General features: G+C 44.1%; 1 protein-coding gene across 1 annotated transcript; it reads left to right on the forward strand.

Annotated features, from left to right (window-relative positions):
- Window positions 1–93,195: 93,195 nt before the first annotated feature.
- Window positions 93,196–377,207, forward strand: PREX2 (phosphatidylinositol-3,4,5-trisphosphate dependent Rac exchange factor 2). Its single transcript, XM_083187220.1, has 40 exons — window positions 93,196–93,707; window positions 159,630–159,701; window positions 165,795–165,917; window positions 166,621–166,725; window positions 170,813–170,914; window positions 174,037–174,198; window positions 178,442–178,575; window positions 182,113–182,216; window positions 189,346–189,495; window positions 192,148–192,292; window positions 196,368–196,468; window positions 205,150–205,253; window positions 206,318–206,367; window positions 209,858–209,933; window positions 212,626–212,698; window positions 213,416–213,558; window positions 214,902–214,994; window positions 216,271–216,419; window positions 229,623–229,708; window positions 233,253–233,389; window positions 234,058–234,178; window positions 234,292–234,476; window positions 244,033–244,194; window positions 251,281–251,503; window positions 252,806–253,013; window positions 262,161–262,334; window positions 265,236–265,330; window positions 268,442–268,524; window positions 270,212–270,302; window positions 272,963–273,091; window positions 280,969–281,010; window positions 282,162–282,379; window positions 284,699–284,801; window positions 286,689–286,832; window positions 305,838–305,952; window positions 316,844–316,910; window positions 318,889–319,079; window positions 361,953–362,055; window positions 372,426–372,493; window positions 376,802–377,207. The coding sequence occupies exons 1-40, from the start codon at window positions 93,582–93,584 to the stop codon at window positions 376,845–376,847; spliced, it is 4,803 nt and encodes a 1,600-aa protein (XP_083043346.1). The 5' UTR covers window positions 93,196–93,581; the 3' UTR covers window positions 376,848–377,207.
- The last annotated feature ends 44,384 nt before the right edge of the window (window positions 377,208–421,591 follow it).

The raw sequence follows: 421,591 nt of genomic DNA on the forward strand, positions 1-421,591 counted from the left end.
TGTTGGGAGCCAATTAACCTACCAGTATATTTTTGGATTGTGGGAAGAAACCGGAGTACCCGGAGGAAACCCACGCAAGTACTGGGAGAATATACACCATCCATTACACCATCCGTACTGTTGTAGAAGATAATAGTATCTGATTGGTTGCCCATAGCAACATCCCATGGGAAAATGAACTCCCATCTAAAGGCCCCTATCCACTAGTGCGACATGGACACTTTTAAGCGATTCCGACGCATTGTTGCAACGGATCGCATAAAAAGTGACACCTGTCCTTTTCATGCAATTGCGATGTGAGGGACGTTCCGTGCACATCGCCAGGGCCGGTTTCTACCCACTTTGCAGAGCCTGCAAAGCAGGGAGGTGCTGGGCTGTTTAGGCGCTCTCCCTGCTCTGGGGCTCTGCCACTATGCAGTGATGTAAGCTGCTGCTGCGCCTGTCAGTGATAGTGTATAGCAAGCAGCAGCACTGGCAACAGAGGGGAGAGAGAGCTTACGTCGGGATGCAGCAGCAGGGGATGTCCCTGCATCTTCCTCACTGGTGACTGCGGGGTAGAGACTACTCTAGATCCCCTTCAGTTTTGATTACAGAATGTGATGGTCAGTGAGGGCAGAAGTTGTTAGAAGCCCTCACATCGTTTTTTATTTTATCTGTAATTCACGTAGGTGTAGGTTATTTTGTTTTATTTTAGCTGCATTGTACCCTCGCGGGCTCACTACGCTCGCATGCTTCAGGCACGGTGGCTTGCTTCGCTCGCCACAGATTTATATTCCCCCTCCAGGTATACGCGGACCCAGGGCATGATGGGAAAATTGTCAAAAGGGAAGGGGATCTAGACACTACCGTGACCTGCTGTGCCGAGCCCCTACCCCCTCATGTCATCATCAGGGCCAGGACAGCATGTGCCAAACTGTGATTGGAGGAACTCGGCAACTGCTGAATAGAAGAGAACCCGATTGGAGGAGCTCCTCTGATCCATGAAACATGGAGGATCTCACAGCATGGACCTGTCTGTGAGTGAGTCCCCTGCTTCCACTGTCTGTGCAGCTTTTTTCTCTATTTCTACTTATACCAACCCTGCCTGTCCATCATCTCTCACACTCTCTCTGCCTCCCACTCTCTCCCCATAATCTGTCCCCCCACTCCCTGCCCAGCATTTGCCCCCCTTTCTCTGCCCACCATCTGTCCCCTCTCTCTCCTTGCCCAGCATCTGCCTTCTCTCCCTGCCCAGCATCTGTCTCCCCTCTCACTGCCCACCATCTGTTCCCCCTCTACCTGCCCAGCATCTGCCCCCTTCTCCCTGCCCAGTATCTGCCCCCTTCTCTCTGATCAGGATCTGTCCCTCCTTTCTCTGACCACCATCTGTCCCCTCTCCTTGCCCACCATCTGTCCCCCCCTCTCCTTGCCTACCATCTGTCCTCCCTCTCCCTGCCCACCATCTTTCCCCCTCTCGCTGCTCAGTATCTGCTCCTCCTTTCCCCGCCCAGCATATCCCCCCTCTCTCTCTCTGCCCAGCATATCTCCCCCTCTCTCTATTCCCAGCATATCCCCCCTCTCTGCCCAGCATATCTTCCCCTCTCTATCTGCCCAGCATATCTCCCCCTCTCTGCTTGGCATTTGTACCCCCTTTCCCTGTCCATCATCTGGTCCCCCTCTCCCTGTCCATCATCTGACCCCAATCCCTCTCTGCCCAGCATTTGCCTCCTCTCCCCACATCTGCACCCCTCCAATCTCTCCCCAGCATCTTCCCCTTTCTGGCATCCACCCCCCTCTCCCCAGCATCTGCCCCCTTCTCCCTTCCCAGTATCTGCCCCCCTCGCTCTGCCCATCACATTTCTCTCCATCCCTCTCTGCCCATCATCTGTACCCCATCTTCCTGCCCATAATCTTCCCCCCTATCAGTATCTCCCCAGCATCTGTCCCCATCTCCCCAACATCTGCCCCCTCTGCCCAGTATCTGCCCCTCTGCCTGCACATCATCTCTTCCCCTCTCACTGCCCATCACATTTCCCCCTATCCCTCTCTGCCCAGCAAATGCCCCCATCTACCCAACATCTGTCCCCCCACTTTCTCCCCAGCATCTCTCCCCACATCTGTCCCACATCTCTGCCCAGTATATGGCTGCCCCTCCCCCTCTCTCTGCCCAGTATCTGGTTTTCTTCCTTCTATCTTTTTTCCTTGTACCCCATCTATCATTTGTATTCTTTATCCATTTTCCAACAGCACCCACTTTTCCCTTGTTCCCCTCACAACTCACTGTTTCTCTCACATTTCCCATTCTCATGGATCCCCTTTCTTATTCCTCTTCTGCTCTCTTCACACCTTACGTCACTACTATTGTGGGCATTATGTGTACAAGGTTCATTACCACTGTGGATTTTATGTGAAATGGGCACTACTGTGGGCGTTATGTATAAGGGGCACTATTGTAGGTGTTTTTAGTGGCACCACTGTGGGCAGTGTGTTTAAGGGGCACTACGTCTATGGGCTTTGTGTACAAGAGACGCTACTATGTGGTGTATTATAAACAAGAAAAGGTTGGTTGGCGCTAACCCGATAGGGGGAGTGAAAACTTACAAGCTGCAGGTCCTCAAAGAGGGGGGGCTGCCCTCTGATAGATAATATGAACAAATGGTTTTTATGAGGTCTTGCGCTCAGTAAGTTTAAATATAACAATATGCAAATGAAGCTGGACGTGATTGCAGGTGAAAATAAGCACACTTTTATTGCTGCAGTGGGGAACAGAGTAAATCATGTGCCTCTATAACGCATGTATTTAAACAATGTCCAGTGTTTTGCAGATCAACAAGCAAGTGCTGCGGTGCAAAAATGATGAGCCTGTGGCTCAAGTCTCTGGTGGGTGGGTAGCGGGATAAGTAGCACAAGTGGTGAGGAAAAGCAGTCTGGAATGGGGGGGGGGGGGAAAGTCTGAGTGGCACAGGACTGGTGGTGCGGGGGGCTGGCGTCCCGTCCCGACCGCAGTACACCTCTGACCTGTGTTTGCCGGACTGTGTCCTCCTCTGGTCCCACGCCGCGATCGCCTCTCGAAACGCTCAGTCGTGCAGCCCGCCGGGCTCCACAGATTGTGTATGGGGTGAGACTTCCGGGTACCGTTATCGCGAGATCCCGGCACCGGCGTCTCAGTCCCTACACGCTCCGTGCGCTCTACTCCCAGCCGGGAGGAGACTTGGACTGGGTAAAGGTGTGGTGTATTATGAATCATGGGCACCATCTGCAGTGTAATGTAAATACGATTGTGCTACTGTAAGGTGTAATTAAACTGGGCTTATGATACCATACCCTTTATTTGTGTGCGCTGTCCCTTTAGGAGAGGGAGGGCGCAATTATAGATTTTGCAGGTGGGCGCCAGACACCCTATCACTGGCCCTGCACATCGCAATCGTGGATCCTATAGACTGCCCTGAATATTTGTCTCAGCCCATAGCCCTTGCTGGGATTGCATAGGATACATTGTATGCGAAAGGACTGCATACAATGTATCATTTGTGATCCTGCCACCCAGCAGCTGCCGGGTGAGTTGGCGGGGCATCGCATGTGATACCTCGCTCTAGTGGATGGGGGCCTTTAGTAAATGTCTGCCTGCATCTGCATTCTTACTAGTGTGTGGCACTAAAAGTCTCAGCACAGTAGCACCTCTCATTACAGGTGTGCAGCCTAGAACCCTCTTCTCTGTGCTTATATACCATCATCTATCAATTGCAGGGTACTTTTATTAAGTATTTATTAAGTCGGCAGTCATTAGGTTGGTCACTATTGGACATACAAAATGTCGACATGATCAAAAGTTCGACACAAGCAAAAGGCCAACATGTAAAGGACAACGTGAGTTTTTCATGAATTTAGATTTTTAAAACTGACTTTAAATAGCTTCATACTTTACCATCCCAGTTGGTGGGTGTGCCCGAAGCATGGCAAGCGGACCCGGACACTTATACAGTGTCCATGTTGACCTATGTTGACATGCACTCAAAAAACATGGAAAAACTCATGATGACTTTTCAAGTGTCGACCTAATTACCCATACCTCTTTAATTGGGAAGTCCATGGCTAGCTTGTGAAATGACCCTGGCACCCCAGTAATGTCACTGTTATATTAGCCAGGAACCCAGTGTTTGCAGTGTGTCCTGTGCCAGGCTGCCGGGAGAGATAAGTCACATAATGGCGATACCTTGTCACCATTGTTACATGTCATGTGTCACTAAGTTGTGTACAGTGCTGTCCTAACCCACTACACCAAAAATATATAGAGCCGATGATTCAAGGGGTTATTTTGCTGTTCTCCTAGATAATTTACTGTACGTGCCTCACCTAGATACAGTGAGACACAATACATCTGGCAAACATTCCAATAAATTGTCAAATCGCTGAAAACAGCACCATACACACTGTGCAATCAAAGTAAAGTGCCTCCAGCAGATATCAGCATAACAGGCATTAACTATAAATACCCCCGGCAAAAATATACATATAGCCGATGACTCAAGGGGTACACATTGTGTTCCTGTAAACAATTTTTTGTATGTGAAATCAGAGTACTAGGCATAAACAGCAATACCCCCGGCAAAAATATATATAGCCGATGACTCAAGGGGTTATTTTGCTGTTCTCCTAGATAATTTACTGTACGTGCCTCACCTAGACACAGTGAGACACAATACATACATCTGGCATACATTCCAATAAATTGTCCAATCGCTGGAAACAGCACCATACACACTGTGCAATCAAAGTAAAGTACTTCCAGCACACATTGTGTTCTTGTAAACAATTTTTTGTATGTGCCCTATCGAGAAACAGCGAGATACAATATATCTGGCTATATCGCAGTAAAGTGTCAATAACGCTGGAAATAGCACTATACATATATGATTTACTCGCCCTGTAACCAATCAGAAGGTATTTTAGGAATACCCGATAATTAAAAGCGCTGCTCCAATCTTACAGTATCTTACACCAAGAATCACTACAGACCTATTGGGGATAGAGGGGACACACTACGCGGGGTTAATACCCTTTTATACTTACCCTGTCTTACCTTTATTTGTGTTTTTATATGTCACAGTTTTTAAGAAATAAACCAATAAAAGCTAAATTTTAGAATAATTTTCTTCTCCCAGGTGCGCTGAATTAGTGAAATCTTTCCTTTCCTTCCTATTGTGTGTACAGTGCTGTCCTAACCCACTACACCACCAGCTCTTTGTGTCCACACCACAGCCCCCACTGCAGATACAGATATAGCCACGCTCATCGTTGCCATGCAAAACGACAAAGTTGTCACAAGGGTTGGCCATCTGGCAACAATGAGCGCAGCTACATGCGTTCCACCTCGCAGTAATGGGGAGAGGGCCCATGCTTTTATAGTGCTGAGGGGAAAAAAAGGGGTTTGTTTTGGGGTTTGGGTTAGAGCAGTGATTTACCAAACTGTGCGCCCAGGGGCACCTTGGGAACATTGCAAAGGTGCCTTGAGTTGGAAACTTTTGGCATAGGGGTGCCGTGGATAAAATTCAGGATACTATAGGGTGCCATGATTTTAAAAGTTTGGGAACCACTTGGATAGGGTATTAGGGTTGGTGTCGCAGGTTGGGTTAGGGTATTAGGGTTGGTGTTGGGGCTAGTGGTTTGGTTTAGGGGTTATGGTTAGGGTGGTGTTTGAGGTTATGGTTTAGTTATGGTCAATATAAGGGTAGGGTCGCTATGCGTTCTTGATTTATGTATCTAAATATCTTTTATCTTTGTATAGAGTAGGTAGGTGATAACTGTGCTAAAAATCAGGTAGTGCAACAATTGGTTCCATTTTGGACGATAATTTAATAATGAATAAATTATTTTTGTCATGTGATTAAAATTAATCGTAAAGGTCATGTAATAGTCCTTCATAGCAAGTTATATTCTTGCTTTAAAATGAAGCATTTGGAAACCCCCCTCTAGAATTCCTGGTTTGCCTCTGAATGCCTTGTTTACAGAATTAAGCCCCCCAAAGGCCCTTGACCTAAAGAGTACTACATATTTCCAGATTCCAGTGACCTTCGGGGTGAAGGGTCAGAAGTCAAGCATCCAGTGTTCAGGTAATTGACACTAGTCACTGGCAAGTTACAACAGTGAACAATGTTAATCTGCATTATCCTAATGAAGCGTGAAACGATCTCTGCACTGGATATGCAAATACTGTATGGGAACAATTAAAAAAGCCAGGGGCTAATATACAGTAGAAATTAAGGTCTATTCTTGACTAGATAATTATATGTCTTTACATAGGTTAGATTTTTCCTGATATCAAGATGAGGGTGTTCGTCCTTTGCTAGTTAGTGTCTCCTTATTCTGGCTACTGCATTCCCTTGACACATGCATTAGGTCTACATTGGGAAGGTCGACAGCAGGGCTTAAAGTGGTCATGCAGAGGTGGGTTAACTCATTTCTCTATGCCACCTAATTACCCCCTCTCCCCTTCCCCCATTAGGCAGAGACGGGGCAAGTGGTATGGTTCTTGGGATCCCCCTGCAAACTACAATGCTTTTCTATGAGAACTACAGTGCAGGGCCAATGTGGAGGTTCATATGTTCCACCTCACCATTAGAGGTGGTGGAACTCAGTTCCACCCTGTTCCCCCTCACTTTAACCCCTGGTCGACAGTCAAAAGGTCGACATGGGATTTTCTCTTCTTTTCTGAGCCGACATGTTCTGACGGGTGGTATTTCATGCCCTACCATCACTTAGTAGTTGAGGAAGAATATAATAGCATAGCGAGGCACCATGCCCAAAGCATGGTGAGCGGACGCGGTGCACCAATACAAAACTGTGTCGACACTTAACTTGTCTATCTTAGTAAATTTCCCCCTTAGGGCCTAATCCATGTTTGCAAGGAATTGAACAGCTGCAGGAAAGCAGCTTTGCAATTCTGTGTAATTAAAATGCAGCATAAGCCTTTTGCATGAATTTGTGAGATCCAATCCTGCATATGAGGATGCAGCCTCCAATCCGATCTTAGCGACCATCGGTCATGATTTGCAATGGTTTTAGGTACTGGACAGTGTGTGTTTCAGCTGAAGCTGATGTAGGCTGGCCATCAGATCCGGACACCTGGTTTTAGTTCAGGGAGTCTGCTTCCTACAATGCAGACCCATCACTTTTACAAAACAACCCTTCTTACAAAAGTTCCATTTTGGAGAACTACTGCTACACGCTGCCATAGAGTAACACAAAGATTTATTAAGCTTAGTAAATTGATAAAGTGGAAGGTGATAATGCACCAGCCTATCAGCTCCTATCTGTCATTTTTCAAACTCAGCCTCTAACTTGACATCTAGGAGCTGATTGGCTTGTGTGTTATTAACGACCACTTTTTAACTCACTTTGGTCCTTATTTACATCTAATCGCAGTACAAATGTGTTCTCAAAATTGACAAAACCATGTGCACTGCAGGTGGGGCAATATATAGAGAGAGTTAGATTTGAATAAGTTATTTTGTTTCTGTGCAGGGTGAATACTGGCTTCCTTATTTTTACACTGCAATTTACATTTCAGTTTCAACACATCCCACCCAAATCTAACTCTCTCTGCACATGTTACATCTGCCCCACCTGCAGTGCACATGGTTTTGCCCATAAAAGACCTTTATCAGGCTTAACAAATCTGCCCTCAGTTTCTACTTTACAAATCAGCTGTATCAATATCTAACTAAACACAACTGTGGTAAGCAGGAATGTAAATGTATCCCAAATCTATAAACAAAGTTCCTCTATATCCTACACTAAGGGGATTATTCTGGTTGATTCGCAAGGCTGCAAGTCCACCTAACCCTGCCTTGCGATTGGTGGTACGCCGGCCCACCATTCGCAAGGCGCGTTATTTTGCACTGCATGCGTACGGATGTTTCGCATAAACATCCATTCGCATGTCAGTGGGAACCTCCAACATCTTTCGATGGTCACTCTGAGCAACCTTACATGTACGCTCGGGGGGAAGTGGGCAGGCAGCTTACATCCGGAAATGTCAACTGCCCACCCCCCGCGCCCATGTAATCGGCCCATTAGCATGAGAACACCCATGAAACGCTTGGTGTTACCATATGCTAATGAGCCCCCCCACCCAGCGGCCACAAGTGAACAGTTTGTTTGCCATGGGTGCACACATCCAGCACATCCAAATGCACAGAAATGCACATAGCATGCTTTTTTATAGCTAAAAAAACTTTATTTAATTTAAAAAAAACAATGTTAAGACAGGAAGTGGTCACCACTTTCTCTTCTCCTTAGGAGTTTGGCATTTAATTAAGTTTGGCTTAAGGGAATTAGTTTCCAAATTATCTCAAGAGAAAAATTATTTTACCATGTGGTTCCCTACAGAAAGTGGTGACCACTTCCTGTCTTAACATTGTTTTTTTTTTTCAAAATTAAATAAAGTTTTTTAGCTATAAAAAAGCAACTCAGGAAATGCCCAGTTATCCTTGACAAAGTGTATTGGATACATGAAATGCATTGGTGGCTGGCGAGCGTGGATCCAACACAGAAGCACTACAGCGGCAGCTTTGTCAAAGCTGTACCTGGTTACAGCGAAACGCATCAGCGCTAAGCACCTTGGCTACCTTCCTGCTACCTACCTTGCTACTCGGTTCCAGACCAGCCGCCACCAGAGTCTGCCATCAAAATCTGCTACTATATGGAACTTTGCAAAATATACCCAATCTTTATTTCCACTTGAAGGACTCTGCTGCTATGCTTTCCTATAAGGATTAAACTCTTTTTTTTTTTAAATTGCGTTTTTATTTAGTTTTCAGACAGACCAAAAAAGAAAAGTACAAAACAATCATGACAAAACATCACAGCAATACATTGATATCAAGAGTCGTTGTTACACATTCCTCTCTATTCAAATTAGCTCCCCCATCCCGGCCAGCTCACCCTGTACATACCCGAACTGTTGCTTCCATCCCCATTCCCTCTCCCTCGTCCTTTCCCAGACGGAATCACATCCCCTTCTCACCGCCCCCTTTCCTCTTATATCACCCGGCCCATACCTCCCTCCATTTCCCTTTCTCGACTTACGGCCACCTAGTCCCGACCATCACCATTCTCGTCGCCCCACACTTTCCCCCGATCTCCTAGTTCCCCAGGCCATTCCAACCGACAGATCCATACTTTATACCCTATGGTCAACCATCGTCAAATTTCCCCGCATATAGGCGGCCATATTTCGAAACCTCCATAGTCAAGTCTTACGCAAGGGGTAATAGAGGAGGAAAAAAAAAAAAAAAAAAAAATTAAAAAAAAAAAAAAAAAAACAAGCCCATCAATTATAGTGTTAACCATCCAATGTGTCCTTGTGTACTATATGAAAAGTGACTCATATTCGACCATACTGATTTCCACTCTCTCTGGTATGGACTAATGTGCTTCTCTTAACTCGTGCCCACCTCCCCCCCCCCCCCCATCTGTAAGGCTCCAAAATAGGAGCACCCCAACCCAAACTATCATACTAATCAACCTTAGTTCCTCTTATACCCCTACATATACCCCTGCCATCTTATCAATGGCACTACACCGTGTCAACGTAAGTGTCCTCAGCCCTAATTGACCCCCTCCCTACAGACTAACTTTCCCTAAATTGACCATTCTTCTATCTAACGTGTCACTTGTGGTCCCATATAAAATAAAAAAAAAATAAAACAAACAAAAAAAAAAAAAACTATATCCCCTCCCTACTTGTCCCCATGCTTATCAATTTGCCCCCTCGGAATTAGAAACCTTAAAATAGCCTGAGTTATTCCAGGGGCCCCATATTCTCTGATACTTGGAATAGGATCCTCTAGAAGCGAATACATATTTTTCATGTTCACTGGTCTGGTTAACCACGTTGACCCATTCTTCAAAATTCGGAGCCAAAGGGGACATCCACCTACGGGCTATTAGTACCTTGGCAATGGCCGCGATGCAACTTGCCAACTGCCGCGACTCCCCATTTAATACGGCTTCCTTCCAAATTCCTAACAACAAGTTCATTTTAGTTAAAGCTGCTCTCGGGACCCCTATCTGGGCTAGTGTTTACCTTACCTCCCCCCAGAATCTACTAATCTCCCTACAACTCCAGAGTAAATGATCAAATGTAGCCGGCCCTTCTCCACATCTAGGGCATCCATCGGATGCTGACCCTGAAAATTTTTTCAGTTTGACCGGGGTGATATATATCCTATGGAGGATATTGAATTGGACCTGTTGTGCGCGCATTAAATTAGTCGATTGACGAGGACCTGCCAAAGCCGATCTCCACCCATTCTCATCCAACTGTGGGATATCCTTGTGCCATTTGGCCCTCAAGGCCCCCAACTCCTCAGTTTGAGAAAAAGAATGAAGATATTGATACATTTTAGACATACGCTTCCTTTTTTCAAGTTGTTTTATAAAAATTTTACATGGGGCCTCCACCACCTTCCACATTTCTGCCCTGTCCCCTAGGGTCAAGGCGCTTCTCACTTGGAGATATCTAAAAAATACTTCTTTGGGCAAACTAAATTCTATTTGCAACTGAGAGAAGGATTTCACCCTCCCATCTTGGCACCATTGACCGAGATTCGTAATGCCATACCCCTGCCATACTTTCCCAGCCTGAAGGATTAAACTCTTCACTTGGACATCCATTGCAGTAACTATACAACATTTCTCCAGATCAAAAAGACATTGTTATCGTATCCGGAATACCTATAAGGAGTATTGGCGGTGTAATAGGAATGGATCCTCTTATTAGGTAGCTAAGAAATAGAGGTGCCTGTGCTATCTATATGTTAATTGGTTGTGCATTTTTTATGTCATTATTAAATTTGTATTTTTAAACTTATATTGTCTAGCGCAGCGGTTCTCAAACTGTGGGTCCTGACCCCAAAGTGGGTCCCGACCACCTCAGCATGGGGTCACGACTCCCTGTTGCTGGCCATCAGACTAATGTGTTTGTTGAGGGGGGACAGGGGATAGCTTATTAAATAAACACCCTCTGCTTCCCTCTTCTATCCCCCTACCGCCTTTTCCATCCCCTTATTACCCACTGCCTCCCTGTCACAATAGCGGTCACTTTATTTCACCGACCACACATTTGTGGCGGCCATTCTGTGGCAACTTGCTGGGGTCCTGTAATAATATTTATTGTCTAATGGGGTCCCAGAGCAAATAGTTTTAGAACCCCTGGTCTAGCGCTACTATCTTGTGTATTTTTTTAAGTGAAACATCCGGCTACCTGAACAAGATCCACAATACAACCAAAATAATCACTCAAAAGAGTGTAAACATTTTAAAAATAACCCCCTTTTTTCTGTTTGGCAGGAAATAAAGTTTGGCACATTTTATTTACACATGTTCTTATTATTTATTAGTTTTTATTTTTATGTTTTCACCATTTCTATTACAAAAGAGCGCTCCTAAATGACATTTTAATTACCATTAATTACCAATTAATATAGGAAGCTGCCGATTACATTACAGCGCGGTTATAAACACAATATAGAATAGTCTCTTAGGGCTGTAGCAATGAGTAGACAACTCTGCAGATGACACTGTCGACGGTCAGGACTTGAGATGGTTATAGTCTCTGAGGTAAAGTAACAGGTTGCCCTGCGAGACAATATATAGTTCTAGCTTGGGAACTAGCAAGGGACAGCTAGCCAGGGCCAGCGGTGACCTCTGCTGGGGATAGCTGGGCACTCTCAACCGCAGGGATGTAATAAGCAGGATAACTGCTAGATGGTAGAGGAACCAGATAACAGCAGCAGCAGGACACTGAAGGTGGAATCGCTGGGAGCACTGGCTAGCCTGGAGCCTGGGAACTCTCTGTCTCTGGGGCAAACACAGAGGAGGTAGAATGAACATTTGTTCAAGGCAGGGAGGCAGGGCTAGAACCTTGGCTTATATCCCCCTTGCCCACTGTATCTCTGATTGGCTGCAAGCCACAGCAGAAATCAGAACCAGCAAGTAGCTGGAATTACCTGGATTCTGAATCAGGTAATCAGGTCAAGGTTCAGGCTAGCAGACAGCGCAATTGACCCATACTGTCAACTAATCACAGGTGTCATGGCGGCGCCCCGTGTCATGGCAGCGTCCTATTCAGCAGCATGGGACGGCTGCAGCAGGACAATTTGTAAGAGAAATTTTTTACATATGGCCCCCAAAGGATCTTTTCCCCCATACAAACGGCCCTTGGCACAAAAAAGGTTCCCCTGCTGTAATGGTACTTGCCTGGAACCCCCCTCCAGTATTAGTGAATATTAATTATGTTTCTTTATTAACAATAAAAATAAACAATAAAAGGGACGGGGTATTGGGCCACTCATATATATCAGTGTACCGGGCCCCAAGATTTCTGTTGCCAGCCCTGGCAGGGCAGGCGACAGGGGGGGTCAAAGGGGACAAGTGTGACGGGCCCCAGCAATCTCAAGGGCCCCAGAGCTTCCATGCCCCATCATGGCCGCTGGCCTGTCAGTGACCCTCGCGGCCAGGCCGTCTACTGTGCACCATCTGTGTGTGGCTGAGTCTGACTGACACTGTGTTCCACTGCTGTCTACTGTGTGTGCACCCTTCCGTTCGGTGCTCAGAGCCATCTACTCTGTGTGTGCACATGGCCTGTGGCCGCAGGTGTACAGCCATAACCACAGCTGGCACTGTAGCCTCAGTCTCTGGCTTCTGCACTTTATAGCACATGTGCGGGTCATCTGTTCCGTGCCTGCTTGTAGTGCTCTGCGTTCTTTTGTGAAAGTGACAGGCCAGCAGAAGGCAGCAGCCAGGAGCCAGGCCAACAGGACTGAGAACGAGAGAAGTCTGCACCTGAAAGCAGGATCAGGAACAGCGAAAGGTTAAATCAGGCTCGTACAGAAGAGGGTTGTGTGGATTTGGGATTAGGTGGGGGCCCCAGAAATATAATTGTACAGGGCCCCAAGATTTCTGTTGCCAGCCCTGTCCCTGCACCTTACTCTCTGTGGTGCCCAGCCCTTTCCCCCCTCATCAACTCAGCACAGGGCCAGGAGGACAGCAAGTGCCTAGCTGTGATTGGAGGTGCTCGGCAGGCACATACTGAATAGAATTGCACCTGATTGGAGGAGCTCAGCTCATCTGAGCCCTGAAACACGGAGGATCTCACAGCATGGACCTGCTTGGGAGTATGGGGGTTATTCTAGTCCATTCTTTCTGACAAAATCCTTCTTAGATGGACAAAACCATGTGCACTGCGGGTGGGGCAGATGTAACTTGTGCAGAGAGAATTAGATTTGGGTGGGGTTTTTCTTCAAAGTGAGAACTATATTGAAGTGTAAAATCATGCAGTCAGTATTTTCCCTGCACAGAAACAAAATAACTCACCCAAATCTAATTCTCTCTGCACATGTTACATCTGCCCCCCTGCAGTGCACATGGTTTTGTCCATCTAAGAAGGAATTTTTCAGAAAGAATGAACTAGAATAAACCCCTATGTCCCCTGCCCTCCACTCCATCGCCTCACTCTCTCTGCAGCTTCTCTCTCTCTTTTTGTACCAAACCCTCCCTGCCAAGCATCTGCCCCCCTCTCCCTGCCCAGTATCTACCCCCCCTCTACCTGCCCAGTATCTGTTCCCCATCTCCCTGCCCAGTATCTGTCCCCCCTCTCCAGTGGCGTAACTATGAAATAGCCTCCCCCCTGCCACAAATCTTGGCAGCGCCCCCCCCCCCCCCCCTCTACCTCCGACCCCCATACAACTCCCCAAGGTGTCGCTGCCATCTGCCCCAGGACCTGCCACTGGTGAATCAGTCTGCGGTCCAGCTCTCGACGAGTCTTACTTTTTTGTTCCTAAAACTGCACAGATACTGCAGTGACGAAAGTGTTCAGCTATTTGTTCAGTGTAAAATCTAAAGACATTGCTCAATGCTAATCTTCATGAATGTCTCTAGAGCACATGTGATTTATGCTGAGTACCCAGGGCAGCCGGGAGGGGGTGGGGGGGCCGGTACTAAATACCTGGGCCCAGGCTTGCTGGAGAGGCCCCGCAGGGGCCCTTGTCTGACCCCTCCCTTCCCCCTCCGTCCCTCCCGGGTAGCAACAGCAGCACACACTTCTACAGCATGTGCTGTGCTTACAGCAGGCTCGGCATGAGCGTCTCCCTAACATGCTGAGCCTGCTGTCAGCACAGCACATGCTGAAGGTGTGTGCTGCTGCTGAGATTACAGTTTTTAGAGTTTTCTTCCACCCTCCTCTAAACACTTTAGGGGCGTGGCCTAAGTGCGGGAGGTGCCCACACCTCCCACACTTAGGCCACACCTCCAAAATTTTACCCCGGCCCGGCATTCCTCTCGGCTGCCCTGTGAGTACCATTTCTATCAATTGCCCCTATTTATCATATATTGGGCCAGATGTTCTATGCCTCGATAAGTGATAAAATGGAGTGTGTAAAGTACCAGCCAATCAGCCCCTAACTGTCATATGAATGACTGAGTTTGAGAAATGACATTTAGGGGCCAATTGGCTGGTACTTTCTCCCTCTCCACCTTATCACTTTTTGAAGCTTAGTACATTTGACCCATGTCTGTAGTGGTGTGGTACAATGTTGGGTCATTTAAAGTGTTGTAGCATTTTGCACTCATGCCCAGAAATCTTCCAAACTGTCCCAATTTTTATGGGACAGTCACTTTATTTAGGGACTGTCCTGCTGTCCCACCCCGGTGCAGCAGTTTCCCGCAGTGTGTGTGCGGCAAGGGGAGGAGGGGGGCAGTTGTACCTCCTTGTCTATCGCTGCTTTGCTTAGCGCATGGGCACAGCATCTATTAACGGCTGCTCTGCTAAGCAAAGCAGCGATGTACAGGGAGGGACAACTGCCCCTCGCCCCGCACACATACTGGGAGTCACTGTTGCCCCCATGTAGGGCAGCAGGACATAGGTGTTGGGGCCATGCCAGAAACTCACAGAGTACTGTATATGCCTCCATAGTGACAAAAACAGAAGATATGGGTCGAGGGAGCGGCATTTCTATGAGCCCAGCCCATTTTGGGGGGCGCCAGCACACCTTTGTCATGCAAGTGTCCCAGCCTACCTGCCAGCGATGTTGGGAGGTATGGTTACATCAGCTAAGTAAGTCATTATATTTGCCATTTTAGTTATTATGCATAAAGTTCTTCAGGATATAAAGAACTGATAAAGTTATTTTTGTTATAGTTTATTGGGAACTGAAGTGTGCAAATCATAAACATGGTAATCTGCTGTTCTGCCAGCTGAGTGGAGGGTGGTGATGGTGGTGGGGACGTATTTCTGAAAAATAATCATCTAGATTTCGTCTTCCATTAAAACCACAACAGATATTTTGCTGGGTTTAGATATGACATACAAATGTACATTTATGGATAAAGTAATTACACCGGGAATAACATTAGCAGCTTGTACAATAAATGTCACACCGCCACACCTTGCATACTGGCTGTAGCAGGGATCAGGCTTCTCTGGTTTTTGCTACGGTCTTTTCTCTTCGTGCAGTATGTACTATGGAACAAATGACTGTAATAAAAACATGTTGTAAAATAATCAGCCTGTCACCAAGCAGAGTTAATGGCCATCCATGCCATGGTCCATAGAGCGGGATGCTGTGGAAAGTACATCCCTGCCTGGCTATGATACAAATGTCTTATTAGCTGCTAGCTAGGAAATATGCACTGGTCACTAACTCCTACATGGGTTTGCAGGTTTGCACAGTTCACAGAGATCTATTTGGAGGGATTGTACGGCTAGCTAAGGGGGTGATACTTGTTGTAAGACTTATGAAGTTGATTTGCTACCAGTATTACGGGGGGGGGGGGGGGAATGTATTGGGTCAGGACCAGAGGTGGAGGCAGGTGCATCTGCTCCATTTGGCAGTTGCCAGTCTATGACTTTAAGCAAAGTCTTTTGGATGAACATCATCTCTGTACATCCAAACACATGACACTGCAAGGACTGAGATGCCCACTGAGATGCCCATCACACACAGAATATAGACATGCCCAATATCATTCTTATCATCAGAAGCTGCTTGTGCGCTATGTTACAACAGTTTAATGGAGAAAGTCACTAGAAAGAAGACGCATGACTGACACAACCAGGTATGCCGACAGTATTGCAGGACCCCGGTAAAATGAAGGGGTGAGACCAACGGGAGGGTTGTGGCCACGTCCCTTTAAAAATAAAAAATGATCCCACCAGGGTGTGGGTGGGATCCAAAACCCACTCAGGGAGAGAGAGAGGACAGGCTGCAGCTGCCTCTCCCCCCCCCCGAGCTCAGCACACAGCACTGAGTAGGGTGTGCTGGGCAGCGGCATACTGTCCCTCTCTCCAACATGGGAAGGGGGTAGCGAGCCAGAGGGCCACTCCATCAGACCCGGGCCTGGGTAAAGAGTACCCTTAGACACCACTGGGCACGACTAGATGGGCTGTTTAATGTGAAAGGAGGCTAGATGTATGTGAGCACATCTGTACATAAAAGAATGCAAATTTGTCACTGTATCTGTCTGTTCGCTTAAATAAAGTAGATTTCCAGAAGGCCACTAAGTAATTTTTTTTTTCTGAAAAGGGGAAGGTAGGCCAAATATGTTTTGGAACCTCTGCTATAGATCAAATGTTGAACTGGTATACCAAATAGGTGCTGGTTCCTGTGGGTGGGGTGATGGGTGATACTAAGTGTACTCAATATAAGGATGCTCGGCTTACTACTACAGCCTTTGTCTATTCTGAAGAAACCGTGGACACTATCACAGATTTACCCGAATCCTGGAATTTTATCACTATTTGGGTGATAGTGGACATGTTTACTAAAATAGCCCATTTTGCACCACTGCCTAGTCATCCATCTGCCACTAAATTAGCACAGTTTTTCTGTGTACGATTTTTATTTACATGATCTTCCTACTGACATTGTTTCTAATTGTGGACCTCAGTTCATGGCCTTATTTTGGAGAGTTATATGTACTGCTATGCAGGTAAAATTATGATTGTCATCAGACTACCATCCGCAGTGCAACGGTTAAACTGAAAGGGTGAACCAAGATCTAATACATATCCTCATCCTAGGATAATTGGTCTGACAACATCCACACAACCCTAAATTTCAATCTCTTTTTGCTACTGAAGTCCCAGCTGATAATTATGTCCTTATCACTTTCTCCCAAATATGATATAGGATCCACTGCTCTTTCAAAAAGGCTTCCCTAAATGATTTATTTATTTACAATTTCTTATGTAGAGCAGCAAATTCTGCTGCACTTCACAATTGTAGACAGTGATAGAACATACAGTACTGGGTAAAAACAGACAGACTTGGAAGTAGGAGGACCCTGCTTCAAGCTTACAATCTATATTTATTTATTAACAGTTTCTTATATAGCGTGCACACATATTCCGCAGAGCTTTACAGAGTTTATTTGAACATTCACATCAGTCCCTGCCCCAGTGGAGCTTACAATCTATATTCCCTACCACATGTACACGCACACATTCTAGGGTTAATTTCTTGTTGGAAGCCAATTAACCTACCTGTATATTTTTGGATTGTGGGAGTAAACCCACGCAAGCACGGGGAGAATATACAAACTCCGCACAGTAGGGCCATGGTGGGAATCGAACCCATGACCTCAGCGCTGTGAGGCAGTAATGCTAACCACTACACCGCACGTGGTGCCCCATAGGGACATAGGAGGGAAACACAAGGACAGGCACCAGTAATAGCATAGCAGTCCCACCGAGTTACAAGTCCAGAAGGCAATCTATATAATACATAAGTGCCTCTGAGGGTTATGTTAGGCACTTAAATATGATAGGCTTGCAGGCTTGGAGGCTAGTGGAGAGTCTTATTGTGTGTGGAAGGGCATTCCATAGGGTGGGAACAGCCTGATGAAAGTCCTGTAATAGTGAATGGGAGCTAGTAATCCATGCAGAAGAGAGAAGCAGATCTTGTGCAGAGCGAAGAGGTCTCGTGGGGATATATTTTGAGATAAGCGAAGAGACATGTTGATGTAGTCAGCATAGGTTAATGGCCTTGAATGTGAGTAGAAGTATTTTATATTGAATGCGGTAAAATACAGGTACCCAATGGAAGGACAGACAGAGTGGTTCAGCAGACATTGAATGTCTAGCCAGGAACATCAGCCTCGCAGCTGCATTCAAAATGGATTGCAGTGACGAGAGTCTTTTCTTAGGAAAAATGGATAAAGAGGTTATTGCAATAATCAATGCGTAAACGAATGATTGCATTGATTAGAGTTTTGTCTTGTGTAAGATATGGATGAATTTTGAATATGTTTTTTAGATGACCCCTAGGCAGCAGGCTTGTGGGGTAGGGTAGATTGTCGAGTTGTTAACAGTTATGGAGATATCAAGATTGTAACTGCTCTTGGCTGGTGGGAATATAATTAATTCAGTTTTGGAAATGTTCAGTTTGAGGTGGCGTAACATCCTAGATGAAATGGCAGAGAGGCATACAGAAACTTGGCTCAAAACCACTGGTGACAACTCTCGGTGAAATCCAAAAATAGCTGATTAGTTTGTCAAGAGATATGGTATAGATTGAGAAAAGCAGAGGGCTTAAAACTGAGCCTAGCGGAACCCTGACTGACATAGGTAGTGAGGAGGAGGTAGAATCAGAGAAGCAAATGCTGAAAGAGAAATCAGATAGGAAAGATGAGAACCAGGAAAGAGCTGTATTATTAAGACCTAGGGAGTGTAGTGTTTGTATGAGAACAGTGTGATCAACGGTGTCAAAAGCAGCAGAAAGATCTAGAAGAATAAGTAGTCAGTAGTGGCCTTTAGACTTTGCAGTTACCAGATCATTCACCACTTTAGTCAGTGCTGTCTCAGTGGAGTGTTGGGAATGAAAGATTGACTTACAGATGGAGCCAGCCTCCCTCTTGCTGGTGAATCACCAGATTGTCTCCGCTGGCGATACGCCAGCGGTGGGGCGCTCCATCTTACTGAGACGCGCGTGCGTCTCACATGCACGAGCGTCTCAGTTTCCGGGCGGCGGGGCAATGGGAACCCTTTCCGTCTCCGCTTCAGGGAGATGGACAGGGTTAGGTGGGAGAGCGTGGAGGTGGTGGGGACCCCGGGTGACCGCCGGCAAGCCGGCGGGGACCCGGGGGAAGCGCCGTCGGAAGGGGACGCGCGCGCATCTCGTGCGTGCACGTCCCCTTTCGCAGATCAGATGGCGGCTGGCAGGGGATGTCGGCTGGGGATGCCAGCGGGGGATGCGGGGAATCGCCATCCCTGCAAGAGCGAGGCCCGCTCCATCTGTAAGTGGGTCAAATAGGGTGTGAGAGTTAAGAAAGTGTGTGAGGTGAGAATAGACAAATCTCTTGAGTAGCTTAGAGAGGCATGGAAGTAAAGAGTTGCGATGGTAGTTGGGGAGAAAGCGATAGTGTCAGAATTGTGTATTTGAGAAGGGGAATAATCACTGCATGTTTGAACAAAGAAGGAAAAGTACCAGTAGCAAGAGAGATATTGCAGATTTTAGTTAAGATTGGGATAAGCACAAGCGATAGAGTTTTATTGACTTGTCCATGTATAGGATCAAGAGGAGAGGTAGTGGAGTAGGAGGAGGAGAAGAGTGTGGCCTGCCCACTAGCCATTCCCCCAATCATGATTTGCTGTTGTGCGGGTGGAGTTTGCCAAAAATGCCCATAAACTACTCTCAGACCATGAGTAACAAAATTCTCTGGTCTGATGAGACAAAGTTTGATCTCTTTGGCTTGAATTGTAGGCATCATGTTTGGAGGAAACCAGGCACAGCTCATCACCAAGCCAATAGCATCTCTGCAATGAAGCATGGTGGTGGCAGCATCATGCTGTGGGGATGTTTTTTCAGTGGCAGGAACTGGAAGACTAGTCGGGATAAAGGGAAAAATTAATGCAGCAATGTATGCAAACATCCTTGATGAAACCTGCTTCAAAGCATTCTTGACTAAGACGGGGGGGGGGGGGGGGGGGGGTTTCATCATTCAGCAGGGCAATGATAAGCACACAGCCAAGATATCAAAGGAGTAACTTTAAGATAACTTTGTGAATGTCCTTGAGTGGCCCAGCCGAGCCCAGACTTGAATCCGAATGAACATCTCTGGAGAGATCTGAAAATGGCTGTACACCGACACTTCCTATCCAATCTGATGAATTTGGAAAGGTGTTGCAAAGAGGAATGAGGAAAACTGCCCAAAGATAGGTGTGCTAAGCTTGTGACATCAAATTCAAAAGACTTGAGGCTCATGTTGCTACCAAAGGTGCAACAACAAAGTATTGAACAAAGGCTGAGAATACTTATTTCAAAATATACCATTGAACATACCATTGAACAATTTGAACAATCGCGGTGCATGTACCTCCAAATTGCTCTTATATAATTCAATGGGGATGCCATCTGATCCAGGAGCCTTAAAAGATCCATAGGCCACCTCAACCTTATCAACAGTGAATACAGCATCCAAACTATCTCTAGCCTCAGCTGATAGGACAGCAACGTTTATCCCATTTAAGTATGACTTCAGTTCCTCCTTCGTATAGTTGATATGTGACATATAAATATTTTTATAGAAAGATAAAAAGATATTCACTATATCTGGTGTATTAGTGGCCAACCTGATTTGTCAACCAAGTGAATTGTTTCTTTTTTTCAAACCATTTTTCCTGCCTCAATGTCAGAGGCAATCATTATTGTAATACCTAAACCAGGAAAGGATCCTGTCCTCCCAGATTCTTACAGCCCAATATCCCTTATTCCAACTGATGCAAAAATTCTGGCCAAGGTGCTGGCTATACGATTGAACGCAGTAATTTCCTCTATTGTGCATTCAGATCAATCTGGCTTTATGCCAGGCAGATCGACTAGTATTAATCTAAGGAAACTATATATGCACCTTCAGGCTTTGCATGAAAGTGAAACTTATTCAGTTATTGTTTCGCTTGATTCTAGGAAGGCATTCGATTCTGTTGAGTGGATGTATCTGTGGGAGGTCATGAGATCTATGGGTTTTGGACCAAAATATGTAAGATGGGTTGTCAGTTAACAGCTTTGTATCTTCATCATTTCCTCTCTCAAGAGGAACTAGACAGGGGTGTCCACTTTCCCCAGCCCTTTTTGCATTGGCAATAGAGCCCCTAGCTTGTATCCTTAGAGCCCACCCAGATATTGTGGGTTTGCAGATTGGTAAAAGGATGGACACAATTGCATTATATGCAGATGATCTCCTACTCTTTCTACAGGATTATAAATCCGCTATGCCAATGGTTTTACGGGTTATGGAAACTTTTGGTAGATTTTCAGGGCTAAAAAATTAATTGGAATAAATCCTTCATTATGCCATTGAGAGGTAGTCCTCCAGTTAATCCCGAAATCTCATTACCTTTATGCTGGACTGATCGGTTTAAATATTTAGGGATTATTATAACTAATATTTATACAGATTATCTTTCAATGAATCTTCTACCAATTCTTTCGTATCTTCAAGATAAAACAAAAACCTTGTGTAAACTTCCACTAACAGTAACTGGTAGAGTGATTCTAATTAAAATGGTTGTACAACCAAACATTTTATATGTGGTCCAGCATTCTCCTGTGTATATTCCTACTAGTTTTTTTCCGTGAACTGAATAATTTGATTTCCTCTTTAATTTGGGCAAACGTCCAAGAATTAGGCTTGATAATCTTACTAGAACAAAAGTAGAGGAGGGGCTAGCTTTACCACATTTTACATTTTATTACTTCGCTTCGCAATTGACACATATTCGACAATGGTTACAGGTTGAGTCTCCTGATACTTTATCTTTGGCTTTTATACAGAATACTGCATCTGGGAGAACCCCGCTTCATTTACTCTTGAGTAGTGAAACCACTATTCGAGGATCCCCTATTCTCACACAGGCTCTTAAAATCTGGAGAGACATCCAAGTCTTGTTTATATATTGTGATTATGACCCTGACACTCCTCTCTGGCACTCCCGTCGGCTACCGAGATGAAAGAAAATTTCTGGTGTTCAAGTATGGACTTGGGGAATTGAGACATTGGGTCAATTATATAATTCTGGTATTTTGAAAACATTCCAACAACTACAGGTGGAATTTAATTGATCAAATACTCTTTTCTGTCACTATCTACAACTGAGAAATGCCCTACAAGCCCAATTTAAAGATACTCCCCCTAATATTGTTTCTTCCCCTTTAAAAAGGTTTATTTTAAATTTGGGAGAGAAAAAGAGTATTTTTATGGATTACTCCTTTCTAATATCGGAACATCATACTGATTCTATGCTGGTTCAACGTCAGAGTTGGGAGGCAGATTTGGGTACCCTTAATAATATGGAATGGGATGCTGCTAGGGAATTTCCATCCCTTGCCACAACTTCAATTAGGACTCATCAGGTTCAATTATTTATATTATATAAAACCTATTTGACTCCAATGCGACTGGTCAAGTTTGGTGGTAGAGATTCAGCTAAATGTCCTAAATGTAATGGGGCGGATTGCAGCTTTTGGCACCTTATATGGCTATGCTCTGTAGTTCAGAAATTTTGGAATCAAATTAAGACTGCCTTGATAGTCACAGGTATCCCATGGGACTATCTTACCCCCAGGGTGTGTTTATTGGGTGCAGGGGATGCTGAATTACTTTATAGGGATGATACTCAGTATGTTATTAATTTGATTGCTTTAGCAAAGTTATGTATAGCACGCGCTTGGATGGCACAGTCTGGACCATTTTTTAAAGACTGGAAGGTGTTGGTCAATTCCACTTTACAGCATGGAAAAAAATATATATATATATATATGTTAAGGGAAAAAATGTCTAAATATGAGAAGTTATGGCATAGATGGATCAACTCAGTATATGCCGATCCTATCTGAGAGACTATAAGTTAATGCTTAAAATGTTCTATTATAATTTTTAGCCACTGATGAGAATTAGTCGTTCATAAATATTCTATGACTTTTCTACGATTTTCCTAAAAATGGGAAAGTACCCATAAGATTGCTAATTACAAATTTTTATTGAATTGGTAATTTTTAACAGTAATATTGTTCATTGTTATTATTACATTGATTTTTGTATGTGATAATTAATTTATGAAACAACAATAAAATTACTCTATTGAAAAAAACAAAACAAAAAAAAACCTTTTTTCACATTGTCATTATGGGGTATTGCGTTGTGTAGAATTTTTTGGGAAAAAATTTATTTATTCTATTTTTAAATAAAGCTGTGACATAACACAATTTGGAAAAGTAGTATATTTAACATCTGTACATACATTATATATTCATACAAACACATACCTCCCAACTGTCCCGATTATTGCAGGAACATTCCCGTTTTTAGGGACGTTCCTGCATCCCTCCTGGGGCCGGCAGAGTCCCGCGGTGGGGGGGACCAGTTGGCATTTCCCTCCACTTGTTATCCATGAATAGAGCATTTATTCCTGCAGCCGGAGGGGCTGGGGTCATAGCCAGCAGCTGAAGGAGCTGCTGGGCATGCCCCAACAGCGGCGATAATGGGGCGTGGCCTTGCAGAAGTATCGAGAGTACAGGCCATGCCCCTTTCCAGCTAGGCCACACCCCCAAATTTTCAAAACGCTCACACTCCCTCTGTGGGAGAATCAAAAGTTGGGAGACATGTACACAAAAACACACAGACACACACACACACTATACATAAAATGCACACAGTCTACATACAACTTCGGGAGACTTGCCAACCATTTTGGGGGCCAGGAGTGCATTTTTTTTGAACCATCTGTCCTTTCCAGGAATGTAGGCAAGTACGACAACTAATGTACAGAGACACATAAACATAGTATACATACACATACATAGCACACACACACACACACACACACACACACACACACACACAGTATACATTTATAGAAGACACATACAAACACATAGTATATATACACATACATAGTACACACACACAAACACATGGAACCCCCCCCCCCCTCCTATCTGAGCTCAAGCGGCCCACCAGAGTCTACAGCGCATATGCCATTTTCCTGGTAATTTCTGCAGTGCTGCTGCTGGTGCTTTGGGACTTCCAAGAGTAGGTGTTAAAAATGGGTGCAGGGTGTGTGATGTGGGCCCCTCTGGTACCCAGGTGCCTGTGTGCACCACACACACTGCATCCATTATAAATACGCCAGTGGTACTATACTTATGTTAGCTAGGTTGTTCCCCATAACACTGCAGCCAGCACTTTTGTGCTCATAAATTGTGTTAGTAATTGCTATAGAAATCACAGCAACTAGGGACTAATTTAGCAGTTGTAAGTTTCCAATTAGCTTAATTAGTCCATAATTACTCACGTTCTGAAGTGATGTCTTCTGCATCCAACATCAGGAGTCGTTCCTCTTCAAGCAGCGGTGAGTATAGTAATGTGGGTCAATGTTTGCAAGTGTGTATCTATAAGTGTTTGTGCGTATGAGTGTGGTGTATTCCACCCCAGAGGCATCGACAGGGAGAACTACATCTCCCAGGAGCCCTTGCACCCTCCTAGCACCCCTTCCAGGCAGACCCCTACCAAATAAAAATATGGAGCGAGTACTGCAAGTATCGGGAGCATGCGTACCCGCAGTAATCCAAAATTGCAAGATTTTTTTTTATCTTGCTAAACCTCAATTGTTTTCCCCCCAAGTGGCATTTTTTTGTTTCATTTTTGCTAATGATCCACCACCACAGAAAACTAGCTGCTACATTATGACAAAGTTTTCTTAGTTGCAGAGGAACGAACATAGTAGAAGCTCACATTTAAATGTTTACATTTGAAGTACTGAAAACTGATGAATAATGTTCTCAAAGCAAATAAATTGAGTTGTGCTCCGTACACGGGATGACCCATCCTCCATGCTGTGCGATGGGCTTAAGCAGGATCCCTCAGCACACATCACAGTAAGCCCGCGATGCACCCAGCGATGCTGAGTGCTGAGCGATCATGCTGAGTGGGGTTTTACCTATTGTTTATAGGCAAGAGCTGGAGGGTGGTATCGAGGTGCAGGCAGGAGAGATGGAGGTTGGGAGTGATGTTTGGGCATGAGAGCTAGTAGGAGGGAGTTAGGTGGAGGGTGGGAGTAACTTAAGGGTTAGAGTTGGAGTGTAGGAGTGTGGTGCTGGATAGACTTTATTCCAATGGTTTTGGGATTCCCCTCGTTGTCAGGGACAACAGTATACAACTGAATAATAAAAGATTGGTCATAAATATGATACATAATAATTATACAAAACAATTGGGTACAATGGAACTCACCTGCGGGGTGCCCAAGTCCCTGCTGGGTGGAACTCTCCTGCTGGGGTCAGTCCCAGGCTGACTTCCAACAACTACACTACCGCCTTGTCAACCAGACATGACAGATTGTGGGCGTCATCCTCTGATGCACGATTGAAGTCCTAAACTCCTTGCTAGGCTACCTTATCTGCCTCAACCAATGCTGTACTGTTAAATAACAATGGCTGAACGGGCAAGTCAGAAAACCGGTTTCACCCATTTACGCCATTGTTTATATATATTTATTATAATTTATTCATAAACCATATACTTTTTTTTAAATATCTTGACAAACAAAATATTCTTTGGAGATACATACAATAGCATTAATATGGTTTGTCATTTTGTGGCCAATGTTCCCCATATAACAGTTGCCTAAACAGTGTCAGATTCAGCTGAGTAAACCAAGAAATAAAAAAAGATGAATCGCAATATAACTTGGCTTGTCATGAAATGCGTACAGTTTGCCAGATCACAAAGCAGTTAAATAGCATAAATGCTAAATAAATAGAAACAGTGGAAACTAAAGGAGAAAATAAAACACTTTGCATTAGAATTTCCTGGATTCCCCGTACACAAACTGTCCAGGAACAAAATATCTTGAAAGTGGAAACAATTATTGTAGCGTTATAGATTAGGTTTATGCTGAAAGATCTGAGGCTTTAAGACAAACAACTAGGTCAGACATTTTTCCTACCATACTTTTATGCAACTATCACGGCCGTTATGTAGCTTCCATGACCCCAAGTCAGGTATTTTGTATTTTTTCATACATTCCACCCACAAAAAAAAGAAAATAATATAATCAACCTAAATGTTAATTATTGGTTTCAGCTAAAAAGATTGAATCATTCACAGTCAAACTTAAGAAGTTTGAATTTGGGAAGGAATGGAATGATAAACACAGGGCCACTTTATGGATGGGGGGGTGGGCTACACATTTCTGCATGAGTCTTCAAAGGCTCGCTAACCTCAGATACAGACAGATACAACCTGGAAAAAATCTTGTAACATTCTCAGACATTTCACACTGTATAGTTTAAAGTCTTCTTATCCATCTTGGTGTTAATATGCTGCCAGCCATATAAGATTGTCTTGAATGCCTTCAATAAATTGTGTTGTGTCTGTTGTTTGTTGCTGTGAGTTAGTATATGTCCATGCCTTACTTTAAATAGAATCTACCATTAAGATATACAGTATATTGAAGTTCAAACCATTGAGATATAAAGTATATTGAAGTTCAAAATCTCATTAAATGTTTCCCCCACATGGCAGCAGCAATGGCAGCTTGAGAAGCGTGGCTCTTCCGGCATCAGATCCTTAGGGTTCATTCCTCTTCTCCCTCTTCTCCTCGCTGCCTACCTCTCTATAGGTAGAGGGTAAAAGCCGGAAACATAGTAAATGCATTGAAAAAGCCAGAAATCATAGTAAATGTATTGAAAAGCCAGAAACCATGTAAAGTGTATTAGAAAAGCCGGAAATCATAATAAATGCATTGAAAAATCCAGAAATCCTAGTAAATGCTTTGAAAAATATGGAAATCACAGTTAATGCATTGAAAAAGCCAGAAACTATGTAAAGTATATTAGAAATGCCATAAATGATAGTAAATGCATTGAAAAAAGATGGAAATCATAATACAGGTTGAGTATCCCTTATCCGAAATGCTCGGGACCACGATCATTTTGGATAAGGGATTTTTGTGGATTTCATAATATTTTTTTTTTAATACTTACATGTTCCCCTGGCCAAGCCCCAATGGTTCCGCGAGTCCACGACGGCCATCGGAATCCTCTTCAGCAGCATCCCTGGTCCCAAGGATGCGTTGCGCGCGTGTGCCAGTGACGTCACCGGCACACCTGGTGCACCGGGGGACGAGGCAAGTATGAATTAAGGTGTGTGTGTGTGTGGGGGGGGGGGGGGGGGGGCTTCCTACAGTTTTCGGAAAATATTTCAGATATGGGATATCCAGGTAAGGGATACTCAAACTGTAAATGTATTGAAAAAGTTTGAAATCATAGTAAATTCAAAGAAAAAGCCGAAAACGATATAAATTGTATTGGAAAAGCTGGAAATCATAGTAAATGCAACCGTGTAAAGTATATTAGAAAGGCCGTAAATAATAGTAAATGCATTGAAAAAAGATGGAAATCGTAATAAATGTATTGTAAAAGACTGAAATCATAGTAAATGCATTGAAAATGCTGAAAACCATATCAAGTGTATTAAAAAATCCGGAAATCAATGTAAATGCATTTAAAAAAGCCAGAAACCATGTAAATTATACTAGAAAAGCCATACATGTTAGTAAAATGGAACAGCAGGAATTTATAATACATGTATTGAAAAATTTGCCATAAACAACATGAATATGTCATATGAGAAAGGATTAGGATACAGTAAACTTTACTCTATTTAGCTCTACCTGCAGAGTGGTGCAAAATCTATTGTGACACTAGTGATGGCCCTCATGCTATTGTGAAACTACACATCCCAGCATGCCTTGCCATAAATATACACTACCTAATAGAAAATCTGTTACATGGCATGCTGAGATGTGTAGTTCCACAGAGGGCCATAAGTCTGAAGTCTGACAAGCTTTTGTGCCACCCCGCAGGTAGAGCTAAATATAGTAGTTTACTGTATCCTAAACCTCCTTCATAGATTGTGACAATTAATTAAATATTCTTTTTGGCATATCCTTACCCAACTATCTGTGTATCTGTCTAAACTTACATCTCCCCCCCCCCCCCCCCCCCCCAAGATACAAGCACATCCCACTATACTTACTTTAATCGGGATGCCAGCATCTGTATCCTGTCACCAACTGCCATCGGCAAGTCATCAATGGCATTAATCCAGGCCTTTAGACGGTAGACGGTATTTTGATCAACGGCATACTGTATCAACTATTTTTGCAATGCATTTACTATGATTTATGGCTTTTTAAATAAATGTACTATGATTTCCAGCTTTCCTACTACACTTTACTATGATCTACAGCTTTTTTAATGCACTTTACATGGTTTACGGCTTCTCCAATGCATTTACTATAATTTCCGTTTTTTTTTCCAAAGCATTAACTATCATTTATGGCTTTTCTGATACACTGATTTATTTATTACCAGTTATTTATATAGCACACTCATATTCAGCCGCGCTTTACAGAGAATTTTCAGAGAACATCAGTCCCTGTCCCAGTGGAGCTTACAATTTATTTTCTTACTTACCACATGTACACACACACACATTCATTCTAGGGTTAATGTTGTTGGAAGCCAATTAACCTACCAGTACATTTTTGCATTGGGAGAGGAAACCGGAGTGCCCAGAGGAAACCCACACAAGCACGGGGAGAATATACAAACTCCACACAGTAAGGGCCATGGTGGCAATCATACTCATGACCTCAGTGCTGTGAGGCAGTAATGCTAATCATTATACTGTCCGTACTGCCCCACTTTACATGATTTCCAACTTTTTTTTTTTAATGCTTTATTATGATTTATGGCTCTTTCAATACATTTTACATGGGGGGTGATTGTGGTTGACACACAAAGCTGCAAAATTCGCAGCTCTGCATCTCATCTATGCGCCGCCGCACAGATGCCCCCGCTCACACGCCGAATATCCCCGCACGCATGCAAATGGATGTTTAGAATCCATTGACGACCATTGAATGATTTTGCAAGCGCTTGCAGATCTAAGACACCTCTCTGGTGTCTTAGATCTGTACGGGGAGAGGGCGGGTGGGTGACATCCGCTGACGTCAGCTGCTCGCCACCCACACCACCGGCCAATTTACATGGAAACACCCAGTGTTTTCAAGGGGACAGCCTCATGCCGCCACCCTACGCCTGCACTGCTAGGTGCGAGTGGGTCAGCGACTAAGAAATTGGCCGTGCCCGCTCACACCAAGTGGCTGCACATGTGCATAAATGTTTATGCACACGCAGGGGAACGTGTCAACGAGAATCAGCTCCATGGTTTCCATCTTTTTCAATGCATTTACTTGAATTTCCAGTGTTTCTAATACACTTTACATGGTTTCCGGCTTTTTCAATGCATTTACTATGTATCTGGCTTTTACCCACACTCCTCTATGGTAGTGGCATGGTAGTGGCACCGGCAGTGCTGCGTGAATGCAGCGTTAGGCTCTTCAGTCACCAGTCACCCCGGCACTGATCTTCCGTGTAGGTATTGCACTCCTCCCTCTCTCCTCAGCTCCGGTGGACATATATTATAGGTGCACTACTACTGTGGACATTGTTTTTGGTACAACTACTACAACTACTGTGGGCATTATGTATAATGGGTACTACTACTGTCATGAAAGTATTAGGGGCACTACTAGTTTGCTAGCGTGTGTGTTATGTGTAAGGGGCATTATGTTCAGCACTGCTACTGTGGGAATTATATGTAATGGGCACAATATAATGGTAACTAGTACTATGGGCATTATGTGTGGCATTATTACTGTGGGCATTATACATAGTGTCTACTATTACTGTGAGCTTTATGTCTGGCACTACTTCTGTGGCCATTATGTGTAATGAACACTACTACTGCGGGCATTATGCGTAACACTACTACTTTGGGAATTATGTGTAATGGGCACTACTACTATTATGTGTAAAACTGACTCCCCTCCATATATCACACCCTCTCTTCCCCCATCTCCCGCTTTGTCTCTCACTCCCCTCACTTTCTCCTCCCTCTGTACAGGGAACATGCAGCCCCCCAATACACTGCACCTCTATACACCTCATTGTAAAGGGAACACAGCCTAAGCCAAAGCCCTGGGTATTCTCATATATGTTCCAAGGGGACAGGAACACAGTGCTTCCCCCCAGACCCTCCAATACACCTCACCCCTATACACCTGGCTATACAGGGAAAACTGCCTGACCCAAACCCCCGAAACTCACCTATATGTCCTGCTGTTAAGGGACAGGAAGCACCCAGCCCTCCTCCAGACCCCACAAATACTCAGCACTGCACCTCTTTACTTCCCCCTGTATAGGGAACACACAGCCACCTCCCAGACACCCCAATACACCACCTTGCACCCCTATACCTCCCAATGTATACAGTGGCATAAGTTTGTCCCAGCTGCCAGGAGGCAAGATATATATTGCTGCCCCCCCCCCCCACACACACACACACAACATTATATATATATATATATATATATATATATATATATATATATATATATATATATATTAGTATAGTATTTTAAACTCACAGGGGCGGAGATGTGCCTCCTTAGGAGCAGGAGCCCGGAGGCAGATGACTCCATTGCCTCCCAGAGTTCTGCCTCTGAATGTATAGAAAGCATACAGCCCCGCAATACACTGCACCTGTATACTGTATATCATGCTGTAAAGGGACAGGTAACACACAGTCCCCCTTTACACTGCACCCATATACACCCATATACACCCAGCTGTACAGGGAATACAGCCTGACCCAAATCCCCAACACCCCCCTGTATGTCCCACTGGAATACACAGGCGCTAATACTCCACACTGCACTCCTATACATCCTCCTGTACAGGGAACACACAGCCTCCCACCTAACCCTAATACACCTCACTGCACCCCTATACATTCATCTGTATAGGGAGCATACAGACAGGGCTGCCGAGAGGTATGCTGAGCCCGGTTAATTTGGGGGCATGGCCTCATCCCGGGAGGTGACCACCCCTCCTGCAATTAGTCAATACCCCCAAAATTATTACAGGGAGAGTGAAAAAACCCTCTAAAGTCGAGGGGGGAGTGCTATTATCTCCCCACCTAGCAGCATAAACATACAGCATGTTCTGTGCTGACAGCAGGCTCAGCATGAGCTCTCATGCTTTCAGTGAGACGCTCATGCTGAGCCTGATGTCAACGCAGCAGTGTGAACGTGTGTGCTGTTGCTTCCGCCCAGGAGGGACGGTTGAGGGAGGGGGTCGGATCAGGGCCCCCGCCGGGCTCCTCCAGCAAGCCCGGGTCCGGGTAATTAGTACAACCCTCTTCTTCTTTAATGCCCCCACACAAACTTACACCCAACCATCTTCTTCTTTGACACCCCAAAAAAACTTACTCTCCACGCTCTTTTTCTTTGACCCCCCTCATGAACTTACACCCCACCTCCCATGAGCTTATACCCTAACCTCTTCTTCTTCTTTGAAGCCCCCCACAAACTAACATCCCACCCTCTTCTTCTTTGACACCCCCATGAACTTACACCGCACCCTCTTCTTCTTTGATGCCCCCACAAACTTACACTCCATCCTCTTCTTCTTTGACCCCCCATGAACTTACACCCGACCTTCTTCTTCTTTGACACCCCCCACAAATTTATACCCCACCCCCACAAACTTACACACCCACCCTCTTCATCTTTGACACACCCTCATGAACTTACACTTATCCTCTTCTTCATTGATGCCTCCCATGAACTTACACCCCACCCTCTTCTCTTTGACACCCCCCACAAATTTATACCCCACGAACTTACACGCCACCCTCTTCTTCTTTGACACACCCTCACAAACTTACACCCCTTATTCTTCTTCTTTGATCCCCCTCACAAACTTACACCCCACCCTCTTCTTTGACCCCCCTATGAACTTACACCCCACCCTCTTTTTCTGTGTCATCCCCACACAAACTTACACCACACCCTCATGAACTTACACACCACCCTCTTCTTCTTTGTTGCACCCCCACGAACTTACACCCCACCCTCTGCTTCTTTGTTGCACCCCCACGAACTTACACCCCACCACCTTCTTCTTTGATCCCCATGAACTTACACCCCACCCTCTTCTTCTTTGATCCCCCCATGAACTTAAATCCAACCCTCTTCTTTTTTGACCCCCCCATGAACTTACACCCCACTCTCTTGTTCTTTGTTGCACCCCCACAAACTTACACCCCACCCTCTGATTCTTTGACACCCCCCTCAAACTTACACCCAACCCTCTCCTTCTTTGATGCCCCCCCAAGCACGTACACCCCACTCTCTTCTTCTTTAACCCCCCCGATGCAGTGAGAGGGAAGCCCTGGTGCGGTTACAGGGAGTCAGGCAGAGCGATGAACAACCTCCCTGTATGTAGCACTGCGGCCCTGCAACAGGGAACTCACCGGCGTGATTGTAACCACCCTCCGGGGGTAATAGCTGCCGGGAGCCAGTGACAGACTGCACACAGCACCATCCCCTCTCACTGCCACAGCAGGAGATCACCACCTCACAGGGTGCGCTGACTGCTACTCTCAGGAGGCCTTCTGGTTACAACTGACACAGGGGGGGGGGGGCAGGGGAACAACCACTGCTAGGGATGGGGAGCACAGAGGGACACAGCCTATAGGGCTGATGCTGCAACATGGAGACCGGTGCAGAGCGCACCACGCCACCAAAGCACACCACTCTGCCCGGCCAGGGCAATGCTGGGTGGCAGGGTGCGCCTTGCCTGGCGGAGCGCCTGAAAAAACATTGCTTGGGAGAACACCGAAGGTGCTAATAATATAAGAAGTAGAATCTGATTGATTAGTATGGGCAGTATCACATCTTCCAAAGAACTCCCATCTTATTAAATTGACCCCAGAACTTTAAGGCTTTGACCACATTAGTACAAAGGGATACAATAAAATATTGTATACAATTTCCCTTGCTCTCCCAGACATATTACGATCTTATGTGCACACTATATGATGTAACATAATATGTGCAGATCATCACCCAATATCTTACCATCAAGCCTGCATGCAGGACTATCATCCAATAGATGAATGCGCATCTTACGATGCATCGTGTGTACACATTATACAATAGTGTACGGAACTAAATCGTAACAAGAGTGTACAGTGTTGCATAATGTGTATGGGCTGACACACCAGAGCACAGAAATGATGTTCAGACATTGTTGCACACCTTGCAGCCCCAGTAGGTGGCGCTATTGTATCACAGTCTTTTTTCTGCATCGTCTAACGTTTTGTTTCCCAGCAGAAATTTTCACTGTAATATGTGATCGTTCTTACACCTGCTCTGCAGAAACGGCAGCTATCAGGAAAATAGAAAATAGCGTAAAAAAAATCAGTCTAATAACCCCTGAAGTTTCCATGTGCAGAGTACATGTCCTATAGCAGCATTACAGTGGTGGCATGGGAGTGCCAGTGGCTAGGAAGTTATGTGACATCCACCAGTGCTGGCAGTGCCAGCTCACTCCTTTTCTATATTTATAGTATACTGTCTTATATTTATTTCCTTTCCTTAGAGGGAGTGCCTAAGCCTGTGATGACAATGCCCCCCAGCAGGTGCATACACTTCTGTGCCAGCCCAGCACCCAGATCTGAAAAATGCCAGCCATGTACACCTCTACCAGTATTCTGTACCATCTGTGGGGTGGTGGCGGTGATCTGTCATTACATGCACTGAAACGGCTTATAGATACATATGAACAAAGCACAGTAGTACAAAGAACACCAAACACTGCAAACATAAGAACCTAACTATATATTTTTTATTTATTTTTCTGTTTTTGAACTTGCAGCTTGGTCTAAACTGCATGGAACCACAGGGATTATAGATGCTTGTAAACAGAGTGCATTAAGATAAAGTGCAACCAAGCGGTACAATTTACAGCAGAGTATCGCATAGCAGACAGAAACGTGCCCCTATACACAATGACTATACATAGCAAAGTAATTTGTGAGTCTGGAGTCTCTGGACACAGCCAGCCAATAGAGCAGAGGACAGCGCAGCACACAGCACTATTGAGCGCGCCCCCATACACAGGGGGAGATTCTCTTAGCTAAAAATGCGGTAAAAACCCCGTTACTGGGTTTTTACCGCATTTTGGGATGCTCTAAGCATCCCCCGCCGGGTTACCGCGGTGGGGGGCATCGCCAGAAAAATCTTGGGTACTTGTGTATTTGTGCTTTTAAGCACCCAAATGGGTGCTTACAATGTTAAATGCACCCCAAGCCACCCCCCCCACTATAAACGTGAACCCGAAGTGTGGCGAGCGCAGCGAGCCCGCGAGGGGCGGCGGTACGACCTTCGCAGGTATCCACGTCCCCTCGCGGGCTTCACAGCTATCCGCTGCGCTCGCCACGCTTCGGGCTCGGTGGCAAGCTGCGCTCGCCACACTTTATATTCTCAACTCCACGCCGACGTGGATAGTGGGGGTATGAAAAGTTCGTAGGACGCGTACCGCCGCCCCTCGCGGCCTCGCTGCGCTCGCCACGCTTCGGGTTCACGTTTATAGTGGGGCAGTGCCAGATTAAGCCTTCGGGGGGCCCGGGGCACTTTAGACAGGGGGGCCCCCTTGCACTTGTCATTACTGGCCGCAAACTGCATGGGGGAATATTACACTGTCAAAACTCAGAGTAATGGCAGTATAAACTTGGTCAATGGGTAACTTCAGGGGATATATATATATATATATATATATATATACGATTGATGGTGGAACTAGCGCTGTCAAAACCTCCTAATATTCCCCTATTGGTTTGTATATACTTTAAAAATGATAGTCTTTATAGAGTTCTTTCTATAATATTCCAGGGCAGCTGCTCCTTCTCCAAATGGTTCTAGTTCCAATTCAACCCTTGAAATTTATCTGAAAAAGAGAGTGAGAAGGGCGCCTCCTAGTGCAGTATATAGATATATTTCTGTGAAGTAACCCTCCACCTGAGAGATAAATAGCACCCCCAAAATTTAAGGAGTACCGTCAGGCTAAAAATACAGTGGTTGGATACCACTGCCCACGGTACTCCTTAAATTTTGGGGGTGCTATTTATCTCTCAGGTGGAGGGTTACTTCACAGAAATATATCTATACACTGCACTAGGAGGCACCCTTCTCACTCTCTTTTTCATATATATATATATATATATATATATATATATATACATACACACACACACACACACACACACACACACACATACATACATACATACATACATACATACCACATGAAAAGCCTGTGTTTGTCCCTCTGCACCTTACTCTGTAGGATACTGTACCTCACAGTCCCAGTGCTGCCTCTGATTAAAAACCCTCCCATGATAGGCTGCTGCTGCTGTTATCCATGGGCCTGAGAAGCATGTAATGAGCTCCACCAATCAGATCTTAGCACAAACGTCTCAGGCTCTGCTCTCTGGTGCAAAGTGTCACGGGACTTACTCAACTCCCAGTAATGCATTTCACACTTGGCTCCCAATGCTCAGCACCATTAATCATTGTCACATTGGCAGATAGGTGAAGCTGCAGCACTACCCCACTCCCATGCACAAAACCTTTAGCTAAAAAAAAGGGGGCCCCTAGCTCGAGGGGGGCCCAGGGGCACTGACCCCTTGTGCCCCCATTATAATCGGGCCCTGTAGTGGGGGGGGGGGGGCGGCGTGGGGGTGCATTTAACATTGTAAGCACCCATTAAGGTGCTTATACAATTTTTAATCGAATCGCATCGCATTGTATGGCATTGTATGCCATATACAATGTCATACAATTTTAAAATTGTAGGACATTGTACAACATTGCGCGATAATGCATCGCATACCGTCGTATGCCTTTTGGTATGCGTTGCGCGCCGCTATAATACATAAGTACCGCATCTGGCGATGCCCCATAGAAGCCTATGGGCTTCTAATGCAAACCCACCGCCGCCCCGCACGACCTACCGCCGCCCTGCACGGAGCCCCGCCACCCCGCATCGACCCCCCCTTACCTGTGTCCGGGCAGCACAGAGTTGTGCTGCCCGGACCTGTGACCTCCTCCTCCCTGCACTAAAATCCTCTTCCGGGTGCAGGGAGGAGGAGAGCCCAATGCAGCAGCAGCGCCGGGTAAGGGAGGGAGGGGGGAGCCGCTGGGACCCGATGGGACCCGGCGACTCTCACCGCAAAGGACAGCTCTTAACGAAAGAGCTGTCCTTTGCCATAATTATCGCATATGTTAGACCATATACGATAATAACGTATGCAATGGGCAGCGGAGGGGGGCGGAGCTGAGTCGTGATTTTTAGAGAAACTCCTCCCAGTCATTATAGAGAGCAAAGTCACTTGTGAATGTGAAGTCTTAGCACAGCCATTATGGTAGAGTACAGCACAGCATTCAGCAACAGGCAAGAGCAGTGGCGAATCCAGAGGTGCGGCTGCAGCACAGTCCAAAATTCAAATAGGGGATCTTTACCAACTGCCAGTGAATCAGTTTGGAGTGGCAGTTGCTGTGCCTCCCCTAGGTGAGATGTACTAAGCCTTGAAAAGTGATAAAATGGAGAGTGATAAACCTCTAACCAAACAGCTCCTATCTGTCATTTTTCAAACACAGCCTGTGACATGACAGTTAGGAGCTGATTGGCTGGTGGTTTATCACTCTCCATTGTATCACTTTTCTGGACCTCTATTTGAATTTTAAACTGTGCTGCAGTCCACACTTCCCCCTCCCACCTTGTGACTCCGCTGCCATTCCGAAACTTGGTACATATGGAAATATGGCCAAACCTCCAAAAATGTCATTAGTAGTTTTGGCCAAGCTTTCAGGTTGAGAACATCCTGCCCATAACCATTACCCCACATTATTATTATTATTATTATTATTATTATTATTATTATTATTATTATTATTATTATTATTATTATTACTATGATCACTTCTAGGTGAAATGAACACAGGAGTGCAGATCATTCTAAGGGGCTTAAAATCGTCATTTAGCCAATTTAGTAACACTGGTTTGGAACACTGATTGTCTCTGTGAATGTAATATAATACATAGTAATGTGTCTCTGCTGCAATGATGAAAATAGACCAACTCATCCTTCTGTTCATAAAAAAGATTTGTGATTTTAAATATAAAATGATAAATGCATTTCATTAACTTGGGAGACAAAGCCATTATCTAGTGACCTAACTCTTTAATTAAATGTGATATTAAATGCTAGAGATATTAGTTTGATGAGAATTCTGAGTAATAAAAATGGGATTTTTTTTAATAATATTTAAAATTGTAATGTATGTAACCTCTATTGACTAAGAATGCCAATCCTGGGGCATTTTTTTCAATCCCGGGAATTGGGATTCAAAAAGGCTACATTCCCTGGATTCTCATGATCTCGGGATTGGCATCCCTAAAAGAAAAACGCCCCCATCCCCCACATCAATTTACTTGGGGGAGCAGAGCAGGCGGCAGCCCTGCGGCGGAGCCACCAGGTGGAGGCAGATGTGACTCCGGGAGCTAATGATTGTGCAGCAGCGCTGTGTTGGTGCAGGCAGGCGACTGAAGTGCAGGTGTGCTGTCCGGAGCTGTCGGTCTGGCACACCTGCACCTCAGCCGCCGAGCCGAGGTCGCTGTGCAGAGCCGCACCCCGGGGTCGGGAACAGCCAGTCAGATGCTGCCAGGCATTAGACTGCGCATGCGCAGTCTAATCCCTGGATTGAAATCCTGGGAATTTTAAGGCCAAATCCCAGGATCTCGCCAATCCTGATCCCGGGATTGGCCATCCTACTATTGACCTACAAAAATATAAGGAAAGTCACTTGTCTGCATTATGGTTGTTACAGAGATAGATTTCAGTTGTTGACCATTTCATTTTTTTTTTTTTATTGGGCATCATGAAAAATTTAGATATAAAAAGAGTTGTAGAACTGAAGTTTTTAGTTTTCCTGCTGTCTGTAAAAAGCGGAAGTAGCCATTTTGTGGGAGGCTTAACCAACATGCACAGAGCATTCTTAGCATTATTGATTTAGTCAATAAAATGACTGGAATAGGTTATATAGAATAGGAATCGATTCTGGGAACATGACCTTTAGCGTTGCGTGACACATTGTTTACACTTTTTTGGGTGGGGCATGGCCATAAATCCCTAATTTGGTGACACACCCATTACATGGGCCTGTTTTTATCTTCCTGCCTATGTGGCTCAATGCACATGGGTGGCCTAAATTCACACATGCACAGAATTGCAGGGCTTGAAGTGTGGAGGTGGCAGAGGGATCTGATCAGATCTCTTGGCCACCTTAGATATACAGGTCGAGTATGCCGTAAGCGAATATTCGTTATCCAAATTATTCCGAAATACGGACTTTCCAGAAAGTGAAATTTTTTTTTTTTTTGCTAAAAACTCACTGGGGACATTTGTAACAGCATCACTGGGGACATGATATGTAACTGGTACTATATATGTGCAAGACAATGATTGCTTGGCATTCAAATTCAGTGCTGAGATAGTACACAAATTTTGTTTCACGTTTTGAAACCTTGTTTTTTGAACAATTAAAATATATTTGTGTGTATTTTATGTGGTAATAAAATATATTTGTGTATATATTATGTGTTTATACAGCATAAATGCAAGATACTTCAAAATACATCATTGAAATATTAAAATATTCCGAAATACGGAATAATCCGTTATCCAAAATTCTCCTGGTCCCGAGCATTTTGGATACGGGATACTCAACCTGTATATACTTATAGGGACTCTGTCAGAGGCGGATTGGCCATAGAACTTACAAAGATTGCCTATTGCAGCCCTGCCCAGAATTGTGGCCCCGTCCCCCTACTGTCTCCTACACAAATAACCTTTACCGTTTCACAGAGCAGAGTACCCTATGCTGTAAATACTCATCTAAGGCAGGTGCCCATCTATATCCATTGTGACATCTGTTACAGGAGTGGGGGCTATCTGGGGGTATAACAATTTCTGCTGTGTTTATGGGCTTCATTGGGGGTAGGGGTGGGGATATTTGTGATATTCAGAGGATTATGTTTATGAGTTGTTTAATGGAGGTTTTGGAGGTCTGTCCCCCAGTCTCAGTGGACAGAGGTGGGTTTTATGTGACATGTGAAGGTTTGTGGTTTGTCACAGCAGCTTAAAGGTCTGGGGGGTCGCCAGATAGCCAAGCATATTGAAACCAACAGCTTCCACAAGGGTGCAGTGATGTATTAATCCATTACATTTTGATTCTGTCTACTGTACGGTTGATGTGGTACCGCATATGTGATGCCACTTCTAGAAATTTTCCAGGGCTACTTTTAGTTCCCAATCCACCCCTGGACTCTGGGATGGTGTTGGTTCTTGCAGGAAACTTTATATACTAAAAGTTTTCAGAGTTTGCCTAATAATGAATGGGCTAATTACTAAAGCATGTGAAAATTCGTATTTCATCATGTGTAAAAGGCCCATATTTGACGATGCATAGGTCTCCGAGTGTTAATAATCTCCAAATAGGGAGGAGAACCCAACTCGTGCTAGGTGAATTGGGAAGAACAAGGAGGAAAGAGAAGGAATGAGAACCAAGATGCTGTTTTGAGGAACATGTGCATTCTAAGGGTCCCCTAGAACCTTCTAGTAGGGGAGAATTTGAAGAAGTGTAGACTGATAGGGTGGAGGTGTAAGGAGGGGAAGCCAGCGGCAGTCTTGGGAGGACTTACACTCAAATTAATGTAAACTTGATAACTATTATGTGCTTCCATATATCACAAATACAAATTGGTGCTGGTAAAAACTCAAACACTGTCTCACATGCGTTCCTGAGAAATAATCTCACATTACAACAGATCTGCTATAGTTATTTCTACAGAGAAAGCCGGCACACACGGCAATATTCATGCTCCTGAGAGACGATAACCAAAACAAATCTAAACATTACTCCTACCATGTCTTCGGGAATCAATACATTGCTTTGTCTCAGCTATGCTGCCTCTGATAGCTTTTGCTCAAGCTACTGTTACAGACAGAAATAATACATGAGGCAAATGAATTGTTAAGCCATGTAAGACTAAGGAGGCTTTGTAAAAATAATATAAACTATCTATGTGTTCCATCACGGGTATGGATTATTAAACAGACAGTCAATAGGTCTACCCCAAAAAGGTCAATATCCAATAGGGTCAAAAGGTCGACATGGGATAGATCGGCAGGGTCAAAATGTCAACGTGAAAAAGGTAGACACATGAAAAGGTAGAAAAACCTCCAAACCACCAGTGCAGAGAGTGCATTTGACACAGGGATACACTGTATTTAAAATTGAAACCACTTATTTAATAAGCATTTTAGCAACAATATAATCAGAATCACACTCAGCAAATCTCCCCGTGTGTTGGCCCCTTAAGTACACAGCAGCCGGCATCGGTGTCTGCAGTGCCCCTAGAAGCAGTTACATCTCCGTCTCACTTCTGCATGTGGGGGAGAGCCGGGATTTGAACTTATTACAGTCTTTGAAGTGGACACATTTGTATTCAACGCCTTCCTCATGTTTGTCTCTACTAACCCCACAGATTGTTATTGTCAGCAGAGGGACAGCTGTGGCCCCACATTTATATAGAACATGTGAGGCACCATACAGGCATTCCTTCAGAGACAGCCAGAACAACGGGCTAGGAAGATAAATGGTGATGGGGATGTAGAAATCACTGAAGGATCTCTGTGTATGGTATGTGCAAGACAGCACCAAAATAATATACAAGCATATTTCCTACAGCTGCACTCTGATTATATATATATATATATATATATATATATATAAATATAACTTTCCTTAATTTAGATATGAGCCTTTATTAATTTATATATACACTAGCTGGGGTACCCAGTGTTGCTCAGGTTCTGAAAACGCTCCTGGGGTCAAAGGTCTGTCTGATGTACATCAATTTGACATTGGATCAGACAGGTGTCATGGCCACTCCAAAAAGCATCCCAGACCATTTGCCATCCCTACCTGAAGTTCTCTTCCAAATCAGTCCAGCGTAAGTCCCTGAACATGCTCCCCATGCCTGTAGTGTACTCGGTATATACCTCTCTGTGGTGTTCTTTTTCTTAAACCCCATGTCCCTACTAGGTCGGAATTGGTGGTCTTAGGTGGCCATGAACCTAATCTGAACCCAATCAAGCCACCTAGCATTGGTTTCATCCAAATAAATGCAAATTCATACCGGACAAAGAAACAGACAAATAACAGATGACAAATCTGTAAGATCATGGCTCTGGGGACCCTCCTCCTCCAACGCTCAGTCTGTAGCTTCCTGCTACCTCCATTCACATCATGTCGCTGCCCCTATCACATTATTTATTTACAGTTTCTTATATAGCACGGCATATTCCGTTGGGCTTTACAATGATGCAGGCCTGTCCTCGCTGACACATCTCATATATATATATATATATATATGTAACACTTTGTTGTGTTTTGGTCCTGACGAAGGGCGTAGGCCCGAAACGGCGTAGACCATGGGACACCATTAAACTTCACCTTTGATTCACAAGTCCTGGAGTGACGCCCATCATTTACTGGTATACATACCTCCCAACTTTTAGCTTCCCCAAGGAGGGACACTTGCACGCGCCCGAAATTAGGGAGCGTGGCTTGCCGCGGGAGCGGGCGTGGCCTATATTCTGTGAGCCTCTAGCCAAGCCCCCAGCCCCTCTGGATGTGGGGGATAGATGTTGTGCGCATGCGCACAGCGTCTATTGTCCGCTCGCCAGCAACTAATGGGGGACTCCCAACTGTCCCCCCCACCGCGGGACACTGCCGGTGGCGGGAGGGACGCGAGTACGTCCCCGAAAACAGGGACGTTCCCGCGATTATCGGGCGGTTGGGAGGTATGGGTATATATATATAAAAAATAGGTACTTATGTAGTAACTGGGCTGCCGATTTTGAAATCGGGTCCATCGCATCGCATCGCACCCGACCATATCGCATGCGATGCGATGCGATGCGATGCGATGGACCCGATTTTTCCATAGGATTCAATGTTAAAATGGACTGAGTCCATTTTAACATAGAATTCAATGGGAAAAGGGGTCCTTTTCATACCCCTACTATCCAAGTGGGCATGGAGTTGGATATAAACCTGTGGCGAGCGTAGCGAGCCACCGAGCCCGAAGCGTGGCGAGCGTAGCGAGCCCCGCGTGGGGACACAGAATACCGTCCCCTCGCGGGGCTCGCTTCGCTCGCCACGCTTCGGGCTCGGTGGCTCGCTACGCTCGCCACAGGTTTATATCCAACTCCATGCCCACTTGGATAGTAGGGGTATGAAAAGGACCCTTTTTTCCCATTGAATTCCATGTTAAAATGGACTCAGTCCATTTTAACATTGAATCCTATGGAAAAATCGGGTCATCGCATCGCATCGCATGGTCGTATGCGATGCGATGCGATATCGCATCGCATCGCATCTGATTGTATGCCTTAACTTAAGGCATACAATCAAAAAATCGGCAGCCCAGATACTACATAAGTACCAAAATATATATATATATATATATATATATATATATATATATATATATATAAACTGCATCCGAACCAAAACAGTAATTTTACCGAAACATGGTGATGAATTAGAACCAAAACACAGGGGTCTGCGCCCATCTATCATTTGTTTGGTCTGCCTTTGGACACCGCTGGACCGATTTTGACTGATCTAACGTGAGGTGGCTTAATAGTGGCTGTGAGCCTAATCTGGACACAAAGATCCTCGAAAAGGGGTCTGGCCAATACACTATCGGAGGGGAATGGAGGCAGCAGGAAGCAACAGACTGAGAGTTATATAGTGGGAGGAACAGGGTCCCCCAGTAGCACAGAGTATATCCACACACAGTTGTGCTCATAAGTTTACATACCCTAGCAGAATTTGTGATTTTCTGGCCATTTGTCAGAGAATATGAATGATAACTCACTAACTTTGCTTTCACTAATGGATAGTGGTTGGGTGAAGCCATTTATTGGCAAACAACTGTGTTTACTCTTTTTAAATCATCATGACAACAGAAACTACCCAAATGACCCTGATCAAAAGTTTACATACCCTGGAGATTTTGGCCTGATAACTTTCACACAAGTTGGCACAAACGGGTTTGAATGGCTACTAAAGGTAACCATCCTCGCCTGTGATTTTTTGCTTGTAATCAGTGTGTGTGTGTATAAAAGGTCAGTACGTTTCTGGTCTCCTGAAAGACCCTGTGCACTGCAGGTGGGGCAGATGTAACATGGGCAGAGAAAGTTACATTTGGGTGGGGTGTGTTCAAACTGATATCTAAATTGCAGTGTAAGAATAAAGCAGTCAGTATTTACCTCGCACAGAAACAAAATAACTCCCCCAAATGTAACTCTCTCTGCACATGTTACATCTGACCCACCTGCAGTGCACATGGTTTTGTCCATTAAAGAAGGCGTTTGCTTTTTCAAATCAACCAGAATATGGCCCACAGTCTATGACATGGCAGTTAGGAGCTGATTAGTTTTCTGTTTGTCTCTCTCCATTTTATCACGCTTTAGTGCAACTGGCCCAATATTTACATTATTTCTTAGCTGTGGTACCGGGTGTTAGGACTAGAGATGAGAGGGTTTTGTTTCCTAGAAACCAAAGCTAGCCGAACTAGCAGATTTAGGTGCTATTCCGCACTGGCTGGAAATCTGAGCATTCTGCCATTCCACTGTGATCCTGTTTCCATGGCTGCACCAGTAAAAAAGGACAGTAACTGGTTGAGCAGGATGTAAGTAATGCAGGGAGGTGGAAGGGGGACATGAGCATACCCTCCAACATGACCCATTCCATTAGGTACAAAATGCTCTGTTCCTGGACTTCCCTGCCAGTGGCATTTACAGAGGTTGGACTCCAGCACAGTCCAAAATTCAAAGAGGGGAGCCACATCAACTGTCAGTGAGTCCAGGACAGTGATGTTTGGAGTGGCATTAGGTGTGGCTCCCCTTTTTGAATATTGGACTGTGCTGAAGCCCCAACTCTGCAACTGCCACTGGCAGGGAAGTCAAGGAACAGAGCATTTTGTACCTAATGGAATGGGTCATGTTGGAGGGTATGCATGAGCTGGAGGGTAGACTAAAGGAGGATGGGGCACAGGCTGACTAGGTGCCTGGGGCTGATGATGAGGCACAGGCTGACTATGTGCCTGGGGCTGATGATTGGGCACAGGCTGAATGGGTGCCAGGGAGCGAGGAAGGGGCACTAACTGACTGGGTTCCTGGGAGGGAGGATGCGGCACAGGCTGACTGGGTGCTTGGGAGTGAGGAAGAGGGCAAAGGTTGACTGGGTGTCAAGGAGTGTAGGCACAGGCTGACTGTGTGCTGGCAGGGGGAGGATGGGGGCACAGAGCGATTGGTGCATGAGAGTGAGGATGGTAGCACAGACAGAGTACAGAAGGTGAATAGTAGGGAGGATGGCGGCATATGCTGAGTGTGTGAATGGGAAGGAAGATGGGGCACAAGCAGAGTTTATGAATTGATGGCAGTATGGGGGGCACAGGCTGACTGGGTGCCTGAGAGTGAGGGGGGCACATGTTGTGTGAGTGAATGGTAGATAGGATGGGGCAATGGCTGAGTGTGTGAATGGGATGGAGGAGTTGCTGAATTGGAGAGAATGGGGGCAAAGGTTGAGTAGTGCATGGGAAGGAGAATGGGGCACAGGCAAAGGGTGCCATGTATACTTATTGAGCTACCTTTCAGCTCTTAGAATGGCATTGTGGCTCATGCTCCTTCAATATGGCATTCATGTAAAAACTGGTAGACAGTGGTGTCTGCACACAAGTCGAGGGCTTCAATTTAAAAACAGAATTACAAACTCAATGGCAGTGAGTTTATCTTCATCCTGTACATTCCAATTTTTTCTTATATTTACCTCGACTGAAGGAGAAACACGATGGTCTCCTGTCTCACAGATCTTAGATGCCATTGCTAAAAGCCACGAACAGTTTGTGCGACACTGCAGCCACCTGCATTCCTTACATGAAATCATTCCACCGGCGTTCCACCCTTTGCTGCTGAAAGGAACAGACCTTAGTAGAATAATCTTTCCATGGTTTCTTATTGCATGAAAAGCACATTTATAATAAGACAAATAAGAAATAATAGTTTATTTGTGATGTGATTTTTTCCACCAGTGTTTAGGATAATGGGCCAGATTCTCTAAGCTTCAAAAGTGATGAAATGGAGAGTGATTAACAGCTAGCCAATCAGCTCCTACCTGCCATGCCACAGACTGTGTTTGAAAAATGTCAGACAGGAGCTGATTGGCTAGCTGTTTATCACTCTCAATTTTATCACTTTTGAAGCTTAGAGAATCTGGCCCGATGTTACTTAACATCCCCTATGGTCCACTGCTAATGTTACCATTGTCATAGAGGTATTGGCAAAATGTAGGGCATGAAAAGCGCAAAAAAGAATTTTGATTCATTTATCCATTGCTTGTTATACCACCATATTAAACACAGTTACAAGGAGAAGATAGTTAGTGATTCATATCAGTTCCTGCCCCAGTCGAGCCTACAAGTCATTATTTCTTACCACATCATTATACATACACAGCAGGGTTCATGTAGTTATTTATTTACGTCAGAAGCCAATTAACCTACCAGTATGTTTTGGGATTCTTAGAGGGAGACTGATTTCTTGTAAGAAACCCACACAAATATGGGCACAAAACACAAACTCCGCATTGCATATTTTATTAATCACGTGCATATAATTAGGTAATGTGTGTGGATGAGAGACATAGATCTTGTGAAGAATGAACAGGACTAGTTGGGAGATAATTTGACATAATAGAAGATAAATACATTGGTGTAAATTGGTTTATGACCTTGTGTGTAAGTAAAAGTATTTTATATTGAACATGGTAGAATACAGGTAACCAATGAAGTGACTGACAGAGTAGCTTTGCAGACGATGAACGTCTGGTTAGGAAGATTAGCCTCGCAGCTGCATTCGTGATGGACTGTAGTGGTGAGAGTCTGTAGTGGGGAAGGCCAATAAGGAGACTATTGCAATAATCAATGCGTGAGATGATGAGAGCATGGATTAGAGTTTTATCAGTGTCTGGGGTAAGATAAGGGCGTATTTTGAATATGTTTTTTAGATGTATGTAACATGATTTTGAGACATATTGAATGTTGGGTACAGAGGACAGTTCAGAGTCAAGGATGACCCATAGGCAGCAAGCTTCAGTGGTAGGAGTGATTGTCATAGTCTCAACAGTGATCGAGATATCTGATTGGTAACTGCTATACAGTGTTGTTGTACATAACCTTCAAGTGGTTAATTCTGTTCATACCATTACAGACAATAAAGAGGATTAATCACTTAAAGATTATGTACAACAAAACTGTGGCACTGTGTTATCAAAGGCAATAATTGCACTACACAGCAATAAGACATCACCTGTGCAGTTTTCCCTATAGGAAGTAAGCTGAGGATGCAGTAATAGATATATGTATATGAGAGCAATGAAGTCACTTGTGGGTGTTACTCACAAGTTACATACAAGAGGGCGTGGTATCATGACCATAAGCCACACCTCTGTCATGTAATTTTGGGAGGAGTGATTACATGTCATGCCCCTGTTTTCATCACACTGGTGGCTTCCCATTACTACTATCACTATCTGCCAAATGGCACCATCAGAAGATTTATGACTTCCAGCCCCTCAAAGCTTTCAGGCAGTTTCCCAACATTTTTCCCAATGAAGTTTCCAGGGCCAAACCTCTGCTGCCCATGTCCTGACAGATAGCTTTTACCCCTTTTACACCAAAGCAATAACCCAGGTTGTTGCCGAGTCCACCCAGGTCATTGGTGTAAATGGGGTAAAAGAAAAAGGTGTGTGTGGCATCCATTCACCTCACGGATGAAGGTTTGGGGCAGCCTGGCAGCTTTTCCGGGTGTTGGGCTTGCCCCCAGCATGTTGGTTGGCGTCACGGGGGTCGCGACTGGCAGATTCCGTTTCTTGGAGATGATATCATTGGCTCAGGACCCACCTCCGCTGGCGTCACCCACCCTGTATTATGTCAAGTGAGGGCCTGGTGTAAAAGGGGTCAACCGCCAGGTCGCACACGGCTTGGAGCTGGATCCAAAAACCCGGGTGCGACCCGGCATCTTGGTGCAAAAGGGGCATAAGTCGGTGCCTCTTCTGCTCAATGCTGCACTGTGGGTCTGGGATAGGAGAGATGTCATGATGTCTATCGCATTACCCGAAGACACTGCAGGAGACAGGGGAGGGGTATGCCAAAAGGGGCAGGCAGTTGCAGTGAAGCCCTCTATAATGTGTATTGGCAGAGAAGGAGCGGGGTGCACCACTACTATTATACATTGCAGTGAGCTGTACACAGCAGATGGCGGTGGAGCATAGAGACAGCCACAAAGGCAATCGGGGTGGATGCCACTGGTTGTACCCACAGAGCATGTGCTTTATGTGCCGCACCACCCCAGTTATGGCCCTAGCAGCTCGGATGGTGTCACCAAGTATGGCCTGTACGCCCATTGTGTTGTCAAGAATTGTAGAACTGTTTAGATAAATATTTAACGATATAAAATAGTCTCACTTGTTCTCTAGGCGTTAAGTGATTATTTATTCATATTATCCTTTGTTTATAAAGTGCCCCAAGGGTTCTGTAGGACCATAAAGGGGAATAAAACCGACAATAAATTACAGAAGTATAGATTTATAGACACAAGTTAGGAGTTTCACATGAATACATAATTACACTGTGTAATTGACTTCATTATGTAGAGAAGACATAGGGGATGGCACGAAGTATAAAGACAAGTATATTTACATTCCAAGTGTTTAACAACACTGTCGCTGCATTCTAGAATATGCTTCCATCAGCGCTGTGTGCACTCTGCACGCAGGGCATGGATCCAGCACTCAAAGGGTGCATCTGTATCAACGATCCAGTAGTCTCCCAGCACGGCAACTGCAGCAGATAAACACCAATCCATGCCAGTCTGACAGCCTCCATCTCCTGCACCTTCCACCCCGCCGCCATTACCATAGCCATGCTCCATGTGCTGTACAAACAGCTTTACCCGCCTTTCCTGAACATGGGAGCAGCCATGTTCTTCCTGGTCACATGATATTTCTCAGCCTATCCTGTGAGGCTCTCAGCAGTGTTAATTGCCCAGCCAATCACCACTCTCCTGCTGCTATATAGGTGCTGGGTAATTAAAGCCAGTTGCCAGTGCTACTGATCAGATTGTGCTACCTGTATGGTGCTCTCTCTCTCTGTTTCCTTAGCTGCTTCGAGGTGCCGTTCTCCAGAGCATTCCATCCAGGTCCAGAACATGAGTACTCCAAGTGTTCCGCTCGCCTGGCTCCGTCGATGTTTCACCATCAGTGACTTCCAAGCACAATTGGTAATTCCTCAACTCCGTCGATGTTCCACCATCAGTGACTGCCAAGCACCATCAGTGATTCTGCAGCTCCTTCATTATTCTTCATTGATATCTACCATCTGTGATTCTCCTGCAACATTGGTGAACCTCCACTTTCATCAGTGATCATCAACGCTATTGATGTTCCACCAGGGTAGGGTTATTCAGTTATGTCCTGTATTATCATCTGGACCCAATTTCCATGGCAATTCACCACTCTGCTGTTTCTTCTTATTGCATTTCCTCAGACTGGACTTCATCAGTGTTCCTAAACTGCACCATACCCCAATATCTTTACAGTTGTTGTCATTATTGTTACCCGGACTCCATCAGTGTTCTTTCACTGCACCATGCCCCACTATTGTTACAGTTATTATTGTGCCTGGACTCCATCAGTGTTCTTACACTGCACCGATACTATCACTACTATTATTATTGTCTAGACTCCCTCAGTGTTCTCACACTGCACCAATTGCCAGTCCTTCATCTGTGTTATATCCTATAAGGACCCCATCAGTGTGCTACACTGCTGCATTTGCTACCAAGCACGCTGTGCTTTCATAGACTGCATCAACGCTGCACCTCTTACTGTTATTCATGATCATCTTATGGTACTGAATCCTGTTGTATTTATTGCCGTTCATATTCACGTCAAGTCTCACCAGTTACCATCTGTACCATCTGTGGTATTAATAAAGACGTGTGCTTTTTACCTCGTGGTCCTTTCTCTATCTGTCCTGGGTGCCTCCTGCTGATGCACAGTAGCCTTATCAAGGCACCCCAATTCGTATAGCTGGCAGTCCCTATGCCTGTGGTCATTTCTAGCTCTGATCTGACCACAGTTGTGACAGTGGAGAAGGAACTTTCACACAGCCTAATGGGGTTTATCCTGGCAGACACAATGGGATCCAGGGCTGCCACCAGGAATTTTGGAGCCCGGGACTGATTTCTAGTCTGCCCCCTCCCCCCCACCGGGCACCAGAGATGAGCTGACAGTGCGCGGACCCCCACACCCCCCCTCCCTTCACTTAACGCCCGACTCAGTAGGTCCTGAAGCACAGCCTGACTTCTTCAATGCAGGACGCCGGTGGCCAATTAAAATACTGCACAGGCCAGTGAGCCAATCAGAGCTTCTGTACCACAACCGCTCTGATTGGCTAACAGTACACGAGCTCTGATTGGCTCAAAAGCCGGGACAGCATTTTAATTGGTTGTCTGTGTCCTGCATTGAAGAAGCTAGGCTGTGCGTCGGGACCTGCTGAGGACCAAGCGCAGCGCAGGCAGCACACAGCAGAGGGTTGCTGTGGGCAAAATTCTTCCAGAGGCCAAGGCCCAGGACAGCTGTACCCACAGCACCCCCCTGTCGGCGGCCCTGCGGGGATTGGCTGCAGTGTCAGCAGGATGGGTGGCAATACACTGTACAATGAAAATCATAGGGGTAGATTTATTATAGCGGCGCCTATCGTGCCGCTATAACAGTTCCTGCTTCGCCTCATTAGCGAGGCGAAGCAGGAGGGGACACCGACAAGATCTATTAAGATCTTGCCGCCGGAGTGGGGGAGCGCTAACTCCCCCCTCCGGCGATGTCCCTCCTGGAGACAGCGCATCAGTTAATACTGATGCGCCGTCTCCTTTCCCCCTGGCCAGCTCACTGCGCATGCGCGGGATCCCAGCGCAGCTCAGCGCCAGCAGCAGGGACAGAGCTGATGTTAGGTATAGGGCATCGCCGCCTGCAGCTGGCGAAGTCGTCAGCTGCAGGCGGCGGAACGGTCAGCGATGCTGACCGTTCATAAATCTGGCAGGAGGCAGGGGCGCAGTGCAAAATATCTCCCCTGCTCTATGCCTCCTGCCCCACACCGCCGGCGTTAGAGTAAACGCTCGGCGGGTGTGATAGATCAGGGGAAGCGCTATCCCCTGCTATAACGCACGGGGATATCGCAGATTCCCCTGATCGCCATATAATAAATCTACCCCATAGTTTCAAGGGCACACAGAAAACAGGATGGAACCAACACCCTGGAGAATTCTCTGGCCAAATTAAGGTAATATAATTATAATTTTAGGTATATAAAATTCATAGATGCAAACTTTCTTATAGTGCAACTCTTACCTGTTAGTAAAAAATGGCCAATCCTTCAAATTACCAAGATCTTAAGTAAGGACATTGTGATGCAGATGCCTTTGAAAGTCTACTCTGACTCTACTTTTAGATTGCTTGGCGTAGCTAGCATTAGCCAGGCATACTTAGAATGTATTCCGCACCATAACCTAATTTGCATTTTGAATGAAAGATATTGTTGTTTGTGTATCTAAAAGAATTCTTCTCTGCATGATTATCGCAGTCTATTTCAGCAGCAGAGATAACTGGAAGTGAAATGTTGCAATGTTTAACTTTTCAATCAAATGCTTTTCTGCCAAATGTAACAACCTAATTGGAATATTTTTTAGATGGCTTTACAAGTTCCATTGCCCATATCTATCATATGTACATAGAAAGAAGATTAGTGTAAGAAAGCAAAGCATATTTGTTAACAGTTGAAGTTAAATCATTGGCAGAGATTCACTGATTAAGCTGCAAATACAAATGACCTACAGTGTGTAGTGAAGACAATCCGATTAGGCTTGCACATATTTGTGATAAAACATGAAAGTAATGTGGTTATATATCAAAATGGCTCAGCCACTACCAAAACTGCCGTACTGATGTACATGACTCCAATCCGGTGAGGTCTAATTATTTGAGTCCAACAAATTACAAATGGACATAAAACTCTGATGGAGTTGGCTTGGTTTATGACATACTGTATTTACTGAATGCCATTCAGTCATTGATCCTGTGATTGTAATGGGGAATAGACAGCACCGCAACTATCTTCTTGTCAATTACATGTTAAGGGCGGAGGGTGGCCATGTACAGTGTCCATTTGGGCACCCTAGACAGCAGCACATAAGTCTCTGCGGTGACCCTAATGGTTTGCCAGAATCGTGTGTGTGTGTGTGTACGCATATCTCCAGAAAAATGGTGTGGTGCAGAGGCAGAACTACCATTGGTGCAGCAGGTGTCATGCACTGGGGCCTCCTGAGGACTAATGGTCCCACTGCTGCCCATGTCACCCACTGTTTTTCTCTGTCACCCTCTGCCTGTCCCTACCACCCACTGCCGTGTTACATATGGTGAACTTTGGTTGTGGTGGAGTAAGAGTGCCCTAATTATATTTTTGCATCTGGCCCACAACCGTCAAGTTCCGCCACTGGTGTGGTGGCCACTTTCCCAGTGACTAAAACACACACACACAAAAATTTGGTTTATTTACAATAAATACATTTGAATCAGAAAATTGTGTGGTTCTTCCCTGAGCCACAGAAGGTTAAACCTTTCCCCAAAATGTGGGAGAGATCCACCATGCCATGAGTTTTTTTTTTCTTTATTTTTTTAACTTGACTGGGAACGGTAAAGTGTGCCAAGCACAGCGGTGGAGGAGTAAGACACTCGAAGCATGGCGAACCATACAGAGGTACATGGTACACTGATGGCTAATATTATTTAGAAAGTGAAACCTCATGTTCACCTGAAGGGCAATCTGAAGACATACTGGGTGAGATTTAATAGGATGAGATATTCAGAAAGAGAGAGATTTTGGAAGAAATCTCCAGTTTTTTTAAAGCGGCAATCATTTACACTGCAAATCCAGTTTGATTTTGAAGTGTAAATGATTGCCGCTTTAAAAAAACTGGAGATTTCTTCCCAAATCTCTCACTTTCTGAATATCTCATCCTATTAAATCTCACCCTAAATGTTGACATATATCATTGACCATCTTTCCTAGTTCATTAAAAAGAAAAAATGCTTTTCTGCTACCTCTAAACATGCTCATAATTAGTTTTTTTTTTATTTCAATGCAATTATCTCTTATATAATGTATTTTTATGTTTCTATGTAAATTGTCTTTTTAATTTAGAAATATAATTATTGTAACAACTGCTGCCAATCTTGACCTTAGCTTACTGTACATGCCTTTTTTCTTCATTTGCCCAATAAAGAGGTTATACACAGAAATATAATGAGGTGGGACAACAGAACAAAACACTACATATCAGAACATATAGCTGAATATTGGAACACAATGTAATATAAAACAACATATTAATGAAAAAACAATTTACAGAATTCAAACAAGAAATGTCTACAGAAGGGCATTGCTTTTGGCCCATGTATTTAGGAAGTTATAAAGTGGAGAGTGGTAATGTACCTACCAGTTGGCCCCTAACTGACAATTTTCAAACACAGTCTGTACATGACAGTTAAGGGCTGATGGACAGACCAAGGTGTGACAGAAAATTGGGGTTTTGTAAATGCCAGTCTGAGATGGGTGTGACGTAATTATTTAATTGTTGACAGGTATTTATTAATTTTACTTTGACACATGAACCTAGTATGGGATGCTTCCGGGAACAAGTATCTATTTGGAATATGAAGGAATTAATAAATGGCTGGAGGATATGATGTTTGTCTGTTATAATGCTGATTTTGGAAACGATCCAATAATTGGGGACGGAAACAGCTCTAAATAACGTTGTTTATGGATTTGTTTTTCCTAAACGCTTAGAAAATTATTTAAACAATGTTCACTATGCAGACCTCAATTCACTTAAGGAAGATGTCACGGACAATGATCGCTTGCATTTCCTTTACAGTGTACTTAGGTTGTCCTTGGATTTACTTTTATGTGGATTCCTATTCGTAAAACTTCTCCCACCATGCGGATCTCTTTTTTTGCTGTCAGTGTAATCTCATTACTATGCACTCTCTTGCAAAGGGAGAAGACAAATACGATTGTTTCTTCAGAATAATGCATTAAAATGTCAATAAACATTGGCATAATTACTGGCAAACAAAGATGTCACTGATGATTAATTCACATTTTTTTTTTTTTAAAGAGAGCAGCATTTACCAGAATTCTGCTGTGTGACGAAAACCGCAGAACAGCTAATAAGATCGCCCCTTTTGTGGAGCGTTTTCCTAAAAGTTATTACAATGTATGTCACCAAAATCTAAATCCATTGTGGCTACGTTATGTGATCCTTAAGTTGACAGTGTCTAGGTCTACATTCAAAAGGTCGACCACTATTGGCCGTCAGGTAGAAGATCGACACATTGACATGCATCGACATGGGATAGAAAAACACCAACTGACTTGTTCATACTTTACCAACCTACATACAGGTAGAATGTAATATTGTGGCGAGCGCAGTGAGGAACCGTGGCTGAAGCATGGCGAGTGCAGTGAGTGATGGCCAAAGCATGGTGATGGGACGCGGTAGACTAATATGGTGGTTATGTCAACCTATGTCAACAGACAACAAAAAGCATTATAACATAAAGAAGTGAAATAGTAACATGTGACCAATTATTTCACAATTACTCGGCAAAGAACCCTTACCTAATTTCAGGGAATGTAGTTAATATGCCAACAGTCGGGATCCCGGCAGTCAGGATTCCGACTCCAAGATCCTGACTGCCATCTATACTCCAATTCAGAATCCTGATGCACAAGGTCTAGTCTCCCTTGTGGGGGTCCATGACCCCGATAGAGGGGGAAAAGAATCCTGATGCACAAGGTCTTGTCTCCCTTGTGGGGGTCCATGACCCCCATAGAGGAGGAAAAGAATCCTGGTGCACAGGGTTTAGTCTCCCTCGTCGGGGTACATGACTCCCGTTGCTTTCCCCTGTTGCTGTCAATCTGTCAGGAAATCATACTGAAGCCATTGCAGAGAGGATAACTGGGTGAAAATAAAAAAAGCAGCATTTCATACAAAATTGTTTTCTTATACAGCACTCAAAGAAAAAGGCTTCTTATAAATTTCTCATCCACCACTTGAATCTGCCTCATTGAATACATATTGATGTTTCTACTTCTGCTTCTAGGCGGTCAAAATCTCGGGGCCACTTTCTAAATGATCTCGTAATAAGTTTTTCATTTTACTAACAGCCTACTATTTGGAAACTGTAATGTGCATGTAATGTCAATGGTTTATGTACTTTAAGTTGTTAATGGGTACAAATACATACTGTATTATCTCTAATGTAAAGTTTTCATTTCTTTGAGTTGATTTTTTTGGGGGGAAACAATAAAAAAAAAAAAAGCCTGATAGTAATATTCTCTTAAGATCAAATTAATATTATTTTTATTGGTTGACACGGGGCCTCTAAAAAATGTGATGCCTATGGGCTGATGGCCACTTTGTCTATTTGTTAATCCGGCAAAGTACAGAACTGTTTAAGGTAAAACCTTATTCAAATTATCTGGATCAGTCAGTTCAGGAGGTTTATATAAATGGGGCATCAGCAAGGTAATGTCCACCATGCTAGGGTTGGGTTTGACTCAATGATCTAATAGAGATAAGATGACCACAGTGTTCCTCTCACCTGAACGTCATACATGAAGTTTTGAGTTGTAAAGATTTCCTTGCCTTCTTACCATGTGTCTGCTATGAAATCAGGAACAAGCACACTGTGGGCAAGAGCAAAACTGTGTGTGAGTCACAGATAGACCTGTCAAATCCGATCATCCTCTACCCCTTTCCTCACATCTGGCTTTACTAATACCGTTTGTTGTTTGGCCAGTAATGGACCATACAGTGTTGCGGTAGAATAACCCATTAGGACAATGGTTCCCAAACTGTAGGTGCCGCGTATCACTTGCAGGGGTGCCCTGGGTTGGTGGTTCAGGACCAATTCAAATTATTTATGGTCAATGTAACAGGCAAAACCAGTGCTGGTGGCTGCCAATCATAAAATATGTGGACAAACAGGAGGTAATATTGTCCCCCGCCACATAACTAAACCTAAGGATGACATATAAATACAATTTATTTAATTTGATGTAAAGTACTCAATTTACTTATTTAATTTTTTGTAAAGTACTCAATAATAAAATTTTGGCCTAGGGGTGTCACAAAATTGTTATGGTACTTTAGGGTGCCGTGTTTCGAAACCGCTTGGAAACCATTGCATTCGAAAAAAACCCTGAATTGGGATCTGTAAAGGAGGTTGTACTGCTAGTAGGGAAGATAAAGGGGAATGTTAAGTACAAATACCAAATTCACAGGTGCTAATTTATGCGCCCAAGCTTCCCAGCCATGCATGAGCACTGCTACAAAAGGTTAAAGCATGTGCTAGAGAGAGTCTAACCTGTCTTAAGTAATATACAAGCAGGGCCAGTGCATGTTTTGTTTGCCATCCTAGGCAATACCTCAGCTGCCTGCTACCACCACCACCACCACCACCCACTTTCCAGTGCCACAGGTGAATGTGTTGGTGGCGTCTTAGAAGTTCAACACCTGCCATTTGCATTAATTCAACAAGGATGCCTCACCTTCATTTTGTGATAGTAAGACTAAGTGGGAAATTTACTAAGATCAAATGGATACAAATGCACCCATACCCATTCGATCTCAAATATGGCTGAATTCAGCTGATTTGCTATATTTATGTACGTCAAGCTTAGCCAAATTCAGGTGTATGAATGAGAACACCATCGATAGAACTTAGCAGTATATGGCCATTAATTCTATGGTGGTCAGATCATTTACTAACATACATACCGCAGAATTTGGCCAGGAATTCAGCTCAAAATACAAATCCAAAATACATCCTTATTTTGATGAAGATCCGTGCAATGTTTCTCTGTGTAAAACTAGGTTGACCCCAATTGACTTTGTGGTCTGTCTGAATTGATAGTTCCCACCATAGACGCCTATGTTAAGACATTCACTTGGTGGGAATTAAATTTATAACATGCATGTCTATGGAGTCGCGCAAAGCCTATCAAGAGTGGTACTCCCCTGGAGCTCACTCCTGATAGGCTGAGGGAAGTCCCAATGACTCCTCTCATTCTGGGGAAGGAGCCACAAGTGTAAACACAATGTCAATATGGTATGGTCGGTCATGATGAATGTCAACAAAATGAGTGTCAAAAAACCACTCTTGGCCACCATGTCACTCAATGTGCAGTCACCGGCAGTCAGATACCGGTCTCTCCCTGTCCTCTGCTATTGGTAGTAAAAGAGGTAAAGATTTATGGTTTAGGCCAGAAATGGTTTTGCCAATGCATTTTACTGTGAACCATGTTTTTTCACACAGACGTTTAGATTACCAACTAAACAATGTTAAGAATTGTTGGTTTAGAGAATATGTTGTAAATTATAAAGGACCTACTATAATAGCCCTAAAATGTACACAACTAAATGTCAGATGAAAGTAAAACAAACTAAAATAAACATCAATTTGATTACAACATGTTTACTAGTTGACTGAAGATTTATAAGAATACCTCAAAATCTCTTTCACAATCCTTATTATTCTGTTTTCAGATAAGATAATTGTACATATAAAAAGATGTTCTTCTATTTATTAACTGATTGAAACATTGAAACATAAATTTTCACGATAAAGTAAAAGTAAAGTAAATCCATGACCAGGCCAGGATGAGAGAGAGATGTAGGGTGAGAGAGAGATGTAGTTTCAGTCGCTGCCAACAGATGGCATTGTTTCTAAGACATACAATCAGGGCTGCCGCCAGAAACTGTGGGGAAATTCCCAGGCCCCTCCCCTCCCTTCCCCTACCAGCCCCTGCCCTGTCCGCACCCCCCCCCCCCCCGTGTATTGAAAGCATACCTGTGACCTCCCGGCTCGTCCTCCCTGGCATGCTGGGCGCCCGCACTGTGAGCCGCGCGATGATGTCACACCACGCACGGCTTACAGCCCGCTGCACTGCCTTGCTGTGTATGTTCCCAGCAGAAGCAGGAGGATCGGGCCGGGCAGGGCCTGGGGGACGTCTGTGTATGTGCAGCGGGCTGCAAAGGACCCGCGGCCCACTGCTGTTAAGTAGGGGATGATGACCAATGGACGAGGGGCAGGTGAATGGGTGTGCTGGCAGGCTGCTACCCGGGCCCTACCCTCTGTCAGAGTGGTGGGGCCCGGGACAGTTGTGCCCATAGCACCCCCCTTTCGGCGGCCCTGCATACAATCAGCGGTTCCCAAACTGTGTGCCTAGGCACCCTGGGGTGCCATGAGACTCTTCCAGGGACGCATCGGGTTGGTGGTCCACGACCATTATAAATTATTTAGGGTTAAATTGATGGGCAAAACAAGTGCTAATAGCTGCCAATCATAAAACATGTGGACAATTAGAAGCATAAATGTGCACCAGCACATAACTAAACCTAAAAATTACAGTTAAGGCACCATTTACTTAATTTAATATTGTATTCCAAATTGAACAATAAATTATTTGGTACTTGTGTATTATCACGGCGCCCACTAAGCTATTTGCTTAGTGGGCTATTCTGAGTAGGGATATCGCATCGCATCGCATGGGCCATTGTAAGTGCCGTGCGATGCGATTTTCCTATGTAATGTATTCAGTGCTCTTTTATTTATATTGTATAGGGTGTACAATGCCATTAGGTATACAATAATGACATACAATGAGGCTTTAGGCACCCTGAAGCGTGTCGAGTGGCTGCGGAACGCGTCCTATGACCTTTTCATACCCCTACTATCCACGTCGGTGCGGAGTTGATTTTATATAGTGTGGCGAGCGCAGCGAGCCACCGAGCCCGAAGCGTGGCGAGGGGACGCGGAATACATGTAAAGTAATCCGCGTCCCCTCGCGGGGCACGCTGCGCTCGCTACGCTTCAGGCTCGGTGGCTCGCTGCGCTCGCCACAATATATAAAATCAACTCCACGCCGACGTGGATAGTGGGGGTATGAAAAGGTCGGGAGGACGCGTTCTATGGTTTATATGTTTATTAAATATTACAAAATACAACCGGTTGCTCTATACATTTATATATTTTTTTATTTGCTTTTTTATTGTTAGAATTAGTAAAATAAATCCATATATTGTATTAATTAAATATTATTCTAAGTGTCAATCCTTCCAGTCAGGCGCGCCTGTTTTCTTCAATCAGCGCAGTGTTTAACAGTTATTTTCCAATACTAACGCTAATTACATCTGAATTCAAAATGTGATCACGTAATAGAAATGTGATGCGAATGCATCTCTAAGGTATCCCCCTGCCTGCACAGCCTGGCTGCGAAGGCAGATGCAGGACAGACATTTGCCTCGCATGGCTCACTTTGCTTGTCATGCTTCGGGCTCGCTGCTTCGCCACGCGTGGCACACTATTATGTTCATTGTATCATCATATTCATGTCGACCTATTGCATTTTGACCTTTTGACCCTGTCGACCTAGTGCGTGCTGTGTGTATATTGTTATGGAAATGGGTGGGCAGTTGAAATCCGGTGACCGGGCGATTATCATTAACGAGTTCCCCTGCCTGCCACCCCACACCCCCCTCCCCCTTCGCCCACCAGCCACAAGGTTGGGTGCGCGTCCCAAGCGAACAGTTTGCACATGCACAGAAATGTGTCTGCGCAAACATCGCCTTTGTGCGAACGCATATGGACTACCGAACGGACCTGAATAAAGTCCTAGGTGGGCAGCAGTAAAATATGCAGAGAGATTAAGGGGGGTATTCAATCTGAGGGTCACGGCAGTCGAACTTGCTCGACCGCCGTGACCCAGCCCCGTTCTCGTTCAGCTTGCCCCCTTCTCTGCTGGGGAGCGAGAAGGGGACGTGGCCGTGAGTTGCGGCCGGGAAGAGGCGAGCTGCAGCCGGCAGCTCGTCACTTCCCGGCCGTTCTCGGCAGAACGAGCCCGACAGCTAGTGATTTCGGGCTCATTCTGCCGAGAAACTCTGCTCAATGCTGTCGGGAAAGACAGCATTGAATAGGGCCCGGCGAGCATCTCCCCGACGGGAGATGCTTGCCGGGGATTGAATATCCCCCTAACATTTAGGTGAGGATTGTCCAAACTGACTTATAAATTGCAGTGTAAAAATAGAGATGTCCAGGTTTTACATACAGCAGTTTGTTTCCCTTGCATGGTAACATGATTTGTTCAAGATACAAAGATAATTGCTTTTTTTTGCAATGATTCCAAATCAGAAATAGGTCCAATGTGCCACATGCACCACATATGCAGCACACACACATTCACATGCAGGACATACAGTTTATTTAGCCAGAATAAAAGTTATTTCAGCACAACATGGAATGATATCATAGTTGCTCAATTCAAATACATTTCTGTCACATTTTGGGCCAGATGCACTAAGCTTCAAAAAGTGATAAAATGGAGAGCGATAAACAACCAACCAATTTGCTTCTAACTGTCATGCTACAGGCCCTGCTTTAAAAATGATAGGAGACGATTGGCTGGTAGGTTATCAATCTCCTCTTTATCACTTTTTGTAGCTTACATCTGGCCCAAAGTGATTGTAATAGAATTAAAATGATTAAATAAATCTCCTACATTGCTATTATTACTATTATTATTATCCTTTATCTACTGTATATGATGGCACCACAAGTAATCTGTAGCACTTAACAAAGTACATATACAAATAAGCAATACAAGAAAACAGCAACTTTTATAACAAAACAATATAGGACAAATACATTTTATATAAACATTAATGCATTGTCGAATATGACACTGAAATAAGTATCAGGGAGACAGAAACCTACATTTATGTGCAGGGAGTAGAAGATAGTCTGAGGGGGTATACAATTCAGTCGGAAGAACAGACTTTCCTTTATCATTTCGGCCATTTTCGGATGTTTTTTTAGTAATGGTTTGACCATGCAGTTTTGCATTTTCGAAACATGACTTAATTTTTTTTTTTAAACTGTTGCAGTTTTCACAAAAGCAACAAAAATGGACAAAAATATTTCTTGACTATGCTGGATTTTTCAAAAATTGTGACTTTAAATTATTAGGTCAAATGTAGATTCAACCTTAAAATGGCAAAATGAGGATTTTTGGACTATCTAAAAATGTTGCACTTAATTGAATACCCCCCTAAGTGGAGAAAGGGCCCTGCTTATGAGAGCTTACATGGATTGTATGTTTATTTTTATAACTTTTAAATGTTGCACTCTCTCAGAATGCCAATGGCAGATAATCTAAGGCAATCCACATGTTAAAGCATCACTAGTCCTGGGAACCATTATTAAATAACAAAGCATTAACTGGTAGTCGATCTTATTGACGCTGTGACAAATCCGCAGTCTCAAGTCTATAATATTTATGACACACTATGTTGATGAAACAACGTGAGTAGTCTAATTATCTTATTATTTTCATGTCATGACATCTTTATCAGTTGTAACGTATTTATTCACATCAAAGATAATTGTTTTAAACATAAAAAGACATAACATAAATCCCTAATCACTTTTAAAGATGACTAAAATATGTGGGGGGGGAAAATGATACATGTGTGATTTTTCACTCTAAAACACAGGCTCTCAAAGTCGGTCCACAGGACCCCACACAGCGCACGTTTTGCAGGTCTCCTCACAGAATCAAGTGAAATAATTAGCTCCACCTGTGGGTCTTTTAATATGTGTCAGTCAGTAATAAGTGCACCTGTCGGGTGACCTGGAAAACGTGAACTGTGTGGGGTCTTGTGGATCGAGTTTGAAAACCACTGCTCTGGAATATTGCCGCCACTTTATTACTACTGCAAATGTTGTCATATGCTCCCCGTACTGTACTGTACAAGTACTGCATGTATTGTGTTGAGGTATTAAGCTGATAGAAAAAGGAAAGATTAAGGGCCAGATGTATCAGGCTTCAAAAAGTGATACATGGAGAGTGGTAAACAACCAATCAGCTCCTTTCTGCCATGTTACAGGCTGTGTTTAAAAAATGACAGGTAGGTGCTGATTGGCTGCTTGTTTATCACTCTCCATTTTATCACTTTTTGAAGCTTGATACATCTGGCTCTAAGGGCCAAATGTAATAGGGGGCAAGAATCAGAAAGTGAGATGATTTTTGGGAGAGGGTTAGTGTTCCCTCTAAGCTGTGCGCGTGTGCGCGCGCACACAACTCGACGAGCGTGCGCACAGACATCACAACAGAGCGCACAAAGCAGCAGTGGTCCCTTTTTGCAGTTGTGGACTCAATTAATGTGTTTCACCCAATAACTACATTGTGTGCTGTATTTTGAATGTTTAAATGTTTAATATAATTTTGAAGTAAAGTTAACAGAAATGCTGAAGGTCATTTTCCAGTGACGCCAAAATCTTTTGCCGCACACAGCCTTCGTAAAATTAGAGGGAACACTGGAGAGGGTTTCAATTTTTTTGAAGCGGCAATCAATTACATGGCAATTCTGTTGCGCTTTACATGTGGAAACAACAGTGATAAAAACAACGGATCGATACGGAGGTACAGTAGGAGGGCCCTGCGCGCAAGCTTACAATCTATAGGGGCGTGGAATGGTTAACTTTATCAGCCGCGGTCCCTATCTCCTAGCTTGTATGGGGATTTAAACTCACTAGCCAATTTGTAGAAATAGTGTCAGTCTACAGATTCAGGTCACTATACATCTGTGATCAGTCTCTGCAAAAACTGTATGCTACAGAGAGTCTGACTCAGTTGTGCAGTTTATTAGCAGGGCCACTGGAGAGCGGCAGTTTGGAGCTTTCCCCCCCCCTGGATGAAGGTGAGCGGCGCTGGTTGCAGCCACAACTCTCCCCCACCCCCTGGAGCAACTCGGGGGCCGCTGCATCACCCACCCACCCCCCTGTGGAGCGACGGCAAGCCATCCCCCCTGGAACTTCACAGCGACCCACGCCGCATCTCATCACCCGGCAAGTACCCCCCTGGAATGTCACGGTGACCTGCGCCGCCTCGCAATATTATTATTATTATAATTTTATTTATAAGGCGCCACAAGTGTTTCGCAGCGCCAAACAAAGGAACAGTACAGAGAGACAAAGCTTGGCATAACATTGAATAAATAACAAAAATAGAGTACAAATAAAGAGTACCACAGTTCAATACACATTACAGCTTAAATGTAAGTAGTGAGGACTCAATCAACATACAACTAGAGGCTTGAGGCCAATGATGGAGATGAGTATACAGACGAAGATGGTCACTGAGTGTTGGAGTATAGGAGAGCTGTGAGTGAAATGTGAAGAGAAGTGGGCTTAGACGACAAGAGGGCCCTGCTCGGAGGAGCTTACAATCTAGTAGGAAGGGGAGACAGACAGATTACAAGAGGTGCAAGCAAGTGGGTGGTGGTTAGATAGCAGGATATAAACAGGCAAGGGGTCGGAGAACCAGCTGGTTTATGCAGTGGAAGGGTATGCTTTGATGAATAGGTGAGTTTTCAGTGCCCGTTTGAAGCTTTGCAAGGTCGGGGAGAGTCTAATGGAGCGAGGGAGTGCGTTCCACTGAAGGGGTGCAGCACGGGCAAAGTCCTATACTCTAGCATGGGAAGCAGTGATCAGGGTGGAGGAGAGACGACAGTCGTCAGCCGACCGTAGAGGGCGGGAGGGTGTATGAATGGAGATGAGGTTAGAGATATATGGAGCAATGGAATTAGAGATGGCCCTGTATGTGAGTGTGAGGTGTTTGAAGAGGATTCTGTAGGGGAATGGGAGACAGTGCAGATTTTGTTGAAGGGGAGTGGCAGAATTAAAGCGGCGGGAGAGGAAGATAAGCCTGGCTGCAGCATTGAGGACAGATTGGAGAGGAGCCAGTTGGGATTGAGTGAGGCCGGTGATGAGAGCATTACAGTAGTCAAGCCGTGAGATGACCAATGAGTGGATGATCAGCTAAGTTGCACTCTGTGAGAGAAAGGGCCTAATGCGAGCAATGCTGCGTAACTGGAACCGGCAAGAATGGGCCAGGGCTTGGATGTGGGGTGCAAAGGAGAGGGAGGAGTCAAGAGTGACACCCAGGCAGCGGAGTTGGAGAACAGGGGAGATGATGGTGTTGTTAACAGCGATAGAGATATTAGTAGGAGGCATAGCTCTGGGTGGGGGAAAGATAATAAGTTCAGTTTTGTCCATAATCAGCTTCAGAAATCGCTCAGACATCCAGGTGGAGATGGCAGAGAGGCAGTTGGAAATTTGAGAGAAATCAGTGGGGGACAGATCAAGAGAGGAGAGGTAGATTTGGGTGTCATCCGCATCACCCGGCAAGCCCCCTCCCTGGGGAGCGTCGCACCGGCCCTGTTTATTAGTCTACCCATTTTATCAGTTTCCACGGTAAAGGTCCATACACACTGGGTGATTATGCCCAGTGCGTATGGTGCACGATGATGAGGAAAATAGCTGTGCTGCAAAAACACTCAGTACATACACACTGAGCATTATATATATATATATATATATATATATATATATATATATATACACTACATATACAGTGTACATTTCAGTCAACTTTAATTCCTTCCTGTTTTATTCTACTTCTAATAACCTGCTAAATAAGATTACCTATTTTCTCCATGATGAATAAGGATTTAACAGATCATTTGAGATCATCAAACCATGTATGCTTTTTGAATGATAAAATAAAAAATAAAATAATAAGATACAGCTGCTGTTGAGTCTGTACTGGAACAATGAGCAAATATAGTTAGACAAGGGTGAAACGTCTGTAACTGGATATTTGATTGTGTTAGCCCAGGCCTGTAACTTGTTCTAAATTAGGGGAGATGTACCAAATTTCTAAAGAGGGCAAGTACATTCCATGAAATAATAGAAGCTAATTGGTTTCTATATTCAAACTCCTCTTAAGACAATTTGATACATCACCACCACAGTGACTAAAACGTTGATTCAAATGACCCTTTCAAGACCCCCATTCTTCTTTCAGTGACTTGTGTGTTGCTAGTTAAGCCATATTTATTTTATGTTTTTGTATTTTCTTCTCTGTCACAATATTTTTAGATATCAACATTTTTGTGGCATGATCATAAGTTCGGACAAGCACAAATCTATGGGAACGTATACAAAACTGATAAAACTAGTTAACTAACAATATGAGTAGCAATAAAAAGTCAATGTTCCATGAATGTAAAAGAAGGAAAATGCATCTAAAGGGAAGTCGTTTATGTCCATTGCAGAAATAAGAAACCGTTTATCTGAGCTTTAAACAAAAGTACTGTAAATCAAGAATTTCTGAGTTCTAAAAAGATAATCGTATTCCTAAGTATGTGTCTGTGTATGCAATTCCCTCTGCTCATTTCTCGCTAAAAGACTATCTGATCTATTTAGATAGTGGTTCTCAGATCTGTAATTTGTTCTAGTGACAACTTAGAAAACTGGATAAGAAGATTGAGCTTCTTCTCCAAACAAATTTAAAGCAATAAACATTTGGATGAATTCGTAAAGTGGCAATGAATAAAACACTTTGTTACTTGGGGGTCTACGTACTATGACTTGGAGAGAGATAAAGTGACTGGTTATAGTCTAAATGAAAGACTATATCTTGCCTCCTACACCGATTAGATCCCCGGCTGTGCTGAAAACTTTTTCCGAACACACACTGATGGGTGGGCAGCTTAAGTTATGCAAAGCCAGTTTCTTTAATTGGTTCTTTACTTCCTGTAGCAAAGGGGACTCTGTGACATGTCTATTTGTACATATCATGAAAATAATCCTCCACCATTCTATGGCTGGTAACCATATCATGGATTTATGGTAGAGGTGTCACTAATTTTTAGACCATTCTTTTAGATCCGACCAAAATTATACAATGATACAGTATATATCTGTCAGCTTGGTCGGCACTCGCTCCTTGGACTTGTAGTACCCTGGTGCCCTCCCAGGCAAACTAAAAACTCCATCAATTACATCCATGTATCCGAGCGGCACTCAAAAGGATTTGGCTATAGGCAATGATTAAAACACCCACACACAGGTAAGGTCCAACATTTTGATCCTTCACGTTTTTTTACCAAGAACACCCTAGGGCAGGGGTTCCCAATCTTTTTTATGATCACGGCACCCTAGAATATCAGAATTTTTCCACGGCACCCCTAGGCCCCCCCAAAAATATATAAAATTAAGTAGATTGTGTTTATATGTGCTTCTTAGGTTCAGTTATGTGGTAAAGGACAGGATTTGGTTCTGATTGTACACATTTTATGATTGGCAGCCGCCAGCACTGGTTTTGTCCAGAAATAATTGATCATAAATAATTTGAATTGGTCCTGGGCGACCAACCTGAGGCACCCCTGCAAGTGTCCCAAGTTACCCCAAGGAGCCTAGGCGTACGGTTTGGGAACCACTGCCCTAGAGTGTTTTTTTAAAGCGTATTATTTATTAAAAGGTATGTGTTTAAATACCAATTACATCAAATTACTTTTCACTTGTTTCTCTATTTTTTTTTATCAAGTTAAACATTACAATCCATAGGCAACACTTTAGTTTTAGTTTTGAATGTAAATAAAATCCCAGCACTAGGATATTTTTAATTACTGTATCCATCTGTTGACTTACTACCTGTATGGTGTCATTAATTCTCATGATTCTAATATCTGCGAATATCGGAGACCGAGCTTCAAGTTTTTCAGATGACAGCTGCTCATATGGTGCAAAGTGCAGTATTACGATCCATGTCTTTTGAAAATACAGCTGTTTACCTCCATTGCATGATATCTGGACATCTAGAAAACGAATAGTGTCCTGACTCATATTGAACATCATTTTAATTAGACAATTGGAGAATTATGTACTTCCATCACTGACAAATTCCTCCTTAGGACCATTCCAATTAGGAATATGTCATCTATAAACCTGCTAAAGAATATAACTTTGGAATACACCTATGTGTTATTAAAGAACAACTCCTGTTAATGCTAAATATATAGGAATTTGCATATGCCATGGCAACTGAGGACCCCAGGGCACTTCTGGATTTTGGCAGGTAATAAACCCCATCAAATAATAAAAAAAATGTATGTAAAAATGAATTCTAGCAATTGCAGTAAGAATTCTATGAATGGCCCTTGAAACAATCTATCATATTCCGATACTGTCCTAACTACCATTATACCTTCACAATGGACAATATAGGGTACTTATGTAGTATCTGGACGCCCGATTTTTTGATTGTATGCCTTAACTTAAGGCATACAATCAGATGCGATGCGATCGACCTGATTTTCCATAGGATTCATTGTAAAAATGGTCTTGTTCATTTCCCTACTATCCAAGTGGGCATGGAGTTGGCCTGTGGCCAGCCCAAAGCGTGGCGAGCGCACGCAGATTATTTAAAATGTATTCCATGTCACCAAAATAATCTGCGTCCGCTCGCCGCGCTTCGGGCTCGGTGGCTCGCTTCGCTCGCCACAGGTTTATATCCAACTCCATGCCCACTTGGATAGTAGGGAAATGAACAAGACCATTTTTATAATGAATCCTATGGAAAATCGGGTCGATCGCATCGCATCGCATCACATCTGATTATATGCCTTAAGTTAAGGCATACAATCAAAAAATCGGGCGTCCAGATACTACATAAGTACCCAATATAGTATATAGGCTAGTTATATAAGCCCACACTAGCCAAGCCTCAGATGGTAATATATAAAAATTTACAATTTTATTTTTAAACATTGTTGTGTCAAGCAAAACATTTAAATGAAGCTGTACTAAAGGCTACAAAAAAATAGCTGTAGTAGGCTTGGTGTGTCAGCGCTTGAGATAACAAATGATCAAAGGGGCTGCTGAGTTTGGAGTGGTCCAATCTCCTAGAGAAGCAAGTTAACCTGTGTGATAACTCTGCGCTCACCCTCTAGTATGTGAGGCTAATAAGATGTGTGCCCAAATGTATTAAAGAAAATGGGTAGTATTGCTGCTCCGGGTACACGCCCACAAGCCGAACCCGGAAGCAGCGTTCATAGCCGTAGAAGCTGTGTGGATCTACACAGTTTACCTCCACAGCGAACATCCTTCTCTTTCGGGAGAGAGACGCGGCGAGGGACTCCTTGGAAAAGAGATTCATGCAGGTATCGGGTAAGTGGTAGATGCACCACCGGTGGTTAGGGACGCCAGCCTCCAGTGCCATTTAACACACTTGCCTTGACCCATCTGACTTTATTCCAGCAACCAGCCACTGACTCCTTGTTCAGCCGGGTGACTCTGTGCATTGTCAAAACACAGAATCCACCCACCCCCACATCCCCCCATCAATTGCTCCCCCAGGTGCGCAATTGGGTGTCATCACCAGCAGCATATAGACTTTAGAGACACATCTAGGTTTAATCACACCCTTCTGGCACAGGGGATTAACCCTCCCCCCCCCACCCCCTTTACCAGCACCACTAAATACCCACGGGAATTTTTTCCACATGAACCTTTTTGTGTTAAATAAACATACGTTTTAGTACCTACTGCATATGTCTACCCATTTTCTTTAATATATTTGGGCACACATCTTATTAGCCTCACATACTAGAGGGTGAGCGCAGAGTTATCACACAGGTTAACAAAAAATTGCTGATGGTTGAAAAAGTGAATCACATGGCAAAATAATAGTTTGGCCGAGTGGGGATTTACCCCTTTATGAATCTTTGGAAGAGTGTAAAGTAAAGTTGTAATTGGATACTCTGGAAATAAAAATGAAAATGTGATTTACCCTATTCAATGTTCAATGTTCGCCGAAAGCGAACAATGAATGCTGGCCAGTTCTCCGTTTCATGCACCCTGCAATTCGCTGTTGTTTTTTTAATGGGATTTTCACTTACATTCGCCGTGAGTGTATTCAATGCTTGGATGGCGAATTTTCACCGTGTGTCACCGTTTAGCAATCGCCATCCTTTTAAGGTGTACTGGAATGTGTTCTTTTAAAATAAAATGTTTTATTTTATTTGGTGTAAAAAAAATCAGTAATTTTATTCTGTGAAGGGGCATGATATTTTTATTCATGTGCTTGCTGCACATGAATATATATTTAATAAAAAATTCTACACATATGCCAGCAGGGGGCGGAGAGCCACTCATTAATATTCACTGTACACTGGTCCCACTCATTACATATGCATGAGCGGGGCCAGCGCTGTGGCTCCCTCCACCGCATCCCCTGCCAGCTCTCCCGAAAGCCCTCTTTCTCCCACAGAAGTGTCAGGCGCAGGCAGGGAGACCTCCATCTCTATGCCTGCCGCCGTTCCCCTGCTCCCTGCTGCGAAATCGCTGTCAGGGGTAGCGAGCCCCTGCGGCATTGAATAGGGTGAGAGGGAGGGCTGGCAGCGAATGCTTCAGCCCTCCGGAACACGGCGAATGTGCAGCGAATCCTAAACAGGATTCACTGCACATGTCGAAAAAAGTCATTGAATACTGCCCTAATCTGTATTTTCTTTTCACTATGTTCTTCATTGTCATTTATTTGTCTTCATTCCTCTGTATCATTAAAATACAAATATATCTTTTATAAAAGAAACTCTTTTTTAAGTAATACATATTGATTCTTTCCCTATTCACTGTTTTGTGTGTAATTCATTCATGAAACATTGGCTATAAGTAGAAAGGGTACTTATGTATTATCTGGGCTCCCATGTTAAATGCACCCCATTTTTTCATACCCCTACTATCCAACTACGCATGGAGTTGATTTTATATAGTGTGGCGAGCGCAGCGAGCCACCGTGCCCAAAGCGTGGCGAGCGCAGCGAGCCCCGCGAGGGGACACGGTCTCATAAGAAAAACGGGAGCCCAGATATTACATAAGTACCGTAGAAAGAAATTGAACAAGAACAAGGCTTAAGATATTTATATAGGTATACTCATTTATGGGAACTTAGATTTGGTTCAAAGCAAATACTGTATAATGTATAATCCATAGACTTCAATGGCCAATGTTACTTCAATTACTTTTAAAAAAATGTATATTACTATAAACATTTTTTAATCTTAGATAAATCTTGCTCAATTCATCATAAATATACAAAAAAAGATCTATTTTAATTAAAGTTATATCTCTCTAATCACCACTTATATTGTTATATACAGAAAAAGAAAATATTTGCCACAGGGTTCCTGCCATGTTCCAGTACATGTGGTGGAGATGCATTTACTGTATTTTTCACTTTTTACATGTTGTCAATTTAGACTTGAACTAGCACATGCCCCCCCCCCCCAACTTCTGCTAATTTGCTAATTTTACATTTGCCCCCATGAAGTGTAACTTGGTTTTACCCAAGTTTTCTCAGAAATTTAATGACATATTTTTTATTTTTTCAAAATTCTTATTTTTTTCTTTTTTTGGAGCAAGAATATAGCATATAATAATAGAAAACCCTACACAAAATATATAAACAAACAATTGGGACAATATGGAAACCAAAGTTAACTAATTGCATAGAAAAAGTGGCAGAATACAAAATCAAAGGGAGCCGCATCTTTAAACATTCATTATATAAACAAATCTGAAGACAGACGTCTGACACCACTCAGCATCATTTAGGAAAAAGACCATAAACATTTGTATGCAATTTGTTGGCAGTTTAAAAAAATATTATTGTGGAATCAAAAATACATTTGAATTCCAACTATTTGGCCTTACTTCCATCTCTGTTTCTAACTAATTTGCTTCCCCCTAAAATGTTGTGCTTGAGACAACTGACTCATGTTCACTTATTATAATCACACATATTATTTTTATCATGTTGGATTACCTATAGGCCAATGGTCCCATAACTCTCACTATGCAGAGTGCCATTTGGCACTATGGAAGTGTTCACAGTACCCCTAGTTCAAGAAGGAAATTCAATTAATTAATGATGAGAGTCTGTCCCAACATTGCACACTAATGCAATGCAGTTTATTATATCCAATAGAGGTACAAGGACAGTTTAGGAAGGTCTTCCTGCAGTGTAGATGAACCTTGTGCTTGATAGAGGCCACCCTCCCTAAAAAAAAGGATATATTTATGAAACTCAGCACAACAATACTAAAATCCTCAAATTATACTCACATGCAATGTGTTGTCTCACTCACTAGGCGATCGACACAATCACGCTTTTCTTTGTCCACTTCGCTTATGATCGGCAGCATCCATCATTGGTTCTGCATATTTATTTATTATTTATTTATTTACAATTTCTTATATAGCGCAGAAGATTCTGTTGCGCTTTACAATTGAAGACAGTGATAAAAAAACTGGGTAACAACAGACAGACTTGGAGGTAGGAGGGCCCTGCTGCAAGCTTACAATCTATAGGGACATAGGAGGGAAACACAAGGATAGGTACCAGTAATAGCATAGCAGTCCCACCAAGTTACAGGTCCAGAAGGGAAGCTATATAATACATAAGTGCCTCAGAAGGTTATGTGTGTGGTACTTAAATATGATAGGCTTGCCTGAAGAGGTGAGTTTTCAGGGAACGCTTGAAAGTTTGGAGGCTAGTCGAGAGTCTTATTGTGCGTGGAAGGGCATTCCATAGGGTGGGAGCAGCCAGATGAAAGTCCTTTAACCCCTTCCCGACATTTGACGTACATTTACGTCATGGCCGGGATGTACTTCCCGACACATGGCGTAAATGTACGTCATGGCTTTAAACTGTCACCGCGTCTATAGACGCGGTGACAGTTTAAACATGTCTGCTGTCCCTGACAGCAGACATGTCCCTGCATGCCCAGGGGGGCTGCGATGCCGCCCCCCCCGTCGGCGATCGCTGTGATTGGCTGTTCAGTGTGAACAGCCAATTACAGCGTTTTCTGTGTCACCGGCGAATAACGTTCGCCGGTGACACAGGGATCGGTGGTGATTGGTGCTGTAAAGTACAGCACCAATCACCACGGGGTGTAAGGGTGACACTGGTGTCACCCCACCTCACCCCACCCGCCCCCAAAGGCCGTGATTGGTTCGTCGGACCGACGAACCAATCACAGCCATGGAGGGTGATTTAAACTAACGGTGACTGCACTGCAGACGCCATTCCGGTCTGGAATTGCGTGCAGTGCGGTCACCGTGCCTATCTGCCGCGATATACTGACCTGATCCTTGCAAACACTTACCTGATCACTGCTTGTAGCGTTCCTGGATCTTGTTACTTCTTGTGACTTCCTGTGTTGTGCTGTGCTGTGTTGTGCTGCTGCAGTGTGTTCGAGGTTATAGATAGAGAGATAGAGAGAGAGAGATAGAGAGAGATAGAGAGGGCTAGTGACAGAGAGTGCTATATTTTGTGCTGCTGCAGTGTGATAGAGTTATAGATAGAGAGAGAGATAGAGAGAGATAGAGAGAGATAGAGAGATAGTGACAGATTGTGCTATATATTTTTTATATATATACAGCTGTACTGCGTGTGCAACTGACTGCTGCCCCCCCTTTTGTGCTGATCAGTATAAATTAACTGATCAGCAACTTTTTGGGGGCGCAGGTTTTTTTTTTTATATATATACCTGTCAGTGCTGCTGCTGCAGTGTCATAGAGTGATAGATAGTGAGAGATAGAGAGATAGAGAGAGATAATGATAGAAAGTGCTATATTTTCTGTCTGCTGCCCCCCTTTTGTGCACCCCCAGCAACTTTTTGGGGGTGCAGGGGTTATTTTTTATATATATAACTGTCAGTGCTGCTGCTGCAGTGTCATAGAGTGATAGATAGAGAGAGATAGAGAGAGATAGAGAGAGATAGTGACAGAGAGTGATAGAGAGTGCTATATTTTGTGTCTGCTGCCCCCCTTTTGTGCACCCCCAGCAACTTTTTGGGGGTGCAGGGGTTATTTTTTATATATATAACTGTCAGTGCTGCTGCTGCAGTGTCATAGAGTGATAGATAGTGAGAGATAGAGAGAGATAGAGAGAGATAGAGAGAGATAGTGACAGAGAGTGATAGAGAGTGCTATATTTTGTGTCTGTTGCCCCCCCCCCTTTTGTGCTGATCACTATATCTGAGGTGATCAGCAACTTTTTGGGGGTGCAGAGTTTTTTTTTTATATATACCTGCCAGTTGCACTGTCAGTTGCACCAAAGGTTGTGCACCTGCTGCCCCTCACTGGTAATCAGTGTCGCATCACTGATCACCTTTTTTTTTTTTTTTTTGAGGGTGCTGTGGGGTCTTTTTTTAAATTTTTTTTGATCAAATTTTTTTGTTCAAATTCCTGTTGCCTTTGAGCGCTGTTCAGTGACGGACGTTACTGACCAACATCAGTGCTCAATTTTTGGCGCAGGACCATTTTTTTTTTTCTGCACTACATACACACTACACACTACATACTACATTGAAATAAAGTTTGTACCCCCCCTACACTATACACGTGTTGAAACATTTCACTACCAGAAACACAAAAATAAAAATGGCATCCCAAATGTCATCCCAAATGTCATCCCAGTCATCCAGAAGAATGTATTCAGCGGAGGAGGCATATGCCATGCTTGCCTCTGACTCTGACACAGCCAGTGAGGCAAGCGGGGAATTTGAAGGATCCATCTTAAGCTCCTCTTCCTCCTCTAGTGATGAGGGACCCCCTCAAAGACGCCCCTGTAGAGCAGCTGAGACCCCCCCCCAATAATTGATCTCGTATGGACCCCACCACCAGACAATTTTGAGCCCCAGGTTCCTGAGTTTTTGGCCATCCCAGGAATCCAATTTGATTCCACAGGTCTCAGAGAAATTGACTTTTTCAAATTATTTTTCTCTGATGATTTTATAAATTTAATGGTGGACCAAACTAATTTATATGCCCAGCAGTTTATTGCTCAAAACCCCACGTCATCATTTGCTAGGTGGACCCCTGTAGATGCAGTAGAGATGATGACGTTTTGGGGTATGGTGTTTCATATGGGCATAGTAAAAAAGCCAGAAATTAGGCAATATTGGAGTACAGATGTTCTGTACAGCACCCCACTTTACCGTATGGCCATGACCCGGACTCGTTTTGAGTTAATCCTTAAATTTTTGCATTACAACGATAATGCACAGTGCCCACCGAGAGATGATCCCACCTTTGACCGGCTATTCAAAGTCAGGCCGGTCATTGATCATTTCAGTGCCAAATTTGAAGAGATGTACATCCCAGATAAATTCATTTGCATAGACGAGTCCCTTATACATTTTAAAGGAAGGGTTAAATTCCGCCAGTACCTTCCCAATAAGAGGGTACTGAAGCCGTACAGTGCCCTGCGGAAAACAAAAATCTGGTACAAGAAGCTGGCCGTGTATATCATCCAGATGGCACTGTATAACGCTTACGTGCTATTCCGTTCTACCAGCCAGAGGGGGACATTTATGCACTTTCAAGAGGAAGTCATAAAGGGCCTAATATTTGGGAACCAGCAGGCAGAGGGCCCCAGTACTTCTAGTACTGGCCCCCGTATTGTACCAGGGCAGCATTTTCCTGATGAAATCCCCTCCACTGGAAAAAAGGGCAGGACACAAAAAAGGTGCAAAGTTTGCTATAAAAAGGGAATAAGAAAGCAAACTATTTTCCAGTGTGACACTTGCCCCGACAAACCCGGCCTATGTATAAAGGAGTGTTTTAAAATATACCACACATCTATGGATTATTAGGTTCATAATTTCACCGTGCTTCGGGGGTCTTGCTAATGCCACATAGCACCCACCATTCATTCCACCAGAATCTGAGCCGCAAAATCCAAAAATCACTCCTTCCCTTCTGAGTCCTGCCATGCACCCAACTGGTATTTTTTGGTCACATGTGAGGCATTGCCATACTCGGGAGAAATTGGGGCACAGATTTTGGGGTGCTTTTTCTCCTTCATACCTTCTGAAAATGAAAAATTTTGAGCCAGAACTGCATTTTTGTGTAAAAAAATGTAATTTTTCATTTTCACTGCCCAGTTGTATCAAAATTGGTGAAACCCCTGGGGGTTTGAAATGTACACTATACCCCTAGATGAATTCCCTGAGGGGTGTAGTTTGCAAAATGGGGTCACTTGTGGGGGGGTTCCACTGTATTGGTGCTTGGGGGGGTCTTGCTAATGCGACATAGTACCCACCAACATTCCACCAGAATCTGAGCTGCAAAATCCAAAAATCACTCCTTCCCTTCTGAGTCCTGCCATGCACCCAAATGGTATTTTTTGGTCACATGTGAGGCATTGCCGTACTCGGGAGAAATTGGGGCACAGATTTTGGGGTGCTTTGTCTCCTTCATTCCTTGTGAAAATGAAAAATTTTGAGCCAGAACTGCATTTTTGTGTAAAAAAATGTAATTTTTCATTTGCACAGCCCAGTTGTATCAAAATTGGTGAAACCCCTGGGGGTTTGAAATGTACACTATACCCCTAGATGAATTCCCTGAGGGGTGTAGTTTGCAAAATGGGGTCACTTGTGGGGGGGTTCCACTGTATTGGTGCTTGGGGGGTCTTGCTAATGCGACATAGCACCCACCATTCATTCCACCTGAATGTGTGCTGCAAAATCCAAAAATCACTCCTTCCCTTCTGAGTCCTGCCATGCACCCAAATGGTATTTTTTGGTCACATGTGAGGCATTGCCGTACTCGGGAGAAATTGGGGCACAGATTTTGAGGTGCTTTGTCTCCTTCATTCCTTGTGAAAATGAAAAATTTTGAGCCAGAACTGCATTTTTGTGTAAAAAATGTAATTTTTCATTTGCACAGCCCAGTTGTATCAAAATTGGTGAAACCCCTGGGGGTATGAAATATACACTATACCCCTAGATGAATTCCCTGAGGGGTGTAGTTTGCAAAATGGGGTCACTTGTGGGGGGGTTCCACTGTATTGGTGCTTGGGGGGTCTTGCTAATGCGACATAGCACCCACCAACATTCCACCAGAATCTAAGCTGCAAAATCCAAAAATCACTCCTTCCCTTCTGAGTCCTGCCATGCACCCAAATGGTATTTTTTGGTCACATGTGAGGCATTGCCGTACTCGGGAGAAATTGGGGCACAGATTTTGGGGTGCTTTGTCTCCTTCATTCCTTGTGAAAATGAAAAATTTTGAGCCAGAACTGCATTTTTGTGTAAAAAATTTAATTTTTCATTTTCACTGCCCAGTTGTACCACAATTGGTGAAACCCCTGGGGGTTTGAAATGTACACTATACCCCTAGATGAATTCCCTGAGGGGTGTAGTTTGCAAAATGGGGTCACTTGTGGGGGGGTTCCTAAATTTTAGCATCTTATGGTGCCTAGAAACCTACATGGTGCCTACAAAATAATCTCATAAAAAGGAGGCTCCAAAATCAAGTAGGTGCTCCTTCTATTATGAAGCCTGTGGTTTGGTCAACGTGCACACTAGGGCCACATATAGGATATTTATGAAAACAAAAGAATTGGGGGAATCAATTTTTAGTCACATTTCTCTAGTAAAATCTACTGTGTTCCTTAGAAAAATGTATTAAAATTGCAAATCTGCAAAAAAAATGAAATTTTGAAATTTCACCTACACTTTGTTTTAATTCCTGTGAAACACCTAAAGGGTTAACAAACTTCCAAAATGCTGTTTTGACGACTGTGAGGGGTGCAGTTTTTGAAATGGCATCATTTATGGGGGTGTCTCACATACAAGTCCCTCAAAGTCACATCAGAACTGAACTGGTCCCTAAAAAAATCAGTGTTTGAAATTTTCTTGAAAATTTGAGAATTTGCTATTCATATTGTAAGCCTCCTAGTGTCCAAAAAAATTAAAAGGAAGTTGAAATAATGATGGAAACATAAAGTAGACATATGGTCTATGTTAGTTATTAACTATTTTGAGTGGTATGATTATTTGTCTCACAAGCAGAAAATTTAACATTTTGCAAATTGCTAAATTTTCCATTTTTTTACGACATTTTGGTATTTTTTCACAAAAAAACACAGACTGTATCGACCCAAATTTACCACTAATTTGAAGTACAATGTGTCACGAGAAAACAATCTCAAAATCACTGGGATAAGTAAAAGCAAAAAAAAGTTATCCCCACTTAAGTGATACATGTCAGATTTGAAAAAAAGGGCTCTGTCAGGAAGGCAAAAACATGCTGTGTCAGGAAGGGGTTAATAGTGAATGGGAGCTGGTGATCTGTGCAGAAGAGAGACGCAGATATTGCACAAGATGGGAGATATTTTGTGATAAGTAAAGAGATATATGCTTTTGCAGTATGGTTTAGTTGTGTATGCGAGTAAAAGTACTTTATATTGAATATGGTATAATACAGGCAACCAATGGATGGACTGGTAGAGTGGATCAGCAGGCAATGAGCGTCTTGCTAGGAAGATCTAGCAACAGCATTTAAAATAGATTGCAGTGGCGAGAGTCTGTTCTTCCAGTTAGGAGACTATTGCAATAATCAATGCAGCATATAAGTGTGTGCATGGATAAGAGATTTAGTAGTGTCTTGTGTGAGATAGGGTCATATGAGGCTGTCCACGGTCCCAGGCCTGCCTTCTCTTTCTTGGAGCTAACCTGTCGCCATCTTCTCTCAATCAGAGTCTTGTGAACAGAACAGAAGATGAGGAAAGAAATACATAAAGAGAAGAGAGTGTGATGCAAATGATCTGTGGGTTTTATGAGCACACAAGCATAGGCGAATCTAGGGGGTGGTCCGGGGGTGCACAGCCCCGTGTCTCTAGCCCCCTGGGAACCAGAGATACTGCCAGGCAAAGCTGTAAAGTTTTCCCTATAGGATAAAATGTAACCCGCTAATTCCGACCCCCACCCAGTTCAATAAGGGGAGGGGTGGGTTATGCAGGTAGGTGCGAGCACCGTACTGCACAATTATCTGGCGCTGTTGAAAACAATGCGTATAGAGTATATATATAGTATAATAAATCCACTGCTGCTTGCAGATGGTTTATATGAGTTGGCTAGAACTCATAGAGTACAAAGGAGTGTATGTTCTTAAACCACTTTGCGCTGCTAGATGGATTATAACGATTAAGTATACCACTGGACAGATGGACACTGGACACACTGTTGTGTAATTTAGGAAAATATTTTATACATAAGAAATAAAAATAATATACACAAGCATATAAAAATGACAATATTAAAACAGGCAACAAGTAATCATATAGCTTAAATGGCCATCAAGAGAAATAAGAGGGTCACGTTTGCAAACTTTTAGTAGGAGCTCCTGGGAATGGTTAATGGTTAGTAACAGTCATGTGATTGGTGATGATGAAGTTTATGGAATGAAATGGAGTATGGAATGGATGGGAGTAAACAGCCAATAGCACTGTCAGTTAGCTGGTTAGTATGGCAGTCACTTGCCGTGGATAAACGCTGGGTATAAGAAATAAGTTGAAATACTTCACCCTCCGTTGATGATAGGATAGGGGAGCTTCTGATGGGATGCAGGCTCACCCAGTTATAGATTGATGCTGGGACGGGGAGCGGGTGGCAAGCTCAACCCGATTGCAGGGTCCTGGTGACGCGGGGAGCAACGCTCTACCCGTGATGTTGTAGATGAAAGTGGGAAATGTGACATCCACTTAATAGTCGGCTTGTAGTAACACCGCACAGCGGGAGTGGGATCTCGACCGCTGACTTGAACTCAGTGGCTGCTGCCAGATGACGGTGGATCAGCGTGTTGTAGACCGCGGCAGACCAGCCCAGGTGGGAGTCAGTTGGAGGAGGAGGACCACGTGGGTTTGCAGACGTGACGTAACCTGTGACGTCGACGCGTTTCGTCTCGGAGGCGGAGACTTTTTCAAGACGGATCATCACCAATCACATGACTGTTACTAACCATTAACCATTCCCAGGAGCTCCTACTAAAAGTTTGCAAACGTGACCCTCTTATTTCTCTTGATGGCCATTTAAGCTATATGATTACTTGTTGCCTGTTTTAATATTGTCATTTTTATATGCTTGTGTATATTATTTTTATTTCTTATGTATAAAATATTTTCCTAAATTACACAACAGTGTGTCCAGTGTCCATCTGTCCAGTGGTATACTTAATCGTTATAATCCATCTAGCAGCGCAAAGTGGTTTAAGAACATACCCACCCAGTTCAATGGCTGCCATTTCCTCCTTCAGCATCACTGAAGCTCGAGGTTGATCTCAGTCGAACCCAAATTGCTGGGCCTTCAATCTGATACCAGGCTGGATCCATATGGGTTAATTGGTTCCAGGGATATTGAGGTTAAACCGTTTTTTTTTTTTTTCATTTCATAAATGTAATTTCATGACTGTTTATGTTTTTTGAGGGCAGATTTCTCTGGAACCAAACAGCCCAGTTTCACGGAACTAAAATCATTCGAAGCCAATTCAAAAGTTCTTCAATATGATACTGGTCTCATGTAAATTGGTCAGTTAGTTCCGAAGATATAGCTGGTTGGTTAAAGGGAGGTAGGGAGAGGGGAGTGGTTGTCTCTCCCCCTCACACCAGAAAATGCAGGGACTAGGCTGGTGTATAAGGGGTCAACCTGGGAATGTCCCTGCATGATCCTGGGACCATATTCCCGGGTAAATCCCTGCATTTTCTGTTGTGAAAGGGGTATTATTTCAAACAGCCGTGACCTGCAGTGCTCTGAATACAGACGGGCAGCCCCCTGCTCTCTGCCCAGCTGTCAATGATTGTCACCCCTGCAGCTGCCGCTCCAATTCTTCTCCCCGCTTTCACCTCAGCCCACCCCCCCCCCTTTAATCATGTGGTGCCGGCGCCTGGCGTGCTCCCCCGACGTCACGCACAACAACAGCGCACACAATATATCAAATGTCCACTCAGCTAGAGGGGACACCAGGAGGGGAGTGGGAGCATGCTCTGCGCTGCGCTCTGCTCCTCTCCCCATAGAAGCAGCTGCACCACTCTCCATCTCTCCCTGCAGCAGCAGCGAAGGCTCATATAAAAATTTACAGTAAGTGGCACTTTTGGGGGCATTGCTTAAGGGATGCTACAAGTGGCGGTATGTGGGGGCATTACGCATAATGTGTGGCTTAATGTGTAAGGGGCATTACGGTGTGCAGCATCATGTGTAAGCGGCATTATGTGTGCAGCATCATGTGTAAGGGACATTATGTGTGCAGCATCATGTGGAATGGGTACTATGGTGCGCAGCATCATGTGTAATGGGTACTATGGTGTGCGGCATCATGTGTAATGGGTACTATGGTGTGCGACATCATGTGTAATGGGTACTATGGTGTGCGGTATCATGTGTAATGGGTACTATGGTGCCATCAAGCAAGAACCCGCTAGCAATGAGCACGTAGGTAAGCAGCACTTATGTGGCACAATGTGTAATGGGCATTATGGTGTATGGCCTTATGTGTAATTGGCATTACGGCGTGTGGCTTTATGTGTAATGGGTAATACAGAGTTTGCTAAAATGTGTAATGGGCATTACTGTGTATGATCTAAATTGTAATACCACACCCCTTTTTGTGATGCCACACCTCCTTCCCATGAGGCCATACCCCCTTTTGCCGCATGGCTATGCCACGCAAAGGTCCCCCTGCTATTGTGTCTAGATCTGGGACCACCCATTACCATAATTCTAGATTCGCCTATGCACACAAGGCCATAAACCAAACTACACCAACATACATCTCTTCTCTTATCTCAAAATATCTCCCTACTCGACCTCTTTGCTCCTCATGAGATCTACGTCTCTCTTCCACACACATTATTTGCTCCCATTCACGATTGCAGGACTTTCTATAGGCTGCACCCACTTTGTACAAGGCCCTCCAACGCTCAATAAGACTTTCCTCCAGTCTCCAATCCTTTAAGCATTCCCTGAAGACTTTAAATCAAATTCCAGAACCAGCCACACAACCTTCATAAACCTCTCCTATCCAATCACATCCTTACTGTACAGGCCACACATATCCTCTTTCTTTCTTTTTCACATTTTTTATCCTCCTGACCACTGGTCAAACTGCTGGGTTACCGAGCATATCATACAGTCCACCATGAAAATAAGCATTCCGGCGGCCATTATGCATTAAAGAGCACCTATCCTTGTGTATCAATGCCTATTTCCCTAAGAATTGTAATCTTAAGAGCAGGGCCGTCCTACCTTTTTGACCATCTGTAAATACCCAGTTTGTTGTATCAATGTTTCATAAATATAACAATTTGAGGACAGTATAATGTGGCATAATATGAACTGGTAAACCTGTATGTCAATGTGGATTAGGGTTATTGTGTGGCACAATATGCACTGGCAGCCTTACAATGTGACATCATATAAACTAGGGAACTACAGTATGATGGTCCATAAAATAAACTAGCGCATTACTATGGGGCATAATATTAACTAGAAGACTACTGTGGTTCATAACATGAACTAGGGCACAATTACAGTATATGGCATTTATGCTGCTATAGAGGTGTCTCTCAAGAAGCATTGGGACTGGGACCCCTTCAAAATGTTACTACAGGGCTCCCAAAATTCGATTTTGCCCCTGTCACCACATGCTTCAAAACTCTTGATAATTAAAAGTACAGCATTACATACATGCAGTGGCGGCACTTACCCTTGCAGAGGAGGGGGGCTGCCGTGATGCGCTGGCCCAAGCCTCCGTGTGCTGTCTTTGCAGCAACTCCCGGAGACTTAATTAGGTTCCACAGTCAGGTGCATGTGCAGTATCGTCCACGGTACTGTGCATGTGCAGAACCCGTTTTGGGGGCTGCCCCGCATTTGCGCACAGAGAGGCATCCCGGAGGGAGGGAACACCTCCCAATGGGACTGCATTGAGTGACTGGCAGGTCGGACTTCCAATAGGAAGTCACTGCCAGTCACATTGAAGCCAGAGCAGTCTCACAGACTGTATCTGACTTCATAGGCAGAGAACAGTGGTGGATTTTACCTGAGGGGACTGCAGCCCTGCAGCCCATAGCTAAAAACCGCCACTGCATACATGCACACTTGGGGCTGGATGTATGGAAGGCCAGTGGCTGGAACTGCCTTGTAAATGATTGCCCCTTAAAGTCAGTTTGGCGGTATCCCACATGGACTTTTGTACATCCAGCCCTTAACATTAACACAAGTGGTTTTACCAGCATTGTGCTGTAATCTCACATTGGCTTCTGTTACGTTAAGGCTCACTTAAATTTAATACAGTAGTGCATTACATAGAGATGAATGGACCGTAGACACTTGCAATTATTTTTTTTTCTACCTGACATCAATAAAGATTCAATAATTGACAGATTGTTAATAGAAATAAAAAATTGATACTTCAAAGGATGAACAACCAATGATGACAACCCATTTACCTGTCCTTGGAGTTTACTATTAAAATATTGGTCATGTTCTGAAATGATTGTAATGTCACCATGTACATACTGTACTGTACACTGTTAAATAGAACAGTAAGCTGCATTCCTTCATAAATGACATTACAATAAATGACATTACATTACACTATTCTGTTGTTAAGTAAGCTACACTTAACCCTGTGCGATTTTCATAAAATGTGCGACTTCGGCCATTTTTTGCTGAAAATCAAAAATCGCACCCTGTTACATCTCGTCCCATACTGAATTAGGCCCAATATACTTTATTGTTTTTTTGCTAGTGTCTTCTAGGTGATGTTTTGTATCAGTTTAACAAAATGAAAACAATAGATTCAATAATCCTGTATCTGCTGAAAAGGTATTTCTTTTGCTCGATACAAAGACTCAGCATCAGTATCTTTTCTACATAGGCTACATTGTATGCTAGAGCATAGACCTATCACCCAGATGCAGGGACCTGGTCTGTGTTTCATGCTATACGGCATCTGTTTTTTTGTTTATCCTGCAAGATATCTTCAAAGGGAGCCATACGACCTGGCTTGAAAGGACAGAAATATTTAGAGCAACCATGAAAAAAACAAAAACCTCCACTGTCTAACAAGAGACAAACTCAGATCTTCAACAATGGGCACAAACTGTATGAGGGGATCAATAGAAAAAAACAATGTCCCTCACTGTGATCAGACTAATATGTTATCTCTGTGTAACCTTTGTAGTGCTGATAAATGAACAAGAATTTTACAGATGTCAGTTACCTAGAAGGGTGGTTTAGAGAGGAGAGGGCCGGTGTGCAGTCTACATGCATCCCCCCTTCCCCCTCTCGCTGATCTATTAGCAGCCTTTACACGGAGTGTACTGGGCATGGGCAAATCTCTGTAAAAATATTGCCTCTTCCATTTTTTCCGATGATTTGATATCTCTAAAGGTGCCAATAAATGAGTGCGATTTTTTGACACTATCTCCACGCATCGGCCCGATAAATTTCATGAAAAGATTGACATCCTATGCAGGGCCGGATTAGAGGGGGGGCACAGGGGGTCAGCATGTATTTTTAAAAACTGCGGTTACAAATTGACCAAGTTTATACCGCCTTTACTCTGTGTTTTGACAGTGTAATATTCTCCTGTGCAGTTTGCTGGAGGGGGTCCACCTGAAGCACCCCGAAGGCTTTATCCGGCCCTGATCTTATGTCATTTACTTTTATTTATCTTAAACTCGGTCAAAATGGTGACTTGACTGTCCAGTCCATTATTTAAGTTTAGAAGGAACCTTAAGTTAAATCGTGAGTACAATGTGTATGCTGTAGACCAGTGGTTCCCAAACTGTGTGCCTAGGCTCCCTGGGGTGCCTCGGGACACTTGCAGGGGTGCCTTGGATTAGTTGTCTAGAGGCAATCTCACACGCAGGTGCTTGCCAGTTTCCAGACGGCGCCGCGGCGGCGGCATCCTGCCCGTCTCCTCTTCAGGGAGACAAGCAGGGATACGGGGGACAGCGGGGCGGCGAGGGGCACCGGGGGAGGCGGCGGTGAAATCACCGTAGCCACGGGGTGCACGCGAGGTTCTCATACCTGCGCACGCCCCTGGTGAGAGCTGGCCGCTGGCGGGGGCTGGCGATTCTGTCGCCAGCCCATGCCAGCAAGAACTAGGCCGGCTCCATTTAGTTCTGAAAGTTCTGTATGACGTACAAATCAATTTACAGAATAAGAAACTTTTGGACTAAAAAATTCTGATGCTCTAGGGTGCCGTGATTTTAAAAAGTTTGGGAACCACTGCTATAGATACATCTTAGGCGATCTGTTGCCTTAAGATACATACTGGGCGATTTTGTCCAGCGTGTATTGATAAAGATGATGGGGAAAATCACTGGGGGAAGTGGGAGGGGCTTGCTCAGTGCATGCACACATTATGGAAAGCGATCCATTCCGTTGCTCACCTGCTGGTAATACAGCGATGATGTGGGAGCTTGCATCAGCACTCATCGCTGGCCCAAACACACTGGATGGCTTGGAATCTGAAAGCAGCTCAAACAAGTAAACTGAGCTGCATTTGCCCAGTGTGTAGTATGGGCCTTAAGATATATCTTAACATATATTGTATGTGACAATAAGCAATCATGTACAAAATCCTAAGTACAAGACTCCCAGGAAGCTACTAAGGCTTTCAAGAGAAATCAAATGCAACATCAACAATAGATACGTCACGTTAGTGTATAGCCACCTAAGTAATGCCACTGTTTCTATTTTCCAGGGGTTTTCATTGCTCAAACAGTTCTTTTGGTCCTATTTGAAGTGATCTTTGTGAGTACTGACAGTGTGGAGATGTACTGATCGCTTCCTCAGTGGTTTAGGGCGGCGTGGTGGCACCACAACTGCTGAACAGAATCAGGCCCATAGATTGTAAGCTCCACTGGGGCAGGGTTTGATGTGAGTGTTCAAACATTCTCTGTAAAGCGCTGCAGATTATGTGTGCGCATACCTCCCAACTTTGATGGAGCCGGACGCGGGACGCAATTGATTCGGCGCGCCAAAATTTTCTGGGGACAAGGCTTAATTTTGGGGGCGTGGCCTATACTCGCAGCTCTCCCGCGAGGCCACGCCCCCATTCTGACACTATGGGGGCATTACCCAGAGGCTCTGTGAGCCTCTAGCCATGCCCCCAGCCCCCTGGCTGCGGGAATAGACGCACAGCGTTTATTCCCCGCTGCTTAGCAGCCGACAGGGGGGACTCCCAACAGCCCCCCCTCACCGCGGGACACTGCCGCCCGCGGGTGGGACAGCGGGACAGGCCCTGATAATCGGGACTGTCCCGCTAAAATCGGGACTGTTGGGAGGTATGTGTGCACCCCTTGAATAACAACATGGTTTGTTCCAGACACCAAATTGTCTGGACCTATATTCTTATGCACCCTGTTTTTTGTTGTAAGATGCAGAAAAATGGCAGCCGCACACTCCTGAGTGCAGCTACACCCATGGAACAGGTTGTACTTGGCAGTCTAGGGACCTTATTCTGGTTGACATGCAGCGCTGCGAAGTTTGCAGTGCTGCATGTCTTTTTAGCCCGCCCACCACTTGCATTTTGCATAAACATCCATTCGCAGCCTATGGGGTGACACCCACATCATTTGATAGTCACCGACCATCGAATGATTTGGTGCGTACACGCAAAACTAAGACAGGTATCTTCATTTTGCGTGTGACCTGTGGGAGGACAGGACAGGCAGCTGACATCCGTTGATGTCAGCTGCCCATCCACAGCACCCACGTCATAGGAGCATTATCATGGGAACGCCCATGAAATGCTGGGCATTCCCATGGGCTCATCCCCCGGCTCGCTGCCCCACGTCCCCGTCAGCACTGTTGTGTGCGAGTGCCCGGCAAACAATCTGTTTACTGTGGCCGCTCGCACTCAGCACATGCGCAGACAAAAACACTGCGCTCCCGTGCGAATTGGCATGAGAGCACACCAACCAGAATAACCTCCTAGGACTCCAGAGAGACAGCCAGGAGCCATTATTAATGTCTCTGTCGGCATGATCACAGCTGCACAGCATTAAATAAATGCAGTATAGCACATACAGGATGTGGTGTAACACGGCCCAAAATAGCTCTAGACATAAAACAATTACCTGTCGGACAGAGGGAATAATGCACTATTACATACACAACATCAGTAAACAAAAACGTTAAACATTGTCAGCATTCCAGTGTCACTAGAGAAAGCTAAACAGACCAGGCATCAGTATAAACGGAAGAAATTATAAAGTATATATTTACTATTTTCTTTTAGTTTAATCAAAAAAATCCTTAAAAAAACTACTTAACAATTCTACAAAAAAATTCTATTTGTCAGGATATTTAAACAAATACTGTAAATGTTTTTCTTGTCTGATCAGCACATAGCAAAGATACTAATTACCTGCATCCCACTTGATCACTCTTCTGTAAATGTGCTAATGACTGCGAGTGTTCAGCCGCCCTGTGCAAACCTGTCGCATGTCCATATTTTCCCCAGGGCAGGCGACAGGGGGGGTCAAAGGGGACAAGTGTGACGGGCCCCAGCAATCTCAAGGGCCCCAGAGCTTCCATACCCCATCATGGACACTGGCCTGTCAGTGACCCTCGGGGCCAGGCCGTCTACTGTGCACCTTCTGTGTGTGGCTGAGTTTGACTGACACTGTGTGCCACTGCTGTCTGCTGTGTGTGTGCCCTGCCGTTTGGTGCTCAGAGCCATCTACTCTGTGTGCGCACATAGCCTGTGGCCGCAGGTGCACAGCCATAACCACCGCTGGCACTGTAGCCTCAGTCTCTGGCTCCTGTACTTTATAGCACATGCGTGGATCGTCTGTTCCGTGCCTGCTCATAGTGCTCGGCGTTCTTTTGTGAAAGTGACAGGCCAGCAGAAGGCAGCAGCCAGGAGCCAGGCCAGCAGGACTGAAAACGAGATGAAGTCTGCACCTGAAAGCAGGATCTGGAGCAGCGAAAGGTTAAATGAGGCTCGTACAGAAGAGGGTTGTTTGGATTTGGGATTAGGTGGGGGCCCCAGAAATATAATTGTACAGGGCCCCAAGATTTCTGTTGCCAGCCCTGATTTTCCCAGTCTGTGTTTCCCAGCAGTGTTCCGGTCCGGCGGCGGCGGTGATTGGCGCTTGGAGATTACATAATCCTGTCATCTCCAAGCACTGGGAGGGGAGGGGGGGGGGTGCGGGCCGGGCTGTCCACCCGGTGTAAATTGCACTAAACGCCGGGTCGCACCCGGCTTGAACCTGGGTCTAAAAAAGCCGGGTGCGACCCGGCGTTTTGGTGTAAAAGGGGTATAAGTCTGACCCTTTCCTAACTACAACAGAGACAGGCTGTTTGGGGGTCAGCACTGATATCACAGACCCTCCCATAAAATGTTTGGGCAAGGCTACGTTTTTTCCTGACACTCCCAGAAAAAGTCAGACGTCCACTCGCAAATGGCGACATCCTCTCCGTCAAATTGAGATGACATATTTTCACTAAGAGTGAACCAGAATAAGGCTCATTATGAGGGTGAAAAATCTGCCCTTTTTTCCATTTTAAAGGCGAATGGGGACTCCCCCAATTCAATTGTACAGACAACTTTTCATCTAGGCGAAAACTTTTAAAATGGTGAAGAACACCTGAATCGGCAAATTAGCCGTCAATCCACGTGTTTTTGTCTTTACCAGCAAAATTGTGTTAATTTTCGATGCTTTTTGAGGCATTTTTTCACCAATGCTTTTTTCACTGGAAAAAAAAGTGAAAAAACATTGGCAAAACATGCCTTAAATAGCGGTAAAAAAAAGTCTGCAACTGAATAGTTGAGGATTAAATTAATTAAAATTTTGTGCCTAAAAGGGAAATATATATATGTATTTTTTCTTTTTAATGATTTCTTACGGGATACTGTCATTAGGTCTACACTAACTAGGTCAACAAGCATGAAAGCAACCTAGTGACACCACTAGGTTGACAGGCAGGAAGGTCGACATGGGTCTAGATCAGGGGCTGGCTTGCAACTTTTAGCCTAGGGGCAACACAAGCAAGTGGCCCATCACCATCGCCATCATTTCTCCACCCTACCCTCTCCCCTCTAGTGTGCAGCAAGGATTAAACAATCCTTTCCCCCACACACACCAGAAATGGGGACAGTGTGCGCCGAAGGCGCGTTGCAAAAATTTACACTGTAATGCCCATTACACATAAAGTAATCACTGTAATGCCAATTAAACATAATGCCACACACATAATGCCCATTACACATAAAGCCATCACTGTAATGCCAATTAAACATAATGCCACACACCGTAATGCTCATTACACATGCCAACACTGTAATGCCCATTACACATAATGCCACACACCGTAATGCCAATTAAACATAATGCCACACACTGTTATGCCCATCAAACATAATGCCACACCGTAATGCCCATTACACATAATGCCAATACCGTAATGCCCATTAAACATAATGCCACACACCGTAATGTCAATTAAATATAATGCCACACACCGTAATGCCAATTAAATATGCCACACACTGTAATGCCCATTACACATAATGCCATCACCATAATGCCCATTACTCATAATACCAACAATGTAATGCCCATAAAACACATTTCCACACGTCGTAATGTCCATTACACATAATGCCAATACCGTAATGCCCATTAAACATAATAATGCCTATTACATATTATACCATATAACTGCTGCTTACCTACATGCTCATTGTCAGAGAAATATTGCTTGTTGCCAGGGATTACATGCTTCTTGCCAGCGGTTTCATTCTTGTTGCCATGGGGAGTGATATATTTTTTGCCAGGGGGGAGCCAGGGTGCATGCTCGTCGCCAAGGGGTTCCATTTAAATAGTGCGCCAGTGATTCCCGAATCTTCTGGCTGCGCTGTTCTCTTCTGACAGACACTAAAGGTATGGCAGTACCTCTAGTGTCTGTCTCCTCTAAGGCGGCAGCCATTTTTCGAGAGGCCGTTGCCTTACATTTGTGCGGCCAGGAAGCTGTTGAACAAGGAGGTGGCCGGCGGCTGCGGTGGTGATGGCTGCGGCAGTGTGTGCAAGATGCACTCAGCCGGCCCAGCCAGAACATAGTCATACCGGCCTGGGGGGCATGTGGCACCCTGCCCCTCCGACCCAGCCCGCCCCTGGTCTAGGTCGACATGGGTCAAGGTCGACATGTGTCTAGGTCGACATGGGTCTAGGTCATTAGGTCGAGACAAGCATTCGATCGACATACACTAGGTCAACATTCAAAAGGTCAACATGGGGTTTTTCACAGTTTTTTTGAGCCGACATGTGCTGACAGGCGGTATTTCATGCCCTACCATCCACTAGGGCAGTGGTAGCCAACCCGAGCCCTCGAGAGCTACCAACAGTTCACATTTTCCAGACAACCTAGCTGCTGCACATCTGCACTCATTAATCACTGACACATTTTAAAAGATACACAGATGGAGCTAATTAGCTCACTTGTGATTCTGTGAGGAGACCTGCAAAACATGCACTGTTGGTAGCTCTCGAGGACTAGGGTTGGCTACCCCTGCACTAGGGCATAGAGCGTAGTGAGGCACTGTGCCCGAAGCATATAGAGCGAAGCGAGCCATGTGAGTGGATGCGGTGTACTTCAAACTGTGCCCATGTCGACTGTGTCGACATTTGGGTAAAAACTGTGGAAAAACCCCATGTCGACATTTGACCTTGCCCATGTCGACCTAATGCGTGTGTCGACCTAACAACCCACACCCTTTCTTACTTGGTCTTTCATTGCTCTCTACAATTATTTACATTCTCCTAGTGCCTGGAAAATAAAAATATTATTTCACTCCCACCCAATGCTGGGTTGGGAGTGGGGATTGCTCTTACACCTATGCGCCCCAGAAACATTCCACAAAGAAAGTGTCAGAATGCCATTGGCAGCATGCGAATGGTCAAAATTCTGACCAATCCTGTTAAGAATCTTATCCCTAACCCAAACCTCCCACAGCCTGACCCTGATGTCCCCTCCAGCTTCCTAACCCTAACTGCATTGTAACCCTACTACCCCTCCTCCCGTATCATTACACCAACCCTCTTCCTTGTGCCGGGTATGGGTCATAGGATCGACAAACTTATGGTTGACAGTCAGACACAACAAAAAGTTCACGTGAAAAAAGTAGGCATGAATTTTTTATGTTTTTGTGTCTATGTCGACATAGGTCGACATGGACACCGTATAAGTGTACTGCTTTCCATCGCATGGCTTACTGTGCTCACCATGCTTTGGAAATTCCCCACTATGTCTACTTGGATGGTAAAGTATGATCAAGTCATTTAAAACAAATCGTGAAAAACTCATGTTGGCCTTTTCATTTTGACTTTTTTCCATGTCGACCTTTGCTTGTGTCAACAGTATGACTAGGCCAACCTAATTCATGTCGACCTATTCATGTGTCGACCTTTTGACTGTCGACCAATAGTAATCAACCTTTTGACTGTCAGCCTAGACACTACCTAATGACCCCACCGCCCCCCTGTGCCTAACATTAACGGTGTCGGTATTCTGACTGTCCAGGTCCTGACCGCATCCCCTGTGTGGTCAGTCACATTTGACAAGCTGACAATGAGAGCTTGTGGTGCTGTAGAAACAGTCATTTACCATCGGAACTGCTCTATCTAACCAAAGTAATAGTAAAATTACATAGAAACATAGAATTAGATGGCAGATAAGAACCACTTGGCCCATCTAGTCTGCCCCTTTTTTAAACATGTTACCTCAAACCATATTTGGTCCTTATTTATTTGTAAGGATATCAATATGCCTATGCCAAGCATGTTTAAATTACTCTACTACTGTATTTGCCTCTACCCCCTCTAATGGGAGGGTATTCCACTTATCTATAACCCTTTCTGTGAAGTAATTAGGTACTTGTTTCCTAGCACGGCGCCCATCGCAACGTATACCATAAGCCTTACAATGGTATGTGATGCGATGTTGCGCGATTGCACCCGATGTTATACAATTTAAAATCGTATATACCATCGCATTGTATGCCATTGTATGCCATATACAATGGTATACGATTTTAAATAAGCAGCCTAATGGGTGTTTTTAATGTTAAATGGCACCCCTATAAGATTATTAATTGTATAAGCCCTGTAATGGGTGCTTACAATGTTAAAATGCACCCCCCACACCACCCCCAGTATCAACGCCAACCCGAAGCATGGCGAGCGCAGCGAGCCCGCGAGGGGCGGCGGTACGCGTCCTCCGACCTTTTCATTCCCCCACTATCCACGTCGGCGTGGAGTTGATTTTAGATAGTGGGGGTATGAATACATGTAAAGTAATACGCGTCTCCTCGCGGGGCACGCTGCGCTCACCACGCTTCGGGCTCGATGGCTCGCTGTGCTCGCCACACTATCTAAAATCAACTCCATGCCGACGTGGATAGTAGGGGTATGAAAAGGTCGGAGGACGCGTACCGCCGCCCCTCGCGGGCTCGCTGTGCTCGCCACGCTTCGGGTTGGCATTCATAGTGGGGGTGTTGTGGGGGTGCGTTTAACATTGTAAGCACCGATTAGGGTGCATATACAATTAAAAATCGTATAGGGGGGCCAAAATCGCATCGCATGCGGCTATATGGCATGCAATGTGATACAATTCATAAGATGCCATACGATTGAAAATCGTGGGCGCCGTGCTAGGAAACAAGTACCGGTAATTCTTCCTCATATTTCCCCGGAATTTCCCTCCCTCTAGTTTCCATACATTCAATGCTCTAGTATGTATGTTCTGTTCTGGAGGACCCGCTTCCCTGCTGTTGTACCCCTAGCACTATTCGAGCAATCATGCCACGACAGCACTATTCACATTATTTAAGTACTGTATTAGGGTAGCAGGGTCTATGCATGTGAAATACAGGAAATATTTCAGATATCTCCCGCATTTGACAACAAAATGACAGCATATACACCGTATTCCCCATAAAATGTGCAGGTAAGTTGTAGAACTGTCTGGGGGGGGGGGGGGGTGTCAGGTTCGGGGAGTGCCTATGACAGCTGTCACCTGTGAGATGTGGAGGGATAAAATACAGTATGGTCCATACTGTTAACCTCTCCCTCCCTGTTTCTCTGTGTCACAGGCACCACCACCGGACAGGCACCCCAAGGACCGGAGAAAACAAGCTCAGGAATGACACCGTTTGATGACTGGAGATTGTCTGGTCTGGCATTTGGGCAGACCACCCTGGTTCAGGTTTTTACCCATGCAGCTTGGCAGTGCACACGTGCAGCAGGATGGCTGAATATGCACAGTACTGCGGATGGGTCATAATCTCCCCTATTTATTTATTTATTAACAGTTTCTTATATAGCGCAGCATATTCCGTTGCGCTTTACTATGCTATGCTATCAATTCCTTCTTTAGCATTCACCAGCACTGGCTCTGATTCTTGATAGATTTATCCTGATAGAGCATTCCAATTCACCACATGTGGCCATGAGGGATGAGTGTTCTTCTGTTTGTTACATTTACCCCTAAGGACCATATTGCACTAACAGTACTCACCCCTAGGTAAACATGATTACTGCTGGGGGGATGAACCATCATTCTAGGGGGGTAATTCTGGTCTATTAATTCTCTGTTCGCATGGGGACCAATGTTTTGCATATCTGCAGCCACATTTCTGTGCACGTGCATACGCCAGGTGCGCACGGCCACGGAGAACACACTGTTCGCTGCGTGCACGCACCTAAGGTTCCCATGAATACGCTGTGCGTTCCCATGGAAGTCGCCTGGTGACAAGGGTGGGCGGCTGACATCACCGCATGTCAGCTGCCCACCCACTTCCTTCTGAATGCCCACACACATCTACGTTGCCTCAGAGCAACCTTAGATATGCGTGTGCCTTCCACATCACTCAATGGTCAGGGACCATTGAATGATGTGGGTGTTCCCCCACAGCCTGCAAATGGATGTTTATGTTAAACATCCATTCGCAGCCTGCGTGTGCGAACGCCACGTGCGAGGGGCGGCGTCTGGTGGACTTGCCAGCAGGGCCGGTGCAAGGCACCGGAGCGCCCCAGGCGAGTCGGGGTGGGGGCGCCCCGGTGCCGGGGGAGGGAGGGGGGGGGGGTGGTACCTGTGTAAAAAAATTGCTGCCCCGGCGTCCCTGCAGTGCTGGGGCGGTCAGGGGTGTCTGTGCCGTAGGGGTACCTGCAGCGCCGTCATGTGTATAAAGCTGGCTGCGGCCGGCGGGGTCCCTGTAGTGAATAGCAAATAACTAGTGCTTCCCGCGCCGCCGCGCGCATAGCGCTAGTTATTTGCTATTCACTACAGGGACCCCGCCGGCCGCAGCCAGCTTTATACACATGACGGCGCCGCAGGTACCCCTACGGCACGGACACCCCTGACCGCCCCAGCACTGCAGGGACGCCGGGGCAGCAATTTTTTTACACAGTTCGCTGGGGGTGAGGTGCGAAATGCCGCCCTCCAGGTGCCAGCACCCTAGGCAAATGCCTAGAGCTGCCTAGTGGTGCCAGGCTGCAAATTCGCAGCCTTGTGAATCAACCAGAATAAGGTCCTAGGTGCACTAATGAACACAATTGCTTTTGCCCCAATGGACATCCTTCTATTAAACAGCCTGGCTGCTAATCTTTCTGTTACTAAAGTGGCTACAAAGTGTTCCCATAACTCTGTGACACAGCTGGTACTCAGTTACATTGTGCTCACTGCTTTCTGTACTAATAGGAAAACTTTGAGCTTGTCGTAAAACTGTCCTGGTCCTGCTTGCTGCTGAGTGCAGGCACATCTGCTAACATTTTCCTTGTCCCGTCATTACAGCTAATGTTGCAGTGCTGAGAATGACTTCTCTTTCCTGGGTTGTGTTACATTACATTTGCAGGAGCGCTGATTAATTTGGGGAATGTAAACCTTGGGGCTCATGCACAGTTTGGGGAGTAGCTTGCAGTTTCTCCCTGCTTGGGAGAAGGCAGAGCCCAGGCAGGAGTGCAGGAAGAAGTTTGGTGAGTGCCCTACACTTGAACCAGTGTTTATGGCTTGGACTGGATGCTGACATCCTTTTAACATCCATCTCCCCTGGTCACAGCTCCTGCCCTGTGATTGAGCTGGGCATTGTTGGCAGGCTATACTTCCCAAGGTTTCTGCTTTCTTTCCTGCCATTCATTGGAGGATGAAGGAGGGGACATCTCCTTAGGGGGTGGGTGATGGGGAAAGAGGCTGGATCCAGGATGAAGGGCTGGTGGAATCACATGGATACAATCTTTTGATTAATGTCCAAATTTCTTCCTCAGCTCTCAACAACCCCACTGGCTGGATATCTGCAGGCACCAGGAAACTTTTCTATAGTGTTGCTTTCATTTTTATTTTTTTAAAGGGATTTATTTGATCTTGTCTCACATCACTACAGGGAACTGGAGGGATTTGGGAACAGGGACCATGCCTGTGAAGAAGAGAAAACTGTAATATAAGAGGATCTACAGTACCTACCACTGGGCTAAACTTTGGATAACTTTCCTGCACTGTGCAGACGACCTGGGGGGCACTCAGCAATATACTGCAGCAGCAGCAGCAGCAACATGGCTGAGGAACACAGGACTGATGGCAGGGACCTGGACAGGCAGCTGCGGCTCAGGGTCTGCGTCCTCAGTGAGCTATGGAAGACTGAGAGGGACTATGTGGGGACTCTGGAGTTCCTTGTCTCGGTGAGTTGTGTGATGATGGGGGGATGGGGATGTCTTGTATCGCTGCTCAGCCAGCCAAAGTAATGGGATTATTGGCAGGCACCAAAACAAAAGGTGACACAAAGAAATAGACTGCTGAGAATAATTATCTCCATAAGCAGAGGTCAGACATGAATACTTCCCTGAAAAAGTTGGTGAAGTTTGTATAAGCCAATATAAACTATTTCAAACTTATAAACATCAAATACTATAATAAATATATAAATAAATACAACTATAGATAGATAGATAGATAGATAGATAGACAGACAGACAGATATTGCAAATCATTTTGCATTGTGCAAATATTTTAATAATACATTGCTAATGCTATACTATTACATGGTGAGTTATTTTACAGGACATGTTGGTTATTTTGCAGCATCCTATGCTATTGCTGGTTGTGATGGGATGTGCACCAGGCACCACCTCTAGCAAAGATTTACATGTGGATTTGGGAATATTGCTGTTGGCAGATCACAGGGGATGTGGGATAATGTTACAGAGAAGTAGCTCTCACCTCCCAGTGATTTATGTCACTCTGATTGTGTTTTGGTCTGTGAGAATGTGCTGCATTGCCATGTCCCTGTGCAGCACAAAGCACACACTGCCCAATTGTGCTGCGGGGAATAAAGAGACAGTGATTGCTGTGGTACATGCATGCATGGGCAGAGAGGCTCATCCTGGGCACTGCTGTAAGGAGCTGGCAGTTAGGGGGATGTATAGATACAGTACATCTGAGGTCTGTCTCCTCCACAGTGATGGATTATAGAAATCTATAGATTTGATTCTGTTTAGTAAATGGGTCATTGTTACTTGGAAGTATTGTGTTTTTGTATATAAATTGTGTGGCTGGAGACTACAGGATATGTCGCGGTTTGCTTGCACTGTACATAGGCTGTAGGTTCCTAATTACTGTGAAAGTTGTAGTCTGATGATGGCCAGGCAGGATAGGACGTTTGTGTAACTGTCAATGGTGAACAGTGGTTATGAAAGAGAGATGGGTGGGGGGGAGGGGTGTACTAATTACCCGGGCCCTGGTTTAATGGAGGGACCCAGCAGTCTTTTCAACCCACCACATGCTACAGAGTACTGGACTACAGTGTGCCATGTTTATGTTGACATAGACAGCATATAGATGTACTGCGTGGCTTGTCATGTTTCGGGCATTGTGCCTCTCTGCACTCGCCACACTATTATATTACCCCCGTCTATGCCCACTTGTATACAGTAAGAATGAAAAAGTTATGTCTACTTCTGTGTACCCTGTACTGTTCTAATGTGTTCTATAAGTACAGCGCTGCGTACCACTTGTGGCACCTTATAAATAAAAATATAATAATAATAATGAAAAACCACCTTTTTTTTAAAATAATCATGAAAAACTCTTATTGACCTTTTGACAACAACCATAAGCTTGTTTTTCACCTTTTGGCAGTGCCGACCTAAGGTATGTCCATCCTTTTTAGGTGTTGTCCTAGTCACTGTAGACCAGGCTTCCCCAACCACGGTCCTCAAGGCACACCAACAGTGCAGGTTTTGTAGATATCAGGCTTGAGCACAGGTGACTTAATTAGTATCTGAGGGATTCTGATTAATCCATCTGTGCTGAAGCCTGGATATCACTAAAACCTGGACTGTTGATGTGCCTTGAGGACCGTGGTTGGGAATGCCTGCTGTAGACCATTAGTGGTCGACCTAGTGACTGGCGACCTAGACATTGTCTACCCACTGACTGCATACCAGTGGCCAGAGAGGTGCCTATAAGGCTATGTTTTCTGTATTCTGTAACTGGACACACACTATAAGATTTTTTTCTCAATCTGGCAGGTTGGCATGAAAATCTGGTAATGTCTTGGGACAAATTACAATTAACCATTTGCTTCAAAGGCTGGGAAATGGACAAAAACAGTAATTTGCATAAATTGAATTACCAATTTGTCTGAATACCTATTTTTGTCTGTTTTCCCTGTTAGGGCGCAAATGGTCAATTGTCATTTTCTCCCAGAAATTACCAGATTTTCATTCCAACCAGTCGGATTGCAAACATGATCTTATAGTGTGCCCATACACTACTGCGATGTATCCCAGCAGTGTATAGGCCATCCGATCCCCCCCTGAGCTGCTCGGAACCTTCACTGGAGGCAGGATCGCATGCAATGTATCACCTGCAACCCCGCTCCCCGCCACCGGGAGAGGGGCCTAGTCGGGTGTCGGACCTCCGGCTCAGGTCCGATGCCCGCTGGACTGCACACTGGACACGAGGGGGACATCAAACACACATGATTTCGGCTGATTTATTGTCCCAATCTGTCGGTATCAGGTGAAAATGGCCCAAATCGTACTAGTGTATGGGCACCTTAAGAGTGCATGGCCATGCCTCTCATGATTAGGACACCCCCTGAAAAGTACATGGGCCCAACCAGGCTCTCTATTGCCCTGATGGTAAAGCACAGGTTGCCTACTATATCTATACAAAGTATATCACTATGATTTACAAGGGATGAGTGATAGTAATACCTGAAAAAAGTATTACATTGTTGCATAAAATGTAGAATACCTCCAGTAAAGCATTTGTGTATGTTGTGCAAAGAAGATTAATAAGATTCTTTACTTACAGCAGTTAGAGAATCTTCACTCATTTTACAGTTAATGCCGCTATTCAGAACATTCAGAACGAGCTGCTGGGCATGCCCCTACAGTGGCAAAAATGGGTGTGGCCTCAGAGTGAGTGCAGACCACACCACTTCCCGGTGTCACTGAGAAGTTGGGAGGTATGCACTTCAACACCTCACAGTCACTAGGAATTCAACTGGGCCTCTAACTATCCTATTTAACAGGGATGGGGAACCTTTGGCCCTCCAGCTGTTGTTAAACTAAATATCCCAGCATGCTCTACTGCAGTTTTACTATTTAGCCATGCTATAACTGTTGAAGGGAATGCTGGGATGTGTAGTTCAACACCAGCTGGAGTGCCAAAGGTTTCCTATCCCTGCTATATAATTAAAGGCTAACACTGCTCCTTGCCTTTATTTCCTGCGCCAGCAACCACTGCATGGTTCCCGAAGGAGCAATTCAAGTGTTGTTCTGTTCTACAGTGAACAACCGCCGGGATTGACATTACTGTTATGTTGTTCCAGCATTTTGACAGGCTGGTAACTAGTAATAAATAATTCACTGGTCATCTTTAGGTTACAAACAGACAGAAACTGCAAAAAGATATTGTCCAGCAGAGGTACACAGAACACAGGAACAACAATTTTTACCTATAGTATTGGTGTCTTGCTCATTTTTTTTGCCTTAAATTTATAATTTCCTTTCAAGGATCTATAAATTCCCCAGTGGTATCACTGTGCGAGTGTACAACGGATCTTAGCTATTATGTATCATGCTATTGATAGTCTTGTTCTATTGAAGGTTAGCTGATTACTGCGTCTTTTCTCAAGTCATCCAAATAACAGAAAACCGTTTGACCTTTTCATGCCTCAGCAGTTTTTATTTGACATGTAGCTAAGTGTGTTGTAGTTAAGTTGAACTTCGTAAGTGACCCCCACAGTCTACAATAAATTGGAGTTACTAACTAACAAAGTACAAAGGTGTAAGTGTGCCCTAACCCCTAGCAACCAATTTAACAATCACTTTTATTGTCTGACCTCCCAACCAGAACTTGTTACTACAGGTGATAGCTGACACTGATAGCAGGCATATCTGCTGAGCTGAGGCCTCTGAGTACATAGTCTTGTTGCACTACATTGCTCATCATATCTAAATATCGTATTTAGACATTCACTAGCTTGTCTACTTTTTCGATAGGCATCAACTTACAAATTCTTGAAAATAAGAATAGGTATTGTGGAAAGAATCGCAATTAAGAAAGAAAGACAATATTACTGGGTCACACGTACATAAAAAAACCCACATCTGCTGTTACCATCCTCAGCATAGGAGGACGTTGGGCACTGTTACCATCCTCAGCATAGGAGGACATTGGGTAATGTTACCATCCTCAGTATAGGATGGCATTGGGCACTGTTACCATCCTCAGCATAGGAGGACATTGGGCACTGTTACCATCCTCAGCATAGGAGGACATTGGGCACTGTTACCATCCATAGCATAGGAGAACATTGGGCACTGTTACCATCCTCAGCATAGTAGGACGTTGGGCACTGTTACCATCCTCAGCATAGGAGGACATTGGGCACTGTTACCATCCTCAGTATAGGAGGACATTAGGCACTGTTACCATCCTTAGCATAATAGGACATTGGGCACTGTTACCATCCTCAGCATAGTAGGACGTTGGGCACTGTTACAATCCTCAGCATAAGAGGACATTGGGCACTGTTACCATCCTCAGCATAGGAGGACATTGGGCACTGTTACCATCCTCAGCATAGGGGGACATTGGGTAATGTTACCATCCTCAGCATAGGATGACATTGGGCACTATTACATCCTCAGCATAGGAGGACATTGGGCACTGTTACCATCCTCAGCATAGGAGGACATTGGGCACTGTTACCATCCTCAGCATAGTAGGACGTTGGGCACTGTTACCATCCTCAGCATAGGAGGACATTGGGCACTGTTACCATCCTCAGCATAGGAGGACATTGGGCACTGTTACCATCCATAGCATAGGAGGACATTGGGCACTGTTACCATCCTCAGCATAGTAGGACGTTGGGCACTGTTACCATCCTCAGCATAGGAGGACATTGGGCACTGTTACCATCCTCAGCATAGGAGGACATTAGGCACTGTTACCATCCTTAGCATAATAGGACATTGGGCACTGTTACCATCCTCAGCATAGTAGGACGTTGGGCACTGTTACAATCCTCAGCATAAGAGGACATTGGGCACTGTTACCATCCTCAGCGTAGGAGGACATTGGGCACTGTTACCATCCTCAGCATAGGGGGACATTGGGTAATGTTACCATCCTCAGCATAGGATGACATTGGGCACTATTACATCCTCAGCATAGGAGGACATTGGGCACTGTTACCATCCTCAGCATAGGAGGACATTGGGCACTGTTACCATCCTCAGCATAGTAGGACGTTGGGCACTGTTACCATCCTCAGCATAGGAGGACATTGGGCACTGTTACCATCCTTAGCATAGGAGGACATTGGGCACTGTTACCATCCTCAGCATAGTAGGACCTTGGGCACTGTTACCATCCTCAGCATAAGAGGACATTGGGCACTGTTACCATCCTCAGCATAGGAAGACATTGGGCACTGTTACCATCCTCAGCATAGGGGGACATTGGGTAATGTTACCATCCTCAGCATAGGATGACATTGGGCACTATTACATCCTCAGCATAGGAGGACATTTGGCACTGTTACCATCCTCAGCATAGGAGGACATTGGGCACTGTTACCATCCTTAGCATAGGAGGACATTGGGCACTGTTACCATCCTCAGCATAGTAGGACGTTGGGCACTGTTACCATCCTCAGCATAATAGGACGTTGGGCACTGTTACCATCCTCAGCATAGGAGGACATTGGGCACTGTTACCATCCTCAGCATAGGGGGACATTGGGCACTGTTACCATCCTCAGCATAGGATGACATTGGGCACTGTTACCATCCTCAGCATAGGAGGACATTGGGCACTGTTACTATCCTCAGCATAGGAGGACATTGGGCACTGTTACCATCCTCAGCATAGGAGGACATTGGGCACTGTTACTATCCTCAGCATAGGAGGACATTGGACACTATTACATCCTCAGCATAGGAGGACATTGGGCACTGTTACCATCCTTAGCAGAGGAGGACATTGGGCACTGTTACCATCCTTAGCAGAGGAGGACATTGGGCACTGTTACCATCCACAGCATAGGAGGACATTGGGCACTGTTACCATCCTTAGCAGAGGAGGACATTGGGCATTGGATTTAAGGAACTTTTATAAATACACCCCTATTGATAAGGGCTATTTATCAAGGTACTCCTCAAGTGAACCATATGCACTGCTCTTTATCCTAGATAGTTGTAAAAATAGCTATTAACAGGGTCATGGAAAGCATATCAAGATAAGAGAGCACAACAGAGGATTTAGGAAATAAGGGAAAGCCAAAGGAACCACGCATGGATGGTTATTATATAATCAGTTAGAAACCAGAGTTGCAGATGTCGGAGCCTGGGCTCCATGTACTTGCTCATTTCCTATGTTTAGTTTCTGGAACTTTTCCCATTGAAAAAATCTGCTCACCAGCCCCCTGCAGAACACTTAGGGGAACCATCCCCTGTGGCTGACTTCCTGCCTAGGATGCTGCCTTCTATAAACTTGCACTCAGATACAATGTTTTGCCTCTAATTAGCACATGCTCACTTAAATTGGCCATTTAGATTACTGTAATTATATGTGCTCTTTACATTGCAGCTAATTTCCTTAGCGAGATGAATAAGCAAAATTTTTATGTGCTTGATTTTCTTAGGAAATATAAAGCCTAACGCAGGAATTACCGCTCTCTTTGGTGTTGAATACCCTTTGAAAATGTGTAAAGAATTTAACCTTTGTTTTCTCGCTCATCTGTATGCAAGCACAGTGCCCGCTTCTCTTAGAATGTGTTTGACCAGTGCATGTAGAACTCATAACACCGGATGAAAAAGATACTGCTCCATTACTGTGAGTGAGAGAATTATCATTCAGAACAGCACTGCGGAGAAATATGCAATAGAGAGAAACACAATTAGAGGCTCATCCTGACTTACTCGTTACAGGGCTGACAAACGTAAGCAACACACAAATACACAACATATAAAGTATTTAAACGTCCACTTCCAACACATTAAAATATAAAAAATGAAAAATGATGTTTAGTTTGAAAGTGACGCCATCTTGCGAGAAGACAGGTTCCGATGAGTCCATCCTGGTGAAGAGCTGGGAGGGATGTCATAGTGCATCGCAAATCGCCGTGCAACATAGAAGAGTACTTGAGCAAATGTGAGTAAGGCAGGTATTAAATGTGGCCGGCGAGGGGGTTAAACAGCGATGATTGCAGAAAACCAGCGATCCTCGCTGTTTAACCCCCTCACCAGCCGCTCGCCCTTTTCAACGTTCTGGGGAAATCCTCGCCGTCACAGGACGGGAAGGATTCCCCCAAACAGCAAGACCCGCGGCTAATGCAGCGAACCCGCTGTATTTAGCCGCGAGTCTCGCTGCTTCTGGAGCCGCATACGCCAATTCCCCCTCGCTCAACAAAAACGGAGCGAGGGGGAATTGGCTATGAGGGGGGTGCGTTGAATACTGACAGGGTGAGTGGTGACAGCGAGCAGGAAGCCCTGCTCGCTGTCGCCGCTCGCCCACGGCATTAAATACCCCCCTAAGTGTGAGGCTTACACTAATCTGCGACTGAGATAGACTGGAAGTGGTCAGCTCTGACATCAGAGATCGACCCCAAAAATGCCTTGGCACACCTGGAAAACGCCATGCTCCTGCCCTGTTTCTGACAGTCAATTTGTGACTGTTATGTGATTGCTAAGCGTTTGCATTTTCATTCGCAATATACGCTCAGTTTTCTCTAAGTAGCGATTCATGCCGAATTAGGCCCATAAAGCGGTGTGAGTCTGGCGGCCGTGTGGTATATTAGATGAGCAGAGAGGTTATTTAAAGAAGCATTCTTTTAAAAAGCAAAACCATGCCTTGTAAATCTCCCCTCTCACCCAGACATACCTTGTAAATGACTTCCCCTTTTTAAAAACCTCCGAGTTCATGCTGCACGTCTGCTGGACTTGCACCGCATTACATCCCGCCCTCTGTGTTGGCTGTAGCAACCAATAAGATTCTAGCTATCATTTTACAGATAGAATATATTAAATAAACGGCAGAAATCTGATTGGTAACTATGAGCAGTACCTTCACTTGTACTTCTTTGAAGGCTTGATAATAAGGTTTGATTTTTAAAATGTTGCATCTGTCTTATTTATTTATAGCTGGAGTACAGGGGCTTTGTCCGGGATTTTAATAGCTCGTACACACGGTGAGATATGCACTATGTTTGTACCACTCAGCCTGCACTGCAGCAAGTGATGGTGCTGGATTCTGAGATGATACACACAGGTAAATGTTAATATATAACATATTTGGGGTGGGGGGCACCAAACTCCAATTTGCCTCCGGGCGACTGAGATGAACTTATGCCTCTGCTCTGAGTGACCTGTCAGTCGAGCCTCAGCCGGTCCTAGTGCCAGCTGGTTCTGTACTATGTTTAACCCCTTCCCGACCGGGCCTTTTTTGTTAACTTTTTTATTTTTTTTCCTCCTCGCGTTCAAATAAGCGTAACTTTTTTAATTTTCCGGCTATATAGACACATAAGGGGCTTTTTTTTTGCAGGACAAGTTGTACTTTTTAATGGTACCATTTACTATACCATATAATATTCTGGGGAATCAGGAAATAATTCAATGTGGGGTAAAAAGAAAAAAAAACGCAATTCCACAATTTTGCGCTGGTTACGGTTTTTTTGGAGTTCATAGTTCGTTTAAAATGATGGGTTATCTTTATTCTATGGGTCATTACGATTCCGGTGATACCAAACTTAAATAGTTTTCGATACGTTTTACCACTAAAAAAAAAAAAGAAAATTTTACGGTTTTTCTAATTTGCGTCGCGTCGCCATGTTCTGCGGCTTATAACTTTTTTATTTTTCCACCTACGGACCTGGGTGAGGGCTCATTTTTTGCGGGCTGAAGTGTACTTTTTAATTAATACCATTATGGGATATGGGCGACTTTCTGATCTCTTTTAGTTATTTTTTTTTGGGTAGGCGATGCGACCAAAAAACGTAGTTTTGGCGTTGGGAACTTTTTTCCGTTTACGCCTTTAACCGTGCGGGATAACTAATGTTATATTTTAATAGATCAGACTTTTAGGAACGCGGCGATACCAAATATGTTTATTTTTTTTATTTTTTATTTATTTTTATTTGTGAAATGGGGAAAGGGGGGTGATTTGAACTTAAAGGGTTAAACGGCCACGATCGGCGAACTCGCCGCTCGTGGCCGTGAGAGCAGGTGCCTGGCTGTAATATACAGCCATTACCTGCTCTCTTTCAAGCCAGCTCACTCCGTGAGCTGGCTTGATTCCCCCGCAACCGACACATGACGTATATATACGTCATGTGTCGGGAAGGGGTTAAGCAGAGCAGGAAATGGCGAGAGGCCACATCCCTACTTGTGAGGCCCTGCCCCCTTCATTATAAGAAACCACACGGGTGTCACAGAAGTAGGGACGCCACTGACATAGAGTATAAATGCTTTAGAATAAAGGAATTCAATTTGGGAAGAATAATGAGAAAATATTATTCCCACCTGGAAAATAAAAATGATATCTACCAGAATTAATATAATACTAAATGGTAGTCCTATCAGCATGGACAAATCATAGCTTGATGGAATAAAAAAATGAAATTTGCCATTGAAACTGATGAATCTCCAGTTTGGTCATGAAGAGGAAAAAAAAACCCTCTAGTTAGTAAGTAGTTAATTTTTTGGATGAATAAGAACACAGTAGTTAAGGAGTTAACACATACGTATTCTTTGAATACATTGTGGTACTTTGGTTGGTTCGGTTCTCACACTAATTGCGCTTCCATTGTTCATATGAAATTAGCTCTCTGCCAATACTGGGCTCCGGTAACCTTGTTCCTACTGCTCCATTCACTATGAAGTACATTCATTAATACAGTGAATGTAAATGGTCCTGTTCTATTCTCTCTTCACATCTCTCCACGTTTTCCCCTGACTTGTTTGTCTGTTCTGGACACAAGATGAAACCTTGTGAACATCTGGGTTTTTACATTTTTAAATGATCTGTAAAGCAGATTTGGTGAAATTGCTGACTGATCTGGTTAGCGGACGGTCATGGCAGAAAGCCATGTGTGGGCAGCGTTTCATCAGTGAATCATTAGTAAATGCTGTTCTCAGGTCTGTCATTACAGTATATAACAGTAGTTGCCAGTATCACAGAACCCTTCTGTTTGTGAAACATTATGATTCCCTTATGATGACAGGGCGGTCCGTCCAGAGGTAAATCTTCCATAATAGTCGGTTCACTTCTTAATCAGTTGTGGAATCCTTGAAAACTTGTATTCTCCAGAGGACTGTTGCAGTCAATGTTGCTGACGGCTAGCACTTTTATTGGTTCATTTATTTATTTATTATGCGCAGAGCTGATAAAGGATCACTGGAGCTTTCAGCTGCACACTTTTAATGATTTTTTATTGATTAAAGTATCAAAAAAAAGACTTATTTTTAAAGCAAAATATATATTTTGGTTTAATCGTTATGAGCTGTAAATAAGGGTTCTGTCCAGCATGAGGCCTCTTAAATAAATATACCACTAGTCAATATATTATATACTGTTTCTTCTTTACAGATTTACGCATATTACCAAGACTTTTTAGTAAATTCTAATACAGCGTATTTAACTTTGGGGCAGATGTATTATGCATGGTGAAGAGATAAAGTGGAGATAACATGGAGATAAAGTAGAAGGTGAGACCGCACCAGCCAATCAACTCCTAACTGTAATTTTTCTAACATAGCTGATTGGCTGGTATGTTATAACCTTCCATTTTGTCTCCACTTTATCACTTCACCAGGCTTTTGAAGCTTAGTGCATCTGGCCCTATGTGTGTAATTCAATTCAATGGGAAGTGCCACCAGCACACATATGGGCCCTTATTCTGATTGAGTCGGATGGCTCCGTGTGCGGTCGGACGGCCGATGTTTGGTATTTGCGCATGTGCAAAGGCGTATCTGCGCATGTGCGAACGCGTCACACGTCCGAACACGGAGTGAGTTCCATGCAGAAAATTATCGGTCAGAACCATCCGAGCAGGGAGTGGAGAAGGGGGCGTGAAGGGCTGTTTGGGCTCATTACCATATGCGTACGCCCCACGTTTCATGGGCGTTCCCATGAAAACGCTGGGTGTACGTATGGTAAAGCAGCCGTGGCGCACGTGTGGGGGGCGGACAGCTGACATAGCCGGATGTCAGCTGCCGGCCCATATCCCTGCTTTCATACAGAAACATGTCCGAGTGGTCTGGAGCACTCGGTGCTGCCTGACTGCTCGGTCCATCATTCGATGGTCAGCGACCATCGGAGGATGGGGGAGGTTCCCACAGATGGAGGAGGTGTTCATACGAAACATCCACTCGCGGTCCATTCGCTCGGCGCCTTACCGCATTCGGATGGTGTGAGCGATCCATACAGTAGGCGGGGCTAAGAACACTCGGATCCTGTCCGAAAATACGCATCCGTCAACTAGAATAAGGGCCATGGAACCACTTACCTTAGTACTGATATAGTACGTGTTACCTTACATCTGTATGCGTTCAAGAATAAACTTGTGATGCCAGCAGGCAAGACATGCCTTTCTGGGATTGCACATTGCACCAGTGTCTGGGAATCCTCCCCTATTGTCACAATCAATTAACCAAAACCAGTGCGATAAAAAGTCAATAATGATCAATAATTGACTTTTTAAATCTGTGCTTGATGGTCAATCACTCCACAACTATACCTGATATTGAAGTACTGTAAACCTGTACCTGGTTGGTAATCACTCCATATACCTACTTTCACTGTCTCTGCGGGAGTCCCACTTTTCACCTTTCCCTACACTTACACTGTACCATTATCTGCCTGGAAAGACTTGCGGCATTCTGTAGTGGAGGGGGCTTTGTTCATGCAGGACCACGTGGAATTCAGAAGCTCACTGGGTACTGGGTACTACCATCTTGGACTCAGTCACATGATTTCCTCCCAGCCAATCCTGAGAGACAACAGACAAGTAGGCTCAATTGACAAGACAAGCCAATCCCTGTTTACGGGCTGTATGTGGCCCGCCTACCTGCCCGGTGACTTTGCCGCGAGTCAAGTACAGGGGAATTCTCGCGAGAGGTCGGTATTTCTCGTGAGATTCCTCTTAATCAACAGCAGCCAGAGACTGTCAGTCCTATACAGCGGCAGCCGCGGGAGCATGGGATGGCTGCAGCAGGACAATTTGTAAGAGAAATTTTTACATATGGCCCCGGAACGATTTTTTCCCCATACAAACGGCCCTTGGCACAAAAAAGGTTCCCCACCCCTGGAGTAAAGGGTCTGACCAAGAAGTCTTAAGCTGTCCGGCCACAACCATGTGCTGGGTGTTCCAGCGGGAGCTTCTGCTTCTGGTCAGAATTTCCATTGCAGAAATCTACCTGATTGTGCTGCCTGTCTCCTTAGTTGGTTCCAGTCCGGACCCTGTTTGCTCAGTTTCCAACCAATATAGTTTACCATCAATACCAGGTCAATACTGATACCTTTGGTTCTGTCATGATCCATATAATTAAACAGACATTCTTACCATCCAATTGCCTGTCCAGACTGTCCCTGCTTCTCAAGCCAGGGTGCTGTCAGCGTCCTGTGTGCAGTACGGCTGTCCTGCGATTTTTACACTGCAATATAGGTATCAGTTTGAACACACCCCACCCAAATCTAACTCTCAGTGCAACATGGTTAGGTCCATTTGAGAATTTTTTGCAATAAGGTCTGAATAACCCCCAATGCTACCTAAGACATTTAAAACTGTGCAGGCAGCATAACTTGCTGGCAAAGTAGCATGCTACATAATAATGCTCACATGGATAAAATATTAGCACTGGATTTTCCATAGTTACTGATGATGTAGATCAAGCACTGTAAAGCTGGGTACATATATCAGATATATGTGTACACACTGCCGTTTTGATTGACATCGAAACTGGGTGGAGCTGTCAATCACCGGTGGCTCCTGCAGTGTCTGTATGAGCGGTTAGCGGATCACACGTATACACAGGGCATTGGCTGTGTTGCATAGCCGACACAGTGGGCGGTATTCAATGTGAATACCCTGCGAGGTGCAGCGAATCCTTTTTAGGATTCGCTGCACATTCGCCACGTTCCGGAGCCAGCGGGCTCCGGTATTCAACGTGTCAGGGGCTCGCTGCCCCTGACAGGCGAATATGAGCTCCTGCGGCGATTGCCGCAGGGAGCCTCAGGACGGTGCCAGGCAGAGAGATGGTAGTCTCTCTGCCTAGCCCAGACCTTTGTGGGGGGTTAGGTGTGCTCCCCGGGTGCCAGGCAGCACAGGCTGCCCCCCGGGGGTCCCAGCAGGCAAGCGTATATTCACTACACAGGATCGTAATGATCGTGCAGTGAATATATGAATATGTAATGAGCGGCTCCGCTCTGGCGCCACCTGCTGGCTGCTGTGTAAAAAAAAAAAAAAAAAAAAAATATTATTTTTAAAATTAAATATATATTCATGTGCTTACAGCACATGAATAAAAATAGCATGCCCCTCCTCAGAAGAAAATTCCTGATTTTTTGACACCAAATGTAAAAAACAGAACACTTTATTTTAAAAGTTCACATTCCACTTCACCATAAAAAGATAGCGATTGCTGCTCGGTGAATCATGGTGACCAAAACCTTCAAATGTATTCGCCAACTGGTCATTGAATAGGGTGATTCACCGTTTTAGTCAGAAATTCGCCAAACAGCACAAATTCACCATAAAAACCTGGCGAATCAGGCTCATTGAATACCGCCCAGTATATCCGTGAATGGCGCCGTTCACAGATATATCGATGGTATACACTGGCTGATGGTCCATCAATATATCGGCCACTAACCCCTTGAGTGGTGGGTTTTGCTGGGGCAGGACAAACCTGGTAGGTTTGTCCTGCCCCAGCAAAACCCACCACAGAGCTGTGGGCCAAACCCCCCGTCTCTCCCCCCTCCTGTCACTCCCCCTCCTCCTCATCTCTGCTCCGGCGATTGTATGCCGGCGCTCCTGGGCCCTGCCGCTGCCCCAGCCACCGATCATAACAGGTGGCAAGCTCAGGGATGTTCGGGGTGGCTCGGGAGGTCTCAGGCGCACAAAATTCTCAGAGCCCCCCCCCAAGCCTGCCGCCTGCTTACTAGAACTAATGATGGCAGGGGAGCACCAGCGGCCACTAGGGGGGGGGGGAAGAGCCCGGACAGGTGATGCGCCAGTGGTGCACAGCTTCAGGCACCACTGGCACACACCTTCATCTTAGTGGTATGGCCGGAAATTTTGTGGGACAGCCAGCTGCGGCAGAGCAGATGAGCCTGGAAAATATCCGGGCATACCACTCAAGTGGTTAAATGGAAAGCCCGATATATTAGCCAGTGTGTACGCACCATAAGTCACTAACCAATGATCGAACACCTGAAACAGACACCTGCTAATCAAACATGGTATATTAGTACACAACAATGAAGCACCTTTTGATTATGATTGATTGATTGAAGTATTTTAAATATTTCATAATTTTCATTATCAGGCGCTCAAGCTGCAACACTCGATAATTAATGTGCCCATATATTCCGAACTGGTACCTAATGACTTTATATTTTATATAATAATTTAGTATTCACTAGGAAAACTTTTATTATGGTCCTGTTTTAAATTATTATGTATATTAGCCATCAAATAGGATTTCTGAGACCATGTTTCCCATACATGCCTTTCCTTTCATATGATCTCGGAACTCCTCAGTGACTTCTAATATCCTACATGTAACAATAATCATAGCCCTGTCATTTCTATTTCATCTCATTTGTTCTCTAAAAAATGAATGCACTGAATGTACCTCTGCTATTGGAGAATGTGGCTACATAACACAAATTTATAACAAACGCCAAAGCCAAAAAAATGATGTTTGTTTATAATGATAGAAATGTAAAATATAGCATATCTTACTAATTGTCTTTTGATCTGGAACATAATGAGCAAGAATAATACAGATTTTATTACATTTACAGAAATGCATTGTTTTTGCAGATAAAAAGTAGGTCCATCTGTTTGTTTCATAGAGGAATTGGAGGATATATTGTTTATTAGACCCAAATTCTCAATGTTTGGTCTGGTATATTTGAATGGAAACACTATTTCTCCACTGCACATACTATATGCTGGGCACCAGGGAACTTATTCTGGTCCACACGCAACACTGCATTGCGTGTGGATGTTACGCCGCCCACAGGACTGCCCCTCCCCCCCCCATCGCACGCCGTGATCCCCCGCACGACTGTGAATGGATGTTGTTGAGTGGACCCTGCCGCTGACTGTCCGCCCCTAGCCGCCCCTTGGTGGATCCACCACTGGGTGCAGGGACAAAATCATTCATGTTTCTGCAAGGGCTCGAAGATCTGAGACACCTCTCTGCGGGCACCCTGTGCGGGAAGTGGGCAGTTTTCCATGCCCGCTTGCACCAAGCTGACATCCTCTGATGTTAGCTGCCCCCCCCCCCCGCCGCACCCGTGTCTCTGGGCCATTTTCATGGGCGGGGGGCAGAGCCCATGGAACGCCGAGCGTTTCATGGGCTCTGCCCCCTGCCACCGCCCGCACTGCTAGGTGTGAGTGGGAACGGCGAACATGCAGTTTTCCATGCCCGCTTGCACCAAGCGTCTGTACATGCACATAAATGCGCATGCACAGATGCTGAAAAAACTGTCCCCTATGCGAACGTGTGGGGGACTGATTAAACTAGAATAACCTCCTCGGATCCAGGTAGGATGGCTGTTACTGCCGCCATCCTCAGTACAGTGAGACTGTGGGCCAGATATAGCACGCTTGAAAAGTGATCAAATGGAGAGTGATAAACCACCAGACAATCAGCTCCTACCTCTCATTTTACAAACACAGCCTGTGACATGGCAGTTAGGAGCTGATTGGCTGGTGGCTTAGCACTCTCCGTTTTATTACTTTTTAAGCTTAGTACATCTGGACCTGTGTGAGAAGAGACATTATGGAGACCAAAATCTTCCACTTCGATCCGGAGAGACCTGCAAAATAAAGCTGTTCCCCAAAAACACTGCACCACTACCTGCAAACAGCATACACTCACCTGTCCACTCTCCTATCCTTGGTGAAGGTGCGTATGCATGGTGCAGAACATGCACAGTCTGCGACTGCTTCTTCTTGATACACATGTGCAGTCTTCTGATAATCACCAGAAGCGTCTGACTTTAGAATCAATCCCCATATTGGTAAAATGATCCGTTTGTTTCACGGATCGTGTCAGATTAAAATGAAAATAACTTTACACCTCTGGACATTTTCTGCAAAAGAACAAAACGTACACATCCTACCTGGAACATACTGTATGATTGATTTCGCAAAACCACATGAAAATCTTATTAGTACTACTGTGATGATATGCATTATGTGTGACGTGTATGCACTAGACTCTGACCTGTTACTAAGCATGTTTAAGTCAAATATTATGCTGTGCTACATTCATTATTATACGTGTCATCTGGAAAACATATGGGAGCGCATCAGAAGTTTTTATTTTTACTTGACCCAGGATATAGCGGTTTTCCTGGACAGAGATTCTGCCAAAGCAAATAGAAGAGGCCTGCAAATGTAGTTTTGTTTGTATTGTAATAAAGATGCTTCACTGAAATGATGCAGATGTCAATATGCTGAATACGGTGCATGTCCGTGCATGTGGTCAATGGATACCAAGAGTGCCCCGTCATCGAAAGCTGATATCTAACTGCTCCATTCTCCGGGTGTAAAAAAAGTACCTGAGGTCTGCGTTATAGGGAGAATATGTTACTATGGGGCACATGTATTAAGCTTTAACAAGAGATAAATGCAAGGGTGATAAGGAGAGATAAACGTCCAGCCAATCACCTGCTAACTGCCATGTCACAGGCTGTGTTTGAAAAAAGTCAGTTAGCAGCTGATTGGCTGGACGTTTATCTCTCTTTATCACCCTTGCATTTATCTCTTGTTAAGGCTTAATACATCTGCCCTTATGTTCTCAGACAACTGTCGGAGTATCGGAGACAAACTTTTGGGTATCCGGCTGATAGCTCTACAGTTTTTAGGCAATCAATAGTTCAACACCAAAAGGCCGACATACAAGAGGTGAACAGGGTCAAAAGGTCAACATTATTTTTTTCACATTTTTTATTAATTTCTTATATATGTTCTTGCTTCACCATCCGTGTCGGCATAGAGGGCCAGATGTACTATGCTCCATTTTATCCGTCTTTAGGCTTGGTACATCTCCCCCCACCACAACCAATATATTTGCTTATATAATGTTTCCTATTTTATAATAGACCGTAAAGATGAAAAATAAGTTATGAGCTTAGAAAGTTTTACTGCTATACAATGGTATTTATCAGTTTGTTTATAAATGAATAATTGATTCATTCCAACCATTTATATATATATATATATATATATATATATATATATATATATATATATATGTAGTGCAAAATCATTTACCAATTGTCAAAGTTATTTTCTCTAATTCTGCCTTAGTTTACACTGGCTGCACCCATTACATATTGTTCTCTTTAATTCCAATCTATACCTTTCCAAAAGATCTTGCAGCGTGTGTTCTTGTGGACTTGTTATACTGCTGGGACATTTCTCTAATCTCTCTGTGGGCCAGATTCTCTAAGCTTCAAAAGTGATAAAATGTGATAAAATGGAGAGCCAATCAGCTCCTGCCTGACATTTTTCAAACCCAGCATGTGACATGACAGGTAGGAGCTGATTGGCTGGCTGTTTATCACTCTCCATTTTATCACTTTTGAAGCTTAGAGAATCTGGCCCTTTCTTTGCCTATTATTGTCCATGCGGGTATGGTATGGGGTTCTGGGGATCCCGACTGCCCGGACTCAGATAGCATGGCGAGCGCAAAAAAGCCCCTTGCGGACACAGAGGCTACGCGAGCCACCGATTCTATTCTCCCTCTAGGGGTCGTGGACCCCCACGAGGGAAAATAGCGGGTGGCCATCGGGCACCCAGCTGTCTGCGTTTTGACAGTCGAGATCCCGACGTCGGGTAAATGACTGTCGGGATCCCGACTGTCGGGAACGTGTCCGGCACCCGTCCATGCAGCGCTGGCTAATGCTCATGGGACAGGAACTCAGAATCTACATAGCTTAAATTTGAAAGGAAAAGCACAGATTAAAACTCCAAATTTGTTTCGCTTCTGCTGCAGACATATTGTAGCTCTATGTGACATCAACCTAAGGGATTTATCAAGACATCCTGCAATTTGAAGGGGGATGACAGCATGACTATAGAGATGACAGGAGATACAGTTGCCGTGAAGACAGTCCTTACATGGGGCCCTATCACAGTTTGCTAACCCCATCGCAGATGGCCTGTATTAGCATACAGAGAGAGATTTTCCCTTCAGCAGTCTATTCAGTCATTATTTAGATTATTGCTCCAGTTCCACACTACATACAATTAGTCAGTAGTGAGAAAAGGATTTATTTACTGAGATGAGAGTTCTATTGAAAATGGGATGTTGCTTTGGCCAGCCTATCAGATTGTATCATCTTCTAGAAGGTGCTAAATAAATAAGAAATAGACTCTGATTGGTTGCCCATAGCAACATCCCATCAGGGCTGCCATCAGAAATTGTCGGGCCTAGGACTGACCAAATAGGAAGCCCCCCACCTCCAGCCCCCTCCTCTCCACCCCCTCCTCTCTATGTATAGTAATGATTGCTATTACCTTCTTAATTACCACACCAGTCCATGGGGCAGTGCAAGGATGGGCCGGGGTGGCTGGGCTGCACGTGTGCTGCCTGAGCCTGTCACTGGGCAGCTCCTCTCTCCAATGGCTCTATCTGTATGGTCAGCAGGTGCTGGCTGTCCTCCCCAAATTAGGCCAATGGCTATACAGAATTATCATAGAATTTCTCATTATCATAGAATTATCTCAATTTAGCATCTGATTGATCATTATTGAGAAACAGGCCCTGTTAATTCCCATTCCTTATCACTACATATCACAGCAAAAGGGAGTTCAATTTCAAATGGGATGCTGCTACGGGCAACCAATCAGATTCTATCTATTAACTTCTAGAAGCATAGGCGAAACTGTGTTGTGGTCCGGAGGCGCACTGGACTATTGTTGTGAGCCAGGAGTAGGCAGCTTCTGGCAAGGGGGGAGGGGTAGAGCGGTGCCTTAGGGGTGCACAGTGTCTGTCAGCATACAGAGACTCTGTGCCCCTCCAAAGATGGCCGCCGCCTGTTTGGAGACAGATGCTAGAGGCAGGGGCGGATTGACCCGCCGGGAAACCAGGTCATTTCCCGGTTGGCCGGTACTAATTAGGTCGCTTTTTCCCTGTCTGGGCTGCCGCTTTTTCCCTGGCTGGGCCGCGGGCCTCGGACCGCTACCACAGCGCTTAGGCCGCAGCCACCAACTACTGGCTGCCCACAGTCAATATGGCCCCCGGTCGCTTTCGGGTGACGTCACCCGGTATTACAGTGTTACTATGGCCGCTTTTGGGTGACGTCATCCGGGACTGAGAGGCCTCAAGCGTGTGCGGCCGCAAGCAGCGTGGCACCGTGTCAGCTTGGTAAGTGGCGGCCCCCCCAAGGCCAGGAGCTGGATCCCCTGTCATTAGTGTTAGCACCCTCCCCCCCAAGCCGGTCATTAGCATAAGCACCCCCCCAGGCCAGTCATTAGCGTTCCCCCCCCCCGGGCTGCTTGGGGATTTTTCCGGTACTTGTTTCCTAGAATGGCCACCATCGGGGGTAATCAAGTACCTTAACTTAAGGTACACCATTACCCCCGATGGACCCGATTTCCTATGAAATCAGGTCCATTTTGGCGGCAAAGGCAAAATCGGGTCCATCGCGTCGGTCGGGTGCATTAACATGGCACGCGACGCGACCGACGCGATGCACCCGATTTTGCCATAGGGTTCAATGTTAAAACATTGTAATCGGGAAAAAAATGGGAAATGGGCCAAATATTCTCATTGTATATGCCCCCCCCCCCATTGTAAACGTCACCCCACGATTGACACCAACCCGAAGCGTGGCGAGCGTACCTGTGAAGTTATACGCGTCCCCGCACGGGGCTCGCTGCGCTCGCCACGCTTCGGGCGCGGTGGCTCGCTGTGCTCGCCACACTTTATATTCTCGACTCCACGCCGACGTGGATAGTAGGGGTATGAAAAGGTCGGAGGACGCGTACCGCCGCCCCTCGCGGGCTCACTACGCTCGCCACGCTTCGGGTTGGCGACAATCGTGGGGTGCCGTTGAGGGGGTTAATATTGGGGTCTGGGGAGACTTTTACATTGAATCCAATGTAAAATCGGGTCCCAGGGACCTTATTCACATTTCAATCAATGTAAAAATCGGGACCATCGCGCCGGTCGCATCGCATGCGATTTGGTCGCATGCGATCGATGCGATGCGACCGACCCGATCAACATCGGTGTGGCCGTTTTAGGAAACAAGTACCATTTTTCCCGTGCCTGGCTAGAGGTGCTTCTTTACCTTTTGTCTGACAGGGCAGAGCAGGATGCTCAGCATTATTGTCGAAGTGTGGATTCTGGGAGTGCTGGCCACGCTGTTGTAACATGTAACGCCCCCCTCCCCCCATGTGTTAACAAGCATGTAACCCCACTGGAAACGAGCGTGTAACTCCCCTGGTCAACAAGCATGTAATTCCCTATGGCAATGAGCATGTAATCCCCCTGGGCAACAAGCATGTAACCCCGGGCAGCGAGCATGTAATCCCTGTGACAATGATCATGTTATCCCCCATGACAATGAACATGTAATTCCCCGTGATGACCATGTAATTTCCCTTGGGCAATGATCATTTAACTCCCCCTGGACAGCAAACATGTAACCCCCCATAGCAATAAGCATGTAACCACTGGCACGGAGCGTGAAACCCCCTGGCAATGAGTGTGAAACCCCCTGGCAACAAGCATGTAACTCCCTGGCAACAAGCATGTAATTTGCAATGAGCATGTAACTTCAGGCAACAAGCATGTAGGTAAGCAGCACTTATGTGGCATAATATGTAATAGGCATTACAGTGTGTGGCATAATATATAATAGGCATTACAGTGTGTGTTATAATAATTAATAGGCATTATGGTGTGTGTTAAAATATTTAATAGGCATTACGGTGTGTGGCATAATATGTAATATGCATTACAGTGTATTGCATAATATGTAATGGTCATTATGGTGTATGGCTTATTATGTTGGGCCTTACTGTGTCTTATATTTAATAGGCATTAGGGTGTGGGGCATAATATGTTATAGGCATTACAATGTATTGCATAATATGCTATGGGCATTTTGGTGTGTGGCATAATGTGTAATGGGCATTATAGTGTGTGGTATAATGTTTAATAGGCATTACAGTGTGCATAATCCCGGTGCAGTGTGCCGAATGGGGCTCTACCTGGAGCAGTGTGCCTAAGAGGCTCTTCCTTGCACAATGTGTATAAGTGGCACCACTCTGTGGGGTTTCGTGAATATAGGACACTACTGTGGTACTATTATGCAGCCCTTCACGCACTGTCCCTATACTTGCTCTGTGTGTGTGTGTGGGTTAGGGGTGGGATACACACCAAAATGTCTGGTTACAGCACTGCTGCTACTGGACACATTATGTGTGCAAGAGGCACTACTACTACTACGGGCATTATACACCCTTCTTTTTCAGTGTGCACCTAATGTCATCCATCAAAGCCCACCTTCCCAGCCACCCGCCATTGCTGGACACTGCACAGCCCACCATTCCCGGCCGTCGCTTGCCACTTCAGCTTGCGGCCACCATTTTTGCCCCTTGCAGTGAGGATATGCCCTTTTTTTTTTTTTTTTTTTTTTACAAATTATGACATTTTTAACTGGGACACCCATTACCAACTTTCTAGTTTCACCTATGTCTAGAAGGTGCTAAACAAATAAGTATTTTCTGATTGCTGTGGGCAACCAACATCCTATCTGAAATAGAACTTCTATCTTAGTAAATTTACCCCTAAGCTTTCCAGAACTTTATAAATAGAATGCAGGGCCCATTGGCATTAATGAATACTGCCATCTGCAGTGTTTTCTAGCCTAATATTAAATTCATGTGGAAATGGGCTAATATGTCCCTCAGTGCTGTTCTCCAGTCTTACAAATGCTATAGAGAGCATCCCGGTGATCTTCATTTAATCCTACCAAGGAGGTGCCCATAACTTGATAGACAATGCAATGACACTCAAACCAAAATAGGATGTGTTCTAATGACCCGGTATCAATGGCAAAGCTCTCCCAACTCAGCTTAAATAAACTTTGCATGAGCTCTCCAACACATAGAACTCTGCGAGAGGAATGGGGGAATAATTGCATTTTTTTTTCAAATCCCAATGAATAGAAGGGAAGGGTTTTGGCTTGCTGTAATCAACGATAAGGCACTGTGATTTCCTCTTCCTTTCCTATGTGCTGTAAAGAGGCCAGTGAACGTCAGGAGAAGTCAAAAGGAAGTGCAAACACAATTACTATACAAAGCTAGCATGGGATCCATTCAGCTCACAAGTGTTACAAGTGACAACGTCAGGACTGTCTTCTTTATTCCGAGTTACTGACAAGCTTACACCATTATAGTATGGAAATGTTTTGTATATCACGTCTCTGTCTACTTATAGTTGTCTTGAACATATCCGCTTTACAATGTATTCCAAAAGGGGGAAGATCTAGAAATCACCACATGTAGTGTGCTTACATGTCCGGGTGCCAAAAGGATCCCTGGAAACCATTTAAAATATTGGCAACTATGTAATACCCCTTTTACACCAAAATCCCTGGTCGGACCCTGGTCTTTGAACACGGAAGTTTCCAGGGTCGGACCCTGCTTCATACCCCATTTACACAGCACTTCAACCTGGGTCGGACCTGGGTCTGCACCATTTACACTGAACCTGGGTCAGCCCTGCTTTTCCCTATGGATGACATTAAAAATGTCAATTTTAGGACTGATAAACTGCCAGGCAATCTTCCCTCAATGATTTAAATAAAAATGAAAAGACATGAAAAGTTAGCATTGAAAAATGTTGGTTGGTTTATTTAGCAAAATATTTTGTCAAAAAGTTATATTCAGTGATGAAGCGCACATACTGTAGCGGTATAAAAGTGCAGCATCACCCATGTGCTCCCCCCAGTCCTCTGCCCCTGCAGCAGCATTTAGTTGGTCGACCTAAAGATGGTCGACAGTCATTAGAGCCTCACCACTAGGTCGACATACTGTACTGCAAGGTCCACATGGGACAAGATCAACAAGTCATTAGGTCGACACAAGCATTAGGTCGGCATAGGATTTTTCACTGTTTAATGAGCCGACAGGCGGTATTTCATGCCCTTATATCCACTAGGGCAGTGATGGCTAACCTTGACACTCCAGCTGTTATTGAACTACACATCCCAGCATGCCCTGCTACAGTTTTACTATTTGGCCATGCTAAAACTGATGCAGGGCATACTGGAATGTGTAGTTCAACAACAGCTGGAGTGTCAAGGTTAGCCATCACTGCACTGGGGCATTGTGGGAGAATAAAATAGTGTGTCGAGTGCATGGACACTTAAAACTGTGTCCATGTCGACTATGTCGACATTCGGGAAAAAAAAAAACCAGTGAAAAACCCCATGTTGACCTTTTGACTGTCGACCTAGACCATGTCGACCTTGCAGTATGTCGACCTTATGACTGTCGACAATCTTTAGGTCGATCATACAATCCATACCCCTCCCCCCAGCCCCCCCAAAACAAACATAAATGATTTCTGTAGGTAGAGTATATATCCCTTAACAAATGGAGTCACTGGAGTGGGAGGCACATCACGCACCCTCCTCCTTTAAGCTCTTGGTCCCACTACTGCCTGACAGCGCTGCATCCTAGTGCCAGATAGGGTTGTGGCAGGTCCAACTGTGGAGTGCCAGGTAGCAGCCTGTGTGCACTGTCCGCACGGGTTGCTGTCTTCTGCTGCTGCAATGCACTGTGGAATGCATGGTACTGACTTACGGAAAGGCGTCCCATGCTTCTGGTATCCTTTTAGCACTACCCAGATGTCCCGACCTGGGTTGGGACCATTTACACCGCTCACGACCCAGGTCCGACCAGTGTTCAACCCTGGTCAGGACCTGGGTAGGAGACCAGTGTCAATGGACCTGGGTTGGTCCCATTTACACCAACACTGACCTGGGTCCGACCTGGGTCTGACCTGGGTTTTTCGTTGGTGTAAAAGGGGTATAACATTTATGAACCAGCTATACAGATTAACTGAAATAGACGGTTTGCCTGTAATCAAGGCCAGATTAATAATGGGGCGAATTGAGCTGCAGCTCCAGGCCTCCACATAAAAATAGGCCCATCATCATGACACCATGGGGATCACCAGACAGGCACCAGCTGACCACATGGTTGGCCATTAACCATATGGCAAACCATGACATATGGCCAACCATGCATGGTGATTGATGTGTCCTCAATGATAACAAATAACAATGATGTTATTTTTTTATTCTTTGATAAAAAAAAATTAAAATAACACTTTTCTATTCTGCCAAAATGACCAGGAGACTTGTGAATCTTGGGTGTCTCTCGCAGACACCCAGAAGATTAGACAAGTCTTCCATAGGTTGCCCATTGCCTACCTATTTCCCTTATGAATGGGCAATAGATAGATCACCAGGGCATCCGATAGGGGGGTGCTGTGGGTACAGCAGCTCATTTTGCCCACCGCAACCTCTACCTTGACTTTCTCCGCTGTGCTGCCTGCACTGCGCTCGGTGCACTGAACGAAGCAGTCTTCTTCAATGCAGGACGCTGGCAGCCAATTAAAATGGTGCACCAGCTTTTGAGCCAATCAGAGCTCATGTACCGTTAGCCAGAGTGGCTGCTGGTACATGAGCTCTGATTGGCTCACCAGCCGGTGCTGCATTTTAATTGGCACTAACACTAACCTTGCATCGTCTTCAGATTCAGGTTTTGCTTATTTAGACTTTTATCCAAGAACAGGAAAATAAAATCATTCAATAGTGATTGACCATCAAATTAATTCTCCTCCGTGCGGCCATTCAGCGGGGCAGCGTTTAATGTTTGCTAGGCTGCGAAAATATACGCAGCGAACAGGTCTGAATAACCCCCATTGTGTAATCTGCAGTTGTTTTCCCCAACTACTAAATTAATTTCCAAATACAGTAACCCCAGCTGCCCCCAACCTTACATTTCCAAATTAAATTTAGTCCATGCTTTTATGGAGCATTTCAATACAGGACTTCACATGGCAGTTATCATTCTCTCTTTTGTAGTACTGCCATAATCAGGTTTGCTGGGTTCCAACAGAGCTGTTCTCAGGTTCTGTTCCTAGTTCTCTTGTTTCAGGTGCCGAGATCTAGTAGGAAAATCACATTTTCTGCTGGAGGTTTTTGTGTTGTTATAAATAATGAAGAATGGACGGCCCACTGCGCGGTACACAAAGGAATTCTGTAGCTTTCTGAGAGAACCACTGTCATTTATGGAGCTGTCATTTATGGTGCTGTCATTTGTAAGGGCTGACTTCCCCAGTGTATTGTTGGTGCAGTTCTATAAGCAATCGGATATTTAACACTTTCTGTACCAGACCCTAAACGACACTTGAGTAAAAAATGTGTTCCCTTTATTTGTCATTTGAGTTCCTAAACTTTTTTTATTATTTTATCTAAATTTGTGTTAAAGTTTACCGGTTATTTACACGCAGTGACATAGCTGCCTACCCTCCTGCATTCTGCAGGAGACTCCCTGAAATAGCAGCAATCTCCCTCTCTCCCTCATTAGTCTAGCAATCTCCCTCATTTCACCTAGCCCACATTACACTGTTACATTTTTGGGGCAAAAAGGAATGAAAAAGAGATACAGTTACATTGAATCATCAGCACCATTTCCCAGCACTTTAGAAATTATAGTAGCTATTACGAACTGCTTTAGGGTTCGTCTACATTTGGATATAAGTAATTTTAAATTACACAACCACGCTTCTAGGTGCCATGTTCACAATCTCTTTTCACAATCTCTCCATATATGGAACTAGACACTCCCTTTGGGTGGAGCATGACACGCCCCCCCAATGGTACGTAACTATAATCTCCCTGAAACTAGTTTTAAAAAGTAGGTAAGTATGCGCAGTGATGATGTTATGAAGCGCACCTTGTGCACATCTAAGTCTACCGTTTTTTTGTATAGGAAAACAGGAAAGGTCAGCTGTGGGATGGGCGTTTTTTGGGGGTGGGGGGGGGGGGGGCAGCAGCCAGCAGAAGCAGCAACTTGTTAGTGCAAAGTACTTTCCCTTTCCCCATTACCATTCTGATATTCGCTCTCAGGAAACATTTCTCTGCACAGAATAGAGGTGTTGGTGTGATAATGGAGTCAGGCGCCAGGAGTTAAACTCAAAAAAATGTATTATACATAAACAACAAGAATGATATAAAACATGTCAACTTCTTACCCCTAATCATATTTGGAGCCAGCAGGGAAGGTAAAGGCAGGGATGCAGTCTGGAAGTGTACCCTGCTTTGGCTCCAAATACTTTAGCACTGGGCAGGTCCAATCTATGGAAGGGAATACCAGTCATTGCTGATGCGTTTCGAGCATCTAGTGCTCTTCTTCCTGGGCGCAGTGACTGGTATCTGAAATGGCCGGTATTTATGGAGGTAATGGCGCTCAAACATCCGTGACGGGAAGTGCGTCGCCGTCACTTCTGGTCTCGCGGTGCATAGTTAAAATGTGTGTTAAAAAAATCTATATTAAAATATTAAGCCACAATAATGATGGGGGAGAGGGGCAGGGTGCGGATGTCTTTGTAGGATTAGCGCAATCTTGAGTGCAATTGATAGCGGTACTGGCTTGTGATGACGACTTCCGGTTTCCGCTGGTGGATGGCCAACGGGATTCCCGGTTGGTGGCAGTTCACTCTATATTTGGTGCTGAATAATCTTCATGCTGTCTTCTTATGTTTAAGTAGCCGAAGACCAAGAGAGATATGTTGGTATATTATCAGGGGACTCCACATTTGATATAAAAAGAAAAAGAGAAAAAGGAACGTATAGTAATAGTGCATGGTATATTGTGATAAATTAAAATAAGCGGTCAAATATATATATATATATATATATATATACACACATATATATATATATATATATATATATATGTCCATGAATACGGATTAAGTTCCGAAACGCCGTCGGATAATAAAGGCTTTTTTACTACCTTGAAAGAAGACTGACGAGTGCCGCCTCCTTCACACATCTATATTGGAGCAAGCCCTTCCTTGTTTCCCAGGAAGGCACCGCAGCATTTCTCTTGCAAAGCGTGAAATGCTGTATATATATATATATATATATATATATATATATATATATATATATATATATATATATATATATATATACAAGTGCATATATACAAGTGCATATCTAAAAATCTAAATATAAAATTATTGATAAAAACATCAATTTAAATCTACATGAACCATTTAAGTTCGAAGTCTTTGTTTAGTCCAGTTGGTATTAATGTTTTTAATTAAAAGATCCAGTGCATTTCCTTCTTAGCCAATCTTTGATCAATATCACGGTATCGCCAGATATGTTTTAACAGCTTCTATTCCCAAAAAGTTTTTTTATTAGGTTTGGGTTGCAGGCATGGTTCTTTTTAAAATGGTCAGACAGTGGACAGAAAACTCTGAAAAGATCTAATTTCTTTGCACAGCTTTGCATGTATTAGATATTGCCATTCAATTTGCATCTTGTGTTTATCCACATGCAATCATTGTGCATTCCGTGAGTCTTAAGGGGGTTACATACACAGCGACAATGCTGAGTGTTCTGACTGATGCTACAGTAGTTCGCTCAGAATGCTCAGCAAGATTGCTCAGCAGACACGCTGCACAGCAATCTGTCTGGGGCAGTGTTGTTCTCCGGTGAGAACACTGGTCCTGAACGGCAATGAACTAGATTTATATTAATCACTGCCGGACCGTGCATCCCTGTTGCTATGGCCCCTATACACAAAGCGATATAGGGGCATTTTCTAAGCCATGTAGTGAGAGTCCCGTTTGTAGACCAGGAATTTATTATTTGCATAGAGATTGCATATTCACATGTGGCAACATACTGCATCATTGAATCACACTTGTTATTTACCCATGAAACAGAATTATATTGTTTGTAGCCAGGGCCGCCGAGAGGTATGCTGGGCCCTGGTAAATGTTGGGGGTGTGGCCTAATCACAGTAGACGTGGCCACCTGCGATTAGGCCCTCGTCCCCAAAATGTTTAAGGTGGGTGAAAAACACTCTAAAGTTAAGGGGGGAGTGTTATTGCCCACCCACCCCCCCCCCCCCACCTCAGCAACAACACACACCTACTGTACAGCATGTGCTGAGCTGACAGCAGGCTCAGTATGAGCTCTCACGATGTCAGTGAGCCTCCAGCAAGGCCGGGTAATTAGTACCCCCCCCCCCCCCCCCCCCGCTGCCCTATTTGTAGCAATTACCACAATTATTACAAAGGTGAATTGTGTGGCTTTGGCACACCTCTAATCTGTATATCTATTTTTTTTACCTACTTTATGTTCTGACATATACTGTATTTTGTCTTGATTTATTATTATTTTTATTTTTTGTTGTCAGTACTCAACATTTTATTTTAACCGGGGCATATATAGAGGTACTCCTTAAGTAGATGAAGGGTTACTTCTTGTTGTCCATTGGATTCAATGCAATAGGAGACGCTTAGTATATTCTAGGTGTTCCTGCTGGGGTTTTTTTTTTTTGGGGGGGGGGGGTGTTTGTGTTTTGTACTGTAATTCTATTCTGTTTAATAAAAAAATTCATTTTTGACTACAAATGCAGACCACATAGATAAGCATTCCAGTGCTTAACCCAGTGGTTCCCAAACTGTGTGCCTAGGCACCCTGGGGTGCCTCAGGACACTTACAGGGGTGCCTTGGGTTGGTGGACCAGGATCAATTCATGTTAGTTATGTGCAATGTAACAGGCAAAAGCAGTGCTGGTGGCTGCCAATCATAATATATGTGGACAAACAGAAGCAAATCCTGTCCCTCACCAGATAACTGTGACATATAAACACAATGCACTTACTTTTATATTTTTTCCTGAATTAGTCAATAAGAAACATTTGACCTAGGGGTGCCTTGAAAACATTTTGATGCTCTAGGGTGCTGTGATTCAAAAAAGTTTGGGAACCACTGGCTTAACCCCAATAACTAACACCATTTCCTATGTTAGCCTGTGGTCTACTGTTTCCTGCATATCCCCCTAGATCAGCACCAGTAATGCATTTGCCAGTGCTGGCTGGGCATGCGCATTGGCTAGGAGAGAGACCGGAAACACACACACACACACACACACACACACACACACACACACACACTGGAAAGTATTGCAAGCTGTCACACTTCTTCCATCTCATCACAAAAGAAAAATGTGAGTGAAAATATAAATTTCTTCATTGTGAATTTGTATCACATTCACACTAAATGAAAAGTCTCTAAATATAGTCATACTTCTGGGAGCATCCCACTATTTTTGGACTGTGTAGTGGAAAGGTACACTCTAGCTGTGTACACACTATACAAAATGCAAACTATATGATTTTATACTTGATTTCCCTTGAATTCCCGGTCAAACGATATATATAAATTACACTCTGTGCAATCTTCCAGGTGGTCAACGTTATATCTTCTGTGGCTACGTTCCCGAGCATGCAGTCATTAATAATGTCCTTGATTGAGATTAATACAGATTGAGCTGTATGTAGAGACAACAGAGGAAGTCCTTACCGACCCGTAGGAGCGCACATAAAGTGCATATATACTATACAATGTCAACAATTTATTTTTACGAAATGACTAAAAAATGACAAACTGTCCATAATATTATATAGTGTGTACCCAGCTATACACACACCACCAGTGGGGTATGGGTAATAACCGGACCAAGACAAGATCCAAGACCGCTGGACCGGACATCAAAATCTGCAATCCGGAGCTTGTAGTGTCCGGTCAGGGGGGTGTCCCGTCCTGGGGGTGTCCTGTCCGGGGGGCTTCACTTGACAGCTGTCACCAAGGAGAGTAGGAGGGGGAAAATAAAGCCTCCCTGTATGGTCCGGGCATATAGCAAAAACCTGAACGGACCACACAGGGAGGCTGTAATCTCCCTTCCTCCTATCCCTGGTGAAAGCTGTCACAGGCATCCCCCCCGGACAAGACACCCTCAGGATGGGACACCCCCTGGACCGGACACTACAAGATCCGGACTGCAGATTTTGATGTCTGGTCCGGTGGTCCGGGGTCTTGTCCGGGTCTGGTTTTTACATAGTCCCCACGCTCTAGCGATTTTCCCGGTGTCTGCATAACCCAGGGCTTCCTCTGCCAGTTCGATGGAAACAAGCCAATCGGGGATGGAGCTGACGTCACACGCCCTCCCAGAAAACACCTGGGTACACCTGCATTTTTCCTGATACTCCCAGAAAATGTCCGGTTACCACCCTCTGACCCCGACTTCCTATCAATCAACTTGCAAACCATTTGCGATCAGAAAAAAACTCTGGATTTTTTCGCAGGTTGCCCTCGCTCATACACGCTACAATAAGAACGCCTGCGCAGTCAATCGATCATCGGCCAGGCTGCTATTCAAAGCCCAGCAATCAGGTTTAACTAACCCCCAAAAGCCGCACATTTGTAATCCCATAAATAAAAAGAAACAGGCTCTTTATTATTAGCAGCCAGCAAAGGCACTGTGGGAAGGAAGGGGGACATGAGAATTTGGGTTAAAAGCGGGACTATTCCTCCAGAAGAGGAATTGCTGATAGCGCTGTTGAAATGTTATATTTCATATGTATATTTATAGAAGATAATCGCCTCCGTATTCCTCCCTGCAGAATACTCACGCTAGTTGCATCTTTAAAGAGCTCGTTCTCCAAGGAATTGCGCATTTTCAAATGTTTAGAACAGAACAAATACTTTCATTTTTTTCACAGCACATTTGCTTTGCTGGCTTCGCCACATGGGAAAGTTTTATCTGTGCTCAACAGTTTTTTTTTAAGTGTCTTTAAGTGTTTGAAATAATAAACAACAAACATATGTGCATGCTGAAATGTTGGTCTGCACTTCCGTTTATAAGTTACCGTATATACTCGAGTATAAGTCGAGTTTTTCAGCACATTTTTTGTGCTGAAAAATCCCACCTCGGCTTATACTCGAGTGAGGGTTACCTTGCAGGGACACAGGGAGAAGGGAGGACGCAGCTGCCACTGCCGGAAGTGCCGGGCCGGGATGTGCGACAGCCGGGACGCGTAAAACAGCACGCCCACTATTAAGAACAGGCCGCACACAGCCCAGACCAGCAGCAACCTCCGTGGGAGCCCGCCTCCCTTCCGCCCACCTCCCGCAGCACGTCGGTCGGGGTGACAAAGATGCTGGAGCATCTTCTCACTGGCCTGCTCTTCCTGGGGCTCAGACTGCCTGCGCTTCACACCGTCCTGACATGGACGTCGGCGGTTGTCTCCTGTGCCAGGTGGGTGCTGCCGGAATCTGTTCTCTTAGTGCTGCTGATCCCTATGTCAGGGAGATGGAGGGGACTGACCCACCTACTGTCCCCAGCTGGGCTCTGCTCCCTGCCCTGTGCCCCAGGGGTCTACTGTGGTGCTGCTCCCTCACTGTCTGCCCTCAAGGTGTAAGGTACCCTCTCCTCTGTCCCTGATACTGGACCCTCAGTGGGTACTGGTCCTCTGTCCCTAGTGCTGGACGTGCTATCACACCTGCCTGGATGCTTTCTTCCTCCATGTGGTCCCTCACTGTGCAGTTACTGGGTACTGTGGCCCCTTGGGTCCCCCTCACACAGCTGCAGCCTGAGCTTCCCACCCTTCCAGGGGTCACCAGAGCCTCCCCTAGGCTTATACTCGGGTCAATGATTTTCCCCAGGTTTTTGGGGTAAAATTAGGGGCCTCGGCTTATATTCGGGTCGGCTTATACTCGAGTATATACGGTACATTTAATTTGGAGAGATAAAATAATCTACTTTTAGTTCATTTAATTAAATGACATTTATTTTGGAAGAGTCATTTTAAATTCAGTTTCCTGTGTACATTGTTTTTGTTTTTTTTGTTTGTTTAATTATGCGGTTGTTTCTGTGTTTATTTGACCAGATCTCTACAGACTATAGATGTGCCTAGCAGAGCACATCCTAAATGCTGCAACCAAATACAGATGTAGCCGCCCTCAACCTTGTTGAGTGCTCGCCAGATCCCCCTAGCTGACGAGCGCTGGCGGGGGGGGCAGATCACATGCTCGTGTGTCCCTGTCGGTAAGGCGGCGGGGAGCGGGGACCGAAGGCTTTCCTGCCGTCTCTGCTTCAGGGACATGGGCAGGGAGTGGGTGCAGGCAGGGGCAGAGAGGGCCGGAGCGGGGAGACAGATGGAGGGCTGCTGCATCTTCCGGGAGAATGGGGTGCGCCATCATCGCGTGCACGCACGCCCCATTCTGTCGGAAAGATGGCGGCTGGCTGTGGACGGCAGATGCTGCCGCATCATGTTCCAGTGTAATGCCTAGAATCAACATATGATTATGTTAATTATCTGTAATATCTGTATTTCTGTGTGAACCTCAGTGTGATACGGTGTCAGTACATCTTCAATATAATAAGTTGGAGTGTGTGTGCGTGTGTGCGTGCGTGTCCGTTGCATTGCAGGCACACCGTGGCACTCAGAGCTGCCAAATTTGGCAAAAAGGTACCTCTGGACCCGGTGGTGTGCACCTCGAAGCCGTTTTTGGGAAATTTCACTTAGAATTTTAAAAAACACCAACTTTTAATTTGCCTTCATTGATGATCTGGGGAAAAGATTGACGATCGCGGAAACCGTTGTCGAAGGAACAACTCCACACCTGATTTCATTGCTGTCATTGAGTATGACAGACACATTCTAACATTATGGTGAAGGCTTTAAACAATTAGGAAATAATTGAGGATATACATAGACCACACATCACACACACACACACACACACACACACGTACATACACATTGTACACGCACACACACACACAGTACACCACATATGCACACATAGCACACAACACACACATATATACGTAGTGCACCTCACACACTTACACATTGAACAGATACACACAACAAAACACACACATAACACACCACATGCAGTACAACACAAACCAAATACACTACAACACACACCCAAAAACAGTACAACAAATACACAGAACACACACACTTTAACATTGTGCAGATACAGAAACACACAGAACACACACTTAAGCATTGCCAGGATACGCACAGCACACTACACGCACATATATATGTAGCGCACCTCACACTCGGCAGATACACATAACACAACACACACACACATAACACACCACTCACGGTACAACACACACCCACATTCACTACAACACGCACCCAAAAACAGTATAATACACAGAACACACACATTGCACAGATACACACAGCACACTACACACACACATTTATACGTAGCACAACTTACGCACTTCACATTGGGCAGATACACACAACACACACATAACATACCTCTAACAGCTCAACACACACCCACATTCACCACACACACACCCAAAAAAAACAGTACAACACACAAAACACACACTTAAACACTGCACAGATACACAAAGGCACAACACACACATACACATACTGTATATACATCGCACACCTCACACACTTATGCATTGGACAGATACATACAACACAACCACATACACTACAACACACACACAAAAACAGTACAACACACACAAACACATAAAAAAGAATTTGCCATTTATTTAACAGTCTGGACCGGCAAATAAAAACTGTACCTAATTTTACCGTTTGTTTTTTTTCCCCCCCATATCCGTCTCTGCGCTCCCCGGCCAGTTGCACTGAGAAATCTTTGTCCTGGCCAATGCACCCGTTGATTAATACAAAGTGGGTACACTGCACTCACCCTGTTAGTCAGTTGGATGTTAGGCACTGCACTGACTTAAGGGTTTCCCAAACTCTTTTGGTTCATAGATAATGTTTGGTCGATTTGTTTGAATTTAAGTGTAAGAAGTTAAAGAATAAGACCGAGATGAAGATTTGTCACATTATAGTGTACAATTTACTCAATTAATCGTGAAATAAATATGTGTAATTAGAAGTACAATCAAGAAATGAAAGTAGGATTAAAAAATAAATTCTGATTCAAACTGATAATTGTTTGGATGGGGGTGGGTTGCGAAACAAATCTTCAGGTGGAGGGGGTATGGATATTGTGGGCATAATTGGTGTTTGGTACACCTACCCTAGAAATTGTAACATTGAAAGTATACAAATGGAGGTGTGGCCACATCCCTTTCTGATTTTGTACCAATTTCTGACCCTCAGATGTTGGAGGGTATGCCATAGGTGCTAAATCTCAGGAGTGGATGTGGAATTCATCAACACATACAAGTTATCAACTCAGGAGAGTTGTGTTTCAAACAACAACAACACCACACCTGATTTCATTGCCATCATTGAGTATCAATGCAAACACATTCTAACATTATGGTGGAATCTTTAACAAATTACAATCTTAGGTCTTTCGCACAGCATACTGTAAAATGACATTTTTCAGAAATTTTGGAAATAAAAACCCCCCAAGGTTTTCCCGGGCAACGCCGGGCGGGTCAGCTAGTAATATAATACTTATCTTGCCTCCAGGCAACTGGGATGATATTTCTCCACTGGTGGTACAGGAAGGTTCTGTGTGGTTCTGGTTTTTAAAAGGGCCATGAGCCTAGTAGATTCACAGGCTACAAATAATGAAGCTAGTGAAAAAAAAGCTGACAGCCAGGGAGCACTATTTGGTATATTGCCTTGTGTAAATGTTCCCCATCAATTGAAGCAACCGTCTATGTGTGCTTGAGACATTCTTGTGTAATTACCCCGTTATTACTGCAGCGCTTTCACACAGTTTTAAATCCCCAGGATTTCACTGACTGTCTAAAGGGAATAATTTAATTTAATTTACTATTAGTTGTTTAGATTGTAATGCGACGCTAGTATCTTGAAGAGTAATACAGTGATTTCTTTTTTTTTTACAATGTAGTTTTTATTGAGAAATTTTCTGATTGCAAAACATACAGACAGTACTGGTTAAATGTATAAATATCAATACAGGGATTGTATATGTCTGTTTTCACAACATAAAATACGAACTTGAATAATAGCAACCATTTGAGTAACATAAAAACGGATAAAAGGGAGGGGGAGAAGAGGAGAAAAAATAGAGAAGAGGGGGGGGGGGGGGGGGGAAGCATGATACCATCATAGAAGGATAGTCATTCCAGTTACCGGTTCTAATTGTGGAATAAGAAACAGGGTTACTTGTAATAATCTACTCCAGTTAAGGTGGTTGTAGTCTCGTCAGGGAGTCGTAGTGGTCAGACCATGGGAGCCAGTTCGTCAAGGGTGAATTTGGAGACATGGAGTATTTAAAACCTACGGTTTCCATTTCATAGCTATGTTGTATGGTTGTTATGATCTTAGATAATCTGGGAGGGTCTGGTCTCTTCCAATATTGTGCAATAGCCGCCCGGGCGGCTATGAGAATATGTCTCACTACATAGGTGAGATGTCTCGGGAGCTCCAGGGGGAATCTGTGCAGAAATACAATTTCTGGGGATCTTGGTAAGGGGATTTTAGTGACGTGTTTGATTAAGTCAAAGATCTCCGTCCACAATTGTTGGAGGACAGGGCAGGACCAGAAAATGTGTATCAGTGTACCCACCGATCCACATTGTCTCCAGCAGAATTTAGAGGATTCGGGCCAAATCTTGTGGACTCTCTCAGGGGTGAGATAGAGGCCGTGTATCAGTTTAAACATCATTTCAGAGTGATTTATACATTTAGACATTTTGAATATGTTGAGGAAGGTGTTGTTCCACTCCTCATCTGACATAGAGATGTTTAAATCAGTTTCCCATCTGGTTTGGATTAGGAGTTTAGTGTCTTCTTGAGGGGAGAGGAGAGTAGAGTACCAATCGGTTATGCCATGCTTGTGGTCTTTGGTATTTAATTTAGAGAGGATATATGAGGGAGGGGGCGGGGGTATAGATTGTGGGGTATGAGACTGCGCCTGTATCCAGTGTCTAATACGCAAATATTTGTAGAAATCTTTTGTGGGGATATTATACTTGGACTGTAACTGTTGGAAGGAGAGAAAGCCTGAGGAGTCGAATAGTTCACCAATGTGTAAAATTTCTGATTCTATCCAGTTATGTATGGGCAGATCCGGAATTATCTTCGAGACCGCCAAAAGGGACAGTTTAGAGGAGGGAAGGGAGAAATCGCCCAGTGTGTTAATCAGTTTATCCCAGACGCGAAGGGTATGAGCTATAGTGTTTGTAGATCTAGCTGAGTGGGGTCTGTTAGAGGGGTTAGTCCACATGAGATCCGCTAGGGGAAAGGCTGAGCATAATGATTGTTCTATGTCTACCCACGGTTTAATGGGTGCTGGCGACAGCCAATCCCTCAATTGATCCAGCAAGGAAGCGAACTGATATAGTTCAAGGCAGGGGAAGGCGAGCCCCCCTTTAGTTTTGGATCTATAAAGTCTGGCTCTGGCTATTCGTGGTTTTTTTCCTTTCCAGATGAAGCGGGATATAACAGAGTAGAACTTGTTCAGTATATTAAGGGGGACTAGGAGAGGGATTGCTCGGAATAGGTATAGAATTTTGGGAAGGAGCATCATTTTGGTTGAAGCTAAGCGGCCCATCCAGGATATAGTATATGTCATCCATTGCTTAGTTAGGGTATGAAATTGGGCTAGTAGGGGGAGGTAATTGAGTGTGATCGCGTCTGAGAGGTTTAATGGGATTTTAACTCCTAAGTATTGGAGAGATGAGGTTTGCCAGGCATATTTGTATTTTAACTTTAAGGACAGGAGGAGGGAGTCTTCTATGTCGAAAGGGAGTGCCTCTGTTTTTGTGGTGTTCAATTTGTAAAATGAGACATTGGAGTATTCTTGGAGAATAGAGTGGACAGCTGGGAGAGAGGAGTTAGGGTTTGTTACAAATAGGAGAACGTCATCAGCAAAGAGGCAGATTTTATGCTGTAGGGCGCCGATATGGATGCCCTCAATGGTGGGGGATAGTCTAATTTTCTCTGCTAGCGGTTCTATTGCTAACGCGAAAATAAGGGGAGATAATGGGCATCCCTGGCGGGTACCATTAGTTATAGGAAAGGGTTTGGACAAAAATCCATTGCTAAAGACCCGGGCTGTGGGATTGGAGTATAGTCGAAGGATGTTTTGTAAGAAGATGCCTGAGAGTCCGAACTTTACCAGGACCTCATGCATATATTGCCAGTGAATCCTGTCGAAGGCCTTTTCTGCGTCTAAAGATAACATCAGCAAAGGCCTTCGAGTTCTAGAGCGAGCCTCTAACAGGGAGAACACTCTTCTTGTGTTGTCTGGAGCTTGCCGGCCTAGTGTGAAGCCCACTTGGTCTTGGTCGACTAAGTTAGGTAGGAGGGGGTTCAATCTGGTTGCTATGAGTTTAGCGTATAGCTTTAGGTCGGTGTTCAGGAGTGCTATAGGCCTATAGTTTTGGGGAAGAAATGGGTCCTTGCCTGGCTTCTGTATTGTTACTATTTGTGCCTCCAGCATTTCTGCAGGGAAGGGATTTTCAGAGATAGCGTTATAGAGGTTAAGGAGTGTGGGAGAGAGAATCTCCCGGAAGACCACGTAGAACAGGTTTATAAACCCATCGGGACCTGGGGCTTTATCTTTCTTTAGCGATGACAGGGCATTGTGGATTTCTTCAGTTGTCCATGGGGAGCAGAGGGTGGCAGAGTCAGTTGGGGTTATCGAGGGTAGTGTTATGGAGTCTAGAAAGGCTCGTATTAAAGGGGCGGAGGGTTGGGGTGTGGATGGGTCTTTTTTCAGGTTGTAGAGATTTTCATAGTAGGAGGCAAATAAGTTAGCAATGTCTTTAGGGTTAGTGGCCGCAGTGCCATCTGGGTTCGAGAGTTTTTTAATTCTGTTTATTACATTTTTGCCTCTCAGTTTCCTTGCTAGTAGTTTACTGGCTCTATTTCCCAAAGTATAGAATTTCTGATGTAGCTTTGAGAGTGCTCTCTGGGTTTTGGTAAGATATAAGTTGTTAAGTTTCTGTTTGGCTGCGTTTAGGGCGGCAGATATTACTGGGTTTTTAGGGGCCTGTTTATGTTGAGAGTCAAGTTTTGAGAGTTCTAGTTCATAGGCTAATTGAACCTCTCGATTCCTGCGTGAGATTCGAGCTGCAGCTTGGATGGCGGCACCTCTCATGACCGCCTTAAGAGCGCACCAGTGATTGGTGATAGATGTGTCAGCTGGGTCATTAATTTCCAAATAAGCAGATAGAGCCTCTCGCAGAATAGAGACCCCCTCTTCATCCTTCAAGATATAATCTTGCAATCTCCAGGGTCTAAGGGGGGAATTACTGGGGGTGTGCTGCCAAGACCATATAAGGGGGGCATGATCTGACCAGGTTATGGGCAATATTTGGGCCATGGGGATTGATTGTAAGGACCATTTATCAGTGAGTAGCAGGTCAATTCTCGAGTAGGATTTATGTACTGCCGAGAAATAGGTGTAGTCTCTGGAGCCAGGGTTTCTAACTCTCCAGGCATCGTATAGGTCGAACTCAGCGAGCAGTTGTGCGAACGAAGAGGCCAAAGAGCGGTAGAGGCTATTAGTGGATTTATCAGGTTTGGAGGATTTATCCATAGAGGGGTCAGGAGCGATGTTAAAGTCCCCCATGACGAAAACTGCACCTCTTTTCACCTCATGTAGTTTCTAAAAAGAAAGTTTTAAGAAAACGGGGTTGTCTGGAGTTTGGGGCATAGAGTGACACTAAGGTGATTGTGCGGGAACCTATTTTACCAACTAATATTAGGTATCTGCCATTATTATCTACCCATTTCCCTTCTAGTTTAAAAGGGCAGGATTTATGAAACAGTATAGCCACTCCGTTTTTTTTAAAAGGGCCGGAGGAGATATAGGACACAGGGTAATTCCGATCATGAAATTGTGGGGGAGAGTGTAAGGGGAAGTGGGTTTCCTGGACAGCAATTATTTCTGCTTTCTGATCTGCAAAGTATTTTAGAGCTACACGTCTTTTCTGAGGTGAGTTCAGGCCTTTCACATTAAGACTCAAAAATTTAACCATGGAGAGAGGGGTTATAGTGGTTATTGAACAACTTAATCAGACAGTACATACAGTGTGACTTGTGACGCCAGCTGTAGACGTAACTCTGTTGTGATCGATATTTGTAGCTTAGTGCTGTAGAAGGTATCAGCAAACATGGGAAACAGGGGGAAAATAATAATGTGTACAAGGTTGAAACAAAAGTAGACTCCATATAGGAGCTAGAAATGCCGTCACTGCAGGGTTCGTGACGGAAGGGTACTTACAGTAGGAGGGCGGGCTAAACTATGTGCCCACCGCCACCTCCAGACCATCAGTTAAAGACCAGAGAAGGGAAAACACAACTGCCGCCATAGGCAGTAAGAAGTATAACTGTGATTTAACATATTCAACTGTGTACCTAATGTTAACTCTAAACATTCCCATAATTGGGGCCTTAATAGCGTAAAATCTTTAAGGTTATTCTAACGCAGTTTTCTGGAATTAGAAACAAGTAGTGAAGATATTTGACGGTCTTCATGTCGGTGCCAATGCCCATTCCCGGGGGATTCGCTTAGGTGGAGCCGCCGCGGATGAGGAAGTGTTGGTAAACGCAATCGACCATTTTTCCAGGAGGTCAGGGCCTTCTTCGGGAGAGTTAGTCGTGGTGGTTCCGTTTCGGAGGACTATTAACTTAGTGGGGAAGCCCCATTTGTACTGGACGTTGGCTTTCCTCAAAGCTGAGGTGATATCGTGGAAGGATCTTCGTTTGGCAAGTGTTGTTGGAGATAGGTCTGCGAAGAGCTGGAGGTTATCCAGGGAGTCCGCTGTGGCAGAGGATGGTAGTGTGGCTCGCAGAATTTTCTCCTTAATGTGGAAGAAATGGACCCTGAGGAGTGTGTCTCGGGGGGCCTGAGAAGGGGCTTGTTTTGATTTTGGGAGTCTGTGGATTCTGTCTATTAATAGGTCTGTCGGGGAAACATTCGGCAGAAGTTTCTGGAAGATTTCTGTGGCGTATTGGTATAATTCGGCATTTGTGACAGAATCAGGGATGCCTCTGATCTTTATGTTGTTTCTTCTGGAGCGATCCTCCAGATCTGTGAGTTTATCGCGGATAGATACTAATTCTTCCTGTAGGGAATCGTGGGTAGTTATCAAGTTGTTATGAGAAGTGACCAGCTCTTCCATTTTGCTTTCGAGATGATCGGTTCTGTCTCCGATCTCCGAGATGTCAGTTCTGAGAGCTTGGATATTGGATTTAAGGTCAGCTGATATATCAGATTTGAAAGCGGTTAGCATGGAATGGATGGAGCGGAGGGTAACTGGTCCATCTAGAGAGTCCATTTGTTCTTGAGAGTTAGATTCAGTGGAGTGATGAAACGGTGAGGCTGGAGGGGGTGTTGAGGTCGGATCAGTCCCTGAGGGGGAAGGTCGGGGTTTTTACCCAGCCGAGGAGGACCCAAAGAAATGTACTTGTGAGGCGGGCTTAGGGTCTTTGGTCTTTTTCCCAGGCGCCATTATGGTGGGCACAGCGCGTGTAGATTAAGGTTAAGCAGGGCGGCAGTATTCAGCTGAGTATTATGGTGGAGGTGGCGGTCTTGGTAGGCTAGTCATAGTAGGTCATATTGGAGAACATATCGGTCTCTTTGGGGGGAGAGAATATATGTAGCAGTTCAATGTAGGGATATCCCAATCAGTTGTTGATCGTAGTATATCGAGAGCTTGCAGGGGTCAGGTTTGGACACTAGATGGCAGATGAGCGCTGGGGATAGAGTTGCTCTAGAATAGATGCCTTAGGATGGCTTGAGTGGAGGTACAGTAAGCCTTCACAGGGTGACTGGTGAGCGGCACCCCACAATGGTGTCCAGGTTAAGTCTGTGAGGGGGGTTGAAGCTCTGTGTCCCCGGTCCAGCCGACAGGACACAGTGGGTGGCCCAGGGGCGAGACACCCGTTCAGGGCTCTGGTTATGAGGTCCAAGTGGTGGATATCGGCTTGGGTTAGACAGGGCAGTGTACTGAGGTACTGGTGGTATATTTAGATATGGGTGTCAGGGCAGCCCACCTGTAGTGGTTGCACTCCAGTCCCTGTCACTCCCTGCCCAGTCAGGCTTTTAGAGACAGATCTTGCCTGTCACAGACAGGACAGCAGGCACCTGGTGGTGTAGTGGCTGCAATTTGGGCTCCGGGGTCTCAGGCAGTAGGGGCCGCCGGTTCTACTCCCTCACAGCCCCCACCCGATGTCTCTGGGGCTTGGGGGAGGCGAGCAGAGCCAGTTGTGTTCCCCGCAGGGATTGTGAGCCGCCGGCCGTATCTAAGATGGCCGCCGCGGCTAGGGGAAGGAGGGAGCTCTCGCAGCTTCGTGCCTCCCACCGGCTGCCGGGCGCACTCAGACAGGGGGGGATCGTCCACTCGGGCAGGGGAGTGCTCCGCTTACCTCCCTAGGTCCGGTGGCGTCCTCCTGCAGCTTCGGCTTCGTCACGAGCGGGCCCCGGAGCTCATTCGTCGGGCAAGTGCTGGAGTGGAGTCCGCGGCTTCGTGCAGGGAACCAGGCCGCAACCTGCAGGGTAGGATGTCTCCCACCCCCGGCTCCGCAGCGCTGGTAATCCCGGTTCGGGGGGGTCCCCACCTCTCAGGCAGGTATGCCAGGGGGTCCAAGGGGGTCAGGGATGTATGCAGGCTGTCGTTGAAGCAGTTAGCCTGAGGGAGCTCTGCTTGATGGCGTCCGTTCTCCTCGGCGTTAGGCCACACCAATACAGTGATTTCTAAGCAAGAACACAATTAAAACTCTTGGTAAGTATAATATAATCTGCTTTAACTAGCTCTGGGCAGAAAGCAATGGCTATAGCAGCTTGCTAACTATTATGGCACACAGGGACTTTAGAAGCCTCTGAGTAATACGAAAAACAAAAACAAACATGCCAGTGGGCTCTGCTAGTTTTCAACTAATTCAAAAATATTTGATCATATTAAAACACAATAATTGTGCATTCACTTCAAAGAGCATTATGTCTTCAACTCTTATTTTTTATTTGTATACTTTATTTATAGGGCTTGCATAGACTACACAGGGCCGGTGTAATGCTTCTCAGCGCCCTAGGCAAAACTTCAAACCCCCCCCCCCCAAAAAAAATCATATGGCCCTCCCAGCCCCCATACGGGAGGGTGGGCAGGTCATCTGCTTTCCCTGGAGGCCCTCTGCACCCTCCCCTTTGACACCCGCAACACAGTACAAGGAGGAGGGGACAGCAATCTAGGGAAGTATGTCTCAAAGGAAAGTATGGAGGTGAGGTCTTAGAAGTTCCACAGCCGCCACCTGCATTGTCAAGTACAACAAGGATCCTCATAGACATCCTTGATTTGCAGACTTGGTGTCTCCCCCCCCCCTTCAGATCCCAGCGCCCTAGGCAGTTGCCTAAAGCTGCCTAATGGTAGAGCCGGCCCTGAGTCTACATCATAGCTACCTACCCTCCTGCATTCTGCAGGAGACTCCCTGAAATAACAGCAATCTCACACTCTCCCTCATTAGTCTAGCAATCTCCCTCATTTCACCTAGCCCACATTACACTGTTACATTTTTTGGGGGAAAAAAGGAATGAGAGATAGATAAATTAACATTGAATCACCAGCACTTTAGCAAGTATAGTAGCTCTTACTAACTGCTTTAGGGCTCAACTACATTTGGATATAAGTAATTTTACAAGATTCCTCTCAGATGTGGCAGTACACCCCCACGCTTCTAGGTGCCACGTTCACAATCTCTTTTCACAATCTCTCCATATATGGAACTAGACACGCCCTTTGGGTGAGTCATGACACGCCCCCTCAATGAGGCGCAGTGCAAAACTATACTACCAACTATAATCTCCCTAAAACTAGTTTTCAAAAGTAGGCATGTATGGTCTACATACATGAATATGAAAGATATCACCTAATTATACTGCTAGAGGGGAATTCAATTGCTTGCAAGTTTTAACAAAGTAAAAAACCTTGTGTACCTTGGCCCAATTTTAGATTACCGCAGGTGTGTTCATGTACGGTGCATATACCGGGGCTATAATTTATCTCAAACTGCGTCTTTCTCCGAGTAGACCATCCAGTTCATTCTGGAAGGGGGCGGTGTCGGACGGATGTTGGCAGCTTTAGGAGATTTGAATACTTTACCAGGTGACCGGTATCACCACAGGAGATTCGGAAGCCTTGCAGATGTTCCTGGAGAGTAGGCAAGCCTGTGTTCATTGTTTCTGAAGCATTGATATACAGTAGTCACCAGGACTATGATGCCCCTTTCAGACCGCACTTTTAAAACGGTAAATTGCCGTTTTTTTACCGTTTTAAAACGGTAATGTGTGCGGTCTGAAAGGTCCAGTCCCACTTAACCGGTTAGAAAATGCCGTTTTTTCTAACCGGTTAAAATGCAGGGTCCTACCCGTTTCTGAACCGGTATTTTAGTGCAAAAATCGGCTCAGAAACGGTATTTAGGACCCAGCCAATGAGCTGGGTCCTAAATTCAGCACAGTGAATACTTAATGAGCGCTCATTAAGTATTCACAGCACTGGAGCCCCCCCGCGCGTGTCGACACCCCCCGCGCGCGTGTCGACGCCCCCCCGCGCGTGTCGACGCCCCCCCGCGTGTCGACCCCCCGCGCGTGTCGGCGCCCCCCCGTGTCGACTTACCCCGTGCCGGTATCTCCGTTGTGGTTCCCGGCACTGCAGCTCAGTATGCTCGGAAAGCACTTATGAAAAAAGTGTCTTTCAGAAAATGTCTGCCCCCCATACGGAAGACAGTTTTTTTAAACAGGGTTTCCTATGGGGCAGCCATTTTCTGGAAGACACTTTTTTCATAAGTGCTTTCCGAGCATACTGAGCTGCAGTCCACAACGGAGGTACCGGCACGGGGTAAGTCGACACGGGGGGGGCGCCGACACGCAAGGTTGGGTGGGGGTGGGGGGGGGCGTCGACACGCGCGGGGGGCGTCGACATGCGCGGGGGGCGTCGACATGCGCGGGGGGCGTCGACATGCTCTCGGTCGACACGCGAGGGGGGGGGGAGCTGCACGGAGGGGAGGGCTGAAGGCTGCACTGGCTTTGACCCTGTATTTGGAAAGTTTCCAAAAACGGGTCTGCCAGTGTCAAAAAATCGGCACTTAAACGGTAATATACCGTTTAAGTGCTGCGGTGTGAAAGGGGTTTTATCTGGCAGACCCGTTTTTGGAAACGTTTCCAAATACAGGGTCAAAGCCAGTTATGCGGTCTGAAAGCAGCATGAGTGTGTCTTAGGGACTGCGGCTGGAGAAACACTGTTCTTAGATGTGTCTTTTTCATTAGTTAAATGCCTACGTTTAACTTGCTTCTGAGACAAAGAGTAATGTGAGGACCTTATAAAGGTTAGTGGTCACCTAGGTTGCCTGTCACTGGGCTAATTACATCCTGTTGGTGAGTAGCTGTAGGGAGTGGAGATTTCCTCTCCGACTGTTCCCTATCACAAGTCATTGAAAAGATTAGACCTGAGCAGTATCCTGAACTTAGAGGATGATTTTCAGTCTCCAGTGTAACATTTGAGGATGAAGGAGCTTGGTTTCAGCACTGAGCAGGGAATGCTGTATTCTGCAGGAGACTCCCTGAAATTGCAGCAATCTCCCTCTCTACCTCATTAGTCTAGCAATCTCCCTCATTTCACCTAGCCCACATCACACTGCTACATTTTTTGGGGAAAAAGGAATGAAAGATAGATACATTTACATTGAATAATCAGCACCATTTCCCAGCACAAGTATAGTTGCCCTTACTAACTGCTCTGGGGCTCATCTACATTTGTATATAAGTCATTTTAAAAGATTCCTCTCAGATGTAGCGTTACACACCCACGCTTCTAGGTGCCAGGTCAAGAATCTCTTTCACAATCTCTCCATATATGGAACTAGACACGCACTTTGGGTGGAGCATGACACGCCTCCTCAATGAAGCACTGGGCAAAATTCTACTACCAACTATAATCTCCCTGAAACTAGTTTTCAAAAGTAGGCAAGTATGCATAGAAGGTAACATAAAGTAATACTAAAGTAAAATAAAAATAAAACTGTTTCTTGTTTCTGAAATAAAACATTTGTGTCTATGACCTTAAATATATAAATGAGGGACAACCCATCAGGTAGCCATAAAAGGCTGAGGCATTTTCAGGTTTGCCCCAAACTCAGTTGTTTGACTTTCTGATCTAGAGAGGCAACAAAGGAAATACTGTCTCTCTCTGCCTCTCTCATAAGTCAGTTGTATTGGTAAATAAAAATCGGTACTTCCTAGCACGGCGCCTGATTTTACTACGTACGCAAACGTAGTGAAATCGCATCGCGAGGGGCGGCGGAACGCATCCGCCCGACCTTTTCATACCCCCACTATCCACGACGAGCGTAGCGAGCCACTGAGCCCTCACCACAGTCTGCCTCACTGTCCATCTCCTCTTAATGACACTCATACCCCCACTTTGAAATTCCTACTTTGACCACTGTACATAGATAGATACATACATACATATCCTGACAAAAGTGGTGTGGTATAGTACACCGACAGTCGGGATCCCAACAGTCATTAGCCTGACGTCGGGACCCCAACTGCCCAGACTAAGACAGCGGGGGAGCACAACAAAAGCCTATTCTATTCTCCCTCTATGGGGGTTGAGGACCCCCTGCAGGGGGGGAAAAGCTGGTGGCCGTCAGGACCCCGAGTGTCAGGGTTTTAACAGTCGGGATTCTGAAATCGGTGTAATGACTGTCGGAATCCCGACTGTCTGTCATCCGGCACCTGACAAAAGTGCCATAAATAAAAACAGGCACTGAATCATTGCTATATATGCCAGAGTGACCAGTAAAAGGAGCGCATTGAAGCAGATTGGATATTCCCAATCTAAATATAACTAAATATTAGTGGGCAGTCTTCTATGACCAAAAGGTTTTATCATGAGAACCCAAAATAACACTAATCCAGTAGTATATTAAAAATGATGTACTTCATATTAAATTTAAAATATCAACTAATACATCAGAATGATAACTTATATTTAAGCACTTTTCCCCCTTAGGGTGTGAACCTTGTCGTTGTCGTTGTCACCCAACCCAGGACTTCCGAAGGGGTTTTCAAATGTTTGTGGTGATTTCTTTTAACAATTACATATTGCCAAATGATTGGAAATGGATCATAGAGAAAGGTACAAAATTGGCCCTTTTTATAAACTTAATGGTCTCCAATTGAATGGATACCTAATGGATCTCCTAGTATCCCTCCTCTCTGCATTGTCACCTTGTCCACTCTCTAAGGGCGAGATGTACTAAAGGGAAAATGCGGTAAAACCCCCGTTTTACCGCATTTTCCTATGTACTAAAACCCGTTCGCAGCGGTTTCGCAGGGCAGGGTATCGCCACCTTTGGGTGGCGATACCCTATAGAAGCCTATGGGCTTCTTTTCGCCGCCCGCCGCGTCGCCGCAACCCGCCGCCTCGCCGACCCCCCCTTTCCCCCCTCCCTTGGGCTTACCTTCTTGCAGGTCCTCCTGGACCCCGGAAGGTAAGCCCTTCCTCCCCCTAGCAACGCAGCCGGACGTCCTTCCGGCTGCAGGGGGAGGAGTAAGCGCCGGGGACAGCTTGCTTAGCTGTCCCCGGCGTGAAAGCTGCAGAAGCCGGCTGGGAGGTGACGGAGACCCCCTGCAGACCACAGTACAGGTATCGCGGGGGGCCTCCGTCACCGCATCGCGATGCCAGCCGCATATGTTAGTACATATGCGGCGGCATCGCGGCGGGGGGGGCGCGAAGGGCGGCGATGTATTTTAATACATCCCGCCCTAACTCTCTGTTGGGATCTCTCCAATATTTACTGGTAGCTTTCATCTCTCTCTCTCTCTCTCGTCCCCCTCCTCTGCACTGGCACCTTGTTCTCTCACTCTCTCTCTCTCTGTGTCTCCCTCTCATGAAACCTATACCTCTCTGCACTTTGCTTGTCACAATTTGCTGACAGGCCAATTCTAGCTAGCTTGATATTTTCCTAATTTCTGTAATTGGTTTGGTTTGTTCCTTATCTGTAGTTGTCCTTTGGATATGCTGTGTGTGTAATTGCTTGCAGTTCCCCAGTGTCACTGGCAGCTGAATGTAAAATAGCTCCCTTGCAAACTGAGTAGGCGCAACAGTGCTGAAAGTGACCCACTCATTTGAGACATATATTGATTTCCTACTTTTGCTTGACAGTTATTGGCTCAATCTCAGCATGATACTCTGTGGGAACGCTCCTGACTTTGTGCTGTGAGGAAGGGATCTGCAGAAATCACTAACCTGTACAGATCAGGGGCTGGTGTTTGTGTTGCTGTTAAAGGAAAGCGTAAGGTTACAAATCACGCTGTATAAAGAACTAGGCAATTTTCTTCTTGTATGATTTCAGAAAGGACTGAAATCGATTTTCTGGGTGTTATAATATGTTGTTGTTTCTGGTTATTTCCTTTAGTTACTGAGTACGGATTGACTTTCATGTACATTATATTGTGCTATAAAAGACAAAATCCATCTTATTTAGGCAAACATTATTTTTGCCTTGTTTTAACAGTCAAACCATTTAAAGAAGCCTATTTCTCTGTATGCTTGTGGGTAACTTTAGAAATTATGGTACTTGTGTATTTTGGCGGCGCCCATCGCATCGTATACCATAACGCATGCAATGGTATGCGATGCGACGCAATTTCGTGCCATAGTGTATGATGGCATACAATTTTCAAATTGTATGCCATTGTACATGGCATACAATGCCATACGATGCGATGCGATTAAAAATTGTATAAGCACCCTAATGGGTGCTTATACAATGTTAAGCACCCTAATGGGTGCTTACAATGTTAAATGCACCCCCACGCAACCCCCCACTATAAACGTGAACCCGAAGCGTGGCGAGCGCAGCGAGCCCGCGAGGGGCGGCGGTACGCGTCCTACGACCTTTTCATACCCCTACTATCCACGTCAGCGTGGAGTTGAGAATAGAAAGTGTGGCGAGCGCAGCGAGCCACCGAGCCCGAAGTGTGGCGAGCGCACGCGGATACCTTCACAGGTATCCGCATCCCCTGGCGGGCTTCACAGGTGTCCGCGTGGCACCGCGTCTGCGCTCGCCACGCTTCGGGTTCACGTTTATAGTGGGGGGGGGGTGGCGTGGGGGTGCATTTAACATTGTAAGCACCCATTAGGGTGCTCAAAAGCACCCTTTAGGGTGCTTATACGATTTTTCATCGCATAGGGGGTCAAAATCGCATCGCATCGCATGCCATCGGGTACATGGCATGCGATGCGATACGTTCATCGCACGATGCTGAAATCGGGCGCCGCCAAAATACACAAGTACCGAAATGATTTATTTTATGTATTTATTTACAGTTTCTTATATAGCGCAGCATATTCCTTTACGCTTTACAACTGGAAACAACAGTGATAAAACAAACTGGGTAGTAACAAAGCGACACAGAGGTAGGAGGGCCCTGCTCACAAGCTTGCAATCTGTAGGGATAATAGGAGGGATACGTAAGGATAGAATTCCATAGTATTGCAGTCCCACCAGATTACAAGGCAGTCTAGATGGGATGAAATTAGATATGAATTCTACTGGAGGTTGTGTGAGGTTCCGGAATATTGCCTGAAAAGGTGAGTTTTCGGGGAACACATGAAAGTTTGGAGGCTAGAGGAGAGTCTGAATGTGCGTGGAAGGGCATTCCATATGGTGGGTGCTGCCCGACAAAAATCCTGCAAGTGTAAGTGGGAGTGAGTAATGAATGTGGATGAGAGACGCAGATCTTGTACGTCTCGGTAACCACGGAAGCCCAGGGCCTCTGTGATGTGTGACAGAGGCGCTAGGTTTCCCTGGTTACCTAGATGCGCTGGTTTACTGGGATGGGCTACACTAGTCACGTGTAAATGAACTTGATTGACAGACTCCTTAGAAGGAGTTTTGGTGGGGGAGTGTCTGCACCAGGGGCCTTTGCTGGTTGGTTCAAGAGTTAATATTCACAGGTGTTGGTGTTGTGATCATTTTAATGATTGCTATATATTAGGCTGGCTTGTTTACTTGTGTGGGTCAGTCCAGGATGAAGGCTGTATAGGACGAAACAGAATTGTTGACTGCTATCTTGTTATGAATGGGTGATTATATGTGTGCCCTATAATCCTGAATATGCTAAGCTAAGTCTTAAGTCTTTTTGCAAACCATTCCATATATATATATATATATATATATATATATATATATATATATATACAGTACATGTATGTATGTATGTATGTATATATATATATATATATAAAACCCCGGGTCATCAGCGTGTCAGGCCTGGGTCAGCGGCGGTGTAAATGGGTCACGCCGTGTCCCTTTACACGGGACTTCTACCCAGGTGCTGACCTGGGTAGAACATGGCTAGGACCTGGGTAGAGGGCGATGTAAATGGGTATGCCAGGTAATCTGACCCGGATCCCGTTTACATGAATGGGGGACGTCCAACCTGCGGACCGCGGTCCCGGTGCTTGGAGATGATGTCATCTCCAAGCGCCGCCTCCGTCTACACTGCGGGTAGGCATTGCAGTGTAAATGGGGTAAATCCCGGAACCGACCCGGCTTGGATCCTTATTCCAAATGCCGGGTCGGATCTGGGATTTTTGGTGTAAAAGGGGTATTTTTCTCATTGCAGCTATAACTAAAGGTGCCCATACACGGTACAATTATTGTATACAATATTGTATACAATATCGCATCTTATCGCATTGCATAGGTGTTGCAATACAATGAGATGATCTGAGATCTAGTACAGTATGTGCAGCACATACTTTTTGAGCTGTGCGATGAGATGTGTGACGGGAGCGCGCATCTCATCGCACCCAAAAATTGTACCGTGTATGGGCACCTTAAGAATAAGTATAGGATCTAGAACACAATACTTGATAACTATGTCCCTGTCCCTCTTCCTCTAACCCCCAAAGCATTATGGCCTTGATATAATGGGAGATGGTTTTCCTCTGATTTTATGGAGTGTCCAACTTTATTCCACAAAAGTCAGATATTTTAATGTCGTCTGATATAATATATCCAGGTTCATTCTAAATGTTTATATTTTTATGTGCTGCACATACTTTTTGTACTAGCTTTACATCGTATTGCATCGCATTGCATGCACAATGCATGCACAAGGCATGCGATGCGATACGATGTGTACTTTAAAAGTACAAATCGGACACCCAGAACGGAGCGTGTATGGGCTTCTATACAACTTAGCCGATGTAATGGGAACTGAGTTAGAAATTTGGACACACCTGTCGGGCATAATTAGAGTTTTTTTGGGGTGAGTTGTATTCAGCAATGTTGAAACACACAATTACAGCAACTGTGCAAAAAGTATTTAATTGTCAAATTATTTTCAAACTTAAAAATATACTTTGATCTATCGAAATAGGTCATGTACTGTGCATGCACTTTTTCCCTGTATCATTATTCACAACTGAATGTGAATAGTAGGTCTATATGTCATTGCAACTGTATCAAACACTGCAGCATGCCAATAATACTGTGGCTGACAGGGGGGTTCTGAGCAATATCTTTTATGCAGACCCACAAACATCGTATTTGTATGTAACAATCGGGTGTACACAGTGCCTGATTAACCCATAGGCTGAGTAGGCTGCAGCCTAGGGCGCCAGGACCGGGAGGGGCTCCTGGCAGGTGACAGCCGAGGAATAAAATGAAGGCCTCATTTATTCTGTGCTTATTAGCTTTTACAGCAGCATTACAAGGGGAGCTACATGTGTATTAGCCTAGGGCACCTGGAAATGTAATCCGCCCTGGATTTGCATACAACTATAACTTAAGCTCTATTTCACTAATTAATACCCGTCTTCTAATACTGACCCATAATAATGATATTGTCTCTTTCTCAGCCTCCACCTCTAAACCACTATATGCCTCCTCCTCCTCCAAGACACTATTTGCCACCCACCGCCATTGTCATGGTCTGTGTACCATCCCTGAACCCCAAACCATTATCACCTTTCTAACACTAACCTGAAATGACATCTAATTGCCTCTCTTCCTCCAGATCATAATAAGCCTCTTAATACTAACTCACCTGTACTTTGTCATTGGTTTTCTTCCAGCCTACAACTTTAAACTGTTAACCACTTGAGTGGTATGGCCGGAAATTTTCTGGGCTCAGCTGCGCTGCCGCAGCGGGTTGTCCCGGAGAATTTCTGGGCATACCACTAAAATGAAGGAGTGTGCCAGTGGTGTCCAGATGTGCACCACTGGCAAATCACCTTTCCGGGCACCCCCCTCCCCCAGTGGCCGCTCTGCCCTCCCCTCCCATCAATCCCCCTCATCTCTCAGCTCAGGCGATTGTACGCCGGAGCTCCCCTGCCGCCATTAGTTTTAGTAATAAGCAGGCAGCAGGCTCAGGGATGTTCAGCGCGGCTCAGGGGGACTCAGGATTTCGGGTGCCTGAGTCCTCCCGAGCCACCCCGAGCCTGCCACCTATTATGATCGGTGGCTGGGGCAGCAGCAGGGCACAGGAGCTCCTGCATACGGTGCCGAAGCAGAGATGAGGGGGAGAGTTCGCAACTGGAGGGGGGGAGACAGTCGCACGTGTGTGGGGGGGGGGGGGGGGGGTTTGATGGCCCACAACTCTGTGGTGGGTTTTGCTGGGGGCAGGACAAACCTGTAATGCAAATGCAAATGATTTATTCCACCACCTGTGGAAAAGAAGCAAGGATCATGTAAAAAAAAAAAAAAACACCACCTACTAGAAGAGAGCAGGTTGAATAGAACCTGGCCACGTGGTGTGTATTGCAGCTTCTAATGAAGAATTGCCGTTAATACAAGATAAATAGTCTAATAAACTGTTAGGAAGCCCGGTGGGTATGCACTGCCAAGTCAATTATTGCCATTCTGTTTTATGCCATTTGTCAGTGCTTAAGTAGAAAGACACATCTGACATTCAGGAGAGTCCTTGGATTGACTTCTATCGTTCTCTGCTTCATTGCCAGCAAATGCAGTTCAAAGTCAGGGATCAAACCCAATTTAAAAACACCTGGTACAATGCTAGTTCATTATGGAAATTTACACCGTGCAGCATTTACATGAAACTGCTTTAAAAAAAAAAATCCTTTTAATCTCTAAATTTGAGATTGTACAAATATTCGATCTGTATTTGAAGTATATCCCAGCATTACTGTAATTTGGGGGTCATTCTGAATAAATTACCCCCCCCCCCCCCGTGGGAATGTCCTGTGTTTCATGGGAGTCCCCATGAAAACATTGGGTGTTCCCATGTGATAGCGGGCAGAAGGAGATGGGCCGGGGGCGGGCGGGCGGCTGACGTTGCATGTCTTCGGGCAGGCCCATGTAAATACAAGTCAGACTAAACTGATTTGTAGTTGAGTGGCTGAAGAAATCATTCTCCGGCAGCGGGACATGCAAGGGGACACATCCCTACCATTGTTTGTGGGGGGGGGGGCTATTCGGCAGGGAGTGCCCTCTGGGACTCAGTAAGCTGTGAGTTTCACAGCTTACTGAGTCAAACAGAATAAGAGCCTTTGTGTCACGGCCTGGACTGTCTGTGTTCCCGGCACTGACCTGGGTGCGCCAGTGGAGGGCGCAGGGAACTGGAAGCGAGGAGGCTTGAGGTAGCTGGAGCTCATGCACGGAGGCTGGAAGGAGATGACCTGCCGGGGACACAGAGGATTGGCTGAGACCTAAAGCAGAGGCGCGGGGTCTAAGCCGACAGTGGTATTCACCAGGGACCCCCGCAAGGGGATATGGACTTCGCTGCAACTGCCGACCAGGTCGCGGCCCTCTGCCCAGGTTCCCCTGTGGCTTTGGCAGGGTTTAAATAACAAGAGTCTTTAGCGGGGTACTAAAACCATCGATGGTGATCGATGGCACTGAATGCTATACAGCAACACGGAGGGTACTTGAGGAATGTGAGATGCGGCCTGGAAGCCGGGGATGACACGAGGGTAGCACAGGGAGACGCAGGAGACACTGAGGATCATTGGAGCGGCTAGGGAGCCGATACTGGAGATCACTGGGGATCGCTGGAGCGGCTAGGGAGCCGATACTGGAGATCACTGGGGATCGCTGGAGCGGCCTGGGAGCCGAGGGGAGAGGGGCACGGAACCCACTGCTAACCGGACACTGAGTAAATAACCTGGGCTGCACAAGAAGACAGGATCACACGGCAGATGGAAACACGTGGAGACTTCTGGCAGGAGTGGAATGACCAGGACGCTGAGAGTAACACAGGTGACAGCGGACTCAGGAAACCGGACCTCTGGAGCACGTGGGGAGTCTTGACAGGAGCTTAACGCTGGAGAACTCACAGGTAAACTGACGAGTTGTTCAAGACAAGGAGGAGACTGTGAGCTAGGCTTTTATCCCTCCAGGTGATTAGGGAATCAGACGCAGGTGATGGGATTAGCCGCAGCAGCAGCACACAGACCAGGAAGTAAGTTGGAGCTTACCTGGATCATGTGACCCGCAGTTTGATTAGGGAATACACCTGGAGGTCACAGTGACGCAGGGGCAACTTGGAAGCAAAAGACATCACGCCAGGGATTGCCGACTGTGCCGGCAGCTGATCTACGGAGGACACTACCCCAGCGTGCCGGTAAGGGGCGCATGCGAGCGGTGCAAGAACCGGGGTTCATGACAGTACCCCCCCCTTTTAGGGTGGGCACCGAACACCCTTTGGGCTTACTCGGATTGTCTTTATGAAAGGCTGCAATCAAACGGGGAGCATGCACATCTGCAGCATTGATCCAGCTTCTTTCTTCCGGGCCATAGCCCTTCCAATCGATGAGATATTGGATGCTTCCATATCTTCTGCGAGAATCCACCACCTTATCGACTTCGAATTCAACCCCTCGATGGGTATAAACTCTGGGGAGCTCAGGAGTAGCACTTTGGAAACGGTTGAGAACAAGAGGTCGCAATAAGGATATTTGGAAGGAATTTGGGATTTTCAGGTATGGTGGTAGCTTCAGCTTATACGCTACAGGATTGATCCTTTGGATCACAGGGAATGGCCCGATGAATCGTGGGGCGAACTTCATGGACAGGACTCGTAAGCGAAGATTTCGGGTAGAGAGCCATACCTTGTCACCAAGTTTTAACTGAGGAACTGCCCTCCTTTTACGGTCAGCAAAGAATTTATATCTTTTTGAGGCTTTCTTGAGAGAAACATGTACATTTTTCCAAACTTGTGAGAAATGCTTGAGTATGGAAGATGCGGCAGGCACTTCCAAGGCTGGTAAAGGCTCAAAGACGAGGGTGTTGACCGTACACTACGTAGAAAGGAGAGTAGCCAGTAGCTGTGTGGTATCTGAAATTGTGGGCAAATTCTGCCCAAGGCAGCAGACTGACCCAGTTATCTTCTGACGAGGAGACATACAGGCGGAGGAATGCTTCCAGATCTTGGTTAACCCTCTCTGTTTGCCCATTAGACTGCGGGTGGTACGCTGTGAAAAAGTTCAATTTTACCTTCAGGGCAGAACAGAGAGCTCTCCAAAAGCGGGCTATAAATAAGCACTCCACGATCGGAGACAATATCTGCAGGGAGTCCATGAATCCGAAAGATATGTTGGATGAAGATCTGAGCGAGCTTGGGAGCAGAGGGCAGACCAGTCAACGGAATGAGATTTTTACAAAAGAGAGAATGGATTGTCATATGGCGGTGCACCATTTATAGAAAAGAGTCATAAAATTTACCTTTTATTATTTATATTTTAAAAGTGAAGAACACGAAATATGACAAACAACAAATAACATTAACACAAGTGAAAACAGTGTGCTATTAAAAGGGGGCTGTAGCAGGGGCGGGGCCTCTGTGACCAAGAACCTGATTATTGGACCATTCAAATCAGAACAAGCCTTATAAGCCTACCCTGGGCACCTATACTGGTTGCCCTGAGGAAGACCTACGAAGCGTACGCCGGCCGACCCAGCCGTGCGCACGTTCCTCCAGCAATTCCCTACCCCCCTTTTTTTGTGTTCTATGAAATGTATTTATTAGTCCTTTTCAGGACTCTAATGTATTAGCAGCCTCTTGTCACTAGTCACCCTAAGACCACGCCAGCAGCAGTACGAGCTGACAGTGGCACAGGGTTGGACTCAAAGACATACGGCAACTGAAATCCTGTTTGCGGCACTTGTCCCTAGGACAGGGAGTGCGCGCCGATAGCTACCTGTTATACGGAGAACGGACGGCTCCCCGCTAGCTGTACGCGACCATAGTATCAGGTCGACAGCACGGGGTTCTACCTAGTACCTGTGATACTATTGTTACCGTTACCACCAGCCTCTCCTTTTGGGGGAATCATTGCTTACCGTCCATATAGGGCAGGTTTAAGCTGTACTGGTTAAAGAGTCTCCCTGCGACCGTAACTATAAGCTATATTCTCAATAAACGGCGTAAGGAAATAACTCCACACCATCAGCTTAATTAATAACCCTAGCCCAGGTAGCAAAGTTTATCCGGGCATTGAATTGATTCACTAGCAGTAACCCATATATATAATAGAGGTGCTGCATCACCCTAAAAACCCGCTCTGTAAGCACTGATTTAATAGTGACCTCAGACGGAAAGGGGTAACCGATTAGTGATATTACTGCATTTCTGTGATAACACACAGCTCAATTGTATTATCAATATACAAATAATACAAACAGCACCACGCCAGATAAACTGGTAATTAATTGAGCTAATTAATTCAATCTCAATCAACTTAAGTACCAAACACCACATCCAAGTAGCTAACAGACAGGCTGTTACATTTGTATATAGAACACAAACCTATTTAAGATTGACACACTTCTCTCCTCAAACAATTGTTTAAAAGGTCAAGAAGGAGAAAGCTAGTAGTGTAATTGATAATATAGAATAGAGGGAATTTGCTCCGGGAACTCGCACGTGCCTTTTAATAGCACACTGTTTTCACTTGTGTTAATGTTATTTGTTGTTTGTCATATTTCGTGTTCTTCACTTTTAAAATATAAATAATAAAAGGTAAATTTTATGACTCTTTTCTATAAATGGTGCACCGCCATATGACAATCCATTCTCTCTTTTGTAAAAATCTCATTAAATAAATTGTCGGTGGGAGCACACCCCTGGATCTAATAGAAACTGAATAAACTTGACCAGAGGGGGCCAATTAAATAAATTAAAAAACTATTCTGATATCTATCTCCCTTCCTGTGCAATTGATCACCAAAAGCTCCTACATACCAGTCAACGGAATGAAATGTGCCATTTTGGAGAACCGGTCTACCACCACCCAGATGGTATTACATTCTTGGGACTTTGGGAGCTCGGAAATAAAGTCCATGGAAATGTGCGTCCAGGGACGCATGGGAGTGGGCAACGGAAGGAGAGCACCGGCAGGGGATTGACGATGGACTTTATGCTGGGCACAAGTAGGACATGAGGCCACGAAATCCTGGACATCCTTTTTCATGTGAGGCCACCAATATGACCGGCGAAGAATCTCCAGGGTTTTGTGAACGCCTGGGTGACCGGAGAAGGGCGAGGCATGAGCCCAGGATAAGATTTTGGGCTGGAGCTCTGGTAGAACCAGTGTCTTTCCTCGAGGTGGCACAGGCGACACATGGGTGGCGGCAAAAGCCGTAGGACTGATGATGGGACGCTGTTCTTGCAGCACTGTGTCATCTTCCATAGAACGGGATAGTGCATCGGCTTTTGCATTCTGGGACCCAGGACGGTAGAAAATTTTAAAGCTGAATCGTGAAAAGAATAAGGACCAACGAGCTTGACGGGAATTTAGGCACTGGGCTGTCTGGACGTACAGTAAGTTCTTGTGATCTGTGAAGATGGACACGGGAAACTTGGCCCCTTCTAACAGATATCGCCATTCTTCCAGTGCAAGTTTTATCGCCAACAACTCTTGATCGCCAATGGAGTAGTTTTTCTCGGCAGGGAGGAATTTCCGAGAGAAAAACCCACAGGGATGCTGTTTGCCATCGTCTGTAACTTGAGAGAGCACAGCTCCAACACCCACATTCGAGGCATCGACTTCCAAGAGGAAGGGTTTGTCTGTATCTGGCTGCCGGAGGATGGGGGCAGATATGAAGGCTTGCTTTAGCAGGTGGAATGCGGACAAGGCTTCTTCGGACCAGGCAGCTGGGTTGGCACCTTTTTGGGTGAGAGCTGTGATGGGAGAAATGAGGGTAGAGAATCCTTTGACAAATTTTCTGTAATAGTTGGCAAAGCCAATAAAACGTTGGACTGCTTTGAGAGTGGTTGGTTGGGACCAACTATTGATGGCTTCAAGTTTTGCGGGATCCATTCGCAACTCTGAGCCAGACACAATATACCCTAGGAAGGGTATCTGGGGAACTTCGAACGTGCACTTAGAGAGTTTACCGTACAATTTATTAGCACGTAAACGGGATAGCACTTCTTTGACTTGAGAACGATGAGACTGGAGATCTGAAGAAAAAATCAAAATATCGTCGAGGTACACAACAAGATATTTATATAAGACATCTCTGAAAATTTCATTGACGAATTCTTGAAAGACGGCAGGTGCATTACTGAGACCGAAGGGCATCACTAGATACTCGTAATGCCCATCTCTAGTGTTGAAGGCTGTCTTCCATTCGTCGCCTTTGCGAATTCTGATTAGGTTGTACGCCCCTCTGAGGTCAAGCTTGGTAAAAAATTTTGCACCTTTGATACGATCAAATAACTCAGTGATCAAGGGAAGAGGATAACTGTTCTTGATGGTTATCTCATTGAGACCTCTATAATCTATGCATGGGCGTAACCCTCCATCTTTTTTTTTCACAAAAAAGAATCCTGCACCAGCAGGGGAGGTAGAGGGCCGGATAAAACCTTTCTGGAGATTTTCTTGAATATACTCAGACATCGCTTCCATAGAACGGGATAGTGCATCGGCTTTTGCATTCTGGGACCCAGGACGGTAGAAAATTTTAAAGCTGAATCGTGAAAAGAATAAGGACCAACGAGCTTGACGGGAATTTAGGCACTGGGCTGTCTGGACGTACAGTAAGTTCTTGTGATCTGTGAAGATGGACACGGGAAACTTGGCCCCTTCTAACAGATATCGCCATTCTTCCAGTGCAAGTTTTATCGCCAACAACTCTTGATCGCCAATGGAGTAGTTTTTCTCGGCAGGGAGGAATTTCCGAGAGAAAAACCCACAGGGATGCTGTTTGCCATCGTCTGTAACTTGAGAGAGCACAGCTCCAACACCCACATTCGAGGCATCGACTTCCAAGAGGAAGGGTTTGTCTGTATCTGGCTGCCGGAGGATGGGGGCAGATATGAAGGCTTGCTTTAGCAGGTGGAATGCGGACAAGGCTTCTTCGGACCAGGCAGCTGGGTTGGCACCTTTTTGGGTGAGAGCTGTGATGGGAGAAATGAGGGTAGAGAATCCTTTGACAAAGCCAATAAAACGTTGGACTGCTTTGAGAGTGGTTGGTTGGGACCAACTATTGATGGCTTCAAGTTTTGCGGGATCCATTCGCAACTCTGAGCCAGACACAATATACCCTAGGAAGGGTATCTGGGGAACTTCGAACGTGCACTTAGAGAGTTTACCGTACAATTTATTAGCACGTAAACGGGATAGCACTTCTTTGACTTGAGAACGATGAGACTGGAGATCTGAAGAAAAAATCAAAATATCGTCGAGGTACACAACAAGATATTTATATAAGACATCTCTAAAAATTTCATTGACGAATTCTTGAAAGACGGCAGGTGCATTACTGAGACCGAAGGGCATCACAAGATACTCGTAATGCCCATCTCTAGTGTTGAAGGCTGTCTTCCATTCGTCGCCTTTGCGAATTCTGATTAGGTTGTACGCCCCTCTGAGGTCAAGCTTGGTAAAAAATTTTGCACCTTTGATACGATCAAATAACTCAGTGATCAAGGGAAGAGGATAACTGTTCTTGATGGTTATCTCATTGAGACCTCTATAATCTATGCATGGGCGTAACCCTCCATCTTTTTTTTTCACAAAAAAGAATCCTGCACCAGCAGGGGAGGTAGAGGGCCGGATAAAACCTTTCTGGAGATTTTCTTGAATATACTCAGACATCGCTTTGGTCTCAGGGATTGACAGAGGATAAGTACGCCCCTTAGGAGGGGACTTCCCAGGGAGGAGATCGATGGGACAATCCCATCGGCGGTGTGGAGGCAGCACATCAGCGGCTTGTTCACTGAAAACATCGCTGAATTCATGATACACTGAGGGAAGACCCGGAAGGCTTTTAATTGCAGAAGATCGAACCGGAGTTACTTCAGTCAAGCAATGTTTCTGGCAATATTCACTCCATTCCACAATTTGGAGAGATCTCCAATCGATACGGGGGTTGTGGAATTGTAGCCACGGCAACCCTAACACAAGGTCATAAGAGGATTTAGGAATGACCAGGAAATCCATACATTCTTGATGAAGTACCCCTACGTGGAATGAGACAGGAACTGTCCGATGCACAATATCACTTCCGGGAATCCTACTTCCATCCACCGCTGTCAAGTAGTGAGGTTGGGAAAGAGGCAGAATCGGAATTTTGCACTTTTTTACCAGCTCGGCTGAGATAAAGTTCCCTGCAGCCCCGGAGTCTGCCAAGGCTGAGACTTGCAGGGTACCCACAGGGGACACAAGGGCAACAAGTAGAATCAAGTCAGTGGTGGGAGGAGTTTTACTGAAACAACCTAACCTGACTCCCCCACTGCAGGTTAGGGCTTGGCGTTTCCCGGACGCTTGGGACAGGACCCAATGAAGTGGCCGGGGGCGGCACAGTAAATACATAATTTTTCTTTTTGCCTCCTGGACCGTTCCTCTGTAGATAACCTGGATCTACCTATTTGCATAGGTTCTTCTGTAGCGGTTGTCGCAGGACGGTGCTGAGGCGGAGGCGGAACTCGGGGAACTACTTTCTTTAATCTTTCTAAACCTCGCTCTCTTAGGCGCAGGTCTATTTTGACACACAAGGAAATTAATTCTTCAAGCTGCTCAGGGAGATCTCGGGTGGCTAGTTTATCTTTGATGCGTTCTGAGACGCCCAACTAGAAGGCGGCTGTTAACGCCTCATTGTTCCATTTGAGCTCGGAGGCAAGAGTCTGAAATTGAACCACGAATTGGCCCATGGAATGAGAGCCCTGTTTAAGGCGGAGAATTTCTGTAGAGGCTGATGCAGGCCTTCCTGGCTCATCGAATATCCGTCGGAAGGTAGAGACGAATCTGTCATAATCGGTGAGAATTGGATCAGATCTTTCCCAGGGGGGTGATATCCAATCTAGGGCAGAACCAGTCAGCAAGGAGACAATATATGCTATCTTGGTCCTGGCAGTCGGAAAGTTCTGCGGCAGAAGTTCAAATTGGATGTCACATTGGTTTAGAAAGCCTCTACAACCTTTGGGATTGCCATCATATTTATTAGGAGTAGGCAGCTGAAGACGAGGAATATATGCTGGGGCATGAGTGGCAGGCTGATTAGATACCGGTGGCGGAGGAGGCCGGAGAGACTGCTGGAGGGAATCCAGACGAGTGGACACATCCTGGAGGTATGTAATCACCTGCTGCTGCGTCGCTTCTTGTGTTTCCATACGCGAGGTGACATCTTGGAGAGCCGCTGGCCCCACACTATGGTCACGTGCCGAGTCCATCGGTCTTGAACAATCTGTCACGGCCTGGACTGTCTGTGTTCCCGGCACTGACCTGGGTGCGCCAGTGGAGGGCGCAGGGAACTGGAAGCGAGGAGGCTTGAGGTAGCTGGAGCTCATGCACGGAGGCTGGAAGGAGATGACCTGCCGGGGACACAGAGGATTGGCTGAGACCTAAAGCAGAGGCGCGGGGTCTAAGCTGACAGTGGTATTCACCAGGGACCCCCGCAAGGGGATATGGACTTCGCTGCAACTGCCGACCAGGTCGCGGCCCTCTGCCCAGGTTCCCCTGTGGCTTTGGCAGGGTTTAAATAACAAGAGTCTTTAGCGGGGTACTAAAACCATCGATGGTGATCGATGGCACTGAATGCTATACAGCAACACGGAGGGTACTTGAGGAATGTGAGATGCGGCCTGGAAGCCGGGGATGACACGAGGGTAGCACAGGGAGACGCAGGAGACACTGAGGATCACTGGAGCGGCTAGGGAGCCGATACTTGAGATCACTGGGGATCACTGGAGCGGCTAGGGAGCCGATACTGGAGATCACTGGGGATCGCTGGAGCGGCCTGGGAGCCGAGGGGAGACGGGCACGGAACCCACTGCTAACCGGACACTGAGTAAATAACCTGGGCTGCACAAGAAGACAGGATCACACGGCAGATGGAAACACGTGGAGACTTCTGGCAGGAGTGGAATGACCAGGACGCTGAGAGTAACACAGGTGACAGCGGACTCAGGAAACCGGACCTCTGGAGCACGTGGGGAGTCTTGACAGGAGCTTAACGCTGGAGAACTCACAGGTAAACTGACAAGTTGTTCAAGACAAGGAGGAGACTGTGAGCTAGGCTTTTATCCCTCCAGGTGATTAGGGAATCAGACGCAGGTGATGGGATTAGCCGCAGCAGCAGCACACAGACCAGGAAGTAAGTTGGAGCTTACCTGGATCATGTGACCCGCAGTTTGATTAGGGAATACACCTGGAGTTCACAGTGACGCAGGGGCGACTTGGAAGCAAAAGACATCACGCCAGGGATTGCCGACTGTGCCGGCAGCTGATCTACGGAGGACACTACCCCAGCGTGCCGGTAAGGGGCACATGCGAGCGGTGCGAGAACCGGGGTTCATGACACTTTGTATAGTAGAAAAACTGGTAGGGGGCATAAAGTACACATGGAGCAATTTAAGCCCCATTTCTAAGCGATCTCACTAGATTGCATGCACTGTCTACCCCTCTAAGATCGCCTATAAGCAGCGATGTGTGCTGAGCGATTTGTGCTTAGGCAGCTCGCTCAGCATGGGGTACCTGTTGCCCTGTATGTACAGATACAGGGACAGCACACCTTCCAATGTCCTAAAATGTGTTTAAATTTCCCAGATAGCTTATCTACCTTTTACCACCCTCTCTTGTACACCTTGCAGGAGACAGACAAGGACAGGTGTGGGGGGTGGTGAAGCAGTTTGCATGGACATGGCCGCTCCCCCGCTGTATAATGCTGCAATTCATCAGGGAAGTGGCTGGGCTGTAGCAGGGTGATAGTAGGAAAGAGCTTGGTAATTGGCAAAAAATGATAGTGTTAAAGCCATCTTAGATAGATTTCCATGTGTGGCAGATGCTATGAGCTGAGAAACTCTCCAACCTTAAAATGTTTTAAGGGTTCTATTTATCATACAGAGAAAAGTCCTGAACCTAGAAAACTGGTGCTTTTTTTTTAAGTGATGGGAATCACTTAAAAAAGAAGCACCATGGCCAGTGATAGTCATTACTGATTACCTCCAGCGTGTGTGTGGCTGATCAGTATTGAAATACATGGCCATTTTCCAGTGCTGAATTGGCACATTCTAGACAACAGCGCTGCTGCATTGCTATCCAAAGTGCTCAAAGGATGCCCAGGGCATGCCTCCTGCAGTTTTTGGATGTGTCACATTGTCCAGACCAGTGGTTCTCAAACTCAGTACTCAGGACCCCATGCAGTTCATGTTTTCCAGGTTACCCGACAGGTGCACTCATAACTGACTGATACATTTTAAAAGATCCACAGGTGGAGCTAATTATTTTACTTGATTCTGTGAGGAGACCTGGAAAACATGCACTGTGTGGGGGTCCTGAGGTCCGACTTTGAGAACCTGTGGTCCAGACCAATCTCCGCTATTACTGCCATCAATACCGCCACTCAGCTATATAATTTGACATTATATATTTTTCAAATATTGATTTGTAGATTTGCCACTTTTTTGTAACCTGTGCACCAACCTACCCCAATTCCTATGTACCCTCTCAACTGGGCATGGGAAATAAGACTAGGCTTCTGACTTGTAACTTTTCCAGTCTTTGTAGACATGCATTTATCTTGAATCGCTAAAGGAAACATTTGTATCCCAAATGGAAACCCATCTGTCAACAGAATAGATATTTTCTATACTGAAGTCAGGATTCCGGGGATAACAGAGCACTAAAGCAGTCCTAGTGTATGTGTTTGAGGATCTTCTGATAGCAGGAGACAGTGGTGGCTGTTTCATCCTAATGGAGCTTCCTGACAATTGCTAAGAAGAAGTGATAACTGGCTGCAACTGAATCCTGGTAAATCAGTTTCTTATGAAAGGCATAGTCAAATAACAAGGCTGCTTCTGGGGCAGCCAACTGGATAAAGCTTGGGGATTCTAAATGACAAAGCTGTAATAATGTGCAGAATCTTAGTGGTATCCTGGATAGTGGCAGACCCGTAAAATGCAGGATTTTGCAGAATGTGGGGGTGGGGCTTGATGATGTCAGAGCCAGGCCCGCAAATTTCCCAGTCATCTCTTCTCTGGGTTTCTCCAGAAGAGGAGCAAAAAAACGTAGTCAGGAATTACAAAAACACCCATGTTTCCTTTACTCTCTGTCTGTAGAATTTCATACCTGTTGCCTGATTGGTTTTTTGAGATTTAAACCCCTAAATTACCAAGCACTTCTGATTCCTTATACTCTGGGGCAAACACAGATTTTCTGGAGGTGGTCCAAATCTTTGATTTTAGAGAGATTGTCACCAGCCCATGAAGGATTTAATTAGCATGTAAGAAACTATAGTCTCCCCCAAGAAAGTGCAGGTCATGCAAAACAGTACTGTACTTCAGGCCTAATGATCAAGGTAAGCCACTTACTTATGCTCTCTCTGGTGCTCAGATACACAGACACACACACACACACAGCAAACTTGGGGCGGGATGTACTAAGCATTGCATCTGTGATGCTGTGTAGCCCACCACTTACCACATAGATAGTAATCGCATATGTACTTACATATTTGTTTACTGCTGCAAATGATATATCTCCTGAGAAGAGCTGACCTTCACGAATACAGGACTTCTGGATTTGGGCTCCAATAGTCTGTCCGTACATGTGCAGAGTGACTCAGCAGCTGCAGGGGGTGCCGGGAGGGGTACAATTAGAGTTTCCCCAAAGTGAATTGTGGGGGGAGCCCATAGGCTTCTATAGGGTAACATCAGAAAACACTGGTGTTGCTCACCACATCCAATTTTCGGAATGCATCGCATGCCTGAGCTTGGTACACATGGAAAATGCGACCAAAGTCCAAAACTGGCCATTTTCAGGTTTTTGGCTGCATTTTCCTTTTAGCACTTCCCATCTTTGGTAGAAAAATCGGTACTTGTGTATTATCTGGGTGCCCAATTTTTTCATTGCATGCCACTACAATGCGATGCGATGCGATTTTTTATTGTAAAGACCCGATTTTTAATTGTATAGTCACCCATGGGTGATTTCATACCCCCACTATCCAACTACGCATTGAGTTGATTTTATATAGTGTGGCGCGCCCAGCGAGCCACCGAGCCCGAAGCGTGACGAGTGTAGCGAGCCCTGCGAGGGGACGTGGAGTACTTTACAGGTATTCTGCGTCCCCTTGCGGGGCTCGCTGCGCTCGCGTGATTGGCAAAATGGGAATGAAGTGGCTTGCTATAACAATTTACATATGCACACACACATTCATATATTGTTATATATATATTATACACACATATACATATATGTTTGCACCTCTCAATCCCTCCTTCCCTGCACCTCTTCATCCCCATCACCCATGTACCTCTCACTTCCTCCTTCCCTGCATCTCTCCATCCCAGTCACCTCTCATTCACTCCTTCCCTGCATCTCTCCATCCCAGTCACCTCTCATTCACTCCTTCCCTGCATCTCTGCATCCCAGTCACCTCTCATTCCCTCCTCCCCTGCACCTCTCAATCCCCCTTCCACTCCTACACCTCCCTTTCCCCATCTCCACTGCACTTCTCCATCATGTAACCTGTCACTCCCTCCTTATATCCACCTCTCTGTCCCCCTGTCAACCCTGCACCTTTCCATCCCCCTGAACCTCTCGGGCCCTCTGTCCTATCCTGTACCTTTCCATTCCCCTTGAAACTCTCCAGAACACTGGCCCTGCCCGGTGCTATTACAAGATTTATTCAGCATGCAGGATATTTATCACCAGGCAATAGCAGCACGTGCTGCGCATCACCATCGCTATGGTCCCTACACATGGAGCAATGTAATGGCATCTTCTAAGCCATCTACTTTGATCCCATAGAAAATGCCCCGTGTAGGCTCCATTAGGAACATGCTTTAATATTTGCTGCTTTCCCAATCAAATGTGAGTTGGTCCATACCAGGCAGTTTTGTAATGTTTGTGCTGGATGATCCCCCCGGGATTCAACACCCGGGAACCAGCGTGCTACACATACTCCTAAGCATGCTCCGAACATGGCTCGCAGACTGAGCAGTGCACAGGTGTTGCTTCTATAATCTATCGCTTTTAAGAAATAAGGTAAGTATAAGGTATAACAAACCTATGAATCTATTATTTATATATATCACTCCTACTGCTAGAAGATGGTGTTTTGGGTTACATATAACATCCATTATATAATGGCAATGGCCTAGTGGATGAACATAATATTACAGGAGAGGGTGGGAGGGAATCTGGTCTTGCTTAGGATGTTTTGAAAGTTTTAGCATTTTTTTGCAACAAAAATATATTTGGTAAATGCTATTGGATGATGCTTGTTTATTTCCTTTTGGTGTGACAGTGTCAGAAATGTATACTGACATGGATTTTATTTTTTTCCTAGGCATTTTTACATCGAATGATGCAATACGCAGCTTCAAAATCTGAGAAAAATGTCACAGAGGAAACCGTAAAGGTTAGTTTCGAGATTGCTGATGGTTGCGTTCGATATTCAGCTTGTGTGACCGTAGTCTGACTTCCACCGATAATGTCATCTGGATGAAAAAAAGTTACAGGGATTATGACATAGTTTAAAGACCTCAGTATAAAACAGGTGACCTCTCATAACCCTGTTATAAAATATGAAGGACGTGTGGGTGCTAAGGTGCTAGAGCAGTTAATATGATAGATGTAGGAAGATTAGCTGCTCCCTAACAGTTCTTCTATGATGACAAAAATACAGAAGTAAAGCAATGTAAGAAGAGCGCTATATCCTTCTCAGCCGCCTCTAAAAATAATTAAAAAATTTAGAAAAAGCATTACCACAGTGACCCGAGTTTTAATTTTTTTTTTTAGATACATTTTATTTTTGTAATCATTTATAGATGAGAAACATATAGCGTGCTTGTTAAATTGCTTTGTTAGTTGCTGTAATGACAGCAGAAGGAGAAAGTTTGGTTTTACATAATTATGTTTTCATTTTCTCTGGCAGGGGGCCAATAGGCAAACATCTAAAACCACACTTCTTGCTTCTGTCTGAGCAACCTCATCCACATTTATATGCCAGAGAAGAACCCTCTCAAACCCCTTTATATGCCTCAGAGCCCCATCATGCCCCTTTATATGCCTCAGAACCCCTTTATGTCCCTTTTTTTTTTTTTACCTCAGAGACCCTTAATGCTCCTTCATATTAGAGATGTGTGGATCCGTTCTATGGAGATCTGAGCCCACACAAATTTTGTTAATCCAAATTAAAACATGGTCCAGATCTTCCTGCACATCTCTACTTTATTAAACCTCCTCAGTCATGTTCATCAGCGATGACCCCTCAGTCATGTTTCTCAGCGATGACCACTCAGTCATGTTCCTCAGTGATGACCCCTCAGTCATGTTCCTCAGTGATGACCCCTCAGTCATGTTCCTCAGTGATGACCACTCAGTCATGTTCCTCAGCGATGACCACTTAGTCATGTTCCTCAGCGATGACCACTCAGTCATGTTCCTCAGCGATGACCCCTCAGTCATATTCCTCAGCGATGACCCCTCAGTCATGTTTCTTTATATACATCAGCCTCAGAGCTACCTCAGTCATTACACTTAGTATGACATAGCCACCTCCATTTTGTCTTCCTCTATATTATATATATATAAAGACATCTATGGTGTACATGTGCTTCCACATGCTCCAGGACACCCAGTGAAATACTGCTTGGTTGGTCAGTAAATGCACCATTGTTTCTCCATAAGAGAATGGTCTCCTATGTGAGCGGTTCCGCAAATTTGCATCCAACCGCTTTTAGCGACACATCTGCACCTCTCCCATAAGGCATGACATCTCCGTGTGTCTTTTTTGGCCACCCCTTTGCTATCTCCAAATCACGATTCATGATTGCCCCTTACATTCTGCTACTGAGCATCTATCAACTCTGCTCGGACTAAGGGCCTAATTCAAACCTGATTGCAGGGCAAGTTTGTTCTCAAAATGGGCAAAACCATGCTGCACTGCAGGTGGGGCAGATGTAACTTGTGCAGAGTGTTAGATTTGGGTGGGTTTTTTTCAAACTGAAATCTACATTGCAGTGTTAAAAATAAAGCAGCCAGTATATACCCTGCACAGATACAAAATAGCTCACTCAGTGCACTGCAGGTAGGGCAATTACATTTGCCCTACCTGCAGTGCACATGGTTTTACCCATTTTGAGAACAATTTTGTCCTGCAATCGGGTCTGAATTTGGCCTCAAATCAGGATGCATTGTGATGCATGCACAGAAGAAATAACATTGGCCACTTGCTTGCCTAGCAAGTGTCACTGAATCAGGTCCAATGAGTGGCACTTGGGAATGTCCCACCTATTGACATCTCCATAATCCCAGATGGTCCTAATATATGCACTCCTACTACGTTTTAGAGAAGCTGGATTTTTATACAGCTATTATTTATTTATTAACGGTTTATTACAAAGTGCAGAAAGTTCCATTGTGCTTTACAGTTGGAAACAACAGTGATAAAACAAAACCGTTTAATGACAGACAATTATCATACCTCAGTGGCCTAATGCAGGATTGTACAAATGGGCCCTTATTCTGGTTCACTCGCAAAGGCAAATTCCTTCTCAAATGGACAAAACCATGCCCACTACAGGTTAGCATATGTAACATGTGCAGAGAGAGTTAGATTTGGGTGAGTTATTTTGTTTCTGTGCAGGGAAAATACTGACTGCTTTATTTTTACACTGCAATATAGATCTCACTTTGAAGTAAAGCCATCACCCAAATCTAATTCTCTCTGCAGAAGTTACATCTGTTCCACCTGCAGTGCACATAGTTTTGCCGATTGAGAAGGAATTTGCTTTTGCGAGTGAACCAGAATAATGGCCATGGTTTATCTTCTGCTAATGCACAGCTACTCTAGTATTCCCAGCATTCCCTGCTGCCAGCCTTTGCTTACCCATGATTTAAAGAAATAAGAGTTTACGGTACTTATGTATTATCTGGGCTGCCGATTTTTTTATTGTATGCCTTAACTTAAGCCATACAATCAGATGCGATGCGATATCGCATCGCATCGCATACGACCATATCTCATGCGATGCGATGCGATGACCCGATTTTTCCATAGGATTCAATGTTAAAATGGACTGAGTCCATTTTAACATGGAATTCAATGGGAAAAAGGGGTCCTTTTCATACCCCTACTATCCAAGTGGGCATGGAGTTGGATATAAACCTGTGGCGAGCGCAGCGAGCCACCGAGCCCGAAGCGTGGCGAGCGAAGCGAGCCCCGCGAGGGGACGGTATTCTGTGTCCCCTCGCGGGGCTCGCTACGCTCGCCACGCTTCGGACTCGGTGGCTCGCTACACTCGCCACAGGTTTATATCCAACTCCATGCCCACTTGGATAGTAGGGGTATGAAAAGGACCCCTTTTTCCCATTGAATTCCATGTTAAAATGGACTCAGTCCATTTTAACATTGAATCCTATGGAAAAATCGGGTCCATCGCATCGCCTCGCATGCGATATGGTCGGATGCGATGCGATGGACCCGGTTTTAAAATCGGCAGCCCAGTTAGTACATAAGTACCGAGTTTACTGTTTGCAGTACTGACTGCACGTGAACTTGAATATTTGTCAGGAACACAGCTATTGCAGTCTCTCAGCCAAACAGAAGTAGATGTTTGTTTCTAAGGAATCGTTTTATCGCTCGGTATTCATCGCGGCGCCTCCTCCCTCCGCACGTAATGTATTGTGCAAACATTTTTCAACTTAGTACAGAATAAATTTGTGCTCCACATGCATTAATCTTTTTATCTGATTGTGATGCTGCCTCTACATTGCTATACATCCGGCACAGACATATTACAGTTTCATGCCGTATTCTGTGCTCTGGGCAGAGAAATGAGGATACTGAGGTAATTTCTCTCAGGCGCATTCTCATACAAAGAATGCAAATGTACAAAAGAGTATGCTGCCCTGTGTGTGTCCGCAGATCACTGGCAAATAGCCGCAGGGGATTTAACTGACTGCAGTTCATTGGGAAAAACAAATGCGTGGAAAATTAATACAGTATTTTGAACAGAAGAGTGATCTTAGTTTGCCATAATATCACACCAGCTATGGATAAACAGAAACCGCGCTCGCTGTCATCTTTATCTCTTCAACAGAGGCGAGTGGGAAATCCACAAAAGGACCAACTGGCTTTATACTAGTAAAGCCCAAGCACTAAGAAACATAACATCATGTGACCTGTACATCTTGGGTGAAATGTAATAGGGTGAGAGAATCACAAAGTGAGAGATTTGGTAAGAAATCTCCAGTTTGTTTTTTAAAGCGGCAATCATTTACACTGCAAAATCAAACTGGTTACATAGAAACATAGAATTTGACGGCAGATAAGAACCATTTGGCCCATCTAGTCTGCCCCTTTTTTTACCCTTCAGGTAATCTCAGCCCTTTTTAATCCTTATTTCTTTGTAAGGATATTCATATGCCTATCCCAAGCATGTTTAAATTGTTCTACTGTCTTAGCCTCTACCACCTCTGATGGGAGGCTATTCCACTTATCCACTACCCTTTCTGTGAAGTAATTCTTTCTAACATTTCCCCTGAACCTACCTCCCTCCAGTGTCAGTGCATGTCCTCGTGTTCTATTACTTCTTTTTCTTTGAAGAAAATGTCCCTCCTGTACTATGTTAAAACCCTTGATATTGGTTTTAACGTAGTTTAGTTAACCCTTGGTTTGAAAAAAACTGGAGATTTCTTACCAAATCTCTCACTGTCTGATTTTCTCCCCCTATTACAGTTCACCCTTTATGTCTTTTGGTTCCATTATGAAAGTTGTCTTTATTGAATCTGTTTTCCCAAACTAAAGTTTTTAAACCACTAGGTGAGATATATTATATCATATCATGTTTACATGGCAGAATGTGTGCCATAAGTAAGAGGCTACGAGATAGAGGTTTAAGTGGTAATCAACCACCAAAGCCAACCTGGTTTTTCCTTTTAAATTGCTGCTTTAAAAGTAAGGGTAAACTCTACAATAAGCCCTTGTATATAAACTACCTGGCAGAGCGGCAGTTTTACAGCACATGTACGCTGATAGCGCTACTAAGTGTTCTCAATCTGAAATGCGTATCATTATCCAGTTGATTCTAATTGTACCAATATGTAGAGTGGCGGATTGGGATGGAGAACCAGCCTGGAAAATTTCTGGAAGCGGCTCTCATGGAGGTAGGGCCTGTTGGGGGGGGGGGGGGGCGTTGCGGGGGCAGGATTCCTAGCCATAGGGCCTAATTCTTCATAGGACACATTTGCAACCAGGAGCAGATTGGGATAGTTGCAGCAGCCCTCATGGAGATGGGATCTGTTAGAGGGGAGGGGTCTGTTGTAGAGATGGAATTCCTCCTCATAGGGCCTGATTCTGAGTTTGGCCCTTTCCTGCAGTTGTGCCTGGTTCTTTTATGTTAATTTCCTAGTATCATGGGCAGATTGGTCATTTAAAGTTGCCCTGGATACATTTCCAAAATGTACATGCCCACATTGCCAACCTGACACCTTCTACCCCATAGCACACCCACACCAGCATGCCACCCTCTACCAGCTAACACACTCAGCCTATCTGTCTGTTCTACCCCATTCCAGCCACAGGGGTTTTGGCCCACTGGCAATCTTCCTTATACCTTCTACAGGTTGAGTATCCCGTATCCGGATATCCGTTATCCGAATTATTCCAAAAAACTTTTTTCTTTTGGAATAGTTTGAATTCCCCCCCCCCCCCCCCCCCCATCCATGGGGTCCCCCGGCGTCCACGGCAGGCCTTCAGCTTCATCTCTGGCATCTCCAGCGGTCCCAGGAGTGCACTGTGCGAGTTCCCAGGCATGCCGGTGACGTCACCGGCACGCATGAGAACTCGCGCAATGCACTCCTGGGACCGCTGGAGACGCCGGAGATGAAGCTGAAGGCCTGCCATGGACACCGGAGGACTCCATGGATGCCGAGGGACCATCGGAGACCCCCCAGGGGACAGGTAAAAGTATGTAAAAAAAAAATATTCCAAAAACCGTAAAAATCCCTTATCCTGAATGCTCGTGGTCCCAAGCATTTCGGATAAGGGATACTCAACCTGTACTACCAATCCTCCGCTGGCTGCAGCCACCCTTGTGTCTTTTCCTGCAGTTGTGTCTGCTACTTTATGCTAATCAAACTACAATGCCCTTCCTTGGTGACTGAAGTCTGCACCACACTTTTAGGTTGCCAAACTAGCATATGGCTGTATCATTTGTGGTATTGCTGAGTCATATTACTATGGTCAGACTATTACCACAATTACTACAATGGGATTCATGTGTGGCTATGGTCTGAAGTCAATTACTAACCTACCAGATAACGATTTTCAGGCCTAACACATTTCAGTATTTTCCAATTGGTCTATTCAGGTATCTTCTGCAATGTTACAGAGTGTGCGTATGAATAGAATTCCATTTTCTTTACATAAATGTGATGTACTTAGTTCTCCAGCGACTGTCTGAACAGTGCTTAATTTACAGAGTGTATAACAATGTGATCTGTCTAGATGCTATTCTCCAACATTGAGGACATTCTCGTGGTACACAGAGACTTTCTAGCCCTGATTGAGCAGTCTCTTCATCCAGAACCTAATGCGTATCAAGAAGTGGGAATCTGCTTTCTTCAATTCGTAAGTTCCAGCTTTTGTTTCATATCCTGGTTATTGTAACAATGGACCTTATTCTAGGTCCGTTCGCAGAAGGCGTTCATTCTCATGGGGACCGATGTTTGGTGTATGCTCAGCCGTGTTCATGCAGCCACGGCGAACAGGCTGTTCGAGGGTGCACCCACCCAAGGCTGTGGCCGGGGGGCGTGGGGCGGCGGCGGATAGTCTCGCCCAAGGGAATGTCCAGCCTTCAATGAGCATTCAATAACCTTTGTAATTCATATGTGGGTTTAGTAAAGGGATGATCCGGCAACCCTAGCTGCAACAGACGCAGGACACTAGAAGACCTTTGTTAATAAAAAGCGAAGGAGAATCTGTTTTGAAAATCTTTAGCCCCACCCTCTCCCCTGATTGGTTTGCTGCCTGACCTGTCAAAAAGCAGTGGTGTAAATCGATGGATAAAAACATATCAGTTTCCTATTGATGCTGACCAATTAATGATAAACCACTATTGATGTTCATCCCTACATCCACCTCCATTGGCGCACTCAGTGAGTGATTATTTTTCCTAGAGGGCATGTACACGCTCGTGCTTGTGCATACCCCCTTTATGTCACGGGGCTGTGGTGGCGAATGCTAATTATGAATGGAACATTGTGTCTTCCTCCAGCATTGTTGTTCTATCGCTACTATTATTTAATCCATCATTTTGTCTTTTCAATTGTAGAAAGAGCGCTTTGCCATATATGATGAGTACTGCAGTAACCATGAAAAGGCTCAAAAACTTTTGCTTGAACTGAACAAGATTAGAACAGTGAGAACATTTCTGCTGGTAAGAATTTTTTATCCCTGAATATGGTTTCTTGATTTATGGAGGCCTCCTATGTCTAGGTGAATATATTTTGCACTTAAAGCGCTCATAGGGCACGGTCGGCAGCATTGTTGCTTCAGAGGTCCGTTGCAACTTATGTTTCCGTAATTGGCGGAGGTGAGTCACCGGCAGCGGGCATCTTTACACAAGACAGTGTCTGGGTCATTAGCCTATTTTTGCAAGTCCTCTGCATAGGGAACTGCACATGTAAATGAGTCAGGCACCACAGGTGCCAATTTATGTTTTTGCTGGTGGGTGCTCAAGCCAAAAATATAGAGGAGTGGCTTCATGGGGAAGGGGTGTGGCCACAAAATAATACCAATTTATATTATGGAGCACAGTTGTCTCCAATATTCGAATTACGGCAACAGTGTTCCACATACATAAATGCCCCCACAGTGCAGGTACATAAATGCCCCCACAGTGCAGGTACTCCGCAGACAGAATACACTCTTCCTGGCATACTGTTTCCCAAGTGGCGGGTCCGGCAATGTGGGTGCTGCAGCCGCAAATTAGCAAGTTAATATGGCAGCCCAGCAGCGGGACCCGGGCCCGTGGGTGCTCATCAATTTCCGTGGGTGCTCGGGCCCTTGAGTACCCACAGAATCGGCACCTATGTCAAGCACTATAGCATATATTTATTTATTGCTATTTGTTTGTTTCTAGAAAATATTTTCCAATCCTTTGTTTTACCAAATTAACTAAAGAAGCAAATATGACTTTTATACCCAAACATACTCTGTAATATTTGCTTTTCTATTTTTTTTTACACAGTACTCAACCTCTACATTGCTCCAAGGGAAATGTGAACTTTGTTTATGATACATTATACTTTATAAACTCCGGTCCTTTCTGTCTGAGCCTAGGACTGGATTCCCTGCAGCCCCCCTGAGGTTGTGTGCCACCTTGAGCCTATATGACTTAGTTGTGGGGTATAGTGATCAAACACAGATACAGGGGAATTAAATATCTCAGCACTCAGCTATTGAGGCGTGTGACACTACCCAGGGCACCTGATCTGAGCAGAGGCGTACAGTACATTTAAGGGGAACAGAACATTTTTTGATGGCCTTCTCTCTTATTTGCCCAAACAATCATTCCACATATCTGACATTATATGCATTTATATTTACTGCACCTTATATATATAATGTCAGGTGGGTAACAATGCGACCGTGTGTGCAGAGTTAAATATTGGATTTTTCATATTCTTTTGCCTTCCCATTAAACCGAATAATCAAATGTTGGACTTTCGTACCAGAAATCCCCAACTGTGCCATTTCCTTTCCCATGCTTTACATAGGTCTATGAGAAAGCGACCCAAGCACTTATAGACGAGACACAGCAGACACACAATTAATAGGGTAAATATCCGTTTATGATCCCAGGGGCTCGGTAGACAATTAGGGCGTGGGGCTAACATGCTTGTGAAGGAGACACATTGAAGAAGACACATTTGGAGACACATTCCTGAAGAACATATAGTGGATTTTACCTAAGCGTCTCCCCCTTCTACCCAGTAAAATCCACCCCCTTCCCCACTTGGCCCACAGTCCATGAGGAGCATGTAGATTTGAGACTTCACATTGAAGTGTTCTTTGCTAATCACAATTCTGACAGACCAATACCAGAAGGAAATGTTTCCTCCTCCTGGGTCTGCCAGTCCAGATTGTAAAAAGTGCTTCCAATGGGAAGCCACTCCCTTGCCTCTCTGTCAGTCTTATCTGGCTTCTAGGGGCTGCAGCCTATGCAGTCCCTAAAAGCCGGGCTTTGTGCATGGGCATTTTTCCAGCTTCCTGTTAGATTATGAATGCATGCTAGGTCCAGGACTGTCAATTTGAATTGCCACCCACTCAGCCCACTTCCTTCATAACTGTAGGAGCTTCCACTATGACTCTTCATCCCCACAAAAACAATAAAATGGCGGTCATTATACCAACGTAAAAATCCCGAATGTTCGATGGTTGGGATCCCAAGCAAAAGGGCAATTCTCCCTTAATCTCCCCATAGAGGGAGAAAAGAACCTGTAGTTAACCACCGAGCCCACAAGGGACTTTTTTGTGCTTTACCCCATTTCGGAGTACTGGCGACCGAACTTCCTATGTCAGTACACTGACCGTCGGGATCCCAACCGTCGCCCAGTTATACCACACCCAAGCCAGCTTTTTTTTTTTTTGCATTTGTGTGGAAAATGTGACATTCAACTGACTTTTGGGCTTTTTGTAGCGATGTGGTTCAATGCAAGACAAATGGTCATTGCTTAAAATAATAATGGTGACACATGCAGCATAATTCTGTAAGGATCTCAAAAGCAAACTTTTTCTCTAATGCGCAAATCCATGCTGCAATGCAGGTTGGGCAAATGTAATCTGTGAAGAGAGAGTTAGATTTGGAATCTGCAGTGCAAAAATAAAGCAACCAGTATTTACCCTGCACATAAACAAAATAACTCACCTAAATCTAAAGGTGCCCATACACGGTACAATTGCTGGGTGAGATGAGATCTGCGCTTTGTCACACATCTCATCGCACAGCTCCAAAAGTATGTGCTGCACATATGATGCCCGCCCCCGCCAATGTCCGAACATCCCCACCACTTTGCAAATGGATGTTTTGCATAAACGTCCATTCACAAGGGTGCGTACGGGCTGAAATTATTTAATCGTCGCCGACCATCTAATGATTTTTCCCCTGTTCACAAATATAAGTCAGTCTTGACTATATATATGTGCCAAAAAAAGGGATGTGAGTGTTCCTTCCGATGGTGCCTAAAAACAAGTGGGAGAAGGAATACAACCCTAGTGCATTTCAGATGGGACGTTTGGTGGATCTTGGAACAGTTGCCCTGCCTGACTTTGGAGGTTTATCCCGGGTATCACCTCCTCATTTAGCGCATAAGAGAGCTGCTCACCCCAGTTCTCCACCATCTGGGTAATTGGCCATTGTTTTATCATATGTCCCATGTTTGTATATGTGTGTGTTTTAAATAAAGTGGTATTGCACCATATACCTGTACTTTGCTTTTTGGGTACCCACCGGAGATAACATTCTGGAATTCCCATTGGAATCATCATTGGGGAGTAAGAATATTACATTGTGTGACCGTTTGGAGAAGAGGAGACGCCACTTCATCAGGAGGAACGTGCGGTATTTGTTTGGCATTGTATATTCAGTTTACTGAACACGGAGAAGAGGATCGCTCCCCTATTTACAGGGTTGTATTCCTTCTCCCACTTGTTTTTAGGCGTCATCGGAGGGAACACTCACATCCCTTTTTTTGCTCTAGTATCTTTGTGGTGTTGGGACACCACGGTTGGGTGCACCCACCGTAGGCTGCCTGGCGCTTCTATCAGCCAATCCACTCTCTTTGTTGTGCATTCTATATATGCACCGTTCGGTCTGAGAATGAAGGGAGAGACTGACGTCCTGTGACGTCAGTCTCCTGCTTGCTTCCGCTTGCCCGCTTGCTTGCGCATGGGGACGCCCAGAATTTTTTTTTGCCTATAGACGCTGGGCGTCTCTAGGAAAAGGCCCCATGCCCGCTTCGATCCCCCCCCCTTGCCCATTTCAACTCCTTGGTGACTGTGCAAGTCACCAAAGGTGTCCGCTCAGCAGCCCTGCACATGCGCATATGTGAAAATACGCATACGCAAAGTGCAAAGATCGGTCCCTGGTGCAAATACGCCGGGGACCAAACAGACTAGAATCAGGCCCATGGTTTTACTCATGATTAGAGAAAAATTTTGCTTTTGAGATCCTCGTTGAATTAGGCCCTTGAGGTTGTGATGATAACCTGAATTATCCATTTTAAATGAATCGCGATTTATCTTGAATATCAGGCAAATAAGGCCATGTTCTGTACGTTTAGATAGTAGATTAATTCCTGTTAAAGTTTGTAAGCAAATTGTTGCAGTCTTACTGGCAAACCCTGTATAAAAATGTAATTATCCTGCTAGCACACATTGCCCACTTAATAATATCACTGTGCGGAAAAAGAGAATAACACGGCCAAGATTTGCCTGAAAACCAATTTTGTTTGTGCTCTCAGAACTGCATGCTGCTCGGTGGACGGAAGAACACAGATGTTCCGCTGGAAGGATATCTAGTTGCACCAATACAGAGAATATGCAAGTACCCACTTCTTTTGAGAGTAAGTATGCTTTGGTTGCTAGGGGATGTTATTGGAGGCTTGAAGCATGTTCCTCAGTGTATTTAAATCTCTTTCATGCAATCATTTCCTTTCCTTTAACAGGACTGTTATTATGCAGAGCATAACTTGGTACAAAAGCAGAGCATGAGCATCCAACAATGACCAGTAAGAGACCTTATATTTGGTCTCTTTCTATGTATACTTGAAGCACATATTATTGGTGCGCAGTTATTTGTTGTTGTTGTTGTTTGTGTTCTCAGAGTTTTATCAACGTTTGCCAATTTTTGGGATACTTTTAGCAATTCGTATCTCTGCAATGAAAAAACGAATCACCACTTACAATAAAATATTGCTGGTGCAGCTGCTGTACGACCCAAACATATACGTATGACCTTAACATATGACTTTGCTGGGCCAGTCTTATATATATGTATATATAGAGGGTATTCAATCCCAGGTCCCGACATTCATGACCCTGGCCCGTTCTCAGCCCGCTCAATGAATATTTTGCAAGCAAGATTCAATGTCCCGCCTGCCGAGCACCGAAAAGGGGGCGTGTCCGCAAGAAACGGCCGGAGATCGTCGAGATACAGCCATGAGCTCAACATTCCATGGCTGTTCTCGGCAAAACGGGCCCGACTGCTTTTAAAGTCGGGTCCGTTCTGCCAAGATGCCTCTTCAATGCTGTTGGGAAAGACAGCATTGAATAGGCACCCGCCACTATTTCCCCCAGTGGGGGATTGAATACCCCCATAATATAAATAGGAAGAAGACAGAAAAAAGAGTATCACTGTGTGGTGCACTAGAGGAGACTTTTAATAAAATTTTAGTCAAAGATGCTTAATAAAATGTTGCAAAATATTGACATATATAAAAAGGATGCTAGATCCTTAAGTACACAGTGGGGCCCCACTGTATTGCCTTCCCCAATATTCTTAGTAAGTCTTTCGTTGAGGCGTTACCATAAATTCACAATACAATTTCACTGTAATATTTCCCTATAGGTTCTTATTACTGGACTCCTAGTATATAGCCCGTATTGTGTGGGGGTACTGATCCCCTTAGAAACTGGGCTTTTATCGGGCCCAAGGAACAGGGAAGGAATGCCGTAAATTCTTGATAGGGATACAATATAAGAAAGGCAGACATTTTAAATGATAAGCGTGTTAAGGGCTACTCCCGTGACCCGGTGTTGGCCGATGGGTGTGCTGCCGGTGGATCCCACTGTGCCTGTGACAGCACCCGGTGCCAATAGCGTTCTGACACCTGATGATTCACTGCTTGGGAGGCAGCTGAAGCTACACTAGCCACTGGTGAAGGGGGAGAGGATCTGCGTGTTCCAGTTACCACCGCTGATCTCCCGTCCGCCTCATACACCGCTTTTCTGGCTCAACGGACCCATTGGCGACTGGCGCCCGTAGGTAATGCTACAATCTAAGTACAGGTTAAAATACATTCATTGAGGGGAAGGGAAACGGGGGTGCGCACAATATTTCCTATTCCTCTGTGAAACTTGCATTTTTCTGCTCTTGTTTTCTTTACCCCCATAATATCCAAACCTCATAGTCCCTCCATCGGATAAAGTAAAAGCAGGGGTAGCCAGCACACCATAAGTTTAATGTACTGTACAAAAGTGATTTAAAAAAAAAAAGAACTTAGCATTGGCATATTAGAAATTCTTAAACACAGTAATTTAACAGCGGCTCAATGAAATCACCCATCCTGGATGGATCATGCAACCGCTTTGTTCTTAATTACCTTCCGCATAGCCTGCTATATTAAAAACTTAAAACTAATTTAAACCGGGGAAATGTTTGCTACAGTAGGTGGAACATTTTAATAAAAAAATCCCTGCTTAGTGGGTAGCTGCAAATAAGTGTCACAGTTCCCAGACCACCCATCAGGTTACAGGTTTCAGGTTACCCAGCAGGTGCATGTGACAGTTCACCAAGGTGATGCATTATAATTGCCAGACGGACGTTTTAACACATCACTCCGAAAAGAAGCTACCAATTACAATGCCAATATAATTCTGCAAATCAATGGAACAAGTGCTTCAATTTGCTCAGTCAACGCCATCATAGAAGTAACTCACAAAAGTCATCCATCCACTATAATATATATATATATATATATATATATATATATATATATCAATATCATTTTTGTAAAAATATTCAAAAACGTCAAAAAAAGTTTATCAGAAAACATCAGCCATTTTTTTTTCACATATCCTGACGCTACTTATTAGATAGGCAATAATGGTTACTGTAGACATCGCTTGCGATAATCTCTTTAATGTATAGTTTGGGGCTTTTCCCTCTTTGATAAATAGATCCCATTATTGCTTTACTTTCTTTTGTCCAATAGAAACATAAAAACAAATGTGATATTGATGAATATTTACATAACTAATATATTACATCAAAATATGGTTTAGGGGGAGATTCTCTAAGAATCTCCGCCCCCCATCGCCGCCCATCGCATATTTAATTATCGCATATGTTCTAACATATGCGATAATTAAGGCAAAGGACAGCTCTTGCGTTAAGAGCTGTCCTTTGCGGTGAGAGTCGCCGGGTCCCAGCAGGTCCCTGCGACTCCCCCCTCCCTCACACACCCGGCGCTGCTGCTGCTGCGCCGGGCTCTCCTCCTCCCTGCACCCGGAAGAGGATCAGTGCAGGGAGGAGGTCACAGGTCCGGGCAGCACAGCGCTGTGCTGCCCGGACACAGGTGAGGGGGGAGGGGGCGGCGGAGGGTTGCGATAGAAGCCCATTGGCTTCCATGGGGCAACGCCAGATTTTTCTGGCGATGCCCCCGCCGCGGTAACCCGGCGGGGGATGCTTACAGCATCCCAAAATGCGGTAAAAACCCTGATAAAGGGGTTTTTACCGCATTTTTTGCTTAGAGAATCTCCCCCTTAATCACATAAACTAAATAAAGTTGATTACAACATAATAAATATATATAGGATAGTCCCCGCAGTTCACACCAGAGAACCTTCTTATTTTGCAGCATTCAATAAAAGATCACACATTCATATTGTTCCGCAGAAAGAGTCAATGCAGTCGCACCTACTGCTGAAATCTTCTTTTAATGTATCTCATTATATCTCCCTACAGGAGTTACTGAAAAGAACACCAAAGAGACACAGTGATTATGCCTCAGTGGCGGAGGCTTTGCAAGCAATGAAGGCCGTGTGCTCTAACATTAATGAGGCTAAGAGGCAGATGGAGAAATTAGAAGTGTTGGAAGAATGGCAGAGCCACATAGAGGGCTGGGAGGTAAGAGCCAATCACTGATTCAGCTGTCACCTTTACAATGTTCTTCTATTCTGAAGGGGTTTTTACAGTAAATTGGTTATTTCTCTAATGAAGACTGTGGAGGGGTGTATTTGTTTTCTTCCAATAGACTTTTCCAAGAGAGCAAAAAACTAATATTTACAGTAATCATATTTGCAGTACTGCTGCTTCTTTCCATGCCCGGTTCTCCAGTTTAGATAACTGTCATGGTATATGTTTGACACACTAAAGGTCGACATGCATTTGATTGACCACTCAAGGTTGACATGGCCTAGATCGGCACCTGAAACAGGTCCATATGACTAAGGTTGACATGGATGGTCAACACTAGCATTAGTTCAACAATGACTAGGTGGACATTCAAAAGGTTGACACGTCTTTCACCTTTTTTGGGGCCAACATGTGCCGTCCATCCACTAGGGCATGGTGGGAGAATATAATTGTGTGCAGAACATAACAAAGGTGCCATGGCCGAAGCATTGCGAGGGCAGCAAGCCATGCGAGGGGATGTGGTACACTTTTAGGGACAAAAAGGGGAAAAATCAACGTTGAGCTAACCTTTATTGGTCAACCCAATGCATGATCGTCCCAGTGACCCTCTGTCATACCATAGTGCGCTATTAGTGCTGTCATACATTAATGAAATGATATAGAAAACTGATTGGTGGATAGGAAACATCCATATACTGTACTAGTTATGATAGGTGTACTGTACCAGGAGAGGAAGGGAGGCAAATGTATAGGGTAGTAGTCAATGCGGCCGGCGAGAGGGTTAATCGGCGAGGATTGCAGAAAAACAGCGATCCTCGCTGTTTAACCCCCTCGCCAGCCGCTCGCCTTATTCAACGTTCTGAGAATTCCCAAAAATAGCGAGACCCGCGGCTAATGCAGAAAACCCGCTGTATTTAGCCGTGAGTCTTGCTGCTTCTGGAGTCGCATACGCCAATTCCCCCTCGCTCAAAAAACAGAGCGAGGGGAATTGGCGTATGAGGGGGGTGAGTTGAATACTGACAGGGTGAGTGGTGACAGCGAGCAGGAAGCCCTGCTCGATGTCACCGCTCGCCCACGGCATTGAAAACCCCCTGTAATAGAGTCCCTCCGTATAAGTGGAATTCTCTTTCAATACATGAATAAAACAAGAGCGAAACGTCCATCAGATTGATAGGATACAAAATATCTCACAGCAGATAAAGTCCTCAGATGTGTCTGATCTTGGTCATCAAAGGCTGATGTATTGGCCCAATAACTAGAGAAAGTGTTTTAGAGTGTACATTTTATTTTGAACATGTCGTATATTAATGAAAAGCAGCATTACAGAGCTACAAATAACGCCATCAAGCTGACACTCATATGCAAGTAATGTATGGGCTAATGGTTGCATTAACACAGTTCACAAACATTTATAAGATCAAAAAATATAGATTTCATAAATGGATTCATCGGAACCCGTATTTTACTAACAGAACGTGATAGAGATGAATAAAACACAAATATATGTCTACGGTTTGGGTTTCCCAATAAACATGTTTGGCTTCAGTAAATAAACATCTGGTTTTCGGCAGCAGTGCCCCAAGAATAGGAATGTGGAAACAAAGTGATTTCCTACCAGAAGGAAGCATTTAACAGGAGGGCTGGGCTTAGTGAGGAATAAAATAGAAAAAAAGATATATTTAGAATCAGTAAGGATCAAAGCATGGCTTACATTCCTATACATGACTATATGCCGATACTGTGTATTAGCATGGACATCACAGCATTCAGTTACCATCTGCACCCCCTATACAGTCTGCTCTTTGTCTTCTTACACGGTTTTTGTTTATTGTGAGTTTGTTATTGTTTGGGAGCTCATTTTGTATTTAGCTGAGACCATTTTGTTATACTTGTTTAGATGGTATTTTGTGCATTGCTCATTTTATGTTTGTCTTCAAAAACTCAATAAACACACACACACACACACACACACACACACACACACACACACACACACGTGTATATATGTATTTACTGTTGCCATCTGTTGAAATTCAACCCTCTCCATGCTGACTACGTCCCATCATTAATGTTCTTACATTCTTTGTACAGTACATGCCTAAACCTACCAGTATTATAGTAAACATATAACTTCCGTTACTGCGAGTATAAGGAGTGCAGATAATAATAATATTAGTAGTAGTAGTATGTTATTTATATGGCACCTTTCTCCTAATTGTGCTCAAAGTGTTTTATATTTGTATTAAAAAACACAAGGTACAAAATATGCTTAACAGAAAATACAACTAAAATCTGGCTTGTATGTTTTGGGGGAATTAAAAATACATGAATGAATGAAATGTGTGATAAACAGGAAAGACTTGAAGACTTCAGAAGAATCTTGAAGGATGCTACAGTGGATTCCATTCTGTGTATAGAGCTTTAAAAACCAGTAATGTAAAAATAGATTTGCCATCCTACAGGTAGCCAGAGGCGGGAGTCAAGAATGGGTGCTATGTGGCTGGAACATGGCTGGCTAGTTAACAGCCTGGCAGCTGTACTTTGAACCAGCTGCAAGCAATGCAATTATTTTGCTGAAATACCCATTGCAGTAGACAAAGGGGGAATCCAATTGTGGATGAAGGGTGCGAGTTGCCATTGCAGCGGCAATGAAACACACCCCTCTCCCCCTCAATTTGCTCAATTTAGTATGCAGCCCTACAGGGCTAAGAACCAAACTGTGCGAGTTCAAGCTGCCGTAAATGCTAACTCGCGGACATAAGAACTGTGCTTACAATTGGATTCCACCAAAGTGTGATCATACATTTGCATGTATGACTTTCAGCAGATCTTCTGAGCTGGTAGGATCTGCAAAATGACCAAACGACCAGGGGGGATGCTCATTGGATCGGATCCAAAACATAGACAATTTACATACAATCGGTCAAGATTGTATCAAAATTGGGGGAATTGAGGCCAAATTGTTCTGGTGTGTACCCAGCATACATTTCTGACCCAGTAAATGTTCTAAAAGGCCTGATGGCTCTAATCCAGAAATATGACAAAGGAGTTTCGTAGCTCAGCTGGTATGTGGATACATTATAGGAAATCTCCCATCACTTCATTCGTAGTTTCTGCTTTCACTTTCTGTAAATAGTAGGATTTAATAATCCTATTAGAACTAATGTCATGTCTAGGTTAACAGTTCTAATAGTGATTTCTGAAATAACTTTGCAAATGTTGGTTTAATATTGTAGCATATGTTCTACACTGGCAAAAAAAAAATCTCGGTACTTGTGGATTATCACGGCTCCCATCGCATGCCATCGCATGCCATATATAGTGGCATGCGATGGGATGCGATTTTTGCCGTATTTTAAAGTTTTTTGACAAAATCGCATGCAATCGCATCGCATGCGATTTTTAACAGAAAAGCATCCAAATGCATTGAAATTATTATGAAACATGTTCAATGGCCCCCAAATGGCATTTTTGAGGCTGTACCACCCCCACTATCAACGGGAACCCGAAGCGTGGCGAGCGCAGCGAGCCCGCGAGGCGTGGCGGGGAGTTGAGAATAGAAAGTTTGGCGAGCGCAGCGAGACACCGAGCCTGAAGCGTGGCAAGCGCAGCAAGCCCCGCGAGGGGACGCGGACACCTGTGAAGCCCGCGAGGGGACGCAGATACCTGTGAAGGTATCCTCGTCCCCTCGCTGGGCTCGCTGCGCTCGCCACACTTCGGGCTCGGTGGCTCGCTGCGCTCGCCACACTTTCGATTCTCAACTCCACACCGACGTGGATAGTGGGGGTATGAAAAGGTCGTAGGACGCGTACCGCCGCCGCTCGCCACGCTTCGGGTTCGCGTTGATAGTGGGGGTGGTACAGCCTCAGAAATGCCATTTGGGGGCCATTGAACATGTTTCATACTAATTTCAATGCATTTGGATGCTTTTCTGTTAAAAATCGCATGCAATGCGATGCGATTTTTTCATGTGCGATGCCCATCCTGGGAGCCGTGATACTCCACAAGTACCAAAATCTCAATTTTTATAATGTATAGTTGTGCTTTATTATCTGATTGGAGTATTGCTATTATTTTGTTTTCTTTTGTCCCTATTCATTGGCAACTTGTGCTTTTGAGTACATCATTCTGTATTATTTTTTCTGCATTGCTAATTGTTTTGATGTTTTGTTTTATTACGATCTAAAAACAAATGATTTATACTTGAGGATTTTTTAATATTTACGTTTATTAGGGATCCAGCATAACGGATACTTGCACTGAAATGCTGATGCACGGAGGCCTATTAAAAATCTCCTCTGGGAACGTTCAGGAGAGGATTTTCTTTCTATTTGATAATCTTATAGTCTACTGCAAAAGAAAACATCGGTAAGTGGCAGCAAATCAACTTCTCAAGTTATGCGGGATGGATGGTTATGCATACAGAAACAGAACAGAGCAACACATGGATTTCTGTTGTGCAGAGCATCAAGTGTCTGCCCCCGTCTTTAATATGTTTATATAAAACATTACTTAAGCTTTATATCATACAGCATACACCAGCACATCCAATTATGTGCTCCCCCCCCCCCCCCCCAGTGGAGGCGCTTCCTGAGCCGGCTCTTGGAGATGACATCATCTCCAAGTGCCAGGACCGCCAATCGCCACGCCGGGCCCCGACCGCTGCTCCAGGGGCAAGCCCTGCACCAAGGTAAGCAGCTCGGCAGGTTAGATAACCCGGCATACTTTTTTACACTGCCCTCTACCCGTGTTCAACCCAGGTCAGGACCTGGGTAGAAGTCCCGTGTAAATGGACACGGGTTGACCCATTTACACCGCCGCTGACCCGGGTCTGGCCGGCCGCTGACCCGTTTTTTTGCGGCGGTGTAAAAGGGGTATTATAGTGGTGCTTAATGTGAGTGCCTGTGAGAAATTTGGGTTTGGGAGAATTTCGAAGGTGGCAGCACCCTCTGCTCCTTTCGAACTGAGGGACAGATGTATCAAGCTTCGAAAAGTGATAAATTGGAGCGTGATAAACAGCCAGCCAATCAGCTCCCACCGGTAATTTTTCAAACCCAGCCTGTAACATGGCCAGGTAGGAGCTGATTGGCTGGCTGTTTATCACTCTCCATTTTATTACTTTTTGAAGCTTGATACATTGGGCTCTCAGAGTGCTGTACCCAGACTCTCAGCACATCACACAGGTAAGAAGCTGCAGACTGCTGCGTATTCGGGTCAGTGACTGGCACATCTATTAAGTTGGGATGTTGCCCATAGCAACCAATCAAATTCTATCTATTATCTTGTACAAGGTGCTATATAAAGTAGACTCTGATTGGTTGCTAGGGGCAACATCTCATCTTCCATAGAAGTAGGAAAATTGCCCCATGATATGCTCTATACTGTATATACAGTATGTGTTTTTGCTCATTAATAGCTGCTTCGGTTCCACATGTAGTGTCTTGGAAGCTGCGGCTTTGCGGAAGTCTTGTGGAAGTCGTAGAGTTATGTAAATTGTTTGCATTTGTGTATTTTTCCCTCTACTCCTCTTTAGATAAATAATCTACATTCCTGTATTTCCTTAGGGAAACAAGGGATATGATATGAAGGGAACTTGCTGACAGCAGTGTTCATGCAATCTCACACATCATGTCCTCTTTCTGGCTGTATATACATTAACACTGACAATTTGCTACACTGTGTGTTAGCCAGTCACAGTGACTGATAATGTAGACATGTACAGTAGCTACAGTACAGGGACTTGGACAGCATTTGGACCTGGGCCCATCGGTCTCCACATCTCTTTGTTGTTGTTTTGTCTCGTCCGTTCCAAAGAGTCAATGTACTTAAAGGTTCAGCAAGTTTGTTGCTTCAGTTCAATTTAGGGGTTATTCTGATTCACTTGGAAAGGTACAATCACTCTCTAATGGACAAAACCATATGCACTGCAGGTGGGGCTGATGTAACATGTGCAGAGAGAGAGAGAGTTAGATTTGGGTGGGGTGTACTTCAAACTGATATCTATATTGCAGTGTAAAAATAAAGCAGCCAGTATTTACCCTGCATAGAAACAATAAAACACCCAACTTGTCATCAAGTGTCCCCACAATGCCCACTTCTCTAGGGGGGGGGGGGGGATGCTGTTCCCTGCTTTCCTAGAAGGGTCAATTCACTTATATTTAGAAGTCTCCCAGACATTATTGAAAAGTAAAGGCCTGGGACTTTTGTAGCTGAAGGCATCCAGCCTTCCACATGATGGTATAAATATCCTGCTATGGTGCCACTGGAGGGCCCTTGACAGAGCTCTTTTTGGGACGGACACATAAACACACACACAAACAAACACATGGACACACACTCATGCACTCACCCTATGTACACTGCATCCCCCACCATATATTGCCCCTATATACATTGCACCCACCTTCTCTTCCATATTACACATCCCCCCTGGTGGAGGGGTGGAGTCCTGTAATCTCCCCTCCCAGACCAGCTGCTGGTGGCTAATGGTCTCTACCCCTAGACTGGCCAGGAGTTGTGCGGGAATTGGTGAGTTTACACATGCCAGACTGTCAGCAACTGTGTAAGAAGCGACCCTTCCCCCTCTATAATCCGGTGCTGGGGTCTGACATTTGACTGTTTTTTTTACTAGTATCTATATATTCTTGGAGAGGGGTTGGGATCATTTGGTATACAGCATGTCGGTCGACAAGCATTAGGTTGACACCTTTTGGTCGACATGGGTAGAGGTCAACATGGTTCTAGGTCGACATGGGATAATATCAACATGGGTCTAGGTCGACATGGGTCTAGGTCGACAGGTCAATAGGTCAACACAAGTATTATGTCGACAGTGTCTAGGTCGACAGTCAAAAGGTCGACATGGGGTTTTTCACTGTTTTTTTTTACCTGAATGTTGACACCATCGGCATGGACACAGTTTCCAGTGCACCGCATCCCCTCGCTTCCCCCGCCATGCTTCGGGAATGGTGACTCGCTGTGCTTGGCACACTATTTTATTCTCCCACCACACCCTAGTGGATGGTAAGGCATGAAATACTGCCTGTCGGCACATGTCGGCTCACAAAACAGTGAAAAACCCCATGTCGATCTCTTGACTGTCACTGTCGACCTAATGCATGTGTCAACTTAATGACCTGTCGATCTAAACCCATTTCAACCTTGACCCATGTCGACCTAGAACCATGTCGACTTAACGGTGCCGACCCAATGCTTGTCGACCGACCTGCTGTAGACCAAATGACCGTATCCCCTTGGGGAGTAGCCAATGGTTTAGTTACTAGTTGTTTCCCTGCTAAGGATTATGCCTCCTTCCTACTAATTCTCTGTACATTTGTGATAACAAACTGTAATTAAACACCACCGAGTATATAAACCATGGAATATGTCAGGGTTACAATCTAAAACAACACTTATATACAGCATGTATACCTATGGAACAGCAATGATACAAGGCATAGCATTTCCAGTATTGCTAAAGATGGTCGACAGTCATCAGGTTGACACCACTAGGTCGACATACTGCAAGGTCAACATGGGACACGGTCGACATGGGACAATGTCGACAGGTCATTAGGTCGACATAAGCATTAGGTTGGCATGGTCTAGGTTTTTCCCCCCGAATGTCGACACAGTCGACATTGACACAGGATTAAGTGCACCGCATCCCCTCGCACACACTTATGCAGTATATAGCTTATGAATCGTCATGTCTTACCAATGTATGACATGTTACAGGGCGCATGTCCATAACAGTATAATTACAAGCTCAATGATTGGTTTGCCTGTATTTAGCATGTACAGTAGTGCGACCTCTTTACCAAAGTGGCTAACATTCCTGATGTTACATAAGGATGCTTCTTTTCACTACAGTAATTATATTAAATTCATTTCATTTTATTGAAGGCGTTTGAAGAATAGCAAAGCATCCACAGACGGGCAGCGTTATCTCTTCCGAGGACGCATTAACACAGAAGTGATGGAGGTAGAAAATGTTGATGATGGAACAGGTGTGTATGCAAATAATCCCAGCAATGCACACAAAGCTGTTGTCATTTTTGCTGACAATGCAACTATTTCCTGCTGTGCAAATGTCTGCTGTTACCTCATGCAGTCATACAATGTTCATGTACAAGGGGCTGTCAGGGGCAGATGTAGGAAGCAGTGACAAGGGAGGAGAAGTGAGCCAGAGAAAGTGTGGCCCATGGCAACCAATCAGCACTGAAGTACCATCTATGATTTGCATAATATAAAAGAATACAGAGCAGCTGATTGGTTGCCATGAGCCACTTCTCTTCTGATTGACTTCTCTTCCCTTATCACTGCTTCATACCAGAGATGGCCAAAACGGATCATTAAGCTGAGCCGGGATCCGACGGATCTCTCGGTGGACCGCTACGGATCTTTTAGACGACTCCTCGGTTCACTTTTACAGAAAAAAGGGGAATATACATGACCGAGTAAAAACACTGATCGATGGCTGGGTGCAGAATCGCCATCGATGGCAACCATCGATGGCGTCTGCACCGATGTCCATCCCTGGCAGCAGCAGCTAATCTTTCTATCACTTGTAGTCACAGCACTGTACTCTTTCAACAGAGGTAGTACATCTCAGCTGCCACAGGTGGCAGCACTGAGATTAGGAAAATGCATTGTAAACTGAAACGGATCACCTTTTTGGAATCGGCGGCTCATTCGTTCTTGAATGGGATCCGTTCAAAAGATCCGGTTCGTTCGCGGACGACCCATCTCTACTTCATACATAGACACGGAATGAAGATGATGGTCTTAAACCAAATATATACAGTAGATGTGTATTTTTGCATGTCAATCCTTTGCAGAACACATCATATAAACAATTCATGTTTAGTTTGATATGCTAAATAATTTGTCTTCTCTGTATTCTTGTTTTGTTTTTGTTGTTTGTTCATTTCAATTCTTAAGGGGTTTTCAGACAGTGCCATTTTGTTTGCGATTTTATACCGATTCAATTGGGATCAAACCGGGATTGAATCGAATGGCAGGCAAAACGCATTTGATTGGGACTATATAGTCTATCTGTACTATATATAGTCTAGCCTGCACAGTCTATTTTTCTCTTTTATTTCCATACCGTGGGATTGCGGATTGGGATCAAATTGGCATAGAATGTGGCTGAAAACTGTTCCATGTCCATTTACTGTAAGCAAAATCGAAGTGTCCCAAGAAAATATACAGTATATAAAAGTATTATTTCATATTGTTAACTAAAATCAGTAAAATACTAAAATAGGTGCTGGGGATGTGTGTAATAAAGTTATAAGTTACAATTATACACATATCACTTTGCACTTATTTTAATATTTGGCTGATTTTAGTTAACAATATGAAATAATAGTTTTATGTTGGGTCACTTCGTATAGGTTATGTGATTGATACAATTACAAATACAATGAAATAGTTGATCTTGAGTGCCACTTGTAAAAATACATTTTTTTTCTTATTTCTGTTTCTAGAATTCTTATTTCTTTTTTGTTTTATTATTGAGAAACTAACCCTATAATAACCTTATAATGATACAGTTCCATCTACAGCGGGGTCATCCTTCTTCAACCATCTGATATTGAGAGAGCTGGTTGGGGTTGTGAGCCTGACTCGCCCCTCTCAGACATGCGTTGCTCACCTCCTAGCTCTCAGTTGGTTATATCCAACTCCTGGTTTAGCCCTTAAGAGGTGTTCACCGGTGCGATTTTGCTTGTGATTCGACTCCAATTCGATTGGGATCGTATCGGGATCAAATCAAACAGCAAGCAAAATGCATTAGATTTGGACTACATAGTACAGATCTGTACTATATAGGGGTGTATTTAATGCTTTCTGAGAGCTGTGACAGCGAGCAATGCTGCCTGCTCGCTGTCACAGCTCGCAGGGTCAGTATTCAACTGACCCCCCTGTACACGCCGTTTCAACCTCACTAGGTTTTTGTAGCAAGGAGGAACCGGCGTATGCGGCCGCTAAAACAGGCTCACGGATAAATGCAGTGGGTTCCCTGCATTAGCCGCTGCCTAGCTGTTTGGGGGAATCATCGCCGTCCTCTGACAGCGGGGATTTTCCTGGCGCGTTGAATACGGTGAGCGGCTGGCGCGGGGGTGTTAAACAGCGAGGATTGCTTGTTTTCGGCGATCCCCACCATTTAACCCCCCTTGCCGGCCTCATTGACCCCAAAGTCTTGCCTGCACATTCTAATTTTTGATTAGATTCTGATGCCGCTGGCCCGCGCATCGGGATCGAATCAGCATCGAATGCAGCTGAAAACCATTCGATGTCCATTCAATTTCTGTTCGATTTTGCTTATATAAGCAAAATTGAATAGAAAAATAGACCAAACCGAAGTGTGTGTACAGGGCATTACAGTACCTGACCGGTGGGTAACCACACTAAAGACCATGGGAGCACTGTTTTATTTTAAACACATATTGTTTTTTTAATTCTTAAAAAAAATTTAACAATATAAACCCCTGGTCCTACAGAACACCGTAAATTACAAGCAGTCATTTAGTAATTTTTTGCAGATTATGCTAAAACAGAATGGAACATATTGTTTTATAAACAAGACTTAATTGCTTTACAATTTTGCACTCACACAAATGCTAGCAGAATAATAAGTGTACTAGTTTGTTATTTTGATGATTAGTATTCAGTATCATTTTATTCTTTGTCTTGCTCTGACAATTAAATCTGCAATACAAACTACAGGTAGATGCTTTTCAATGAGCAAGTACAATGTATTACTAAACAGACTTAGGGGGTAGCCAATCCCCGCTGCTATTTCCAACGTGGGGAAATAATGACGGGTGCCTATTCAATGCTGTCTTGTCTGACAGTATTGAAGAGGCAGATCGACAGAACGGGCCCGACTTTAAAAGCTGACGGGCCCGTTTTGTCGTCAATGGCTGTGAATTGTCGCGATCAAGGGCGAATTTCGACGATCCATGGCCGTTTACGGGGACACGCCCCCTTTTTCGGTGATCATCGGGCAGGACATTGAATCGTGCCTGGCGATATGCTGTTGAGCAAACTGGGCCAGGGTCACGACTGCCGGGACAGATCGACAGTCGTGACCCCGGATTGAATACCCCCCATTATTTTCATAACTTAATTTCCCATTGTAAAATCATGAGCACAAATGGTGTTATAGGACAGTATTCTTTATACAATATTGAATAGGGAATACAAGTAACAAAATACCACTAGTATACTGCAGAAACACAATACGAGTAATTCATTTTTTTTTTTTTATTCTTAAATGGAGAAATTCCCAATAAGGAAATTTTTAAAGGGATATAAAAAGGTCAATGGGCAGTTCTCATAAAATATTGGTCAATAGGTAACACTAATGGCTTGGTTATCAACCATTTAGCCTTAATGAATTGCATATTGTGTATGTACCATGACCATACATACCATAGTATACGGTATATAGATCTTATTTAAGATCAACATACCGTATACTCTGGTACGTATGGTCATTAATTCAGATTTTTTATTATTTTTATTTTACTGTGTGATTCCACAACATGGCATTCTTTACCACCCACAGTTTACCCCTAATGAAGTCTTTCGAGACAAATCGCGTAGGGTTGGACGTTAATCTATGCTGTTAAACCATCAAGTGAACTGCAAATAAAACGGATGTCATATTTTATGCATTTTTTATAAAAACAATTGAACTTGCATTTGATTGAGAAATATTTTGATCTAATGTTGATCTAATCTCTTGAAGGTGGTGGTATTTGTTAGCGCTCTCTATTCACCATTGATATATATATATATATACTTTTTATGGTACTCTTTACCTAGCACGGCGCCCATCGCGGTCATCGCGGGCATTGAATGCACTAAAAAATCGGGTGCGACGCGACCGATGCGATGCCCGCCATTTCCCATAGGGAACAATGTTAAATTTCTCAATTGACCCGATTATACTGTTCAATGCCTCAATTGACACGATTTTTCCATAGGAAACAATGTTAAATGGCCCACAGAGGCCAAATAGCCACCCTGAAGTGTGAAATGGCCCCCAAAATTGTTAACGCCACCCCACGATCAACGTGAACCCGAAGCGTGGCGAGGGTAGCGAGGCCGCGAGGGGCGGCGGTACGCGTCCTACGACCTTTTCATACCCCCACTATCCACGTCGGCGTGGAGTTGAGAATAGAATAGTGTGGCGAGCGCAGCGAGCCACCGAGCCCGAAGCGTGGCGAGCGCAGCGAGCCCCGCGAGGGGACGCGGATACCTGTGAAGCCCGCGAAGGGACGCGTTTACCTGTGAAGGTATCCGCGGCCCCTCGCGGGGCTCGCTGCGCTCGCCACGCTTCGGGCTCGGTGGCTCGCCACACTATTCTATTCTCAACTCCACGCCGACGTGGATAATGGGGGTATGAAAAGGTCGTAGGACGCGTACCGCCGGCGCTCGCCACGCTTCGGGTTCACGTTGATCGTGGGGTGGCGTTAACAATTGTGGGGGCCATTTCACACTTCAGGGTGGCTATTTGGCCTCTGTGGGCCATTTAACATTGTTTCCTATGGAAAAATCGTGTCAATTGAGGCATTGAACAGTAAAATCGGGTCAATTGAGAAATTTAACATTGTTCCCTATGGGAAATAGCGGGCATCGCGTCGGTCGCGTCGCACCCGATTTTTAGTGCATTCAATGGCCGCGATGCCCGCAATTTTTTTACCTGCGATGCCCACGATCAAAATCGTGGGCGCCTTGCTAGGTGAAGAGTACCCTTTTTATTGTAGTAGGATGAAATATGAAATGTTAAATGGCAGAAGTCTAAATTGGAATTTGTGTAGATCAGTAGAGTAGAGTAGTAATGTCTCCCAGATAAAGTGACACCCCCCCCCCCCCCCCCCGAACAACTTAAGAACAATTTAATTACTATTAGAGTGATTTTAGCTTTGATACGAGGGATTTTTCCCTTTAGTCGTGGAATGTGATTGCACAATAGAGGAGACGACTGCATTTCTGCCTGGGAAAAGGCTCTGACATACAGACACAGACTAAAATAGTCTTCTGCTTCCTGATGGACCGGCTAATACGTTCTAGGAGGCCCTGACATTTCCAAGCTTGTGTATATGATACTTGCCTACATCCTGGCATCTTTATTTGAACAAGATTCTGAGTTTAATTTTGATTTCTATCTTTCAGTTAAAAGTAACCAAGTAGGTCATAATAGATCATATTGGTTCTGATCATGCGTACATTGTACAGGATAATGGATTAAAAAGCCTGGATGGAAATGTTTGGAAAAATGATAGATAGACAGGCAATGCAGCTGGGCTTTGGTGCTGGCTCTCTGACATTGTACTGACTATCTTACCATCCCTAAGGTACGGAGAAGTAGGGAAATTCCCATAGCGACCAAACCGTTTCTAGCTAGCATTTATCAAGTACGTTTTTGTAAAATGATAGGTAGAAGCTGATTTATATACTTAGACATGAGTCTGCTAATATTCCGGCAATTACATATTATAGCACAGTCCAATGTCTGTGTCTTATAACAGGGACATTAAGCACATTGGGGCAGATGTAATGGGTACTTGTGGGCAAGAGATAAATGGGTACTTGTGTATTATCACGGCGCCCCCGATATTAAGTTGCATGATTTTTCATCGCATCGCATGCCATACACCCGATGCACATCGATGCGATTTAAGCCCCCTATACGATTTTAAATTGTATAAGCACCCTAATGGGTGGTTACAATGTTAAATGGACCCCCACGCCACCCCCAGTATGAACGTGAACCCGAAGCGTTGCGAGCGCAGCGAGCCCGCGAGGGGCGGCGGTACGCGTCCTCCGACCTTTTCATACCTCCACTATCCACGTCGGCGTGGAGCTGATTTTATATAGATTTACAGTATATAGATTTATAATCGCATCGCATTGTATGGCATTGTATGCCATATACAATGCCATACAATTTTAACATTGTATGACATCGGGGGACATTGCGGAACATCGCATACCATCGCATGCCTTATGGTCTGTGATGCGATGGGCGCCGTGATAATACACAAGTACCGATAAATGCAAGGGTGATAAAGAGAGATAAACATCCAGCCAATCAGCTCCTTACTGACTTTTTTCAAACTGAGAGCCAGATTCTCTAAGCTTCAAAAGTGATAAAATGGAGAGTGATAAACAGCCAGCCAATCAGCTCCTGTCTGACATTTTTCAAACACAGTCTGTGAACTGGCAGGTAGGAGCTGATTGGCTGGCTGTTTATCACTCTCCATTTTATCACTTTTTAAGCTTAGAGAATCTGGCCCACAGCCTGTAACATGGCAGTTAGCAGGTGATTGGCTGGACGTTTATCTCTCTTTATCACCCTTGCATTCATCTCTTGTTAAGGCTTAATACATCTGCCCCATTAGGAGATATTTGTTAAAATTTTATAAGGGTATCTGTGAAGTTGGTGCAGCATATAGCAACCAATTACGTTCTGGCATATTTCTAGTACATTTTAAGCCCAAAAAGCTTTCATACTATTGGTTGCTAAAGGCAACACAATCATTCTTCCACATTTACCTGTAGACCACTTTTCACAAATGTTCCTGCGTGATTTCTTTAAACCAATTAGAGCTATCTACACACCAGAAAAACGTAAAAGTGTAATTGTTCTTTTGTGACATTAAGCAGCCACTTTTGTGCAACAGTGAATGTCTTTTCTTCTGCGAAGATCATATCATTGTGATCCAAGATGGCAGCATCTGCATCAGCCAATGGGAGGGGTGTAGCAGATTAAGGGGTCTATGTGCTAAGCCTTGAAGAGAGGTAAAACGGACAGTCCAACCAACCAATTGGCTCCTTTCATTTTTTGAACACAACCTGTAGCATGGTATTTAGGTGCTGATTGGCTTGATCTTTACTTCCATCAACTTTGTCTCTGTCCAAGGCTTAGTACATAGACCTCTATACTGTATGTGCTCTTTGCATGCTGCAGATTAGAAGCATAATCTTTAGGTGTGCAACCTGCTTATGGGCTATTTCTGTCCCAACTTTATCGTATACACTTGGTAATTTAATAATTGTGCTGGTTATTTTTCAATTTAGAATAATGTGTGTTTTTTTGTTGTTGTTGTTTTTTTGTAGCCGATTTCCACAGCAGCGGTAACCCTGTAGTAAATGGTTGGAAGATACATAACACAGCCAAGAACAAGTGGTTTGTGTGTATGGCAAAAACAGCTGAAGAGAAACAGGAGTGGCTGGAAGCCATTTTGAAAGAGAGAGAAAAAAGGAAAAGTAAGTAGGTGTGGCTTTGGGGGCATTGCTGTGGGAGTGTGGCTGTGGGGGCATGGCTAAGGGGGCGTGGCTGGGCCCATGCAATAACATGTGAATAAATTGAACCCATTGCAGTGTAAGCTTAAAACTTATTATTGCATCTGTAATACATAACATTTTATTGTCCTATAAGTATTAACTTATTATTTCTCCCACATTTAATAATTGATTATCGATCCAATAACTATGAATTATAGTGTGCCACCATAAAATATACTTACCTAAAATCCTAATCTCCGGGGAGCCCAGCTAGTGATTATTGACACATGCAAACCATCACTTGATCATTTGGACTCTTGTATCCCAGCAAGGTTTCCCGACTGCAAATGTGTTTTTTTTTTCCTTCGATCTGATGAGCGGTTTTGCCTTTAGTAAATCTCACAGTTTACAGTCTGTATAAGAAATAATATAAACATATGTGGTTCGCACAAATCACTCTATGGTAAATCAGTGTGAACTTCGTTTAGAAAGAATTATTGGTTAAAATTAGAGGTGAGCAAAATTTTCTAAACTGTTCTACAAAATCTGGATTCAAATGTTCATACGTTTCACCAGCGTGATTTGGCCGTCGGTGGAAGATTTCGTCTGTGTTCCTGTAGTCTCTATTTTTAAGAATGTGTTTCATTCAGCACAGGATGCAAGATGATTCATTGCTGAAAAAGCCACTTGTAAATGGCATAACAGCTGTAAACAGTCTCCCCAAATTAGGTATGTTTTATGCAGAGTACATTATTCCACCTAGTACATTCTATGTACAGTAGCCAATAAACAGTGTCCATAACAACCTCAATTACGGAACAATTGATGCAATATTCTGTAAAATTCCAAACAGAACAGGACACATCCTTTAAGCCGTAGACCTTTGAAATCTTACTACTGGTGCCCAACTGTCTATATAGTTTCATAGATGTTGTTGTAGTTATTATTATTTTTATTATTAACTTTTATATCGGAGGTTCTGCCACGGGGTTGATATACAGATATATACCACAGTAATTATCAAACAAACAAACAAACTGATAATTAATGGCTTTTTATTGATGGTAACAAATAAATGCTAAATAAGCTTGGTTTACTATTTAGTTCTGTTGTCATTTAAAAAATGAATTGGTTAAGGTTGCCCCCATGGGTGGGATGTACACTATTAAAGTATGAGTTGCATAGACATGCAGAATGCTGGCCAGAAATCAGATTTTTTTTTTTAACAGGGTTTTTACCGCATTTCTGGTTTAGAGCACCCCGCCCTCAAAATTTCCACCAGTGCATATAAACCACCCTGCTCAACCACACGGTTACTGTGCGACTCAGGCTACCACCCTACGGGTTGGAAATTAGCCTACCACCACAGCGATACTCGGGTTCCTCTGCAGCTGCACATTTGTTGGCTGGTCCTCACTGCGCGGGATGATTCCGGTAAATTGTCTCCCCAGGCCACCGAAAATCTGACAATTTGTAAGAACCACGCCCAGCAGATACGGTTAAAGTTTTATTTACAACAGATTTAATACCCACTTCACTAAAAAAGTATCAGCAAACAGAGCAGTATGTTACTCTCTTTAGTTACAGCAAAATGCATCAAGTTTAGAGCTATTTGCAGTTGTCAAAGATAAAAATACCTCTCCATATGGACGCAAACAATTTGCTTATTTAAAGTAACATATACAATTATAAATAAATAAATTGTGCAATAACTGGGTCGGCCTCCTGGGTGGAGATTTTGGCAAAGAATTTATGATAGCAAAAGGGTGAACCGAGCAACTTAGCTTCATGCACATCCTCTGATGTCACTTCCTGTTCTAACTTTTCCTCAACTATTTAGGGCCCAAATCTCACTCTCTCTGCACATATTACATCTGCCCTACCTGCAGTGCACTTTTTTTTTGCCTATTTTGAGAACAAATTTGTCCTGAGATCAGGTCTGAATTAGGCCCTAAAGGGGTGTAACACACGGGGCGATTCTTCTAATCGATTTGACTACATCATCAAAATCGCATATAGGGTTTTCCCTGCATTGCCCCGTTTGTGCTCACACGGCCAAATAGAGTGCACAGGCAAGAATATTCCTGCTACATTGTGTATTTGGCCGCGGCTCCCGGGGCTGGCAGGATGTAGTCAGCCGTCTCACTGACCGCTTAACTACATCTTGATACACACGGAGCTCAGCGGAAATCACCAGGGCTGAGTCTTGTGTGTACATGGCGTTAGTCCCTGATAATCTATGCATAAATCAATTCACTCTTCTTTCATAGGAACAACAGGCTGCACTGTTCAGATGATAACGGAGAACTAGACAATTACAAATAATTATACTTTATCTTCAATATTTCCCTCCCTGAGTTCTCATTGTTATCTACTTACCCACTATCCATTTTCCTTAGTTTTAAGGCTTCATCCTTATTTGGAGGCTTGGGTTCTCTATTTGGTAATTGTTGTACATCGTCACCATTCAGTCATCGTTCAATACAAATTTAATGGCGTTATGCACAAATAAGTTGCCTTATTTTGTTTTCAGCGTCCAGTGTCACCATGTAATATATATAATATTAATAGTGTTTCTGGGAGGTTTTGCATTTGCTTCAGGGCTGAATAACTAATATATGATGGCACCTGCAGGTCTGACGTTGGGGATGGAGCAGGACACCTGGATGATGATATCAGAACAAGGAGAAAAACTCTACAAAATGATGTCTGAACACAGAAACCTAATCAAAGACAGGAAAAAGAAACTTACTACAATCCCCAAATGTTTTATTGGAAGGTATATATATATTTATATGATTATACTACAGATGTGTAATCGTTTTACCAATGACAATGCATTGCTAGGGCTTATGATTCAGGAGAACAATTCGCACCATTACATAAACATATATTTAGCCAGTCATAAAACTGAATGATAAAATCTACATTTATGACTATTATATTACTAGTTCTGTTCGCATTCACTTTGATTTGTTGCTTTCTCGGTTATGTAAACTGTAACAACTTCACTAACACTAATTATAACCAATAGATGGCAACATTTAATATCTTAACTTAGCACAACATAGTAAACTTATACCACAATACTGTACATACCCTTTTTTTGTGCACACGTGTTGGATACGGACATTGGCACTTATTCAGATCTGATCGCAGTACAAATTTTTTCTTAAAAAGGGCAAAACCGTGTGCACTGCAGGTGGGGCAGATGTAACATGTGAAGAGAGAGTTAGATTTGTGTGAGTTATTTTGTTTCTGTGCCGGGTCATTACTGGCTGCATTATTTTTACACTGCAATTTAGATTTTAGTTTCAACACACCCCACCCAAATCTAACTCTCTCTGCACATGTTACATCTGCCTCACCTGCAGTGCACATGGTTTTTGCCCATTTTGAGAATACATTTTTACTGCGATCAGATCTGAATCAGGGCCATTATTATTATATATGTTTCTTTTATAACAGAAATCTAATTTCCCAATAGATCAGCTTTCATCTTATGCTGCTTTCCCACTGCAGACCAGTTTAAAGTACTGGTTATCTTAAATGGTATTTAAAACGGTATAAGCATTCCCACTGCAGCAGATTACCGTTTTAAATACCATTTAAGTACCATTCCCATTGCAGTGAACCGTGTAAAATGTAGAGTGCCTAACCCCCCCCCCCCGTGTTAAGTGTAAAGAGTGCCTAATCCCTCCCCCCCCAAGTGTAAACCCCCCCGTACCTGCCCTGTGCCCCCACCTCCCCTCCCCTTGTACTTACCTGCACGGGGATGCAGGGCAGTGGGGAGGCAGCGGGGGTCCATGCAGGGTACAGGCAGTCCCAGTGCCTGATGAGAGCTAGTAGTTCTCACTTTGCGCATATGTAATGAGTGCACATGCATACTAATGATCCGCTCATTACATATGCGCATATGTAATGAGCGGCTCTTTATTATGCACGTGCACTCATTACACATGCACAAAGTGAGAACTACTAGGTCTCATCAGGCACTGGGACTGCCTGGAGGTTAAATAACGTTTAAGAGGCATTCCCACTGCCTCTTAAACGTTATTTTAACGTGTAGGACTCTGCTTTAAAAAACGGGTTGAAATATCATTTAGCTTTAAACGGTATTTCAACTCTGGCACTTTCCCACTGCAGCCTTAAAACGGTAAATTGCACTGAAAATCGGTAATTTACCGTTTTTTAGCTGCAGTGGGAAAGGGGCAATAGACTCTTATCCTTTTAAATTTAATAAAAAAAAAAAAAAAAAAAAAAATGTTTGTTCCCCACAATTTATATTCGGGTAGTTTGGAGCCCTTACTAGGAATTCAGATGAGTTTAGTTTATTTACATGGCTAAACCCATTGTATTTGGGTGTGACATGTGCGATAATGAATGGACACCCTATTAGTTAGTGTGGAGCTCAGAACAGTTGAGTTTCCCCTATAGATTCTGCTCAGAAGTCATTTGGCATTACCTTTGGAAATATGGCAGCTGCACCAAGGGTGTAATTCAGGTGTGGTTGGATTGAACATTGCTGATGGCTTCTTGGAATCAGCAGCTGTTAATGCGGCAGGAGGTGCTTAGCGTCAGCTGGCCGGGACCCTTAAGGTCAGGAAATCTCTGTTGAAAGATGGCTACAAAATGGAGGCTACAGGCCGTGGTTTTGTGAAATGGCGACTATCACAGCCCACTCGCTGATATAGCTGCAGACCGTCTCTCACTTGTTGCCAGCAGCCGTTCTGAATCTGACAGCACAGGATCTGTACTGCAAATGCAGGTGCAAAGTACCAAACATTGGTATTATGCACTTTTGGTATTTCTTTGGGCCTCATTTGTGGTGATTACTTCAGAAATGTAGTCCTAAAGCTGTATTTCAAGGTACTAACAGCACAAGCTGCGGGATAGGCAGGAGGTAAGTAATGCCCTACACCCATTATAGATAGTTCACGGTTTACAGAGGTATCCATGCTCAGCTTTGCCATGATGTGTCCTATTCGCAAAAAAAAACAACTGGCACTACTAGTGGGCACTTTACTATGGCACTCACATATGCTCGCCGATAGAATTTCATAGAGGCTACACCCGTGGCACAGAGTAGCACATGTGCTCGTGTCTGTTTCTGTATATTCCTGGAACAGCTAGGGTTTATTTTCTAAGCCCACCATTCTTTACACTGTCTGTTAGGACCGTTCCACATCCACTGAGGTAACTGGGCATGATTTGAATTTTGTTAGCACTTACAGCATACTGCAGCATCCTATGCTCTTCTGGCATCAACTACACTTACCCTCATCTCCAGCGCCGATGGATCAAATGTCAGCATAGCATGTGAGGGTGGCGCAGTGGAAGGCTTCCTCCCTGTGCCGCATACTCACTGTGACCTGGCGTTTCCTCCGCCCCACGTGATGTCACAACCCTTCCGCCCGCCTCCTCTGCTGCAGAAGTCTATCTCTTGCTGCAAAGTCACAGGCCAGGAGCTTTGTGACGGCATCCGCCCCAACTGACTTTTATTAAAATGGATTGGCAGCCTAGAGCAGTGTCAGACGTAGCGTACATCCAAGGTTCCCCACACTGCGCACCTATTGTCGGGTGGATTTGCGAGTGGAAATGGGGCGGGGCTTAATACGTGAAGTACCCCCCTTTGGAAAAATATTCACCATCACTAGATTTTAGGTAAAATATGCAATAACCAGTGTGAATGGGCAAAATATGCAAATACATATGGAAATGTGCAAATGCATATAATCCTGTCTCTAAGTATAAGGTTAAGGGTAGCCTTTTATTGTGCAGCAGCGGTAAATTATGCTTCCTTGTTCCCTGGTGGCCGTGAGCTTGTGGCGCTCAGACGGAGGTTAACACAACAGTAAGCGTCAGCCGCTGAGGCTTGCCTGCTAGGAGTGACAGCGGTGAAGGTACACCACTTAACTCTCAAAACCCTGTCTGCCTGATAATGCGCAGTGTTCAGTGTTAAACACTGCGTCTCAGGCTGAGACGGATTAGGTAGCTGGGACTGGGACTACGAGGGGTCCACCCAATATAAACCCCAGATATTTTCTGTGCGACTAGTCACCCCCAGAAAATCTCTTACTCCATACTCCCTACAACAGCTCTTAACCCTTGTTTTCTGCCACATTGACGCTTATTTGAGTGACGGGGAAATAGCAGCTACCGCCTATTTAATGCTGCTGTTCTGACAGCATTGAATGCGAATTTCAACAAAACAGATCCGACTTTAAAACAAGTTGGATCTGTTTTGTTGGAAACGGCCATGTATTGTCAAATGTAATTTGCGCTTACACGCCCACTTTCTGCCTCATGACAGGCAGAACATTGAATTCCGCCTGTCGAGTATCTGTCAAGCTGGGCAAAAACGGGCCAGGATTCCGACTGTCGGGACGTTCCCACAGTCGGAATGTCAGATTGAATACCGGCCATTGTCTTGTACTGTAAGTCAGTGTTTTCATGTTTTGCCTATTTGTTTATGTACTTTGTTAGGCCAAACAAACCCTTGTAGCGCCATATAAATAAAGGATAAAAATAATTAGATTTTTATTATATATATATATATATATATATATATATATATATTATATATTTTTTATATTTCTCATAAATGATCAGTAAAAATGGTTAATTTAGATTATACACCAAGTTGATATTTCAGCTTCTAGGAATAAGCAACCAATGCAGAAAGGCAGAAATGGATGTTTATACATTAGCCTAGACTGACGTGGCCATACCGTAACTGCAGCTCCACAATGGTACCACTTATCCCCTCCGAGTTGGGCACAGCTGAGTAGAGGTGATGAGAAAAGTGAGCAGTTCCTATAATTATTTCTTCATTTATTTCTGGTACTTTGCAGTGAATTTGTGGAGTGGTTACTGGAAATCGGAGAAATTCATAAGCCAGAGGAAGGTGTTAATCTTGGCCAAGCTTTACTGGAGAATGGAATAATTCATCATGGTAAATATTGCGGCACTAACATTGAGCTGTCCTGTTTAACGACTTACATATCGAGCCTGGCCCAAATTTGTACAACTCCTTGTATTTAATACAATTCAATATTAATAAAATCAGTAACTGTAGTAAAAGCAGGTCTTTCGAACAGTGACTTTCTTTTGAATCTCATTTTCCAATTTGTTTGGAAAAAATATAACTTGGTTAAGTGCGTAGAATATATATCTCCATTTTATAGACAATGTTATGGATTTAAAAGATAATTTTTAGCAAACAAACCTAAATAAATATGTACATTTCTAAAAAAACAATAAAATATCATTAAGTTCTACTGAAAGCTACTGTCAACTATAATACATATGTTAAGAATATATAACATAACACGTACAGATGACACAAGCCAGCCACAAAATACCCCCTCCACCTACAAACACATTTTTTAATGTTTTGCAGCAAACCAGAGATAATTATGTAATTGCTCGCAGACAGTTATGGTTTTTGTACTGTCTGAATAGTAGTGTTGATACTTAATGTGTAATATATTCACTTGTTTAGAATACATTTTCTTTGTACTTGGGTGATGTCTTAATGAACAGTGTGCACAGACATACTGTAACGTAATTGCTTGTCTAGCACTTGATGTACTCTACTGAAGTGAGGCTAATAGCTATTTTGTTTCATGCCAGAAATGATCATTAATACTGTTTTTATTACATGTGGTGATTTCCTGTCTATTTCTGCTGCCCGATACATGACAATCACACAACAATCACACATGACAGAATCTAAACTAAGCTATTATCACTATACCCGCAAACACAGATATTTTGTTTTGTAAAGAATAATGAATCTTTAAACAAAAAAAAGGTACTTGTGTATTATCATGGCGCCCGGCTTTTCATCGTAGGCTAAGCTACGTTGTCAGCGTAGCCCGACGGCTGCCTAGCGCAGTCAGCGTAGTGACTCCGCGGCAGCCCTGTGTAGTCAACGTAGTGTTCCCCTCAGACAGCTAGTCACTGTACTGTCCCCGGGAGCTGCAGCTCTGTCCCCGGCATCCCTGGCAAGCCTATTGACCGCCTCTCACACAGCGCCGGCACCCGCATGATCCCCTCTCAGAGTAGGCTAAGAGGGCATAATGCGGGCGCCGGCGGAGAGGCGCTCCGTCTGTCTGAGACACAGGAGCGTCTTAGATGCTCCTGCGTCTCAGTAAGTATTGTGGCAGGGTACAGCAACCTTGTCGACAGGGTTAGGGGTTTGGTAGTGCATGCATCTCCTGCACAAAGTTGGGGTGTTGCCGCAAGTGCAGCACAATAAAGGAGGCATTTGCCAGTGCTCCATGTTACATACTAGCAAATGCCTCCATTTTTTTTTTTTTTTTTAATTCGGTAATTTTTATTGAAGGTTTTGACAATAAGGAAGAAAAATAGAAACCAGACGTGGTATACATGGCATTGCATACATATGGGTTAGAGTTACGCTGTTGTTAGATAATTTCGTACAAAGGAGCAAATATATACCAACCGTGTACAATGCAGCATGGGTAGCATTATGGCCCTTATTCTGATTGATGCGGATATTCCCGAATTCTTACGGTGCGGTCCGCACGCCACGCTGTGCTGCCGCGTGCGGCCATCGTCCGTAGAAACGCCCACGTGTCCTCCGCATTCGGACGGGCTCACTCTTTAAGAACAGGGCGTGTTTACGGACGACATACAAACCATGCGTGTGCGGGGGAAACACTCAGATTCTGCACGGTATTACAGAGTATGCACGGGAATACCGCATCCGAACGGATGGCAAGCGGTCCGTCCGCACGGAAGCGGTGTATTACGCAAAACTACCCACTATTATGTCTATTCTGCAATACATCACATGACCCACTTATTCAATTACCTATCCTCATAAAAAAATGTTTATTTGGAATTGGAATCAATTATATGCCAATATATCCTTACAACCATGCCTAACACATGCATTGCACACATTAACCCTTACAGCAATTGAAGCAGCAATGGTTTCAATTAAAGCACTGACAAGCGTCCTATTAGTGAGTAATGAGTAAAGGAGTCGATTGTATTGGGTTCAGGTGTTAATGCTTGTAGTCATTAGACGTTCCGTTCGCCTACCGCAAGACCGAGTGGTTTCCGCAAAGCAATACTTGACTTATGGACACCGCACATTTCTATCGGTTTTGTTCGCGTGCATTCGGAGTGCTATCCGAATGCACGCCCCCCAACATAAGTGTACTCCCCCGTGTCCGCCCATGTTTCCTCCCAGTTTTGCCCACTTTGAAACTACGCCCATGTGTCATTCCGCATGACGCCCATAATACGCCCATATTTCCAGACTGATTGCGGTGCACAGTTTTGTACGGGATTTGGCCGAACAGGTACGGAGTCAATGCATGGCACATGCGCGTTGCGTTCTCCACGCATGCGCATAAAGACGCTATCCGAAAGTATGCGGAAAAGTACGCATCAATCAGAATAAGGGCCCAAGTCACAATGTATTACATTCAGGTTGAAGATAAAGCCAATACCCGAAGGCGCCATTCGGTCAGACAGTCTCAAAAAGGATGCAGCATAGTGAGAGAGTACCATGTAGCATAGTTGGCGTATAACGACCGTTCCGTGACCAGTTGTAGTTAGAAGGAGATTGAAACTTGCAAGCCGCAACATATAGAAAAAGAGGATTTTGAGCGTCTGGTTACTAACGTCCTATATCACTAACCTACCCTACCCTCTATTTATCTAAATCTACCCAAAACAACCCATCCCTTTACCCCAAAATAAACCTTCCCTTTAACCCCCCATCCTGTACTGCCCACCCCCAACTAAGGTGTACTTGGATCCCTTAACAGTTCCCAAACTATCTAGCACTAACAGGGGCAGTGGCACAGCACATACAATATAGTAGAGTGTCCAGTTACATCCATTACTGGGTAGTATAGCAGAGTAAATGACAATCATATGGTAAGATACATATGTCTGGTAATCTAGTATAACGAAGAACATTTGAGCATCGGGTGAGCAAAACAACAGCCGTGATAGACCCAACTCCCCCATCACTGAAAAAATGCGAGGATAATGGAGTACCACAACTAAAGTATGGCAGAGTTCACTTAGGATAAGACAAAAGGAGATGTACTTCAAGCGGAAATCGTCAAAAGGCATAAAGTAGGACATATTCCAAAATAGAGCAAGTTAAAGAGTTAGTCTGGGCAAACGTAAGAAAAATCACACATAAAAAAACAAAAAACAATATCAGGATATAAACTTGTACATCAGCACGGAAAATATTAAAGAGTAGAGAAGGAAAAATGTATAGGTATACATAATAAATGTGGGCATATGAGCTTAGAATATTAATCTGCCCAATCTTTTAGCCCTTGCATAAGCAGAAGAATAACAAATCTGTCCCCGCATACCCAAAAATGCATAAAAGAATAAAAATACAGAAAGGATAGTCCCAAAATTGCACCTCCAAGCCAGGGACAGACACACAAGGAACACTTAGATAGAAAGGTGCATAGCTTAAACTTCAATGTTGTAGCTGCAAACCGGGTTTTAAAATAGACTTCAATCACAGGAGTTAGGATGGTATTAGGGAACGTTGAAAGCACAGTTTCTTTGACAGGAGGCTCTTGACACAGAGCCGGTGCAGGCGACACGGAGGCCCCATTATCAGGATCCATAGGCACAGCCGCCGTAGCTTCAAATTTGGCAAGTAGCCTCTGAGTGGAGGCATTGATGGCCTGAAGGAGTTGCAGTACGAAACCTGACATCATTAGTGGTTGAGTGGAAAGTAACGGTAATGGTAAAATGGTGGTGGCTAGCACACCACCAGTAACCACCAAGTGTCTGGGCAGGATAGCGTTCAAATACCTTGTGTCACAGAAGAACCAGTCGGAAAGCAGATCTTTATATAAAAAGGGGGTCTGGATACAAAGAGCAATGGAGCTATAGATGTACTGGCCAGGCAGCTTTTCGCACTTTGCAGGGTCCCAAAGTGATGACAGATGTGGCCTGTTCAAGCTCGGCAGACAGTTCGGCTGTAGAGAGTTGCCTTACAGGAGGAGAGGCTGGCAGGCGCAGAGTAATACAGGCAGACCACCATCAGCAGGATGTAGCCATCTATGTGTTTGGGCTATGGAGCTGCGTGGACGTATGAGGTCTAAAATGGCCGCCGGGGACTCGAAGCACAACCGTCCCAGGTGCCAAACTACAGGCAGCCTCCCAGAGGGGGACCGCCAGGAGATCACCAGGCAGTGTGGTCCAGTCCTCTCACCGGGTCTCCGTCACTCACCCAACACCACTGCACTGGAATCGGGTGGTGCGCCGGACCGGATGTTCGGCGGGTGCGGCAGTAAGGGATGTTAGGCCGCAGTCTTCCACCGGGTCCCGCCGGCTCCGGAATCAGCAGACCGTATGTATAGAGAGCTCACCGGGTGCAGCACCAGTTATAGTAGCTATACGGGGCAGTATTTAGTGTTGCCCAGGCGCAGGATGGGGTTTTCAGGATATATAGCCGGGGAGCTCAAACACCTCACGTCCTACGCCCCCCCAGCAAATGCCTCCATTTGAAACCCCCAGTATCCATGCCAGCCGGAAGCATGGCGAGCGCAGCGATCCCTGCGAGGGGGACGCATTACGCGTCCTCCCGACCTTTTCATACCCCCACTATCCACGTCGGCATGGAGTAGATTTTATAAAGTGTGGCGAGCTAAATAACGTCGATTGTAAAAGTGGGTCTCCGCTTTCCCTGAGAGTTCTCATTCTACTCTATCTTTACTTCTGGGAACACCCCCCAGCATTTGTCACTATAATATAAACTTCCCCAAAACCCCACTTCGATGAATGCTAGGGAATTATACCGGCTTTGGGGATATATTACTAAGCTTATATTTCTACAAAATAAAATGAGAACTATTCCGAAAATCTACGTTGTCACTCGCTATCCATCACAGGCTGCCAAACTGTAAAATGCTGATATGTAATTGTTTTAGAGATTTATTACTATGGGTTTTCAGAAACAAAATGATTAACTGAACTCATAAAGAGACAGTCATTTCACAAGAGCGAGTGAGTGTGTAGGCAAAACAGACCAGTTTCATTAACAAGTGTCTGCAGCTGTTTTGTTCTGAAAATAGAATTCTTGAAACAAATCAAAATGAACCATCTGTTTCTCTCACAATATATTTTGGTACTGTGATACACAATGGTAATATTATTCTGAATTCCCTTAGAGTGAAAAGGGTTATTCAGTTCACTTGTTAAACAGTCCCGCATTCCGGAAGTTGTCCATTTCAATGGAGGAATATCTGGCATTGGTGTGTGCACTGCAGGGCCCGCTCAAGGCCTACTAGCACCCTGAGCGAGATTTTTTTGAAGTGCCCCCCCCCCCCCGACTGTGCTTCATTATACATATGCCACACACAGTGATGCCCATTATACATATGCCACACACCGTGATGCCCTTTATGCCAATGCCACACACCGTTATGATCATTGTAAACATGCCACACACCGTGATGCTCATTATACATATGCCACACACTGTGATGCTCATTAAACATATGCCACACACCATGATGCTTATTATACATATGCCACACACAGTGGTGCCCATTATACATATGCCACACACGGTGATGCCCATTACAGATATGCCACACACTGAGATGCCCATTACATATTATGGCACATAAGTGTCACAAACCTACATGCTCATTGCTAAGGGGTTCTTTGTCAATGCCAGGAGTTACATGCTTGATTTCAGGGGTTATGCACTCAATGACAGAGGCTTCCTGCTTGAGGCCAAGGAGGTTTTATGCTCGTTGCCAAGGGGGTTTGTGCCAAGCAACCAAGATGTCCGATGGACCCCCTGCTGTTGCTCAGCTCCGTCGTCCTGCCCCAGCACACTGCACAATATGCATGATGTAATGAGCACAGTGGCGCCACATCTTGACGTCCCGGTGGCCAGGCGCTCATTACACATGCAAATAGGAGGAGCTGCCCCGCCCGCATCCATATCACCGTTGAACGTGGAACAGGCAAGGAGGCAGCGCAGGTGCAGCACTGCTGCTGTGTGCTGTTTGCTGTCGGGTGGGTGGGTCGGGCGGCACTGTGCGATGTTCACTTGTGGTTGGACAGGACACTGAAGGGGGGGGCAGGGTGCTGTTCGCTGGCGGGTAGGGATGCCCATCGTTGCCTTTGCCATCGATGGCAAAAGGGCCATCGATGGTTCATAACTATGCAATGGATGACCATCAATGTTTTTACACATTGATTGTCATCCATTGTCTTTGACTGATTGGCCTGTGGACTAAACAGAATACAGAGGCGGGGCTTCACAGGTGCCGAGGGCGGAGCTATGCTCCGTGTCCCGGCACTTTGTGGAAAAATCAAAAATGAAACTATTCATTTAAGCTTGACATGGCTCTCCCCCATCGATGTCTAAACTATTCGACATCGGCCATAAACCATCGATGTTTTCTAATCATCAATGTTTTCGATGGCCATCCCTAGTGGCAGGTGGGCGAGCTGGGTAGCACTAGTTAGGTCTCGATGGGAGCTTTATGTGCTCTTTAGGCCTGGCGCCCGGCCGCTCCTATCGAGCGTGCCTGGAGCCGGCCCTGGTGCACTGCTACCAGACATGCTATTAACACTTAACAGCTGAAAAAAAGTAATACCCCTTTTACACCGAACATGAAATTACCGGGTGAAGCCGTTCTACCCAGTAATTTGTTCATTGTCATACTGGGTGTTAAATCCCAAGTTGCCGACCCTGGCTGGATTTGCGACCCGAGTTGACCCTTTTACAGTGAAGAAATACCTGTGTAATTCAGCAAATTACCAACCAGGTTGAAATTTTTAACCTGGTAATTTGCTGCTCAGTGTAAACGGGGGCAAGACTGCATACCAGGCACTCAAAATGCCTGGTAATTGCCAGGTCGCCGGTCTAAAAAGGGCTCAACTCTTCTAATTGGCTAAATATTTCCTTGCATAACTAGGTTCATTGCTTTATCACTGTTCTAAGGTCTAAGGTCAGCATTCTCGCACAGATTGTATGTGTAAAGTCAACAGAGCATAATTCTGTTCTGTACTAAACAGATTTGTCAGTTTAATTGATTTATTGTTCCAGATTTATTTTGTGTTTTCATATATAAACAAACTTTCACATTGAGTCCTTTTTTTTTTTACATTCCTGAGGTTTTCAGAAATCTTCCTTGTGAAAATGACTCTTCATGGAAACCTAGTTATCTGTTTTTTTTTCTGTAATCCTGTATTGAAAATCAGAATTTCATTTCATAAGGCTCTTGCATTACCAAATAGCGATTTTAATATTTGGGCATATTCAGAAACTATAGCAAAGCACTAAATCGCAGAATAAACTAAAATACAATATGTGAAAGGTTAAGGCAGGCAGAAGCAAAGCAACATCAGGAATAGGTGTGGGTCAGGGCAGGCAAATTTCCAGCCAAGTCAGAAACAGCAAGGAAACTATTCTAATGGTAGCATAGCAAGGTAACCTAGGGCACGGGGTAGTGTGTGACAGCTGTTAAATAGCAGGAAAATTCTAGTCACTTCCTTGATTGGCCAAGTGGGAAGCCCAGGTGTAAACACTGAGTAATTAGGTTTTGAAAAAGAAATCAGAGCAAGTACACAGCAGAGAGTTGGCGAAACAGAGCGTGATCTGCAAGATCATTGCCTATGGTAGAAAGGCCACAGTTCAAACCAAGGAGAGTGAAATAACAGTAATATGGAGAAACTGTGTATGCATGTATATAACAGAAAGTATAGTGATAGTGTGTGATAGTGTGCACCTGATCTCGCACCATTTCCAGTTTCAGCCCGAATTTGGCTGAAATTGCTCACTGCCCACTTTAGGGATGTGGCCAGTCTCCAGAAGGGGTGTGGCCAGCTGCGACAGAAGTTTGGCTATCCATTAGACTGAGTATAGCTTAGTAAAATATACGCTAGTGAATGCATGATAATGTACTAGATTAACAACAGCAATACACTAAGGGCCGGCTCTACCTTTAGGCAGCTGCCTAGGGCGCCGGTATCTGGGGGGGGGGACTACCAAGTCTGCCTCTCAAAATATCAAGGATATATGGATCAAAATATCAAGGATGTATATGAAGATCCTTGTTATACTTAATGCGGGTGGCTGCTGTGGAACTTCTTAGACCTCATCTCCATACTTACCCTTGACGCATACTTCCCTATTTTGCTGCCCCCTGTACTCTGTTGTGGGAGGCAAAGGGAGGCCTCCAGGGAAAGGAGGGGACTCGCCCACCTTCCCAGGGGGCTGGGAGGACCACACAATTTGTCATTCAGCCATTCCGGAATGTTAGACAAGTAGGCCTTAGTGGTTATTGGCGGCAGTATGGGGGGGAATGGGGGGTCAGTAGGTTGATCTTTCGCCTAGGGTGCTGAGAAGCTTTATACCGGCCCTGAATGCACTGTGGAACACCATAGTCCTATACAGTATAATGTAACATATGTATAATGAATAATTCATGTGTAAAGTCTGGAACCTGATCCCTAGAATTATAGGTGGGCCCCCAGGCGGCGGGGACCACTGGGTGTTTTCCCTATGCCCCAGTAGGCCAGTCCACCACTGTACCTAGAGGGGGTAAGAGTACATTTTGTTTATACTGAGCTTTCTTCTTGTTCCCTTAGTTTCAGATAAGCACCAGTTTAAATCTGAGCAGATGCTGTATAGGTTTCGTTATGATGATGGCACCTACTACCCAAGAAATGAAATGCAGGATGTGATATCGAAGGTAATTACCGTAAAATATTATCATGATAGGAAATGCTCACATTGAGGACCTTATTCTGGTTGACTGGCAAGGCTACGAATTTTGAGTCCTGAGTTTTGCAAGTCCCCCATATACCGGCTGCATGCGCAAACACTAAAAAATCGCTCCCCCGTGGGAAAGCCCGGCGGACCGCTTAAATCAGAATAACCCCCTTAATTGCAGCATTTTCAGTCAGACTACGATAGAGGGTATTTCCAATATTGTTTTCCAGGGTTACCCCCCCCCCCCCACCACCTCAACAATAAAAAAAAATTATCATCCTGAAAACACACTGATTCTGGAAAGTGGGGCTGTTTTCTGGGATTTGGTTTCACCTCCTAACGCAGGTGAACATATACTATATAGACATAAGGGGGCTGAACAAGAAAGGCAGAGGACATATCATTACTCGATATGTACTATTCTCCATTTTGCAGGAGACTCCCTGAAATAACAGCATCTCCCTCTCTCCCTGATAAGTCTAGCAATCTCCCTCATTTCACCCAGCCCGCATTGTGAAGCTGTTACATTTTTGTGAAAAAAGGAATGAGAAATAGATACAGTTACACTGAATCATCAGCGCCATTTCCCAGCATTGGTGATAAAACACAATGATCCCTATGGCTATGTGGCCATTTATACGAAACCACAAGTAAAACACAATAGATGAACAATCCCTGCTTTGGGGCTCATCTACAATTGGATATAAGTCATTTTAAGATTCCTCTCAGATGTAGCAGTGCACATCCACGCTTCTAGGTGCCACGTTCACAATCTCTTTTTACAATCTCTTCATATATGGAGCTAGGCACCCCCTTTGAGGCACTGTGCAAAATTATAATACCAACTATAATCTCCCTGAAACTAGTTTCAAAAGTAGGCAAGTATGGCTCATGGTAAGAGCAGGCTTGGATATCAGTGCTGCATCTGGACTGCTGAACTGGTTATTTGGTCAGAATTCTTTATAAACTGACAAAACAACAAAAACTGCATTCAATTATGTAATACAGTCATTTGTATTAATTAACAGTATCTGTCCATTACAGGGTGTTAGACTATACTGCCGCCTGCACAGCCTGTTTACACCAGTAATAAGGTAGGTATGTTACTAAAACGTGTCTAATGCTACTGTAGTACTATAGGTATCATGTGTTGTACAGCACAGCGGTGCCTTCCATCTGCTTTCATACTGTGTAACTACTTTTACAGTACTTCATGTGCAATTAATCTTACATACTGTATAATGCCCAGCAATATGGTATGATATGTAAAGGGGAAATAGGTTTCAATGGATATTCTATGTATCGGTATTCCATATTAATAAGGTGACCACTTTTTAACAATGAAAAGGAGGACACAAATAAATTGAAGAAAATTAATAAAATAAACAAGCAAGGAGCAAACCTAAATAGACTAGCATGGTGGGCAGTGGCGGAACTAGCGATGAGTAGGTCCAGGTGCAAGTATATGCTTTGGGCCCCTAGCAACCCATACCTCCCAACTTCTAATCCACGGCAGGAGGGACATCAACATGTGCCTGAAATTAGGGGGCTTGGCCTGGCGGCAAGGGGGCGTGGCCTACAAAGTCAGTGAAAGATAAAAGCCAATCCCATTTAAATCATATTTACACATATCAGCACTGAGACCTCACTTAAGTATTTGGAGAGAATGTCTTAGCAGTATATCATCGGGGCTATAAAATCTTGTCACTTGGAGTGGAAATTTGAATGGTTCTAGACCCCGTGTAGTTCTAGACCCCGTGATGTTCTAGACCCCGTGAAGCTTAGGGCGAAAGTTTCCTTTGTGCTCCTTCCACCCAAAAAGGAGAATATACCTCACTTTAAGCATAACTATGGGGTTTATTCTAGTTCATTCTTTCTGACAAAATCCTTCTTAGATGGACAAAACCATGTGCACTGCAGGGGGGCAGATGTAACATGTGCAGAGAGAATTAGATTTGGGTGAGTTATTTTGTTTCTGTGCAGGGAAAATACTGACTGCATGATTTTACACTTCAATATAGATCTCACTTTGAAGAAAAACCCCACCAAAATCTAATTCTCTCTGCACAAGTTACATCTGCCCCACCCGCAGTGCACATAGTTTTGTCCATCTAAGAAGGATTTTGTCAGAAAGAATGGACTAGAATAACCCCCTATATATGGTACTAGGCATTTCACGGTTCTCAAGTTACTGTTCACTGTAGGGAGAACACAGGGCAGGGCATCAATGTAGCAGTACACACCCACGCTTCTAGGTGCCACATTCACAATCTCTCATCACAATTTTTCTATATATGGAACTAGACACGCCCTTTGGGTGGAGCATGACGCGCCCCCTCAATGGGGCGCTGTGCACAATTCTATTACAAACTATAATCTCCCTGAAACTAGTTTTCAAAAGTAGGCAAGTATGCGTAATATTAAGAATATAATGAATGTGACAGCAATGTGCTATTAGGGGAATAAAAATGCCTACACCTACCGAGAAAGACAGCATTGTGTTTTACACACAGGCAATATGGTTCTAGCTGAATATAATGTTGCAAACTTATGTGAAGTAAGTATTATGTCTCCCCAGTTAGTGAACCTGCTGGTAAATGCATATAATTGTTCTGTAATCTGTGACCCAACATTTCCCTGAGCGAACATGTAAATGAAACAATTTGCTTATTTCAGCAGTTCTTTCCATTCCTGATTAGCTAAACGTCTTTCAGGCAATGTGTGAATTCTTGTAGCTGACACAGCTAACTAACCTTGGCCACTGTTTTTCTTATTATAAATCATACTTTGTAATACTGTTAATTTTAATTTTTGGATATTTAGAATTTCCACAAATTGTTCATAAAGGCAGACTAATTCTGTTCATGCTGTGATATTTTTTGATATATGGCAGAGCAGAAGTCACAGTGTGTAGGTTGCACACATGCGCACATTACCAATACAATTATAATTTTATAAAAATATGTATGAGAACAGTGTTTTTGTCACCATATTTCACTAAAGGTGATTTATCGTTAATCAGTTACCTGCTTTCAAAAAGTTGCCACCGAGACAGAAAGACAAAATGCCTATTGCGAATGCTTAGCCAAGAGTGATGTTGGGGGGGAAATATAATAAGACGGCCAATTCCGGCCGATCCCATGTACTTAAGGGTGCGACCAGGATTGGCTTTAATCAGCCCAAAATACGAACGGAGAATACAACGAATTTACAAAGCTGCCATATTCTCCGGATTCATATTTTCCGATGGTGAATTGATTCGTATTTGGTTGCCGGCAGCCAATTACAGATGAGGTTGAAGCATCACACAGATCAGACAGATCTGTGCAATGTTTCTCTGTATAAAAAATAGAAAAATAATGAAAAAAAAAAAAAAGGGGGGGAATTCAGTCGGTTCTGGTTGCAGAAATACAGGGGGAACATGAAATGGGTTCCCCTTGTATTTCTATAACCAGCGTGATGCTCGTGCTGTGATCCTAGTTCCTAAAATATGTGGGACAAAATGAGTATTTCAGAAACCAGCACCAAACAGCCAGCGGGTATACTAGTAGTAGTAGTACGTTTATTTATAAGGCACCGCAAAGTGTCCGCAGCGCCGTACATAGCAAACAAAAAACAAATTACAAGGTAACGTACAGGGTGTGTTAAAAAATAAAGTATAAATAGGGGTATAGCTGGTAGAACTAAAATCAGCATCAGTTCTGAAGTAGGTGTCAAAATTGTCGAGGAGACTGAAGATGAAGTAGAGGAAGGGAAGAACAGGGCAGGAGCGCTGGTGAGGTAAAGAGGTAGGGTGAGTACGTGAGGAAGGAGGACCCTACTCATAAGAGTTAACATACTAAAAATAGGTGGGTGGACGAACGAAAAACAATAGGATAAGTAGGAACGGAGGGGAACGGAGGCAGGATAGGAGGATCAAAAGAGGTTAGGAGGAGGGATAGGCTAGTCGAAAAAAGTGGGTTTTGAGGGAGCGCTTGAAGGAGGTAAGGGAATCAGAAAGCCTGATGGGTGGTGGGAGGTTGTTCCAGTGCAGGGGGGCAGCGCGAGAGAAGTCTTGGACACGGGAGTGGGAGGAGGTGATTAGGTGAGAGGTCAGTCGGCGGTCAGCGATGGAGCGGACGGGAGGGAGTGTGGATAGAGATCAGTGAAGATACTACAGTATGTATATACAGTATATAAATGTGTTTTTATATATATATATATATATATATATATATATATATATATATGATATTACTTGAAAAAGTGTATCTGAGACATTGCATTTTTTTATATGCATCAATTTGGATTGGAGTGCCATTTATTGCGCCTTTAATATTGACTTGAATTTCTGGCACTCAACACGGTATGGGAATTCCACAGATCCCAATGCTATCAAATGCAAATGTGCTTAATTTCTTAATTTTAAGATTAGCTGTGCAGATTTATGTTGACAATTAATTTAAAAGTACCAGTAAATGATGAATAATAAAATATGGTATTATTATGTCAGCAATTCTATTATTAGGAAGGGGAGTTGTGTATTTCCATATTGTTTTATACAGTCCAGTACCGTAATTAGCTTTTTTTTTTTTTCCTTTTCAGAGATAAAGACTACCACCTTAGGACATATAAATCAGTGGTCATGGCCAACAAGTTGATTGACTGGCTTATAGCTCAGGTGAGAACAATCGATGTCATACTAATTGGAATCAGATTTGTTATAAAATTGGCAGAATCTACATTTTTTCTGTCAAATTGGCTTTTGAAGAAGGAATACTGAATTCTACACCATAGTCTAAGTCATGGGTCCTCAAACTGCGGCCCTCCAGATGTTGTGAAACTACAAATCCCAGCATGCCTTGCCACAGCTTTAACACTCCCTTATAGCAAAACTGTGGCAAGGCATGCTGGGATTTGTAGTTTCACAACATCTGGAGGGCCGCAGTTTGAGGACCCCATGGTCTAAGTTCATAGAATAAAAAAACAATGCAAAGTGTGGAGCACAAATAAGGATATTACTGAGATAAAGTTGAGACAAACTTTTCATCTGGTGTCTAGATCAGGCATGTCCAAACTGCGGCCCTCCAGCTGTTGTGAAACTACACATCCCAGCATGCCGTAGTTTTAGCATTCCCTACTAGCATAACTGTGGCAAGGCATGATGGGAAGTGTAGTTTTACAACAGCTGGAGGGCCATAGTTTGGTCTAGATATACAGATGGAGCCACGATCATTGTTGGCACCGGCACGGCAAGATGACCTGTCTCAGCGTGCCGATCGCTGGGGCAGGGACACGTGAGCATCTCACACGCATGCATGCCTCATTCGTGCTGTGGCGCCCGAGCCATTCCACAAGAGCCACAAAGATGGCCGCGGCTCCATCTGTGCAGTCAAAAGGTCTACCCCGAAAGGTCGACATGCAATAAGTTGACAGGGTTAAAAGGTTGTATCAAAAGGGCAACATGTAAAAGATTGACGAGATCCAAATCTTGACATGAAAATGGTAGGCATCTGACATGAGTTTTTCATGTTTTTTTTTAACCGGCTTGTTCTTACTTCAACATCTATGTCGGCAGTGAGGCACGGAGCCCAAAGCATGGCACTAATTGGGGGCCTAGTTGTCAACATTGACACCAAGAAAAATGGGGGGAAAAAATGGGAAAAACCCATGTCGAACTTTTCATGTGGCTACCTTTTTCCTGTTGACATTTTGACCCAGGGTTGACCATTTGACCCTGTGGATGTCGACCTTTAGGAGTAGACCTATTGATTGTCTAATAATCCACACCCATTTTCACCCACTCTCTAGTTACCAAAAATGGTTTTTCGATGTAAACCCAGTAATTGATAGTGAATGCTGTCCACTGGCCAAGGTGCAGTTATAGATATATAGATGTATCCTTTCCTGCAAAAATACGGAAGTGCAAAATACATATAAGCTCGTAAAGATTTTGGAAAATATATATATTTTTTTCAATAATAACATTGCCAGGACAGCTAAACAATGCTGATTTGCAAATAATACCACCTGTCAGTGGAGGGCAGCAGGGACGGTGTAATGGTTAGCATCACAGCGCTGAGGTCATGGGTTCGATTCCCACCATGGCCCTAACCACGTAGAGTTTGTATATTCTCCCCGTACTTGCGTTGGTTTCCTCCGGGTACTCCAGTTACCTCCCACATTCCAACAATATACTGCTAGGTTAATTGGCCCGCAACAAAATGAACCCTATAATATATGTATGTGGTAGCGAATATAGATTGTAAGCTCCACTGGGGCAGGAACTGATGTGATTGTTCAAATATTCTATGTACAGCGCTGCGGAATATGTGTGCGATATATAAATAACTGGTAACAAATAAATAATACTTTCAGTGCTCTGTAAGTCAGTACCAGAAGGAATGAAAAAACCTAAATATAAATACAAATTAGTTAAAATTTACATTATTTTAATATACATTTTAAACAAAGTATTGCTTTCCTTGATTTTCCTGGATACTAATAGCCGTCAGAGGACACTAGCCGTATTTGTAACACCATGCATATTTGTGGTATTATAGACATAAACGTTTGCTCGCAGTGCATGCTGGTACTTGTAGTGCCAGACAAGTGAATGCTACAGTAGTTCATAACTAGACTAAGGGCCTTATTCAGATTGCTTCGCTCGGGCATGTGCACGGGCCGAAGCAATTGTACCAAACTCCACCTAGCGAATGGATTGTCTGCGCCACCCATTCGCATGCTGAATTCAGACGCTGGACAAGTGATGTTTTCTGTGGAAAAGTGGAAAGCGCTCGCCCATGCACGAGTGGTATTGACCACTCGTACATTTGAACGAAGAAAAGCAGGGATATGGGCGGGCAGCTGACATCCGGTTAAGTCAGCTGTCTGCCCCCGCACGCACGTCACGACTGCATTTCCATACACACGCCCTGCATTTTCATGGGAACATACGGTAATGACCCTGATTGGGGCGCAACGCCCCTCTCCACCCCCTTCTCAGAAGGCCAGGAGTGAGCACTCAGTGACTGGACTTCTCGCACGCTCTCTGCGTACATACATGCGCAGAAATGGTTCTGTGCATATGTATACGCACAACATCGGTACACTGCCCGAATTCGCGTCCGAGCAAAGCGATCTGAATAAGGCCCTAAATACAGTCATCCGTACACTGCAATTCCAATCACGTGTCATATAATTAGTTTTCATAGTAAAACAGCTAATAGTGCTTCAGTTGAACAAATCAATGTCATTGGTGTTTTAAACAAATATACAATTAGCAAATCAAAATCCTTTTTTGGAACAGCTGTTGTGTGTTTGCTACTTAGTACATACTATAATATATTTTTGTTGAATGTATGAAATTACAGGGTGACTGCCGGACAAGAGAGGAAGCCATTATTCTGGGTGTAGCACTTTGTGACAATGGATTCATGCACCATGGTATGAAGTGGGATTTATTTTTATCATCATCATCATAATTAGTAGTATTACTGCATGCACTTATAAGATATATTATTTGGATTTTACATGGAGTTTTGGATTAAAACATTTCTAATAGGAGTACAGTATAACCGCCTTTATTTTATGGACATTAATGGCCCCATCATGCTTTGGGTGTAATATCTGTTACACGGTCCCAGTTTTCTGTTTGGAGTTTAGACTAGCATTACTAAATAAGTCAATATTCATACAGTATCTTAGCATGTACTGTAGTCGTTTCCTAATCAGTGGCAGGTATTCAATGCCGGTGCGAGCGGCCGGTGAGGGGGTTAAACTGCGAGGATCACAGAAAACCAGTGATCCTCGCAGTTTAACCCCCGTGCCGGTCGCTCGCACTATGCAACGTTCCAGGGGAATCCTCGCAGTCGCAGAACGGCGAGGATTCCCCTAAACTGCGAGAGCCGAGGCTAGTGCCGCAAACTCGCTGTAATTAGCCTAGATTCTTGCAGTTTTTGGAGGCACATTCGCAAATTCCCCCTCGCTCAAAAAACGGAGCGAGGGGGAATTTGCGTATGAGGGGGGTCAGTTGAATACTGACAGGGTGAGCGGTGACTGCGAGCAAAAAGTCCTGCTCGCAGTCACCGCTCGCCCACGGCATTGAATATATGCCATTGTATCAGATTGTTACCTGAGTTTACTTTTGGTCTATATTTGCAGTGTTGGAGAAGAGCGAGTTCAAGGATGAACCTCTGCTGTTTCGATTCTTCTCTGATGAAGAGATGGAAGGCTCCAATATGAAACACAGACTCATGAGACACGATCTAAAGATTGTAGAGAATGTAATTGCTAAATCTCTGCTGGTATGTAATGTTAAAGAATATGGTTAAATTACACCACGCTCTCCTCCACCAGCACAATCTTAAAGCACACACAGGTCCACCTGGCCCTACGCTGACTGGTGCCTGTGGTTCTACAGCAGTGGTAGCCAACTCCAGTCCTCGAGAGCTACCAACAATTCACATTTTCCAGACAACCTAGCTGCTGCACAGGTGCACTCATTACTCACTAACACATTTTAGAAGATCCACAGGTGGAGCTAATTACTTCACTTGTGATTCTGTGAGGAGATCTGGAAAACATTAACTGTTAGTAGCTCTCGAGGACTGGAGTTGGCTACCCCAGTTCTACAGTTGCACACTCATCTTCTTTGGCCCTTTGCTAATTCTATCCTACCATACAGGGTGCATTTTGCGGGAGCGATACGATGCGTGCTCCCGTGAAGATCCCATCCCACAGTTCAAATAGTACTTGCGTCACATTGCACACAAATGCGATTTGCATGCAATGCAATCTAGACGAAAACACATGCAATGATTGTACCGTGTATGGGCACCTTAAGACAATCTACACACACACGCGTGCTTCCAACAGTAGGTGTCCTCCAAGGTTCCGTTCTGGAACCTCTCCTATTCTCTCTCTATACCACTTCTATCCTCAGACACTCAGACTTACCTTTCCTCCCCTGACCTCTTCCCCTCTCTCAGCGTCTGCTGGAAGGTTTCTGAACTGATACATTGTTTCAGGTTCTGACATCCTTGAGGTGCTGTATCACTTACTATTGGAAAAGTTTATCCCAACTCCCATACATACTTGACAGGTCACTAAAACGTCTGGGCTCTTTTCAATTTAAATCATTTGCTGTTGGACCACAGAAGGATACTCTCTCCATAAGACAGTGGTCATACGTTGTATCCAATATAATATTTTAACCCATTACTGTGAAACCTCTGAAAAGAGTGGTATTAACCACATTGTTCAGATCATTTCTCTGTTATTGTGTAATAAAAATCCCTGATGAAGTATTTTTAAAGACGAAACGCGTTGGGTTGTTGCATCATCTTGAAAGAAATTAATAAAGACAATCATGGAATTTTAAGTGAAGATTTTTAATTAAATATTAGTTTTCAAATTTGTATACATTTTGTCATACTTGAAAAACTGGTTAAAAAACCTATAAGGTGGTGGATCACTTTAGCACTCTCTATAAACTCTTCTTATCCATACCTCTCCTTGTCTCCCGCTAACAGGGGTGACCTATAGAGTAGCTGCTTATCTGTGGCGCTTGGGATCACTGTCTGTATAAACAAACATGTTTTGGGGATTTCTTGTTAAAATATTATTTACCAAAAATGTGTTTTTGCAGATAAAGCCCAGTGATGGGAGCTACGGTTTGGGCTTGGAAGATAGGAATAAAGTGCCAATTGTTAAATACCTTGAACGAGGTTCTAATGCGGAGGTAAGACAGCTCCAAAATTGATGATGTTGTTAAATGCTGCATAACAGATTCAATATACTGTAATTGTGGAACAATTGCTTCAGAACAGTAACATTCCTCCAACAAACCCAGTCAATTAATGTATGAAACATACATTTTTATTAACTAAACTGTGCAAATATTATTTACAATATGAGTGGCTGCTATAGGTTGCTGGGGCACTGAGAAGGGCGTTTGGGGGTGGACCTGTCTGAGGATTTTTGGGGGCCTGGACCTGTCAAGGAGGCATAATCACAGCCCCTCGAGATGAAAATGGGAATAGTCACACCCCCTTTTAGTGGCAGTGTCCAGCCTGTGTAGGTTGCAATAATTGTGCATGCAAAAATATATGTACAGATAACAGATTGCTCCCCGGCTGACAATGCTGTGATACTATTTGGAGGCCACTTAAAAAGTGCAAAATAGCATATCCGCATCTCAAATACAGCCTTGTATTCGCTGGGCGCCCCTGTATGTTTAAATAGTGCTTAGGTTGTCCCCAGGAACCACAGGACTAAAAAATAAAATATCCACATTTGGGTAAGAGTATGCAGAAGTAAAAAAAAAAAGATTTAATGTTGCAGAGGAAGTTCCTTACAATAAGACAGAGGGATGAGACACACGCATGTAGAACTACAGGCTTACCTCCCAACATGACCCTCTACAGGAGGGACACATCACTCTGCTCCTGGACTTAATTTTGGTTGACTGCGGAGAAACCCCAATACATGACCTATCTCTCAAAATAGGTCATGTACTGTACATGTCATTGTTGAACATTTGTACCCATGAAATGCATCTTATTCGCATTGTTATGCAAATAAGACACACAAGCAGCTTCTGGTGCTTAAAATGATATGCAGCATGCCTATAAGGGTGGCCAATCCCGGGATCGGCGGGATTAATGTGAAAGCACCGGTCTGGGGTTGGACCTGGCCTAGCGATGTGAAAGGTTATTATACTGATCGTATGAAGATAAATTTACAAGAATTGAATTTTACATATGCTGTTTAGAATGTAATTTCCCATTGAAACCAAACCAGTTATAATTAATCTTCACCAGCCTATCACAACGTATTATTCCTTTTAATAAAAAAAAAAGGTTGTGGTCTGTGACAGTAATTACCTTGTTTAATGTAGCGGGGAACGCGCCAGCTGGGTTGTTGCTGTGACACACTGTGCTCTATCTGTGTATTGCGTTGTGTGAGGGAAAGCATTGCTTTAATAAAGGAACTATTTCTGTCTTATTTGCTAACAGTTGTCAGGAATAGCGGTTGGGAAGAAAATCTATGCTGTAAATGGTGACCTTGTTTTCCTGCGGCCCTTTCATGAAGTGGATTGTTTCCTAAGGACTTGCTTGAACAGCAGAAAACCTCTGAGGATTCTCATGAGCACGAAACCAAGAGAGTAAGTCACCTCTCGTCCTTTCTATTTAAAGCTCCCATCTAGATACACCTTTCACTTGCTGTAGTTTTTTTTTTTAACTATGGGCAATCTTTAGTTAACCCCTTAACTGCAATAATCATCAACGGTAGTGCTAGGCTTGTAGCCTGCTATGAAACATCACATCTCAGCATACTCTTCCAGCAAGTGCGGTGCAACCAGGCCCTTGAGAACTAAGGAGCCCACTGCTGTCCCTGTCACCCTCTTCCTGTCACCCGTGTTTCCCTGTCACACTCTTCGTCTACCTGCCTCTTAGTGTCACCCTGTGCCTCTCCCTGTCACCCACTGCCATATTCATACTTCCCAACATTTGTCCTCCCCCGAAAAAGGGGCATGACCTACGGAAAAGGGGGCATGGCCTCGCGGGGATGCCGCGTCAGCAGGCCACACCCCCATTTCCCCATCACTATGGAGGCATGGCCAGCACTGTGAAAGCTGCTGGCCATACTCCCAGCCCATCTGCATCTCTGAATAGACACCGTGGGTATGCGCAGGCAAGGGGGACTCCCAACTGCCCCCCCCCCCCTCACCATGCGACACTGCTGGCCCCTGGTAGGACATCCCAAACACAGGGACTGTCCCGTGAAAAGCGGGACAGTTGGGAGGTATGCCGTATTGCATATTGTGAACTTGGGTTGGGGTGAAGGAATTATATTTTTGCACCTGGGCTCACCCCTCTACAAGTTCCACCATTCCTTCCAGGCTTATGCAGACCATAGTCTGTGAAATACAACACACCCTCAAGCAGACCAATTACAGTATGTGACATTATTGTACATTGGGTCTGATTCATACCTGATCTGCTGCTGTTTGAATTTGCACAGCGGACGATTAACGATAGACTGCGTATGCATACAGCCTGCAGCCTGCAGTATTCATGCGCAATGCCCGCTAGCAAAGAAATCCTGCTCCTTTTTTCCTTCGCTAACCATTCCCAAGGTGATTTACAGGAAGTAGGCATCAGGGGTGGTAACCAACCATCTAATGGGAGTGCTAAGAAAAATGTAATGGTTTATGTAATGGGCATTACGGTGTGTTCCATAATGTGTAATGCCTTCTTTTTGTGATGTCACGCCTCCTTTCCATGAGGGCATGCCCCCTTTTCGCTGCACAGCTTCGACTGTGTGCTCGAATGCCGCGGCCGATTTCTGATCCCATTCCGGCCCTGACCAAGCCTGTTGCGGTGGTGCCGAGCTGTCCAGCCCGGGACCTCCACATGTTTTACTAAAAACGCCCACAGTCAGAACCACAACTGTACACCACTACATAGCTGACTAAGGATGACAGGTAGGCACAATTTACAAATGTATCAATTAAAAATTATTTATCGTAATGGTGCAAAGAAAAAAATTGCACAACTCAGACCCAGTGCACTTGCCACCAAATAAAAAAAAACTGTGTCCAGACCGGGGCCCCCCTGACAGGCCAGGGCCTGGGTAAATTGTACCTGCTCCCCCCCCCTCTCGCCACCCCTGGCTGTGAGAGATCCTCAAATATCTGCGAAAAATGCCAGCGTCGCTCACAGCAGCTCTTCTCTTAGTATAAATGAATACACATACAGCCAAGTCAGTTAATTGAAGTTAAGTTAAATATTGCACCCAAACCCAGAAGAGTTCCTATGAGCGACGCTGGCATTTTTAGCGGATATTTTAAGGATCTCTCACGCAACGTTGGCACTGAAAGGGTTAACTTGCGGTTTGTTAAATGCATTGACTGGAGCAAGCAGCATTAGGAAAGCTGCAGCACAATGCATGGGTCATCTAATACACTTAAAAGCAAGCAAAAAGGTGAGTGGGTTTGCTGAAATCCTAAGTAATGGCTGCCAGCGTCAGACCCATCGCACGCATTATTTTTAACGCAATTGAGTTTTAGAGAAGATTTGGCTTAGAAAGAATGTTACACTCTGGAAAACACCTAAATATCGTGTTTTCTTTGTTTTAACTAATAATAGAAATTCTGGTATATGGAAGGTGAATCATAATCAAATGCAGTGTTTCCATGCTTCAGGGACTAGTGCTTGGCAGTACAATGCTTGATGCTGGGAACTGCTACATAATCAGTATAGAGAAGACAGCAGAGTGGTGGAGCCTAGTTTTTTTTTTTTTGTATTTAAATTAATTATTGTATTTAATTCATACATTTATCTGTTATTAGCAAATTTGGATTGTATGTCTATAGCATGGCTTAAGGTGCACATACACTTAAACGATTTGGGCTCTTTTCACCCAATGACAGATTGGGATGGGAAATCTGGGGAAAAACTGTCCAAATCGTATGCGTCTAATCTCCAGTTTCAATCTGGTCCCAATTAGATTAGATCCGCTGATTGCAAGTTCTGCACAGAAGATTAATAGGATCCAGCAGGATCTGGCACCACTTGCTGGGGGTTGCATGCCTGATGTTGTATGCTAAAGGACCACAGTTGCCAAGGTATCATATGCTCGGCTGCATGCGATACCTCAGATAAGTGTACGGGGGGCCTTAAGTGTTAAGATGATTACACACGGGCCTATGTGCAGGGGGGGAGGGATGGGTCACGGCAATCATTTAGAGATAGTAAAAATAGACTGTGCTGCACCGCGGGGCTGGCATCAGGATTGAATCGGGATCGGGTGCAGGAAAACACAGTGCGAATTGCACTAACTTGCTGGCGATTTTGACTATTGTATATAGTCGATAGCCCAAAACCCACTGTGTGGATAGCTTTATTGCATATGTCAGAGATTTTACAGCTGCAACATCCCATCATAGTAAATAAACCCCAAAGGGGTCAATTTACTAAAGCTGCGAAAGATGAAAAGAGGTGATGTTGCCGATAGCAACCAATGAGATTTTGTCTATCATTTTGTACAGCCTTTGTACAAATTATGGTTCATACACACTTGCCGATATTGGCGGCCGTGGGGACCCGGTGGGGCGCCAGCATGGGAAAGTGCACACAAACTTGCTAATGACCCACAGGAGCGTGCACCAGGCGTCAGGCAGAGCATACACAGAGCATACAAGTGTGTACTGGGATTAAGGGGGAAATTTACTAAAGGAAATTTGTAAAAAAAAATAGGTGTATTTGTATCCAGAAATACACTTATTTTTGACATTTACTATCCCGAAAATACGGCAATTCGTATTCGTATTGATGCGCTATCAATACGAATACGAATTGCCGTATTTTCGGGATAGTAAATGTCAAAAATAAGTGTATTTCTGGATACAAATACACCTATTTTTTACAAATTTCCTTTAGTAAATTTCCCGCTAAGTGTCAGGATATACTGCATGTACTGTGTAACTGATATCTCCTGGTCACAATTCTCCCCCTATAATTCCCACAGCTCCCATATACTGTATACATAATTCATCAAGTCCCAAAAATGCTTTATTTGGGGATTTTAACTGTGAATGTACGCCACCCTGAAATGGTGCACGGCACCTGAATCTCTTCACCTGCTGCCAGGTATCGCGTATAGCAGCAGGATTTATTCAGACCCTTTACCGCTTTGTCTTGTAGTTCTACCGCTAGAGCTCCACCTCCCTTCCACTCCCCTGCTGCGCTCAGCTTTCCTCCCGCTGTGCCTGGAAACCCCTGTGTAGGGCCAGGGGCTAATAAAGTGTTTCCTATAGGCATCCCCAAATCAGCCAGTTAAACAAAATGATTTGTAGTTTATCCAGCTCCCAGTTATTTGACCTACACCACCTCCAAACAGGCACAAACTGCATGGTTCTCACCTATATGCATACAGTACTTAACAAGAATGATCAACGGACAAGGGATGCAAGCACGAACAACATGAATGGTAGAAACTGTTCTATCTAGTCCAGCATCTATCTTCCAGACCTTAAAATCATTACTACAGTATATGTTCCAACCAAGGCCATGTTGTTCCTTTATATCCTGCCGTTCCTGAATCAGACTTGTACTTTCCATTGGCGACTGACTTTGTTGGACCTTGTACATAATTGTTTTTGCAGCAGCTTTGTCTAATTCTATTCCCACCTGTAATGTCATTTCCTTTGGAGAATTACTTAGAGCTTAGTCCAAGGACTGTAATGACTGACTGGGCTTTGAGGTGTAGCGGTATCCTTACTTGTGATGAAGTGGGACATTTTTACAGGAACCACAGACTCCTATGTACACCAACAAGAGTTTCTAGTAAGCCACACCCAACATATTCATGTGTATAGAGTGAAATGCTGGGGCTTACATTGCTGGGGCTTGTGGGGTAAATTTAATTTGATGGGAATTCTATTGAAGATGGGATGTTGCTATGGGCAACCAATCAGATTCTATCTAAATAAATAAGAAGTAGGACCTGATTTGTTGCTATGGGCAACATCCCATCATTAGTAAATTAATTAACCCCAGTGTCTCATTTAGGTGATGATGCTAAAAAAAATGGTTTTGAATGAATTCCAACCATTGAGATTTTTTTTAAAATTTTTGTTTTATTCTCTCATATACTAACTGCAAATATATAGTAATCAATAACAGCAAATCGGCAATTAACTTTGATCATTCTAGTGCATTTTAGACTTTGTACCTAATTACTGAAGCACAATGGGCCTGCACCACCAACTGGATCGGTTATTCACCATTGTATAGGATCAGTGGTTCCTAAAGTGGGTGCCTCTGGACCCACGGCATTGTGTGTGATGGCCTGGAATATTGCTGATTGCATTCTTGCTTTATTTACCTATTATGCAATCCAGATGTTATTAGTACTTGTCCGCATGTTGTATGTAATTCTGGTTGTTTTGTAGTCTTTATTTTTATTTGATTGATTACAAAAAAGTTTAAAAAAATAAATTCTCCATGAAGAATATCAATATATTAAATACAGAGCTGGCTATAGATAGCAAGCTTGCGGGCAGGGCCCTCCTACCATTTTGGGTGTCTGTAACTACCCAGTTTGTTTTATCACTGTTTCCAATTGTAAAATACATGAGAATTTGCTGCACTATATAAAAAACTGTTCATAAATAAGTGTCATTTATCAGGGTTACCGACTTTCTGGCAGCCAGCTCCATGAGGCAGGGGGCGGGGCCGCCAGCGTGATAAAAAAGGGGCAGGATTGGGGTGGAGATATGAGGTGAAACGTGTGGTTTGGGGGCGTGGTCAGCACGATCGTGGCATCATGTCCACATCCCAAGCATGCAATATTACAGGCATTGCACAGCGGGGCTACAATGGCGCTATTTACGTCATTTGATACTATGGACCCACCGCCGAGCGAGGATCATGGGAGACTGGCAGCAATTTGAAGGATCTTGTTCGAATTTCAGCAACCCTTATCTATCTATCTATCTATCTATCTATCTATATATATATATATATATATATATATATATATATATATAGAAGACATGTTCTTCTTTTTATATATATATATATATATATATATATATATATATATATATATATATATATATATATATAATGTCCAAATTTCCTGGGTAGGGAATAAAGGAACAATCACCAAAAACTGTAAAAATCAATTTAGTGATTTATTTACAAGCGATAAACAAAAATAGAAAAAACATACCAAGTGTTTGCTTTGTGGGACAAAAAAAACCTCCAACGTTTCGGTCCAGCTCCGTGGACCTTTGTCAAGGAGGAAGACAGCAAAGTTAATGGTCATCCAGAAGAACAAGGGAGCAGTCGGTGCAGAGGTCTAGCTGCTGAAGACTTGCTTGTAGGACTCTGATGTGAACACATGCACCTATACCACAGGAGTCTTTTAAAATATTTTTTTCTGGAAAAATATCCAGGGAAAAATACCTGTTAGGAGACAAGTTCCCTACTACGATTGAGAGGATATACAGAGGCCATTACCTGATTCAACCAGAATTTGGATTTCTCTTTAACCCTTGTATGGGGGAATAACCCAGTCAAACAGGGGAACACCTCATCCCCCATTTAAAAGGGTTCTCCACATCCATTGCTAAAAAGGTCCTACCAAGGCAAACATTATCGTGACCTTAAATCTATCACAGGAAATTGACCCAGTACAGAAGGGTTCATTCACTTTGCCAGATGGTCAGCCAAAAATTCGTCTTATACCATTAGATGTACCCTCACCGAATATATAAAAGATTTGTTTAAACACTAATACCCCTGATGAAGTCTCACAAACGAGACGAAATGCGTTGGGTTTACGTTTCATCCACAATCTTGTGAAAAATACCTCTGTGAAAAGAACTTTACTTGAAAAAGTGTTTTAAAAGCTTTTTAATAAATGCTTTATGTTTTAAAAACTGTTATTTGTGTGTATATTACAAAGTGAACGAGAGACAGGAATTACCATTTTTTGTAAGGGCGCCAAGTAACACTATTGTGGGTATATATGTGTGTGTGTTGTGTGTGGGGAATAGGGGTTCTTTTTTTTTTTTTAAATTCAGTCTTTATTTTAGGTTTATACACAAAACACAGACAAACATATACACTACAATACGTAACATTGCAAAATTCATTACACTGCGTCAAATCTTGGTACATTGCTTAATTGATTAATTAATGTTCAACACAATCATCTTGTAATACAGAGGAAAACTGTCAAGATGTGATTTCCTGTTTCTAAATCATTTCAAATGCTGACTTACTAACCAAATCCGGTGAGTCCAGATTACAGCTAGCGCACTTTGCTATACATGCACCATAGATAAGAATTCCCTCTTGCTAGTGCCCATTTCTTTAAAGTGCTAAGTGCAATTTGTACATAATATTCTAAATAACAATATATCGTGAACACCCTATATAATATACACAATTTAATTGATAAAACATATTATCCATACTAATGTGAGAGAATCAGTGGATCCTGAGGGGTATGTGTTAAATTAGAATTATTGATCGGTTAAAGTGCATGGTGCAAGATATTAAAAAGAAGAAAAAAGAAAAGAAAAGAGAAAAAAAAAACCGAAAATACCCAGATAGTATCATACTTATTTCTCTTATTAGTTTTGTGTTTCAATAATCCAATTTATAAAATTTCGAGTTGCGCCATAATCCCCAGATCTTATAATACTTGGAGTGGGCCCCCCTACTTGCATAATTAAATCTTTCATGTGAACAAATAATATTAACCAAGTGCATCCACTCCTCTCTAGAGGGAGTTACCTTATCCATCCAATGTCTAGCAATTATAACCTTAGCAATAGCTGAAACATTCCTAACCAATTGTACCCCAGTCTCACTCTGTATACCGTGTTCCCATACCCCCAATATCATACCGGAGGAAGACAAAAGGTGTTGTGGGATCCCAACCGACACCAGAGTATTGATAATATTACCCCAAAATTTTTTTAATTCACTACACTCCCACAGTAAATGCCAGAGGGTACCCTGCTCTTGCAGGCATTTTGGACAGAGGTCATTATCGGATAGACCCATTCTTTTCCTGCTCACCGGCGTTATATATATGCGGTGCAATATATTAAACTGCACCTGCTGGATACGGATTGAGATGGTCGCTCTACTAGGAGCCGCCAATATCTCGCTCCAAGAAAGAGAATCCATCCGAGAAATGTCCTCTGCCCAACGTGCCCTCAGTCGTTCTAACTCCTCCCCTTGTACACCAGATTGTAAAAACTTATATATTTTAGACAGACGATGGCGGGGACCCAGACCTGTCATAAAGTTTTTCCCCGGGGATGACCTAATAATACCCCCTCTTCTTAGCAGCTGAGTTAGGGCACTACTTAACTGGATATGTCTAAAGGCCATCTGATCGGGAAGGTCGTACGTACTTTGTAAGTCTCCAAAGGGACGGATTCTTCCGTCCTGTATGAACTGGCCTACTGTCTGTAGTCCATACCTTCCCCAAGCCCTACCCAGTTGGAGTGTAGTATTATTTAGTGCTGGAATCGCAAGGATAGATGTATCCGGATCAGTGTCCCCAAAGTGGGTGAATCTCTGTACTTGATCCCAGATTGTCAATGCCTGGGTAATGATTGGGGGAAAATCTCGGCGCCTACATCTAGATAAGAGAAGCTGAAGGGGTGAAAGGCCCAACTCTAGATCTCCCACGAGAAATTGTGTCTCCAGAAAATCTGCTTTCCCTTGAAACCAAGAACATATATGAGTAAGTTGTGCTGCCCAATAATACAACCTAAAGTTCGGCAACGCTAACCCCCCCTCACTTCTTGCTCTATACAAGGTTTTTAATCTGACTCTAGGCCGCTTATTTCTCCATAGGAAAGAAGAAAGAGTGCCTTCCAAATCCTGAAAAAATTCCAACTTGATATAAACAGGGGATTGAAGAATAATATATAGTAGCTTCGGGAGAATGGACATTTTAATTAAATTGACCCTGCCAATTTGAGATAGAGGTAACCCGGTCCATCTACGACATTTGTCCCGAATATCTTTCAAGACGGGTCGTACATTATTCCCCAAAAAATCTTGCGGGGATTTAGAGACCGTTATGCCCAAATAACGAAATTTATCAGTAGTTCTCAGCATTGAATCATGCGGACTGATAGCTGGAGAATCCCCCAAGTACATCAAATTAGATTTTTCCCAGTTCATTTTTATCCCGGAAAACTCCCCGAATTTACTAATCACCCCCATTATCGCTGGCAAATTGATTTCAGGGTCATCCAACCCAACCAGTAGGTCATCCGCGTAAAGGGAGACCATGCTCCGACCACTAGATATTGTAGGGCCTAGTTGAGATCTCAGAGCACAAGCCAGGGGTTCCACCGCCACTGCAAATAGCAGTGGAGAAAGAGGACACCCCTGTCTTGTGCCCCTTGATAAAGGGAAGGAGGGGGAGGTATATCCATTTATTGTTATCCTTGCCACAGGGTGCTGATACAACAATTTGATCCAATTGATAAAACCATCTCCGAAGCCAAAGACCTTGAGGGCCTTCCAGAGATAGTCCCATTCAATCACATCAAATGCTTTGCTAGCATCGAATGATGCCAGCGCCGCAGAGCCTCCCCTATAGTTATTTAGCTGGATATATGAATGGACTCTTCTCAAATTAATCGCTGTAGATTTTCCCAGACGAAACCCAGTCTGATCTGGGTGAATAATATAATCTAACACCTTCCCTAACCTATTAGCTATGATCTTGGCATAGATTTTTGCATCGGCGGTAATAATTGAGATGGGTCGGTATGATTCAACCCTGAGGGGGTCTTTACCCCCCTTAGGGATCATCACAATAGAGGCCGCTGCCATTGATTGGGGAAAATTCCATTCCTTGACCATGTCCCCGAACAGGGTCCAAAGGGCAGGGGCTACAAATCCCTTATATTTACGATAGAATTCTCCTGGCAGGCCATCAAGCCCTGGCGCCTTATTGTTTGGGAGAGATTCAATGGCTACCACCACCTCCTCTAGTCCTATAGGGGACTCCAGCTCCTCTCTAACCTCGTCTGACAACTGAGGAAGATTTAGAGACACAAGATAGTCGACTAAAGCTGTTCCGCCCTGAGAGGACTGAGATTTATATAAGTTCTCAAAATATGACAGAAAAATATTAACAATATTCGGAGTGTCTGTAACATTCTCCCCAGTATCAGATCTAATGGCTGAGATAAAGCTGGTAGGTTGTTCTTGCTTGGATAATAGCGCCAACCATTTTCCCGCTCGATCTAAATGGCCATACCTTCTATGGTCTCCCATAGCTAATCTACGGCTAGCCGCCTCTTCAAGATGTTCTCTCAAGTTGCTTTGGGCTTGGCCCCACGCTTCTTTATCCAACTCCAACCCCGTACTACAATATTTATCTTCCAGACTGGTAGCACTATTCTCCAATGCGAGTAATCTGGCCCTGTATTCTCGCTTCATAGATGCAATATGTTTAATTAGAATCCCTCTAGAGAAGGCTTTGAACGCCTCCCACACCGTTGTCCCACTAGCTGAGCCCCGATTTTGGGTCATAAATTCCTCAAATACCCCCCCACCCCCTCCTGATCTCCTATTTGTTTTAACCAAAAGGGCTGCAATTTCCAAAACCTATAACCCTCAGTAGTGTTAAAATCTAGCTGCAGAAGGACAGGTGAGTGGTCCGAGATTCCCCTAGCTTTATATTCCACTATTTGAACCCTGTTGAGGAGACCTTGCGAGACCAGCACCAAATCTATTCTAGCAAAAACCCTGTGGGTCACCGAGAAGCAGGAGTATTGTCTACGACTGGGATATTTAACCCGCCAGGGGTCCCACCAACCAATGTCGTTGATGAAGTCCCTGAATTTACTCCCTTCATTAACACATACAGCATTAGGCTTAAATCTATCAACCCGGGAGTCCAAGACTTTATTAAAGTCCCCCATACACACTACATGAGAGTCAGGAAAGTTAGCTGAGAAATCCACGGCTTCCTTAAGAATATTATATGAGAAGGGAGGGGGAATGTAAATTGCCAGGATACATATCCTATATCGCTCATACTGCCCTTCTAAAAAGACATAGCGGCCGCCCGGATCAATTTTACATACGTCCGGAATGAAGGCCACCGATTTCTTTATTAGTATAGAAACCCCACGGGACATATTGGAGTAAGGGGCATGATAGAGAGTACCAACCCATGGGCGCTTAAGTGAGGAATGTTTCTCACTAACTAAATGAGTTTCCTGTAAACAAATTATGTCGGCTTGGTGATCTTTACAATATTTTAGGACGGCGGCCCGTTTGATTCTGTCATTCAAGCCCCTCACGTTCCAACTCAAAAACCGTAAAACCATTAGAGAGATAGTCTCCTGTGGCACCCAGCAATATTGAGCTCCAGCCTACACCAAACCAGCAGATGACCGGTATACTCTCTCAAGCGATATACGAGAAGAGATTGTTGAAACATAGATAAGCACAATACACCAAACATTACATCCCCCATGACATACTGCAAAGGTAAGCGCTAGCCTACACCGCAATGGTATTTCAACAAATGACCCGTGTACTCCGTCTAGCAATGTACCAAAAAAAATTATCAGAACATAAATACACATAACACACCAAACATTACATAGAAAAACGAACATCAACCCCCCCCCCCCTCCCCCCACCCTGTACGCCTACCCCCAGGCCTACCTTACCCCCCCATCCCTGGACCCCTACCCCTTCTTTTGGGGCTATTTTAAAAAAGGTCACTTTGTAGGATCCCCCCTCCCCCCCTTCGCAACCGCTAAGGCAATTTTAATCTTCCAATGAAATTTCAGCAGGTAAACCCCCACCACTGAAGGACAACATATAAAAAACAATGTGCCGCCAGCTGCGTCAGCCTGTTAAGCTTGTTTTTTCCCAGGAGCGAGAAAATTAAGCCAATTGGCCGCCTCAGCTGGAGTGGCGAAGAAGTTAGTAACCCCTTCAGACACGACCCGGAGTCTGCTGGGATATAACATAGAGTATTGTAGACCCGAGTCCCGGAGTCTGGACTTGATGTCTTTAAATTTCATCCTGTCCCGCTGGACTTCAATCGGGAAATCTGGAAAGGTAACAATTTTACCCCCGTTATGACTTAGCTCGGGTTTCCCCCTTGCCAAACGAATAGTAATGTCTCTGTCCCTGAAATGAAGAAATTTAGCAATCAGCATTCGAGGGGGTGCACCGGGGGCTGGGGGGCGTCCAGGGATCCGATGGGCCCGCTCTATGGCGAACTGGGCGGTGAAAGCTTCTCTTCCAAATGTGCTAACGAGCCACTGCTCCAGAAACTTCTCCGGTTCGTTGCCCTCAACTCGCTCAGCGAGCCCAGAAAACGGACGTTACTACGTCTCAATCTCCCCTCCAAGTCGGTAAGCTTATATCTCATCTCCCCCACCTGGGAGGAGAGGTTTTTAATCTGATTATTGAGGGGTGAAAACTGGTCTTCAATTTGGGATATATGTGTCTCAACCTCTGTGACTCGCTCCCTAATTTTCTCTGCGTCTTGTCTAAGAAGGGAGATATCCGATTGAACTTTTCCCAATTGGACAGACAGGCGGGACTCACAGTTGTTAATAGCGTCCAACACTTGCTGCAGGGTTATTTCAGTAGCTGGGGGGGTATTATCCTCTTTAACTGGAGAGGATGCTGGAGTAGAGGTCTGAGAGGAGGTGTTTTAAAAGCTTTTTAATAAATGCTTTATGTTTTAAAAACTGTTATTTGTGTGTATATTACAAAGTGAACGAGAGACAGGAATTACCATTTTTTGTAAGGGCGCCAAGTAACACTATTGTGGGTATATATGTGTGTGTGTGTTGTGTGTGGGGAATAGGGGTTCAGTGACTTAGTATATCCTACACAAAAGATTATGTTAAATATAGAAAACAAAGTATTTATTTGACATAATAAAAATAGGTAAAAAGCAGTTGCAAAAACAGGGGAAGTACAGATAAAATGACAAAAAAAAATATGACGTAATAAAAATGTTAAAAAATAACAGACATAACAGAGGATAAAAGATTTTACATAACTCTTTTAGAGGCAGTACTCAACGCGTTTCATCAGTTAAAACTTTTACACAAAGTATTAACCATTATGGCCTTTGAGGAATTTCATATGACAAGAAGTTATAAGATCATATTTGAAGCTGAATTCCTATTTTAGATCTATAGTTCTCCTTCACAGCCGCTTGAGACTATTTCTCCTGTTGTCACCTTGGCGAACGAGCCTTTCGTTTAACAATTCCCAAAGAATTATACACTCAGCCCTGTGTAATTATTTGAACAGATGGAATTTATAGTCTGACTATAAAATGTAAATTTACTTGTCAGTTTATTAGAACTTGGAGTGCAAAATGGAAGTGCAGTCAGCAATATTACAATACAATATAATAAGGAATCAAATGAACTCTTCTCAGCAAATGTACAATATTGGCAACCAAATTATATTATATACTTGAAAGCTTTTTGATCAGTCTTGAAGCATCTGTGCATTTCTTCTTTGTTCTCTTAATCACACGTATGTTCCCGATCCTGGCTTATATATTTAGTAAATAATTAATTTTCATTGTAAAGTAATGCATAATGGAGTTTTACATTCCAGATGGTATTTTACTGCCTTTACTTTGCAAATAAACAAAATGACAATTTTGTCTGGCTTTACACTTTTACTTGTCTCATAAACCTTGTCATAGCTGCTGGCCTCAGTTAAAAAACCTCCATGACCCGCTAACATTGGTGCTTTTTGGATTGGTTCATACGGCACAAGATAATATGTACATTGTCGCTTTATATCTTTGCTAGGACTGTAAAAATTCCAGATTCTCCAGAGGGACTCGGCTTCCAGATAAGGGGTTTTGGTCCGTCTGTTGTACATGCTGTGGGCAGAGGTACAGTAGCCTTTTATTGCACTCTCTAATCCTTAAACGGTAAGAAAACGTTGGCAGACAATGAAACTATGAAATAAAGTCAAGCTATATTACAATATATTACAATCTATAAAATAAGCTGTGATGATTGAAACCAGCCTCATCCAGACGTGATAAAAAGAAAGAATAGGGAGTCTAAAAGTGAAAAAACAAAACGGAAAAAAAAAGATACCTGTAAACAAATCCTTCAATCTCTCTCTTTACATTTATCTATTTTTAATGTTTACTTTAACACAGTGGTTCCCAAACTGTGCGCCTAGGCTCCCTGGGGTGCCTTGGAGCACTTGCGGGGGTGCCTCAGGTTGGTGGTCCAGAATCAATTCAAGTTATTTATGGCCAATGAAATAGGCAAAATCAGTGCTTGTGGCTTCCAATTAAGAATATGTGGGTAAACAGAAGTGAATCATATTTCTCACCACATAAGTGGACCTAAGGAAAACATTTAAATCACAACTTTTTTATATTTTTCCTGAAATTAGTAACCAACTTTTGGCCTAGGGGCTTCGTGATAAATATTCTAAAACTTTAGGGTGCCGTGATTCAAAAAGTTTGGGAACCACTGCTTTAACATAATTATTATCTTGAAGTAATAACATTTTATGTGCTGTACCAGAAATTCAATTGTCTCAGCATTTCATACACTCGCCCCCTCTCTTCCCTCTCTTTCCTCTCTGCAGGGCCATCTTAATGCACGGGCTCAATGGACAGCTGCCCGAGGGCCCCCAATTCTAGGGGCCTTGAAGCTGGGGCAGATTTGGTTGTGGGCATCTGCCTCCTGAGTTTCTCGGGAGGCAGTAGAGAATGTTGCCTGGTCGCTGTGATTGTGAATCACACACAATCAGAGTGACCAGTTAGCATTCACTTCCTGCCTCCCAACTGCAGCCAAACAGTGACTGCAGCTGTCAGTAAGCCGATTGGTGGATGGTTGGAGTATCCACCAATAAGAGTGCTGACAACCGTTTACTGTATGGTAGCAAGTGGAGAGATGGCATGGGACCACAGGAGGTGTGTGTTATGACTTTTTTTTATTGTTTACATTTTTTCACGTGAGTGGGTGCTTTGCCTGGGGCTTGCAATACTGTTAAGACGGCCCTGCATTTCTGGGTGTTTCTCTCTTCTCCCTCTATCCCTCCCCCTCTCTATGTTTCTCTGTTTCTCTTTCCTCCCTATGTTTCTCTTCCCCTCTCTGTTTCTCTCTCTCTCCTCCCACTATGGAACTTTGCAGCCTTGCGAGTCCTCCAGACGCCGCCCGCACAGCCAACACCCCCCCACCCCCCTCGGATGCAGCGATGGATTATTTGCACCGGGCCAGTTTTTTCATGGGAACGCCATGCTGTGCCCACCTGCTGCCCCACGCCCCCTGCCCTCACTGCTAGATGCAAGCGAGATGGCGAACAGGCGCCTACACATGCGCATAACTGCGCATGCAGTAAAAATCGGTCCCCCGTGCGAATGACAGATTATATCAGAAATGCCCGCTATATCTCCTCCCCCTTTCTCACAGTTTTTTCTTCTTCTGTCTCTATCCTTCTCTTTCTCACTCCTCCTTCTATCTCTCCCCTCTCTCTGTTTCTCTATCTCCTATACCATATTTCTCTTCCACCTCTCTTCTCCCCTCTAGCCCTCTGTTTTTCCCTCTTTTTCTCTCTTCTTATCTCTTCACTCTTCCTTCTATATGTGTGTGTGTGTGTGTATTTATATGCTATATGTTTTTATGTATATCTAACTGTACTAATAAAACTTAGGGCCTTATTCTGGTCGATGCATACTTTCCCAAACTCTTTCGGATGGCGTTTTTTAGCCGTCTGCGCATGCGTAGGCAACGCTATGAGCATGTGCCACGCAAGGTCTCCGTACTTGTTCTCACTAATACCGTTCAGAAATGTGCACCGCATTCACTCTGGAGATATGGGCGTATTATGGGCGTCATTCGGAAGTACACAGGGGCGTAGTTTCAAAGTGGGTAAACTGGGCGTAAACATGGGCATACATGAGGGAGTGCACTAATTCTGGTACGCGTACATTCGGACAGCACACCGACTGCACACGAACAAAAAGGCAGGAAATATGCGGTCTTCATAAGCAAGTATTGCTTTGCGGACACCACTCGGTCATGCGCTAGGCATTCGGAACGCCCAATCAGTACGGCCGCACCTCAACCAATGTCAGCTAAACACAATACAATCCACTCCTTCACTCATTACTCATTAATTACACTCTTAAAGTGTTTAATTATCAATTTGAGAAATAATAGATGACCATTAAAAACAATCACTTTTTAATGAGGTTGCCTAATTGCATAAGTGGGTCATGAAACAGATTTCGGTGTTCAGATAATAGTGGTGAGTTTTGCGGAAATACACTGCATCGGTGCGTACGGGCAGGTTCCCGTCCGTTCTGACGTGGTAAGACCGTGCAGACGCTGTAAGACCGTGCAGAATATGTGTGTGTCCACCGCACACGCAAAGGTTTGGATGTCGTCCGTAAACACGCCCTCTTCTTGAAGAGTGAGTCCGTCCGAATGCGGAGGACCGGTGGGCGTTTCTTCGTACAATGTCCGCACAGTGTGGCGTGCGGACCGCTCCGAAATAATTCAGAAATATACGCACCAACCAGAATAACCTCCTTAGTGTAGATAGTCAATGTAACATTATCTGTACTGCAAGAAAACACTTACAGCTTAATTCCTTAGATTTGATGAAATAATCCATTTACTAAGTGTTATTGAGGTTGCAGAACAGTCATATCAGCGGATCTGTCCACACTACACTGGTTTAGAAGATTTTTGTTTAAGTGCCTTAATTGATATATCTGCGCAGTGCATCATTTCATCATGGTAAATAAACTGCTTGATTGTCATTTTAGTTGAAATGTATTTATTTATTAAGTTTCTTATATAGCGCAGCATATTCCATTGCGCTTTACAATAGGAGGCAGTGATACAACAATCTGGGTATTTACAGACAGTCAAAGGTATGAGGGCCCTGCTCGCAAGCTTGCAATGTATGGCCCTTATTCAGATCTGATCGCAGTATAAATTTGTTCTCAAAATGGACAAAACCATGTGCACTGCAGGTGGGGCTGATGTAACATGTGAATAGAGAGTTAGATTTGGGTTGGGTGTGTTGAGACTCAAATCTAAATTGCAGTGTAAAAATAATGCAGCCAGTATTTACCCTGCACAGAAACAAAATAACTCAAACAAATCTAACTCTCTCTGCACATGTTACATCTGCCCCTCCTACAGTGCACATGGTTTTGCCCATTTTGAGAACAAATTTGCACTGCAATCAGATCTGAATAAGGGCCTATAGCCTTGATGGCTAACCTTGACACTCAGCTGTTGTTGAACTACACATCCCAGCATGCCCTACATCAGTTTTAGCATGGCCAAATAGCAAAACTGAAGTAGAGCATGCTGGGATGTGTAGTTCAACAACATCTGGAGTGTCAAGGTTTGCCAATAAGGATCTATGGAGTAATCTCTCATACTTTGGGCCTGCAGGGACAGTAGCAGCCGCTGCTGGTCTTCACCCAGGACAGTGTATCATCAAAGTGAATGGAATAAACGTCAGCAAGGAGAGCCACGCCAGCGTAATTGCCCATGTGACTGCCTGCAGGAAGTACCGCCGCCTAATGCAGGTACTATGTATGTGCATGCTTTATTATACAAAGTGTATAACATTATGGTAGAAATACATAATAGTCTATAAACATACATAATAACATGTAATGTTGGCCTAGAAAAGACAAAATCAGACTTGAATATATGCAAATACATTAGGCGTACAATCAACTTTTCCCCTTTACAATATGTATTGCCTTCTGTATTGTAAACAGGAGTAGATCTATAGCTATCAGAATAATATGCTTAAATGTTGTCTAATACCGCTTTCAGATCGCAAATGCAGGGTCGCACCGGGACTTTAAAACTGTTCAGTCCCGGTGCGACCCTGCGTGTGCGATCTGTTCAGATCGCCTCTGCGAACGCGGCAAAGCTTCAGCACGTCATTGGGGGTGGAGCCAGTGCTTAGAGATGGTGCGGCTCCAAGCGCTGCCTAAACCATAGTGTGAACGGGAAACCCGTTTAACCCGTTCACACTGCACAGCAACACGGCAACAAACCGGTAGAACTCTGCTTTTTACCCGGTTCAGATTGCCGTGTTGCTACCGGTTAGCTGCATCCTGTAACTCCTTTCCCATCGCACTAATTACTGGGTCGAGTAGGCAAGAACCCGGCTTGTAACCGGTAATTAGCTGCGATGTGAAAGGGGTGTCATTTATTTGTATGTGTTTGTGTTTGTTTTTAGCAAGACTCCATCCAGTGGATATATGACAGTATTGAGAGCGCCAAGGAAGATATTGTAAAACCTCCCAACCCCAGACCTTTAGGAGACAATGACGGGGATGGATTTGATTGTAAAGTAGAAGGTACAGTTTAGTTATTCTTATTATTGACGCACAACCTGTTATTTGTCACCATGTGTCACATCTGTAATGTCACTGAGAGTCCAACACTCATTCATTTCTGCTTTTCATTTAAGAGGTTATTGACAAGTTTAGCACCATGGCCATAATAGATGGGAAGAAGGATCACGTGAGTCTCACCGTAGATAACGTTCACTTGGAGTACGGAGTTATTTATGAATACGACAGCACCGCAGGAATCAAGTGTCATGTGGTGGAGAAGATGGTCGAACCCAAGAGCTTCTTTAGCTTAAGTGCCAAGGTGAGACGTGCGGAAAGTAGAATTTATACAACAGGATACACCCATGTTCAATGGTAGGAAGGAACAAACACCAGAGAGCCTTCTTTTTTTATTATAGAATACATTTTCAACACTGGGCAAGATTACATTATTTTTTTCTCTTCCAAGTTACAGATGTCACAGTATAAACAATACCTCTCTAATTCTATACTTTCATAATGCTTATAATAATATAATAATATAATGGCCTGATTATTGGATACAGGCTCCGCAGACTAATACCTTCATTGTGCCCCCTGAAATGCAGAGAATAGTGTGTAATATGCTCAGGAAAGGGATGCAGTTACAATCCCGGTGGTCGGAATCCCGACCGCCGATCCCGTCACTTTCTCCCTCTATGGGTGTCCAGCATTAGACTGCGCATGCGCAGTCCAATCCCGAAATCCCAGTGTTTTCCCGGCATTTTTTGTGGCCAAATCCCGGGATCCTGCCACTCCCAATCCCGGGAGTGGCCACCCTACTTCTGATACTTGTTGAGTGTAAAGGAGTCTTATGGGTCTATTTATTAACCCCTTCCTGACAGAGCTAGTTTTTGCGTTCCTGACAGAGCCATTTTTTTCAAATCTGACATGTCTCACTTAAGTGGGGATAACTTTTTTTTGCTTTTACTTATCCCAGTGATTTTGAGATTGTTTTTTCGTGACACATTGTACTTCAAATTAGTGGTAAATTTGGGTCGATACAGTCTGTGTTTTTTTGTGAAAAATACCAAAATGTCGTGAAAAAATGGAAAATTTAGCGATTTGCAAAATGTTAAATTTTCTGCTTGTGAGACAAATAATCATACCACTCAAAATAGTTAATAACTAACATAGACCATATGTCTACTTTATGTTGCCATCATTATTTCAACTTTCTTTTAATTTTTTTGGACACTAGGAGGCTTACAATATGAATAGCAAATTCTCAAATTTTCAAGAAAATTTCAAACACTGATTTTTTTAGGGACCAGTTCAGTTCTGATATGACTTTGAGGGACTTGTATGTGAGACACCCCCATAAATGATGCCATTTCAAAAACTGCACCCCTCACAGTATTCAAAACAGCATTTTGGAAGTTTGTTAACCCTTTAGGTGTTTCACAGGAATTAAAACAAAGTGTAGGTGAAATTTCAAAATTTCATTTTTTTTGCAGATTTGCAATTTTAATACATTTTTCTAAGGAACACAGTACATTTTACTAGAGAAATGTGACTAAAAATTGATTCCCCCAATTCTTTTGTTTTCAAAAATATCCTATATGTGGCCCTAGTGTGCACGTTGACCAAACCACAGGCTTCATAATAGAAGGAGCACCTACTTGATTTTGGAGCCTCCTTTTTATGAGATTATTTTTTAGGCACCATGTAGGTTTCTAGGCACCATAAGATGCTAAAATTTAGGAACCCCCCCACAAGTTACCCCATTTTGCAAACTACACCCCTCAGGGAATTCATCTAGGGGTATAGTGTACATTTCAAACCCCCAGGGGTTTCACCAATTGTGGTACAACTGGGCAGTGAAAATGAAAAATTACATTTTTTACACAAAAATGCAGTTCTGGCTCAAAATTTTTCATTTTCACAAGGAATGAAGGAGACAAAGCACCCCAAAATCTGTGCCCCAATTTCTCCCGAGTACCGCAATGCCTCACATGTGACCAAAAAATACCAGTTGGGTGCATGGCAGGACTCAGAAGGGAAGGAGTGATTTTTGGATTTTGCAGCTCAGATTCTGGTGGAATTTTGGTGGGTGCTATGTCGCATTAGCAAGACCCCCCAAGCACCAATACAGTGGAACCCCCCCACAAGTGACCCCATTTTGCAAACTACACCCCTCAGGGAATTCATCTAGGGGTATAGTGTACATTTCAAACCCCCAGGGGTTTCACCAATTTTGATACAAGTGGGCAGTGAAAATGAAAAATTACATTTTTTTACACAAAAATACAGTTCTGGCTCAAAATTTTTCATTTTCAGAAGGTATGAAGGAGAAAAAGCACCCCAAAATCTGTGCCCCAATTTCTCCCGAGTACGGCAATGCCTCACATGTGAACAAAAAATACCAGTTGGGTGCATGGCAGGACTCAGAAGGGAAGGAGTGATTTTTGGATTTTGCAGCACAGATTTTGGTGGAATGAATGGTGGGTGCTATGTTGCACCAATACAGTGGAACCCCCCCACAAGTCACCCCATTTTGCAAAGTACACCCCTCAGGGAATTCATCTAGGGGTATAGTGTACATTTCAAACCCCCAGGGGTTTCACCAATTTTGATACAAGTGGGCAGTTAAAATGAAAAATTACATTTTTTTTACACAAAAATGCAGTTCTGGCTCAAAATTTTTCATTTTCAGAAGGTATGAAGGAGAAAAAGCACCCCAAAATCTGTGCCCCAATTTCTCCCGAGTACGGCAATGCCTCACATGTGACCAAAAAATACCAGTTGGGTGCATGGCAGGACTCAGAAGGGAAGGAGTGATTTTTGGATTTTGCAGCTCAGATTCTGGTGGAATTTTGGTGGGTGCTATGTCGCATTAGCAAGACCCCCAAAGCACCAATACAGTGGAACCCCCCCACAAGTGACCCCATTTTGCAAACTACACCCCTCAGGGAATTCATCTAGGGGTATAGTGTACATTTCAAACCCCCAGGGGTTTCACCAATTTTGATACAAGTGGGCAGTGAACATGAAAAATTAAAATTTTTTACACAAAAATGCAGTTCTGGCTCAAAATTTTTCATTTTCAGAAGGTATGAAGGAGAAAAAGCACCCCAAAATCTGTGCCCCAATTTCTCCTGAGTACGGCAATGCCTCACATGTGACCAAAAAATACCAGTTGGGTGCATGGCAGGACTCAGAAGGGAAGGAGTGATTTTTGGATTTTGCAGCTCAGATTCTGGTGGAATTTTGGTGGGTGCTATGTCGCATTAGCAAGACCCCCCAAGCACCAAGACAGTGGAACCCCCCCACAAGTGACCCCATTTTGCAAACTACACCCCTCAGGGAATTCATCTAGGGGTATAGTGTACATTTCAAACCCCCAGGGGTTTCACCAATTTTGATACAAGTGGGCAGTGAACATGAAAAATTACATTTTTTTACAAAAAAATGCAGTTCTGGCTCAAAATTTTTCATTTTCAGAAGGTATGAAGGAGAAAAAGCACCCCAAAATCTGTGCCCCAATTTCTCCCGAGTACGGCAATGCCTCACATGTGACCAAAAAATACCAGTTGGGTGCATGGCAGGACTCAGAAGGGAAGGAGTGATTTTTGGATTTTGCAGCTCAGATTCTGGTGGAATTTTGGTGGGTGCTATGTCGCATTAGCAAGACCCCCCAAGCACCAAGACAGTGGAACCCCCCCACAAGTGACCCCATTTTGCAAACTACACCCCTCAGGGAATTCATCTAGGGGTATAGTGTACATTTCAAACCCCCAGGGGTTTCACCAATTTTGATACAAGTGGGCAGTGAACATGAAAAATTACATTTTTTTACAAAAAAATGCAGTTCTGGCTCAAAATTTTTCATTTTCAGAAGGTATGAAGGAGAAAAAGCACCCCAAAATCTGTGCCCCAATTTCTCCCGAGTACGGCAATGCCTCACATGTGACCAAAAAATACCAGTTGGGTGCATGGCAGGACTCAGAAGGGAAGGAGTGATTTTTGGATTTTGCAGCTCAGATTCTGGTGGAATTTTGGTGGGTGCTATGTCGCATTAGCAAGACCCCCCAAGCACCAAGACAGTGGAACCCCCCCACAAGTGACCCCATTTTGCAAACTACACCCCTCAGGGAATTCATCTAGGGGTATAGTGTACATTTCAAACCCCCAGGGGTTTCACCAATTTTGATACAAGTGGGCAGTGAACATGAAAAATTACATTTTTTTACAAAAAAATGCAGTTCTGGCTCAAAATGTTTCATTTTCAGAAGGTATGAAGGAGAAAAAGCACCCCAAAATCTGTGCCCCAATTTCTCCAGAGTACGGCAATGCCTCACATGTGAACAAAAAATACCAGTTGGGTGCATGGCAGGACTCAGAAGGGAAGGAGTGATTTTTGGATTTTGCAGCACAGATTTTGGTGGAATGAATGGTGGGTGCTATGTTGCACCAATACAGTGGAACCCCCCCACAAGTCACCCCATTTTGCGAAGTACACCCCTCAGGGAATTCATCTAGGGGTATAGTGTACATTTCAAACCCCCAGGGGTTTCACCAATTTTGATACAAGTGGGCAGTGAAAATGAAAAATTACATTTTTTTACACAAAAATGCAGTTCTGGCTCAAAATTTTTCATTTTCAGAAGGAATGAAGGAGACAAAGCACCCCAAAATCTGTGCCCCAATTTCTCCCGAGTACGGCAATGCCTCATGTGTGACCAAAAAGTGGCAGGACTCAGAAGGGAAGGAGTGATATTTGGAGTTTGCAGCACAAATTCTGGTGGAATGATGGTGGGTGCTATGTCGCATTAGCAAGACCCCCAAAGCACCAATACAGTGGAACCCCCCCACAAGTGACCCCATTTTGCAAACTACACCCCTCAGGGAATTCATCTAGGGGTATAGTGTACATTTCAAACCCCCAGGGGTTTCACCAATTTTGATAAAACTGGGCAGTGAACATGAAAAATTACATTTTTTTACACAAAAATGCAGTTCTGGCTCAAAATTTTTCATTTTTACAAGGAATGAAGGAGAAAAAGCACCCCAAAATCTGTGCCCCAATTTCTCCCGAGTACGGCAATGCCTCACATGTGACCAAAAAATACCAGTTGGGTGCATGGCAGGACTCAGAAGGGAAGGAGTGATTTTTGGATTTTGCGGCTCAGATTCTGGTGGAATGAATGGTGGGTGCTATGTGGCATTAGCAAGACCCCCGAAGCACGGTGAATTTATGAACCTAATATTCCATAGATGTGTGGTATATTTTAAAACACTCCTTTATACATAGGCCGGGTTTGTCGGGGCAAGTGTCACACTGGAAAATAGTTTGCTTTCTTATTCCCTTTTTATAGCAAACTTTGCACCTTTTTTGTGTCCTGCCCTTTTTTCCAGTGGAGGGGATTTCATCAGGAAAATGCTGCCCTGGTACAATACGGGGGCCAGTACTAGAAGTACTGGGGCCCTCTGCCTGCTGGTTCCCAAATATTAGGCCCTTTATGACTTCCTCTTGAAAGTGCATAAATGTCCCCCTCTGGCCGGTAGAACGGAATAGCACGTAAGCGTTATACAGTGCCATCTGGATGATATACACGGCCACCTTCTTGTACCAGATTTTTGTTTTCCGCAGGGCACTGTACGGCTTCAGTACCTGATCTGAAAGATCCACTCCGCCCATGTACCTATTGTAATCCAGGATACAATTAGGTTTTGAGGTGTGGGTACTGGTACCTCGTACAGGGACGGAGGTGGTACTGTCTCCGTGAATTGTTGTCAGTATAAGGACATCCCTCTTGTCCTTATATTTGACCAACAACATATTTTCGTTGCATATTCCCCTGCTTTCACCCCTTCTCATTACTTGGGCAATGTGCGTTTTTGGGAGGCCTCTTTGGTTCTTGCGCACAGTACCGCAAGCTGCTGTACCTCTTGAACCAAGGGCCTTAAACAGGGGGATGCTAGTGTAAAAGTTATCCACATAGAGGTGATAACCTTTATCCAGGAAGGGGTGCACTAAATCCCAGACAATTTTCCCACTAACACCTACGAGGGAGGGGGGGCATTCTGGCGGTTCAATTCTTGAATCCTTCCCTTCATAAACCCTAAACCTGTGGGTGTACCCTGAGGTGCTTTTACACAGTTTATACATTTTTATGCCATACCTTGCCCTCTTACTGGGAAGGTACTGGCGGAATTTAACCCTTCCTTTAAAATGTATAAGGGACTCGTCGATACAAATAAATTTTTCAGGGATGTACACCTCTTCAAATTTGGCACTGAAATGATCAATGACCGGCCTGACTTTGAATAGCCGGTCAAAGGTGGGATCATCTCTGGGTGGGCACTGTGCATTATCGGTGTAATGTATAAATTTAAGAATTGTCTCAAATCGAGTCCGGGTCATGGCCATACGGTAAAATGGAGTACTGTACAGAACATCTGTACTCCAATATTGCCTAATTTCTGGCTTTTTTACTATGCCCATATGAAACACCAGACCCCAAAACGTCATCATCTCTACTGCATCTACAGGGGTCCACCTAGCAAATGATGACGTGGGGTTTTGAGCAATAAACTGCTGGGCATATAAATTAGTTTGGTCCACCATTAAATTTATAAAATCATCAGAGAAAAATAATTTGAAAAAGTCAATTTCTCTGAGACCTGTGGAATCAAATTGGATTCCTGGCATGGCCAAAAACTCAGGAACCTGGGGCTCAAAATTGTCTGGTGGTGGGGTCCATACGAGATCAATTGTTGGGGGGGGGGGTCTCAGCTGCTCTACGGGGGCGTCTTTGAGGGGGTCCCTCATCACCAGAGGAGGAAGAGGAGCTTAAGACGAATCCTTCAAATTCCCCGCTTGCATCACTGGCTGTGTCAGAGTCAGAAGCAAGCATGGCATATGCCTCCTCCACTGAATACATTCTCCTGGATGACTGGGAGGACATTTGGGAGGACATTTGGGAGGACATTTGGGATGCCATTTTTATTTTTGTGTTACTGGTAGTGAAATGTTTCAACACGTGTATAGTGTAGGGGGGGGTACAAACTTTATTTCAACCTGGGGGGAATGTAGTGTGTAATGTGTATGTAGTGCAGAAAAAAAAAATACTTTATACCAAAAAAGAAAATTGAAGGGGTTAAAAAAAAAAAAAAAAATTGAAGGGGTTAAAAAAAAAAAATTGAAGGGGTTAAAAAAAAAAAAGGTCCTGCGCCAAAAATTGAGCACAGATGTTGGTCAGTAACGTCTGTCACTGAACAGCGCTCAAAGGCAACAGGAATTTGATCAAAAAAAAAAAAATAGATCAACCCTGTGCCGAAAAAGCTGATCAGTGATGTACGTCACTGATCAGCGCACAGTGGCCACAGGACACCCACAAAATCACAGTGTGTGTAAAAAAAAAATTAAAAAAGACCACACAGCACCCACAAAAAAAAAAAAAGGTGATCAGTGATGCGACACTGATTACCAGTGAGGGGCAGCAGGTGCACAACCTTTGGTGCAACTGACAGGTATATATAAAAAAAAAAAAAACTCTGTACCCCCAAAAAAGTTGCTGATCACCTCAGATATAGTGATCAGCACAAAAGGCGGGGGCAGCAGACACAAAATTTAGCACTCTCTATCACTCTCTGTCACTATCTCTCTCTATCTCTCTATCTCTCACTATCTATCACTCTATGACACTGCAGCAGCAGCACTGACAGGTATATCTATATATAAAAAAAAACCTGCGCCCCCAAAAAGTTGCTGATCAGTTAATTTATACTGATCAGCACAAAAGGAGGGGGCAGCAGTCAGTTATATAAAAAATATATAGCACAATCTGTCACTATCTCTCTCTATCTCTCTCTCTCTATCTCTCTCTATCTCTCTATAACTATCACACTGCAGCAGCACAAAATATAGCACTCTGTCACTAGGCCTCTCTATCTATCTCTCTCTCTCTATCTCTCTCTATCTCTCTCTCTCTATCTATAACTATATCACACTGCAGCAGCACAAAATATAGCACTCTCTGACACTATCTCTCTCTCTATCTCTCTCTATCTATCTCTATCTATCTCTCTATCTAATTATTACACTGCAGCAGCACAATTTCACAGCACAGTATCTCTCTCTATCTCTCTCTATCTCTATCTCTCTCTATCTATCTCTCTATCTAGCTATTACACTGCAGCAGCACAATTTCACAGCACAGTATCTCTCTCTATCTCTCTCTATCTCTATCTCTCTCTATCTCTCTCTATCTATCTCTCTATCTAGCTATTACACTGCAGCAGCACAATTTCACAGCACAGGAAGGCACAAGTAGCAACAGGATCCAGGAAGCATCCAGCACACTACAAGCACAGATCAAGCAGTGATCAAGCAGTGATGAAGCAGTGATCAGGTAAGTATGGAGCAAGGTTCTGGTCAGTATATCGCGGCAGCTAGGCACGGTGACCGCACTGCACGCAATTCCAGACCGGAATGGCGTCTGCAGTGCAGTCACCGTTAGTTTAAACCCCCCTCCATGGCTGTGATTGGTCCGTCGGTCCGACGGACCAATCACGGCCTTTGGGGGCGGGCGGGGTGAGGTGGGGTGACACCAGTGTCACCCTTACACCCCGCGGTGATTGGTGCTGTACTTTACAGCACCAATCACCTCCGATCCCGTGTCACCGGCGAACGTTATTCGCCGGTGACACAGGAAAACGCTGTGAATGGCTGTTCACACTGAACAGCCAATCACAGCGATCGCCGACGAGGGGGCGGCATCGCAGCCCCCCCTGGGCATGCACGGACATGTCTGCTGTCAGGGACAGCAGACATGTTGAAACTGTCACCGCGTCTATAGACGCGGTGACAGTTTAAATCCATGACGTACATTTACGCCATGTGTCGGGAAGTGCTTCCCGACCATGACGTAAATGTACGTCAAATGTCGGGAAGGGGTTAAAGCTGGGTATGCATTAGATCATGTGTTCCCAGTGCGATATCTGGAGCGACAGGCCCCAGGGGGGCGGTTGCTGGCATTGTCAAGTGCATACACAATTTCCGATGATGGACACAATGAGCAAAGTTCGGGAGGAGCAGTGGTACATTCCGCAGTGTGGCTATATTAGATATATATTATGATTTGGCGGTCATAGAATATAGCATGTGAACCACATACATAACTTAAAAACAAAAGTTGAGAATACGGATTTTGCTATAAATCAAATGTTTAAAATATTTGGGGGTATTTGTGTCTGATTTTTGCAATTTTGCTATGCTTGCATGAACACTTTTTTATGTGTGCAGATTTGGATGCAAATATTGTCAAACACTATCAGACACTTTAGGGGAAATGGAACAGTGTCCTTGTAAATGCCTTGTAAATGACTGGCGCTTTAAACAACATTCGGTTTCCGCACCTCCGCCGATCTTAGACACTGTTACATTTCCCAGTATATGGACACACAAAGAGAAAAATTCCCGCACCAGTATTCTTTTTATAAGTGGTCCTCTTCCCCCAGTATATGTCTACTTTCATTATTTAACCAACTACAGAATATTACCCTGAGTTTTGTGGCTTGTAAATAATACCCTTGCTGTATGGAGAAACCACGTAAGTCAGTAAACTCCAGTCTACTTCCTACATAGCAGCGTATCAGGACACTGCAAGGTATTTTACACTACACAGTACAAGGGTGATAGACAATGTTTAAAAATATACAATATGTTTACATTTAGTTTATAGCAACTTGAGAATTTCTATACAAATTAATACTTTTTGCATTTGTTACAATTACATAGTTACATAGTAGATAAGGCTGAATAAAGACTTGCGTCCATCTAGTTCATCCTAGGTTTTAATAACTTATCCTCCCGATGGTCTCCTATCTCACAGATCTTAGATGCCATAGCTAAAAGCGATGAACAGTTTGTGCAACACTGCAGCCACCTGCATTCCTTACATGAAATCATTCCACCGGAGCTTCAGAATAAATTCACCATCATTTGCCGAGAGAAAATTGAGCACATCTACCGGCGGATCACCAGTTACAGAAAGGTACATGCGATGGCGGTCAGCTCAGAACCTTTTCTTTGTATTCTAGTAAGCATGTTACAAAAGCTGTTCACCTATACAGGTTAAGGCTGTTTCCATTAATGCAAAACGTTCTGCAGTGGTGCAATATCTACATTTAGGTTCTCTACACAGGCCAAAATTGTCAGAAAAAAGACATTACTTTTTTTTAAATGTAGTTGGCTGTCATCCTTAGGTTCAGTTATGTGGTGGTGTACAGGTTTCCATTATTTCTGTCCAGTTACAGATGTGTCCCTGCTCATCAATACACCCTTGTGCGAATACTTTGTGGGTGGAATTTTTCCTGCCCATGTGTGACACAGCCACACGAGCAAGCGCACCAATGCTATCCTATGGCACACTAATCGTGGCAAGTGAGCTGCAAATAGCCACTGATAAATTGAAAGTGGACTCTATAACATTGAATTGAGTTTGAGTTGGTCCTGAACCACCAATGTCTGTCAACAGGTCTAGGAACCACTGCACTAAGGGGGTTATTCTGGTTCACGCGGAAAAGGCACAATCATTGTCTAATGGACAAAAACATGTGCACTACTGGTGGGGCTGATGTAACATGTGCAGAGAGAGTGAGGTTTGGGTGTTTTATTGTTTCTGTGCAGGGTAAATACTGGCTGCTTTATTTTTACACAGCAATTTAGATATCAGTTTGAAATACAAACCCCACCCAACTCTACCTCTCTGTGCACATGTTACATCAGCCCCACCTGCAGTGCACATGGTTTTGTCCATTAGAGAGTGATTGTGCCTTTGCGAGTGAACCAGAATAACACACTAAGAGAACAGTACTTCTCTATAGAATTGGAAGCTTGTGATAAGGGCTTTTGGTGCCCACAGACGTGCAATTATCGCATGTGATTTGATCTTCTTTTTAGTTCAAACTGCATCGCGTCTAGTTCATATCGCACCTTTTTTATTTTCTCTTGCGTTGAGTAGTCAGTAGAGCAAGGCAAAATAGTATGTGGATGCAGGAGGTATTGTACTATATCTTATGCTATTGTACTTACTGTTGGAGTGTAGTCAAAATCTGGTGTAGTTCAAATTGCACAGTGTACAGTCCAAATAGCATAGCACATATTGCATAGGCTCAAATCGCACCTAGCACACTTCTCACCTTGTGTGGGCACCATTTGTCATTTCTTTTATTTGTTTTATTTATTTTTAACAACTGAGCGCAATCGTAAAACTCAATGGAATATGTTGGAACTAAATAAGTACATTTGAATACATAAAAAAAATAGACAAATATAGGAGTAAGTTGGCACATTTAAGCCAGAGGGGTGAGCACATGCCACTCACCCATGAGCGGTGCCTGATCTTTAAACTATGGTTGTACTGTAGGTGTGAAACACAAGCTGATATAAATTTCTAACTTTTTTTGTATACCCAGTGTATACGATAGAGCCAGTTCTTGGGCAGTGTAACATGATAGCATCTAGTGTAGGTGCATTTATTGAAAATAATCTTAGGCAATAAACTCTAAATACAACACAATGGGTTGAGGGTTCTTAATTTTGGTTACCAAGAAAAGCTACTTTTTGTTAAATGGAGATTTCATATACTTATTTCTAATTTATTTTCTGACTATTTTTGAATAATACATTACGTAATTTACTCGGACGGTGAAGGTAATTTGCACGTTTCGTTTTTCCACAAAGCTCAAAGTTACTATCTGCCTATAGTACATAGGTAAGATAAAACTACTTAACAATTTCCAGAGATACTGTACTTTGCTGCTTTACATCTGGGAGGATATGCAGGGCTGCCATCACAATTTGTTGGGCCCGGGACTGACAAAATAGGCAGGGTCCCCCTTCCCTTTCTTGAACACCTAGAATGCCTGTTGAGACCTTTGGTGTCTTCAGCACTGGCAGCACTACTCAGCACTACATTGCTCCAAGCAGCGCCGGACTGACCATCTGGCACTTCTGGCAAATGCCAGAAGGGCCGATGGCCTTGTGGGACGGTTTTGTGAAGAAAGTTCTCAGTTCTGAGAACTTTCTGCAGTATCGCTGTGCCGCTGCCACACCCCCCCCCCCCCACACATGTAATTTGCATATTGACGCGATGACGCTGCAGCGTCATGACTCTGCTATTCTGGAGCCCGTCGCAGTGCACCGCATCCCCTGGCGTAGCCGGCGCAGGGGATGTGTAGCCAGGGCAGATATGGGACGTCCCAGCTGCAGACCCACGGAACATCCCAGGCTGTTTGTCATAATTAAAGATGGTGAAGTGGAAGGTGTGGACCTCGGGCGGCGGGCAGATGGGAGGGAACGTGAGGGAACGCAGTCATGTCGTGGTCATTGCCCCCAAGTACTTGCAGGAAGAGCCCCATGTTTGTAGTATTTTCTTAGTACTGTGCTTATGTTATGTACTGAGTATTTCTCCTGGCTGACCTGGAGGTTTCCTGTTGCCAATACAGCACCTATGTAGCTTTCCTATATCTGCCAGTATATCCCAAAAACTAATGCCCACATGGAATGTGAAATGGGCATAATGGTGTGTTCCATAATGTGTAATGGGCATAATGGTGTGTTCCATATTGTGTAATGAGCATCAGGTTGTGTTCCTTAATGTGGTAATGGGCATTATGGTGTGTTCCATATTGTGTAATGCCTCCTTATAGTGATGCCACGCCACGTGATCTTTGTTTATGACAAATTATACTTTCTAAACTCTAGTCCTGGGCTCTTTCTGTCTGCGCCCGGGACTGGAGTCCCTGAAGTCCCCCTGATGGCTGCCCTGAGGACATGTACACCTCATCCCCTCCTCTCATCCATATTACCATCGGCATTACCATGTACATTAGAGTAGGTTAGTAGTTCTGTGATTTTGGGCACAGTCTGGCATAAAAGCCAGACTCTACAGTGCTGCCATCACAGCATGAGTGGAGGAGGCAGCATGGACTGTACACACTGGGCCACATTGAGTGTTAGGGGTGCACAGGCACCCCCTAATGCTGTGCCCACCCGTATGAAATCCTCCCTGCCATTAGCAATACTAGCAATATGTTTTACCAAAGACTTTTACTTTTTAGAACTGTATTCCATTAAAAGAAGCGCTCCATAAATCAATTATGTGTGTTTTGCATTATTTATTAGGTACTTGTGTATTTGCAGGGCGCCCAATTTACATATGTACGGCACCGTAGGAAAATCGCATTGCATGCAATTTTGCTGGGCGATGCAATGCGATTTTTAGTGCACCCTTTTTAGTGCACCCTTTTTAGTGCACCCTTGCCCGCGGATCACATCGCGCTCTCCACGCTTCGGGCTCGGTGGCTCGCTGCGCTCGTCACACTTTATAAAATCAACTCCACGCCGACGTGGATAGTGGGGGTATGAAAAAGGTCGGGAGGATGCGTAACCACATCCCCTCGCGGGGCTCGCTGTGCTCGCCATGCTTCAGGGTGACGTGGATAGTGGGGGTGTGCTAAATCCCATTGCATCACATAGACATGTACACTGGGGGTGTTTTGCTAAATCGCATCGCACGCAAAATCACATGCGATCGCATGCGATTTTGCGTGTGATGCGATGCGATCGGCGGTCAGGGTGCAGTGAATAAATTAACTAGTGAGATCGCATTGCATCAAATCACACGGCACGAAAACGTGCCATGCGATGCGATTTCACTACGCAGAATAGCCCACTAAGCAAATAGCTTAGTGGGCGCCCTGCAAATACACAAGTACCATGAATTATACTAGACCATTGTCATATCACTACATATCTGCGTCATCCATGTATGTTTTTAGAGTTATTTGCATGTAGTTGCATATAATAATTAGAAGGTTAAAAATTAAATAGGCAGGAGATTATGGTGTGGCTGAGAGACGTTTTATATTGTAGTGAGTGCCAATAGATAATGGTAGACATGCCTGATTGGCGGTGTAAGACACGCCCAATAGGTGGTGCTAGGCACACCCCTTTTGACGGTGCACCACGTAATAAAATGTGCTGCGTATGCCTATGTGGGCCAAATAAAAGCAAATGCCGAGTGACACAGATGGATAGAAGCATGCAGCATACAGGACACACTGAGAATTGTATATAACAAGAGAAGCGGTACTGTGCTGGGAACAGCTTTTAAAAATCAGGAATATTGTGAGGGTCAAAAGCTTCCTTAGCAATCTATATACATAAAAGGCTAACTACTCCTCACTTTTTTGTGGAAAAGTTTTGCCAGTGACCAATGGAGGCCACTTGTAAGACCATATTACTCCTTTGTGCTAAAAGATGCCATAAAAGAAAGTGAAACCATTTTTTGCAGGGACACTGATCAGTTTCAAACTTGCTGGATATGTCGAGAGGGAGCTGTAACGACAGATTGGAGGTAGGAGCAGATAGGGACTTGGGGCAAGGTGGAGAGTGTGTGGGATAAAAACTGTCACAGCTCAAAGAAAGTGAAAGTACATTGCAGCGTCTTTTTGATGGGATTTTACCTAGTAGTTTTATAAAGTGAAATTAGCATAAGTAAGCACATACCATATATATTACAGTAATTACAAATCAGGTTCTGCCACTTCTGAAGATTTACAGATAATATTGGTTTAGATGATTCCCTTTCATCGTAGTGTGTCGTGCCTCCTTTAAACCAGTTTTCTCTCTTTCATTTTCAAATAGCATACTTTATGCAACAGAATTTGTCTCTTTCATCCACAGATCTAAAAGCATTGATTTTTGAGTAATTAAGAATATGAAAATACTGTAAATCAAGATTCATTACATAATGACAGCATCTTTTAAATGATCATTTTGCCTTAATGGACAGCGCTACACAACTGTCATGCACGTATTACCAGTGACATGGCTGTACCATCTGTGATAAGGCTGATCTCATTTCATTCTTTGTTCCTTATACAGACAGTATTGTCAGCAACATAGGTATTCTGAGGTTGTTGGTGTTGGATAAGGACTCTGTCCTTTGTTCTCAGAGGTAGTGTGTATCCATAGTAACCAAAACTGCATTGAATGCTTGAACATTTTGTGTGAGAAAGTTAAATTCTAAAAATAGGCTGTTTGTGGTACATTTTATCCGTACATTGTGCTCTTACTAGAGGTTTGGTGTCACTTGAAATGTCCCAGATGTTTGCAGAGTCAAGATTGAAAAACCCTAAATTGTAAAATGTGATCTGATTAAATGACATTGCGGAATGCGGTCTCTTTATAGTGCGGCATGTGGGAGATTTGAATAACAAGATCCTTTTGTAGAAAACATTTCAGGAAATGTCCTTTGTGCTCAGAGCAAACCCATTTATATAAAGTATGGGGTCTTTATGCAGTTACAGGCAAAATCATACAGAACACTAGTTTATGTGGACTGCGGTGAGATAAATGGAGTGTGTGCTGTACTGAGCCAGCTGTCTGTTGTCTGTACTTTAGGGATGCTTGCATGAGTTGGGACCACATGGAGGAAGTAGTGAGAACTAGGTTCAGCAAAGAGACATCCATATTTAATACACTTGTATCCCAGTTACATCTATGCTAAGTAGATTTTGGTCACTCCAAAAAAAATGTCACTTTAAACCACAAGATGACAATTTAACAATAGGGAAGCACAATGTAAACACAAAATATAACAAAATGGAGAAAAAAGACAGTGTAATTAATTGCACTTGTATTATTTACTAGTCTAAAACAAAACTTGTCTTATAATGCACATATTATTTGGCTTCACTAAAATCTTCATTATTTTTTCATTATTTTATCCTCTATAATAAAAGGCTACTCCTCACCTCTGTGGGGGAATCCAAGTGTTGTGCCAGCTGGAAAGCCATGTGATAGCTCTTAATTGGGTACAAGGGTTAATGTGGGGGGTGGGATGGAACTGAGTTCCACCTGTATTGGTTTCGCCTTGCAGAGAATTGTGTATAAGGTAGACTACTGGTTGGCATAACAAATATAAGAGGTGTTATTGCATAGTGTAATATGAATAAGGGCCACTACTGTGTGTCATAATGTGAATAAGAGGCAATTCTATGCAGTGTAATAGGAATAAGGGACACTAAATGCAGCGTAATGTGAATGATACTGTGCAATTGTGTGTTATCATTTGAATGGAGGTTCTATTGTGTGACCACGCCCCCTACCTTATGTTGTTCCATCATTTTGACGAGATGGTAACTAGTATGTTCTAAAAATCCTTGACATTTTTGGTGAACCATGTAGATTGGTGGCTATGACTATTTTGATGCAGACTAGGTGAGGGAAGTGATATACAAATGTATAGAAAGGGCATGTTAATTACGATTACAACGACGTTAATTATGATTAAGTGGTGGGTTTAAAATTCAGGTATGATCGCAGCAATTTTCCAGTGGTTTGCATCCCTACCTAAGCTCAAAATCACACTTTACATTCAAAAACACCATTCTGTTTCTTCCGGATTAGAAGTATAGAAATGTACTAAGTGGTGAAAGTGGTTTAAAATCCAATAAAATAAATAGCTTAAAATAAATAAGAATAATGAATTGCTTCTGAGAGGCATGAATGGATCTGTGTGCATATCACACTTATTATAACCATCACAAGTCTGGTATGTCCGAGTCCGGCTGCCGGATGACTGACTGGCAGTCGGGATTCCGTCATTTATTACACCGATGTCGGAATCCTGACTGCTAAAAGCCTGACAGACGGGCACCGGCTATTCTCCCTTGTGGGGGGTCCACCACCCCCATAGAGGGAGAATAAAATAGGTGGCGAGCGCAGTGAGCCTTCAAGTGGCTTTGTTGTGCTCCCCCGTTGAGTCCCCACAGTCGGGATTACTACGCCGGGCTAATGACTGTCGGAATCCCGACTGTCGGGGGTTTATACCACTCCCCCAAGTCCTTCCCTAGTGGAGTTTACAAGCTATGTTGTTTATTAAAATTATGATTTGTATAAAGATCATTCTAGTGGCGACATTTTTGTGCAAGTGGTGCTACAACTACACATCAGTGCAATGAGTCACATAAGATAGACACCGCAGATAAGGGACAGTTCTGTATAAACAAGAGCGGCTAATAATCTTTGTAGATATATAATTGTATTAATTTATTTAATTTGCATTTAGTTTTCAAGGGTCTTGAAAAACCGAGCCTGGCCTACATTCAAACAAGCAAAATCAAAGGTCTCCCCTCTACATAGCAGCGATTTCTGTCCAACAAACTGCCATTTCAATGTGATGGAGGTCTCCTACCCCAAAACGCTCACATCCTTGGGCAGTGCTTTTGGAGTTCAGCTGGATAGCAGGAAGCAAGCATCCCCGGACAAGGAAAATAAAAGTACAGAGCAAGGTGACAGTTCTGTAATACATTCATAAAATGTAATTATGTAGTAAAAAGGAGTATTTATTTCATGCAGCACTTGATGTAAATAAAACATTAATTCACAGTATTTATTCTTAGACATCATTTGTTAGGACGAAAGGATCTTAGAATCCTCAGCATGTATAGTGTACTCTAGAACATAAACTCTCATCTTCAATTGTCTTGAGGATTGCTATCTGCGGAAGCAGGTGGGGTAATTACTGACCCAACAAAATAGATGAACTTACCTGGGCATGATTTTTTAAAATCCACAAAATATGATTTGTTTTGTGATCCTTGCCAAGGACTTTGGGGACTTGAGTCGAGAACTACTGTACTATTGACTGATACCTGCAGTTTTTGTGTTGAAAACCCCCCTTTCCTAGCAGATTACAGGCAATGAAACTGGCCATACACTACTAACGTTTTTAGCAGATCAAAAATGAAGCGATTTTCTGGCCAATTTAACAATCGAGATTTTTCAAGTATTCTGTAAACCTGGGAACCAAGAAAAGCAACAAAAGAAAAATGCATGGGGTGCTCCAGTGCTTTTAAGGGGCGTACACATGCAGGGATTTGCTGAGCGTTCTAAACGATGCTAGATCGCTAAAATCAGCAAGATCGATCAGCACACAGCGATGTGTACTGACCATGCTGGATATTAATCAGTCAGGGCCAGTGTTCTCACAGGAGAACACTGGCCCTGACTGATTAATATCCAGCAAGCAAGCTGGATATTAATTGCCGGGCTATCGCTATGGCCCCTACACACGGAGCGATGTAGGGATAAATGCCCACAAAATCGCTACGTGTGTAGGCCCCATTAGTCAAGTGCTATTTACCCAAAATACAGTGGAAAGACTGATATGGGGTGCACCCTGAGTGTATGGTAACTAGCACTAGGCTTTGCAATATTAGGTTGATGGCACCATAGAGAACCAACTGCTGTGGGTGTATATCAATATGATTCCAGCAAGTTCCAGGCCAGGGTGCATCAGGGCTGTCTTCCTATCCTTGGAACAATCAGCCATTGATAGTATGAATGAACACATTAAGGCCGAAACTAAGTCCTTATGGTTAATATGGTGCATTCCCATTCTCACGTCCATGTTAATGCGCCGTTTCAATGAAAAGCAGTAGTAGTATTGGCTGGACTATCTTCATTATTTTAGGGCAGTCCTGGGAATCCAGTCTCAGTTTAAGGGAAGGGGGGAGGGGTGTTCTATGTACCACAAATTGTTTGATTTTTCAGCTGCTGTCTTACATTGGTGTTTTGTACATATTGCTTAGGTAAACTTAATCCTATGGTGTATATACAACATACCATAACCACAATGGCTGCACCATCAGGACATTCACTGGGTCAGCGAGATGGCCATGGGCTGCGGTACCTGCTCCGAGCTGAAGATTTGGAAACACAAGACATACACCATAAGCTGCGGTGCAAACTGCAGTCCGCACTGGCAGAGATAGAGACCTGTGTGTCCCAGATTGATGAGTAAGTATTCAGTATTTATCACTATTGCTTTGGAGATAAATAAGTAAACCCAGGTATCAGTTATCAGTGTATTCAAAGATTTATTTATATATGTTTTTCCTGTTATAAGGTCATGGTAATTACATAATATTTACTGGAACCAGAGCAAAGGTCCTAATATAGTAAAACTCTGCTTGTAAATTGCAATCCAGGTTGCCATCAGGGGGGAACTTCCAGGACTCCAATTCGGGGCCCAGACAGAAAGGGGGCCCAGTATTGGAGTCTATTGGGGAATTAGTCATAAACAAAGTTCACATTTCCCATGGCATTGTAGAGGTGGAGTAGTGCTTCGGACATCGAGGTCTCACCATGCACCTTGGGCAGTGGCAACCGCAGGATTTTTAGAGGGGGGGGGGTTCCAAATGTAATCCAAAATCTCCCACTCTGCAGCATACTGGAATAAGAACGGGAGTCTCCTGGAAAGGTAACAAGCCTGAAAATTTGTCTTTTTATACACTGGATACTGTATGGAATACAGTATTAATATGTAACAGTACAGATGGTATATAGTATATAGGCTGTATCAAATATATTTAAATAAGTGGTCAGGAAAAGGTTAAACATGTCATAATAAATACATACACAAACAAAATAGAACCAGTACTGCACTTTCTAAACTCTCAATCTCCCACTTCATAGGAAGACTCCTGTCTCTTCCTCCTGGCAGCTACTCTCTGGTCCATTGTGATGTTTGAGGGCTCAGATCCACACATACAGTAAATGTGGTAGAAGAAGCTGGTACACTGGGCATGTGCAGCAGCTCTGCTCTGTCCCTTACACTGCATCATGTGGTGGCAGCTCTATTTATCATATTATATTATATACCAGTGCTATTGTTGTAGTAATTTAAGAAATTTGCCTAGAGGAGGGGGTTTCCGGGCAACCAGATCCCCCCCCCCCTCCCCACGCGTTTGCCTATGACCTTGGGTCTCAAGAAAGGGAAGGTGGGCCCTGCCTATTTTTTTCAGTCCCGGGCCCCACAACTTCTGATGGCAGCTCTGGTTGCAACTCCAGAAAAAAGTAAAAGTGTTTCAAAATCAAAGGCTATTTATATTCTACTACTAGAATTGCATCCGAAAGGTTATTGTGCATTATATTTAAAGTAGACAGGATCAGAGCACTGCTCCAATGTACTAGTACAGAATACAGTACTTGAAAAGAGCTACAGTATGTGGTTTATAGCAATCATTTCTGAGGTTCCGAGTTAGGATTATCCACTTAATTCTGTAGAAAAAAAAACTTGGTCCGTATTATTTCACATCAGCAGACATGTAATTGTCCCCATTTACGCTAGGAACTGCAGGTAGATATATCACGCTTCATCGGTTTTGGTTAAGCTAATACAGTAATATCCTAGACCTGCATTATAAATAGCTTTTATGATGTTATTTAGCTTGGATATAATTATGGCTTTTAATGAAATTGTCGGTTGTCAGCTGCCAGCCAGTAATTCGCTGTTTGTACTGTATCTGTAACTTGGGGGGAAATGTGTTAAGAAGTTGATATACTGTATAAAGCAGTGAAAAGAGTGGAGAAGACGACCAGTGGGGAAATCGTCCATGGCAACCAGTCAGCTCCCACCTAGAAGTGTACTGTATATACTGGGTGGAATCACTGGCTTACATGGTTCTTGTTAAATTTGAATGTGTCAATAGTAATAACTGATTTTTACCTAAAACTGACACATTTAGGGGTTGAAATGAGATGATAGGGGTGACAGTTAGCCACTTATATTTTTTTTGCATGACAGTTTTCACTCTGCCTTAATTACATTGTTCATTGCACATATTCAAAGGTGATAGTCAACGTCATTGTCATTTAGGAGTATTGGCTGATGTTACCTGACTTTTCTAACCATCCTTGTCACTTGTCAGAGTCAACACAATTTCTCCGTTCACTGATGCCTCAGACTGACATTATTATGCACTTGTTAGTGTCAGCCAAATTTTTCAATGAAACCTGACAACTGTCAGCATCAGTCATAAAATGATGCGATTCTTATGACTTACAATGACAATTGAAGATGTTTTTAAAGTAGACAGTATACTTATAGATAGCTTTACAGATACATTAACCATATTGCACCTTTGAGCGCCCCACTTTTTTTTATTTTCTTGTGCTTTCTGTGGAGGCTAGCAATCCTCCAACGTGGTGGCTGCAGGGTGACAAGCTACACCACCATAGCCTATAGCGCCAAAGACATATCTTTGCTTATATACATTAACCATATTGTTACATTTACAGACCTTTGCCTATGACATGCTTTAGTCAAACATCCTTATTTTTTACTGCAACCCTGAAATGTACTGACATGGGACAAGTAGGACTCCTGAGTTCCAGGCTAATAGCTACAGGACATGTATCTACACGTTGAGTAAAGATGGCTACAATGATGCAATTTGTGTCTTGAAGTCACATCAACTCTAGTGAGTGGTGACTGGTCAGTTATTTGCTCAATTAAGGATTCTAATAAAGTAATCCAAAGTAACCCACCTCTTTTTTACATCTTGACATTTTCCTAACTGCAACAAAATATTATATCTATACTCATTGGCAGATCCTTGGACACAATAACATTAAACCAGGGTTGCCTACTTTTAAAGTCTCCTCTCTGGGAGAAGCCTGCAGAGGAGACGGTCAGCAGCAGGGGGTGGGGCCTGATGTAGATGCGATTTGCATCTTTAGCCCCGACCCATCCCTCCGAAATTAACTGCTGCCGCAGGGGAGATGCACAGAGGTAAGGGAGGGGGGAGGGGGGGGGGGGGTGTTTGCCGGTATCTGGGAGGGTTGCTTACCTTTATAGGGGCCGGGAGGGGGGACCCAATTTCGGGAGCCTCCTGGAAGGCAACCCTGCATTAAACACAAACGGCTACAGGCAGAAATAAATTCAGAATAGATTACGGGCCAGATGTACTAAGTTTCAAAACGTGATAAAGTGAAGATCAATAAACTACCAGCCATCAGCTCCTAACTGTCTTTTCCAAACACAGCATGCAACATGGCAGTTGGGAGCCTATTTGCTGGTGCCTGATCACTCTCCAGTTTATCACTTTTTAAAGCGTACTGCATATGGCCCTATGTCTCACTACAAAGGGGCTAATTTAGCATGGATTGTTAAATAGAAAATATGCAAACCGAGCGATTACTGAATGACTGCCCATGCCTACCATACGCATCGTGTATGCACCAGGGGAAATAGCCACAGAAAATGCATAGGGAACGTAAATGCAATGTGGCTGGACTTTGACTGACAGGAAGCCGGCATTTAGGGGTTGGAACCTTCCATTTTCTCAGTGAATGGAGGAATGCCCAGACATTTTTATGGAGGGTCTGTGATATCAGTGACAACCACTTCAGTGAGAACTGTTCGATGGTTCAGGAATGGATTTATGAATGGATGGTGATTAGTGATCCGTTCCCAATTCTCTCGTAAGTGAGAATACTTGATGGTAATCCACCAATCAACAAGTTAGCATTTCCCTTGGGAAAGCATGAACATATAGGGTGACATTTAATAGGATGCAAGTTTTAGTAACATTTCAAAATCGCACCTTATCGCACCGTATCGCACTTTTTCAAATCACATTTTTTTCTCCAAAACCGATTATTCAATGGGATGCGCTAATGTGCCCAAAAAGTGCTGTGAAGTGCCAAGGGCTGCGATGTGGTGCGATGTGTTGCAAATTTATGACACAGTAATGTGCAATGTCCCGTGCAGGTCATGTGCGATTTTCTGACCAACTGGAATGCGAATTACAACACTGCCTTCGCATGCCAAACAACCCTCTAACCTATTGGCCCACCTAAGTCACCTACAATTTGCATCACACCCCCTATATAAAGGGGCACAGGCGCCATTTTGACCTCTGAAAGGTAGTAAGGTGAGGAGAATGGACAGGAGAGGAGCAGTGTCAGGGAGTGCAGGTGGCAGAGGCAGCAGTGGGCCAGTTACAACCAGCAGCAGCGCCAGAGGAGCCAGGGGAAAAGCTAGCAGAGGCACACTAAGAGCCAGCAGTGTGAGAGGGAGAGGCAGCACAACAAGGCCTGGTCCAGGGCGGACCCCGGAGGAGCAGGCACAGCAGGAGGAGGTGGAGGACCCTCTTGCCTTCCCATCTCATCCCCTCTCACAGGAGGACCTGTTCAGCACACAGTCCGAGGAGGAGCTGCAGGAGGGACACATCTCTGAGGTCGACTGGCCTGAGGTGGAGGAAGATGGAGGTGAGGAGGAGGGTGATGCTGCCCTGGAGGAGGAGGGGGACATGGCTATAGAGGAGTTTGAGGAGGAGCCAGAAAGTGCCCACACCCAAAGTGCCCGTAAGGTGCGTTTCTCTTATGAGGAAAATTCGGCCCTTGTCCGCGCCATAGTGCCTGTATTAGACAGGCTGCTGGGGAAGCACAACAACAGGACCACTGCGCAGCGGAAGAGGACCACGTGGGAATCTATCACTGGCGCAGTCAATGCCGTTAGCAGCCACAAAAGAAGTGTCCAAAATGTCAAAAAGAGGTTTAATGACATCAAAAGGCTACTCAAAGCCAAGATGGCAACTGAAATTAAAGAGGCCAGGCGCTTATAGAAGAGCAGCACCCCTATAGTACCTCGCTGTTAACAGAGGGACTGAAAGGAAAACGGATAGAAACAAGATTGAGGTGCGCTACAGTTTTGTCACCAATGCTCACTTATCAGGTGGCTAGTAAAACAAAAATAATATCAAATAGATACAAACAAATAATATTTATTTAGTAGTACAGCATGTAGTTTATCTTCTGTTATGCATTTCCATTTTTTACGGTGTGCTACATACAGAAATACTTCGCAGCCCTACTGAATAAATATTAGTTGTTTTTATCATCTTTTTGTTCTACATTGGCATTGGTGATAAAACTGTAGCGCACCTCTATCTTGTTTCTATATATATATATATATATTTATATATATACAGTGTATGTTTGCTGTAAAAATTATCTTATGACTAAAGGTGGCCATACACACGCAGATTTATCTGCAGATCTGTCTGGTTGGAACAAAAACATGGTTATGGATGAGAGCAAAGACAGTTGACCATTTACTTGGAAATGCTGGAAAACTGACAAACTGTCACTCATCCATAACCATGTTTTTGTTCCAACCAGACAGATCTGAAGATAAATCTTACTAGTGTATGGGCACCTTTAGAAATTAAGAGGGGAAGAGCACCTGCAATATGTGTTTGTTTATTGTTATGAAGAATGTATTAATTGCGTTATCACCTCTATGATTACTCATGTCCTCTGTTTGTTCCTGCGGCCGGCTTGCCTGCTAATCTGGCTGTTGTGTAGATATCTTCTATGTCAGGTCTTGCTTACAAGAGGCCCTACAATCCCTTGCCAACATTGGATATATGTTTTTATATCTGTAGATAAAAGCAGGACAAGCTAGCGGAAATCACAGTCTAATGTTAGCGTCCATAGCTGCGCTGAATGAATGTCCCTGCTCTCCTCTCTTATCTGTTATGTACCGTTCTTCGACTTTCAATTTGAATCAGGTCAACATTTCACTTCTCTTATTAACAGACAACACAATTCTTCATTGTTAGTGCTTGCCAGCTAATGTGATCTGCAGCAAACCAAATATATGTTTTATTATGTTATACTGAGAGAAAATGTGCACAGATTACTGTTACTCAATGATAACTGTGGAACTATAATAAGGGCACATTAGTATGTTTATCATATGAAATTAATTGTACAGTGTTTATAATACTAAGATGATCATTGCTGCACAGAACTGGGGTCGTGAGCTTAATTCTAACCAGGGCCGCATGTGTGTGTTTGCATGTTTTTCCCATGTTTTCCCATGTTTACGTTGTTTTACGTCCAATTCTCTGGTTTCCTTTTAAAGTAAAAAAAAATGTGGATGTCATTCCTTTCTATATATTAATAGTAGACAACTTTTATGAGTTACAGATTTCTATGATCAGAGGCGTAGGGAGGGTGGTTTTGGTGGAGCTCAATCTCCAGGAGCCGGGCAGGAGATTGGGAATGCCGGTAGCCCCCTCTCTCCCACTTTTGCTGTGCTAGACCACAGGCAAAAAAACCTGTCTTTGGCAGGCCCCTCCAAAAATGGACACTCCCTTGGAGGAGACAGACAATAGAGGTCCTGCTGGACCTCTAGTTTCTGTCAGAGGATCGCAGCGCACCCAGCGCTACCCAGAAATGCAGATTCCAGCGATGTTGGCACGCTGTTGGATTGGAACCGCCTGGGCAGTGAGCATGTAATCCTCTCCCCTAGCAATGAACATGTACGTCAACTTGGCAATGTGCATGTATCTCCCCTTGGCAACGAGCATGTAACCACCCCCGGCAACAAGCATATAAATACCTCCCCCTGACAATGAGCATTGAACCCTCTCTGGCATCTAGTGGGTAACTTCACCCTTGCACTTGGCATCCTCACAATATTTAATACTTCCTGAGGAGGGAGGCTGGCCACAACATGCATGCATTGGCTACACCCCCACCCATAACCTGGGCCCAGGACACCTGCTGCACCCCTGTTCCTAAAAAATGTATCACCATTCCATACCTCCCAAATGTCTCAATTTTCACAGGACAGTCCCATATCTTGGGACTGAAACAGTCCCCAGCCGGGTGCTGGCAGCTTGCTTGGGGGTTAGATAAGAGTTCCATCTGCTACCCACTGCTCCAGTGTGGCGTGGCCTTGCTGGAGTACCTTGATCACAGATCACACCCCCTGACCGCAAGGCCATGCACCCTGTTTTTGGGCGCCCCGCTACAGCGTGCAGGGGTGTCCCTCCTCTACTACCACCAATTTTGGGAGGTATGCCATTGTGCTCTGCAAAACTAATAGTTGGTAAAATGTCCCTATGTACATGCTGGGTGACCTGGAACATGTGACCTGCTGGTTGGGAAATCTGCGACAGTTATTTGCAGCCACTAAGCAGGGATTTTTCTACAATTCGGCACAGAAGGGATGAAAAGGAGTCCAATGTTCTGTCCGGCAAACCTTTGTCCTGTTGAAACAAGGCACATCAGCTTGTTATTATTAATTATAATAATAGTAATTAATAGTAACAATAATGTTTTATTTATATGGTGCCACCATGCCACCATACATGTACTTAAACAAAAGCAGTATGAAAAAAACAAGAACAAGAACTTACCACGTGAGTGAGAAATATAATTATACAGTATATTCACACTTTTATGTAAACTATGTTTGAACAAGACCCAGATTAAACACACGTTTTATAAAAATATTATATTTATCATAAATATAATGAATAGATTTTCATGCAACATTATTTTTAACACTAGAGATGCCCAGCAGCCATAGACCTTTGTCTACTTATAAATTATTCGCATGAGTCATGACAAACTCTACAGTTTAGTTGTGTGAGTGCGTACACGCTGAATGCTTAGGCGTCTGGTTCATTGCAGGTAATACCCATCAGGCAATTATGCTGGAGAAAATTCTGTTAAGGAAATGAGAAATCCCAGCGGATCTAGTTAAAGGACCTGCGTGGGGAAAACAGGAAGATAGAGGTTACACAGTCAGGGTGTGAAGTGTTGGTTTAGCACATACTGTTTGCAGCTTTAACCACTGGCAAACACTCATGAATTTTAAATAAAAGCATAAAAGGTACATAGAGAGGATTTATCAGTTGTCTATGTTATTTTTTGTCATAGTTAGACCGGTACTGACCACTTAAGTCACAGAAGAAAGTGTAACAGTACGTTCCACAACGAAACTCAGCACAATTGTTTCTGACATAAATCATTCTCAGCCCAGAGAAGAGAATCTTGCAGCAAGGCCAGAATACAAAAATATGCCTGCTAGAACACAGGGGAGCCAATCACTGACTTGTTCATTTTGATTGACTCCCTTTTCAGTTAATCCTCCAACGCAGATCTGTCAAGCTTTTCCAAATATGACTGATTTCAGACTATATGCATCGTACTTTGCAAAGCATTTCTGTTGTATTTGATCCAAGCAACTTCTTGGCAGATATTTAGTATTTTTATTTTTTCCCATTTCTGCACATTTTGGCGAGCGCAGCGGAAGCGGAACAAGTCACCTACCTTGAAGTGGTGGAGAGCATGTTTATGTTCTACTGATGGTTTTCTATCCATTTGTTAGTTTGTTAGTCGACTCTTGTCATGTCAATCTTTTGACCATGTTGACCTTTTGTACTGTACCTGTTGACCTTGTGTACCTGTTGCCCATAGGTGCCATTGACATTTTGCATCTGTTGACCTTAGGCACCATTGACCTTTTGTATCTGTTGACCTTAGGCACCATTGACCTTTTCAGTGACATAACTAGTATAAGGCAGCCTCTGCTGCTGCTTGGGGGACCGAGTGGCAGTGGGGTCTGTGTGGGAGCCAGCACAAGCCCGGCGCACTGACATGCTGCTGCCTGCCGCTGGATGATTACCGGAGGCGAGTCATCCGCGGCGTGGGCACCGTGCTGCCATAACAGACCCCCACCTGATTTACGTGCATGTACACAGAGCCGACTATTGGCTACTGTGTACAGGATGGGCAGGTGGATGGGTGGGTTGTCAGATGGGCGGGGGCGGGCGGTGGTGGACGCGTCGGAGCCAGGGGGAGGGGAATGGCGGCAGCACATTTGAGGGATAAGGCAGGGCTGTTGGGGGAAATTTATTTTAGGGGGGGGAGCATTTCTGTTATTTCCGGTTGCGGGGGGGGGGGGGGGGGGGGGCGCTCTTTTTATAGTTACGCCACTGGACCTTTTGGTACCTGTTAACCCATTGCATGTCCACCTTATGGTGTGGATCTATTGTCTACCTAAATATTGTAGATCTTCTCTACCACAACCCCTCCCAGGGCCAGAATAACAATGAGGCAAATGAGAATTTATATCCCCAGGTATCCACCTAAAAAAAATCGTGATAATGACCAGCCATGCAGATGGTCACATGAGTATTAAAACTGTATTTTCCTCACAAAATGAGGCAACTCTTAGTGGTACTGCACGAGCTGTATTCTGTATACGTCATAGTTATGGCCATACTGTCACAAACACTTATTTATAGATACACTTAAAGACTTATTGGATTTTTTTCTCATTTTTTTCTCTCTTGTCAGGTTATTGTCTTCGATAACATGTTCTCCCAAATGTGAGCGTAAAACAGAGACTTTAATAGCTCTGGATGGTGATGAGAGAGGAGAGAAGAATGGGAAGAGAGTCTGCTTCAACATTGCTGGAGACGAGCAGGAAGACTCCGGTCACGATACCATCAGTAACAGGGATTCTTACAGGTGACACAAAATGAGGCAACTCTGGATCACACTATAGATCACTTGTTTATATGTACTTTAATACCAGGAACTGTTTTATACAATACTATAGTTCTAAGGGACAGGAGACATATAACAGAGTGTTTTAATTTCAATTAAAGTACTGGTTGCTCTGGGCAAATTAGTCTCTCTTTAGGGTTTTATACATCCCTTCCTATGTATTTTAGTTATTTAAAAGCCTTAATACAATTTAATATTTAAAGACATAAATGTTTTGAATGCATATCTTGAAAAATAAAATTTCTGTACCCATTCACAGCACTATATGTGACCCAGTCAGCATTAAATAGAATGGGAATCACACTAAAATGTTGCCTGAATTATGAATGATATTGTGTGCAATTAAAGTCATGTAGCTATAGGTTTGGTGAAAACTGCTTCTGTTCTATAATGTTTTGATGGATAATATACACACAAGGTGCTGTAATATAATAGTCACCACAGCTAAGTGTTCAAATTGAAAACACAACATACTGTACTGCAGGCTTACCATTTCATCCCTTTAAAACAGGATTCTGTTAGAAAACACCTGGACCTGTTTCTATAAGACTCATGGTTCAGGTTCCCATCTCTTCTATATTTAGCCAGATCAGTCACTCAAGGCAGTGTATATAACGGTGGTCGGGGTTCCACGGGTGATTGACAGGCACGTCCATCATTATCGGCACTGCAGAACCTGCGCCTAACGTTGTACACACCACCCCCTTGCCCACGTCCTACACACAAGCTCCCGCCCCCTCCTCACCCACCACTCCCCATGTCCGGCCAAGCACGCCCAAACCCAGCCCCACGGCTACACACCATGCCCCCGCAACACCATCTGACTCTGCACCACCGCTTTAACTCCGCCCAGCCTCAACACCCCTTACTGCCCACACTCACGTGGAAGGCACGTCCCCCACACCCGCTCGGTTCACCGTCAGCAGCTGCAATTCTGAAGCGAACACCGCCAGCCCCTGCCTGACACCCCCAGCTAACACAGACAACTCGCACGGACCCACTGCTGTCCTCCACCCTCAGGCTCCCCGCAACCAGCAGCAGCGCTCCAGGTAATTCTGCCCTGTTCCCGGGCTCCTGCGTTCTGTATGGGGCGGGACCATGCTGGGGATACCCCGGGGAGGCTCCGGCCTCTGCATCATTGTATTGCAGCAGAGCCCTCGCCATGCGCTGCTGCCTAGGGGACTGGCGGGGGTGATAGGATGTCAAGGAGGGGCTTCCACCGTGTCATGGGGGGGTTTGGTCTGGGTGGGGGGTTCAAACCAGGAGAAATGCAGAATCCCAGGGTGAGGGGTACAGGATAACAGTGCAAGGGCTGCACACAGGCGTGGTCCTATGTGGATGGATGGGTATGGGCGGTACTTGTTTCCTATCTGGGCGCCCGCTAAGTTAATTGCGCACCATGCTATTCTCCGTAGAGAAATCTGATCGCATCGCATCGTACACATACACGATATTGAACGATGCGATGCGATCCGATTTCCCATAGGAAACAATGTTAAATGGATCAATTTACCCAAATCAGCATAGGGAAGAATGGTAAATGGGCCAGAAACCCCAAAAAAACCCACAGAGCAGTGGAATGTCCCCCCAAAAGTAGTTGACGCCACCCCGCCATCAACGTGAACCCGAAGCGTGGCGAGCGCAGCGAGCCCGCGAGGGTCGGCGGTACGCGTCCTCCGACCTTTTCATGCCCTACTATCCACTAGGGCGTGGAGTGAGAATAGAATAGTGTGGCGAGCGCAGCGAGCCACCGCGCCCGAAGCGTGGCGAGCGCAGCGAGCCCCGCGAGGGGACGCGGATACCTTCACAGGTAAACGCGTCCCTTCGCGGGCTTCCCAGGTGTCCGCGTCGCCATGGACACCTGGGAAGCCCGCGAGGGGACGCGTATATCTGTGAAGGTATCCGCGTCCCCTCGCGGGGCTCGCTGCGCTCGCCACGCTTCGGGCTCGGTGGCTCGCTGCGCTCGCCACACTATTCTGTTCTCACTCCACGCCCTAGTGGATAGTAGGGCATGAAAAGGTCGGAGGACGCATACCGCCGCCCCTCGCGGGCTCGCTGCGCTCGCCACGCTTTGGGTTCACGTTGATGGCGGGGTGGCGTCAACTACTTTTGGGGGGACATTTCAATGTTCAGGGGTGTTTTTGGCCCATTTACTATTGTTCCTATGATAATTTGGCTAAATTGAGCCATTTCACATTGTTTCCTATGGAAAATCGAATCGCATCGCATCGTTCAATATCGTGTATGTGTACGATGCGATGCGATCCGATTTCATTACGGTGCCGTACGTAGAAAACCTGGGCGCCCAGATAGGAAACAAGTACCGTATGGGCTGCTGCCTCCAGCACCACAGGCAGTGTCTGTATCCCAGCAATGCTACACATCTGGGTGTATCCTGCCCCTTTGCATCCAGTGTGTGTGCGCGCGTGTGTGTGTGTGTGTGTATATATATATATATATATATATATACACACTATCACAGACTACACCCCCTTTGCAATTATATGCACTTTGATTTAACAACATTTCTGCTCTCACTCAAATGCACTTCAAGCACATCATTCAGCAAATTACACAAATATCTCACACTCACATATATTTCTACTTCTAATGGGGCAAAGCCCCTCACGACGGTGTGAAGAGCGCGATGAATCACCTAGTAGAGTTATAAAAGCTCACCGGTACTTAGGATGCCGCCTGGTCTTATTATCAGGTCAGTAAGAGCTTATTGAAACAGGCTCAGGTACATCCTAACAGATGTTCATGAATTACACAGATTCTGTGTAATTAATTAGTGTCCTGATGTTAAGGGATAATATGGTAAGCCTACTATACTGTTAATCATTATTTTTTATTTTGTAGTGACTGCAACAGCAACAGGAACTCCATTGCATCATTTACTAGCGTCTGCAGCAGCCAGTGTAGTTCATACCTGCACAGCGATGACATGGATTCTGGTAAGATAAGTTATTGGTTATACTGTATATTTATTTCAAAAATCCAAAATAAAAATATAATAATAAAAAAATATAATGTAAGTTAATTAAATATCTCTGTAATAGGACATTCTCCACCATAGCAATGTTTTACTTTACAAACTATTTAGCTCTGGCAATATCATCAATAAACAAAAAAGCGTATTAACATGTCATGTCCACTGATGGAATATACACTATTTAAGAAGCACATGTGAAATCACATTTTATAATTTTTTGAAGACACTTTCAAATATCAACAGCTGTGTGTGCAAAAATGCGAATTCTACAGTGCTCTGCCCTTCCTGCACTACCTTCTCTATGCACAGTTGTCAGTTCTCCGGACCAGCAGAGTAATGCAGAGAGCAAGTATAAGCAGCAATTCCACAGAGAATATTTTTAATCATGTGAGATTTGTTGCTAGTTTAACTATGTCCCTCCATCACTTCCGTCCAGCCCCACACTGTTCTTAGTGGGTCTGATTCAGATGCTGTCTCACATAGAATCAGCAGCGATAGCACTAATATAGGCCCTTATTCTGGTTGGTGCGGTAATAGCCGCGTGCGTTCGTGCCGCCGATGTTTTGTGTCTGCGCATGTGCAGAGGCGTCTCTGCGCATGTGCGAGCGGGGCGTACGGCCAAATCCCGCATGAAATGTGAACACTCCGAACAGGGGGTGGAGAGGGGCGTGAAGGGCCATTTGGGCTCATTACCATATGCGTACGCCCCGCGTTTCATGGGCGTTCCCATGCAAACGCTGGGCGTACGTATGGTAATGCGGCCGTGACGCACGTGTAGGGGGCGGACATATGACATCGCCGGATGTCAGCTGCCCGCCCAGATCCCTGCTTTTGCACGGAAAAATGTCCGTGTGGTCTGAGGTTGCGGGAGCTGGTGGAGCACTCGGTCCTGCATTCGATGGTCTGTGACCATCGAATGATGGGGGAGGTTCCCTGAGATGGAGGAGGCATATTCCGTGAAAAATACACGTGCGGTCCGTTCGGCCAGCTTCTTACCGCGTACGGACGGAGTTGGCGATCCGTATGGCAGGCGGGGTTTCGCACGCACACTCCTGGCCGCATAATCGGATCCGGCCGCACCGATCAGAATAAGGGCCATAGTGAGGTGTCACTCCTGCTGCATGCATTACTGATCTGAGCTTTATCCCACGATACGGTATCTGATTATCTCCGACGCCATCTCAGCCGGCTGCCGCACCAAGAAGCCAGGAAATCTCTGTCTCCTGATTCTGGCCTTGGCATGGCAGTGTTACACCTCTCCACCCCCCAAATTGCATATGACAGTCGCAGAATCAGGCCCTGTGGGATTGTTTTTCTAGCCCAAAGACTATAGGGTATTCAGCATTTAGAGATGCAATTCTCCCATGTAGCATCTGAAACATTACTAGTATCTGACTCTGGGCTGAGATACAGGTAATTCTCTCCAGCTCTAAGCTGCTCCAACTCTTTGCTGGTGCGGAGCCTTGGAGGTGGGACATTGCACAGCACAGCATTAGAATGTCACGGCTATCCTGGTCTTTGGCTAAGAAGTGATTAGCTGGCAGAGCTGTGGTTCTTCTACTGCTCGTCACTTTACTTCTCCAGGTCACCATTGTTGGGCTCTGAAGAGGCTATTTTTCATTTCTCAGCAGCTTAGTGCTATTTGTTAAAAGGTTAGTGCTGGAGAGATGAATCCATTTGCTGCCACTTTCCGCTGATCGATAAACCTGAATGGCCATGGCAGAGTTAGGTAATTTATCAAGTGAGCCAAGTTTTATGCCACAGGCTTATGCCATCTTTATATTGTGTTACCTATATCAGGTAGTGGGAAAAAGAGAGATTTACCAGGATACCTTTTGGGTTAAACAACAATGGAGGTAATTATGGTTAGCTCGACAAGCACCAGAGACTCCACCCATTCAAGTGCCCCCCCTCCAGCGCGCACCAATGATGATTCCCTTCTTTAACATGCAATGAGATGTGTACTGAAAACACACCCCCTAGCATGTCTCCACAGGAGAAACCATTCAATTGTCTCTGACCAGCGAATGATTCCTCCCGCCTTTGCAAATAAAAGTCAGTGGAAACTGACTTTTATTTGCGGGCGCCGGGTTGAAGACAGGGTGGACAGCTGATGTCCTGTTACATCGGCTTGCCTGGATACTAATGGGAATGCCCAGTGCTTTCATAAGGACGCCCATAATAGCTGGGTGTTCCCATGGGCGGCCCCAGTCCCCACTGCTGCACCCCCCCCCCCCTTGGGCCGCTCCAATCCTTGTGCACATTCGCAAAAGGGGATCTGTACATGCGCATAATATACCAAGCGCATGTGCAAAGCCCCAAACATCAGAATGAGGCAGAATTCAACCGAGTCCGATTAAACCAGAATGAGGGCCTGGTGGTCCGACAATCGGGATACCAATGGTCAGTATTCCGACATCAGAATCCCCACTGTTGGTGCTCCGACAGGGCGGCATGCGCAAAGAAGCCCCTTGCGGGCACGCTGCGATTGTCACACTCCGGGCTCGGTGGCTCGCTTCACTCACCACAGGTTCTATTCACCCTCTATGGGTGTCGTGGACCCCCTCAAGGAAGAATAGCCCCTGTCAGTTGGGATCCCGACTGTCAGGCTTTGAAACACTTGGGATTCCGATGTCGGAGTACTGACCGCTGAGATCCTGACTGTCGGTAGTCATCCGGCACCCATGCTTAATGGGTAGTCATTTCTTGCAGCACTCGATGTATCCCGGCTCCGGCAGTTGCTGCCATATTGTTCTGTAGAGTGCTTGCTTTGTTACTTGTCCTCTGGTCAGGTGCGGGAGGGTCAGAACATGGAGGGTGGGAATCAAAGTTGGGGAGGCAGAACATGGGGACCATTTGCAATGTACATACTGGCTCAGCTTATTCGGGAGACTGTTATGAGACAGGTGGGGGTGGGAAGAATATACTGTGTATGTATTTTTTTTACTTTTAAATGAATCAACATTCCTGTTCATTTGAGGACTGGTCACCAGTAAATGGATTTTATTGTTAACTAGGATTTTATAGAGCACAAGACGCAGTTGTTAATGCTTCCAATACTTTGAATCCATAGGGGATGAACTGCCTATAAGTGTGAGAATATCTCATGAGAAGCAGGACAAGTTGCACAGCTGCTTAGAGCACCTATTCAGCCAGGTGGGTAACCTCTGATACTGTATAATAGTACCAGGTGCCATTCAGAACTATGGGCCTTATTTTAGTTCACTCTTTCTGACAAAATCCTTCTTAGATGGACAAAACCATGTGCACTGCAGGGGGGGCAGATGTAACAGGTGCAGAGAGTATTAGATTTGGGTGAATTATTTTGTTTCTGTGCAGGGAAAATACTGACTGCTTTATTTTTACACTGCAGTATAGATCTCACTTTGAAGTAAAACCCCACCCAAATCTCTTCACAAGTAACATCTGCCCCACCTGCAGTGCACATAGTTTTGTCCATCTAAGAAGGATTTTGTCGTGGGCCTAACTCAGACCTGAGCGCTGGGCTGATCATTTTGTTGCTTTGCGATCCATTATACGCTGCCCCTCCAGAGTGAAATCCTGCCCCATGCAAGTCTGCAAATTGGATTGGCAAATAGCTGTAAATCTATTCCCTGCTCACCATCTAATGACTAATGCAGTCAGTACATAGCCCGGGAATTACTCACTAGGTGTGATACAATCAGTCGGATCAGGTCCGGAGCTGACATCACACACTTTCCCCTCAGACACCTGGGAATGCTGCATTTTCCCTGACACTCCCAGAAAACGTCCAGTTACCACCACCACACACTGGCATCCTGTCAATCAACTTGCGTTCGGCCAAAGAATAAAATTAACATAATTTTATCACAGAACGGCCTGGCGCATGCGTACTAAGGGCCATATGCAAGCGCAGTCTATCAATAATCATCATCCGATTTTGCATCTGTGTGATCAGGTGTAAATTAGGCCCTGGGTACTTATGTATTATCTGGGCTCCCATGTTAAATGCACCCCAATTTTTCATACCCCTACTATCCAACTACGCATGGAGTTGATTTTATATAGTATGGCGAGCGCAGCGAGCCACCGTGCCCAAAGCGTGGTGAGCGCAGCGAGCCCCGCGAGGGGACGCGGTCTCATAAGAAAAACGGGAGTCCAGATATTACATAAGTACCAGGCCCTGTAATCAGAAGTCATTTTCAGGGGAGTTTTAAGGATTACTAAAATGTCCAAAAATATTATACAAAACCACATTTTTATTAAATTATTTTCATTAAGTTTCTTATATAGCATACACATATTCCGCAGCGCTTTACAGATAATATTTGAACATTCACATCAGTCCCTGTCCCAGTGGAGCTTACAATCTATATTCCTTACCACATGTACACGCGCACACAGACATTCTAGGGTTCATTTTTGTTGGGAGCCAATTAGCCTACCAGTATATTTTGGGAGGATGCCAGAGTACCCAGAGGAAACCCACTCAATTACTGTGAGAATATACAAACTCCACACAGTTAGGGCCATGGTGGGAATAGAACCCATGACCTCAGTGCTGTGAGGCAGTAATGCTAACTATTACACTGTCCGTGCTGCCCATTTTATGGATAAACATTTGTAAAAAGTCTAGTGTCATTGCCATTTGAGAAATACTCTCCTGACATATTATACCACATAAAATTGAATGGTAAAATGTTAAATGCAATGCATATATTTTACAATTGCAAATGTTATTATCCAAGTAGAATAGATTTCTAACTACTAGAACACCCTTAAGAACAGTGAACTTAAAGTACAAAATATTCCTAATTCTCATTCATAATACTGAGGCATTCATGGTCTGTTGTTGTGCTAGGTTGAGTCAATTACTAACCTTCTGAGGGGACCAGCTGTTGCAAGAACATTCGAGCAGACAAAATACTTTACACCTGGTCGGAGTCTTCAAGGTACAGTACTTACAGCTGCATATAATATATCGTCTTCTGTTCTGTAAATCCTGCAATACAGAATTCATACCTTCTCAGCATTCTCTTGTTGTCGTTATTTGTCATCTGATGTATTAATCCAACAACTGACTCCAATATGTGTTTATCTTGGCTCCTACATAACATTGAGCATGATTCAGTAATGGACGGTAGTTTGTTAGGCCTGCAGATTTTGCGCTGTAGCCGCAATGCACAGGTGCTGCGATACTGCTGCAAAAGGGAAACTGCAGCCTTATTGACAGGCTGTGGCCATTTGGGGGCAGGGAGGGTGTTAGTTTCAGAAAACGGCAGTGTCCATTATCTGGGCATTACTGACACTGGACTTTGGGCAGCCAACCTATGTAAGCTCAGGCTTACTGATACCCCTTTCACATTCGCACACCCGGGTCATACCCGGGAATGAGTTCCTGGGTGCTTCCCGGGACACTACCCGGGAATGTACCCTTTCACACTGGCCACCCGACCCGGAATAAAGTCGGATGGGTGGTGTCATGTGGAGGCTTGGGTGGGGCGGTGCTGGTAGGCATTTTCACTCCAGTGAACGGGATCTGGGTCACGCTGACCCGGAATACCTGTTCACACTGACCACATCCCGTGTCGATTCCGGATTCTACCCAGGTCAGGACCTGGGTAGAGATCCCGAAATGCTTGGATATTCGTCCAAGACCCTTTCACACTGCACTAAATCCCGGGTTGATGCGCGTTCATGTCAAAAACCTGGGATATTTTTGCAAGTGTGAAAGGGGTATGAGATGGCCAATGGCTGTCTGACGGTGATCCGCTGCTCTGGCTTTGGATGCAGCATCGGATCGGAGAAGCTGATAATAGATGCCTCATGAATCATTAGCATAATTTTGCATAGACTCAGCAGCTGTCCTAATACCGACCATCTCTGGTCTGCCCAGTTATTTACTATCTCTACTTTTGCAACAATAATATACGTTGCAATGTGATATTTTACCTGTGCAAAGCCAGCTGTATTATGTGTTCAGGATGATAGAGGCAGTATACAATGAAGTGCTTTATTTCATTAGGCTGTCCCTTCGGCCAAATTTAAGGAACTGCTATGCCTAACATACTGGATATTACTGTTGGGTGGTGTGTTAAAGGCCACACGTAAAAGTGCAGTGTCTAATTGACCCAAATTGAAAATATTATTTTATATGGAAAGAATGTCAAATAAACTTTAATCACACTAATATTCTTTACATGCAGACGTTATAAAAATTCTGCACGAGTGATTCTGAAGCTGTAAAAATGCACTTATTGCGTTTGGCTTTCATTAAGAACTAGAAGCGGAAACAACGAAGTTATATCACATCTTATTTTTTTTGCATTTGAAGATTTTTCGAGGTTGCTATAGACGTATAAGTAATCACTTCCCCCCAGAAGGCACTCATATACTAGCTTTACACCCCAGCATTTCTAGGAGCGCACAGATTGCTTTACATTAACCTTAATACTTGATTTACTGTATCTATGGAGTGATACAAAACATGATACTGAATTGTCATTGTGTGGAACAACAGCCAGGGTCAGCCCGTCCATTTATAATGTAGCAAGCACATATGCACATTAATGAATCCTTACTACAGGTGCGAATCATGTAACAATGGGCCTCATTCAGATGTGAGGTATCACAAGTGTAGCAGCCGTCCACAAGTGAAAAGAAACGCCAAATGAAGCCATTGCAACATGTTTAGCTACTGCGTACTCCATCACAACTGCAATGCAGATGCAAGGAATATCAACTCCTTGTGTGCCTCCATGGCTGCGCAGAATAGCCACAGGAGCTGCGGTGCTGACACCACTGCTATTTTACAGACACTCTCTGGACGCCTCCCCCAAACGGGTCACTTACAGTCAATTACTCTCTGCCTAATTCTTCACTATGAGTGACATTGCAAAGGTATCTCGCCACATGCGCACTGCAGCCGCAACACATACGCAGTTTGACGATAATCGCTCAGTTGTGACACCATGGAAGTTGCGACCACATTTGAATGAGGCCCAATATTTATACAAGGGAAATACACTATGGATGTCAAAGCACTGATGACCATTTGCAATAAATATAGCACTGGAATTTGGGCTTAATTCCGACCTAATCGCAGGACAAATTTGATCTCAAAATGGACAAAACCATGCTGCACTGAAGGTGGGGCAGATGTAACATGTGCAGAGAGTTAGATTTGGGTGAGTTATTTTTTTTTTCTGTGCAGGGTATATACTGGCTGCTTTATTTTTACACTGCTAATTAGCTTTGTTTGAATACACCCCACCCAAATCTAAATCTGCACATGTTACATCTGCCCCACCGGCAGTACATATGGTTTTGACTATTTTGTGAACAAATTGGTTCTGAGATCAAATCTGAATTAGGCCCATTGTGACAAAGGGAAATTAGATGATCAGTTTGATTATAAGACGGACCAGGTGACTTAAAATGCCAAGCTATGTCATCCCATATGTTAACTATGGCTTTGCAATGAATTTGTGTATGACCTCGTTTTGCAGAGCTGCTGATTGAAGGAGAAGATTACATGTTACATAGGGAAAATATTTATGTCCAGATGTGAGTTTTACAAAATGTCACTTTTTCTTTTTCATGTGTTCTGTAGATTTTCAACAGGAAATGGAGCTTAAATTAAGTTGTCCGAAGCGGTTACGACTTCATATTAAACAGGACCCTTGGAATCTTCCCAGCAGTGTCCGCATTCTTGCGCAGAACATTAAAAAGTTTGTAGAAGGTGAGTTATAAATATCCAAACACTGACAGGTTCATCTGTGACTTATATTATTGGAACATGCTGTGCCAGAATATATTATCCAGAGCCTATTCTGGTGGGAGCTCTGCTCTCTGCTCATTGTCTTCTCCTTTTATCACCGCTTCCCTAGTCTATCCTTTGTCGACCTACTGTTCCCCTTACCTCCTATAGGCCTACTGTATGTCTCTTATATCATCTGTTACCAGGATCTGTTGTTCCCCTGTGTGTCCCCTTGTCTTCCCATTCCAGTCTTACGTGTTTTGTTTGCTATCCCATTAAACACATCTTTATGCGCTATATTTACAGTATCTATTGAGTGTGGAATATTTTGTTGACATTCAGAATGTCAACATATATAAAATGCCAACATGCCAAATGTTGCCCCAGCGTACACCAGTGTGAGACCCCATTTTCCTAGTTTGTAATCTGGGATCCAATGTTGTTATTCTGTGATGGTTGTTTTTCCTGTACACCAACTGGTTTTGTTATATGGACCAACCCAAGCAAAACCTCTGACATGTATGTCAGGGTTGCCTACCCTCCCGGAATGGCCGGGAGGTTCCCGAAAATCGGGTCCCCCTTCTACCTCCCCGGAAAGGTGGGCAACCCTCCCAGATATCGGCAACCCCCATCTCCCCTGCATCTCCCACGCGGAAGCGTTAATTTCTCACGGCTTTTTGGGTAGGGGCTAAATATGCAAATCTTATCATTTAGTCCCGCCCCCTCACAGAAGACCCGCAAATTGCAGGATTCACCATACTGTAGGCGGGATTTGGTGATGGCAACATCAGGCCCCGCCCCCCAAAGTGCTGCTGACAGTCTTCTCTCCGGGTTTCTCCCTGAGAGGAGACTTTAAAAGTAGGCAACACTGATGTATGTAGATAGGTGATTGATGGGTTACAGGGCTGATATTTAAAAAAGTAAAAGAACACCTCTGTTATATTTTACAAATAGTGACACCGCAGCCCCCACGCATTCCTTTAGCATAGAGACACTTCAATTGGGGGAAAAATAAAGTAAGAGAAACAAGATCATTATACACCACACATTTTATTTAAAAAAATTGTATTATGTGTCTGTAAGCACCGCTTTGAGGTTGCATGCCACTCCAGAGGTGTTGCTGCATGCCACTCCCTTGTTGTTAAGGGTGCATGCCACTCTGGTGTTGCTGGTGGCGAATTCCTCTATGGGGAGGATGCCTGTTTCACATGGGGAGATGGTGGGGCCTGTCTCACCTGGGGTTCTGGTGGTACTTGTCTCTCCTGGGGTGGCGGTGGCGCTTATCTCTCACAGGGTGCGAGTGTTGCTTGCCTCACTTGCGGTGCGGCTGGTGCTTGCCTTTCCCAGGGTGCCGAGGGCTCCTGCCTCTCCCGGGGTGCCAGGGGCTCCTGCCTCTCCCGGGATTCCTGCTCACCTTGCAGGAATCTAAACAGAATTCTAAACATTGGTTACAATGTATAACCCTTATCTTTTGAAAGGGATACAATTAATAAATGTAATTTAAACTGAACACTGAGACAGAAAAATCCATGTAAAAATTGTAGGCAGACCAACTTGACATAGGAAGGGACCAATATAGGTCTAATGTACAAAGCGCTGGGATTCACACACACATATATATATATAACCAGTTACGTCATTACGCGTCCCTGTTGCCACTGTTTGCTTGGCAACGGGGACGAGTAATGACTACACTGAACAGAGGGCATTCTGGATACCGGAAGTGTGTCTCCGTGCATAGCACGGTTTCCGGACGCTTCCGTCCCAGCACCTGAAGCTCTGAGGATGATCACGGCTAAGGGCGGTCTTTCATACACTATAAGGTAGGCACCTTGTGCACTTTCACTGTATTGCTTGCTGTTAGCCTGACAAAGGAGCTTAGGGCTCCGAAACTGTTGCTGGATTAAAACCACTCTTTGTCACAGTCCTCGATTGCCATGCTGTATGTTCTCTGAAAGGATAGCATCTACCCACATCATATATATATATATATATATATATATATATATATATATATATATATATATATATATATATATATATATATATATACAGTATATATATATATATATATATATACACAGGTTGAGTATCCCCTATCCGAAATGCTCGGGACCACGAGCATTCCGGATAGGGGAATTTTGCGATTTTTGGAATTTTTTTTTAAAGCATACTTACCTGTCCCCTGATGGTGTCCGGTGGTCCCTCGGCATCCACAGCAGGCCTCCGGAATCTTCTCCGGGTCTCCAGCGGTCCCAGGAATGCATTGCGCGAGTGTGCGCGCGCACCGGTGACGTCACCGGCGCGCGCGCACACTCGCGCAATGCATTCCTGGGACCGCTGGAGACCCTGGAGAAGATGCCGGAGGCCTGCTGTGGATGCCCAGGGACTTGGTAAGTATGAAAAGAGGGTTAGGGGGGGTTAAAAAAAATAAATAATTCGAATGATTCCAAAAACCACGGTTTTTGGAATAATTCGGATAAGGGATGTCCGGATACCGGATACTCAACCTGTATATACATATAAATATATATATATATATATATATATATATAGATTGTAGTCTCAATTGCACCGGCTCCCAGCTCCAAATAAGACAGGCGGCACTCCAACGGTTAGAGGTATGAAAAGAAGTAGTTTATTCCATAAATGCTCTTGCCTACGTTTCAAGACCTCAGTCTTGTCATCAGGGCATGCATAAAAAGTAAAGTGCTGTGCACAGCACTTTACTTTTTATGCACGCCCTGGTTTCTGCACAGCACTTTACTTTTTATGCACGCCCTGATGACAAGACTGAGGTCTTGAAACGTAGGCAAGAGCATTTATGGAATAAACTACTTCTTTTCATACCTCTAACCGTTGGAGTGCCGCCTGTCTTATTTGGAGCTGGGAGCCGGCGCAATTGAGACTACAATCTATTATTATCTAAGGAAGGCACCACGGGCAATTCCCTCATTCAGCTAAGAGTGCCGGACTACATATACCTGTATATATATATATATATATATATATACAGTATATATATATATATATATATATATATATATATATAAAAGGATTTATTACCAATTGAATTTATAATAGACTGGGTCCCTGACAACCAACAGCGACTCCACAGGTAACATTGGTCCCAATATTCTGATGACAGTTGTGTAGGTCAACACGTAATTCATTGAACAAAGTAGAAGTAAAATAACACACACAACAAGAGAACAACACACAGCCCAATTTCAATGGAATCACAGTTTGTTTTTCTTGCACAATTCTTTACTTTTAACATATTTCGCTGAAGTAAAAAAAAAAAAATTTTATTAAAATCTATTAAAAGTAAAATTTTATAGTACTTTCTATCCAGTGCGCCACCAACGGACATCTGTTTGTTCTTCCTTTTTGCATCTTATTATCCTAAATGTCTGGGGCTGCACCCCCTTAATAAGAGCATTAAATGATGCCAAGTAAACACAAAAGAGGGGCCTTTCTATAGCATCTAAAATTCATGAAAGATAACTAGACCTAGTGCGATAACTCTGTCTCTGGCGTTCATACAATCTCTGGAGACACCAGTTGTCCCATGTGTACAGATATATTGGCAGGATTGCTAAGCAACATACAGTAATGTCACCTTACGTGTTATGGAAGGAAGAACATCACGTTGATCCATTCAAATTTTAACAGCACCATTAGGATCCATTCTGAGACCTCATTGTGATGAACTAGAGAAATTTGATTTGAAAAACAATGTTTCATTGTGGTGAGCGGAATGTATCCACATAACACTGTAGAGTAATTCCAAGAAGGGTGCAGCGTCAGCACTTACTGTAATGCATTTTGATGGCAAGGGAATGATTCTGCTGAAGATTTATGAGTATGTTTATTTTACTGAAATCCAGAGGAGATTAAACAGCGGTTATCTGCTTTCAGGAGTATAATTTAGCTCTGCAAGACTTATTTCCCCACAGCTCAAGATCTTCTGTTTGATTGAAATGCCCTAAACCATCAAAAAGTTTCTTTTGATTAGACTTTAACTGAAAGACATCTCGCTGTTCCTGTTGCAGAAATGTAAAATAAGATAAAATGAAAATGCTACAATAGCAGCAAAGCCTAAAAATATTGCTGGCATTTTGTAGACAATATCAGAAAAAGATCTTAAAAAATTATTATTAGCCCTTACTAGCTGTGTCCTGTCTGTAGATCTGGATTTATAGCTGGGAAAACTAGGGTCTTAAGAAGGAATAGAACTTATAAATTCTCAAGGTGACAAGCAGAGGTCAGAGATGGAAAGGGAAAAAGATGCTGCAGTCTGGTCAGGCCGGCAAATGTCCACTAATTGAGTTCATAGAGTAAATTTTCTGGAAAAGGATATTGAGAAAAGGTTATTTATTGGACGACAGCATCAGAACGTACCCCTCTCACAGCTACATCTTATCCCTGATTTGCGGGCTGCCAACAAAAATCTGCAAATCCAGGTGCAATATACCCCAGCAAATCTCTCCCTATCTGAATCTCTCATGCTGCTTTCAGACCGCAAAACTGGCTTTGACCAGGTATTTTAAAACGTTTCTAAAAACAGGTCTGCCAGCTAATGCCCCTTTCACACCGCATGTCTTTAAACGGTATTTCAGTGCAGTTTTTGTCCTTAAACGGTATTTCAATGCAGTTTTTGTTCCTTCACAACTCTGAATCCGTTTTAACCTATAGAAAACAGTGGATGAAAAAAAAACGGGTCTGAAACGGGTAGGACCCTGCTTTATTACTGTTTAGAAATACCAGTTCAATAGAACCGGTAAATTCACTGTGCACCTTTCAGACTGCACAAATTACCGTTCTAAAACGGTATAAAAATGGCAAAATAACGGGTAAAAAGTGCGTTCTGAAAGGGGCATTATCCTGTTAAAGTTCACCCAGTATCTTGGCAACATTTATGTTTTGTGACAATATTAATTTAACTTTACTATATTTCGTTTTTGTTACTATTTGCTATTACTGTGACCACACTATTATTAATTATTTATTAATAATACTATTTAATATTTATATATACAAGACATATTTTATTATATTTAGATCACTCATCACACAGCTGACATCATAGAATTGAATGCAAACCATATTTAGTTACTACTACCAATGAGTGCACCTTATTTCCATCCTTGTTCCACAGACTTTAATATATGTCTCTAGACAAGATAGATTCGCCATAGAAAAATAGGAGATTTGCTAGTCATTTATTCACATAATCAGTGCTATTTTTCAGCAGGAACCAGCAGGAACTCAGTTCCTGAACCTCTAATTAAATATGACATCATCAGGAACTAAAAATGTACTTTCCATAAGATAAGTTTTATTTTAAAGTCACCTGTGAGTGCCTTTGTTTTTATTTAACTGATCCACCCGAGACCTGGAGTTCCTGGACCTATTTTTCCATTAAATAAGAGACCGATCATTCAAGAACAAAATATTTTTTTATTTAGAATATACAGTAATATACAGTAACTGGGGTGTTCAATCTTGCATTCCTAGTATATACTATTACTTAAACATGGCTTACAGGTAGAGGGTTTTAATCTTGTCATTCTTATAAACATGAATACTGTTTGCAAATAAAATTGTAAAATAATTAATATAGAAGGAAAGAAGTTTCTGAACCAATAAAACATATGAAGCAACACTTAATCAACAACTACTGAATCAACAACCTTAAAATACAACCTTAAAATAATATAAACATAATATAAACAATGACATTTTTTTTTATATAAAGGAACCATGGAATTAAAAAAATTAAATATGAAACTCTGCTTTAAGCTCTTATAAAATATTGTGCCTAGGGGCGGCCTGACATATAAATTCAGCACTGATTCTTAACTATAATTAATTTGATGAAATGTGAATTTAGAATGATGGCCCTCTCACAGTGCCAGTAATATCCCGGGTCATTGCAAAAGAACACAAAGCAACCCTGCATATTATGCAGTGTAAAATCACTCAGCTGAACCAAGCTGGGTCCAGCCAGCATTACAACTTGGGTAGTGAGCAGGGTTGAACAAGGATTCAACCGGGCATGCTGTGCAGTGCAAATGGGTAAGCCAGGCCAATGGGGTGCCGGACGGGGTCCCGACAGTTGGGATCCCGTCAGGTATTTACCCGACGTCGGGATCCCGATTGTCAAAACACCGACAGCTAGGTTCCCGACGGCCACCTGCTATTCTCCCTCGTGGGGGTCCATAACGCCCATAGAGGGAGAATAGAATATTTGGCGAGCGCACAAGGGGCTTTGTTGCGCTCCCCACGCTGTCTGAGTCCGAACAGTCGAGATCCCGACGTCGGGCTAATGACTGTCGGGATCCCGACTGTTGGACCCCTATACCACACCCGGTCAATGTGACCAGGCAACCATTCACAGCACAGGAAGAGCTCGTGCTTAGAAATGATCTCCTCTCAAAGTGCCGCCTCCAGACCTGTCAGAGGTGATTTTACCAACCTGGCAATAAGCCGAGTTTGTCAATCTAAAATGGGTTTCAGCTGGTGTGACCTAGCAATGTGATTTGAAAAGGATATTACAGTGGGATACGGTCGTTAGGTAGGCCCAAGAAAAGTTGACACTCCTTAGGTGGACACCAGAAGGTCATCAGGGGCTGAAGATCGACAGGGCCCTTAGGTCGACTGGTGGAAGGTCGACAATGCACAAGGTCGATACAGGTTTTTTTATTTTTTCCCCCACTGTGGTTCCAGAACAGGTGGGATTTCATGCCCCACCATCCACTAGAGCAGTGATGGCTAACCTTGACACTCCAGCTGTTGTTGAACTACACATCCCAGAATGCCCTGCAACAGTTTTAGCATGGCCAAATAGCAAAACTGTAGCAGGGCATGCTGGGATGTGTAGTTCTACAACAGCTGGAGAGTGAAGGTTAGCCATCACTGCACTAGGGCATGAAGGGAGAATAAAATAGTGTGCCGAGCGTAGTGAGGCACCATGACCGAATCATGGCGAGCGAGTGGCTGCTGTACACTTAGACAGTGTCCAGAACTAGACGTCTAGATGTAGACGCCTAAAAAAAAAAAAAAAAAATACTTGTCGACTTTGTGCATTGTCGACCTTCTGCTGGTCAACCCAAGGGCCCTGTCGACCTTCAGTACCTGTCTACCTTCTGCCTGTCGACCTTCGGTGTCGACGTAAGGAGTGTTGACCTTTCTTGGGTCGACCTAACGATCCATACAAATTACAGTGCAGGATGGCAAAAGAAAAATGATACCTGCAAATAGTCTAACTAAAACCTCATACCTGTGCAAAACTACATCTAATGTGATGGATTCGGTATGGAATCCCGGCAGTCGGAATCCCGGCGGTCAAAATTCCGATACTGGAATCCCGACTGCCGAAATCCCGACAAGGGGGGGGACGTGGATCGCCCCCCCCCCCCCTTGCGGGCATACTGAGCTTGCCACGTAGAAGGCCTGGTGCCTCGCCATGCTCGGCACGCTAATTTATTCTCCCTCTATGGGTGTCGTAGACACCCACGGAGGGAGAAAGTTTCAGGATTTCGGTGGTTGGGATTCTGGCATCGGGATTTTGACGGCCGTGATTCCAACCGCCGGGAATTTGACCGCATCCCCATGTGACAATGCTTCATTTATGCATTATATTAATAGTGCTTAGCAAGGTTAAACAATAAAGCAAGATCAACATTCTATAAATTGTAGCTGGATTGGTCCAGGAGAATCCAGCAGTTCCATTTGGAGTCCTCCAAACATAACATCTTAAAGTTAGACATATTGGACAACGACAACATCTGTTGAGTAAAATCAGCATTTTTCATGTATTTTGTACCTAAGCAGTTGTGATCTATTTGTTTCAGAGGTGGAAGTGCGGATACTTATGGCTCTACTTGAATATACAGGTAAAGATATGTTGCTTTCATGATTCCATTGTAACATAAGACAAGTTCATGACTGTGAAATAATCAGCTGAATTCCCTAGTAGACCATAGTACAGTGCATCTGGAAAGTAAACACAGCACTTCACTTTTTCACATTTTGGGGTAGATGTATGAAGCAGTGATATGGGACAAGTGAGCCAGAGGAGAGTGGCCCATGGCAACCAATCAGCACTGAATTAACATCTATAATTAGCATAATATTAAATTATACAGAGCAGCTGATTGGTTGCCATGGGCAACTTCTCCTCTGACTCCCTTATCACTGCTTCATACATCTACCCCACAGTTATGTTACATAATTATTCCAAAATGGCATAAATACATTTTCCACTCAAAATTCTACACACAATACCCCATAAAGGCAACATGTAAATTTTAGCAAATGTATTAAAAATAACACATTAACCCACACCGCTACAGCAAAGTCTCCTTTTCAATTGGGCACACCTAATTCACTGGGGGGCTCCTGGTGAATTAGTTTGCCCGGGGGCCCTCACTAATGTTAAGATGGCCCTGGATAATGTTGCTAATTACATTACTGCTTGTTTGCCTAGTTTCTTTTGCCATAATTAAAAGAGCTCATAGTCCTAAATGTAACTTCTCGGTGCTCTTTGCATTATACCCAATTTGGGTAGCTCCGCCCATGCCCCCACCTCTTTAATGTGACGGCCGCCTCGCCCCCTATTTCCTGTAGCAGGGCAGCTGAGAAGTCTGCAACTCTGGCATACACAAAGGATGATTTTTGACTATTTTGTAAGCGATCTGTCTAGATTGCTTAGAAATTAAGCACAAATCATTCCGTGTGTATACCCCATAGCGGTAGCGATGGGCGGTCCCGTGCCGCAAAATCTGTAGAGTACAATGAAAGAAGGGCAAATAAGGATATAGGTTCCTGCTCATTTACAACAATGTGAATCAACTTTTAATTGAATAATCCAGTAATGTAATGCTTTATTAATCTGGAAAGCACATACTGTACATAATGTTAAAGTTATACATTACCATTAAAGTATTGCATGTGTCAGAGTATTCCGCTGTTTTCCTCTCCTTCATCTTGATAAACAGGTTTGTATTTATTCATTCACAAATGTTTTTCCTGTATGTTCCTGCAGACAGTGAAATACAGCTGAGACGAGATATGGTGTTTTGTCAGAGCTTAGTGGCAACTGTCTGCGCCTTCTCCGAACAGTTACTGACGGCATTAAATCAGATGTATGACAGCAACAGGGAGTATGAAACCGAAACGCAAGAGGCCAGCAAAAGATGGTTGGAGCAGATTGCCAGTGCTGGCGTACTCTTCCACTTCCAGTCTCTTCTCTCACCAAATCTGGTAATAATTATGTCTTATGTCATCCATTACTCTTCTAGTCTACACTCTTCCTTCTACTGCAGACTAGAGAAAAGACAATAATGTGATGTATCAAAGGAATGCCTGCACACACCACCAGCCATTCTGAAGGCTGTCTTAGCACAATTTGCTATTTGGCCTGATTCATGCACATTAACCTTAGCTACAAAATGTCGTATTTAGAATAGTAACTGTAGCATAAGTTTTATTTTGAGGTTGTGTTCGCTTACTGTAAGAATACATTGGGCGGTATTCAATGAGCCTGATTCGCCATGTTTTTATGGCGAATTTGTGCTGTTTGGCGAATTTTTGACTAAAACGGTGAATCACCCTATTCAATGACCAGATGGCGAATACATTTGAAGGTTTTTGTCGCCATGATTCACCGAGTAGCAATCGCTATCTTTTTATGGTGAAGTGGAATGTGAACTTTTAAAATAAAGTGTTTTGTTTTTTACATTTGGTGTCAAAAAATCAGGAATTTTATTCTGAGGAGGGGCATGCTATTTTTATTCATGTGCTGTAAGCACATGAATATATATTTAATTTAAAAAAATATTTATATATATATATTATTTTTTTTACACAGCAGCCAGCAGGGGGCGCCGGAGCCGAGCCGCTCATTAGATATTCATATATTCACTGCACCCGATCGTTACATATGCATGATCGGGTGTAGTGAATATACCCGGTCCCCTGCTGGCACCCCCGGGGGGCAGCCTGTGCTGCCTGGCCCCCGGGGAGCCCACCTCCCCCCCACATACACTCTGGGGCAGGCAGAGAGACTTCCATCTCCCTGCCTGCCACCGTCCTCAGGCTCCCTGCGGCGTTCGCCGCAGGAGCTCATATTCGCCGGTCAGGGGCAGCGAGCCCCTGACTCGTTGAATACCGGAGCCGGCGAGGCTCCGGAACGTGGCGAATGTGCAGCGAATCCTAAACAGGATTCGCTGCACCTCGCCGGTATTCACATTGAATACCGCCCATTAACTATTGCCAACACTGGCTAATCTAAATATGGTAATGGGTGGTCCCAGATTCAACTGCTCACGTAGGTGGGACCCTTGTGTAACGAAGCTCCGTGGCAAAGGGGGTGTGGTCTCAAGGAAAGGTGGTGTGGCATCACAAAAAGGGGGCATGGTATTACTACACATTACCACACACACCGTAATGCCCATAGCTGGTTTTAGCAAACTGCGTAGTATCCATTACACATAAGGCCACACACTATAATGACCTTGCCCATTACACATTGTGCCACACATCATGATGCCCATTACATACTATATAACAAGACAGCCGCCGGCCATACACAATTTGAAGCAATGACAGCCTTGCAGAGAGAGTGGTGTGCTGCCCGGCTGTATAGTCAAAGCAGGTCCGCCACTATTTTCAACTCTCCTGCTGGAACCACTAATGCCGCTCCTGAGTGGCTGCTGAACCACGAGCTCCTATTGGCCCGTGGTCCAGTAGGAGAGTTGAAAATAGAGCTGGACCTGCTTTGACTATACAGTCAGGCGGCACACTGCTCTCTCTGCCCGGCTGTCATTGCTTTAAATTGCTTAATGGTAGGGACGGACGGAGGTCTAATGGGTGGTCCGGTGCACCTCCAGACCACACCTTAGATTCGCCTATGATTGCCAATGATTTCCTAACTCTGTAAATGTCTCTATCATTGGCATCACACTGCTGTGTAATAGTAGGTTTTGTGTTATTGTGCGGTGGAGAGACAGGTGGAACAAAAACCCCAAAAAGTGCTGTCAGTTGGAGCTAACAAGATAGTTCACGAAGGATCCATTAGCCTGGTAGTTTACCATGGCTAATTGGATTCCCTCCTTAGGTAAAGATGTAAGATGGAACGTTGCATATACTTTGAATGATTGCGGACGTTGGTTTACCCTGCTCTGCTGTAATAATTATATCAACTTTCTTCTAATCCACAACCATGCAATTGTATTAGTTACAATAGACTGCTCTCTTTTGTAAAATATTTTAATAAACACTGAGAGATAGATAGTGTAATAAATCACTTCTGCATTTGATAAGCGCATGTACCAATTGTAACCTAATGGGAGCATTTATCTTGCATTTCATTATACTCCGTCACTCCTTTGTACTGGCTGTAAAAGAATCTATAATGTAATATAATTCTAATCTTCACTCAGGAACTGACTTTCATCACGTTCATTGAAGTTACCGTATACATGAAATCCTATTCAGGCTTAATATGTACTTGCAGTGCTGAGCTGTGAATGGGTTGTGCATCTATGTTTAATCCCTACTCTACTATGATGTTTTCTGCAGAGCGATGAACAAGCTATGCTGGAGGACTCACTCGTTGCCTTGTTTGATTTGGAAAAGGTCATGTTTTACTTCAGGCAAGCCGAACAGGGGCCACAAGTAGCAAGTACGTACTTACATACACTCCTGTCTCTAGGATCGGTGTAGACCTCCCTGTGCCCAAGCTGTGCATCGTTTACATCTGAAAAAAAACAGTAAAAATCCTGATCCAGGGGGGGAGGGGAGATAAAATATACACCTATGGGCCTAATTCGGACCTGATCGCAGAATACATTTGTTCTCAAATGGGCACTACAAGTGGGGCAGATGTAACATGTGCTGAGAGAGTTAGATTTGGGTGGAGTGTGTTCAAACTGCAATCTAAATTGCAGTGTAAAAATAAAGCAGCCAGTATTTACCCTACATGGAAAAAAAATACCTCACCCAAATCCATCTCTCTGCGTATATTACATTTGTCCCATCTGCAGTGCAGAATGGATTTGCCCATTTTAAGAACAAATTTGTCCCTTTGATCAGGTCTGAATTGGGCCCTATGTGTGGCGCACACCTAACATTGCCCATTTATTTGCAAACACCATCACATAATTTAATTATTGGGGGACCATGATCATGTTGTGGGAATTCAGTGGAAAAAAGCACTGGTATGGGTGAACGCCAAAGTGGTGAATGGTCTACAATGTCGAGTCAAAGTCAGCATGTCAATCCATTTGAAAATCTATTTGAAAATTTTAGCACACAAGCGTCAGACAACCACCCTGTACAGATTCTGCAAGGAAGAATGGACAGATATATCGGCGGCTCTTACCTCTGCGGAGGAGAGGGGTTGCCGCGATGCGGGAATCCCTCTTCACTGCTGCCACCGCTGCTGTGCTTTCATGCTCCCTGCCGCCAATCCTGGTCCCCCGCCATGGGGGCAGCGTGTGCGCAGTAGCTTTTTTGGTACTGCGCATGTGCTGGCCCCCAGCCTCTATGGGCTGCTTTTGCAGCAGACCCCAGAGGCATACTTAGGGTCCCTGGTCCGATGCATGTACAGCATCGTCAGTAGTGCGCATGCGCGGCACCTGTTTTTTATGGGCTGCCGCTCAGCAGCCCATGTAGAGGCATCCTGGAGGGACTGCCTTTGGTGACTGTCAGGTCGGACTTCCAATAGGAAGTCACTGCCAGTCACAGTGAAGCCAGAGCAGCATACAGCATTTTATGGAGGTCAGCCGCCCACCCCGTCTTCATCCAGCTGCATGCACATAAGAGTCAACTTTTACTGACCTATTTGCAGGAGAAATCGTTCGATGGTTGGCTCTTCTTCAGCGGAGGCATCCGAGGGGAAGTGTTTTCATTACGCATCCCTTCACATGAAGGAGAATCTGCAGCGTCTCGGGTGCTCGGTAAGCTGCAATGTTCACAGCTTACCAAGCAAACCAGAATCAGGCCCTTTATTCAGATCAGTAAGATACTGGCTTAACTTTTTGACATCTCCTGCAGGAGATCCCATAGAGAAGGCCCAAGTTGGAAGGGCAGAGTGATGAGGCACAGAGCAGGGGTGGGGCAACAATGAAGAGATTCATCACAATCACATCACTGTGGGTGGAATCTGAGAGGGTGGTCATTGCTCATTGGCTCATTGGCCTACTCTCCCAGGAGACAGGCAGAGCTCTCCAAAGTTTGTCAGCTTCCTGACCATAATGGAAAGTAGGCAAGCATGCTGTATAAATAGGGTGACCACACCGGTTCTCAAAAAGCCCTGACCTTCCCGTTTTCCAGGTCACCTGTGGATCTTTAGAATGTGCCAGTTGGAGTGAATCTGTACCGGCTAGGTGGTATGGAAAACAAAAACTATTAAGGGTCCTTGAGAACACCTGTATATTGTTAATTAGTAACTGTGCTTGTTATTAATTCCCATTAACATATATGTTTATACTTAATAGATTATGCTATTTTTGCTATTGTGTACTGAAGTATTGTATAAGACGGACAAAACTTCCATTTGTATTCTCAGATGTTCCTATTACCTACCAGGCAGAAGGGAGCCGGCAAGCTCTGAGAATTTATTTCCACATGGACAGTTATCATTTCGAACATCTTCCACAAAGGCTGAAGAATGGTGGAGGATTTAAAATTCACCCTGTCCTATTTTCTCAAGGTGAGCACTTTATTGTTACATTTTAGTGAAAGAATGAAAAATGAGGCACTTTCCCCCTGAAATTGCACCGTTTCTACTGTATCACAACAATGAATTAACCAAATGCATTTCTCAGATTTGATATTTTAATCCCATTATTTTGATGAAGCATTTGCAGCACAGACAAGTAATGTATGCAGGCATATCCTGTAGTCAGAGAACGTATAAATGAGCATTCCATATTTACTTGCCTTTTTTTCCATCAATAGATTTTTATTGGTGCAGAAAATTTATATGGGGTACAAAAAAGAAAAGGGGGCATTCCAGGGAGGGAGGGGGGGGGAGGGGGAAGGGGCGTGGATAGCAAACATAAGGGGGGTTACAAATCAGACATAGATCATAACATATCACTGCGCAGAGTGATCCACGGTAACAGCATAAATTCAAACAATACAACACAAGCATTGATTATTATTGTACATTGTACATTGTACATTGCTGCCCTGTGGCCTAGGGTTAGTGGACTCTCAGTTATAGGAGGTAGAGGGAGCAGGGCTGCGGGGCTGACATTGAACTGGAGAGGCATCAGGAAGTTCCGTCAGATTGAATTGTGACGAAATCGAAGTGGTATCGGGGGGGAGGTGACCAGCACCATCACCCTCCGAGGTGTATATAAACCAAGGCAGCCAGCGGGAGTGAGGGGGGGGAGGTCTGGAGGAGAGGGGTAGGGCATTGGTTTCCATAAGATAATGATGGTTAGTCTTCAGGATAACCTTAAGGAGAGAAGGGGGGGAGGGTTGTTTCCATTGCTGTGCCAAATTGGCCCGAGCAGCGATGAGGATATGCCCTAGGACATAAGTTTTCTGTGTCGGGACATCCTGGGGGTAGATGTGGAACAGGGCGATATGGGGGGAGGGAGTAATAGGCGTCTGGAGGACTGTGGAGGCTAAGTTAAAGACCTCCTCCCAGTACTCCCGGAGTTTTGGGCAGGACCAAAAGATGTGGTATATGTTCCCCACACCGCCACACTGCCTCCAGCACTTATTAGAACAGGAAGGCCAAAAGGTATGGAGGCGGTCGGGGGTTAGGTAGAGTCTATTGACGAGTTTGATATGCATCTCAGTGTGATTTAGGCAGCGGGACATTGTGTAGGAAGATAGAAATATTTGACGCCACTGGGCGGGCGACAGTGGTCCGCCGAGGTCCACCTCCCACTTCTTATGGGCTGAGGTTTTGGAAAATTCAGAAGGGGTCACCAAGACTTTATACCAAAACGATATATCCCCTTTAGAATGTACCATGTTGGGCCTCGCGAGGGCTACTTGGGAGAGTGCATCTGGGGGGGAATAGTTATGAAAGTTAGATTTCCACCAGTGAGCGAGTTGCAGATAGTGGTAATATTCCGATTTGGGGAGAGAGAATTGGTGTTCAAGGGAGGTGAAGGGAGTCACAGAGTGTGCTTCCAGGATGTCGCTTAGGGTTTTAATCCCATGGGCTCTCCAGACCGTCAGTCGAAGGTTGGGTATCAATTTCGCTACTGTGGTGATAGGTAAGGTGGCTATAAGAGAGTTCGAAGGGGGGAGCGAGGCTATAAGTTGGTCCCATGTGTGAAGGGAAGCTATAGTGGATGGAAGCAGGTTCGGGAGGCTGGGTCTAACATGTTTCGGGATCTTAAGGAGATCTGATAATGGGATAAGGGGGGAGCGGGTTTGTTCGATGGTCACCCATGCCCTGGGGGAAGAAGGGTCAGTGTAATGCTTAATTGGGGCTAGTAGGCATGCTGCTTGGTATTGGAACAGATCGGGGAGATCAAGTCCCCCGAAGGCTCTTGGGATTGACATCCTGGAGCGGGCCATAGTCGGGGGTTTCGCTGCCCAGATATATTTTGTCAGAATGGAAGTGGCAAGTTGTAGGGACTTTTTAGGGAAGATATATGGGATGGTACGAAACAGGTACATTAGTTTAGGAAGTAATGACATTTTAAAAGCTGCCATGCGTACCAACCAGGAAATTTCAAAAGAGAGCCAGGATTTGGAAAGGGCGGCAAGGGAGGTGAGGAGGGGGGATATGTTGGCATCAAAGACATTTGCCATAAGGGGGGTAATGTGTATGCCAAGGTATTTTATTGATTTGGTTTGCCAATTGTATTTGTATATGGATTTCAGTTGAGGCAGTGAGTTAGTGATGTTTATCGGGAGGGCATCAGTTTTAGTAGTATTAAGTTTATAGTATGAGGCTGCGCTATATGAAGCTAGTGTTGAGTGGAGAGACGGAAGGGAGGTAATAGGGTTAGTCACAAAAAGGAGTACATCGTCTGCGAATAAGCTAAGTTTATGGTTACTGGATCCTTTTTGCAGACCTGGGAAATTTGGGTTATTACGAATGGAAATGGCCAGAGGTTCTATGGAAAGAACAAAAATTAACGGGGAGAGGGGGCAGCCCTGCCTAGTGCCGTTTGAGATCTTAAATGGGTCCGAAACAAAGCCATTGGTGAACACCCGGGCCGACGGGGAGCCATATAAGGATAGGATTGATGTGAGAATCCGATCCCTGAAGCCAAAGCGCAACAGCACCTCCTCCATATATTTCCAGTTTAGTCTGTCGAATGCCTTTTCGGCATCCAGTGATAGGAGGAGGAGGTGCTGTTCCGCCGAGAGAGAGTCGACCAGATCAAACACTCTTCTGGTATTGTCCGAGGCCTGACGCCCCGGGACGAATCCCGCCTGATCCGGGTGCACCAGCAAGGGCAGAATTTGGTTAATACGAAGCGCCATAAGTTTAGCAAATAGCTTAATATCGGTATTTAATAGTGCGATAGGTCGATAATTTTGGCAGAAGGCCGGGTTTTTGCCTGGTTTCGGGATAGTTACTATACGGGCCTCTAGGAGCTCTGGGGCAGCATGACCTGTGGAGGACAGTTCATTGAAAAGATTCGTCAAGTATGGGGATAAAAGGTCGCTGAAGGTGATATAGAAGTCTGTAATAAACCCGTCGGGTCCAGGGGCCTTGTTGCGGGGAAGGGATTTAATGGCCGATTGAACCTCTGACTGTGTCCAGGGGGCATTTAGGGAGTCTAATTGTTCCGGGGTTATGGAAGGGAGTTGTAGGTCGTGTAGGAAACTTGAGATGGTGTCACTGGTGGGCTGTGGTGTGGAAGGGTCTGAAGATAGATTGTACAGTTTGGAGTAATAGTCTGCAAATTGGTTAGCTATATCTTTGGGGTTGCTAAATTTCTCTTTGGACGGGGAGATTATACATTTGATTCTATTCCTGGCTTGTTGGGTACGTAATTTGCGGGCTAACATTCTGCCGGATCTGTTGCTGGAGAGATAGAATTTATGTCTTAATCTATTCAGGGCGGACTGGGTACGCGCCAGGAGGAGTTTTTGGAGTTGGCCACGTATGTTGGCCAGCTCCTTCTTCAGGAGATTCGATGGGGCTAACTTATTTTTTGATTCCAGGGCACCCAGCTTAGTCTCCAAGGCTTTCTGTGTTGCAATGGCCCTTCTTTTTAGGGTTGCTCCCGCTTGTATGGCCGCCCCTCTGGTGACCGCTTTAAAAGCGCACCAGTGGGTGGTCACAGAGGTATCTTGTGGTGCATTATGAGACATGTAGGAGTTGATGGATGCTAAAATAGATGTTTTGGCGGTGGGGTCAGACAATAAGTGTGGGAAAAGGCGCCATGGTCTGGGGGGGATTTTAGATGGTTGGAAATCCCACTGCCACAGAACTGGCGCGTGGTCAGACCAAGTAATTGGGAGGATGTCCACCTTAGTGGTGTGCTGCAAAGCCCATTTATCACATAGGATGAAATCGATCCTAGAGTACGTGTTGTGTACTGGGGAATAAAACGTATATTCACGTCCGGTGGGGTAAGAAGTTCTCCAGGTGTCATAGAGATCGAATTCTAGCAAGAGGTTGCGGAATGCTAAGGACATGTTATTGGAGGAAGATTGGCCGGTGGCGGGGCGTCGAGATTTGTCCAGCAAGGGGTCTAGGGTCAGATTAAAGTCTCCTAACAGTATGAGGGAGCCTTTGGCGGAGTTCCTAACTAGAGAGAGTAGTTTGCGTAGGAAGGGGAGTTGGTTGGAGTTAGGAGCGTATATGCAGACAATGGTCGTCAGCTTGTCCTCGAGGAGACCCGTCAGGATTAGATACCTGCCATTCTTGTCTGCTATTTGGGATTGATGGACAAAGGAGGTGCGGCTGCTAATCAGGATTGCTACTCCATTTCGTTTGGATGGGCCGTTAGCATAGTAGGCTACGGGATAGTTCGAGTTCTTAAAGGTGGGGGGGTTGGGGGAGGCAAAATGTGTCTCCTGGAGCGCAACCACATCCGCCCTTTGCTTGTGAAAATATGTAAGGGCAAGCCTGCGCTTATTGGGAGAGTTCAGACCTTTAACATTGAGTGATAGGAACTTAGGCATTCAGGGGCTTAAGGGGGTACGATAGGGGTGGAGGGCATCTGGTCTGGTGGGGGCTAGGGCAACAGTCTCTGCTATCCATTACAGGGAGGGGAGGGGGTGGGGGGGAAGATGTGGAGTAGGGTGGGGACAGAGAGCGAGGGGAAGAGTAAGAAAAAGGGAAAGGCAAAACAAAAGGGTCCAGTAATTGGGCCCGCATGACTACTGCAGGGGAGAAAAAGGGAAGGGGAAACTCGTGCAGTAGTAACTAGAGGTTAGGGGGGTGGCCTGTGTTTTGAGCGGGGAGAGAAATCAAGGCCGCCACTCGTAATTATACAAACAAACATAAACATATAATGGGGGGAAAACCAGCATATTGTAGTGTAATAAAACCTGAGAATATTACAAAGAAACCATTTGACACATCTAAGTAGTCAGAAGTAGATAGTATAAGATTATGATAAACTGTCTAATGTACTATCAAATACCATAACATATAACGAACTAAAAATAGAAAAAGTTACAACTATAACCATGGGACTAGGCGTCTGACGCCCTACTTTGCTAAACAAATAGAGAGAGTATACTCATCGCTAAGTCCTCATCCCGGTGGAGGAGGAAGCAGGGGGGGACGACCGTAGGGTCCATGGATCAGCAATTATGAACAAACGTGGAGAGGGACAGTCTTTCAGGTGTCGGACCATTCCTGGCGCTTGGGCTGCGGGCGTCTCGGTTCTGGAGGTCTTGTGATCGAGATGTACCATTCCAGTAGGAGCTTGATCCCCGCATCCAGGGAGGATATGGTGTACGAGGTGTCATCATGGTATATTATCAGTTTGACTGGGAACCCCCAGCGGTACCGGATATCCTGGGATCTTAGTGCCGAAGTGATGGGGGCAAATGCTCTCCTGTTAGCCAGGGTGGCGGGGGAGAAGTCCTGAAACAGCTGGAGGCCGCCCAGGACGTCAGTGTTCCTTTGCTCACGTGCCGCTCTTAGTAGCTGTTCTTTTATCGTAAAGAAGTGAACTCTGAGGAGGGTATCTCGGGGTAGGTCGGCGGAGACCGTCTTGGGTCTGGGGAGACGGTGTATGCGGTCAATCAACAGATCCTTGGGATCTGTGGAGGGGAGAAGTTTGCGGAAGAGGGAGACGGCATATTCTTCAAGCTCAGAGTTGGCCACAGAGTCGGGTATGCCTCGGATTTTCACGTTATTACGTCTGGACCTGTCCTCTAAGTCCGCCAGCTTGGATTTAAACTGGGTGATCTCCTGTTGTTGTTGATCGTATGAGGATATCAGGTCGTTGTGGGACGCAACCAGTTCTTCCATTTTCCGCTCTAGGTGGTCTGTTCTGTCGCCTATTGCCACTAGCTCAGTTTTGACCTCTCGAATGGCTAGTTTGAGATCTTTGGCTATCTCAGCCTGGAATGCCGAGAAAACCTGGCATAGGGACTTTACCGTCACCGGTTCATCTGAGTTTGCGTCTATCCCTGCCACTCCAATTGCAGGGGTAAGCTCCTCGGTTACTCCCAGGGGGGAGGGCATGTGCTTCGGGGGGCTAGAATGGGGGGCAGGGATTTGAGAGGATCTCCGCGAGGACATGGAAATTTTTGCCGGGACAGCGTCCTTGGGTCTCTTAGCGGGCATGTTGATATTGACGGCACAAAAAACAAAAAATTAGGATGCAGATAAAGGATGGCACCGTGGGGGTGTTTGACTCAGGCTAAGAAGGCATGGTAGTTGCTGGAGTTCCGGTATTAAGTAGTGGCAGCCATGAAGTCAGAGTGATCACATTTATGCAAATAGGGATGCAAAAATCTGCGTTAGATCCACTAGGGTGTGCTGGAGCTGCTATAGGACCTGTAACAGGTCAGTTAGAAATTAGGCAGCGTGGACCTTTTAGTATGGTAAGTGATGAATAATAAACGCAGTGCAAGCTTAGTTCACAGAAAATTCAGGTGGGGGGGCAGTGTAGAAGGTGACAGGATCCACAGGCAGCTATAAACCAGGGATAAGAAGTGCAGCCTTGATGTGAAATATAAATGGCACTCTCTGCAGCAATCTCATTCAAAGTTTGGCACACTTAAGGAGTCAGGAGCTTTGCCAGGTAGGTCTCAGACTGGGATAAGCAAAGCAGTACCAGGGGTAGTTCAATCGCAGGAGATTGTAGATTGGACTCAGAGGGTGTACTGTGTATGCAGGTGAAGCAAGATGGCCGCCGTCATTACTGTGATGCTGATACACTTCAGCAGCAACCTCAGAGCAATCTCCTCTTTTAAGTATAAATGCAGGGCTTCTGGGTGCCTCTGGAGATATCCCCAGGCGTTAGGGAGAGAAGGGGGAGCAGTACAGTACCTCCGTTTGCGTCAGCGGGTCCGAATACCCGCGATCGTCGCCCTGGAGCTCCAAACCCGGCAGGGCCTCCAAATTTAGGTCCCGGCTTTCCCCGGCGGGTAGGCCGCAACCCGCAAAAACGTCCAGAGACGCTTCCCGGCTCCGCGGCTTCTCCCAGCAGGGTACCCCGGTGGTCGGGTGCAACAGGGAGGTGGTCAGTGTGCTGCAGGGTAATTTTTAAGGGCTTTATTGGGAAGTTTTGTGGAGAGCTCTCAGGGATTGCAGCTACTCCAGGTCCCGGTCAGGCCACCCCCCTTTACTTGCCTTTTTTGAGTATTGTTACCGCCTTGCAGATATTTTGCGACAAACCAACACTGACTACATATTTTATTATGAATTTAAATTTCACTTTTGTAAATATTAAGAGACAATTTTACAATTATATTTTTATTGCATAACTTTAGCTGGTGCATTGCTAGTAATGAAAATCGCTATCTACAGGCGTGCAATCACAAATTTTCTGGGTTTCTAAATGCGCAATCGCCATTTTATTGACTTCAGGATAGTAAAGGCAGAAGATCCCTGAAAAAAATTCATGCTGTATTCTTGTAAATAAAGCATTTATTTTTTATTTTTGTTTAAATACTAAAATGTTTTAAACTTTAATACACAGTACAAATATTCTAACATTGTCACTCAGGGGTCCTAGTTACACCAAAAATCACCGATGGTGAAGCCCTGCACATGCGCATATTTGCTTATGCCCATGTGCATGGCTGCTGTGCGGAGCACCTTCGGAGACTTGCACTCGCAGGGGGGGCGGGTTGGAGGCTGGCAGGGGGCGTTCACATGTGAATGCCCTGCGTTTCCTGGGCGCAGGGGCGGATTGGGAAATTAAACCAGCCCGGGAAATTTCTCAAAGCAGCCCTAATGGGGGTGGGATCTTGTAAGGGGCGTGGTCAGCCAAGGGGGAGGGGATATTCCCGCCTCATATATCACTCCCCCCCCCTCCCGGCTGACCACACCCCCTCACGAGATTTCCCCACCACAGTTATGCTGCAGGCCAGGGTGTATGAAAGATTAGGGTTAGGCTGCGGGAGGGGGGGGTGAATGAATAGGGTTACCATGGGTCTTCAAACTGTGGCCCTCCAGATGTTGTGGAACTACATGTCCCAGCATGCCCTGACAGTTTTGGCATGCTCTTTTAGGAAAAAATGTGGCAATGCATGTTGGAACATGTGGAGGGCCACAGGTTGAAGACCCATGGGTTAGGCTATGGATGTGTGTGTGTGTGTGTGTATGGATAGGGTTAGGCTACGGATGGTGTGTGTGTGTGTGTGTGTGTGTGTGGATAGGGTTAGGCTATAGGTGTGTGTGTGTAGTGTTCACTGTAGGATATTTTAGGGGCAGGGTGCTGCCCCCCGATCAGGCACCTCCCCCCCCCATCACCGAGCAGGCATCCCCCCCAATTACTGAGCTGGCATTCCACCCCACATCACTGAGCAAGCATCCCCCCAACCCAATAAATTTCCAGCGGGGTGGGGGTGACGGCAGCAGGGAGGCTCCTGGAAGAGCTGACACGCTATTCTCAGTAGAGATGAGCGGCATGTCAGCACAGCAAGGGCAGGGTGCAGCTGGAACAGCTGACAGCCGCTCTCATCATCACACTGCTCTGAGTTTAGCAGCATGTCAGCTCTTCCAGCCGCATCGCACCACCCCCCCCCCCCCCCCCGCGCTGACAGGCCGCTCACCTCTTCTGATGACAGCGTTTGCCAGCTCAGCTCTTCCAGCTGCATCCAGCCAGTCAGTGTGTATGGTTAGGGTTTGGCTATGGATGTGTGTGTGTGTGTGTGTGTGTATGCATAGGGTTAGGATGCGGCTGTGAGTGTATATGGATAAGTTTAGGCTGTGTATGTGTGTATATATATGGAGAGGGTTAGGCTGCAAGGGGGTGTGTAGTCGCTACTAACCTGGCCCTCCTGTGGTTGAATGGATGAAAGGAGCCTGCTTTTGGGGGAGACGCCCCGGACCCTATTCATCTCATGTCACCGCACTTCGCTTTGGATACCTCTAGCGGGGACCTCTAGGTCCCTGGATCCTTCTCATGCAGCCTTCACACCCTCCTGAGCTTCCTCATCCGTATTCGCTACAGAAGATGCTGGTACCTGGCTGCCAATGTTGTTTCCCATTTACTGTACACAGCAGTAGCCACATGCACACCTCTGCATGGCCTTCAGTAGTCAGGGGGATCTGTGACAGAGCCATGAGCTGTCACTCAAGTGCTCTGCTCTGCAAAGGTGCATGGGAGGAGCTGCGGGTATCCATCTTGAATCCTCTCTCACACACACAAAGCACTCCCCCCCCCACCCCTACCACTGACACCTCTCACACACAGGGGTAGATGTAAGAAGCGGTGATTATGGGAATATGCTCTATCCCTGTGCATTATGGCAGGGGATAGCGCTTCCCCAGGTGTATGACACCCGCGATGCAGGTAGTACATCAGCGTTGCTACTGGACATGAGGCATATGGGCGCTGCTATATTTGAAATAGCATGCCGGGCTCGTACCTGATGTATCATCAGGCGCTACGGGGCTTCATTCCTTATGCGACCCTGTCGCTGATCGCTGATCTGGCGTTGCGGTTCTCCAATCTTCTAAAACTCTGCGCCGCTTGCTGGTCTTTGGCGTCTTCAAATTAAAACAGCGCATACGCCAGTCTATTTCCCAGCATCCCATGCAAATATTATCCGGTGTATGCGCAGTTTTAATTTGAAGATGCCGAAGAAAGCGGCGTAGAGTGTTAGAAGGTTGGAGACACAGCTGACATCCGTTATGGGAGGATGTATATCACCATCGGGGGAGGATAACGCACTCCCATAACGGATGCCACAGCGATACTTCATGCTGCCGATAACAGGACCCGCTTCACCATGATAATAGGGTGAAGCGGGTCCTTTCACTTAAGGAATGAAAAAAGCAGAATGATACATTATACACAGCACCATCCCCCCTGCACTAACAGCTCTCTCACACACAGCACCAACCCCCCCCCCCCCCCCGACACCTCTCACACACATAGCACCAAACCCCCCTGACACCTTCTCACACACAGAACCAACCCCCCCCCAGACACCTCTCACTCACATGGCACCAAACCCCCGACACCTTCTCATCATACTTGCCTACAATGCCCACAGGACTAGCACCTCTTACGCACACAATGCCCACAGGACTAGCGCCGCCTATGCACACAATGCCCACAGGACTAGCACCTTACACAATGCCCATTGAACTAGCACCGCCTATGCACACAATGCCCACAGGACTAGCGCCGCCTACGCACACATTGCCCGCAGGACTAGCGCCATTTACGCACATAATGCTCATAGGACTAGTGCCGCCTACACACACAATGCCCACAGGACTAGTGCCGCTTACGCAAACAATGCCAATAGGACTAGCGCTGCCTACCCACAAAATGCCCTTAAGACTAACGCCACTACACACACAATGCCCACTGGACTAACGCAGCTTACGCACACAATGTCCACATTAATAGAGCCTAATATGCACACAATTCCCAAATGGATAGCGCCACTTACGCACACAATGCCCACAGGACTAATGATGCTTATGCACAATGCCCACATACAATAGTACAATAGTATTACCTAGTACAACAAATATTAGCGCACTTTGCACACATAGGGGCCATTTAAGACCAGTTCATACCGGGCCAAATTCAGCCACGTTCACGATGGTCGGGGTTTGCGAATGCATGAATATGCACATAGATTCAAAGGAGAAAAGAAGATTTGTCACGGTAGTGGTGCACCTTGAATTAATTACGAAACATTAAAATGTAATTTTTATTGGATCAATTTTAAAAAAGAAAAATTGGGCTGCAAAATATGACGGACAACATGTAACATATAACGTGGACAGTGCAAATGTGAATTTTATTAAAAACTTGGGCTCATGCGGCGTCCCTTGTTACTCTTAAATAATACAAAGTGTAGTAGCGAATTTCACCCTAGGTGCTGGCTAGACTGCCTATTGCGCACTCTGGGGGATTCTGTATTGCTTTATTTATAAACAATTATTCATCTGCCTGTGTCTCAACTTATATGTGCATCACTCTAAAGAAAAAGAAAATTTCCTCTTTTCTACAAGATAAGGTGCTGACAGCTGGGAGGTCTCTGTTATTCTAGCTGAAGACGCTACTCTGTGTTTTTTAAGAGAGTGATTATTGCCTCGAAATAAATCAACACTGTGCAACATTAAGATCCTGGGATTAGATCAACACAGTATCGAGGTGGGGTTGGTTGGCAGTTTGGCGCAATCGCCTAGTGTGTACTGCTTAATTCTCCCTCCAGGTCACTTCTCACACATGTGCGTGGAATACAGAGTTAATTACCACATATAATATTTATGGATAGAATTCCCAGCAAACAGCAAGTATTTATAATATCGTGGGTGGTGTCACATGAAACCTGGCTACTCTGTTCCGTCTCTGTCAGGTTATGGGGTCACAATGTGTATCCCCCAGGGCTGGCAGGCGGTTCAGGCTAATTAACTAGCCAGGTGGAATGAAATTTCCTTGTCATGTGTATATATCTGGGTGCTGATAGTCAGACAGTCTACGTTAGGTAACTGGAATGCACTACTAATAAGTAACGGTATTCCAGACGTATAGAGTAGACACTGTGCAGCGTATGATCTTGTAGAAAGATCAGCGCAGTGTCCTTGTGGGTATAAATGAGTGGTTGGCGCAGTCGCCTAGTGTGTACCGCTCTAATTCCCCTCTAAGTCAAAAGGTCTTATGAGTGCATGGAAATAACCAGTATAACGCAGATGGGAGTTTCCAGCATCTAGTACAGATATATATGTCTCATAGGCAATGTCGCCTAGGGTCTGGCTGCTAAGCTACGTCTCCGGCAGGTCGTGGGGCTACAGGTAAGTGCAGCCCCAGGGCTGGCGGGTCGGGTTAGCTGTCAGCTGGCTCACGATCACCTAGTTCTGCATACAGAGTGATGCGCATAAAAAAAGACAATTTTAAACTAAGCATTAGAGTCCTTAAAAGGACTAGAAATAGTGACAATCAGGCAGGAAGGTAACAGAGATGAGGGAGCGACCGCACGGCTTGTGGAGGCCTCCACAACCCCAACCGTACCTACTGAATATGCACATACCCTGGGAGCGAACGTCTTCGGCAAGTTTTACACTCGCCGGGCTGTTAGCTCCAGGAGGGTAGGAAAGGGGGTATCAGCAGGGGAATGCCCAGCGGTTTATGGGTGTCCCCAAAAAAAGGCTTGCCGTTCCCCTGCACATGCAGGTGTGGCAATGCCTGCTTGGGGCAGGTGGCTGACGTCACATGACGTCAGTGCCCAGCCCCAGTTCGGAGCACAGCATGTGAATGAAAAGTCAGTTTTCATTATGAATGGTAGAAAAATCAATCGACAGGCAGCGAGCATCCAATGATTTTTCGGCCGTGCGGTCTCAAGCGAGGGGATGTGTTCGCATACGCATTCCCTTGGCTTGCAAGGGGTTTCACGTGCCGAAACAGGTGGGGAAACCTAGGGAACCCGTCTGAATCAGGCCCATAATGCCCACATTAGGAGAAAGGCACAGCTAGATACAGAGACAGGAGAGGGGGAAGATCAGGGGGGAAAAAAAAGCTTTTATAAGGATGGGAAACTTTCCTTAACTTACCCATCCTGTGCTGTGGGGGCCACGGGCTGTTAAAGGGGCGGAGCCTGCTGGAGGGGTGGAGCCAACTCTTCTGCTGCAGCAGAAGAACTTCAGCAGCACACTGGGGATTGGCGTGGAACCTCCGTGTTCACTATCACACTGCTGCTCTGCAACTGCCTGTCAGTGTGACAGGTGGTGCAGCAGCAGACACTGAAGTAGTAGGACGGAGGTCCTGAGCTTCCGTGCAGAGCAGAGCTGGCTTAGTAGTTTGAGCAGGCTCTTGTGCCCTCTTCCAGCCCCAGCATCTGTAACGCGCTGTCACTGCCCAGTGCTAGTGCTCATCATAACCCCGCGGTGGTAGGGCAGCCTTTGAGCGATAGCAATGTCTCGCATCATGATGACGTGTCACTATAGGCCCCGCCCACCGATTTTCGGGTGTGCACAGTCTGGATTTTCACTGTCCTGTCCCGAAGTGCCGCACTTTGCAGGGCCTGTCAGCGGGGGGCGGGGGGGGTTGTGGCTGGAAGAGCTGACACACTGCTCTCAGCGTGTCAGCTCTTCCAGCCGCATCTCGCACCCCTCCTCGCTGACAGAGCGCTCACCCAGTCTCCTGTCTGCTCATCCTACCCCTGCCGGCCCCTTTCCATTGTGATATGTGCCAGCCCACCGGGAAATGGCCCGGTTTCCCGGTGGGCCAATCCGCCCCTGCCTGAGCGTACCCACAAAAAAGCTGGGTGCAAACAGTAAAATGTTGGGCTCCCCATGTGAACGAGGGCGGGTACCTGTCACAGGTCGTCAGCAGCCCGCTCAGTTCTCGGAGCAGGACAACGCAAGTTTAAGTCAGCAGAGGCTGACTTAGATTTGCGAGCACTCTAGAAATCATTCGATGGCTGGTGACCAAGAATTGATTTTGGGCCCTCACCCTAGCATGAATGGATGTATATGCAAATCAGCCATTTGCAGTGCGGTGTATATATTCACTCGGAGGCAGGGGGTGGGCATTCGCACCTGGCGGAGAATGTGACATGGCTCGCTAAGCAGCAAAATACTGCTGCTTAGCAAATCAACCAAAATCAGGGCCTTAGTGCCATTAAAAGATGGTTTAAGTAAGATAAGGAAAAGCACATACAGTATGGGAAAAGGGCCCTGCTCGCAAGATCTGTTACCAATGATGCAGATCCATACTGCCATGAGCAGTACAGGTCCTACACATGCACAAGGTACGGAATGTCGGCATTGGGCAATATGTGCCGCACCTCCAACCACTGAACTAGAAACCTCAAGAATGAAAAGTACTGAAATGAAAAGTAATGAAAATGAGTGAAAAGTACACTTAACCCTTTAAGTGCCAATGTTACTGTGAGTGATCCTCAAAATATCCTCTAAAAATGCCAGCGTCACTCACAGCGACTGTTCTTTTAGTATAAACGAATACAAATACAGCCACGTCAATTAATTGAAGTTTAGTTAAATATCGCACCCAAAAAAAGAACAGTTGCTGTGAGTGACGCTGGCATTTTTAATGGATATTTTATGGAGCTCTCACAGCAACATCGGCACTCAAAGGGTTTAACAAAAAAAGGTTTGATTGGCAGTTGTTCACACCTATTTTGACAAATTCCCTTTGCACTCCTGGGGCTAGGCAAAATAATAATAAATAGGGTCCCTGGTCCGATGCATGTACAGCATCGCCAGTAGTGCGCATGTGCGGAACCTGGTTTTTATGGGCTGCCGCTCAGCAGCCCATGTAGAGGCATCCTGGAGGGACTGCCTCGGGTGACTGTCAGGTCGGACTTCCAATAGGAAGTCACTGCCAGTCACAGTGAAGCCAGTGCAGTCTTCAATTTACAAATAACCAAATGCAGGAAAACAATTGTGAGTTTGTCAATTAACCTTATGAGTCTTGTGGTTTGCAATAATTGAATTATTGTGTTGAACAATCTGCGTAAGTTCAATTTGTAATATACAGTAGACACATTATTGTAATTTCAGGCGGTTAAATACTTGTGATCGATAGAGCATTATGAATTCCTTTAGTTATGCATAAACCCTCCAATTATTCAATGCATTTTGGGGGGAAATTCTGATTTACTCACTATATAGCATGTTCGGCCGTATGCGCATGGTCTACTGTGCGCATGTGCAGCCCCCCTTTGCGAAAACACTGGGTGCAAACAGGAAAATGTTGGGCTCCCCATGTGAACGAGGGCGGGTACCTGTCACAGGACGTCAGCAGCCCGCTCAGTTCTCGGAGCAGGACAATGCGAGTTTGTCAGCAGAGGCTGACTTAGATTTGCGAGCACTCTAGAAATCACTCGATGGCTGGCGACCAAGTATTGATTTTGGGCCCTCACCCTAGCATGAATGGATGTATATTCACTCGGAGGCAGGGGGTGGGCATTCGCACCTGGCGGGGAATGTGACATGGCTCGCTAAGCAGCAAAATACTGCTGCTTAGCAAATCAACCAAAATCAGGGCCTTAGTGCCATTAAAAGATGGTTTAAGTAAGATAAGGAAAAGCACATACAGTGTGGGAAAAGGGCCCTGCTCGCAAGATCTGTTACCAATGATGCAGACCCATACTGCCATGAGCAGTACAGGTCCTACACATGCACAAGGTACGGAATGTCGGCATTGGGCAATATGTGCCGCACCTCCAACCACTGAACTAGAAACCTCAAGAATGAAAAGTACTGAAATGAAAAGTAATGAAAATGAGTGAAAAGTACACTTAACCCTTTAAGTGCCAACGTTGCTGTAAGTGATCCTCAAAATATCCTCTAAAAATGCCAGCGTCACTCACAGCGACTGTTCTTTTAGTATAAACGAATACAAATACACCCGAGTCAATTAATTGAAGTTTATTTAAATTTCGCATCCAAAAAAAGAACAGTCGCTGTGAGTGACGCTGGCATTTTAATGGATATTTTATGGAGCTCTCACAGCAACATCGGCACTCAAAGGGTTTAACAAAATAAGGTTTGATTGGCAGTTATTCACACCTATTTTGACAAATTCCCTTGGCACTCAAGGGGCTAGGCAAAATAATGGAAACCAACAGAAAATGTTGTCCTATTATTTACAATATAACAATTGAATAATGCCAATGAAATATTTTTCCTAGGTTTATGTCCGATGAGAACTTTAATTTAGAAAGTAAAATGTTTGGGTTGGCAGTATTTGCAATGAGCAGTTTATACAGCTGGATATGTTCAGTATATACCGTAAGCATTTGTAGTGATTGTATCTATGAAGTTATGCCCACATGACTTATCAATTTACTGTGTTTATATTTAGCTTTTGTTGGCTATGGCTAAAACCCTTGTGATAATTTCTCATTTAGGTTCTGCCCAATACGTTAGTTTATTTTTTCGAATTTACAGGTTGAGTAACCCTTATCCGAAATGCTCGCAACCACAAGTTTTTTGGATAAGGGATTTTTTTCATATTTTGGAGTTTTTCTTATTTTCCATACTTACCTGGTCCCCTGGTGGTGCCCCGATAGTCCCCCGGCATCCAAGGCGCTCTTCAGGATCCTCTTCAGTGTCATCTCCAGTCCCAAGGGTTCAATACGCGAGTGCGCGGGCTCACTGGTGATGTCATCGGCGCGCACGCACATTCGCGCAATGCACCCCTGGGACCGGAGATGCTGCTGAAGAGGATCCTGGTGGTCGCTGTGGATATTGGGGGTTGAGGTAAGTATGAAGATATGGGGCAGGGGGGGGGGGGAAGAAATCCTAAAAAAAACATGTTTTTCTGAAATTTTCAGTTTTTGGAATACACGGATAAAGAAGACCCAATCTGTATTGACTTTTGTGGTAATCCCAGGGTTTTACGACAGCTTGTGTTTATTCATTTATGGCTTGGTATAGAATGCCAACATGGAGATATTGCGAAATTGTGCAGTTTATGGCCAGTATTCAATGATAATTATCGTTATGTGCAGCGAATCCTGTTTAGGAATCCATTTGCAGGGTTCCGGAGGGCTGGAGCATTCGCTGCCAGCCCTCCCTCTCACCCTATTCAACGTCTCAGGGGCTCGCTGCCCCTGGCGGCAATTTTTAACCCCACCCCCGGCAAATGCCGCAGAGGCCTGGGGGACGGCGGAATGCAGGGAGATGGAAGCCCTCCCTGCCTGTAACGGAATGTGTGGGGGAGTAGGAGGGCTCCCCGGGACACAGGCAGCAGCAGCTGCCGCCACGGGAGAGCTGGCAGGGGAGGTGGTGGAGGGAGCGCTGCGCTGGTCCTGCTCGTGCTTATGTAATGAGCGGGACCAGGCGCAGTACCTTTATTTTAAAAGATCACATTCCAGTTCACAACTAAACACAAATATGGACCTCCAAACACCCACCTTGGTGATCCGTGGAGCCCGTGTGATGAATTTAAACACACGGTCCCAAGAAAACCAACCAAAGGGGGTGGGAAGGACCAATAATCGGGCGCACAGTAATCGATTTTGTCAATTGACCAATAGGATTTTCAAAGAAGAGTGTTACTTGCTGCTCTCAATTAAGGCTCTCTGTGGTCCTTAATAAAGTTAAATACAAGAAACAAACAGAATATTTTTCTAGAGAGCGCAAGAAACACTGCGAAATATAATCGTATAAAAATACAAATTTATTTAATCATGGATAAAAATAACATTTAATAAAAAATATACATAACTAAGCATACACTTTGTACATTGATCCCTTGATCAGAATAAAAAAGTATGAAAAGAACCGTGTCCTTTTGCCAATACCTGTCAGAACACTGACAGTTTGTGTACCAATGGCAAATTTATTGTTTGAAGTATTTGTATCCACACATTTTGTATGTTACCAATTATGGTTTATTGGGTGATTGGAAGCAGAAGGAGTCCAGAAATTGCCAATAATATAGATAATGCACTTGGTCTGTGGCTAGGACCCAATTTGTAAATAATAGCAAAAGTCAATGGTATAGGTGCAGGATTTGTATAGCCACCCGTAAACTACTCACTTAGAGCTTCAATCTCCGTCAGCATGAGGTGAATAGGAGCAGATGATGTATTAGATAACAGCTGCCTTCAAGATTTTAGCCGTATGAAGGATTCCACAACCTGACCACAGCACCGAGACCTGCTCGCTGTGTCAGGGAGCCGACCGCCTTCAGAGGGACGCTGCGGGGGAACAGGTGTGTCTGCTGTTAATATCTACCTCAGCTCCCGACGGGTCCTTTGAGCGGCTTGCGCTGCGCTCCGTTTGCAGCGAGAGTGTGCTGATCTCTATATCGCTTGAGACGGTGCTTTTGTAAGCGCAGTGAGGTACGGGTAGGCACAGGGCACGGATCAAATGAAAAACATCCAAGGCATCAATGGCAGAGAGAGTTCTTGACGCGTTTCTCCGTCATGTCAGTTTGACGGTTTCCTCAGAGAAACCGTCAAACTGACATGACGGAGAAACGCGTCAAGAACTCTCTCTGCCATTGATGCCTTGGATGTTTTTCATTTGATCCGTGCCCTGTGCCTACCCGTACCTCACTGCGCTTACAAAAGCACCGTCTCAAGCGATATAGAGATCAGCACACTCTCGCTGCAAACGGAGCGCAGCGCAAGCCGCTCAAAGGACCCGTCGGGAGCTGAGGTAGATATTAACAGCAGACACACCTGTTCCCCCGCAGCGTCCCTCTGAAGGCGGTCGGCTCCCTGACACAGCGAGCAGGTCTCGGTGCTGTGGTCAGGTTGTGGAATCCTTCATACGGCTAAAATCTTGAAGGCAGCTGTTATCTAATACATCATCTGCTCCTATTCACCTCATGCTGACGGAGATTGAAGCTCTAAGTGAGTAGTTTACGGGTGGCTATACAAATCCTGCACCTATACCATTGACTTTTGCTATTATTTACAAATTGGGTCCTAGCCACAGACCAAGTGCATTATCTATATTATTGGCAATTTCTGGACTCCTTCTGCTTCCAATCACCCAATAAACCATAATTGGTAACATACAAAATGTGTGGATACAAATACTTCAAACAATAAATTTGCCATTGGTACACAAACTGTCAGTGTTCTGACAGGTATTGGCAAAAGGACACGGTTCTTTTCATACTTTTTTATTCTGATCAAGGGATCAATGTACAAATTGTATGCTTAGTTATGTATATTTTTTATTAAATGTTATTTTTATCCATGATTAAATAAATTTGTATTTTTATACGATTATATTTTGCAGTGTTTCTTGCGCTCTCTAGAAAAATATTCTGTTTGTTTCTCACATTCCAGTTCACCTTAAAAAGATATTGAATGCAAAGCAGTGAATCACGGTAAAAATCATGCTGAAAGCAGTTCTCCATCCTAGCATTGAATACACTCTCGGCCAATCCCAGTGAAAACCCCATTGAAATACACCAGCGAATTGCAGCGAGCATGAACCTGAGAACTAGCCGGCATTCACTGTTTGCTTTCGGTGAACAGTGAACATTGAATAGGGTGAATCACATTTTCAGGGGAAAAAATTCACTGCAAGGAGTAAAAACAGCCCGATTCGCCCCCAAAAAACCCGGTGAATCGGGAGCATTGAATACTGGCCAATGAAGCTACAAAGACAGAAACAATAATGTAATCTGTATTTCAGCCCTGGAGAGCATGGACGGCTATTATTACAAGGATAATGTATCTATTGAAGAATTCCAAGCCCAGATTAATGCTGCATCACTGGAGAAGGTTAAGCAGTACAACCAGAAACTCAGGTATGTTCTCCAGTGACTGTCACTCATCTGCCGCATTACATCTGTTGTATACTTATCTGCTTCATGTAATGGGTGATAAATGAATGTGTCCACACGACTTACTGGTAGATAGGAAGCTAGCATGTCATTTGTCCGGCATATAACAGTACACAGGTAACACACTCACTGTAATAAAACTGACATATTACAGGCCAGACCCGGTAATTTCACATAAACTCTGTCATTTACTCCAACTATAGTCAATGAGTGTTATCTTTAAACCTGTCTTCTCCAATGTCTGTACAGAATAGCAGGAAATGTGAGTGTCTGGAAATTGAATTGAATAAATGCTAGATTGCAAAATCCAGAGTATTTTGGTAAAAACAGAAAGTAAAACCTAATAAAAACTGTTAAAAAAACAATATAGGCTTATTGTATGCTGCCCTTTTTATATCCACAATTGCCCCATTTCCTGTTTTTTTTTAAATCCACCCATATAAAAGGTTCTTGCATTAGTGAGTTGGTGATGCTGTCTGGGGATACAGTCATTGGGTCTACAGCAAGTTGGTTGACAAGCGTTGGGTCGACACTGTTAGGTCGACATGGGGATATGTCGACATGGTTCTAGGTCGACATGGGTCAAGGTCAACATGGGTCTTATCCCTGATTTTGAGCCGACGTGCCTACAGGCAGTATTTCATGCCCTACCATCCACTAGGGCATGGCGGGAGAATAAAATAGTGTGCCGAGCGCAGCGAGGCACAGTGCCCGAAGCATCGCAAGCGAAGCGAACGATACGAGGGGATGAAGTGCACTGGAAACTGTGTCCATGTCAACTGTGTCAACATTCGGGTCAAAAAAACAGTGAAAAACTCCATGTCGACCTTTTGACTGTCGACCTAGCCCCTGTCGACATATTGCTTGTGTCGACCTTTTGACCTGTTGACCTAAACCCATGTCGACCTAGACCCATGTCGACCTTTCCCCATTTCCAACAGTGTCAACCTAAAGCTTGTCGACCAACTTGCTGTAGACCCAACAATCCCAACCTGCTGTCTGCAGGGCCGCCATCAGGGGGGACTGCAGGGACTCCAGTCCCGGGCCCAGACACAAATGGGGCCCAGGACTGGAGTTGAAGTATAATTTGTCATAAACAAAGTTCATATTTCCCTTGAAGCAATGTAGAGTTTGTGTAGTGCGGCAAGTGCTGCGGACACGGGTCTCACCAGGCATTCCAGGTGTTCAAGAAAGGGAAGGGGGTCCCTGCCTGTTTTGTCAGTCCCACAATTTCTGATGGTAGCCCTGGCTGTCTCTATGGAGCACACTGGTCCTGTGTGCTTTCGGGAGAACTTGTGCTTTTTATCGGCCCATTTCAATTGGAGAGCTCGATAAAAAACATCAGTATACTAGAGTATCCCCAGAGCTTATTTTTTTCTACATAATTAAGCAAAGCTGTATTATACATTTTCCTAAGTGTGGTGTTTAGTAGCACCCAGAGAGTTTCTACATATTTACCGGCCGCTTCTGGATCACCCACAGTGATCCGAATTCATCCACTGCCCCGATTATCGGGGTTTGCACATTCGCATTTCTGCGCATTTGCAAACCCTGACAGCGAATTTGCGAAGCCAGGAGAAATCATTTGATGGTTGGCGACCCTTGAATCATTTCTCCTGCAGTGGAGGCATGCGAGGATGTGTGTCTTCGTTACATATCCCCTCGCATTTTAACAAGGGAAATCGGCATCAGCGAAGGGGGGGTGGGCGTTAATCTGCATTGCATAGAGGTTGCTGGAACACTCTCCATGTTGAATGGAGGGCATCTGAATGCTCTTTTATGTTCTTTGTATTGCATATCTGGTTCTGAATGCAATTTGATTACACATCTCTTAAATATTTGCTTTGCGTATATATGCTATGTGCTGTATTAAAGGATACTCCAATAAAGGCTGAGTAAGCTCGGAATGTGACGTCTGCTTCCTGTAGTTCCACACAGGCCCCATGAGGCCTTCTTAATGCATGTCAGGGATGTTACTCTTTTGATTAGTTAAACAGTCTTAAAGCAAATGAACATCTTCCGAGTTTGTGAGAAACAATCAAAATAATTGTTCTGAATTAAAAGCCTTAGAACAGAATGTTACAATTAATTTTCTTATTAATCCTTAAAGTAATTTATCTAATGGACTCACAATGAAATTATTTTGTACGTGTGGCCACTTTGTCTTGATAGAATGCCAGTGCAGGGGGGATACTGTATGTATATTATTTGAGATGACAAGACAATAGTATTCAAGAATCACCATCATTCTTCCTAAATACAGGACATATTCTACTGTTTTTAAATGAAAGCTCTCAGTGGATAATTTGAGGCACTTGGCTGTGTATCTGGCTAAATATTGAGCGTTATTTATAAGACTGAACCCTGCTTGTAACTACTAAGTGTCATAGGGGCAGATTCAATTATCCAAGCAGTTCACGGTGCGGCTGCAGCTCAGCCAGAAGCTATTCACTTACTACCCCCAAGCCATGCGCTAAGCCGCTGAGGGTGCACGGATATTTCATTGCAGCATCAGGTATTGCGCAGGACAACCCATAGATTCTGGGCACTTAGCACAAATATGAAGGGTAACACATTGGGAATTTGACTTGTTTTTAAAAATCCCTGCAGCTAATTAATCATTGGCATAGGCTTGCACAAATATTTAACCAACTAAATGAAGTACTGTATGTTTCCTTATAAGAAAGCAAGGGCATAAGGAGAGGTGTGCAACTGTACAATGCCAAGAGGGCAGCAGCGTTGCTGCCCCAGTCACAGCCTTCTCTGGCTTGTGGGGTATCTGGAGAGGTGCTTGATGACCAACTGGCTCCTCCTGAAATGGTTCCCACTTTGTGGCATCACAATGTCTCATGTCCTAGGGTGCCCATAGCCCCTGTAGGCAAATTGAATTGATCATAATTTAATTTAAGATGGCTAACTACCACTACACAGGGGACTCACCACAAGTCAAAAGTGACAATCACAGCTTCAGCCACCCTACAGATTATCATCTGGGTGGTCACTTTGAGGACCCCCACACATCCCCACACAGTGGCAACCTGTGGGACTGTTACCAGCAAACACCACTTACTGCCACCTTTGCCTTGTGGTGAGTCCCCTGTGTAGCAGCAATTACAGCTCCACCTGCCCTGCAGATTATCATCTGGGCGATCATCGGCTATACTTGGTCCCCGCAGCTTTGACGGAATTTACGGTGGGCAATGAAGCTGCATTATCCTATGTGGGAAACCATGGCACATACAGCTAGCACTCCAGGAGTCTCCTAAAGTGCCCAGCTGCCTTTAAGATCTGGCAGTAAGGAGTGTCATTGTGGACATCGAAACCCACACCTCTATGCTTCTGGTGCCCTGTGGTGTTTAAACACACATAAAGGAACACCCATTGTTACCCCATGTGTCTAACAGCTAATTTATTCCTACCCATCATTCAGTGGCCATGTGGCCATTAGTGAATTAGACCAATTGGTCTGCAGTTACCCCCGAGTGGTATATCACTTTTTGAGTCATTCAATTTTTTTAGCTATATATACACATATATGCTGATAGCTTTTATCTTTTCATTCTAATTATTGTTTTATGTATTGTCCTGTCATTTGTGATTTGTTTTATTTCATTTTTTTATTAAATTGTTTCCTCATATATGCACTAAGCGCCCAACAGTTTTGTTCTTTGTCCATAATTTAATTTAAGCTACTTAATTTTACATTTTATATTGGTTCTTCCATATGTCTGTATTAACAGTTTCTTATATAGCGCACACATATTCTGCAGCACTTTTCAGAGAATATTTGAACACTCACATCAGTCCCTGCCCCAGTGGAGCTTACAATCTATATTCCATACCACATGTACACGCACACACAGACATTGTAGGGTTCATTTTGTTGGGAGCAATTAGCCTACCAGTATATTTTTGGAATGTGGGAGAAAACCGAGTACCCGGAGGATACCCACGAAAGCACGGGGAGAATATACAAACTCCGCACAGTTAGGGCCATGGTGGGAATCAAACCCATGACCTCAGTGCTGTTAGGCAGTAATGCTAACCATTACACCATCAGTGCTGCCCAGTGTTGCAAGGAAGGGGGTACGGCGTGGTACGGAGTACCTGTAAGAAATATGTTGCAGGTACGCAGTACCACTTACCCCCTGACCCCCTGTCTATTCTATTTTTATTTTAAGTCTAAATATCTGCAGCCTGCCCACACAGCGTTATGATTGGTGCTGTATGCAGCTACTGGCTACTGCTGATTTAGCCTGTCACACTGACAGGCATCAGCGGTGCCGACAGCATGAAGAGCAGGCTCCACAATTGTAAGCACAAGCTGCCCGGCTCTCCCCCAAGCAAGAGCCAACCCACCCCCAGTCATTCCCTGTTTCTCATTCCCTTTCTCCTGATGCCATGTCACTATTGTCATTTAGTCACTCCTCTAGCTTTGTGTGACCATGCCCCCTCATGACACATGGCCACGCCCATTTTTTTTTTTACGGCTATCAGTACCACCAAGAAAAAAATTCTACTTGCACCACTGGTGCTGCCCAGATAGATACTTGAGTTACCATGGGGGACCACTCTAAAAAATAAACAGCAAAGTATTAATGCAGGAAATACTTTCACTGGACCTTGTGAAAATATATATTTAATGGAAAGAATTTTGCTACAGGCACTATAGATTGTAAGCTTGCAAGCAGGGCCCTCCTACCATTTTGAATGTCAGTAACTACCCAGTAGTTTTCTCTCTATTACCAATTGTAAAGCACAACGGAACTTGCTGCACTACTGTATATAAGAAACTGTTAATAACAGTTATATAATAAAGATATACAAATCCTGCTTATTCCCCTGGGATCTTGCTTTCAATTCACTTCAATAAAATGGTCAATAAGATCATGAAGCCAGCATTTCCATTAGGAATGTGGTACAAAATTTGATTAAACAGCAGCACAAATGTTTAATTAAGTGAAGTGCCCTATAATTGTATGCACAGAGCAGGTTGTAATGTTGTAAAATAGTCAGTATAGAGTAGAAGGGATAACGTTTATGTAATAAATTATTAGTGTCCTTTAGCCTCATTGTTAGTCACTAAACAGTACCATATTTGTTAGTATTCTTTATATGTATAGTGTAATAATATATTATGCATTACTATACAGAGAATGATTAATCATTTACAGTCTACCAGTCTACCTCAGTGGAGCTGAGTCAAAGGTGCCTATTTCACAAGTTTTGAAAAGCCTAGCCTTTGGCTCCCTACTGGCATCTCAGACTGGTCTTACTGTTTCCCCACAGAGAAGCTGGATAGGTTAGTCCACTGCACAAAAGCATTATGCAGTCACAATGTCTATGTTTAAGTTATGTATACTGTATATTCCCAATGTTTACAGCAAAAGGTCAACATAAAGATGGAGCCCCTCTCTTTCACTCTCAGCGCTCGCCAGAACCTTCCCGCTGGCAAGCGCAGGTAAAGAGGGACTCCATCAGACTGGGACACGCTTCCCAGTCACTCAGCGGTGTGACCCTGCCCATCTCCACTTCAGGGAGACGGGCAGGGTTAGGGGGGGTTCGGGGCGGCGGTGTGGGCCGGCAATGGCGGCAGGGAGCTCCATCGGAACGGGGCGTGCAAGCATCTCGTACACGCGTGCCCCCTTCCGACGGCTGGCGGCAGCGCCCCTGCAAGGAAGATCAGTGCTCCATCTGTATATACAAATTTTGACATATTTAATGCCAACACCTGCAAAATGTCAACATTGGCAGAACAACAATGATATCAGAAATTGTCATAATGTCAAATTGCAGGGTCTGGTGCCATCAAAGATGGCTAAGTAACAGAAGGAAAAGCACATGAGGGAAGAGGGCCCTGCTCATGACAGCATATAATCAATTCAATGTAAAATCTGAAATATAACTTTTATTTTATCAAATATTGGGAAAACGAAACAGGTAAATCAGCAAGAAGCAATGGGTTCTTAAGCTTACTTAAAGACCAGTTTATTACACAAACGGTAGAAACTCCAACTCGTGATGAGGCGCTCTTGGACTTAGTATTAACAAATAACACAGACTTAGTTTCAAACACAAAAGTAATTGAACAATTAGGGAATAGTGATCACAATATGGTTTCACTGGAAATCAACTTCAGTAAATTACATCAAAAAGGATCTGCAAAAATACTAAACTTCAGAAAAGCGAACTTTGAATTATTCAGGGAAGCCCTAACAGGAATTGGGTGGGAAACGGTTATGGAGGGAAAAAATGCAGAGGAAATGTGGGATACTCTAAAAAAGGTGCTTGATTCACTAACTATTGAATACATTCCTAAAGTAACTAAAGGTAAATTCAACAAAAAAAAGCCACCATGGTTGGACAAAGAAGTAAGGTCAGCTATCAACAATAAAACCAGAGCCTTTAAATTCTATAAAAATAACTTGAATGAGGAGGCATTCGCAAAATACAAAGAATCAAACAAAACTTGTAAAGGGGTAGTCAAAGCAGCTAAAATATTATATGAAGAGTGCATAGCCGCTGAAAGCAAAAACAACCCAAAGAAATTTTTTAAATACATAAATAGTAAACGTTTAATTAAGGAAAACATAGGCCCACTAACTGATACTAGTGGAAAAAGTGTTACTGAGGACAAGGGAAAAGCAAAACTGTTAAATGAGTTCTTCTCATCAGTATTTACTAAGGGAGAGCAGACTGTGGAACGAACATTTACCACAAACGGGACAAATAAGCCAGATCTCATTGTGGATTTCACGCCGAAAGAATTAATACTGAGGCTAAGCAAACTCAAAACAAATAAGTCACCAGGGCCAGATGGGATTCATCCGAGGGTATTAATGGAATTAAGGGATGAACTAGCTACCCCCCTACATTATATCTTTAGCAAGTCACTATCGTCAGGTATAGTACCAAAAGATTGGAGAATAGCAGAGGTAGTGCCAATATTCAAAAAAGGAAAAAAGGAAGATCCCGCTAATTACAGACCCGTTAGTTTAACATCAATTGTGGGTAAACTATTTGAAGGATTTTTAAGGGATGGTATCCAGGAATATTTAGATCATCACCTTCTACTCAGTACTAACCAACATGGGTTCGTGAAAAATCGTTCATGCCAAACTAATCTACTAGGGTTCTATGAAGAGGTTAGCAAAAACCTCGATAATGGAAATGCTGTAGATGTGATTTTCCTAGATTTTGCTAAAGCATTTGATACTGTCCCACACAAGAGATTGATTAATAAAATGGAGAACCTAGGATTGGGTGAAAATATCTGCAGATGGGTAGGGAATTGGCTATGTAATAGAGAACAAAGAGTGGTTGTGAATGGTGCCGTATCAGATATGATACCGGTACTAAGTGGAGTGCCCCAGGGTTCGGTTTTGGGGCCCATTTTGTTTAACATTTTTATTAACGATATTGGGATAGGGTTACCCAGCAATGTATCCATCTTTGCGGACGATACAAAACTTAGCAAAGTCATCAAATCACCAGAAGATGTCACCATGCTTCAAAATGATCTTGCAATTCTAGATGAGTGGGCAAAAAAATGGAAGATGAGGTTCAATGTAGATAAATGTAAGGTTATGCACCTTGGGAGACACAACCAGTATGCAAGTTACAACCTTAGCGGAGAGGAACTGGGTAATTCCATACTTGAAAAGGATCTAGGAGTCCAAATAGACAGCAATCTAGGATGTAGTGCCCATTGTAATGTAGCTACAAAAAAGGCCAACAAAATTCTGGCATGTATTAAGAGGGGAATGGAAACTAGGGACTCAAGGGTAATTATGCCACTATATAAAGCATTGGTGAGACCTCACCTAGAGTACGGAGTACAGTTCTGGGCCCCACACTATAAAAAGGACATCATAGAATTAGAAAAAGTCCAAAGGCGAGCAACAAAGCTTATTAGGGGAATGGAGAATTTAAGCTACGGGGAGAGATTAAGCAATTTGGGACTATTTACATTAGAAAAGAGACGTTTAAGGGGGGACATGCTCAACATGTACAAGTATATCAAGGGCCAATATAAGGAACTGTCACACACCCTATTTTCTACTAGAAAGGAATCTAGGACGCGAGGGCATGAGTATAGATTAGAAGAAAAAAGATTTCATTCAGCTAGTAGAAAGAATTTCTTTACGGTCAGAACAGTCAAACTCTGGAACTCTCTTCCCAGAGAGGTGGTAATGGCTGGCTCATTAAATGCGTTCAAGGCAAAGTTGGACAAACATTTACTGGAGAAAAACATCCATGGGTACAAATAAGAAATATAATTTGTCTGTAAAATACCAGAACCAACCAAATCAGCAATGGATATCTATACCAGGTTGAACTAGATGGACGCAAGTCTTTTTTCAGCCTTACCTACTATGTAACTATGTAAATAAAATAGTGATTTGATTATATCAAAAGAAAAATGACAGGAGTAAATAAAAAGTGTGGTATATGCACATTTATTAACAATGTTCCACTTTTATCTTGAGATGCACCTATTACTATGCACAGGGAACTGTTCTATGTGATATGTGTGCTAGTCTATACTAGGGGTTATCCACATATAGAAGAAAAAGTACAATGCCTTTATTAAAAAGTATTTTATTCATTCTTTTAAGATGAAATACAAGTGAACATATATCAATATATACTATACATAGGTGAAATATATGTTTAAGCTTTATACAATCCAATTTATATACATGTGTAATAATAAAGTTTGCAGTGTCTAAATCAGTGTTTGTTATTACACATGTATATGTATTGGATTACAAAGAAATTGACTCAGCCATTTAGGGGTTTATTTACTTATATAGGAGTTCTATTGAAGATAGGATGTTGCTAAGGGCAACCAATCAGATTCTATCTATTATCTTCTAGAGGGTGCTAATTAGATAAAAAGTGTAATCTTATTAGTTGCTATGAGCAACATCCCATCTTCAATATAACTCCCATCTTAGTAAATAAACCCCTTAGGGAGCACCAGTGGCGGCTGCAGCGCCAACCATACATTATCTACCACACTTAACGCGTTTCAGGATAACGCGTTTCAGGATAAGTACCTTCTTCTGAAGAAGGGACTTATCCTGAAACGCGTTAAGTGTGGTAGAGGAGGAGGTCTTTCCCTTGGTGAAGCAGCTGGCATATCGAGTGTGGAGCAGCTGACTGGTCCAGACCGGGTGCTGCTCAGTACGCTTGTATTTACATCTGTGGCTGCTGATTTGCCTGGGGACTCCCCTTATATGCTTTTAAAAACGTCTTTGTTTGTGAGTGCACTTTATAATTAAACTTCATGTTTTTTAAACGTTATTTGCAATCTGTTCTCTGTTCTTCTTATGGAGAAAATCTGAGGACCCTATGTATATTGTCAGACCTATTGGACAATAGGACAACTATCAGGACAAATTTGGGCATATGGTGATATAAGACCCTTATGCTTATATATCTGTGTGATTTATGGGAACACCTTAAGCGCTATACGCCTACACAAAAACCCTTTTTTTGCTATGTTGTTTAACAATGACAATAAACTATTATCTTATCTTAAATGGGGCAATGCAGTATTTACACTCAAGTAGCTACAATTTGTTTGTAATGTACTGTAGCTTCTCCCCTACATAACTCCTCTCATTGCAATAGCTCCTTGGTTTTGCTGAGTGAATTACCCAGATAATTGCTACAGAAGGATCCGTAGGTGTATGCTTTTTCTATTCAGCTCTGGTCCAGTTGGCAAGGAGGCACTGTACTGTGTAGCAGATTTTCTTTCTTCAGTGAATGAAGGGCCACAAATCTGTTCAGGAATACTGTAGCTTGGAAGCTTCAGGCTATGTCCTTGAGTGTTATGTATCAGATCATGACTTTTAGGGGCCCATTGCTTTGAGTTTCCTGTAGATTGTGGTATTGTAGCTGGGCAGATTCTATGTCCTCACTTCTAAAATGTTATAGTTTGTCTGATTGTATACAGTGACCACACGATTAGTAGTTATCCCCAGAGAAAATTGGATTTTTGGGTTTACTGTTGAATCCCTTTGCCTAAGTCCAATTTCAGAAATTTCGCTCCACCCTTCAATATTAATGGTTCTGTGGTTACAGTCTGATTATTTATTGTAATCCTAAAGGTGGCCATACACGGAGTGATGCGCTCCATACTTTTTATACTAGATCGCATCGCATCTATTACTTAAAGCTAGCAATGTGCTATAGCAGTTTATTTTTTTAAATAGATGCGATGCGTTCTAGTACAAAAAGTACGGATTGTGCATACTTTATGTTCTGTGCAATATGTGCAGGAGAGCGCATCACATTGCATGGGGAAAACGCTCCATTTATGGGCACCTTATCTTTGGGCCTAATTGTTAAAGAGAGAGTTAGGAGATATTGCAGCTTATATACTGGCAGCACTACAGTACGTATGTTGTAATGGTTTGAGTACCTAATCCAGGATGTGCCTTCTATTTCTCCAGGTTAGTAGCAAACCCTAAATGGATTTATAGAAAGATTTTAATGTTAAGTTCAAAGATCCTATTTCTTAATTTTTTTATTGCGGTTTGATATCAAAAAGTTATTCTACAGGGTGTCCCTAAAGTACGGCCACATAGGCAAAAATGCATATTTTCATGAAATAAAATGAATGACATTTTCAACAACTTTTGTTTTGGAGTATTAAGAAATAAAATCTTAAATATGGTTTCTTCTTTGAACAAAGCTATATTGGAGGTTAAAAAAAAAGCATATAGTTAATGAGATTTCCTCTGTGTTTAGGCCAGATTTATGAAATCTTTACATTTTAGCTAAAATAATGAATTTGACTCATACTGCATAATTACTATTTGGTAATGTATGTTTCTCTTTTAAGGGCTTTTTACTTGGATAAGACAAATCTGCCTTCAAATACCACATCTAAAGCTGCTTTCATTGATAAGGTAAATCAAATGTAATGCTTTGCTGGGAATCTATACATTTCCATGTAGAGTAATGGCATGATAAGAACTTATACATGCAGAGCTGAGTGGAACAAAAATATTAAAAGAAATCTATAAACACAAACATTTGTCTCCATTTGATTGAATGTAGCAAGCTTCTGAAATTGTTTAAACATGCTTGAGTGATGTTCTCATTTCCTAGCAGCTGATAGGCTACAGCAAGCATGATAGAAAAGTAATCAGAATACAGAGCGTTTAATGTGTAATAAATATAGAAGAATGTTATTTAGAATATATTAGCATTTGTGAATGTTACATATCTACGTGCAGTATGTGCATTATATTGGATAGCTTGTCAAAAAGGAAGTCCACACAAATATAGTTGTGGAAATATGAATACCACACAACCGATTATGTCATTTACAATTTGTAATTCTTACGTCTTGAGCCACCTTCCGACAAAGAATAAGCATACAGACAGACCAGCGCGGGGAGCGTGTGGCAAGGTAAGTATGTATGTCTGCGTATGTGAATGCATGTATGTAATAAGGTTTTACCGAACATGGTGTGTGTGTGTAATTACCGGTATTTTAATTTTGGTCATGCTGTGGAATGAAATATCCCTGTGGGCCCTTTAATGTCCGCATCCTGGGACTTGTGGTTCTCCAAATCTCTGCATGCAAGGGAGGCTTGCTGAGACTTGTTTTTCCACAACACAGCCCAAGGTTAAAGTTTCAATCAATTTTTTACAACAAAAATATCAGCCCAGCGTCCACTGCCCAGGGAAACCGGGGGCAGCCCTGGGCTTCAGCCCCGGAAGGGTTAAGCCTGGGGGGACCCCTTTATTGGGTGGTCCCCACTCCCTCAAGTATCCCTTGCAGGGCTGTCCAGCCAGGTTGTTCATGTTTCGGCCGGGGTCCTTGTGTAAAAGTGTCCCCCAGCTGTGGCAAGATACCGCACATGAGCTTGGGGCTGGTTATGCTGGATGGGGAGGACCCCACACTGTTTTATCTTAAAATTTTTACTCGTGGACACTTTTTTTTGGACAGAACCATGCACAGATCTCACTGATCTGTGCATGGTTTTGTCAAACTCGCCAGCCTTGACCTGGTCTATATTTTGGGGAAATTTTTGGTAATGTTTAGGGTGTGATTTGAAAAACTGCACCCTATTACATTTGTGATTTTGGTGTTTTCTATGAGAAAACATCTGGATGCGATTTTTGAAGTGTGATTTTTTTGGGGGTGTTCATGGGAAAAATGTGCGACTTTTACCACAACTCACAAGCTACTACATGTGCAAATTTCGGAAAACGTGTAAATTTGGCCATTTTTGACACATATTTGACCCTATTACAGATGGAGCCCCACTCTTTCATTGCCGGCACTCGCCAGAACCTCCCCGCTGAAGAGCGCTGGCGGAGAGGGACTCCATCAGACTAGGACACGCGTGCGTCTCACACGCACGCGCGTCCCAGTCGCTCGGTGGTGTGACCTTGTACGTCTGGGGACCGGGGAGGCGGCGGACAGCAGCTGGGAGCTCCGTCGCCTTCTGACGGCTGGCGTGGCCTGGCAGCTGGCGGATGCCGGCTCCATCTGTACATTTCACCAGGGGCGGATTTAGGGGTCGGGCCGCCCCTAGGCACTTACAAAACCGTCACTGCATTTCACCCAATGTCTTTGAGATTGTTGCTTTAAAGGGGTAGTAGTTAGATCTATCACCTCCCTATGCTAGTTGTAGTTTGTAGTTTACAACTTGGCAGCTAACCACTATTTTTTTTAGTTCAATTGCAAGTGTCTAAGGAACATTAAGCTCATAACACTTCAGAGAAATCGCTTTATCATATTGATTTTCGTCCATAGTGCAACAGAAAAAAAAAACAAAATGTCATTTTCAATGCACATCTCCAATGAATTTATTTATGAATGTTTTCTTTTTGAACTATACTAAATGTTTTGCTCATTCATTTAATTTTTAGCTGATGAGGCCGCTCAATGCTTTGGATGAACTGTACCGGTTGGTGGATTCATTTATTCACTCCAAACGTACAGCAGCTTGTGCTTACACAGCTTGTGGTGCCTCAGGAGTGGGACTGCTCTCAGTGTCCTCAGAACTGTGCAACCGGCTCGGAGCATGCCATGTTATAATGTGCAATAGTGGAGTGCACCGGTATGTAAAGTTATTCTATTTTTCTTCAGTTACAGCGTAAATATGAATAGACTGTGACCTCTAGAGCAGGACCCTATCCCCTCATGTGATTATCTATCCCTCACTTAGGGCCATATGTATCAAGCTTCAAAAGTGATAAAATGTAGAGTGATAAACAGCCAGCCAATCAGCTCCTACCTGTCATGTTACAGGTTGGATTTGAAAAATAACAGATGTGAGCTGATTGGCTGGTTGCTTATCACTCTCCATTTTTAGCACTTTTTGAAGCTTGATACATCTGGCCCTTATACTGTACTTATCTCCTCCCCATTGCTAATAAACCTTGTATATAGCCAGTGCTATTGTGGGGGTATTACCAGTCGCACCAAGAGGGGGGGCAGGTATTTTTTTACCCAGGACCCAGTCCCTGTTTCCCCATTGCAGGGAGCCGGGCAGTGGGGAGAGAGATGACAGCACAGCCTCTCTTCCCAGCCCAGCACACAATGCTCAGTGCTGTATGTTGAGCTGGGGAGAGAGAGGCAGCTGCAGCCTGTTCTCTCTCTCCCTGTCACTCACACCCCCACCGTCCCACACAAATGGGTCTTTTTTTAACGGCGCCTGGCCAAACTTTCGGTGCCCCTGGGTATTACAGCAGCATATCTGGTAATGTTTATATAGTGCAGTGTTTTGTTTTGTAAATTATTTTAAATGTTTTAGGTTTGCTCTGTTTCTGTACTTTGTTAGACGCTGCAGACCCCTTCTTGCACCATATAATAGTCATACGCCCACATTTCCAACTGTATAACTACCAATTTTATATCTATAAAGAGCATAGATTATGGAGTATATTCATTTGATGTCGAAACTGCCGTCTTGCCGAAAAGAAGGCAGTTTTCAACATTAATAGGTCGGAAGGGGTTCCGACCTATTCAGTGTTAGCTGTTTCTTTTCGGCATGTTTTGACCTACCGAAAACCTGGTGGATTGACAGAACGCCCACATTTCCAACTGTATAACTACCAATTTTATATCTATAAAGAGCATAGATTATGGAGTATATACATTTGATGTCGAAACTGCCGTCTTGCCGAAAAGAAGGCAGTTTTCAACATTAATAGGTCGGAAGGGGTTCCGACCTATTCAGTATTAGCTGTTTCTTTTCGGCATGTTTTGACCTACCGAAAACCTGGTGGATTGACAGAATAGCCGTAAATCCACCTCCATTTGTTGGAAACACAGCTAAAACCGAAAGGTTTTGCCATGTTTCTGGCCGTCTCAATCTAAATTGAGGCAGGGGGGATGGCACCGTGTGAGCATCAGCAGCTTACATGGCGCCTCCTCCAGTCTGCCGCCTCCCGTAACCTCCTGCCTCCTCCCGTCCCGCCGCCGGGCCAGGTGAGAGCAGCTCAGCCGGCCCCATACCGGCTCCCGCTGCTGGCCGGGTGGTCATCAGTCAGCTGCATTGAATAATGGATAACGGGGGGAGAGTGTGGTGAATGGGGCATATGTGAGTATGGTAATGCCTGCAAATGACATTCCAGTGGATAGGAAGGTGACTGTGCTGTGGGGAAGGAATTGTCATGTAAGGTGGAGACAATTTTCTCAGTTTTGCTTGAGTTTTTTTGGAATGCTCTGGTTTTCACTCCGGCGTATGATCACCAGAGCGTGGAGGTCGGGGGGGGGGGGGGGGTGGTTGGAGGTTGGAGTGACAGGAGGTGTGGGACAGCCGGCTTAGGCAGCGGTAAGGCTTACCACTGAAGTGGTTAATGGTCACCACCAACTGCAGTTTTAATGTTTGCATTAGATAAGAAAAGAGGAAAAAAAACTGTAAAGATTATAATATGAATAACATGGTTTAGATGGAATAGTAGCTTTGGGCAGAACTTTGCTTATAATACTTGTGTTTACGCCTGCATTTATACAAGTAGGACATCATTCCTGAGATTGGCTGCCGTCCTAATACCCAAGCAGTAAACTTATGCACATGAAATGAACTTTGCTTGCCTTCAGTGCTCATCATAATGCTAAATGCAATAATTAAAGTCTGTTCTGAAACTATAGTAATTTTTAAAATGAGGTTGCTATTTAAACTGGATTAAAACTGTTTGTAAGTGTCCTTGTTTCTTCTCATTAGCTATAATGATGTGCAGCCTTTGGATTACTAGTGACAGTGTGCTTGCCAATTAACATAAGGGTTTACCATCTGACGGATACAGTGAGGACACAGCATGAGGATGCTTTCATAGATATTGTTAACGATCACATTCAAGTTTTTCGATACTAAGGACAAAAAACAGTATTTACTGCACCGAAGGTTGTTTTGACTTTCTAAATAGAAACTGCAGTCCATTGTGTCAGAGTCTAAACCAATGGTTCCCAAACTGTGTGCCGTGGTACCCCGCAGGTGCCTTGGAGCACTTGCAGGGAAGCCCTGGGTTGGTGGTCCGTGTACAGTTCAAATTAATTATAACATACATCCTGACTGTCCCGTTTTTTGCGGGACCACCCCGTTTTTTGGGGAAGGGCCCGCGTCCCTCCTGGGGACGGCAGTGTCCTGCGGCAGGGGGCAGTTGGGAGTCCAGGTTGAAGGGAATAGACGCTGTGTGCATGCGCACAGCATCTATTCTCTTCTGGCTGGGGGGACAACAGCGATGCAGAGGGCGTGGCCTGAGGCTGTGGCATCCCTGTGAGACCACACCCCTTTTTGCTCTGTTCCTCTACTTCCCTTTAATTTAGAATTACCATCACCTGTGGTGAAACACCTTTCTTATCACTTTACCTGTTCAAAACAGGTGATGGCAATCATACATTAGGAGGGAAGTACAGAAACAAAACATTGTATCCCTCCTGGAGAGGGTCATGTTGGGAGGTATGATAGCATATTGTGCTGCGCAAATGCACTGGTGGCCAGGAAAGTTCACCCTGAACAATGCTAAATGATCAACAATTATAGAACAAAACTAGGCAATAAAGCCACGCTCACAAGCTTACAATCTATAGCAGAGCCGGCCCTAGGCATAGGCAAACTAGGCAAATGCCTAGGGCGTTTGGAATGCCTAGGGGCACCAGCAGCTTCTGCTGATTAAAATGATATGCAGCATGCCTATTCTGTGTGTGAATGAGGCTGTATCTGCATATGAAACCGTGTATTCATGGAAATCACTGTAACATAGCATTCCGTATGCAGGTACAGCCACAGTCGCACAGAGAATATAGACATGCTGCGTATCATTTTAGTCATTGGAAGCTCCTTGTGTGTCATATAACAATGCAAATAAGACGAATTTTCAGCAAAAAAGGCACCCAACGTTAGCAGAACTGTCCAGGAGCTGCATGGCCTATTGAGGCAAGATGTATGCAGAAACATCTGTATCCAAGCAAAGGCAGAGGTCACAGTGTTAGCGGCTGTGCGAGTGCTGTCTGTGGGTGGGTTGGTTGGGCAATAGTGTTCGGCATATGTGTAAGGGGCATTATGTGTGTCATGTATAAATGCATTAATAATGTGTGACATATGTGTAATGGGCATTAGGTGTGTCATGTGTATAAGGGCATTAATATTGTGCAACATATGTGTAAAGGGGCATTATGTCTGTCATTAATAAAGTTTGTCATAATGTGTAAGAGGCATCATGTTTATAAGGACATCAATAATGTGTGTCCTGTGTTAGGGGCCTTATTGTGTGGTATTATCAGGGGTAGGGGGTAGAGAAAGGGGTAGGGGTACAAATTACCCAGGCCAAAGTCTGATGGAAGGGCCCAGTGGGGGCCCCGGGCCCCCTTCTCTTAAGTGACAGCAGCAGCTGCAGCAGCTCTTCTCCTCTGCCCAGCACACACTGCTTTGTGCTGGCTTGCAGTGTGGCCATGGAGGTGCTTAAAATATAATATTTTCTCAGCATTGTTTTCTAAGGGTATAATGTGAATAATGTAAGGAGTAATGTATATAAGGTAAAGTGGTAATACTGTGTGATGTAACGTGAACAAGGTACACCATCACATGATATAATGTGAATAAAGTTGCACTACTGTGTGTGTGGCATAATTTGAATTGGGGGTACTATTGTGTGGCCATGCCCCTTCCCAGCAAGAACACACCCCTGTTTGGGCTGCGCACCAAATGTGTGCACTCTTTCTATTTAAAATATTGCGGGTAGGAGCACCAAAATGATGACTGCTATGATGAGGGTTGATGGTGCTGGGAAAGGGGAGCAGGGTCAGAGGCGGAACTTCTTCAAAATCTTGCCTAGGGTGTCATTTAGGCTAGGGCCGACTCTGATCTATATGGTGTTTTACTGGAACTGCTGTGTCTGATTTCCCACTAGGCCAGGGTTGCCGACTTATAAATGCTCCTCTCCGGGAGAAGCCCGGAGAGGAGACTTTCCTTACCCGATCGGGGGGCGGGGCTTGACTGTGACATCATTAAGCCCCGCCCCCATTACGAGAAACAGGCAAAATGACTGATCTCTATGGAGGGGGAGGGGCTAAAATGACGCGATTGTGCCATTTTAGCCCCTCCCCCTCCTCTGAGACCCGCGGATTGCGGCATTTAAATGCCGCGATTCGGGGGGCTCAGGGGGGTCCACCAGATTCCGGGAGGGTTGCCCACCCTTCCGGGGGGCCGGGAGGAGGACCCGATTTTCGGGAGACTCCCGGGAATTCCGGGAGGGTCGGCAACCCTGCACTAGGCAAGTGTGTAGGGGCAGCAATCTGCTGCCAGGTTCCATAGGCTTCAGTTACATGGAGATTTTCTGAATAGGGTGGAGCCAGATACTGCTGTGTTTATACAGAGCCACCTGTCAGAGCTGCACATCTATGTTTTATCCATCTGACCCCACCCCAATGTATAATAGCAGCTCCTGAACCCGGCTCTCACTGTTGCTAGGGAGCTTACATTCTTTACTGCCTTTAATGGAAGGCTGCCAGCTGTCTAAGATAGCCAGTGGTGGCAACAGAGGTGGTACTGCAGCAGAGTCCAAAATTCAAATAGGGGAGCCAAACCGACTGTCAGTGAGTCAGTTTGTAATGGAAATTGTCAGTGGCATATTTATAAGGGTGCACTAGTACTCAGACTCTATTGCGCTGCAGTGAACAGAGAGGAGATGGCCCAAACGGAGGAGTTCTTCGTATCTTAACGCGCCCCTGGCAGTTGGTGGCAGTTGCTGCGCCTCCACTATTTGAATTTTAAACTGTGCTGCAGGCTGCAGCCCCACCTCAATATTTTTGTGCCTAGGGGTAGCCTAACCCCTAATTCCACCATGAAGACCGATCATAGGTTTATCTGTTCCTTTAATAATTTTAGGCACATTGACATTTTACTGAGACCCCTTCAAATGAGTACAATCACAGAACATGGCCCTCAGGCCAAAAACGGATGTACAGTCTGATTTATAGTGAAAAGGCTAGGAATTTACTCACTTACATCCTAGCCATAGGGTAACTAAGCTTGCCTACTTATACAGAATATATTTTTACTTTCAGTTTACCTTCATCTATGTCATGTTACTAGGATCTGCTCATTCTTTGCTTTCATTCACTTTGAGAGGGCACATGGAACGTGTCTTCCTGAATGCACAGCGCCACCTATGTGCACCACTTACTAATTACAGGCAGTAGATAAAGTACAAAAATACATATTAATGTGTCAACACCCTAAGAAACAAACTGCAATAATAAGAATACTGTGGACAAAATAGAATTATCAGACCACTAAGGGGTACATTTTTTTAAAGCTTCTAAAAATGAAAAGAGGTGATGTTGCCCATAGCAACCAATCAGATTCTGTCTTTCATTTCTCTATTGCATCCTAGAAAATTATAGACAGAATCTGATTCGTTGCTGTGGGCTACATCCCCTCTTCTCATTTTTTTGAGCTTTCAGGGTTAGCCGTAAATATTAAGTAACACCTGAATGTATCGAGGGAACCTGAAATCTCCCTCTCTCCCTGATTAGAAATCTCCCTCATGTCACCTAGCCCACGTTACACTGTTACAGGTGGAGCACCGCTGGTCCTTGCCAGGGGATCGCCAGCATTCCTGCGATGGCAATCGCCAGCGCAGAGGCACTCCATCTGACTGGGACGTGCGTTTGTCTCACACGCACGCGCGTCCCACACGCACGCGCGTCCCAGTTTCCGGACAGCACTGCTGCGGGTCCCTGCCAGTCTCCACTTCAGGGAGATAGGTAGGGATAGAAGGATGGGTGGGCGGCGAGGGGCACCTGGGGAGGCGGCAGTGAAAGCATTGTAGCCACGGGCGAGAGCCGGCCGCAATAGAATCGCCAGCCCCTGCAAGGACGGTAGAGGCTCCATCTGTATATCACAATTACCTCCCCTCCTGCATTCCGCAGGAGACTCCCTGACACAACAGAAATCTCCCTCTCTCCCTCATTAGTCTAGCAATCTCCCTCATGTCACCTAGCCCACATTACACTGTTAAATTTTTTTGGGAAAAAGGAATGAGAGATAGATACATTTACATTGAATCATCAGCGCCATTTCCCAGCACTTTACCAAGTATAGTATCTCCTACTAACTGCTTTGGGGCTCATCTACATTTGGATATAAGTCATTTTACAAGATTCCTCTAAGATGTAGTACACCCACGCTTCTAGGTGCCACGTTCACAATTTTTTTCACAACCTATCCATATATCTGTGGAGCATGGCACGCCCCCTCAATGGCATGCTGTGCAAAATTCTGCTACCAACTATAATCTCCCTGAAACTATTTTTCAAGAGTAGGCAAGTATGTTGTATATGCTATCCGTAATAAATGGGCCCCTTAGGCACATAGAAGCCCCAACTTACGGAAGTGCAATGTCAGTCCACTTACAAGACTGCAAACATGATTATAAGGATCATACAGTATGTGATTTCTATTGGCATATTTCTGCTTCCTAACATTCTGCTTCCAGCTATATCCATAATACAAATATGGACCTCTAGACACCCACCCTGATGGCCTATGGAACACGTGTGATATATTTAAACACAAGGTCCCAAAGGAAATACCAACCAGAGGGGGGTGTTAGGGGGACCAATTAATCGGGCGCACAGTATTTGATTTTGTTAAATAGTTAATAAGGATTTTACAAAAAGAGTGTGTTTTTGCTGCTCTCAATTAAGGCTCTCTGTGAACCTTAAAGGAATTAGAAACAATAAACAATCAGAATATTTATTCTAGAGAGCGCAGAAAACACTACACTGTTTATTCATATAAAAAATAATATTTAATCAATCATAAATAAAATAACATCTAATAGAAATTAATAAAATAGAGCATATAATTTGTACAATAATCTCTTAAAAAAGAGCATAAAAAAGAGCCATGTCCTTTGGCCAGAGATGCCAATTAATGAATCAAACCACTGACATTTATATGATCCAATGGCGATTTTGATGTTTTAGGATATTTGTAACTCCACATTCAGCATGTAGCCAATTGTCGCATATTGGATAATTGTGAAAAATAAGCAAAAGTCCAGAATTTGCAGATTATGAACTGCAATTAATCATTTGATTGGGACCCAATTTTAAGATGGTAATAAAGTCAGTGAAAAAAAGAATGATTTGTATATGTGTGCGCACCCGTGAGCCGCTCACTTATAGCTTCTCTCACCGTCAACGTGAAGTAACAAGGAGCAGGAAATATGTTATGACACAGTAGATTTGTAGAGTTGACTTGTATACAGAGTTCCACAACCTGACCACAGCTTTGAGACCAGCTCGCTGTGTCAGGGAGCCGAACGCCTTCAGGCGGACGCTGCGGGGGAAGAAGTATGTCTGTTGTCGATATCTACCTCTGCTCTTGACGGGGTTTTCAAAAGGCTTGCGCAGTCATACGTCTGTAGCAGGAATGGTCTCTATGACGCTGAGAGACAGTTCTCCTGTAGGCGCAGTGGCGCAGGCTGACACGGGGCACCATTCAGTGGCAGAGCATCAAGGCATCAAAGGCAAGGGAGATTCTTGACGCGTTTCTCCGTCGTGTCCAATTGACGGTTTCCTCAGAAGATACTCCCACCATTGCATTAACGTTATTTAAATGGTAATCCACCAATCAGGTTAACAGCCCAATACAGAATCATCTGTATTGCATTTCCAATTAAACCGGTACAAGGAATAGTATTAAACACATCAATAGGTGTTTCAATGGCAAGTTTTCTAGTTACTATATATATAGAGAGAATGCACATATTTTATATATTATATATATGCTAATAATTAAACAATTCTAGGTTGTAAAAGGCATGGAACAGAAAAGGAAATATATATAAATAAATTATATTATGTTCAAAGGATCACGAGAATACTGATTTCAGCCACGGGTTAACAGGTTAAGGTGTCTATTAATAGTACCTGAAAAAGTGTGATTACTGTGGCGTGGCACCTAGAACACAGTCATATGTAACCAGAACCCAAGGGCTCTAGACCAACTAAGGACATTTTATCAAAAAATCTCTAGAAACACTTGTAGTGACCCCTAAAATTTATTTTTACATAAACATATACATATACATTATCGCTATTCATAGTGATGGTGATGAAGGGTAGAGAATAGCGATAATGTATATGTATATGTTTATGTAAAAATAAATTTTAGGGGTCACTACAAGTGTTTCTAGAGATTTTTTGATAAAATGTCCTTAGTTGGTCTAGAGCCCTTGGGTTCTGGTTACATATGACTGTGTTCTAGGTGCCACGCCACAGTAATCACACTTTTTCAGGTACTATTAATAGACACCTTAACCTGTTAACCCGTGGCTGAAATCAGTATTCTCGTGATCCTTTGAACATAATATAATTTATTTATATATATTTCCTTTTCTGTTCCATGCCTTTTACAACCTAGAATTGTTTAATTATTAGCATATATATAATATATAAAATATGTGCATTCTCTCTATATATATAGTAACTAGAAAACTTGCCATTGAAACACCTATTGATGTGTTTAATACTATTCCTTGTACCGGTTTAATTGGAAATGCAATACAGATGATTCTGTATTGGGCTGTTAACCTGATTGGTGGATTACCATTTAAATAACGTTAATGCAATGGTGGGAGTATCTTCTGAGGAAACCGTCAATTGGACACGACGGAGAAACGCGTCAAGAATCTCCCTTGCCTTTGATGCCTTGATGCTCTGCCACTGAATGGTGCCCCGTGTCAGCCTGCGCCACTGCGCCTACAGGAGAACTGTCTCTCAGCGTCATAGAGACCATTCCTGCTACAGACGTATGACTGCGCAAGCCTTTTGAAAACCCCGTCAAGAGCAGAGGTAGATATCGACAACAGACATACTTCTTCCCCCGCAGCGTCCGCCTGAAGGCGTTCGGCTCCCTGACACAGCGAGCTGGTCTCAAAGCTGTGGTCAGGTTGTGGAACTCTGTATACAAGTCAACTCTACAAATCTACTGTGTCATAACATATTTCCTGCTCCTTGTTACTTCACGTTGACGGTGAGAGAAGCTATAAGTGAGCGGCTCACGGGTGCGCACACATATACAAATCATTCTTTTTTTCACTGACTTTATTACCATCTTAAAATTGGGTCCCAATCAAATGATTAATTGCAGTTCATAATCTGCAAATTCTGGACTTTTGCTTATTTTTCACAATTATCCAATATGCGACAATTGGCTACATGCTGAATGTGGAGTTACAAATATCCTAAAACATCAAAATCGCCATTGGATCATATAAATGTCAGTGGTTTGATTCATTAATTGGCATCTCTGGCCAAAGGACATGGCTCTTTTTTATGCTCTTTTTTAAGAGATTATTGTACAAATTATATGCTCTATTTTATTAATTTCTATTAGATGTTATTTTATTTATGATTGATTAAATATTATTTTTTATATGAATAAACAGTGTAGTGTTTTCTGCGCTCTCTAGAATAAATATTCTGATTGTTTATTGTTTCTATATCCATAATATGCTGCCAAGACACGCTGTAGTGATGTAATGTAGTAAAACTGTAATAGCCATATATCTTTGCCATCAGTCCATACTGCGTGAGACTCTCAAGCAAAACAATCTCCTGTTAGTGGGATTTACCAGATGAGAATTTCCACTGCGCTCTGATAAAGATGTTAAAAGCTGGTAAAGCAAGATATTATCAGGAAGATTTCTGGCCAGGCGCTGTATACTGCGGAGCCATGTAACACGGGGAAGCTGCTGATAGGATTCACTATACTGACCTTAGCCATGTAAGCTAAATGATGTAATACATTTGCTGACAGCACAATATTTACAATTCTGACCTTCACGTAAAATACATTATTTAATTTTTTTTATAAAAGGTGGTGTATTAAAGCCATACACGGAACCTGAATCTTTCATATATCTAGTGAGAACATATTTTCTTTTTCGCAGTAATGTTATAGATACAAGGAGACCACCTGGTGTGCTTTAGGCTTGTGGCCAGGTGGTCATATATTAAGGGTTCTTGCATATGCTGGCCATCGGCCGGAAGGGCACAATCACAGAAAGCAGCTAATACAGGGTTGCCTACCCACCCGGAATGGAAGGAAGGGTCCCGGAAATCAGGTCCCCCTCCCGGCCCCCCCGGAAAGGGGGGCAAGCCTCCCGGAATGTGGGCAGTCTCCTGCGTCCCCACTTGGCAGTGGGGTCTGTGGGAGCGAATCGCGTCTTTGTAGCACTGCTCCCCACTGTGCAATGCCTGAAATTCCAGCTTTGCATGAAGGAGGCATGGCCACGAGGACGCTGTCCTGCTGACCACGCCCCCACTCCTGAATTTACCCTGGCTTCTCCGCCCCCATCCCGCCCCATCAGTTACCGCTGTTGTTTCTGCATTAACCATGTGCCTGCTGTTTACCGATAAACCCAGTTTCCTGGTTAAGGACTTTGTGTCCATTTTGCAGCAATGGATAGCAGATTAGCAGCTATTGCTTGTTTCTATAATTAAAGATACCTGTACTATAAAATAGTTCCCATTGCCAGGTTAGTGTCTGCCAAATGTGTTAAGTAGCTGGAATCCATGGTGGATTTAGGGTTAGCTCTGATGGCTCCACCTCTGGAGAAAGTCATTGTACAGGTCAGCCCTGGGGAGGATTGGGGGAGGTCATAACTGCCCAAAGGAATGTTATGGGGAACCAATGCACGGATCACCTCCCCCCGTCCCCTCCGGTCCTCATAACTAGTGATGAGTTATAAGTACCATGAGTAGCACACAATATGAGTACTGTGCAGGACCTGCTCTACTCTCATTGCCTGGAGCGCCACGCTCTGAGGTGGCTCCATGAGTTTGCCTATCACAAAATTCAGGAAGGCTAGGAGGAAGACATCCTTGTTGTACTTAATACAGATATCGGCTATGGAACTTTGATGCCATCTCCACACTTTCACTTGAGGGGCTGGAAAGTGGGTATTGGTGAAAGTGTGGGGTTGGGGGGGGGGGCAGTAGGTTGAAGTTTTTGCATCGGGTGACGAGAATCCTTACACCGGCCCAGGTTCCATAAGAAAAAAAGAAAGTGTTTCTTACTTGATTTTATTTTATTCCTCAACCCTTCGAATGCCAAGTGAATTTGTCAGAATTGATGTGAAAATTGCCAATCATGATGACCTGTAATGTTACCTTATTAAGGAAATATAATCTTTTTTTACACAACATTTTTCATTTGAATTTATATAACAAATGTGAGCGACGCCGGCACTTTTACCCGATATTTTGCACATCTTTCACAGAGATGTTGACATTTTTAGTGGATATTTTGTGAATCTCTCACAGAGATGTTTATCACTCAAAGGGGGAAATTTACCAAGATGGGAATTCTAGTTCACATATGATGTTGCCATTGGCAACCAATCAGATACTATCTATTATCTTCTAGAAGGTGATAAATAAATAAGAAGTAGATTCTGATTGGTTGCCCAAAGCAACATCCCGTGTGAATTAGAACTCCCATTTTAGTAACTTTCCCCCCAAAGGGTTAAATCCCGTTTTGTATACTCAAAACATTTATTCAGACAAGCCAAAAAAATGACAGATCTATTTGACAGTAAAAAATGACTGTGCGCTAAATATTGCAGATCATTGCAAAGCTGAGTAAAATACAGTTAATCTGCATAAATGCTCAGGATTGAGCGTATGCTCCTGATATGCACGATGAGCGAGTTTGTTATTGTGTGGCCTCTGTCACTGTAGCATGAAGCTTATGCTAAGTTGATTATGCATGGCAGGGAGCAAGCATAGCAATTCAAGATGATCTAGTATTTCGAGAACAGGTTTATATAGATTGCTTGGGGCTAAAAAGGGGCCTTTGGACACATTTGTGGTCTTGACATTATTGCCCAAGGGAATCGGCTGTATTTCATCAAATGACTGCGTCGTGCTCTGAACTTATTATTTCAAGTTTCTATTGATACAGCTGATTATTTAGGGATCTTGAGGTTTCCATTAATATTGAATCAAATAGTTATCTTGGGTAAATGGAAAAGGCTTATAGGAATACGGGTCCATTTAGTATGATTTACTGAGTCTGTACAACAAGGTATAGGCAGTAGCTACTAGCTATTATTTTTATGATAGAAATGTTATTAGTTATTATTGAGTCTAGTACAGTGACTCAGGTCAGGCAGCTGCTACATTCAGGGGGGATAGTCAATGTCCGGCGCTAATTCCGATAGGGGAAATAGCACCCACCACCTATTCAATGCTGCCGTTTCGAACATTATTGAAGGCAGGTTTAGACAAAACAGATCAGACTTTGAAACCAGTCAGATCTGTTTTGTCGGAAAGGGCCATGGTTTGTCTGATTCACGGCCCCTTGTCGCCACTCGACAGGCCGAACATTGAATTTTGCCTGTCGAGTTACAGGCAAGCTGGCCGAAAAAATGGCTTATGATACCGACCGTTGGGATGTTCCGACAGTCGGAACCCCACATTCAATACCCCCCTCAGTGTCAGACTGGGGCGTGAAGGGCCCGCCGGGGGAATATAACAGAAGCGGCCTGTGTTTGTGGTTGTGGCCAGTCTGCAGAGGAAGTGTGGCCAGTGCATGGTCTTGGTAAATATATACAGCATAGTAAATACTGCTAGTGCATGCATTATACTGTACCCAGGGACGGTCAGCATTAGGGCCCACTGGGGGGTTACTAGTGCTGGCCCCATGACTTCTGAATCACGCAATAGAGCAGCTGTCCTGCCTCCTTTGTCTACCAACTCTCACATGTCTTCTGCGGCAGAACTGAAAGCACAGTGCTGTGTAGCTCCGCCCCCTCCCTGTTGTCGTTTAAACAGCTTGCAGCTGTAACCAAGGCTAGTCCCCCCCCCCTTCTCTCTGGGCATATCCCAGCAAGGTTAAAAAAACAAGTAGGTAAGTATGACTGCATGTAGTGACCACTGGCCAGGATTTTGGGTAAGGGGGTTTTGCACAACTAGATTTACCCACCCTGAGTTTATTTTTGAGTGCAGTAGGGATACATTGTGCGACTACGTTTGCTTTCCAAAAGTATTTCACATTTTCAGGCAGTGCCACTAGATCTGAATAAATTTGCCCTCCTGGCCACTGTGCCAGAGTCTACTCCAAATTTGCAGGTTCCTTGGTATACAGTGCCCATGTCTTCTTCCCTATCATTTTTCAACTGTGCATGCACGTACAGTATGTGCGAGTAAATAGAATCTATGCCATTTTCCCATTGATTTCTGTAGACTGGACTCTGGAGATGTATAATGCAAGGGTGCGGGGTGTGTGGTCTAGTCCTCCTTGGACACAGGCCCGAGTGCAGCACACACCCCACACTCACTATAGATATGTTCATGCCGTAGTGGATGCTTTATTGGCCACTTTGTGAAAAGTGTCTACTGTGTTATTGGGCTGAAGGTCAAAGTGTGAATGTGGTTCGACCAGGCACAGATAAGACTGCTGATTGAAATAAGTTATTGAGTGTGAATCAACATCTTTCCGGAGATCTTCGCATGTGCAGTAGAGTCTGAGTGCTCAGACTCTGCAGCACTGCACTGCTGCTGGCTCAGACTCTACAGCACTGCACTGCTGCTGGCTCGGACTCTACAGCACTGCACTGCTGCTGGCTCAGACTCTACAGCACTGGAAGCAACAGCAATATGAAAATCATCATAAAAATGGCCACCGCCAGTGGTGTAGCTTGGTGCCACAGTGCCCGGAGCAAGGGCATGTTTCACCCCCCCCCCCCCTCCGATTTGAAGTAAGCGTGGCTCTTGCACGGCTCTACCACACACCGTAATGCCCATTGCACATTTTAGCAAAATTTGTAATACCCATTATACACATAAAGCCACATGCCGTTATGCCAGTTACACATAAGGCCACACCTGATGCCCATTACATACTATATACAAACCGTAATGAATGAAGACAGAGCGTCACTCTAAACTTTTAATGGCGTTTGTCAACGGTGTTTCGGGAATATACCCGTCCTGGTGACGGGTATATTCCCGAAACGCTGTTGACAAACGCCATTAAAAGTTTATGGTTATTCACAGTCCTGGAGTGACGCTCTTTCTTCATTCATATTCATTGGGGAGCATTCCAGCCCCCTGGGCGGGCATCCGGGCACAGTACCACTGCCATCCCCTGTGGGCACAGAAGTGCCAGGCTTTACTTCTCTCTCTCTCTCTATATATATATATAGATATATGTATATATCTATATATATCCAAGGCGTAGGTAATCGGCACTCCAGAATAAAGGAAAACTGCCGCGGTGCCTTCCAGGAGGAATGATATAGACAATAGCACCCACCGTTAACCCCCAAAGGGCGATGAGATGAATAGGCGGCACTCCACGGTCTTTGTAATCAATTTAATTGAATTGATTACAAAGACCGTGGAGTGCCGCCTATTCATCTCATCGCCCTTTGGGGGTTAACGGTGGGTGCTATTGTCTATATATAGATATATATATATCTATATATAATCTCATACTGTATGTTTGGAAGTGCCAAGATGGACTGGGGGGAGAGGGGGGCGGTAGAGAGAGAGAGCGCGGCGCTATGTGAGAGCAGCGCTTTCTCTCAGGTGGCAGAGCAGGAACTCGGAGCGGGCGGGGGAGGGAGCGGTGGAGCGGCGCTGCTCTCCGCTCTGCAACTGCCCGAAGCTTGTGCAGCCGCTCCACCTATACCTCCCTCGCCTGTTCCCTGAGTTCCTGCTCTGCCGCCTGCCCGAATGAGAGACAGCGCTAGGTGCGCTGAGTGCAGGGCAGGCGGCAGAGCAGGAACTCAGGGAACAGGCGAGGGAGGTAGAGGTGGAGCGGCTGCACAAGCTTCGGGCGCCATTTGAGTTCTCTGCGTCTGGAGCTTGTGCTCCACCGGCTCCGCCCTACCTATGCCCCTGGCCACCGCCCCACCGGTTACCCGCTCCACGGGAGGTGGTGGATGCACCCTCCACCGGCCCTGCATGCATTACAGTACATGATCATTTTAGTCTTTTCTAGTGTGAAAATAAACTGTACCAGTTGCAATTTTGATATAATTTTATATACAGTAGTATTCTTGTACACTGAAATATCTTGAGAATGCATTTACATTTCTTGTAACCTTTCCCCTTAAACCGTTTCCTGCTATTCCACAACACAGGACAATTCTTAATTAACTTTTTCTCCTTATCTCTTCCTGCAATACATTTTCTTCAAAACTCACATTTATTTGGGTTAATATATTTTTTTTAATCTTTCTCCTTTTTGTGCACATAGGTTATCTTTCCCATTTATCTTATACAGTGCTTTCCAAGTTTTATTACAGGGGTTGCCAGTTCTAAGCTATGATTTCTATTACAAGTTTTATCTGATTTAAGCACATCTACCAATCTCACCCACAAAGTGCATCCATAGTGCAAACTAACACACTCATGACCCTTTCAGACCAAAATCCCAACATGAGATTTGGAACACAGTCTAACCTGTGGCCAACCCGATTACCACCAGGGCTCCACCCAGGGTTATTCCCATGTCAAGTGCAGTGTTATATGCTCTGCTGCTCCTATGCTGTAAATGGAATCTGGGAGGGATGACCCATGTCACATTTTCACACTGCCCCTTAACTCGTGTCCAGCCCTGCTCGCTACCTGGTTTAGATTAACTAGAGGCGTCACTAGGGAGTATGGGGTGTCACCCTTCAGTGGGGTGACACCAAAACGAGCCACACTCACCTGACATCCCCTTAAAGCAAGGGTGGGGAACCTTTTTTGTGCCAAGGGCCGTTTGTATGAGGAAAAAATCCTTCGGGGGCCATATGTAAAAAATTTTCTTACAAATTGTCCTGCTGCAGCCGTCCCACGCTCCAGCGGCTGCTGCTGAATAGGACTGACAGTCTCCGGCTCCTGTTGATTAAGAGGAATCTCACGAGGAATCTCACGAGAACTACCGACCTCTGGGATTCTGAATCCCATCTCCTGGCATTAGGTGGCAGGGCTGCCACTAGGAATTTTGGGGCCCAGGACTGATTTCCAGTCTGGGCCCCTCTGCCCCCCCCCCCCCTTTCACTTACCGCCCGACTCCTGCTGAACGCAGCAGGTCCCAACTCCCAAAGCACAGGCTTCTTCAATGCAGGACGCCAATTGGTGAGCCAATCAGAGCTTGTGTACTGGCAGCTGCTCTGATTGGATAACGGTACATGAGCTAGGATAGGTTCAAAAGCTGGTGCAGCATTTTAATTGACCGCCGGCGTCCTGCATCGAAGAAGCCTGTGCTTTGTTCAGTGCACCAAACGCAGCGCAGGCAGCACAATGGAGGCAGTCAGGGAGTGTTGCGGTGGGAAAAATTAGCTGCCTCGGCCCTTCCAGAGGCCGGAGCCTGGGACAGCTGTACCCACAGCACCCCCCTGTTGGCGGCCCTGTTAGTTGGGATGCCGGAGTCCTGGCGCTGGGTTGCTGAGCCTATCCCGATACATAGCGTGGGAATACTATGCTGAAGGGTTGTTGTTTTTTTTTGTTTTTGTTTATCATTTTGCTTTCAAATGACAAACGACCAGGTCTAGTAAAAACATATTACTATATATTACTGCAAATATGTAAGTCCAAGATACATTTCACTGCCTTCACCATAAGTGATCTGTTATTTATTGCACTTATCCCTTCATACTGTATATCACAACACAGCTTACAGTATGGCATTTTACATAAAGTCCCACTTAGTTAAATTGTCTGGCATAGCAGAGCACAGATAAACCTAATTGAGCATTCCTTCTGCTTTCTAGCTAAAACGAAATTCTTCAATAAAAAAAAAAAAAACTTTCGATATATATGCAGGGCCATTGATTTTGACACTGACCTCAAAGAGTTTCTGTTTTAATAAAAAAATTATTGTAAAGTTAAATGAGGTAATGCAAATGTTTTGGAGATTTTGAGATGAAGTATTGTACTGTATGTAGTGTAGCAAGAACATATAATGAAATAAATATAGAACTTCTCCTGTATTCATGCACTGTATGTCTTGTTTTAATGCTTCAAAGGGAGCTCTATAAATTATGGCTCCTGTGAGACTGTCCTGGTATTACTGTGACTTGTAGTGACTTCCCATTGGAAATCCGACCTGTCAATCACCCAAGACCCTCCGGGACACCTCATGGGTTGCTGAGTGGCAGCCCATAAAAACCATGTTCTGCGCACATGCGCAGAACAAGAATGATACTGTGCATGGGCCAGACCCGGGACCCTGAATATGCCCCTGGGGGCAGCAGCCTATAGAGGCTGGGGACCAGCTCATGCGCAGTACCAAAGAAGCTACTGCGCATGCGTCGCCCCGCTGTGAGGACTAGAACCGACGGCTGGGATTGGTGGTGGCAGCGGCAGGGACCACGAGCACAGCGGCGGCAGCGGAGGGGGGCCCCGCATCGTGGCAGCCCTCTCCTCCACAGAGGTAAGAGCCACCGCTGCATGAAACCCTATTTAATCCTTATCCCAAACAAACATATGCCTATCCCAAACATATTTACATAAATTGAAGTAGTCTGTACCACCTCTGACAGGAGGCTATTCCACTGGTCCACTACCCTTTCTGTGATGTCATTTTTCCCTCACAGTCAACATTCATCTGATCTTTTCACGTTTTTGTCTGATTTTACGCAGATCTTTTTATCTGGTTATATGCAAAGTTTTTTAAATTAAATTATATTATGTCTTACATAGCGAAAAATGGATAATTAATATATTCCTAACTAGTAATGTTATATATTTAAAATCTTGCTACTACACATTAGTTAGCAATACAGATGTGAACCAATGTTTGTGAATACCATTCAATTACCATAATTACTTACGTTAACCTGTCCCAGTGCCTGATTATGTGGCACCCTAGGGCGCCAGCACCCACACTGGCCGCGGATCCTGCATTTCTCACAATAGGCCCTTGATCATTTTTAGTCCCAGGCCCATGTGACCCTTAAGCTATCATTATAATTCATAAATCAAATATATCTTACTGTGTGTTATGTACAGTAATTATCAGGTGCCATGTGGCCTACATGGCTCATGGTAGTATTGTGTCCATTTAACAATGGCAACTCCATTTTTTTGCAAATAATCTAAAGCAGGGAAAATGATGCATCACGGTTATTGCGTAGCCAACAGGTTTTGGCGCATTTCCGACAATCTCAATCCAACTTTTAAAAAAGTCAGATTGAGGAGATGATGAGGCGGGGAGGACAGTGCTGGGTAAGCAGAAGCAGTTCACCCGACGCGTCCTCCCATCCACCTTCCTCCTTCTTCCCGGCGCTGTCCTCCCGCTGCTCACCCAGTCCCGGGCCAGGAGAACAGCAGCTGCTTACCTGGCGCCATCTTCACACCTCCCGATGCCATCCTCCGGCTGCTCACCCGGTCCCGGGGCCGGGCCAGGTGAGCAGCAGCAGCCAAATCCAACAGTTGGATTTCACTGAAATCCGGCAGTCGTATTTAGCCACAGATTGAATAGGTATTGTTGGATCCATTCCAACCTTAATTGAATATACCCCTATTTAGTTAACTAGATGTGCTCCCGCAGGTCTTTAATAATCCCCCTTGTCGCCTGAACATGTAGTGAAATCTTTTTTACTACCCACCTTTGATAAAGCTGCAGGATGCAGTGAAACGCGTTAGGTGCCCCTATTCTGCCAATTGTGGATAAATACTTGGCTCCAGCAATATATCGCTTCTGTCTTCCTGTGTTTGGTTCCGGCGGACACCGCATCTTGGACCCCTCCAGTGGTATTATAAAATCAACCACCCTTGTGAGAAATTCCTTGGTCCCAAAACAAGCGGAAGCCTACAAAGAACCACCTCCAGCAGCAGCCTCTGCTCCATATCATTAGTGAGGACAACTCCAGGATCACACCAAAGAGCCTCTTCTATTATATCCAAACTGGTAAAGTGCACTTACCTTGGCCCCTATCTACATCCAACTGTCCACTTGTGGCGTATTACAAGATTATCACTGCTTTTATCTTCCATTCAATTTATATTATTATTTTTTATTTATTTATTGTATGTGATTTATATGTAATATACATGTCATTTTTCATGTGGTCATTCTAGTAAAGTACCATTGTTTTACCCTTACTTGCCACTCAGTATTTTTTCAGCGCTGCTCATATGCCTTGTGCATAAACCACCATTGTTCACTTTCTGTGGGGATTGACTACCCCCACCCCTTGAGCAGCTGCTTGTTTAGATATTCAGCTCCTGATACAGCGCCTGATTATTCTTTGTGAATATCCCCTCCTTTTATGTAGTGAAATCTAAGTACAGATGGAGCCTTCTTCAGCTAGCCTTCTCTGTTGAGCCATGGTGTGCCATAGTTTCGGCGCACGTGCATACTGTTCGCTGGGTACACACACCCAAGACTGCGGTGGGGGGCATGAGGCGGCGGCGGATTGTCGCTCCCATGGGAACACCCAGCATTTCATGGATGTTCCCATATAAACGCTGAGCGTTCTCATGGTAATCGGGCCGTGATGTCAGTGATGTCAGCTGCCCGCCTACTTCCTCCCGAGAGTGCACCCAAATTTAAGTGACCTGAGAGTCACTTAGATATGAATGCATGTTCCAAATCATTCGATGGTCGGCGACTACAGGCTGCAAATGGTGCGAATCAACCAGTATAACCCCCAAAGGGCCTGATTCAGACCTGATCACTCATCAAATTTGCAGATGACTGTGAGTAGATAGGCGCCGCCCAGACAGAAAGAAAACCTGCCCTGTGCAAGTCGACAAGTGAATTGTGAAAAATGAGCAATCTGCTATCCTGTTGGACATCCATACACAAATGACTCACCGTTGGCTGATTTTCACAGTCTGTGCAAATGTAAGTCTGACCCTCCCACATCTCTGCGACAGAGACATGCTGACTGAGGCTGGCACTGATGGCACTGCCCCTTCTTTACAACGCTTGGGCATGCCTGCCGTTTTTTGGGACACTCTGAGAAAATGACGACTTTCTGTTTGTCAAATTGTGAAGCGATTGCGCTTAGATATTTTTACTATTTCTGTGGCTATTTTTGGTTGTACGTGTACACAACGAACTGCAAACATGCGCAGTCATTCGATAATCAAACAGATTGCAACTTTGTACAACAGCAATCAACTCTGAATAACCCCCAATCTCGTAAATTATATCGTTCAGTGGGTATGGCCTATATCGGTTGTCCGGAAAATGGCTTGGAAACACTACCGATATCGCCTAGTGGAATTGAATGAGATCAACCACAAGCTTCTGTGATGCCAGAGAGGGAACTGGCAGCCGTTGGAACTAGGTGGGGGTCGGAATTGCCGGGTCCCATATTATCCTATGGGGAAAAAACGTTACAGCTTTGCCAGGCGATATCTTTGGTTCCCGAGGGGCTAGAGACACGGGGCTGGGCTCGTTGGAAAGCCCTGGTCCTCAGCTACAAAATGACAGGGGGGGGGCACGTGCCCAGGTGCCCCCCCCTGAATCCGCCACTGGCTGGGTGCACACCTAGATCTAAATTAAGCGAGGGCTGATTAGGCATGAGTGTATTTAAGAGCCTGTGAATTTAAATGCCAGGGACTATTTTTAATCCCATTCCCACCCTCTCTCTGCCGCTCTCTTAGCATGTACACTGGCATTACTAACACCGCCCCTCCCCCACCTAAACCTTCTTTTATCATGGTGCCCCCCCTGTCATTTTATCCTGGATCCGCTCCTGCACCCAGCTGTATTGCCAGATGCACTAAGCTTCAAAAGTGATAAAATGGAGAGTGATAAACAGCCAGCCAATCAGCTCCTGCCTGACATGTCACAGACTGTGTTTGAAAAATGTCAGACAGGAACTGATTGGTTGTTTTTTTATCACTCTCCATTTTATCACTTTTGAAGCTTAGTGCATCTGGCCCTTAGGCTGCTGCTTCTTCTGCCTTCTTCCTCTGATCCCAGCCTTCAGTACTAAAATCTAAAATCAAACTGAACCAGGCATTTGCATGTCTAAGATATAGCTGCGTTGCAGAGACATGTCGCTCTTTGTTATTTTATTATTGTGTTATTCCACTATTTTTTTTTTGTAGCAAATTATGCAAAATCCGTTTTTACTTTACATTACAGAGAAGCCAATGGTAATTTATATGATAATATATACAGTATCTGAAAAACTGTTACTATTGAGGCAAGACTAGTTAAAGCAATGTATACAGAATACAGTGGGAAGAACGCTGTGTAGGTATTAATGCATTTTTCTATATAGCGCTGAGATACAGTACAAGCCTTTATGCAGCACCAATCTCTACTCTGCTAAATTACACAAGGATCAAGGTAAAGTGTGCTGCATTTATTCGGCAATAGCCTGAGGAATGTAATTGAGTAGGTATTGCAAATGTCTGGGGCACACTGAATCAGGGCTTCTCCGAGGTAGCTGTACTGACGCCAGCTTTTTTTCATTCAGCTAAAAGCCTTACAATCTAATCTTTGGAAATGACTTTTTATATGCTGCAGTGTAATTCACATCATGAAATCCTCTACTAAATTTACTTGCCTAGGCAAAATGCTACCACTACTGTATTTTCCTTTATACCTTACCTCTTCAAGAAATGGCAATAACGCGATATGCAACTGAAGACTCAATTATGTTTCTATAAAACAACTTTACGGTCCATACACACTGGGCGACTATGCCCAGCGTGTATGGACAGCGATGATCGCTATCATCCCTGGGGGGGAAAGCCTCTTAGTGCATACATTGGCTTTCCCCCTGCTGGCGCCATCAGCGGGGAGAGGCCGGCTTTGCATAGCGCAGCGCTATGCAAAGCCGTCCTGAGAGCCGCTCATCTGCTGGTATTACCAGCAGACGAACGGCTTTCCTGGCGATGATGCTGCTGTGCACAGCAGCGCTCACCGCTCATCACCAGACAATACACACTGGGCGGCTTTTGAGCTGAAAGCCACCGAAACCTGCTGTTTTAAGAGACTTTCAGCTCAAAGTCGACAAGTTTGTATGGGCCTTAAGCATGGGCGAATCTAGAATTATGGCAATGGGTGGTCCCAGATATAGACATAATAGAAGGAGGACCTTTGCGCAGCCGCGCGTCAAAAGGGGGTGTGGTCTCATGGGAAGGAGGCGTGGCATCACAAAAAGGGGTGGGGTATTACACTTTAGACCATACACAGTAATGCCCATTACACATTTTAGCAAACTCCGTAATACCCATTACACATAAAGCCACATGCCGTAATGCCAATTAAACATAAGGCCACACACCATAATGCCCATTACACATTGTGCCAAACATCATGATGCCCATTACATACTATATAACAAACCGTAATGCCCATTACATATTTGCCACATAAGTGCTGCTTACCTACGTGCTCATTGCTAGGGTTTTTTTGCTTGATGGCACCATAGTAATAATAATAATAATAATAATAATTTTATTTATATAGCGCTCTTTCTCCAATAGGACTCAAGGCGCTTAACAGATAGAATGAATGTAATACAGTACAGGAACAATAAAGTACAGAAAAGCTTTTCATAAACAGTACTTAAGGGACTGAAGGAAACGCTTGAGTAAATAGGAAAGTCTTGAGTCTGTTTTTAAAGCATTCTAGAGTTGGGGTCTCTCGAACTGTGCGGGGAAGTGAGTTCCATAAAGTCGGAGCTGAATGGCTAAAAGCTCGACCCCCAGATGAATTACGGGAGATCCTAGGTACTGCTAAAAGTCCTTCATCTACAGACCGCAGTAATCGGGTGGGACAGTATGGAATCAGAAGCTGCTTCAGGTACCTTGGGCCTTGGTCATGTAGGGCTTTGAAACTCAGTAGATTGATCTTGAAAATTATTCGCCATTTTATTGGCAGCCAGTGAAGGGAGTAGAGAATGGGAGTTATGTGGCCAGAACGGAGCTGGTTAGTTAACAGCCTGGCAGCTGTGTTTTGTACCAGCTGTAATCGGTGCAGTTCTTTTGCTGGTAGACCAAGGTAAAGGGCATTGCAGTAATCCAAACGAGATGATACTGTTGGAGTCTGTTATTAACCCACATAGTGCTATTGCCATGCCCATGCAAGAAGGACATTTACCAGAAGTATTATAAAAGATATAAATATTTATTCATCATCATACACAAGAATGTAATTCAATACAATACCACATAACAAGACATCTTCACGTCTCGGCTTCCCCATCACTGCTTATCTCCTTATGTGACACCCACGACCACCATACGACAATCTGACTAGTGTGGAGTTGTCGTTACTTTTATAACTTGATGATTCGGGCTGACACTCCTAGTAATACGTCATAACCATTATTTACTAAGTCCAAGTATGGTATTCTAAATGCGTATTCTATTGGCACTTATTGTGGCTGGTCTTATGACTTTGTTTCAGTGTGTGTGTGAAGGGTCGTTTCCAAAGATTATTCTGGAAGGATCATTACATAACATATCCTGTTGTTTTCAACAGAACATCTGGTTTTCATTAGTTAACTAGAGAAATAACAAATCATTGATACAAAATGGAAGAACTTATCAGAACCAGGAGCATCTTGTCCGCCTGGATCTCCTGGACTAGAATTATAGAATGACTAGAATCATATACCTTTAACAATTCCACCCTTTGATCAGGGACATTATAGTGTACATGTTCCCTATCACTATCAAAATTGGTATTTTATCACAAGAATAAACTTTGTCACTGAACATCATTATTCTATTCTTGGGAAACATGGCCTATGATCTACCCATGACTATCATGTATCATTTATAGTATTCTATCATTATATCATTTTCTATGTTTCTCCTTCATATCAGGAACTTTGTAACATTATCAGTCAAATAGTTACAACAACATTTACTTTCAAACATTTAAACAATATTCTCCGGATTGTATTGTTAAATAGTCCATTGCTTTTAGCATTTAGATCATGTCCATCATATTTAAAAATGTCCTGTAAAGTTTAGTAACATTGTCCAGAAATTGTGCAAAGTCAATAATCTCTTGTTGATTGTCCAAATAACCACCATTTCCATACGTATAGATATTTGCCAAGGTGGTATCCATATGATTTTTCCTTGAGAATCGATAAATGGAATATATTTCCTTATAGCCGGAATAAAGTCTTTTAAACTGTAGTATTAACCTGTGAAAAGACTCCTTTCAACTCATCATGGGTTATGGTATTAAAACTTTGGTACGTATTTCTTTTATTCCCAAATAGTAAAACCTTCAAACTTTATTGGTAATCATTTCAAAACACATTTCCCCCAATATGGCGAATATTGTTTTAGCATAAGGAAAAAAACATCAAACTTTAGAACTATGGTGTAAACCATTATTCCTAACTTATAAATTTGAACTCTGGAACATTTTATGTTGAACCTTCATATGTAGTGTAAACTCAAATAATTTATCATTTCAATCTAGGGTGCATGTGATAAACTTAAAACCTTGAAAGTTAGTTTCACATTGTTCAGCGCATTGCGGATCATATGGCTTATGCATTGTGACAATTTTGTCGCAATATCCTGCATCAGCTTTCATCTTGTATGGCTCTTCCTGATAGTGAAAGTGTATACATTCTGTTTACCCAAATCTGGTTTCATCTCACTTATGATTTTGCTGAAACAAAATAATGATATCTTATATCAATCACAATCCTTTTTCACTAATTTTCTAAAGTAACTATTTCGTTATTTCATTATATAAACATATGGTGACATAGGCATGTTGCACTCATCAATGGTGTGTTAATGTATACGCAAGAATCAGTTGCATTCGTTACCTACAGTATCCCATCAGTGAATGATACTGTTGACTTACAAATTCTCTTGAATAATATACCACTTTATCCATACATCAGAGTATATCTTTTTCTCCTCTGATACGATCACCACTTCATCTTTCAAAGGGTATTGTACCCTATTCCTTATAAACGTTATTAAATGTTCGTGTTGACCTACTTAGAAGGGACAAAGGAATTGGACTTAGTGAAATAACCCCTATCCATGCTACTGGACAGGAACTCAGACCAATAACCTCGACTAGGCCTCTCTCCAAGGTAGATCATTATAAATGCTGCAATGATGTCTATGATTACTCCACTCAAATGACTTGAATATTTTCCTTAACATTGTCCCGTAAGTATACAGTCAGTTAAAAGTGATGCTTTCCATCTTGATTGAAGAACTCTTATTAATATCAAATAAGTCTCTGTTTAAGCACACAACATAGTCTCTGGTGATTTTGTAAACTGGAACACAACATAGCCTCTGGTGATTTTGTAAACTGGAACACAACATAGTCTCTGGTGATTTTTAAACTTGAACACAACATAGTCTCTGGTGATTTTGTAAACTGGAACACAACATAGTCTCTGATGATTTTTAAACTTGAATCTCTCACCGTCTTTCCATACGACCTGCGACTCCAGGTTGATGTCCTTCTCAATAACTTTTATAGCCATATCTGTTGTCAGCAATACTTCTCAAGGACCGTCCCATCAATCTGCAAGGGAACCTGAATGCAACAAACTTCTCACCATAACATGGTCTCCAGCCTGTGTATCGTGCTCTGGACCAAATGAAGAAGTAGAATGGATCTCCTGTTGACTCGATGAAGGTCTTGTAACTGCATAACATGTTCTCCCAGCTGTGTATCGTGCTCTGGACCAAATGAAGAAGTAGAATGGATCTCCTGTTGACTTAACAAAGGTCTTGTAACTGCTTAGATAGGTGGATAACATATTGAACAGTAAAATTATGTTGCAATTTAAAAGTCAGTCTTTAGATTAGTACCGTATCTGGTCTGCCATTCGACTTTATGTGGAGAGAGGTTTAGTGAAGGTACAGGTGTTGTATGAATACTATGAAGCAGTGCTTCCGGTCATGCCATTCCTTTCTCCATTGTAAGAAACCTTCCTAACCACCCTTGGATAATCCGATATCTTTATATTGATTCTATTCCCATCCTTTCACACATTCTTTGAAAAACATTTCCTATAGTTCCTTGGTCATTTTCTATGACACTTGATAAACCATATCTACATACCAATTCTTGTAAACTTTTTTTTCTGGCAGTAAACTGCTTAGTTTCAGACGCTTTAGGTCACGCCTCTAACATATAAACACTTTCATATACATACAAAAACCTTATTTGCTGTACTGAATAAAATCAATAATCTTGATCTGCAACTTCTACAAATGGGACAAATATTTTAACTTAATAATTTAACTTCTCTTATTAAGTACCATTGTCTCTTAATTATTTCTTAAACAAATTGTACCTTTTATACCTATGAATACATTCATTTTTATAACTCTTGGTAATTATTCTGATTATTCTTTTATTTTCTGACTTTATCCCATATATGCACTTATAACATTGAATAAAATATCAGATTTGTTAAGACAACTCCTATTGATGTTGAATGTTGTATGTGTCATGACATGGGAGGGACCTCCCTCAATTTCAATCAACCAATCATTCGTTACCCCTAGAAACTGCTTACTTTGTCATAACTGTTTAATAACTGCATACTTTGTTTCATCAATGCTATTACAGTTTGTGAATGTGCATTATGATGCTTCCAATCAACACCAAACTCTTGCACTACTACTTCTTATAATATTGTTTTAGCAAATTTATTTCAACAATATGACATATTTTTTTGTGGAGTGAACCCATTGATCTCTCTTCTTCCCATTCTATGAATATTTATATATATATCCCCCATTTGGGAAGAAGAAAACAATGCAACTGGTCAAATAATGACCTTCCTTTACTCATAACATAAGATGTACCCTTAAATGTTGTTTTCTGCTAAAAACTTGCTAAAACCATTCTTAAATGCATTGATAATACCTGCCTACCTATGGCAGAGAGATTTTTAAACCTTAATGATCCTCATTGTAATATATCATTTCCATAGGAATCACTCTGAGGATTCAAAATCAGCTTTTAATTACTGTTGTTCTTTGCTGGACAATTTCCAGTCTTATACTGTTATAACTCAGAGTTGCATCCTGAACTCTATTAGGCCTAACCGGTGTTTTATAAATTGGCACAATGCCATACCTTGCTTCTATGCATGTGTGTATGGATTTGTTTAAAGGAATCATAAACATCACCTCCTCTCAATCCTACCATGTTCTGTTTGTTCATTGTTTGGCATTTGTGTGACTGCATGCAGAATTTTTAAAATATAATTCTTGTTGTCTCCACAACAAATCTAAGGTAATATCAACCAATAGCAATGGCTCTCAGCCATGTATAGCAGATAATACTTCTGGTAAATGTCCTTCTTGCATGGGCATGGCAATAGCACTATGTGGGTTAATAACGGACTCCAACAATACAAATGCATGTATGACTTTTGGCAGATCTTCAGATGGGATTAAGTGTTTGATTCTGGCTATGTTCCTCAGATGAAAGAATGAGGATTTGATTGTGGCTGATATCTGATGTTTAAGTGTCAATCCACCATCTAGTACCACGCAGAGATTCCGCACATGATCAGAGTTTTGTAATTTTGTACCCCCAATTGTCAGTCCAGTTGGGTGGCTGTGCTGCAGTCTTGTCCTTTGATGTTGAGGTCCAATCATAAGGACCTCTGTTTTATCAGGATTCAGTCTCAGCCAACTGGCGCTCATCCATTCCTGGAGCTCAGCTAGACAGCCATTTAGGGTTGCTATTGGGTTTTCAGTGCCCGGAGCAAAGGACAAGTACAGCTGTGTGTCATCTGCATAGCAGTGGTAGACAAGGCTATGGCGCCTAATTATTTCACCCAGTGGCAGCATGTACACTGCAAAAAGCATGGAGGATAATATAGAACCTTGTGGGACACCGCAAGGCAATGGCACAGATGCAGATGAGTATACTCCAGATGAAACTCTCTGTGACCTGCCAGCGAGAAATGATTTAAACCAGCTTAGTACTGTGCCATCCAGGCCACAGAAAATTTTTAGGCGCTCAACCAGAAGCCCATGGTCCACAGTATCAAATGCTGCAGAGAGATCAAGAAGGATTAAGATTGAACAGTCACCTCTGTCTCTTGCCATCAGAAGATCGTTTAGCACATATACCAGGGCTGTTTCAGTGCTATGTCTTCTCCTGAATCCTGATTGGAATGGATCATACATATCATGAGATATCAGGCGGGTTTCAAGTTGATTTGCAACCACTTTTTCAATGACTTTTCCTAGAAAAGGAAGGTTTGATACCGGTCTGTAGTTGGTCATGCACTCTGGATCTAAATTAGGTTTTTTAAGAAGAGGTCTAACAATTGCTTCCTTTAGAGGTTGAGGAAAAATTCCTTTCTGCAAAGAGCACTGAACAATTTTTGCAAAGACAGGGCCAATTATATCCATGCACCCTATTAGGAGCTTGGTTGGGGCAGGGTCCAGATCACAGGTAGTGGGACGCAAAATCTGGACAATTTCAGCAATGTCCTTTACATCCATTGGGTCAAAGCTGGTCCATGAGGATAGGTGGCTTACATTGTCAGGCTTGATAGTTTGGCACTCCTCTGATGGAACTGTGGGGATTCCAGCTCTGATGGCGGATATTTTATCTGAGAAGAATTTTGCAAACTCATTACATCTTGCCTGGGAGAGTGTTTCATTGGGTTGCAGGCATGCTGGCTTGCAAAGCATTTCCAATGTGCGGAAAAGTTGAGCAGGCCTATTGTTTGCTGCCATGATCTCAGTTGACAGGAACTCTGACTTCTTACGGGTTACAGTATTGTTGATTGATATTCCTCAATATGCTTTGTTAGTTTTATCTTGTCCTCCAAAAGGTTAGTCTTCCTCCATTGTCTTTCAATTCGACGCCCCCTTTTCTTGAGCTCATTGAGACTGCTGTCAAACCAGGGAGCTTGACGATGTGGTTTGAGACGTTGTACACGCACTGGGGCTATAATATCAATTGCAGCGGTTATATCCCTATTATAGTTATGGACTAGGGAACAGGGATCTTCACAAGCTCCCAGTAATGCAGAGAGATCCAGATTTGCTGCAAGAGCCTGTGGAGTCATACCCCTTCTCGGACGATACCTGGTCAGCTCCATTGGCACTGATCTATTTTGAGGGGTTGCAATTGAGAACCAGAGGGAGTGGTGGTCTGACCACGTGACTGGGTTTATTTTTAGGTCAGTGATGGGTACCCATTACACATGGTGCCGCGCACCATAGTACCCATTACACATGATGCCGCACACCATAGTATCCATTACACATGATGCCGCACACCATAGTACCCATTACACATGATGCCGCGCACCATAGTACCCATTACACATGATGCTGCACACATAATGCCCCTTACATATGATGATGCACACATAATGCCCCTTACACATGATGCTGCACACATAATGCCCCTTACACATGATGCTGCACACCGTAATGCCCCTTACACATTAAGCCACACATTATGCGTAATGCCCCACATACCGCCACTTGTAGCGTCCCTTAAGCAATGCCCCCAAAAGTGCCACTTACTGTAAATTTTTATATGAGCCTTCGCAGCTGCTTCTATGGGGAGAGGAGCAGAGCAGAATGCAGTGCAGAGCACGCTCCCACTCCCCTCCTGGTGTCTCCTCTAGCCGAGTGGACATTTGAAATATTGTGCGCGCTGTTGTTGTGTGTGACGTCGGGGGAGCACGCCAGGCGCCGGCACCACATGATTAAAGGGGGGGGCGGGCTGAGGTGAAAGCGGGGAGAAGAATTGGAGCAGAAGCTGCAGGGGTGATAGTCATTGACAGCTGGGCAGAGAGCAGGGGGCTGCCCGGCTGTATTCAGAGCACTGCAGGTCACGGCTATTTGAAATAATACCCCTTTCACAATGCAGGGATTTACCTGGGAATATGGTCCCAGGATCATGCAGGGACATTCCCAGGCTGACCCCTTGTACACCAGCCTAGTCCCTGCATTTTCTGGTGTGAGGGGGAGAGAAAACCACTCCCCGCTCCCAACCCCCCTTTAACCAACCAGCTATATCTTTGGAACCAACTGACCCATTTACATGACACCAGTATCATATTGAAGAACTTTTGAGTTGGCTTTAAATGATTTTGGTCCCGTGAAACTGGGCTGTTTGGTTCCAGAGAAATCTGCCCTCAAAGAACATAAACAGTCATGAAATTACATTTAAGAAATTAAAAAAAAAAAGTTTAACCACAATATCCCTGGAACCAATTAACCCATATGGATCCAGTATTCCCTGGTATCAGATTGAAGGCCCAGCGATTTGGGTTAGACTGAGATCAACCTCAAGCTTCAGTGATGCCGAAGGGGGAACTGGCAGCCGTTGAACTGGGTGGGGGTCGGAATTAGCGGGTCCCATGTTATCCTATAGGGAAAACGTTCCAGCTTTGCCTGGCAGTATCTCTGGTTCCCAGGGGGCTAGAGACACGGGGCTGGGCTAATGGGTGGTCCTGTGCACCCCCGGACCACCCCCTAGATTCGCCTATGGCCTTAAGTTAAAGTTGTTACTGGCTTTGTTAATGAAAATTAACTACACTGGTATATTCAGAAACTGCTTAAACAAAAAAGAAGTCTTATGGCCGCCATACACAGGTGGGACTTCAAGTCGGACCCAATTTCCCTTCAACTCCCCCAGCAGCTGCCCGGGAGGGATACATACGATTTGGCAGGTGATGTGTCATTTTTACATGCAATTGTGCATTGGGAGCAAAGTAAATAAAGCAAGCCATTTTGCACCCGGACAAACTATTTGCATGCAGGGTAAATACTGGCTGCTTTTGCATGCAGCCTACTAATGTTCGAAAGCTTTTATTTTTACTCTGCAATTTAAATTTGAGTTTAAATACATCCCTCTCACATCTGTATCACACTGCACATGTCAAATTTATATCAGGGTTGTTACTTACCTATACATCCCAACTGTTCCACAACAGTCCCCTTTTTTAGGATTGTTCCATGGCCGGCAGTGTCCTGCAGTGGGCAGCAGAGTTGGGAGTCCCCCTGCCCATCACTGCTCTGCTTAGCACAGGAGGCATGACCAGCAGCTCACACAGCGCTGGTCACGCTCCCAACAGTGATCAAAATGGGGGCATGGCTTCATGACCGAGGCATTTTAGTGAAGCCATGCCCCCTTTCCGGAGGCCACATCCCCTTTCCGGGAATCCCCAGCAAGGCTGCAAATGGGGATCGCACCAGCACATGTTGAAAGGTTGGGACACCCAATGAGGCTGTGAGTGATCAATGCAAGACAGTGCATGGCTTTGCACCCCAAACTCTTTTTTGTCACTTTGGGACCCCAGGAGACTGCTGTGGTTGCAGTTCCGGCTCCTAAACAGTGACAGGAGCCAGATGCTGCACATACTGTAGTGTTACAGTGCAGCACCCAACTCCTGACACTGAGAAGGTCTGACATGGTCTAGCGCAGGGGTGTCCAAACTTTTTGCGACGAGGGCCAGTTTTGGTGAGGTGAAAATGTGGGGGGCCGACCATTCAGCCTGACATTCTTTGAATCATTAATCAGATCGGAATGGTCCCCCACTCTGCCCCCATTAACTTTATGTCCCCCAGCATGCCCCTTCACTGTATATTCCCTAGACTGCCCCCCCCCTTCTCTGTAACTCCTCCAGCCTGTCCCCATTCACTCTATGTCCCCCACTCTGCCCCCTTCACTGTATATTCCCCTGCTTGACCATCTTTCTCTGTATGTCCCCCAGCCTGCCGCTCCTTCACTGTATGTCCACCATTCCCTGTATGTTCCCCACTCTGCACCCATTCACTCTGTCCCCCAGCCTGTCAATGTCCATCACTGCCTCCATTCACTGTATGTCCCAAAGCCTGACCCTCCTTCACTGTATGTCCCCCAATCTGCCACCATTCACTATGTCCCTTACTCTGCCACCAGTCCCACAGCCTGCCCCCCCTACTCTGAATGTCCATCACTGCCTCCATTCACTGTATGTCCCCCAGCCTGTCCCTCCTTCACTATTTGTCCCCCACTCTGCCCCCATTGACTGTATGTCTCCCTGCTTAGGAGGGTGATATACAATTGCAGCTGCAGGGGTTGGATGCATACTGGAAAGACGCCAAACACAACTCACTGTGGAGACCGGCACCTCCTCACTGCTGCAGACAGCAAGGTAAAGGCACGCTCCGGCCTTTATCACCTTTAGTGCTGTGTGTCCCGCATCTGAAGCTCCACCCGCTTCTGGCTAGAGGCTGCGGGCCACTTGACATGACAGCGCGGGCCGCAATGGTGACATGCTCCAAACTTAGAATCAGCCCCATGGCTTTGATGCATCCCTCCCCAAATGCTATCCTAGAAAGAAATCTAGAGTGCTGTAGAAATGCAGAGCTATTTGTAGCAGTGAAACATAAAGCTTGTACTGCTCGCTCCTTAGCAATCCGGTCACACTCATTTCCGGGATTTAGCTGCAAGTGGCCCCTTCAATCTTTCATATGGGAATAGAAGCGAGTCATGGCACGAAGCAGCCCTGATGACAGTGATCAGAGCCAGGAATAAAGCATTACAGTGTACAGTACAGTGTGTTCATCACATTAATAATAAGTGTTATAAGAATTTCATCATAATATAACTAGTAGTGACATGAAACGTCACAATATTGAACAGAACTGACTAAGTGCACTGTAACAATGTGGAAATTTTCCTTTTAGGATAACAGCATTACATTGTATTCCATATACATGTCAGAAGCCTGAGCATTTTTGGGTTTCCCATTTTCAATTGACATCATTTTTCTGCAGTATACAGATGGAAACATTCTCATTAGAGCAGTTCCTGGAGATAGAATCACCATGCGCCATCCCTCGCCACTCTGCCAGAATCCGACAGAATAGGGCACATGAGACACTCACACGCCCCATTCCTATGGAAGCCCTGCAGCCCGTCTCCCCCGCTCGCTGCTGCTCCCTGTCGGTCTCCCTGAAGCGGAGACAGGCAGGGAAGCACTCCCCATCCGCCGCCCATGCCACCCTCCTCCTGCGCTCACCAGCACTATGTATATGTCGCTGGCGGGCTGGCTGAGGCTGGCTCCATCTGTATATAGTACTTTAGAGTAAATACAGCTTGCTGAGATGTGAAGTGATTTTACTGTGAAGTGAAATGTAACAAACAGTCCCAAGGTTGTTAGCAGTGCATACATGTTCCCAGGCAGCTGATAACTGGCACAAGCTATTATATTCCGGTACAGACTTTAGGGGTTATTCTGGTTTGTTTGGTACCCCGGGGACCGATGTTTTGCGTATGCGCATGCATCATTTCGGCACTGTGTTTAGAATTTCACAGCGTGTGAACCAGAATAAGGTCCTTTATGATGTGAGTCAGCAGTGACATAATAAGTCAATGTAGTCAAACCTCTTCCTGTCTGCAGCTCACAGATTAGAGCATTGGAATTCAGAACTACCGGGTCAGGTGCATTTCACTGGGCCCGCAGCAATGAAGGGGCCTGCAGCCTGCATTACGATAAGTGCTATATTATGCCACCGCTGCATCGCAGACCATAGCCTAAAACAAAGAAGGGATGCGCCTGGTCCGTCCAGAGGAGAAGAAGGGGGGGGGGGGATGACATTATATAAATCAACAGTTCTTCAAGAACTTTGTTACATTGTAACAAATGTCTGATCATTGAGGGGCAGATTTATTAAGCTTGGAGAAAAGATAAACTGGAGATAAAGTGGAGAAAAGGTAAAAGGAGATAAAGCACCAGCCAATCAGCTGTGTTTGAAAAAGACAGTTGGGAGTTGATTGGCTGGTGCTTTATCTCCTTTTACCTTTTCTCCGCTTTATCTCCATTTTATCTCTTCTCCAAGCTTAATAAATCTGCCCCTGAATCCCTTCATTGGCGACCCCTTTTTTGCACTTAAGGGATGGTCATATTCCAATATCAATGGTTATGGTATAAATGGGAGACAATGTCTAGGTTGACTGCCACTAGGCCGGCCACTAATGGTCAACAGTGACTATGTCGACACCATGAAATGGTCGAAATACCCACGGTAGACGTTTACAAAATGTTGAAACAAGCTTATGGTCAACATGAATGTCGACATTGATAAGGATGCTGGCGACAGAATCCCAAGTGCCAGCATCGTAAGTATGAGGGATTGGTAAGCGTTAGGCCAGGGGGTATTAAGCCTAGGCACTGGTGGGGACCTTAGGGTTAGGCTGAGGAGGGGGGGGAGGTAGGCTGCAGGGAGGGAAGTTTAGGTTGTGGGGTACAAGCGTTATGGTTAGCCACTAATGGGTATAGTTAGGGTTAGGCTAAGGGGGGGGGAGTGTTAGGGTTGAGTTGTGGGGTGGGAAGTTGGGGAGGGGGACAGTTGAAAGGAGAGTATTCTTACCAGACTCCTGTTGGGATTCCCGGCATTGGAATGCTGACAGTCATTCATGTGCATTTACTCCCAGTAACAAGGCATTTTTGCTGCCTCCCACTGGAAGTTTTTTATTTCCATACCATTCAGTGCTAGTACCGTGCTTGCATGTTATGTGAAGTGAGTGATTGTGCAGCATTGCCATTAGTACATCCTTGACCGCCTGGACGTGTTGATCCATCTGCCCTAACCTAGTGGCCATCTGCCAGCCCAGAGAAGCTATCTGGCAACCCGCTCAATATATAGAGACAGGACACTTGCTCAACATATTCTCATTGATCCCGAACACAGCTCTGTCCTTGGTGTGAGGAGACTGCCCTTCATCACCTTGTAACCTTGCACCGCCTTACCTATTTTTTGCTTGTTATATATTTGTGAGCTGAAGATTACATGGGAAGTAGGCAAAAAACTGATCTAAAGTGCTACAGTTTTAACTGCCGCCCGGATGTCATTTTAGGTTTATTCGCTATTGATTTGTTATTGTGTCTTGCCGGCAATAAAACAGGAAAGTCCCTGATCTATCTTTAACCTCCCTAATAAAGTAGCGGAGATGTACGGCAGGTCAGGACACGGGTATCTGAATATCCGCATGTATGTCTCTTAATGCTTTATATCACCAGATGGAATTCCACAGAGCAATTACATCGAGGAATAAAATACCGGAACATAAATCTCCAACTATTCGGCTCACCAAGGCGGGGTTTATGTATAATTAGAATATGAAAACTGAATGTAAAGCACAGAGCGCAGGAAGGCCCTTCTACGGCTCTGCTGTATGCCTGTGCCTCTGATCTCCCCCATTGTATGTCTCTGATATATTGTTTGACCATTATGCTGAGACGAAAAGCAAATAGAGGTTGTAGTGTAGTTTAAATGTAAATTTAAAATGACTTTTAAATGTAAAAAACTGAGCATTGTGATGAACATGGTATGATGGCAGTTTGGGGCAGTATAATATGCTAGTTATTATGGCTTTATAACAGGTTTTTCAGCTATAACAGCTGGGGTTCTACAATAATGTAACATTTATATTATACTGTACACATATTGTATATTATACTGATCGGATTGGAATGTACAATATCATAATTCCCAACTTTTGGGCTCTTTGAAGAGGGACACAGGCGCGCGCCTGAAAATTAGGGTGTGTGGCTATCGGGAAAGGTGGCGAGGCCTATGCTCGCGTCTTCCCGTAAGGACACGCCCCCTTTTTGATGCTGCGGGGGCATGACCAAGAGGCTCTCTGAGCCTTTAGCCATGCCCCTGGTGCCCCTGGCTGTGGGAATAGATGCTGTGGGCATGTGCACAGCGTTTATTCATCGCGGCTCAGCAGCTGACAGGGGGGACTCCCAACAGCCCCCCTGCCGAGGGACACTGCTGGCCCCGGGCGGTACGTGGGAACGTCCCCCGAAAACCGGGATATTCCCGCGGGAATCGGGATTGTTGAGAGGTATGGAATATGTTAGAACAACTCTAATGATCAGACAGTAGGCAAAAATATTACAGAGGAAATGTGGGAAGATATTTTCTTGTCTCTATTCCAAATATTTTGGTGCCAGCTTTTCATCCTGTGTAATTGCTTGTAAATGATTGTATTGTACTGACTGCGAAGATTTTCACTAGGCGTTCAGCATTACAATATATAATAATTATTATCTAATCTGTTTACTGCACTGGAACAATGCTATATTTGTCTACATATTGTGTCAGGGAAAGCATACTTTCTCATCATCTACTGTATATATACTGAATATGAAGGGTGCATAGGTGCCGATTTATGTTTTTGCTGGTGGGTGCTCAAGCCAAAACTATAGGGGAGTGGCTAAATGGGGGAGGGGTGTGGCTACAAAATAATACGTTATATTAGTCATAAAGCCAGATTCCAGCTCCTGCCAGGCTACTAGTCTCCATTGAGGACGGGGTCACGGCTCATGGGGACTGGGTAAGCTGCCTCCTCCTGCTGCAGCTGGTGCCCCAACGTGCTGTGTGATTGCGCGTGGAGGGAGGGGGAGGTTTGCAAAGGCACCTGGCGGCTCACGTGAGCGTGACGGAGGTCGCATAAGAGTGCGCGCTGCACGGGGCATGCACTAGTCTGCAGGCAGGGCAGATGTGCTGTTATAGCGGCCGTGGCGGGTATGATGATTCATTGATCAGATTCAGAAGCTGCAGTAGTAGTACTACAGCGACCAGTGGGTCTCGGGGGGCAGCCAGTGGGTGCTCATGAATTTTCGTGGGTGCTCAATCCCTTGAGCACCCACAGAAGCGGCACCTATGGAAGGGTGGGGGATCTTGAAATGCACACCCTAATAATAAACATGTATCATGAGGTGCTATCATGCTGGGACCTGTAGTTCTACAAAGAAAGACATGCGGTGCCTGATGCACACTCTATAATATTAAGCTCTGCGATCTCATATAGAGCAATAAATTGAGGTTCTTGGAATATTTGTTGCCCCAGAAATACTAGCCCACCAACTGCGTCAAGGTAACCTTGTAAATTTTCTGGTGGGTCCCTAGTGCTAAGTTTGAACCCGGGGCGCAGCACCCAAAAAAAGCCAGCGAAGGCCAGTCACCTCAGTGAATTGCTAAGGTATTAGTGAGTTAATAAGAAAGAAGCAACAGCTAGGGGTTAAAGTGTTACATAAGTGAAAATACTAGGAAGTATAATTGGTGGGAAAATAAATAGTGCTAAATAAATGTTATTAAAGGCAACCTAGCCACGCCAACCCAAGCGGAGCCACACCCCAAATCCATCCCTAAAACTAGCACAATGTACAAATTTTCAGGACTTACCTTAATTGTGCCTTTAGTTCAAATGTGCAGTCTGTGGATACCAGGGACCAGACTGGTTATACCATTTAGATCAGGTAGGTGGGGTGCTACTTCAAGGTGAGGAATATATATATATACTGTATGTCTAGTGTCTGTGAGTCTATGAAACACTGCCATCTGCTGGCAGAAAGTGAAACTAAATTTCTTTCTTACACATGCACAAATACAGAAAGTAGCAGACTAGCTTTCAAAGCTTTTGCTTTGAGCTGGCTTACTAGTTAGGGTAATGTGGAAGATCCAGTCCAAGTTTTAGAACAGCAGCTGTAGCAGCAGGGCTAGAGGGATCCATCCCAGGTTTTCCTAGGATGCATTGGGAATCACTGGCTGATTAGCAGCACCTGGTGCTTCCTGTTATATGTGTGTTCAAGACAGAAGGTTGGTGATCCCAATAGCAGATACTGTCTGCGCAATTGGCTTGCAGGGTCCGGGGATTATGTTATGGATTCTATGGCAGTAACATTATTGTGAGAACTGCCATTGCTGTAACCTGAGAACTGCCATGCTGTAACTTAGGAAATGCAATCTGTTATCCTGGAATGCTGTCTACCTGCTGAACCAGACTTCATCTTTAACCAGTGTATGTGATTCCTTGTCACAATGGGGGTCATTCTGATTCTTTCGCATTAATGCACATGGAATATTATGCGCATGTGCAGCTCCCCTTTGCTAGTGGCTTCCGTGACTTGAATACTGTAGTTACCAAGCCGCTCGCAAGAATCGGGTGGGCCGGGGGTGTTTTATGCGCCTCCCCATGAAAACGCTGGGAGTTCCCATGGGTACACAGGTGGGCCGATGCCTGTCACGGGTGAGCGGCTGATGTCACTGGACATGTCAGGCACATAAAAGTCAGTTCAAACTAGATTTTATTTGTGACGGCAGGAGAAATCATTGGATGGTTGGCAACCATCAAATGACTTCTCCTGCAGTGGAGGCATGCGAGGGGGTGTGTTTTCATGACACATGCCCTCGTATGCTAAGAAGAGGAATCGGTGGCGGCGGTGGGGGAAGCTCGGACGAGTGGCATCTCTGGTGCTCGGTAAGCTGCAATGTTCACAGCTTACCGAGCAAACCAGAATCAGGGCCCATATGTATAGTAAAAAATGGTACTTATTTCCTAGCACGGTGCCACCGACTTCAATTGTATGCCATTGGGTCTGAAAAATCGGTCGCATCGCATGCGACCAAATTGCATGCGATGTGACTGACCCGATTTTTACATTGGACCCCAGCCCCAATTTTTAATTGTATACCCACCCTGACGGGTAATTACTATTTCAAATGCCCCCCCCCCCCCTATTGTTAACGCCATGGCATGATCAACGTGGCCCCTCGCGGGGCTCGTCGCGCTTCGGGCTCGGTGGCTCGCTGCGCTCGTCACACTATATGAAATCAACTCCACGCCGACGTGGATAGTGGGAGTATGAAAAGATCGGAGGACGCGTACCGCCGCCCCTTACAGGCTCGCTGCGCTCGTCACGCTTCGGGTTCACGTTGATCATGCCATGGCGTTAACAATGGGGGGGGGGGGGGGCATTTGAAATAGTAATTACCCGTCAGGGTGGGTATACAATTAAAAATCGGGTCTGGGGGGCATTTAACATTGGGTCTAATGTAAAATCGGGTCTGAGGGACCATTTAACATTGGGTCCAATGTAAAAATCGGGTCAGTCACGTCGCATCGCATGCAATTTGGTCGCATGCGATGCGACCGATTTTTCAGACCCGATGGCATACAATTGAAGTCGGTGGCACCGTGCTAGGAAATAAGTACCATTTATTACTATACATATGGGCCCTGATTCTGGTTTGCTCGGTAAGCTGTGAACATTGCAGCTTACCGAGCACCAGAGATGCCACTCGTCCGAGCTTCCCCCACCGCCACCACCGATTCCTCTTCTTAGCATACGAGGGCATGTGTCATGAAAACACACCCCCTCGCATGCCTCCACTGCAGGAGAATTCATTTGATGGTTGCCAACCATCCAATGATTTCTCCTGCCGTCACAAATAAAATCTAGTTTGAACTGACTTTTATTTGCATGTGCCTGACATGTCCAGTGACATCAGCCGCTCACCCGTGACAGGCATCGGCCCACACGCTTTGGGTTGACGTTGATCGTGCCATGGCGTTAACAATGGGGGGGCAATGGGGGGGCATTTGACATAATAATTAATCATCAGGGTGGGTATACAATAAAAAATCGGGTCTGGGGGGCATTTAACATTGGATCCAATGTAAAATCGGGTCTGAGGTATAATTTAACATTGGGTCCAATGGCAAAATCGGGTCGGGCGATGCGACCGATTTTTTAATTGTACAGGAACCTCTAAAAAGCCCGAAAATCGGGTCGGTTGGGTCTGATCGGGTCCCATCGCATTCCTTAAGTTATGGTATGCGATGGGACCCGACGGGCGCCGTGCTAGGAAACAAGTACCTAATAAACTAAGGCTGTGTACACACGGGGGCGACAGGGGCTGAAATCGCTGGGAATATGGTCGCTGAGCGACCATATTGCCAGTGATTGGAGTGTGCACCAGCAATAAATCGCCGGGTGCGCGCTCCCGTTTTCAGCCCCTGAATGGTCGCTGGTCGGAGGAGCATGCTCCTCCGACCAACGACATCCCCTGCCTCTTCACCCAGCAGTGTTCACCCAGCAGTGAAAACGGGACACGGGGCAATATGATTGCTGAGCAATATATTGCTAGCAATATATTGCCAGCGATCATATTGCCCCGTGTGTATGCACCTTAATACAGGTCCACATTTCACAATAGTATTTAGCACCTGAAAGCAATAGAACAAATACTGTTATATAATAAGTGTTTTACATTCTGCTGCTCTTGTCTACCTTCTCTGTGTCCAAATAAATTATCATTATTTTTTATTATTATTGACTAGTTATATAGCACAGCAAAAACCTGCATCCAAATATAGTGGGAAAAGAGCGAGCTATTTGGTCCCCTAGGGCTATTCAATTAGCCCACAGCACTGAAAGAAAACTAGTGGGTTAATGGCTGCCATGTCCCTAAAAACACATGAATCCATGAACTTACAGTAAATTAACTGGTGCTACAAAGAGGCCAATGGTGTAAAAGATGCTGGAATTGAATAGCCTCATGCGATGAAGCTCTTTCCCTTTATTAACTTAACATGGCTAATTGATTTTAGGTTTGTTTGCATAATGGGCCTTATTCAGATCTGATCGCAGTACAAAAGTGTTCTCAAAATGGGCAAAACCATGTGCACTGCAGGTGGGGCAGATGTAACATGTGCAGGAAGAGTTAGATTTGTGTGAGTTATTTTGTTTCTGTGCAGAGTAAATACTGGCTGCATTATATTTACACTGCAGTTTAGATTTCAGTTTCAACACAACTCACCCAAATTTAACTCTCTCTGCACATGTTACATCTGCCCCACCTGCAGTGCACATGGTTTTGTCCATTTTGTGAACATTCTGCGATCAGATTTGAATAAGGGCCATTATTTGGTATTTATGAATAGGACTCCATTATTGCTTCAGGTTGTTACTACAATAGCATCAAGTGATTTTGAATGCCATTTTGTTTGTTCAATAGGTTATGGTATATTAGGTCGACCATGTCTAGGTCAGCAACACTATTGGTCAACAGTGAGTAGGTTGACACCTACGAATGGTCAACACACCCAAGGTCGATATAAACAGAAGGTCGACCATGGGAAGGTCAATAGTCAAAAGGTCTACATGAGTTTTTCACAATTTTTTTGACCTGAATGTTGACATAGTCGACATGGGCACTGTGTAAGTGTACCGCATTCCCTCGCATGGCTTGCTGCTTGCATACTTGGAGCATGGAGCCTCGCTGCGCTCGGCACTCTATTTTATTCTCCCACCATGCCCTAGTGGATGGTAGGGCATGAAATCGGCACGTCGGCTAAAGAAAAGTGAAAAACTCATGACTGTTGACCTTCCCATGGTCGCCCTAATGCTTGGGTCAGCCTTCTGTCTATGTCGACCTTGAGTGTGTCGACCATTCATAGGTTTCAACCTACTAACCTAGTGCCCAGATACCTGTCAAAAGTGACTGGAAATTACTGTAACTGAAGGTGATTGAGGTTTAATAATAATGTAAGGTAAAAAAACCGACAGTATTCCAAAAATACATATTAGATGTTTTTATCGATTTTGTCAAAATCAGAATCAGAATCAGCTTTATTGGCCAGGTATACTTGCGTATACTAAGAATTTGATTTGGATTGCTGTGCAACAGCCGGTAAGGTAGCAGTGAAACATTGACAGTACAGATATACATAACATATACAGATATACGCTAGATGTACTCTGGGGGTAAAAGAAACGGGAACATATATTCACTGAGCTGCACAGCGCCAAAGCAGCCAGCAGCGGTACGGGTCGTTGCAGCAGCCAGGTAGGTAACAATATAAGCAGAGACAGTACAGTTATCACACAGGGAACACCTACCCGCCGAGCTACAAAGCGCCTAGGCAGCCATCAGTGGTGGCATTGGCCATTGTAGCAGCCCGGTAGGTAATGATATATTGTATACAGGGAGTTATTGTTGCCACACAGTATATGTCAAAGTAATAAGAGTTTGGTCAGTTGGGTTTTGTTATGGTGTGTACACACGGGTACAATCTGCATGAGAGCCCGATGCGTGTTCATGTATCGCAAGCAGAAAGTCTTGGCTGCATTGACTATATAGTGCAGATCTGCACTATATAGTCAAAGTTGTATGCAGATCGCATGCATGCCGTGCGATTTGATCCCGATGCGATCTGATCGCACGGTACTCACACCGTGTGTACACATCATTAGTACCAACATAAATAAATTAGCGCTAATGTAGCTTTTATATTCTTAAGTTGGCGCTGCTACCAAGAGTCGAAGAACTAAACAGAATTTTTTGTAGGAGGAAAGTGGACTCCCTGTCTGTGGGGCACTCCCACGCCAAAAAACTTTGTAGATTTCCAACAAATCATGTCGACAACATCAAGAAAGACACCAAAAAGAAACTTCATATCCAAAACACTTGAGGGTGGTTTTGGCAAAACAAAACATGGGGGTTTGCGCACATCTCTCATTACTACAACTTCAAGTGCTTCAGCATCTGGATTCATGTGTTTATACATCTTCAATTTAGGGTAACTCCTATTTGTACTGTCTGTAGAGCCTTAGCTATGTAAGTGTACTAGTGAACTATCCCTGAGAAAATAGAAGTCACATGCTGAGAAGGTTCAAATTATTATTATTATTATTATTTATTTATATTCATTTTCTTACAGATGCACTTTGAGCGTTACCCTTGAACAGGCCCTTATTCTTGCCCGGAGTCATGGTCTGCCCCCTCGTTACATCATGCAAGCAACAGATGTCATGAGAAAACAGGTATTGTATATTGCTCTGCAGTTACCCTTTGATAAGACATATGGTCAAAATCCTGGCATTTTGGATTCTGACAGACAGTATAGTGGGGTAAGGGTTAGGCACTGGAGAGAAGGCTACGGTTAAGCTGTGGGAGGGGATTGTTAGATTTAGGCTGTGGGATGGGGAGTTTAGGGTTAGGCTAAGGTAAAGGGAGGTTAGGGTTAGTCTGCAGAGGAGGTATGGGTTAGTCTGTGGGAGGAGGAGGTTAGGGTTAGTCTGTGGAAGGAGGAGGTTAGGGTTAGTCTCTGGGAGGAGGAGGTTAGGGTTAGGCTAAGGGAAAGGGAGGTTAGGGTTAGTCTGCAGAGGAGGTATGGGTTAGTCTGCGGGAGGAGGAGGTTAGGGTTAGTCTGTGGAAGGAGGAGGTTAGTCTCTGGGAGGAGGAGGTTAGGGTTAGGCTAAGGGAAAGGGAGGTTAGGGTTAGGCTAAGGGAAAGGGAGGTTAGGGTTAGGCTAAGGGAAAGGGAGGTTAGGGTTAAGGTGCCCATACACTAGTAAGATTTATCTTCAGATCTGGCTGGTTGGAACAAAAACATGGTTATGGATGAGTGACAGTTTGTCAGTTTTCCAGCATTTCCAAGCAAATGGTCAACTGTTATTTGCTCTCATCCATAACCATGTTTTTTGTTCCAACCACCCAGATCTGAAGATAAATCTGCGTGTGTATGGCCACCTTTAGTCTGCAGAGGAGGTTAGGGTTAGTCTGCGGGAGGAGGAGGTTAGGGTTAGTCTGTGGAAGGAGGAGGTTAGGGTTAGTCTCTGGGAGGAGGAGGTTAGGGTTTGGCTAAGGGAAAGGGAGGTTCGGTTAGGATGCTGGATGGGGAGGTTAGGCTTAGTCTGCGGGAGGAGGAGGTTAGGGTTAGTCTCTGGGAGGAGGAGGTTAGGTTAGGCTAAGGGAAAGGGAGGTTAGGGTTATTCTAAGGGAAAGGGAGGTTAGGGTTAGGCTAAGGGAAAGGGAGGTTAGGGTTAGGCTAAGGGAAAGGGAGGTTAGGGTTAGTCTGCGGAGGAGGTTAGGGTTAGTCTGCGGGAGGAGGAGGTTAGGGTTAGTCTCTGGGAGGAGGAGGTTAGGGTTAGGCTAAGGGAAAGGGAGGTTAGGGTTAGGCTAAGGGAAAGGGAGGTTAGGGTTAGGTTAAGGGAAAGGGAGGTTAGGGTTAGTCTGCGGAAGGAGGAGGTTATGGTATGGCTTAGGGAAAGGGAGGTTAGGGTAAGACTGTGGGAGGGGTAGCTTAGGGGTAGAGTTGAAATACTTACCAGGAGCCTTTACGATTCTGTCAGTCTGGATTCCACTGTTTTGTCTTCTGACTGTCGGGGTCCCAACTGCTGGGATTATCAACCATTTGATAATGATACAGAAATCACATTACACATTTGCTTCTTCAAGGTCAGTGAGCTACTGTACTTTGGTGTCTGACCCTAGTCGGTAAAGTAGTAAGTATTCCTAAAAAAATTGTGCAGTTCTAATAATAACTACAGATAGTAGTTAGTGGTATTTATTAATTGATGCTTCTGATTGTCTGCAATACAAGTGTTAATATTTAACTATTTTACCACGTTTAATGTGAATGATACTATGTCCCAATTTTCATAAAAATCACATACAATTAAAAAGTGTGGTATTTGGATACATATACACAACTGCATAATCCAAAAACTATGGGGGGAATTCAATTGTATCATAAATAATTGTCACGTGAAAAAATGGGACTTATTACCCAACAGTGTGTGTAAAAAAAATGACCTGTTTTCATGTAAAAAAAACACAAGACAAGGGACAGGTTCCCAGATCCATGTGTTTTTACATTTACGCTGCAAAAATGGGTCAGTTACCGGAGATGGTTGAGCAGGTGAAAAAAAAATAATCTGCCAGCTATCAGTGCTAATTTCCACTTGGAAATAAAAAATAATGTAATGATAGATACCTTGCTTAAATCTATTTCGGACTAAATGAATTTGAGATCGGAGAGTTGTCTCGTCAGATATGACCTGCCATGAATTTGTACTAGAAAAGATTGTGCAATTGAGCTAGCCCATCCAGAGGGATGCCAGAATAATCACTTGAGTAAGCACCTGTCCAAGTTAAAGGGGGACATTTACTAAAGGTGTATTCGTATAAGTGAAATAGGCCTAATTTACGCGTATGCGTATTTTTGGCATTTACTACGCCGACAATACACCTATTCCTATTCATGGCACATTCGTATTCGTATTTACAAATACGAATTCATACACCATCAAAAGAATACGACTAGGAATCACCATTCATTCGAATGGTGATTCCTAATTTACTGAGCGGCCGGATGCAATATACAGGTGGTAATTAGTGGGACACGCCCAGTATTATTTTACACTGCAGCTTGCATGGATCTGACTGATCCATGCAGGCTGCCAACTCGTATTTGTATTTAGCGGCCGCTAAATACAAATCCGGCGGAATACGACTGCATTCGCCATCGGCAAAATACGAATCCGTAAATAGGGCAGATTAGTAACTCTGTCCTATTTACGAATCATAATTCTGACAAAATACGACCGATGGCAGTCGTATTCTGTCGCATTAAGAATACGACTGAGTCATATTCATATTCTCAGTGAATTTCCCCCAAATTGTTTTGTTAGCCAGGTTCTATTAACCATGATGTTGCTGGGAAATACATTTTAATGACTTCATTACTGTATATTCCGTTTTTCACAGTGATATGTTTTGTATTATCTAATAAAAAAAATGACACATCTGTGAGACAGGAATGAGGTTGGAGACACATCTGTGAGACAGGAATGAGGTTGGAGACACATCTGTGAGACAGGAATGAGGTTGGAGACACAGAGGACAGCACTCTGTATGCCATCTACAATTTTAACTTTTAAGTTTCCACACACACACACACATTCCAAGCAATTTTTTTTTTCTAGGAATTTGTTCACCTGCAATTGGTCCTATACTGTGTTGTAGGCTTGTTTCAGTGAGCTGTGAGCATCTGTTGTTTTTCCTCTAGTTTCATGTGTAGAAATTTGGAATTGTGCCGTACTAATACCAGCTTGTAGTCAGTCATTGTTAATATGACTAAACTAGCTTGTAAATATATGTCTGCTATAAGGAAAGTCCATCTGTGGTGCTGTATTGTACATAGGAGCATAGTTGCCTACCCTCCTGCATTCTGCAGGAGACTCCCTGAAATACCAGCAATCTCCCTCTCTCCCTCATTAGTCTAGCAATCTCCCTCATTTCACCCACATTACACTGTTACTTTTTGTGGAAAAAGGAATGAGAGACAGATACATTTACATTGAGTCATCAGCGCCATTTCTCTGCACTTTAACAAGTATAGTAGCTCTTATTAACGTCTTTGGGGCTCATCTACATTTGGCTATAAGTAATTTTAAAAGATTCCTCTCAGATGTAGCAGTACACACCCACGCTTCTAGGTGCCACGTTCACAATCTCTCCATATATGGAACTAGACACGCCCTTTGGGTGGAGCATGACACGCCCCTCAATGAAGCACTGTGCAAAATTCTACTACCAATTATAATCTCCCTGAAACTAGTTTTCAAAAGTAGGCCAGTATGCATAGGAGCTGATTCTGCAGGCACTTTTTTTGCCTGGCTGCAGCTTTCTACTTACTGCATGTTTGCCGTCACAGCTACTGTATCATCATTAATACCTAAACCTAAACCCTTACCATGCTGTGTACAAAGGATCTGACTGAAACATCTCATCTGCATACCATGAATAAACAGTGAAGTCTTCTGAAGCGGCCACCACAATCCCATGACACCACAATGAGATGAAAGAGTTCCATATGGACACATTGTCACCACTCCTTTACGATCCATGAATACCCATTTCACAAATAGTGCGGTCTGTCGACAGATGTAGCAATCCGTACAATCCCAACTGTATGGGGATACTAGATTTGTCATATACACTGAAGCAGATTTCTTCCTTCTGATTTGCATGGTTGCTGAAATCAGCGAGACCTGTGCACATAGCCACTTGTGTGTTACTCAGATTGAGCCCCATAGTTTAACGGTCAATGGGGCAGATGCATTAAGCCTGGTGAAGAGTTAAAGTTGAGATAAAGTGGAAGGAGATAACGCACCAGCCAATCAACTCTCAACTGTAATTTTTCAAACACGGCTGATTGGCTGGTGCGTTATCACCTTCCACTTTATCACCCACTTTATCTCTTCACCATCTGCCCCATTGAGTGGTACACGTGGATAAAAAAAATTCAACATGATCAGAGCTGTGGAATAATACATTAGTAGCTGACATCAGACTTCACTGACTTTGATTAAGTGGAAATATTGTTGTTGCAAATCTGAGGTCAATTTTTTGTATATTTTTTGCTGTGAAATTTGTACATGTGTAAAAGGAAATTGCTTCATCAAACTTACTAATTACTGACCAGTGATATGTTACATAGGTCTGCATTTGTACAACCCAATCCAGCATCTGCACCCATAGTCATATTACTGGGTGCCTGTCCTCGGATACCGCAATCTAAGACAGCTGGGTCATGACAGGTGCCGACTTCGGTCATTCAAGATAAACACAATAAATATACCACCAAAGAAGTTATAGGGCCAAATGTAATAGGGTGTGACAGGGGCTTGACTTGAAGGGCCCCCAGTGGGTTATGTGGTGGGCAGTGAGATTTGGGCAGTTACCTGAAAGGGGAGGGAAGGGGGGGGGGCAGGGTGACAGACACTGGGATGGTGGCGGCCATTAGGCTGGGGACAGAGGATGGCTGCTTGTATACCCATGCACAATGCAGCTCCTCGTCTCCTGTTTACATCTCCTCCATGATCCATGCTGCTGGGGAAAGGGGTGAGCTGCCAAGTCATATCCTCACCATGCTGGGTCTGAGGATCAGTGCTGTAGCTGTCGAAGCTGAGTACGGGGGAGGGAGTGGATCACCCATGCTCCGTGCCGGGATTCATCTTAAGTGCCAGGGGAGCCACTAAGACATTCCCTCTCCCCCACTGGGTCTGCAGATTAGCGCTGTAGCCGGCAGGGCTGGGTCCAGGGGAGGGAGGGGATCCGTTATGCTCAGCGTCGGGATTCATGATAGGTGCCGTGGGTAGGGGGGGGGGGCGAGCCGCCAAGTCCATTTCCCCCTACTGTATGATCAGAGCTATAGCCAATGCGCTGGTAGCGGAGCCGAGGGAGTCTTCTGTTCACATATGCCAGTACTGGAAAGGGAGGGGGAACCACAGCCGGGGGTGGGGGGCACACTTTAAAAATAACTGCAAGAGGGTGCAGGGGAATGTCTGTTGGACCTTGGGGCCCCCCAAGCCTCTGGGCCCCATAGCAGTGGCATCCCCTGCACCCTCTATACTTACGCCACTGGGGTTTTGAATCGGAAAGTGGGAGATTTTGGTAGAGAGTTTTCCCATTTTTTTTAAAGGGGGTCATAATTTATTGCCGCTTTAAAAGGGGGGGGGGGGGGCGCTCATGAAATCTCTTACTTTCTGATTCTCACAGCCTCTTACATTTGACCCATAGGATTTTTTCAGTTCTCCGCATAAATATAAATTTTCTTCTCTCAGGGGTAGATGTATAAAGCAGTGATAACGGAGAAGTGATAAAGTGCCTGGTACTTTATCACCGGCCAATCAGCTCCTGTAAACCCAGCCTGTAACTTAACTGTCAGGAGCTGATTGGCCGGTGATAAAGTACCAGGCACTTTATCACTTCTCCTCCCTTATCACTGATTTATATATCTAACCCTCACATATTGGTACATAGCTTTGACCTCACAGTCTTGTAAGTTCGACAAGACACGGAGAATGCGCTAGCTAAAAAAAATATTTAATCTCAAAAATATTTCCAAAGTTTTTAGTTGCAGAAAAAGAATATTACAAAATATGCATTGGTTTCAGAAATAAACAGGAAAAAAATTCAAGATTGTCTACGTAAGAGACTTAGGCCCTTATTCTGGTTCACTCACAAAGGTAAATTCCTTATCAAATGGACAAAACAATGTGCACTGCAGGGGGCAGATGTAACATGTGCAGAGAGAATTAGATTTGGGTGAGTCATTTTGCTTCTGTGCAGGGTAAATACTGGCTGATTTATTTTCACACTGCAATATAGATCTCACTTTAAAATAAAACCCCACCCAAATCTAATTCTCTACACATGTTACATCTGCCTCCCCTGCAATGCCCATGGCTTTGTCCATTTGAGAAGGAATTTGCCTTTGCAAGTGAATCAGAATAAGGGTCTTAGTTTCTTGATGCGAGAGATAGCAAATATTAGTTCCCACCCTCCAGTTTTACCTCTCTTGTTGCCAGTCATTAATGAATCAGTTATAACTAAGTGTATTTATTATTGTTATAGGTGAAGGATAATATAGTGCACTATGAGCCTTTTAGCAAGGTTGCAATATTTGCAGATGGACAAACCCATGCTGCACTGCAGGTGTAACAAGAAAGCAGCCAGTATTTACCCTGCACAGAAACAATATAACTCAACCAAATCTAACTGAATCGGGCCAGATATTTAATACAGATATTCCTTCATACATTAAATATATATTGACCTTTAACTTTTACTTTTTCTTTGACATTTTTTAAGTTTGACCACAGCTGTAGATTGTTTCTAGACAATTGATTTTTAACATTTCAGATAATCATTTAGCAGCCAATTAACTTTACCCCTAAGTACAATTCCAGCGGTAGAGTTGAATCCTTGCATGGCAATTTAATAGGATATTTTAGTGATTTATAGTAGAAAACTGGTTCAGAATCTCTGGAAAAGACATCCTGTTGACATCAGCACTTATTGTAATGGGTACACCACTAATGTAATTTTTGGCAATGTCTGTTAGCACTGATGATCTAATCAATAGTCTTGGCTTTATTCACAATGTACTTGAGTAAATCTATTTTAAAAGCAGCAAAGCTTTGGAATTTTCAGAAATCGTCTAAGAATGGTTTTACCTTAGTTTATATTTTTAGCCTTTAAGATTTAAAGATTTAACCCACTTAGAAGAAGATGATTTACAGAAATTCATGTTGGTCTTGAAGGCAGGTTCTCCAAGACTAGATACAAATACTGTATGTTACACAGTATGGAATAGCAAAGAAGAGGGGACATTTGTACACGTGCAGTCATTAAAATTCTGCACCAAATGTTTTACACTACTGGGAAATTGGCAAGAATCAGCATTGTCATTTCATTTTTTTAATTAGCAAACATGTATTTTACTGATTTAAAATGAAATAATCAGCAATCTCAAAGACAAAGCTGTATTACCAGTTATTTATGTAGCGCACGCATACTGTATTACGCAGCGCCTTTCAGAGACTTAGTGCCATGCGTGGTGGTGGTGCTGGGATTTATGATGATAGGTTTCACACAGATGCCCCCCCCCCCTTTTTTTCCTTTCACCTTTCACCTCTGCACTCTGTACCTTTAAACCCTCCCATTAAACATTGTAACTGCATATTTCCCCGGGTGTGGTATGGCGGTCCAACAGGACGGGGGATCCCAACGGTCAGTATTCCGACGTCGGAATTCCAAATGCCAGTTAGTCAAAGAAAATGGATGACCATCGGTAGCTTAAGCTGTCGATGGTTGTACATCACATAGTTTGTAACTATCTATGGCTGGTTGCAGAATCAACCGATGGCCATTCCTTCTCCCCATGCAAGTGACACCCTTTACCCTATATCTTCCAGATAATTCTACAAATGCAGCACCCAGCACCCTGGTACAGTACTTGTACACTGTAAAGGTCCCCTATGCCCTGTAACTCCCCCTCATGTTAGTGACACAGGGTCCTGTAGGTTCCTTCCTTGCATTTAGTTACTGCACCCCCTGAAACTGCCCCTACTACACTCCTGTACTTTCCGTCCCTGCACCCTGTAACTCCCACCCCTGCTCTGTGTAATTGCAGGTGACACACATGCACTACTGCATGCTGTACAGTATGTGCACCCACCTGAAACTGTACATGGGCATCCTATATCTGCCCACCTGCTCTGCCTACCTGCACCCTTTATCTCCCCCCAAAGCATGTCAAACTGCACCGACCTACAACAGCCCCCTTGCAAACTGTAATTGCCCCACCTGCTCCCTGTAATGCTGCACTATTAACTGCATTCACCTACAACTGCTCCCCTACACCCATAACTGCCCCCCACTTCCCCTGACATGTGTCCTGTACCGGTCTTCCCTGGAGGAACAGATGCTCTCCCTCCCTACAGGCACTGACATCTGAAGCTCACACCCTATACTACGAGTCTTCCAGTGCTGCTTCCTCTGTCTGGCCTACCTGTCCAACAAGAACATAGCTACCCCATGGGATCTGTGCCCTACACAGCATCACTAGCAAACCTCGACTTCCGGTCCTGTGTACTAGTCCTGCCTATTTTAGTTTTGGTTCCACCTACAGTTTATTTAGTGCCGCCCACAGGGGACCACTTCTGACAATTTTTTTTCCTGGGTCACTTTTAGTTCCCAATCCACCTCTGTACTTTAATCTGACCTGTAGAAAATAATGTCTATTAACTGCACCCTGCCGATGGCTCTCTTTGCATTCAAGCTCCACACCACGTTCCATTTCTTCAGGACAAAAAGATAATAGTTCATACATTTTGTTCTGTGCAGTGTAAGAGAAAAGGCGGTGGGAGAGCACATTTGCTTACAGTATTAGCCTGATTCTGGTTCACTTGCAAAAGCAAATTCTCTCTCTAATGGACAAAACCATGTGCACTGCAGGTGGGGCAGATGTAACGTGTGCAGAGAGTTAGATTTGGGTGGGATTTGTATTTCAAACTGATATCTATATTGCAGTGTAAAAATAAAGCAACAAAAGAAAAAGGGAATGTGATGGCACTGGTCGTGATGTGTGTGTATATTAATAATTACAGTATAAATATAGTATACATATATTTTCTACTATGTCTGGGCTGCAGCTTCACTTGGAAGAGGGGTGCTGACCCTCACAGAAGAAAGCAACAAGTTTTGGTAAAAATTAAGCTCTGCACTTAGAGCAAGTAGACTATAAATGAATATTATTTATTCTATTTGAAACATTTGTAGCAAATCATTTATACATTTATATCATTTATACAGTCTACTTCAGGGGTGTCAAACTCAAATTCATCGGGGGCCGCATCAGCAGTTTGGTCACCCTCAAAGGGCCGGTTGTATCTGTAGGTCCCCCTGTATAATTATAATGCCATGACACGACAGGCTGCTCCCCCTGTATAATATAAAATTAATGCCATGACACCACAGGCTGCTCCCCCTGTATAATAATAATAATGCCATGACACCACAGACTGCTCCCCCTGTATAATATAATAAAAGTAATGCCATGACACATAAATGATTATACAGGAGGAGCAGCCTGTGGTGTCATGTCATTATTATTATTATACACGGGGACACCTCAAGAAACAGAAGATTTCCTCATCCTCACTTACTGTTTGTCTGTCTGTCCTGCAGCTGCTGCGGCTTCCAGCTTTTCTTCACTGCTTGCTGCGGCCACACTGTCCCCGACTCCCGGTCCAGCTTCCCTGCCTGCTCCTACTTCTCTACAGACGCATGGGCGGGCGACGTCATCGTCATGACGTCCCCACCCAGTGTCTGTCACTGCCGGGCATCAGAGGGAACAGGCGGCCGGGCCCTCCTCCACGTAGCCGTGGAGGCCGGCGGCCATGTTTCTGTATACATATGTGCCTACAGGAACATGGCCGCTGACAGTGGAGGAACAGGTAAGGCGGCCGCGGACGTGGACGCGGTCCGCAGCACTCCTGTTTTAGACATACTGCCTCTGCGTGCTATCTCCTCACGCGGGCCACATGACGAGGTCTGGCGGGCCTGATTTCGCCCGCGGGCCTTGTGTTTGACACCCGTGGTCTACTTGCTCTAAGTGCAGTGCTTAATTTTTTCCAAAATGTTTTAAAAATAAAGCAGCCAGTATTTACTCACACAGAAACAAAATCTAACTCACACATGTCACATCTGCCACCAAAAACAATTTGCTTTTGAAAATGAACCAGAATCAGGACCTATGTCTCTACCTCCTCTACTGGTTCCATGACCCATATTAGGAGCATCCAATTGGTGGTTTAAATGATCCTCATTGCTGATTGGCTGGAGCATGAACTATACAACTCTCAGCATCCTCTGTCTGCAGATAGAAAGTCACTGGTTGTTTAAGCCTGTAATAAAGTGTCAAGCTTGTAATGTATTGCTTTTTTATCCTGCTAAATATTACCACAATTGAGCAGAGCAGTTATTAAAGACCGCATGATTTATTTATTATATCTGCAAAATGTCTTCTAATTGTGTTTTGTCTTTTTTCTTTTTTGCAGGGGGCAAGGGTTCAGAACACTGCCAAGAATTTGGGAGTCAGGGACAGAACTCCTGCTTCTGCTCCAAGGTATGTTCTAAGTACAGCTTTAGATATAGAGAGTAATATGCTAAGTACTGTACTCACATATAAGTATTGAAAATGGGTGCAGCATGTGCAGCACAGGCCCCTGGTACTCAGGGTCCTGTGTGCACCACGCACATTGCACCCATTATAAATACGCCACTGTGGATAATATTGCAGTATACCAAAGTATATTCATTCTGCAATAGTGATGTTGGTAATGGAATGAATAAAGGTCTACATCAAGAACAAGGATCCAGAGGGGCCTAGTTATCAAGTGACCCCCATATCGGCACTAAATAATGCCCAAACAGTTCCCTGGATTATTAAATCAATAGATCAATAGATAGATAGATAGATAGATAGATAGATAGATAGATAGATAGATAGACAGACAGACAGATAGATGGATGGGGGACCTGACAGAAAACACATTTTCACTTGAAAGCAGCCTTTAACACAGGGGTCATCAAGCTATTTTTCTCTGGGACCCCCATCAGACAATAAAAATAATGACAGGACCCCAGCAAGTTACTACAGAATTGCCGCCACATCACATGTGTAGTCAGCAGACAGCACATACATGGCAGCATTGTGGAGGCACAGAGTGATGGGAGGAGTCTAAAATAACAGACAATTCAACAGACTTTTCAGACTCCTTGAATCACTGACTGAGAGTAGAAAAGTCATCAGCCTGATGGTCAGCAACATGGAGTCGTGTCCCCATGCTGAACAAGTTAGGACCCACAGTTTGAGAACCGCTACTCTAACACATGTAAAGTGTTCATCGTAAGTACGAAGTGTCCATGGCCAGTGGAATGTGCAAGAACACTCCAGGTCTCATTCAGATCTGTTCACTAGGCTGCGTATACTATTAGCCTAGCGAACAAGTAAGCGCCACCCAAGGGCCCGACAAACGTGTACACGTTCTCTCACATGCAGCCGCCTGGCTGAAGAACCATTCGATGGTTGCTGCCCATAAAAATAAAAAACTGTCCCCGTTCGATAATAAAAGACAGTTTAGACTGCATTCTATTATGCCCACAGATCACCGAAAAGGGAGCGGGCGCTGAGGCCATGTGATGTCAGCCACCCGCCCCAAGCAGGCATCACCACACCTGCATGGGGAACACCTAGTGTTTTTAGTGGTGACGCCCATAAAATGCTGTGTTACCCTGATACCACCCCCTGCCCACCCTCTTTCCTCTCCACCTCAAGCGAACCGCTCAGTGAGTGTGAAGCCATCAGCTCCCGGGGTTCCCGCATTCAGACCCGAACAAATGAGTCTGAATTGGCCCCTTCGTTTCACATTGTTTTTGTTCTGCACTATTCTCTCTCCCTTCTTTCCAACAAAAGGTTACGCAGCTGAGAGGACAATACTGTATATTCTTTTTTCATAACCGGAGAAAAACTCTCTCATGATAGATGACACGCTCTGCGGCACAGCTCGCCTGTGTCCGATATCACATTACAGAAAGCAGGGGTACAGAATATTAGATGATTATTTACAAAAACCATAAACAAACAATGCAATAAAACAGCAGGGCAAACCAGCAGGGCCCGACTGTAATGAACACCGAGTCTGACCGGCTCAGAGAACGATGTGCCGGTTCTACTGTACGGTCATTAGGATTGCCTGGAGACGTGTGTCCTTTCCAACTCAAAGCCATCTCCATCAATGATCACTTTTCAAGTTTTATCGTTTCAGGTAATCTCCTTAGATACTTATTCATTATGGCTTCAGTTCTAACTATGATATATGATGCGACAGACATTATGATACAGTCAGACATTTAGCTTTGGAAAAAGACTTTCAAGGTCTTTTACTACTTGTACTATGAGCCTGATTCAGGATGGCTCATCAGCTTACCGAGCATCTGAGAAACCGCCCGTTTGCGAGCGCTATGACAAAGACAGGGCTGGTGGCTGACATCCTGTGACGTCTGTCACCCGCCGTTTCTGGCAGTCGTCGGCCCGCCCGCGGTACGTGGGAACTCCCAGCGTTTTCATGGGGACACACATAAAACTCTGGCCGTTTCCATGGCCCACCGCCCCAGCCATCCCTCCCCGCAACGAACAGCCTTGCGCATGTACAGACCACCAATCGGAACAGGGCGCATTTGAGGTTGAATCAGAGACAATGCGCATTAAATATAAGCCTTTTATTCATGCAGTATATATGATAGATATACATATAAATACAGTATTTTGTACTGTCAGGCACTAAATCACACTCACATTTTTGGACACATTTATCAAAGTGGCTAAATCAAGTCCCCGCTTAATAAATCAGCTTCATTAGATTTCTCATCGACTTCATAAATCCAGAACAGACTCTGCAAAATGACGTTACAACAATTACCGTACAAATTGCAAATGATTTAATCTACGTACTCCGGTGATCTTAATGTCATGCAACTGACAATGCAAGAATAACATTTGTCACACAAATATAAGAAGGGGGTAAAAGAAAAGGTTTGTATTCCAGCGGTGCAGCCTGTTAGGGGGAGCACTCTATATGAGCTATTAGACCTCAAAAGCTATGATAATATTAATTTGACTTGTTTATTTTGCAGACATATTTTAGACTCAGTCAGAACCTGCTCAATAAATAGCAGGAGTTTTCTTACTGCAGCCCATCAATTCCGAGGTAGCAGAGGAAATCAGTATTTATCAGTTGGATAGAAATGAATCTCTATAATAAAATTGTCAGCCCTGATACTGGTGATACCCAGCATCCATGTTTCATACCAAGTAAGATGCTTTTTCTGTATTACCCACCACCTGGATCTGCGCTTGGAGAGAACAGATTGATATATCACAGCTGCAGTTTAGAAATGGAATAGATGATAGAACAACCAAAAAAATGTATAGCACCAGTAAATTAGGAAAACAACAATAAAAGATTTTTAAAGAGCTGTACATCAGTAGTCTACGTTTGTACAGAAGGAGATGGAGGAAGGAGGCTTGTTTGGAGGCAGGTTAACACCTAGTGTACTTTTCTATATGGATGCAGGTAAACAAGTTAGTTATATAATAATAAGTATCCTGTTTCCGATTGTTGTGTACAACAAGTAACACATCTCGCGAGATGTTAATCTGTGTGAAGAAAGGCTTAAGGCGGCCATCCACTAGTGCAATATGGCCACTTTTTATGTGATTCCGACGCATTGCTGTGACAGATCGCATAAACCGTGGCACATTGCATGTCATTTACCTGCGATTGCAATGTAAGGTGAGTTCTGTAGCGCTTCGTATCGCAGTCACAGATCCTAAGGGCTGCCATGAATATTTGTTGCAGCCCGTAGCCCCTGCTAGGACTGCATACAATGTATTGTATGCGATCCTGTCCCCCGGGAGCCGCCAGGTGAGATGGTGGGGTATAGCATGCGAGGTATCTCATGCAATACCTCGTACTAGTGGATGGGGGCCTTAAGGCTCAGTGGACAGTGAGGAACACATTTTTCTGTTTAGTTTTCTGGCAAATGGTGGGGGGGGGGAATGGAGCCAACCTAGGCTTACCTAGGGCACGATGAGGTTTTGAACTCTTGAGACAATCTTGCAAAGACTTGAACAAGATCAGGATGACACATAGGGGATTAGTCTCAGAGAGATTTAATCAGCAGGTACTAGATGGAACAAGCTGCTAGGAAGTTGATAGTGTAGATATATGTAGATGTATGGCAAACATGGTGATAATGAGCTGGGTGGGGCTGAAGAGATCTGCCCACACAGAGAAGAACACCTGCCCCCCAGCCCGCCCCCCACCCCTTTGTAGTTTGCAGGGATCTATGAGCTGCAAGATTTTTTTTGTTTTACCGAATAGAATTGCCACCTAGTAACAGGTGGCCAAAAAAACCTTAGCATGTTCTACAGAGGAGGGCGGAGCCAAGCATCTGCTCTCTGAGCAAAAGCTCATGTGACCATTTGAGCCCTCCCTCAGGTAGACTTGTAGGAAACCTACGGATGGCAAGTCTAGACTTGGATAATAAAGAAATGTGCATCACCTCTAATGCAAAGAAAGAAGACACTGAATGAATCTTTCCAAGTTAAACTGTTTACTGAACTGGTAACAAAAACATAGTTTGGATCAATGTTCGTAAGTTATGATAAACTAACATAACAGCATGAAGAGTATCCTCACACTAGGCACGGCTATAGGCCAAAATAGTATGAAAGATAAAGAACGAATTGATCATGGATTGGGCAATTATTTTAAAGAAAAGCATTGTTGTAACCCAACCTCTATGCCATAACTTGATATTCATTGACTGCTCATTGCTAGAAAGCTCAGCTATCTACTGTGTCTTCTAGGTTGTACAAGCTGTGCCAGCCCCCGCCTGCTGATGATGAACCCTGATCATGCCCATCGTTGAACGAATTGGATAATTGCAAATAGAACTCGTTTCATGACTGCTCTTATAAATGTGGTTATTAAGTATGGACAAAATGCATTCACTAAAACCTCTAAGGACTGTGCGCCGACAGCATATATTGTACACTGGAACCCCACTGGATAAAGCACTTACGTGTTGTAAAAAGTTCAAGAAGGACATTGAATGTTTCAAGATTTTGGATTGTGATTCAAAAGCTATTTCCACGTACAAACGGGACCTATTCTAATTGTTTTTGTATTAATTATATCAGTGAAAATGGTATTCTATTTGAAAAAGGAAGCATTTATATCCACTTTGTTATCAATAAACTGCGAGATATATAATATATGTCATCGTTCTGTATAACCGTACGTAGTGTGCAGAATTCCAGTTGGTTATTCTTGCTAATTAGAAGGCAATAGAACAATAACATATTAATAATGTACACTGTATTGGGATGCCAGTCGATAGATATGAATTAATGACAATGTATAAAATAATTTGCTAGAAAATATGTTTCATTTGTGCGGTGCTAGTAACTCATCGTGTTAGATGTAGTGTTTGCACTGAGCCAATCTGTCTGTGTCATAAACCTGAGCCACTCAGTGGAGTAATTCTTGTAGTTCTTGTAATTCTTGTAGGGCTCTGTGCGTTGTTATTATAACACATCAGAACACGAATAAGCTGGTCATTGAAGGTCTTTATCATATGAAGTCATTTTCAGCTAATAATTGGGTCTAATTAATCTACAGTATTCTTTCAAAATCATTATCGGTGATTAAATAATTGAAAAATACATATTTTAATTTCAGCGAAGTAACTACATTAAACTACATACAATGTCTGGCACTGCAGCTGATATGGGCACTCAGGGGTGTAACTAGAACTTTTTGGTCCCCATAGCAAATCTTTAAAAGGGCCCCCTACAACCTTGACATCACTACTATGCCTGTTAGGGGCAGAAGAAAGTGAACAGAGTGAGAGACAAAGAAAAGAAAAAGGGGAGAGGGGTGGTCAGGGAGAGAGGTGTTTTCTGAGAGAGAGAAGGGGAGGAACAGAAGAGAGGGAGGGTGTCAGAGAAAGAGACAGCACCAGGTAGAGAGAGAGGGAGTAGAGAGGGGGTAGAACTAGAGACTGTCAGAGAGGCAGTGTAATGGGGAATGAAGCAGAGAGTCAGTGAAAGAGAGGCCATTTCAGGGGTGGGGTGCCTGTGACACCTGGCTACCCCGGAAACGCAAGTGGCAGCAGCTCCACCTTCAACTTCCCCACTGGCTAACAAAAGAGTTACTGTAGTTGCCATTGCGGCAGCTCCTCCTCCTGCCTCCTCCCAGCCGACAAGCACAAGTGTCTCAGCATAGCTTTCCTCTCTGTCTCCCTCCCAGGTAGTAACTAGCCGGACCCAGAACCTGCCCAGCACTTTTTAAAAAAATACTGAAAATAAATAAAGAGGGTGCAGGGGATATGTTTGGGGCCCCCTAAGCTGCCAGGCCCCATAGCAGTTGCATCCCCTGCACCCTCTATAGTTACGCCACTGTGGGCACTATAAATTGTGTCTACATCCTAAAAATTTGTTTTTTCATCTTTTGTTAATTAAAAATATTGTATAATGCCACCATTAAAATATCATATACAATGTTGCCTCTATTAACATTCATACGGTATATTATTTTAATAAATAAACCTTCTTACAAATAATACTGTCTTAATAGAATCATACAGTCATTTGCCCCATGATGTACTTCCACAGAAGCATTATTATTAACTGATTTGCCCCCCTTAAGAAATGATAATTACCAGCATGTTCATATGTACTGAGCCTCCTTTATGTGTAGTGAATGGCCAGACAGCATTACCAGCACGTCACCTCATCACTTGCAACTTCCTGTGCTCTGACAGTTTCTCAGCTTCATTTGTATCACTTTATCAAATGGCAGCTTAAAAAATCCACCTATTTGTATCCTTCACATGCAAAAATCGGGATGGCATTTGTAGCGTCTTAGGCGGTTATTCAGCCCTGATTGCACGGCAGCGATTTCATAGGCAGGACTATTATCGAAAACTGCGCATGTATACAGATTATAGCGAGCATACACAAGACTACCCTGTGATAAACTCCTGCTGTTTTATTTATCGCTGGCTGTACGTAAGTTGATTATATGAAGCTAGCGTTTGGGGGTGGCAACAGGACATTCGAGGTGAGATTCCCTTGATATTCGACTTAAGATTTGAATGCTATACAATCTTTGCTATCTCTGTACTATTTACATACAATTCATACAATCTGCACTATATAGTCATTGCTGCCCTGTCTATCTGGCATTGATTTGTGCTGTAACGGGAGCGCGCATCGGGAGCGCAAGGTAAAAAACCTGTGCGATCTGCATATGATCTGCATGCGATTTTGACTATATAGTCAAAATCTAATGTAAATCTCACTGTGTGTACACAGCATAACTCTTCATTATCTATACACTTTTTAATCATATGTAACAAAATATATATATTTTTTAAATATTAACAAAATAAATACTAAAGGAATCTTAATAAAAGTTATATTTTCAGCAAAGATATAATTTACACAAAAAATAGACACAACCAGACTGCAGATATAAATAGGAAATTTGGTTCTGGACTGCACCAATAGATCTCATCCTTTTCCTCTCACTTTTGTATAGAAGTCATATAACATAATCATGCTAATGAGGCCATGATGCGGGGGCGGGCAGCTGACATCACCGGATGTCAGCTGCCTGCCCATTTCCATCCCAGCGTGCACGCATGTGTAAGTGACTTGAAAGTCACTTTTATATGCGTGCACCTTCCACATCTTTGGATGGCCGGCAACCATCGAAAGATGTGGATGTTCTCTATAGTTGTTTATTTTAAACATCCATTTCCAGGCTGTGTGTGGAAACACACGCTGCAAGGGGGAGGGCGGGGTTTGGTGGACTTGCAAGGCTGCGATTTCTCAGCCTTGCGAATCAACCAGAATAACCCCCATGTTCTGTTCTCTGCTGTGAAGAGTACTGGTGAACAGAAACCATGTGTACTGCCACTGGACTGACCTACAGGATGTGTTCAGGGACAGCCGAATGCTTTGAAGTCCTACACACACCCTCCCTCAGGGCGTGACCTCACTGCTCATCTGCATGGACATGCCCCATCCATCTCATAACCACTCCCACCTTCTCAATAAACATGCCTGCCTTATTGCTTCCTCAAAATGCCATACACAGCGTAATACTTATGTCTTCCTAGGGACTCTGATGCCTAGGGCATTTCCCCTCTGCTATAGCGGTGGGCAAGTGGTACTTCAATGGCTTTATGACTGCAGTCATGTGATCTCTGTGGTCACAATGGTGGGCTTTTCAAACCACTACAGATGATTGCTGTGGTATTGGGTTCACTGCCTAGTTCCTGTGTACTGAGATTCTCTGTGCATGAAATAGAAACATAGAAGTTGGCGGCAGATAAGAACCCCTTGGCCCATCTAGTCTGCCCCTTTTTTAAACATGTATCCTCAAACCATATTTGATCCTTATTTCTTTGTAAGAATATCAATATGCCTATCCCAAGCATGTTTAAATTGTTCTACTGTATTTGCCTTTACCACCTCTGATGGGAGGCTATTCCACTTATCTACTACTCTTTCTGTGAAATAATTCTTCCCCTGAATTTTCCTCCTTCTAGTTTCAGTGCATATCCTCGTGTTCTGTTGCTCCTCTTCCTGTGAAGAATGTCTCCCACCTTTACCTTGTTAAAACCCTTGATATAGTTATTATTATTATAATTTTATTTATAAGGCGCCACAAGTGTTTCGCAGCGCCGTACAAAGGAACAATACAGGGAGACAAAACTTGGCATAACATTGAATAAATAACAAAAATACAGTACAAATAAAGAGCACCACAGTTCAATACACATTACAGCTTAAATGTAAGTAGTGAGGACCCAATCAACATACAACTAGAGGCTTGAGGCCAATGATGGAGATGAGTATGAAGATGGTCACTGAGTGTTGGAGTAAAGGAGAGCTGTGAGTGAAATGTGAAGAGAAGTGGGCTTTGACAACAGGAGGGAAGAGGGCCCTACACGGAGGAGCTTACAATCTAGTAGGAAGGGGAGACAGACAGATTACAAGAGGTGCAAGCGAGGGGGTGGTGGTTAGATAGCAGGATGTAAACAGGCAAGGGGTTGGAGAACCAGCTGGTTTATGCAGTGGAAGGGTACGCTTTGATGAATAGGTGAGTTTTCAGTGCCCGTTTGAAGCTTTGCAAGGTCGGGGAGAGTCTAATGGAGCGAGGGAGTGCGTTGAAAGTTGAAAGTTTCTATCATGTCCCCCCTTTCCCTTCTCTGCTCTAAACATAATAAGATCTTTTAGTCTTTCCTGGTACGTTTTGTGATGTAGGCCATGCACCATTTTAGTTGCCCTTCTTTGTACAGTCTCTAATGTATTTATATCCTTCTGGAGATATGGTCTCCAGAACTGACCACAGTACTCTAGATGAGCAATGGCCTATACAGATGGCATTATTACTTCTTTCTTTCTACTGATGATACCTTTCTACTGCTGATACCTCTCCCATTCTCTGGGCATCAAAGAAAAAAAGGGTGGGGTGTAAGTTCATGGAGGGCATCAAAGAAGAGGGAAGAGGTTGAGTCGATAAAGGTTTAAATTATCCCCTGTTAAAAGGACCCCCAAGTATTTGAGGTGGTATGGATGCTACTGGAAGGGGAATGCACCTTGGAGGCCTTCTATCATAGCCGGGGGGCAGAGATGTTGAAAGCTACTGACTTATTATAGTTAACCTTAAAATTGAATAACAAACTAAATGTATAGAATTTTTGCATGAGGAATTGTGCAAGTCATCAGATCATCTGCATAGCGCGCTCCTTGCCCCCCCTGCCCACACACCATGGATGTTTGGGTTAGCTCAAATTGCCCTTGCTATTGTCTTCATGCAGAGGACAAAAATAAGTGGAGACAAGAGGCACCCCTGCCTCATTCCGTTTTGTATTGTGAAAGGGTCAGAGAGGGCACCATTCACTCATACCTTCACTGAGGGAGAATGATATAATGCTAAAATTCAGTGAAGGCAAATAGGACCCAGACCCATAGGCCTTCCATAAATTGGCAATCCACTCTATTATAGGATTCTCCATGTCGGTGGATGGGATCCCGATTGGCAGGCATTTAAACAGTCAGGATTCTGATTTCAGAGAACTGACCATCGGAATAGGGCGGTAAGGAGCAATAGGAATGGAACTGCAACCTAGGCAGATTTTTAGCTGAATATAAGCATCTCTTAACCCTTACTCAGGCCCTGTCCCTCACATCCCAGTGAAAAAAGTTCTGAAACACATTTCTGAAAGATTTTATGTATTTTATTTACAAACACTATAAGATCGATATACCACTGTTGGGTGTGCACCTGCACTCTGACATACACACCATTGGCTGTGACTTCTCAACGAGGGGGAGGAGTCACAGCCGATCCCCTTGCTTCCTCTGGTGGCAGGATCGTATGCAATATATGGCATGCGGTCCGTTTGCATGTGATATATATCGCATTACGATACCATTACCCGCTGTGGGATCCAATAGATCCTTGGAGTAGCAGTGACTATCTCCCACTCCGATCCGATGCACAGTGGGCCGTAGGTTAAACATGTTATTTGTGCCCTTTTCATCCGATTTCGAGAGGCCAACTTTATTTAGATATCGCAACTATTAAATCTGAGCATGTGAATTATTAATAAAGCTTTCTTTGGTAGGTATTCTTCCATGAAATAAGAGAATTCATATTTAATAAAGCCCCTTGCATCTGTCTCTGATATTAACATTTTCATAACGGAATACACTGACTTGTCGGTATATTTTCCCAAATGACAATTTATTAGAGTAGGTAAAGACTAATTAAGTTTTGTATTATGGATCTGCCATCAGTGTCACAGCACAGACAATTGATTAAACCTTGACATCACTATAAATTATAAGTGTTGTCATTTTATTGATTTTAGAAGCTATAAACATCAGTGACCAGTCTGATATATTAAGAGACAATATGAAGAACAGAAGAACTGCGCAATTTAGGGGAAATGAATATATATATATTTTAGCAATTTATTTGCTCACCATATAGCACATCATACACAAATACATACAATCTAAATATAAAAATCTAAGAAGAAATGTACACAACCGGTTGTGACTGTATTGCATGCAAAAAAAGAGATTATTTTGGTTAAAAACTGGTCATGTTATTCACATATACACCTCTTTTGAGGGAAAAAAAGTATTAGCCGTCAGGGTTAGGGTCTTTGTTAGAACAGTCCAGTGACTGGTTAGTAGACAGTCTATTTGAGGTATTAATAACTGATTTGTTAGCAGTTAGTGATGTACAATATGTATAGACATTGTCCAGGTATTAGGTCTGGCCAGACACTTTTAGTGGTGCAAAGGGGGTGATTCACCACAATATAGCGCTACCCTTTTTGGGACACCACCGTGACTGAATAAAAATAATAATGATACTTCCCTTCCTTAGAAATGGTTTTATGCGTGCTTTCTTTGTGTTTCTGGAAGGACTCCAATAGTAGTTTCCAAATATATGTGGGAATAAAGAAAGAAAATACTGGTTGTGTATCTGTCGCTGTGTTACTCTTTTTATATTATGTTTGCGAGATTTTGGAATCACTGCATACCTCACTTACATAATATCATGCATTGTGAATCATATAAAGGTATCTTTCAAAATCAATGGGTAGCGTACCCGTACTCACGATGTAATTGCGGAGTTTACTGGTATCAAGGTATCTTTTCCAGATTCTTGTGCAAAAATTGTATTTATTAATAAAAAATCCAATACAAGATAAAAAGTTGAAAGTAACAAAAATGGTGCTGGAGCGTGGCAGGTTCCTGAGGTGGCTGACAGTGTTCGCTTAGCTTAGTCCGGACAAGACAATGCTGGTCTGTATGTCAGATACTCTGCAGTTCCTACCTCCGGTCCACACCAATACAATGGATATAAGGTGGTTTCAAGCTCCTAAACTTTTAGTGGTACCTTACAGCTGCCACATACTTTTCCACGGGCCTCCCAGTTTCTAGTGCTGAATCACCTTTCTGGACAACTTAACTGGAGTAGCCTTGCAGTGGGTGTTGTGGGTCCGTTTAGGTAGAGATATCTCCCTGGTGCAGTTATTTAAGAAGTTGCCAATGCGTTTCCCCGCCTCCTGTTGTCGGGATCGGCGGCTTTCTCAAGGAAGGGTATTGGTAAAAAGTTTTTACCAATACCCTTCCTTGAGAAAGCCGCCGATCCCGACAACAGAATAACATGAGCAGTTTTTAACCAAAATAATCTCTTTTTTGCATGCAATACAGTCACAACCGGTTGTGTACATTTCTTCTTAGATTTTTATATTTAGATTGTATGTATTTGTGTATGATGTGCTATATGTTTTTACAGTGAGCAAATAAATTCCTAAAATATATATATATTAATTTTCCCTAAATTGCGCAGTTCTACTGTTCTTTATATTGTCTCTTTGTTTCGGGGTTATTGAGCTATCCCCATCCGAACAGCAGCAAAAGACGGGAAAAGGTTAATTCCTACCAATTTAGTCTGGTGATTGTATTTTAATTAAAAATCTGTCCATCTGTCTGTGGCGCAGGGCTACACATTCCTGTTTTTTTTATATAATAAGATCAGTTCAAGAGCTGATTTTGTTTTCCTTTCAAAAAAGTGCTTTATGAACACTTTGTACCAAACACAATAACCCCTATATGTCACAAATATATGTATAAAATATATATAAAGTATAAAAGTATGGTTACAAAACTCGCTAATGGGATGTTAATAAAAGTGGTGCAGGGTCCAGAAGGTAATAATACTTTGAACGTACCGAACCTCAAAAAAGGAAAGGAACAGACCAACACTCACAGGGTTGATGAAGAAAAAAAGTTTGTATTGTGGTTTACAGCATAGTAGGAAACAGATACATCATGGCTGAACCAACAGCCGTTTCATATCATTTCAACATATATATATATATACCCTAACTGGGGATTACCTTTTTCTCAACTATTGCGCACAAAGCGCATTAATTCAGACCCAGTTAAAGCGGAGGCACAGATAGATTCTATGCTTGAACGTTTTCAACAAAGAGGATATCCCCAATCTGTATTACAGCCAGCCAAAACAAAAGTCATGGCATTAAATAGAGAGGATTTGCTAATCCAAAAAATACCATCTAGTCAGTCTGAAAATCGGATGCCTTGGGTCACTACTTTCAATTCCGGTAGTTGGGTAGTGAATTCTTTATCTAAAAGATTATTGAATATGGTAAAAACAGACCCAGATCTGGGTCTTCAAAATACGGAATTATTATCTTGCTATAAGAGACCCAGAAATTTAAGGGATACATTGGTCAAGACCAATGTTGTCATAAATCCTACTAAAAAGATTCCTGGCAAAGGTAATATTCGGTGTGCCTGTACCACCTGCTGTTTTTTAATGGTAGGGGCCACTTTTCCACATCCACAATCGGGCAAGTCAATGTATATTAAATATACATTGACTTGCAATACTAAATTTGTGGTGTATCAAATTGTATGCCCCTGTGGGTTGTCATACATAGGGAAAACGGAACGTTCCTTTAAGGAGCGTATGGCAGCCCACAGGTCTGCTATTAAATCTGCCCTTTTGTCTGGTAAAAGTGAACAGCCGGTGGCCCGTCATTGGGTCACGGCTGCCCACACAATGGGCCTTATTCTGGTTGGAGCGGCCGGGACGTACGCGTACGTCCCGGGATTTTTTATGATCTGCGCATGCGCCAATTCGCTAATGCGCAGGCGCGAACACTCCACAACGCTTACGGACGGGTCTCTACGTGCGAAAAAACCTGTACGCGAGTGTACGGGTAATGGGGGCGGCATAGGGGCGTGTTGAGGGGAGCGGCCGAAATAATGAGGGAAAATGGGCGTAAATATGGGCGTACACGGGGGTGTGCACCAAAAATGAGCGGTGCTACTACCGCACGATTGTCTAAAGCACCGTTCATTTCGGCCACCAAACAGGCGGCCGCCAACCGCCAGCTCAGACCACCCCTACAGATACCGCATGCCAGCGTGCGCCTGAGTTAGCTAATTAACGCTGATTACTACTCAAACACATACACCTGAATGTAATAAGCAATGCTGCAGTCTATTAAGTCCAAACCATGATTTCACTACCTGCAAGCCACACACAGCACGCAAACACATTGGAAGCTTATCTTTCTATACTTCTCGACATTTAAACGTTTGTTTAATTTAAGGTAAGAATCTTTTTAACACCTGCTTATATATGCTAAGGTAGGTATTTGCTAAACAGTTAAACACATTCACTACGTGCTTTCATAGACTTTACTCAATCTACACAAGTCGACATGTGTCAACGTGTTCACTCTAATAAAAACATAGGTTTGGTATTTAGGATACAATAACATAAACCACATCTAACACCTACAAAGGATGTTTCAGCAATGTTTTAAGCCCATGGCCACTATTTTGCACACAATCTTTGTATAGTACCCAAAATACAGAACTCTACCACTATCTCATCTGCTATGAATTGGATGTTACTACACTCTGGATGTAAGATGCCACCAATCACATTATTGCACTCACATCTCTCTAACAAAGGATTCCTACATCTGCTTATGACACTGCAAAATCATAAATATTTAAAAAGTTATACATGTTTGTTCACAAGCAATTTTATCATGTTTGGCCCATTCACACATCTTTTTTTAGGGAGGACACATATGCATTCCTACACAAATTTACCTTTTCACCCTTGTTTGTCTGCCTCACCCACTCCATGAGGAAAGCATTGTTCTGGACCTGCTTTTACCTACTACTGTAGGAGCTACCTCACCTGCACACAAACTGCTTTCTCACCTATTAAGTTGCTCTGCACATGTGCTGACACAAACTAATTAGCTGGGAAAAGTTGGATAGGAACATGGCAATGGCCATGGAGAGGGTTACACATGGGGAACTTCTACCACACTTCAACAAATTTGCAAAAATACCCTGGTCAGTAAGTACACATAAATGTAGTATTTGTTTCACACAAGAAATTACACATACCACAATTTTTATTGAATTGGTAAAAGAAATTTATTTGCTGTTCAGCATCACAGCTTATTTGACACTTTAATGTCAGAAATGAAATAAACAAATAAAATAGACACAAAAATAAAAAAACAGCCAGAACAAGAGGTTGCATATCTCCAAACATGTGTTACCCTGCAAATGCAATGGTGAAAGAAATGGGGACACCAGAATACATACTGCAACAACCAGGGTGAATACTAAGCAAGATACACACCACCAAAAATGTATCCTGCATTTGTAGAGGTCAAAATAAGAACTTTAATGCCCATGGCACGCAAATGGATAGATGGCCAACTCAGGAAGTGGATGTCCAGTGCAATTTAAACATTTGGGGTCCAACCACAGAGGAAGTGAACCAGGTCTCATTATTTGGGCCCTTTTCTCCCCCTTTTGGATGGGGCCTTGGGGACAGGGGCCTTTGGGTCAGATGGCTTGCGGCGTCTTCCCCTAGTGGACACAGGAGGGTCAGCAGAGGTGGAAGGTTGGGGAGCAGCTTGGGGTGGGGCAGCAGATGGGGGATTGTCCCTTAGGGACCTGGCGGTGGGCAGCAGCTCCGCAAGAATGTCATTCAGGCAGCTGAGGTGTTGGCCAATGTTTTGCATGCCAGCCGCCAGAGTGTCATTAATGCGGTTGAAGGCCTCACACTGCTGCCTGTTTGTGGCCTTCCAATCCTCCAAAAATTCCCCAATCTGCTGCTGACGGAGCGCAGCATCCACCCCTTGCTGCTCGATCCTCTCCAGCGTCACCATCATGCTCTCTTCCCATGTCTCCTGTGGCTGGGGCTGGGGGTGTCTTCTTGGTGGAGGCTGGACCACTCGCTCCACCTGTGGCTCTGCAGAGGAAGATGCTGCCGGTACATCCTGGGTTTCTGCTTCTGCTAGGATAATAATTGAAAAAAATGTCACCATCACATACGCACTAAAAAATCTCTTTCAAAATACAATGCATTACTGTGACTTACCATCAAAAGCAGCATCAAAGACCTCCGCCGGGAGCTCACTGTCCATATTGGAGATCCCCCTGACCTCGCCCACATCAATGACGTCCAAGGCGTCCTGCTCCAGGGGGGTATACTCCAAATGATCGGGCATAGGACCTCTCCCGGTGGACATGCTGTGGTTGTACCGGTCAGTCATCTTCCTCTTCATTGCCGTTTTGAAGTCAGTCCACCTACAAGTTTAAAAATACAAATATCACCATGAGATATGTGCACCACTGTGCTACGTGTAGGGTTACCACCTAGTCCCTTTAATTCCGTACACATGTTACTTACACAGGTTCTGTGGCAGTTTAAAATTAGGTGAAGTGGAGTCTTGAAGTCATCCAGCCACAGAACCTGTGTAATTAATATGTGTCCGGAATTAAAGGGACTAGGTGGTACCCCTAGCTACGTGACATTTCCTAGTGTGGGTGATCTTATGTTTTTTAGCCATATGTGTCCCACACACACATTCATGTCTCCATTAGGAGGCATTTCAGTGTCTCATCACATTCATTAGGCCACTAAATGCACATACATACATCACTATGCAGAAATGACATCATCCATGGCCAAATTATGCACCTCCACCTGTTGTGAAACTACACATTCCACCATAGCTTGACAATGTGGTTATTATGGAGTAATTTAACTATGGGATGGCATACTGGGATGTGTAGTTTCTCACCAGCTACATGTGCACAGTTTGCTCATTCTTGTTTCAGTAGCATCATATGGAACATGTTACAACAACTCTTTCAAAAACACACTTTCTCTTGTCCCATCACATACTTCACATGAGCAGAACTGTGCCCATAACCTCACATCACACCAATGGTGCATGTTTCATATATCAATGTGGGTTATTAGACATGGTTGTGTTCACATGTGACATTGAAGTGTAGCACTATCTACAAACACACCTTTCTATTATTCTCAAAACATACATGTAACATATGTACACACATATGACATTATCAGGGGGACAAACACCAGGGCTATTTTTCAGCAGGCTCCAGCAGCAACTGAGGCCCTTATTCTAGGTCACTCTTTCTGACCACATATTTCTTAGATGGTCAAAACCATGTGCACTGCAGGTGAGGCAGGTGTAAAACCCCACCCAAATCTGATTATCTCTGCACAAGTAACACCTGCCTCACCTGCAGTGCACATGGTTTTGTCCATCTAAGAAATATTTTGTCTGAGTGAACTAGAATAAGGGCCTCAGTTCCTGCTGGAGCCTGCTGAAAAATAGCCCTGACAAACACACTTACCTTTTCTTCACCGCTAGCCAATCTCTGACCACTGGTGACACCTGGTTCACTTCCTCTGTGATCTTGTCCCAAAGCTTTCTCCTTGCACTGGCACCCGGCTTCCTGGTTGCCAATTCTATCCATTCGCGTGCCCTGGGCACTAAGATTCTTAATTCTGCCTCTACAAATGCAGGGTTTCTCTTTCTGGTGGTGGCATCCTGCTCAGTCCTCACCCTCGATGTTGCAGCCTGTTTTCTGGTGGCCCCAGTTCTCTCACCATGCACCTGCTGGGTCACACCTGTTTGGAGAGATGCAACCTCTTGTTCTGGCTGGTTGCTTGGCCCTTGTGGAGCTGGTGGAGGTTGAACAGGGCCTGTTAGTGAGGGGCCCGCTTGGTCTGGCAGGCTACCTCTCTCTTGAGCCCTCCTTCTCCGCTCCTGTTCCCTCTTCTGTAACGCTTCAAGCAGGGATTCTGCTTGTGCTCTCTGCAGAGCGGGGAAAGAAAAATTCACATTAGTCATGCTCATAACCTTCCAAATTATCATTGCTGTTATATTTCAGACATTTATCATGCAAACTAATTGATATGCTACACCCAAAAACTGAGCAACTACTTAAACCCCCCCCTATACACCCCCTATACACCCCCTATACAACCCCTATACACCCCCTATACAACCCAATGTGAGTCACATTTCAAAACATCACGTTATAATGCTTTCCTTACATATGTAATGAGTCTGAAATTGTCATACACCAACATGTTGCATTGTGCCCCTTTAAGCAGCGTATTTATAAGTAGACGCTTGCGTGTATTATTTTTCGCACACTGTATATACAGTACGTCTCTCCATGGAAAACGGTGTATTGTGCCCCCCTTTAAGCAGCGTATTTATAAGTAGACGCTTGCGTGTATTATTTTTCGCACACTGTATATACAGTTCCTCTCTATACATTGAATGCATGCTGTTGGTTTTGGTCTGTGTATATCGGAACGGTCCGCGTAAGTTTCTATTCGCATCCAGTTTGTTAATGTAAGAAGGATTAATAAAGTTAATACCAAACAAACAATTTTTTAGACCAATCAGCAAGCACCAAAAGTGATATATGTACCTGCAATTATTAACTGCGCCATTGGCACTATGACTTCAACCAGGGCTAGGCCGTTTTCGACCCAGGAGCTGTTGGCCTTGGTTGAGGTCATGGACCGTCACCTGGGGCCCAGGGGCCCATATGTCAGCAATATGGACAAGCGGCGGGCGTATACTGCTGCCCGCCACCTAATATACTCCACGACCGGCGTCCGCAGAAGCCTGGGGCAAGTTGAGCGGCGCTGGTCTGACCTGCGCCGGCGGCAGCCAGTGTTGCTCTGCACACTTTGCCGCCATATTGCCCGATGTAAGTTTTTATTACTAGTATGTCTGCGTTTTTTTGCAAATGTTTTCTGTACTTTTTATAAATATGTTCCTGAGTATGTGGGTGTATATGGGGTGTATATGGGTGTATAGGGGGTGTATAGGGGGTGTATATGGGTGTATAGGGGGTGTATATGGGTGTATAGGGGGTGTATAGGGGGTGTATATGGGTGTATAGGGGGTGTATAGGGGGTGTATAGGGGGTGTATAGGGGGTGTATATGGGTGTATATGGGTGTATATGGGGTGTATATGGGTTGTATAGGGGGTGTATAGGGGGGGTTTAAGTAGTTGCTCAGTTTTTGGGTGTAGCATATCAATTAGTTTGCATGATAAATGTCTGAAATATAACAGCAATGATAATTTGGAAGGTTATGAGCATGACTAATGTGAATTTTTCTTTCCCCCTTTTTTATGCAACCCAATCTTCGATTTCTATGTCATCAACATGAACATTTCAGCACGGGCAAGGGCACGCATGGAAGCCCGGGAGCAGGCAGCCCGGGACCAGGCAGCCCAGGAGCAGGCAGCCCTGGAGCAGCCAGACGAGGAGGAGGAAGAGGAGGAGGAGGAAGAAGAGGAGGAGGAAGAAGAGGAGGAGGAAGAAGAAGAGGAGGAGAAGGAGGAAGAGGAGGAGGAAGAGGAGGAGGAGGAAGAGGAGGCCGAGACAATGGCTCAAGCTGGGGCCCACACAATTTCCCCATCCCCCTTCCCCCACCCCCTCCCCAATCCCCACCCCCACCCCCTCCCCAACCCCCACCCCCTCCCCAACCCCCACCCCCACCCCCTCCTAATAGTGTGTGAGGCCATGCGGATGCATGCTTTACAAACATAGCTGTAGACCTATAATTTGTACAGCAATGTCCTAAATTTAAAATAGTAAGGAGTGCTTAAGCCACAACAATGTCATAACCCTTAAATAGCACAGCCTAATTGTGAGGTTAGAGGACAGTCCCCCAAAACCAAACTACCAATTGGGATACAGCATACATTCATCCAAGAAGGAGTAATTGAATTAATGTTATTTACTATGTACAGTATGTGTGTGTTAACATATTATTTTTTAGTACTGTGTTTACAGCAGACCCATCTTCACTGTAGTTTAAAAATGTATGTGGCCTTCACACATAACTCTGAACTTTTTATTATGTACAAATACAACAAACATTTGTGTATGTTATATATTAATTTTTTTTTATCCCTTCACTACAGACACTGAACAGCACCAGGAGGAGGTGGCAGTGATAATACGGGAGATATTCCTGACCCTCCTATATTTATCTATTCTTTTTTCCCAACTGGAGGCCCGCATTTAATTTATTTTTATCCCCCCCCCCCCCCCCCCATTATTATGTTTGTTAAAAATAAAAGTTTCTATTCTGTTATAAATTGCCTGTGTTTTTAATAATACATATGTTAGAGGGCTTGTAAGGGTAGGTACATACAGATGTGTAATGTAAGTTATATTTGTAATTTGAGGTGAGGGGTAATGATTGATGTGTGAATGTGTGTGTTTTTGAGTAAAATAACACATAGTGAAAATGCATGAATGTTTAATGTTGTTCGATTAAAACATCACACATAACATCAGGGTAGGTATACATGTTACACATTGTGGACAAAGTAATTATGGACATAATTTAGTACATATACAGAAACACCAACATAACTTGATTTAAAAGTAACAGCAATATGGGGACACATAGATAGTGATTAAAATGCCACATTAGAACATAACAAATATACATGTAATGAGGGTTAAAATGTTGTTTTATTAGGTCTTTATTAAGGTAGACAATTGAGTTAATAGAAAACAATAATTGAATAACAAATAGATTAATTAATCAATTGTCAGAATTGTAGTTGAAAGGCAAGATTTGCAGGTCCATATATGTGAAGGGTATGCCAGCGTACACGGACGTACGCTCACTCTCACGAGCGGTGACATAAGCTGAGTTTTCCATTGAAAACAATAGGGACCCGTCCGTGCAAGCTGGCGTACGCTCAGATCTCCGCAAGAAGGCGGTGGGAAGACGGACGAGAGACGTCCGTAAACGGCAGCGTACGCTCAGTTGTACGCCAGTTGTCGGAGTGTAAGGGCCGGCCCGTCCGTGTACGTTGGCGTACGCTCATTTGTACGCCACTCCCCTTCTACGTTGTTTATGCCCGTACGTATGCGGCTGAGTTGTGGGTGGGCTTGACCCCAACGGCCGCGTGCGGCTAGCGTACGTTAATAGCGAACGTACGCACGTTTGGCCGCTCCAACCAGAATAAGGCCCAATGTCACAGCTTAAATACCCTATGATAGACCACGTTCCCGCCTCAATTAGAGGGGAGAATAGAGGTCTATCTTTGTTAAAGTGCAAAGCAAGGTGGTTCCTCAGACTGGGGACAACTACTCCAAAGGGTATTAATGACCACACGGGAGTAAGTGTATTGTCAGTCTATATTTAATTTTTTATTTGAACTACTTTTTTAAAATATAAACAAGACATATACATTTAACATCAGCAATGAATAAACATTACCGTCCACAGACATAACAAACATTACACTTCTTGCATCCAATACAACATATCATATTGATACATATTTCTTACGACATGGTTTCACCTAGCTTCAATATTTATTTTTAATCCTCACGTTATCTTTACTATCTTCTGCTATTTAGTTACCATCCTATACTTAAACAGCTACTTTACTTAGATCCATCTCAGATTATGCCCTGGATCCTGATGTTACTGTTCTTCCTAATCTTTTCGGTCTTCATTTACCATAAGTGTTTTATTAGTTATAGTGGGTTTTTAAGTGTATTTGACACACGTGATTCTCCCCCCCCCCCCCTCACTTCATTCTCGTATGATATAGTGCAACAACAGCACTTATTTTAACTCCCGATATGTGTTCATTCATTCGTGCTCTTTCTTTCAATCATTTCTGTTAGTGCTTTTCCTATCAATATAGCCTTGCTAAGGCCTTACTAGATACAACGACGTGTAACACATCTATCATATATAACATCCAAAAGAAAATAAAAAAATACTAATATACCCATAAGAAGAGGGGAAGGAGAACTAAATAAAAAAATAAGGACACAGAATATACATATACTAACCCTTCTTCAGTTCTCTATACCCCATTATACATTTTCCCGCCCCCTATATATATCCCTTATTATACCACCCCTCCCATATCCTATAGAATTTTGTTAATGTCTTCCTTGACATGTGTATATATTTTTCGTGCTCTATTGTGCTATTTACTAATTCCAACCATTTCCTAATATCTGGGCCTTCTTTGGCCATCCAGGATCTGGCTATGCTAACCTTCGCTATCGCGCAGATGTTTAAAGCAGTTTGTCTTATTTCTGATGTAGTGTCCTCACGGGGCCAAATACCCAGGATACAGCTACTTGGCTTCACACATTGATATGGGATTCCCAGATCTACCAATATATCTCTGACCTTTTCCCAGAGGATTTGCACCTTTTTACACTGCCAAAGCAAGTGAAAGAACGAGCATCCCAATTCCCCACACTTTGGACAGCTGTCCCCTTTATTTCCAGCAAATCTACTCAGCTTCACGGGGGTTATATAGGTCCTATGTAGTATGTTTATTTGGACCTGCTGGACCCTTAGGGAATTGGTCGCGCCCCTTGTTGATGCCATGGCCAGTATCCAGTCCTCATCACTAAGCTCTGGAATGTCTGCCCTCCACTTCGTTCTCAGTTCTGTGAGGTCATTCTCTTGATTAAAATTTAGGAGGTATTTATACATCTTAGAGACTCTCTGCCCCTGACTAGTCTTATTGATAAAGTTTTTGACTGGTGTTTCAATAATCGTATGTGAGTTCTCACCCCCAATATATTGGGAGAGTGCACTCCGCATTTGCAGATATCTAAAAAACATAAATTTAGGTATCCCATATTCACTCTGAAGTTGTAGAAAGAATTTTAATATGTTATTATCATACACCTGCCCCAACTTATTAATACCGTACTTATTCCATATTTTACCCCCTTGTTCTAATTTTAGTTTTCCCATGTGTTTGAAGGAAAAGATGTGCATTTCAGGGTCAAGTCCTTTATAGTTGGTGACTCTGCCCACTTGTTTCCATACCTTACTTGCCTGTATCAAGATCGGTGGTGTCCTCCGGCCACACTCCGCCGCCAAGATTACCTGCAGCGGAGTGTGCCCAGGGGCCACCACTCCAACCAAGTCCAGCAGACCGGGTGGCTCTTCCCCTTCCCTGATCCAACCACTAATGTGGGCTAGCTGAGTCGTGAGATAATACAGCCTAAAGCTTGGCATTGCCAGCCCTCCCCGTTCACGCTCTCTAATCAGGGTATCATTTTTAATTCTTGGGCGTTTGTTTCTCCATATGAAAGATGTTGTTATACTATTAATTTTCCTAAATATGTCTTCGACTATAAATATTGGGGATTGTTGTAAGATGTAAAGAAACTTGGGCAAAATCACCATTTTTATGAGATTTATACGCCCCATCAAAGTCAATGGTAGCTTCATCCAACATTTACACTTCTTCAATTTCTTCAATCAAAGGGGTTACATTATCTGAATAAAAACTTTTGGGGTCACTCGAAATAACAATCCCCAGATATTTACATTTTTTTGACACTGGGAGAGGGGTATCTACCCTAGACTCCCCCCGTCCCTCCTTTTCCATTATCAACAGATGGGATTTATTCCAGTTTACTGTAAGGCCAGAAAAGAGCCCAAACTCTCTAAGTATGGTTATGACACTCGGCAAATCCCTGTGGTAGTTTGTTATGCCAACCAACAAATCATCTGCATATAAAGATACAATATTGTAATTCTTCATCCTTAGATCCCTCTCTATCCCAATTGCCTCTCTTATCTTGCATGCTATTGGCTCTATCGCCACTGCAAACAGCAGCGGCGATAGGGGGCACCCCTGGCGTGTGCCTCTTGACAGGGAGAAGGGCTCTGACACAAATCCATTTATGGATACTCTGGCTGTCGGATTTCCATACAGCAAGAAGATCCACCTGATATAGCGTGGTCCGAAGCCGAAGGCCTTCAGTACTGCTCGCAGGTATGGCCACTCCACCGAGTCGAATGCCTTGTTGGCGTCGACCGACGCCACCGCAGCATCGGCCCCTATAAAATCTAATGTCGAGATAAGTAAAGACCCGTCTAATATTTTCAGATGTAGCTTTCCCACTCATGAACCCCGTTTGATCTGGGCTTACAATATCCCTGACTACCCGATTCAGCCTATTAGCCAATATTTTAGCATAGATCTTCGCATCGGCTGTAATCAAGGATATTGGGCGATACGAGTCTACGTTCATCGGGTCCTTACCACTCTTAGGAATGACTGTAATCACTGCCTCTGCCATTGAGTCTGCTATTTCTCCCTCCTCTTCCATTTCCTGGAACAAATGCAGTAGTCTGGGTATCAGGGCAGATCCAAATTTCTTGTAGATCTCCCCCGGCAACCCATCAATACCTGGCGCCTTTCCATTTGCCAGAGCAGCTACCGCCGCTTCTATTTCTTCTAACGAGAAGGGGGCTTCCAGTGTATTTGCTATTTCAGGGGTCAATTTTGGTAGTTCAATCCTACCCACATACCTTTGTATATCCTCCTCCCCTCTATCCTCTAATCTCGATTGGTATACCTCCTTAAAGTGTTTTACAAACACCTCAGTGATTTTGGCAGTGTTAGTATAGATTTCTCCAGAATCTGAGGCTATTTTGCTCACTATATTCGTTGGTCTATCTACTTTGGATAATAAGGCCAAATATTTGCCTGCTTTATCCAAATTTACATACATTTGATGGGAGCTTTTAAGTATCCTGATTTTGGCCATATTTTGCAGGTGTTCTACCCATTTTTCCTGCGCCCTGACCCATACCTCTCTATCCTTTTCAGTTTTACTTAGGATATACCCTTGTTCGTACTCTTTCATTTTCACCTCCAGTTCTAAGGCTTTTTCATGCGGCCCTTTTTTGATCATACTTGACTTTTTGAGCATATAGCCCCTAAGAAATGCCTTGAATGAGTCCCAGGTGTATTGTCAGTCTAAATGAAATATTTAATTCAACATGGTTATAATTATATATTTATCGGATTCTTGTGCAATAGTCATATTCCTTTAAATGTATTATTCAGTAGTATTGCATTGCAGCCGTATTATTGTTTGGTGGTTGCCTAGTTACGGTTACGTGACTCATTCCCACAGGGGCCGTACCAGGCAACAGTGAGAGGACGCCACGTATCCAGCCCCGCCGCTCCAGTGCGTGGTCCCGCTCACGGCAACGTGTTCACTTGATGTATATAAGGTAAGCTTTGTACTTTTATTCATTGTTAGCATGATGAAAATGCCGCAGTAGGCATTGAAACGTTGCCTTACCAGCTAATAAATTTGTACACTTTTTGGTGAATGGAGTGCCGCATCATCTGTTCAGTTATTTTTATATATATTATATATATATATATACATATATATATATATACATATATATACATACAGGGGCGTGAAGGGGCCCTGAGACATAACTTCCAGGGTGGTAGAGGATGTTTAATACGCAGAGGAGGGGTGTATAGTGGAGTGGGCTTATTATTTATAATTTTCTGGTGGGAGTACAGCTTGCTTGACTGCAGATATCTCCAGTTCCCGAAAATATATTTCTTAGCTGATATCTCTGGTTCTGGGAACAGTAGAGACAAGCTACTAGTTTCCATCAAAGTGGGAAAGTCCCAGCTTTTGGAATATACCATCAGAAAAACTCTGTCAGAGAAAACCTGAAATATCTGACTGGGAAGACCAATTAACAGGCTTGGATGGGGACCACTGCTTTGAAGTCAGATATCTCCGGTTCCCAATTATCCAATTCTTGTACCCATGGAAATAGGGGGCCCTCAGCTTTCAACCTAGGGCCCTTAGACTCCTGGGGGGTTCTGGGTACTCAGAACCCCCCCCTGCATGCACCACTGAACTGCAACATTAAATTGTTCGCCAAAATGATTGCGGTGCGCATTAATCAATTTCTTCCATTGCTGGTGCACCTGGAACAGACGGGATTGTGCCGGGGAGACAGTCCTCGGACAATACACAAAGAGTTTTTAACTTGATCGATTCTCTCTCTAAAGTCAAAGACCTACTTATCTCTTGATGCAGAGAAGGCATTTGACAGGTTGAACTGGAATTATATGCGTGAGGTACTTGCTCACTTCCGCTTTAAAGACCACATCTTAACTTCCGTTTTTGCATTATATAGCTCCCCTACAGCCCGGGTGTTCAGCTATGGATTCTTATCTAACACGTTCTCTATCACAAATGGCACCAGACATGGATGCCCCTATCACCCCTGATTTTTGTTCATTCAATTGAACCCCTTGCCACTACTATCCATAATAGTATCAATTTCCCTGGTTTGAAAATTGGCTCGTCCTCCCATTAATGTAGTCTCTTTGCAGATGATGTCCTGCTTTTTGAGACCAACCCTCCCATCAAACTCCCTTCCCTCCATACTACCATAGATGCATACAGCACAGCCTCCTATTTCAAACTGAATACCACAAAAATGGACACCCTTCCTAATCTCTCTCATTCCCTAGCTCATTTGTACTCAACATACCAGTGTAACTGGCAAAAAGAATCAATAAAATATTTAGCCATATTTATCCTGCCCACTCCTCTGCTGTTTTTTTCTGCAACCCTCACTCCCATCCTCATAACTTTAGCTACCATATTTAAATCTTGGCTAGCATACAATGTCTCATGGCTAGGCCATATGGCTGTGTTCTGAATGTCCCTTCTCCCTAAACTAATGTATTTGTTCCACACGATCCCATATAATTTCCCGAAAAAATCCCAACAACTTTGTACGGTACCTCCATTTTAACTAAGTATATATTCCAAACCCCCCACTTTAGCTCGCTCCAAAATGGAACTGCCAAGGACCCTGGAAGGACTAAATCTTCTCGACCTATACTACTATCAGGAAGCTTGCCTTCTGGCCTCTCTCAAATATTACACCAATACTGAATCACCAATGGGATGGGTGGATATTGAACAAGCCTCAGCCCCCTCCTTCCCACTTGCCGACTTGTTACGGATCCCTAAGCCCTTTAGACTGCCTTACCCTGCTCCCATCCACACAAGCATCCCTAAGAATCTGGGACAAATTGTCCACCACCATGTCCTCTCTGGCATGCATCATATCCAACATACCCATTACGACTGTAGCAAGGCTAATCCCTAATCTATATCTGAACAGGTGTAAAGCTCTTGGTATCTCCCTCCTAGGAGACATTCTAGATGGAGACTTTCTACTACCCTTCCCCTCCCTAAAACAGAAATTCTCCATCCCCTCCTCAGAACACTTCCACTACCTTCAAATTGCACATTGGTGAAAGTTGCTTCCCCCTACCTCCATCTCTCCACACAAACTCTCACGGACACTTCTTACCCAGCCCTTCTTATCTAAGTCTAGAGGCGATATATCTTATTGGTACAAAACTCTGATAACACCTGACGAGTCATCTAAGTCCATCGCTCAAAATAAATGGGAGCTGGATTTGGGCAGAACTCTTACCCCTGCCTAATGGCAAAATATTTTCCTATCTTCCTACCCCAAGTCCAGGTGCCTCAACCATACTGAAATGCGCATTAAACGGATAAATAGATGATACCTGACCCCTGACCGCATCCACACATTTTGGCCCTCTTGTTCAAATATGTGCAAGAGACTATGCGGTAATTGGCCACACTTTCCATATCTTCTGGTCCTGCCCAGCAGTGATATTACAATACTGGAACGAGGTATTTGCTTTAATCAATACATTACTCAAGAATACTGAATGTTCTGCCTGACCCTGCTTTAGCACAGCTCCATGTTATCCCCCTTACTATTCCCTCTAAAAACTGATATGTTTTAGGCCCTATTCTCATTGCTGCTCGTGCTGACCTAGCTCAACAGTGGAAGCAATCTGCCCCTCCGATGTTAAAGAAAGTTATCCTTAAAATGAATTACCATTTCCTCATGGAAACCGAATATATTGCATACTCCTATACGGACACGTCCCCTCTTGTGCACTGGCTTCCAAGGCAGACGTATGTGATGGATGGCAAAGGGGCCCAATATTTCCCAAGTTCTTCTCATACCGACCCACTCCAGAATAGTCTGAATGAAACTCCTACCACCTAACTGCTGAGATTGTTGATTACCCAAATACAGTAGTTTTCTATGTTTCACATTCCGTTATTTTTAATTTCTCATATTGCATTATTAGGTCTCTCTACACCTTGTGATCTACAAAATGTGATTGTTATGCATTTTATTATTGTTGTTGATCTGATTTGATATTTGTACAGTAGCCTATGCCAAATTCTGGATGCACCCGGATCCTGCCCCATTCCCCCTAGCCCCCTTTTCCTCCCCAATGTTCCCTTTCTTTTTTTCTGTACCCCATTTAAAACTGATTTTTCAATAACAAACTATTGACATAAAAAATCCATGTAAAGATATGAAAATACAGTAAACTATGACAGTACAGGTTGAGTATCCCTTATCCAAAATGTTTGGGACCAGAAGAATTTTGGATAAGGGATTATTCCGTATTTCAGAATATTTTTATATTTCAATGATGTATCTTGAGGTATCTTGCATTTATGTTGTACAAACACATCAAACACATGAAATACACACAAATATATTTTATTTGAGCATAAAACAAGCTTTCAAAACATGAAACAAAGTTTGTGTACAATCTCAGGCACTGAATTTAAATGCCAAGCAATCATTGTCTTGCACATATGTAGTGCCAGTTACATATCATGTCCCCACCAGTGGCGTAACTACCGCTCCGCAGCCCTAGTGGTAGCGGGAGGGAGCAGGCGCCACTGGGGCGCAGGGTACCAGAGGCTGTCAGATGCCATGCCAGGAGTCCTGTGTCAGGAGTCTGCAGCAGCAGCCAGTAAGATTCAGACTTCTCTCCTTGGCTGTCTGTGTGAGGACGCTCAGTGACCCGATTCATGAACCACCCATGGGCGGATCACTGAGCATCCTCACACAGACAGCCAGAGAGCTCTCCTGGCTTCCACCCTGCCTGCCACTCCCCCCAGTGAAGACACTGCTCCTCGTAGAGAGCAGGATCAGACGCTCTCCTTCTGGACAGATAAAAGCAGTGCAGGTACTGTTTATTCTTTACCTGCACTGTCCCTGTGTGGGGGCGCCCAAAATTTTTTGGGGCATGGGAGAGTTGTATTTTTAATTACTCTGCTGGTCCCCACTAGTGCCAGCTACATATCCTGTCCTCAGTAGTGCTGTTAAAGATGTCCGCAGTAGTGCTTTTAGCAAAAAAAAAAATAAATAAATAAACTTTCTGGAAACTATTGTTTTCGGAATAATTTGGATAACGGAGATTTGGATAAAGGATACTCAACCTGTATTTGGAATATTCTAAATACAATTAAATAAAATATAATTATTTTAAAAAAATGTAATCAGGTATGACATAAGAAGAATACAGGTCAGATATTGCTTTAAATGTACAACTAATTATACTAATTTAAATCAGATTGATCCATGTTAAAACGGTCCAATCGATGAATTATAGGAAATCACTTCCATGATATATTAGATTTGAATTTAAATGAAATAAAATATACATCAATCAGGAAAATAAAAATGTCTAAACAAACATAAATAAATAACAGTTCCATACTGCACTATAACATAATCCAGAAGAACCCAGTAACCATAAAATTCAGCCTTCACCTGGTAGAACTGTATAAAAGGTTTCCTATGCAATTTTTATTTTCCAGTCTGTTCATGGTGATATAAAATAGAAGAAATGTGCAATACACTTAGCCAGTATCTGAGCTTGAGCAGCAGCTGCCCTAAATGAGTCATCTGTCTGTTAAACGCATCAAAGAGACACCTAGATAGCAGGATACATCTCTCCCTGTGACAAGCACAAGCCTTGATTTGATTTGGCTTTAGGAATCTTTAAAGTGGAACAAAACTACGGTATAAACCTCCTCACCTTATAATGTCAAGTCATTTCCCTGATCAAGGCAGGGATTTTGTTTAGTCTCAAGGCCAGAAACAAGGGTAATTAACATTATCAATTTATTATCTTCATCCTAATTCATGGAAGCCTTTACATTTACAGGGTCATTCAAATAATTCATCAGAGCACATGTGCAGCAAGACTCAGGGCTGCGAGTGTTCAGAGCCCAGCAAGCAGGTAGCTGCTGGCCTGCTGATCAAACCCCGCCCTCCCCTACACACACACACTTCTCCGCCCTCGTGTACCAACGCATACGCAGTTGTGCACACAGGTGGAAAATTCATTCTCCATCGATTTTCCCCTGCTCGCAGCAATGAGTGAGCCAGGACTCACTCAGCACTGCGAAGGGCATGGGGAGAAGGAGGATGACATTAGCAGCCCTCCTTCCCAATGACCATGGAATGTCTACATTTTCTGGAGAACATCAGAATTATTAGAATTTGCAGCCCATCCGAACGGGTATGTATTGGGCACCGCAGACTGCCAATAATCGGTCAAGTGCACACAAATCAGATTTGCATTCAGAACTTTTATCCTTAAACTCTTTTTCTTCTTTAAACTTACTTTCCACTTTCACCTTTCCTCTAATGTATATGTTATCCCTTTCCTTTTAGTTTTCCTTGTCCTTTCCATGCCCCCACATCGATTTAAGTTATGGGATACTTATAATATGCCGGTAGTCAGGATGCCAGGGTCAAGAGATGGACATATCATATGCAGTGGTGGCTCTTACCTAATTGGAGGAGGTGGGCTGCAGCAATGCCGCCGCCCCCTCCGCTGCCTCCACTGCGCTCCCCGCACCATCCTTCCAGTTCCGCCATAGGTCCCCTGCGCGGGGCCAGCGCATGCGCAGTAGTTTCATACATACTGCGCATGTACTGGCCCAAGCCTTCATGGGCTGACCTTGCAGCAGCCCTCAGAAGCTTAATCAGGTTCCTGGGTCCGTGGTACTGCGCATGCGCAGAACCTGTTTTGGATGCTGCAGCTCATTTGTGCACATAGAGGCATGGGACTGCCTTGAGTGACTGGCAGGTCAGACTTCCAATACGAAGTCACTGCCGGTCACATTGAAGCCGGAGCAGTCTCACAGACTGCATCTGGCTTCACTTTAGGCAGAGACAGTAGCGGATTTTACCTGGGGGACTGCAGCCCTGCATCCCATAGGTAGAAACCGTCACTGCTCATATGCGTTATCCCAACAGGGGCTCCTTTTGGAACTAAACCTCTGCCACTACCTCCTCATTCGAACCCTCCTTTGAACAGCCTAACCCTGACTCCCCACCGCAGCCTGACCCTAACCCTCCCTGCTAGTGCCTAACCTTAACCCCTGTACCCTGCCTAATTATGACCCCAATGGCCTTGCAGCATAACACTAACCCCCTTGTACATGCCTAAACATGATCCCCCTCCCCAAAGTCTAACCCTAACCTTCCCCACTCCCCCTCCTTATTCTAATCCTAAATCCCCCCCCCCCCGTGCCTAAACCTTAATCCCCCCTACACACTCACACATACACTTTCAATGGCCGCATGCTAGCCCGCCCTGCATACTTAACAATCGGGATGCCATCTTTCTGAATTCCGGCGTCAGCATCCTGGTCCTTTTTGAAGTTCCGGTGCCGGTGTTGTATACTGAATGCCGGTATCCTGACTGTGGGATGCTAACTCCAGTTACATTTATAGTAGCAATTTGATCCAACTCAAACACCCCACTTCCTCAGCAATAACCCTAATGACTCATCCTACAGGACAGCAGGAAGCTACACACAAAAGCCAAATACAGGAAAACCGTAACCAACCACTGTGCATGAGAATAATGGAAATGATTTCATAAGGAGTGTGATAATTGGGCTTTGAATTGACATTAGAATAATTCCGCATGTACGCGATGTGCAAACACATGCTCTTTAAAGCATTTCAAAAACTTTTTAATCTTCACATATTGAATCTTTGTTCTGACGGTTATTGTACTAAAGAACAGAAGAATGAGATGAGATGCTGCAGCACGCTGGTATCAGGACTCATGCAGATTCTACACACTGACCCCATTTTCTTAAATGTCCCACTGTGCTGAATGCTGATACATCAGTTTTGTTAGGGGAGATAAAAGTAAAATGAACAGTACAATTTGTGCATTGAAGTTCAGTGTAGTTTATTGTGATGGTTTATTATTATTTATTATGCATTTGATTGAAGATAAAATTATGGCTATTGGTTTTAGTAAAATGTACATAAATATCAGTTCTGACCCACTGCTGAATATAAGTTATTTTACAATGTACATTGTTGTGTATGAAATACTTAACAATTTAACTGATAATTTTATTAAACCCAATTAGAAATTGTCCTCTTCTTATTAATTGATACAATTTTAAAAGTATTTTTAATGATATATAAAATTAAATTACTCTCTCTCTCTCTCTCTCTCTCTCTCTCTATATATATATATATATATATATATATATATATATATATATACACACACACACACAAACACACCACCACGGCTGGCACAGGTTGGTGCCGTGGTAAGTGCCGCGCCTGGGAAGCAGTGTGACCGCGGGTTCGAGGCTCACCACCATGCCTCATGCGGGAGGAAGCCAAACACCACAAACACACCACCATGCACCCCATGTCCATAGGTTACCATTATAAAATAATAAAATAACTTTTTACCCCCTATAGGCAATATACCCCTTAGTCTTCTTAAATCCTACTAAAAATAGTAATCTACCCCAATCCCTGTAAAAATACCTTTTTTGCAATGTCCCCCTCCCCTGTGAAGAATGTATTTTCTTTAGTATTACTTTACACTCACATACTCCCGGTATCTGGTGGACAGTGTCTAGGTCACACCATATTGTGTACATGTAAACAGTCAACACATAAGTTTTTATTAAAAAAACTGTAACTTGTTGATGCTTTACTAACCTTGTTAATTGATTTAATTGTGCCCCAGGGATTTATTGGACTTAACTTCTTAATAATTCATGTACCAATTTATGTGTGTTCCTATTGAGGATAGATACTGACCAGTGGAAACACACACTACAGAGTATATATGTATCTATCCATGTATGGAACAGAATTATAGAATTGATACAATCCCTTGCCAATCCCCTCTGTAAACTAGATACAAGTGAAATAGCAACACTGTATTTGTTGTAAGTATATGTCCCTGCTTTGACTTATAAAGTATTCCTAATAGTTACTACTACCACATTTATATCAATAAATTATAGTATACTGTATACTGTATATGTTCATGGATTTCTTACAAAAAAAGAGAAAAATTTGATGCACTACAGCAATATAACACCCAATATAAGAACAGCCAGTTAATTATTTTCTATAGTACACTATTTTTGTGGGTTTTTTTATACACTTAGGGCTATTTCACACACTCCGGCTCCTGCCGTACGGCGAAACCCCGCACGGCCAGGAAGCCGTGCCGCACACAGCAGTTTACAATGGTGGGGATGGCCACAGCCCAGCAGCCGTCCCTTCCAGTGGTGGGATCCGGCTGCAATCGGGTGGCCGGGCCGTGGCCGTTTCATGTGAATGGACACAATTGTGTCCATTATTAACTACAATGTGTGGCACGCCTTCCCGGCCGTGCGGGTTTTCGCCGTCCGGCAGGAGCCAGAGCGCGTGAAATAGCCCTTACTGTTCCTTTTGTTTATATTTCACAGTCAGTTTATATTAGTTCTAAATGTTATTAATATAACTATTAAAGGTTAAATTTAAGAATAAGCGCATCAATAAGTGACATCCTGATATTTGTACATAATCGACCAAATAGGTCGCAGCAAAGGTTAGTTTCAGCATGGTGGTGTCATTTCATTTCAAATTCCTAACATGGTAACTATTGGTAATGAGACTGAAAACAGTAAATGTAATTATATTGGCAGGCGGAAGAGACTGAGTGAAGCAGTATGTTTTCCATGTCCTCCTTTATGGAGCCCCATGATTTCATCTCCAGCCGATTTACACTGGATTCAATAAGACTCTATACATACCAGGAGAAATAGGGGGCTGGTAGCCAATGGGGTATCTATAATGGGTGCAAGGTCAGGGCAGCTGAGAGGTATGCTGGGCCCCGGTAAAATTTTGGGAGCATGGCCTAATTGCTGGAGGCGTGACCACCTCTGCGATTAGGCCACGTCCCAAAAATTTTAAGGGGGTGAAAACACAATTTAAAGTCGTGGGGGGGAGTGTTAATGTCACCCAGCAGCACATACCTACAGCATGTGCTGTGCTGACAGCAGGCTCAGCATGAGCTCTCACGCTGTCAGTTAGACGCTCATGCTGAGCTTGCTGTCAGCACAGCACATGCTGTATGTGTGTGCTGCTGCTGCAGTCTGGGAGAGATGGGGGGGGAGGGGGGGAGGATCAGGGCCCCCACCGGGCCCCTCCAGCAATCCCAGGCCCAGGTAATTAGTACCCATTCCCTCCCCCCCTCTCGGCAGCCCTGGGTGCTAGGTCCAGGGGGCCCACACACTGCACCCATTTAATTATACTCTGATGTGCTGGTGCTTGCTGAAGAGCTACAAATATCACTGGGAAATTGGCACCATAGAAATGTTCTGGTGATTTGCATATGCGCATAAAGTATGTCCCTAGAAATGCTTCATTGGCATCATATTTTCAGAGACCTGGAGACAATCTGGTACAATGCCAGAGTCTACTGCCCCCTCCTTCAGAGCCTGAACATGGGCCCCCTCCTCTGCTTGTAGCCTCACACTTTTATACCTAGACCTATTCAATTGCATGCCCTTTTCCTTGAAGGGAAAATTTGTAGCTAACACACATTAACTCATGGATTCTTTGGATAAGTGTCTGGAGCAATGGGTCAATGCATTTACAGCAGCCGCAATAAGGGCAGATTTCCCTACTTACTGCTTATTTCTGCTTGAGCCTCAGGAGGAGATAAAATCGGCTTATCACAGTTGATTAGCAATTGATTAGCCCCAAGCTTTACTTCGAGGCGTTCAGGTCCAAAATCTAATAAGGCTCAACAGCCCTAGCACTAGTAACAGATCCAGTGGTGAGCCACTTTAAAATAAGAATATTAACATCGTTCAACATTCATTGTAGACCATTGAAAAAAAATGACAAATAATTGAAACCAGACTGTTTGAATTGCAAAAAAAGCTTTGAGGCTAAATGAATACAGCCTTAAAGTTTAGAGGAAGGCATCTTTAAGAAGGAACCGGTCCATTTAGAGAAGAGAGATGCGATATCTGGAACGTGTTATGAGGCATCTAAAAATACTTTGTAGACTGTTTGTTTTCTTATCATAGGGGTTTGTAAAAGACGAGAACCTTGGGTAAGAGAAAATAACACGCAACAGCGGTTTAATGAGCACGTACTCAAACCAAATGCTGGTTTTGTAGTGCAAATTTCCAGCGGGAGAATGCTGATAAAATCACTTATGCATCTGTGTATGTATGTTTTATTTATTTATATCATTCTATTTAATACACTATAGTGACAATTCCTCTAATGAACTTTTATTTTTTATTGAAGGTTATGAGGTTTTTTTTATGTGTGACAATTTTTATTGCTTAAAATTACTAGTGTAACAAGGGTATAAATGGATGTTTTGGATTTTATTGTTAAGGTGAAAATCAATTTTAGGAAGCCAGTTAGTATTAAAAGGAAAAGCAGTTGACATTTAAATGTCATTCTTAACAATGTGTTTGCACTGATATTACCAGTACCATTTCTACATAGACAATTGTTCTGTTTTACTGCAGGTTTTTTTACATGTTAGATCACCTCTGTAGCTAAAGGAAATATGGAGGACAGAGCAATGCCTTACTGCTGTTCCTTGTATACTGTAGCTCTCCACTAGGGGCTGCATAAGGAGGGACCTCAACAGACATGGACAAGGCTGCGCACAAATAAGATCCTTATGTGCTAAAATCTTCCATTACCTGTGAGATGGCAAACACCAGCTCAGAAGTCCATTTCAGAAGGGGGTGTAACTAGAACTATAATGTCCATGGGGGGGGGAAGAAAGTAAAGAGAGTGAGAGACAAAGAGAAGGAAAATGGGTGAGAGATGTTTTCCGAGAGAGATGGGGAGGAGCAAGAGTGAGGGAGGGTGTCAGAAAAAGAGACAGCCCCAGGTAGAGAGAGAGAGGGGTAGAACAAGAGACTATCAGAGAGAGAGAGAGAGGGAGAGACAGTGTCATGGGGAATGAAGCAGAGAGTCAGTGAAAGAGAAGCCATGTCAGGTCTGGGAGGTGCCTGTCCAGGGGGTGGGGCACCTGGCTCTACCAGGCAAGCAAGTGGAAGCAGCTTCACCTTCAACATCCCCACTTACCAACAAGAGAGAGTCAGTGGCCATCGGCAGCAGCTTCTCCTCCCAGCCGACAAGCACTAGCGGCTCAGCAGAGTTTTCCTCTCCGTCTACCTCCCAGGTAGTAATTACCCAGGCCCCAAACTTGCCCAGCACTAATGAAAAGAAATAACAAAAGATATCATTGAGGCCCCCTAAGCCACCAGGCTCCATCCAGTTGCATTTTGTGGTGCACACATCATCATGATATATTTGAAAATTGCCACAAAATCGGATACGGTTAGCATCCCAGCTGCCAGGATGTCAGCGTTCAGTACACCGATGCTGGCATCCTGACTACTGGAGACTGGTGAAGGGAATCCCAACATCAATTAGTATGCCGGTACCAGTTCCGAGATGCCGAACGGTAAGTATTTTGGCAGTGATGCCCAGCGTATTGGATAGGGAAGATGGGGGGTTAGAGTTTGGCACTAGGGTTATGCTGCAGGGGGGGGGGGGAGGGGGATATAGACACCTAGAAGGGGGGTAGGTTTAGGCCACAGTGGGTTTAGTTGATGGTTATGGGGGTTAGTTTAAGGCCCTAGCAGTGAGGGTTAGGCTGCAGGGTGCAGGGTGGTGAGGTTTAGGGTTGTGGGAGGGGTAGTGGTTAAGTATACTGTACTTTCCTGATCCCTGTCATTTCCTTTGGGACGCCAGCGTCGGTAAATTACATCCAGTACTCCAACACTCAGTGACCATCTTCGTTCGCATACTCATCTCCATCATTGGCATCTAGCCTCTAGTTGTATGTTTATTGAGTCCTCACTACTTATATCCAAGCTGTAATGTGTATTGAACTGTGGCGCTCTTTATTTGTACTATATTTTTGTTATTTATTCAATGTTATGCCAAGCTTTGTCTTCCTGTATTGTTCCTTTGTACGGCGCTGCGAAACACTTGTGGCGCCTTATAAATAAAATTATAATAATAATAATAATAATCCAGTGTGCGCAATGTGTATAAAAGAAATAGGTGTATTCTAATTATTCTAATTAAGATAAAGGACGCCCTCCACCTGCAGCAGCAATTGCAGTGACACGGCAACTTGAAAAGGATGGGAACCCATAGGTGCATTTATAAGGGGTCAATGGGCAGAGAGACTTCTGAATCCAGTGAATGTCCAGTAAAGCTGGGATCAAAAACTGCATAAACTGTACAATTTTTTGACCAATTTGTTGACAGACATTTCCCTTGAACCCAGTGTCCTGGACGAAAGATGTTGATGAAAGATATAGAGCTACAGTTTGCAAAGAAATTATAGACTGGTCTGTTGCGCACCCAGCAGCCCCACAGTTGTGATTCCTAAGGTCCCTCACAAACCTTCACCAACATCATATGCACACAAAAAGATTGGAAAAACGGGCGCTTGGAATCCTGAGTCCACTCAGATTGCTCCGAGATATTCACATATAGTGGAAGAAATGAGAGCAAAATAGTGAAGTACGCATTTAATATCATACAATGTAACACACATCGGATATCCACAATAAAACATATATTAAAACATATATTAAAATCCTTAGATAGACGGATGCTGAAATTACCGGATGAAGTGGGAACTGGTAAGCAAACAGTTCCACAAAAGCTTTAGAACAATCCCTCACTGGCACATCAGCTAGGTCTCACGTTCTGTGGTTTGTCCGGTATGCAATCCGTCCCTCCTCCTTCACATGCAGTATCACCAACGCGTTTCTCCCTCCGTAGAGGGCTTTTTCAAGGTGTACTGAAGATCTGCATGTGGCGGTTTAAATACCAAAAAGTCCTCTCGCGCCTCAGCTGGACTCTAATTAACATGTCCCATAGTCCCCTGCTTAGGCGCCGGGCTTCCCATTGCCGCGTGTTGTGGCGTCTGGGGTATCCATGACAACCTAGGTTCTCTGACACAGCAGAGTCACCTGGTCCCGTCGCGCCAGCCGGATATGACGTGACGGGACCAGGTGACTCTGCTGCGTCAGAGAACCTAGGTTGTCATGGATACCCCAGACGCCGCGACACGCGGCAATGGGAAGCCCGGCGCCTCAGCAGGGGACTAAGGGACATGTAGTCACCTTGGTTAATTAGAGTCCAGCTGTGGCGCGGGAGGACTTTTTGGTATTTAAGCCGCCACATGCAGATCTTCAGTACACCTTGAAAAAGCCCTCTACGGAGGGAGAAACGCGTTGGTGATACTGCATGTGAAGGAGGAGGGACGGATTGAATACTGGACAAACCACAGAACGTGAGACCTAGCTGATGTGCCAGTGAGGGATTGTTCTAAAGCTTTTGTGGAACTGTTTGCTTACCAGTTCCCACTTCATCTGGTAATTTCAGCATCTGTCTATCTAAGGATTTTAATATATGTTTTAATATATGTTTTATTGTTGATATCCGATGTGTGTTACATTGTATGATATTAAATGAGTGCACTGTGAAAAAAACGTACTTCACTATTTTGCTCTCATTTCTTCCACTATATGTGAATATCTCGGAGCAATCTGAGTGGACTCATAGCTACAGTTTATTGGCTCTTTTTGAAAGATATCCAAATTGAGCTACATGCACAGTTGACGAACAACCTTGATGAACATCTGGCGGGTATGCGCATCATCATTCGTCGTTCGTCGCAAACGCACTGAAAGATATTTTGACCAATTTCGTTCAGAATGGCCGAGATGAACTAAATTGGTCAAAAAAGTTGGTCAAAAAAATTGTACAGTGTGTATGCACCTTTACTAAAGTGTGGATAATGTAAACTGCAGGCTTTAAATAGTATTTCTGGCTCTTTTCAAACCTAGAGATTTAGGTTAAGTTGCTGAAAACCACCAGAATACCAATGTTATACAAAGCATCATATTACACTAGGGGTAAATTTACTAAGGTGGGAGTTCTATTGAAGTTGGCAATCAATCAGATTCTACTTATTTATTTAGCTCCTGCTAGCAGATAATAAAATCTGATTGGTTGCTATGGGCAACATCCCAAAATCAATAGAACTCACCTCTTAGTAAATGTACCCCTTAATGTATTAGATATTAAAAATAGAAGTATGATTTAAAAAAATGGATAAAAAGGCCAAGAATCCCACCTGCAAATAGAGGAGCCCATGAGGGAGTTAAGCTCTGCAAGCGTCAAGTCTCTGGAGGACCCAATACATTCCTGACCACTATACCCCAGCAAAGTTCTCTTTTGGGTCTAACTTTTATGTAGGATATTGTAATTCAATACAAATCACTTTTTATCAATGTTCAATAAATGCGCTCACTAACCTACAAATCTAATGCCTTATCATTCCTCCATTTCCGTGGCCTCTTTATGACATAAGCACTAAACACTCAGCAACCAAACCAGAGGCGTAACTCTGGGAGGCAATGGAGTCATCTCCCGCCGGGCTCCTGCTCCCAAGGGGGCACCTCTACTCCCCTGCCAGTTTGAATCAGTTACTTGAAAGCCATCGATATCGCTTCTGTGGCTGACTCCCCCACCTGGCAGAATAATAGACGTCACCCTGTATTAGAACCCATGACCTGTCTCACTGGAGACAGACACCTTACTGATTGAGCTATCTGGGGGGGCACCAATATTAATCTTGCTTCGGGGCAATTGAGAGGAATTTACACAACTGAACCAAACCACTCACATTCATAAAATCTCCATTATACTGTAGGTTCAATAGTGTGAGTTCAGTCTGCACTGAGGCAGATCTCAGAGGAAACGGAAGACTGCCCCAGTTACCTTTACAAGTAGGGTGAGTTGACTTGTTTTCCTACTATGCCCAGTTACATCTACAGGTTGCAGATATAACACTAAGCTATACAAAAGGTTAATAAGAAACATAAATAAATAAATATATTTGAAAGTTCTGATAGGTTGATTCACAAAACAGTTGTGACAGGTCTGATTAATTATAGACATCCACTGTCTCGCTATTTCCCAGCCTCCCATTGTGTGGCTGAGATTTTGTTTCTGGCTCACCTGTAATCTGAAGTATTTCCTTGAATGAATAATGTTTCATACTCTGATGAACTGCTACTGAAAAGTCACTGTGTAAGCAGCAGAAGCCCCCAGCCTTCTGCATGGAACCAATTGCTGGAAAATGACATTGTTAAACCAACATAATAATAATAATAATAATAATAATAATAATAATAATAATAATAATAATAATAATAATAATGTATGATCTAAATATTTACACTGGTGCTGGACATTTCGGCTGAGTCATATTTAATAGTACAATATATTCTATTAAGTTACATGAATTACCCTACACATAAATAGCGGTCGCTTTCAGTAGTGCTGTGGCATCGTAGTCACCTTCATATGCTAATACAACCATTGGATGAATTAAGAGGCAAATCCATGCACATGTAAGCCAAGCCCATCCTGCCCACTGTTCTAGTGTCTGCAGATGCAACTGTCATCATTGGTGTCGGCACTTGCATCATACGGCATGGTAGATGCAAGAGAACTGTCTGAAACAGATGTTCCTTTCGGAATCCCTAAAGCATATGCAGTCGGCTTGAAAACAGGAGATGTGTCCATTTACAATATGTTTTTGCTAGGTGAGCAAAGAGCACCTGCTCATTCTGACAAGGGGTGTAGGGTTGCAGGGGCAAACGCAGGATTTTCAGAAGGGGGTTTCCAGAGGGGCGGAGCATAGCACGGAGATGGACACTTAGGTGACCCAGTATATTCCGAGTCATTTAAAGTATTATAGATAGACCAAATGTATATTAATAATAATAATATATATATACAGGTTGAGTATCCCCTATCCTTGCATCCCTTATCCGAATTATTCCAAAAACCGTGGTTTTTGGAATCATTCGAATTTTTTTTTTTTTTTAACCCCTAACCCTCTTTTCATACTTACCAAGTCCCCGGGCGTCCACAGCAAGCCTCCGGCATCTTCTCCAGGGTCTCCAGCGGTCCCAGAAATGCATTGCGCGAGTGTGCGCGCGCGCCGGTGACGTCACCGGTGCGCGCGCACACTCGCGCAATGCATTCCTGGGACCGCTGGAGACCAGGAGAAGATGCCGGAGGCCTGCTGTGGACGCCCGGGGACTGCGCAGACGCCGAGGGACGCCCGGGGACCATCAGGGGACAGGTAAGTATGGCTTAAAAAAAATATTCTAAAAAACGGAAAATTCCCCTATCCAAAATGCTCGCTGTCCCGAGCATTTCGGATAGGGGATACTCAACCTGTATATATATTTATATATATATATATATATACACACACACATAGAGGGGCGTCAACAGCAGTGTAGAGCCCTGGGCATAGCAATATATTGGGGCACCTACCGATCCTCCAGCGGTAGGGGTTCTATGAGCGGAAGCTTTGATGTCCCGTGGGTGGTAGGGGGTATTATATCAACCGCTCAGCATGTAGGGCCTGGATCAGTAATTTCCACTAATTACCCCTTTACTGCACAGATGGTGGGAGATGGGGTGGGAGAAGGGGGCATTGGGCTGAATGAAGGGGCCCTGATACATAACTTCCAGGGTGGTAGAGGATGTTTAATATGCAGAGGAGGGGTGTATAGTGGAGTGGGCTTATTATTCATAATTTTCTGGTGGAGGACAGCTTGCTTGACTGCAGATATCTCCAGTTCCCAGAAATAGATTTCTTAGATTTTAATGAAATTAAAAACTAGAGAATCCCAACTACCAAATGGTACTGGGGACTAGGGGATCAGAGTCCAGGAAGCAGAGCAATCTGCCAACCAGAATATAAAACTACATACCAGGTGTGTGGAGCTGGAGCAGTAACCAGCTGCTGGAAGGCTAATATCTCTGGTTCTGTGAAGAGTAGAGACAAGCTTCTAGTGTCCGTCAAAGGGGGAGAGTACCAGCTTTTGGAATATATCCTCAGAAAAACTCTACATCAGACAGAACCTGAAATATCTGACTGGGAAGAGCAATTAACAGGCTTGGATGGGGACCACTGCTTTGAAGTCAGATATCTCCGGTTCCCAAGGGCCGATTTTTTAAATTCTTGTACCCATGGAAAGAGGGGACCCTCAGCTTTCAGAATAGAAACCCCCCCTGCGTGCGCTACTGGGTTGGCAACATTTTGCATTGTTAATGGTTAGTGGCCTAACCCACTGACTATTTTAAGAAACACAACCTTTAACAAACCAAGACATTCACCTTCTTTCTTGCCACCTCCATCCTTGCTCCAGACCTCCCTCCACTCAAACACACAAAACACCACAGCTAACCATATAACACAACAAAAAAGGGCCAAATCTCAATAACCAGATGAAGATCATGTATGATTGTCAACCAAAAATGAAGAACTTTACACTTCCAGAGGTCATTGCCCCAAAAATGCAGCCCCAACACTGTAGACCACCAAACAATGAATGCTTTCCATTAGTTTGGCCTTCAGTCAGTGCCAACACATACCCCAATATCCTAACCAAAGCAACTTACCCAGATACTGTATGCCAAAGGGTGGGCAATAAGCGGCCCTCCAGCTGTTGAGGAACTACACATCCCAGCATGCCTTGCCTTAGTTTTGATATTTGACCATGCTGCAACTGATGCAAGGCATGCTGGAGGGTCGCATATTGACCACCCCTGCTGTATGCAAACAAAGGGCCTTATTCTAGTTCACTCTTTCTGACAAATTCCTTCTTAGATGGACAAAACCATGTGCACTGCGGGGGGGGGGGGGGAGATGTTACTTGTGCAGAGATAATTCGATTTGGGAGGAGTGAGATCTATATTGCAGTGTAAAAATAGAGCAGTCAGTATTTACCCTGCACATAAATAAAATGACTCACAAATCTAATTCTCTCTGCACATTTTACATCTCCCCCCCCCCCCCAGCAGTGCCATGGTTTTGTCCACCTAAGAAGGATTTTGTCAGAAAGAGTGAACTAGAATAAGGCCCAAAGTACGGTCAGAGGGCTCATTATTTAAAAAAATGACAAAAAAACCCTCATTTACTGCAACTGGGATAGTGCTTCAAAACCTGACCAGATTGGTCCTTAGCGGCAGGTGAGCCCTTGATGTGCATAAAGCATGTTCCATCCTCCTTGCCTGCTCCAAGGACACTGGGTAAACTTGAAAGTCTGAGCAAGGTTTGAAAAGAAAGATGCAGAATTGTCTCTGGGTCATGTTGCCCAGTAATCTGCTTTATGTAATTGGGAGGCTCCTCTGATAAGAAAGTCCACAGGTATAAATTGGCCCTTAGCAGCCACTAAACAGCCATGTTAACAGTTAACGTGCGACTGGTGAGCCTATCAGTCAGCAAATGAATTAACATGTCAGCAAACAAGCTTTAACAAGATATATTTAACAGTTAATGATCGAATTGAATGTAATGTTACATCAGTATTTTAGAACATTTGTTCACTTGCACTTTTGACAAAGGTAAAATTCTATATTTGTATATTTTATTTGAGAACTTTTTAAAATTCTTTTTGCAGCTTCACGGATGTAAATCTAAATACACATAAAGCTGCTATTTAGATAGGCATTAATAACATGGTTTTAAAATACAGTGCAATTTAGGGTCAGAAAAGTACTTAATCTTTAAAGTATTATTTTATGAAGTAACTCTCCAGGCCACAGATATTTTTATCTCTTGTCTGCAGATATATTGTAAGGAGTCTCTTTTCTCCTATCTCCTACCTGCATTGCCAGTTTTATTTCAGTAAGGACAGTCAGTGGTGTAACTAGAAACCCCTTGACTCATTGAATGGACCCCATTCCCTGCCTTTATTTCACAATAGTGACCCATTTAATGGTAGCCCATTGTACAAACACCATTCCTCTGTGCTAAGGAATTCATTACCTACCTGATCAGAGAATGCACATAGATGAAAATGGGCATGGACACTGTAGGCCATGTAAAGTATATCAGGGGTATTTTACGGCTGGGTCTAGTGACAAATGAAGGATTTTTAGAAGGGTTTCCAAATGTAATCCAAAATCTCCCACTCTGCAGTGCGTTGGAGTAAGTACAGGAGTCTGGGGGACTGGTAAAATCCATGAAAATTGGTCTTTTTATACACTGGATACTGTATGGAATGCAGTATTAATATATATATCAGTACAGGTGGTCTATACCAATGTTATACCAATGTTTCAAACATTTAAAATGGTCAGGATATGTTTAAACATATAATGAATACACTAACATAATAGAACCAGTACTGCACTTTCTAAACTCCCAATCTTCCACTTCATAGTAAGGCTCCTGTCTCTTCCTCCTGGCAGCTGCTCTCTGGTCCATTGTGATGTTTAAGGGCTCAGAGCCACACATATAGTAAATGTGGTATAAGAAGCTTGGCATGTGCAGTAGCTCTGCTCTCTCCCTTACACTGCATGATGTGGTGGCAGCTCTATTGATCATATTGTATAGCATTGCTATTGCTTTCATAATTTAAGGTAGTTGCCAAGAGGAGGGGGTTTCGGGGCAACCAGAACCCCCCTGCGTTTAATTATGGGGTCCCACTCATGCTTCCTGACTTTTTAACATTCCAAGAGATCCCAGAGGGGAGGAAGAGGTCTAGGTGGGAAGTGCAAGCCCATGGTGCCATGAATTGTCAATGCAGCTTGGCCCTTATGTACTTTGGGTGGAGGAGTCATAATAATATGGCTTGCTATGAGTAGGATGACCAAGTCCCCGGTTGTACTGTAATCTCCTGGAAACTCTCTGAAACTTCAGAGACTGAAGGACATTCAAGGAGAGCAGGCAAGTAGGGTCCTGTTAGACTGAAAGCCCAGTGCTAAAGATGGGCATCAAACATGAACTACTAGTACTGTGGCACAAAACATCAGCCACAACCACTATAGTAACACGAGGTGGAGCTGTGACACTGCCAAAGCTTTATAAGGATCAGTGTATTTTTAATCTTTGGTACATTGAGCCCTTACACAATGTTGGTATACAACACTAACATTTTTGATGAGTACCATACATAGAAGCATCAGCAATCAATGCTGGACAGTCAACACAATATTAAGGGGAAAACATACATTTTCTTTGGCTGCCTTATAATCAGGAGTGTATTAGTCTTAATAAGACATCTTCTCAGTGGTTATAGGGCTGCTTTAGGCTCTTACATGAACCTGGGCCACTAGTGAGCTATCAATAAGCAGCCCCAACATTTGCTGTCTTCCTAGTGGCTGGTATCTCAGCAGAAACCAGCTGCTTTATTCAAAGTGCTGACCAGATCAGGACTTGGCTGATCTGTAACTCCCTTTTCTGCACACAGACATCCCCTTCAGTCTCCAACACTCCTTGCACCCTGCACTGGCCACAGAGAAGTCTGTAAGCCCAGGACAGCTATAGTAAATGCAGTGGTTGACCCAACATCTCTCTGTCATGGTACAACGAACGCATGCACATAATCTATTAGAGACAACATGTGGCCACTCTACAACCAAAGGCGACTCCTGCATATGTTGTACCTTCTAACTTCCCCTCCACGGCATATTCTACAGCACATGTGCAAATCACAAGGAAATGGTTGCTGTGCATTTCCCGGTGATTTCCACCGGGCAGTTATCAGCTATTGACTGACCCGATGGAGGCTGCAGGCTGGGAGCCGCGTGGGTGGGTGGAAAGGCTGACGTCATGATGTCTGCCATGTCATGACATCAAATGCCGTCCCCTCCCCTGCATCGTGAAGTCAATCACCAGATCCACCTTTGCGTCATAATGTTATATGTCGGACCCCTTGGTGGGACCTTACCCTCCCAGTCCGACACTACAGTTGCGGTGAAGTGTAATCAGTGAGTGTGCTAGACTCTTCAGGGAGTCAAGGACATTGCTGCTATTTCAGGGAGTCTCTGACAGTAGGGGAGAGTAGACAAACCAGACTATCATAAGCTATCACTTTATTTTTCACTTTTTGATGGGACAAGTTTTTATTGGTGCCACTGTCTTGACTATAGGATTGTTTTTTTTAACAACACCCTCAAAAAAGTAAATGCTTTTTATCGAGATGTGTCGATATTGGATGAGACTTTTGGGGCTTCAGTTGTGAAGCGTCATAAACAGAACCCATGTCAGAGGCTACATAGCAGTAATAAAACAATGTTCAAGCCAGCTGAGGCAAATGAATAAAGCCTGTAAAATATAATCCGTATTTGATGATAATAATAATAATAACTGAGTACAAATGAGCATCTGCTGACTAGGAGCTGGGATAATATTGATCTGTGATGAAATGAGCTGTATTGTCTGCTATAAAGGTACACGTACCGAATGTCTGGCCGTATCCCGAATAATCAAATATCCTGTGTTTGTGGTGGGTCAGTGATTGAGCTGAATGCCAGGCCTGATGTGGCCACACAGAACGTTCTTGTCCTCCTCAGCTAGTGAGGGTATACATGCTCTGATGTGTTTTCCATCCTGTCCAACTGGTAATGGTCCAGATGGATTACATTTCTTCTTTGTTGCTATGGGAATATTGTAAAAGCAGTGTCCTCGATGACAGACGTTATGAATAAATCAGCGTTTGAAACTGACGGCCAGATGGCGATAACTGGCCCTGGTGTGGTGGCATCTACCTCTTGCAATGAGGAAGATGCATAGAAGATGGTTGGGACACTATGGGGGAGTAGTAGCAAGGGTTGATTCATTAGAACAGGGATGGGGAACCTGTGGCCCTCCAGCAGTTGTTGAACTACGCATCCCACCATGCCCTGCAACAGTTTTAGCATGACCATATTGCAAAACTATAGCAGGGCATGCTGGGATGTGTAGTCCAACAACAACTAGAGGGCCAACGGTTCCCCATCGCTGCATAAGAAAAGCAGCAGAGACTAGAGAATGCTATACTCTAACCACCACATCTCCTTTCATGGGTTCACACTAGCCACCGACCATTGGAAGACTGCTGCACACTTACCACTAGATAGAACTGCAAATGCTAGGCACTTTTTCTACATTAGTCAGTACACTGGGGATCTGTTTGACATATCACAACTTTGAGTAGTCCCATGGACTCTTTGAAGAGCAGCTCACCGTCCTGCATCCTGGTTACTTCCTAGTGAAATGGAAGATACCTGATACCATGATAGCCAGCCAATCACCTCATCCTGGCCCTGCTTCATCTGCATGATGAGATGCACAGCACTGCACCACGGCCATAATGATCTGATACACCAGAATCAGACCCTCACAGTAGTCATCTACATTTCCCTTCCAAGAAGTCTTAGAAGGTGATAAAATTAGGCACATATGGACTGTGGTTGGATTTGTATGCCACTATGTAGAAAGTTATGGTTTTCATACTACTCGCCAGAATAGTCCTCTTCCTGGCAACCCTGCAGTTAAAAAAATTAAACAATTTGTTTATCCTTTTTTAGATGGCAGCAGAAGGTGGTGGTGTGACTGGCTTATGAGTGATCTGTACTCACATCACTTCCAGTTGTACTGGGGCTGTGAGAGAACCATGCTGGAGAAGAGATTAATGGCTATACTAGGAATGGCTAGTCAGTAACAGGTTCTTCAAAAACAATCAGTGTTTTCTGTACGATGGTGATGATAATGACGTTTGATTCCACGACTGCGATAGTTGCCACATGCCTTACTTATTTCTGATTTGTTCTCCCAATGTGGGGTAATACACCACAAGTAGAAACACAATTGGCATCAGTCCTTTACACATGGGCAAACCACCTCTGTCTTTTGGGCATGTGACCAATCGATCGTGGTTGAAGCCAAAGAATGGTATGATATTTAATGTATGCCATGCTCAGATTTTGTGAATTCAAGATTGGGCAAGGAGGTAACTTAGGAAATATATACAAATCGGAGGTTGGCCGCTCTCTAATATGGTAGACAATGCAGCTGCTGGTCTCCAAAAGAAGGGGGAGGCCGCCCCCTGAGCGATTGGCAATAGAGAAGGTAATAAGGAGACCTGCGCTATGGACAGAGGTGTAATGTTAAACTGCAGCAACGATGCTTAATAACAGAAATAAAAACGGTTTATTGTGCTCAATAACATATAAGTACCAAAAAAGGGGGAAAGGTGTTGGGTAACTGGTTGGGTATGGGGTATGAAGACCAGTGCTGGTGCCAAGCGGTGTGCAAACAGACCAGCACTGGTCTTGTTACTTGTTTCCTAGCACAGCACCCATTGGTTCCCATCGCATACCTTAAGTTAAGGTATGTGATGGGACCAGACGACCCGATTTCGGGCTTTTTTTCACCTTTCCCGACAATTGTAAAATCGGGTCCATCGCATGCCATTATAATGGCATGCGATGCGACCGACCCGATTTTACATTGTATGCATTGTACTCAATGTTAAATTCCTATGTAAAATCGGGTCCATTGTATGCCATTATAATGGCATACAATGCGACCAATGCGATGGACCTGATTTTACATAGGGAACAATGTTAAATGGCACACCATACCCAATTTTTGATTGTATACCCACCCTGATGGCTAATTTGTATGTGAAATGCCCCCCCCCCATTGTTAACGCCACCCCACGATGAACGCCAACCCGAAGCGTGGCGAGCGCAGCAAGCCCGCAAGGGGCGGCGGTACGCATCCTACGACCTTTTCATACCCCCACTATCCACATCGGTGACGAGTTGATTTTAAATAGTGTGGCAAGACGCCTAATACCTGTGAAGTCATGCGTGTACCCTCGCAGGGCTCGCTGAACTTCGGGCTCAGTGGCTCGCTGCGCTCGCCACACTATATAGAATCAACTCCATGCCGACGTGGATAGTGGGGGTATGAAAAGGTCGGAGGACGCGTACCGCCGCCCCTCGCGGGCTCGCTGCGCTCGCCACGCTTCGGGTTGGCGTTCTTCGTGGGGTGGTGTTAACAATGGGGGGGCATTTGACCCATCAGGGTGGGTATACAATGAAAATTGGGGTCTGGGGGGCATTTAACACTAGGTCCAATGTAAAAATCGTGTCTCAGGGACCATTTTACATTGGTTCCAATGTAGAAATCGGGTCGGTCGTGTCGATCGCATCGCATGCGATTTGGTTGCTAAACTATTTTGCAGGAATAGACTGTGGTATCTTTCGGCAAGTACACAAAGGAGTTTGCTTGACATTGCTACTTAACCGCCCTAGTGACCCTGTCCCAATGTTTCTTAGGTGTATCCCTAGAAAATCTAATGCTGGCATTTGAGTATAACTATACTTAGTCTGCCAACCAAGGAAAAGTGATCTATTTGAAACAGAAATGTGTACAGGTAGAGTCTCCCGTATCCGGAAAACTGTTTCCGGAAAACTGTTGTTTTTTTTTAGAATATTTCAGGGTTCCCCCATGCCTCTTTTTTTCATACTTACCAAGTCCCCCGATGTCAACGGTGGCCTTCAGGATCTTCTTCGGTGTCTTCAGCGGTCCCAGGAGGGCATTGCGCGGGTGCGTCACCGGTGCGCCTGCAAACTCGCGCAATGCCCCACTGGGACCACCGAAGAAGATCCCGAAGGCCTCCGTGGAGGCCCGAGGACCCCGGGGGACGTCGTGGGAACATTTTTTTTCTCTTCACTGTTTTTTTTCTCTTCACTGTGCCTTCCTATTTTTGATGTCCAGTG

The sequence above is a fragment of the Crinia signifera genome, chromosome 5 (assembly GCF_055691185.1).
Source record: "Crinia signifera chromosome 5, ASM5569118v1, whole genome shotgun sequence".
NCBI classification, from domain to species: domain Eukaryota; kingdom Metazoa; phylum Chordata; class Amphibia; order Anura; family Myobatrachidae; genus Crinia; species Crinia signifera.

Bases quoted from the DNA above. Each gene is read 5' to 3' on its own strand.
- PREX2 (XM_083187220.1), top strand. From the start codon at position 93,582: ATGGCTGAGGAACACAGGACTGATGGCAGGGACCTGGACAGGCAGCTG. The intron at 178,576-182,112 runs GTAAGTGGCAGC...ATTTTATTGAAG, and splicing joins TACTGCAAAAGAAAACATCG to GCGTTTGAAGAATAGCAAAG. The intron at 273,092-280,968 runs GTGAGTTATAAA...TATTTGTTTCAG, and splicing joins CATTAAAAAGTTTGTAGAAG to AGGTGGAAGTGCGGATACTT.